The sequence below is a fragment of the Carcharhinus amblyrhynchos genome, chromosome 11, assembly GCF_965287045.1.
Source record: "Carcharhinus amblyrhynchos chromosome 11, sCarAmb.v2.hapA, whole genome shotgun sequence".
Classification (NCBI taxonomy): domain Eukaryota; kingdom Metazoa; phylum Chordata; class Chondrichthyes; order Carcharhiniformes; family Carcharhinidae; genus Carcharhinus; species Carcharhinus amblyrhynchos.
Genome location: NC_137334.1, coordinates 80,899,360 through 81,476,075, shown reverse-complemented (window position 1 = coordinate 81,476,075; position 576,716 = coordinate 80,899,360). Strand labels below are relative to the sequence as shown.

The 576,716-nt window shown below is 44.8% G+C and overlaps 1 protein-coding gene across 2 annotated transcripts; it reads left to right on the top strand.

Moving 5' to 3' along the window:
* Window positions 1-104,808: 104,808 nt before the first annotated feature.
* Window positions 104,809-510,588, top strand: gli2a (GLI family zinc finger 2a). Of its 2 annotated transcripts, XM_080199475.1 has the most exons (16): window positions 104,809-105,306; window positions 166,077-166,136; window positions 212,446-212,593; window positions 314,765-315,013; window positions 367,765-367,870; window positions 419,737-419,945; window positions 422,904-423,095; window positions 450,282-450,483; window positions 453,646-453,859; window positions 454,897-455,010; window positions 459,547-459,687; window positions 467,565-467,714; window positions 479,883-480,047; window positions 499,271-499,552; window positions 505,721-506,054; window positions 506,957-510,588. In XM_080199475.1, exons 3-16 carry the CDS (start codon window positions 212,476-212,478, stop codon window positions 509,443-509,445), a joined length of 4,965 nt encoding a protein of 1,654 aa, XP_080055601.1. In that variant the 5' UTR covers window positions 104,809-105,306; window positions 166,077-166,136; window positions 212,446-212,475; the 3' UTR covers window positions 509,446-510,588. The 2 variants fall into 2 exon arrangements, with proteins under 2 accessions (XP_080055601.1, XP_080055602.1); XM_080199476.1 differs by lacking the exons at window positions 104,809-105,306; window positions 166,077-166,136 and adding an exon at window positions 193,891-193,968.
* Window positions 510,589-576,716: the final 66,128 nt, after the last annotated feature.

Genomic DNA, 576,716 nt, shown 5'->3' with positions numbered 1-576,716 from the left:
GTCAGTAAAGGAATATTGCATCTCAATTTTTTTTTGTCACTATTGATGTTCCGCCTCAGTGTAACTATATATGCAAAGATTCGTAGTTTCTTTTCTCAAATGAGAATCGGAACGAAAGCGGTAAACTCTCAAGGTCTATCCGTCGTTATATTAAGGCTGCAACCAATTGCAAGAACTGGAAAAGTACAATGAAGCATATTTTTCAACGTATGATCAGAATCATCCAGATGACGATTATAAGAGAGAGATTTAAAGAGGGTAATTTTTTTTTACTATACATTTATGGGATGAGAGCATCGCTGGCTGGGCCAGTATTTATTGCCCACCTCTAACTGCCCTCATTTCAGAGGGCATTTGAAAGTCAACCACATTTCTGTCAATCAGGGGTGAAGCAGGTGGGTTTTTCTGGCAATCAACAATGGTTTTGTGATCATCATATTTTTAATTCCAGATTTATATTAAATTCAAACACCACCATTTGCCTCAGCAGGATTTGAACCCTGGTCCCCAGATCTTATTCTGGCTCTCTGGACTACGAGTCTAGTGACAATACCGCTATGCCACTGTCTCCCCTAAAGTAGAAAGTGTTTTGATGTTACGTGTGACCACTGCATCTTACATGTCCAACAAATCTCCTTAGTTGTTACCAGCAAGAACGGACAGTTTGGCGCCTAGCCAAAACTCCATTCATTGTGAAGGTGTAGGGCTGCAGGATGAGGTTCAGTTTACCACCCCAAAACCACTGTGGGGGGAGTGGAGGGCTCTGTTCCTTTGCTTACAGGATTGGGGTGATTTCAGCTCTCCTCAGAAGACATTGAAAAAACAATAAACCCAGATTATCCTAGAAGGATATCACCAATTTGCATGTCTCGTTAACACCTATTACGATTAAATGCCCACATTAATATTTCTGGCATGTTTATGTTGAATCAGGACATTCTGGGCCTGAGGGCCTTAGCCACTCCATTAACCCCATTAACTCATCCATCCTCTCACAGATTTTCCCAACCCGGGATTATGAAGGAGAACAGAAATGATGTGTTTTAAATTTGTGCAAGGCTTATTTAAGAGTTTTATAAGGGAAGTCTTTTTACCCCCAGCACATAGTTAAAATTCAATCCTTCAAAGTAATCATTCCAATTTTGTCTCAGCCATTACTAATTTTGCAGCATACCTGTCTCCGAATCCCAAAACTGTACAGGCCACAATTCTAACACCTTGCCCACAACAGAATTGGCGTGAGCAAGGGTCCAACCATGGACACCTTCGTTGACCTCGGGCAAGAATTTCAGGTCTCCCCTGACTGAAGCCGTAAATTCCCGCCCATGGGACATAGGTTCGAGGCCCATTCTAGAGATTTAAACACAAAGATTTACACACTCCAGCACGCCATTGAGAGCGTGCTGCATTGTCAGAGGTATTGCATTAAATCAATCCTTCTCTGATCTTGTCCGTGGTCGCCCCACTGCCAGCGAGAACAGACGATTTGGTGCTCAGCTAAAACTCCATTCACTGTACCAGCACCGGGGAATCCCAGCCGTGGACGCGGTCAGAGGTTTTTGACGTCTCTCCGATCTCTCAGTCAGAAAAGATTCTGCCGCGCTACTTTGAAGAAGAGTAAGGACGTTGTCCCTCATGTCCTGGTTATTAACCATCATTAGTGGACATCACTGAAAACAGATGATCCGGTCATTATTTCATGCCTGTTTACATAGAAACATAGAAAATAGGAGTAGGCCATTCATCCCTTCAAGCCTACTCTGTCATTTATTATGACCATGGCTGATTATCCAACTCTCGTCTGGACAAATACATGAATAGGATGGGAGTTGAGGGATATGGTCCCCGGAAGGGTAGAAGGTTTCACTTCAGTCGGTACAGGCTTGGAAGGCCGAAAGGCCTGTTCCCGTGCTGTAATTTTCTTTGTTCTTTGTTCTTTGTATTAGGCTGATCCTATCTTCCTCCCCATATCCTCTGATCCCCTTCTTCACAAGTGCTATATCTAACTGCTCCTTGAAAACATTTAATGTTTTGACCTCAAATGCTTTCTGTGGTAGTGATTTCCACAGGCTGATCACTCTCTGGGTGAAGACGTTTCTCCTCATCTCTGTCCCAAATGACCTACCCCGTATCCTCAGACTGTGACCCCTGATTCTGGACAGCCCCACCATCGGGAAGATCCTGTTTGTGGGGAGAGAGATTTCATTCTCATCGCTCTGAGTTTGTCCAAGATTTATACTGGAATTCTCAATTTAGTGGGGGTATCTAACGTACATCAACCATCCATTACACCACCCTGTTAATGATCAATCTTCTATTTCGGGATAGGAAAAATGCTGTGGAATTGTGGCCCTAGAACCGGGTAGGTTTGGTCATTTCAACTGGTGGAATTTGAGAGAAATCATTGAGAGATTTTGCTGATGGAAAGGGTCAACAGGATTAAATGATAGGTTGAGAAGCACTAACATCATCTTTTTGTATAAGAATTGGCATCAACATAGACAGCAGGCTCATTGGTATCTTCATAATCCATCACTACATTTGCTTGATCTCAGGTGGGATAATACTTCTGTTCTAATGATGCAACCCTCTACAACAGCACTTCCACTATTTCTTCCTTTTCCCTCAGTAAGGTTTCTTTCCCATTATGATTGACAGGGCCCTCAACTGTGTGCGACCCATTTCCCACCCTTCTATCCTCACCCTTTCCTCTCCCTCCCAGAACCCTGTGCTCACTTTCGACCTTACTAACCTTCTTGAGTTCCACCAATTCCAGCATGATGCCACGACCGAACATATCTTTACTTCATCGTCCGTGTCGGCATTCCAAAGGGGTTGTTCCCTCTTTGACACCCTGGTCCACCCCTCTATCAGCCCCAACTCCTCAAACCCTTCCCCTTGCATCTTCATATGCAATCGCAGAAGGTTAGCACCTGCCCTTTTACCTCTTTTCTCACTGCCCAAGATCACAAACACTTATTTCAGGTGAAGCAGTGATTCACGTACGTGCTTTTCAATGTAATTTAGTGCATTTGCTGCCCACAATGCAGTTTCCTCTACACTGGGGAACCTAAACACAGATTGGGTTGCAACTTTGTGGAACACCTCCATTCAGTCCGCAAGCATGACCCCGACCTTCCGGTCACTTGCCATTTCAATTCACCATCTTGCTCTCATGCTCACATTTCTATCATTTGCCTATCACAGTGTTCCAGTGAAGCCCAGCGTAAGCTTGAGGAACAGCACCTCATTTTCCAATTAGATACGCTGCATACTTCTGGAGTCAACATTGTATTCACCAACTCCAGGCCATGAACTTTGTCCTCCATTTTGTATTTTCCCCTTGTGTCAGTCTGTATCGGATTCACAAGTTTGTTCTTTAAAATAGTGCCAACACCTATCTACTGCCAACACAATCTGCTAATTTGCTTTCCAACAGTGCTGACCTGAATAGGTCAGGGGACATGGAGTTGGGGGTAGGGTGTTAGCGTGGATAGAGGATTGGTTGTCAAATAGGAGGCAGAGAGTGGGGGTCAATGGGTGCTATTCAGATTGGCAGATGGTGACTAGTGGAGTGCCTCAGGGGTCGGTGCTGGGGCCTCAGCTATTTACCATTTATATAGATGACCTGGAGGAGGGAACCGAGTGTAGGGTGTCAAAATTTGCTGATGACACCAAGATTGGAGGAAAGGCAAATTGTGCGGAGGGTGTGGAGAGTCTGCAGAAGGATCTAGATAGGCTGGGCGACTGGGCCAGGAAATGGCAAATGGAATTTAATGTTGGCAAGTGCGAGGTGGTCCACTTTGGTAGGAAGAATGGTAGGAAGGATTATTACTTACGTGGCGAAAAACTGCAGCAGGCGACGGTGCAGAGGGACCTTGGGGTCCTTGTGCATGAGTCGCAAAAACCCAGCTTGCAGGTGCAGCAGGTGGTCAGGAAAGCGAATGGGATGCTGGCCTTCATAGCGAGGAGGATTGAATATAAAAGTAGGAAGGTCTTGCTGTGGCTGTATAGGGCATTGGTGAGGCCGCAGCTGGAGTACTGTGTGCAGTTTTGGTCGCCGTACTTATGCAAGGATATTTTGGCCTTGGAGGGAGTGCAGAGGAGGTTTACTAGGCTGATGCCGGAGTTGAGGGGGTTGAGCTATGAGGGGAGGCTGAATAAACTAGGCTTGTACTCGTTAGAGTTTAGAAGAATGAGGGGAGATCTCATTGAGACGTATGAGATGATGAATGGGATGGATAGGATAGAGGTGGAGAGACTCTTCCCGCTCAGAAAGGATAGTGGGACTAGGGGGCACAGCCTCAAGATAAAGGGGGGGCAGTTTAGAACGGAGTTGAGGAGGAACTTCTTCACTCAAAGGGTGGTGAATCTCTGGAATTCTCTGCCCGTTGAAGTGGTGGAGGCTGCCTCGCTAAATATTTTTAAGACGCGGGTTGATGGGTTCTTGATAAGAGAGGGGATTAAGGGTTATGGGGAGAGGGCGGGAATGTGGAACTGAGCCACGACAGATCAGCCATGATCTTATTGAATGGCGGGGCAGACTTGAGGGGCTAGATGGCCTACTCCTGCTCCTATTTCTTATGTTCTTAATTTCCTCCAGCTTAATATTTGGTACACCAAAGCAACCTTCTTTGGCTCCACAACAAATTCATTGGCCTAGCTGCCAAATCCACACTCAGGAGGATACACATTGCTCACAAGCTCAGTATCTTATTCAACTCTGAGCCAAGGTACAAGCACTGTATCCTCTTCATCACACCTATCCCCGATAACCTTACACCCCCTTGTTAATCAAGAATCTATCTAGCTCTTCCTTTAAAATATCCAAAGATTCTGCTTCCATCACCTTTTGAGGAAGACAGTTCCAAAGACTCATGACTCACTGAGTGAAAAAGATTACCCCTTTCTTTGTCTTAAATGTATTTTTAAAAAGTGGCCCCTAGTTTTAGATTCTTTAACAAGAGGAAACATCTCTGTATCCACCTTTGTCAATATCCAGCAAGTCTCCTCTAACACATTTTAGCTCCATGGATACAAGCCTAACTTGTCCAATCTTTCCCTATAACCCACACATTCCTGGTATCATATTAATCTAGTTAACCCGGTTATGAACTAGTGCTAATGCATTTACATATTCCCTTGAATAAGGAGACTCATACTGTGCACAATACTCCAGATGGGGTCTCACTCTATGCAACTGAAGTATAGCCTCTCTAATTCTGTAATCAATTCCCTTCGCAATAAATCATAACATTCTATTAGCTTTCCTAATTACTTGCAGTAGCTGCATATTCTGTGATTCATGCTCTAGGACACCCTGATCCCTCTGCATTTCAGATCATTGTAATCTCTCACCATTCAAATAATATACTTCTTTTTATTCTTCCTCTCAAAATGGACAACCTCACATTATTCCACATTACGGACCCGATTCTCCCATCGTGACCTGCAACTTTTCTGGCGGATCTGATCCAGAGAATCGTGTGTCGGCCATTTCACGGGATTCATCTCCCAGAGCCGGAGAACAGTCACAGTCAAGATCGCGCTAGAAACTGGCGGGAAGAGTGGTAAGTTATTTGAATCTTTTTTGAATATATTTTTAGTATATTTTGCGTGTGATTATTGGCGCCACGATAGCAGCTCCAACCCTGCCAGGAGTACATCATTCCGGCGGGGTTTAGAGTAGCTCCAGATGTTTGGGGAATGAGCAGGAGACTACGTCGGGGTGAAGGGAAGGCAACTAGGGGCTTGGGCGGCAGGAGGTGGTGCACCCTGGGCATGGGCATCCTAGCTGAGCCAGCCTGTGCCCCTGGCACTGCCCAAGGTGCAAAGTGCCCATGCCCAGGGACATCTTGGTACTGCCCATTGGGCACAGGGCAGAGCCAAGGGGATGGGGCCCATTGAGGACGGGGCAATTGGTTGGGGAGAGGGGTCCCACTGCCACTCTGCATGGGGATCAGTCTGAGCTGGAGGGAGGGCAGCAGTTGGGGTGGCTGGGTGGGGTGGTCTGCTGCAGGGGGGCATGCCTCCTTGGGACAGGGGGTCTGACCCCAGGGGGAGAGTCAGTGGGGGGTGTCATCAGGGGAGGAGGGTCCGCCAGGGTGAGGGAAATTTCCACTGCTGGGGGGCTGCGCTAGACATTGGGGCATCCCGTGGCAGCGGGAGTTAGGGATGGCCCGGGAATTGTCTTGGGGGCTGCAATGGGTTCGTGGGGGGGTGCTGGAGGGGCAGCACTGTGGGGTTCCCAGGCTGGCCAGCGATTGAGCTGGCCAGCAGTTGGGGAGACTGACAGATTGGAGCCACTGCACGTGCGCAGAGCTCTAGAACTGTCAGATTCTTGCGTGAATCGGCCCCACCCCTTGGGTTTTTAATGAGGTTCATGATTGTGATCTCTGCAGTGTACAGACTGGGGAAATTCTGGTCTGAAGCTGCACTGAGAAAGCAGTCGTGATCTTGAACAGATTTCCCCTCAATTCAGCACTTTTGGGAGAACCCTTCCGTACATTCTACCTGGCAGATTTTTGCCCACTCACTTCACCAATCTATGTTCCATTGAAGCTTCCTGACGTCAGCAAATTTAGCATCCTACCCGTTAGTCCCTTCAATCACATCATTTATATAAATTGTAAAATGTTGAGGCCCCAGCACTGATTCCTGTGGCACATTACTCATTGCATCTTGCCAACCAAAAAATGACCCACTTATGCCAACTCTCTGTTTTCTATTAGCCAGCCAACCTTCCACACATGCAAACATGTTACCCCCTACAGACTAAGCTTTAATTTTCCAAATTAACCTTTGATGTGACACTTTTTCAAATGCCTTTTGGAATTCTAAATACATTCCTCTTTACCCACACCACATATGACTCCTTCAAAGATTTCCCTTTCACAGACTCTGCCTGCTTAGCTTGAATGTTTCTAAATGCCCTGCTGTAACATCTTTAGTAAGAGCTTTTACCTATGACAAATGTTAAGCTAACTGGCCTGTAGTTGCCTGTTTTCTGTCTCCCTCCCTCTTCAAATAAAGGAGTTACATTTGTTATTTTCCAATCTAATGGAACCATCATCCAGTTTGGAAAATTGAAACCAACGCATCAACTAGCCATTTCTTTCAAGACCTTAGGGTGAAGTCCATTCAGACATAGGGATTTGCCAGCCCACAAACCCAACAATTTTCTCAACACCACTTCCCTGGTGATAGCAACTTTCCTGAGTGCTTCCCTCCCCTCCATTCCCTGATTTCCACCTACTTCTGGAATGAATCCTATATCTTGTATCCTCTTTAATGAAGACTGATCCAAAATACCTGTTCAATTTATCTGCCATTTCCCTACTTCCCATTATTACTTCTCTAGACATACGCTCTCTGGGACCAATGCTCATTTTGTTAACTCTTATTTAAATACCAATAGAAGCTCTGACTGTTAGTCTTAATACCACTAGCTATCTTTCTCTCATAGTTTTCTCTCCTTAATCAATGTTTTTATCATGCCTAAATGCTTCTTATACTAGTTCCAGTTGTCTGACTTGCCACTCATTTTTGCACAAATGTATGTCTTTTCTTTAAGTTTAATTTTGTTTTTATTTTTTAAATTAACCATGGATAACTGGCCCTGCCCTTCTAATTTGTCTTTCTCATTGAATGTGTTTATTTTGTGTATTCTGAAATATCCCCTTAAACGTCTGCTGCTAAACCTCTATTGCTCTATCTCTTAGCCTTATTTGCCAGTTTACTTCATGCCTTCATAATTGCCCTTATCTATGTTTAAAATACTAGTCTTTGACACACATTTCTCTCCCTCAGACTGAATGTAAAATTCAATCACGTTATGATTGCTGCTACCTATAGGTGCTTCCACTATGAGGTTATCAATTAATCCTATCTTGCTGCCAGGTCCAGTATGGTTTGCTCTCTGGTTGATTCACACAGATTAGTGAAAATATAAGTATATGAACGTAAAAACGAGGAGCGGGGTAGACTATTCAGCCTCTCAAGCCTGCTCTGTTATTTAATAAGATTATGGCTGATCTGATTGTGGCCTCTACTTTCCTGTCTAATCAGTCTATGACTCCCTCCGTTAAGAATCTATCGAACTCAGCCTTAAAAATATTCAAATATCCTGCCTCCATGGCTCTCTGGGGAAGAATATGAATATCCCCGATTTAGTGCTCACACAGGTTTCTTATCAATTTGCAGTTGTAATTAAAAGCCAATAAAAACTCTCTTCAGGAGAACTGTGACCATAACACCACATGACCATACCACAGCAACCTCTGCAAGACGTGTTGGATCATCGACATGGATGCCATCATCTCATGTGAGATCACCATCCACCAGATGCATGGTACATACACTTGTGACTCAGCCAACATTGTCTACCTGATACGCTGCAGGAAAGGATGTCCCGAGGTATGGTACATTGGGGAGACCATGCAGACACTACGATAACGGATGAATGGACACCGCTCAACAATCACCAGGCAGAAGTATTCCCTTCCAGTCGGGGAACACTTCAGCAGTCAAGGGCACTCAGCTTCTGATCTTCGGATAAGCATTCTCCAAGGCAACCTTCAAGACACACGACAACACAGGATTGCTGAGCAGAAACTGACAGCCAAGTTCTGCACACATGAGGACAGCCTCAACCGGGGTCTTGGTTCATGTCACGCTATCTGTAACTCCCACAACTTGACTGGGCTTGCAAAATCTCACTAACTGTCCTGGCTTGAGACAATTCACACCCCTTTAACCTGTGATTAAACCTCTCTCCGTTCGCATTGTCTGTACCTGTAAAGACTTGATTACCTGTTAAGACTCGCATTCCATCCATTACCTTGTAATTGAGTTTGTGTCTACATATGCTGTGTTTGTGACTGTTGAAGGAGCAGTGTTCCAAAAGCTCGTGCTATTAAATAAACCTGTTGGACTTTAATCTGGTATTGTGAGACTTCTTACTATGCCCACCCCAGTCCAACGCCGGCATCTCCACATCATACCAATCAAATTAGGCTAGCAACAGTCAGAGCTGTACTCAAAGATTAAGATCAATCATAAACCACTGGTAATTGTCAAACGCAAAGGAAATCACAAAGTTACCACTCAGGATTCAGTGATTCCGACCTTGACTCATGCAATAAGATGCACTGCCTAAAGGGTAAATGTCATACCACAGTCACCATACTGTCTAAAATACTCATCACTTATCCAGGACAGGAAGAAAAAATCTTTATAAGTGAAAGTCAAAGCCTTTACGTCTTTAACTACCAAATAAATGCCACACAAGCTATGAAACTAAACATTGGCTGGCAGGATTTTCCTTCTGCTACACACAGCAAACACGTGTCTTCCACACGTTTGTTTTCTCGTGGTTAGTCCCTTTGGGATTGCTTTTCATCTTGAGAATCCATGGGATAAAATCAGAAGGGACTCTTTAGAGGGAGATGATGAGTGTATTAGTATGACATTTCCATCCATCAACTCAATAGCAATGTATTTATACACTTCCCTGCATGGTGTTTCTTTTTTAATGATTTATCAAGATTTTAATAAATGGTATTAAAATTAGGTAACCTTGAGGAGTTCCCTCAGATCTTTCACGTTCAATACTAACCTTTAATCCGTGACATCCTGTATGCCTGGTGGACCAGGTGCTAGTGAGGATGATGGGGCTTTCTCTTCCATTCCATAGATTGTGTCTCTTACTCTTAAGTCAGGGCATCAGGGCATTGGTCATTCACTTTGTGCTTCTTAAATTCCTTTGCAAGCAAAAAATTATGTGGGAAAACGTCCAACTGTGCTTACGTGCAATATTCAAAAGTTTAAGTAGCTACTCATCTCTCTGAATAGATACTGGGAAGAGTTGCTGCTGGTACTGTTTGCATGGGACTCCCATATTGTGTGATCATTTGATGTGCAAATATTAGAGTAAAGCAGTGAAGTCATTCACATCAGCAGGCACAATGGAGGACATGTCTCTGTCTGCATCAAAAGGATGAAGTGGGAATGGTTAAGAGCTTTCAAGGTTCTAGGTGTCCAAATCACCAACAACTTGTCCCAGTCCCTCCATGCCTACGCTGAGTTAAGAAAGCCCACCAACACCTCGGCTTGATCTGGAGCCTAAGGAAATTTGGAATGTCAGCTACAACTCTCACCAACTTTTACAGATGCACCATTGAAAGCATTCTTTCTGGATCTTGGTATGGCTCCTGCCCTGACCAAGACCACAAGAAACTACAAAAGGCCGTGAACAAAGTCTAGTCCATCACGCAAGCCAGTTGCCCATCAATTGACTCTGTCCACACTTCCTGCTGCCTCGGAAAAGCAGCCAGTATAATCAAGGACCCCACGCACTCTGGACATTCTCTCTTCCACTTTCTTCTGTCGTGAAAAAGACACGAATGGTCACGTACCAACCAACACAAAAACAACTTCTTCCCTGTTGCTATCAGACTTTTGAATGTATGTACCTTGTATTAAGTTGATCTTTCTCTACACCCTAGCTGTGACTGTAATACTACATTCTGCACCTCTCCTTCCCTTCTCCCATATGTGCTCTATGAACGATACGTTTTCTCTGTATTGTGCGAGAAAGAATAATTTTCACTGTATTCCAATACATGTGATTATAATAAATCAAATCAAATCAAAAGCAGTAAGGAGAAACTATGCTGCAGTGCATAAACAGAGCAGCCAGTTGCAAGCTTACTGATTCCTTGGTCACACTTCCAATTTTTCTGTGTGAGCATGCTCAAGAATGTGGTCATTTTACGTCAACATGTCATGATTCTTTCGCATAACTTTGCATGTTCAGGACTTTAATATGGACCAGACAGCATTCCAATGATGGCAGTACACTCCATTTTAAGACCAATTGAACTTAGTAATTTTTGAACATCTTTGCCTTGCAATTTTTTCTTCCTTCATATTGCTTTTCCCTTTATTTGACTACATTAAGCTGTCTTTTCTTTCCATCCTAGCTATGACTGTAGCACTATATTCTGCGCCCACTCCTTCCCTTCTCCCCTGTGTACAGTATGAACGCTATGCTTTGTCTGTGTAGCGCGTGAGAAACAATACTTTTCACTGTATACCAATACATACGACAATCATAAATCAAATTAAATCACCCTTTTATGCATACCATCTTCTCCTCATTACTAGATCTAGCCTCTGAAATTTGTTGATGATTGCGCACAGGAATCAAATTTTGTTATTGAGGGGACCAGTGAGAAAAAATGGTGTTTTACCAACGGGCTATTTCTTATCTAGATAACAACGTTCTTCTGCTGTTGAGACAACAACGCACTTAGCAAGAATAATATTTAAATTTCATCCACACTCCGGATGATATGATGTACATTGTTGACTAATCCTAATTTTAAGCCCTAATTAAAACAGCTTGTGTTTCCAACAAGATAAGATAATTACAATTTAAAATGAGGATTAATGGAGACCACTCACATACTAATCAGTATATGGAGTCTACAGTTCTCTTGTACGTATCCTGAGGGATCATAAAAAACAGATTGAAATTCAAGAGACCATTGCCATTTCTTAATTACTTACAGAACTATCCTGAAGTCATGACCTTTAGAATTCCCAGTGACTACACACTCTTACAGCCTCCTTTCTGAGTTATATTCCATCTCATACAAAGCTTCTTATTGTTCATTATGTTGTGAAGGATTTGTATTACAATATATAGATAAGAGAGGAGAACAGGGCTCTTAATACAGCGCAATGCAGTGCAGAAATACTCAAGTACAGCTTAAGCTGAGGCAAAAAGGAGTTCACTGGCGTCTGCAATCACTCCCCCATTCTGCTGAATGTTTGACCATCATATTTTACCCAAACCAAAACAAAATAACGTCATTTGAAACATGCATTTCTCATATTTCATACTTGTACAGTTAAGCATCAGAAGCTTGTTCCCTTGTTGTCAATTCCTCCATAACTTCACCTCTCAGAGTCTCTGTCATCTCCTCCTGACCCAGAACCCTCCACAATCTTTATGTTCCTTCCTCTTTCATATCCTAGATATTCTTTGCCTTACCATTGGTGACCATGCTTTCAGATGCCTCGACCCTAAACTCTGGAATTCCCTTCTTAATCCTCTTTGCCTGTCTCTCTCTCTTCCTTTAAGACATCAGTATCTAATATTTCCTTAAGTTGCTTGTTGTATAGTTCGCATCTTGGATCTACGCCCCAATTTTGATGGACAGAATCCTTGGATATTTTTTCAAAGGGTTAGTGTCGGCTAGAAAACTGGAGAGAATCCCATCGGTGAGAAAAGTTGCCATATATTCAGCCTCTTTAACCAAAAAATTATTTTCCATGAGGGTTTCACACCACTCCTGTGGCCTGCCTCGATTGGCACATCCCGCCGAGACTCAATGGATGTATTCAGCACCATCTAATCCCACTGAGGTGTGAGGACCTGCAGTGGGTGAGTGTGGGTAACAGCATTGAAAAAGTCTTACAGCTGTTACCCACACTCACCCACTGCAGGTCCTCACACCTCAGTGGGAGTAAGTAGTAGGGAGGTTCCTTGGTCACTCACTGCTGAGCACCTCACACCCGAAGATCCAAAGCAGACAAAGGCGGGAACAACCTAGAGATCTGGCACTTGGAGGGATGACTGGGCCCAGGACTCTGCTCCTTGCTGATGATGTCTCCCTGGGTATGATCATCTGAGAGCTATAAAGGTCCTTCCTCTGCCTCCTCCAGCGGTTGCTCCTTGACCTCCTCTTCATTCCTCCATCTCCTCTTGGTCCTGTTACTTACCCTGCTGCAGTCCCAGGTTGTGCAGGGCACTGCAGACCACTATGATGCGGAACACTCTCTGGGGATTGTACTGGAGGGCTCCCCCAAATGATCCAGGCACCAGAATTGCCTCTTGAGCAGGCCTATTAGTTAAGCCTCACAGGCTACCCCGAGAGCCAGTCAAAACCAAGATCTATTCCAAAATGGGCTCTAATTGACAATTTCACTGAGGTTCAAGGGTTGGTCTAAATGCTGGTGAGTGGTTGTTTGGAAGATTTCCCATCTCCTGATGGAGCCAGCATTGGATCTGTTCTAGTTAAGTTTCACCGGTGCAGATATGGCCCAGCAAACAATTAACATCAAAGAGCAAGTAAAAATTGTGGGTTCTTTTTTGGTGAGCCAGGTGGAGAGCAATCCCGAGGGTCACTGTCAGCCCCATGATTAGCCTCCTCTATTTCTCCTTTCCTATCATAACTGTCCCCCAAACGTTACTTTACCTGAGGGATACCACCACGGCAGAAAGTGGCCCGTGACTGGACTCCTTGGTATGGGTGCACTGTCTTGGGACAATGACAAGGACACTCAAACTATTCAGGGGAATCTATACCAACTTTGTGCTAGCCTTTACTGGCAGGTTCAACAGAGATAAATCATTTTATTCCCCGATCTGTTCCCCTCACTCTGATGATCATTAAATTCCCAAAAAGACGGCTCTTATCTTTGCAAATTGCTTTTGATTATCGGAATATTAATAGTATTTTAACTCAGGAGCCAAATGACGTTTCTGAAAATGCAAAAGATCAAAACTTCCAGAAGCCATATGTTCATCAATCTGATCCATCTTATCTTTATAATGTTTGCACTCCGCAAGATCATAAAAATCCTATCTGTCTATTTGAAACAGCGTCAGAGCTGAATCAAATCAAAAACGTTCATATTAGGGCCACATGCTCATCAGTAAAGAATCTAGAAACACATCCACATTAGATAGAAACCCTACAGTGCAGGAAGAGGCCATCCTGCCCATCACCTATCACATTGGAAAGAATTGGTGTCGATACAAAGAACAGTACAGCACAGCAACAAGCTCTTTGGCCCTCCAAGCCTGCACTGATCATGCTGCCTTGATTAAACTGAAAAAAACCTTCTACTCTGACTCGGGTCTGTATCCCTCTCTCCCCTCCCTATTCATGTAACTATCCAGATGCCTCTTAAATGTTGCTAATGCTCCTGCTTCCACCACTTCCTCTGGCAGTGCATTCCAGACACTAACCACTCCCTGCCTGAAAAGGTTCTCCTGCACATCTCCCTTAAACTTTCCCCCTCTCATCTTGGAGCTGTGCCCCTTTTTAATTGACAGTTCCACCCTGGGAAAGAGTCTCTGACCATCCACCCTTTCTATGCCTCTCATAATAATGACAGAGGGTCCGATTTTACAATCAAGTTGCGCCTGTTTTCGGGTGCAATCACTTGGTAAATTTGAGGGTGAGGTGTGTAGTGTGATCCACGTCCGCCTCCACGCCGGTTTCCCCTTTACCAAGGGCTGAAAATGGCCATGAACGGGACCATGCCCGAAACGGGCATGACGGCCATTTAAATGCATTTGTAGGCATTTAAGAACATAAGAACATAAGAACATAAGAAATAGGAGCAGGAGTAGGCCATCTGGCCCTTCGAGCCTGCCCCGCCATTCAATAAGATCATGGCTGATCTGTCGTGGCTCAGTTCCACTTTCCCGCCCTCTCCCCATAACCCTTAATCCCCTCTCTTATCAAAAACCCATCAACCCGCTTCTTAAAAATATTTAGCGAGGCAGCCTCCACCACTTCAACGGGCAGAGAATTCCAGAGATTCACCACCCTTTGAGTGAAGAAGTTCCTCCTCAACTCCGTTCTAAACCGCCCCCCCTTTATCTTGAGGCTGTGCCCCCTAGTCCTACTGTCTTTTTTGAGCGGGAAGAGTCTCTCCACCTCTATCCTATCCATCCCATTCATCATCTTATACGTCTCAATGAGATCTCCCCTCATTCTTCTAAACTCTAACGAGTACAAGCCTAGTTTATTCAGCCTCTCCTCATAGCTCAACCCCCTCAACTCCGGTATCAGCCTAGTAAACCTCCTCTGCACTCCCTCCAAGGCCAAAATATCCTTGCGCAGGTGCGGCGCCCAAAACTGCACACAGTACTCCAGCTGCGGCCTCACCAATGCCCTATACAGCTGCAGCAAGACCTCCCTACTTTTATATTCAATCCCCCAATTTAAATTGACTGAATGGGCTGCACGCCCAACTTTACCAGCATTTCCCCCTTTACCACCGCATTCGTCCATTCAGAATTGGCGCAAAACAGACACGCTCCATAGAAGTCCGATTTGGGTGCTCCAGTTCGTGAGGAGGTCGGTGCCTAGCATCCAACTGCTCTCTGCTCGAAATCAGTACGGGGAGGGTGGAGTCCGCTGCCACTCTGCCTGAGATCAGTGGAAGGGAAGGAGGGGGGGGCCTGCTGCCACTCTGCTTGAGATCAGTGGAGGGGAAGGAGGGGGGGGCCTGCTGCCACTCTGCTTGAGATCAGTGGAGGGGAAGCAGGTGTACGCTGCCACTCTGCCTGAGATCAGTGGGGGTGGAAAATAGAAATACATGAAGGGCAAAAGAGTAACAAGGGAGAGAGTGAGGGCTTTTAAGGATCAACAAGGCCATTTATGTGTGGATCCACAAGAGACGGGTGAGATCCTAAATGAATATTTCACAGTATTTACGGTTGAGGCGGGTACAATTTTGTCTTTTAAAAAGCATTTAGGTAGTTACATGGGTACGATGAGTGTCAGGGGATATGGGCCAAATGCGGGCAATTGGGATTGGCTTAAGGGTTTTAAAAAAATAAAAGGGTGGCATGGATAAGTTGGGCTGCAGGACCTGTTTCCATGCTGTAAACCACTATAACTCTATGACTATATGGAAGGGGGTCTGTTGCCACTCTGCCTGAGATCAGTGGGGTGAAAGGGGGTTCGCTGCCACTCTGTCTGAGATCAGTGGGGTGAAAGGGGGTTCGCTGCCACTCTGTCTGAGATCGGTTGGGGGAGGGGGAGCGGGGAGAGGGGCAATCAGTCTTGGTGGCAGGGGGATGGGGGCATAAGGGGGTCAGTAATGTTGTGCGGGTGGGGCAACATCTGTGGGGGCAAAGGAGAGGCATTATCTGGCCCAGAAGAGACCCAATGACATTACTCACCTGACGAAGGAGCAACACTCCGAAAGCTAGTGGCTTTTGCTACCGAATAAACCTATTGGACTTTAATCTGGTGTTGTGAGAATTCTTACTGTGTTTAGCCCAGTTAAACGCCGGCATCTCCACATCTGGAAGGGATGTGGCTGGGGAGCAGCAGTCTATCATTTTTTTTTCTGCGCGAGTGCAGTTGTAGGCGCCGATCTGAGCTGCAGAGTTTTGGGTGTGTTAAGCCCCGCCCACAGTCTTGTGCAGCGTGATGCGGACTCACTGGTATTTTTGCAGGCAGGATGTGTATCGGGGTGTCTGAGAACGGGTCTAAAAGTCGGATCTGAAACACTCCCAGTTTCAAGTCCACCCAGCACTTAGAATCAAAATGGTAAAATAGGGCCCAATTTATTAACTGAGCTTAAACGTCACCCGCTGCTGTGGTGGGATTTGGACCCATGGATTACTAGTTACCACTGTACCCTCATGAGTGGGCATGGTGACATTGCACTGCCAGCTTGTGCCCATTTCAGGCACAAATGGAATTCTCACCCTCACCAACACTATCCCTTCCCCTACCACACCCATACATTTATATGGAAGCAATTAAGAGAAATTAATAAATCAAATTAAATCATAAAGGGGAAAAGCTGCTTCCTATTCCTCCCCTATTCATACCTCCCCTATTCACAACAGCATACCAAACAAAATTTGCCATCAAACACCAATTCAGGGGTATTTGTACACTTGATCAAAAAGAGATATTGATTTTCGTGAGCATCTTAAAAAAGGAGGTGCAGAGAGATTTAGGGAGGGAATTCAGGAGCCTAGAACTTAGGCAGCTGAATGTACAGCTACTAACGGAGAAATAATTAAAACTGGTGTTGCATTGGACACCAAGATCAGAGGAACGCAGAAATGTTGGTGGTTTATGGGAATGGAGGTGGTCACAGAATGGAGAGAAACGAGAGAGGTCGTGTGGAGATTTGAAAACACGGATGAGAGCTTTACAAGCGAGGCATCGCTGGATGGGCTGTCATTCCCTGAGCCCAGGAGTGATGGGTGAACAGGAATCATAGTATTGTTTCTTGGGCAGTGAGATGATTTAGGGTAATCACGTTTAATAAAAGGGCTACGTCCCGAGAAGGATCTGACTGATGGGGAAAGTTAGAAAGGCAGAGTGGAGCTTCTTTCTCTTTCTTTATCCGATTCTTCAATTCTTATTTTGTCAACAGTGTAAAAGCAGACCTTGAGGGCTAAAGGTGATTCGATAAGACTTACTGAATGGGTCAGGTTGCATTTATGGTGTAAAGAAAATACTCAGAGTTGCTGACATTCGGCAGTCAAAAGGTTTGGTGTTGACGTATGTTGCAGATAACTTTTAATGAATGACACAAACTTTAATGGATTCCGAGGGCTGTGAAGAGCAGGGTTTCACTTTAGTAACCAGTACTGAGTGAGTCTCTAACTCGGTGTAATAATCTGTTCCATTGATTCATTCATGGCCAGCATTTGTTGCCCATCCCTAATTGCCATTGATAGAGTAATCAGATAGATAATCAGATAGATTTGGATTGTTTACTTTAGGGCAGAGAAGGCTGAGAGGGGGCCTGATTGAGGTGAATAAGATTAGAAAGGGTGTGGACTGGGCGAATAGGAGCAGCTGTTCCCCTTTTTGATTTGATTTGATGTGGTTTATTATTGTTACGTGTTGGTATACAACGAAAAGTATTCTTTCTTGCATACTATACAGACAATGCATACCATTCATAGAGTACATAGGGAAGAGAGTGCAGAATGTAGTGTTACAGTCATAACTAGGGTGTAGAGAAAGATCACCTTAATATGAGGTAGGTCCATTCAAAAGTCTGCTGACAGCAGGGAAGAAGCTGTTCTCGAGTTCATTGCTGTGTGATCTCAGACTTTTGTATCTTTTTCCTGATGGAAGAGGATGGAAAAGAGAATGCCCGGGGTGTGTGGAGTCCTTGATTATGCTGGCTACTTTTCCGAGGCAGTGGGAAGTGTAGACAGAGTCAATGGATGGGATATTGGTTTGCATGATGGACTGGGCTACTTTCACAGCTCTTTGTAGTTTCTTGCAATCTTGGACAGAGCAGGAGCCATACCAAGCTGTGATACAACCAGGAAGGATGCTTTCTATTGTGTATCTGTAAAAGTTGGTGAGAGTCATAGCAGACATGCCAAATTTACTTAACTTCATGAGAAAGTAGAGGCATTGATGGGCTTTCTTAACTATAGCATTGCTGTGGAGGGACAAAGTTGGGCTGTTGGTAATCTGAACACCGAGAAACTTGAAGCTCTTGACCATTTCTACAGAGGCATGTCCGCCACTATGCTTCCTGAAGTCAATGACTTTCATTTTAATAACATTGAGGGACAGATTATTGCCGTCGCACTATTTCACTAGAATCTCTATCTCTTTCCAATAGTCTGTCTCATCATTGTTTGAGATTCGACCCAATACTGTGGTGTCATCAGCAAACTTGAAGATCGGGTTCAAGGATCAATAAAGAAGGGGCATAACGTTACGATGAGGGGCAGGCAGTTTAGTGGGGATCTGAGGAAAATCTTTTTTTACCTAGAGGGCGGTGGGAGTTTCAAATGCATTGACTGAGAGGTTAGTTGAAGTGGGAAACTTCACAACTTTTAAAAATTATGTGAACACTTGAAATGTTATAGCTATAGCTCAACTACTGGGAAGTGGGATTAATGGAGATTTAGTGTAATTTTGTCAGCACAATCTTGAAGGGCCAAAGGGCCTCTTCTATACTCAGAGCGGGATTTTCCATCTGTGCTCACCCTGAAACCAGAAAGTCTTGCACAAGGTCAACGGACTTTTCTATGTTCTGTCCCTCACCTGCCATGATTCCCGTGGTGAGTGGAACAGTAAAATTCACCCCTATGTCTATGATGCTGGACACACAAAAGGAACAAAACTTAATAATTTCCCATCAGTGACCTTTCAGGGCATCAGCAGAAGTGATCAAATTTGAAAATAATACAAAATGAGAAGGGGCAGTGGAGGTAGCCCTTCATAGCTGAAACTTTCCATCCCAGGCAACATCCTGGTCAATCTCCTCTGCACCCTCTCCATTGCAATCACATCCTTCCTATAGTGAGGTGACCAGAACCGCATACACTACTCCAGCTGCGGCCTCAGCAAAGTTTTGTACCACTCCAACATAACCTCCTTCCTCCTATACTCCATGCTATGATTGATAAAGGCAAGTGTCCTACATACCTTTTTCACCACCCTATTCACCTGTCCTGCCACCTTCAGGAATCTGGACAGCACCCCATGATCTATGTGTTCCTCTGAGCTTCCTAGTGTCCTGTCATTCACTCAGAACTCTCTTGTCTTGTTACTCCTTCCAAAGTGCATCACCACACACTTTTCAGGGTTAAGTTCCATCTACGCACCTGACCAACCCATCTATACCTTCCTGGAATCTAAGACCCTTTTCCTCACTAGCAACTGCCTGACCAATCTTTGTGTCATCTGCAAACTTACCATCCCTCCACATTCTCAGCAATATTGTTTATCTATCATGAATAATAAGGGACCACACAGTCACATGAACATTCTTCTACTGCCACCCCCTGTCTCCTCCCACTAAACCAATTTTGGATCCAATTTGTCAAGTTACCCTGGATCCCATGGGCTTTTACCTTCTTCATCAGTTTCTTCATCAATGGGACCCTTGTCAAAGGCTTTACTGAAATCCAAATAAACTAGATCAATTGCACCACCCTCCATTACTCACCCAATCACCTTCCCAAAAAGTTCAACCAAATTTGTTAGGCATGACCTTGCCCTAACAAAGCTGTGCTGAAAATCCCTGTTCAAACCTTCCCTCTCCAAGTGGAGATGAATTCTCTCCTTCAGAATCTTCTCCAATAGTTTCCCCACTGTTGATGTGACTCTCGCTGCTCTGTAGTTCCCTGGTTTACCTCTACCACCCTTCTTGAAAACTGGGACCCCATTAACTGTCCTCCAATCCTCTAGCATCCCCTGTGGCCAGAGAGGATACAAATTTGGGGCAAAGCCCCTGTAATTTCGTCTCTTAATCTCACACAGCAGCCTGGGATACAACTCATCCAGATCTGAGGATTTGTCCACTTTTAAGCCCACCAAAATCTCTAATATCTCCTCACTCCCTAAGATCCTTACAGCCTTTCCCCCTCTAAATACTCCAAGACACCCAGTGTTCTCTGTGCTTGTTGCTCCTACATCTCCCCAAAAGGGGATATGTTGGGCTTGTATTCTCCCCATTTCTTTTTTGAATGTTCCCCACTGCTTTAGTGTAGATTTTCCCACAAGAAGATGTTTCCAGTTTACTTTGGCCAGATCCTGCTTTATTTTAATAAAATCTGTCTTCCCAAAATCAAAATCCAATGTTTACAGACTTTTTCCTTTCCTTATCAAACTTGAATTACTGTGTTGTGGTTGCTATCATTAAAATATTCCTCCACCACCACATCAAACACATGTCTAGCTTTGTTCCCCAGAATTAGATCAGCGCTGTGCTGTTTGTTATTTGACTTTCTGCATACTGCCATAAAAAATCTCTTCTGAAAACCTTTTAAGAGATCTGTCCCACCCCCCCACCCACTAAACCCTTTAAACTATGTCTATATCAATTAATTTTGTGGAAGTTGAAATCCCCTAACGAAATTACCCTATTGTAATTATTTTTACACACATCAGAGAGCTGTCTACATATCTATTACTCTATTGTCCGCTAACTGTTTGGAGGGGCCCATAATATACGCCCAGCAATGTGACTGCCCCTTTGTTATTCCTAAGCTCCACCCACAAAGCCTCATTTGAAGACCATTCCAAGATGTCATCCATCCTTACTGTAAAACTGACTTCTTAATTAATAATGTGACACTACCTCTTTTACACTCTCCTCTCTCGCCCGAAGATCCTATACCCCAGAATATTGAGTTGCCAATACAACCACTCCCTCAATGATGTCTCTGTGATGACAACAACTCCACATGTCAATCCATGCCCATTACTCAACAGTCTTTCCTATAATACTCCTATCGTTAAAGCATCCTTGCCTTACTGTCTTGGAACTCAACATGACTGAACTCTCTCTGTCTCCATTCCTTTACGATAGTATTCTGTGTCACCTCCCCAAGCTGAATCCATTTAAACTCCTCCCAACAGCACTAGTAAACCCACCAGCAAGGGCGTAGGTCCCATTCTGGTTCAGGTGCAGATCATTCTGCTTGTACACATCCCATCTTCCCCAGAAATGGCCCCAGTGATCCAGGAATCTAAAACCCTCCCTTCTGCACCAACTCTTGAGCTATGCATTCATCAGCCCAATCTCCTATTTCTGTACTCACTAGCAAATGGGAATAATCCAGAGACACAAGATTTGAGGTCCTGCTTTTTAATCTGCTGCCTAACTCCCTGAATTCTTGACCTCATCCTTCATTCTACCTATATCATTGATACCAACGTATACCACAACCTCTGACTTATCACCCTCCCTCTTTAGGATGCCCCACGACATTCAATGACATCTCTGACCTGGCCCCAGAGAGGCAACAAACCATCCTGGAGCCATGTCTGCAGCTGCAGAAACACCTGTCTGTTCCCCTACATATTGAAGCCCCTATCGCTCTTCCTTCCTTCTTCCTCACCTCCTGTACAGTCAGGCCACTTGAGGTTCAGATCTGACTGCACTCCCTTAAGAAACCAATGCCCTCGTCAGCTTCCAAAATGGAAAAACCTCAGGACAGCCCATTGCTATCTGCCTGTTTCTCTTGGACTGCCTGATTGTGGCCCTTCTTTCCTCTGGTCCCTTGAGCTGCAGTGTGGCCACCTCGCTAAATATTCTAACCACATAACTCTCAGCCTTGTGGATGTGCCACAGTGTCTCCAGCCACCCCTCGAGCTCTGATACCCAGAGCTCAAGCTTCTGCATTTGGGAGTACTTCCTGTACATGTGGTCATCTAGGATGTTGGTATGTGTTCCACGACTTCCCACATGTGGCAGGTCACACATCCCACTCGGCTGACCTCATCTGCTATGTCTTCAAAAGTATTTCATCTTACTTACTAACTTTTCAAATTACTTAGATACCCCTCTTACCTTAATTTAGTCTCTTGTCCAATTCTACTTTGACCTTCTTATCCTGGTACAACTTATCATAATTACTTATCACTTTATTATGCTAGCACTGACTTTTACTTATCCCTCTTGCTTCTCAGTTAATCCCTCAATATTACACTTTTCCAATTTGCCTCTATTTAAGGTCAGTCCCTAATGGTAGTTCCATATCAGCCAACTGCAGGTCACCCAATCTTACCCGTAAAATCAGCTACTTCCTCTTGCTCCAGATCACTTTCTGGAACTTGAAGTCACCTCTTGAGCTCCCCCTCTGGACTCAGTGAATTCTTGCTATATTGCTCTTGTCCCTACCACTCTGATCACCTGCTCCTCACCAGGTTCCTCTCTCTCTCTCTGGACTCTGTTTTCCTGTGATATCACTTGGTTTCTTTCAACAAGAACTGACTGAAGGGCACTGTTCCCAGGCATTAGGACATCCATCCTATGTATGTGGATTATTAACTAATCAGCATGTACTCAAGTCAGGACAGTTATTCACCCTTATATTCGCTATCTGTATTGGCGGCTTGGTGGCAAGATGATCAGCACTGCTGCCTCACAGCATCAGAGACCCAGGTTGGATTCTATGTTTGGGTGACTGTGTGGAGTTTGTACATTCTTTCTGTGTCTGCATGGGTTTCCTTCCAAAATCATGCTGGTTAGATGCATTAACCATGCTCAATTCTCCCTCAGTGTACCCGAACAGTCTTTGGAATGTGGGATAGAATCATAGAATCTCTACAGTGCAGAAAGAGGCCATCTGGCCCATTGAGACTGCACCGACCACAATCCCACCCAGGCCTTACCCCCATATCCCTACATACTTCCCTGCTAATCCCTCTAACCTACATATCTCAAGATATTAAGAGGCTTTTTTTTTTAAGCATGGCCAATCAACCTAACCCACACATCTTTGGACTATGGGAGGAAACCCATGCAGACATGAGGAGAATGTGCAAACTCCACACAGACAGTGACCCAAGCCGGGAATTGAACTCACGTTCCTGGAGCTGTGAAGCAGCAGTGCTAACCGCTGTGCTACCATGCTTCCCATTAGTGGATTAGGGGATTTTCACAGTAACTTAATTGCAGTGTTAATGTGACATTAATGAATAAATAAATAAAATAAAAATGCTTCTTAATATTGGTTGAAATCATTTCCAGTGCTGTGGCAGCCAGCTTTGATTCTTGCCTACATGATAAAAAACAGATTTTGCATTGCAGGAAGACACAACATCTAAATGCACCACATCTATGTTTAAAAGTAAACCTGATGCATGTTTTTTTCATCTGGAATAAAATTCCCAAATGCTCAGGGAAAGTTAAAGGTTAAATTCACCGCAAGCAGACTGCAGAAGTTGAAAGGTACGTAGGAGACAATAAACCTAGGTTACAGTATAGCAAGTATGACATTGATATTATAAACATATCGCAGAACAGAAAGCTAACTTCAAGGCAAATCAGAATTGCTGATTTAAAAAAAAACTCACCTGGATATATTGTTTGAAACCATCGACTTAATTCCAGCTAGCTTGTTTTAAAAACTACTAATTTAAACTTTAGTCAGTCGTGGATCCGAGACAGGATCTCTGGCTCCCTTGTTAGAGCTTAAAGCATATGACTCTCATCGGTGACTGAACTGGCCTTCATTGTATCTTCAGTGGCCATTTGTACATTGAATGGTAACATATTGCCTGAATAATGTAGGCACAGCCCACAGTGCAGCAGCCATCCAGAACCTCTTCAGAACTTTGAGAACTCCTTCCAGAGCTTGCAGCAAAATAGTCACGGCGCAATTTCACTGGCAAAATACCTATCCACCGATAATATATGCAGATGCTAGTCTGTCAGGCCTGTCACCATTATTCGTCTTGGAACCCAGTGTATTGTCAAATCCCGTGTCTGCAAAGTGCATGACTTGAAACGTCCTCAGTGCAATGACCATCCTTGAGCACTTTGCCTGTAATCCAACTCTGCAGTATGAGTTTAGAACCATATAAATGGATTGGGGCAGCACAGTGGTCAGCACTGCTGCCTCACAGCACCAGCGACCCAGATTTGATTCCCAGCTTGGGTCACTGTCTGTGTGTGGATGTTCTCCCCGTGCCTGCATTGATTCCTCCAGGTGCTCCGGTTTCCTCCTACGGTCCAAAGATGTGCGGGATAGGTACATTGGCCATGCTAAATTGCCCCTCAATGTCAGGAGGAGTAGCTAGGGTTAATGCATGGTGTTATGGGGATAGGACCTAGGCGGAATTGTGGTCAGTGCGGGATTTGATGGGTCGAATGGCCTCCTGCACTGTAGGATTCAATGATTCTAAATTCAGTATAAATGATAATATAAGACAGAGAAAAAACAATACTTTCCTGAACACCTGAACATCCATTAATTTAATGCTAAATTAAATGAAGTTTTGTTAAAAAAAAGGTATAAATCAGTCAATGATTCACTTGTGTTGCTTCAATTTGACATTTTTAATGACAAAGTCATTTTTTTTCTTATTTGTATAACATATGCATTGTTGCATCCTCATGAAAAATGTTTGCATGCATTTATCTGAAGTTTGGAAGTATTACAATGGGGGCAATCTTCAGCCTGCGCTTGGTGCCTATGGGAATGGCATGGGGCTCAAGATCCAGCAAAGTGGTGAATCTCGATGATGAGACCATGTTCTCTAATCTTAGCTGCTTCTTGCTGGTGACATAATCAAATTCATACCCACAATGGTTGTGAACCTGATTTCAATACCTTTAAGAACATAAGAACATAAGAAATAGGAGCAGGAGTAGGCCATCTAGCCCTTCGAGCCTGCCCCGCCATTCAATAAGATCATGGCTGATCTGTCGTGGCTCACCTCCCTCACTATATATTGAGGCCAAGACGCAATTTACAACAGGTTTACCCAAATGTGAAGAAATTCCCCCAGGGAAGACGGACATGATCAAGCAATGCTCTGGCAATGCCCACTGGAACTGCTCTCTGACACAGGTTGGCATTGCCAGGTTGGCACCATGCCACCCTGGCTGTGTTACCCTGGCAGTGCCACCCTGTATTTGTCAACCTGTGCCAGGGGACAGTCCCCGAGACAGACCCCAGTGAGAACCTCACAGGAAAGAAGGGGTATTCATTTATTTGTGATGGTGGGTGTCAAGGACTATCCTCTACCAGCCGCCCCTGCAATCAGAGCCAGCATCCTTCCCCTACGTCCCCAAACAGTAAGTGCCAGTCCAAAAAATAACCATGAGCCGCTGTTCTCTTCTCTCAGTCACTCAACCGATTTTAGGTGCGTGTCGCTACTGTCCCTTTTGTTCCACAAGCTCTAAGTTAGCTCACAAGATAGTTGTGCTGCAATTTGTCAACTACCTTCTGGAAATCTACATAAAAGGTAGAGTGTCATAGTCCCAGGAGACCAGAGGCTGCTCTCTCCTCTGAGGGGGAGAGTGACTGGTAGTAATTATATGCACTACATTAACCAAAGATGTGCAGGTTAGGCTGATTGGCCATGCTAAATTGACCCTAGTGTCAGGGGATTAGCAGGGTAATAAGAACATAAGAACATAAGAAATAGGAGCAGGAGTAGGCCATCTAGCCCTTCGAGCCTGCCCTGCCATTCAATAAGATCATGGCTGATCTGTTGTGGCTCAGTTCCACTTTCCTGCCCTCTCCCCATAACCCTTAATCCCCTTGCTTATCAAAAACCCATCAACCCACGTCTTAAATACATTTAGCGAGGCAGCTTCCACCACTTCAACGGGCAGAGAATTCCAGAGATTCACCACCCTTTGAGTGAAGAAGTTCCTCCTCAACTCCGTTCTAAACCGCCCCCCCCTTTGTCTTGAGGCTGTGCCCTCTAGTCCTACTGTCCTTTCTGAGCGGGAAGAGCCTCTCCACCTCTATCCTATCCATCCCATTCAACATCTTATATGTCTCAATGAGATCTCCCCTCATTCTTCTAAACTCTAACGAGTACAAGCCTAGTTTATTCAGCCTCTCCTCATAGTTCAACCCCCTCAACTCCAGTATCAGCCTAGTAAACCTCCTCTGCACTCCCTCCAAGGCCAAAATATCCTTGCGTAAGTGCGGTGACCAGAACTGCACACAGTACTCCAGCTGCGGCCTCACCAGTGCCCTGTACAGTTGCAAAATATGTGCGGTTACAGGGATAGGGCCTGGGTGGGATTGTGGTTGGTGCAGACTTGATGGGCTGAATGGCCCCCTTCTGCACTGCAGGGATCCTATGATTAACAGTATTGCCCTCATCATCCTTCACTATTACCTCATCACAAAATTCAAGCAAGTTAGTTAAACATTATTTGTCCTTTACAAATTTGTGTTGGCTTTCCTTAATTAACCCACATTTGCCCGAATGACTATTAATTTTGATCTGAATTACCTTGTCTCAGAAATCCCCCTACACTAATGTTAAGCTGACTGGCCTATAATTGTTGGGTTTATCTTTATATTCTGTTTTGGACAAGAATGTAACATTTGCAAATTCTCTCACACTACTCCTGAGTTATGGAAAAGGGGAAACTTTATGGCCAATGCCTCCACAATCACCATTCTTACTTCCCTCAGTATCCTTGAATGGATCGCATCCCGTCCAGCCTGTCCAATTCTGTCAGATTCCAGCATCCTCAGTATTTGGCTTATTGTCCAATACTTCCTCATTTTCAATTTAAAACTTTCAAATATATGAACCATTCCCTCCTGTATAGCATCTTCTTCCTTGGGTAAGACAGATCCTGCCAGTATTGTCTGGAAAATTCTCCCCACAGTGTAGAGTTTTCTATCTGAAAGGCAGAGAATTCGAAGCTGGCAAAACTAGGATGGGAGATTTTTAGTCGTGTGCCTAGTGTACATGTGCAGGAATGCGTGCACCAAAAACGGTCTTGCTTCATTTCGAGACGGGGTGACCTGGAATTTGAAAACGAAGTTTGGTTTTGATTGCAAAGTGCTGTCAATTTTTAAGGAAATTGGAAAGACCTCACATTTACATAATGTAATTCTCACTATTGGAAGATTACAAAAAGGTTTGATAGAGTCGATGTTGAGGCGTCATTTACCCTGACTGGGAAATCTAGAACACCGGCACGCAGTTCAAGATATTGGGCCAATCATGCAGAAGAGAAATTTCTTCGCTCAAAGAATAATGAATCATTGAAATTCCCTATCCGAGAGGGTTGTGGATGCACCATAAATTAAGGCTGAAATAGACTGATTTTTGTCTCTCAGGAAGGGGTACGGGGAGTGGGACCAGAAAGCGGAGTCAAAGCAGATGATCAACCATGGTCGTAATGAATGGTGGAGTAGGCTTGAAGGACCAAATGACCTCCTCCTGCTCGTATCTTCTATGCTTCTATGATCATATTGAATGTCTGAATGGGCTCAACTAAATAAAGAACAAAGAACAAGACAGCACAGAAAACAGGCCCTTCGGCCCTCCAAGCCTGCGCCGCTTATTGGTCCAACCAGACCATTCTTTTGTTTCCCTCCATTCCCAGTCTGCTCATGTGACTATCCAGATAAGTCTTAAACGATCAACTGTTGACAACTTCTCCTGTTCCTATTTCTTACGTTCAAAGAACAGTCAATTAATTACTGTTAAAATGTATGGTTTTGTAGGGAATTGCAGCGATCAGTTTGCAAACAGTAATGGTGCCACATCGATGAGATCAGAGACTAGTTCATCTGTTTGGCTGATGCTTGTTGATTGACAGGTGAATATTGGTCAGGACATTGAGAGACATGGGCGGGATTTTACAGCCCCGCTCGAGCGAGACCGGAAATTCCAGTCCCAGGTCAATGGGCATTTCTCTTGTCCGCCTCTTGCCTGCTCCGATTCCATGGCAGGTGAGGTGAAAGAATTTCGATGATTCCTTGTTTTTCTTCAGAAGGATTTTTCACATTCACCCCAAAAGATGCTATTCACAATATATATTAACGATTTGGATGAAGAGGCAAACTGTAACGTCTCAAAGTTTGCAGATAATACCAATTTGGGTGGGAGGGGGAACTGTGACAAAGATGCAGAGATCCTTCAGCATGGAGGGTGACTGGGCAAACCAATGGCAGATGAAGTTTAATTTGGATAAGTATGGCATTATTCACTTTGGAAGCAAAAACAAGAAGGCAGATTACTACCTGAATGGCAATAAATTAGGAGAGGGGAGTGTGCAGTGGAACTGAGTGTCCTTGTGCACTCGTCGCTGAAGGTAAGCATGCAGGTGCAGCAGGCGGTAAAGAAGGCAAATGGCATGTTGGCCTTCATTGTGAGAAGTTATTGGTAAAGATGGTATTGGAAACGTTCCGGAAGGCTGCCTCAACCAGGTGTCATTTACAAATCTAAATGAATGGCCAAACAGTACCCATTTTAAACCCACTTTCAAAGAAGTTGGTTTTCATTGAGTGAAAAGAGGCAGAACCAGACATGCTGCGTTTAGAATTGCTGACTGGTCCTTGCAGATTAAGCAGCGACCAAAGGGTAACATTTTTAAAACTAAAAGAATGGTAACCCGATCGTCCTACCCCCAAACCTGCCCACCCCCTGCCCCAACCTTGCAGAGTTTGCCTTCCACATTCATCTTGGGGACAGGGCCAAGCTGCCAGTGGAGGTACAACAGGCCCAACTAAAGCAACTCAGGCCTGAGCCCCAGTCCTGGAGCAGCCTGAGGTCTCTCAGTTGGGGCATACCCTGTCATTGTAATAGGGCTTGGAGCAGTCCAACTCATGCAAACACGTGAATTAGTTGTAGAGATAGGTCTTGGAGAAATAGTCCACTGCTGGAACTTTCGCCTGAGGCAATGCCTTTCTTCAATTGTCTCTATCTCGTCACAAAATATAACAAACATAAAATGTAGTCCTCCCCCCCACCCCCCTGAACCCCATTCAGATCCCCCCCTTCATCCCCACATTGTACCCAGTTCTAAAATCTTCAGACCTTGAAGGCAGAATCCTCTGAATTTTGCCCTGACTGGCAGGACAGTGCATTTATCAATAAGTACATATTATTTTTACAGAAGAAAAGTGAAAGCCAAATTCTAAAAGGTACAGACTCAGGAACATTATTATTCCTCTGCCACACAGTGTCACAAGAAGTTAGGACGCAAAAGAGTCAACTAAGCTTATCAATTCTTTTGCAAAAAGTGCAGGAGAGGCAGCTTTTCTTTCAATAGGATGGAAATCACTTCAAAAATGACATCAGTCGAAAAGCAAGGAGATAAACAGTCCCTTTTTCATTGCAGAGATTTCATTGAGATTTGAGATTCCACTTCCCTGACTGATCAGAACTGTGAAAATCAGATAGCAAGTGCTGAAGGATAGAATAGTGGAGCCAAGTCTTTATTCACCACAATTAAAACCCACCACTGAACTCAATTAACTGTCAATTGATATATAATTAACAAATGTCTAGATTTCCTACTGTTACAATGTAGATTTTCCTGGATGCTGAAATGGTCTTAAACATTTTGACAAGTGATTAACAACATTATAGCATCCAGAAAACCGGATAATTAACTCTTCCACTGAAGGTGGTCAGAGATGATGGGTGGGATTTTACAGCTTCGCTCCCACTCGGAAATTCCCACCCAAGGTCAACGGAGATTTCCATTGTCGCACCCTTGCCCGTGCCAATTCCGTGGCGTCACTTTTCCCATCTGAGTTGCCACTTAGTCCAAAAAATGGAAAATTCTGCCCATAGATGAATTTCGGTGAAATTTGGTACATGGATAAGATATGACCCAAGGAAGTATTGAACAGTTTTAGAATCAACAACGCAGAGGAAGGCCATTTGGCCCATTGAGCCTACACAGACAACAATCCTATCCAGGCCCTATCCCCGTAACCCCACATATTTACCATCCTAGTCCCCCGACACTAAGGGACAATTTAGCATGGCCAATCAACCTAACCCGCGCAGCTTTGGGAAGAAACCGGAGCACCCAGAGGAATCCTATGCGGACACAGGGGAGAACATGCAAAGTCCACACAGACAGTGACCCAAGGCCGAAATCGAACCTGGGTCACTGGCATTGTGAAGCAGCAGTTCTAACTATTGTGCCATTCTAATATTGTCTTTGAATAACATTATTCAGTATGAAATTGGATCCTCTTTGAGTCTTTGCACAGAAACACTCTGAACAAGTCACTCTGAAGTTCTTGGGTCTTGTTTTAATTCTAAGTGCTGAGCAGACTTGAATCTGGGAGTGTTTCAGATCTGACTTTTAGACCTGTTCTCAGGTGCCCCCATACGCACTCTATCAGTGATTCCGAATCATGCTGCACAAGCCTGTGGGCAGGGCTTAACGCACCCAAAATCCTGTAGCTCCGATCGACGCCTCCAACTGAGCACGCGCAGAAAATAAATGATAGAATAACACTCCCCTGCCACAGCCCTCCTGGGCCGGATAATGTCTCCTCCAGTCCCCGCAGACATTGCCCCACCCCCCATAGCATTACTGACCCTTGCCACCCAGACCAAACATGAGCTCTTCCCCTCTTTTCTGCCATCAATCTCAAGTAGAATAGCAGCAAATACCCCTCCCCTCCACCGATCCCAGGCAGAGTGGCAGCGGACCCCCCTCCTCCCCCACTGATCTCAGGCAGAGTGGCAGTGGAACCCCCTTCCCCTCCACCGATCTCAGGCAGAGTGGCAGTGGAACCCCCTTCCCCTCCACCGATCTCAGGCAGAGTGGCAGTGGAATCCCCTTCCCCTCCACCGATCTCAGGCAGAGTGGCAGTGGAATCCCCTTCCCCTCCACTGATCTCAGGCAGAGTGGTAGCGGACCCCCCTCTCCCCCGCTGATCTCAGGCAGAGTGGTAGCGGACCCCCCTCTCCCCCACTGATCTCAGGCAGAGTGGTAGCGGACCCCCCTCTCCCCCGCTGATCTCAGGCAGAGTGGTAGCGGACCCCCCTCTCCCCCACTGATCTCAGGCAGAGTGGTAGCGGACCCCCCTCTCCCCCACTGATCTCAGGCAGAGTGGTAGCGGACCCCCCTCTCCCCCACTGATCTCAGGCAGAGTGGTAGCGGACCCCCCTCTCCCCTGCTGATCTCAGGCAGAGTGGTAGCGGACCCCCCTCTCCCCCACTGATCTCAGGCAGAGTGGTAGCGGACCCCCCTCTCCCCCGCTGATCTCAGGCAGAGTGGTAGCGGACCCCCCTCTCCCCTGCTGATCTCAGGCAGAGTGGTAGCGGACCCCCCTCTCCCCCGCTGATCTCAGGCAGAGTGGTAGCGGACACCCCTCTCCCCCACTGATCTCAGGCAGAGTGGTGGCAGACCTCCCTTCCCTTCCACTGATCTCAAGCAGAAAACAGTTGGATGCTAGGCACCTACCTCTTCACTAACTGGACCGCCTGAATCAGACTTCTATGGAGCATGTCTGTCTCATGCCGATTCTGGAGGGGGGACACACCAGTAAAGTTGAGCGTGCAGCCCATTAAGTCAATGTAAATGCATGTAAATGGCTGTTGTACCCGTCTCAGGCACAGTCCCAATCGCGGCCATTTTCGGGCCTTGATAAAGGGAGAACCGGCATGGAGGCGGGCGCAGAGCATGTTACTCACCTCACAGCCGACTTTACCAAGATTTCATGCCCAAAAACAGATGCTACACTAAGGTAAAATCGGGTCTGTCATGTTTTACAGAGGCATCGATCTGTTTTGCATAATGAGGTGAATGCCTTCACTAAAATAATGGGGAAAGGCATGACATCTAAGCCTATTAAATTTCATCTGTTAATGTTAAAGGAATCATGTTCCAAGGCCTTAGAATTTTGACGCATCTTCTGCTGACTTGCTTCTGGGCTAATCTATAATTCACCCACCGGATTTTGTATCAATGGTGCAACCTGATCAACTCATTGAACCGAGAAAATAAGGACAGCCGGGGCAGGCAGGAATCTAGGTTAATGCCATCTGTAGTGGGGTTTAGTCAAAACAAAAGTAGAGATGGGGCAAAGGTTCAAGGTATTAGGCTGGGAAATAACTGTGCCAGCATCTTTGCTTTCATCTGGATCGGGTCGGTGAAGTACACATTCTAATGGCTGATCTTAAACAACTAGCCTCATCTTAAGAAGAGTCTGAGATGTCCTCAGTGTACGACTACCAGTAGATTTTTGCAGTACAAATGGGCTTCATAAATGGAAATGCATTTGCAAAGACCGATATTCTGGTTTTTTTGCAATGTTTTTGTAGTTTTGTGAACCCAAAGGAGAAGAGAGCTTAACAAAAAACCCCAAGTAACTGGATGTTAATGCGCATATAACCTACAATGCAGAAATCTTCATCTGAAAAACAATTGTACATAAATGGATAATGGGGCCCAGTGAAGGGCCCATAAACTCTGGGAACCCTGTTTAAGTATTAACTATCCCATTGGCCCGTCTTTGCAATTTCCTGTAATCGCAATTTGCATTCCTCAACCATTCTCAAATCATAGAATCCCTACACTGCAGAATGAGGCCATTTGGCCCATTGGGTCTGCACCAACAGCAATCCCACCCCAGACCTTATCCCCACAACCCCACATATTTACCTCACGAATCTCTCTAACCCACATGTCCCAGGACATTAAGGGACAATTTAGCATGGCCAATGCTCCGAACCTGTACATCTTTGGGCTACTGAAAGAAACCGGAGCACCCAGAGGAAAACCATGCAGACATGGGGAAAATGTGCAAGTTCCACCCAGGCAACGACCCAAGCCAGGAATCGAACCTGGGTCCCTATAGCTGTGAGGCAGCAGTGTGCCACCATGCTAAAAATCAAATGACAAGTCTTGCAATAGCTGCAACTTTGAGATGATTGCACAATGTTCACATGATGGAGCAATATTAAAAGTTAAGGTGATCGTACACATTGACGTTATTGCACATTTCTGAAGTTATTGTAAAAAGCAAATGCAGGAACTGCGAATGAGGCGGTTATGCAAAGCTTAATACCGCACAATCATACTCGAGGCAGTGCTTCTTATAACCATAGGGTATATAGTTTTGTGAGGTGTAAATATTTTTCATTTCAGCCTCTTCAGCATGTTCTTTTCCCCCTTGGGAGCTGTAGTTAACTGTGCACAACCAGCAGGTAGGTTGTCTTCACCAGGTTCACATTGGTCCAGACATGTTGTAAACTTTTCCGACCTGATGGGCAAGATTTTACAGCCTCGCTTGGGCGAGACTGGAAATTCCTGCCTGAGGTCAATGGAGATTTCTGTTGTCGGACCCTCACCTACTGTGATTCCGTGGTGGGTGAGGTGGTAGAGTTGGTGTCATCTCAGTGCATGGGAGGATGGGGATAACCTGAATGTGGGAGGGGAAGACATTATGATATTATAATGCATGTAAGTGGCATTCCTGTTATTGCATGGCAAGAACACAATTATGTTACTGGCGGGGGGGGCGAGGGCAGGAACAATTGCAGCATGAGATACAGCTGGCACAAATCTCATTTTTTGGAACTCCAAATATTTGTGCCCGTTACCATACATACTGGTGGAAAATGGGGATGCAAAATTCCCTCCCAGCCCCTGCCCCCACCCCCCCATCTTTTGATAAGACACTTTATGGCCTGCTGAACTCAAAATTGAATTCAACAATTTCAGATTTTTTTTACGGGTTTCCTTGTTTTTGGATTGATTGATGATGACTTTGCACTCACCATTCACACCTCTGGATTTGCAATGACAGGCAACTGGAAGTGTGGGGGTCACTCTTGCAAACTGAACAGGGGTGTCTGCGAAGTGAGCACCCAATTTATACTTAGTCTACCAAACACAGCGGTTTGCATTGCTGCCTCACAGCAGCAAGGACCCAGATTTTATTCCGGCCTCAGGTGACTGTCAGTGTGGAGTTTGCACGTTCTCCCTGTGTCTGTGTGGGTTTTCTCCGGGTGCTCTGGTTTCCCCACGCACCCCAAAGATGTACAGGTTAGGTGGATTGGCCATGCTAAACTGTACCTTAGTGTCTGGGGGATTAGCAGGATATATACATGGGGTTACAGGGATAGGGCCAGGACCAAAATAGGAACATAGGAATTAGTAACGAGAGTAGGCAACACAGCCCTTTGAGCCCACTCCGCCATTCTATATGATCATGGCCGATCTTCATCTCATCCTAACTCCACTTCCCTGCTTTTCCAGCCTTTTATTCCACATTTAATTGAATATTTATCTATCTCTTTCTTGAGCCCATTGATTGATTCTGCATCCACTGCACTCTGGGACAGTGAGTTCCATAGATCCACAACCCTCTGTGCAAATTAGCTCCTCCTTAATGCTTGAACTTCCCCTTCTTACTCTACAACTATGGCCTATGTTCTAGAAGGGAGAACATTTAGCCTCCTTCTGCACTGTAGGGATTCTATGATAAAGCGGATTGCATCATGAACTGCGAACTGAGAGTACTAAACTGGAAGTAGTGCAGAAAAATCGCTGTCTCACCCGACTGAACCACAAGGAATAACAAAATTACTTGGACCGCACTACCTGTCAGTACTTCCTCATTTTATATTTTATGGATCAAATTCCAAATCAGTAAAGGAATCCAGTTCCTGCAGTTAATCGAGAAGTAAATGCTCTGTGCTGGGAGAATCGATAGACTCTGCTACAGGAGAGGCCAACCTGAGTTTGTGGAATTTCTTTGTTGAACTGGAAGAAGGGTGAGGATGATGCAGAGCTATCAATGTGTCTAGTTTTGCTGTTTTACAGAGCGACAAACAGACTGGAGGGAAGGAAAGAAGCTACGCTTGTACCATTCCTTTCATGAGCTCATGACATCACAATGTACTTCAGAGCCGTGTGGTTAAAGTACAGTCACTGTTGTAACGTAGGTGAATTAGCCACCATTGTTGTCATATACAGCTCATAAGACCACATTAAAACAAACCTTTTCTGCTCTGATAACCACACCCAGTTCAGCAGCAACAGGCATCAAGCAAAAAAGTGAGCGTTTATTCATCCTGAACCTTGTAATTTTCTTTTAACAGCTTTAAACAAAAAGGCTATTGCAGAATTCTTGTCATCCATCTGTCAAGGGTATAACGAGGGATCTTTGCATTATTTTTAGGGTGGTGTACTTTAATAGCTTCAGTTGGTGTTATTTAGACAAAATCCAACAAAGTGAGTCATTCTGTTCACAGGGAAACCAAGGAACACCGCACTTTCTTCCATCCAACTAGACAGCACCTGTGTGAAGTGCAGCTTCTATGTATAACTGCTACTGGGGAAGACAGATATTTTCACACTTTGAAGAAAAGTTTAAAGTTTGTTTATTAATGTCACAAGTAGGCTTACATTAACACTGCAATGAAGCTACTGTCAAAATCTAGTTGCCACACTCCAGCGCCTGTTCTGGTACACTGAGGGAGAATTTAGCATGGCCAATCCACCTAACCAGCATGTCTTTTGGACTGTTAACAATTTCCTTTGCGTCCTTTAAAATAAAGTTAAAGTTTATTTATTAGTCACAAATAAGGCTTACATTAACACTGCAATGAAGTTACTGTGAGATTCCCCTAGTCGCCACAGTCCAGTGCCTGTACGGGTCCATGCATCTAACCAGCATATCTTTCAAAATGTGGGAGAAATCTGGAGTATCTGGATGAAACTCACACAGACACAGGGAGAATGTGCAAACTCCACGCAGACAGTGACCCAAGCCAGGAATTGAACCTGTGTTGCGGGTGCTGTGAAGCAGCAGTACTAACCACTGTGCTACCATGCCTCCCCTCTCCTCTAAACGTGCTTGCATTGGAGTACATAGAATCCATGTTGTTGAACAACTCATAATTTGTGCAAATTCCACACAGAGAATCACCTAGGCCAGAATCGAACCTAGGCCCCTGGCACTGCAAGGCAGCAGGGCTAATCACTGTGACACTGTCCAGCCTTTACAAATGTAATAAATAATTACAACATAGGAATGATTCTTGTCCAGAGCAACATAGAGCTGCAAGTTGCTGCTACTGCTTTTAATTTGTCCAGTTATTTATTTTTCCTCAATTTCTTGTAGGTTTCTCTTTCACAGAATGCCACATTTTCTCAATGAGAAGACAAGCAGTACCCCCTGAACCAACTGTGACTGTCGATTCTGGCCTTGGGTGACTGTCTGTGTGGAGTCTGCACATTCTCCCCATGTCTGCATTGATTTCTTCCAGGTGATCCGGTTTCCTCCGACAGTTCAGGTGAGGTAGGTTGGCCATGCTAAACTGTCCCTTAATGTCCAGGGATGTGTTGATTAGGTGGATTAGCCATTGCAAATGTGCAGGGATATAAGAACAAAGAACAAAGAACAACACAGCACGGGAAACAGGCCCTTCGGCCCAACGAGCCCACGCCGCCGTCCTACTATCTCAGTGACCTATTCATGATTTTAGTCTACGTCTAACGTGCGAGGATCAGGGAGGTCCAATTTAGGGACAATTTTAGTACCCAATCAATCAGCCTAAAAGCACATCTTTGGGGGATGTGGGAGGAAACCGGAGCACCCGGAGGAAACCCACGCAACCACGGGGAGAACGTGCAAACTCCCACAGACACAGGCCCAAATCCATGTGTCCGCACAGCAACAGAGATAGTCTCTGAGCTGTCATGTTGCCCTCGAGATGGTCCAGTTTAAGCACACTAACGACATGAAGCAATAGGCAACTCCCGAAGCAACATCCAAGAGCAGCCCACTACAACCTGCCGCCTGCATGCCCCTTGCTGGACTTAAATGCCTGTGGAGACAAAAAAATTCATTATTAAACAGGCAAAGACTAACATTCCTGAGGCAAAATGTATTCCCAAGCCTACAATGTTCAGTAAGGCCTACTATATCCCCCTATATGTAGCCCGCTCATATGGCTGTCTAAGTGACTCTTAAACAACCCTAGCGTGCCTGCTTCCACCACCTTACTCGGCAGTGCATTCCACACCCCCACTACCCTTTGCGTGAAAAACTGCCCTCTAATATTTGTCTTATACCTAGCCCCCCTCACCCTAAGCCCGTGACCCCTCGTTCTATCCATTTCTAGTAGCGGAAAAAGCTTACCACCATTTACTCTATCTATCCCCTTCATAATCTTATAAACCTCTATTAGATCCCCCCTCAGCCGACGTCTCTCAAGGGAAAACAGCCCAAGTTCATCCAATCTTTCCTCGTAAGACAGCCCTTCCATACCAGGCAACATCCTGGTAAATCTCCTCTGCACTCTCTCCAGGATCTCTACATCCTTCCGGTAGTACGGCGACCAGAACTGGACACAGTACTCCATGTGGGGAAAGGCTAGGGGGAATGGGCCTGGGGAAGATGCTCTTTCAAAGAGTCAGTGCTGAGTAGGTGGGCTGATTGTCCTTCTTCTGATTGTCTTCATTCCTCCACCATTTCGTCCTGATGACTGCCCATCTGTTCTTTCTCAATGTGTGACTGAGATCAGAATACACACTTATCTGTTAAAAAACTTTGGGAAGGGCCAATGCTCATAGTTGAGGAAACAATGGAGATCGAAATAGATCACAAGATAGTTTTGGATGAAGACATTGACTTCCAGAATAGAAATGCAAATTGTGGGAGGAAGAAAAGACTGATGCTATGGGAGGATGTCTATCATACGGCTCACAGGCACAGTAGTTAGCACCACTGTCCTACAATGCCAGGGACCTGGGTTCGATTCCCAGCTTCGGTCACTGTCTCTGTGGAGTCTGCATCCTCTCCCTGTGTCTGCATGGGTTTCCTTGGGGTGCTCTCATTTCCTCCCACAGTCTGAAAGATGTGCTGGTTAGGTGCACTGGCCATGCTAATTTCTCCCTCAGTGTACCCGAACAGGCACCAGAGTGTGGAGACTAGAGGATTTTTCACAGCAACTTAATTGCAGTGTTAATGTCAACCTACTTGTGACAATCATAAATAAATAAATAAGTCACCTTGTGCCTCTGCTAACAGAAACAACTTCAGTGAATATCAACTACAATTCCATGGCTAAACCCAGGAAGCAGCTGTTAATATGATTAACGCACAATTCAAATACTTTAATTGGATGGGAAAATTCCATTTTGGGCGCAAGAACTGCTAATGGCAACATCCTTGAGTTTTGCTTTTGTTGGCGTTAATTTATCAATGTTTAACTGATTAGACAATCAGAACAAATCAGACTGTATCAGCATTAAATAATTATGTGACGGCTTGTTTAGAAGACTCAATTTAGCTAATGTATGACATCGTTAAAGCAGGAGAGCTGGCAATTTGATCCCTAATGACTATGATCTAAATGCGTAAAATAGTTCCTAAATATCATTCAATCTTGAAGACTTGACTGTAAAGTATTTACACCTACGCAATCATTAGAAATATTTTATTTCTAAGTGAAAAACATTTGATTTTATGGTGAGATTTTATCATAGTCAGCTTCAATTCTAACACAACAATTAATGTTTTATAATGTTTCATTATTGGAGTAAATGTCACTGTGTTAATACTGTGCAGAAGTAAAGAGTTACAGATAACCATGTTTTAGTATTGACTTATGGACAATATTATGCAGGTGCAAATTGCACAAGTGATTTTTCTTTTCCTCTAATAATCCTGATACTGCCCTTACAGCCAGTGACACCCCATACAGTGCAGTGTGCCAAGCATCTATAGGAGTTATTAAAGCACCATATCCTCCTACTCTCTACATGTATTTATGTCTCACCAAGCTCCATTTAATACACTCACTGAATGACTTTGCTTTGTGCTTTAATCAATCCTGGGGCCATCAACCAATGCTTTTTAAATCAGTTACTTTATTATGCCAAGGAAAGAGAGTTCAAATCTTTGTTTATTTTCTGTTATATACATAAAAGGCTTGCAGATTACTTTAAAAACTGATCACATGATTTAATGGTGAGATCATTAAGGTGTTTGCAGAGGTTGCTGTTTTACTTTTGCCTTTGTATTTTGTGCAGAGCAAAGAACATTTCTTTCAATAAAACCTGTTGTGTGTTAGTTTGAATCCATGTGTGCAAACCAAGTCTTTCTTTCTGTGCAAAACTCACAATCCCTAAGATTACAGAAAGAAAACTGGAGATGAGTCCTGCCAATAATCCATGACCTTTATAAACACCAAAACTACGCTACAGGTCATTTATTAATCTTAGTCAAGAGATATACTGGAAATCAGGGAGAACAACTACTCTGTGACCTAATCCAGACCAGGGTCTGAATTGTATCTGCTTTACCAATTATTAAGGCAGCTTTACTACAGATGGTCCCTGACTTAGTTCACTAGGCTGATGATAAGAATCTGCCTCTGATCATTTCTTATCTAAATCATGTCGGTGTCCTCAGTTTGTGGACGTGTTTTATCACTTTCTGTACATTAGGTTAATACTGCATTATACAGAATGGTCATGCAGTCCAGACATGAGTGCTATTTTAATAGGATTTTACAATTGTGTCCTGGATATCCTTACTTCAGAGAATCTGATTGAGAAATGTGTGAAAGCAATTTTTCACCCAGCATTTCAAGTGCTAATTCTAGTCTAATCCTGCAACATCATTAAATCTCATCGTAAAAGAATTGCTTTGGGTATTTCAGAATCTTCAAGCACATTGGCCCTCCACTCTGATAATAACTTTTTCCAAAAATTATCCAGTTCAATGCAAGTACATGTGGATGGCACAGGTTACTTCAGTTCATTTGGTTCTGGGTCATTGGTCTTCTATCCGTGAAGAATAAAGGTATGTTAAAAAACACAAAAATACACTCGTATACAAAAGCTGGGATGTACTGCTGAGGTTTATAAGGCTCTGGTCAGACCGCATTTGGAGGATTGTGAGCAATTTTGACCCCGTATCTAAGGAAGGATGTGCTGGTTCTGGAGAGGGCCAGACGAGGCTCATAAGAGTGATCCCAGGAAAGAAATTCTTGAAGTATGAGAAGCATTTGAGGACTCTAGGTCTGTACTCGGTGCAGGTTAGATGGACAAGAGGGAACCTCATTGAAACTTACAGAATATTGAATGGCCTGCGTAAAGTAATGTAAAAAGTAAAGTAAAATGTATTTATTAGTCACAAGTGAGCTTACATTAACACTGCAATGAAGTTACTGTGAAATTCCCCTAGTCACCACAGCCCGGCACCTACCTATCATGTCTTTCAGACTGTGGGAGGAAACAGGAGCACCATCTTCTCCCCACGCAGACATGGGGAGAACATGCAAACTCCTGGCGCTGTGAAGCAGCAGTACTAACAACTGTGCCACCCATGGATGTGGACGTGGGGAAGATGTTTTCATTAGTAGGCAAGACTCGGATCTGAGGGTACAGCCTCAGAATAAAGGAACGACACTTTAGAACTGAGATGAGGAGGAATCTCTTCAGCCAGTGGATGGAGCGTCTATGGAATTTATTGACTATGCAGGCTGGATCATTGACTGTATTTAAGACAGAGATAGATAGGTTCTTGATTGGTAAGGAGATCAAAGATTGCGGGGAAAAGGCAAGAAAATGGGGTTGAAGAATTTATCAGCCATGATTGAATGGTGGAGCAGACTCGATGGGTCGAATGGCCTAATTCTGATCCTTTGCCTTGCGGTCTTATGGAATCTACCCCAGCCAGCATGATTGATCCTTGTGCTGTCGGCACCAATCTGATCCACAGCAGACTCAGCAAACCAGCCTCTTCAAAGATTCCACATTGCTGTGGCGACACATTCCTTTCCATGCAGACTGTTGTAGCCTGAAGCTATGGACAGTGATGGCAGAGGCTCCAATTTCTTTCCATCACATGGCTGGCCAGTAATCTCTCCCATTCACACCAATGGTGGATGTTGGAAGGATTTACAAGTGGAACCGGTTTACAAGAGGTCACACTTGGAGTATTGCGTACAGTTTTGGCTACCTTGACATTGATAAACTGGAAAGAGTGCAAAGAAGATTCATGAGGATGTTGCCAGTGAACCTGAGTTATATGGAGAGGTTGAACTTTATTCCTCGGAACGAAGGAGAATGTGGGTGACCTTATTGAGATGTATAAAATCATGAGGGACATAGAAAGATGAACACCTTTTTCACAGGGAAGAGGAATTGAAAACCAGGGAGCAAATGTTTAAAGTGGGAGGGGAAAGATTTAAAAGGGACCTGAGGGGAAACTTCTTCATGCAGAATATGGTGTGTGTATAGAATGAGTTGCCAGAGGGACTGGTTGAGGCAGGTACAATAACAACATTTAAAAAGCACGTGGATAAGTACATGGATGGGAAAGGATTAGAGGGATATGGATCAAACATGGACAATTGGGACTAACTGGGAGGCAACATAGTTGGCATGGGCCTGTTGGGCTAAAGGGTCTGTTTCCATATTGAAATGCTCTATGATTCTATGGCTCTATAAATTGTTACTCAATATGCTTTGGTTGCATTTTGAATACACTTTCCTTAGCCATCAAGTCTTGGAGTAAGACTTGAACTCAGGGCTTCTGACTCAGAGGCAGGGATGCCACCTACTGCATCACAAGTATGGATAACATTTCTTAATTTTACAATAACCTTTGGCTACATTTGAGGGGTATTTCCAAGCAGTTTTCCTTCATAAGCAAGATAGCTATCAGAAGTTCCTAAATCCTTTCATTTTAGATGGCTCAATTGGCATTACCCTATGGCTTTGAGTCAGGAAGTTGTGAAGCGAAGAGCCTCTTCAGGCCTTGAGCACAAAACTCATGGCTGAGTGCTGAGAGAGAGCTGCATGTTGGAAGTGCTGCCTTTTTGGATGAGATGCTAAATCAATGGTTTTTGCTTTCAGATTCCAGCATGCGCAGTAATTCGCTTTTATCCAGTGCTAAACCAATGTCCTTTCTGCTCTCTCAGGTGGATGTTAAAGATCCTGAGGGCAGCGGAGTTCTCCGCACTGTCATAGTAGCACAGAGGAGTTATCTGACAGATATCACATTGCTGTTCATGAGAATTTCTGTTTGCAAATTGGCTATCATTTTCCTACATTAATCCACATCAAAAGCATTTAATTGGCTGTAAAGTGCTTTGGGATGGCCATGATAGATAAATGTACATTTTTCTATAACCATTAACTAAGGGTAATAAAATTCATTGCTAGAACACAGTTTCAATAAAGATACTGCCTTATCATATGTTCCAGAGAGGATTGGAGCAATTCGTGACTGGGGCAGAGACCACAACCCTCAGAAAACAAGTGACTTTATCAATAGAACAGCTATCTCCATGGATTCACCTGGACTGGATTGAATTGCCTGAATGGCTCAGACAGGGATTTTCAAAGATATTTATCCCAAAAATGGCCCTAGGTTTTTCTCTTTGTTTTTGCATCTCCCAGAAGATTACATAGGTATGTTAATGGAAGGTGAATAAGGGTTGGGGCACAGGTGAGGCAAAGTAGGGAGGGAAGTGTCTAGTCATGTAACTCGAGGCTTTTTAAAAATATATGCTTTCACTGGGTAGGGGCGTCACTGGCTAGGCCAGCATTTACTGCCCATCCGTAATTCTCCTTGGAGCTGCCTTCCTGGACTGCTGCACTCCATGTGGGTATAGGTACACTCACAGTGCTGTGAGGGAGGGAGTTCCAGGATTTTGACCCAGTGACAGTTAAGGAAGGGCATTGTATTCCCAAGTCGTTTTGATGTGTGGCTTGGAGGGGAACTTGCAGTTGAGCGGTGTTTGCATGTGCCTGTTGCCCTTATCCCCTGAGCTGTGGAGGTTGCAGGTTTGGAAGGGGCTGCAAAAAGTCCTTTGGTGATTTGCTGCAGTGCATCTTGCGAATAGTACACACTGTGGATGGAACAATGTTTCAGGTGGCATATGGGGTGTCAATCAAATAGGCTGCTTTACTCTGGATCATGAGGTATAGGAAAGACAGATGGACTGTTTGCCCATCAACTTCTATGTTTGCAAAGCAATGGATTCTACATCACAGCAAATACAAGAATTGCCTGATTCATCGCGACTGCTTTTTCTTATAATTTTAGGATGCAGTACACTGCAGTAAATGTGCACAATCAAATGGAACGATGCAAAAGCCTTGAATCTTTAAGTTCAAATCCCACTCCAGGATTTGATGGCCAAGGAAAGTGCGTTCACAATGTGTACCAACCTGCAAATCTTCCAACATACACCATTGTTAGGCGGGAAGGGTAGAAGACATTCCTGGTCAGCTATGATGGAAAGAACATTGGTGCCACGACCATCAGTATCTGGAGCTCTAGGTTGCAACATGCATGCAAAAGTGCACATTGCACATCCTTGGGACGGGTGGGGAGGGAGAGATGTTAGATGACTGGTGTGGATCAGATTGATGCCAACAGCATGAGGTTTGATTTCCTTGTTTGGCTGTGGTGGATTTGGAACCTGGCTCCTTGTGCTACGCAAGGTAGAGGTCACAATGCTGCGGATTAGACCTGCCTTTGGGCAGGCAGCTCAGAAGAAGAAGAAGAATATTGGCCGCCTTGCTATAGGAAAGGTATTATTAAACTGGGGAGAGTGCAGAAGAGAATTACAAAGATGTTGTTGGGATTCAAGGGACTGAGGTAAAGGGAGAGATTGGTCAGGCTTTTTCTTTGGAGTGTAGGAAACTGAGGGGTGATCTTATCGAGTTGTATAAGATCATGAGAGGTATGGATAGGATGAATGCACTCAGTCTTTCTCCCACAGTTGGAGAATCGGGAGCTAGAGGCCATAGGTTTAAGTTAAGAGGGGAAAGAATGAATGGGAACCTGAGAAGAAACCTTTTTGCACAGAGGGTGGTACATATGTGGAATGAGCTGCCGGTGGAAGTGGTTGAGGCAGGGACGTTGGTAACATTCAAAAGGCATTTGGATAGATACATGGATAGGAAAGGTTTAGAAGGATATGCAGGCAAATGGGATTAGCTTAGATGGGCATTTTGGTTAGCATGGACCAAGTTGGGCCGAAGGCCTGCCTCCAGGCCGTTGGTTCCATGATTGATCCAATGATTTTGAGATCTGCAAAATAAATTCTGCTTGGATGCATTCTTAATTTAATTTCAAAGGATAAAGAAACACTAGCAGCCTGCAATGGTTGTCGAAAGTGTTTTTGCAATTGTGTCACAAAACAAGTTTCATTTTTTAAGTTTTGAATAATATCGAGGAATATATCTTCTTCTGTCCACTCAGGTCAGTGGGAGAGTTGGTTTGAGTATAAAAGAGGAAATCCAGCTTCAGGTCAGGTCACTGGGCTAATAAAGTGGCCACTGGGTGAATGGGACTGCTCCCACAAGGCTCGAAGCCCAGTCATTTCTATCTTACCAGAGTTGCTATCTGGACATTCTCAGATAACAATGCTGTGCTGTATTTTATATTGGCGCAGAGTAATATTCATTCATGGGACATGGGCGCTGTTGCCTGGCCAACATTTATTGCCCATCCCTTGTCACCCTTGAACTGAGTGGCTTGCTAGGCCATTTCAAAGGACAGTTAAGAGTCAAATCACATTGCTGTGGCTCTGGAGTCACATGTGGGCCAGACCAGGTAAGGACAGCAGATCTCCTTCCCTAAAGGACATTAGTGAATCAAATGGGTTTTTTCGATAATCGACAATGGTTTTGTGGTCATCAGTGGATTCATAATTCCAGATATTTTTTATTGAATTTAAATTCCACCATCTGTTGTGGCGGGATTCGAACCCGGGTCCCCAGAAAATTAGCAGAGGCTCTTGCTGAAGTTTTGCTGAACATCAGCACATGAGAGGACAATATTTGATTTGATCTATTATTACCTCATGTATTATCATACAGTGAAAAGTATTATTTCTTTCATGCTATACAGACAAAACATACCATTCATAGAGAAGGAAACAAGAGAGTGCAGAATGTAGTGTTACAGTCACACTGATATAATATTCCCAATATCATTGCAAAGGATTGGCTTGGGGTAGAAGTAGTTGCTATTAATGGACTGATTTATTCTGATTATGCACTTGTCCTTGCCTGCACATCAAAATGATAGGCTTGTCTATTTTAGTTGCTGGTGGAAGTTATACTATTGTGCACCACTGAATAAATACTGAGGCCACTTTAACCTGTTTCTTCAGTGCTCTCCCATTGACAGAACTGGAATACTGCCAATGAATTCTGGTACGTATGAGGCAGACAAAAAGGAGCTTTTTTTTAACCTAACATTGAGGGAACCATTGTGCCGGTTTCCCACTCAAACCAACGGAATTTAATGCAGCAGTGATATCAAGCCTGACTGACTCTGCAGTCATATTACACTATCAGTATCACAATGTCTTTGTGACTGAAAATGGAGACTTATTAAGCGGAATAAAACCACGAAGGCTGGTTTCCAGATGGGGAGGGGGAGGGTAGGTTGTCATAATGTGTGGTCACCCCACAACCAGTTGTAGCAGGTGGCACAGGCTTCATGCTGCCTCTGGAGTAACTTAATTTCAGCGGCGCACACGAATATACTGCTGGCTGACTGCACGGTCAACAGGGTCCTAGCACAACGCACGGCTAGCCTGTCAACTATAAGAGCAGCCTGCTCCTCTCAAAGGAGATTGCACTCATTGTACAAAAGCTGCTACAGACCATAGCAAATTCGGAGAGAAGCAAAGGTTCAAAAAAAAGGAGCAACAGACGGCCAAGAGAACTCCCATATTTTCTGCTCCGATGCTGGAGGTATTAGCGCAACATGTGGGAAGAAGGAGAGATGAAATGTTTGAGCAGGAGATCAGAAGGCCCATGAGGCACACGGCACACCCTGAAAAAGAATGGGTGCAAGCAGCCAGGGAAAGCACTTTCCAACATCACAAACTGAGGACTGGCCAGCAGTGTCGCAAGATTTGATTTGACTTAATTTATCAACCCATCCGGTTCACTAATGTCCTTTAGAGAAGGAAATCTGCCATCTTTACCTGGCCTGGCCTCCATGTGAGTCCAGAGCCACACCAATGGGGTTGACTTTCAACTGCCTTTGGGTGGGCAATAAATGTTGGCCAGCCAACAATACCCATGTCCCATGGATGAAAAAAAAATCTTGTTAGGGGCAGTACAGTGGCAAGTGATTAGAACTGATGCTTTATAGCACCAGGGACCTGGGTTCGAATCCTGGCTCGGGTCACTGTCTGTGTGGAGTTTGCACATTCTCCCTGTGTCTGCGTGGGTTTCCTTCGGGAGCTCTGGTTTCCTTCCACAGTCCAAAGATGTGCAGGCTAGGTTGATTGGCCATGCTAAATTGCCCTCTAGTGTCCCAGGATGCATAAGTCAGAGGGATTAGTGGGTAAATATGTAGGGATATGGGGTATGACCTGGGTGAGATTGTGGTTGATGCAGACTTGATGGACCAAATGGCCTCTTTCTGCACTGTAGGATTCTTCTATCTTCTAACTGCTGCCTCACAGTGCCAGGGATCCAAGTTCGATTCCTGGCTTGCATCACTATCTGTGTGGAGTTTGCACATTCTCCCTGTGTCTGTGTGGGTTTCCTCTGGGTGCTCTGGTTTCATACAAAAGTCCAAAGATGTGCAGGTTAGGTGGATTGGCCATGATAAAATACCCCTTCATATCGGCGGGATTAGCTAGGTTAAATGCATGGGGTTATGGGGATAGAGCCTGGGGGAGATTGTGGTTGGTGCAGACTCGATGGGCTGAGTGGCTTCCTCTTGCACTGTAGGATTTTATGATTTGATTTATTATTGTCACACGTATTAGTATACCGTGAAAAATGTTGTTTTTTCCCGTGTTATATAGATAAGGCATACCATGCATAGAGAAGGAAAGGAGAGCGTGCGCATTGTTACAGTCATAGCTAGGTTGTTGAGAAAGGTCAACTTAGTACGAGGTAGTTGGTGAATGCACCTTCAGTGACATCTCCTTCCCACCACACCACTTATCCCCTGACTCTGCTGAAACTGTGCAGTGTGGTTCTGGTCTCCAAAGTACTAGAATCATAGAATCATAGAACCCTACAGTGCAGAAAGAGGCCCTTCGGCCCATCGAGACTGCACCGAACACAATCCCACCCAGGCCCCACCCCCCATATCCCTACATATTATATCCACTAATCCCTCTAACCTACGCATCCCTGGACACAAAGGGGCAATTTCTTAGCATGGCCAATCAACCTAACCCGCACATCTTTGGACTAGGGACACTGAACCATTGGAGTCCGTACAGAATAAAGACATAAGGCTGCTTTCCGAGGTTTGAGGAGCAGATAGGCTTCAGCGTTTGACCTTAACAGGTCAATTAAACCATTGAACACGACAGAAGAGGTATCTGTGAAGTCACCTGGTGTGTAAAACTGCTAAGAGCAGAGAGAGAGAATATTATCTTGAGTTAAAACTTGTGTCAAATCGGTCCCACTTATGCCTACATTACAGTATTTCAAAGTTTTTAGGAGAGGCGTGATAAGGAATCAGATAACTGTAAGTTTTAATCCACATTTAGTTGAAAGCTGTTATCTTGCTCATTTTTACTATGGTCTTACACAGGGTTCGAAGCAACTTCAACTCCACTTTGGCACCTTTTACGACTGAAGAGTCACATTCTTTCTTGAGTTCGTCAGGACTTCTGTCAGTATTATATGCATCCACATAAAATGACACTTACTGGATTAAGCCTGCCACCTCTTAACAGCTCACCACTGAGCATCTTGACTACTATAAACAAACATAAATATGAGAGGGAAATAGATTTCTGGACTAGGTTTCATTTTTAAAGAGCAGAACAGAATTAGATGATCAATAAAATTCCCTTTCTGCCACAGACGTCCGTGGAATATTTAACAGCCATGACAGCGTGGTGATGCTATCCTTTCACGAGTGGCTGCTCATGAGAGCCAAGGGCCTGTCTTACCCTTTGACCTCAAATGACCATGGTTACTTTCAGCAGTGTGTGGTCCTGTCTCTGGTTACGTCGTCAGTGAAGACGCACTTGCGGCATCCAGTTCCGAGTCGATAGTGTCAGAAGTGATGCCTTGTGCAACGTGGAGCTGCTGTTAATCCCATCCCTGATTTCTCTGGAGCATCCAGTTATTTTTCTTCTGCGCCGTGCCCTGTCCCAAAACCCCCAAAAAAGTGACTCCGATTTAAAGAATGCAGATGTTCCATCTTTGGAAAGAGCTTGCCTCCCCTAGACTGTTTACAGTTCTGGAGCCATCGCCAGTAATTCCCCTTTGCTGAACTGATGGCACGGATTCAGGTTTTTTTGTTGACTGAAACAGGATTCCGTGATCATAGTCTTCCATGTCATCTCTTGAGCTAAAGACTACCCACAGAGCAGTCATTAGTAAAACATTGATCACTTTTGACAGACGTTTTTAAGTGTTTGCAGGTTGTCTCTCGTTTAATAAGACCTGTGAGGAACTTGTAGCTGCAGCAGGAATATAAATGAAAGGAATTCAAGCAGCTGGTGCAGGGTACAAGTATGTGTTTTTGAAGCACTCTGGGCACGCAGTGACTGTAAGGCACCGCTCAACAACTCAATCCGGGTGGCCCAGTAAGAGGCTACTCTTCACAAATATAGTGCATGCCTTTGGAATTCCTCAATGCAGATTTACAACTTAGCAGCTGAAACACCTCAATGTTATCGTTTTAATTAACTCTTTTGTTAATGGCCTCCTCGTTCATTTTCTTTTTACTGACTTCATCCCTCTTTCGAATAAAAAGAAAATTGACGACCGTTTGCAATTTGCAAGATTGCGCATCGAGTTGTAAAATTAAAGGGAAAAAAAGCTCAAATTTTATAATGTTTACATGATGTTCTTTTGTGTGTGTTACTGTTACTTACAGCCTTACGGAATTCTTCATTGATGCCAAAGGTTTCAAACTTTTGACAATTATGTCCTCCGCTCCACTTGCTTCCCATTCAGATAAATACCTGGTAATGTTTCTTTTATAACTCATTTATGGGTGTGGGCATTGCTGCCTAGGCCAGCTTTTATTTCCCATTCATAATTGCCCTTGAAAAGGTGGTAGTGAGCTGCCTTCTTGAAGCACTGCAGTCCCCGAGGTGATGGGAAGATGCCATATTTGAGTCAATTTTGTGAACTTTGTGAGTCATGGTGAGTCACCAGAGTAAAGCTTTCCCTGCAAATGCAACATTCCTTGGTGGGTGGCATGGTGGCGCAGTGAATGCTGCCTATAGCGCCAGGGCGTCGAGTTCGATTCTCAGCTCGGGTCATTTTTTAGGTGGAATTCGCACATTCTCCCTGTTTTCTGTGTGGGTTTCCTCCGGGTGCTCCGGTTTCCTCCCATAGTCCAAAGATGTGCAGGTTTGGTGGATTGGCCATGTTAAATTGACCCTTAGTGTCAGGGGGATTAGCTATGGTAAATTCATGGGGTTATGGGGATATGGCTTGGGTGAGATTGTTGTTGGTGCAGACTCAATGGGCCAAATGGCTTCCTTCTGCACTGTAGGATTCTATGGTTCTATGATTCTATAATAACTCCAAGAGTCAGCTGTAAAGGAACAGAGCTTTATTGCACAAAATAAAGTAAAACAACACCACAAGCCTGTGGTGAACACAAACAGGTCCCAACTGGGACAATGCAATGATGGATCTACTCAGGGCCCTGCTTTATAAAGGGCTCAGAATTCGAGCTCCTCCTGATGAGGTAATTACCAATCCCCAGGGAGCTCATATTTAACAAGTCCTACTGAGCAGTTAATCAGTGATTCCCCCATGCAGGTCTTCAGGGTTATCACATACATAGTATCAAAAACTATGGTACAATATTTATTTTCATGCCACTCATCCCATGGCTTCTGGGAGTGGTGAAGGCCAAGTTAGTGGAACATTAGCAGCAACTTTACTGCTTTCACGACTGTTCTTGTTGTCAAGGTAGGTCTTGTGGTGAGTTGGGCACTGCTCCTGCCCCTGCCCCTACGTCCCTCTCCAGAACTCATTGGCTACAGAAGTTGCATTCATAACAGCGAAATAGAGTTGATTGTCAACCTGTAAACTCTTCAAATACAGCTAAGTTAAGAGTTGGAGAGTCTTCTGGTCACTGTGTCAGATGCGGAGTGGCGGCCTTCACAGCTAAAACCCCCGGTCACCAGGAAAAAGAGGCCATGGACGGAATCATGGTTTTGACTGTGTAGAGCTTGCACATTCTCGCTGTGCCTGCGTGGGTTTCCTCCAGGTGCTCCCACAGTCCAAAGATGTACAGGTTAGATGGATTAGCAGAGTAAATATGCGAGGTGAGGTAGATAGGGAACGGGTGGAATGTGCCATCAGAGACTCAATGGGCAGAATTTTACCACCATGCCTGCCCGAGTTTCAAACAATCCCACCTGAGGCCAAAAGAGAATGCTATTCTCCAAAACTTTGCCCACCTCTGGAATTGGGGTGGGCGTATCAGTAAAACTCCAGCCGATGGGTTGAATTGCCTGCTTCTGTGCTGTAGGGAAACTATGATTCTAAATTATTGTTGAATCTATTGCGTCATCCAATCCCATTCACTTTTGTTGGGGTGGATTTTGTGGGGTGGGAGTTTAACAGTCAGCATTCACCATTGTTTCCCCATTGGAACTGACCATAACCTCAGAATCTTGGGATGTGTGCAATTTAGCATAGAAATCCTGAAATTGCAGTCTGTTATGCAGGACTCCATGGCAGGGTGGGCTGTGGATTCCTTCCCGTAGCCCCCAGCACTGATCTGTGCCAGTCACTGAAATCAGTGCAGCCTCTTTACTTTGTTGTTACAAACTCCATAAAAGATTATAGCCTGGTTCAACTTATTTTTAAGCAATGAGGTGGTCAATAACCTTTGAGTTTTTAAGGTTTATTTATTAGTTCACAAGTAAGCTTACATTAACACTGCAATGAAGTTACTGTGAAAATTCCCTAGTCGCCACACTCGGGCACCTGTTTGAGTACACTGAGGGAGAATTTAGCATGGCGACTGCACCCAACCAACGCATGTTTCGGACCGTGAGATGAAATCAGAGCATCCGGAGGAAACTCATGCAGACAACGTGCAAACTCTGCACAGATAGTGATCCAAGCCAGGAATTGAACCTGGGTTCCTGGCACTGTGAGGCAGCAATGCTAACCACTGTGCCACCATGCTTCCCAATAGATGAACAATAGACATGAGCCTGAAAAAAAAATGTTATCATGATGGAATGTTGTTAAAAGATTAACTAAAAGCCTTTGGGAAAAGTTTTTAGCAATAATTTTTTAAAACATTTTCAGCATATTTGATCTTCTACCTTCATCCCATTTGTGTATTCCAATCTTTAATTTGTTATGTGCAATCATTTTTAGAAGTGATTTTATTTGCCACTTCTTTCCTAGTTGGGTGTCTGAAAATTATTTGATGTGATTAGCCGTTCGGTCTGTTTGATGTGATCAATGCAGCTTTGAATTGGAAATCGCCGGTAAAAGAATGCGGCAATCAACTGAGATCACTTGGTCATGCTCACTTCACTGCCAACCTGGTAACATGGTAACGGGAGGTTCCCCTCCAAGACAGTTACTATCCTGACTAGGAAATAGATCACTGGACCAAAATCATGCAACACCCTTCTGAGCAGCACTGCGGTGTACCTATGCCACTTGGGCTTCAGTGGTTCAAGAAGGCACCTCACCATCATCTTCTCAAGAGCAATTAGGGATGGGTAATAAATGCTAGCCCAGCCAGCGTTACCCACATTCCATGAATCAATTTAAAACAAGCAGGCAACCTCCGCTATCTGTGGCATGCACAGTTCAGGCTGATGTATTTTTTAGGATATGTCACTTCTCATTAGAAGTTCACATCCTCATCTCCCTTCCATTGTATCTCCCTGTGTGTTCCCATAAGATCACCCATTGCTTCTTCAGTGTCAGCCTGACTAAACTAATGGGACTCAACACCAAATCAGTAGTCATTGAAACATAGAAAATAGGAGCCGCAGGAGGCCATTTGGTCCATCAAGCCTGCTCTGCCCATTCAATGTGACCATGGTGAATCCTCTATCTTGACACCACACTCCTGCACTCTGCTTATGCCCCTTGACATCTTTACTGTCCGGTAATGTGTCTCTGTTTCCTTCTAAAATAAATTCAGTGATTTGGCCTCCACAGCCTCCTGTGGTCGAGAATTCCACAGATCCATTACCCCCTGAGCGAAGAAATTTCTCCTCAACTCAGTTCTACCCCATATCCTGAGATTGTGACCCCTTTGTTCTAGACGCCACACCAGTGAAGAGGAGGAACCTCTCCTCAATAGCATCAAATAACATTACTCTCCCTGTTTTCCCCAAATAACCATTCACATTGATGTGGTAATAACTAAGTAAATTTTACTTCCAGAATTTTGAAAATCATAGAATCCTAGAATCCCTACAGTACTCAAGGAGGCCATTCAGTCCATCAAGTCTGTAGTGACCACAATCCCCCCCAGCCCTATTCCCGTAACCCCACACATTTACCCTGCTAATCCCCCTGACACTCGGGTCAGTTTGAGCATGGCCAATCAACCTAACCAGCACATCTTTGGACTGTGGGAGGAAACCAGAGGACCCGGAGGAAACCCACACACACACGAGGAGAACATGCAAACACCATTCCAGTCAAGGAATAATGAAAGCTAGAGAGGGAATGACGACCATGTGCTTACCCCCACATCAGGGCCTAATCGTTGACCTCCACCACGTAGAAGAACAGTCACATGGGAACACCATTCCTACCCACTGGACATCTCAAAGCCCCTTCCAGCGAATGAAGTGTTTTTGGGTGTAGCCATTGATTCCAGGGATGTGGAACTTCAATTCTGAGGTTAGAATGGAGAGGTTGGGACTTGGAAAGGAGCAGGCAAAGAGGAGATTTGATAGAGATGTTAAAAATTATGCGGGGCTGGACAGAGTAGATGGGGAGAAACTGTTCCTGCTCATAAAAGGATCAAGAGGAGAGAGCACAGATTCAAGCCTCATTTGTGAAAGGAGCAAATATGAGGTGAGAATAAACTTTTTTGCACAGCGAGTGGTTGGAGTCTGGAACGCAACTGCCTGAAAGTGCAGTGGGCGCAGGTTCAATCGAAGCCTTCAAGAGGGTATTCGATGATCCCTTCAATAGAAACAAGGGGAAAAGGTAGGGAGATGGCACTTAAGTCATGATACTCGTTTGGAGAGCTGATGCAGCCACAATGGGCTAAATGGCCTCCTTCTGCACATCTAAAAATTCTCTGATACAATATAGGCAACACGGAAGCTAATTAGTACATGGGAATCTCCCACAAGCAGCAATGTCCTAATGACCAGATCATCTTTCCTCATAATGTTGTTGGATAAATACAGGCCAGGACACTGTGGATAACTCTGCTGTTACTCTTTGAAATAATGTCATGGGGCCTAAGGGGATGTCATGAGGTGGCATGTTGACACAATGGTTAGCACTGCTGCCTCACAGCGCCAGGGACCCAGGTTCGATTCCTGGCTTGAGTCACTATCTGTGCAGAGTCTGCATGTTCTCCCCGTGCCTGCATGGGTTTCTTCTGGGTGCTCTGGTTTCTTCCCAGTATCCAAAAGACATGCTGGTTAGATGCATTGGCCATGCTAAATTCTCCCTCAGTGTACCCAAATAGGCACCGGAGTGTGATGACTAGGGGGATTTTCACAGTAACTTCATTGCAGTGTTAATGCAAGCCTACTTGTGACACAAATATATAAACTTAAACTTTCACAGCTATCCAAGCAATCAGATTGGGTTTTGGTTTAATGTCACAGGGCTTTGGAGTGTAAGCTTTGATTTTTTTTGCTCAGGTCCTACAGTGCAGCTTGTACCCTGAGATGTGTGACTCGGAGACAGTCGTGCTATCAATGGAGTGGGAGCTTTAACATGAGCAAATTAGTGTATCTGAAATAAGCAGTAGCTGATCCTCACAAAGGCGCACTCAGAGCGCTGAAACAAACAACGTGTGTGTGAAGGAATGTTACATTTTCTGGGAGGGGGTTGTGCGGAATTAATGATCTCATTGCTATTTGAGAGTACAGACGGGATGATAAACTTTTTAATTGAAATACGATCTTTCAAGGGAAGGAGGTGGCATTGTCAGGAGGGGTGGGGGGGGGGAGTGGGGGCTAGTGGGTGCGGGGGCGTTGGTGCGGTGATGGAGGGGAGTTTGGGTCATTCGCTGAAAGGCAGGTGAAAGGCCGAGAAGGTTAGGAAAATTGGGCTCCCATTGTGTGTGAAGAGTCCTAAAGTCACTGCTTCCTATTGGGTTACAGCGAGGCTATTTACACTTGGACATGTACTTGAAACCACATCATGTCAGTACAAAGGAAAGAATGTAACATATTGTATCAGTAATATGTAGGGAGGGATAGACTCGCAGGTTGGTATGTGACCTTTACTGTGAAACTTCGCAGGTGTCACACCTCTCCCTACCAGCCGCCCCCCCCCCCCACCCCATTTACTTTCCACCGAGCTAGAGAGGGAGTGATCCCTCTCCCGATCTTTGTAATCACCCTTAACTTCAAGCAGAACTGCAGGCAGAACTATTTCATAACCTTTCTTTCGGGAGGAATCAGATGGAGTCGCTTGAATAGCATTGCACTGTGCTCAGCATCCCCTGTATTGTATTATGTTCAATTTCCCTTCAAGAATTAATGTTGTCTTCTTTCTTTCGCGTGGAGAAACCTGAAACACTGAAACCATCCACGTATTCAACACTAGAGAGTTCTCGGGTCCAATTCCCATCGATTGGCGATTTTAGTCAGTTTTTAGTGGTATCTGAGTAATCAAACCTCAAACTCCTCTGGCTAACATTAAGTTTGCCTCATTGACCCTACCAGCAAAATTCAAGCGTTTTCCGTTTTCATTTGATTTTTTAAAAACTCTTTCTGATCAACTAAAACAGGCACCAATCGATCGGCAGTCGATTTTACACCTCCCCTGATTTATAAAGCTATTGAATTCAGTGGAGATAAAAACAAACACTTAGCTGAGATGTAAGTACAGACGCCGTTTCGCCCATTTGCACCAGCACATACAATTAAAATTTGTGTTTTTTTTTGAATTAATAGAACTTTCTGGATTTTGTTTCACAATAATCAGCACTGCTGCCTCACAGCGCCAGGGACCCAGGTTCGATTCCAGCCTTGGTCACTGTCTGTGTGGAGGTTGCATGTTCTCCCCATGTCTGCGTGGGTTTCTTCCAGGTGCTCCGGTCTCCTCCTACAGTCCAAAGATGTGCGGGTTAGGTTGATTGGCCATGCTAGGGTCTGAGAGATTCGCAAGGTTGATGGCTACCGGAATATGGCCTGGGTGGGATTGTGGTCAGTGCAGACTTGATGGGCCAAATGGCCTTCTTCTGTACTGTCGGGATTCTATGTGATCTTGTGGATCAAAGTGAATGTTGCTTGTTTGAATCGAACACCTTCTGCGGCACTCACCCCAAACCCAGAAAATCCTGCTTGGAGGCAACAGACTTCTGCATAGCCCGCGCCACGCCAGCTACAATTCCCGTGGTGGGCAGGATGGGAAAATTTCCCCCAATCTCAGCACAATTTACCTCATGTTAGATTTAATGTGGATAGTTTTGGGGTAAAACTCCCTCAATGTGCTTTGTAAGAACTTAGAAAATGGAGTAGGCCATTCAGCCCCTCCAGCTGGTCCGCCGGACATGATCATGGCTGCTCCATTAATTAGCCTTTTTCCCATATTGCTCAATACTTTTAGTTAACAAAAATCCATCAATCTCAGATTGATCCAACAATGACTGCTGCTGATGGAAGAGAATTCCAAAATTCTGCTACTTTCTGTATGGGGAAGAGTTTTCTGACTGCACTCTTGAAAAGGGCAATTTTAGACAATGGCTGGAATGTTACAGCCATTCACGCTAGCGGGATTTTCCCAATCTGCAGCAGGGAATGAGGGTTTAGCTGAGTACCAAACTCTCCAACCTTGCTGCAGCAGGAGTGTGGCATGAGCAGCCAGTAAGGTCACAACCATTATGTCCCTTAGGCCTAGATTCTCCAACCAACAGAAATTCTTTCTCTCCAATCTACCCTATTTGTTTCCTTACATCCACCTGTCCAAGCCCCTCATAATCTTGCACACCTCAATCACGTACCCCCCTCCACCCTCCCCGAGTCTCCTCTGTTCCAACCCAAGCTTATCCAACTTCTCTTCATAATTTAAATGTTCCATCCTAGGCAACATTCTCCTCTGGTGAATCTCCTCTGCACCCCCTCCTGTGCAAACACATGCTTCCCATAATGTGGTGGCCAGAATGGCACATAGTACTCTACCTGTGGCCTCACAAAAGTTCTATACAACCCCAACGTAAGTTCTATGCTTTTGTAATCTATACCTCAATTGATAAAAGCAAGTGTCCTATATGCCTTTTTCACCATTCTACTAACATGACCTTCCGTCTTCAGAGGTCTATGGACAAGTACACTAAGGTCTCTTTGTTCCTCAGAACTTCCTAGTGTCATGCCACTCATTGAAAACTTCCTTGCTAAATTATTCCTTTCAAAGTGTATCACCTTACACGTTTCAGCATTAAATTCCATCTGCCCCTTACCATTTGACCATTCCATCTATATCGTCCTGTAGCCCAAGACACTCAACTCACTGTTAACCACCCGGCCAATCTTTGTGTCATCTGCAAACTTACTAGCCCCATCTCCACATTGTCATCTATATCATTTATATAAATGGCAAATTACAGGGGACCCAACACAGATCCTGTGATGCACCATTGGACACTGGCTTCCAGTCGTTGAAGCAGCCTTCTGTAATCACCCTCTTTATCCTACAACTGAGCCAATTTTGAATCTATCTTACCAAAGCATCCTGTACCCCATGTGTATTATCCTTCTTTATAAGTCTTCCATATGGGACCTTTGTTAAAGGCTTTGCTGAAATCCATATGAACTACATCAACTGCACTACCCTCATCTACACAACTGTTCACCTACTTTTTTAAATTTGTTAGGCATGACCTCCCTCTGACAAAGCCATGCTGACTATCCCCGATCAAGCTTTGACTCTCCAAATGGAGACAAATACTTTCTTCAGAAGTTTCGCTAATAGATTCCTTACCACTGACGTGAGACTCATTTGTCTATAGTTTCCTGATTTATCTCTACAACCCTTCTTAAATAGCAAAACCACATAAGCTGTTCTCCAGTTGTCTGGCATCTCCCCAGTGGCGAGAGCAGAATTAAAAATTTGGGTCAGAGCCCTTTCAATTTCCTCCCTTACCTCCCACATTAGCCATGCAATTTATCCAGAACTGCAGATTTGTCCACTTGTAAGCCTGCCAAACCTCCAGTATCTTGTCACTCCGTCTGTCAATTTGCTCAAGAAACTTGCAGTCTCTCCCTCTGAGTTCGACACCTTCAGCCTCATCCTCTTGGGTGAAGACGGACATGGAGTATTTGTTCAGCACTCTAACAATGTCCTCTGGCTCCACCCACAGATTGCCCCCTTGGTCACTAATGGGCCCTACTCCTTACTTGGTTATCCTCTTCCCATAGATACACTTACAGAATATTTCTTCTGTCCATTTGAAGTTGATGAAAGTTGCGGATTTTTTTTAGCGTTTTCTGTGAATCATTATGAAACATTCGGCACGTATTAAATATATTCAATCTTATTCATGGGGTCATGATTAGTACACATGCCTTGTAGCACTCTTAGCAGAAGGAGGGTCCCTCATGCAGCCCACTCATTAGTCCAGATTACCCATCACTGATGTAGAAAGTCCCTTATCTCTTGTTTCCAGCTCCAAAGTGGATAGCCTTACACTTGACTACATTAAACTCAATTTTCCACTGTTTGCCCATTCTATTAATCTATTAACACCTTTTTGCAAATCTATGCCTCCAAGTACGTGATTTATTCAATTTCTCTTCCCACATCCAACACGACTTGTAATGTCATCTAGCTTTGTGTCACTGAAACTATATGTGGTCCTGTACCACAGACTAAGTGATTAATAAACACACTGAATAACTGAGCCTCAACACAGATACCTATGGAACACAACATTCTGCCAATCAGAGTACCTACCCATTATCACTAGTCAGTGTCCCTTACCACTCAAACTATTTCTGAATCAGGGGAGGTGATGGCCTAGTGGTATTATCACCAGACTATTAATCCAGGAACACAGCTAAAGTTCTGGGGACCCAGGTTTGAATCCCACCAAAGCAGATGGTGGATAGAGGAGAGCCGGTGGATGTGGTCTTTCTGGATTTTCAGAAGGCGTTTGACAAGGTACCTCATAAGAGATTATTGCAGAAGGTCAGGGGACTTGGAGTTGGGGGTAAGGTGTTAGCGTGGATAGAGGATTGGTTGTCAAATAGGAGGCAGAGAGTGGGGGTCAACGGGTGCTATTCGGATTGGCGGATGGTGACTAGTGGAGTGCCCCAGGGGTCGGTGCTGGGGCCTCAGCTTTTTACCATTTATATAGATGATCTGGAGGAGGGAACCGAGTGTAGGGTGTCGAAATTTGCTGATGACACCAAGATTGGGGGAACGGCAAATTGTGCGGAGGGTGTGGAGAGTCTGCAGAAGGATCTAGATAGGCTGGGCGAATGGGCCAGGAAATGGCAAATGGAGTTTAATGTTGGCAAGTGTGAGGTGGTCCACTTTGGTAGGAAGAATGGTAGGAAGGACTATTACTTACGTGGCGAAAAACTGCAGCAGGCGACGGTGCAGAGGGACCTCGGGGTCCTTGTGCATGAGTCGCAAAAACCCAGTTTGCAGGTGCAGCAGATGGTCAGGAAGGTGAACGGGATGCTGGCCTTCATAGCGAAGGGGATTGAATATAAAAGTAGGGAGGTCTTGCTGCAGCTGTATAGGGCATTGGTGAGGCCGCAGCTGGAGTACTGTGTGCAGTTTTGGTCGCCGCACTTACGCAAGGATATTTTGGCCTTGGAGGGAGTGCAGAGGAGGTTTACTAGGCTGATACCGGAGTTGAGGGGGTTGAGCTATGAGGAGAGGCTGAATAAACTAGGCTTGTACTCGTTGGAGTTTAGAAGAATGAGGGGAGATCTCATTGAGACGTATAAGATGATGAATGGGATGGATAGGATAGAGGTGGAGAGACTCTTCCCGCTCAAAAAAGACAGTAGGACTAGGGGGCACAGCCTCAAGATAAAGGGGGGGCGTTTTAGAACGGAGTTGAGGAGGAACTTCTTCACTCAAAGGGTGGTGAATCTCTGGAATTCTCTGCCCGTTGAAGTGGTGGAGGCTGTCTCGCTAAGTATTTTCAAGAAGCAGGTTGATGGGTTTTTGATAAGAGAGGGGATTAAGGGTTATGGGGAGAGGGCCGGAAAGTGGAACTGAGCCACGACAGATCAGCCATGATCTTATTGAATGGCGGGGCAGGCTCGAAGGGCCAGATGGCCTACTCCTGCTCCTATTTCTCATGTTCTTATGTTCTTATGAATTTGAACTCCATAAAAAATATCTGGAATTAAGAATCTACTGATGACTATGAAACCATTGTCGATCATCAGGAAAATCCCATCTAGTTCTCTAATGCCCCTTTAGGCAAGGAAATCTGCTGTCCTTACCTGCCCTGGCCAACATGTGACACCAGAGTCACAGCAATGTGGTTGACTTTCAACTGCCCTCAGTCAAATAGGGACGTGCAATAAATATTGGCCAGTCAGTGACACTCACATCCCATGAATGAATTCAAAAAAACGTCCATAATTCTCGTTCAATTCCATGGGCCACAACTTCAGCTAACAATCTCTTACAGAGGAATTCATCAAATGTTTTTAAAAGGCAACAAATAACATCTGTGGACTTTTCCCCGTCCACTAATTTAGTCATTTATCTAAAATATCGATTGTCTCCAAATGCACCAACATTATACTTTTTCTTCCCTCATCCCCCCACCACCTCCCCCACCAGCCAACCCACCAATGCTCTATTTTACTGAGCAGTTGGGAGGCAGAGGCTTCAGGTAGGTAATAGAGAAACTATTTTTTGTGGGCTGCAGAAGAAGGAGCGGGCATGCTTCTCCAGGACCCAGAAGAGTAATCACCCAGGGCCAGAAGCAAAGAAAGAACAGGCATCTATCTATCATCTTATCACATCCTCAGGATATCTGAAATCATTTTACATTTTGTCGACTATATTTGGAATGCATCCATAATGGTATCGTCACTGGCCTAGTAACCCAGACACCCAGGGTAATGTTCGGGAGACCCGAGTTCAAATCCCGCGAGGTGAATCCAATAAAAGCTGAAATTATAAGTTTAATGATGATTGTGAAATAATTGCCAATCATCATCTAATGCACCACTAATGCCCACAAGGGTAAACAATCTCCCATCATCACCTGGTCTGGCCAACATGTGACTCCAGATCCACAGCCGTGAGGTTGAATGTCCTCAGGTTCAAGGGCAATTAGGGATGGGCAATAAATGCTGGCCTAGCCAGTGACGCCCATGTACCATGCATAAATAATTTTAAAGAGCAGCTTCCCTACAGGAGAGTCAGGGGGCCAGAGTGAACTTTCCTTCTTTTCTTCACACATTGCTGTGAGGACTCTAACATCTATTTGAACTCTGAGTCAGTAGCTTTGGCTGAGCAGCGTTCGCAATGTGTGGTAAGTTTTTCCAAGCCAGACCTCTTCCTGGCTTGGAATGTCTCTTCAAGTCTTGGACTGGTTTTTAAACCACATAATGTCAAGGGGGTGATGTTTAAGGATAAGATTCACAAATGTGAGGAGACGGTGAAAGCGTTTTGGGATAGACCAAGATGAGACATGGAGCTGATATTCAGTCTCCATCGTGCTTCATGTGGTGTTGGGTTATTCCCTTTACAATTCCTACAAGCCCAGTGTACACATCAGAGTCAGTCATTTCACCATGTGGGTGATGATCTGACAAAGTGAGTCACCACTCTTTGAAGAACCTGCCCAATTTCCACTTCTTTGATGTCGAAGATGTAATGCTTGGCAATAGAAAGTCACCTTTAACTTTTACTTCTGATGTAATGGCTTCCAATAATAAAAAGAAGGTTGGATAATGGGTGGAATTTTCCCAATCCGCTCACCCAGGGAATTGTAACGGGTGGGAGATGGGCCAAGCAAAGGTCCAATGACCTTGGGTGGGATTTTCCAGTCTTGGGGCAAGGGCGGCAGCAAAATCCCACCCAGTGGATTTTATTTTAGAAAATCCTTTCTAATACCATCTTGGTCTTCCACTGAAATATGTAACTTAGGACCGAAAAACTGGCATCAAAGTATGTTAAAAATATAAAAGCGTTATGAAACTAATGTGATCTTTTCTTACATTTTTGTCAGAGAGGCTTAGCGTGTCACATTATTGATTAAAGAGATCCAGTTGTGTGGCTGGCTGAATTCTCAGCGAACATCCATACTTACAACCTTGAATATTGTAACAGAGAGGCTGGACATTGGCAATGTGTGGTCAGTCTTTGCTGGAAGAGACTCGAGGGGTTAAATCAGCTCCTTCATTTCATGGCAAGAATTTTGCATCCCCATTTGCCCACTGCTGACATAAATGGCAGCAGGGAGGAGATTCACATAGGCAAGACCTCGTGACGCAACCAACTCCCCAATTCCCACCAAGGCAAAATGGGGTTCCCACCATGCAATGATGGGAACCCCATTTAAGTACATTTTAATATGATTAGCGAGCCCCTTGCTGTATAGTTCCTTCTACATCCGGGTCTCCCCACTGACTGACTTCACATCATACCACCAAAGATCTGGAGTAACATGAACTGGGCAAAGAGAATCCGCCTGGGGCTCATAGGTATGTGTGCCCCCCGAGGGGAGAGGGGCATGTCCAGAAACTGCCCCAGATGCTATTCCCTGACACTGTCTTTTGACATTGCCCCCAAGACTGTCCTCCAGTGCCAAGGGACAGTGTCCTCACTGGAGGAGGAGGGGTTCTCTGTGTCTATTGGGGGTGGTTCCCTGTGTCCATGGTGGGAGGAGCAGGATTAGTTCCCTGTATTCATGAGGATGGAGGGATTCCCTGCGTCCATGGGGGGAAGGGTTCCCTGCGTCCGTGGGGGGGGAAGGGGCCGATTCCCTGTGTCCATACGGAGGAAAGGCAGGGTTGCTTCCCTGTGTCCATGACAGTGTGGGACCTGCCTTCAGCATTTCTTTGATCAAGGTGTTGGGAAAAATGGTGGGGGAAAGGGGAGAAAAAGACTAGAGGACATGGGTTAAGGGTGAAGGGGGAAAAGTTTAAAGGGAATATTAGGGGAGGCTTCTTCACACAGAGAGTGGTGGGAGTGTGGAATGAGCTGCCAGATGAAGTGGTGAAAGTGGGCTCACTTTTAACATTTAAGAAAAACTTGGACACGTTAATGGGTGAGAGGGGTGTGGAGGGATATGGTTCAGGTGCAGGTCAGTGGGACCAGGCAGAAAAATGGTTTGGCACAGCCAAGAATGGCCAAAAGGTCTGATTCTGTGCTGTAATGTTCTATGGTTCTATAGTTCTAAAAGCCAGCAGGTGCAACTGGTGGACTGGACACCATTTTTCTCACCTGAGGCAGCATGTTGAAAAAAACCCGGAAAATTCCATCCCATTTTCCTGTGACTTGTTGTTTACATTTTGGCCTCTCCTCCACTCCCAGGAATTTGCTGAAAACGTACAAAGAATAAAAGAATGAGTAGAAACTATCATTCAAAACTGAGATTGTAACTAGAAATTCATTGAGTTTTTTTTAAATAGAAAGTTTACTTTGCTCAAGGAATTATCATCTAAAGTTAGGGATGTGTTTGATCCCGCTTGCTGTGGGAATCGTTGTGGGAAGGACAGACAAACTCATGGACAATTGAAAGATCCGGTGACCTCGGGCTGGAACTTCCGGTCTCGCGGCAGGCTGGCATGAATGGAAAATCTTACACATGTGACAAATAAAGCATTTTGCTTTCCAGTTTGCCATGATCTAATTTTTGTGTCTTTCCGTTATCTTCGAAGGTTGCATTGCTCAGTTTTAATACATACTTGTTCTAAATCAGAGCTCAACAACCTCCCAAAAAAACCCAAAATGACAAATATAAACAGTAAAACAGTCCATCACACAAACCAGCCTCCCATCCATTGACTTTGTCTACACTTCCCACTGCCTCGACAAAGCAGCCAGCAAAATTAAGGACCCCACACACCCCAGACATTCTCTCTTCCACCTTCTTCTGTAGGGAAAAAGATGCAAAAATCTGAGGTCACGTACCAACCGACTCAAGAACAGCTTCTTCCCTGCTGCTGTCAGATTTTTGAATGGACCTACCTCACACTAGGATGATCTTTCTCTATACCCTAGCTACAACTGTAACACTACATTCTGCACCCTCTCCTTTCCTTCTCTTTGAATGGTAAGTTTTGTCTGTATAACACGCAAGAAACAATACTTTTCACTGTATTTTAGTATATGTGACAATAATAAATCAAATCAAAATCAAATAAAAATGCTGCATTTTGAAAACAAATATCCTTCAGTGAGTGGAATCTTTTAGTAACTCTAAACACTGTTCCATATAAGATATTTGCTACAAATGGAAGGAATGGCGGGGCAGGCTCGAAGGGCTAGTTGGCCTACTCCTGCTCCTATTTCTTATGTTCTTATGTACATTGACTGAATTTTTTTAAGCTGTATGTATAAGGACGGCATGGTGGCACAGTGATTGGCACTGCTTGGCTCACAACTTCAGGGACCCAGTGTTCAATTCCAGCCTTGGGTGACTGTCTGTGAGGGATTTGTACATTCTCCCCGTGTCTGCATGGGATTTCCTCTGGTGCTCCAGTTTCCTCCCACAGTGTGAAAGATGTGCTAGTTAAGTGCATTGGCCATGCTAAATTTTCTCTCAGTGTATTTCAATAGACATTCGAGGGTGGTGACTAGGGATTTTCACAGCTACTTCATTGCTGTGTTAATGTAAACCTACTTGTGACACTAATAAATTAACTTTAATGACCTTGTTTTAATGGAATCATAGAATCGCTACAGTGCAGAAAGGGCCGTTTAGCCCACTGAATCTGTACCGACTCTCTGACAGCATACCTTAGCCAGGACCTCTCCCTCGCCTAATACCTGTAACCCCATGCAGTTACCAGGGCTAATCCATTTAACCTACACATCTTGGGTCACTAAGAGGCAATTTAGTGTAGCCAATCCACCTCAACGTGCTCATCTTCGAACATAACATAACTTATCAACGTTACTTCTGGATTGTGGCTTGAATTCTCCAACCTCGCCCGGGGCTGGGATTTTCCGGTCCTGAGGCAGTGAATGAAGTTTCGACTGAATGTCAAATTCTCTGTTCTCACTGGTGGTGGTGGAGGAGTGTGCAAGATCGGAGAATCCCGGCCCACGTTTTGGCAGAACAGCAATTTATTTGATAAATTAATGACAGGGAAATAAAAAATCCTGGACGCTGAAAAGCAGTGAAACCACTTCAGTTGCAATTAATGCCATCAATATAGGACTCTCACAAGGTGAATAGCTGTAGCAAAACGCAGTGTTCGACATGAATAGATTTCACTCACCGACTGATACTGACTCTATTTGCAAAGTCCAATACTACCCTCTAGTGTCAGCCTTGGAAATATCCATCCTCAACATCACCTAGTCGGTTTGCTGAGCTGTTGTGATCTTGAACTGTGTAACATTATTTCCTAAAGGGATGTTGCTGCATTTACTTGCATTGAAGCGATAGGTACTAAGCAATGCTGGCAGCAAAACTTCACCTGAATTTACTAATTTGTCTCTGCCTTTTTTTTGTGTTATTGCATTTTACTTATGCTTCAGTGAGCGGAATCTTTTTAGTAACACTAAACACTGTTGCTTGTAAGATATCTGCTAAAGATGGAAAGATACAAATTAGTTTAGTTTTTTTAAGCTTTATGTACAGGCGTGGCACAATGGCACCGTGGTTAGCACTGCTGCCTCACAGCTTCAGGGCCCTCTGTTCCACTCTGGCCTTGGGTAACTGTCTGGAGTCTGCATGTTCTTCCTGTGTCTGTGTGCGTTTCTTCAGGGTGCTCCAGTTTCCTCCCACAGTCCAATGATGTGCCGGTTAGGTGGGTTGGCTATTCTAAATTGCCCTTTAGTGTCTCAAGATGTGTAGGTTAGATTGATTAACCATGGTAAATGTGTGGGCTTTTAGGGCAGGGAAGAGGGCCTGGGTAAGATATCCTCAGTAAAGAGGTCTCACAACACCAGGTTGAAGTCCAACAGGTTTATTTGGTAGCAAAAGCCACTAGCTTTCAGAGCACTTGCTGTTCCTTTGTCAGGTGAGTGAACTCCCACTCACCTGGTGAAGAAGCAGCAAGCGCTCTGGAAGCTAGTGGCTCTTGCTACCAAATAAACCAGTTGGACTTTAACCTGGTGTTGTGAGACTTCTTACTGTGTTTACTCCAGTTCAACGTCGGCATTTCCATATCATAAGATATCCTGTCAGAGAATTGGTGCAAACTCGATGGGCCAAATGGCCTTGTCTGCACTGTAGAGATTCGCTGATTCTATAGTTACATATATTAGGTATTGTTGTCCTTTGTATAAAGGTTTATGCCCTGAACAGATAAACATCAAAATTAAAGAGTTGTGTGGTATTTATGTGTAACTATTTCTTTTTATTAATATATGAGGTTTATACTTGCAGTGGATACCAAATCACTACTTCATAGAATCATAGAACCTACAGCACGGAGGCAAACCCTTCGGCCCAAACTGGTCCATGCTGATCAAAATTCCCATCTAAGTTAGCTCCATTTGCCTGCATTTGGCCCATAGCCCTTTAAACCTTAGCTGTGGTATTTTATAAATTTCTTTCCCAATTCTTTAAGAGATCTATACTGTTCTTCTAATTTCACATCCCAACGTAATCTGCCCACATGCGAAAGTCATCTTTATCAAGCCATGAGAGGTCTATTAGTCTTTGCCACCAGAGAACCCGAGGCTGGATGGTGGAGGGGGGGGTGTTGTGTGCATGGGGGGGTGGGGGGGAGGGGGGGGTGTGGTTCACCATCGGTGCGAATCTCCAGTATCACAGGAATATCCTTCCTAAAGGAGTTGATGCTGACATTCCACGACTCTACCTCCTTCAGATACCATGGCTTCCAGGGCATTGGCCATCAGGGACTCCATTGGATTGATCTATGAAGGCTTGCCATTAACTTCTGCATGAATGGCTAACCAGAGAGCTCTCCCACTCTCGCAGCCTGCTGTCAGGCACTTTGGAATTATTTACAGGATAGTAATTAACCTGTTTGGCCGTGTTATGATCTCTCATTCTATGGTCATCAAATCCCAAACCAGGATTTGAACCTGGAAGCTTCAGACCCAGAAATAGGAATGCTACCATTGCACCACAAGTCCTGCATTCCACACTCACATTGTCTGCACCTTTAAGACTTGATTACCAATAAAGACGCGCATTCTAACCATTATCTTGTAAATTGAGTTTGTGTCTGTATATGACCTGTTTGTGAATACAACTCCTCATTCACCTAAAGAAGGAGCTTGAGGCTCCGAAAGCTAGTGCTGCCAAATAAACCTGTTGGACTTTGACCTGGTGTCGTGAGATTTCTTACTGTGCTTACCCCAGCCCAATGCCAGCGTCTCCACACCACGGTTACCAATCTTAAATAAATCATAACACATCAGGTGCTGCTAATCTATGCAATGAATTTAAATTAAATGCATATGGAGGTTTTGAAAACAAAAATATCAAATAATTGCAATTAACAGAAGCCATTTGCAGATTTTTGGAAAGATTTTCTTTTGTTATTTTCAGTGTTAAATTACAGTGACTGATACTTTGAATTATTGCAAAGAATTGACAGCAGAGAAACAGGCCATTCGGCCCATCTGATCTGCCAGCTTTTATTCTTCACACAAATCTTCTTCTACCTTACCTCAGATCACCCTATGAGGGGTGGCACAGTGGCACAGTGGGTCTGCAGGCCCCGGCACTGCTTCTAGATGAGCTTCCCGGCTTGGGTCATTGTCTGTGTGGAATTTGCATGTTCTCCCCATATCTGCATGGGTTTCGTCTGGGTGCTCCAGTTTCTTCCCACAGTCTGAAAGACGTGCTGGTTAGGTCCATTGCTAAAATTTAGCAGGCCATGCTATATTCTCCCTCAATGTACCTGAGCAGGCGCCAGAGTGTGGCAACTTGGGGATTATTACAGTAACTCCATTGCAGTGATAATGTAAGCCTCCTTGTGGTGAATAAATAAACTTTAACTTTAATAATCTTATTTTCATAGAATCGTAGAATCCCTACAGTGCAGAAAGGGCCATTCGGCCCACTGTGTCTGTACTGACTCAGGCCCTCTCCCCGATTCGATCATTGCAACCTCACACATTAAATGGCTAATCCAGTTAACCTACACATCTTGGGTCTCTAAGAGGCAATTTAGCATGGCTGATCCACCTAAACCTTCACACCTTTGGATATAACTTAACTTATCAACATAATTTCTGGATCGTGGCCTGAATTCTCCAACCTCGTCCAGCACTGGGATTTTCCAGTCCTGCTGCAGTGAATGAAGTTTCGACTGAGTGCCAAATTCTCCGTTCTCATTGGCAGTGGTGGTGGGGTGTGCAAGATCAGAGAATCCCGGCCCACGCTTTGGCAGAACAGCAATTTATTTAATAAATTAATGGCAGGGGAAAGAAGCTGAAAAGCAGTGAAACCACTTCAGTTGCAATTGATGCTATCAGCTGAAACCACGATCCGAAATGCAGTAGCAAAACACAGTGTTCGATGTGAATCGATTTCACTCACCTAGCAATACTGACTCTATTTGCAAAGTCCAATACTACCCTCTAGTGTTAGCCTTGGAAATATCCATCCCCAACATTACCAAGTCTGTTTGCTGAGCTATCATAGTTTTGTACTCTGTAACATTAGTCCCTAAAGGGATGTTGCTGCATTTGCTTGCACTGGAGCAATAGGTACTAAGCGATGCTGGCACCGAAACTTTCACCTGAATTTACTAATTTGTCTTTGCCTTTTTTTGTACTATTGCATTTTACTTAAAATTGTTTGTAAAAGTCACCTTAATTCAGCCTCTGGCTGTGACAGGAGTTAACTTTAATAAAGCATTAATATTAAACTATTCATAATGTATTTCTTAATGCATGATGGCAAAGAAGAAAGTTATCAAATTGTTTAAAAGTTTCAGCTGAAATCCTTATCTTTACTATTTTAGCAAATTTTAACCTGGTTTCTTAAAATGGATCAACAACGTTAAAATTATAAGAATCCCTACAGTGCAGAAGGAGGCCATTCAGCCCATCAAACCTGCACTGGCAACAATCCCACCCAGGCCCTATCCCTGTAACCTCACGTATTTACCCTACTAATCTCCCGACACTAAGGGTCAATTTAGCATGGCCAGTGCACCTAACCCAAACATCTTTGGACTGTAGGAGGAAACCAAAGCACCCATGAAAGCAGAGACTGGGAGAATGTGCAAATTCCATACAGAGAGTGACCCGGGGCCGGAATTGAACCTGGGTCCCTGCCGCTGTGAGGCAGCAGTGCTAACCACTGTGCCACCATGCTGCCCAAGTTTGGTTACCTCAGCTCTTATGGTTCAGCGTGTAGCGGCACCAGTTGTCTGTGCATTCTAAACATCACCAGAATTGTTTTCTGCCCAATGTTGCCATGCTGAAAACAATGGACACCACTTCGAGCTCTGCAGGATGCCCTGTTGGAACCAGGCTCCTCCATGCTTTTCGGCAATGATGGGAGTCTGCCTGGCAGGCCTTCGAATCAAACAACTAGAGGGGTGTGCATTGGCATCAGCATTTTCTTTTTTGAAGTCCCCATCTTCATTGTGGGTGGCACGGTGGCACAGTGGTTAGCACTGCTAGCTCACAGCACCAGGGACTGGGGTCCGATTCCAGCCCTGGGTGACAGTTTGTGTGAAGTTTGTATGTTCTCCACATGCAAGCTTCCTCCCGTGCTCCAGTTTCTACCCACGCTCCAAACATGTGCAGGTTAGATGGAGTGGCCGTGCTAAATTACCCCTTAGTGTCCAAAGATGCATCGGTTAGATGGATTTTTTAAATCTTTATTTATTCATGGGACATGGGCGTTGCTGGCTGGCCAGCATTTATTGCCCATTCCTAGTTGCCCTTGAGAAGGTGGTGGTGAGCTGCCTTCTTGAATGACTGAAGTCCATGTGCTGTGGGTTGACCCACAATGCCATTAGAAAGAGAATTCCAGGATTTTGACCCAGCGACTGTGAAGGCACGGCGATATATTTCCAAGTCAGGATGGTGAGTCGTTTGGGGGGGAACTTGCAGGCGGTGGTGTTCCCATGTATCTGCTGTCCTTGCACTTCTAGATGCAAATGGTTGTGGGTTTGGAAGGTGCTGTCTAATTTGGTGAATTGTTGCAGTGCATCTTGTAAATAGTACACACTGCTGCTACTGAGCGCCAGTTGGTGGAGGGATTGAATGTTTGTAGATGTGGTGCCAATCAAGCAGGCTGCTTTGTCCTGGATGGTGTCAAGCTTCTTGAGTGTTGGTGGAACTGCACCCATCCAGGCAATTGGGGAGTATTCCATCACATTCCTGACTTGTGCCTTGTAAATGGTGGATAGGCTTTGGGAGTCGGGAGGTGAGTTACTCGCTGCAGTATTCCTAGCGTCTGGCCTGCTCTTGTAGCCATTTATGTGGTGAGTCCTGTTGAGTTTCTGGTAAATGGTAGCCCCAAGAATGTTGACAGTGGGGATTCAGTGATGGTTACACCATCGAAAGTCGAGGGACGTTAGTTAGAATCTCTTTTATTGGCGATAGTCATTGCCTGGCATTTATGTGGTGCGAATGTCTTTTGCCAGTTGTCAACCCAAGCCTGGATATTGTCTATAGAATCATAGAATCATAGAGGTTTACAGCATGGAAACAGGCCCTTTGGCCCAACTTGTCCATGCTGTCCTATTTTTTAAAAACACATAAACCAATCCCAACTGCCTGCATTTGGCCCATATCTCTCTATACCCATTGTAACCATGTAACTATCTAAATGCTTTTTAAATGGTAAAACTGTACCTGCTTCTACTACTCCTTCTCGCAGCTTGTTCCGGACACTCACCACCCTCTGTGTGAAAAAATTAATCCTCTGGACATTTTTGTATCTCTCCCCTCTCACCTTAAACCTATGTCCTCTGGTTTTGGACTCCCCTACCTTTGGGAAAAGATATTGACTATCTACCTTGTCTATGCCCCTCATTATTTTATAGACCTCGATAAGATCACCCCTCAGCTTCCTACGATCCAGAGAGAAAAGTCCCAGTCTATTCAGCCTCTCCTTATAACTTAATCCATCAAGTCCCGGTAGCATCCTAGTAAATCTTTTCTGTACTCTTTCTAGTTTAATAATATCCTTTCTATAATAGGTCACCAGAATTGCATACAATATTCCAAGTGTGGCCTTACCAATGTCTTGTACAACTTCAACAAGACGTCCCAACTCCCGTGTTCAGTGTTCTGACCGATGAAACCAAGCATGCTGAATGCCTTCTTCACCACTCTGTCCATCTATGACTCCACTTTCAAGGAGCTATGAACATGTACCCCTAGATTTCTTTGTTCTGTAACTCTCCCCAACTCCCTACCATTAATTGACTAAGTCCTGTCCTGGTTCAGTCTACCAAAATGCACCACTTCGCATTTGTCTAAATTAAACTCTATCTGCCATTCGTTTGCCCACTGGCTCAATTGATCAAGATCCCATTGCAATTGAAGATAAATTTCTTCATTGTCCGCTATGCTACCAATCTTGGTGTCATCTGCAAACTTACTATCCATGCCCCCTATATTCTTATCCTAATTATTAATATAAATGACAAATAACAGTGGGCCAGCACTGATCTCTGAGGTACACCGCTGATCATAGGCCTCCAGTTTGAAAAACAACTCTCTACAACCAGCCTCTGGCTTCTGTCAAGAAGCCAATTTTGTATCCATTTAGACACCTCACCCTGGATCCCAATGAGGTTTAACTTTATGCAACAAGCTCCCACACGGTACCTAGTGAAAGGCCTTGCTAAAGTCCACATAGACAACAACAACTGCACTGCCCTCATCTACTTTCTTGGTTACTCCTTTAAGAAACTGAATTAAATTTGTAAGACATGATTTTCCACTCACAAAGCCATGCTGACTGTCCCTAATCAGTTCTTGCATCTCTAAATGCCTGTAAATCCTATCTCTCAAAATGCTTTATGACAATTTACCCACAACAGATGTGAGGCTCACTGGCCTGTAGTTCCCAGGCTTTTCCCTGCAGCCCTTTTTAAACAAAGGCACAACATTTGCCACTCTCCAATCTTCAGGCACCTCACCCATGACTATCGATGATTCAAATATCTCGGCTAGGGGACCTGCAATTTCCTCCCTAGCCTCCCACAATGTCCTGGGATATACTTCATCAGATCCCAGGGATTTATCTATCTTGATGCACTTTAAGACTTCCAGCATCTCTTTCTCTGTAATATGTCAAGATATCACTATTTATTTCCCCAAGTTCCCTAATATTCATACTTTTCTCAACAGTAAATACTGATGAGAAATATTCATTTAGGATCTCACCCATCTCTTGTGGATCCACACATAGATGACCTTGTTGATCCTAAGAGGCCCTACCCTCTCCCTTGTTACCCTTTTGTCCTTTATATATTTGTAGAAGCTCTTTGGATTCTCTTTTGCCATATCTGCCAAAACAATTTTGTGTCCCCTTTTTGCCCTCCTGATTTCTCTCTTAACTCTACTCCTACACCCCCATACTCTTTAAGAAATTCACTTGATCCCAGCTACCTATGCATGTCATGTGTCTCTTTTTTCTTCTTGACCAGGGCCTCAATATCCTGAGTCATCCAGGGTTCCCTACTTCTGCCAGCCTTGCTCCTCACTCTAAGAGGAATGCGTTTACCCTGGACCCTGGTTAACACACTTTTGAAAGCCTGCCACTTACCAGATGTCCCTTTGCCTCCCCACAGACTCCCCCAATTAACTTTTGAAACTTCCTGCCTGATACCACCAAAATTGGCCTTGCCCCAGTTTAGAATCTTAAGTTCTGAGACAGACCTATCATTCTCCATAGCTATTTTAAAATTAATGGATTTATGGTCACTGATCCCAAAGTGATCCCTCACTAACTGTCACCTGCCCTTCCTTATTTCCCAAGAGGAGGTCAAGTTTTGTCCCCTCTCTATTCGGGCCATCCACATACTGGATGAGAAATTCCTCCTGAATACACTCAACAAATTTCTTTCCATCCAACCCTCTAGTACTTTGGCTATCCCAGTCCAGATCTTATTGCATTTGAACATAAACTACTTTAGTATCGGAGGAGTTGTGAATGGTGCTGAACATTGTGCAGTCATCGGTTAACATCCCCACTTCTGACCTTATGATGGAGGGAAGGTCATTGATGAAGCAGCTGAAAATTGTTTTTGCCTAGGACATTACCCTGAGGGACTCCTGCAGAGATGTCCTGGAGTTCAGGTGACTGACCCTCCACAATCACAACCATCTTCCTACGTGCAAGATATGAGTCCAGAGTGTTTGCCTCCTGATACCCAATGATTCCAGTTTTGTTCGGCCTCCTTGATGCCCCACTGGGTCGAACACAGCCTTGATATCAAGGGCTGTCACTCTCACCTCACCTCACCAGTTTATGTTAAATATGTGGGGTTACAGGGATAGGGTGGTGGAGAGGGCCTGGGTAAGATAATCTGTCAGAGAGTTGGTGCACACTCAAAGGAGTGAATGGTCCCCTTCTGCACTGTGGGGATTTGATGATTCTACGATCTCCTACAACAAAACTCGTTTGCAATCTTACCCTCTGGTGAGCTGATGCAAGCACTATCCATCCACCAGCCCACTTGTGACCAATGACTCACCACATGTTGATCTATCTCAGTTTTTAAAGTTCATGCAGTGCCCAAATCTGAATTGGTGGCTTGAGTATTAGATCAAGTGACAGTGTCTCTTCATCAGTGCTGTTCCCTTGCTGTCCCCTCTTCCACCTTGAGGCTGTTGATGAGAATATAAAATTAGAGCCAAAATGTACTGAGTCAATACAACTTTAGGCCAGAAATGAGTTAAAACTACTCAATGTATTAACAAACGGTGATGGAAATAGAAGGCCCTGGCTTCCCTTCCCTCCCCCCCACCATTAAGCTGACTCCCACTGCCACACACAATCCACAGTCCACTCTTGACATCAGTCGAACCTGAAACAGATATCACTGAAGCAACAACTGCAAATTGTTGCTTCAATGTTGTTGTTCCGGATAAATGTGAGGTAATGCATTTTGGAAGGTCTAATACAGATAGGAAATATACAGTAAATGGCAGAATCCTTAAGAGTATTGATAGGCAAAGGGTCACTGAAAGTGGCAATGCAGGCGGAGAAGATAGTCAAGAAGGCATACAGCATGCTTGTTAAGTGGCTGCCCTGTTGGAGATGCCATTCTTCAAAGGAGACATCAAACAGATGCCACATCTGCCCCACTGGTAGATATAAAAGAGCCCACGGCGCTTTTACAAAGGAGAGCTTGGGCATTCATCCTGGTGTTATTGATTCCTCAATGGACACCATTAAAACTAATTACCTGATCAGTACAGTGGAGTAGTGGTTAGCACTGCTGCCTCCAGGGACCCGGGTTCAAATCCAGGTGACTCTGTGGAGTCTGCACGTTCTCTCCATGTCTGCATGGGTTTCCTTCAGATGCTTTAGTTTCCTTTCACAGTCCAAAGATGTGCAGGTTTAGGTGGATTGGCCATGCTAAATTGCCCCTTGGTGTCCCAAGACATGTAGGTTAGATGGATTAGCCATGCGAAGTGTGTGGGGTTACAGAAATAATGCAGGAGAGAAGGCCTGGGTAAGATACGCTGTTAGGGAGCCAGTGCAGACCTGATGGGCCAAATGGCCTCTTCTGCTCTGTAGGGATTCTATGATTCCTGTTGTGGGAGTTTGCTGCATGCAAATTGGTTGCTGCATCTTCACATTCAGACAGTGGCTATGCTCAATGGACTATCTAATTGAATGCTAAGCAAGGTTATGAAAGGTGCTATATAAATGTAAATCTTTCTCTTCATCTACTGTTTTGATCTCGAGGATGAAACCTTACACCCATTAAAGTTGCACTGGCCGCGGTATAACTACATTGAAAATTAGTGTCACAAGTAGGCTTACATTAACACCACAATGAAGTTACTGTGAAAATCCCCTGGTTGCCACACTCCGGTGCCTGTTTGGGTACACTGAGGGAAAGTTTACCATGGCCAATGCACCTAACCAGCACATCTTTCAGACCGTGGGAGGAAACCGGAGCACCCGGTGGAAACCCACGCAGATACAGGGAGAATGTGCAGACTCTGCACAGGCAGTGACCCAAGGTGGGAATCGAACCTGGGTCCCTGGCGCTGTGAAGCAGAAGTGCTAACCACTGTGCCACCCTAACTATCCTAATTAACCTGAGGTGAGCAGGATATTTTTCATCCTACCCACACTGTTCCCTAGGATGAATACAGCTGTCCTGATGATGCTGCTCTTCCGATCCGGGAACCATTATTCAAGTGGCCACTAGGTGGGGGGGCTACACAGTAAAAATAAACTCGGTCACTCCACCTCCTGGTAAAATGTCGGAACGCTGCGAAACTCAGTTCATGCGGCTGTATCTTGTTTGGGGTGTTTTCAGTTTTTATTTTTCATAGCACATCCAAGATATAAAATGGGATAAACTTAAGGAAAACCAATAATTAGCCATTTAGATTTTGAACACCACTAAACCTTAAGACAACTAATGGGCCAGCCTAATTAAGTAAAACGACAGGCCATAAATATTTAGCATAGTTAACTGATGCCACTTTAATAGGCTTCAATATCTTTCCCTTGAGTCTTATAATGTACGTTTCCATGATTGTAAAATACTGTCAAGCACTTTTAGCAGCAAGGCATATTTATCGTATCTGTTACTGGACTGCGCGTGACAAGATGTTGACTGATTAAAAAGTAAAATGGCCATCATCCCCTCTGCGGGGACAGAGCGGGCTGGTGGTGATTTTAACCTGAGGATCACCACCCCTCAGGTGAGGTTGAGAAGGAACAACCTCCGCTAGTACAAGGTTTAACCTGCGCTATTGGTGTCGCTCTGCATCATGAACCAGACAACTGAGATAGAATTAACTAACAAATATGTGTTCAGGGCATATGTTATAAGCCTGATTTATGAAGGATGCACATAGTCATTTTGTAAGCTTGAGTATTGCTGAAAAAAGTCATCTCGTCAAAGCTTTCTGTCTTGTATTCATCAGGATAATCGCAAGAATGCCAGTGTCTCCGGAATGAAAGGCTTGACATGTGAGGAGCATTTGAGGACCTTGGGTATGTACTCAAAGCAGTTTAGAAGGATGAGGGGGGAATCTCATTGAAAATTACAGAATACTGAAAGGCCTGGATAGAGTGGATGTGGGGAAGATGTTCCCATTAGTAGGAGAGACTAAAATCCTCAGAGTGAAGGGAACTGAGTTGAGGAGGAATTTCTTCAGCCAGAGGGTGGTGAATCTATCAAATTCATTGCCATAGAAGGCTGTAGAGGCGAGGTCATTGACTGTATTTAAGACAGAGATAGATAGGTTCTTGATTGGTAAGGGAAGAAAAGGTTGTGGGGAAAAGGTGGGAGAATGAGGCTGAGAAACATATCAGCCATGACCAAATGGTGGAGGAGACGAGATGGGCCAAAAAGCCAAATTCTGCTTCTATATCTTCTGGTTTTATGGTCCTGATGAATGCCAAACAAAAAGCTTCGTTAAGATGTATTTTTTCTGCAACTTATGAAGGAGTTGAAACTAAAATGTAACTTTGCCATGTATAGTATGAACAGTAGGCTGTGGCCTTTGTACATGGTGTGAACATTTTATAATAACATGACTATAACCACAGCCAAGGCTTTCAGTCTAGGTCTAACAAATGTGATAGGGATCAACGATGGCCCTGTTTTATGATGAAGACACAATGGGAATGTTTGACCAAAAATGTAATGTAAAATTTATTTATTACTCACAAATATTCTTACATTCATACTGCAATGAAATTATTGTGAAAATACTCTAGTCGCCTATTTGGGTACATTGAGGTAGAATTCAGCATGGCCAATGTACCTATCCAGCATGTCTCTCAGAGTGTGGGAGGAAACCAGAGCACCTGGAGGAAACCCACATAGACACAGGGAGAACATGCAAACTCCACACAGACAGTGACCCAAGCTGGGAATTAAACTCAGGTCCCTGACACTATTGCGTACCAAATTGACCCTACACTATTCTCCCCTGAATCTGGCTACAATAGGGGTACCATTCGCATACACACGGGGCAAGGTAGGTGTAGGAAAATGCTTTGTTAAAATGGCGGCGCGGGCTCGTTGGGCCGAAGGGCCTGTTTCCCGTGCTGGGTTGTTCTTTGTTCTTCTTTGTTCTTATGAGCCAGCAGTACTAACCACTGTGCCACCGAGGCACGCTTATTGGCAAAATGTGATTTTAAAGATCCCTAATATGTAGCTTCCTGTAGCACAATCTGGTTTATTACTTGTCCTGTGAATTCACATTCATTCCAGATGTAATTGCAAGAACTGGTTACACATCAATCACATTTACCCAGACTGGATACTGATCCCACTGCTTCCTCTTGGATTGCATTGATGCTGTAATAGGAGGAATTGGTTTAGGCATCATGTGAACAAATCACCCGTAACTTTAAATTTAAATTTAGAGTATATGCCCGACAATCCAGGACAAATCCAAACTGTAAAATGATAACCCCATTGGTCTAGTCTCAATCACGGAAGGCTGTGTTGATACTGCAATCAAGAAGCACTTGCTGACCAATAACCAGCTCACTGGTGCTCAGCTTGGGTCTTGCCAGGACCATCCAGGTCCAAACCTTATTCTGAGGTGAGATGAGAGTGGTATTCTTGATGGTGGCACGGTGGCACAGTGTTAGGCACTACTGCCTCACACCACTGGTTGGAGTTGTCCCTAGCACAAAGGAGGATGGCTGTGATTAATAAAGGACAAGTACATCAGGGTTAAAACATCACTGAGGGGCATGTCCTTGGCCCAACCATCTTCAAAATGTATAAGATGCACTGCAGCAACTTGTGGAGAGTTCTTCGATAGCACTTCCCTGAACTCCATGATCTTTACCAGCTGGAAGGATATGGGATGGAATAGTCTCCCTAACAGCACTGTGGGTTCATTTACACCACGTGGACTGCGATGGTTCAGGAAGACAGCTCATCACCAGCTTCTCAAGCTGCAACTAGGGTGGATGATAAACGTAGGTCTTCCCAGTGAGCAAATACAAAGCACAAGCAAGTGGTAGATGTGAGCTTACTGTGTGTGCAGTATGAATAGATGGTGGAGATGGTGCACAAGGTACAGAGTACAGAAATGAGATAGAGAATCTGGTGAACTGGTGCGACGACAATAATCTCTCCTTCAATGTCAACAAAATGAAGAAGATTGTCACTGACTTCAGGAAGCGAAGTGAAGGACATGCTCCTTTCTACATCAATGGATTTGAAATAGAAATGGTTAAGAGCTTTAAGTTTCTAGGTGTCCAGATTACCAACAACCTGTCTTGGTTCCCCCCCACCCCCAACACTATAGTTAAGGAAGTTCACTAATGCCTCTACTTTCTCAGAAGACTAAGGAAATTTGGCATAGCCACTACGACTCTTTCCAACTTTTACAGGGGTACTATAGAAAGCATTCTTTCTGGTTATATCACAGCTTGGTGTGGCTTCTGCTCTGCCCAAGACTGCAAGAAACTACAAAGGGTTGTGAATGTAGCCCTATCCATCATGCAAACCAGCCTCCCATCTACTGACTCTGCCTACACTTCCCACTAGCTCGGAAAAGCAGCCAGCATAATTATGGGCCCCTTGCACCCCTGACATTCTCTCTTGCACCTTCTTCCTTCAGGAAAAAGATACAAAAGTCTAAGGTCACGTACCACTGACTCAAGAACAGTTTCCTCCTTGCTGCTGTCAGGCTTTTGAATGGACTTACCTTGCATTAAGTTGATTTTTCTCTACACGCTAGCTATGACTGTAACACCACATTCAGCACAGTCTCATTTCCTTCTCTATGTATGGTATGCTTTGTCTGTATAGCACGAAAGAAACAATACTTTTCACTGTATACTAATACATGTGACAATAATAAACCCAATCAAATCAAGAAGGAAGTAATGTTCAATCTTGAATGAGGTGGGGAGAAATATTTGTCAGGTCCATCTGAGCACCACTAAGACAAAGAAACAGACTAATGGAAATATTGTTCCGTTATTTTGCTGGTCAAAGCATTCTTTATCTTCGCTCATCATGTTCTCTCCTTTCTCTCCAGACAATCTTTACTTCTATGGCAGCCCTTTAAGGGTGGATGTTCCCCTAGGACCACGAGATCCAAGAGGACCCAATGGATTGCTTTGGCAGGAAGTTGAGCTAATCAGCAGGATGGAGTGGACCACAGCTCGAGGAGGGGGTTGGAGCTTGGGAGTGAAGGGGAAAAGTCATATTTGGAACCTGTCCAGAACTATCATTCTCCATAGCTATCTTAAAACTAATGGAATTCTGATCACTGGTCCCAAAGTAATCCCTCACTAACACTTCTGTCACCTGCTCTTCCTTATTTCCCAAGAGGAGATCAAGTTTTGCCCCCTCTCTTGTCAGGCATCTACATACTGAATGAGAAATTCCTCCTGAATACACTCGACAGATTTCTCTCTATCCAAGTTACTAATGTTTTGGCTGTCCCAGTCAATGTTGGGAAAGTTAAAGTCCTCTATTATTACCACTCTATTTTTCTTGGAGCTATCTGTAATCTCCTTACATATTTGCTCCTCAATTTCCTGCTGACTGTTGGGGGGTGCCTGCAGCACAATCCTATCAAAGTTAATAATGTAGTTAATAAAGGCTTAGTGTTAACCCACAGAAGATAATAGAGGCTTTTTCAAGACATGCCAATCTGTAACCAATGCCCTCCCAAAAATTTGAATACAAGCACTGATTTAAATGTACAACGACTGGGATTTTCCAGTCCCCCTTCCCACTCCCCCCACAACTCCACACCTCCCCTCCCCGCAGTGGGTTATTCTGCAGCGAAGGCAGCTTGCAGGATGTTATACTTGTCTATAACTGCTTACATGTTCAATCAGCTATTGCAGTTTTCCTTGTGGTTTGAGGCCAAGAATATTATGGTAGGTGTGGAGGCCCAGAAGCCGGTGATGCGGTGACACCAAGATATGGTGAGAGGGAAGCGACAGGCCTTCAGGGAGCGGGGGGAACTGAAGGGAGCCTAAACATAAAAATGCTGTTAGAGGGATGATGAGTTTAAAGAGATTTATTTTGTAACATTATTGTTCATTTTCATTTCCGTTCCCTTTTCCATTTTTTCCACTCGGTCTTTCTGCACGATTCCACAGCTGAGGAGGTCAGTCATATGATCTGGGAAGCACGGTGGCACAGTAGTTAGCCTCACAGCACCAGGGACCAGGGTTCAATTCCAGCCTTGGGTCACTATCTATGTGGAGATTGCATGTTCTCTCTGTGTCTGCATGGGCTCCCTCTGGGTGCTCCGATTTCTTCCCACAGTCCAAAGATGTGCAGGTTAGTTAGATTGGCCATGGTAAATTGCTTTTTAGTGTTGGGGGATTAGTAGGTAAGGATGTGGAGTTAAAAAAAGTTAAAAATTTAGTCACAAGTAGCCTTACACTCACACTGTAATGAAGTTACTGTGAAAATCCACTAGTGGCCACAGTCCAGCCCCTGTTCAGCTACACTGAGGGAGAATTTAGCATGGCCAATGCACTGAAACAGTATGTCTTTAGGCTGTGCAAGGAAATCGGAGCACCTGGGGGAAACCTACATAGACATGGGGACAATGTGCAAACTCTGCTTTGATCATTACCCAAGACCGGAATTGAACCTATATAGGATCTGGGTGGGACTGTTGTTGATGCAGCCTTGATGGGCCAAATAGCCTCCTTCTGCACTGTAGAGATTTAATGATTCTATAACCTATTCAGTCATTAATCAAGCTAAAATAGCCTCTGATTTCCTCCTTCTTCCCTGTGGGGAAACAGCTTTTGCGGCCATTATACCTTCTGGGCTTCCAGAATTTAGAAGTAACCGCACTTTAGACTCATAATACTGGAGTTTCATTGAGCATATTTGTATCTGCTCCCCGTATGACTAATGCACTGATAGACTGAGGCATTGTTGCTTAGCACATGACACCAGTGCAGCAGAAAAAAGTGGCAACGCCAATGGACATATTCTAAAATTCAGGATGTAGACATTGCTGGCTGGACCAGCATTTATTGCCCATCATTGAATGCTCTTGAGAAAGTGGTGATGAGCTGCTTTCTTGACCCGGTGCAGTCCCTAATAATAATTAGTTTGGCAACCTTTCTAAATAATATTCATAAGAACATAAGAAATAGGAGCAGGAGTAGGCCATCTAGCCCTTCGAGCCTGCCCCGCCACTCAATAAGATCATGGCTGATCTGTCGCTGCTCAGTTCCACTTTCCCGCCCTCTCCCCATAACCCTTAATCCCCTCTCTTATCAAAAACCCATCAACCCGCGTCTTAAAAATATTTAGCGAGGCAGCCTCCACCACTTCAACGGGCAGAGAATTCCAGAGGTTCACCACCCTTTGAGTGAAGAAGTTCCTCTTCAACTCCGTTCTAAACCGCCCCCCTTTTATCTTGAGGCTGTGTCCCCTAGTCCTACTGTCTTTTTTGAGCGGGAAGAGTCTCTCCACCTCTATCCTATCCATCCCATTCATCATCTTATACGTCTCAATGAGATCTCCCCTCATTCTTCTAAACTCTAACGAGTACAAGCCCAGTTTATTCAGCCTCTCCTCATAGCTCAACCCCCTCAACTCTGGTATCAGCCTAGTAAACCTCCTCTGCACTCCCTCCAAGGCCAAAATATCTTTGCGCAGGTGCGGCGCCCAAAACTGCACACAGTACTCCAGCTGCGGCCTCACCAATGCCCTATACAGCTGCAGCAAGACCTCCCTACTTTTATATTCAATCCCCCTCGCTATGAAGGCCAGCATCCCATTCGCCTTCCTGACCACCTGCTGCACTTGCAAGCTGGGTTTTTGCGACTCATGCACAAGGACCCCGAGGTCCCTCTGCACCGTCGCCTGCTGCAGTTTTTCGCCCCGTAAGTAATAGTCCTTCCTACCATTCTTCCTACCAAAGTGGACCACCTCACACTTGCCAACATTAAATTCCATTTGCCATTTCCTGGCCCATTCGCCCAGCCTATCTAGATCCTTCTGCAGACTCTCCACACCCTCCGCACAATTTGCCATTCCCCCAATCTTGGTGTCATCAGCAAATTTCGACACCCTACACTCGGTTCCCTCCTCCAGATCATCTATATAAATGGTAAAAAGCTGAGGCCCCAGCACCGACCCCTGGGGCACTCCACTAGTCACCATCCGCCAATCCGAATAGCACCCGTTGACCCCCACTCTCTGCCTCATTCTTTCATCTGGAGACACTTGCAACTTGCTGATGTGCTTATTTTATTTTCTAAAACTTTTTTAGCAGCAGCTGGTAACTATTGACTAGATTCACAGACATTTATAGCACTGATGGAGACCATTCGACAGATCGTATCCATGCAGTCAACAAAGACTAATTAAGGGCATATATGCTTCCAGCTTCTCAATGAAATGTAAACCATCTTATTTAGTTCCTTCTGATGGTATCCGCGACTGCTGCCATTTGGTACATCTGTTGAACATACTCTATTATGGAATCATATCTCATTAATCTTAATCTGAACTGCTGGATCCTTGGCAGCATCTTTGCAATTTCTTCCATGTTCACAAGAGTGATAAGTGGCCTCTGGTCTGCTTCAATTTTGAACCCTAATCCCATAACCACTCTCAAACTTGTCCACACGTCCGCATAGCTGACAAGCCTTGTTTTTCAATTGTGGCATTCTGTTTCTGGTAATGACCTTGAGGCATCATAAACTTGTCTGTGTTTGCCATCTCTCTGCACTTGAAATAATGCTGCCCCCAGATCAGTTGCTTGCATGTTCAGTAGTTCTGAGTGATGATGTGCCAAAGTTTCAAAGGAGATTAAAAGTTGTTTAATCTTTTCAAAAACATTCTGCTTTTCCACATTCCAGCACCACTGGTGAACCTGTCTCAACAGCTTGTTGACCTCTGCTGAATTTGAAAGGAAATTGTCTTCCTTGGTTGACCATCCCAAGGAATGCGTCAAGCTCAGTTGCGTTCCTGAGTTCTGGAAATTTTTGATTACTTTTATTTTTGTGCACTGGCTGTGATTCCAGTGGCTTGCAGTTTGTGACCTAGAAACGTGATTATAGGTTGGTGAACTCACATTTTTCATTCAATGTTAGGCCTGCAACCTTGTCTAACTCTATGGCCATGTTCTTCGCTTGTGGAACCACGTACAAATTTGTTGTCCATTTACGAACAAATGAATTAGGTGCAGGAGTAGGCCATTCGGTCACTCGGGTCTTTTCTATCATTTAATAAGATCTTGACTGACCTGATAGTAACCTCAAATCTGTATCCTGCTTACCACTGCCAACTGTTTGCTCCCTTGCTTACCAAGTGCAATGACTTCAATCAGACCATTGAGGTTGACCTATTTGAGTATGAACTCCCTGATTAAGGATCCAACTGATGGACCTATCAACGTGTCTTTGCCTTGCACTTAACTGGGAGAGTCAGTTCCTCTGACACCCCCAGAGATAGACTGCTAACTGCTAGCATTCCGTGTATTGCTATGAGATTTGTAAATAAAAGGATTTTGGTGAAGAGATTTCTGCCTCTGAAGACTTATTACACCAAGAATTTATCCAGCTCTACGTTAAAAATATTCAAATAATCTGCTTCCACCACCTTTTAGGGAAAAAAAGTTCCAGGGACTCACAACCCTCGAAGAGAAAATCTTCCTAATCTCTGTTTTAAACTGGTGATTCCTTATCTTTAAACAATAACCCCTAGTTCTAGAGGAAATATCTTGTCCACCTCCACCCTATCAAGACTCCTCAGGATTTTATATGTTTCAGTCAAGTTGTCTCTTACACCTTTGAACTCTAGTGGATGCAAACCTAGCCCAGCCAACCTTTCCTCGTAAGACAGCCCACCTGTTCCAGGTAAACCTTCTTTAAATTGCTTCCAAAGCATTTAACCCTTCATTATATAAGTTGATCACCGTGGGAGGCAATGGCCTGGTGGTATTATTGCTAGACTATTAATCCAGAAACTCAGCTAATGTTCTGGGTCCTGGGTTTGAATTCTCCCACAGCAGATGGTAGAACTTGAATTCGATAAAAATATTGGAATTAAGAATCTACTGATGACCATGAAACCATTGTTGATTGTCAGAAGAACCCATCTGGTTCACTACTGTCCTTTAGGGAAGGAAATCTGCCATCCTTACCTGGTCTGGCCTACATGTGACTCCAGAGTTGATTCTCAACTACCCTCAGGCAACTAGGGATTTGCAATAAATGCTGGCCAGATAGCGGTGCCCATGTCCCAGAAATAGATAGTGATCTCTCTGTTGGTGGGCTTAGTTCAAAATTACAATATCTAATCTCACCAGCGAGAATTACATGTTTAAAACTGTCCAGAATTTGAGCATGCATGGAGTTTGGGCTCAAAACTCTGCCCCTTGTCTTTACTGTTTCTCATCTCTACCCAAACCGTTTCCACATCCTTGCTTCCTGAACTGAAGCCATCCCTCCCTCTCGTGCTAATACCATCATTAACTAACAGAGCTTCCAACTTCCGTCTTTTCCTCACTACCTGGTATTCCTAAATGTCTTGCACCCTTCAATGTTCAGATCCAAATCCATTGCCCCCTGCAGCCATATTTCTGTGATGACTATCAAATCGCACAGGACCTTTTTCTCATGTCCACTATCACCACGTTTTGTCATGTGGCCAGGGTCTAGCCCTGGGTTCTTGTCTATTCTCTCAGAGTAAGCTGTTTGAGGTTGTAGTTGGTTGAAATCATTATGCTTTATTTACAACTACTATATATATATAGACAACTCTGCACAAGACTGGAACTTCTCCTCCCTCCTAGATTTCTATTACTCAGTCATGTGATGTTACATCAGCATCATGTGCTTCTGATGTTAATCCCTTACTCAACACCTATCCAACGCATGCCATCCAGAATTCGGATTTGGATTCAAACCTATCAATCTGTATTTGTCATCCTACTATTGTATCATAATTTGAAGCATGCATATTTATACGACGAGTAGTACATCTCTACAGATACTCTAACCTGTTCATGTCGCCATTGCATGCACGTGGCTGGTCTGTTTAAATTTCTGATTGGTCTGATTGGAGATACCCAGCTACTTGTCTTGTTCACTCAGATCCCAGGTACCTGGCTTCCATAGCTGCAATGTTATTAGCTCACACTGTCAGCACCTTTCCACACAAAAAAAAAACATCTATAGTTACAAGTATAAGTCTAGCTTGCAGCACTGAATCTATAATTACTGCACCGTGCAATTAGGTGTAAGAATCCTGCTATATCGCTCTGTGATTTGATGTTTCTGCGTGCCACTACAGACACAATAATTTGAGTTATGTTGGAGCATGTTTTACCCATCAGCTAATAACTTACCATAAAGTAACTTGTTTAAAATCTTTCCCTCTGCTTAAATGGCTGTGGAAGCTATCCACTATACTTTGTTGTTATTGGATTTTTTTTAATTGGATGTATTGTTTGGCTCTCCGGAACACTGTTCAGAACTTGTTGATTATCTCTTTCAAGCCAAATGTTTCACAATGTTTTCAAATATGAGACACTCTTGAAGGAAACTGAGCATCAAGCAAAACAGCGCAGTTGTTATCAGTGCTGTCTCACAGGGCCAGGGATTCAAGTCTGATTCCTGGCTTGGGTCACTCTCTGCATGGAGTCTGCACATTCTCCCTGTGTCTGCAAGGGTTTCCTTCCAGTGCCTACAGTCCAAAGAATAGCATCCCTACAGTGCAGAAGGATGCCATTCAAGCCTGCACTAAAAACAAACCCACCCAGGCTCTATTCCTGTAACCCCCATGTACTTACTGTGGTAATCCCCCTGACACTAATTTAGCATGGCCAATCAACCTAACCTGCACATCTTTAGACTGTGAGAGGAAACTGGAGGGAACCCATGCAAGACACAGGGAGGATGTGCAAACTTGACACAGACTGTCACTGGAGACCAAAATTGAACCTGGGTCCCTGGCACTGTGAGACAGCAGTGCTAACCAATGTGCCATCGTGCCGCTCTATGTGCAGGTTCTGTGGATTGGCCAGGCTAAATTAGTTTCAAGGGAATTAGCAGGGTAAACCAGATGGAATCATAGAATCGATAGAATCCCTACAATGCAGAAGGAGGCCATTTGGCCCATTGAGCCTGCACTGACAACAATCCCACCCAGGCCCTATTCCCTTAACCCCATGTATTTACCCTGCTAGTCCCCCGGCACTAAGGGGTAATTTAGCATGGCCAGTCAACCTAACCCTCACCTCTTTGGAGTGCGGGGGGAAACTGGAGCACCTGGAGGAAACCCATGCAGACCCAGGGAGAACATGCAAACTCCCCACGGACAGTCACCCGAGACCAGAATTGAACCTGGGTCCCTTGCGCTGTGAGGCAGCAGCACTAACCGCTGTGCCAAAGTGACGGCCTCATAGTGTGTGGGTGGGATTGTTATCAGTGCAGGCTCAAAGGGCCAAAGGCCTTGTTCTGCACTGAGGTGATTCTATGATTCTTCTCTGATTCCATAACCTGTGAAGAGATTAGCCATTTGCTTGACTAGAACTAGTTATGTCTTCATTTAACAAGTCAAATGGATGTTCATTTAACCCAAATTGGTTATCTCCCAGGTTGAGATGTCTGTGCTTTTTTGAGCCAACAGGTTCCTGGAGGCAGATGCTCCTCTGACATCTGTTCAAAAATGGGAACAGTCTCCACTTTATTTCGGGAATGAGGTAACGCAGAATGGCACGACCACACTTGTACAGTATGAAATATGAGCATCCCCAATCAAGGTTTTAATACAGAAGCCTTCACCCTGGCTGCCATGTAGTTCTAACATTTTGAAAATAAATCGTTTTTATTTTTATTTGTTTTGACAGTTGCTAGGAGGGCCTAATGCAGGACTGTGGGGGTTTTTTTTGTTTCTCTCAGCTTTCGGTATCATTTTTTCCTTCAATCTAAACAGGAAGTGGGAGCAGGTACAGATAAAAGAGTGAAGAAGAAGAAAAGAGAAAATCAGGCAGGAAAATGAAAGATAAAACAGGAGCAGACACGGAGGAGAGGCTGTGCAAGGGAAGGAAGGCAAAGGTGAAAATCTGAAAGGAAGGGAACAAGGAAGTGAAGGAGGAAAGAGAAGAAAGCATGCAGGTCAGATTTTTTATAATAACTGAAGTGGAAAACTGCTATTAAATGTGGGAAGGCTGAGCTTAATTTTCCCTGAGCAATATGAGCAATGTGAGATGTCTATGCCATTACTGAGATTGCCAACCCAGCCTCCCATCCATTGACTCTGTCTACACTTCCCGCTGCCTTGACAAAGCAGCCAGCATAGTTAAGGACCCCACGCACCCTGGACATTCTCTCTTCCACCTTCTCCCGTTGGGAAAAAGATACAAAAGTCTGAGGTCACGTACCAATCGACTCATGCTGCTGTCACCCTGGCTATGACTACATTCTGCACTCTCTCCCTTCCTTCTCTATGAACGGTATGATTTGTCTGTGTAGTGCGCAAGAAACAATACTTTTCACGGAATGTTAATACATGTGACAATAATAAATCGAATCAATTTCTACCTCATCACACTGCTCAACTCTGCCACACCCTTAGCCCATCTGCTGCTGAAATCCCCTCATCCAAGCCTTTGCTACCTCTGGACTTGACTAGTCCAGTACACTTCTGCTGGTCTCCCACATCTGACCCTTCATAAACATCATTGGAAATTCTGTTGCTTGTGTCTATTAAAATTCCGAGATGACAACGGAGCGACACAACTTTGTGCAAGCTGTGCCCAGCACACCTTCTAATTCTACCTTTTACTCTCATTCTAAGACTTTATTCTAACTCTTTTAAAATGACTGTAACACTACATTCGGCACTCCCTCGTTTTCTTCTCTATGAACAGTATGCTTTGTATAGCGCGCATATACTTTTCACTGTATGTTAATACATGTGACAATAATAAATCAAATAAAATTTACGTAAAAGCCTGTACGCCTGTCACCCCCGTCACTCGCCCCCCTCCCTGCGCCCCCCCCACCACCCTTGTCCGTACTCGCTGATCCAAACTTGCTTCCAGTGCCCTGATTTTAGAACTCTCATCCTTGTTTTCAACTCCCTATCTCATTAATCCCCTCCAGCCGCACAACCCTTTGAGTTATTTGTCCTCCATTGGCTGCAGAAGAGAAAATTGTACCCGCCTCTACTACTACCTCTGGCAGCTTGTTCCAGACACTCACCATCCTCTGTGAGAAAAAATTGCCCCCCTGGACACTTTTGCCCCTCTTCCCTCCCACCTTAAGCCTATGCCTGCTAGCTTTAGACTCCCCTGCCTTTGGGAAAAGATATTGGCTATCTAGCTGATCTGTGCCCCTCATTATTTTATAGACCTCTAAAGAACACCCTCAACCTTTTACGCTCCAGTGAAAAACGTCCCGGTTTATCCAACCTCTCCTTATGACACAAACCATCAAGTCCCGGTAGATCCTAATGAACCTTTTCTGCACTCTTTCTAATTTAATAATATCCTTTCTATAATAGGGTGACCAGAACTGCACACAGTATTCCACGAGTGGCCTTACCAATGTCTTGTATAACTTCAACAAGACATTGCTGTTAAATCGCCCTGTTGAAATAATAGTGGAATTTTGCTGTTGTAGTGTATTTGGTGGGAGTGTGGCTGGATGGCGTGGAGCAGATTAGAGTGGTGGGGGGAGTGGGTTATGTGGCCATCTCTACACTGGGCTATTGTCACTAATCAGTTCTTACTTTTCTTTATTGATCTGTGCAATGAATTGCTCAATGAGTACACAGGCAATGGAATTACAAAAAAGTTTCATGACCTTCATTCTGTTGCTTCTGATATATTAGATGCTCAGGATTAACAGGGTATCCAATATAATAGTGACTATAAGCTCCTGAGGTTCCAAAATATCTTCTGTGTGGATGAAGCTTCCTGCCAGCAATAGAGTCAGAACATTTCGGTCCAGAGATGCTTTGCCACAGAGGAATTGGAAAAGTTTGGTATTTGCCTTGAATTTCTTGTGGATTTGTCCATTTGGCTGCTATTGTTTTGACAGGAGAACCGTCTAAGTCTGAGGGAGATTCCTAAATAGGATCCACACTGATCATCTGCTGCAGTTACAGAGAACACCTGAGGAAAAACGAGAACTCCTTTGGCAAAGGCCAACTTGTAGGCTGAGGAATAGTAAGTGAAAAATGCTGAAGAAAATATTATTAAGGGCTGGAAACAAAACACGTTGAAAAGATACCAGTGTTTAAATTAGATTTTAGATGGTATGTGGGACAATATCAAATCAGCTGCCCATTTTACATCCCTCCCTAATTTCACTCCTTGAGGCTTCAGTTGGAAAAGACGTATCCTAAATCATCCCTATTTGGCTTGATTTTATTTTGAAGTCCATTGCACAATTTGGTTAGACAGTATATAAATTTTTGTAATGTATAATCTTACCCACTTTAGAAGTGTAAAAATAGGAGCAGGAGTAGGCCACAAGGCCCTTGGGCTGCCATTCAATAACATCACGACTGATCTCATCTTGTCTTCAAGACCACTTTCCTGCCTGTTCCAGAATCTGACTATCTCAGCCTTGAACATGTTCAGTGACTCAGTCTCCATTGGTCTCTGGATAGAGAATTCCAGAGAATAAAATCCTATAAAATGTGAAAACTGCCCTTACTTTAATACTGGATAATCATTGGATATATCGACTTAGAATCATAAAATGTTCAGTGCAGAGGGCCATCTAACACCATCTGGAACTGATCTATTCTAGTCCTAATTTCCATGTTTTCCCCATGAACCCAAACCTATTTCCTCGTCAAGAAACATAGAAAATAGGCACAGGAGGAGACCATTCAGCCCTTCAAGCTGCTCCACCATGCATTATGGTCATGGCTGATCATCCAACTCACTAGTCTGATCCCACCTCCCCTCTACATCCTTTAGTCCCCAAGAGCTATATCTAACTCCTTCTTGAAAACATACAGGGAGGTGATTCTCCTGTCCTGCTGCACTAATTTTTTTAGAGCAGTGGGCCGGGTGATTTGAGTGGCAGCTGATTCACGGGATTCGCACTGGGCACCGGGGCCACTGAAAATCAACATACCAGGTATTTGCATGTGTTTACATACCTTACATCTGATTAGTGGGTCCATGACTAGAATCTTCACCCTCAATATTATCTCCCCTCCTCTCCGCCATGATGTCACTCAGGCAGGGTTTACAACTGCTATATAGAAGTCAGGACCTGGCATGGCAGCTTTGAACAGGAATAAGGAGATAAGTTTTATGGAACTGTTGCGGGTGGGAAGATCCATTGACCTCAGGTAGGATTTTCCGATCTTGGTGCGAGTGCGACCGGAAAATCCCACCCCTTGTGTCCAATCTGAAATAGTTTCCCTTTCTGACGGTGAGGGAGTGCATGGTCCATTATACAGTTAGTGTGGACATGGGCAGTTGGGTGGGTGCGATCTGGTTATTTTTGTTAAAAAAAAATGTTTTTAAAAGGGCAGGAAGGAAGTGGGGTGCATTTTGCACATGGGGGAGAGGACAGCCCCTCTAAAATAGTGTGCCCATTTCTGATCAATGGTGTCCCCCAGAATCCTGCTGGTGTGGGTTTAATCGATGGTGAATATATCACAGATTGGCTGATGAGGTGTTTGTGAACTCGGCATATACACATTCTGAGCACACTGTATTGTACATAAGCGAAACAAATCACGGCATTTAAGACATTGAGAATTTGATAAATTCTGGGATAGTGGGGCTGACATATGAAGAGAGATTGGCTCAGGATTATATTCACTAGAGTTTAGAAGAATGAGGGGCACCTCATAGAAACCTATAAAATTCTACCAGGACTAGACAGGATGGATGCAGGAAGGGTGTTCCTGATGGTGGGGGAGTACAGAACCAGGGGTCATAGTCTAAAGATATAGGGTCAACCTTTTAGGACTGAGGTGAGGAGAAATTTCTTCACCAAAGAGTGGTGAATGTGTGGAATTCATTATCACAGAAAGCAGTTGAGGCCAAAACATTGTGACCGGGATTCTCCCAAAAAAATGCGAAGTGTCGAATTTGTGTGAAAACTGGAGTAAATCGCATTGGTTTTATTTCAGCAGGGTTTTGAATCTCACATACTCTGTGCACGGCAGAGGTCACTAGCGTGGATCACTCCAGAAGTCCGGGAACGGGGCATATTCCCACTGAAGAGGCTGAAATTAGCATACACATCTCTGGGAGATCGTTAAACAAGTTGTCCCAGCATTGAAATCGCTGGCCTCAACTGCCCGTGGACATTGCTGGCCTCATTGCTGGCCTCTTAGTCCCCCCCAAGCACATCGCTGGCTAGATTGCTGGCTTCTCACACCCCCTACCCCGGCACATACATCGCTGACCCTTCCCACTCCCCAGTGACCCGGATATCGCTGGCCCTTCCTATCTCCCCGTGACTCAGACCTGGGCATCGCTGTCCTCCCCGACCCAGTATCCTGGACGTCGCTGGCCTCTCCATGCCCTAATGACCCGGACATTGCTGGCCCTTTCCAGCTCCCAGTGACCCGGACATCGCTGGCCCACCCCAGCCCCCAGTGACCTGAACATAGAACATAGAACATAGAACACTACAGCACAAACAGGCCCTTCGGCCCATGAGTTGCGCCGATCACATCAACACCTACCAATCCATAGACCTATCTATAACCCCCAATCCCATAAAACCCCATATACTCATCCAGAAGTCTTTTAAAAGACCCCAGCGAGTTCGCCTCCACCACCACTGACGGCATCCGATTCCATTCACTCACCACCCTCTGAGTGAAAAACTTACCCCTAACATCTCTGTCCTCCCCCGCCCCCGTGACCTAGACATCACTGGCCTTCCCCATTCCCTGCCTACACACATGCAACACTGCTGCCTTTGCACACATCATTGAGTGAGAGCTTTGAGCATTACACCCCACCCCCCACAACCCCTCCCCACCCCCACAGACACAGGATCTTGTTGACTTAATCCAATTAGCACCTTTGCAGATGACTCACCCTTGATTGAAAGCAGGTTGCCTGTACATTCCTCACGAGGAATTTTAACTAATGGGTCCATCTTTGGCCCAAACTGACTGCACCTGGACTCTCCTAACAGGCTAGAGCTGTAAAGAAGCTGCAATGTTGAATACACAGCCAGTCATGCCAGGATGATGGCCCCAAAGAAATCTGCACCAAGATTCACTGAAACTGAGCAGACCCTGCTGGTTGTGTTGGAAGCATAGCGTCTGCTCCTGTTCCCACTCAGCTCCATCGCTCAGGGAGTCACGTAGCAAACACATTGTGGGAGTTGGTGGTATCCAATGCCAGGATCCTGACACCTCAGTCTACAGAACAGTGCCATGAGAAACTGAACGACCTTCTTTGGGCAGCAGGGGTGAGTTTGCATCCCATTCTGAAACCTGCACATACACATGCTGTATTAACAATGTCAAACCATCCCCAGACACCCCCCGCCACTCCAGCCAACCGGGAAACCCCCCCATCAAGCAAATGGTGACCCATTTCTCCAAAATGAACAACACAAGCTCCCCAACTCAGGGTAGGGGAGGTCACCCACTCCCAGTCAAAGTTAAGGTGACCAATTAACATGTTCAATTGGCTTTTAATTATTTATTTACATAGGGAGGGTGGGCTCTCGATTTTGGCAGCCACCCACCTACCATCTTATGGGGTGATCTCGGGGCGGGAGGGAATATAGTGATCTTGGCACCAGCCCTACTTTGCATTCCCCTCGCCAAAAGCATGTCCGGTGGGCGCAAGTAAAACCCAGCCCACGGTGTCTGTGGTGTGTACCAACTACAGGATTCCCCGCAGCCACACTTGAAGGTTTCTTTCCAATCCCTCCAACCTTCCGTGACCTCTCCTACCTTGAAGGAAGAGATAAGCAGGCTCTTGGAAGCACAACCAGCTTCAAGTTCCCTTTCAAGTTACACGCTATCCTGACTTGGAAATGCCTTGTCACTCCTTCATTATCGATTGGCCAACATAAGATTTTTAAGTTTATTTCTTAGTGTCACAAGTAGGCTTACATTAACACTGCAATGAAGTTACAATGAAAATCCCCTAGTCGCCACACTCCAATATCTGTTCGTGTACACTGAGGGAGAATTTAGCATGGCCAACGCTTCAACACATCTTTCGAACTGTAGGAGGACATTGCAGCATCCAGGGGAAACCTACGCAAGCACAGGTAGAACATGCAAACTCTGCACAGATAGTGGCCCAAGCCAGGAACCGAACCTAGGTCCCTGGCACTGTGAGGCAGCAGTGCTAATCACTGTGACGCCGTGCTGCCCCAGTTAAGTAAATTTAAGGAGGAGATAGGTAGATTTTTATTGAGCAATGGGTTATGGGGAACACAGTAAAAAGTCTGACAACACCAGGTTTTAATCCAACCTATTTATTTGATAATATACTCACAAGCTTTCGAGGGACACCCTCTTCGTCAGGTGAATGGAGGTCCCTCGAAAGCTTGTGAGTATATTATCAAATAAATAGGTTGGACTAAAACCTGGTGTTGTCAGACTTTTTACTGTGTTTACGCCAGTCCAACGCCGGCATACCCACATTATGGGGAACAGGCAGGAGAGTGGAGTTGAGGCCTGAACAAGGTCAGCCATGATCATATTGAACGGTGGAACAGGTTTGAGGGGCTGAATTGCCTTCTTCTGCTCTTAGTTCTTATATTGAGTCTGGATGTGAGTTGAAGTTGGTTATGAATGTAACCGCAACTGTGTGAAATTACTGGTGATTCTGAAAGGCATCCAAACTCACTGGGCAGAACTTTCCTGTCCTGCCCACTATGGGATTTGTAGCAGGCAGGGACGGACCATGCAAAGATCCATTAACCTCAGGCAGGATCTTCCTGTCATGGTTTTAAAGTTTATTTATTAGTGTCAGAAACAGGTTTATATTAACACCGCAATGAACTTACTGTGAAAATCCCCTATTCGCCACTCTGGCACCTGCTCGGGTAAACTGAGGCAGAATTTAGCATGACCAATGCACCTAACCAGCACGCCTTATGTACTGTGGAAGGAAGCCGGAGCACCCAGAGGAAATCCACGCAGACACGGGGAAAATGTGCAGACTCTGCTCAGACAGTGACCCGAGCCAGGAATCCAGCCCAGGTCCCTGGCACTGTGAGGCAGCAGTGCTAACCATTGTGTCACCATGTCGCTCCACCCTCTCTCAAATTCTGAGACAATTAGTGTGTTTTCCTACTTCACTGTTGGTAAAACTCAAATCTGCACATTTACTTACCTCATAATCAAATTTATATAGCAAGTTTCAAATTAAATCCCATTTAAAAATTGTTTTTTTCCTCAACAACAGAGGTTTACAGCAAAAAAATAGGTCTTTCGGTCCAACAAGTCTGAGCCAATGTTTATACTCCATATTCTCCTTCAACTATAAGCCAGGAATTGAACCTTGGAGGTGTGAGGCAGCAGTACTCACCCCTGTGCCACCATGCTGATACAGAACTGTGGGTGAACATTCAGCACATGGACTGGAGCAAGAATGATTTGCCAAAGGCAATTAAGATTGGGCAATAAATGCTGCATTTTAAATTATGAAAGAAATAGCAATAATGCATGGTCTAAAAAACTTTCTCACTGTCAGAAAGGGACAACTACTTTAGATTAGACATGAGACATTAGTCCTTTCAGTGCTCTTAATAACAGAACTCTTTACAGGTACATTTAATTGACTGAATGTCTAATCACATGACTATATTACACTATCATTCAGAATGATTATAGTATAGTTTGATGATATTAATGCATGATTATATTCATTAATTTTAAAAGCAAACCTGTTAATTTAATTGTGTATCTGTAGAATTTTTTAACATGAATTTGAAAAGTTGGCATGTGATTAAGGTAGTTTCAATTTATTAATATGTGATTCATAGTCTGAGTATAATAAAATATTTTAATTTGAGCATTAGTATATGCATACTGTATAATTATATCAAGTGTGAGGATATGATTGCAATAAGCTAAGATTTGATATGCTAAAATGCAATAATGATTGTTTTATGATTTAAATTGTGAGCACATGGCTATAATTTGTTAGCCAGTTTGCAAGGTTGCATGTTCTGGGTTAGAAAGTTCTGAGTTTTCACCCCATGTTAGATCTGGGGTAAATACTGTACACTGACCACTCAGTGAAGTATTGTGTTGATAGGCGTTCTCCTTCAGATAAGACTCTGTCCGCAAGTTCTTCTGTTCAGGAAAGATTGAAGAAACTTGGGGTTCTTTTCTCTTCAAAGAAGAAGGCCGTTGGGTGACCCAATTGAGGCCTTTAGGGTTATGAAAGTGTTTCAAAGGGTGGATAATGACCTAGTAATATTATCACTAGATTCAGCTAATGATCTGGGGACCCGGGTTCAAATCCTGCCATGGCAGTTGTGGAATTTGGATTCAATAAAAATCTGGAATTAACTATCTACTGGTGACCATGAAACCATTGTCAATTGTTGGGAAAAGCCATCTGGTTCACTAACGTTCTTTAAGAAAGGAAATCTGCCAAAGATGTGCATTGGCCTTGCTAAATTGTCCCTTAGTATCTTGGCATGCGTAGGTTAGAGGGACTAGCGGGGTAAATGTGAGGGGTTACGGGGATAGGGCCTAGGTAGTATTGGTGTCGATGCAGACTTGATGGGCTGAATGGCCTCCTTCTGCACTGTAGAGATTCTATGATTCTACAATTTTTGGAAAAACCCATCTGGTTCACTAATGTCCTTTAGGGAAGAAAAATCTGGCCAACATGTGAGTCCAGAGCCACAGCAATGTGGTCTATTACTTATGTGGCGAAAAACTGCAGCAGGCGACGGTGCAGAGGGACCTCGGGGTCCTTGTGCATGAGTCGCAAAAACCCAGCCTGCAGGTGCAGCAGGTGGTCAGGAAGGCTAATGGGATGCTGGCCTTCATAGCGAGGGGGATTGAATATAAAAGTAGGGAGGTCTTGCTGCAGCTGTATAGGGCATTGGTGAGGCCGCAGCTGGAGTACTGTGTGCAGTTTTGGTCGCCGTACTTACGCAAGGATATTTTGGCCTTGGAGGGAGTGCAGAGGAGGTTTACTAGGCTGATACCGGAGTTGAGGGGGTTGAGCTATGAGGAGAAGCTGAATAAACTAGGCTTGTTCTCGTTAGAGTTTAGAAGAATGAGGGGAGATCTCATTGAGACATATAAGATGATGAATGGGATGGATAGGATAGAGGTGGAGAGACTCTTCCGGCTCAGAAAGGACAGTAGGACTAGGGGGCACAGCCTCAAGATAAAGGGGGGGCGGTTTAGAACGGAGTTGAGGAGGAACTTCTTCACTCAAAGGGTGGTGAATCTCTGGAATTCTCTGCCTGTTGAAGTGGTGGAGGCTGCCTCACTAAATATATTTAGGACACGGGTTGATGGGTTTTTGATAAGCAAGGGGATTAAGGGGTATGGGGAGAGGGCGGGAATGTGGAACTGAGCCACGACAGATCAGCCATGATCTTATTGAATGGCGGGGCAGGCTCGAAAGGCTAGATGGCCTACTCCTGCTCCTATTTCTTATGTTCTTATGTTCTTAACTCTCAACTGCCCTCTGAAATGGCCGAGCAAGCAACTCAGTTGCAAGAAGGCAGCTGACCACCACCTTCTCAGGGGAAACTAGGATGGGCAATAATTGCTGGCCAGCCAGCGATGCCCATGTCCCGCGAATAAAAAAAACACAAAAATGCTCCCAGTATGTGGACATCCAAAACTAGGGGCTATCAATTTACGATATTCCCTATTAAATCCAATAAGCAATCCCAGAAAAACTCAGAGTCTTTTAGGATTTGGAAATTGCTATCATGTGAAATAGCCGAGGCTAATAGCTTATACACTTTTAGAAGAGTTAAATACTTGGCAGTGAACGGCATAAAGGTTACATAAAGGAAGGAGAATGTGGAACATAAACATAGACTAAAACTTGTTGGACTGAAAGGCCTATTTCTGTGCTGTAAATTCTAGGTTATTCTATGTATTTATCAACATGATAACAATCCCTGCTGTCGGGGGAAAAAACAATTTTTAAATGAAATTTAATTTGAAAGATCCTAGTTTGAAGTTTGCTATATAAATTTGGTTATGATGTAAATAAATGTTGCAGATTTGAGTTTTGCCAATAGTGAGGTGTGAAAATACACTAATTGTCTCAGAATTTGCAAGAGTTTGGGGCGGCATTGTGGCACAGTGGTTCGCAATGCTGCCTCACAGTGGCCAGGGACCTGGGTTTGATTCCTGGCTTGGGTCTCTGTCTGTGCAAAGTCTCCGCGTGTCTGTGTGTTTCCTCCTCGTGTTCCAGATTCTTCCCACAGTCCAAAAGACGTGTTGGTTAGGTGCATTGGCCATGCCAAATTCTCCCTCAGTGTACCCAAACAGGCGCCGGAGTGTGGCAACTAGGGGATTTTTACGGTAACTTCATTGCAGTGTTAATGAAAATCAACTTGTGACACTAATAAATAAACTTTAAACACAAATAATTAAAGATTAGTGCAGGTAGGTTCAACCTTTTAAGAAATAGTTTTGCATGATGAAGAAAATCTAGAATGGACAGAAAAATGGATTATGATTCAGGGACACACGAGAGGTAACCCGAAATAAAGAAAAAAAATGTTGGAAACTGTCAGCAGATCAAGCAGCATCTGTGGAGAGAGGAACAGAGTTAGCATTTCAGGTACTGTGGCTGAAATCATTTTAACCAGCACATTCCTTTATTCAATACAAACTGAACACCTATTGCTGTTAAAAAAAACCCGGGGGGAGGGGGAGGGGAGGTGTTGGGTGGGGGCGGAGGCGGGGTTGCCCAGGATGCAGATGGGCACCTCAGTAGGTCCTTGAATTTCACTGTGTGACTCTGAAACCTGCCCCCCTCCCCATTTGTAATACCCCCTCATACAACACATTCAGGTTGGAGGACGTTGGCTTCTCAGTCTTTTAGCTAAGATCAAGCCCAAAATGGAGTGCAATGCCTCATCTTATCAGCTTAGGTCGTGTTTGTCTCTCTTGAGGAGACCATGAATTGGATTCAATTGGATTTTGTATTAGGTTTTTTGGAACAAGCAAGGAATGGATTTGGAACAAAAATGGAAAATGCTGGAAAATCTCAGCAGGTCTGACAGCATCTGTGGAGACAGAGTAGAACCAACATTTCGGGTCTAGATTTCCGTTTTTGTTTCAGATTCCAGCATCCGCAATATTTTGCTTTTATCTTAGGAATGGTTTTGAGTTTGCCCGGTTCATTCTGAGCATTGGCTTTGTAGCTTTAAGGATGGAGTAAAAAATGATTTATAAAGTTACATTTTCAAAAAGCAGGATACGGAAAAGTGCCATTACCAACGTTAATGGAGATTGTAGATGAAGGGGCCCTGATTGACCCTTGAAGAGTCATGTAGACTCGAAACGCAGGCTCTATTCTCTCCCCACAGATGCTGTCAGACCTGCTGAGATTTTCCAGCATTTTCTGTTTGTGTTTCAGATTCCAGCTTCCGTGGTATTTCCAGGGTTTGATTCCTATCTTGGGTCATTGTCCGTGTGGAGTTTGCATGTTCTTCTGTCTGCGCGGGTTTCCTCCGGGTGCTCCCGTTTTCTCCCACAGTCCAAAGACATGTGGGTTAGATTGATTGGCCATGCTGAAAAAAAATGCCCCTTAAAGCCGTGAGATGTGTAGCCTAAAGTGATTACTGAGTAAATATGTGTGGGTAGGGCCAGGGTGGGATTGTGGTTGGTGCAGACTCGATGGGCCAAATGGCCTCCTTCTGCACTGTAGGGTTTCTATGATTATAAATTCTTCCTCAGTGTACCAAAATAAGCGCCGGAGTGTGGCGGCTAGGAGATTTTCACAGTAACTTCATTGCAGTGTGAATGCAAAGAAGTTGATAAAGGAGGGTAGGAGAAGCTACGAAGCTGGGCTAGCACTTAATATAAAAAAGGATAGCAAGAGTTTTTATAAATATATAAAAAGGAAGAGGCTGGCTAGGGTGAACGTTGGTCCTTTAGAGGATGAGAAAGGGGAGCTAGTGGTAGGGGATGGGGATATGGCTAAGGTCTTGAATAACTTTTTTGTTTCTGTCTTCACGGAGGAGGACGTGAATAATTTGCCGGGTGTTAGCGATGGAAAGGTGGTAGGACTGGAGGGTCTTAATGACATTACTGTTATTAGAGAGGTGGTGCTCGACAGACTGGAGGGGCTGATTGTGGACAAGTCCCCAGGACCGGATGGAATGCATCCGAGGGTTCTGAAAGAAATGGCGGAGGTTATAGTGGATGCCTTGGTGGTTATTTTCCAGACGTCGCTGGATTCCGGGGAAGTGCCGGAAGATTGGAAAACGGCTAATGTTACGCCGTTGTTTAAGAAGGGTGCCAGGCAAAAGGCGGGGAATTATAGGCCGGTTAGTTTAACGTCTGTGGTAGGTAAAATGTTAGAATCCGTCATTAAGGAGGAAATTGCGAGGCATCTTGAAGGGAATTGCTTGATAGGGCAGACGCAACACGGTTTCATTAAAGGGAAGTCGTGTCTGACAAATTTACTGGAGTTCTATGAGGATGTGTCTAGGGCAGTGGATAGAGGAGAGCCGGTGGATGTGGTCTTTCTGGATTTTCAGAAGGGGTTTGACAAAGTACCTCACAAGAGGTTATTGCAGAAGGTCAGGGGACATGGAGTTGGGGGTAGGGTGTTAGCGTGGATAGAGGATTGGTTGTCAAATAGGAGGCAGAGAGTGGGGGTCAATGGGTGCTATTCGGATTGGCGGTTGGTGACTAGTGGGGTGCCCCAGGGGTCGGTGCTGGGGCCTCAGCTATTTACCATTTATATAGATGATCTGGAGGAGGGAACCGACTGCAAGGTGTCGAAATTTGCTGATGATACCAAGATTGGGGGAAAGGCAAATTGTGCGGAGGGTGTGGAGAGTCTGCAGAAGGATCTAGATAGGCTGGGAGAATGGGCCAGGAAATGGCAAATGGAATTTAATGTTGGCAAGTGTGAGGTGGTCCACTTTGGTAGGAAGAATGGTAGGAAGGACTATTACTTACGTGGCGAAAAACTGCAGCAGGCGATGGTGCAGAGGGACCTCGGGGTCCTTGTGCATGAGCCGCAAAAACCCAGCTTGCAGGTGCAGCAGGTGGTCAGGAAGGCGAATGGGATGCTGGCCTTCATAGCGAGGGGGATTGAATATAAAAGTAGGGAGGTCTTGCTGCAGCTGTATAGGGCATTGGTGAGGCCGCAGCTGGAGTACTGTGTGCAGTTTTGGGTGCCGCACCTGCGCAAGGATATTTTGGCCCTGGAGGGAGTGCAGAGGAGGTTTACTAGGCTGATACCGGAGTTGAGGGGATTGAGCTATGAGGAGAGGCTGAATAAACTAGGCTTGTACTCGTTAGAGTTTAGAAGAACATAAGAACATAAGAAATAGGAGCAGGAGTAGGCCATCTAGCCCTTCGAGCCTGCCCCGCCATTCAATAAGATCATGGCTGATCTGTCGTGGCTCAGTTCCACTTTCCCGCCCTCTCCCCATAACCCTTAATCCCCTCTCTTATCAAGAACCCATCAACCTGCTTCTTAAAAATATTTAGCGAGGCAGCCTCCACCACTTCAACGGGCAGAGAATTCCAGAGATTCACCACCCTTTGAGTGAAGAAGTTCCTCCTCAACTCCGTTCTAAACCGCCTCCCCTTTATCTTGAGGCTGTGCCCCCTAGTCCTACTGTCTTTTTTGAGTGGGAAGAGTCTCTCCACCTCTATCCTATCCATCCCATTCATCATCTTATACGTCTCAATGAGATCTCCCCTCATTCTTCTAAACTCTAACGAGTACAAGCCTAGTTTATTCAGCCTCTCCTCATAGCTCAATCCCCTCAACTCCGGTATCAGCCTAGTAAACCTCCTCTGCACTCCCTCCAAGGCCAAAATATCCTTGCGCAGGTGCGGTGCCCAAAACTGCACACAGTACTCCAGCTGCGGCCTCACCAATGCCCTATACAGCTGCAGCAAGACCTCCCTACTTTTATATTCAATCCCCCTCGCTATGAAGGCCAGCATCCCATTCGCCTTCCTGACCACCTGCTGCACCTGCAAGCTGGGTTTTTGCGACTCATGCACAAGGACCCCGAGGTCCCTCTGCACCGTCGCCTGCTGCAGTTTTTCGCCACGTAAGTAATAGTCCTTCCTACCATTCTTCCTACCAAAGTGGACCACCTCACACTTGCCAACATTAAATTCCATTTGCCATTTCCTGGCCCATTCGCCCAGCCTATCTAGATCCTTCTGCAGACTCTCCACACCCTCCGCACAATTTGCCTTTCCCCCAATCTTGGTGTCATCAGCAAATTTCGACACCCTGCACTCGGTTCCCTCCTCCAGATCATCTATATAAATGGTAAATAGCTGAGGCCCCAGCACCGACCCCTGGGGCACCCCACTAGTCACCAACCGCCAATCCGAATAGCACCCATTGACCCCCACTCTCTGCCTCCTATTTGACAACCAATCCTCTATCCACGCTAACACCCTACCCCCAACTCCATGTCCCCTGACCTTCTGCAATAACCTCTTGTGAGGTACCTTGTCAAACGCCTTCTGAAAATCCAGAAAGACCACATCCACCGGCTCTCCTCTATCCACTGCCCTAGACACATCCTCATAGAACTCCAGTAAATTTGTCAGACACGACTTCCCTTTAATGAAACCGTGTTGCGTCTGCCCTATCAAGCAATTCCCTTCAAGATGCCTCGCAATTTCCTCCTTAATGACGGATTCCAACATTTTACCTACCACAGACGTTAAACTAACCGGCCTATAATTCCCTGCCTTTTGCCTGGCACCCTTCTTAAACAACGGCGTAACATTAGCCGTTTTCCAATCTTCCGGCACTTCCCCGGAATCCAGCGACGTCTGGAAAATAACCACCAAGGCATCCACTATAACCTCCGCCATTTCTTTCAGAACCCTCGGATGCATTCCATCCGGTCCTGGGGACTTGTCCACAATCAGCCCCTCCAGTCTGTCGAGCACCACCTCTCTAGTAACAGTAATGTCATTAAGACCCTCCAGTCCTACCACCTTTCCATCGCTAACACCCGGCAAATTATTCACGTCCTCCTCCGTGAAGACAGAAACAAAAAAGTTATTCAATACCTTAGCCATATCCCCATCCCCTACCACTAGCTCCCCTTTCTCATCCTCTAAAGGACCAACGTTCACCCTAGCCAGCCTCTTCCTTTTTATATATTTATAAAAACTCTTGCTATCCTTTTTTATATTAAGCGCTAGCCCAGCCTCATAGCTTCTCCTACCCTCCTTTATCAACTTCTTTGTCAATCTTTGTTGACATTTAAACCTTTCCCAATCCTCTTCTCGCCCACTGCTCTTAGCTACTCTAAATTCCTCCGCTTTTAATTTAACACTTTCCTTCACCTCCTTTGTTATCCACGGCTTATTACCTCTCCTCCTACTGTCCTTTTTGACCATCGGAATAAATTTCTGCTGAGCACCAAGAAAGATCTCCTTAAAGATCCTCCACTGCTCCTCAGCAGACCTACCTTCCAACGCACTCCCCCAGTCCACATTCGCCAATTCTTCTCTCATCCTACCATACTCCCCTCTATTCAAACAAAGGACGCGTGTCTGGGAACCCACTTTCTCCTCCTCCATCTGCAACAGAAACTCCACCATGCAATGATCACTCTCTCCAAGAGGATCCTTCACCGCAAGGTCCCTAATTCTACCCGCCTCATTACATAGCACCAGATCCAAGATAGCTCGCTCCCTCGTCGGCTCCAACACACACTGTTCAAGGAAATTATCCCGGCAGCATTCCAAGAACTCCTCCTCGAGCCCACCTCGTCCAACATGGGTCGACCAATCAATATGCAGATTGAAATCTCCCATAACTACTGCCGTCCCATTCCTGCACGCCGCACTTATTTGCGCGTTAACAGCCCGCCCCACCTCCAGATCATTATTTGGGGGCCTATAGACGACACCCACCAGCGTCTTCCTCCCTTTGCTGTTCCTAATCTCCACCCACAACGATTCCACTTTCTGCTCTTTGGCTCCGATATCATCCCTTGCTACCACCTTGATACTATCCTTAATCAGCAGAGCTACGCCACCCCCTCTTTCCTCCTGCCTATCCTTCCTAAACACTTGATAGCCCTGTACATTCATCTCCCAGTCCCTGTCACCTTGCAGCCACGTCTCTGTAATGGCCACCAGATCGTATCCATTTGTGTCGATCTGCGCCACCAGCTCATCCACTTTATTCCGAATGCTTCGTGCATTCAGATAAAGCGCTTTCATCCCAGCCTTCACCTGGACCCTATTTGCCGTAACGCCACCAATTGGGACATCCTCGGCCTCTTCCCTTACCTGTACCCTATCCTTAACTTTAGACCTCGTAGCGTCACCTACCCTCGCACCCTCCCCCCCCCTAATTAGTTTAAAGCCCTGTCTACAGTCCTCTTTACTCGATTCGCCAACACTCTGGTCCCAGCACGGTTCAGACCCACCCCATCCCGCCCGAACAAGTCCCACCTACCCCAATACTGGTGCCAATGCCCCATAAATTCGAACCCATTCCTCCCACACCAATCCCTGAGCCACCCATTCACTTCCTTTATCCTGTCAACCCTACGCCCATCTGCACTCAGTTCAGGCAGTAGCCCAGAGACGACCACCTTGTCGGTTCTACTTTTTAATTCCATTCCCAGCTTCTCATACTCCCTCCCCAGATCCTCAGTCCGCACTTTGCCTACGTCGCCGGCACCCACATGTACAACAACGACCGGGTTCTCACCCTCCCACTCCAGATTCCTCTGCAGCCCAGCTGTGACATCCTGTACCCGAGCACCAGGCAGACAACACACCCTTCTGTGCACTTTGTCATTGTGACAAAGGACAGTGTCAATACCCTTCAAGATGATGAATGGGATGGATAGGATAGAGGTGGAGAGACTCTTCCCGCTCAAAAAAGACAGTAGGACTAGGGGGCACAGCCTCAAGATAAAGGGGAGGCGGTTTAGAACGGAGTTGAGGAGGAACTTCTTCACTCAAAGGGTGGTGAATCTCTGGAATTCTCTGCCCGTTGAAGTGGTGGAGGCTGCCTCGCTAAATATTTTTAAGAAGCGGGTTGATGGGTTCTTGATAAGAGAGGGGATTAAGGGTTATGGGGAGAGGGCGGGAAAGTGGAACTGAGCCACGACAGATCAGCCATGATCTTATTGAGTGGCGGGGCAGGCTCGAAGGGCTAGATGGCCTACTCCTGTTCCTATTTCTTATGTTCTTATGTAAACCTGTTTGTGACTAATAAATAAACTTTTTACTTAATTTTGCTTTTATCATGGGCTTGGATTTACAGCACAGGAACATGCCCTTCAGCCCTCCAAGCTTGCACCAACCACGCTCCCCGACTGAACTAAAACCACCTACCCTTCCAGGGACTTTATCCCTCTATTTGCATCCTATTCATGTATTTGCCCAGGCGCCCCTTAAAAGTCACTACCGTATCTGCAAACGTAAATAGCAGAGAACGGTTAAGATCCAGCGACCTCTGGGTTATTATGGGCCCAGCATGCCATGGCCCGTTCTGACTTTGTAACTTTAAGGATGGAGTAAAGAGCAGGTAACAGGGGAGGGCGCCACTGTCATCGTTAATGGAGATTGTAGATGTAGGGACCCTGTTGTGTGACCAGCAGAGGACAGTAAAACACAAAAAGAGAGGGCGATCGCTCCTCGTTTAAAAAAAACTAGCCAGCACTCAAAACTACTGGAGGAGCCGCAAAGACAGCCCAGGTTTCACATGTAGCCGGACAATAAAAAATACCAATCTATGAGTGGAAAATAAATAGTTCAAATCTCAACACTTCCTCACTTAAAAAGAAGCACCCGCTTGGGGTTAGATTATTATAATTCACCTCCTGAGCACAAGAACAAAAATCCTTACGAAATATATCGAAATGTTATTAAAAAGAATAGGATAAATTCGTTGCTCGGATTACGATATAGGGGACAAGACCTATTTTAGTCAGCGTTCCGACAACATGTAAAAAGTTTTCAGGGAAGGCAAAGTTTTTTTTTACACAATGAAACTTTGATATATGGGAAGAGGGAGAGAATTTCGGTTTTACGAGGAAATAGTTTGAGACAAGCTTTGCCAGATCAATTCCCTGGTTTCTTGAAAGTACGGTTCTTTTGGCAACTGAAGTAACAAATGTTCGAGAGAGAGAGACTCACCAGGGGAGAAGGAATGGGAGAATCAGATGAGGGGGGGGAGGTGGGGGGGGGTGGACAGACAGAAGTAACTCAGTGACTGCTTTTTCTGCTGTGGAGACAGAGGGAGGAAGAGGGAGAGAGGAAGAAAAGTTTTAGTGAATTGTCCTCTCTCTCCTCCCTCCCTCTCTGTGTGTTGGATAGAGAGAGGGGGAAAGTTTTTTTTGCTCTGTCTCTCTACGCGTGTATCTTGTCTGAGGAATCACGGCACAGACACACCAGCGGCGGCCCCAACTCGTCAAACTCTGCGATTGAATCCACTCCTTTTTTTCAAAAAAAACACTCAACAACACAGAGAGAGAGAGAGACTGTGCTGCTGGATTTTCTTCGCTGTACTTCTGATCCTTGTGGGAGCTTTGACTTTTGTTGTGGATTTTTTGTTTTTGGTTATAGAAACGCCTTTTGATGATAACGGTTCCATAAGTTTATTTTTTTTGGGGGGGGAGGGGGGAGAAGAGTTGGAAAAAAATATATTTTTTTCTTGTTTTGACATAGTTATTCCTTCCAGTTTGAAGCCCTTTTTTTCAGCCAAAGCACACGGATCAGATAACCAAAAACAAAAATTAGCAAACTCTTCGGTACTAAACAGGTAACGTTTTATATTGCCCTCTCCCCTTCCTCCGACTGCTCATGTTTAAGGAGTGATACCTGCTTCTGTTTATTTACTGTGTCACTGTTGTTGTTGCTGCTTAACTTTGCCACACTTTTGCAAACTTCCAGCGGTTGTTGTTGTTTGGTTGGTGAATGTGTGTGTGTGGAGAGAGAAGGAGTGTGATTCACAACAAACTGTGACTTCTTTTAAAAAAAGAGAAAAATACATCCTCGGAAGTTCCTCAGTTTTTGGCTCATTTTCTCTCTTAGCTATACTCTCTCTTATTCCCTCTTTTCCCTTTTTTCTCAACGAACTTACCTTCTTTTGTCCCACTTTACCTTTTATGGAATTCCAGAAATGTATGTGTGTGTTTGGGGGGGGGGTCTTTTTTTTGACTGAGCTCTTTGCAATCTGATCCCATTTTTGTGTGTTGTATTTTGTTAAGTGTTGGGCGCCAGGCTGATTAAGGAGTTAAAAAAAAAGAGGGGTCGGGGAAAAGTCTGTGTGTGTGTGTGGGGAGGGGGTGTCTGCCCTCTCCCCCACTCCAGAGATTGCATTGTGTGTGGGGATAGGAAGAGGGAAGAATTGGACGGGCCAGTTTAACAACTTTTTGCTGGCATTGTCAACCGAGTCCATGTCGAGTTTTTGTGGACAAGTAATGAGTGTGTTTTTTTTAAACACGGGATTTAATTAGTATATCTCAGCCCCTAGGTGTTGTGCCTATATTTCTGCCCCTTTTAAAGTGCTCCTGCGTTTGTATATTGTTCCAAAGATCCAAGTCTTTATACAGCAATTTCCCTTCTCTCAAACCCCTCATTCCCCTGTCTGGGGCTAACTAGTGATGCACCCCAGCCAGTTTGCTTTTACCCTCTCTGTAAAGCTCTTAGGAATTATTTTGCCACACAAATAAAATTATTCCAATGATGCACTCCCTCCATCGCGCACCGAAACTAATTCCGTGTCTTGGCATCATTCGCAGCTCAGAAGCGCGCACACCGCTTGTAAGTTACACATTTTCTTTTCCCATTGAGCGACCCGGGTATGTTTTTGGGCTGGGAACCATGTTCTCCCTCCTTCGTCCTGGCAGTAAAACCTGTTCCCTTCACTGAAACAAGTTCAGCCCAAGTACGGTCAACTTAGCTGCTCCGAGGTCGGGGTGGCTCTTAAAGTCACAGTGCCCCGAAGATGCAGCAAAATGATGAGGGGAGGGCATCAGGGAGACGTCACTTGTGCATAAGTGGAAAAGTGAAGACTCTCAAAACTCTCATTGTGATTTTCACTTAAATATGTGTTGGCCTGTTTGGATAAATGTTATACAAGTGGCAGAGTGGTGAATGATACAGCCCTTCAGTGCTGTCTAAAATGCACAGAGGGCATTGCTAAAATTCTTTGTGGTCCTTTGGGACTTGCTATCACATCAATTACGGAGTCACTTTAATTGTACAAACATAGAACTTTGCCACAACTCTTGCTTTTAAAAGGGGAGAAAACCAATTGGCTCGTTGAGACAAAACCTGTATTTTCTTCCTAAGAAGTTTTGTTCTTTATTCTGGTGACACGAATGATCCAACTTGTATTTCTCACTGGCATCAATTTGCACTGTTATATACCATCTTTGGTTTCTGAAACATGCTTTGTGTATGTGCATGCACATGCAGTGGACATTCTGGCTTGTAAGCCATACATTCCTGACAGCATTGCCTTTTCAAGGATTAAAACAGCGTTTAAAAGAGTTGGATTACAACATTTTTATTATGAGATTTCTCTTTGCAAGTGAGTGCCCATTCTGTGGCGGGCAGTGAAACAGAATATCACTGTAAACCTCTGATGCACAGATACAGCTCTGCGAATTGCCGTTAAAATTTCATACAGTATCACTTGTGGTGTGAGGGCAGAAATGTCGTAAGGTTGGATAATATAAAGCAATGTAAACCCAGACAGGCTGTTTACTGGTGATCAGCTGTGTTTTGTTAAAAGAAACAATTTATTGGAAAGTGGCTAATTAAATGGCAGCTTAGTGCTTACAATGCTGTTGAAGCATCAGTGTTTCGAAAATGACCTTTGATACCAATGTTTACTCCTGTTTACAATTTGTGGTGTGTTTTTAAAAACAGTTTATGGTGTATCTGAAACAATTTGCGTGACTGATGCCTCTTAGTGCCACAGAAGCATTTTAAATAATGGTAGTTTTGACATGTGGAAACACTGGTTGAATTGTCTCGCAGGCCCATCAGGTATTTCTTTTTCCCAATAATGCACATGTAACACTGGGCAAGTCCCTCCAAAATAAACACCCTCTGTCTCTCTTGCTAGAGCTGCCGTAGGGTTCTGCAGTTTAAGTGTGAACACCTCTTGCAGTTACATTGGAAGATTTGCCCCCAGCAAGCCAAAGGCAGATGCTGTAGAGGTTGAGCTGAGTTTACTCATTGGCATGTCTGGGTACCCGTACAGGGTACACCCAAGTACCCTTATATTCAGTTCATAGCAGTATGCCGTTAATGAAGGATGCAGTGATAAGGAATGTCCTGTGTTGACTGTGCATTTTTTTAAGCAGCATTATGTTGTGCAGCAGTCAGAATTGCTACTGATTTAGGGAGGGATGTGAGCACACAGTGCAGAGTTATATGGGGAGCTGATGGTGACAAACCAAGGAGACCCCACACATACATGCTTCCGTGAAAGCACTACACATTTGTGTGTACATGTGACATCAGTGCAGATTTGCGTGTGCCTGGTGGGGTTGGCATTCTACTGGTCACTCATTCACTGCAATTATTCTAGCATTGACAAACCGTGCCAAAGATGCAAAAATGGCTCCGACAAATTGTCCTGCGGTGCTGTTTTCAAGATGAAACTGTTGGTGCCATGGGTACACCAAAATGATACAGTACCAAATGTCCAGTTTAGCTTCCATCTTAGTGAGTTAATGCAAACAGTGTTTCATAAAGCTAAAGCAGTGATTGTTCCGTATTTTCAATCCTACTAGTGTCTTGTCAATATGTTGAAACTTTTTAGTGGATTTCAGTTTCAGGAGCAGCCTTCTGTGAAATCTGTTTAAAATTAGCCTTGCAAATCCCAGTACAGGCATTGCATCCACCAGCACAGGGAAAACTTTCGTACTTCTTTCTCTTTCACTTGCTAAGTTTTTCAATTCCACTTAAATTTATTGTGGTGGGCAAATGCACTGGCACAGGTGATGTGGTGACTAACACTGGCACCAGTAATGCCACTGATACTAGCACTGCTGATTTGATGATGTCCAAAGATTTGTGGGTTAGATGAATTGGCCATACTAAATTGCACTAAATAGTGTCAGGGGACTAACTAGGATAAATGCATGGGAGTATGGGGATAGGGCCTGGGTGGGATTGTGGTCAGTGCAGACTCGATGGGCCGAATGGCATCCTTCTGCACTGTAGGAGTCTATAATTCTGTGATTTACTAACTTCACTCAGAACCATTTGCCATCCTGCTAAAGTAACTTGAAAGATAATTTAGAAACAATAATACCACTTAACGCTAGCTTCAGAATATCTGCTTCATAGTCATTATGCACTTATGTGACATTATTCACAAAGCATTGAAAACGGAACAAAATAGCTTGTTTTTGATGTGAACACTTCTTTCTGGCTTTAAAAATTGTTAAATAATTAACCAACAATTATTGAAGCTAATGAGTGAAACTTGTACTAGCTGCTCTGGCAATCAGCTAATCATCATGAAATATTTTGAACTTTTATCTCTGATTATAAACAATGCAAGGGGTTTTTATTCATTGTTTAGTAAACTCTGTCTTGATGCTGCCTCACAGCACCAGGGACCTGGGTTCGATTTCCCGGCTTGGGCCACTGTCTTTGTGGAGTTTGCACATTCTCCCCGTGACTGCGTGGGTTTCCTCTGCGTGCTGTGGTTTCCTCCCACAGTCTGAAGGACGTGCTGGTTAGGCGTATTGGCCATGCTAAATTCTCTCTGTGTGCCCGAACAGGCACCAGACTGTGGCGACTAGGGGAATTTCACAATAACTTCATTGCAGTGTTAACGTAAGCCTTACTTGTGACTAATAAATAAATAAGTTCTAATAAATAAAACTTTACGTGTGGTACAATCTGATTGATTTTCAATTCATTACTTTTACATGGAAAAGACCATTGATTAAATATATTCTCTATTAAGAGAAGGTGCACCAACTAAATTAATGGAATTATTGAGTGTTTATATGGACAGTTTGTGGATGGTAGCAGATGTTAACATTATTGTTTTGATAAGTGAGGGTGTGAACTCCTTTAATACCATTAGACCAGCTTCTACCTAGCCTGTTACTCATTTCTTCCAAGGCTCCCTTTTTCATTCTTTGCACTCCAACATCTTTGCTTCTCAAAACCTCAAAATTATTCTGCTCAAAAGTTTTTATTACTCATTTACAGGATATCGCTGGTTAGGCCAGCATTTATTGCCCATCCCAAATTGCCCTTGAGAAGGTACTGGTGAGCTGCCTTTTTGAATGGCTGCAGAGGTACAGGTACAGCCTTATTGCTAGTAGGGAGGGAGTTTCAGGATTCCAATGACAGTGATATAATTCCAAGTCAGGATGTTGAATGACTGGGAGGAAAGCTTCCAGGTGAGTGTGTTCCATTGTGTCTGCTGCCCTTGTCCTTCTAGATAGTAGCAGTCATGGGTTTGGAAGGTGCTGCATAAGGTGCCTTGGTGAGTTCCTGCAGTGTATCTTTTACGGTTGCCACTGTGCATTGGTGTTGGAAGGAGTGAATGTTTGTGGAAGGGGTAACAGTCAAGTGAGGCTACTTTGTCCTGGATGGTGTCAAGCTTCTTGAGTGTTGTTGGGGCTGCACCCATCCAGACAAGTGGAGAATATTCCATCATACCCCTGACTTAAGCCTTGTAGAAGATGTGATGTGGAGATGCCGGCATTGGACTGGGGTAAACACAGTAAGAAGTCTGGCAACACCCTTCAAAGGGGCAAACCCCGAAAGCTTGTGAGTTTACTATCAAATAAATTGGTTGGACTTAAACCTGGTGTTGTCAGACTTCTTATCGTAAAAGATGGACAGGCTTTGAGGAGCCAGGATATGAGTTATTCACAAGATTCCTATCCCCTGACCGATTCTTGTAGCCAATTTTTATAGGGCTCATCTAGTACACTTTCTGGTTAATGATAACACCACAGGATGTTGGCAGTAGGGGATTTCGTCCCCATTCCAGTGAGGTCGCCATCAGAGTATCTTGAGGCATGGCCCTCTCCTGTCCTGAGTCAGTGCGCTTCTCCCTGTGACATTACCAATAGTTTTGGGGTGAAGTTCCATATGTATTTTCACAACCTCCGAGATCAAAGCCTCATTTTTGACTTCACAGCCATCCTATATTTCTGAAACTGCCTGTCCAACATCAAGCTATGGGTTAATCAGAATCTTCTTCAATTGAATTTTGAGGAAACCATTATGTTTTGCTCTTACAAAAATATCCTTACTTTATATCTCTGTCTAGCAGCTCACTCAGGCTGAACCAACCCTGAATTGAGTTTCAAATCAGAAATCCTTTCACTTATCAAGATTACTTTCTTCCGCCTTTGCAGCACTGGTCACCGCGGCGACCACTGAAAGCCAAATGCGTGCGTTTCCCATCAAGATGTGATTCTCCAAATCCCTGATTGCCAGCTTCCACCTTACCCCAACTTAAAAGTTGTCCAAAATTCTGCTTCCTCTACAATGTGCTCATTGAAGTTTTAAGTTTTTTTAATTGGTGTCACACAAGTAGGCTTACATTAACACTGCAGTGACTCCGGCACCTGTCTGGGTTCACTGAGAGAATTTAGCATGGCCAATGCACCGAACCAGCACATCTTTCAGACTGTGGAAGGGAATCAGAGCACCCGGAAGAAATCCCACGCAGACACGGGGAAAATGTGCAGACACTGCACAGACGGTGACCCAAGCTGGAAATCGAACCTGGGCCCCTGGAGCTGTGGGGCAACCGTGCTAACCAATGTGCCGCCATTCCTTATGTTCCCAATGACTGGAACAAATTTCCTTCCCCCTGCCTCCAGTAAAGTAGAGAATTCCAGACTTTGCCGCCACATTTTGCCCTCAAGGCTTCACCTTTGTCATCTCCTTCAGCCTTACAGTGGAGGCCTTCAGCCCTCTGACCAGCCACCTGTGAATTCCCATTGCCTCCCCCCACTTCTCCGTCACTGGACAAGTCTCGGACTACCTTAGCTCTACTCTGGGAACCCCTGCCCCCCTCCCCCGCCTCTCCCCAGTCCTCTTTTCCCTTGCTACTTCACTTGCCACTGAAACCTCAAAACTACTCTGAACTGTTTGGCCATGTCTTTGATTCCCTGTCCTAACTTTTATACTTCAGCTTGGCATCTGCTGTCTCCTGTGGGAAGCGGTTCGAGATGTTTATGAAGTGAAAGTTGTTGTTGCCGGGGGTTGGGGGGCTCATTACGGTTCACGTTACTTGATAGGCATCCTAGGAGCATTTGTATGACAAAGATAGTTACTCAGGTAGTCTATTGATTATCCAGTGGTCTGATCCAGATTTGACAGTGATATAGTCAGTGAAGGCCTCAAAGTTATCTAGCCTATGCCTAAACTGACTTAAAAAGAAGTCCAACCATGAGAAACAGACCCAATGCGTACGTATTTGCAATGCAATATGCGTCACTCTAACAATTCACTTTCTAAGCAATTAAACCAGTTCCCCTGTTGTGTAGGTGAGGAGAGATCTGTTAACATACAGCAAAAATGGTCATTAACTTTTTCCGGGGAGGGGCGTGTGATGCGCGAAGGGAGGTGGTTTACATGGAGTTGTGTCGGGGAAGGGTAGCTAACTGGGCCCACTGAGTAAAATGAGGCAGGAGGTAGAAAGCAAAGGGGGCAATTTTAATTTTTATTGCCGCAATTATTTCTGATTTTGTTGTGAAGCGGCCAATGGTTTGTGTGACTGTAGCTTCATCGAAAGTTGTTCAGCATGAGGGCCTGATCGCTGCGATTTGCATAAGAAGAAAGATTTAGTGCAGTTGCTATTGTGTTCAGTGAAGAGTTCCAGCAGTCAGGCCAGAGGGAATGAAAAGACTGCAAAGAAATGATGGCCTATTCAGGTTTTTTCACAGTCTAAAGCTGTGGTCATCTGCCTCTGAAATCCATGATCAGGATGTCACTTTCATCCTCAGGAACACCATTATGTCGCTTTTCTCACACATTCACTTTTGTCAGGGATTATTGATCAGATATTCTTTTTCTTCACTCCGGTGGAAACCTGTTGTTGTGCTTCTGAAAGTTTAAATGGGGACAAAACCACAGAAATTTAATCTCGGCCTCCTTCGTACAATAGTGCCCAAACCATTCTCAGCATTTTGGGCTATTAAGTTAAACTGTCGCTGAGTTAAGGCCGCCTGCGTTCTCGTGAGGCAGAGGGAAAATCGGAAAGTGTGATGTGTTGCTTTTTTTTAAGAAATGTTTGCGAAAACGAGTCGTGAGAGATGCAATCCCTCCTTTATGAAAGAAGCGCTCCCCTCGATATCTGTTCCCTGCTAAAGGCTTTGTCGCGGACAGCCACACATTTCGAGTGAAGCTTTGGCACTTTGAACGTGGGTGATCTGACAAGCATGGCTTTGAGTCCCAGTTGTTGTGTATAATTAATGGAAATCCATTGTCTTGCTAAATTAGGGTTGTCTCCCCTCCCCCCCCACCCACCAACCACCCCACACTCCCTCCCCCGCACCCCCACGTCCCCTCCTCCCACCCTGCTGTCCAGCTAAGAGGGCAGGCAGATATGTGGCCTGCCCCGATCCCTTGCCCATGTCATGTCGAACCGGAGACTCAGGGTTGTGTCAGGCGTGAACCTTCCTGGCTGAGATCCAGAGCTCCGAATAGGCTCGGAATTCCTCTCATGGTTGCGTGTAGGGACACCGTAAAGGAATGTATTGGCATTTGCACTAGAAATAAGAGACGGAATCTTCACAAATAAGCTTACGGTATCTTACTTGAATGTGTGTGAGTCCGTATCCCAGCACCCCTATGTGATCGCGATCTATTTAATTGTCCGAGACACTGTGTTGGTTGTAAAAAGCTTTGGACGTCTTGACGATGTGAAAGGCACCACATAAATGCAAGCTTTTCTTTATTCAAAAGTTCCAGGCACACAACTTCATTCTACTGCTGTTTTCCCTTCATGTGAGCGTCTGTCTTGCTTTCAGTAAAATTGCAGGACAAAAATTTACTGCACAGCAGGTGATCAAACACGTGTTATCCAGTGTGGCTTTTCCACACTATTGTTTGTGATATGCTTACAAACAGCCGCCATGTGTCCTTATTATTGACAGTTCTCTCGACAAGTACTACATGAAAGAGCATCAGTTTTAAGGATCCAGATAACTCTCTACACAGGTCCATCAACAGTTCTTTGTGCACGGGACAATGCTATAAAGTCTGGCAGGTCTTTGAGTCCCTGCTGTGGAGAGCTGTTCCAATGCTGAAGTACACTTATGCTAACTTGAATTGATTTAACTTAAATGGTAGCTGGCAGCCATGAATGGCAATGATTTCCTGCAAGCAAGTAAAGGACGCAGCAGTAAAAATGAAAGAACAGAGAGCTTGGTGGATTCATTTAAATAAATTGGTGTATTTAAAATACACTTCATTTACTGTAACCCCTTTCTTGCTTTCTGTCAGGCAGGATTCTCTTAGTTCCAGGATAGCTCACTCAATGACTGTGGTGCCTATACCAGGTCTGAGCTGTACAAATCCCTCAGCTCCCAGGTGGATGATCTATGCAAATTCAACCAAAATAACAGTATGCATTCATTGTGGGTGGCACGATGGCACAGTGGTAAGCACTGCTGCCTCACAGGGACCCAGATTGCACCAGGAACCAGGGTTCAATTCCAGCCTCGGGTCACTGTCTGTGTGGTGTTTGCACATTCTCCCCATGTCATCTGTGTGGGTTTCCTCCCACAGTCCAAAGACGTACAGGTTAGATTGATTGACCATGCTAAATTGCCCCCTATTGTCAGGGGGATGAGCAAGGTAAATGCGTGGGGTTGTGGGAAAAGGGACCTGGGTGGGATTGTTGTCGGTGCAGCTGTAAAACACTTTGGAAATGTCTAGAATTGTCAAAGGTACTATTTAGATGCAAGATCTATCTAACTGTCTAGAAATCTCATCTGATAATAGTCACAAAAGTTTTAACCAAAATGGAGAGTAAAACAGCTATAGCTTTGACCAAGTAGGGAATAATTCACAATTTCTGCAACCTGATTACAGTCTGAATTCCTTCAATTTTCTTTAGCTTTCTTGATAACTACACGGAATGAATTCTCGTACAGTTTTGATACTGTGCAGAGTGTAGTGTTGAGGCCCCGGTCTGTTTTGTGTTTTGTTTTCTTGGTTCTGAGATCACTGCGGACCCGCCCCTGAGTTTTTCCATAGCCTATTCAGAGATTGGCCCTCCCAACTCTTACTCACTGTTACCCAATGTCTCCTTGGAAGTCAAAGCATTGGGAATTCTTTGGCAACTTCCGGACATTTCAAAGGCCAAGATCAGAGGGCAGGATTTTTCCAAAGATTATATTAATTTTACAAAAACCCTCCGACTTTTCAAAGCTTAAAATTGTTTTGTATTTGCAGCACTAGTGATGAATTGAAGATGGCTACAAAATGGTATTATTCAGTCTGGGATGGGGGCTAAGATTACTTTCGATCCCTCTTTCCTGAAGTTGTTGTAGTTTGGACCCAAACTGACAATGCCGTGTTCTTTGATCTATGATTATTCCTCATCTCTATTCTTAGAAAGTGGGTGTCAGCAATCTGTTTGATCATGATAGGCATTACAGCTGTAATGAGTTAGATTGTAGGTGGTATTACAGCTGTAATGTGTAAGATTGTAGGGAATATTACAACTGAAATGTGTTAGATTGTAGGGAGTATTACAGCTGTAATGTGTTGGATTGTGGGGAGTATTACAGCTGTAATGTGTTGGATTGTGGGGAGTATTACAGCTGTAATGTGTTGGGTTGTAGGGAGTATTACAGCTGAAATGTGTTAGATTGTAGGAGATATTACAGCTGAAATGTGTTAGACTGCATTGGGTATTACAACTGTTTGTCTTAGACTGTAGAGGGTATTACAGTGTAATGTGTTAGATTGTAGGAGTTATTACAGTTGTAATGTGCTGGATTGTAGGGGGTAATAGAGCTGTAATGTGTTAGATTGTAGGGGGTAATACAGCTGTAATGTGTTGGATTGTAGGGGGTATTACAGCTGTAATGTGTTATATTGTAGGGAATATTACAGCTGAAATGTGTTAGATTGTCGGGGGTTTTACAGCTGTAATATTACAGCTATAAAACACCCTACAATCTAACACATTACAGCTGTAAAACACCCTACAATCTAACACATGTTAGATTGTAGGGGTTATTACAGCTGTAGTGTGCTAGATTGTAGGGGGTAATAGAGCTGTAATGCATTAGATTCGAGGGGGTATTACACCTATAATGTCTTGGATTGTAGGGGGTATTACAGCTGTAATGTGTTAGATTGTAGGGGGTAATACAGCTGTAATGTGTTAGATTGTAGGGAGTGTTACAGTTGAAATGTATTAGATTGTAGGGGGTATTACAGCTGTAATATGTTGCATTGTAGGAGGTATTACAGCTGTAATGTGTTAGATGGTAGGAGGTATTACAGCTGTAATGTGTTTGATTGTCAGGAGTATTACAGCTGTAATGTGTTAGATTGTATGGAGTATTACAGCTGTAATGTGTTAGATTGTAGAGATTATTACAGCTGTAATGTGTTAGATTGTAGGGGGTATTACAGCTGTAATGTGTTAGATTGTAGGGGGTATTACAGCTGTAATGTGTTAGATTGTAGGGGGTATTACAGCTATAATGTGTTAGATTGTAGGGGGTATTATAGCTGCAATGAGTTAGATTGTAGGGGTATTAAGCTGAAGTGTGTTTGGATTGTAAGGGGTATTACAGCTGTAATGTGTTGGATTGCATGTGATCACAAAATCTATGTTACATTTACTGCTTTACAGCTGAATGCTCTTGGATTTTAACGGACCTTATTATTAAATTCTGTTGGCTTGTAGGGGGGTACTACAGCTGAAATGTGTTAGCTCGTACGGGTTGTTACAGAAGAAATCCATGAGTTTGAAGCATGCCTACGGCTCCAATGTTTACCTGTAGAAGTAGATGATTCGGTGAATTGGTGAGTCAGTTGTGTTCCAACAGGGGCTGTGCTTTATCTGCAGGCTGTAAACCCTGCGCTACACATGAACTTGCTGTTGAATGCTCCAAAATAGTTTGTGCATCATTTTCACCCAAAAAGTTACACAGCAACAAAAGGTCTTACATGAGTAATAATGAAGATGTTATCAGGCCAGCTTCAAAAACAAGGTGTTTATCTTGGCATTTCTTCTTTATAATGAGCTTACTGCAGAAATTGTCCAGAATAATTAGAGTAATTATAACAAATTTCAATATTGCTAAATGGATTGTGCTATCAGTAATGGCAATAAGTGTTGTGTAAGTAGGCTTTTGCAACATTTTCTCACGCTGCTTTATGGTACAATTAATGCCCTCTCCAGCGTTTCAACTTTTCTTCCCTCTGTTCTGTTGTGTAAAAGTATGGTCTGTTCCCCTATCTTTATAGCCAGTCTTTGTGTGTTAATTCAATCGGCAATGTTCCATTAGAGAAGGCATCATTACTGGGCAAAACCCTCTGCCCAGTCGATGCCCGCATATATGTCCTTTCCAACAGTGGTCACTGGGAAATGGGATCAGAGTCACCAACTGATTTATTTATTCTTTTGCTTCCCAAAGAGCAGCATCTAGCTAAGAAGAGAAAAAAAATCAGTGGTGACCAGAATAATAAAAGCAAAATATCCATATTAATGATGTACCTCTTGGCATGCAGGGGACAGTTTTCAAGTTTGAGGAAGTATTGGAAGTATTCTAAATTGTGAAGAGGACAGTGTAGAACTTCCAAAGAATATAGGCAAGTTGGTGGAGTGGGCAGATAGGTGGCAGGTGAAGATCAATGCTGAGAAATATGAAGTGAAGCATTTTGGCAGGAAGAACATGGAGAGACAACATAAAATTAAGGGCAACAGCCTAAAAGGGTTGCAGGAACAGAGAGACCTGGGTGTATATGTACAGAGATCATTGAAGGTGGCAGGACAGGTGGAGAGAGCAGTTATAAAGCATAATATATTCAGGACTTTATTAATAGGGACACAGGGTACACAGCAGAGGTTATGCTGAATCTATACAAGACACTAGTTAGACCTCAGCTGGAATATTGTGTGCAATCCTGAGTGTCATGCTATAGGAAAGATGTGAACACATTGGAGAAAGTGCACAAGAGGTTTGCACAAATAGTTCCAGGGATGAGAAACTTCAGTTATGGGGATAGATCTGAGAGGTTGGGACTGCTGTCCTTGGAGAGAAGAAGGCTAAGAGGAGATTTGACAGAGATGCTCAAAATCATAAGAGGCTGAACAGACTAGATAGGGGGAAACTGTTCCCCCTCTTGAAAGAATCAAGATTTAAGGTGATTTGCAAAAGAAGCAAATGTGATGTGAGAAATAACCTTTCCATACAGCAAGTGGTTTGGGTCTGGAGTGCACTGCCTGGTAGTGGAGGCAGGTTCAATCAAGCATTCAAGAGAATATTAGACAATTACTTGAAAAGAAACAGGAGTACGGGGAAAATGCAGGGGTATGGCACTAAGATGTAATGCTCATTTGGAGAGCCGGTACAGACACGATGGACTGAATGGTCTTCTTCTGCACCATAACAATTCTGTGATTCCATGAAATAGTGCGGCTGCTGGAGATCTGAAATAAGAACTGAATGTCCTGGAAAAAATCAACAGCTCTGGCAGCATCTGTGGAGAGAGAAAGAGTTAATGTTTCAAGTGCAATATAACTGTTCTTCAGGACCTTGATGATAATATTGACCCTTGTAGTTGCATGCTTCAGCTACACCACCCCACCCCAAATTGCAGTGTTTTACAGTTGTATATATTTTTCCCACATTTATGTACATGTGCTGTGGAACCATGACTGTTGCTCTGTAGGTAGTTGCATGTACTGTAATGCGCGAGGAAAAATAGACAGAGAGGGAGAACCTCATTCATCTCTGGTTGAGATGGTTTCTTCTGTTGCCTTCTCTCACTGTTTGGTGGTTGCTTACCTCTCCTTGACATTTCCCTAGAAGACCAAGGGTGAAATTTTCCTGTCCTGCCTGCCACAGGAATCAAAGCGGGTGGGACACAGACCAAGCAAATGTCCATTGACCTTGGGTGGGATCTTCCGGTCTTGGGGCGAACACGGCCGGAAAATCCTACCCTTTGACTCAGAATCTGTCAGGTGCCCATTCCCTTCATATCTTTTGTCAAAAAAATTCTTTGTAATCCGTGGAGCACATTGATTTTCTGAGGGAAGACTCAACTGACTCAGAAATGGGAGAGGATTCTCTTTGCAAAGTTCTGCAGTGTATTCCTTATGGTAGGAATTCCTGTACTTTGAGTCATAGGTCAAATGTTAGAAGCTTTTATTAAAGAAGTTATAGCAGGGCACTTGGATAAGCGCAACGTAATCAGAGACAACATGGTTTTGTTGGGAGGAGGCTCATGTGAAGGAAATACACCAGAATATAGATTGCTGGTGCATTGATTTTAATTTTCCAAAACACTCTCAATTCAGGGAACTTCCCATTAGGTTGGAAGATAGAAAATATAACTCCATTATTCATTATTCAGAAAGGGAGGGAGACAGAAAGCAGGAAGCTACGGGCTAGTTAGCTTAACATCTGTCATAGATAAAATGTTAGAAGCTTTCATTAAAGAACGTATAGTATGGCACTTGGATAAGTTCAAGTTAACCAGGTAGAGTCAAAATGGTTTTGTGAAAGGGAAAGCATGTTTGACCAACTTAGAATTATAGAATCCTACGATTTGATATACAGAAGGAGGCCATTCGGCCCACAAGTCTGCACAATTCCATCCAGGCCCCACCCCGTAACCCGTCAAATTTACCCAGCTAATCCCTCTGACCTACGTATCCCAGGACACTAAGGGGTGATTTAGCATGGCCAATGCACCTAACCCGCATATCTTTGGGGTGTGGAAGGAAACCCACGCAGACAAGGGGAGAACGTGCAGACTCTGCACAGACAGTGACCCAAGACAGGAGTCAAACCCTGTGAGGCAGCAATGCTAACCGCTATGCCACCTTGTTGCCCTTATTGAGGTTTTTTGAGGAAGTCACATGTGCTGTGGATAAAGGGGAATTGGTGGATGTACTTAGATTTCTAGAAGGCATTTGATAAAGTGCCACATCAAAGGTTATTGCAGGAAATAAAAGCTCATGGTGTAGGGGGTGATGTATTGTCAATAATAGAAGATTGGCTGGCTAACAGGAAGCAGAGAGTAGGCACAAATGGGACTTTTTCAGGATAGCATGATGTAATGAGTGGTGTGCCACAGGGATCTGTGCTGGGGCCTGAAATATTTACAATTTATATAAGTGACCTGCTGGAAGGGATTGAAGGGATGGTTGTCAAATTTGCTGATGACACAAGGATAGATGTGAAAGCAAGTTACGAAGAGGACATGAGGAGGCTACAAAAGCTATAGATCGGTTAAGTGAGGGACAAAGATACGGCAAATCGAGTATTATGTAAGAAAATGTGAAATTGTCCATTTTGACAGGAAAAATAAAAATGTTTATTATCCAACTGGAGAGAGGTAGTTGAGCTCTGAAGTGCAAAAGAATCGGGATGTTTTAGTGCATGAATCACAAAAGGCTAGTGTGCAGCCACCGTAACTAATTGGGAAAACTAATATAATATTATCAGTTATTGTGAGTGCAATTGAATACCAAAGTAAGGAAGTTATACTTCAGTTATACAGAACACTGGTGAAGCCACATTTGGAATAATGTGCGCAGTATTGGTAACCTTATTTACCAATGTATGCGTTGGAAGCAGTTCAGTGAAGGTTTACCAGACTAATACCTGGAATGAGTGAGTTGTCTTATGAGGAAACGTTAGACAGGCTGGAGTTTAGACGAGTAAAAGGCAACTGGATTGAAGCACATGTGTTCCTGAATCACATTGACAGGATGGTTGTGGAAAAGACGTTTCCTCTGTGTGAGAATTTAGAACTAGAGGTCACTGTTTAAAAATAAGGGGTCGCCCATTTGAAATGGAGATGGGTGAAATTTTTTACTCAGAGGGTCATGAGCCTTTGGGACTCTCCTCCTGAAAAGATGGTGGAAGCAGAATCTTTGAATATTTTAAGGCAGAGTTGGATAGATTCTTGGTAAGCAAGAGGGTGAGCGGTTATTGGGGGTAGGCAGGTTGCAGATTTGAGGGCACGATGTGATCAGCCATGATCTTGTTAAATGTCAGCACAGACTCGAGGGGCTGAATGGCCTACTCCTGTTCCTTGTTTGTATGTATGTAATAGATCAGTTGAGGAGAATGGCTTGTTTCTGCACTGTTAATTCAATGTAAAAATTTTAGGGTTAGCACTTAGAATCATAGAATCCCTACAGTTTAGAAGCAGGCCATTTGGCCCATCACATCTGTACCTACCACAATCGACCTAGGCCCTTTTCCCATAACCCCAATTTACTCTGCTAGTCCCCCTGACATTAAGGGACAATTTAGCATGGCCAATCAACCTAACCCGCACACCTTTGGACTGTGGGAGGTAACCAGAGCTCCTGAAGGAAACCCACGCAGACACGCAGAGAATGTGCAAACTCCACACAGTGAATTCCACAAAAGTTTCATCTGACTAATTTGCAGCGATTATAGTGAGATGGCAGTAACTATAATCACTTTAAATTATTTTCTCACTCTATTTTAGAAGGTTCTGCTTCTCTCGCTTTCCCGTCATCCCTACCATTGTCATTGGGTGTTAGTTGTGGCTGAGTGGTAGCACTCTTGCTCTGAATCGGAAGGTTGTGCGTTCAAGACCTACTGCAGAGACTTGAGTATAAAGTGTAGGCTGGCATGCCACTGCGGTACTGGGGAAGTGCTGCAGTGTTGAAGGAACTGCCTTCGGGTGAGGTAACAATCTAAAGCACCTCCTTCTCTCATGAGGGAGTGTAAAGGATCTGCGTCACTGTTTCAGAGCAGGGGAGTTCTCCCTTGGTGTTCTGTCCAATACTTATCCCTCAGCCAACAATATGAAAAGCAGATGATTGTATTGCTATTTGCCTGACCTTGCTGTGTGGAAATTGGCTGCCACATTTCCTACATTTAAAACAGGCACCACATTTCAAAAGTGATTAATTAACAGTCAAATGTTTTGGGACTTCCTTAGGTGGTGAAAGATTCCGTATAAATACAAATTTTCTCTGTTTAGAATGTCAGTGGACAGTACCCTTTCAAGAGACGTTTATTTTGGACGATACAAACTGAAATTGATTTGATTTATTATTGTCACATGTATAAGTATACAGTATTGTTTCTTGCGCACTATGCAGACAAAGCATACCGTACACCGAGAAGGAAAGGAGAGGGGGCAGAATGTAATGCTACAGTCGTAGTTAAAAGTTAAAGTTTATTTATTAGCCACGTGTAGGCTAACATTAAAACTACAATGAGTGAAAATCTCCTAGTCGCCACACTCCGGCGCCTGTTCGGGTACACTGAGGGAGAATTTAACATGACCAGTTCACCTAACCTCGGGTGTGGAGAAAGATCAGTTTAATATGAGGTAGGTCCATTCAAACTTGGCTCATGTCCCCTTTTTAACCTATCAATTCCCTTTCCTCTTTCTCACTCCCCTGCAGGCCCCCAGTTGGCCTGGTTGAGTTTGGGATCCCATCAGGCTTCAATGGCCCAGATCCTCCCCACTTTGTGGGATCGCCCTCACTGGAAACGCTTTCTTTATAGGGAACAGTCAGGGCTAGCTGAATTAAAACTTTTCCGACTGACGCCGGGGAAGGGCTGTATGCCAGAACAAATTCCTGGAACACAGGCTTGGGTTCCCCATGTGCTAGCAGGTGACGTGACTATTTTCTTTTTCCCCCCCTCCTTCTTGTTTGTTTAATGTCACGGGCTACGCGAGATTGCAGGTCGCGATACACAAAGAGAAAACGACGCAATGTGAGAAAAAGATGTTTTTCTTAACGCAGATTGACTACCCGTGACAGTTGGATCAAATTGAAAACAGAGTACAGTATAAATATTTGCGGAATAAAATGTAGCCAGACCTCAGGCTCCATCATGACAGACTGGAGGATGAACTACATATGTGTGGCCAGGGAACACAACAAGCCAGCATGTGTTTCTCAGCTTCTCCCAACGCCCCCCCACCCCATTCAACACCCCCCCTCCCCCCACAATGCCAACCGCCCCCCCCCCCCCCCCGCCTTACCCCCTCCACCCCCCCTTCCTGGCACACACTGAGGTGGGATTGCCATTCATTCACTTTCTGGGACGAGCAATCTCTTTTTTATTTTGGGTGGTCGGCCTGAAAATTTCTAAAATGTCAAAGCCTGACACAAAAAGTCTGCTTGCCTCAAAACTGAAACCCTTGTTTTCCTTTTCTATATATATATATCATTCCCGAGTCTGGTGACAGGAGTACGGTTGTTCGAGTTTTCCAAGGAACTGTCCCTCGTCGGACAGATCTCCCACCCACCCCCTTCCCATCTCGCTCTGATCTACCAACCAGCGCTAACCCCATCATCAGTGGCAAAAAAAAAGTGTAACTGGAGTGGAGTTTTTTTTATATAAAAGAGAGTGAGTGAAAAATCAATGATATCTGGCTCACTGATGCTGGAATCGTTCTCCCGTGGCTTCCTTTACGATGCATACTTTTTTGTCTCCTGTTGTTGGCCCAATTCTCTGCACCTGGCCCCCTCCCCAGTCACAATTGTTAAAAAGCAGGATGCCAGGACTCTTAGGAGCCTAAATAAACTGTTGGTTAGCGTTCTGAGTTCAGGCATTTTTCAGAGCTTAAATTAGAATCAACTGCTACTTGATGACTTTCTTAAGAGAGGAGCCGGAGAAGAGTGATTTTGGGTTGTTAACATTCTCCTTCTTGTTGCAGCCCTTCGTGCGCATAACTTTTTCATTAGTTTCAAAGGCACTGCTCTTTAGGCCGTGGGCTGATGTAATCCGAGCCTGCTGTGATGCATCGCTATTCCTTCTTTAACTGCTGTAATTGGCAGCTCACTAAAGTCATTGTTCTTGGACTTTATACAGTTCGACAGATCACATCCATAAAACAGTGGTAACTTTCCCCTTCCTGCTCTCCAGAGTGGAGTCTTATGTTGTGGAAACATCTGTTAGACATTCAGGGAGCTCGACGAGCTCTCACACAGGATATTGCTGTTATTTATAGGAGGTGCAGTTGGTTCCAAAGACCACCTTCTGCCTGCCGTTCACAAACTTCCCTCCTTTCTCATGGCAGGCAACAAAACCCGGGCTTCAGCCTTTTTCTCTGCTCGCTGAACCAGAAAGAATACGCTTAACCCGTCTGCTGGTCAAAAATGATTAGAACTATGCGGCAGAGTAAGAAGGGGCTGGGATGATGTCCCATTGTATCAGGCACCCAACTGGGCCAGCAGAATGTGTGTCCCTTCCCCCCACTCTCTTTCTCATTCTCTCTCTCTCTCTCCCTGTGACCTGGCTTGGATTTCACTAGGGATCAGCCATAGGATTAAGGATAACTACTGTTGAATGTTTTTAAAGTAAAATGGATTCTCATTTCAACATAAAGAAAATTAAATTGTGGTTTACCGGAAGTGAAAATGGGGAGCGAGAGGGGGTGAAATATTAACAGATTTTACCAAATCTAATTGCCCTTCATTTTATTAAACTAGAACAAATAGTACTTGAAGGATCTTAATCGAAGTAACTGTAGGGCAGTGACATGCAAAGCAGAAGGGAAGTGAGGAGAGCTATCTATTGAAGATAGTGAGATTGGTGTTGGGGGCAGTTAGTGGCAGGTTGATTGATGTGTCTTTGATTGCAGAAGATCTCTGTTCATCTCTTCAAGGCATTCTCCTTAGTGGGTAACACTGACTTCTCTTCTTTTTCCCAAAGCAAATACTCTCCCACCTTCCCCCACCCCACAAACCCCTGCCCCCACCCCCGAGAGGCAGTTGTCTTTATTGATAAACCTTTGGCAAAGTTCTTAGTTTGTGCTTGCCAGACACTGCCAGAGGAGATGACGTAGGTTAATTTAAAATGTAATAAAGACCATTCCTTGTACATTGGACCAACTGGGCAGCACGGTGGCACAGCGATTAACACTGCTGCCTCACAGTGCCAGGAATCTGGGTTCAATTCCTGACTTGGGTCACTGTCTATGTGGAGTTTGCATGTTCTCCCCATGACTGTGAGGGGTTTCCCCCGAGTGCACTAGTTTTCTCCCACAGTCCAAAGATGTGAAAGTTCGGTGGATTAACTATGGTAAATGGCCCCTTAGTGTCCCAATTCATGAGGTTATGGGAATAGGCTGGGGTGGAATGCTGTTTCGGAGAGTCAGGGCAGACTCGATGGGCCGAATGGTCTTCTGCACTGCAAAGATTCTATGATTCTACGTACATGGAATCAACTGGGATGAAAACAAGACACAGCTGCTCCACTATTTTCATTCTGACACTGAGGCAGTGACAGCAAAATTCTTAGTTCGGGAATTGTGGTAAAGGTTAAAATCTGGGAGTGGAACTCTGATCTGCTAACTTTCTGAAACATGTGAGACTTGGGCTCACATTTCAGTGGAGTGAATGAGTCTGCAGCCCAGCACCATCCCTCCCTACCATGTTCTCTCAGCATTTTGACGATATATGTGGGCACGGCGCTCATTCCTGGACTGTCACTGAAATTCCCCCCATTCATTCCTCTCCTTATTCTAGTGGAATTCTTGCCGGTGTAAGTTCCAATGCAAGCTTGGTAAAGATCCCAGGACCATATTTGGGAATGACAATGGCCATTTGCTCCCTCAGGAGCATTTTAATTGTGAAGCATCTGTTCACTTCCTGGGCCTCAACAGAGGTTGAGGTTCAGGAAGAGATACAGAAGTCTGAGGTCATGTACCAACTGACTCAAGAACAGCTTCTTCCCTGCTACTGTCAGACTTTTGAATGGACTTACCTTGCATTACCTTGATCTTTCTCTACATCCTGGCTATGACTGTAACTTGTAGCTTGCAGGTGCAGCAGGTGGTCAGGAAGGCGAATGGGATGCTGGCCTTCATAGCGAGGGGGATTGAATATAAAAGTAGGGAGGTCTTGCTGCAGCTGTATAGGGCATTGGTGAGGCCGCAGCTGGAGTACTGTGTGCAGTTTTGGGCGCCGCACCTGCGCAAGGATATTTTGGCCCTGGAGGGAGTGCAGAGGAGGTTTACTAGGCTGATACCGGAGTTGAGGGGATTGAGCTATGAGGAGAGGCTGAATAAACTAGGCTTGTACTCGTTAGAGTTTAGAAGAATGAGGGGAGATCTCATTGAGACGTATAAGATGATGAATGGGATGGATAGGATAGAGGTGGAGAGACTCTTCCCGCTCAAAAAAGACAGTAGGACTAGGGGGCACAGCCTCAAGATAAAGGGGAGGCGGTTTAGAACGGAGTTGAGGAGGAACTTCTTCACTCAAAGGGTGGTGAATCTCTGGAATTCTCTGCCCGTTGAAGTGGTGGAGGCTGCCTCGCTAAATATTTTTAAGAAGCGGGTTGATGGGTTCTTGATAAGAGAGGGGATTAAGGGTTATGGGGAGAGGGCGGGAAAGTGGAACTGAGCCACAACAGATCAGCCATGATCTTATTGAATGGCGGGGCAGGCTCGAAGGGCTAGATGGCCTACTCCTGCTCCTATTTCTTATGTTCTTATGTTCTTATGTAACACTACATTCTGCACTCTCTTGTTTCCTTCTCTATGAACAGTATGTTTCGTCTGTATAACGCGCAAGAAGCAATACTTTTCACTGTATGTTAATACCTGTGACATTAATAAATCAAATCAAATCTGTTACTCCAAGGACATGGTAGGACATATTCCTCTTTTGCACCTATACAGATGATTGCCTACCCCAATTATTTAAATGACCCCATCTTTTTTAAATAATAATTCGTCCATTTGTATTAAGGCAACAAGATAACTTTGCTCCTGTTTAATTGCAGAAGTAGTTAAAGGGAATGGAATCATGTTGGAAAGGCTCGTCAGGTCAGTCAGCAGCTGGAAAAGGAAAGCTGATGTTTCAGACGTGACAGCTGAAAGCCAAAAGATCAGTGAAGTGACACTTTATTTCCTTGACTAGGCAAGTTAACAGATAGCCGAGAACACACTGGTGAGAATACGTTCCTTCTCATCCATGTTGTAAACACAGCCTGCATCCCATACGGAGCCCAAACTGACACCGGAATGAGGGGGAATGAAATATCCTGGTAAATAAAGATTGCCTTGCTCCTTTGCTTTGGGGGCAGTTTAAGCCCTGAGATTTGACTTAATCCACACAATTTTCCCACCAGGTCTAAATTTATAAAGTGAAGCTCTGGCAGTTTTGATTGTTGAAATTATAACTGGAATTCCCATGCAGTTTTTGATTTAAATTCATTCAATTTGATTTGATTTATTATTGTCACATGTATTAATATACTGTGAAAAATATTGTTGTTTCTTGCATACTGTTCATAGAGGAGAGGGCGCAGAATGTAGTGTTACAGACATAGCTAGGGTGTAGAGAAAAATCAACTTAATACGAGGTAGGTCCATTCAAAAGTCTGATGGTAGCAGGGAAGAAGTTGCTTTTGAGTCAGCTGGTCCACGATCTCAGAGTTTGCATCTTTTTCCGACGGAAGAACATGGAAGAGAGAATATCTAGGGTGCATGGAGTCCTTGCTTATGCTGGTTGCTTTGCCAAGGTAGTGGGGACTATGGATAGAGTTACCGGATGGGAAGCTGGTTTGTGTGATCGACTGTGCTTTGTTCACACCCTTTGTAGTTTTTAGCGGTTTACACCTATACATATGTGTGCACCCAGACCTCAGGTACAGGCCACTTGATAGCATCAAGGACCAGGAATAAAAATAGAAAGTGCTGGAATAACTCAGCAGATCTGGCAGTATCTGTGGCAAGAGAAGCAGAGCCCCATATGACTCTTCCTCGGAAGATCCAAACAGTTCCGGATTATGCTGCTGCTTTTCCGAGGCAGCAGGAAGTATAGACAGAATCAATGGATGGGAGGCTGGTTTGAGTGATGGATTGGGCTAGATTCATGGCCTTTTGTAGTTTCTTGCAGTCTTGGGCAGAGCAGGAGCCATACCAAGCTGTGATACAACCAGGAAGAATGCTTTCTAAGGTGCATCTGTAAAATTTGGTGAGAGTTGTAGCTTACAGAGAAATGTAGAAACTAGAAGCAGGAGTAGGCCATTCAGCCTTTCAAGCCTGTTCTATCATTCATTTTGATCATGGCTGATCATCAAATTCTATATCCTGATTCCCCCTTCACGCCATATCCCTTGATCCTTTTCATCCTAAGAGCTGCGTCTAATTTCTTCTTGAAATCAGACAACATTTTGGCCTCAACTCTACATTCAGTGGTAGTGAATTCCACACATCCACTACTCTCTGGGTGAAGCCATTTCTCCTCACCTCAGTTCTAAAAGGTTTACCCCTTATCCTCAAACTATGACCCCCTCTTTCTGAACTCCCCCACCATTGGGAACATTCTTTCTGAATTGACCCTGTCTAATCCTGTTAGAATTTTATAAGTTTCCATGAGATCCTTCTCACTCTTCTAAACTCTAGTAACTATAATCCTAACCAACTTACTCTCTCCTCATATGACAGACCTGCCATCTCAGGAATCAGCCTGGTAGACCTTCACTGTACTCCCTCTATAGCAAGGACATACTTCCTCAGTTAAGGGCATCAAACTGGACACAATACTCATCAACGTCCTACTCAATTGCAGCAAAACATCCTTATTCCTTAAATCCTCATGCTTTGAAGGCTAAAGTACCATTTGCCTTCTTTACTGCCTGCTGTACCTGCACACTTACTTTCAGTGACTGATGCACCAGGACACCGAGGTCTCGATGAGTATACACCGCTCTCAATTTACACCCTTTCAAGTAATAATCTGGCCAAGTTTCCTTAGCCTCTTTAGAAAGTAGAGGCGTTGGTGGGCTTTCTTAACTATAGTGTCAGCATGGAGAGACCAAGACAGGTTATTGATGATCTGGACACCTCAAAACTTGAAGCTGTTGACCATTTCCACCTCATCTTTGTTAATGTATTCACGGGGACGTCTTCCACTAGGTTTCCTGACTCAATAGCCATCTCCTTCATTTTGCTGACATTAAGGGACAGGTTATGGTAGTCACACCAGTTCACCAGATTCTTTATCGCTTTCCTGTACCCCATCTCATCGCTTGAGATCTGACCCACTACAGTGGTGTCATCAGCAAACTTGAAAATGGGGTTGTTTCACAGTTACAATGTTAGTGGATCCTAATTTGTACCAACTTTAAACCTGTATGTATATTTTTTGAATGAATTCAGTGGTTGTGGGCACATATGACAAGACCAATATATATTGCCCATCCCTAATAACCTTTGAAAAAGTGGTGATGACTCACCTTCTTGAATCAATCAAGGTTGTCTGGGGGAAGTACGGTGCTGTTAGTTAGGGACTGCCAGGATTTTGGTCTATCAACAATTAAGGAACAGTGATATGTTTCCAAATCAGGATGGTTTATAACTTAGAAGATAACTTAAAGTTGGTGGATTTTTTATGTGCTTGCTATCTTTATCCGTCTAGGCGTCAGAGCTTATGGTCTGGGGAGCTGCTATCAAAAAAGCCTCAGAGTTGCTGTGGTGAATGTGCACACTGCAGCCACCCACATTGTGCTGGTGATGGAGGGAATGGTTTGTCCCGGATGGTGTTGATCTTCTTGAGCGTTGCTGGAATATTATTGTTGGTGCATTACTCATCCTGGCAAGCAGAGAGCTTTGCAACACGTTGCTGACTTGGGCCTTGTACATGGTGGACAGGCTTTAGGGAGTCAGGAGGTGAGTTACTCACTGCGGAATTCTCAGTCTCTGACTTGCTCTTGTTGTCATGATACTTACGGTTGTTCAAATTAAATTTCTGATCAATGGTGAAACCCTTTGATTGCATTAATGATTTAAGCCTCCATGAAGAAGTCAGGGGAAGGAAAGGAAGACATTTATCTTCATTCTTGGGATAAGGATGTCGTTAATAAGGCCAATGTTTGTTGTCCATCCTTAGGTTTCCCTTGAGAAGAAAGCTAAGTGGTCTTCTTGAGCATATTAGATAAAGAAGGGAAATGCATTTTTTAAATGAAAGCATCAAAAATAAAAGGACAGCCAGTGGAAGGAAGTTCATTCCTATGCCAGTTCCGATTGCCAGAAGCCATAACTCTCCAATAAAACTAGGGCAGCGATGCCATTTTAAATGGTCTTTAATGTATGATGTTCTTCCAGATCTGGAACAAACTATGAGTAAGTTCTTGCATGTGTTCAGGGTACATAGGAATAGCAGAAGGACATGGTGTAAACGCAATATGCTGGCAGTGACTGACATCAGAGCACCATCATGCTTACTTTACACACAGCAGACAGTAAAATGTCATTTAGGTACATTGCCATTGGAAAACTGTCCAGTTGTTACCCTCAATACACATCCTGGCCAGGAAAAAAATCATTGCACCATATGCCTCATGGTGCCAGGGACCCGGGTTTGATTCCGGCCTTGGGTGACCATCTGTGTGGAGTTTGCACGTTCTCCCCATATCTGCATGGGTTTCCTCTGGGTGCTCCGGTTTCCTCCCACAGTCCAAAGATGTGCAGGTTAGGCGGATTGACCATTTTAAGTTGCTCCTCAGTGTCCAAAGATGAGCAAGTTAGGTGGATTAGCGGGGTATATGTGTGGGGCGACGGGTTAGAGCTTGGGTGGGATGCTCTGTTAAAAAGTCAGTGCGGACTCGATTGGCGGATACCCTCCTTCTGCATGGTAGTGATTCCATGACTTCAATTGAAATTTGCATTTCCCCTCAAAGTATTATGCTTACAATAGTGTTCATTCACCTGTGGAGACAGGAAACATGTTTCTTGTTTCGAATTCTGTGGGTGAAAATTCTAATGGAGACTGAGATAGGAACATGGTGACACAGTGGCACTGCTGCCTCACAGTGCCAGGGACCCAGGTTTGACTCCTAGCTTGGTTACTATAGTAGGTAGCACAGTGGTTAGCACTGCTGCTCACAGTGCCAGGGACCTGGGTTTGATTCCCAACTTGCTATCTGTGTGGAGTCTGCACATTCTCCCTGTCTCTGCATGGGTTTCCTCCGGGTGCTCCAGTTTCCTCCCACAGTCTGAAAGATGTGCTGGTTAGGTGCATTGACCCGAACAGGCGCCAGCATGTGGTGACCAGGGGAACTTCACAGTAACTTCATTGCAGTGTTAATGTAAGCTTTACTTCTGACTAATAAATAAACTTTTTGCTTTACTTTGCCTGTGCGGAATCCACACATTCTCCTCGTGTCTGCTTGGGTTTCCTCCTGGGTGCTCTGGTTTCCTCCCACAGTCTGAAAGATGTGCTGGTTAGATCATTGGCCGTGCTAAATTCTCCCTCAGTGTACCTGAACAGGCACTGGAGTGTGGCGACTAGGGAATTTTCACAATAACTCAATTGCAGTGTTAATGTAAGCTTACTCGTGACCCTAATAGACAAACTTTAAACTTAAGCATTGCAGGAATCCTACACAAAGTAGCATGTGAAATGTCTCTGTGATTGCAAGCACAGTCTTGTCAGCAGCTCTTTTCATGTGTGCATGACCAGTATCATGTTGAATCTTCAGTGCTGGTGTGTGCACGCTCTGTTCATCTGGGTCTTGTGATCAGTGAAATGTGAAGGGGGGATGGGAGAAGGACAGGTTGCAGATTATTGGCTGTATTGCGCAGCACAGTTTTATTCCAGACCTATCAAGTTTCGGGCATCAGTCACGAAGCGAAACGCATTCTCAGCTCCTTTCATGCTGAAGACATCATAATCTACCAGCATGGAAAGAAACGCACATTTGCAATATTTACATGGTACTGGTGAAGAGATGGCCTCTTGCCAACAAAACAAGATTCCTAAGTGGTGGCAAGGAAAGTGGCAAATCTATTGCTGCCACCCCCAGGAAGATCATATCTCATTAATGGTGCCGCTGGTAGTATCGCGTGTCTTTGTGTATCAGTGCTTTCCTAAACTTCTCCACATGGAGAACATCTTCCGTCGGGAAAAAAAATACAAGAGTCTGAGGTCACGTATCAACTGACTCAAGAACAGCTGCTTCCCTGCTGCCGTCAGACTTTTGAATGGACTTACCTTGCATTAAGTTGATCTCTCTCTACACCCTAGCTATGACTGTAACACTCCATTCTGCACTCTCTCATTACCTTCTCTATGAATGGTATGTTTTGTCTGTATAGCGCACAAGAAACAATACTTTTCACTGCACGCTAATACATGTGACAATAGTAAATCAAATCAAAACACTATCTGTCAATTGCTACATTTCTGGGTAACCCCTATTTGTAAGTTGTTACATTGCTGGGTAACCCTGGCCTAACTTCTGAAAGATGGTGTTATCTACTCAAAAGCAAACTATGTTGAAAATTATTTTCATCCTTGCTTACAAATCCCTCCATGGCCTTGCCTATCTCTGCAGCTTCCTCCAACTCTCTGAAAACTGTGTTCCCCCAACATACCAGTGACTTTCTTCCTGACCTTGTGCCTTCAGGAGCCTCCACCCTAAATCCTAAATCACTTTCCGTCTTTATTTCTGTCTGCTCCTTAATGCCACTCTTTAAAACCTTTAACCAAGCCTTTGATCACCTGTCTGACTATCTCACGGTGGCACAGTGGTTAGCACTGCTGCCTCACAGTGCCAAGGATCTGTGTGTTTGATTCCTGACTTGGGTCACTGTCTGTACGTTCTCCCCGTGTCTGCATGGGTGTCCTCCAGGTGCTCAGGTTTCCTCCCATAATCTGAAAGACGTGCTAGTTCGGTGCATTGGCCATGTTAAGTTCTTGCTCAGTATACCCGAACAGGCATGCAAGTGTGGCAACTAGGGGATTTTCATTGTAACTTCATTGCAGGGTTAATGTAAGCTTACTTGTGACAATAATAAATAAAGTGAAATAAAAATATCCCTTTATGTAGTAACAAACTTTGTCTGATAATGGTCTTGTGAAGCACTTGGGACATTGCACTATGTTAAAGGGACAAATAATTGTAAGTTTGCAGCAACAGAAATAAAATGAGAAGAAAGGTACAAATAGCAAAGTAATATTGATTGAAATCCTGAAGTTGGATACTGGGTCCCAGATGGATAAACACCATAATAACCTTGCTGACCTTGAAATTATATATCAGACTGTAGGGACTTGGGTTCTTGGTTCCCCTAAAGCCAATACCTAGTCTGCATTTACCATACACGTAGGTGGCACTGGCATTATCAATTACTAATATCAACAGGAATTGCTTTAGTCCCTGATGTACAAACCCGAAGTGCCAAGTAATCTTATCACTTCCGGCATCATAGAAACGTAGCATCCCCACAGTGCCATTTGGCCCATTGAGTCTGCGCCAACTCTCTGACAGAGCATCAATGCCACCCCAACCCTATCCCCATAAACCACCCCCCCCTCCCACTAATCCCCTTAACCTCCACATTGGACACTAAGGGGCAAATTAGAACATAGAAAAACTACAGCACAAACAGGCCCTTCAGCCCACAAGTTGCACTGATGATATCCATACCTACTAGGTTTATCTATAACCTTCAATTCTACTAAGTCCCATGTACTCATCCAGAAGTCTCTTGAAAGACCTTATTGAATTTTCCTCCACCACCACCAACGGCAGCTGATTCCACTCACCCACCACCCTCTGAGTGAAAAACTTACCCCTGACATCTCCTCTGTACCTACTCCCCAGCACCTTAAACCTGTGTCCTCTCGTAGCGACCATTCCAGCCCTTGGAAAAAGCCCCTGAGGATCCACCCGATCTATACCTCTCAACGTCTTATACACTTCTATCAGGTCACCTTTTATCCTTCGTCTCTCTAAGAAGAAAAGACTGAGCTCCCTCAACCTATCCTCATAAGGAATGCCACCCAATCCAGGCATCCTTGTAAATCTCCTCTGCACCATTTCAATAGCTTCCACATCCTTCCTGTAATGAGGCGACCAGAACTGAGCACAGTATTCCAAGAGAGGTCTGACTAGGGTCTTATAAAACTGCAACAGTATCTCATGAGATAGCATGACCAATCCACCTAACATGCACCGTGGGAGGAAACCAGAACACCCGCAGGAAACCAGAACACAGACAGTCACCTGAGGCTGGAATTAAAGCCGAGTCCCTGGTGCTGTGAGGCAGTCGTGCTGTGCCACCGTGCCATCCCATTTCATCCACGAAAGATGATGGACACACAGTAAACCAATCCATTTCAGGAGGGCTGTCTTTAAATGCCGCAACATCGCCTGATAGCTGAAGAGGTCCATCCTTGAGAGGCACCTTCCGCCACAAGTACCGCACGTGAAGTTACCAAGTGTCATTGTGGGCTACTGTTCTTGGCGTTGGCAACTGTTGCCAAGCCACTGTAGCCACTGGACATCACACCGGCCAACAGAAGGGGTCGCCATTTTCTTCTGTCATCAGCTAGTGACCCCCAGGTAGTTTACAACATGTAATTTGTTCTGATCTAACAGAACTGTCCACATTCTCACCGGATGATAGTTTTTAGGAAATCAATTTTTGGGCAAGTATCAGTTTACTCATTTTCCCATTTGTTTTCTAATACCGACCGCATCCTGTTGGCACCAGCTATGTGGGTATTGGAAATGTGGAATTTATTTCCGACGTTATGACAGCTGATGCACATAAGTTGAGAACAGGGAATGGGCTTATCCAAGTGAGCTGACTGCAAGGAAACCCGCAGTGCCTCAAGCCACAAGTGTGCGTTGGTAGGTCAGACTCATGAGTTGTGTTGATGTGGTTTCCATGGTTTATTTATTTATTTTTAAAGGATGAAATCTTTCTTTTTTTTTCTTCCCTTTGTTATGGGTCTTGCCAAACCACACGCTTCCTGTTGGGAAGACAGATTGCAGGGAACCTACTCCCAAGCCACTGTTACATAGAGACACCTGACAGTGGCCCAGTGATAATTCTCCTCATTTTGGCTCCACCTTGGAGAGGAGCCTGGTCTCCACTTCTCCTGAACAGGAACTTAAGACACAGGGCTTGGAATGGCATTGCTTCAACAGACCACAGATGCTGAACCACAGAGGAGGACTCTGTTTAGGAATATTTGCCCTATTATGAATTATTATTTTTCCTCTGAGGAACACTTCTTCACCTGCCAGCCAGGGTTGTTCTGCTTGGCAAAGAGAAGGTTAAGAGGAAATCTGATAGAGGTGTCAACGTTCTGAGGGCTTTAGAGAGAATGGATGGGGAGAAACTGTCCCTGTTGGTGGACAGATCAAGAACCAGAATACACCGAAGTAAGGTGATTGGCAAAGGGACCAACAGTGAGCTGAGGAATATCTTTTTTTAACACAACAATTGGTTAGGATTTGAAATGCATTGCCAGATTCAATGGTGGCTTTCAAAAGGGAATTTATCTAAAGACAAAAGATTTGCAGGGCTAGAGAGAAAGAGTGTGGGATTGGAACTAGCTAAGTTCCCCCGTCAGAAAACTGGACGTTCGGTCAAATAGCCTCCTTCTGTTCTGTAACCATTCTTTGCTTCGAATGTTATTGAGGCCATGCAACAGTAATTGACATGAAAAGTGTCAGAGAATGAATAAGAAGGAATAAGGAAGAGGTGGACTTAGATGTTGGGTGAGCCAGACTGTTAACTCCCAAAATAGTGTCTGGTGAAGGAATAAGTCTGAACCTCAAGCAAGTTTATTCTCAGAACAGTTTAGCATAGAGACAACCTCCTCCCACCATCCCCAAGCCCAATTGTTCCAGCAGCTGTCCATTTATAGACTTTTGAAGGTTGAACCAAAGATCATCACCTGTCCTTAACAATGCAATTAGCTTAACAAGGTAATTGCCAAAGGGTGCACCAATAGCCATAGAATAATACAGCTTAGAATCATGCCCGTTAGCCCAACTGGTCTATACTAACCATGGTGCTCTCTCAGCTAGTCCCAATTGCCTGCATTTGACCCACATCCCTCCAATCCATTCCCATCCATGTGCTGATACATTGACTCCGATCTGCATCAAATGGGGAAAAAGCTGGCCCACTCGTGTAAAAATGTAAGTTCCTCTCTGTTGAAACATTAACTTCCAGGTTTGCAATGAGGAGACAATCCGCTCCTCCAGGTTAGCAGCCGAGTGTTGAAGTTGAAAGTGACTTTGCTGAGCTCAGTGGTACAGTGGCACTGGTTTCAATGTTTAGCACAAAATAGGAGGTCTCATCCGTGTTGGAAGGCCTGCGCCATTTCGAGCATTGAGCTTTATTGGCATGGATCCATTTTGCCGCACTGTACATGCCAAACTGGCACCGCGATGGGAGTCACTGGTTTGCGAAGATGGAAAATCCACTCATATCTATGTGGAACAGACTAACGTGTCTCGAATAAGGCCAGAAAGAACAGTCATAGTTGGACAATTACAGTTATGATTGGCCCCATGATTGTGCAAAAACAAAGCACGGGGCTGAGTTTCCCAGCCCTTCCCTCTGACAGGATCTTTCGATCCTGCCAATGGTGACTTCCCACTCCTGCCCCCGTGAGTTCCCCAGAGGCAGGGCCGGCAGACTGAACAAAAGGCTATAAATATCAGTGGGACTGGAAGACCCTGCCACCAGCCAATGGCAAGCTGCCTCTGCCGTCATAACACTCTGCCCAAATTGTTCTAGTAAAGTATTTTATTTAACCTTGGTTGTGTTCTAGGAACCTAGGAATGAAGACCATTTAATCCCTCGAGTGTTTTATCATTCATTAAGATCTTAGCTAATGTGTGACTTAATTCTATATACCCCACTTAGCCCCATATCGCTTCATATCTATGACCATTAGAAATCTATCGATCTCCTGTCTAAAATTAACAATTGATCCAGCATCAATTGCCATTTGTGGAAGAATATTCCAAACTTCCACCACCCTTTGTATGTAAAAATCTTCCCTGAGTCAATTCTTGTTAAGGTCTGGCTCCAATTTTTAGGCTATACCCTTTAGTCCTAGACTCCCGAACCAGCAGAAATGGTTCCTCTCTGTCCACCCTATCTGCTCCCCTAGCATCTTGGGAATGTTGATAAAATTACCCCTCAGCTTTTCAAGTTCCAGGCAAGTTTGTTTAATCTCTTCTCTGGAAAATATTTCTCAGCCTGGTTAGTTCAACTTGGAAAGCACACTTGAAGCCTTTGAAGATAAAGGGACAGATTAGATTATAATTAGTCCCATAGATATTAGGAAAAGAAGAACCACAGTATGACATAATGTACATTTAATATGGGAAACAAAAAATGAAGAACTTCATTCATGCCTGCAGAACACTCGATTGTGTTTCACCAGCCAGTGAAGTACTGTTGAAGTGTAGTCACTGTTGTAAAGTAGGAAATCATACATAATGATAGACAAATATAGTGATACAATTAGACATCTAATTAATTAAGTTAAGGCCTGAAAAGAATTCTGTTAATAAGAATACTGGAAAGACTCATATCAAATGTCCACTCCAAAACAGCTGTCCCTGAGTGGCAAGGAAGTGAGTACTTGACCCTCACAGTTTGTTACTCTGTCACACATGGATTATACATGTGCGTAATCTGAAGTATCATCACTGTTGTACAATAAGAAATGCAGCAGCCAATTTGTGATCAGCAAGATCCCATAAATGTTTGTGTGGCAATCATAGAATCATACAGAGCAGAAGAGGCCCTTTGGCCCATTGAGTCAGCACCGACACGTGAGAAACAGTTACACCAGTTAGTGCTATAAAAAGGGAGCATTACCTCCCTTCCCCTTACTCTACTCCACTCTGGCCAAGTTCCTCGGAGGGGAAACACAGTGCTATGATAAAAGCAAAGTACTGCGGATGCTGGAACCTGAAACAAAAACATAAAATGGTGGAAAATCTCAGCAGGTCTGAATTAACACATTCACCAGCCAGGGAAAGTTTCTATCTATGACTACCCTGTCACGCCCTGTAAGAATTTTACAAATTTCAATGAAATAACTTCTCATTCCTCAAAGTTCTTCAGAATACAGCTCCATCGATCCATAGTTTCAAGCTCATGTATTTCCCTTAGTATTTCTCAGCTTTTCTGGCTATTATTGTTGTCATACTAAAACAATTCTTTACTCCTGTATTTAAACACTGCCGTTATGCTTTATTTAGATTCCCCTTTGGTCATATGATCCCTATTTTTGTACGTCCCTAGATTCATCCCAGTGAAGTCTTTCTTGACTCTTTCTAGAGGTTAGGTAGCTGACATTTCCCTTCTTTATTGCACTTGTGAACTTGTTTGCCATGTGGACTTAGTCTGAGTTTGTTGGCTTGTTGGCTTTGGGAATGTTTGTGTCTTGAATGCTCAGTCCTGTTTACAAAATGGTGTTCCACATATCCTTCACTGAAATCCTATGTGCAAACCACTCCCCTCCATTTTCCATTTGAATGTGGCCTGAAACAAGGGGCCATATTTTCATAGTTCTGATTGGGAGCAAATGGGACCAAAAGAAAATGGCCACAGACCGGTTTGCCAGAAGGTCATGTCTCCATTTCCACCTTTGGCCAATTTCACAAGGGTAGGGGAGGGAGCAGGTCTTGAAATCCATTCATTCCCGATAAGAAGGCATTTGACAGCAGTGTGGGCTAGTGGAGAGCCCAACGACAGTAAGTTTTTTTAATTTCCACGGATGCATCAGGATTTTTGCAGATGTTGGGTTCATAGTCACTGCAAACAGGTGTGAACCATGGATTGGCGTCAGGAGGACTTTGAATGTTAAGTAAAATGATTCTGACCCCTTGACAATTCAACATGAAATGCTGTAGACTGAATTGTATCTATTTATTAAGGTGAGCCATGATTGTACAGTGATTGGAAACTGAAACTATCCCTTAAACAATAAGCTTGCTTGATTGTTACTTTTGTCAATAGGCACATGAGTAAAAGATGATCATTGCAAAAAAAAAATTAAATCTAATTGATAAAAAGTAGAGTACGTTTCACATTATTAAAAGGATAACAATGCATTGATGGTTAATCTTTTCCCATTGCTTTTATGTGTCCAGTCTCACCAACTGTTAGGACAGCAGTTTTGAAGTCTGCTTGTTTACTTTGAGAGTTTTATGGGCTCTTGGATGCAATCCAGCTGCCTAATTGTTTTACAGATACTTGACTCTATTTCCCACTGGTTTCAAGAGTCTCCTTATTTACTTGGGAAGTTTTATGGGCTATTCAATTACTTCCAATCATTATAATAAATCCAGTGAATTCTGTTTGTAGAGTGGATAACTGTGGAGGGGCAGAGTTTGGGATCCAGATGGATGAGGGTGAAGGAGGCTGAGTGAAATGAGGGTGCGTGCATTCATTTCCACCTTGGGCCTGCAGTTGCCAGGACGCATAAAGCCCGAGATCCCTGGAATATCCTGCCTCCCAGCAGTCTTGATATGGAAGTGGGAATGGGATGCGGGTTAGTACTATTTCCCAATTCCTGCCTCTGACATGAAAACCCAGCTAAAGATCTTAGGCATTTATGATTTCTATTCAGCAATTATTCTCTCCAAAGGATGTTAACGTATATTTGCTGCATATTTTCAGACCAATTTGCAGTTTTCTGTCAAGACGGTACGGCCTTGATACTTTGGTTCATCAAGAGGTCATGCACTCCATGTGAACTCTTAACTCTGAAACATGCTCTCTAAAACAATCTGTGGAATTCTTTACTGCAGAGGGCTGTAGAGACTGAGCCATTCAGTATGTTCAAGGCTGAGACAAACAGATTTTTAATCAGTAACAGATTTGGGGGTTATGGGGATGAGGTGGGAAAGTTAAGGGTGAAGACTATCAGATCAGATCAGTCATGATCTCATTGAATGGTAGAGCAGACTCAGTGGGCTGAATGGCCTACCTTTGCTCCTACATCTTATGGTCTTCCCAGGACACGATGATCTCAATTTATCTTCTGAGGAATTAGTTATTTATTGGTGTCACAAGCAGGCTTACATTAACACTACAATGAAGTTACTGTGAAAATCCAAATTGTCACACTCCGGCGCCTGTTTGGGTACACTGAGGGAGAATATAGCATGGGCAATGCACCTAACCAACATGTCTTTCGGACTGTGGGAGGTAACTAGAGCACCTGGAGCGAACCCAGACAGACACGGGGAGAATGTGCAAACTCCACATAGTGACGCAAACTGGGAATCGAACCCAGGTCTCTAGCACTGTGAAGCAGCAGTTGTGACCACTGTGCCAGCTAATGCAGTTGTTGGAAATCTAAAATCTAAAACATATGTATGAGGATTAGGCCATTTGGCCCCTCAAGCTTGCTGCCCCATTCAATAAGATCATGGTTGACCTGATTGTGACCTCAACCCCATATTCCCGCCTATCCCGATAACCTTTCACCTCCTTGCTTATCAAAAACCTATCTCCCTCTGCCTTAAAAACATTCACAGGCACTACCTTACCCACCTCCTTTTGGTGAAGAACGTTCCAAAGATTCACAATTCCCAGAGAGAAAAGAATTCCCTGCATCTCTGTATTAAATGGGTGCCTGTTTACTTTTGAACAGTGACCCTTGAGTTCTAGACTTTCCCACAAAAGAATACACCCTCTCAAAATCTGTCCTGTCAAGACCCCTCAGGACATTACCTGTGTCAAAACATATAAACCGATAACAAAACGCTGGAAACATTCTGCAGATTAGGCTACAGTTGTGGATAGAGAAAAGGTTTGGCTTGATAGCTATAAGTTCTGATGAAAAGGTCGTTTCTCTCTTTACAAATGGTGCTCGATCTGCTGAGTTTCCAATATTTTCTGCCTGTATTCCAGTTTACCTGTTGTGTGTCGCTGAGACGTAGAGCGGGATTTTCCGGCCATACTCATCCCAAGACCGGAAATGACTGGTCAATGAACCTTTCCATGGTCTACCCCACCCTGTCCTCCCCCGCTACGGCTCCTGTGGTGGGCAGGTCAGGAAATTTCTCCCCCATAGTGTTACAGCCTATCTGTCTATCCTAGATTTTCTTTATCATGTAAAACTGTTCCTGAAAGGTTGAAACTCACCACCATTGTGTGGGTGTAATGGCATGCAACAATTACATTGCACTACTCCAGATACTGAGGTCAAGTGGACTAACCGATGGCTATATTGGATTTGCCATATTCACAAACACTTAACACATCAGTAGGAAATCAGTTTGCTGCTTTAATAGAGATATTAATCTCCGTATTTTAATAACGCTAATATCTCTGTTAAAATAATGCTCAAAGCTATTTTATATTGAGTAATGCCTTGGAAAATATGTTTAATGGCACAAATGAGGCCATGTTGTCCTGCACATTGTAAAAGATTTTATGAGCACAAAATTGAGATTTATTATTTAAAGTATCATAAATGAACAAGCTCAGGGCTATGTGTACAGTTGCTAAGCTACATTTCAAAATACAAAGAAGCTGTTTACTCTTTCACGGAAAGAGCTTTTCTAACAAACCATTTACAGGGGCGGCATCTCTATACTGTGGAAATATTGGCCGAATTCTAACAACAGGGAGCCTGAAACTCCGGCGCTGAGACTGTTATGATAGCTGCGAGTGGTTGCCTTGGCTCAGTTGTCAAGATTTTTGCTTCTCAGTTTCAAACAAGTCAACTGCAGGACTTGACCTCATAATCTAGGCTGATACTCTACTGAGCGGGACGATGCTGTGCTTGGAGATGTTGACGACTGATATGCTAAACCAAAGGAATGCATGTGTGGACGGCTGTTGCAGGCTCCACGTCGTTTTTCAAAGTAATGCGTGGACTTCTTCTGACCTTCGTCCATCAATTCCACCAAAAACAGATTAACTGATCGCTCATTCCGCTTGTGGGATCTGACTATGCGCAAATTGGCTGCCTGTACAATATTGACTGGCACCTCAAACGTGTGAAGCATTCCAAGGCCTTCTGAGTGTCATGGGCCCTGGATCAAAATGGTCGCACTTGAGCCAAACAAAAATGGCTGGATACTATAACAGGACCTACATTTTCTAGATGGTGGCTTTAATTTGGCCTGAAAAAGTGACATAGCCTCTGCTTGTCTTTACAAGGCTGTTGATGAGGAGAAAATGGGACTTCCATGACACAAATGGGATTGACATAAATTTGAAGGCATGCCAAGTTTGATGAAGCTCGCCAACTTCAAGGATGGCGTCACAGGGTTCCATTGGGAAATGGGGAAGTCAGGCCCAAGTTAAGGCCTGCATCCTGAAAGAAAAAAATACATTTAAGCCCCTTTTATGAAGAATTGGTTGAGGAGGGTTTGGTGATGGAGAATGTACTGATTTAGGAAGGATCACCCACCAGCAGACACTGGAGATTCTAGCAGCACATAGCTAACATGGCCAAGCTGCCTCCATAAGAACATAAGAATTAGGAGCAGGAGTAGGCCATCTAGCCCTTCGAGCCTGCCCCACCATTTAATAAGATCATGGCTGATCTGAAGTGGCTCAGTTCCACATTCCCGCCCTCTCCCCATAACCCTTAATTCCCTTGCCTATCAAAAACCTATCTACCCACGTCCTAAATATATTTAGTGAGGCAGCCTCCACTACTTCAACGAGCAGAGAATTCCAGAGATTCACCACCCTTTGAGTGAAGAAGTTCCTCCTCAACTCTGTTCTAAACTGCGCACCCCCCCCCCTCCTTATCTTGAGGCTGTGCCCTCTAGTCCTACTGTCCTTTCTGAGCGTGAAGAGTCTCTCCATCTCTATCCTATCCATCCCATTCATCATCTTGTACGTCTCAATGAGATCTCCCCTCATTCTTCTAAACTCTAACGAGTACAAGCCTAGTTTATTCAGCCTCTCCTCATAGCTCAACCCCCTCAACTCCGGCATCAGCCTTGTAAACTTCCTCTGCACTCCCTCCAAGGCCAAAATATCCTTGCGTAAGTGCGGCGACCAAAACTGCACACAGTACTCCAGCTGCGGCCTCACCAGTGCCCTGTACAGTTGCAGCAAGACCTCCCTACTTTTATATTCAATCCCCCTCGCTATGAAGGCCAGCATTCCATTCGCCTTCCTGACCACCTGCTGTACCTGCAGGCTGGGTTTTTACAACTCATGCACAAGGACCCCGAGGTCCCTCTGCACCGTAGCATGCTGCAGTTTTTCGCCATGTAAGTAATAGTCCTTCCTACCATTATTCCTACCAAAGTGGACAACCTCACACTTGCCAACATTAAATTCCATTTGCCAGTTCCTGGCCCATTCGCCCAGCCTATCTAGATCCCTCTGCAGACTTTCCACACCCTCCGCACAATTTGCTGTTCCACCAATCTTGGTGTCATCAGCAAATTTTGACACCATACACTCGGTTCCCTCCTCCAGATCATCTATATAAATGGTAAATAGCTGAGGCCCCAGCACCGACCCCTGGGGCACTCCACTAGTCACTAACCGCCAATCCGAATAGCACCCATTGACATCCACTCTCTGCCTCCCATTTGACAGCCAATCCCCTATCCACGCTAACACCCTACCCCCAACTCCATGCCCCCTAACCTTCTGTAACAACCTCTTGTGCGGCACCTTATCAAACACCTTCTGAAAATCAAGAAACACCACAGCCATCGGTTCCCCTCTATCCACCACACTAGACACATCCTCATAGAATTCCAATAAATTCGTCAGACACGACTTCCCCTTAACGAAACCATGCTGCATCTGCTCTATCAAACATTTCTCCTCAAGATGCCTCGCTATTTTCTCCTTGATTACGGATTCAAGCATTTTACCTACAATAGATGTTAAACTAACCGGCCTATAATTCCCTGCCTTTTGCCTGCTACTCTTCTTAAACAACGGCGTAACATTAGCCGTTTTCCAATCTTCCGGCACTTCCCCGGAAGATTGGTCCATGATGATAAAGGTGCTCCCTGTCACTATGCAATGAGACACTATCCCATTGATCACATCAGGTATGGTGACACAGTGGTTAGCACTGCTGTCTCATAGTGCTGGGGACCCAGGTTCGATTCCAGCCTTGGGTATCTTTGTGGAGTTTACATTTTCTCCCTGTGTCTGTGTGAGTTTCCTCCAGGTGCTCAAGTTTCCTCTCTCTTATAATTCAGGTCAGAAGTTCCAAAGTGTTGTATGAAACCCACTTGGATCATATATTTTACGGTTTGGATTTGACTAGGATAAACATGATATGTTTCACTTAAAGTATGATTCCAATGACCCACTGGGGAGCATTTATCAAATGTTTATTTAAGAACATAATTAACATGTATGGAAAGAAAATTAGCAACAACTTTTATCAATTACAAACAAAACAACCACAATAATGTATAACCCTTAAAATTCATCAAAGATGTTCCAGTCAAACAAAACCTTACCATAAACAAAAACCCTTTCCACAAGTATAACACAGAAAAAAATAATACTCATCTGATATTAGACCTGAGTCCTTTGTATGAATGTTCTCTTGAGGCACAACCAGACAAGCTTAGAGTCAGAACGACTTCCCAGAACACCAGGGAGAGATTCTGGTTGAGCCGCCAACAGCAGATTCTCTACTCCAAGAAGGCAAGAAGCCTTCCTTCAGCTAACGAGCAGAATTTCCAAATCCGAGGGAGAGAGAGAGAGAAGAAACACATCTTTTCAGCTTGATGTCCCTTCTAAACCTAAAGTGCTGCCAGCAAAATAGAAAATGAAACCTTAAGTTCACTAGGAACACATGACCTGCCAACCATTTCACCTCCTAACAATGCAGGGTAATAAAAGATCCCAAAGTAAAAACAAACTAACCCATTAAAGCCACGAAGGAATAATAAAAGGACTATTTCAGCCAGCTTGGCAACAACAAGATACAATGAGGCTGTGAGGGCCGCAGAGAATGATTTAAAAAAAAATCTCTTAAAGGTACACTAACATCACATCCCACAGTCCAAAAATGTTCAAGTTAAATGGATTGGTCATGCTAAATTACCCCTTCGTGTCCCAAGATATGTAGGTTGGAATAATTAGCCATGGTAGGTGTGTAGGATGATAGGCATCGAACAGGGGCAAGGGCCTGGTTGAGATGCTCTGTCAGAGAGTTGGTGTAGACTCGAAGGACTGAATGGCCTCCTTCTGCACTGGGATTCTAGATACTTTGGAAGGGTCAACATTTGGGCTTCAGCTGGCACAATGCTGGCATTCCAGCTCATATTTTGACCAGTGACTTGGTGCTATATAAATGTAGATTCTGTTCTCCACCTGCTCCTGGTTTCTTGTTGTAAATCTTGAATAATTTAAAATATTATTCATCAAACACTGATTCAGAGTTATTTCTTGATGAATGATCATGCTGTGATGGACAGGTATGACAGTGCATCTTTCTACACGCACTGGATGTTCACACATGCATTGAAGACTCAGCCAGATACTGTCGATGTGTCGATCCTAAAATTGAACTTTGACAATCAGTTTAAGAAAAAGCTATTCATTCTGGAAATAACACAAACACAAATTCAGTGGAGGGAAGGCACAGAAGCAGATTAAATGCAATTACTATGTGTCTGCTACCTGTTCTTGTAGGAACTCCCATTCCCCTATCACCCCATACTTGCTGACCAACCTTGGCCCCCCGGGTCAAGTGACATTTTAATTTTAAAATTCTCATCCTTGTTTTCCAGAACTTCCATGGCCTTGTCCCTCGCTATTTCTGTAACCTCTTCCAGCTCCACAAACCTCTGCCGCGTCTGTGCTCCTCTAACGCTCACCTCTTGTGCATCCTGATTCTGATTGCTCCATTATTGGTGGCCCCAAGCTCCGGTGTATTCTTGCTGCCTCTCTCCACCTCTCTGCTTTGATTTCTTACTTTAAGACTCTCCTTCAAAGGCTATGGGTGTGATCTTACCTGTTGTTTACGCCACACTCCCGCTGAAGTGAAGTCGGAGAATTTGGAGGCCAGCCAAAACTCCGTTCGCTGTGGCAGGGTGGGATCAGTGGTAAGATACCGGCCTACCTTTTTGACCAATCTTTGGTCACCTGAGCTAATATTTCCTTATGTGACTCAGTGTCGTACTTTGTTTTATAGTGTTTCTGTGAAGCACCTTGGGGTGTTCTATCACATTAAAGGCATTACATAAATATAAGTTGTTGTTCATAAAACCATGAGGTATAGGAGCAGAATTAGGCCATTTGGCCCATCGAGTTTGCTCTGCCATTCAATCATGGCTGATAAGTTTCTCAACCCCATTCCCCCACTTTTTGCCTGTAACCCTTGATCCCTTTACCGTTCAAGAACCTATCTCTGTCTTAAATGTACTCATTGACCTGGTCTCCGCAGTCTCAGTTGTTGTAAAGGGTGGTGAGTGCATTTAATGGACTGCAGCATTGACAGACAGGAATAGATCTTGACTTTGTGCATCAATAGTGATATAACAAAGTGTTTTTATAGAATCCTACAGTGCAGAAGGAGGCCATTCGACCCATTGAGCCTGCGCTAACCACCATCCCACCCAGGCCCGATCCCCATAATCCCTTGCATTTACCCCAGCCAATCCACCTGACACTAAGGGGCAATTTTAACACGGCCAATCCATCCAACCTTTGGACTGTGGGAGGAACATGGGAAGAAGTCTCACAACATCAGGTTAAAGTCCTACAGGTTTATTTGGTAGCAAAAGCCACTAGCTTTCGGAGCGCTGCCCCTTCGTCAGATGAGCTGGGGTTCTATTAACTCCCACTCACCTGACGAAGGGGCAGCGCTCCAAAAGCTAGTGGCTTTTGCTACCAAAGAAACCCGTTGGACTTTAACCTGGTGTTGTGAGACTTCTTACTGTGCTTACCCAGTCCAACGCCGGCATCTCCACATCTGTGGGAGGAAACCAGAGCAGCTGGAGGAAACACACGCAGACACGGGGACAATGTGCAAACTCCACACAGGCGGTGAATCAAGCCAGGAATTGAACCCAGGTCTCTGGCGGCTGCGAGGCAACAGTGCTAACCACTGCGCCCTGATTTGACTTTGATGCAGATAAAAGTTGTGAGAGATCAAGAAGTGGCTCCTGACTTGCAAATCTCCATGTTGCACAGCTGCGCAAGTCTAGACCTGACCCATCTTGTGGGAACGTTCACGGGGGTATGGAATCATTCCCCGGAATGGGCAGTTAAGAGGTTATTAAATTTATTTGTAAGTGAAAAGATGTCACTTTTCACATCTTTTCAGTCCAAAGATGTGCAGGTTAGGTTGATTGGCCATGCTAAATTGCCCCTTAGTGTTCCAGGGTGTGATGTTAGAGGGATTAGTAGGGTAAATATGTGGGATTTCGGGAATAGAGCCTGGATGAGATTGTTGTCAGTGCAGATTCAATGGGCAAAATGGCCTTCATCTGCACAGTAGGGTTTTTATGATTTTTATGACCAAATAGACTACAAGTTCTATCCTCTGCTCTGTTTTTCTGAAAGAGGTGTGCTCTTTGAATCTGGTGCTTGCTGGTAAGCATGTGTAAATCTCTGTTAGAAATTGGTTCAGTCTATCTTTTACATTTTTGCACAAATTATTTCCCAAGGAAGGAGAAAGCTTACGTCACCATGGGTGCTCTCTGTCGTAATTTAACGAGCCTTTCTTCATATAGTAACTGGAGATGCTCACAGATAAAGGGATAAATTAGACAGGAAATTATAAATACCAGCACTGTGTACTTGTTGCCTTTTGGTTTCTAGATGTTGGTGATAATCACATGCTAAACTTGAAGTGATCAGAGCCCTAACTTGCCATACTGCCTTGTACTCTAAAATGACCAACAAGGGACTGGTTCTATTACACATCTCATGGGTTTTCTTCACAGGTATGAAATGTGGTCCCCTCAAACACTTACACGTAACAGTTAGTCCCTAACTCTTTGCAGATATTTACGGATAGTACAACAACATTACACCTGACACTTACCGAAATGGAATAAGTAGTAGACACAAAGGTCGGAATTTTACCGCCTTGCTTGTCCCTAGAATCGGGATGGCTGAGGCTCACAGAGCGGAATTCTCCATTGGCTCCAGGTGGGATTTTATCAGCCTGGCCCAAGCGAAGTCATAAAATCCTGCCCAAGGGGCGGAATGTTTCAGTCCCACCAGCCATGGGAGTCGGAGCAGGCGGGGCACGGACCGTGCAAATTTCCATTGACCTCGGGTGGGATTTTTTGGTCTTGAGGCGAGCGCAGCTGGAAAATCCCACCCGATGAGAGGCCGAGATGGTCATTTCTCAGAGAAAGTATTTGGGGGAGGAATCGTACCAACTGCAGCAGCAATAGAAAAAAAACTAAATATAACATGACTGAAGAGCTTCTGGAATGGAAGGAAAAAACAGTTCCGATGGGAGAAACATGGTGATCTCCCAAAAATAGAAGAACTGAGACGAAGGGAAAGAGAGTCAAAATCCCAGGACAATTGGAAGAGGCTAACTGGGCACTCAAACTATTCAATTCCCTGACTCTGGACCTGACTGTGAGGCAATGTTATTCCCTCCAGAGGAGCCTCCTACAACTTAATTCAGTCAATGTGTTTGAAATTATTTATGGGTACTGGGAATTGTGAAACCTGTTATAATTCACAATGTTCTGTGTCTCGGTTAGAGTCAGTTGGTACAACAAGGGCTGGAGGTGACTTAATGAGTCCTCTAAACAGCACTCAAGAAGTCCAAATTCTTCTTGCCTGTAAGTAGCACGACTAACATAGACTTGATAAGCACAAGAATTAAACATGTGGCACAGTGGTTAGCACTGCTGCCTCACTGTGCCAGGGACCCCGGTTCAATTTCGACGTCAGGTCACTGTCTGTGTGGAGTTTGCACATTCTCCTTGTGTCTGCATGGGTTTCCTCCAGGTGCTCCGGTTTCCTCCCACAGTCCAAAGATGTGCGGGTTAGGTTGATTGACCATGCTAAAATGACCCTGGTGTCAGGGGATTGGCAGGGTAAATGTGTGGGTTTGCTGGAATAGGGGCTGGGTGGGATTGTCTGGTGCAGACTTGATGGGCCGAATGGTCTCCTGCAGAGTAGGGGTTCTATTATTCTACGTTCCAATAAATGTTCTCATCGAATGCCATTGGGAGAATTGGAATGATGAAAACTTCTGTTCCAATGGGTGAGGCTGTCTGAGGGTTGCAGAAATCCACTCCACACCCTTGAAAACAAAAACCTTAACAGCATAAATAAGAAGTCTCAGGTTAAAGTCCAACAGGTTTATTTGGAATCACGAGCTTTCGGAGCACTGCTCCTTCATCAGGAGAGTGGAGAGTTGGGTTCACAAACAGGGCATATATATAGGGTGTTGTGAGACTTCTTACTGTGCCACTCCAGTCCAACGCCAGCTTCTCCACATCATAGGCTAGAGGGATTAGTGGGTAAATGTGTAGGGATATGGGGATAGGGCCTGGGTGGGATTGTGGTCGGTGCAGACTCGATGGGCCAAAGGGCTGTAGGGCTCTAGGTTCTATGTTCTATAAACAACATAAAGTAAATGAATTTTACTTTCGATATTTCCATTCACAAATGTTGAATCGGAAGTGAGAGTTTCTTGCAAGCTGTCTTGAGGGTTATTATTGGAGTGCAGCCTCAGCTTAATCAATGGTCTCTCCACTGTTGACACAGTGTGGTTAGATCTGAATGAGCCCTTCATGCAGACTTAGCCCAAGGCGAGACACACACGTTAACTCGCTTGCTGTTAACGGTGCCATTTGGTGTCAGCACGACTGTGTGCCCTTTTGCTGCTAGGAATAACATTTGGCATTGTTGATGACCTTAACAGGCACACGAGTGGCTTGTGTTATATTCAGGCCGAGTCGCTGATTAACTTTGAAGATTAAACAGACTTGTATCTGTTCAAAAGCCAACCTCAAGAATTTTTGCTTGCAGAGGCGGCGAAAGAATGGTCAAAAAAAATTTTGAGCGCCAGCTACGGTTTATCATGTGTGTGTCTATAGAAGTTTGATTCCAAGACTTTGAAATGAAATGCATTAACTTTTATGCTAAAGAAAATCCCCTAAGGCTTGGCATTTTAATATTGCATCAATAGGATGGAAGATTGTTTATTTTGAACTGTAGCCTTGGTGGATACTGTAGGAAAACAGTATTTTTACTGTTTAACTCGCTGTGCTGTTGGCCAGATGAGATGTTGTGTTTCATTTCATCTAAAAAGGATTATCACCAATGCTACTCAATTTAAAGAGAGCGGACTGCAAAATGTATTGTTTTCCAGTCTTTCATATAAAAATGTTAATCGCAGTATGTGGGCTTGAGATTTCCTTGCTTTAATTTTGACTTCAGGAAGTGATGGGGCTGTGAATACACGCGCCCACAAGCCGTCATTTTCACTCCTCTCTGTTATCCACCATGTCTGGATTTCAGAAGTTTTATTGAGAATGAAGGAATGCAGATCCTCTGCAGATTGGCATCCCGCTGCCTCTTCCGTGCAGCCCCGGGAATGATGTCTGCAGGAGCCTAGCCAAGCTGACAGTCCGAGAAGCGTTAGGAAAAGAGATCCACGCTCTTCCGAGAGCGGTCCAGTTTGGCGGGAGAACTGAAGCACAGAACAGACAGAATTGGATACACAGCGGGAGGTCAGTGAGCATCTGAATGATCAAGATTAGCTCATGGTTAAGGTAACATCAGACACAGTCAGGAATGGGCAGCATGGTGGTTAGCACTGCTGCCTCACAGCACCAGGGGTTCGATTCCCGGCTTGGGTCACTGTCTGTGCGGAGTTTGAACCTTCTCCCCGTGTCTGCGTGGGTTTCCTCCAGTTTCCTCCCACAGTGCGAAAGACGTACTGGTTAGGTGCATTGGCCGTGCTAAATTCTCCTTTGGTGTGCCCAAACAGGTGTCAGAGTGTGGCGACTCGGGGATTTTCACAGTAACTTCATTGCGGTGTTAATGTAAGCCTTACTCGTGACACGAATAAAATAAAAAAACAATGGCCATACCCTGCACTTATCCTGCTCTTTCAGAAGCTTACCCAGCCAAGTAGATATTTGATGCATTTTAAATTCTTTGGTTCAAATATCCAGTATTTGTTTTTGTCTTTCTGGTTCAGTTCAATCTTCATCAAATGGATACTAAATAGTTGACTGTACAATAAACGAGTGGAATTTTCCATTCAGGAGGCTAAGTGTGATAACGGGCGGGTTTAGCGACAAGTTTCTCGCTGATCGATGGGTTGGGTTCTCATTGTCAGGACATTGAATCAGGACATCTTGTTGAAGTTGTACAAGACATTGGCAAGGCTGCACTTGGAATACTGTCTACAGTTCTGGTCACCCTATTATAGAAAGAATATGATGGAACTAGAAAGAGAGCAGAAAAGATTTACTAGGATGCTACCTCAAAGGTAGTGATCTCAGGATTACTGCCAGTGCCACGTGCTAGTCAGAGTAGAAATGAGAGGATATATCGGATAAATATGTGGCTGAAAAGATGGTGTCGGGGGAGGGTTTCAGATTCCAGGGGCATTGGAACCAGTTCTGGGGGAGTTGGGATCTGTACAATTTGGATGGGTTGCACCTGGGCAAGACTGGGACTGATGTCCTAGGGGGAGTGTTTGCTAGCGCAGTTGGGGAGGGTTTAAACTAATTTGCCAGGGGGATGGGAACCTATATAAGGAGTCAGAGAAGGAGGGAGCAAGGATAAAATGTGGGGAGAAGGTTCCAACTTCATCAAAAATCAGGAAAAATGTTAAAAGGAAGGAGAACTCGGGAGATGTTACGAATGGGAGTGTTAGGATTCAAAAAGAAGGTACAAAAATTAGCATAAAGGCGCTTTATCTATCTGACTGCTTGTAGTATTCAAAACAAGGTAAATGAGTTGACGGCACAAATCATTGTGAATGAGTATGATTTGGTGGCCATTACGAGGCATGGTTGCAGGATGGTCACGACTGGGAGTTAAATATCCAGGAGTATCAGACTGTTTGGAGGGACAGACAGGAAAGTAAGGGAGGTGGTGCAGCTCTGATATTTAAGGATGACATCAGGGCAGTAATGCGAGATGTTCTATGGAAAAAAAGATTGAATCCATTTGGGTGGAAATTATTAAGGAGAAAAAACCATTGATAGTCCAAGTCTGTAGGTCACCAAATAATAACATCAAGCTGTGGTGAGAAATAAACAAAGAAATAATTGATGCATGTAAAACTGGTACAGCAATTATTATGGGAGGTTTAATCTACATGTCAATTGGGTAAACCAGGTCAGTCAAGGCAGCCTTGAGGAGGAGTTCATAGAATGTATCTGTGATAGCTTCCTTGAACAGTATGTAATGTAACCTACGAGAGAACAAGTTATCCCAGATCTCGTCCTAACAGGAAAATTAATGATCTTACAGTTAGGGACCCTCTTGGAAGAAGCAATCACAGTATGATTGAATTTAAAATACAGATGGAGCATGAGAAGGTAAAATCCAATACCAGTATCTTGTGCATAAATAGAGGAGACTACAGTGGGGTGAGGAAGGAGTTGGCTGAGGTAGACTGGGAACAGAAACTTTATGGTGAGACAATTGAAGAACAGTGGAGGACTTTCAAAGTGGTTTTTCATAGTGCTCAGCAAAAGTATATACCAGTGATAAGGAAGGAATCTCGAAAAAGAGATAATCAGCCGTGGATATCTAAGGAAATAAAGGAGGGTATCAAATTGAAAGAAAATGCGTACTAAGTGGCAAAGATTATTGGGAAACTAGAGGATTGGGAAATCTTTAAAGGTCAATAGAAAGCCACAAAAAAGCTATAAAGAAAAGTAAGATGGATTATGAAAGTAAACTAGCTCAGAATATAAAAACAGATAGCAGAAGTTTCTACAAATATATAAAACGAAAAAGAGTGGCTAAAGTAAACATTGGTCCCTTAAAGGATGAGAAGGGGGATGTAATATCTGGAAAAGAAGAAATGGCTGAGGCATTGAAAGGGGATTTTGCGTCAGTCTTCACAGTGGAAGACACAAATAACATGTCAAAAATTGATGACAGGAAGGCCGTGGCAGGTGAGGACCTAGAAACTATCATTATCACGAAAGGGATAGTGTTGGGCAAGCTAATGGGGCTAAAGGTAGACAAGTTTCCTGGCCCTGATGGAATGCATCCTCGGGTACTAAAAGAGATGGCGAGGGAAATAGCAAATGCGCTAGCAGTAATTTATCAAAAATCACTGGCCTCTGGGGTGGTTCCCGCAGATTGGGAAATAGCAAATGCGACATCACCGTTTAAAAAAGGGGATAGACAAAAGGTTGGTAACTATAGGCCGGTTAGCTTAACTTCTATAGTAGAGAAAATGGTTAAATGTATCATCAAGGAAGAAATAGCGAGATGTTTGGATATAAATTGTCCCATTGGAATGACGCAGCATGGGTTCATGAAGGGCAGGTCACATTTGATTAATTTGGTGGAATTCTTTGAGAATATTACATGTGCAGTGGACAATGGGGAACCTGTGGATGTGGTGTATCTGGATTTCCAGAAGGCATTTGACAAGCTGCCACACCAAAGGCTGCTACATAAGATAAAGGTGCACAATGTTATGGGTAATGGATAGTGGATTGGTTAACTAACAGAAAGCAAAGAATGGGGGTAAGTGGATGTTTTTCTGATTGGCGATCAGTGACTAGTGGTGTGCCTCAGGGATCAGTGTTGGGACCACAATTGTTTATGATTTACACAGATGATTTGGAGTTGGGGACCAACTCTAGTGTGTCAAAATTCACAGATGACACTAAGATGAAGGGCTGAGCACAGTGTGCCGAGGACTCTGAAAGTCTGCAAAGGGATATAGATAGCCCAAGCGAGTGGGCAAGGGTCTGGCAGACAGAGTACAATGTTGGTAAATGTGAGGTCATCCATTTTGGTAGGAAAAACAGTAAAATGGACTATTATTTAAATGGTAAAAAATTGCAGCATGCTGCTGTGCAGAGGGACCTGGGTGTCCTTGTGCAGGAATCAGAAAAAGTTAGTTTGCAGGTGCAGCAGATAATTAAGAATTCAAATGGAATTTTGTTCTTTATTGCTAGAGGCATGGAGTTTAATGACAGTGAGATTATGTTGCAGCTGTATAAGGTGCTGGTGAGGCCACACCTGGAGTACTGTGTATGGTATTGGTCTCCTTACTTGAGAAAGGATATACTGGCACTTGAGGGGGTGCAGAGGAGATTCACTTGGTTGATTCCGGAGTTGAGAGGGTTGGCTTAAGAGGAGAGACTGAGTAGACTGGGATTATACTCACTGGAATTCAGAAGAATGAGGGGACTCCTTTTAGAAACATATAAGATTATGAAGGGAATATATAAGATAGAAGCAGGAAAATTGTTTCTACTGGCAGGTGAAACTAGAACCAGAGGGCATGGCCTCAAAATAAGGGGGAGCAGATTTAGGACTGAGTTGAGGAGGAACTTCTTCACACAAAGGATTGTGAATCTGTGGAACTCCCTGCCCAGTGAAGCAGTTGAGGCTACCTCATTGAATGTTTTTAAGGAAAGGATAAAGTTTTGAACAGTAAAGGAATTAAGAACTATGATAAGCGGGCAGGTGAGTGGAGCTGAGTCCATGAAAAGATCAGCCATGATCTTATTGAATGGAGGAGCAGGCTCGAGAGGCCAGATGGCCTACTCCTGCTTCTAGTTCTGACATTCTTATGTTCTTATTTTACCAGGATGGTTATAAGGAGAGGCTGGATAGACTGGGACTTTTTTCCCTGGAGTGTAGGAGACTTAGGGGTGATTTTATAGAGGTCTATAAAATAATGAGGGGCATACATCAGGTAGACAGTTAACATATTTTCCCAAAGGTAGAGGAGCCTAAAACTAGAGGGCATAGATTTAAGGTGAGGGGGGAGCGATACAAAATGATCCAGAGGGGCAATCTTTTCACACAGAGGGTGGTGAATGTTTGGAACAAGCTGCCAGAGGCAGGTACAATTTTAAAAAGCATTTAGACTGTTACATGGGTAAGATTGGTATGGAGGAGTATGGGCCAAACATGGTCAATTGGGACTAGCTTACTGGTTAAAAAAAAGGGTGGCATGGACAAGTTGGGCCGAAGGGCCTGTTTCAATGCTGTAAACCTCTATGACTCTCAGTCCGCCATTTGAAACCTCACTCTGTCGCCCACCATCACCTCTTCTGCCCAATGTTTCTGGCACCACATTCCTCTCTGCAGCCCAGCTGCAGTCAGAAGTTCCAGAGGTGGCCTCAAGGAACAAGAAGAGTTCTGCAAGGTTTAGACACAGCTCCTTGGAGACTTAATTTCGAGGTGTCCACCAGCTCTGGCAAATTTCTTTTCCCAGCGATGGATCCAGGAGGTCCACCAACCTCACCCCACTCGACAGGGAAGCTGGTCAATCCTGTGGGGTCCATCAGACAAAAGCCATCCAGTGCAGGAAGAAGGTGAATGATCACATCCGCTCTGCAGGGTAAGTCAACCTTCAACTCACTCCAAACTCACATCCTGGTATTGTGCATTCCAAGTGTCAGGGAACTCACAAAACATTACCGGGTCAGATACCAGCATTGTCCTGATTATCATTCCTTAGTGGCACAGCGCACACACACACACACACAGCAGGCCCACATGCTTCCCAACCTCTGCTCCATCCCTTCTCATCACACACCATACATTTGTCTCTATGCGGAGCAAGCTTGCCCACACTGAGAGGGAGAGATCCCAGACTGGAGGAGGGCTAGCTGACCCAGGGACTTCCCAAATTCGAAGTGGATGCCGGCGAGTTGATGGGAAAGAACAGTGATCGCCCCTGTGGTGAAGCCGAAACTGGCCTCTCAATTCAAGCCAGTAGGGATGAGCCCTCCAGGAGTTGATCACGTCCTGATATTCATAGTGAGTGACACACAATGTTGTATTCAGCCTGTTTCTGAACTAAATCTACTTTTCCTCTCTTGCAGGCAGCAACATGTCCAGACAGACCAGCACAGGCAGCATAAGCCCCAGGCCACCACCTCAGAAGAAGATACTGAGGAACCATTTGAAGAAGACATGTCATTGTGTTCACTTGCACCTTCCACCAGTGCAGAGATGTGCACTGTGGTCGTGGATCTAGATTAGGGCTCGATGTCACATTCTGGGGAACTCCTCACTGGTACGTCTCCACGGCATTCGGAATCAGAGACAGTCCCGATCTCAGGCACCCAGCGGACTGTAAGAGATCAAGACCTATGGAATCTGATGATGAACATATGGGCCAGAATTCTCTGGCTGTTCACATCGGCGGGATTCCCTGATCCTGCCGGCAGCACACCCCATTCGCAGGTCTCCTGCTGGCATTGGGTGACATCAGTGGGAATTCCCATTGACAGGGGTGGGGCCAGAGAATCCCGCAAAGCTAGCAAACAATGCGGCACCTCCTGGCAGCGGGAAACATGTGGCTGGGAGGCCGGAGAAGCTCACCTTTGCAAACAGGTGTTGCAAGCATGCTGGAAATGCTAGGAAGAGGCAGAACGTTCAACAGAGTTGGGAGAGGCGATCAACAGGCCAGGGCAAAGAATGGAGACATGCATCCACATTCTGTCTGTTGCCATGACTCCGACAGGCGAGTGCCTCAAGGTCCCCCTGGGAACGGGTGATGGCCTTGGCCCAGTGAGTGTGCACTGCCGCATTCAACTTATATCTGCCCGTGAATTGTTGCGATCCAATTCCCCACTGGTGTGGGCAGCACGGTGGCACAGTGGTTATTAGCACTGCTGCTCACAGTGCCAGGGGACCTCGGTTCGCTTCCCAGCTTGGGTCACTGTCTGTGCGGAGTCTGCACATTCTCCCCATGTCTGCATGGGATTCCTCCGAGTGCTCCGGTTTCCTCCCACAGTCCTCTCTCATTATGACTATTTCATCCAACATTTCACACTGCTCCTCTAGGATTACCATGTGCACAATCGTCTCATGTCTTTGTGAATACAGAGACAATAAAATCATTTAAAACTCTTCCCATGTTCTCTGCATCTTCACACAAGTTCCCCTCTTCATCTGATCAGTCCCACTTTTTCCTTAACTGACCTTTTGCTTATCATAAACTGAGTTTTCCGTAATCTTGCTGGCCAAAACCTTTTCATGACCTCTCTTTGGTTTCCTTATTTTTTTTTGCTTGATCCCTGCACTTTCTGTATTCCTCAAGGCTATCTGCAATGTAAGCTAATTGTGATTAATAAATAAACTTTAAACACGGTTCCGGCGTTTTCGATGAGTATTCATGGTAATGCATACGGATGGAATACCCACCGTGGGACAGTGGGAAATGCGACCTGCATTCAAGCTGCCACTGGATGTGACGAAGGTAAAAATTGTGACTCCTGTTGGCAGTATTTTGGCTTATGGCCTCTTCCTGCATTTTCCAGACCCGCCCATCACAAGACCTGCTGCTGGCGGGACTGGAAAATTCCACCCTGTATTTGTGCCAAAAATATTACCTGGAGGTGTAATCTTACTGTCGCCACCATCGGATCATGTCAGCCAAGTTTTGTCTATGTTGTTGAAAAAAAATCGCAGAGTAGAGCATGAAACTTATTTTAGATTACTGAACGTTGATGTCTTTGACGATAAATCTGAGCGATATTTAAGCTTTAAGTCTAGACTGAGAGGAGCAAAAAAAAAATCCTAAAATCAGGCATTGGATGGTTTTGGCATTCGATCTTGCAGAAGGTTGAATTGGTGTACAAAGGAGCTTTTATTAGTAGAACAGGTGGAAACAACTCTGGCTCACCGCAGTTTTTTCCTAGCCTCTTGCTTGGATTTTATGGTACAGTGATTACTTGTAATTTAGGAACTTTAAAACTTTGGCAGTATTTCATGCAATGTTTATATTTTTTGCTTGAATTTTGCTTTCAATTTAGTCCAACCAAATTTGGCCTTGTCATTTAGATCCCTTGTCATTTAGATCCAGTGAGTCGGAAGTGAATTGTATTTGGTGCCAATGACCGAAGTCTATACAAATACCCACTTCAAGCACGTGACTGTCTGAGTTTCTGCTACATTGTTAAGTTTGCATGCATTGTTAACCCTCATCCCATTATTAACTTTGCTAAATCAGTCATTGCATCATTATTTAAGAGTGATGAATTTAACAGGAGGTGTAGGTGAAGGCAGTTGTGTCAGATAGAAGGGTAATGGTCTTCATTGAGTGAGCAAAGAAGTGTTGTTTCATACAAGGCTTCACCGTGAGAAAATTCTGGCAGGTAGTTGAGACTGTGGATAACTGTAGTGTCCATAATATCCCTATAATGCAGAAGTGGCCGTTCAGCCCATCGAGTCTGCACTGACTCACCAACAGAGCATTTTACCCAGGCCCTCTCCCAGCCCTATCCCTATAACCGTACATATTTACCCCAGCCTAATCCACCAAACCTACAGATTTTGGGACACTAAAGCAGAGTTTTCCAGTCCCACGCTCCACTGCAATCATAGCGAGCAGGAGCAGACCATGCAAAAATCCATTGAACTCAGACAGGAATTTCCAGAATTGGGGATAGCACAGCTGGAAAATACCACCACCCCAAGGGATAATTTAGCATGGCCAATCTATCTAACCTGCACATCTTTGGACCGTGGGGGGAAAGCAGAGCACCCCAAGGAAACCCACGCAGACACAGGGGAGAACGTGCAAACACCACACAGACAGTGACCCAAGGTTGGAATTGAACCTGGGCTCCTGGCACTGTGAGGAAGCAGTGCCACTGTGCTGGGCTCATTCAGGATACCACAACCACCTCAAAGTGGCAAATACTTCTCAGCTCTCAGTTCAGCCATTAGCATTGCCTTTTTGTCCATTTTACCTAATAACTGAGGAGCATTGCTAAAACAGTCTTCTCCTTTCTCCAGCCACCAGCCGTGGTTTGTTGTTAATAGAAGCAGTGAAGGATTTCCTGCATGGCCTGCTTTATTCAAACGCGTGGTTTGCAGTCCTGTAACGAGTAGAAACTGTAGGTGGACCGCGAGGAATGAGCTGGTAAATGGCTGGGATTCCACTTGGACCACCTACTAAGTCAGAAGGAAAGGGATATGATTTAAGTTCACAAGTTTGGTGAGTGGCTCCTTGATGACCCAGTTCATTTTAACATTATGTGATGGTGTAAATGGGCAATATTCAATGAATCACCCATTCTTGCCAATGCAAATTGGACATGGTGTTTCATGGGCACATTATTCAGTAGCTAAGGGGAGGTATTGGTGCAGTGGTATTGCCGCTGGACTAGTAATCCGGAGACCCAGGATGATGTCCTGGGGACATAGGTTCAAATCCCACCACGGCAGATGGTGAAATTCAAATTCAATAAAAATCTCGAATTGAAAGGCTAATGGTGACCATGATGCTTTTATTGATCGTTATTAAAAAACCCATCTGGTTCACTCATGTCCTTTAGGGAAGGAAAGCTGCCACCCTCAGACCCTTACCTGGTCTGGCCTACACGTAACTCCAGATCCACAGCAATGTGGTTGATAAAGACAACTCAGAATGACCGACAACTCAGAATGACCAACAAATGCTGGCCAAACCAACGATGCCCACGTCACATGAACCAATTAAAAAAAAGCTCCAATTTCATGCCATATTCGAAAGAGAAAATTACCCCTATTGAATTTCACTAACCAGGAATGCCGCACCTTTGATTGCTAGCTTCCCCTGAGTTAGCTGCTCTGACTGAGGTGACGGTGGAGAGCTGTTGGAGTTACCCTCAGTGCTCTGTAGAAAGAGAATTGGCCTGAATTCTTACCCTTGATTAACACTCAATCACATACCTATGGCATCAGCAGTGTCTGTTCACATGAAGCTTAAATATGGCCAATAGAACAGACATTTTTTTTACAACACTAACTGAGTGAAAACAATCTCATTGCCAAAACATACAAACCCTGCTCTATAACAGTCTTTTAAAATATAGCTTTTAGAAGAGACGTGTGCCCTTTCACCTCTGGGACCTGGAATCCAGTCCAGCCAAGTCTTGATGAGATGAAAAGTGTTCTCTGTCTGCTGGCTGTAACGGTCGTATGTCAAAGAAATTTGCAGTTTCAGCTCAGTTCTTTAGTGGGTCTGGGTCCACAGTGTAAAAATGCTCCTAATTAGTATCCTCATTTAGCAAGGCCAAAGGATGGCTGCTATGGGAAATAAAAATATCACACTGACACGGTTGGGGGCCCTTCTGCGACATGAAGGCTAAGACACGGTGGCACAGTGGGTTACTGTCAGCAACTCAAGATCTTGCCTGCAGTAACGGCCGAAAAATCCTGTCCAATAAGTCTTTATATCCCATCCTGCAGTCTACCTGGCCAAACCATCGTTGGTTTGGCCAGACCAGGTATGGAGTCTGCATGTTCTCCCCATGTGGGTTTCTTCCAGGTGCTCTGGTTTCCTCCAGGTGCTGGTTATTTGCATAGGCCGTGTTAAATTCTCCCTCAGTGTACTCAAACAGGTGTCAGAGTGTGGCAACTAGGGGAATTTCTCAGTAACTTCATTGCAGTGTTAATGTCAACCTACTTGTGACAAATAAATACATTTAACTTAAAAAGGTAGACTGCAGGACGGGATATAAAGACTTAATGGACAGGATTTTTCGGCCATTACTGCAGGCAGGATCTTCCAATCTTGCTCATGGTGATTCCTGAGACTGATATCTCAGGGCCCACTCGCCTCTCCCACCCCACTAGGAGTATTTCACTCCAGCGGGTTTCGCAGTAGCTCCCCATTTTCAGGAAGCTGGCAGCCCCACCGTGCTGGAGCGAAGAGGGGAGGGCAATCGCGGTCCCCCAGAGGGTTGGGCAGCAGAGGTGGGGGAGGTGCCCCCTGAGCAAAGGCACCTTGGCACTGCCCATTGAGCAGGGGGCAGTGCCAAAGGGGTGGAGCCTATGGGGGCACGACTTAGAGGACAGGACCGGATAGGGGTGAGACATCTGGGGGCAGATCGGTGGGGCTAGGGGCTCCTCTTGATTTGAAACTCCGACTAAAAAAGGCTGCGTGATTTACTCCAGTTTTCATGTGAATTCGACACTTCGAAGTTTTTTTGCAGAATCACACCCAAATGTTTTTTTGAAAAACGTACTGAGCATAAATGACTTGTTTTATATGGCATCTTTACCTTATTGATATATTTAAAGCCTCTTCATAGAAACGTTATCAAGCAATATTGAATATTGAGCCACATAAGGAGATATCGGGGCACATGATGAGGGTTTGTTTAAGAAGTAGGTTTCAAGGAGTGTTTTAAAGCATCGATTCCTGCTCAGGCCACTTCATTTAGATTCTCGTGTTAACAGGTGGAATAGTTTGTACATTATTCATTTTACCCCAAACAGGGGTATGTCCAGTGTCAAATGCATTCGCCTTGATCCTTGCATTCGCTCTGTGGTGTTCTTTTAATACAATGTGCAATATCAGAAACTCATGCTTTACTACCTTTTTGTCTAGGGCAGCACGGTGGCACATTGGTGCCTCACTGCTGCCTCACAGTGCCAGGGACCCAGGTTCAATGGATCTTGAGTGACTGTGTGGATTTTGCACGTTCTCCCCGTGTCTGTGTGGGTTTCCTCTGGGTGTTCCGGTCTCCTCCCACAATCCAAAGATGTGTGGGTTAGGTTGATTTGCCATGCTAAATTGTCCCTTAGTGTCAGGGGGATTATCAGGGTAAACATGTGGGGTTACGAGGATGTGGCCTGGGTGAGATTGTTGTCGGTGCAGACTTGATGGGCCAAATCTTCACTATAGGGATTCTATGATTCTATGCATGTAAGATAATTTTTAAAAGTTTGAGATGGATTTGATAATTATTTAAATTAATAAATAAGAAATCAAGAATGTTTCCATCATTCACAGAGGACATGTTCATTGAATAAGAATATAAGTACATAAGAATTTGGAATAGGAGATGAGCACACAGCCCATCAAGCCTATCCCGCCATTCAATATGATCAGCATGGATGTTGGACTTCAACTCCACTTTCTCCCCATATCCCTAGATTCATTGACAGACCAAAAATCTACCTATCACAACCTCAAATATATTCAAAGATAGAGCATCCACAACCCTCCAGGGTAGAGAGTTCCAAAGATTCACATTTCTTTGAGTGAAGAAATGTCTCCTCATCTGTATTCTAACTGAGCATTCCTTTATCTTGAAACAATGCCCCTTTGTTCGTGATTCCCCAGCCAAGGGAAACAATCCCTCAACATCTATTTAGTCAAGTGTTTTCACAATCTTGAATGCTACAATGAGATCACCTCTCAGTCTTCTAAAAATCCCGAAAATACAGATCCAATTTACTCAACCTCTCCTCAGTGAACATAGAACATTACAGCACAGTACAGGCCTTTCGGCCCTTGATGTTGCACCGATCAGTGGAACCAATCTAATGAACCTCTAACCTAAACTATTCCAATATTATCCACATGCTTATCCAATGACCATTTGAATGCTCTTAAAGTTGGCGAGTCCACAACTGCTGCAGGCAGGGCATTCCACACCCTTACTACCCTCTGAGTAAAGAATCTACCTCTGACATCCGTCCTATAATTATCCCCCCTCAATTTAAAGCTATGTCCCCTCGTGTCAGCCATCGCCATCCGAGGAAAAAGGCTATCACTGTACACCCTATCTAATCCTCTGATCATCTTGTATGCCTCAATTAGGTCACCTCTTAACCTTCTCTCTAATGAAAACAACCTCAAGTCCCTCAGCCTTTCCTCATAAGACCTCCCCACCATACCAGGCAACATCCTGGTAAACCTCCTCTGCACCCTTTCCAATGCTTCCACATCTTTCTTATAATGCAGTGACCAGAACTGTATGCAATACTCCAAGTGCAACCGCATCAGAGTTTTGTACAGTTGCAACATGATCTCACGGCTCCAAAATTCAATCGCTCTACCAATAAAAGCTAACACACCGTACGCCTTCTTAACAACCTTATCAACCTGGGTGCCAGTGAATAACTTTCTGATCCCAGGGACCGATCTAATGAACCTTTGTTGCACTGCCTACAAAGCAAATCTTGTCTACTGTTTCTTAAACATGGAGACCAAAATTGCACACCATATTTTATGTGTGGCTTCAGCAAAGCCCTGCACAATTGTAACAAGCTTTCTTCATTCATGTATTCCAACCCTTATGCAACAAAGGCCAACATATTATTTGCTTTCTTAATTGTTGCTGTACTTGCATTCGAACCTCTTGTGTTCCTTGTACACCCAAATCTCTCTAAACTTCAATATTTACAAGTTTCATATCTTTTAAAATATATTCTGTTTTTCTATTCATGACCAATGTGAATAACTTTACACTTCCAACATTACACTCCATCTGCACCTTGTTCCCCGTTCACTTAATCTGTCTATATCCCTTTGCAGCATTTTTGTATCCTCCTCAGAGTTTGCATTCACACCAAGCTTTGTATCATCAGCAAACATAGATTATATCACACTGTCTCTTCCATTATTGATTGTAAATGGCTGAGATCCCAGACCTGGTCACAGACTGACAACTTAAATTTACCCCATTTATCCAAACTCCCTACTTGCTGTCTGTTAACCATTCCTCTCTATCCATGCTAATATATTACCTCCAACCCCACAAGCCTTTATGCTGCATTTAACCTTTCATGTGGCACCTGATTGAATGCCTTTTGGAAATCCAAATATACTACATCTAGTGGCTTCCCTTTATCTACCCTATTATTTCCATCTGCAAAAAGCCTTTGGTAAAATCACATTGGCTTGTTCTAATCATTTTACTCTTTCCCAATTGTTAAGACAGCTTTCATTATTGATTCCAATAACTGGAGAAGAAATATTTGGTCCAGTCTACAGCATCTAAAGTGGTTTACCTCCTGTTGCACAGACAACGCAATACCAAGGCTCTTGGTATCGAGAAGGAGTCGTTCCAACATTCTGGCCCTTAGTATGCTGACAGAGAAACTTTTAACCTTTAATAATTCAGAAACAGGACATTCTGACCAGAAGTATTCTGACAAGTCAACATTCTGTTGATATGTTAAAGGAGACAGGCTGATAGTACATTGTGAAAGATATATGTTCTGGCACTCAGTATTCTGAGACATGGACATTATGTCCTACATTAGCGATTTGGAGATCTCACAGAAGAAGTTCGTATGGGGGTCGAAAATTATGATAATAGTTGAAATCGCAAACACCAACCATTCCTATTTAAACAAACAAAATTAATTATGCATTACAAGGTAAGAATTAAGGACTTGAAGCCTGATTATAAATAGGGGATCCAATTACATTTTTAAATCCTCTGCATAAATTCGACATTCCAGGAAATTGAGTGCTCTCAAAATCTAAAACTCAAAAGCGTATCACACACAGCACTGCAGCAGAGACCAGGCTGAGAGAACAGAGAGAGGCTACGCTGTGATATATGGCTTCTGCTATTCTAATTAATTTGTGTTTGGATTTAATCCCTGCAGGGATATGAAAATCCTATAATATGGTTGGAGGGATGCGGAAATGCCTTCTTGTGAGGGAGGGGGGGGGGGGAAAAATTTTTTTTCCTTGGGTAATTCTTTGAATGAAGCCATTCAAGAAGTCTGCAGCAACCTAACCTCAGTGAACTTGAATCCCTCGACCAGCTGTGGCCCGTCAGTCAACGAACAGGCCCGGGCACACAATAGAGGAAGTGCTGTCAACTGTGGGCACGTTTAATAACTCCACTTGGGCTCTTTAGTTGGCTGGGGGGGGCGGTGGTGGGATTGCAAAGGTGGGGGGGGCACGGTTGGGTAGTGCTGTCCAATGGTTTTAGTCCTCCTCCTATTATTTGATCCTTGCAGTGTACTGATTGTCTAATTATTTCCTTCGCTGTGGTCACTGATGACCAAAGCTGACCAGAACCTTCAGTCATTTATCAAATGATTGATGTTGCATTTGCAAGTGTCTTACGGGAGCTATCAGATAACACGGACAATGAAGAAGCAGATTAAAAATAGATGTGGTCGTCCTTTACTTCAATATTCAAAGTAACCAATATCTAACTACTTGAAGAATTGGAACCTCGCTGCAGAATATTAAGCTTATATTTCTTCAGAGTTACTCATTCCATTAAAAGGAAGTAATTTTAAGAAAAGATTAACTTCTTTACTTAAGCTTTAGAGAAGTGCTGTTGGGTAAACTATTCTGCAAGGTATTTTTAAAAATGAGGAGTGTATTTTGATCTTATTGATACATAATATCAATCCGACACCAATATTCCTGACAGCAATGAATTTCCCCGTTTTGAATGACTGTGGATTTAAAACAGTAAGACAGAACTTACATTCATATCATGCTTTTTACAACCTCAGCCAGTGAAATATGCTTGGAGTCTAGTAATATGGAATCTAGAATTTTTGCTGTGGATTTATTGAATCCCTTCAGTTCAGGGGGAGGCCATTCAGCCCATCGAGCCTGCACTGACAACAATCCCACCCGTGCCCTATCCCCATAATCACCCTGCTACTAAGGAGCAATTTAGCATGGCCAATCCACCTAACCCGCGCACATCTGGGGTGTGGGAGGAAACCGGAGCACCCAGAGGAAACCCCACTCAGGCAATGTGCAAACTCCGCACAGGCAGTGACCTGAGGCTGGAATTGAACCCGGGTCTCTGGCGCTGTGAGGCAGCAGTGCTTACCACTGTGCCACCCCATAAACCCATACATATATTTGATTTAAAACCTATGGGCACTTCTCGCCAACAATCATGTTACACATATAAATCTGGTTATTTTGTACAGCGTACCTTTATGTGCCAAACAGATTCAGAATAATGATGGTTTTCGATTAACAAAGGATGATAGTTACGGGTGAAAAATTTAGTGACTTTGCTTATCAGGCCACCTAACATAGCATTTAAAATAATTCCTTGTGACTCTGAGACATTTCTGAGAGTTATAAGGGGCTGAAAAATACAAATCTTTCATCCTCACAGCATTCTTCTTGAAAATTGTGTATTTAAAAAAAAAAGAGTAATCTTGTTTCAAGACATTACACGCGTGACGTTGGGTCGTTTTCACAGTCTGTGAAATGAATAAGGGGAGTTTGTCGACACGCGGGCTTCTAACTATGATAACAATACCAAAAAAAGATGCAAGATCATTTTTATTACAGCAAAGTCTGATTAAACCATCAACAAAAAAAAACCTGCGGGATTCTAATAACTGTTCTGCGTGTCTTTAAAATTCCACAATTAAGTAGCTACATGCAGTCTACCAGAGGTATGATGATAGCAACGAACAGGATAGATTAAATTTATACCTTTCAATAAATGGAAATTATGCAAAGGCTGAAGTGCTTTATTAGAAAGACTAAGTGTGGTTTACTTGCAATTCCTAAGAGGTGTAGGCAATGCCATTTTGACAAACAGGGACAGCAACTCTTTAATCAGTAATACGGACTGAATCCATACATTTAATCTACTGCACATTGAAATGTTACAGCTCCTTTATCCCAGGACTTGTAAATGTCAATGCATGACTGTTAACATTATACATTTCATTAATAGCTCTTTTGAATGTTCTATTTGGCAGATGAGAACAAATATTTCACAGTAAGGTGAAGAAAGAGGAGCGTCCTTACTTAAAATAAAGGTAGGTGAAATTAGAATCCACTTTCCATTTCTTTTAAATTATTACTAATTCTTTCAGATTAATTCAGATCGGATTCGCAGTGCACAATGGTTAGTGCTGCTGCCTCAAACTGCCCGGGACCTGGATTTGATTCCCGCTTGGGTCACTGTCTGTGTGGCTTCTGCACGTTCTCCCCATTTCTGCATGGGTTTCCTCTGGGAGCTCTGGTTTCCCCCACTGGTCTAAAAGTTGTGCTGGTTAGGTAAATTCGCCATAGTAAATTCTCCTTCAGTGTACCCAAACAGGCGCTGGAGTGTGGCAACTATGGGATTTTCACAGTAACTTCATTTCTGCGTTAATGTAACCCTACTTATGACTAATAAATAAGCTAAGAAAAAAGATGACCGCACTTTTCATCTCCATTTTTCTGTCTCTGGATATTCTTTAACACTGCTGGAATTATGGGCTGCATTTCACATGCCCTCCCGGGGTATGATCTCAGCGGTGGAGGGGGAGGGGGCATGTAAAATGGGCAGGTACCCATCCCGCTACCTTCCCATCCACCCCTGAGCTCACTCACCTCCATAATATGGGGATTGGACAGGCACCAATATTGGCAGCCTATCCATCATATTAATGTAGATAATTAAGGGTTAATTAGGCTTGTTACCAAGCTAGTCGACCCTGATAATATGCTGTCCACGCCATGAAATGGTTGGAGCCAACAGATGGGAGTGGGCAACTCAATTTTTCTTAAAGTTTCTTTAAAGGGATGTTCTATCTTCAAGGGCTGCCCCTTGTGGATTGGGGGGAATGCCCCCCTGCAAGGTTAAAAGCCCTCTTTCTTCCTACCTGCCTGCTGCCTTAACTCCATCCCCTCAACCTAAGTCCAAGACCTGGGACTTAGCAGTTTCCAGACTGCATGGACATTCTTCATCTTACTCACTGCAGTCCCAATAGTGTCCACTAACATGTTCTTGGCAATGGCTGGGCCTGATGGAGATGCGGCCAATGTGGTTGACTGGTAGTTCCCTGAGGGAGGAAGCTCCTCCCCAGTGAGAGGCTGAAGTTGCATATTGGCCCTTTTTAGGCTGCCCACAGGTGCTTTATGCCTACAGGACGAGCCGGCATAGAACAAGTCAGCTCCATGCCGAGTCTGGACTCTGGGGCCAGTGAAGTTGAGAAAGAGACTTCAGAAAACCGCTCCACAGATCTTTCTAGTGGTCAAATCCTGAGCCGACATCATGTCACTTGGTGCATTTCCTAACCTCAACCTGCCCTACGTCTACAATGACCTCCCACCCAATGGCTCAGCCTGGACACTCTGGACGTCCAAACTTGGGTTCCTGTACGCCACTTGACGACCCTGCCTGTGCATGTATCAGTGTCTCGTTGGGAGAAAGAAGACACCAACTGAAGTCAGCTTCGAATAACATTTCAGGAGCATGTGCGTCTGGTGAGAGTAAATAAAGGTGAACCCATGACTGTGCAAATAGTACATAGATCACTAGAAGAGGGTGTGACTCAATAGCTCCTCTTATTCCACACTTTCATATAAGTGCACCCTATGTCCATGGAGTTCAGCGTGCAATTTCCTGAGTTCTGATAAAACAGCAGATATCCAATATCTGGGTGCACCATTCTGATTATTCATCTGGAATCTTTGCATGTCTAAACCTTGGCCGGGATTTTATTTCCTCACCCGCCCCAGAATCAGGGAGGGCAAGGCTCGCAGATCCAAAACCTCCATTGGCCTAAGCGAGGTCGTAAAATCCCAGACCTTGTGTCTGACATTCTCTTCTTGCCCAGTTTCCACTTTCCTGGAGGATGTTATTATGTTGCTCCTCACTTTTGAACTTGCCTTCATTCCCATGCCCCACGACAGACAAAATTTCTCAGACAATCCTTGATGCGATTAAATGTGGTCAAAATGATTTGTCCACAGGGGTTGGTAAAACTCAAATATAGACTGGTTTGGCAGGAATGGGCGCCTTCCTGTATTCCAAATCCTGAAAGTCACTCCACCTTACAAACCATTTTATTGATTGGAAAGTGCTTTGGAACATCCTGAGATTGCGAAAGGTGCTATATAAACACGTTGTTGCCTTTCCTTCTTTCTCAATTTAGTCCTCTTTTTCTCTCACTCTCTCCCCCTCTTAATTTCTCTCTCGCTCTTTCGTTGTCTCACCCTCTGTCTCACCAGACAGACCAGTTTCCATTATGGTGGACAGTAGCATTCAACTCTATAAATAAAAATGGCGATCATGTTGCTGATGACAAATATAGTTCTGGACATAATTTTGATTAAAACATATACCAAATTCCACCAACCTATCACCATTGAGTGCTCGATGTAGTTTGCGAAGGTTGTTGTGAATCCCATCAGTAGAATTCCACATCTTTGGGGCAGTTCATCAGTAAAGAGCTTATATACCTAAAGCTTAATGGAAACTTAAAACAAAGTTGTGCACAGTGCCACAGTCCTAACCATTGCTGCCTCATAGCATCAGGAACGGGTTGAATTCCGGTCTTGGGTTACTGTCTGTGTGGAGTTTGCACGTTCTCCCCCGTGTCTAGGTTTCCTCCAGGTACTCCAGTTTCCTCCCGCAGTCTAAAGATGTGGGGCTTAGGTTGGTTGGCCATGTTAAATTATCCCTTAATGTCAGGGGAACTGGCAGGGTAAATATGTGGGTTTACAGTGATAAGGCCTGGATGGGCCTGCACTGTAGGAATCCTATGAAAAGCAGCGACGTAGGATTCAGGAACTACATCTGCAGATATGATCGAAATATTCTAACATTTTAAAATATGATAGCCTGTCATTTATTTTTGTTTTGTTTCTGGAATTTGTCAATAATGAGATGACCTGCCACAAAATTTGATCCAAATGTTAGGCATTTGAAGGTGTATTATGGTACACGGGTATCAATGCCATTTCTGCATCTAAGACTTGGAACCATGCCTCGCCCAAGACTCATGTCACTCTCAGAACCCAGGAGGAGATTGAACCAACACCAACGGTCAATAAACTTCCCCCTTCTTGTTCTCAGACTCTGCTCCAAAAGAAAAGTTTCAGAACTCATCCCGTTTGGACTGTGGTTTCTGGGCACGTAGCAAGCTTTGAGTCCAAAAGCAAGTCAGTTCATGGGCCACTGAAGCTTCAGACTCCACAGTTCATTCAGGTGTGACAGGTGATTCAACAGGTAATACATAACAAAGGAGTAAAGAAAATAATCAGAGGTCTTTTGGGTGAAATGTTAAAAGTCCTTCTTGTTGAACAGCACCAACGTCATGAAAATAGGTAAACTGGCACAGTAAACTTTGTATCAGCCAGCACTCCTAACACTCTCAGCTAACCGGAATTTCTGCTATTTCTCTTAATGTGAGTCATCATTTTACCAAGTAGAAGCTTTTACAAAGTAACGCAGAACAGGACCTGTATTATCTTATATTTCAATTTATGTTTTAATGTACTGTTGGAAGATTAGAAGTAAAAGGTATCCTGTTCATAACTTGCATATTAGTTCATACACAAGTATTGCATTGTATTGCTTTGGTAAATGAAATGTGTATGCAGCATTGTTGATCAACCACCCATTCCCCTGTGCCTGTCAGGTAATAGATTTTACTGTACATTGCTATTTATTGCCATGTATATTTAGGTGAAGATGAGTCAATTGACATGACAGTAACATTGCGATGTGTTATCCCGCGACTTTGCTTTCCCGCAGGGTTCTACATAGATCCAAATACAGGGACAGCACGGTGGCACAGTGGTTAGCATTGCTGCCTCACTGCGCCAAGGACCCAGGTTCAATTCCAGCCTCAGGTCACTATCTGTGTTGAGTTTGCACATTCTCCCCGTGTCTGCATGGGTTCCCTCCAGATGCTCCGGTTTCCTTACACAGTCCAAAGATGTGCGGGTAGGTGGATTGGCCATGATAAATTTCCTCTTAGTGTCAGGGGGATTAACCAGGTAATTATGTGCTGTTATGGGGATAGGGCTTGCCTGGGATTGCTGTTGGTGCAGGCTTGATGGGTCAAATGGCCCTCTTCTACACTGTAGGATTTCTACGATTCTATGAATTGTTTCAAAAGCCGACAAATTAGGTCCATAGGAATTAGGAGCGAGAATTGGCAATTCAGCCCTTCGAGCTCTCTCCACCGTTCTACATGGTCATGGCTGATCTCCATCTCATCCTAACTCTACTTCTCTGTCTTTTCCCCATTGCCCTTTATCCCACTTTTGATCCATTTGTTTCTTCTTGAATCCATTGATTGATTCTGCATCCTCTGCACTCTGGGACTGTGAGTTCCAGAGATTCACAATCCTCTGTGAGAAGTAGCTCCCCCTTAACGCTGTCTCGAACTTCCCCCTTCTTGCTCTACAGCTATGACCTCTTGTCCTAGACTGTTCTAGAAGGGGGAACATTTGGTTAACATTTACTTCATCAATCTCGTTGCGAATTTTCTATACCTCAATCAAATCCCCTCTTGTTCTTCTGTACTCCAATGAGTACAAGCGCAAGCTACTCAACCGCTCCTCATACAACAGCCCCTTCAAATCTGGAATCAACCTAACGAACCTTCAGAAACAGTTGGGTGGTGGCCATAATTTTGTTTTGAAAGGATGACGAGCAGTTATCGAGTGCTTTCCACCACCTCAGGATGTACCAAAGTGTTTTAGGTCCACTGAGTGCTTTTTATGTTTGAGTCACCATTATCATGTGGGCTGCAGTCTTAGACACAGCCAAGTACCACAAATAGAAGACTGCTAATGGCCAGATAATCTATATTCTTGTGTGTTGACTGAGGGATTAATATTGGCCAGAACGTTGGACAGAACTGCTCAGCTTCTTTTTCAGAATAGTGGACTTGTAGCCCTGCCTGAGAACTTAGACAAGACCTACGTAAACTACCCTCACCCAAAAGATGGCAGCTCCTCCTGTTCAGCATTCCCTCAGTGCGACTAGGAATTTGTGTCCAACCTCCTGGTGAGGAGTCTTTATTTACAGTAAAATAAATATCTGGAACTGTGTAGAGGGCATTGGGAAATTCACGGCTTGCTGCAGGTTTGTATGGGAAGTATTCCTCAGATTATCAAGCAAGTCACCAAAAATGCAAAGGACCAATGTCTGGTCTACAAACTGATACGATCCTCAGGTTTTAAGAGAGCCAAGTGCTGGAACAGTTTTAATTGAGTTTTCCCCGTTGAAGTTTGGTCCTCATACAACAGAGTAATAATGAAAAGTACGAGTGCCAAGTAAAACAATTGACGCACTCAGAAAACCAAGATCAGGCCTTTAAGCTGCAGTAGGGAAAAGGAAAAGACTTGGAATCTGTATGGGAATTGAGAGGGTTTGATGATGAATGTTCAGCACTGATCATCATTACTCCCTCTGGACCTGACCCACAATTTCAGGCTATCAGGCACACTCAGAGATAAGTGCAGAAGGTGACGCAGTAGTTGGCACTGCTGCCTCATAGCACCAGGGACACGGGTTCAATTCCGGCCTCGGTTGACAGCGTGGAGTTTAATTTGGAGATGCCAACATTAGATTGGGGTGGGTGCAGTTAGAAGCCTCACAACACCAGGTTAAAGTCCAACAGGTTTATTTGGAATCACTAGCTTTTGGAGCGCTGCTCCTTCTTAAGCTGAGTCTTAAAATCTCATGATTCCAAATAAACATCGTAATAACTCCACAGAGGCGAAAGTCCCATCACCAAGTTACTTTATTTACGCCATACATCTGTACACAGCCAGCTCTACTGTTGCTCCCTGCTGAATGCAGGCTAAGAGTCTGACATACCTGCTTTAAATAGGGAGCATGAGGCTCCCTGATTTAACCATCAATTAGGACCCATCATGTAGTTCATACTCGAGCAAGCCTGGCAGAAGTCATCACAAACCTGTTGGACTTTAACCTGCTGCTGGGAGACTTCTCACTGTGGGTGGAGTTTGCAAGTTCTCTCCTTGTCTGTGTGGGTTTCCTCCAGGTGCTCGGGTTTCCTCCAGGTGCTCCAGTTTCCTCCCACAGTCCAAAGATGTGCAGATTTGGTTGATTGGCAATGCTAAATTGCCCATTAGTTTCAGGAGGAGTAGCAGGGTAAATACATGGGGCTTAGTTGTGACTGTTGTTGGTGCAGATGGCCTCCTCTTTCACTGTAGTGATTCTATGACTCAGGTTACTGATAGAGACTGCACCGTGAATTCCTCCCAATGCCCCTATCACCCCAACTCTCAGAAGCAGCAAACATTGAAATCAGCAAAAACCCCAGCTTTACAATTCTGACATTCGCTATTACAAACCCTGTAAGCGTTACCCCCGCCCCCCCGGCCAATGAAGTGTGATTGGGTTTTTAATGGTGAATTTGTCGAGCAATAAAAAATAATTTTCCATCTGTGTCAGTGTTGTTAAATGATTTATCAGTAAATTTTATTAGTATCCTTTGTTTAAAAGTTTTTTTTCCCAGGGTATTTTAGCTTCTACCTTCACCCTTTTTGCTTTAAATAAATAATATGGCCTCAGAATAAAAACCTGTCTGTCAGCTTTATTCAGTTGGTAACACTCTTGTCTCAGATTCAAAAGGTTGCGGATTAAAAGCCTCACATCAGGATTTGAGCACATTATCCAGGCAGATAATGCCAAACTGGCAGTCAGCGTAGTACTGTTATATTCCTGGAGGCACTGTCCCCGAGATCAAACGTTAAACTGTGAGTCCTGCACTGATGGACATTAAAGATCCCTTGGTTTTATTTGAAAGAGAGCAGCAAATTTCTCTCAGAGTCTGGAACAATATCTCTCTCTCTCTCTCTTAGCCATCGTCATCAAAAAAAAGCAGATAAACTGGAGATATAACTGACAACACCCCCCCTTACGTGAGCAATGCAGGCTGATTCTTCCTGTAATTGGAAAATGAAACAATTCTGCTTTTAAGCTTAAAAATAAAACACTTCATTGGCTGGGAAGTGCTTTGGGATGTTTTGAGGCCGTGAAAGGCACTATTTCAATGCAAATTCTTTCCACCCTCGCTTGGTAATCTCGCTGAGGCTTACGTGTTATCAGTGCAGAGTTTCTGCTCTATGGCCGCAATTACTGCACCCCGAAAAAAGTCATCCATTTCATCATGCATAAAGACATTTCAATTATGTAATGAGTGACCACAGAAATGATTCCTTACATTGATCTTTCTCTGGCTGGGTCCGAGTGCAAATGACACCAGCCCTACTCTCACCTTTGAAATGAAATCGGAAGGAAGACTTTTTTTTGAAAACCGTTATTGAATGTGACAAAACATTCTTTAGGACAAGTAATTAAAACTATTAATCATTGTTAGGAGCTTCAGGGATCGGGAAACATTACCTGTAAACGGACACCACTGGTGACAGGGCGCATCCAGAGAGGAACGTGTGTTGGAAATAAAAGGGCCCTTTTAGCGGCCGTTTCTTGTAGCAAGACATTAAACTTAAATCCAGCACCGGCTTTAGCCTTTTCTCATCACAGCTTTTTAAATGGACCTACCTTATATTAAGTTGATCTTTCTCTGCACCCTAGCTATGACTGTTTATCCCTTTTTCTATGGACGGTATGTTTTGTGTGTAAAGCGTGCAAGAAACAATACTTTTCACTGTATACTGATACATGTGACAATAATAAATCAGATCACTCTTGGTAATTGCAGTTACACAAAGACAAATTGTGGGTTCATATATATACATATATATTTCTTAACCCCTCCTCCACTTTCTCTTCTAGACAGACTGTAGTGTCTAATTTTGCTGGAAGTTTAAGGACAAGTCAAGTCTTATACATTCTCCACATGTTTCAGCATGTGTCCGATCTAATCATCAAAATTATACAGACAGTCTGTGTGTAGGCTTTTATGTGTATTCATAGGTGGTACTTTCTTAGCTTCTGTCTTGGATTGAAACGGATAGCTCATTCGGATATGTATTTGCACGTCAGCGGCAGGATGTTTTATTCTGAATATTCATTTAATAATTCAATTTAAATACAATTTGATACTCCCTTTGAGCAAACCAGTAAGGCAGACAGAATAATATATTTATGGAGTGGCATTCACAAACCTCACAATATCTCAAAGCACTTAGCAACCAAGAAAGTGACTGCTGTAGGTGTTTGAAATGCCGTTTGCGCACAGTAAGATCCCACGAGCAGCAAAAAAATAAATTGTCCAGGTCCTCGGTTTAAGGTTTTGGTTGAGGGATAAATATTGCCAAGAGAATTCTTCATGTAGTTCCCACGGAGATCTTTCATCTTGAATCTGCCTTTTTTTTTAAGGCAAGGATAGATAAATTTTTGAACAGTTAAGGAATTAAGGGTTATGGTGAGCAGGCTGGTAAGTGGAGCTGAGTCCATGAAAAGATCAGCCATGATCTTGTTGAATGGCGAGCAGGCTGGAGGGGCCAGATGGCCTACTCCTGCTCCTAGTTCTTATGTTCTTTTGGAGATCGGGCCTTGGTTTAAGGCCTGCCTTGAAAGTTGCCACTCCTGACAATGCAGCAGTTTAGTCAACTGTTCATCTTTGTGTTCACTTCGGCATTATAAACTAGAATGATCAAAGTGTGTTTTCTATTTTTTAATCTTATGTCTCCTCATTTGGCAAAACCTGGCAGTTAAAGGAATTGTGCATACTCACTCGTTTCTGATTATTAGAAGGACAATTCTTTGAGGTTTACTTATCAGAGACTGAAGGTCTTGTGTTTTTCCAAGATTCACCATAATTCCAGTGTCTGCAGTGTAAATGGAGAGTCAACACTGATTTTGCACAATGTACAAAATGATTATTACCCATCTATAGGGGTGGCACAGTGGCACATTGGTTAGCACTGCTGCCTCACAGCGCCAGCGACCCAGGTTCAATTCTAGCCTTGGGGACTGTCTGCGGAGTTTGCGCGCTCTCCCCGTTTCTGTGTGGGGCTCCTCTGGTTTCCTCCTACAGTCCAAAGATGTGTAATTTAGGTGCATAGACCATGATAAATTGTCCTTTAGTGCCCAAGATGTGTTGGTCCAGGGAGATTAGCCAGGATGAATGCATGGCAGAGGGGCCTTGGTAAAATGCTCTGTCGGAGAGTTAGAACATAGAACATAACAGCGCAGTATAGGCCCTTCAGCCCTCGATGTTGCACCGACCAGTGGAACCAATCTAATGACCTTCTAACCTAAACTATTCCAATGTTATCCATATGCCTATCCACTGACCATTTGAACGCCCTTAAAGTTGGCGAGTCCACAACTGCTGCAGGCAGGGCATTCCACAACCTTACTACCCTCTGAGTAAAGAACCTACCTCTGACATCCGTCCTATAATTACCACCCCTTAATTTAAAGCTATGTCCCCTTGTGTTAGCCATCACCATCCGAGGTAAAAGGTTCTCTCTGTCCACCCTATCCAATCCTTTGATCATCTTGTATGCCTCAATCAGGTCACCTCATAACCTTCTTCTCTCCAGTAAAAATAACCTCAAGTCCCTCAGCCTTTCCTCATAAGACCTTCAAAGTTGGTGCAGACTCGATGGGCTGAATTGCCTCCTTCTGCACTGTATGGATTGTATGATTCTATATTGTCCTATAGAATTAAGGGAATATTATAGTCTGAACAAATCCTTTTCCAAAACTTTTATTAAGATCTGTGGTATTCCTTATTTTATAGGACACCCGTTTTGCGAATGTAGATATTGTATATTACCAGGCTATTGCACCATACTGTATTAAAGAGATAAGTTTGGGTATATTTGATTAATGTAGTGTGTGATATTTTCAAGGAAGAAAGATTGGTTGATTTTGTGGCTTGGGTTGAACTTCCAGGGATTTCTATCTCTCTTCTGGGTTAATAGTTAACCTGGTGATAGAAATTGTGCACTATTTATTGAGAGGGTAATTGTGGTAGATTCCTTGTGATTTTCTGTCCATGGAAATTGGCTCAGATTTACCTGAGCAACCCCCAAACACATTGTCATTGATGCCGTGTAGAAATGACGACTTCTCACCATAGAAGTCACTTCTCACCACTCCTCACCATATGCTTTTCAGCCACCTTGAGAAAGAAAGACCGGTCTAAGTTCATCCCAGACTACCCTGCAGCCACTAAATTGCTTTTCTGGGGCAGTCACTGTTGTAAAGTAGTAAACAAGGCAGCCAATCTGTGTACTGCGATGTCCCACAGCAGCAATGTGATAAAAGTTAAAACACTGCGGATGCTGGAATCTGAAACAGAAACAGAAAATCTCAGCAGGTCTGACAGCAAAGAATAGAATCCCTACCCTGCAGAAGGAAGCCATTCAGCTTATCAAGCCTTCACCGACAACGATCTCCTCAGGCCCTATCCTTGTAACCTCACATATTTACCCTGCTAATCCCTCTGACACCAAGGGGCAATTTAACATGGCCAATCAATCTAACCTGCACATCTTTGGACTGTAGGAGGAAACTGGAGCGCCCGGAGGAAACCCACACAGGCACACAGAGAATGTGCAAACTCCACACAGACAGTCACCCAAGGCTGGAATTGAACCTGAGTCCCTGGTGCTGTGAGGCATCTGCGCTGACCACACTACCACCGTGCCACCTGCATCTGTGGAAAGAGAATGGAGCCCACATTTAGAGTCTGGATGATCCAACTCTGATGAAGGGTCATCCAAACCCGAAAACGTTGGCTCTGTTCTCTCTCCACAGATGCTGTCAGACCTGCTGAGATTTTCTGTTTTTGGATGTGATAATGATAATGTTTTCAATGGTGTTGGTTGAGGGATGAGTATTGGCATGGACAGTGAGGATAAGCACCGCCCAAACCACTCCTTGATCTTCATTGAAATAGTGCCTTGGGGTTTTTACATCTATCCAAGAGACTAGCTAAGTCTTTGGTTTAACTTACATCTAAAAGAATGCACCTTTTTTAATTCAATTTGATTTGATTTATTATTGTTACATGTATTGGGTGCACAGTGGCACAGTGGTTAGCACTGCTGCCTCACAGCATCAGGGACCCGGTTCAGTTCCTGGCTTGGGTCACTGTCTGTGTGGAGTTTGCACATCCTCCCCGTTGAATGCGAGTTTCCTCCGAGCGCTCTGGTTTCCTCCTACAATCCAAAGATGTGTGGGATAGATGCATTGGCCATGCTAAATACTCCTCAGTGTACAAACAGGCGCCGGAATGTGGCGACTAGGGGATTTTTCACAGTAACTTCATTGCATTGTGAATGTAAGCCTACTTGTGACAAATAAATAAATAAATTTTTATTTAGAAATAAATAAAATTGGGATACAGTGAAAAGTACTGTTTCTTACAAGCTATACAGACAAAGAATATCGATCATAGAATACATAGGGAGTACATAGGGGAAAAGGAAAACAGAGAGTGCAGGACGTAACATTACTGTCATAGCCAGGGTGTAGAAAAAGATCAGCTTAATATATGGGAGAAGATGGAAGAGAGTATATCCGGGCTGTGTGGAGTCCTTGATTGTGCTGGCTGCTTTTTCGAGGCAGCAGGAAGTGTAGGCAGAGGTTGGTTTGCCTGATGGACTGGGCTAGATTCACCCTTTGGAATTTCTTGCGGTCTTGGTCAGAGCAGAAGCCATACCAAGCTGTCTGCTGGCATTCCTTGAGTACTGCACTGCAGTGCCAGTCTGTATACTATGTGCTCAAGACTTCCTGCAGTGGGCCGTGCACACAACCTTTGAGCTCAGAGGCCAGGGAAGGAGCATTGAGTGCTGATTGACACTTCTATATTGTAAGGAACTGCTTCGAGTGGAAACTTTGCTATTGTCTTGGCTAGCAGTGCTGGGAAAGTTATCACATTTGGATTGGGGATGGAGGGGGGGTTGGTTGGAAGGGTTGGTATCAGGTTCCTCGTTACTGGAGTCAAAAATTGTGAATCACAACTTAACATTTTCTGACCACTGGACTTCTCCCAGCAGTAGAGGAAGTTTCATGGAGAAATGAGTTGGCTGGTGACCAGAGAAAACAGAAAAGAACATAGTCTGGAGCCATCAGCCATTTCTGTTGCTCATCCAGCTCTGCGACCACCATGAAATCAGTGCTTGAGGTGATGAAACTATCAGTGGAAGCAATGTCGAAACATGGGCGTGCGATCAATCAGCCTTCCAGGCCCTATCTGTGAGAGTCTTGACATTACGCAATGTCCCACCCAAGACATGGTTGGCAAAAGGAACCCCGACCTAGTTTAACTTCAAAGCAAGTGGCGTTTTCAGATTTTTCTTGGCAGTGTAGCTGAATGTGCACCCTCTGAACTGCTGCCAACTTCACATTCATAATGCCTGTCATTATAACACTTGTATTTTTAAATGGTGCCAGAATTATTGTAGCGACGCCTCGGGAACAACGAGATGGAACTTTGTAAGCCGGCTTGCCAAGGCCTGGATCATTCATGATGGAGCCTGTTTTCAGAGTGAAGTTAAATTGCTGCAACGTGGATCTCTTTCTTTTTCGTTGAATTCGGCTGGCCAACAGGCTGGGGATCCAACCCAACTAGCCTACAGAGGGGGAAGGGATCAGCAAAGTTTTCCATGACTAGCTGGCACTAGGAGCGGCACGGCGGCACAGTGGTTAGCACTGCTGCCTCACAGCGTCAGGGTTGTGGGTTCGATTTCCTGGCTTGGGTCACTGTCTGTGTGGAGTTTGCACGTTCTTTCCGTGTCTGCATGTGTTTCCTCCTGGTGCTCTGGTTTCCTCCCACACTCCAAAGATGTACATGTTAAGTTAATTGGCCATGCTAAGTTGACCCTAGTGTCAGGGGGATTAACAGGATAAATGTGTAGGGTTGCGGGAGTAGGGCCTGGGTAGGATTGTGGTCAGTGCAGACTCGATGGGCTGAATGGCCTCCTGTTCTGTAGGGATTCTATGATTAGACAATTCATATATGTGGCCGCTGAATGCAGGGATCATGCTTGTGAGGAGTAAGAATGCCCACCTAAGGAAGAACTTGCATTTATATAGTGTCTTTCATCACCTCTGAACATTGTTAAATGCTTCACACCAACGAAAGTACATATCGCCACAGTCCTAGGTGACCACAGACAGCTTCTCCACTTTAAAGAGACACAAACCCCGCTGCATCAATATTTATTTGTGTCCAATAATTTACAAAACTACTCCCTTTTTGCACCATGTCACTGGAGTGTCCACCCGCATTCAGAAGAAATAGCGAGGCACCTTGAGAAGAATTGTTTGATAGAGCAGACGCAGCACGGATTCGTTAAGGGGAAGTCATGTCTGAAAAATTTATTGGAATTCTATGAGGATGTGACTAGTGCGGTAGACAGAGGGGGACCCCCCGGTGGATGTGGTGTTTCTCAATTTTCAGAAGGCGTTTGATAAGGTGCCGCGCAAAAGGTTGCTTCAGAAGGTTAGGGGGCATGGAGTTGGGGGTAAGGTGTTAGCGTGGATAGAGGATTGGTTGTCTAATGGGAGGCAGAGAGTTGGTATCAATGGGTGCTATTCTGATTGGCGGTTGGTGACTAGTGGAATGCCGCAGGGATCGGTGCTGGGGCCTCAACTATTTACCATTTATAGAGATGATCTGGAGGAGGGGGCTGAGTGTAAGGTGTCGAAATTTGCTGATGACACGAAGATAAGTGGAAAAGCAAATTGTGCAGAGGGTGTGGAAAATCTACAGAGTGATCTAGATAGGCTGAGCGAGTGGGATAGGACCTGGCAGATGGAGTACAATGTTAGCAAGTGTGAGGTTATCCACTTTGGCAGGAATAATAGTAGGAGGGATTACTATTTAAAGGGCGAAAAGCTGCAGCATGCTACGGTGCAAAGGGACCTGGGGGTCCTTGTGCATGAGTCGCAAAAACCCAGTCTGCAGGTGCAGTAGGTGATCAGGAAGGCGAATGGGATGCTGGCCTTTATAGCGAGGGGGATAGAATATAAAAGCAGGGAGGTCTTGCTGCAACTGTACAGGGCATTGGTGAGGCCGCGGCTGGAGTACTGTGTGCAGTTTTGGCCGCCGCACTTGCACAAGAATATTTTGGCCTTGGAAGGAGTGCAGAGGAGGTTCACTCGGCTGATACCGGAGATGAGGGGGTTGGACTATGAGGAGAGGCTGAATAGACTGGGCTTGTACTCGTTGGAGTTTAGAAGGATGAGGGGGGATCTTATAGAGACATATAAGGTAATGAAGGGGATGGATAGGGTAGAGGTAGAGAGATTCTTCCCGCTCAGAAAGGTCAGCAGGACTAGAGGGCACAGCCTCAAGATAAGGGGGGTGCAGTTTAGAACGGAGTTGAGGAGGAACTTCTTCACTCAAAGGGTGGTGAATCTCTGGAATTCTCTGCCCATTGAAGTGGTAGAGGCTACCTCACTAAATTTATTTAAGACGCGGATAGATAGGTTTTTGGTAGGCAAGGGAATTAAGGGTTATGGGGAGAAAGCGGGAAAGTGGAACTGATCCACTTCAGATCTGCCATGATCTTATTGAATGGCGGGGCAGGCTCGAAGGGCTAGATGGCCTACTCCTGCTCCTATTTCTTATGTTCTTATGTGCTCAAGTCTATGCAATGGGGTTTAGCTCAGAATGTTCTGTCTTAGAGCTGTGCATGCCGTACATGACTCAAGGCTGATGTTCACCATATACAGAGGGTGGAACCTTACCAAAAAATGGCAAAGTATTAGGATCATAAATACATAAAGGACAAAAGAGTAACAAGGGAGAGAATAGGGCCTCTTGAGGATTAACAAGGTAATCTATGTGCAGATCCACAAGAGATGGGTGAGATCCTAAATGAATATTTCTCATCAGTATTTACTGTTGAGAAAAGCATGGATGTTAGGGAACCTGGGGACATAAATAGTGATGTCTTGAGGAGTGTACATATTACAGAGAAGGAGATGCTGGAAGTGTTAAAGTGCATCAAGGTAGATAAATCCGCAGGATCTGATGAAGTATATCCCAGGACATTGTGGGAGGTTAGGAAGGAAATTGCGGGTCCAGTAGCCAAGATAGTTGGATCATCGATAGTCATGGGTGAGGTGCCTGAAGATTGGAGAGTGGCAAATGTTGTGCCTTTGTTTAAAAAGGTCTGCAAGGAAAAGCCTGGGAACTACAGGCCAGTGAGCCTCACATCTGTGGTGGGTAAATTGTTGGAAGGCATTTTGAGAGACAGGATCTACAGGCAATTAGAGATGCAAGGACTGATTAGGGACAGTCAGCATAGCTTTGTGAGTGGAAAATCATGTCTCACAACTTTAATCGAGTTTTTTGAAGGGGTAACCAAGAAGATAGATGAGGGCAGTGCAGTTGATGTTGTCCACATGGACTTCAGCAAGACCTTTGACATGGTACCGCATGGTAGGTTGTTGCGTAAAGTTAAGTCTCATGGGATCCAGGGTGAGGCATCTAAATGGATACAAAACTGACTTCTTGACAGGTGGTTGTAGAGAATTGTTTTTCAAACTGGAGGCTTGTGATCAGCAGTGTGCCTCAGGGATCAGTGCTGAGCCCACTGTTATTTGTCATTTATATTAATGATTTGGATGAGAATATAGGGGCATGGTTAGGAAGTTTGCAGATGACACCAAGATTGGTGGCATAGTGGACAGTGAAGAAAGTTATTTCCGATTGCAACGGGATCTTGATCAATTGCGCCAGTGGACTGACGAAAGGCAGATGGAATTTAATTTAGACAAATGCGAGGTGATGCATTTTGGTAGATTGAACCAGAGCAGGACTTACTCAGTTAATGGTAGGGTGTTGGGGAGAATTACAGGACAAAGAGATCAAGGGGTACATGTTCATAGCTCCTTGAAAGTGGAGCCACAGGTGGACAGAGTGGTGAAGAAGGCATTCAACATGCTTGGTTTCATCAGTCAGAACATTGAATACAGGAATTGGGATGTCTTGTTGAAGTTGTACAAGACATTGGTAAGGCCACACTTGGAGTACTGTGTGCAATTCTGGTCACCCTGTAAGAGAAAGGATATTATTAAACTAGAAAGAGTGCAGAAAAGATTTACTAGAATGCTACCGGGACTTGATGGATTGAGTTACAAGGAGAGGCTGACTTTTTTCTCTGGAGCTAGGAGGCTGAGGCGTGACCTTATAGAGGTCTATAAAATAATGAGGGGCACAGATAAGGTAGATAGTCAATATCTTTTCCCAAAGGTAGGGGAGTCTAAAACTAGAGGGCATAGGTTTAAGATGAGAGGGGAGAGATACAAAAATGTCCAGAGGGGTAATTTTTTCACTCAGAGGATGGTGAGTGTCTGGAACAAGCTGCCAGAGGTAGTAGTAGAGGCGGGTACAACTTTATCTTTGAAAAAGCATTTAGATAGTTACATGGGTATGATGGGTATGGAGGGATATGGGCCAAATGTGGGCAATTGGGATTAACTTAGTGGTTTTTTAAAAATGGGCAGCATGGACAAGTTGGGCTGAAGGGCCTAATTCCATGCTATAAACTCTTTGACTCTATCTGAGTGAAAACTGGTGTGTTTCTCATTAGAGAATTTGATTTGCTTTGATTTATTATTATCATGTATTAGTATACAGTGAAAAGTATTGTTTCTTGCGTGTCATTCAGACAAAGCATAGCACACTTAGAGAAGAAAAGGAGAGAGTGCAGAATGTAGTGTTACAGTCATAGTTAGGGTGTAGAGAAAGATCAACTTACTGCAAGGTTGGTCCATTCAAAAGACTGATGGCAGCAGGGACGATGTTCTTGAGTTGGTTGGTATGTGTCCTCAGACTTTTTTTCTCTTCAGATCTTATGGCACTTGTTAAAAAAACAGGGGGGGCGTGTGGGGCATGTTTCACACCGTCATTTCAAGGGGCAGGATCAACACACGCCACCAAACCCTGGCTGCATTGAGATTGGGTGGCTATCCCAGGGCACTGCCTGGCCGTAACCTCCTCTCTCCCAGGGGCTGTACTCACCTTTGCGCCCTTGGGGAGCAAATCCCCTCAGCAGGTTCTGATCTGGGGGCACCTGTTATAAACCTCACCAATATGACATTAGTCTTTGGCTTGTCAGCGGGGAGTAGTTGGGGATATGTTGCAGCCGCTAAGTTGGGTGATTGCAGTAGCACTGACTTTGGAAGTTGAGCAGTTGGTTTTGGAGATTCTTGGTTCTGCAGGTTAGCTGAACAGAGTTGTCCTGTTTCCCTTTTGTTTGTGGCTTTGCTGACTTGAGACTTGCTTCCAGCACCGGCCAGACAGAGATGTTTTTATCTGTAAGTGCAGGGATGTGTAATGGATGTTCTTCAACTCTGTCCTTTTCAGCGCACACTAGCACAGTAGAACTAGAACACCAGGCTAGCACACAGCAACCTGGATTATAGTTGGTTTTTAACCCCTTTCCTTCTGTATTCCTGGGAAGGGAAAAAAGCGGTGATCATAACAGCTGTTCAGAGCTGCCACTGCAAGCAAGAACCAAAAATTTAGTGCTCAGCCAATTCCCCATTCACTACAGCGGGATCAGAAAATCCCACTGATGTGAACAGCCAGAGGATTTCGTCCAATATGTCTTCCAATCAAAAACTGCTTTCTTTCAACTAACATCATGTTCACAGTCTGGGATATAACACACAGGAGATGGTTTCTGCTGAGGTGGTAATTAGCCTCCGTTATCTCCCAGGACGTTACAGTTCAGGTTTTGCATTACAACTCTTCCTTTAAAGTCTCTCTGTCTGAAAAGGGTGTGATGTGCTGATCTCTCTGGAGAAGTTGGCCAAGGGTGACCCATAGAGGATTTGCAGCAAGTGGTTACTTTACAGCCTGAGCCAGTTTTTACTTGCATTCTTTTGCCTTCTTTCAAAAAAAAACACACATTTTTCTTCGAAGTTCAGTTTGCCCGTAAGTAATTTGAGGCTATGAATTGTTGTCACGATGATATGAATTAAGAAGTTTGCAGGAGATGAGAACATAAAAGGCTGGAGAGATGGATGGTGCAGACTGTAAACTTGGCCACAAGGATAAAGTGCTTTTGCAAGATGGTGGGAGCAGGGGTTACTGAGGGAGTGACTGTTGAGTGAATTGTGTGCATGGGATGGACAGAGTGATTTGTCATAAAGAAAAGACAAAGGATTTGCTTTTGAAGAATGGCAGGAAACATGGTAGCCATTTTGTGCACAGCAAGATCCACAATCAGTAATGTGCTACTGACCAGATAATCTGTTTCACTGATGTTGATTGCAGGATAAATATGGGACAGGTGAGAAGGGGACAGGAGGCGGTGCAAAGGAGGGGACAGGAGGTGATGGAGAGCAGGAGGTAGGAGGTGGTGGAGCAGGGGGCAGGGGGGCGGTGGGGAGCGGGGGAAGGAGGTGGTGGGGAGCAGGGGAAAGGAGGCGGTGGGGAGCAGGGGGGCAGGAGGTGGTGGAGAGCAGGAGGCAGGAGGCAGTGGGGAGCGGGGGAAAGGAGGCGGTGGGGAGCAGGGGGAAGGAGGCGGTGGGGAGCAGGGGGGCAGGAGGTGGTGGAGAGCAGGAGGCAGGGGGCAGTGGGGAGCAGGGGGAAGGAGGCGGTGGGGAGCAGGGGGGCAGGAGGTGGTGGAGAGCAGGAGGCAGGGGGCGGTGGGGAGCAGGGGGAAGGAGGCGGTGGGGAGCAGGGGGGCAGGAGGTGGTGGAGAGCAGGAGGCAGGAGGCAGTGGGGAGCGGGGGAAAGAGGCAGTGAGGAGAAGTGGGGCAGTGGGTGGTAAGGAGCAAGGAGCAGGGGGCAGTGGGGTGCAAGGGGCAGGAGGCAGTGGGGAGCAGGGGGGCAGTAGGCTTATGAGAGCAGAGAGCAGGGGGCAGTGGGAGCAGGGGGGCAGGAGGCGGTGGAGGACAGGGGAGCAATAGGTGGTAGGGAATGGGGCAAGAGGTGGTGGGGAGGAGGGGGCAAGAGACGGTAGGGAGGTGTGGAGAGGAGGCAGCAGGAACTGGTAGGAAGAAGGGATAGAAGAAGATGGGGAGGAGGGGGAAGGAGGTGGTGGGGAGAAGGGGGTAGGAGGTGGATGGGAGGAGGGGGCAGGAGGTGGATGGGAGGAGGGGGTAGGAGGTGGTGGGGAGAAGGGGGCAGGAGGTGGATGGGAGGAGGGGGCAGGAGGTGGTGGGGAGAAGGGGGCAGGAGGTGGATGGGAGGAGGGGGCAGGAGGTGGATGGGAGGAGGGGGCAGGAGGTGGATGGGAGGAGGGGGCAGGAGGTGGTGGGGAGGAGGAGGAAGGAGGTGGTGGGGAGAAGGGGGTAGGAGGTGGTGGGGAGGACGGGGAAGGAGGTGGTGGGGAGAAGGGGGTAGGAGGTGGATGGGAGGAGGGGGCAGGAGGTGGTGGGGAGGAGGGGGCAGGAGGTGGTGGGGAGGAGGGGGCAGGAGGTGGTGGGGAGGAGGGGGTAGGAGGTGGTGGGGAGGAGGGGGCAGGAGGTGGTGGGGAGAAGGGGGTAGGAGGTGGATGGGAGGAGGGGGGAGGAGGTGGTGGGGAGAAGGGGGGAGGAGGTGGATGGGAGGAGGGGGGAGGAGGCAGGGGCCAGGTAACATCCCTTCAAAAAAAGTGCCATAGAATCTTTTATGTCCAACACTGAGGGGATTGGTTTAATATCTCTCCCAAAAGACAGCACCTGTGACAATGCAATGCTTCTTCACTAAGTGTAAGCTGAGACTTTTGTGCTCAGTGCTGTAGAGTGGGACTTAAACCCACAACCTTCTGATTCAGAGGGTTGTTACCAACTGAGTAACCAATGGGTGACACAGTAGTTAGCACTGCTGCTTCACAGCACCAGGAGCCTGGGTTCAATTCCCGGCTTGGGCCACTGTCTGTGTGGGGTTTGCACATTCTCCCCGTGTCTGCATGGGTTTCCTCCGGGTGCTCCGGTTTCCTCCCACAGTCCGAAAGACGTGCTGGTTAGGTGCAATGGCCTTGCGAAATTCTGCCTCAGGCACTGGAGTGTGACGACTAGGGGATTTTCACAGCAACTTCACTGCAGTGTTAATGTGAGTTTAATTGTGACACTAATAAATAGTGAATTTTATTTTGTCCTCTTTCTGGATTTAAAAAAACCTCTGAATGGGTGTAAGGGGAAGTCTGTTGTCGTTTTTCTAGTTGACTGGACTGCCTGCTGCAGTTGAATAGCTCAACAACATCCAATGCCTGACCTCTCGGACAATGTACAGGAGATCCACCAGCGGTCAGCATTGCAAAGGCATTGGGGAGCAAAGTGATAGCGGTGAAAAATTCAGAACAACACCTACGTTTTTTTTTGGCAGCTGCCTGCTTGTCTTATTTTTGTTGATAGAGTGAGTGCCGAGCCGACATATAATTAGGGAACTGTGTCGGAATTTGTGAGCCCGTCAGAGTGAGGAGTGCCAGTTACCATCAGTAGATAGTCATTAACCCAGGGTGTGTAATCAATGCGGATTTATTCATTCACGCATCACACTCTACAAGGCCGAAAAACCGGCGCAAGCAATCCCCAATATCGCTTTCAGCTGAAACAAAAATATTTACAAAATCAACAGAGGGAAAAAGATTGTACATTTTCTTCAGCGTTAGATTTTTTTTTTTAACAGCTCGGTTCGCTGCTCCCTTTCTTAACCTTATACAGCGCTTTCTTTGGATTCTTCCCAAAAGGGATTCCTCGGAGTCTGCCAGAGGAGCCCAAGTTCCCATTATTGAATCGCCGTTTGATGTTCCTGCTTGTTTTTATATTTACTTTGATACTTGGGAGAATCAGAAGCTCAGACATTTAAGAGCAAATCCGAGCTAATGGGAGTCCAAGTGCTCCTCAGGAGTTCATTGAGGTTAAAGCCCAGTCCCCTGGCTTGAGGCTGAGAGGAAGGACTCCGAAACACAATGCAGGATGAGCTGTTTCGCGTTCCTCCCTGAGACCGGCTGCAACCTCTCTCGAAGACAGAGCTGGCGGTTTGGTTTTTAACCATCTGTTTATTTATCGCCTGCCAACTGTGCCCTGAGTCACTGCGCCATCACCATTGACATAGACCACATGCTTCTTTTCCTCACTGTCTCGCTAAGATCATTCTGCCTGCTCTTTGTTTTTAGGAGGAGTTTTTTTCTCTCTCTCCTCATACACTCCCTCTAGGAAATATATCTTTCTGTTTTGGTTGAAGAAAACTGCCCTTTGAGCTTCAGTATGGAATGGATTTAATCTTTCACCGAGAGACCAAGCACACCACTGTCCCATTTATGTTGTGTTTTATTCAGTCAAAAAATGCTAATTCATGCATAACCTCCTTTATTATTAAACATCAAAGTAGAGGGGGAGGCAGCGGCGTTGTGGTATTATCACTGAATGAGTAATCTGGGGACACGGGTTCGAATCCCACCCCGGCAGATGGCGAAATTTGAATTCAGCGAAAATCTGGAATTAAAAGTCTAAGGATGAACGTGAAACCATTGTCGCAAAAACCCACCTGGGTTCACTAATGTTCTTTAGGGAAGGAAATCTGCCGTCCTTACCTGGCCTGGCCTACATTTACTTCACAGGTGATTCGGTCCGCCTTGTTGTCCAACAAGGGGCATACACGTGGTGGGTCGTGCGAGGGCTGCTCTTGGATGTTGCTTTGAGAGTTGCCTAGTGCTTCACGTCATTAGTGTACGCTTAAACTGGACCATCTGACGGGCAACACGTGGATTTGGGCCAGTGTCTGCGGGAGTCTGCACATTCTCCCCGTGATTGCATGGGTTTCCTCCGGGTGCTCCGGTTTCCTCCCACACCCCAAAAACGAGCTCTTAGGCTGATTGGTGTAACAAATTATCCCTAAATTAGTCTTCCCTCAATCTTCCCCAATAGGCGTAGACAAAGGTCATAGGTAGAGGAGAGCACTCATAATGTTAAAATGGCGGCGTGGGCTCGTTGGGCCGAAGGGCCTGTTTCCCATGCTGTGTTGTTCCTTGTTCTTCTTCTTTTCATGCGAATCCAATGTGGTTGACTCTCAACTGCCCTTGGACAACTAGGCATGGGCAATAAATGTTGACCCACATACTATTAACAATTTTTTTAAAGTTTTATTGATTAATTTTGAATTGGCCTGCACTGCTCACTTGGTGTCAGTTGTATCTCTGGTTGATGTGTTTTTTTTCTTTGATGAGGATGGTGAAGAGAGACAGGCATTGATCAAGGGTCTGGGAGAAATTTGCTGCTCCTTTTCAAATAGCATCAAGGGACCTGTAATGTCCATCAGTGCAAGTTTCTCAATCTCAAAGACAGTACCTGTAGGAATGCAGTATTCCCTGCGCTGAAATGCCAGACTGGATTACACACCCAAACCCTGATGCAAAATACTTACCTACAACATTTTAATTCGGAGATATGCAAGTTGCCAGCTAAGTAAAAGCAGCCTACAGCTATTTACTCTCTTCAGTGTTGCAAATTAATGTTTTTCCAAGATAAGAGCAAGGCTTACATTTATGTAGCACCTGATAAAGCGTTCAGAAGTGTTTTACGGCCGACTAAACTACTTCTGAAATACCAACGTGTGCACAGTAAGATCCCACAAACAGGTGCGAGAATGATCAGATCGTCTTATTATGAGTGATATATGTTTTGGGATTCATATCGGTCAGGACACTGGAGATGAGTCCCTTGCTCTTCCTCACAATACAGCCATGGAATCTTTCACATTCCTTCCAAGAGAGCAGACAGGAGCCCCAGTTTGCTATCTTAACTAAAAGACTTTGCTTGGATTTTTGCAGAGTCAGGAAAGCTGTGTGCCTTACAAAATGGCGGGTGAGTCATGGCTACAGAAGTCCAGCCACTATTTTCAACAGCTCCAATTTTTGTTGGTGTGGAGAAGGGGGCATAACATAAATTACTCAGGCAGGAAACCTGCACTCAGCAGGACTATTTAGTGCTGAGTTCAAACAAGCCTCATTTTAGCTGTTGCAAGAGCTTCAACCCACAGTGCAGGAGTCACAAATTGATGGAGTAGGCTGGCAGATAAGGTCCGGTTACATGTCATGATCTGAAGTTTTTAAAATGCCCCATTCTTTAAACTTTTCGAAGCAGGCTGAAGCTGTCGGTGAGAGTTAAAAAAAAAACCTCTGCTGGACTGCTTTTGATTGGCAGGCCATCTGGTGTGGGTAAGAAAAAAACATTAGCATTTAGTCATGTAGTTTCATTAGAACTCTTGGTTGACATTTCCCTAAGTGCTATGATTATGAGCATTTCAAAAGCTACAATTATCTCAGCAGGCATTCATATTTTGATTGGTAGTTTACAGAGACTATTAAAGGATTAGTTGTTTGATGTGGGTTTAAATAGAAGTGTTATTGTTTTTATAAGTGGTTACCAACTTGTTAATAAATAGAAGTTTTTTTGCTTGTTTAGTTATAAATGATAACCACTTGAGATTTAACAATTTTGAATGGATTTCATGAATGGGAGTTTTGTCACTGTCAAGTGTGTGCAAATGAGAGCTGCATTAGATTGTTAGAAGTTTTCCATATGGCCCCTGAAGTCTGCTGATGGGAGAATGGTTGTGGAGATAGCATTGGGAGGGAGGTGGGAGTGGAGTGGATTGCATAGGGGGCATGAATTGGCCTGGATCTATAGGTGCTATGGGGCAGGGAGTGTGTGGAGGGCATCAGAGAAAAATGTACAAGATCTGACACAAGGCCACAGAGAAGCAAGATCAGTATTCTTACCAGCCCAACTTGGCACTCATTTACTGATTTACCTGCCAATCTGCTTCCGGGGACTGGGAGGTGGGGCAAGGTAGTTGGGGGCGGGGGAGCTCTCAGGCCTGATTCTATTACACCCCAGCCCCACAGGAGCAGAAACCATACATTGCTTTTACTGAAGCAGGTCCGGCAAGTCAGACTATCCACCATTGGCAGTGAAAATCCAGCCAATCGTACAGCTGTCCCTAAATACTGCACTGGAGTGTCAACCAGCATTACATGCTCAAGTCTTTTCAACCCGTGATAGCATTAAGCTGACGTCATTGGATTTCCTCAAATGATTTTAACTTCAAACTGACACACTCTCTCACCTCAACCAAACCCAGTGAACAAGTCAACTCTTGAAGCTTTGAAAATGCTTCCAAAAATGGCGGCTGATTTACCCGCCAATCATAAAAAGCTATGTCCTTTAGCTTAGTACCTTCAGCTTCATTCTTTTTGCTGGAGAACCCATCTCTGTTCATCGTTCACCATGCGCATGCTGGATATGTCTTAACCAGAGGGCAATGTTTTTCACTCGGACAATAGTGAGTGTCTGGAACAAGCTGCCAGAGTTAGTAGTAGAGGCGGGTACAGTTTTGTCTTTTAAAAAGCATTTAGACAGTTACATGGGTAAGATGGGTATAGAGGGATATGTGCCAAATGCGGGCAATTGGGACTAGCTTGGTGGTAAAAACTGGGGCGGCATGGACAAATTGGGCCGAAGGGCCTGTTTCCATGCTGTAAACTTCTATGATCTCCATGCATCATCTTGGCAACACGACCCATTTCGCCCGCTTGATCCCATGCACCAGTGTATGAGGTGGGGCTGAATTATAGACTCACGCTGATTCTCAATGTGAGCATAACGTGTTGGAAAAGCGGGTTCGATTTATACACTGATTATAGACCTAAACATGATTGTTGACAGTGAAAGAATAGTATCGACTTTGAAGTTTAGGATTGAGTTTATTTATAATGCCACAAGTCGGTTTACATTAACACTGCAGTGAAGTTACTGTGAAAATCCCCGCGACACCACATTCTGGTGCCTGTTTGTGTACACTGAGAGAAAATTTAGCATGGCCAACGTACCTAACCAGCACTTCTTTCGGACTGTGGGAGGAAATTGGAACACCCGGAGGAAACACGTACAGATACGGGGAGAAGGCGCAGACCCCGCACAGACAGTGACCAAGCCGGGAATCGAACCCAGGTTCCTGGAATTGAACCTGGAATTGAACCTGAGTTGCTGGCGCTGTGAGCCAGCAGTGCTAACCACTGTGACTCATACACTGGGTTGACTAATACACCAGGTCCATTTACATGCTGCAAGCTATGGTGACTGGCATGAAATTTTGTTGTCAGCTTTTGGCCTGTAGCTGTTGCTAAAAGTTCTTGTTGATGATTAGCAGTTAATTAGCAGTAGTACGTACGAGTTGTCTGAATTCATAGCTCATTGCAAATGGACTGTGTCCTAACCTCAGCTCCAGTACACACACGCACATTCCTGTAAGCTGCTGATACCCTCATCATGCTGGCTCATCCTCCCACAGGTAGGACAGCAGATGAAAGGCAGCTGGACTTTCCCAAGTGACACAGGGAGAGAGCGCTTGCTGATCCTGTCAGTCACCTTATGCCCATAACCCGTGCGCTGTTAGGAGCTGCATAGGAAACAGAGCCACGGTCTCTCTAATGCTGAGGAATCTGAGAACAGAGTTTCATGTCAGCATTTTACTTTGTAGAAGGATACCTGTGGGCACCTCCATATTTATTTCAACATGCTATATTTGTACATGTTGGAGCCAGTCAGACGGCGCTTTGTCCGACAGGCAGGGGAGCTTCCAATCACACAAGTTCCTCAAATGGATAAGTGAATTGAGGATGAATTACCTACAGAAGAACATCTCAACTCGAGCTGTTCGAACCCCAATACGTCAAAATAAGTAGGAGGAAAATACTTCTGCAGATTGATCAGGTTGTTGATTTTTTTTTTAAAAAGAAATCTCTTGGGCTGAGCAACACATCAAATGACGGCGAGTCAGATTTGTTGTTCTAAAAAGCAGAAAGGCATTTCCTCACAGAGTATCAGGTTACAAAGTGTTCTAGCACAGTGCTTACAAAGACAACAAACCTGGAGGGAAAACCATTAATCATTTTACTGAACTAATCCTGCATTTCAGAACTGTAGCAATGTAATTACGTTCAAACTTTATCTAGGTTATATTGCAAGTATTGTGCGGCGTGCAAGACTTTCATTTAGTGCAGTGTTTACAGAATGATCAGGAGATAGACGGAGCAGATATGAAGGGGAGGAGGGAAAGAAAGAGTGACCGTAGATAGCTTGTTGCCACTGACAAATTATGCATGCTGCATAATTTACTTTAGCGGAGTATTGAGGAGGAGTGTTACTCTTTCCCTACAGTCTTTAGATTTACTCTGTTCCTCGAAACAATTTTGTTAAAGGGGTTTTACTTATTGGTTGCTTCTCCATCAGAGTTCACTCTGTCAGCAAATTGAGGTGGCATGGTCTCACTGTGGTTAGCACTGCTGCCTCCCAGGAACCCAGGTTTGATTCCCAGCTTGGGTCATTATCAGTGCAGACTTTACACATTCTCCCCATGTCTGTATGGGTTTCCTCCAGGTGCACATGACCCAGGGAACCAATCAGGGAGCAGGGTGGGAGGATCATCGCTGGGAAGCAAGGATTGATGTTCCAGAACGTTCTCAGGAACTATCTGCAGCCAGGAGGCTGCAAGCCTTTGTATAGCCATTACCTGTAAATAAAGCTATATGGCCATTACCTGTAAATTGAGAAAAAAAACTAGAGGACATGGGTTAAGGGTGAAGGGGGAAAGGTTAAAGGGAATATTGGGGTGGGGGCTTCTTCACACAGAGAGAGGTGGAATGAGCCGCCAGATGAAGTGGCAAATGTGGGCTCACTTTTAACACTTAAGAAAAACTTGGACAGGTACATGGATGAGAGGGGTGTGGAGGGATATGGTCCAGGTGCAGGTCAGTGGGGCTAGGCAGAAAAACGGTGCGGCACAGCCACAAAGGGCCAGAAGACCTGTTTCTGTGCTGTAATGTTCTATGGTTCTATGGTAAACAGTCCAACAAATGGCCACCTAAATTCTCCCTCAACGTCTCCAAACAGCACCGGAGTATGGTGACTAGGGGATTTTCACAGTAACTTTATGGCACTGTTAATATGAACCTACTTGTAACACTAATAAAGAAACTTTAAATTTTAACTTGACTCCCACTTTGGCAAACACTTACATCACTTGAGAACAATTTTATCTTAGTTGGGTCTCAGCTGGCTCAGTTGGTTCTTGTATTCATTAATTGACTATTGAGGTTTGACGGCCAGAGCAGTTAATGATTTCATGCAGGTTGTATCGATCTACATCTATATCTTCTAGTCAGGGAGGAGTTTTGGGCTGAACACTTCTGATGTTAATGTGTTTGAAAGAAACTTTTCATGCATTGATACTGCACAGGTTTTCATAGGAGTCAAGAATTGGACAGCATAGAAAAGGGCCATTTGGCCCATTGAGTGTCTTCTGCCTCTTCTGAAGAGCAGCCCAGTCAGTATCACTTTCCCCACTCTCTTCCCCATATCCCTACCTTCCTGTTTCATTCATGTTATATATCCAGCTTTCTTGTTATTTATCCAGTTCAATCTTTAACCTCATTCTTCCGACCAAAATGGATCATTTTCATGTTGAGTTGCATCTGTCTGTTGCCTGTTCCATAGAATAATAAAATCCCTACTGTGCAGAAGGAGGCCGGCCAAGGCTGCAGACTGCAATTCCACTCAGGCGCTATTCCCATAAACCCTCATATTTACCCTGTTAAACCCCCCTGACACTAGGGTTAACTTAGCCTAGCCAATCAACCTAACCCACACATCTTTGGACTGTGGGAGAAAACCGGAGCACCAGGAGGAAATCCAAGCAGAGAACATGCAAACTCCACACAGTCACTGACTTGAGGCCAGAATTGAACCCAGGTTCCTGGTGCTGTGAGGCAGCAGTGCTTACCACTGTGCCGCCATGCCATTCCAACAGCCTGTCTATTGTCATCTTGAGTCTACTATTATCATCTTCAAAGTTTACTTCATTGTCAGGTTTTGTGTCATCTGCAGATTTTTGGGAGCACTCATATCCCCAAGTTCAAGTCATTAACATATGTCACACAGCAGTGCTCTTAGCGCTGAAGGTTGGTTTTGGTCTCTCTTCCTTTAGATCAGAACAAAACTGTGCAGATAAATAGCAAAGACTGTGCTTTACTAACACGTACTGTGCAAAATGTTTGCCACAAATGTGTTTAGAATCCTGGTAGCACTTCTGCCTCTGAGTTGCAAAGCTATGGACTCAATGCCCACTCTTGTTAGCATACAATCAAGGTTGATAGTTAAGAGTTTGTACTTATGGAATGCTGCGTTGTTGCAGTTTGCTATGTGTGAAATTGTCTTTCAGATGTTAAATTAAGGCTCGATCTTTCTGTCCGGGTGAACATTAAAGATCCTGTGCCATTATATCCTGTAAGAAGTCTCATGACATCAGGTTAAAGTCCAACAGGTTTATTTGTAGCAAACGCCACTAGTTTTTGGAACTGGCTGTTCCTTCAATGTCGGCATCTCCAAGCTATTATATCCTGACCAGTTTATCCTACTTTCCATGTTGTCCTCTAGTGATCTCATCTCATACCTATGGTGGCGGGGGGGCGGGTTGGGGAGGTGGGGGGCATCCCTGGTTAGCAGGGATTGATGTTCCAGAAGGTTCTTGAAAGCTGTCTGCAGCCAAGAGGCTGCAAGCCTCTGTATAGTCACAATCTGTAAATAAACATGTAGTTTTTCCCTAAGCTAGTGGACAAGAATTATTGCAATATTCAAACTACCAAAATTTAAGACTGTCAGAAAAAAGAACAAAGGGTTCAGAGTAGTGGTAGACAACCCAGGCAGGTGAGGGGGTCACGCATGAGTGACCTTCCCTTATTGCAGTGGGCCACATGATTCAAACTGGATTTCTTCACTAACCATGGCCCCCATGAATATGATTAAATACATTTAATGTGCACCAAGTTTTCAGAACAAGTTAAAGAAAAAGCTTAATCATTCACATACTAAAAGAAATGTCATTGACTTCAAATGGTAAAAATAAAATAAATATTTATGTTTTCATTGGGCACAGAGGGGGTGCATGACTCTCACAGTCAATGTTGTGTGCAATCAGCACGTACCTTATTTTACTTGCACTTGCTTTTCGTGCGAAGCTCTTCAGTCAGACTGGTAGGGAAAAAATAGCGGATGGAAACCATCAGAGTATGGCAATCCTGTGCATGGGCAATGCTCAACAAAATGTCTCATGGGCCGCACTCAGATGGGCTGCATGTGAGCTCTGGGCCGCAGATTGCCCACCTCTGGTGCAGAGCGTTTCATGGTGAGGAACTGCCCAGCAGTGGCAAAATGAGAATGCGTGCCACTGCTTAAAGAGGAAATTAAAGTGGGATGTAACTTTGATTTGATTTGATTCACTATTATCACATATATTAGCGTACAGTGAAAAGTATTGTTTCTTGAGTACTATACAGACAAAGCATATCACACATAGAGGAGCAAAGGAGACAGTGCAGAATGTAGTGTTACAGTCATAGCTAGGGTGCAGACAAAGATCAACTTAAAGTGAGGTAGGTCCATTCAAAAGTCTGATGGCAGCAGGGAAGTAGCTGTTCTTGAGTCAATTAGTACGTGTCCTCAGCCTTTTGTGTCTTTTCCCCATCAGAAGAAAGTGACAGAGAATATGTCCTGGGTGCATGGGATCTTTGATTATGCTGGCTGCTTTTCTGAGGCAGTGAGCAGTGTAGACAGACCATGAAAACAGATGGGAGGCTGGTTTGTGCGATGGACTGGGCTTTGTTCACGACTCTTTGTAGTTTTTTGCGGAGCCCTACCAAGCTGTGATAGAACCAGAAAGAATGCTTTCTATGGCACATCTGTAAAAGGTGGTGGGCGTCGTAGAGGACATGCCAAATTTCCTTAGCCTTCTAAGAAAGTAGAGGCATTGGTGGGCTTTCTTAGCTGTAGCACTGATATGAAGGGACCAGGACAGGTTGCTGGTGATCTGGACACCTAGAAACTTTATGCAGCAGCTGGTTTGGTTAGCTGCCAGGGGTATATTTAAAACCATCAGCCCTAATTTTCGATTGGTCCTGTCCACCACAGGACCAGAAATTCCCACCCGAACTTGACATTTGACTGGCCTGTCAAATTTTCCAAATTTCCCTGCCACAGACTGGACCAGAGGATGCCCGCCTGGGTGTCCTTCAATCATTCTTGGGGTGCAAGGTGTTGGTCCTTACAACTAAATGGCAGGCAGAGACCCAATTTCTACCTCAATGTTTTCAGAAGAGCATGAGGGAGACCTGGAGAAAAACAGTAACATGAGAAAAGAATGAAAACAAAAAAAACGTCAATAATTTTTAGGACGAATGTCAAAAAAAAATCATATCAAAGTAATGAAAGCCAGTAAACCTAAAGATTGAATGAGATGATTCTGATCTGCTTACAAAATGGCGGGTTGAGCACAACAGCATTCAGAAGATGCAATGGTGCAAGATTAGCACATTCAGGCCTTAAGCCATCCATAGCTTGATTTGAAAAATATGCATCTCAACAAAATGCTGATGAACAGATTGTATGTTTGAGGCTAGGTTAGATCCGATCTGAATGTTTGCAATGCAGTTTCTGGGAACCGAAGCTTGGGACATCGAAACAGGTTGGTGATGTGCCACGTTCACCCACAAACCCAAATATGCACTTTACTGTGTGTGCACTTATAAGAGATCTCTTTTTCTCTGAATGCCAAAATACATGTTTTCAGTGTAAATCAGACTGCTTCCCATTTATGCTAGAAAGGAAATGCTTACTGGAAATATATAAGAGTGTAAATAACATTTTTCTGTGGTTATAAGCATATCATATTCTAATAAATTATGAGTAACCAAAGTTATGTTGCCCTGTTACCACAAACGGATCTCTTGACTAACTGGGAGAAAAAAAAACATCTCGGATAAGGTATAATTCGGATGTTAACTCACATGACCTGTTTTTCTCTCACTTTCATTTCTACCTCAATGTCATGGTGACACAGTGGTTAGCACTGCTGCCTCACAGTACCAGGGACCCGGGTTCGATTCCCAGCTGTCTGTGCGGAGTCTGCACGTTCTCCCCGTGTCTGTGTGTGTTTCATCTGGGTGCTCCGGTTTCCTCCCACAGTCCAAAAGAGGTGCTGGTTAGGTGCATTGGCCGTGCTAAATTCTCCCTCAAGTACCTGAGCAGGTGCCAGAGTGTGCCGACTAGGAGATTTTCACAGTAACTTCATTGCAAGAGTCACATTACTTGTGATACTAATTAAAAAAATTGAAACTTTACATGCCAGCTAGTGATGGGTCTCTCAAGGTCAATGTTGCAACCAATCTGTATGCAGTCAGGCTCCATAAAGCCTCAAAGAGATAAATGACCAGATCATTTTTTATTTATTCATTCATGGGACATGAGTGTCACTGGCTGGCCAGCATTTATTGCCTACTCCTAGATGCCCTTGTTCAGAGGGGCAGTTGAGAGTCAACCACATTGCTGTAGTTCTGGAGTCACATGTAGGCCAGACCAGCTAAGGATGTCAGATTTCCTTCCCTAAAGGTCACTATTGAACCAGATGGGTTTTTCCCAACAATTGACGATGGTTTCATGCTCATGGTGGATTCTTAATTCCAGATATTTTTTACTGAGTTCAAACTCCACCACCTGCCATGGTGGGATTTGAACCCAGCTCCCCAGAACCAGCTGAGTTTCTGGATTAATAATCTAACCATAATACCACTAGGCCATTGCCTGGTTGAGTAATAAATGGTGGCGAGAACATCGCCCCTGCTCCATCACACATTGTGCCCTGGCAACTTTTACTTCCACCTAAGAGAGTAGGTGGGGTTTGAAAAGCATTGCTTCATCATTGCACTGAGGTTTCAGGCTAGCTTGCTTGTGCGACAGTCATTGGAGTGGGGCTTGAACCCATCACCTCCTGGCTTAGGCCAGAGTGTCGCAGGTAAAACAAGACCAACACTTGGGGGAGGGGAGGGAGGAAAGTGAACACGAGACTGAAACAAAATAAAAGCATATTGAAAAAAGGGATACTAAGGAAGCAAACAATAGAACATGCAAATTAAGAGCAGGAGTAGACTTCTCAGCCTCTCGAGCCTGCTCCACCATTCAATAAAATCATGACTAATCTGATTGTAACCTTAACCTCACATTCCCACCTATCCCTCATAATGTTTCACCCTCTTTTTAATCAAAAATCTACCTAGCGGTACCTTTTAAAAATATTCAAAGACTCTGCTTCCATTGCCTTTTGAGGAAGAGAGTTCCAGAGACTCTCGATCCTCAAAGAGAATAAATTGCTCCTCGCCCCAGTCTGAAATGAGTGCTGCCTTATTTTTAAACGGTGACTCCCTAGTTCTAGGTTCTCCGACAAGAAGAAACGTCCTCTCCACATCCACCCTGCCAATATCCCTCAAGTTCTCCAAGGTTTTGATCGAGTTGCCTTACTTCTTCAAAAATTCATGCGTGGGACATGGGCGTCACTGAGGATGAGAGGGGGGACTTAGTGGTAGGGGATGGGGAGATGGCTGAGGTCTTGAATAACTTTTTTGTTTCGGCCTTCACAGAGGAGGACGTGAATAATTTGCCGGGTGTTAGCGATGGAAAGGTGGTAGGACTGGAGGGTCTCAATGACATTATTGTTACTAGAGAGGCGGTGCTCGACAGACTGGAGGGACTGATTGTGGACAAGTCCCCAGGACCGGATGGAATGCATCCAAGGGTTCTGAAAGAAATGGCGGAGGTGATAGTGGATGCTTTGGTGGTTATTTTCCATACGTCGCTGGATTCCGGGGAAGTGCCAGAAGATTGGAAAACGGCTAATGTTACGCCGTTGTTTAAGAAGGGTGGCAGGCAAAAGGCAGGGAATTATAGGCCGGTTAGTTTAACGTCTGTTGGAGGTGAAATGTTAGAATCCATCATCAAGGAGGAAATAGCGAGGCATCTTGAGGGGAATTGCTTGATAGAGCAGACACAGCACGGTTTCGTTAAGGGGAAGTCGTGTCTGACAAATTTATTGGAGTTCTATGAGGATGTGTCTAGGGCGGTGGATAGAGGAGAGCCGGTGGATGTGGTCTTTCTTGATTTTCAGAAGGCGTTTGACAAGGTACCTCACAAGAGGTTATTGCGGAAGGTAAGGGGGCATGGAGTTGGGGGTAGGGTGTTAGCGTGGATAGAGGATTGGTTGTCAAATAGGAGGCAGAGAGTGGGGGTTAATGGGTGCTATTCGGATTGGCGGTTGGTGACTAGTGGAGTGCCCCAGGGGTCGGTGCTGGGGCCTCAGCTATTTACCATTTATATAGATGATCTGGAGGAGGGAACTGAGTGTATGGTGTCGAAATTTGCTGATGACACCAAGATTGGTGGAACGGCAAATTGCGCGGAGGGTGTGGAGAGTCTGCAGAAGGATCTAGATAGGCTGGGCGAATGGGCCAGGAACTGGCAAATGGAATTTAATGTTGGCAAGTGCGAGGTGGTCCACTTTGGTAGGAATAATGGTAGGAAGGACTATTACTTACGTGGCAAAAAACTGCAGCAAGTGACGGTGCAGAGGGACCTCGGGGTCCTTGTGCATGAGTTGCAAAAACCCAGCCTGCAGGTGCAGCAGGTGGTCAGGAAGGCTAATGGGATGCTGGCCTTCATAGCGAAGGGGATTGAATATAAAAGTAGGGAGGTCTTGCTGCAGCTGTATAAGGCATTGGTGAGGCCGCAGCTGGAGTACTGTGTGCAGTTTTGGTCGCCGCACTTACGCAAAGATATTTTGGCCTTGGAAGGAGTGCAGAGGAGGTTTACTAGGCTGATGCCGGAGTTGAGGGGGTTGAGCTATGAGGAGAGGCTGAATAAACTAGGCTTGTACTCTTTAGAGTTTAGAAGAATGAGGGGAGATCTCATTGAGACATATAAGATGATGAATGGGATGGATAGGATAGAGGTGGAGAAACTCTTCCCGCTCAGAAAGGACAGTAGGACGAGGGGGCACAGCCTCAAGATAAAGGGGGGGGGGGGCGGTTTAGAACGGAGTTGAGGAGGAACTTCTTCACTCAAAGGGTGGTGAATCTCTGGAATTCCCTGCCCGTTGAAGTGGTGGAGGCTGCCTCGCTAAATATTTTTAAGACGCGGATTGATGGGTTTTTGATAAGAGAGGAGATTAAGGGTTATGGGGAGAGGGCGGGAATGTGGAACTGAGCCACGACAGATCAGCCATGATCTTATTGAATGGCGGGGCAGGCTCAAAGGGCTAGATGGCCTACTCCTGCTCCTATTTCTTATGTTCATTTATTGCCCATCCCTACTTGCAGTTGAGAGTCAACTGCATTGCCGTGGCTCTGGAGTCACATGTAGGCCAGATTAGGTAAGGACAGCAGATTTCCTTCCCGAAAGGACTTTACTGAACCAGTTGGGTTTTTCCGACAATGGTTTCATGATCATTAGTAGATTCTTAATTCCAGATTTTTTCACTGAATCAAAATTGCACCATCTACTGTGGCGGGTTTCGAACCCAGGTCCCCAGAGCATTAGGTGGGTTTCTGGATTAATAGTCTAGCGATAATACCACTAGGCCATCACCTCTTTTAAACTTCAATGGATACAAACAAGAGAACATAAGACAGGTGATGAAAATCAAAAGAAGCAGAAAGAGACTGAGGCAAAGCGAAATAGAGTGAAACCCCAGACCCAGGGACGTTTTGCATCTGCCTCAGAATATTTGTGTTGGGGGGGGGCGGGGGGGTGTGGGAGGGGCGCACCTACTGCTTACAATCCGTCCCCACCAGCAACAGCTGCCTCTGCCATTCATACCACCTGTCCGATTGCTCCTGACACTATTGCTCAGTCTCTCTGGATCCTTGGGATGTTGCCACGTTCCAAATAACCTTGCTGCCCCCACCCCCAGCCCCCCGTGATGGGCACATTTGGTGGGCACTGCGCCACAACATGGCACAAACCAAAAGGACACTTACGTTTCAGTCGGGGGAGACCCAGAATTCAAGTTGCCTTTATTTGGATAACGTTGAGGGCATTAACTGCCAAAGTTAAACAGTTAAGTCAAAATTTGTGTCACAGCTTCAGAAGCAAAGGTGAAGATTTGGCCATTGCTTCGAACGGCCTGTGTGAAGATTGGCTGCCCCAGCTGTGATAACGGTGCTTGATAGCTTCTCCCTTGTTGCTGGAGAAGGGTCTGTTTGTTTAGATGAAGCTCTGTTTATTTTCTTTCCCCACTGGAACACTGAAAGGAATGTCGGAGCACAAGGGACTTCCTCAGCTGTTGATAGTATGTCTCCTTGAAATGGAATTAGTGACAAAATAGGGAGGGGGGCGGGGGCAGGGTGCTGTAGAAGCAGAGATCAATACATGAGGACGTCCCCACAAGAGTTCTGATAAAATCAATTCTTTACATAGGAGGTGAAAGTTGTTTCTCTATGCTGTTGGTTTTATTAAATGGAGTTTTCATGGTGCGCCAAGATTACTGTTGTGAAAAGCAAAACCACGCAAAAAGCCGCTTTATTGAAATATCTCAAAGGTGGAAACACATAATCCTTAACATTTAGACACAGTTCAACTGTGTTTACATTGCAAAGCAAATATACAGCTTACTTAAATGTAATCTGGATATCTGTGTGAGGTGTTCTGTTTAATGATAGCAATGCGCTGCTTATACAGAAGCAAATGTGTCCCTTTAATCAAATTGTGACAAACATCCGTGCAGTGATGCAACTTGAGGTATGGTTGGACTATATTCGATTTGCGACCGTTTGGCACTACACAGACCTAGGTTGGATGAGTTATGGATGAGGCACTCGATGGCATGGTTTCACAGCTAACCCAGGTTCAAGGACAGAACGTCATTTCTCTCAGCTCGGATTGAATAGGGGTCAAAAGACACAGCAATAGGAGGATGTCCTTTATCAAAAGAAAATGCGAGAGAAAGGCAAAGTCAGAAAAAGAGATACAGAGAGGGAAAGGCCAAATATGAAAAAGGGTGCAATTGTGACATGGTTACGATACTGAAGTGCCATGGGGCATATTATTTTGTTAAAGGTGCTATAATGGGTGGCACGGTGGCCAGTGGCACGGTAGCAAAGTGGTTAGCACTGCTGCCTCACAGTGCCAGGAACTTGGGTTCGCATTCACAGCTTGGGTCACTGTCTGCAGGTTCTTCCTGTGCAGAAGTGGATTTCCTCCGGACGCTCCGGTTTCCTCCACACTCTAAAGATGTGCTGGTTAGGCCATGCTCAATTGCCCCATAGTGTCAGTGGGATTAGCAGGGGAAATACATGGGGTCACGGGGACAGAGCCTGGGTGGGATTGTTGTTGATGCAGGCTCCAAGAGCCAAATAGCCCAGTTCTGTACTGTTGGAATTCTGTGATTCCATGATGAACACAAATGGTTGTTATTACTGTTGAACTAACAATCCAAGGGTTCACATCCCAAACTGGTGGGATGCAAAATTCGTCGATGGGAAGCATTGTGGAGTCAGTTAGATGCCAGGTGAGTGAATGAGAGAGAGGCCCTCTGTCATTTCATAGGGTGTATGAGATATTAAATCTGGTAATATGCAGAGTAACACTAGGCTAAAAATGGCTCGCTTCTCATCAAAGCCCAGCTGGTTTTCTGATGAACTTTAGGGAAGGGAACGTGTGAACCCAGCCGAGTGTGATTTGAACTGAACACCACCTACCTGATCAAGTCATCATGTTGTTTAAAGTGGCTAAAGATTGAGTTGTTACACACCACACCAGAGGCTGACTACCTTCTCAGGGCAATAGGAATTGATAATAATTACACCCTCAACAGCAAATAAGAAAACAAACATCTATTTGGGCAGTAAAACTGAGTTGTGGTAAATCCAAACTCCTCCAGAATATCCCCAATAACACAAATTAGCACTAAAATAAGAGGAGAGACTTCTGGAGATACTGGAACATTGTGAGATTATTCAGACGGATGTTGGTGGGCGGGGAAGAACCAAGGTATTAAAGGTATTACGTGCATTTAATAAGGAAAACAGGGAAGAATCTGCATTTATATAGCCTCTTTCACAACCCCAGAATGACCCTAACGTGCCTCATAACCTTGGAAGTACTTTTGAAACACATCACTGCTGTAATGTGAGAAATGTTTCCCGTCAGTGAACTTTCAATCAGGGCTGGAAGTGGTTAGAGATGAACCGCTTTGAAGTGAACACAGATCGAGAGGAAGTGGGAGAGCGGGGGTGGCAGGATTCAGGGCAAAGAACAAAAGGGAAAGAACAGCGCGATAAGGGGGAAGGCAGGCGTGATTAAATGATGAAAGGGATGGCAGTGCAAGACAGAAAGGGACTCCTAACCTCATTGAATTGGTAACTTAGAAATGGCATGAAGATTTTTGAGGAAATTGGCCCTGCTCTTGGACACGGACTGCCCTTCAGTGTTTGAGGCTACGCAGCACCTTGTGGGTACAGGGAACAGGGACTCTTAACCTGGCGCTACCCACTGGCCATGCTGGATAGAAAATGAGTGGAAAAATTGTTCCATTCACCGAACACAAAACTCAGATTAGTAAAGGAGAAAATAGCAGTCTGGCCTCAACAAAGAATCCTCCTGTAAATTTGCTTTCTCGCATGTGTTTTCTCTTGTGGCCTGATGAAGGATAAATCTGCTTGTGATTCTGAATAATTACTCACAGATACGATCCTCCAGAATAAACATAGTAACCAAACATCACAGCAACATTCCCGGCACTCAGCTAAGCCCCATTTTTTTTATCTGTCAGGTTGACCATTTTCCCATTAGGCCAAGCAGCTTTCAAACCGTGCCCCCTCAAATCTGCTGCGAGGCTAACCGGACATCTCGTGTATGCAAGTTAGTACAAATCTACATGCGAACAAGGCCCAACTAAACTAGATTGTCAAAAGCATAAATACCCTGCAATTATTCATTTGTGCCGTGCTGTTTTCTTACTTGGCTGTCATCTTCCACTTGAGACTACATCTACATTTTGGTGCTGGAGCGTGGGGACTTCTTGATTTGATTTATTATTGTCACATGTATTAACAAACACTGAAAAATATTGTTTCTTGTGTGCTATACGGACAGAGCATGCCGTTCATAGAGAAGGAAATGAGAGAGTGCAGAATGTAGTGTTACAGTCATCAATAGGGTGTAGAGAAAGATCAACTTAATGCAAGGTTGCATTAAGCTCTTGCAAGCTGTCCCTAGCATACTCTCTTTCACTCCTGTTCTATGCTTTTAAATCATTACACTAATTCTTATAAACTCAATCTCTTACAGATCTAGTGAATGGACCTACCTGATATTAAGTTGATCTTTCTCTACATCCCAGCTACGGCTGTACAATCTGCACCCTCTCCTTTTTGCCTTGTATGGTATACTTTGTCTGTGCAGCACGCAAGAAACAATACTCTTCACTGTATCCCAATACATGTGACAATAATAAATCAAATCAAATTTTTTTTGTTATTCATTCATGGGATATCAGCATCGCTGGCTGGCTCGCACTTATTGCCCATCCCTAGCTGCTCCAGGGCAGCTGAGAGTCAACCACATTACTGTGGCTCTGGAGTCACGTGTCGGCCAGACCAAGGAAGATTTCCTTCCCTGAAGGACATACTGAACCAGTTGGGTTTTCTCAATGATCGACAAGTAGTTTCATGGTCGTCGGCAGATTCTTAATTTCTAGACTTTTTAAAATTGAATTCATATTGCACCAACTGCCATGACAGGATTCAAACCTGGATTCCCAGAACATGAGCTGAATTCTGGAATAATAGTCTAGCAGTAATACCACGAGGCCATCACCTCCCCATGGTGCTGACTGCAGCTCCCCCAGCTCAATGCAATATCCCACTCCCCACCAACGTGAGGGAAAGGAGGAGGGGGAAGGGGGCGGATAGGGGGGGGATATCTGGCGGGAAGTGGCATCCCAAAGGCAGGAAATCAAAATGGACAGAACAAAATGAATCGGGCATTGAAAGAAATTAGTATTCGACTCAAACCGACTAAATATTCTAGCATACTGGCTTTTATTCATTTGCCAAGGATGGTTTCATGTCTATTAAAGCTAACTTTCTTTTTCTCAATGTAGATTATTTTAAGAGGCTTGACTGTAATAATCAACAGCTAATTCCTGCTTAACTGGAAGTGAGTCTGAAGCTTTGGCTTAAAGATACATTCCTTTCTGGATCTGCTAAAATACACAAAAAAATTAAATAAATATCCAAGTGATATCCATCACTTTCCAGCCTCTGGGAAGGAGCTTGAATAAAGAGCTGCACTCACTTTATACAAAATATGTGTACATTTCACAGACCATTTCCTTAATTCATAAATCATTTCTCAGTCTATTGTTTTGTAAATTCTTTCCTACTCCCAGTGTAAATCTGCAGTGATGCAGTGCTATACCTACTCCTGCTCCTATTTCTTATGTTCTTATGACGGTTCATTTGTTGTCACCACTGCATTGATTGAGACCATGTCCAAAAGCCGGTAGATCCTCAGGGACTGTGACCGTGATATATTATTTCTCCACAGCCTCTCCGCAGTTTCCAGCAAGGTTGACTACACAATCCTATTCCAATGCCTCTACTGCAGCTCTGTAACTGTGTCCCATCGCGCGGTTGCATTTTCCCTGCGTAGGGGTAGCCAGCCCATTTCCAGCAAATGGGTTCTTCCTCAAGCCCATCCTTGGCGGCACGATGGTTAGCATTGCTGCCTCACAGCACCAGGGACCTGGGTTCAATTCCAGCCTTGGATCTGTATGGAGTTTGTACATTCTCCCAGTGCCTGTGGGGGTTTCCTCTAGTTTCGTCCCACAGTCCAAAGATATGTTGGTTAGGTGGATTGACCATGCTAAATTGACCCTTGAGCTGGAATTTTACTACTCCACCTGCCTTGGGAATCTAATGGGCAAGGGGTGCACCATGGAAAGATCGGTTGACCTTGGGTGAGATTTTACGTTTTTGGGACAAACCTAGGAAATTTGTGGGGTTATGGGAATAGGGTGGGGGAGAAGGCTAGGAATGATACCCTGTCAGGGAGTCAGTGCCGACTTAATGGATTGAATGGCCTCTTCTGCACTGTAGGGATTCTACGATTCTCCCTCTCCTGCACACTAACCATCTCCCCTTGCCATGATTTTCACCTCAGATTTCACCATCTATCCTTGAGCTCAACATTTTGCTGCTGAACATCTTCATCTGCGTAAGTGTGCCGGAAGTTTACCCCCTTGCCCACCCGAGGGTCATAAACACCTTCGGTCCATCACAAGCAGGATCCAGACCTTCCTGTCGATTGACCATTACAACGCACCATCCTGCTCTCATATCCACATATGAGAGCTTGTTGCAACGTTCCAGTGAAGTCCAACGTAAACTGGAGGAACAGCGTCTCATCTTCCGACTATACACTTTACGACCTTCTGAACAGAACATTGAGTTCAGTTACTTCAGAGCATGAAGTCTCTCCTTCACCTCCATTCCATTTCCATACATTTTATCTTATTTATTTATTTACTTACTCCCCTCACTCTGCTAGGAACATCTCATGTCTCATTTTGTCCTTTTGACACTCTGCTTATCTTTGTTTTGCTATTTACAAGTTTTGATCTCATAGAGCCGCAATCGGCAAGAACAAATGGGGGGAAAAAAAAGCAAAAGAGGTGTAGCCATTGCTGTGATGTAGGGACACATGACAGGTAACCTGTGCACTGCAAAGACCCTAAAACATCAATATGCATTGATCAGATCAATTATTTTTGTTAAATTCTTCCTACTGCTAAATATCCTCAGGAACTCATTCCACAGACAGGCATCAGGGAACATGGATATTTATTGCAGTCTTACTCACTCCAATGACACTGCCCTCTCAGGGCAGCCCCTGGGCAGATCACCTCATACCCAGGGTCACCTGACTCACTTCCATAAAGGGGCTACGCCCCAATGTACATAACAATTATAGCATCACATTGATGTTGGTTAAGGGATAAATATTGGCCAGGGAGACAACTCCTCACCTCTCCTCAGTGCCATGGGATCTTTTGTGCCCATTTGAAGGGCAGTCTTGCTTCAGTGGTTCATCTGAACAATGGCACCTCAGCAGTGCAGCACTCCCTCGGCAGTGCAACAGAGTCTTAGCCAACAGAAAAGGGAGGAGTGTCAGCATATATTTATAGAAGGCTAATGAGTCCTTCCATGCATGGGTTGTGTCAGTTTAAGTTTAAATCCAAGGCAAGGCGAAAGAAGGTGACATGCAAAGCAAGTAAATGCCCTTCAGCTTGCTGGAATCAATATTTCTGTTTGGCCATTCTCAATTTGTTCCACCACGCTTCATTTACTAAAATTCAGAACCAACTACAAATAAATCTTCCCAGGGGTAAAAACCTGGTGAATTTTCTCCCCAACCACAGAACCCAATGAAGCAAACCCTCCAAGATATCAGGGAGACATATTCAACCCAGATTGTTGTCGTATTCCAAAAAATAGAATTCAATCCTAAAGCATGTCATCATTCAAATCGGTGCCCAAAAGCGATGGCCAGATGCCACATAAAGCACCATTTACCATTAAGCACACTTGTGTTAACTCGCAGGTAAAGATTTGCCAGGTGTAGATGGAGCCTTCCAGCAACCCTACATTGCTGGATTGTTCACATAAAGCTTAATGCCATTCAGATCCAGCAGTGTGGGGTAGTGTTAATGAATAATGCTTTCCATTCCCAGCAGATATAGTTCTTTTTTTTTAAACTCTGAATAGAACATTTAATCTTTTGGTGGAACCGGTGCCCATAATGTCAGAGGCATGTCCGTGCCTTTGGGCTAAGATCAAGCATCAGATCAAGCCCAAGATCAGGTGCAATGCCTCTTCTGGTCAGTTTGGATCTTGTTTGTCTGTCTTGTGGGGACCGTGAATTGGATTCAATTTGAATTGGTTTTTGGAGCAAGCAAGAAATAGATTTGGGTTTGCCGGGTCCACTCTGCAACTGGCTTTGTAACTTTAAGAATGGAATAAAAATTAAAAAACAATGTCCATGTGCCAATCCTCATGGCAGTGGGAGTCAGGAAAACATGAGATCATTTATGCTTTGTCTAACTTTCCACATCATTCTAGACAATGCAGTTTGCTGTTCTATCTCACTCTTAGATTAATCCCTTGCATAATGGGTCTCTAATGGATAATGTGGAGGCATGGGCTGTATTTTGCTATGGAGCTAAAACTGATTATTGTTAAAGGAACGTTAGTCAGTCTGTGACTGTCTGTTTGGGAGTTTTGCCATTACTCCACATGGGAGACATTTCATTGTTTAACTTAAAAGCATGATTCAGACCCCAAGGTCTTGCATATTATTCATTTCATTACAGATCTGTGGTATCAAACTGATGCAGGATAAATATCAGCAGACCAATTTTCAACTAACCTCAACATATTTTGTTTACTTGTCTTAATGGAACATCTCTCCACACTAAAACAATGTTCCACATTTGAAAGAAGAGTGTGGTGTTCATAACTTAAATATTATTCCAAGTGGTAAATTTAATTACTGCCATCAATTTTTTTAAACAATATTTTAAACTTTTGAATGTCCTTGTCTTAGATGCTTTTATTCCTTCCTGCTTATTGCTGTGTTAAAATATACTGGGTGTCCAGATAAGAGTAGGTTGATATCAACCTTTTTCTTAAACACAGGGAAAGCAAATTTGAGGTGTATTCTAAGCGGGGGACAAGTGGAGAGGTGAAGCAGATTCTCTGAAAGGAGTTGATTCTTAGGCTTTTCCTCCTGACTTTGAGTGAGCTAGCAATTGCTTTCAGTGCAATGGATCTGCTCTGTTGGGGATTGGGGGGTGGTTTGGGGGTCAGCTCTGCCAACTCCCCTACCCCAGAGAACGGCTGGAGCTAGCAGTTGATGCCACTGCAAGACCAAAGGAAGGACTGGCCCCATCCATCACTTGATGTGGGCAGGCTGTTGGGAATGTCAGTCCAGCCAAGATTCAGTCTGACTCACATGTCTGTGGAGCACGAGTCCTCCAAGCCACATCGTTAAATCTGCCCCCAGTCTACAATGAATGAATTCCGAAAATGACTAATTGGATTATGCATAACATTAGTCAGCCTACTAACTGTAAAAGTTGATTTACAAGGCTGCAATTATTGTGCAATACATTAACACTGATGCAAATATGTCATGCATTTTATGGGATAGATTGATTTGATGTATAATGAACTATGAATAGATCTCAAATGTATTAAAAGATCTATCTACTTGCGTTCTCTTATGCATCATTTCTGTACCCAACTCAATTTCTTGGCTATTCTTTAGAACCCTGAATGTCTGTAAACTCCTTACTACTTGAGTTAGTTCTCTGAGTGAAAATTAAATGGCTTGCATGTCTTTGATTACATGTTGCAATCTTCAAAATGAGAGGACAAAGTGATGCTAGTTACATGCTTATTGACCTACTGTCAGTCTGCTACGAGATGTAAGGGAGTTGTTTTATTAATTTGTCCATTATAAAGATGACTGTTCATGTTGGAAGTGGAAATTGGGCAGTTGCATTATGTCCAACTGGCCTGCAACACTCCTCCGTACCAGGCAGCTAGATGAAGGCCAACCATGCAATAGCTGGGCTGGTGCAGGGGTACCCAGTACTTGCAACACCTTCATTTGACATTGGCTCCTTGGGCATGACTATATTAGCCCACCACCAATGGTGTCCTGGCTTGAACCACCCCATCCAGTGGTAAACTACAAAATCAGTTGCCTTTCTCCATTGGTAAATAGGTGGTGGGGAGGATGGAAATCAGAAGGTGAGGCAGATGGGATAGCTTTTCATTTTCACTGCAGGATGGAAAATTGAAGGTAGTGGAACAATTGAATGGTTATACAATAGCAATTTGCATTATATTTGGGGAGGCACTGGCATAGGGCATTTTAAGATTCAACTGCATTGCTGTGGGTCTGGATTTCATGTAAGCCAGACCAGGCATGGACATCAGATTTCCTTCTGTAAAGGGACATTAATGATTGTTTTTTTATAACAATCGACAATGATTTCATGGTCACCATTAAATTCCATGTTTTTTTTTAATTCAAATTTCACCATCTGCTGTGGTGGGATTCTAACCAAAGGATTACCCTGGGTCTCTAGATTATTAGTCCAGTGACAATACTACTACACAGTGTTTATCTAAGAGCGACTTCATAGAAACATAGAAAATAGGAGAAGAAAGAGGCCATTTGGCCCTTCGAGCCTGCTCTGCCATTCATTAAGATCATGGCTGATTGTCCAATTCAATAGCCTAATCCTGCCCATAACCTTTGATCCTTTTTGTTTTGAGTGCTATATCCAGCCACCTCTTGAATACATTCAATGTTTTGGCATCAACTATGTCCTGTGGTAATGAATTCCACAGGCTCACCGCTCTTGGGTGAAGAAATGTCTCCTCATCTCCATCCTAAATGATCTACCCTGAATCCTCAGACTGTGACCCCTGGTTCTGGACACCCCCACCATTGGAAACATCCTCCCTGCATTTATCCTGTCGAGTTAGAATTTTTAAGTTTCTATAAGGTACCCCCTCATTTGGCTGAAGTCCAGTGAAAAGATCCTAACCTAGTCAATCTCTTCTCATACATCAGTCCCACCATCCCCGGAATCAGCCTGGTAAACCTTCACTGCACTCCCTCAAAAGCAAGAACATCCTTCCTCAGAAAAGGAGATTAAAACTGCACACAATATTCTAAGTGTGGCCTCACCGAGGCCCTGTATAATTAAAACAACACATCTCTGCTCCTGTACTCGAAATCTCTCGCAATGAAGGCCAACGTGCCATTTGCCTTCTTTACTGCCTGCTGCACCTGCACGCTTCCCTTTAGCGACTGGTGCACAAGGACACCCAGGTTCCACTACACACTCCCCTCTCCCAATTTACAGCCATTCAGGTGATAATCTGCCTTCTTGTTTTTGCTTCCAAAGTGAATAACTTCACATTTAACCAAATTATACTGCATCTGCCATTGATTTGCCCAGTCACCTAACCCGTCAAGGTTATGCCAAAGGATCTCTGCATCCTTGTCACAGTTCACCCTCCCACCCAACTTGGTATCATCTGCAAACTTTGAGATGTTACACTTTGTTCCCTCATCCAAATCATTAATATAAATTGTGAATAGCTGGGCTCCCAGCACCGATCCCTGTGGCATCCACTAATTACTGCCTGCCAAATTGAAGAGGACCCATTAATTCCTACTCTCTGTTTCCTCTCAGTCAACTAGTTTTCAATCCATCTCAATACACTTCCCCAATCACAAGTGCTTTAACCTTGCATGATAATCTCTCATGCGAGACTTTGTCAACGCTTTCCGAATGTCCCAATATACCACATTGACTGGTCCCCCCTTGTCAACTCTACTTGTTACATCTTCAAAGAATTCCAACAGATTTGTCAAACATGATTTCCCCTTCATAAATCCATGCTGACTCTGTCTGACCCTGCCACTGCTTTCTAAATGCTCTGCTATAAAGTCTTTGATAATGGATTCGAGAATTTTCCCCACTACCGATGTTAAGCTTATTGATCAATAATTCCCTGTTTTCTCTCTACCTGTCTTTTTGAACATTGGAGTGATATTAGCAATGTCATTACCAATCTGCAGGGACTGTTCCAAAGTCTATAGAATCCTGAGAGATGACATTCTTGCAAGTTGTCCTCAGCATGCCCTCCAGATCTATCTTTTACTCTCATTCCATGCTTTTAAAACTTTATTCTAACTCTTTTATGACTGTAACACTGCCTTCTGCACTCTCTGCTTTCCCTCTGTCTGTACAGCATGATTTGTCTGTAAACTGCACAAGAAACAATAATTTTCATTGTATACTAATACATGTGACAATAATAAATCAAATCAAATCTTTCACCTCCCCCACTGGCTCCACTGGGAGCCAGTACGAACAGAGGGGTAACGGGTGAATGCGGCTTGCTGTAAGTTACAACACAAATTTTGGATGACTTTAAGCTTATAGGCAATGTAATGTAGAAGGCCAGTCAGGAGTGCACTGGAACAGTAAAACCTAAAGGCATGAAACCTCTTACCTGCCCTCTCAGCAAACCACTCAGCTGTATCTAACCTCTACAACAGAAAAGAGCAGTGGTTCAAGAAGGTGGCTCACCACCATCTTTCCAAGGGCAATTAGGGACAGGCAGTAAATGCTGGCGTTGCCAGTGACGCCCACATCCTGTGAATGAATTAGAAAAATAACAGGCCACTTTTATTTAGCTCTGTAATTATTGCTGTTTAATGGCAGTAAATGTTGGAATCTGAGATGGTACTTGGCGGGGCAAAAACAGCTCCTGTGCACTAATAAACACCTTGGCCAGTGGCCTTCATACTTACTCATGGAAGAATCTATTGAATTCCTCACACACCCCGTGTAATTGCACAACATATAAATGTTTATCGCTCAGTTAGGAAACTCTGGTGCAGTTGTAGGATACGGTCAAAAGAATATTTCATTCCGTTTTCCTTTTCTCTCTGAACTCGCAACTTAGGTTCAGTTCTCTGAAGTATGAACAGCTACCATGGCTGCCCAAACACAGACCACTGCTGCTGAAAAGAAAGATGGCAAAGGTTCCATTATTGAAGGCGATGTCTTCACAGAAGCTAACAAGAAGTCAGCGGCCTCGGCAGCATCACGAGGTACGTGTCAAGTTTGGGAACCTCCAGCACAGGGGAAATCCAAACTTTACTCTTGTTTACTCAGTACATGTCCTATTCCACAGGATTGTCCAGAAGCAAGGCCCAGATTTGGCTGTTAGGGCAGATTTAATCACAGAACTGTTACAGCACAGAAGGAGGCCATTTGGCCCATCACGTCTACACTGGCTCTCCCAATGACCAAGTCACTCATTGCCATTCTCCTGCCTTCTTCCCATAACCCTGCACATTCCTTTTCACAGAGCAGCCTGATTGCCTTTTAAATGTTCTTATGGAACCTGCCTCCACCAGACTCTCAGGCTGTGCATTCCAGACCTTAACTACACTCTACATGAAAACTATTTTCCTCACATCAATTTTGTATCTTTTGCCAGCAATTTTAAATCTGTACCCCCTCGTTCTTAATTCGTTCACAAGGGGAACAGCTTCTCTCTATCTGTTGTGTCCAGATGCCTCATGATGTTGAACATTTTTGTCAAAACTTCTCACAACCTTTTTTTCTCCAAAGAAAACAGACCTAACTTCTCCAATCTATCATCATGACTGAAGTTCCTTATCCCTGGAAACATACTGGTGAATTTTTTCCTGTACTCCATGCAAAGTCTTCATATCCTTCCTGAAGTGTAGCGCGAGAAGTGGATACAATTCTCCAGCTGAGGCCAAACTGATGTCTTACACAAGTTCCTTTTGTACTTTTTGCCCCTATTAATAAAGCCTAGGGATACTGGATTTTTTTTTTAACCACACTCTGAAGCTCTGAACACTCTGAACTGCAACAGGTCCTGAGCAGACGCCAGCTCCCTGGCCCTGCTCTCAACCCTGGAACACCTAGATAACAAAGACTCCTATTCATAGACTACAGCTCAGCCTTCAACACCATTATTCCTATGAGACTCATCTCCAAACTTCATGGCGGGGTACTCAGCTCCTCCCTCTGCAACTGCATCCTAATTTCCCTAACCCACAGACCGCAGTCGGTGAGGATAGGCAACAGTGCCTCCTTCATGATCATCCTCAGCACGTTTGCTCCACAAGGTTGTGGCCTCAGCCCTTTACTATACTCCTCATACACCTTTGACTGTATGGCCAAATTCCCCTCCAACTTGATTTTCAAGTTTGCTGATAACACCACCATTGTGGGTCGGATCTCAAACAATGATGAGGGACAGTACAGGAAAGAGATAGAGAATTTGGTGAACCTGTCCTGTGACCTTCAGTGACATGCACATATACATCCAGGTCCTTCAGTTCCTCTTTAAAGTTGTACACTTTAGTTTGTATTGTCTCGCCATGTTCTTCCTCCCAAAATGAACTAATTTAAATTTCCCCACTGAACTTCATCTACCACGTGTCCGCCATTCCACCTTTTCTTTGTCCTTTTTGAAGTACTGCATAATCCTCCACACAGTTCGCAATGCTCCAAGTTTTGTGCCATACACAAATTTTAAAATTTGTACATCAAGGTCTAGATCATTAATATACATTAGGGAAGGGCAGGATCCAATTCTGACCCTGGCACTTCACTACAAATCTTCCTCTGGCCTGAAAAACGTCCATTAACCACCACTTCTGTTTCCTGTCACTCAGTCAATTCACAGAATCATAGAATAGAATCCCTACAGTGCAGAAGGAGGCCATTCAGCCTGCACTGACAACAATTTCACCCAGGCCCTATCTCCGTAACCCCGCGCATTTACATAAGGGAGAATTTAGTACTACTGCCAGTCAACCTAACCCGAACATCTTTGGATGTGGGAGGAAACCAGAGCACCTGGAGGAAACCCATGCAGACACAAGGAGAATGTGCAAATTCCTCATAGACAGTGACCGGAGGCTGGGATTAAACCCAGGTCCCTAGGTTGTGAGGCAGCAGTGCTAACCGCTGTGTCAGCTTCTGCCCGAAATTTTGTATTCATGTTGTTGCTGTCCATTTTATTGCATGAGCCATAACTTTGGTGTGCAGCATTGTAACAAATGCTTTTTGATACTCCATTTATACCGCATTGAAAGCATTGCCCCCATCAACCCTCTCTGTTGCCTCTTCAGAAAGACTCCAGAAAGCTAGTGCAACACAATTTTCCTTGCAGAAATCCATGCTGGTTTGCCTTAATTAACCCAGATTTGTCCACAAGACCATAAGACATAGGAGCAGAATTAGGCTACTCGGCCCATCGAGTCTGCTCCACCATTCAATCATAGCTGATATTTTTCTCATCCCCATTCTCCTGCCTTTTCCCCATAATCCCTGATCGCCTTATTGATCAAGAACCTATCTATCTCTGTCTGAAAGACACTCAATGTCCTGGTCTCCACAGCCTTCTGCAGCAAAGGGTTCCATAGATTCACCAATCTCCAGCTGAAGAAATTCCTCCTCACCTCTGTTTTAAAGGATCGTCCCTTTACCTAAGGTTGTTCCCTCTGGTTCTATTTATTCCTACTGGTGGAAACATTCTCTCCATGTCCAGGCCTCACAGTATCCTGTAAGTTTCAATGAGATCCCCACTCATCCTTCTAAACTCCCAACGGGTACAGACCCAGACACTTCAACTGTTCCTCATCCGACAAGCTTTTCATTCCAAGGATCATTCTTGTGTACCTCTGGGAGGTGACTTGTCTGGAAATGAAGCCATATGCCCTGTTTCTGTGCTGTAAATTCTATGTAGTTCTGTGCATTTGGAAAGCAAGCTTTGGTACCAGTCATTTCCATTAGGAATATTTTTTACTGTGCAGCCAGTTAGTGTAGGAATTGAATAGAAAAACGAGTGTTAGAGGAGCTGGATTCCGGCCATTTGTGGAGCTACCATTAGTGTTGGACTTGGGCCACGTGGGTTGCCGGTGAACCAAATCTTGCTGGGCAGGAGGTGACAAAGACTGGTTTGAGAAATCCCAGTGCTGACCAATTGCATTCCTGTCTACGGTTCCTGGATTGCGCCCAGTTGTGAAGTTGTCACTGTGAATTCTGCTTTCAATACTCGCAATTGTTTAATCATTTATTTATTGCAGTTCCTAAAGAATTGAATCAATTTCAAGTGCATTTCATTCACAGTTTGCTCCAGAGTTGCTGGAAACCAACAGCACTATAATTCGCCACACCACTGTGATTGCCGTTTGTTCAGACCTCATTTCATGCTAATGAGAGGGTTGTATCATCTTATTTAGTGGGCTGCTCCAGCAAGCAATCAGTATTATACAAGAGATGCTTCTTGTGGTACGTCTATGAATACATGAAAGGAGCTTTTGGGGGGCTCTTGGTTTGTGAACGGGCGTATTTCCTTTCCCTGAATAACATCCAAAATAGTTTTATTGGTGGATTTCCAACCACACTTTACTCTGGAGAGCCACCTTGGTGACCATGTCTTGTAATCATGTGAAAAATGTAGAAAGCGTGTCATTGACTGCCATGGGAATGAACTCCTCCCCTCCCCTTAGCCCAGTTTCCATTCCTTTCTTGGTTAACCCAATAATTGAGAGCTGTGTCAATGCCCTATTATCAGCCGTTTCGATCCAGATTAGAACAGACATTACAGAGTTAACGTCTGTTCGCACAGGGTTGCTGGAAGAACTTTGACTGATCGCTTGGCCTTTCATCAGGCCATGCTTAATGTTCTCATAAGGCACAGAGAGTAACGGTTGTAACATGGTGGGTGGGGTAGGAGCTTTGCAATTCCCCTGTGTGCTGTTTCTGGAACATCAGTCAATGCATTCCTGTCAAATTCTTCATTTTCATGGAAGTTATTAACAGATGAGTTTGTGATGTTATTTAATAGTGATCAGGGGAATTTCAGCCTGTTGGTGGCCCCGGCTGCGTGTGTATCTTTCCATCGGATGTGTGAGATATATCTTTATGCTGGGCAAATGTATCAATCACTACAAAGTACTGCAGCGTTTCATGAAGGCAGTTCACCACCACCTTCTTAAGGGCACATAGGAGTAGGCAATAAATGCCTATCCACGCCCAGATAGGCACGCCCATGTCCCATGAGCGAATAAAAAAAAATGTTTATGAACTTTAAATCCCTATGGTGCCGAAGGAGGACGCTTGGTCTACAGTATCTACACCGACAACAACCCCACCCAGCCCCTATCCCCGTAGCCCCACAATTTATCCTGCTAATCCCCCTGACACCAAGGGGCAATTTACTATGGCAAATCGACCTCACCCACACATTTTTGGACTGTGGGAGGAAACCGGGGCACCCGGAGGAAACCCAAGCAGACACAAGGAGAGTGTGCAGACTTCACACAGACAGTGACCCAAGCCGGGGATCGAACTCAGATCCGCTGGGAGGCAGCAGTGCTAACCACTGTGTCACCGTGCCTCCCCTAATGGTAAATACATAAATAAAGCTTACAATTTCTGTTTGCTTCAGACTGCGTGCCTCACACAGGCTGAATATGAGTTGCCCTGAGTCCATGAAGTCAGCTGACACCCCTGCACCCATAAAACATATGCGTTAATTTTACAGCCTTCCTTTGACTTGAGCAGACATCAATAGACTTCCCAGAACTTTGCCGACTGCACTCTGTACACAAACCTAATAAATTGGAGCATTAAGCCTGCAAAACCCATCATTTGCTTTACTTTCCCAAGTAACCTGCAGTTGGGGGGAAGGAATAATCAATTCCCTCTTGACCACGGATGTAATATGGAAGCTTGATCATGTCTTTAGCCATCTCATGGTGGCCCTTCACCTCCTGAGAGGGACGCGGGCCTCCCGTTTCTGAACAGTTTTCAATCAGGTCATGCTGCCGATTGCCAACAATCACAATAAGCTTCACCTGGCCGGTTCACTCGCTCATTAAGGAAGAATTGGAGGCTGACATCTTTCAGACGCTTAAAAAATTGGAATTATTTCGGGGCGAGCACTTTGTAAAGAACGCAAGTGGTGAATCTTGTGGGCCTGTGTGTTTTTTTTTGATCCCCATTTATTATTTTTAACATGTTTGAAGATGTCAGTGGAGAAATGATAAAAGTCTCGTGTAATAAAGTTTAAAGAGTCAGTTCTTCTGAATTCAGTTACCAATCAGCTGACGACCATGTTAAAAACACGGTAATGACTTACTCAAATGGCTTGCCTGCATTAAAATTATATCCTAATGCAAGGAAGTGCGCACCATCTCCCGGAATGTGATTCAGGTGCTGATTGAAGGGTATCTTTGATGTGGAAATTTCAATCTTTATTTTTTTACTTTTTTTTTCCCTTTTGGTTTTGATGTTCTAATGAAGAGTCTGGCAGTCTGACCCATCGGAGTAATGACTAGACCTTGATTGATCATTAGAATGGGGTCTGGGAACTGCGCCGCAGCAGTGGCTCCGCTTCACACCAGACTTTTAAGAAGTGAAGACGGCTGCTTGTTAAATGTGCACATGCTTTATTTACTGCATCTTAAGCACAATGCGCGCGATGGCCGCTGGACTTGGTTACCTCAGTGCCGGCACGGCAGAGCACTTTGCTGCATGCAACACACTTTTGAGATGTTTCCGAGATACGTGTTGATTCCGTGGTAGTCTTTCTAAATGAGAATTTGGGACAAAGGGCAAGAATTGGCCTTGAATTTATCTTCCTCATAATGTGGGGCAGCACATGCAATACTGTCTGGCAAAGTGACTGGAATACAGTGTCAGAGTATGGTCCAAGGAAAATTCCAGTATAATGCATACGTTTTTATTAAAGGTTTTCAATTCATAGTGCTGGAATTTTATTTTTCCCTTCCTGCCAAATGTGGCAAATAGGGATTATTTTCCTGGTCTGTTTGCCAACTAGCTGTTGTTTCCTATTTTAATATGAATCAAATATTGCCACTTATTTTGCTTGTGGTGTCATGCTTAGAGCCAAACATTAAGGTGGGATGTTTTCTTTCTCCACCAAAGTTTGACCTGTCTGAAAGATTGCTGGTATTCATCAGATCACCACAGGTTCCTAGCGACTAGCAGTGAGAAACGGACACTTCTGACAAAAGTTTGGCACGGTGGCACAGTGTTTAGCATCGCTGCCCCATAGTGCCAGAGACCCTGGTTCGATTCTCGGCTTGGGTCACTGCCTGTGTGGAATCTGCATGTTCTCCCTGTATCTGCGTGGGTTTCCACTGGGTGCTCTGGTTCCCTCTCACAGTCCGAAAAATGTGCAGATCAGTCAGGTGGATTGGCCAGGGTAAATTGCCCCTTAGTGTCCTAAGATGTGCAGGTTAGGTGGATTGGCCATGCTAAATTGCCCCTTAGTGTCCAAAGATGTGCAGGGAGGTAGATTGGCCATGGTAAATTGCACCTTAAGTGTCCGAAGATGTGCAGGTTAGGTCAATTGACCATGGTAAATTGCCCCTTAGTGTCCCAAAATGTACAGGTTAGATGGATTGGCCATGCTAAATTGCCCCTTATTGTCCAAAGATGTGCAGGTTAGGTGGATTGACCATGCTAAATTGTCCCTTAGTGGCCCAAGGTGTGCAGGTTGGGTGGATTGGCCATGCTAAATTGTCCCTTAGTGGCCCAAGGTGTGCAGGTTAGGTAGATTGGCCATGGTAAATTGCCTCTTAGTGTCCTAAGATGTGCAGGTTAGGTGGATAGACCATGGTAAATGTGCAGAGTGAAGGGGAGGGCTTGGGTGGGAGCTCTTTCAGACAGTTGGTGCAGACTTGATGGGCCGAATAGCCTCTTTCTGCACTGTTGGGATTTTATGGAAAGGTATAACAGAGGTGACTAAACTGTATCGATTGGGCTAATATTTGCTGCCTGGATAGACAGCAGCACTTCCTTTGACGGGGCTAAGAGTGACAGCTATGCTTCCATCACTGCTGCTAATTATTCCTTCCTCACCATGTATTCGAGCTGACCCTCCCCATGCAGCCATTTCCTGGGTGGGGGAAGGCCATATTTTCTGATGCAAACGACACACGCAATGCCTCCATGGGCACTCTTGCAGCTACTGACATGGTGGGGCATCAGCTGAATTTCCTGGGAAATCTCTCTCCAAACAGCCGCCTGCAAATTTTAGATGATTTACTATTTCAATCAAATCTTGAAAAATATGGTCGGGGGGGGGCCAGCAGGAATTTTCATTTGCGGATGCATAAATATCGCGACACTTTTTTTTGTTAAATTGAATAAAATATGCATGAAGACTTTTTCCACTTCAGCTCCGTCCTGGATGAGCCTGACGCTCTCAAATATTGTTAAAATACAACCTTATTACCTTTATGTCACAGTGTAATTTACTATTAGCGTATTACTGGGGCAGCACAGGCAGAGTGAGAGCTATTGCAGCAACAGCTCTTTCAGTCATTTTAACACGAATCCGACAAACAGCTGCTATAATATCTGGGTTAGTTCACTTCCTTGTCCGATGTAATTTATTTGCACCAATTTGCTCACTATCAAAGGACACACATATTGTTCAGTTTTAATGCGTTATTTACACATAAAATAACCTATTTACAACTGTGAAAGTGCCGTAGGGAGAATGAGTGGTCTTCTGCTCCCACCTATCTGTTATATCAGAGCTTAACAATCTGTTTTGCTAATAGAATCATTTATCACACCGTGGTAATTTATTGTGCGTTAGCGGCGTGGGTCTCCTTCTCTCTCTGATCAAAGGAAACAGCACAGGTCTAATGAACTCTGTCACATTACTTTACTTAACCCTTTCTTTGACACAATCCTGCAGTGAAAACAATGAAAAACGTCCGTGACTCTTCCCTTTGGAAGGGAAAAGGAATAAATGAGGAGCTACAGTTTGATTTGAACTATGTTGACAATCTTCACTCTCAACACTCACCTTGAGTGCATTATTTTGAACCACAAAATGCATCTTGAGACTGGCCAATCCAATCAATAATTATCAGGAGCATACCATCTAATTGTCCTTGAACATTCAATAAAAGTATGGGAAAAGTAAACCTTGCGAGCGAAAGAAAATAAACTGCCCAACTGTTGAGGGGAAAATGTTCCAGTTGTTCTTTGGAGGCTTCTGTCCTGTTAGGATTAGAGCTACCGAGCGTTGTGGTGGCACCGCAGGGGCTGGCGTGTGTTATAGACCCTTATAATCACATTTTGATTTAATGTTTTAAGTTTCCTTTGGACTTTGGTTTCTGTTCGGCCCCTTCCTTTTTGGGGGGGGGCTGCCCCTCTTAATTTGTCCCTAAGTTAATTTGAGTTCGTTTTACTCGTTGGGCTGTTGAAAGAACTACCAAGTGTTGTGGTGTCAACTGTTGCTCAGTTGGTGGGCACTGTTGTCTCTTGAGTCAGAATGTTGTGGGTTCAATGGCTGCCACCTTGGACACAAAGTCTAGACTAACTCAACAGTGCTGTGCTGTCAGATGAGGCACTAATCTGAGGCTCTGAGTGCTCCCTCAGGTGAATGTAAAAGACGTTGCAACCCTTTTGCCAATAAGAACGGGGGATCTATTCATGATCAATATTTATTGCATGATATGGTCATTATCACATTGCAATTTGGGAGAATTTGCGGCTTGCTATAAGGAGAGACTAGATAGGCTTGGATTGTTTAGAGCAGTGAAGGCTGAGGGGGGACATGATTGAGATGTATGAGTTTATGGGGTATATGGACAGGGAGCAGACTGAGGGGTCAATCACAAGAGGGCACAGTTTTTTAGGGTGACGAGCGGGAGATTCAGAGGAGATTTGAGAATAAATCTTTTCACTCATACTGGGTGGTGGGAATCTGAAATATGCTGCTTGGGATGGGATAGGTGGCTGGAAAATTTACAACCTTTAAAAAATATTTGGATGAGCACTTGAAATATCGCAACATATAACTGTGCAGGAAATGGATTTGCAGTAATTATTGTCAGTGCAAAGTCGATGGGTCGAATGGCCTTTCTGCATTGCATGACTCTATGGGTGGGATTTTACAGCCTTGCTCGAGCGAGATCAGAAATTCCTGTCTGAGAGATTTCCGTTGTTGGATCCTCGCCAATGCCGATTCTGTGGCGGGCACGGTGGTAGATTTCCAGCCAATGACACAATGACATGCAAATTAACAGCCGCAATTCCTACATTGGCTAGAGTGACTACATTTTAAAAGTACTTCAGTGGCTGTAAAGCTCTTTGGGTTGTTTTGAGGTTGTGAAAGGCGCTATATGAATGCAAATCTTTCTTTTAATAGTGGCTGGACTTCTCTCTGGCGATTTCATCGCATTACCACCCACCTCCCACACACCCCACCACCACAATCTGCCATTCCCAGCAAGATGGCCTTTTCCCTGTTTATCATAGTTTAATAACCGATAAGTGAAAATGTTCAAACTGACAAAAAGAAACTCATACAAGTTTTGAATTTCCCCTGTGATTTTTCTGGTTGCAGCAATATCCAGGAGGGTTAATTCCCTGAAGACTGCAGGGCCAACTCTGGTGGGTTGGGCAACCCTTGTCGATATTGGTGTCACCAAAACCATTGCCATCACTCTTCCTATGTAACCCCCGGTAAATAACTACAAATCGAGCAAACATTTACTGCCATCGCTGAAATTCATTAGCTAAATTGCCTCTTAGTGTCCTAAGATGTGCAGGTTAGGTGGATAGGCCATGGTAAATGTGCAGAGTGAAGGGGAGGGCTCGGATGGGAGGTCTTTCAGACAGTTGGTGCAGACTTGATGGGCATTTTTTCAAAAAAAAGAAGTTTTATGCTTCTGAAAATCATTTTTCGTGATTTTCTCTTTTTTTAACTTGGATGAATCACTTTTTAGGGGCAGCCCTAATGGTGCAGTAATCAAAAGCAGTGTTAGTGGCGGAATCACCAAATTCTAGATCCCAATTGGACTGAACGTTACAGAGTTAATGTCTGTTTGTACAGGGTTGCTGGAAGGACTTTGACTGATTGCTTGGCCTTTCATCAGGCCATGCTTAATGTTCTCACAAGACACAGAGAATAATAGTTGTAACATGTTGGGAGGTGGGTGGATGGAGGGGAGGAAATTGAAATTCTCCAGTGTGCTGTCTCTAGAATACATTCATGTCAAATTCTTCATTTTCATGAAGGTAACATGTGGGTGAGCGATTTTATTCAAATACAGCAATGGTCAGTGAAACTTCTGCCTCGTGGTGACCATGAGTTAAGTGCACCATCATTCCAAACTGGCTCACAATCCCACTTAACTGAGATTTCCAAGTCAGGATTGGACCCCATGGAAAAGTAACTAGCTTTCCTCTAACCACTCGTTCTCCCTGGAATGTTTCCCAAGGGGTGGCCAAGGGTCAAATTGATGTCCCACCCACAGACACCTGTGAAGTAAATTCAGTTTGAACGCCACTGTCAGGGTGTATGATCTGTTTTGACCTGCCATCTCCATTTCTTTTTCAATCAATGTTTAACGGTACTGCAGTACACATGAAACATAGGAGAAGCTCTTCTAATTAATTGAATATTTGTATAATACGCAAATTGAAGTAGAGAAACACCTGGGATCATTATGTTGTTGCTAGTTGTTGGAGTTTGGGAGGTCGAAACGTGAATTACTCAAGCATGTAACAGTCACCCCGAATTGCTTTGGCGAGGACTTTTGTCACAAGGCGAAACCATTGCGTGCAAAGAGAACACAGAGAGCTGGAATGGTCTCATTATGTCCCTCAATGACTCTAAATAACCGTACAGAATGAATTGCAGATTAGCTCGTTGACAAATAAAGTGTACGTTCTTTGCTCTCCAGGTCAGAGGAAGTGGGAAAAATATTGTTGGATTCCCTTTTTCCACCTAATAAGGTGTGGATCATTTTGTCAGCTCTCTTGCCCTGTTGTACCAATGCAAATCCTCTGATACCAAATTCTCCTTTATGAGTGGCACGGTGGCACCGTGATTTAGCTGCTAGGGATCCGGGTTCAATTCCCGGCGTGGGTCACTGCCTGTGTGGAGTTTGCACATTCTCCCCGTGTCTGCGTGGGTTTCCTCTGGGTGTTCCAGTTTCCTCCCACAGTCCAACAGATGCACGGGTTTGGCTGATTGGCCATGCTAAATTTTCCTGAGTGTCAGGGTGTTAACAGAGTTAATATGTGAGGTTACAGGCATGGGGCCTCGGTGGGATTGTGGTTGGTGCAAATTTGATGGGCCGAACAGCCTCCTTCTGAACTGTAGAGATTCTGTGATCCTTACCACAAAATCACCAGAGGGTTAATTGCTGTGTTAATATTAGATTTAAGCATATTTAACTCTCATTAGATAGCATCGCTGACAATCAATTCCAAACAGGCAGCGATAAATGACTTTTTAAGGAATAGTTATATGGAGTTTGTTTTAAAGCCTAGACGTCTAATTGCAGTGACCTATCCGATCTCTGTGCTGCGCCATTAATTTCTGTCAGGGGCAGGAAATGTTTTAACAAATAGTCATCAGAAATTGGAAACAAATGGTTGATAATTGTGCAGACTAGTGACATTGATGCCGGCGATAGCTTCATAGCTGAATGGGTAAATTCATGTTCTGATATCCAGGCACACAGAAGGCGAAGTGACATTCGCCAAGGCACCATCGAGACCTCTTCATTTGGACTCAGCTTCCTAGATGGGGGGAAAATGTGGTTGACTCTCAACTGCCCTTTGAAGTGGCCTAACAAGCCATTCAGTTCAAGGGCAACTAGGGATGGGCAGCCAGCAATGCCCATGTTGCACGAATGAACAAAAAGGAAGGGAAAAATCAAAATAAAAAAAAAACTTTCTCAGAGTTACAAAGCAAATGCGCAGAGTGAACAGGGTGAGACTTGATCCATCTCCTTACTTGGTCCAAAATCCAATTCAAATTCAATCCCCTGGTTTCTGTGGCTATGACTCATCTTTCATTCCCTCAGTCTGCAGTATAAATATCTCCCACTTTCCGTGCCTTTTAGTTTTACAACACCAGGTTTAAGTCCAACCAGTTAAACTTGGTGTTGTGAAACTTCTTACCCCAGTCCAAGTCTGCACTTGCCTTAAAACTGCCAAAATCCCACCCAAGGTCATGGGAGAATTCTCCCCCACTAGATTCAAACTGACAAGAATATGCGTTTTGAACCTGATCTCAGGCTTGATCCTATGCTTGGTTTACCCCTTCTGAATCCTGTGACTTCTACCGGAAAGTGGGCACGTGTAGACATCAACTAAGGGTGGGATTGGGTGGTAATCTGCCATCATATAACACTTTAAGCCCACATCTGAACTCCAGAAACACACAAATATGATTCGGAGCACTACAAGAAGCACAAAAGCAGAGGTTTGGAGATCCCCTCCACCAGGTACACAGTGTTCGAAAAAGGTTTGTATTCCCACATTGGCTACTCAAAGAATTCTTTTGCAATATTAGAATAATGGTGAAGGAAAAATATTAGAGGGTACAGGCAAGAGCAGGGAAATGTGATGGTCTTAGATAATCTGGTATGGAGCTGGCATAGACTCAAGCCCAATGGACCAAACAAGCCTCCATACATAATGGTCAGAAGATTGATCAGTCCATTAATTGTATTTGAACTTGCTGACCCTCCATCAAATCCATCAGCAAAAGTCATTGGGCAGAATTTTCCCATCCTGAATTCCATGCGAATCATAGCGGGGGGTGGGGGTAGCAGGGTGCGGACCATGCAAAGGTCTGTTGACCTCGAGCGGGAATTTCCGGCCTTGGGGCGGGCGTAGCTGGAAAATCCCACCCGTTGCCTATTGGCAAAGAGAGACAGAAACTGTCTGGCGGAATAATGAGGTAGATGCTGGTGGCAGCAGCTTTGTGAAGATCAGGGTTGTTCTTGGCTCCATTGTGGAAGACCTGCCCTGGAGTTGTTCATGTATGAGTCATAGATGTCATACAGTACAGCAGAGGCCCTTCGGCCCATTGAGTCTGCTACACTATATCTAACCTAATCCCATTTTCCAGCACTTGGCCCACGACCTTTAATATTACAACATTTCAAGTGTCCGTCCACATATGTATTAAAGGTTGTGAGGTTTACCACCTCAATTACCCTCACAGACAGTGCATTCCAGACTCCCAGCACCCACTGGGTGGATTCCACTTTTTTTTCAAAAGAAACCTTGACATTGCAGACCTTGTGCAGTTACTTTGCATCAGCTGATCGTGGTTTCTGAATGTGTTAACATTCAAGGAGCTCTCAGACCAGTTTAGTTCAATATTTCGATTGGCCAGCAATGACGTGAGATCGGAAATCTACTTAAGTACATACTTTAGCTGATTGTAATTAATTTGGTGCAACATGAGTTGCCCAGCATTGTCAGCCGTTCAAAGCAGCAATTGTGAATGAATAGTCTGAAATTAAATTAGCTTGGTAATGTAGGTGTAAAATGCACACTTTTCCTCCCACAGTTGGCATCAGATATCAATGTTTCCTTAAGAGATCAGGCAGGTTAAAAAGTCCATTGAATGTGCTAATTTTTTACAATAACAGTGGGATCTGTCCTGTTAAACTTTCAAAGAATAGACTTGATTGATCAATGCTATTTTCTCACAGGAACTGAAATACAGAAAAGGTTATTTAGTCCTCATCAGAACACTGGTAATAAGCCTTAGCTGAGGCATTGTTCTTCAACAGCGATGTGAAGGTGTTAGAGAGGGTGCTGTAAACGTTTATGAAAATACTTCCATGGATGAGGGACTTTAGTTACCAGGGCAGGTCAGAGAATCTGTTGCTGTTCTCCTTAGAAAAGGGAAGATTAAGAGAGATTTAGCAAAATGTTCAAAACCATAAGCGTTCTGGATAGAATAGATGAGTGAAATTGTCTCCATTGGCAGGAGAATCGGGAACCAGAGGACAACGATTGAAGGCGATTAGCAGGAGAAATAACGGTGACATAAGATGAAACTTTACACAGCAAGTGGGTAGGGTCTGGAATGCTCTGCCTCAGAGTCTAGGGGAAGTAGATACAATCATAGCCTTCAAGGGGAATGGGAAAAGCACCTGAAGATAAATGGTTGCGTTATACGGAAAAGGTGACGGAGTGGAATGAGGTGAATTGCTCTTGCACAGAGCTGGCGTGAATATAATGGGTCGAATGGCCTCACCTGTGCTGTAATAATTCTATGAAATCTGGCATTTCGCAATAGGAGCGGGTGTAGACCACACGCCCAATGAGGCTGCTCCAATACAATCATGGCTGATCTTGGGCTTTGACTCCATTTTACCACTTGTGACCCCATATGTCTTAATTCCCTGAGAGACCCAAAATCTGTCTAAAACGTATTCAACGATGGAGCAAATGTAACCCTCCAGGATAGAGAATTCCAAAGATTCACAACCCTTTGAGTGAAGCGATTTCTATTCACCTCAGACCTAAGTGAACTGCCTCTTATCTGGAGATTGTGCCCGATCGGTAGGAACAATCTCTGTGTCCACCCGAACAACTCCAGAGAATGTAGGCCTAATGTACTCAACCACTTATCATAGGACAACGCCTACGTCCCAAGGATCAATTTAGTAAACTTTCACTGTACCATCTCCAATGCAAGTGTATCCCTTGAATGTGAAGACCAGAATTGCAAGCAGTTCTCCAGATGTGGCCTTGCCAAAACCCTTTGGTAGAACGATTTTCTGTTCTATCCTGGATTTGGCTCTGTATGTTAAAAATAGAAATACAATTTCACCGATTTCCCATAGCTCTTTCACCCATCCTCACATGCCCACTAATCCTCCAAATCACCTGCCGTTGTCCTCCAAATTCGACCCTCCAGAAGCCCCTGCCCTATTCAATAGTGGCCCATAATTGAAGCCAGCAGTCACAGATACTTGAAATCTGAGGATCATTTGCTGTGAAGAACTTTTGATGTTTTAAGCAATCTGTTGTACAGCACAGCTCCATATAGACACTTGGATGCTTCAAGATTCCTGGGGAATGGAGATAATGGCAGGAATTCTCCTATCCAGTCCGCCACTGGAATTCCAACAAATGGGGGGTGGACCATGTAAAGGTCCATTGAAGTTGGACGGGAATCTCCAATTTTCAGGCGAGTGCGGCCGGAGAATCCCATCCAATTTATCTAAGGGTTGCACTTAACACGAGGAGGTATCCAGTAAGTAGAATTGCATCGTGTGTGTTTTTTTCTCCCTTTCCTACCCTTTTAAATTCAATACAATAAGTAAATCAAGCATGGTTACAAAAAAAGGGTAGTTAAAAGTTTGTAATCTATCTGATATCGTATGGCATAATTCTGAATTCATAGAGAATAAGATAGCGGCTTGGGATATTTCACCATGTTAAAGGAACTCAAGTTGTTGTTGTTGTAGATTAAATGGTTGGTTCATTGTCAAAGATTGCGATGATTATCAGCCATTCACTGAAAGCAGCCAGATGGTATGAAGTTGTTATTAAGAGTCTAATTCAATACTGCAGCGGCAGTTTAGTATGCTTTGATAAGTGTTGAGATGGCTGATATATGTTCTATAATTTCTGGAGGGGCCACACTTAGAATATTTCATCCTGCTTTGGACACTGCCTTCAAAAGAAAGGGTCCAGGGCGGAACGATGAGGATCATTCGGCAACTTAAAGCTCTAAATCAGCAAGTAAAGCTTACAGAATTTAAGTGGTTTTCTTTGGAGATAAGCAGATTAAGAGAGGGCATGATTCAAGTCTTTAATAAGCTAAAAAGGCACAAACAATGTGTCTGTAAGCAAGTTACTTAAGCTTTGATTGGAGAACTGGAAGGTGGACTGGCAATCCACAAACAGATGCAAAGAAACTTATTTTCCCACAGAAAAGCAAATTTGTACAATAGATTCCTCTTGAATTAGTTAATGTCAAGATAATTAACTCATTTTGTATTCCTCCTCAACGAGGCAAAGATTTCAAAACACAAGTTGGTCGTACGTCATTTTTACTAACTTATCAGAGTTGTGCTAATGATTCAGAATATGGGTTAAAATTGAGCTTTTAAATCTAAACCCTATATTGAACATCTAAGGCTTTGCAGAAGGAATTCTGCATGAAGACTGTTGGTCTGCATGGTGACTGGACAAGGACCCAATTGAGTATTATTGGGTCAAGAAATCTCTGCCGGTGAAATGGCTGGGATGTTATAGATAGGGTGAGATTTTGTCAAAGTGATGGAGGTTTTGTCTTTGAGGTAGTTTTCCTTCGGTCAGTAGGCAAGCTTGGATTGGAGGGGCAACTTCCTGAATGATGTTGCAGAGGGATGCAATTGTGAGCGCACAAGCTGGGAGGCGGGCAATAAAAGGATGGTGGGTCAGCCTTCCAAACTGCCAGATCAGAGGGCCAGAAGCTCTGGAGCCTGGGCAATGCCACTGAGAGCTGAGATAACAAGGAGAATGTGAACGCGCCTCCATTCTGAGGCACTAGTGTGAGGGTGGGCATTGGATACATAGGTCAAGCAGATAGGGTCAGGAGAGAAGCAGGGATATAATAACTCCAAGAGTAAGCTGTAAGGGAACGATGCTTTATTGCACAAAATAAAGTAAAGCAAAACCACAAGTCCGTGGTGAACTCAAACAGGTCCCAACCAGGACAATATATCAATGGACCCACTCAGGGGCCTGCTTTATACAGGGTTTGGTGTATGAGCTCCACTTGGTGAATTAATTACCAATCCTTAGGGGGCTCGTATTCAACGGGTCTTACAGGGAGGTCAATCAGTGATTTCCCTGTGCAATTCCTGGGGATTTTCACAAGAAGAAAACCCTCCAGTGGCAGAGTTAGCCTCGTGACGGGGGTGGGGGGGGGGGCGGAAGGGGGGGCAGTCATTATTTGCTGTACCCGTGCCATGGTGACATCCCCACCACTGGCAAAATGTCAGTGACCTAGGGACACTGGTTTTAGCTGGACCATTCATCTGTCCAATTGTCTGGTCACTTCTGTTCAGGAGACAGCTGAGACCCTGCCATTCCCTCTGTCAGGACACAACGCTGGCCGTGGGGAACCCCCCCCCCCCCCCCCCCCCCCCCCACCCAAACTGGTCCATCCCCAGCACCTAGACGGGCTGTTACAATTCTGCCCCAAGGTCTCACTTCATCTGCCTTCCCCATCCCCCACCCTGTTCAACTTGGCTAGGGGTGCAAAAAACCAGCCAGACCTCCACCTTCTCATCTATTCGCTGATCGAACTGGCAAGTACATTTCTGTGGACGTTAAGCGGGACCAATATAGGATATTACGTTCGCCCCGTGGTCAAATAGCTTGACAACACTCAGCATTTTGATTTGTCCTCGACAGAGGAACATTTAAACATCATTAGAGGAATAATTCTGGCACCCTCCATCTCTACAATAGGAGAGAGAATAAAATGAGAAACAAATGCACAGGTAGTTGTGTAGATGTGTTATTAAATGTGTAAATGTGGACTGAAATGATTAGTAAAAATGACTTACTTCAGCAAAGAGAGGTCCCAAGCGAATTCCAAAGGCTTGGGCGCTGTGTTGCCCAAAGATTAAGTACACTCGCTCCAGATTATTTTGCATTCACTTGATTAACTGGACTCCCCAAACCATCACATCTGTCTTGCTGCAGTCGAGGCTGTTTGCTGTGAGCAGATTGATGTTTCGAGGTGTACGTTGCTTTGCTTTAGCGAGATGAATCTCAGCAGGGCTTGGTGTTGCTCTCCAGAGGTCCTATGGCAATGCTGCACCTTTCAACTTGCTCTCTAGAAGCCATCCCTCATACATACTGCCAAAATCCGCCACACTAAAAGTCATTCCTGTCAAGATCATAAGGACTTTTTTAATGCTGCAGGTTTTTTTTTTCTGGAAACTGAACTTGGCTCTTGGATATTAAAAAGAAATCAGAGAAAGAGCTATCCTTTTTTTAAGAAAAGGAGTCTATCTGTGTAATGTTGCACGGTGGCATAGTAGTTAGCACTGCTGCCTCACAGCGCTAGCAATCTGGGTTCAATTCCTGGCTTGGGTCACTGTCTGTGCGGAGTCTGCATGTTCTCCCCATGTCTGTGTGGATTTCCTCCAGGTGCTCCGGTTTCCTCCCACAGTCTGAAAGATGCGCTAGTCAGGTGCATTGGCCATGCTAAATTCTCCCTCAGTGTACCTGAACGGACACTGGAGTGTGGCAACTAGGGGATTTTCAGAATAACTTCCCTGCAGTGTTAATGTAAGCCTACTTATGACAATAAATTTTATTTACTTTTATTTAAAGAGTAAACTATTGCATTTGTTTTTATTCCACTGCCTGTTTCACACATTCTTGTAATGTCGGCAGGATTTTGATCAGGCTTACATTTAACAACATTTGTTGTTAATGTTTTCTCTTTTTTAATGTTGGTTTTCTTCACAATTACCCAGCCTAGAGTTTGGCAATGGCAACCAGTTCCCAAGTGATCCCAGTGCTGCTGTGACGAGGGCTGATGGTCACCTCGCCTGAGGTGGACTCTGACCTGAATTTTACCTACCAAGGTTGCATGAGGATGGGGTGGAAGCAAGGTGCTGCTGCAGGGGGAGGTGATGGCCAAGTGGTATTATCACTCGACTACTGAACTGGAAACTCAGCGAGTGTTCTGGAGACCTGCCTTCAAATCCTGCCATGGCAGATGGTGGAATTTGAATTCAACAAAAAAAAGGCTTGAGTTGAGAACATACTGATGACCATCAAGTGATTGTCAGAAAATATTAATTCCGTTTTCCCTAATGTCCTTTTGGGGAAGGAAATCTGCCATCTTCACCTGGTCTGACCTACATGTGACTCCAGAGCCACAGCAACATGGTTCACTCTGAACTGCCCTCGGGCACTTAGGAATGGGCAGTAAATGCTGGCCCGCCAGCGATGCCCAAGTCCATTAAAGAATAAATATATATATTCTGTGGTGTTTTCTGCTCAAATTTTATCTCTTTTCTCTTTCACCCTGTTTTTTCCTCAACGAAGCACTTGTCCTGGAGTGTGACTGTAGCTATTTTGCGATCCTTCATTATTTTGTCTCTCATTTTGTTCTCTCTCCTTGTGTTGAGATGGAGAATTACTCCTCTAATGATGTTTACATATTCCTCTGTTGAGGGTGAATCTACATGGTGTATGTTATCAGGCTATTTAATTACAAGATGAGCATAGTAATGGTCAGGAGGATGTTCTGCTTGGGGTGTGGGGTTGGGTCTTGTCCTCAGCTGATAGCCCTAGACATTGACTTCCCAGCTAGATTTCTCATCAGCAACAGAAACCTTTGCTATCTTTAGCTCTGTTAAAAGTGCTACATAAATGCAGGCTGCTGTTATTGATAACTTTTCGTCGTTCTGGGCAATGAGACCTATTGTGACAACTTCCCGACTGACCTTGATGAGGGTGGGCTAGTTCTGCGCTGACCCGGTTCCACAGTAGGTAGGGCAGGAATTCTCAAAGGAGCTTTTCTACAGTAGAATGGAAATTGCTTTATCTGTGAGAAGAAAGGCATGTTGCCAAAACTTTTTCACTTGCACTCCTCAGGACAAAGGCGAGAATACCAAATTTCAAACAATCACAACCATTTATACTGCAGGAGGAGAGGATGATGGTTGGCTGGCAAGTCAACTCTGGTGGGCTGAGGCTCGACTGATTCCACAGTTGGGCAGCACTTGCTCAACAATCCCGAGTGTGCTCATTGCAAACACGTAGGAACACCACCACCTGAAACCTCCCCTCCAGATCACTCTCACCATCCTTCATCCTCGCTGGTTCAAAATCCCACAACTCCCTCCCTAACAGCACTTTGTGTGCCTACGCCCCATGGACTGCAGCCATTCAAGAAGGCAGCTCATCACTACCTTCTCAATGGCAATTAGCCATGGGTAATAAATGCTGGTCCAGCCAGGGATGCCCACATCCCTCAATGACTGAAGTTAATAAGTTGCTGAAGACTGTTACTCTCTGATCCCAAGCTCAGGGGGACACTCCCTCTATCAAATATTCCTGGCAGGAACTCAGGTGATTTGGAGCATATCCCCAATACCTACTGATTGGAGGAGGCTGCTTGCTTCTGGATGGAGTCACAGACCTGCCACCCTTTGAAACTGTTGGCAAAATGTGCACACCCCCCCCCAACCTTGTAAAAAAGAATCCAAAAAAAACCTTATAAATAATTCTGAATGTTCATGAATCTGGTCCCAGTCACAGGGCGGGATTTTCCAGCTGCACTTGCCCCAAGACTGGAAGATCCCACCCGAAGTTAACAGGCCTTTGTCTGGTCCTGTCCCACCCACTACGTCTCTCGTGGCAGGCGGGATGGGAAAATTCCGACTAAAGTCTCAGACCTCAGGTGGAGGTCAGTTCTAGTGGTCAGCACGGCGGAACCCATGGAAATAAGCAGAGAATAACGATGGCAGCCTCTGACAAAGCTGCTGTCAGTCTCTTCGTTGTCAGGTGAGTGGCATTGCATTGGATAATAGTAGAAATCGGGTAGCAGGAATCTCTAACCCTTCTCTCCCCACCCAGAGGGCAACACAGCAGACACTGGAACAATGGAGCTTTCAGACTCAGATTAATAGATGTTTGTTAGGCAAGAGGGTGTGGGTTCATTGAAGTAAAGATCGACCGTGATCCAGTTCAATGGCAGAATAGGCCCAAGGGGCTGAATGGCCTTCTGCCACCCCTGTGTCGTTCTGTATCCCCGTAGCAAAAAATCTGGCTTCACCTTGCCAGCTCCTTGCAGCTGTGGGAGGGAGATTGTTAGCTCACCTGGTGACAGTGGTGGGCAGCCGTACTGTGTTGTGTGTTTCCAATACCATGCTGGTGTGTTACTAAATCCAACCTGCGCCCCAAAATGAGTTATGGCAACCGGTGCCAATTCCATCAAAAACGCTGCTTTCTGGGATGCAACTACGCAAGTCTGACCAAGACAACAATTGGGTCAAGCGCTTTGAATTGTACAAATCTCCCTTTTGTGAGATGCCCTTAATGAACATTTACAAATCTAGCTGAAGTTTTATGGTACATTGAAGGCTTTTGTGGAATTTTAATTATAGCTCAGCTAACAATGCAGATTTTCAAAAGAGCCACTTGGCTGTAATGTAAAACCAGAAACGTTGCATGCCAGCCGGAGCTAATCACCTTGTGAAAATGTATAAATTGTCCTTTAATGGACATGAAACCATCATTTCTTTTTTGCCGGGGACGAAGGCCTCTGTTTGATTATAAATAATTTATGGAGTTGTGAAGTGTGCTTTGCAGCTGTCTGTGAGGGAGCAGTGGGACTGCTCCTAGGGTCAAGGAAGTGGCAGAGAAAAATGCATCTTCGAGAAACGTTCTACACTCAATACAGACGTTAAGCAGTGGAACTTAGAGTCACAACATTGTTAAAAAAAAACACAATTGGCCTAGTCATGTTTGAGGATCATAGTTAACAATCATTTTTACCATTTCTGGGCGACTATTTGCCTTTGAAACCTCTTGACCACAGAATCCCCATTGTGCAGAAAGAGGCAGTCCGGCCTTTCGATACTGTACCAACTCTCCAAAAGAGTATCTGGTCCTTCCCTCCACCCTATCCCCATAACCGCAAACATTTACCATGGCTAATTCTCCTAATTTACACACCTTTGGGTACTAAGGGACAATTTAATATGGCCAGTCCACCTAACTTGCATTTCTTTTGACTGTGGGAGGAAACCGGAACACTTGGGGGAAACCCATGCAGACACAAGGAAAATGTGCAAACTCCACACAGACAGTGACCCAAGGCCGGAATCAAACCCGGGGCCCTGGCGCTGTGAGGCAGCAATGGTAACCATTGTGCTGCCTTTGTTTTATTTAAAAATTCTCACTCCTGTTTTCCCTCCCTGGCTTTGCGCCTCCTTACCACTGCAATCACCCCCAGCCCTACAATCCTCTGAGATACCTGCACTCGATCCTGTCCTTTTGTACATTCCCAATTTTCATCAGTTCATCATTGTCGGCTGTGCCTCCACTTGTTTAGGCCCCAGCTCTGGAATTCCATTCCCTTTCGCCTCACTATCCCTCCTTCCTCCTCGAAGACACCTCTTGACACCTACCTTTTGGACTAAGCCTTTGATCCTCTGACCTAATATCTCCTTCTGTGACTTTGGGCACGATCTTACCGGCAACTTACACCAGGCTCCTACTGCAGCGGGATTGGAGAATTTTATCGCCCAACCAAATCTCCGTTCACCGCAGCGGGATGGGAAAATCCCACCGGTGTGAACGGTCGTAACATTCCAGCCTCAGTGTCATATTTTATTTTAGAATGGTCCTTTGAAATGCCTTGGGACATTTCAGTACTATAAAGACACTTCATCACTTTAAGTTGTGGTTATTGTTGTTGCCAACGCTGTTATGTAAGGCATACTTACAGACATAGTGCTAAGGCCTTTGACTGTGCATTCTGAAGTCAGGCCATGCTGATATGGGATTGTCCTGCAGTCCCCAGGAATCGCGGTCTAATCGCTGCAGCAAGCTAATTAAGAGAAATATCACCGAGGGCAGGAAAAAATATATAGATTTAAAAAAAATTTTTTTGAAGACTCTTATTTATTAGAAACATAGAAACAAGAAGCAGGAGTAGGCCATTTGACCCTTCGAACCTGCTCCGCCATTCATCTTGATCATGGCCAATCATTGAATTCAGTATCCTGATTCCTATCCTTCCTCCCATATCCCTTGATCCATTTAGTCCCCAAGAGCTATATCTAATTCTTCTTGAAATCAGAGAACATTTTGGCCTCAACTACATTTGATGGTAGTGAACTGCACACATTCTCCGCCACCGAATGTAATTGAGGCTAAAACATTGTCAAATGACTTTTCCCCACTTCTAAAATTTCCAATGGACTCAATACATGAATTCCATGTTTTTGGGCACTACCTAGGTGCTGATGTTGAAAACATTTATGCTGATGTAATAAAGTGATGCATTTCTGCAAATGGAGATTAAGTCACATTGGGTTCTTCAGGAAATAAAGTGTTACAGGAAGGGTTTATTGACTTGCAGCTGAACCCTCTCCCTAGTTGTATGTTATTTCACAAGATGGGGAAGACCATTTGACATCCATTGTTTTTAATTGTATCCATAGACTTCGCTTCTACTACTCCACTTGAGAGTTTATTCCAAGTATTGATGTCTCCCTATGTGGAGAAAAATTTCTTGAACAACATCCTAAAATTACATTTAACTGGTTTGTTAAATTTCAGCGTTTACATTTTAATTTCAAGCTTCTAGATTTGCCTTTCTAATAGCATTTACTATCCCAGCCAAGAGTATCAGCGGATTGGATTCACATCCTATTGCAGAAACCTAGGCTGACACTTCTTCAGAGTAGCGAGTAAATGCAGAAGAGGCGCTGTCTTTCAGATAAAGTCATAGAGATAATGGTATGTGCTATACTAGCCTGGCTGATTATCAACCTGTTAATCCTTCCAATATTCCTATGGTGGGCAGTAAGAGTGAAGTTATTAAATGATCAAATGTTGGAAAATAAGCTGTTTGACTCACAGTCAAGAATCATCCAATCGAGTAACCCGTTAACGAACGGTCTAGTTACAATCTGATTGGTGTGGGAGGGTGGTGTGCTGTGGCGATGGCTTTATGGGGCAGAGTGATTGGAGGCAGAAAGAGAACCCCTCTAGGGATATGTCCACAATTTATTACAGATCAGTCACTAGGTCTTCTGTCATTCGAACTCTGATGGGGGAAAACAAAGCTGAATATCAGTGAATAGAAATAAAGACAGAAGGTGCTTAGATCTGAGAAGAGAGCACAGGATAGAAAAGGGCAATTCCACGCACCCCCCCCCACCCCACCCCCACCCCCACCCCCCGCCACATCATAACTTCCTGGCCCTTTCGGACACTGACCATTCATAGAATCACTACAGTGCAGAAGGAGGCCATTCAGCCCATCAAGTCTTCACCGACCACAATCCCAACCAGGCCCTATTCCCGTAATCCCACTACCTGCTAATCCGCCTGACACTAGGGTCAATTTAGCATGGCCAATCCATCTAACCCGCACATCTTTAGAGTGTGGCAGGAAACCAGAGCACCCGGAGGAAACCCATGCAGACATGAGCAGAGAATGTGCGAACTCCACACAGACAGTGACCCAAGCTGGGAAGCAAACCCGGGTACCTGGTGTTGTGAGACAACACTGCTAACCACTGTGCCACTGTGCTGTACTTCTCTGGTACCTTCTGCCTTTATTAAATACAACTTTCAGTACATCCTGTGCTAGTCCACCAGTCAGTCTGTCTGCCAGTTGGCAGCTTATCTCATTATAAGGTTGCAAGGTGCGTCTTCACAAAGCATTGGAAAAATTCTTGTCACCGCATCGGTACAGCCACATTGTACAGAAGTTCCAGGTCAAACACAAGAATGTAGAAGGCCGGGGGTGGTGACCTAATAGATGTCATTAAAATTACAAAAGGGTTTGGTAGGGTAGATGTGGAGCGAATGTCTCCATTTGTGAGAGAGACCAAAACCAGTCCAAAAAAATTCCGTAATAAATCCAATAAAGAATTGAGGACAAGCTTCAACGTGGAACTTGCTACCACGATGAAGTAGTTGAGATGAATAATATGGATTCATTTAACGGGCAATTAGGTAAGTGCGTGAGGGGAAGAGTAACCTCTTTGATACAATGCTGGACAGGAAATGGCAAGATGTTGCAGATACCTCCAGCTCCAATCTGTAATGAGGTAGGTGCATTAAAGCACATTGCCACAGTCACCTTCATAACACAGTCTTTGTCCTGCTCTAGGATTATAGTCCTGGCTACAGCAAGTGACACATTTCAATTGCCCAGCTTCCTTATTGAAGTTAAAATGTCTTTCATGTTATTCCTCATAGACGTTCGGGTAGAATTGCTCCCTGGGCATCCTGGATAGAAAGGACCTCCTGCTCCATCCCCTCCTCCTCTTCTAACAGCTTGCCTTACTCTGTGTGGCCTCTGTTTATTCTCCCCCTCAAGCTCTATTGTAAGGGAAATGTCTACTCATGCACCATGTCTGGTATCAGCTGCTTTGTGCAGAAGCCATGAAGTCAGTGAAAAGTCTTATCAGCAGCTGCCGCTCCGTCCCCAGTAGACTTTTGCAGCTTGAAAGAACCATGGAAATTACCAAATACCAAACAGTCGTAGCAACAGCCAGACGAAATCACAAACAACTAACCTGTCATAAGTTAATAATATTTAAATAGTGTTGGTGGTGCCGGGGGTGGGGGGGGAGGGGGGGGGGAACGAATTCAGCTGTGAGGTCAAGAGAGGGAGCATTGATGGCACCATTGGCATCAAGTCAGCATTGCATACCAATTGACATAATGATCTACCTGATCTCCATCTTTCTGGTGAATGTGAGCTGCCTGTTCGCTAACACCGTCACCAAGATGGCATCCATCATGATTCACAACAGAAGTGAGCACGCGTGCATCAGACTCCATTTTGGTTCCTGATTTCTTGCCGTGAAGTTTTTTTTTATTCGTGGGACATGGGTGCGCTGGCTAGCCAGCATTTATTGCACAGCCCTAATTGCCCTTGAGCTGAGTGGCTTCCTAGACCATTTCAGAGGGGCAGTTGAGAGTCAACCACATTGCTGTGGTTCTGGAGTCACTTGTAGGCCAGACCAGATAAGGACGGCAGGTTTCCTTCCCTAAAGGACATTAGTGAACCCAGATGGGTTTTTCCAACAATGATTTCATGGTCATCAGTAGATTCTTAATTCCAGATATTTTTTGTTGAATTCAAATTCCAGCATTTGCCGTGGTGGGATTCGAACCCAGATCCCCAGAACCTCAGCTGAGTTTCTGGATTAATAGTCTAGTGAAAATACCACTAGGCCATTGCCTTCCTCACCAGATGAAAGTGCTCCACAAGCTCGTGATTCCAAATAAACCTGAGACTCTATGTGAGACTTCTTACTGTGCCCATCCCAGCCCAACGCTGGCAACTCCACATCAGTCCTTAAGCAGTGACATCCTCTTGCATCTGTTACCTCCGATGTCATCAGCATTGAAGTCCCTGAAGTACCAGATCTTCACCATGTCCATCCTATTTGTTGGGCAAATCACTGGATGCACGAGCGTGATATCAAGACAGTGATCGCTACTCAATGTTCAAATGCTCTGAAATTACATAAGTTTCATTGTTGCAGTGTACGTTGAACCACTGGCTGCGACATCTGGCTTGGAATCAATCCCAGATATCCATTATTCACTAAATAGAGAAATATATGTGTGTGTATATATATATCAGGATTGGAGTACGTAATAGCTTTCTCAACAGCAAAAGCAGAAGGGAGATAGAACATCTGTACCATAGAAGGCACTCATACACGTGAGTTGCAGCACTTGACAGAAAACCGTTTGATCTGGAGCACCGTGGGCATTACCTTAGAGTAATTACATGGTGTATACTGGAACCTATGTGGATCAGTACATCAAAGCGTCCAGTAATAAATCTAGCGAGGCAGATTTGATTTGACTGGGTTCATGCAGGAGTACAGATTCACGTCTACCTGACCCTGCTACTGTCAAAAATTAGATGAAGGGAAACCTTTATTGTGGACGATACTTCATTCCACTTTGACCTATATACATTTTTAGCTCAATTTTAATGAACAAATCTAATCTTAACTCTTACTGTTTATTTGCTTTTCCCCGAAGCATTGCGGCAATTGACTCTTGACGTTCAGGGTGTGTGCCGTACGGTCCCTGAACAACATGGTGACATGAAAACAGACCAGGTGACTGTGCTGTGGGGAGGCGGGGTGGGGATGAGTCTGAGAATGTCCAGCACTGGACATGTCCCACACTGGCTCAACCCCCAAAATTCCTGGAAGGCTCCGTTATGAAAAGCTTTAAGAAAGATTAGTTTATTCTTTGCTAATTATTAATGGTCACATCTGTATATTATTTCAGTAGGTTTTTATTCCAGACTCAGCAACTGCAGCTTGGCAGGGTGGCTGCTTTTAGGTTTCATGTGGGACTTTGGTTTACAACTAGTTTTAAATTCCATCGTTTCAGAAGCGATGTATTCTACTTCACTATTACCAATTAAGCATTTGCCTGGGCGTGTAATCTTTTCTCTTTTCAGTGCCTAACTATTAAGCCTTTTCTCTTAAATTGATTGCCGTTTAATCCTGAATCACTGATCTAAATTGCCAGATTCAAAGATTCCAAGTTCTCACAAACTTGCTATTCAGGTGAGAGTGTGAAGTGCTGGCTCACCCACTCAGTGTGGCTATGGGGTACAACTCAGAGCAGCTACAGGTTTGATCCCCAGTTGCTGCTGAAGGGGGCCAAGGTTCGATTCCTGGCCTGGGTCACTGTCTGTGCGGAGTCTCCATGCTCTCCTATGTCTCTGGATAGTCCAGTTTCCTCCCACAGTCCAAAAGATGTGCTGGTTAGGTGCATTGGCTGTACTAAATTCTCTCTCAGTGTACCCGATCAGGCGCCAGAGTGTGGTGACTAGAGGATTTTCAGTAACTTCATTGCGGTGTTAATGTAAGCCGACTTGTGACACTAATAAATAAACATGAACATAATGAGCCGCACTGAGCCACAGAGATGACGAGGACACTCCAATAGTCGTCCGTGCCCCTTAGTTCAGGAGGGGAGCACCTGGACAATGCCCTTGCATCTGATTGTTCATCTTGTCAAGAATAAGCACATCTCAACACATGGTAAGGACTGGATTGGACTTGGTCGTGATATCTCCTGCAGTTGAATAGTGGGAGTCGGTCTCACAGGAAGTGGCTGCAGTGCCTCAGATGCTTTCAAAAGGAACCTCAATGCACAACTGGGAGGAAAAGGAATACACTCAATGACTAAGAAGAAGTGAATATGGAATGGGAGCAGATTCTTTGAGGAACCAACAAGAGAACAGGCTGTCTTGAACTGGGTGTTTTGAAATGAGAAAGGATTAGTTGGCGATCTAGTTGCGAGAGAACACTGGGGGACAAGTGACGATATTATTGTAGAGTTCTTTGTCAGGGTGGATAATGATACAGTTGATTCTGAGACCAGGGTCCTGAATCTCAATAAAGGTAACTATGATAGTTATGAGGCATGAATTGGCCACGTTGGATTGGGAAAGGCAGTGGACAGGCAATGGCAGGAAGTTAAAGAACGAATAGGTGAATTCCAAAAGTTGTTTATTCCTGTTTGTCAGAAGAGTTACAAGGGAATTGTGGTCAAACTATGGCTTACAAGGGAAATCAGAAAAAAATATCAGATTTAAGGAAGGAGCATACAAATTGGCAAGAGAAAGCAATAGGCCTGAGTATTAGAAGCAGTTTAAAATTTAGCAAAGGAGGACCGGGCGATTGATTAAGTAGGGAAAAATAGAGTATGAAAGTAGCCTAGTAGGGAACATAAAAACTGACTGTAAATGTTTCTATAGGTGTGTAAAGAGGAAAAGATTGACAAAAACAAATGTAGGCCCCTTACGGCAGAAACGTGAGAATTCATAACGGGGAACAAAGAAATGGCTGGGGAATTAAATTTGTACTTTGCTTCAATCTACACAAAGGAAGACATGAATAATGTATCATAAGTGCTGAGAGAAACATGTTTTACCGAGGAGCTGAAGGAAATCAGCACTAGTAGAGAAATGATTTTGGGGAATGAAGGTGGATAAATCTCCAGGTCCTGATAATCTTCAAACCAGGAGTATTTATGGAAGTGGCCCTGGAAATAGTAGATCCATTGGTGGTTATATCCCAAAATTGTTTGGACTCTGGAATAGTGCCTACAGATTAGATGTTGCTAATGTAAGCCCGCTATTCAAATGGGAGGTAGAGAGAAAACAGGGAACTCTAGACCAGTGAGCCTAACGTCAGTACTGGGAAAGTTGCTAGAGTCCATTATCAAGGATTTCGTAACTCGGCATTTGGAAGGCAGTGGTATCATCAGACAAAATCAGCATTGGTTTACAAAAGGGAAATCATGCTTGACAAATCTATTGGGATTTTTGAGGATGTAACTAGTAGAGTTGACCGAGGAGAACTAGTGAATGTGGTTTATTTAGACTTTCAGAAGGCTTTCGACAAGGTCTCACAAAGCAGACTACTGTGTAAAGTTAAAGCACATGGGGTTGCAGGTAGTGTCTTGAAATGGGTAGAAAGCTGGTTAGCAGATAGAAAATAAAGAGTTGGCGTAAATGGGTCTTTTTCTGACTGGCAGTCAATGACTAATGGGGTTCTACAGGGATCTGTGCTAGGACCCCAATCATTCACATTATATATTAATGATTTGAAAGAGGGAACTGAACGTATTATCTCCACATTCACAGATGATATAACGTTGGGTGGGAGGGTGAGCTGTGAAGAGGATGCAGAAATGCTTCAGCATGGTTTGGACAGGCTGAGTGTATGGGCACCTGCATGGCAGATGCAGTATAATATCGATCAATGTGAGGTTATCCACTTTGGTAGCAATAATAGGACAGATTATTACTTGAATGGGTGTAAATTGAGAGAGATGGATATTCAACGAGACCTTGGCATCCTTGTGCATCAGTCACTGAAAGTAAGTGTGCAGGTACAGCAGACAGTAAAGAAGGAAAATGGAATGTTGCCCTTTCTAGCGAGAGGATTTGAGTATAGGGATAGGGACATTTTGCTGCAATTACATAGGGTGTTGATGAGGCTACATTGGAATATTGTGTCCGTTTTGGTGTCCTTATCTGTGGAAGGATGTCCTTGCTGTAGAAAAGAGTACAGTGAAGGTTTATCAGGCTGATTCCCGGGATGGCAGGTCTGTCATCTAAGGAGAGACTGAGTCAGTTATGATTATGTTCACTAGAGTTTAGAAGTGTGAGAGGGGATCTTTTAGAAACTTATAAAATTCCAACAGGGTTAGACAGGGTAGATTCAGAAAGAATGTTCCCAATGGTGGGGGTGTCCAGAACTAGGGTCATAGTTTGAGGATACAGGGTAAACCCTTTTAGAACTGAGGTGAGGAGAAATTTCTTCACCCAGAGGGTGGTAAATATGTGGAATGCATGACCACAGAATGTAATTGAGGCTAAAGTGGCTGATTTCAAGAAGAGATAGCTGCTTGGGCTAAAGGGATCAAGGAATATGGGGGGAAGGGGGGAATCAGGATATTGAATGAACAGGCTTGAAGGGCCAAATGGCCTGCTGCTTAAAGTTTCTGTGGTTCTATATGAAGTATAAACACCAGCACATACTATTTGGGCTGAATGAGCTGCTGCTGTGCTGGATATTCTGTCTGATTCTATGGAATCTGTTGTCAATCAGAGTCTAGTTTGCACACATGGATAATAGCTTCCTGAGAGAAGCACTGAAGGACAGCCAGCACTTACAGAGTCTTAACCCATTGAGAAAGCTAGCTATTGGACAGAGAAAAATTGGCCAAAGGAATTCAATTGTGTAGTTCAGGAGTTTAAAATCTGTTTAGTTATTGTTAGTTTTTTTTGCTCCTTAATCTAAATGAATTGTCAACTTATGAAGTAATTGAGTTTAATTTATCCATGCTGTCATCTGTTAAATTCATGGCATCATTCACTGGAACAACTCAATGAAGAATGATATTTTAAACAAAAAGATTCACAGTGAAGGTTTTCAGCATTGATGAACAACAGCAACCTGACTGAGAACATCAAACCGCGAAGCTACCAAGCCTGTGTTCCCAGTACACTCCTCTACAATGGTGTGACCTGGACAACATATGCTCGGCAGGAAAAAATACTGAACAGTTTCCCCTTTGCTGTCTGAGACAGATCCATCACATCTTTTGACAGGAGAAGGTCAACAGCTCATAGATCTTGCAGCATGCTAATTCCAACAGTATACTGCTAAAATCTTGTTAGGGATCCTTAACATTTAAAGAAGGAATCCCAACGCCCAGCAATTAACTGACAGAACTACACCACAAGATTTCACATTTTTAAACAAAAACAAACTTTATTGCATATTAAAAAGAATTTTTAAGACTATGCATTATCAACTTTATTACTATTGTTTACAAGTATGTTTATTCGGGACTTCGTTTTATTTTTTACATCCTCCCAGGAATTCCGTTATATGTGGATAATTCCCTTCATTTTTCCACCATGCGTCCCTCTACCTTTTCCTTACAGAACTTACAATGTGGGATTTATCAACTCCTTGTTACACATAACTGGCAGATACCCAACTTCCTTCCCACAGTTTTCCAAGCTAAGTCTGTTGACTGCTTTCCCCTACTAGGCTCTATGAAGACCACTGCAGATTAATTCCACAAGGCTCTATGAGGACCACTGCAAATTACTTCCACTAGTTGTTAACTAGAGAATATCTTCCCTCTGCTGTTCCCCTCACAAGATCCAAACTGAGATTTAGTCACCCTACATTACACATTGAATGATTAAGTTAGTATTTGCTCTCTTAGAGCGCAGGTCTAAATGTCTACCATCTCCTATATGTCTCCATCTGCTGAAGTGTAGTCTACAACATAGTAAAGCTGCAACTGTTCCCCAAACTAATCTACTTGTTTCCTTCAGCAAATTCAAAGAGATCATTTGAAGAAATGAGCATTTTACCCACACACTCTTTGACAACTTGGCATGTTTTGAGATGTCCTCAAACAGAAATGTAAATTCATTATTTTAACTTTAACTATGATTATGTAACCCAGTAATTTATATTGCTAATGGAGTTTAAGACCTTTTTCTCCAGACCTTCAGGATCTAAAACAAAATTTAAAGATGGATCATTCATTGTTCAAGGTTTTTTTGACAATCAACTGTGATCTTCTAAGAAAAATACAAGTTAATTAAATTTTAGCTTGTTTGATTTATCTTTATGTTAGTATTGGTTATCAATTCTTAACCAGACTTATTCATTTACCCACATGCATTTTTACATGAAGCATAATCAACAAAAGGAGTAGCTCGTTAAGAAATGTGGTTGAGACAGGATGCTGGTCAAGCTGATCCATCTTATGAAATAATTAGTTGCTGTCTTGGAAATCACAGAATGGGTGTTTTAACAGGATAAGATCAAGTGTGTCCAATCTCAAACTGTGTTGCCTAGCACCAACTTTGCGCTATTAAATGTGTTAATATTCAGATATATGGGGATACTTCAATTTAGAAGAATGAGGGGGAACTTATAGAAACATGTAAAATTCCGAAGGGAATAGATACAATAGAAGCAGGGAGGTTGTTTCTACTGGCAGGTGAAACTAGAACTAGGGGGCAAAGCCTCAAAGTAAGGAGGAGCGGACTTAAGACTGAGTTGAGGATGAACTTCTTCGCCCAAAGGGTTGTGAATTTGTGGAATTCCCTACCCAGTGAAGTAGTTGAGGCCACCTTATTGAATGTTTTTAAGGCAAAGATAGATAGATCTTTGAACAGTAAAGGAATTAGGGGATGGCGAGCGGGCGGGTAAATGGAGCTGAGTCCATGAAAAGGTCAGCTATGATCTTATTGAATGGCGTAGCAAGCTCGAGGGGCCAGATGGCCTACTCCTGCTCTTAGTTCTTATGCTCTTATGTTCCTATGCTTTTCTGGCCCTATTAGCCATAGAGTCACAGAGTCATGGAGGTTTACAGCATGGAAACAGGCCCTTCGGCCCAACTTGTCCATCCTGCCCTTTTTTTTAAAACAACTAAGCTAATCCCAATTGCTTGCATTTGGCCCATATCCCTCGAAACCCATCGTACCCATGTAACTATCTAAACGCTTTTTAAAAGATAGAATTGTACCAGCCTCTACTACTACCTCTGGCAGCTTGTCCCAGACACTCACCACCCTCTGTGTGAAAAAATTGCCCCTCTGGACATTTTTGTATCTCTCTTCTCTCACTTTAAACCTATGCCCTCTAGTTTTAGACTCCCCTACCTTTGGGAAAAAATATTGACTATCTAGCTGATCGATGCCCTTCCTTATTTTATAGCTCTCTATAAGGTCACCCCTCAGCCTCCTGCACTCCAGAGAAAAAAAATCCCAGTCTATCCAACCTCTCCTTACAACTTAATCCATCAAGTCCCGGTAGCATCCTAGTAAATCTTTTCTGCACTCTTTCTAGTTTAATAGTATCCTTTCTATAATAGGGTGACCAGAACTGCATTCAGTATTCCAAGTGTGGCCTTACCAATGTCTGGTACAACTTCAATAGGACATCCCAACTCCTGTATTCAATGTTCTGACCAATGAAACCAAGCATGCCAAACGCCTTCTTCACCACTCTGTCCACCTGTGACTCCACTTTCAAGGAGCTATGAACATGTCCCCCTAGATCTCTTAGTTTGTAACTCTCCCCAGTGCCCTACCATTAACTGAGTAAGTCCTGCCTTGGTTCAATCCGCCAAAATGCTCCAGATGTAAATTCCGATGGGCTGGTGAATTTGGCCAGAATCCTGCAATGGGATTTATGCTAGACACAAGTTCCACTGCTCCCAGTTCATTCCACCTGGTGTAATCAGGTTTTGCCTAGATTGGGCAAGAACCTAATGCAAGCTTATTTCTATTCATTTGAAGATGAGTACCACTCTCCACTTACCTCCAGGGTGCCCAAGGGCAAGATATCTTTTGCCAGAGTGTGGAGGGGAGTCTTTCTAGGGAGCTGGAGGCTGGGGGGTGGGTGTTAGGCTTGGCTGAAGGGTTCAAATCAGAGGTCTCCCCTGGGATGGGGTCACATGACTACTCTTCTCTCTGTTGCTTTTAAAAAGCTTTAATCATAGAACAAAGAACAAAACAGCCTGGGAAACAGGCCCAATGAGCCTGCGCCGCCATTTTAACATTATGAGTCCCCCCTCCACCCATGACCCTTGTCTGTGCTTATGGCATTCCACATTGAGGGAAGACTAATTTAGGGTCAATTTGTTGCACCAATCAGCCTAATAGCACATCTTTGGGGTGTGGGAGGAAACCGGAGCACCCGATGGAAACCCACGCAAGCATGAGGAGAATGCGCAAAACTCGCACAGACACCGGCCCAAATCCATGTGTCTGCACAGCAAACAGTGATAATCACTGAGCTGTCTTGTTGCCCAGCATCTGGTCCAGTTTAAGCATACACTAACGACGTGAAGTACTAGGCTATTCTCGAAACAACCAAGAGGAGCCCTTGTACGACCCATCACGTGTATGCCCCTTATTGGATAACAAGGCGGACCAAAGCACCTGTGGATTAAAAGAGAAAAACTTCAGTATCATCCACATCCTTATACATTCCCAGGGACGTCCCAAGGCTCCTGAACCTTATTTAAAACAGTCTCCTATATCCCTCCATCTCCATCCTGCTCATGTGCCTGTCTAAGTAACTCTTAAACAACTCCAGCGTGCCTGCCTCCACCACCTTGCTTGGCAGAGCATTCCATACCCCCACTACCCTCTGTGTGAAAAACCTCCCTCTAACATCTGAATTATACCTCGCCCCCCCTCACCCTAAGCCCATGGCCCTCGTAATGTGCGTTTCCAACGTAGGAAAAAGCTTACCACTGTTTACTGTATCTATACCCTTCATAATCTTATATACCTGTATTAGATCTCCCCTCAGTCACCGTCTTTCAAAGGAAAAGAGCCCCAATTTGCTCAATCTTTCCTCATAACCCAGTCCTTCCATACCAGGCAGCATCCTGGTAAACCTCCTCTGCACTCTCTTCTCTGTTGCTTTTAAAAACTTTGATGTGCTTTGTTTGCATTCCTTTTCATGACCCATTAACCTTTACAACCCCTTTGAGTGACAGCTGCTGCCTCTGTATGATTGTTTATTTATACAGCTCTTCACGGTTCACTAACTCTGAAGTTCTTCCATAAAAGCGTTGCTGTTCAGTCTGAGCTCATTTTTTGTTGAAGGGGTTATTTTCTCTGAAGTGCTTCCCAGAAAGTGCAGGAGGTACATTTTTTTAAAAGGGATTTTTTTTTTGCCACCTCTTTTGCTTGAACGCATGCCTTTACTGGAGGCTGGATTTCACCTATACAAGCAACTGGCACAACTCAAACATTACACTGCAATGGTTCCTCAATGTGAACCTTCTCACAGCCACAGTTCAGTTCTGGTGATGATCACGCCAGAGGGACTTGGAGATCATTGTAGCCCCTAGGTGGTCAGAGACATGGCTGGACAGTGCACTGGCATTGTCCCTGGCACCCTAGCAGTACCAACTTGACAGGTGGACACTGCCAGGTTGGAACTGCCAAACTGCCACGGGACAGTGCCACTGATGCTGAGGATTGCAGGTAGGGAGGGTAGGGCTGATGCCAGTGATTGGCGGGGTGTGGGGGGGTCTATGCCGGTGAGAAGGGAGGGAGAAGCGTTCAGCAGCATTATTCTGAGGGTGGTTCTAGCTCTGACGAACCGTCCTGCACATCTCATTGACGGCGCAAATCGCCCCAAGCTCTAAGATAATGTCCAAGTGTGGATGTGGATTGCGATCAGGCTGACCTACCCAGCTGGAGTAGTTCCCAGTTGCCTACCGGAGACTTTAGAAATGTCTTGGGAGAATTGCACTCCATGGTGTTAGTGGGAAAGTTTGACCTTCTCACGATGAAAACCCTTTAAGCAGAGAATGTTGTACAGCCAGTTTCAATGGTCATAAAGCCCGTCCTCCTATTTCACAGAATTGTAAATGAAGTGGCTATTAACGTGCAGCGAAGCACATTGTAATAATTCAGTAAACAGTATTTAGTTCTATCTGGAGGATCTGATTGCAGGAAGCCATGTTGACCTGTCTGCTCTTTTCCTGCCATTAGTAATGCCACATGTTATCTCCAGTCAGATCCATTCGAAAATAGAACAATGATCATTTCCACCTCCCTGCCCATGGAAAAAAGTCTTAAAACCCCCAAATGTTAAGAGCCGTCGCAGGGTAATGGATCTCATGCTCAGTGTATTTATGTGGCTTTTATGTACATTTGACTTGGAAAGTATTATTGCCATCCTCTTTTTATCTCGGGTTTAGCTAATAGAGTTCTAAAGAAAATGAAAGCATTAAAATGATATAATCAGCATTTACTAGGAAATTAGAACAGCATGTAGACAGAGAGCAGTCCATTTTATGGAAGATGTATTGCTGTGTATTACAGCAAGGTTAAGACTAACCATTTCACCTTTCGTTAATCAGGGACAGCATGGCTGGGGCTGTGTGCCGTTCCACAGACGTTCCATTAGAGCTTAACTTTGAAGAAGAATGGGAGGATTGGCCTTTCATGACTGTGCACTTTTACACTGCAAACTTCTCAATGTGGTAAAGATAGAACTGTTCCTAAGCTATTTCAGCCGTCTAGGCTTAGTACCTCCGAGCCAAAATAGGAAATTATTGAGTGTTGTTATAAATCATACGCGTAGGTGTTGGGCAATTGGATTAGTAGGTCTATGATACAGGCATGATTCTTAAGGGATATTCACACTACTTTTTCTGAAATGCTTCAATAGCCAACTATAGCATCATTCAAATTTTAAGCCAGGAAGTCACCCTTTTACTTCAACATCATTGAAATTTTTTTTATTCATTCACGGGACATGAGCATTGCTGCCTGGCCAACATTTATTGCCCACCTCTAGTTGCCCTTGGAAAGCAGTTGAGAATCAATGATATTGCTGTGGCTCTGGAGTCACGAAGGCCAGACTAGGTAAGGACAGCAGATTTCCTTCCCCAAAGGACATTATTTGATTTTTGATTTGATTTATTATTGTCACATGTATAAACATACAGTGAAAAATATTGTTTCTTACGCACTATACAAAGTATACCATTCGAAGGAAAAGAGAGGGTGCAGAATATAGTGTTACAGGCATAGCTAGAATGTAGAGAACGATCAACTTAATGCAAGGTAAGTCCATTCAAAAGCCTGACAGCAGAAGGGAAGAAGCTGTTCTTGAGTCGTGACCTCAGACTTCTGTATCTTTTTCCTGATGGAAGAAGGTGGAAGAGAGAACGTCAGGGGTGCACGGAGTCATTAATTATCCTGGCTATTTTGCCAAGGCAGCAGGAAGTGTTGACAGAGTCAATGGATGGGAGGCTGGTTTGCGTGATAGATTGGGCTACAGTCATGACCTTTTGTAGTTCCTTGCGGTCTTGGGCAGAGCAGGAGCCCATACCAAGCTGTGACACAACCAGAAAGAATGCTTTGTATGGTGCATTAATGAACCAGATGGGATTTTCCAACAATCGGCACTGGTTTCATGGTCATCAGTAGATTCCCAATTCTGGATGTTTTATTGAATTCAAATTCTGCCTGCTGTCTGCTGTGGCGGGATTCAAACATTAGCTGATTTTCTGGATTAATAGCCTAGCGATAATACTACTGGGCCATCGCCTCCTCCATATTAAATCATACACCTTGTGTTCTCAGATATTAATTTTGTAAATTAAATAAGTCTAAATGCATTTATGGAGCACCCTTTAGGTCCTCAAAGCATTTCATAGTTAAGGTATTGCTTTCGAAGTATACTCACTGTTTCACAGGTAAAGTTGGGTCATTGGTTTCTGCACAGCAAGATCCCATAAGCAGCAAGGAGAAAAATGCCCAGTCAATCTATATTAGTGCTGTTGGTTGAAGATAACTTGTCCAGTGGAGCGCTCCTTGGCTATTTACACTTACATTGTGTCACAATTGGAATGCTAATTTAGTTCTTCACAAACTTATGTTTTGAGAGAGAGAGAAAGATGAGCAAAGTCATTGTATGGCTGCTGGATTGCTGCAGAAGGGTGAGATACAATTTTTTTGGGTCACCACAGCAAGACCTGGACCAAAGAAAAGCTATGCCTTGACCCAGCAACACCAATATCCTTACAGAGAAGGTAAAAACAGTGGATGGAGGCGGAATTATAGTAATGAGTGTGAGAGTCTAAGTTTGATATGAGATGGAAAGTTGGGTTAATAAAGACATCATTGACAGAGAGTGAGAACATTTGAGAAAATGGAAGAATTGGCAGAGGAATCCATAGAAACGCTGAGGAGAAAAATGAGTAAAACTCAAATGAAGAAGAAACTGGCTCATATATCATGCATGACAGTGAAGACTTTGGTCACAGTTTTTCATTCCCCTTAAATATACATTCGATGCCTTAGGACTAAAGAGTAGATAAGTGACACCCTTTTCAGGAAGAGACAAATCAGATAACTCTCAAACTAGTATAATTTCAGCAGTGAGCAAACTCTTGAAATCCATAATTTGAGATCAAATTATTGGGTATTTAGAAAGGGCAGCAGGCCAGAATTTGTTCAGTACAAGTTGTGTTTGGCAGGTTTAGTATAATGAATAGATAAAGAGAATGCAGCACAGGAATGGTAAATGGATCTTCAGAGGGCATTTAATGAGACTCATAAAGGGGCTTATTGGGAAAACTCAGACATAGGTATGAGAGGAATTGTAGCAGAACAGACAGAGTTGGTAGTGGGAGAATAATGAGAGTAAGTGTGATACAGGGTAATTTAATAAATTGGATTCAAAATTGGCTTATTAAAGGAGACTGAGGGTGATGACAGAAGGCTGCTTTTGTGACTGGAACCCAGTGTCCAGTGGTATACCTCAGGGATAACCAGGGGTTAACAGTGAGAGTGAGTGTCTTGGGCTGCAGGAAGATATAGAGGGGATGGTCAGATGGGGAGATAAATAGCAGGTGGAATTTAATCCTGAAAAGTGTTTGGTGATACATTTTGGAAGGAGTACTTTGACAAGGAAGTATTCAATGAAGGTCATGACATGAGGAAGTTCTGAGGAACAAAGAGACCTTGGTGTGTTTGTCCTTAGGTCTCTGAAAGCAGAAGGGCACATTAGCAGGGTTGTGAAAAAGGCGTAAAGCACACTCATCTTTATCAATCGAGGCACTGATTATAAAAGCAGGGAAGTCATGTTGGAGTTGTATAGAAATTTGGTGAGGCCACAGTTAGAGTACTGTGTGCAATTCTGGTCGCCACATTCTAGGAAGGATGTGTTTGTACTGGAGAGAGTGCAGAGGAGATTCACCAGGATGCTGCCTGGAATGGAACATTCAAGTTATGAAGAGAGCTTGGATAGACCTGTGTTGTTTTTTGATGGAGCAGAGAAGACTGATCGAGGATCTGATCGAGGTGTGCAAGATTATGAGGAGCAAGGACAGGGTGGATAGGGAATAGTTGTTTCCCCTTAGTTGAAGGGTCAATCATGAGGGGACACAAGTTTAAAGTGAGGGACAAAAGGTTTGGGGGGAGATGTGAGGAAAATCTTTTTTTACCCAGAGAATGATAACAGTTTGGAATGAGCTGGGAGAGTGGTAAAGGCGGGATGTCTCACATCCTTTAAAAAGTACCTGGATGAGCACTTGGCATACCATAACATTTAAGGCTATGGGCCAAGTGCTGGTAACTGGTATTAGGTAGGTTAGGTGTTTCTCATGTGCTGGTGCAGATTTGATGGGCTGAAGAGCCTCTTCTACACTGTATGATTCTGCGATAAATGGCTGATGCCAGGATTGGAGAAGGGTTTACTCCATGGGTCAGTTCTAGGATAACTTTTGTTCAGTGGGAGCATGCTCTTTGTAAGACATTAGTTTAAAGGTTCAGTCAACTAAGCAGCAATCATTTTTGGTTTTGACATTCTTGATGGGGGACTCACCATAGCTTATTTGCACTTCTTATTTGGGCTAGGAGACCTTTATCCTGTGGTTTTATCCAGGACTGGATCAGCCTATCAACAATATAGATGCTAAAACAAAGTAATTCATCAACAGATTGACAAACATGTCATTTGAATGCACCCTATCAATCCCAGAAAACAAGGCGTGCATGTATATGGCACCCTCCAGGCACTGCAAAGCAATTTACAGCCAATAAAGTAGTCTTGAAGTGACGTAGTGTGGGCAAGTGCAGCAGCTTAGAGCAGCAGAGATGCGCAGGCAGTGGAAGCATAACTATTTTACACAGGGGGCAGAATTTTCCAGCCAAACATACCTCAAGGCTGGAAATTCGCAACTGAGGTCAACAGACCTTTGCAGGATCTGTCCCCACCTGCTACGATTCCCATGGCTGGCAGGAAGGGAAAATTCTGCCCAGAGTGTTGAAAATGTGGAATGGACTGTCCTCAGAGATACTGGGGAGCTAGGGGGTAATTTTGAATTATTTGCATGATGTAAATGGGTGACAGCCAATTTACAGAAGGCACAGTGCTCAACACTGCTGCCTCACTACACCAGGGATTCAATTCCAACTTTGTGTGACCATCTGTGTGGAGTCTGCACATTCTCCCCATGTCTGCATGGGTTTCCTCCGGGTGCTCCAGTTTCCTCCCACAGTCCAAAGATTTGCAGGTTAGGTAAAATTGCCCCTTAGTGTCCTAAGATATGTAGGTTCAGGGAATTAGTAGGTAAATACTTGGGACTACGGGGATAGAGCGGGGGAGGTGGGCTTGGATAAGATGCTCTGTCGGAGAGTCAATGCAGATCTTACAGGCCAAAAGGCCTCCTTCTGCACTGTAGGGAATATATGATGATTTTTCACCTCTCGTGACTTCAGTAGAGATAAGCATGTGGAGAAGTGTAAAACCAGTCTGCCAGTTCCCCATTACCAGAGTTATACCACCGCATGATGGGTGAGGTTTTTCCACTCTGCTGTGGCAGGACCCAATGCAGGAGGTTCAGTAGGCCAGCCAAAAGTGCATTGATTTTTGATGGGACAGGATGATCCTGGCAGCGGGTGAAACTGGAAAATAAAAATAAAGTATATTTGTTAGTCACAATTAACACTGCCAATGAAGTTGCTGTGAAAATCCCCTAGTTGCCACACTCCAGCGCCTGTTCAGGTACACTGAGGGAGAATTTAGCACAACCAATGCACCTAATCAGCATGCCTTTTGGACTGTGGGAGGCAGCTGGAGCAAACCCACACAGATACAGCAAGAATGTGCAAACTCCACGCAGACAGTGACCCAAGCCAGGAATCGAACCCAGGTCCCTGGATCTGTGAGGCAGCAATGCTAACCACTGTGCCATCCTGCTGCCCTCATCCCTCCCAAATTATGCAGAAAATCTTGTCAGAATTACTCCCAATTTGGGCAGTGGGTTAGAAGGAAGTTGAGGAGAAATGTATTCATCCCAGAGGAGTCTAGCATTCACTGAAAGGCTGTTTAGGAGCAGAAACCCTCATTGCATTAAAAACATTAACTTGCATATGCACTTTGATGTGCTGTGACCTACAAAGCTGTGCACCAGAATCTGGTAATTGGGATTAGTGTGAATGGTTCTTTTTCATCTGGCACAGGCACAGTGATGGGTTAATGGATGATTGAGAGGCATCAACTTTTCTAAGCAAAACAGAAGAATTGTAGAATCCTTTCCATTGCTGTACTTCCTTATTTTTCTATGTCAGACATCCTAATTCAGGAATTTCACTTCCCAAGATTTGCATAACTTTTTGATTTGATTTGATTTATTATGGTCACATGTATTAGTATACAGTGAAAAATATTGTTTCGTGCATGGTATATAGACAAAGCATACCGTGCATGGAAGAGGAAATGAGAGAGCGCAGAATGTAGTGTTACATTCGTAGCTAGGGTGTAGAGAAATATCAACATAGTGTGAGCTAGGTCCATTCAAATATCTAATGCACAAGGAAAAGGCTGCTCTTAAGTCAGTTGCTTTGTGATCTCAAAATTTTGTATCTTAATGGAAAAAGTGGAAGGGAAAATGCCCGGGGTTTGCGGGGTCCCTAACTTTACTAATCTTAATCTATTTGGAGGATTCGGAATGAAAAGGGTAAATTCCATAGTTGGGTGGATCATCTTTATGTTTGGATTGATATATGTTCTTCGCTCACCATGATTTCACTCACCTATCCCACATGATCTCCACATGTACGGGTTTTGGGGGATTAAGTGTTTAACTAGTTTCGATTTGGCTTCAGGTAAAGATATCCCAAGCAACTGCAAAGGGTCCCAAAATTGACTTTATTGTAAACTCACACTGTGGGTTGGCAAACGTGCTGCCTGATTTTTGTAAATGGGAATCACAAGGCAGAACCTCAGGCAAGCGTGAAACAAAAACAGAAAATGTTGGAAACCTCAGCAAGTCTGGCAACTGCGGGGAGAGAATAGAGCCAACATTTTGAGTGTAAATGGTCCTTTGTCAGCCCCACCCCCTCACCCTCATAGTATAAACCTTTTCTGATTTTCTTTGCTCTTAGCTCTGACAAAAGGATTTCTAGACTCAAAACATTGGCCCGACTCTCTCCCCACAGACACTGTCAGGCCTGCTGAGATTTTCCAGCATGTTCTGTTTTTGATTCAGAATCCAGCATCCCCAGTATTTTGCTTTATCTCATACAAGTGTGTTCAAATTGTTGAACCTGCTTTTATTTTTGAAGTTTAAAGTTTCTTTTTGAAGTTTTTTTTATTAGCTTCACAAGTAGGCTTACATTAACACTGCAATGAAGTTACGATTGATTACTGCGTTGCAGGGGCTATCTCATGGGGAAAGGCAGAACAGATTGGACCTGGATCAACTGGAGTTTAGGAGAATGAGGGGCGATTGTAATGAAACATATAAGGGAACATGACAGGGTGAATGCTGAGAGGATACTTCCTCCTTATGGGACAGAGCAGAACTAGGGAACACAGTTTAGAAATTAGGACTATCCCACATAAGATGGAGCAGATGAGAAATGTTGTTCTGCCGGAGGGTTAGTAGTCAATGAAATTCTCTTTCTGTGACAGCAGTGGCAACTAGGGGATTTTCATCGTAACATTTCTCATCTGCTCCATCTTATGTGGGATAGTCCTAATTTCTAAACTGTGTCCCCTAGTTCTGCTCTGTCCCATAAGGAGGAAGTGTCCTCTCAGCATTCACCCTGTCAAGTTCCCTTATATGTTTCATTACAATCGCCTCTCATTCTCCTAAACTCCAGTTGACTCAGGTCCAAACTGTTCTGCCTTTCCTCATAAGATAGCCCCTGCAACGCAGTAATCAATCAGGTGGACCTTCCCTGAGCTGCTTCTAATGTAACCATATGGTTTCTAAAGTGAGGAGGCCAAAACTCTTGCAGTACTGAAGATGTTGTCTAACAATGCCTTGTACAAGCTCCTCACTCACATGATGAAGGAGCAGTGCTCCGAAAGCTTGTGCTGCCAAATAAACCTGTTGGACTTTAATGTGGTGTTGTGAGACTTCGTACAGTGTTTACCCCAGTCCAACGCCGGCATCTCCACATCATTTGTACAAGCGTAGCAGAACTTGCCTACTTTTATATTCCATTCCCCTTGCAATGATGAATGTAAACTTTATGACAAACAGGGGTCACAACATGCAGTTAAATGCACAATTGGATTCGGAGACCGAGTTCTCGGACGCCATGGTGAGATTGTCTTCTTTTGGAAAGGCTGCATTTATTTGTGCTGCAACAGCAGGGGGCGCACTTCCTGCACATGCTCAAATGCAGCATCAGGGCGTGTGACTCAGTGCCGAGTGCTTTTAGGTGCAGTTCTGCTTTCTATCTTTTGATTCGTTCACTTGTTCAACTTGCTGCAGCAAATCGAAAGAAAAATGTGATTTGATGCTGCAAGTTGCACGGCTAAACTGGCCTTTTGGTGAGCTTTAACTGGCCTGGGAGCCAAGAGGCATATGGCCCATCACTTTGGTGAGAGAATCTGGGCAAGTGCAGCAGCCACAGTGCTGGTTGTCTGGTGACTGAGAGACTTCCTTTTAGCTTCAACCGCAGCCATATTCATTCTGCAGCCCAGGAGCGGCAGGACATCAACACACTGAAAACCACTTTCATACTGTTTTCAGGCCAGACTTTCTGGTCCCATGGGGGGAATTTCAGCATTTCGGCTGAATATCCATTGACTTTCAGCAGGACTAGACCATCCCAAAGGCAGGCAGGGCTGGAAAATCCCACCCTGAGAGAGTAAAGTCCTTTTCTAAAATCAATTTTCCCTTGTATTGCCGAAGGAACAACATTTCACACTGATGTTTACATACACTTAGCTGTTAACTCATTGGAGGCAAGACATAGAAGGGTGTACACTCACCAGAGTAATGCTTGTTATCTTTATTATTGTGAGTACAATTAATCAGATCTTTTTATACTTGAGTAGGCATATAGATTTCTGTGCATCCTTCTTGGGGACTGTAATTCAAAGTATTTAATTACAGAGCTTATCTTGTATTAAGTAAAAAGTCCATTTGGAGCTGCATTATATCAAAATTAGCTTAATCATTCTGGGGCTGACAATTGTGCCTTTCAGCAGCCTGTAGAAGTCAGCACTTGTATCAGAGCTGTCAAATTCCAACGCATGCCTTTTTCTTCCCCCCCTCCCCGCTGAGTTGATTTCTCTCTTATCTAAAGGGGACAGGTTTAATCTTGCTTGCTTTGTAGTGAAGAATATTCCACATTAATTAATACCTTCAATTCTACAAGTTGCAAATCTCGTGTACCGTCAGCGTCTGAGCCCGACATGTCCTTAATTGCCCCTCCTTTTTAAGCGTAATTTATCTGATTGGCAATGATGTGATGGGAATAAAAAAAAGGCCTGACTTGATGTGATTAGCCTGCACTGTTACAGTTTAAAGCCTGGGGGGCTGGCGGGGGGGTGGGGGGGGTGGGGGGGGGGGCGGGGGGTGAGGAGGAGGTGGACGTGGTGGTGGGGGGGGGAGGCGGTGGGGTAGATATTGTCATATGCTTCCACTATAACTTCTGTGTGGCCTAAAAGTGGTTTCAAGGGTTGGACCAAAAATACAAGTAATCTCTCCTTGAGGAAATTTTAAATCTATGAATGCGTTCCAAGAAGCGATTGAAGTTATGTTTCCACTCCCTGAAAAGTTATCTGTGGCCTCCTGAAATTTCGGGGCAGTGCCAGATATTTCTGCTGGGAATCATCAGCCTTTCTCTGCTGTTTTACTCCAAAGCTCTAACTCCGGAGGTGGCGAAATGTCTTTCAAAGCAAAACTTTGACTGTAATTTATGCTTTTTGGAGGTCTGGATTGGAGGGTGGGTGGAGGTTGGATGGTTTAAAAAAAAAACCCGATGAATGAAATAAACAGTCAGGGAAGGACCTTTCTTGAGAGTGATTCTCTGCTGCTAAGGTTTGTTCTGCAGCATGGTAGCACAGTGGTTAGCGCTGTTGCTTCACAGCTCCAGGGACCTGGGTCCGATTCCTGGCTCGGGTCACTGTCTGTGTGGAGTTTCCTCCCACAGTCCAAAAATGTACGGGTTAGGATTGGCCATCCTAAAAAAAAATTGCCTGTTAGTGTCCTGAGATTAGAGGGTAAAATATGTACGGATATGCGGGTAGGGCCTGGGTGGGATTGTGTTTGGTCCAGACTTGATGGGCCGAAGGGCCTCTTTCTGCACTATAGGATTCTATGATTCTAACTTTCACAGTTCCTTCATTGCAGTGTTAATGTAAGCTTGCTTGTGACTAATAAAAAAATAGTAATTTATTGATCTTGGGGCCTTTACTTTGCAACCATCAGCAAATGTTCCTGTCCGAAATATAACACCAGGCTTGGTTGGAACTGGCAAACACAAACGTATGAGAAAATAAAATCCCCAGTGTAATTTTGTTTACCTCTCCCGAAACGGTTCGCCACTCCAGTTTACTTATGCAAGATTGACTAATGAGAGTCATTAACAGCCCCTCAGTCTATATGCAGGATCTGCATTATTTACTGCAATGGAAATGAAGCATGCATGCACATGGCGTTAATACGTTGCACTACTGTCTGACAAGTGTGGATGCTGTTTGCTTCTTTAAGTTTGGATAAATAAATTCTAGCGTTAAGTAGATCGCTCCACACTGTTATTTTTCAATGTAAAAGGAACCGTGCTGTTATGCTGAGGATGGATGTTCCTAATTCAAGTCAGTATCAAGATCAGGGGATAATTGTCCTTAAGCATCAAGTCAGAAACCTGCTCAGTCCACTTTTTTTGCTTCTTGGGCAGCACAGTGGCACAGTGGTTGGCACTGCTGCTCACTGCGCCAGCAACCCAGGTCAAATTCCAGTCTTGGGTGACTGTCTGTGTGGAGTTTGCATGTTCTCCCCATCTCAGCGTAGGTTTCCTCCGGGCACTACGGTTTCAACGAACAAAGAACTGTACAGCACAGGAACAGACCCTTCGGCCTGTCACTGATACGTGGTTTCTATCCCTCTGTTCACCTCCCATTCATGTGTCTTGTCGAGAACGTTGCTAATATGCCTGCTCCCACCACCTCAGCCCCTTACTATACTCCTTTTACACCTAGAACTGTGTGGCAAAATTCCCCACAACTTGATTTCCAAGTTTGCTGATGGGTACAAGAGTACAAAGAAATTGATTATTTTGTCAGAGACAACCTGTCCTGGTCCCTCCATGCCAATACTATAGTTAAGAAAGCCCATCAAAGCCTCTACTTTCTCAGAAGACTAAGGAATTTTGGCATGTCCATTACCAATCTCACCAACCTTTACAGATGCGCCATAGAAAGCACTCTTTCTAGTTGTATCACAGGCTGGTATGGCTCCTGCTTTGTCCAAAACCACAAGAAACTATGAAAGATCATAAATGTAGCTCGACCCATCACGCAAACTAGCCTCCCATCCATTGACTCTCTGTCTACATTTCTCACTGCCTTGGAAAAGCAGTCAGCATGATTAAGGATCCCACATACGTCGGACATACTCTCTTCCACCTTCTTCCGTCTGGAAAATGACACAGAAATCTGAGGTCACATACCAACCGACTCAAGGACAGCTTCTTCCCTGCTGCCATCAGACTTTTGAATGGACCTACCTCGCATTAATTTGATCTTTCTCTACCACCTAACTATGACTTAACACTACATTCTGCTCACTCTCCTTTCCTTCTCTATGTATGGTATGCTTTGTATAGCACACAAGAATCAATACTTTTCACTGTGTACTAATACATGTGACAATATTATATCAAAATCAAAAACATCAAAATCAAAATTCAGGCACCCACCACCCTCTGTATGAAAAAATTTCCTTGCACGTCTCCCTTAAACTTTCCCCTCTCACCTTAAACCTCTGTCCTTTTGTAGTTGACCCTTCCGCCCTTGGAAAAAGCCTCTGAGTATCCATCCCATCTCTGCCTCTCATAATTTTGTTGACTTCTATCAGGTCACACTTCAGCCTCTGTCTTTCCAGTGAACGCAATCCAAGGTTATCCGACCTCTCCTCATACCTGAAACTCTCCAGACCAGACAACATCGTTTTTGGAGCCTCTCCAAAGCATACATGTCCTTCTGGTAATGTGGCGACCAGAACTGCGTGCAATATTCCAAAGGCAGTCTAACTAAAGTTCCTCTCACAGTCCAAAGATGTACAGGTTAGGTGGAGTGGATGCTAAATTGCCCCTTAGTACATCAAAATGTGGAGGTTAGGATGATTTGCAGGGATAGGGTGAGAGGCTATGTCTAGGTAGGATGCTCTGTTGGAGACATGATGGGCTAAATGGCTTCCTTCTACACTGTAGGGTTTTAAGATATCTTTTTGCCATATCCAGCATGGCAATTAGCATAAGTTTGATATTATTTTAAGGATAAGTAAATAATGTACCTACTTTATAGGAGCTTCTGCATTGACACTGCATCAGTTGAAAGGAATATTTTGGAGCCCGTTGCTGTGTTATAAATACTATTGAAAGAGGTGTCTGTTTACACAGGGGACTATGTGATGTTTGAGCTATGATTACCTATAGGCATACCTCTTTAATTTGACCTCCTAATGAATTTGTTTGAAGTTAATGCTGCAATTATTTTTAATTTGCTATACTAATTTTAACTCTTGATTTATAATGCTTGAAGCATTGAGAGGCCATTTGTATGTTATTAAAAAGGAACAGTTAGTGCCTGAGCGTAGTGCTTGTTATAATTGCTTTATTGCATCGCCCTGACATTGGGTTTATACAATGTACATATAGCCCAATCTCTCTGCAGTATGATACTGGTTTAAAGAGGAGTAATTGAGATTTCTGCCCTTACTCTATAAGGGAGTTTATTGTTTGAGTGGCTAAGCGCTTTTGTAACTTCAGCACCGTTGTTGCTAAGGATGCTAAGTTGACGATTGGTTATTACTCATAAGATTAGCCCATCAACCAGAGACGTGGAGAAGTTTCTTGCATCCAGTCAATTTGCAAACTTACCATTTGTCAGTGGTTCAACAAAAGTTCATCCTGTTCAAGCTAGGCAATGTCTCAGAGCAGCGGACTGCGCTGACCGAGGCAGTAAATAGGTAACCTGATGCAAAATTGTTACAAATAGCTCCTTCAGACCATGATTTCCCCACACTAATGTCTGCTGCTACCACAAAGCTCATAATAAGAAAATAAATGACTACATTTCAAGCAGGGTGTCAGAATCAGACTGCATCCATACCCTTTTAATTGGGGCATGGTTTCCTTTTTTTATTATTAATTAGTGTCACAAGTCAGCTTAAAATCATACCGGTGGCACAGTGACACAATGGTTAGCATTGCTGCCATACAGGGACCCGGGTTCGATGCCTGGCTTGGGTCACAGTCTGTACGGAATCTGCATGTTCTCCCCATGTCTACCTGGGTTTCCTCCAGGTGCTCCGGTTTCCTCCCACATTCCGAAAGACGTGCTGGTTAAGTGCATTGGCCATGCTAAATTCTCCCTCAGTGTACCCGAATAGGTACTGGAGTGTGGCGACTAGAGGATTTCCACAGTAACTTCATTGCAGTGGCTAATGTAAGCCTACTTGTGACACTAATAACAATAAACTTTCATAAACTGCAATGAAGTTATTGTGAAAATCCCCTAGTCGCCACACTCTGGCGACTATTCAGCTTCACTGAGGGAGAATTTAGCCAATACACCTAACCAGCACATCTTTCGGACTGTGGGAGGAAATCGGAGCACCCAGAGGAAACCCACACTGACATGGGGAGAATGTGCAGATGCCTCACTGATAGTGACCCGAGCTGGGAATTGAACCCAGGTCCCTGTCGCTGTGAGGCAGCGGTGCTAACCACTGTGCCACCGTGCTGCCCTAGAACGCACTTCTAGTTGTAGTCTTGAAAAAACAAGATATTTTTTAACCTTAGCAGGTTGGACTGTACTGACTGTTGACCTACCCTGTTGTGCTGTAACATTCACCTCAGAACCATACTCCCTCAAGCACCAGCACAACACCTTTCAGCTCTGCACTCCAGCCATCATTGTCCGTTATGATTCCAATTGCCAATTTAGTGTCAATTACCATCAGTTTAAGGGCAGTGCTCTGCACAGTGCTTATGTGTCCAGGATCTAGATTAAGATTGGTGGAACTAATTTCGTATCAGGCTCCGAAAATCAGAAGAGGCGCAAAAGAGACCAGCAGTTCACATATTTCTTGATTGCCTTTTATTTTTAACAGCCAGAAAAGCCAAGTAACATTGCCAAGTCATTGCAAAATAGCAACCGTGGAAATGTGGAAAATAGCATGCAATATGAATTTGAAATACTAGCCAAATTTTAATTTGGAACTACTGCATCAAACCATTGCCATCTGCTTTGCTGATTTGTCAGCTTGGCTGACTGTTTCTTTAAGTTGGCAAATATCTTGGTGTGGATTTGCCGGTGTTGGAATATCTTGGTACCAGTGGATCATAGGTGTCCTGTGTTGTGAAGTTGAATATTGCCTCATGGAGAGGTCTGGAGGCTTGCTTGGTTGAAAAATATAATTGTACACAGCTCATAGATTTCATATCATAGAATCCCTACAGTACAGAAGATGGCCATTCGACCCATCAAGTCGGCATTGACAACAATCCCATCCAGGCCTAGCCCCATAACTCCACATATTTACCTCGTTAATCCCTCTAACCTACGCATCCTGGGACACTAAGGGACAATTTAGCATGGTCAATCAACCTAACCTGCACATCTTTGGAACGGGGGAGGAAACCGGGGCACCCAGAGGAAACCCGCACAGACACAGGGAGAACGTGCAAACTCCACACAGACATTGATTCAAGCTGGGAATCGAACCCAGGTCCGTGGATCTGTGACGCAGCAGTGCCAACCACTGTGCCACCATACCGCCATACATATAGACTATATATATATATGTGATATCCTGAATAAGTGCTATCTTCATGCTGAATTCTAACAGTCTCACTACAATACACTGCTGCTCCCATGTGACACTCATAATGCACCACATTTACCCTTACCATCCTGAGCACTTTAATACTACATATTCCAATACATTGATGTGTGTCTTTTAAAAAAACCCCTCCCTTTTAATTTTCTCATTTACCGCAGCTGGTATCTCAATTGAAACACCTGTTCTAGGTCGTGAATTTTAGCCGACTTTCAGTTGTAGGTTCTGCTGCTCTTGCATTCACTCATTTCCACACATTCACATTGGCCAGCGTGGAGTAAAGGGTTAACATCAGAAGCGCACGATGCTGATGGAATGATGGTGTAACGTCACTTGAGTGCGTTACAGAGAGGAGGGAGTATTTCCAGCCTTGTACACAGCTTCGAATATGTATATAGTAACTGCAGTTAAAGAGTCATGGATTTCACAAGGTACAGTCCTGAGCGGCTGCAGTTGGGAGAATGGACAAACCCCAAAAACACGGTCGAGACCCTGAACACACAACAAAACAGACAGCTCACTGGAAAGCGGGAAACCCAGCTCCACTCTCCTCACTGTAAGATCACCACATGGGTTACTGGAGTCATTGGGATCACCTCCACGGAGACGGCCTAAATGAGAGCTGGGATTCTCCCAATTAAATTGTAAGTGCCGAATTCGCATCAAAACTGGAGTAAATCCCGCTGTTTTCTCAGAGGGATGTTCAAGAGTGAATCTCCCACACTCTGTGCACTGCAGAGTGCCTCAGCGTGAATCTCATTAAGTATCAGGGAACGGAGCCTATTCCTGCTGGAGAGGCAGGCAGCATAGTGCTGAGTGGGCCACTGCGCATGTACCAATCTGTCAGAGTGGAGACCCCCCACCAGCAGTCCCCCCACGCATAGCAACGCTGACTACCAACACTCTGGCAGCCCCGGCCCCCAGCACCCCTCCCTTCTCACCTCTGGCAAGCTGACCCCCCCACTCCCCCTCCCTCCCTACCCCAATGACCGGCCCAAATCGCTGGCTTCCCTCCTCCATCACCACCAAGTTCAGAGTGGCAGTGGGACACCCCCCCCACCGCCCCACCCACACCGATGTTTCCCACAGAGGCCCCGCGCCCCTGTTAGGCCCATGCCTCCCATTAGGCCAACCCCCTTAGCACTGCTCGATGCCCAGTGGGCAGTGCCAAGGCATCCTCTTGGGCATTGCCACTTTGCCCCTTGGGCAGTGCCAGTGGGCCAGGCTAGCACTGCCAAGCTGGCACTGTCCGAGAGCATCCCTCTCATGTCCCGACCCTCCATGGCGCCCCTCTTCACTCCAGTGGGGTTGGGCTACCAGCTCCCCTCAAGTTATTGTAAACCCCGTAGGAGTGAAACACTCCTGGTGGGCAGGTTGAGGAGAGGGAGATTCCAGTTGGACCGGAGACTTCAGTTCCAGGTCCACTAATTACATTCAAATCCCCATAAGTTATTCAATTCTGCACCAGTTTCTGCTAAAACAGTTCGAAGGGCTGAGAGAATCGCCCCCAAGATCTTGAACCTTTAAGTTTACCGTTCTGCATGGCTCTCTTAACATGACTTTTGGCCCCTAACTCTATGATCATAAATACATATAATTCTCACCGTTTCAGTCCATTAATTAAAACATAAATTAAATCTACCATCTAAATATTTTGTAAAGCAACCAGCACTTTGAATACTGCTGAATGGCAGAGTCTGATTCGTTCACACTGAGCCACGATTTGCAGGATTGACTCCTTATTTCCATGAATAACCTGTAGCAACCACTGTCATCCTGGGCTGAACGCGACTGTGGACACCCCAAATGGGTGGAATCATTTGGATGGAGTTAGGAGGTCAGATCATGGCTCTGCCCACGCACGGGCTTGGGGACATCCAACTCAAAATTCCTCCGGTGATTGGTTACTTCAATCGACTGGATTTGTCACACGATTGAGGACAAGAAAAAGACCCAGATTTAGCCGTCCCTGGAGACTGCCAGATAAACACGATGGCAGCACGTCGTCCAAGGAAACTTTAAACTTGGAGACAGGGTAAAGAATCATAAAATCCTATAGTGCAGAAGGAAGCCATTCAGCCCATCGTGTCTGCACCGACCACAATCCCAGTCAGGCCCTATCCCCACAACCCCATGCGTTTACCCTAACTAGTCCCTCTGACACTAAGGGGTAATTTAGCATGGCCAATCAACCTAACCCACACGTCTTTGGAAAGGGTACAAGGAGTCTGTGCCAAGAAAATAAAGCTTTATTGAATCAAATGTATTCTCATTTTAGTTGGAGAAATATTTAATACCGTCTGCCTCGGCAGCCAATCCTTAATCAAAAGGGAAGAAAAAGAACAAGGGAGCAGAGTTTCAGAATAACGGGCGGACCATTAAGGATTTACAGTAAATCTGGGTTTCCCAGCAACGTTTGCATTCCAAGAAAGAATTTTTAAAAAATTAAGACACGGCATATTCAAGGATCCCACACACCCCGGACATTCTCTCTTCCGCCTTGTTCCGTCTGGAAAAAGATACAAAAGTCTGAGATTGCGTACCAACCGACTCAAGAACAACTTCTTCCCTGCTGCCAGCAGACTTTTGAATGACCTACCTTATATCAAGTTGATCTTTCTCTACACCCAGCTATGACGAGAACACTACATTCTGCACCCTCTCCTTTCCTTCTCCTGTTTGTACTCTATGAATGGTATGTTTTGCCCATACAGCACACAAGAAACAATACTTTTTACTGTATACCAATACATGTGACAATAATAAATCAAATCAAATCAAATTAAAAGATGAAGAGGATTGTAAATCTCTAGATTTTGCCCTTGAGGCTGGGTTATTGAGGGTATATGAGATAGATAGACAGACTCCTGAACAATAGGGGCGTCAAAGTTATGGGGAACAGATAGGAGAGTGGAGTCGAGACAAAGGTCAGATCAGGTATGAACTTATTGAGCAGCAGAGCAGCTACACAACACTGTACAACCTACTCCTCTCCTTATCCTCTTATTTAGCTCATTGGTTCAAGTCCTTCAGTATGAACCTCCAACAGACAGGAACTAGTCATTTTGAGCAAGACCTGCATTGATCTCTGAGTAACTGTTATATATTTAAGTGGTTGTGTGATTGCTTTCAGAGAGAGTCACATGATTTGATGGTGATGTCATTGGAGTCTTTCACATGCACTGTTTAGTTTTGTTTTCCACTCTGCGCAGACAACAGCTCCCACACTAAACCCGTGTTGTTATTTTGAATCCAGGTGTGCGGACCACATATTTTTCTTTTTGTTTAAAGCCCACAGCCCCTAAGATTAGATAGGGGATTACAAACTGGCAGGCTGGAAGCTACTGAAAATAAACATGATCCAGAGTATTAAGCAAGAAAGACTAACTTGCCTTTACATATAATCTTTATTGACTTAAAGACATCCCCCAAATTCACTTAAAACCAATATTGTACTTTGTGTGCCCATTTGCCAAAAGCAAAACCCTGCAAATAGCAACACAGCAATGAGACCTTTCTTTTTATGATGTTGGCTTTGGGCTGGTTAATGGCCAGGATTCTGCGGAGAACTACTTCGCTCTTGTTGAATTGCATCGGGAGGATCTTACCTCCTCCTGAGAGGGCAGACAGAGACATTGGCTGAAATTCTACCAGCCCCCTGGTGATGGGCTTTTGGGCATGTCGACATGTCGCTGGCATAATAGCATGGGAGGGCCTTGGTAAGCAGGAGGAAGATGCTCAACGACTTCCTGTTACCATTTTGCCAGCGGTGGGTGAGCTGACACATCGGCTGCCTGCCCTGAGGCCCACCGAACCACTTAGGTGGCGCTAAGAGTCACTTTGTGCCTAAGTGGACATTTTACCTGCAAATGGTGGCATGGCTGTTGCATGAGGAGACCATCCAGTGAAATATAATAGAGCCAGAAGTCCTTCGTGTGCTGCAATCCTTAATTGGCTACAATCAGCAATATGTCTCCCAGGTGGCACCACCGGCCAAGGCAGGGACACCTCCTGCTTTCAGCACCGATGGTGGGATTTCTGCCAACTTCCCAAATACTAAACTGAAGTTTCAGTTCAAGTTATTGCAAAAGAAATGCTTGCATTTAGGTAGCGTCTTTCATGGCCTCGGGACATCCCAAAGTCCTCCACAGCTAATTAAGTACTTCTGAAGTATAGTCGCTGGTATATGTAGGACGCACGGTGGCACAGTGGTTAGCGTCTAGGATCTGGGTTCAATTCCCAGTTTCGGTCTGTGTGGAGTCTGCACATTCTCCCTGTGTCTGCATGGGTTTCCTCTGATTTGCTCCCATAGTCCAAAAGACGTGTTGGTTAGATGCATTGGCTGTGCTGAATTCTCCCTCAGTGTACCCGAACAGGTGCTGGAGTGTGGCGAATAGGGGATTTTCGCAGTAACTTCATTGCAGCATTAATGCAAACCTACCTAATAAATAAATGACACTAATAAATAAACTTCAAACATTTACTTACTTTGGGACTTTACAGTGCCCAGATGAATTTTTTCATTTACTTACAAAGCAACAGTAGCTACACTTCAAATGTAAGTTATTGACTGTAAAGGGGCTCCCTAAGGATGAAAGTGATATTAAATAAATGTCAATTTGTATTTTCTTCTTGCACTGCCTATCTGCAGCTAACAGTTGTCCTGTGGAATAGCTACCTGCTTTCCCCCTTAATTAACATCCCAAATGTGACGTGTTGGGTGGGATTTTACAGCCTCGCTCGGCTGCAAAATCTCGCCCGAGATCAACTGACCTTTCCATGATCTGTGTCCCTCCACCACCCTCTTCGATTCCCGTGGTGGGCAGGCGGGTAAAATTCTGGCTATTGTTTCTACTCCGTCCAAAAGGCAGGGGCAGTGTCGACATGGAGCTCAAATCCGAAATTGTAACCCAACTTGGTACCAATTGAAAATGGAGGGACACGATCTTAAAGGAGCGAGACTCATGCTGCTTCACACTGAAGCGAGGTCTGATCCTAACTCCTGGCTCAGGCTGCACAAATTCATTGCCGTTGTGAAGATGAGACTGCTGCGCATCAATATTAACTTGTAAAGTCACCGCATCTTTTATACGATCAAACACGTGGGTCATTTTGAGGAACAGCTCAAACTCTGGGCTTTTTTACTGCCCTACAGCATTGCAAACAGTGTCAGATCTTGGACAGTTGCTTAATCTGGCATCGTTGCCGACGGAGAACCAAGGCCACGGTTTCTAAACGCTGTGTGTTACTGCGGTGCAATAAAAGGTCTCACATCAGATAATGCCACTGGAATGCCAAGACATGAGAGCGCGACTCACAACTCCTCTGAGATACTTCAGCTCTCAGAACAACGTCTAATCCCGCTTCTCCCCAAGCGAGAAACAATTAATTTCCATTAATTAATGGTATCATTTTCATAAGTTTTCAGTCAGAAGAGAACAGTGACTGATTTAAATATTCATCCCTCCCCACCAAGGATGGTCTCATTCTTTGGCGATAAATAGTTAAATGCTTTTCACAGAAGCATTTTTTTCCCACAGCGGAGGACATTTGCATCTCTTAACATTTCAGTTTGGTTATTGACTACGAGACAGTTTGATTGACATCGCATTCACATGTCACCAGTGAATATGGGATGCTTACTGTCACTTTTGCTGTTTCGCTCTTTAAAACGGTACAAAAGGGCAATATGAATGAATGAACGTTGCTCAGAGGGAACCTACTCGGCTATTTCGCAACTGCAGATGCTTGTTTATCTTTTTTTAGCAGAAAGGAGGGGAGAAAGAGGGGAGTTTTCCATTCACAAAAACTGGTTTCCCCACTTGAGGCCAACCGAGGCATTAATTTACTGAAGATGATCATATTTCTCAAAAGAAAATCCATTCAGACGGATGGTACAGATCGTGGGCAGTGGGGATTATACACTGAACTCTGCATTCTTCCTCTTTAACTATTTTACAGAATAGCTGGCCTGGAATACTTACTTTGAACATGGGTGATAATGGACACGTGTTTTTTTTTGTGTGTGTGTATGTTTTCCGGATTCAGATTAGAAATATCTTGACTAAGTCCATCTGCTTGAGTTCTGTGTGTTGTTTCCTGGTTCTGGGCACCCAGCCAGTTTTAGGATCTTCACTCACTTTGCCGCAGCGACACTGGTAAGAGTGCCCTCTGTTGACAAACACTACTCTCAGTGTACTAACTTGTAAAACTATCCGTTCAATTACCATTACATTTTACTAAAGGGCTTCCAACGCCATGAATCACACTGCCTCTCACCTTTTTAAATGAAAGCCAAGGATGAGTAAATGGCAATCTCTAATATTGTTTGGCCTCCATCACTTTGGTGCTCTCATAGAAATCATAGAACCCTACAGTGCAGAAAGAGGCCCTTCAGCCCATCGAGTCTGCACTGAACACAATCCCACCCAGGCCCTACCACCATATCCCTACATATTATACCCACTAATCCCTCTAACCTACGCATCCCTGGACACTAAGGGATGTATTTCTTAGCATGGCCAATCAACCTAACCCACACATCTTTGGACTGTGGGAGGAAACCGGAGTACCTGGAGGAAACCCACGCAGACACGAGGAGAATGTGCAAACTCCACACAGACAGTGACCTGAGCTGGGAATCGAACCCAGGACCCTGGAGCTGTGCTAACCACTGTGCTACCGTGCCACCCTCAACCATCAGCCACGCAAGCCTCCAGGTCAAGCCACAGTTCAGAAATTTGAATGCAAAAATCTAGGCAACTGCTTCTGTGCGGCCCTGAGGGACTGCTGCAGTGTCAGAAGTGCCAAAATGGGTGGCACCATGGTTAGCACTGCTGCCTCACAGCACCGGGGACCTGGGTTCAGTTCCCGATTTGGATCATTACCTGTACGGAGTCTGCACATTCTCATCGTGTCTGCCTGGGTTTCCTCCGGGCGCTCCAGTTTCCTCCCATAGTCTGCAAGAGTTGCAGGTTAAATGCGATGGCCATGCTAAATTCTGCCTTGGTGTACCTGAACAGGCGCCAAAGTGTGGCGACTAGGGGATTTTCACAGCAATTTCATTGCAGTGTTAATGTAAGCCTGCTTGTGACGCAAATAAATAAACTTCACTGTCAGATAAGTTCTTAAACTAAGGCCCTGTCTATTCTTTAGGACAGATGTAGTTAACCCTATGGCACTGTCTTGAAGCTTCATGGCCAAGGAAGATGTATTCACAACACAGCCAAACAGGTTGAATGTCAACCTGCAAATTCTTCCAAACACACCAATGGCTGGCGATAAGAGGAGCAGAGACTCCTGGACAGCCAAACTTGATGGGGGGTGATGCCGCTCAAGCTGGAATCCCCTGTTGACAGACTAGCGACTTGTTCCAAGAATTACTAGCTACTGAAGCAGATGAAAGTCTGCCTTAGTGCACCAATGGGTGCAGGAAGAGAGTTGGAATGGAAAACCGTCTTGAAGAAGGGACAAAATTAATGGTCATTTGGATAAATTCAGGGAAGCCAAATTGGATATGTTACTGCAAAATGTTTAAAACATGGAGCTTCATTGAGGAGGGAACAAAGAGAGTTGATGAAGGAAGTACTGTTGACATGGTGTACATGAATCTCCAGAAGACATTTGATAAAGTGGTGCACAGTAGGCTTGAGCAGAGTTGGAGCACACTGACTATAGAGGTCAGAAGTAGCATGGATATGAAATTGGCCAAATGACAGGAAGCCAAGACTAGTGATGAATGATTGTTTTCCAGACTGGAAGCAGGTTCATAGTGGAGTTCCCCAGAGATTGGTGGAGGGACCCCAGTTCTTCCTGATATATACTAATGACCTAGCCCTTGGTGCACAGGGCACAATTTGAACATTTGTGGGATAATACAAAACTTGGAAGTATTGTGAACCATAAGGATAATGCAGAACTTCAAAGAGATAACGTGGTGGAATGGGCAGACTAGTGGCAGGTAAAATTTGATGCAAAGTAATATAAATGGATTAATTTTGGTAGGAAAAACACAGAGAGGCAATCTAAAAAAAAGGTACAATTCAAAAGGGAATACAGAAGCAGAGGGATCTTGATGTATATGTTCATAAATCATTGAAGGTGGCATGACAGGTTGTGAGCATGGTTAATAAAACATACAACATCTTAAACTTTAGCATTGGTGCGTAGAGTACAAAAGCAAGGAGCATGTGTTAAACCTGTCTAAATACTGGTTCGGCCTCAAGTGTAACATAGCATCCAGTTCCAGGAAGGATGGGAAATCATTAGGACAGGAGCAGAAAAGACTCACAAGAATAGTTCCAGGGGTGAGAGAATTCCGTAAAGATTGGAGAAGTTGGGACTGTTTCCTTGGAAAAGAGAAGGAGATTTATTAAGGATGCCAAAATCATGATGAGTTTGGACAAAGTTGATAGAAACCATTCCCATTGGGAAAGGGTGAAGAATCAAGGACATCTATATAAGGTAATTAGCAAGAGTAGCAATGGTGACATGGGAAAAACAATTTTTTTTTGGCCTCCTAATGGCCTACTCCTGCTCCTAATTCGTAAGTTTTTTGAAAAATTGGTTCAACTGCAATCTGGGCATCGGTGGCTAGGCCAACGTTTTTTGCCCATTCCTGTGAAAGTGGTAGTGAGCTGCTTTCTTGAACTGCTGCAGCCCATATGGTGCTTGGCTGTTAGCACAGGAGTTCCAGGATTTAGACACACGTTCAGGTGTTTATATGTTTTTTCATGCAGCGAGTGGTTAGAAGCTAAAATGCACTGCCCGAGAGTGTGTTGGAAGCAGGGTCAGTTGAGGATTCCAAAAGGGAATGGCATCATTGTCTGAAAAGGGAAAAGAATTGCAGGGAAAAGGTAGGGAGAGGCAATCAGTGAATTGCTCCTTCAGAGGGCTAGTGTAGGACTGAATGCCCTCCATCTGCACCGTAAACATTCTGTGAAGAGTGGGGGAGTTATATTCAATGTCCAAATTAATGTATATTCCCTCAATCGACATTATAATAAAAATACATCATTATCATCATTTGCTGCTTGTTGGAGGTTGTTGTGTACAAACTGAATGATATGCTTCCTACATTATAACAGCAACCAGCTTCAAAACATGCCTTTGGAAATCATGAGCTTATGAAACATGCTATATAAATGCAATATCTTTATTTTCGAGTTATAGGTGACTTACTGACAGCAAAGCGTCACTTGCTTTGGTGATCGAGGATCACTTAATTCATAATTAAGCCATGGAATGATAGTAATTTAATATCCCCATGATCAAAGTGAAATGGGAATCGGGAGGTTGATTATCAGCAGCGTTTATTTTTAAAACATGACTTTGAATAAAATTCAGATTGATTGAAACAAGAAACAGAAAGTGCTGGGAAAACCCAGCAGGTCTGGTAGCGTCTGTGGTGAGAGAAACAGAGTTAACATTTTGAGTCCAATTCATCGGAACTGGACAGCTTATATTGTTTCTCACTCCACAGATGCTGCCAGACCTGCCGAGTCTTTCCAGCACTTTGCATAGATGGTCTTTTTGGGAAAGATTATTGGTCAGTCAAATTTGCATTGGTCAATAGCCCAGCATGGGGAATGTAAAACATGATTTAAAGACAGCGCGAATCTTTCTGATTTGCCTTCCCGATAGCTCGACCAGAATGAAGAACGTGCAGAAGGTCAAATAGATTGTATGCTTGATTGGCAGTATCCATGGTTTCAGATGGCTAAACCTGTTAGGCAGCAGAACGTCCAATAAATCATCTTTCTGACATCCGGTGATAAAGATCTTGGAAGTAGGAATGAATAAGCTGGAAGATTGGAACTTGCGACTGAATGAAGAGGAACCATCCAAAGCTGGTGTATTTATTAGTGTCACAAGTAAGCTTACATTAACACTGCAATGAGGTTGCTGCGAAAATCCCCGAGTCGCCACACTCCGGGTACACTTAAGAAAAATTTACCCTGACCAATGCACCTAACCAGCACTTGTTTCGGACTGTGGAGGAAACCCACACAGACACGGGGAGAATGTGCAGACTCCACACAGACAGTGACCCAAGCCGGGAATCAGACCCAGGTACCTGGCACTGTTGGGCGGTCAGTGATAACCACTGTGCCACTGTGCCACCCTTGGTGAAAAAAACCATGAATTTGGTTCTATAACTGTCACTTTGCAGTACAAATGCCCCTCTGACTTTAAGCAAGTTATCAAGAGCTGTGTGAGAGATCGTGTCCTCTGTTTTGCTAAGGGCTGCTAATGAAGCAACGGCAATACATTATACTGATACTGCTGGGTTCCTGGAGAGTACAGTGAAGAGTCTAAAAATGCATGCAGTCCTTTCAAAATATCCCAGCATATTCTTCTCCCTTGTTGGTTCTTTTCATCTTACTCTAGTTGTGAGGGCAAATATTTGGAGTTCTGGATTAACTCACTGGTTATTCATTCTTCCATGTCCCCAGCCTAATAGAATGTTAGTGGTCACATTCCCTCTCCTAACAACACGGTCATAAATTTTGGGTGTCTTACCATTCACTAGACATCAACTCAAAATCCCGTGGAGCTCCCTTGCCTTCCCCTGTCAGAAACTCCGTAATGCTAGCTGCCAGGACAGCACAGTGACATAATGGTTAGCACTGCTGCCTCACAGCTCTAGGGATCTGGATTGAATCCTGGCCTTGGGTGACTGTATGGGGTTTACACATTCTGCCTGTGTCTGCATGGGTTTCCTCCAAGTGCTTCAGTTTCCTCTCACAGTCAGAAGCTGTGTGGATTAAGTTTGCTGGCCATGCTAAGTTGACCCTAGTGTCAGGGGGATTAGGAGGATAAATATGTGGGGTTATGGGAATAGGGCCTAGGTGGGATTGTGGTTGATATAGACTTAATGGGCTGAATGACCTCCTTGCACTGTAGGGATTCTATGAAATCATTAGTCATTGAACCAGGAACGCAAGGATTTCCACAAATGCTACTCAAAATTATTTTCAGTGCAACCATGAAGCACGCTTGAAGGTTTGACCTGATCTACATGATTCATAGAACCCAATGCTTTCTAATGTCCAACAAATATTGTTTTCCCATATATAATAGAGAAAATAATCTATCTCACTATTTTCCAAACATTACACACTGAGGTAGGTTTTACCTTTGGGCAATAACGTAAAATGGGTGATAGGGAATTGGCAGCACAATGTACATTTCTCAAGGCCTTTACTTCAATATTGGGGGTTAGTGTAAAGCAGCAACTGGCTTATAACCACTGGTTTACATTAGTGCACAAAATCCAAATTAACCAGGCATGTGAAATCTTCCTTTGGAACCAAATTACAAGTCAGCAGCCATGAAGTAATTCTGGGTTTTGAATTAAAGTTTAAAGTTTATTCATTAGCATCACAAGTAGGCCCACATTAACACTACAATGAAGTTACTGTGAAAATCCCCTAGTTGTCACACTCCTGCGCCTGTTCGGGTACACTGAGGCAGAATTCAGCATGGCCAATACACCTAACCAACATGTCTTTCGGATTGTGGAAGGAAGTCGGAGCACCCAGAGGAAACCTACGCAGACACGGGGAGAATGTATAGATTCTGCACAGACAGTGACACAAGCCAGGAATTGAACCCCGGTGCTGTGAGGCAGCAGTGGTTACCACTGTGCTACCGTGCTGACATTGCTGAGTTAAGTGATTGGACTGAAATTTACATTTAAGTAAAGCCAGTGGCCTTCTTTTCCCACACAGTTGGGAATCTTCAGCAGAGAGTTTGGCAAGAGTTGGCTTGGCTTAGCTTACAGATGATGAGGAGATGCCGGCGTTGGACTGGGGTGGGCACAGTAAGAAGTCTCACAACACCAGGTTAAAGTCCAACAGGTTTATTTGGAATCACAATCTTTCAGAGCGTTGCTCCTGCATCAGTTGAGTGGAGAGGTGGGTTTACAAACCTGGCATATAGACAGAGACACTTACAATTACAAGATAATGGTTGGAATGCAAGTCTTTACAGATAATCAAGTCTTTACAGGTTACAGACAATGCGAGTGAAGAGAGGGATGATCACAGGTTAAAGAGATGTGAATTGTCTCAAGCCAGGACAATTAGTAGGATTTTGCAAGCCCAGGCCAAATAGTTGGTGGTTACATGTAGTGTGACATGAACCCAAGATCTCGGTTGACTTCTCCTGCATGCGGAACTTGACTATCAGTTTCTGCTCGGCGATTCTGCGTTGTTTGTCTTTAAGGCCACATAGGAGAACACTTACCCGAAGATCGGAGGCTGAATGCCCTTGACTGCTGAAGTGTTAGTTTACAATCCTGATGTGTAACGGTTGAGAGTTCAAGCCTGACTGGGGAACATGTAATCTTGTACTGAGGGAGTGCTCCTTCACCATCCTTTGAATGAAAGATTAAACCAAAGTCATATCTGTTGATTCAGCTGGCTATTAAACTTCCGTGGAACAACTGTGAGAAGAACAGAACATTCTTCTGGAATCCTGGCCAACATTCCTCCCTCAACCAATACCAAACAAAACTGATTAGCAGGTCACCTTTGTTTCATCATGCGTTTGAGGTCTGGACAGGGTTCTTCAGGCCTTCTCAATTCCCCCAAAGTAAGCAATTCACGATTGCACCTTGTTAAAGAAAAAAAATCACTCTTTATTTGCAGCTACTTGGCACAAGGCTGGAACTTCACTTCCTTCTAGATCTTTGTCACCCAATCATATAATCTTACACCATCATTACGTCATCACCATATATTTCTGGTATTAACCCTTTACTCTCCAAACTCACCTCTATTGTGCTGTTGTATTGTAATTCAGTTCACTGGATGTAAAACATCAGGCATTTCTGAAACTTCTGGTGCGTTGATGGAGAAATGCAAGTCTTTTTCTAAATGATCCTACATGGAAGGCAGAGATATTAGCAAAGGGTCTGACCATTAGTTAATTTAAAACCAATTTGGAACCCAAGCTGTTTACCACATGTTGTTCCGTATTTAGAGAAGTAGTCTATGTGTGCCATTGTACTTGGGTGAGTCCCTCTAGACATGCTAAGCTCTCGAAACAGCAGATTCCCAACATTTCACCTGATGGATGAATCATGTTTTGATAATCTACGTGTCTTTTCTTTATCTGCTAAATCGTACCAGTTTCAAATGATCATTTTTCTGTACCTATATGGTACATCTCAAATTATTGGGCAGCTGGCGAACTTGGAATCTTATTGACAAGATAGCCAGAGTATGTTACGAATCACTCTGTCAAGGTGTTCAACACAAGCACAGTAAAAAGTTTCACAACACTAGGTCAAAGTCCAACAGGTTTATTTGATAACAAGTGCTTTCAGAGAGCTGCCTCTTCATCAGGTGTTACCAGAATTCACCTGATGAAGGGGCAAAAGCTCATTCTACCAAATAAATCTGTTGGATTTTAGCATGCTATTGTGAGACTTCTTACTTTGCCTATCCCAGTCCAACTCTGGCACCTCCACATCATTAACATAATGAACAAAGTGAAATCCTCATGTGGACGAGGGTTAGAGGATGGGGGTAAATTAGATTAAGCCCTACAGACATCACTCACACCTCCTTTCAAAGTTAATATCACCTGCTATTATTTTGGCACAATACTTTATATCATTTCTAGTCGTTCCTCTGTGGTGTTGCGCATGGACTATCATTAGAAGGTGGTGCATAATTGGATCATGGTGAGCAGTTGTAACTCAGTCTCCAATGCAAAGTCACACATTCTGTCATTATTAGAACCATAGAACAGTACAGCACAGAAACAGGCCTTTTGGCCCTTCTTGGCTGTGCCGAACCATTTTTCTGCCTAGTCCCACTGAACTGCACCTACAGAACCATGTTATTATATTCCTAGTGCAAATTCTAACATCCACATTCATAGACTTGTTAGGAGATCACAGAAGAACTATCACGCTGCAGTACCTCTACTGGCAAGAGGATGTAACTGCAGCATGATACGTTTACATAGACAGTTCCCATTATAGATGCGGATCTAGAAATGTATCATGGAAAAAATTGACAGCAAATGTCTCCAAAGGTAAGAATTCATACATCATAAATTAATAGCTATATTGGAAAAAACAACAGCAATTAGGGGAGCAGAGAAGAGAAGTTCATTAGAGCATAATAGTTCTGAGGCAGTGGCCTCAGAGCTGGGAGTTGCAAATCCAGGCATGATAATACCCCCCAGTGGCAGGGAGGTATAATTATAGCATGACATGACTTGCATGCATTATGAATGTGGACACATAAATAAGTTTTTAATAAAATCAGTTGACTTAAGAAGTGAAGAGTAGATTGAAGACTTTAAATCTATGATTAGGTAAAAACCAAGGTGCAGGATTATGATCTGTTATAATTAGGGTCCACGACAGAAAGATTTGGGTTTGAGTTATGTTTAAGTGTTGTGTTTTAAATCTTAGTTATTTTTAAAAATAAAAAAATACAAACTTCTAGTTCGTAAGCTGTGTCTTAAAGATGGTATAGCTAGTTTGCAATGTGGCAGTAAACAGCTGTCTTTGAATTCTTTCAATAATTCCCAATTCTTGTAGGCTTTTTGAGATCTATCATATATTAAAATTGTTATTTGTACATACACTTACTAGTCACTAAAAAACATCCTGTTATAGCTCCTCTACTGCACTTTTGTGTCAACTTACTCCTGTTATATATTATTATGTCCATTTTACACCAGAAATCGCCTGTGTGAACTTGTCACTAATTATATCTTTCCACCAGTCATGGCACATTTCATATCCCGACTCTTCAGTCTGTGTTAACGAGCAACTTTGACACTCCGGCCAACCTTACACTTCTGCTTCTCAAACTGCCATATGATTCCTTATTTAACCATATTTAATAAAATGAAGTCAAAATATTATATTATGTCAAAAGAGACCGAACGTAAGCAGTGATGGGCGACCTTAGGCTAGTGAGTGAGCTGCATGAGTGGCCCTCCTTCATCTCAGTGGGCGACGAGATTAAAATGGGGCGTGTTCACTAATCATGACCTCATGAATCGGATTGAATACATTTAATACAGGCCAAAATATTTTACAATGAGTTATAGAAAATAATTATTCATTTATATGTTAATAGAACAGTAATCAACTTCAAAAACATACATCTTGGGTGCAAAGGGAGCGCACGGCTCTTACAATCAATGTTCGACTCAAGAACAGCTTCTTCCCTGCTGCCATCAGACTTTTGAATGGACCTACCTCGCACTTAGTTGATCTTTCTCTTCATCCGAGCTATGACTGTAAGACTACATTCTGCAGTCTCTCCTTTCCTTCACTACGAACGGTATGCTTTGTCTGGATAGTGCGTAAGAAACAATACTTCTCACTGTAAACCAATACACCAAATAAATCCAAACCAAATCAGATAAGAGCAAACTTGATCCTAACTTCCGCTGGTTAATGTTATGTGAGATCCACCCCTGCACATATAGGATTTATCGTTTGCCATTCAAAAAATATTCATGAGTAAGTGTGTGCCATATACCTGAAAGTAATTCTGGATGTCCCTGGTTTAAAAAGAAAACTTTTCCCCCACTTGGAGGCACTCCAACAATGATTTAATTGATGAGCGAATGTCCTTAATACTGATCCCTCATAATTGCTTCATGCACGATTCTGCTCTGCCTGGTTGGCCTCACCCTAAAAGACAATGCATTAAAAATGTCTGATGCAGCCATTCTTGCTCAAACGACTGATAGTTGTCAGGATTTTTTTTTATAAGAAAGCTGTAAATGTCTGGCTTGGTATAACTGGTAATTAGCCATTTAAAAAAAATAAAAATTGTTATTTCGTGCAGGGCAAGTTCTGAAGTTACAGCTAATCTGGGCAGGAAATGAATGATAATAACTACTTGCGAAGCAAGTGACATTTGAAACTTTTGACTGATTATTTTCAAGCTAGATGGCATTAACCCAAAGACATGTTCACTTTCATTAACAGCAACAAAAGCATTTTCTTTGCTGAGTCTATGATTCCTAGTGCGTGAGCGGGAGGAGTCTACACGACAGACATAGTCACTGATGGAAAGAAAAATGCCATTTTCTGCTGATTGTTTTCCTGCACAAGAGAAAGCACGGTCCCTTTTAATTTGTAAATGAAACGCTTCAGGCAAAAGACCATTCTAAAAAAAAAAGAAGCCCCCACCGATTTAGTTGACTACTCTGGCATCATAAAGAGCATTGTGCTTTACTGACAGAGGAAGAAGATGGTTTGTGTGAAGCCAAAGGAGTTAATACTGCACATAATCAAGACAAACGCAAGATACTGCGGATGCTGGAATCTGAAACAAAAATAGAAAAGTGGTGGAAAATCCCAGCAGGCCTGACAGCATCTGTCAGACCCGCTGAGATTTTCCAGCATTGCTCTGTTTTTATTACACGTAATCAAATGGAATCGAATTGGAATTATTTGCCTTGCGCCGTTCAGTGTTTTGATCCGGAGCACAGGGTCGGATTTGGCATGGGTGTCAAGTATTTTTGTTTTAATTGTTCTCGTAATCTGAAAACGCAAATACAGATGTGCTTCAAGCTGAAGATTGCTTAGTAGAAAGAGATTTCAGCTGTGGCAGTCAGGAAATATTAGGCAATCACGGCACGTTTTTGATTGTCATCCCTTACACGCTATTTAAGCAATTACTAAGTGGGGCGGCACGGTAGCACAGTGGTTAGCACTGCTGCCTCACAGCTCCAGGGACCTGGGTTCAACTCCCAGCTTGGGTGACTGTCTGCGTGGAGTTTGCACATTCTCCTCGTGTCTGCGTGGGTTTCCTCCTGGTGCTGCGGTTTCCTCCCACAGTCCAAAGATGTGCAGGTGAGGTTGATTGACCATGCTAAATTACCCCGTAGTGTCCTGGGATTTATAGGTTAGAGGAATTGTGGGATAATTATGTGTGGTTACAGGGGTAGGGCCTGAGTGCAATTGTAATTGGTGCAGACTCAATGGGCCAAATGGCCTCCATTTACACTGTAGGGATTCTGTGATTCGATGAATTTTTGTTAATCTGCGGTTGTGACTCACAGCAACTTCTGGGTCTGACCTGAAGTCAAGTACTTCCTGGTGAGAGAGCCTCTAGTGCAGGGGGTATCTGTGCATGAGCTTCCTGAGTACAAATTTCTTCTTAATCAACATTTGTTAACCCATTTCTGATGAGGTAGGTGTACTCAAATGAACATTAAACAAAAAAACCAAAAGGTTTTCCGCCATTTTTACCTTATTAAAAAATTCATACCTGATATTTGGCCCAAATCACAAACATGTGATTCCCATCTCCAAAGCAAAGTGGTGGAGGGGCTGGATTGTTATGTTGTGACTAGGTCACAGGATTAGTAATCCAAAGTTAATGCCGAGGATCGTGGGTGCAATTCCCAACACAGCAGCTGGTGGAATTTAAATTCAATTAATTAAAAAAAAACTGGAATTAAAAGCTAGTTCAATGGTGATTGCAAAGCCATTGTCTATTGGCTTAAAGCGTCCATCTCGATCGCTGTTTTAGGGAAGGAAATCTACCATCCTCACCTGGTCAGGCCTACATATGATTTCAGAGCCACAGCAATGTTGACTTTGAAATGCCTTCAGAAATGCGAACCCCTTGATTGTATCAAACTGTTCCGAAGTCTAACTGGACAGACTGACCAGCATTGACCCAACACTGAAAATGACAACCCAGGGTTGTCAATCCTGCAAATTCCTGCTTACTAACTAATGTTTGGGGGTTTGTGCCAAAGTTGGGAGAGCTGTCCCATCAACTGGTCCCATCAAGCTGTCCCATCAACTGGACAGCCTGACAGTCATACTCATAGAATCTTACCACACAGACAATGTCCCAGACCCCCCCATCACTGTCCTTGTGTATGCTCTGACTCACCAACAGGATAGACCCACCAATGGCGCCAGCGGCACAGTCTGGAGAGAATCCTCAACATTGATTCTAGGATCATAGAATCCCTACAGTGCAGAAGGAGGCCATTCAGCCCATCTAGCTTGCACTGACAATAACCCCTACCAGGGCCTATTCCCATAACCCCATATATTTACCTTGCTAATACCCCAGACACGAGGGTCAATTTAGCACGGCCAATCAACCTAACTCACACATCTTTGGACTCTAGATTCCATGAAGTCTTATGGCACCAGGTCAAACATGGGCAAGGAAGTCTCCTGCTGATTGCCACATACTGTCTTCCTTCAGCTGAAGGATCAGTAACCCTCCATGTTGAAAACCACTTGAAGGAAACACTGAGGACAGCAAAGGCAAAGAATATACATTGGGTGGGGACATTCAAAATCCTTAACTAAGAATAAGTCAGTAACAGACTGAGCTGGCTGCTAGACTGGCTCAGCGGCAGTGGTGAGGGAACCAACATGAGGGCAAAACATTCCTGACCTCGTCATTTCCAATCTATCTGCCACATATGCATTTATCTATGACAGTGTCAGGAGTGTCCCCACAACCAACGGATCAGATCTAAGCTCTGCGGTCCTGCCACCTCCAGTCACAAATGATGGTGGACCATTAAACAACTAATAAGAGGAGGAGGGACCACGAATATCCTCACTCTCAATAATGTGGGAGCCCAGCACAAAAGTGTAACGGACAAGACTGAAACATTTGCCACTTCTGACTGAAGACAGTGGTGAGCAGATGATCTATCTCAGTCTCCTTCAGAGGTCCCCAATATCACAGATGTCAGTCTTCAGCCATTTTGATTCACTCCACTTGATATCATGAAACAGCAAAGGCTATGGGCCCTGATAATATTCCAGTCATAGCACTGGAGTCTTGTGTTCCAGAACTATCTGTGCTCCTAGTCAAACTGTTCCAGTACAGCTATCATGCTGGGCTCTACCCAGCAATGTCCTGCCCAGTAAAAGCCATGAGAAATCCAGCCACAGTCACTCCAAAATCCAATTATCAACACTCTCAATCATCACCAAACTAATGGAAAGTATCATCAACAATGGGTTGGCACGATAACAAAGTGATTAGCACTGCTGCCACGCAGCACCAGGAACACAGGTTCAGTTCCTGGATTGGGTCATTGTCTGTATGGAGTCTGCATGTTCTCCCCATGTCTGCATGGGTTTCCTCCAAGTGTTCCAATTTCCTCCCACAGTCTGAAAGACGTGTTGTTTAGGTGCATTGGCCATGCTAAATTCTCCCCCAGTGTACCCGAACAGGCGCTGGAGTGTGGCACGGTAATTTTGTTGCAGTGTTAATGAAAGCTTACTTGTGACACAAAGAAATAAGCTAATAAGATGAATAAACTATCAAAGACCATTTACTCAGTGATTACCTGCTCAGTGCCAGGGCCACTCAGTTCCCAACGTCATTTTAGCTTTGGTCAAAAGAGCTGAGCTCCCAGGACATCACTGCAGGAATTGCTCAGGATGGTGTCCTAGACCCAACAATCTTCAGCTGTTTCAGCAATCACCTTCCCTCCATCATAAGCTCAGAGGTGGGGATGATTGCTAATGATTGAACAATGTTCCACACCATTTGCAACTCTTGGCAATACTGAAGCAGTCCATGTTAACATGACGCAAGATCTGGACAATAATTAAGCTTGGGCTAAGTGGCAAGCAATACTTGTGCCACACAAGTGCCAAGCAATGACCATCCCTTGACAGTCAATGGCATCACCGTCACTGAATCCCCCACTATCAACATGATAGGGTTGTGGGGGATTCTGTGATGGTAATGCCATTGCTGTGGCTCTGGAATCACATGGAGTCCAGACCAGGTAAAGGTAGCAGATTTCCCTCCCTAAAGACCATTAGTGAATCCAATTGCTTTTTCCGATAATCAACAATGGTTTCATGTCATCAGTATGTTCTTAATTTCAGATATTTTTATTGAATTCAAATTCCGCCATCCGCCATGGCAGGATTCGAAACCAGATTCCTAGAACATTAGCTGAGTTGCTGGATTAATGTTCTAGCGATAATACCAGTAGGCCATCGGCTACTGTGATTGAATACTCTTCATTTGCCTGTATGAGTGCAGCTCAAGAAGCTTGACACTGTCCAGGGTAAAAGCAGCCTGTTTAACTGGCACTCCATCCACCACAATAAAGATGCAGTCCCTCCAGCACTGACACACAGTAACAGCAGTGCATATTGACTACAAGGTGCATTGCAACAACTCACTAAGGCTCTTTCGACAACACTTAACCCACAGTCTCTACCAGAGTTGCAAGTTCCTCTCAAAGTCACATACTGTCTTGAACTGGGGAAATATGTTGGCGCTCTTTCATTATTGATGCAGTGAATCTGTGGAATTCCCGCCCTAACAGAGCACAAGGATTGTAACTGTAAGGATTGTAAATCTGTGAAATTCCCTCCCTAACAGGGCACAAGGATTGTAACTGGAAGGATTGTAAATCTGTGAAATTCCCTCCCTAACAGGGCACAAGGATTGTAACTGTAAGGATTGTAAATCTGTGAAATTCCCTCCCTAACAGGGCACAAGGATTGTAACTGTAAGGATTGTAAATCTGTGAAATTCCCTCCCTAACAGAGCACAAGGATTGTAAACCTGTGAAATTCCCTCCCTAACAGAGCACAAGGATTGTAAATCTGTGAAATTCCCTCCCTAACAGGGCACAAGGATTGTAACTGTAAGGATTGTAAATCTGTGAAATTCCTTCCCTAACAGGGCACAAGGATTGTAACTGTCCAAGAAGACAGCTCACCACCACTTTTCTCAAGGGTAATTAGGGATGGGCAATATTTGCTAGCCTAGCCAGTGATGCTCTCGTCCCATAAAATATTTTTTTAAAAGATGGGCCCATGGTGGAGTGTATTACCAGTGCCAGCAGGTTGTAGTATAAAGTAGTCAAACATGTACAAATAATTCCTGCCAAGATTTAGATTAGACAGTCCTGTTTTTGGATGGGATGCCCAGTAAGCTATAAATAATGAACTAAGCACCAAATGGCCATTGCGGCGGAAATAGTGTCCTGGTGGACAAGGCATGCTGCATTTTCTGCAATTGGGTTCTCAAGACTTTAAAAGAAAAACTGAAATCAAATTTTCTATTTCCATATCTTGATGCAGAGACATGGTAATAGATGCTGCCAGGTTCTTCAAATAATTTTCCTTAGTAGCAGGAACCTCAGAACCCATCCAATTCCATGATGATCACCTGCAAACCCTCCCCCTGTCCTAAATTTAGGAATGGCACAGTAAACATTCCAACAGTAGGAGCAAGAAAAAAGGCATGTTTATATAGTGTCGTTCACAGCTTTAAGACAGCCCAAAGCACTCGGCCAATGAATGACTTTTTAAGTGCAATAGTGGTTGTAGAAAATTTGCCATCTATTTAGTGAATAGTGAAGCTCCACAAACAACTATCAGGTAACAGTCAGATGATCTATTTTAATGATGTTGGTTGGGGACAAACATCGACTGTAATGCTCTTCTTCAAACGGTGCCATTGGATCTGTTGCATCTCTCTGAGAATTCAGGCAGACATCCGTCAGATTAGCACCTCATCTGAAAGATAGCATCTCCAACAGTGTGGCATTCCTTCAGGGCTACACAGCAATGTCAGCATCAATGATATACTCCAGTCCCTGAAGTGACACTTGATCCCACAGCCTCCTGCTACCTCTGAGCCAAGCCTGGCATCTTAACAGGTGCTCGTGCCAACAGTTTCTGGTTGGGTAGGTGGGGAGGCAGAGGGAGCAGGTGGTGTGTAACAGGGCAAGGAGGCTGAGGGCGGAGTGGGAAAAAGGTGCATTCCCTGACAGAGATAGATAGGGAGGGGAAAAATTTGTATTTCACTGACATAGTGATCCTACTGGATGTTTCAGTAGTATCATGAACCCTGTCTCATTTTTGTTGAGCTCATTTTGATTTAAAAGTATATATGAAAAGTACACATACCCTCGCCATATGTCTTCACAGGTTTGCAGTGTGCCTTGGCCTTCTTGTTCATAAATTTCATCCCGGACTTTACTGACATTGACAGCCTTTAAGAGGTTGATGCCTGCTTGCACTCTGTTTTGGAAATAGTAAATAACTCTGGGGGAAGGGCGAGAGAAGGATGACTTAGGAAGCGAACAGAGAGGAGAAGGAATAATTAGGTAGTTAACAGGAAGCTGGAAAAGGCGTTACTGTATTTACATGGAATAAATCAAGCGTTCGTAATGAATTAAAAGCAGCATATTATTCGTACTGTTCCTCTTCTCAGGCTTAAAGTGAATGAATGAAGCTGCCCTGAAGTTATATCAAACAAGTCACAGTAAAGGCAATTACTGTGTCTCCACAAGAGTGTCTTCATTTGCTGTGAATTGCTAAGAATTTTGGGCTCACTTTATTTCAGTTACTAAGCTCTTGGTATTTAGCTTTTGTTTTGGGATATTCCAGGTTGAAGTCTTCACACAATTAAGTCAGATCTGAGCTGCTGCAAACAATGGCTAAGCAATGTGCAACTTTAAATCCCTGTAAAGTGGAGGAATGTTACGATTATGTTGAAATTAGACAGTTGAGGAGTTATCCTGTCCCTTAATGTTGATAGTGCTGGTGGAATGCTCTGAGTTCAGCTTCATTAGCAAAATCCATATTAAGAAATCTCGGAGGCAGTGGCAAATATTGAGCATGACTCCAGTTTTCCCAGGTCTGCTGATTATCCTTTACCTGACATGTAAATTTTACAGTAACTTGCTTCACAATGTAACATAATGATGTGGAATGCCTAGTCCCAAATCCAGGTCATCTCCCCTTGAGGTATCTCATGATTTTGGTAAAACCCTTTTTTGGGTTCTCCTTATCTTAATTGCTCATCTGACCCTATGTCTGTTATCCTTCCAGAACTCCTTATCCCTCCAGAACTCCAAATAAACCATCAATGACGCTGACCTCTTTCCCCCATCCTTATTTTGCTGATATCAAGACTTATTTGACTTCCACCAAGTCTTTCTTTCAAAGACTTCCATAATGTAAAACCCCTTTCCCTCCTTCCTACTACCTACAAGCTTTTGCAACTCAAGCTTGCAATTACCTAACCAGTCATATTTGATTAATTTCTGCTTCTCATGATCAAGGCATTTGGGCCTCATTAAATTTCTCAATAAAGATTACCACTTTTCCTGTACATTGTGTCAAAAATGTCACACTGCTCTTCCAACACTGAGAGATGAAAATTTGCCATTCCTGTTCCTGAAGGCAATTTGTCATGGAAGCATAGTGGTTTAGTAGTTATCCCTTGGCACTTAAACTGTAAGCATTGTGTTGACTGTTTCTGGACATAGGTTCTTTGCTAGTTAAAGCTATGGGTTTCCTTTCCATTCACTCACAGGATACAGCCAGAATTTATTGTCTATTCGAAGAACAGAATGGCTTATTAGGTCATTTCAGAGGGCAGTCAAAAGCTACTAACATTACTACAGGTTGTTGACTCGTATATAGGTCAGACCAGATAAGAACAGTACATTTCTTTCCCTAAAGGACGTTAGTGAAAAAGATGGTGCATTGTCACAATAACTGAAACCAACATTTTTCACACCCAGATTTAGTTAACTAATTGAATTTAAATTCTCCAGCAAGGCCTGGGTGAGGTGTGTGTGTGTGTGTGTGTGTGTGTGTGTGTGGTGGTGGGGAGTGGTCTATATTTCTGGAACAGGTCATTCGACTGTCACTAGGGGCTTTTAACTTGAGGGATGCCACTCCACATTTAGCATGGCTGAACAGAGGCCTCGCCCTCTCTTACCACCAACCATTGGCATGATAGGAAGGATTTTGCAAGTTGGCACACTCAACCTGCTTGGTCACATTACGAGCGCATTTTCCTTGGCCGTCAAGTCCTGGGGTGGGACCTGAACCCCGAGTTTCTGGCTCAGAGGCAGGGGCACTACCCATTCTCCTGTAAGACCTCCATGCTCTGTATTTAGTTCATAACAATCAGGCAGTCACTAATGAATATGAACTTGTAATTACTTGAATGGAACGAGAAAGGGTGTAAGATGGAGGCATCAGTACAGCAGAGGGTAATACAAATTGCCCGCTTGTTGAGGCAAGTCTGCATGTTGAATGTTGTCCATTACCTGCAGAATTGGTGGATAAGGACAATGAGGCTTGCACAGCCCCTCCTTAGTAAACGCCAATGTTATCAGAATGAGAAATTGCTGAAAACTTTACCATCCATTTTCCATCCATGCACAGTAGTTAGCATTGAGGCCTTACAGCGCCAGGGACCTGGGTTCAATTCTGGCTTCAGGTAACTGTCTGTGTGGAGTTTGTAAATTCTTCTCACATCTGCCATTTCCTCCAGTTGCTCTGGTTTCTTCCCACAATCCAAAGATCTGCGGGCTAGGTTGATTGGCCACGATAAATTGGCCCTTAGTATCAAGGCGATTGGCAGGGTAAATAAATGTGGTAACAGCGTTAGGGCCTGGGTGGGATTGCTGTTGGTGCAGGCTCAATGGGCTGAATGGCTTCCTTCTGTAGTGTAGGGATTCTCTGGCCAGAATTTTACCAGCACGACCGCTCCAGAATCAGGGTGAGTGAGGCTCGCAGACAGCATTCTCCACTGGCCTTGGGTGGGAGCTTCGAGCGGGCGAAGGGGTAAAATTCCAGCACGTGATTCAATAATTCTAATTGAAGAGGAAAAGTGCACAGCTCTATAGGGAAAGAGCCTGTGGGAGTGGGACTAAGTACATAACTCATTCAAAGTACCAGAACAGACACGATAGACCAAATTCCCTTCTCATATGCTCTGCGCTTCTACATGATTTCAAACAGCCAGTCAGAACAAGGGCAGAGTTCAGTTTTCGTGAAATCACAGCAGATCGGTCAGGTTTCCTGCTTGGTGTGCTGTTTGATACAGCAGCCTTTCTTCCCCTTGTACTGAAACAGGCCGCGACTGCACACGGTGCCTGTCTGTTGATCTTCCTTTGTGTTTGGACCGCTTCCCAGTTGGAACATTCTCGGCTCCTTTAGATAAAGGTTAGACTACCTCACAGACGCTGCTAGCTGTAGGGAGGAGGAGGAACGATCATCTCGCAGTGGAGGTGAAGCCAAATAAGTTCTCCCCTAGGGGATGTGCTTGATGAAACAAGAGAGACAATTTATTACTTACCACAGTTTTGCACTGGGCTGTTCATTTTCAGAGTTGCACATCTGGATTGTTTGCTGATCTCTTGATCATTTTGTCAGTTGTTAAGAGGATGGGTATTTATACTGGAGGTGCAGTAATTAAGGAGGTTTAAAATCAAATAATGTTTCTGAATATTTGGGCTTGTGTCACTGTATGAGATAATTGCTGCTCTGTTTTTTGTGTTATTTATGTTTTGATTCTCGAACCACATTTCAAAGAAGAATATTCAATACAGAAGGAGAACATTTGATCCATTGTGCTATGGGACTCTCTGAAAGAGCTATTCAAGTAGTTCCATTGCCCTGCAAATCTTTGCTTTACAATTACATGTCCAACTCCTTTTTAAAAGTTGTTATTGAATCCGCTTCCACTATCTTTTCAGGCAGCGCGTCCCAGATCAATATAACTTGTGATATAAAGGTATTCTCCGAATTTTCCCCTGGTCCTTCTTTCACCATCTTGGTGAGTGGTAATAACTCGCTGCCTACAAAGGTGGTGGAATTGGAGATGACCAATGACTTCCAAAGGCTTCTTGTCCAAGAGGATTATCCTGGATCCAGTGGCAGTACCACTATGCCACTGCCACCCCAGCTCTGGAGCACTGGTCTTCAGTTGGTGGTAAACAGCAGGAAGCTTCCTTGCCCATGTTTGATCCGATACCGTTATATTTAATGGGACCTGGAGTGAGTCCATGATGAAGACTCCCAGAGTAACGCCCTCCCAATGTGCCACTACCTCTGGTGGATCTGTCCTGTCGGTGGAACCAGACACCAAGGATAATGATAGTGTTGTCTGGGTCATTGTTGGTAAGGTATGGTTCTGTGAGCACCACTATGTCAGTTCTTCCAGTTTTAACACAAGGCCCCACAATCTGGCCTACATGTGACTATAGATCCAGACAGTTACATGGGTAAGATGGGTATCAAGGGATGTGGGCCAAATGCGGGCAATTGGGACTAACTGTGTGATAAAAACAGGGCAGCATAGACAAGTTGGGCCGAAGAGCCTGTTTCCATGCTACAAACCTCGATGACTCTATGACCCACAGTGGTTGATTTCAGCAAGGAGGTTTTTTTTATTCATTTATGGGACATGGGCATGGCTGGCTGGCCAACATTTGTTACCCATCCCTAGTTGCCCATGGAGGGCAGTTGAGAGTGCTGTGGCTCTGCAGTCACATGTAGGTCAGACCAGGTAAGGATTACAGATTTCCTTCCCTACAGGACATTTGTGAATGAGATGAGTTTTTCTGATAATCGACGATGGTTTCATGGTCACCAGTAGATTCTGAATTCCAGATATTTATTATTGAATTCAAATTCCACCATATGCTGTGGTGGGATTCGAACCCAGGTCCTCAGAATATCAACTGAGTTTCTGGATTAATAGTCTAGCATTAATACCACTAGGCCGTCACCTGCCCTGATCTGCAGGGTTGGCAGAGCTGAGTTTGCCATTGCAATTTCCGATGCTTAGTTTGATGGTTGTCCTTTCAGTCTCATTCCTTTTAGACTTTGTAGCGGTTAGGTACAACTGATTGGCTGGCTGAGGCCGTCAACTCACAATGCTGTGGGTCTGGAGTCACATGTAGGCCTGACTAGGTAAGAATAGCAGATTTCCTTCCCTGAAGGGCATTAGTGAACCAGATGGGTTTTTCCGACAATCCACAATGGGTTTCTATTGCCAATTAATTATTAATTGAAATTAAATTCCACCAGCCATGGCTGGACTTGAACCAGTGTTCCGAGAGTATTAGCTTGAGCCTCTGAATGGCTAGCCCAGTGACATTACCACTGCGCCACTGCACCACCGCACCACTGCCTCCCCCACTGTCATTCACCGCCAGTGGTTCCAAGCTGATCACAGATAGGTCAGTACGAAGAAAGAGCCACGCTTGCCCAGTGGTGAGTACACAGCTATTCTGCAAATGAAGTGAAAAAAAGGCATGAAAATTGAATCAGATTCCCAGATTCATCAGGAGAATAGCTGAGGTGATTGGTGAGATTGCTTAGCACAGCTGCCTCACAGTGCCAGGGACCTGGTTCAATTCCGGCTTTGACTGTCTGTACGGAGTTTGCACATTCTTCTCGTGTCTGCGTGGGTTTCCTCCCACAGTCCGAAAATGTGCAGGGTAGTTGGATTGGCTGTGGCAAATTGTCCCTTAGGGTCCCAAGTTGTGTAGGCCAGGGGGATTAGCGGGGTAAATGTGTTGGGTTGCATGGGTGGACCTTGGTAGGATACTCTGTCAGAGAGCTGGTACAGACTCAATGGACCAAAATGGCCTCCTTCTGCACTGTACGGATTCTATGATTCTGTGAAAGCAGAATACATGGCATTAATGGTGTGTCAAGTGGAGAGGGAACGCTGATGGTGAGGATTTGGAACTTGCCACCAGCGCTGTTTTTAACAGAGAGAAAGGAAGCATTCCCTGGATTTTTGGTTGCGAGTCACTGCACTGACATTGGAGCATAATAGGGATAAACAATTAGGATATCTGTCACAGAGGCCCTCCAATTGCCTCCATTTTCCAGGATTGAGGAGAGGAAGATTAGATCCTTGGGTGACTCCTATCAGGAAGTGAATGCCAGTGTGGATAAGTGCATGTCTGGCTGCACTGCAGCCTGTGTTTCAGCAACCTGGTGAAATCATCGCCTCAAATCTCAACTGCCGGCCAACCAGAAGTGCACTGGACAGTGGAGTAGCTGTGAAATGATACCCTTAACGTAACTTTGCAACATCAGGAGAGGTAGGGATGGTGGGATGGAGCAGATTGGTTTCAGTCCACAGTGCACAAGTACTGTATTAAGCTGTTCCACAATAACAAGCATAAAATCGCATGCATTTGCGGATGAATAAATCAGCTTTTGCAGCGCAGCGCCAATACCCATTCTTTTTTCAATGCACGCTCTTGATAAGTATGTACGGATTGTTAGCAGTCAGTTAAACACTCAACAGTACATTGCACAGGGCCTAATGAAATCTAATCGCAGCGTACAACAGAACAATAAAAATTGTCAGCGGAATTAACGGGAAGGAATTAAATGATGTCATGATTTAGATGAGGAACACAGAGATTTGATTCGACTTCAAATATTTCCCATCCAGCTATCTTTTTATTAGCATCAGACCCACAGCCTAATTTGAACCAGAAATTGAGATGCCTCCCGTAGACTCTGTTAGCTTTTGGGGTTTTAGCTTAAAAAATATGCCATCATGTTTTATTGAAAACAGAAACTGGTTAGCAATTCATAAGCCTTCGTTTGATGCAATATTGAAAGCAAATAATCTGTGGAACCAATCGAAGAAACTCATAGTTATTTTGCAAAAGACAGCTCAGGATATCAAGCTTTAGTGTCCCCAATTATTTGGTTCATAAATCAGCTATAATCAAGTACTGATCTCTCTCTCTCTCTCTTTCATAGGCGTGTTTTATTTTTGGGAGACTGGTTGCCAAAGTGGTCCTGTGCCTCTTGGTAAAGTATGGACGGATCATTAGCACTCAGTCGGATTTGAAATGAAAGTTTTTAAAAGTCAAAACCGAGCACTCTGACAACGTAATTCGGCCAACACCGACACAAGTGTGTGAAAGAGCTTTGTCATTGGTCGCACCTAATGCTGGCTCTTGGTCTCCACTTCTAAAACTGTGCTTTCTCCCCTCCTTGTGAGAAGTCGCATCCTGTCAGGTGTAGGAATGTGGATGGGGGAAGGGGCTGTAGGAACTTGGAGAGAGGGGAGTGTTGGAACTTGTACAGAGGGGAGTGTTGAAACTTGGAGAGAGGGGTGTGTTGGAACTTGTAGAGAGGGGAGTGTTGGAACTTGTACAGAGGGGAGTGTTGGAACTTGTAGAGAGGGAAGTGTTGGAACTTGGAGAGAGGGGAGTGTTGGAACTTGGAGAGAGGGGAGTGTTGGAACTTGGAGAGAGGGGAGTGTTGGAACTTGGAGAGAGGGGAGTGTTGGAACTTGGAGAGAGGGGAGTGTTGGAACTTGGAGAGAGGGGAGTGTTGGAACTTGTACAGAGGGGAGTGTTGGAACTTGTAGAGAGGGAAGTGTTGGAACTTGGAGAGAGGGGAGTGTTGGAACTTGGAGAGAGGGGAGTGTTGGAACTTGGAGAGAGGGGAGTGTTGGAACTTGGAGAGAGAGGAGTGTTGGAACTTGGAGAGTGGGGAGTGCTGGAAGTTGGAGAGAGAGGAGTGTTGGAACTTGGAGAGGGCGAGGGGGGAGAGGGTAGGAACGTCGAGAAAGGGGGAGAGGGGTTACGGAGATAGGGCCTGGGTGGGATTTTAAAAAATAGGTTAACACTGCTGCCCAAGAACCCATGTTTGATTCCTGGCTTGGATAGCTATCTGTGTGCATTCTCCTCGTGTCTGCATGGGTTTCCTCCAAGTGCTCTGGTTTTCTCCAACAGTGCAAAAATGTTGCTTAGGCGGATTGGCCAAGCTGAATTGCTCCTTGGTGTCAGGGGACCAGCTAGGGTAAAAGTTGGGGTTATGGGGTTGGTGCTTGGGTGAGACTGTGGTCGGTGCAGACTCAATGGGCCGAATGGCCTCCTTCTGAACTGTAGGATTCTATGATTCTTAGGGAGGGGGGAGTGTGGGAACTTGGAGTGGAAGGGAGAAGGGGTGGAATGTAGGAACTTGGCGAGGGGGAGGAGAGCGGCAGGAGAAGGGGGCGGAGGTAGGGAGGAGAGAGGGAGGAAATGAGCGAAGTGGAGAGATAATGTGGACGCCTTTTGATCTAAACATCACCTCCTTGTCATCCGGCCAACACAGCTTTTCTGTTATGGTCCCAGCTGTACTTGCAAATTACACCACAGCAGAGTACGTAACTTTTTTTGCTAATGTGAAAGAGGCTGGTGCTGTACCTGGAGGGCATGGGCATCTCGAGAGATGAAAAACAAACCATGTTGCAAAGGCCCATGACAGTCATTATACAGCTGTGAGCGGAGGCACCGAATGTCACTTGCTTACAAGACCCCCTTTTGTTCACACGAGAGCTTGGTGGCGTTAAATCTATTTAATATCCCCCTCTCCAGTTGTCCATCATTGTGACATATGTTTTTATGAAAGATTTGGGTTTATTTTGTTGTTACACTACTTTCTCCCCTGAGTAGCAGCTGCTGGCAGCCAGGAAACTGCAACAGAGCAATGTAACAATTTGTCACGTTTTACATAGTAACAAAAAGAAACAGATTAGGTTTTTTTTGTTTTCTACACATCTTCCACCGGAAAACCTCGCCGATATCCTCGCAAATGTCGTTACCCTCTGTCGCGAACAGCGTCCGCTCAGTGTGAAGATTGATTAAAAATATACAGCCACGTTAATGGGCAATGGGAAGCAATGCCGGGCTGATGTTGGATGATAGGCGGCTCAGATCTGCGTGTAATGTTTTAACATCTGTAACCTCAGCGCAGAACGAGCAGCCAATTCAGACTCTTGTGTCAAACCTCAGGACAAAATCTGTTGGAAACGAGAGCACTTTCCAAGGGGGTGGGAAGGGGAGTGGTTTGTTTTATCACACTGGTAAAACTAGCATTTTGTGTATTTTTTCTTAAAAAAAACTAGAATATTTGCGGGAAGTGTGCTGGAGGTTGGCCCAGAGAACAGATCCTGCAGAGATATTGCTCTCCTTGTGATCAGTGCTCTCTCCAGACAGTATATAAAAGCTCCGCCAGGCTTCTTGGTTTGTGTGTGTCCCTCCTGGGTGCCTCGACAGGCTGGTCCTGGAGTCTTTGGACAGTGAGGACAAGAGTGACTCTGAGGAAAGGAGAGCTCTCAGGGCAGAATCCCGCTCTCTCTCGTTCCGCTTTTTGTCACGATAGCGTCGACGTGGTCAGTTTACAACGGTGATGCGGCTTGTTACGCTGCTACCATGTTGCAATTTGTAGCAAGTTCCTCCCACGCACCCATGTCGGTTTTTCTAGAGACTTTCAGAGTGTTACAAGATTTTCTTTGGGCTTCGTAACATTGCCGCCCTTAAGTTGTGCAAAGGGGAAATTGTTCTTCTAGAAATGTTGCTGCAGTCGTTGGATTCTTTTTCTCTGTAAAATGTTTCCATGGTGAGGGCCTCTGGTATCATATACTCCATAACCCACCTATACAATAACCAAAGCCAAACAAACTAGCAGAATAGAAATTTTATACACTTGTGTGAGTAATGTACCGACATACTTTTTCAAACAGGCAAAATCATGCATACACACAGGCACTCACACACACTCATGCTCACACATGCAAATATACACACTCTCGTGCTCACACACACATATGCGATCACACAAATGCTCTCAGACCCATGCACACACACTCATGCACTCACACATACACCCCCTCATGCTCACACTCACAGACACACACACAAGCTTACACACACCCTCAAACATGCTTACAAACACATACACTCACACTCATACCTTCACACTTGCTCGCACACAAATACCCACCCACTCTTGCTCACACTGACACAGATAAACACACACACTTACATACTCGCACATACACATGCTTGTACACGTGTACTCCCATACACACTCATCTCACACGCGCACACGCACACACAGACTCTTCACACATACAGACACAATCATATTGGGTCAGTTCCTCCACACTGGATCAATTGCAACGTTATCAATGCTGTCTGAGTGGAGAGAGAGCTGGAGACCCCCTACTGTAACCTCTGCAACACCATTAGAGTTTCAAGATGCACAATTTGGAAAGTGCAAAATGTAAACTGGAAAAGATGCTTTTTTGTTATGATGGCATGCTGAGCCCTCTTGGGCAGACATAAAAACAAAACTCCATGGTATTATACGTGAAAGGGCAAGGGAATTCTAAAAACGCCGTAGACAACAATTGCCCCTTAGGCAAGAGCATGAAAAGCAGCTTATCGAGTCATTGGCCTTTGTGGGATCTTCCTTTGTGCAAATTGATTGACATATTTCCCTGATTACACTTGAATAGTACTTTGTGACCTATGGAGTCCTTTGAGATGTCCTGAAGGTAAAAATTATGCTATATAATTACAAGTTTCTCCTTGCTTGCTGATATATCTTTCATTATTTTTCTCTGCATTACAAAAACTGCAGCAGAATGGTTGAATATAAAATTGCCAAATGCAATAAGTAACACTTGGAGCCAGAAAGAGAAATCATGAGGAGAAGAACAGGTACTTCACCTGTTTCCAGGCCCCTTGTTCCTTCCTCTACCTCAACCCTCCCCCTCAATCGAGCAAGTTTTTTTACCCTCCATTCAAGGTTCACTGATCAATTCACCAAACAATCACAGAAAGGTTCCAGTAAAATGATAACACCCGTCGTGGACATCTGATTACAAATATCATCCGATATACACAGTGGGTGGGTCATTAATATTCAGAGCAGCAATATAATCAATGTAAGTTTGTGTGCACCCCATAGTTGATCCCATCACACTATTAAGCAGACCAGAAAGTACAGATTTTACTCTAACAGCATTGTGCAACATTGTAAATTTTACAGGAATTTATCCCATTAGTCATTTAGAGCATTGTGGAGACCATAACACTACTTTTGGTAAGCCTCATCAACACCATTTACACATTGCACTATACAGACACGGTGACAGCAAATTTATATTTGGGAGAAAGATTCAATGCTTCTGATCCCGATAATCTGTAGTGAGAAGTGTTGGAGCCCTCAGGTGTCTGTGTGCGACACAATTTATAAGCGACCAAATGACAAATACTGAATGGCTCACAATTGTATCTGTGTTTTCTTGATCAACAAGTCTGAAAGCGATGCTGTTTGCTGCTTATCATGATGTATTTTCAATATCTACCGCGCAACACAACTTTAAAGTAAAGATTAAAGTTTATTTATTAGCCACAAGTAGGATTACATTAACACTGCAATGAAAATCTCCTCGTCACCACACTCTGGCGCCTGTTTGGGTACATTGAGGGAGAATATCGCATGGCCAATGCACCTATGACTGTGGCAGGAAACCGGATCACCTGGAGGAAACTCACACAGACACAGGGGGAATGTGCAGATTCCACGCAATGACCCAAGCTAGGAATCAAACCCAGATCCCTGGCGCTGTGAGATAACAATGCTAACCACTGCCGGGTTTATATTTGAAAGAAAGATTCAAGCTTCCGATCCAGATAAACTGCACAAGATTTTCCATTCTGTAGAAGTAAAAGAAGAATTTCTTCTGCAAGGGGTGTAATTGATTCTATTGGTAATGTCACAGGATAGAAAGATCAAGTGACTCTTGAGCAACAATGTGGAATAATTGAAGAACGTAGGTCCTTACTATGTTAGGATCTGCCCTATCACAATATGATCAAAAGACTCCCAAAAAGCACCAAGGCAGAGTGGGCTAATAGATAAGTAGACAAAAGCACAAGATTGAAGTCAATGGAAAAGATTCTGGAGAATCATGTGCAGTGTTATTGATCCCATTACACACTTCTGTCCTTGTAATCTCACCCCACAAATCCTACTCACAGTAAACTTCCATTTGCAACAAAATCAACAGGGCCTGACTTTTGTGCTCCCCTGTCAGAGGGGTTTTACATGAAAAGGTGAAGTTGAAGGAATGGAATTCCCACTGGATTCCCACCCATCCGACCTTGCAGCAATTTTACCCTAGGGTTGGGCAAGGCCTCATATAGGCCTCCCACTCTGGCTTGGCTGGCAGCAGGATTTATCGGCATGGAGGAAGCCCAAAGACGAACGGGTTTTAGATCTCATGTGGGAATGGTGGTGAGGGCAGGTTGTAGGGCCAGAAGGTGGGTGGGGGTGTGGTGGAATTCCAACAGGAGCCATCTCTGATTCTGGGTTCCCCCACCCGTCCCCATGGTCCGGCAGCCGCTGGACCTCCCAGCTCACCCCAGCCCCTCTCTGAAACCCCCTCTGCACACTCCCATACCTTCTCTACTCTGGACCCCCAAACTGTACTTTGCTTAGGGACATAGGCTACAGCATCTGAAGCAGTTCCTCTTCCGTTGCTGCAGAGATTAGAGAGTTGTCAGTCAATTGGGTTTGACTGGCCGTTGTCTAAGGCAGAATTTCCGTGTGAGGGCGGTGTCGAAGTCCTGCTGATTCGAGTGTGAAATAGCTGTGGATGGCTGGAGTTGACAGGGTCTCTTGAGCTGGGGGGAAGGAAAACCTCACCATCTGAAATATTCAGGCCCAGACCTTCAAACATGATTCCACCCTTTATTCGCGGGATAATTTTGGATGACAAAGACCATCTAGCCCAGTTCATCTCATCCATCCCAGAATGACACAAGAACACAAGATTACGAGCAGGAGCAGGCCATTCGGCCCCTTGAGCCTGTTCTGCCATTTGATAACATTGCCGACATTGTCCCAGTGACTACAACTCAGAAGTATTTAATTTGCTGTAAAGTGATTTGGGGCACAGGGAAGAAGCTGGAAAATTGTGAGTTTCGCCTGTCTCTGTTCAGTCAGCAGAATGACTGTAGTGATGGTGAAACTGGAGGCCCAATGCTGGTACTCTGAGGATAATTAATCGCAGAGCAAGTGAATGATGTTAGGAAAGTGGCTACAAGGAATTCACCATATTTACAAAGTAATTCAACTTTGTAGCTAACCTTCCACCATCCTCCCCCCAAGACACTCAGAAACCTACCCCACAAAACACACCAAAACCACCCCCAATCCACACTGAAATATCCCCCCAACTCACACTGAAACCTCCCAACCCACGCCCTAAACCCCCCAACCCACACTGAAACCTCCCAACCCACACCCGAAACCCCTCAACCCACACTGAAACCCCCCAACTCACACTGAAACCCCCCAACCCACACCCGAAATTCCCCCAATCCACACTGAAGTATCCCCCCAACCCACACTGAAACCCCCCCAACCCACACTGAAACCCCCCCAACCCACACCCAAAATTCCCCCCAACCCACACCCGATACCCCCCAACCCACACCCGAAATTCCCCCAACCCACACTGAAACCCCCCAGCCCACACCCGAAATTCCCCCAACCCACACTGAACCCCCCCAACCCACACCCGAAATCCCTCAACCCACACTGAACCCCCCCAACCCACACTGAAACCCCTCAACCCACACCCGAAACCCCCAGCCCACACTGAAACCCCCCAACGCACACTGAAAACACCCTAACCCACACCTAATATCCCCCCAACCCACACCCAAAAACTCCCAACCCACGCTGAAACCCCCCCAACACTCCATAACCTGTCCTCCACCCTCCCTGCAATGTCTCCTCCAACCCCCACCCCCCCCGCCCCACCCCCACCCCCCCCAGTCTTGCCAAACCTGCCTCTACCCTACCTCATCCCGTCAGGTCTCCCTTCCAACCTCCCCCCTCCTCTAAACTCCATCCAACCTATACTCAAACCTCCCCCAAATGACCCATAACCTTTACTTCAGCCTCCCCATCCTAACCACCCCCAAACCCATACTAGTTTCCCTCTCAAAATTACCAAGTAACACCCCCCGCCCCAACCTTCTCCCCACAGCCCTCACGCTCTCCCCAGTCAAACTTAACCCCACAGTCCATTTCTCCACACACCCCAACATCCACCTGCAGACACACACACACACACACATCTGGTTCTAGAATTGCACTTCCTGTTGTCCTCTGGGCTTCCCTGGTAGGCTTTTCAAAATAATTTTAAAAAGGAGCCATGAGTCTGTCCAAAGGTCAAGCCCTGGGCCCTGGTGTTACGCACTGTCTGTACTGTACTTTACACAACCTCTCCTCACCTCACCTCAGCCCTGAGTGCACCTCTTATGTCGTGACAATTAACCTCCAATAGTTGAGGTCTATTTAATTCCATAGTCTTCAAATGATGTTCTGAGATATTAATTTAAGCTCTGAATTTGTTCAGTTCATTAGAGGTGTCAACCAATGGGCTTTAGAGGCATAGACTATTTTCTAAATGGGAAAATGCTTAGGAAATCAGAAACACAAAAGGACTTGGGAATCCTTGTTCAAGATTCCCTCAAGGTTAACATGCAGGCTCAATCAACAGTTAGGAAGGCAAATGCAATGATAGCATTCATGTCGAGAGGGTGAGAATACAAGAGCAGGGATGTACTTCTGAGGCTGTATAAGGCTCTGGTCAGACCCCATTTGGAGTATTGTGAGCAGATTTGGGCCCTGCATTTAAGGAAGGTGTGCTGGCCTTGGAAAGAGTCCAGAGGAAGTTCACAAGCATAATCCCTGGAATGAAGAGCTTGTATGAGAAATGGCTGAGGACTCTGGGTCTGAACTTATTGGAGTTTAGAAGGATGAGGGGGGATCTTATTGAAACTACAGGATACTGCGAGGCCTGGATAGAGTGGACATGGAGAGAATGTTTCCACCAGTAGAAAAACTAGAACCAGAGGGCACAAACTCAGGCTAAAGGGACGATCCTTTAAAACAGAGACAAGGAAGAATTTCTTCATCCAGAGAGTGGTGAATCTGTGGAACTCTTTGCCGCAGAAGGCTATGGAGGCCCGATCATTGAGTGTCAATAGAGATAGATAGGTTATTCATTAATAAGAGGATCAGGGGTTATGGGGAAAAGGTAGGAGAACGGGGATGAGAAAAATATCAGCCATGATTGAATGGTGGAGCAGACTTCATGGGCCAAATGGCCTAATTCTGCTCCTATGTCTTATGATCTTATGGTCTAACATTATGGGTGGATACAGAGTTAACATCAATCTGAATTACCTATCCTGACGAACACTAGACCCCTTATTCGATTATGAAGTTTAAACATTTAGAGTTTTCAATCTAAACCTTCAGTTTTATTACCTTCCCTAACCTTGGTGCAGTGTTGTTTTACTGGTGATGTCATGGCTTGAGTATCCTTGTGGTTTTTCATTATCTCTGGAACCCCTGACATCATCCAGAGAGGTGAGCAGACAAGTCACGTTTAAGTACAACTTTTTTCCAAATGCATTCAGCATTTTAAAGGGCTAAGTCGAGGATTTTATAATTGATCCATTAACTGTCAGTTGGGGTGGGGCAGTTCCCCTCAAGGCTAAGTGGTTACACGTATAGGTGCTGGCACTGAGCCAGCCAGGGCAACCACAGCATATATTTATGTAGCATCGTCTGCATAATATGGAGGAGACGATGGCCTAGTGTATTATTGTTAGAATATTAATCCAAAAACTCAGCTATCGTTCTGGGGACCTGGGTTCGATGGCAGACGGTAGAGTTTGAATTCAATAAAACATATCTGAAATTAGGAATCTACTGATGACCATGGAACAATTATACTTTGTCAGAAAAAAACATTTGGTTCATTAATGTCCTTTAGGGAAGGAAATCTGCCGTCCTTACCTGGTCTGGCCTACATATGGCTCCAGAGCCACAGCAATGTCCTTGACTCTCAACTACCCTCCAAGGGCAACTAGGGATGAGCAATAAATGCTGGCCAGCCAGTGATGCCCATGTCCCACAAATGAATAAAAATAAATCCTCTTTGCTAGAGCCAACTGCATTGACTCAACCGCATTGCTTTGAGTCATGGAGTCATAGAGGTTTACAGCACGGAAACAGGCCTTCGGCTCAACTTGTCCATGCCACCCAGTTTTTTTTATATGTAACTCCAGAGCCACTGCAGTGTGGTTGACTTTCAATCCAAGGCAACTGGGGATAGGCAATAAATGCTGGCCAGCCAACGACGTCTATGTCTCATGAATGAGTAAAAAAAATGCATCATCCCAAGGCATTTCACAGCCTATTTCGCCTCCTCCTGGGTTTTAAAATCCCACCATAGCCTTCCCCCTCCCTAAATATCCTCCAATCCCTCAACCCTGTGAGATCTCTGCACTCCTCCAATTCTGGCCTCTTTCAATTCTTCCAGTCTGGTGGCTGGGCTTTCAGCTGCCTAAGTCCCAACTTCCTTTCATCTCTCTCCCTCACTTTCTCCATTAAGACATTCCTTGAAACCTACTTCTTTTACCAAGCATTTGGTCACCTGACCTTAAATCTCCCTAGCTGGCTGAGAGTCGTGCTATGTTTTATCATGTGGACAGCCCGGTGGCACAGTGGTTAGCACTGCTGCCTGACAACACCAGGGAACTGGGTTTGATTCCTGGCTTGTCCATGGGGAGTCTGCACATTCTCCCCGTATCTGCGTGGGTTTCCTCCGGGTACCCCTGTCCTTCCACAGTCCAAAGATGTGCTGGTTTGGTTGATGGGCCATGCTAAATTGTCCCTTCGTGTCCCACTAGTTAGAGGAATTGGTGGGGTAAATATTTGGGGTTACGGGACTAGGTCCTGGGTAAAATGCACTGCAGTGGGAGAATCAGTGCAGACCTGAATGGCCTCCTACTGCACGTAGGGATTCTATTCACTGGAGGTTAGAAGGAAGAAAGCTGATCCAATTGAAACATAGAAAACTCTAACAGGGCTGGACTACATACAGGCAGGTGTTTTTTCCTGGATGGAGAAAGTAGAACCGGGAATACAGTCTCAAGATACAGGGTAGGCCATTTAGGACCGAGATGAGGAAACATTCCTTCAAAGGATCTGTGGAATTCTCTGCCACAGAGGGCTATGGTATCAAGTCACTCAATGTATTCAAGAAAGAGATAAATAATTTTTTAATTTTAAAGGCATCAAGGGGTATGGGGAGAAAGCAGGAATATGGCATTAAGATAGAGGATCTGCCATGATCATGTTAAGCAGACCTGAAGGGCTGAATGGCCTACTTCTGCCCCTAGTTTCTATGGGTGCACTTTTTCCATCCCCTCCTCCATAGGAATCATAGCCAGCAGGGCAGCATCATGGAAAAATCTGTTGACCCCAGGTGAAATTTTCCGGTCTTGGGGCAAGTATGGCTGCAAGACCCAGCTTATATTTCTATATCTTTTAAAGTTTCATTATTAGCGTCACAAGTAGGCTTACATTAACACTGCAATGGAGTTACTGTGAAAATCCCCTAGTCGCCACACTCCACCCGTTTAAGCACACTGAGGGAGAATTTAGCATGACCAATGCACCTAAACCAGCACGCCTTTCAGACTGTGGGAGGAAACCAGAGCACCTGGAGGAAACCCACGCAGAGAACATGCAAATTCCACACAGACAGTGACCCAAGCCAGGAATCGAACCCGGGTCCCCGGCACTGTGAGGCAGCAGTGGTAACCTCTGTGCTGCCCCTGTCTCTCACATAGGCTGTACCAAGGTCTTTACTACCAATGCATTGTTATCTGCCCAAGTTGGTATGCGTTGGTGGGGTCCTGACTGGCTGTTCTCACAGGCGTGCAGAACATGGGGATCAAAAGAAAAGATAGCAGAGCATTTGAGTGGGAGAGGCAATGATGTGGAAAAGTATGTGGAGAAGAGAAGTGATATAATGGGATGATGGCATCCATTATTAAAGAGACAGCCACCTGAAGGACAACTCTAGCAGTGAGTTGTAGTTATTTAGGGAATACCCATGGTATGTAGAGGACTTGAAGAATGAGAATGATTCCAGCTGCAGTGATTAATCTACCTTTGTAGTGCCAGGAGCTATCTTTAAACTGTGTCGTAAATGCCCTACACTGCGGTATCCAAGAAGCCACTAGAGACAGAAAATCCATCTGTATGCATGAACTTTCCGTTTTGTAGTTAATATTAACATAACTCTTAAAGATCAAACCCCACTTAAAAAAACAAAACGCTCTGACAGATTAACATTGATTTGAAGGCTCAGTCAAAAGTTTATTAAAGAAAGACATTGGGTTATTCGTTATTCAAATGGAATCATTTATACTCTTGGTCTAAAAGAGCCCTCTCCGATTTAGTCTTTCCTACCCCCAAACTCATTGTTTTTTTTTAAATATTTGTGCGTCTGCAAGTCGCAGAAACTTGCCCAGGTTGGAATTCTCCAGCCACACAAGTCCAAAAGCCAGAAATTCCCACCCGCCTGTCAATGGGGTTTCACATTGCCCGCAAACCGCCCGCTAAATTCCAGTGGCGGGCGGGATGGGAGGATTCTGGCCGTAACATCTGGAGTCTTCCGCCCCGCCGACCCCATTGCCGCCCCCACAGCGGGTTTTCCCATGGTGGATGAGACAAGCCATTGGCCGCCATCCCATCCCACCGAAAGTCTATGAGTTCTTTGTGACTCTCCCGCCCCCCAGAGTGGGTGGTCGACCTCAGTAGGACCCGCTGACGAGAAGGGCTGGAAAATCCCGCCCAATGCCCATGGGTTTTTTTTTTGGAATTTCTGCTGGACTCCTGCAACTTTGCCAGAAGTATGATGGAAGATAGATTTGATTAGATTTATTATTGTCACATGTATTAGTAATGAAAAATATTGTTTCTTGCACACTATACAGAGAAAGCATTCCACTCATAGAGGAGGAAAAGAGAGAGTGCGGAATGTAGTATACAGTCATAGAGTGTACAGTCATAGGTGTAGAGAAAGATCAACTTAATGTGAGGTAGGTCCATTCAAAAATCTGATGGCAACAGGGTAGAAGGTGTTTTTGAGTCAGTTGATACTTTACCTCAGATTTTTGTATTTTTTTTCCCAATGGAAGAAAGTGGAAAAGAATATGTCCCGGGTGTAAGGGGTGGGGGGGTGCTTAATTATTCTGGCTGCTTTTCCGAGGCAGCAGGAAGTGTGGACAGAGTCAGTGGATGGGAGGCTGGTTTATGTGATGGAGTGGGCTTCATTCACGATCTTTTGTAGCTTCTTGCCCATTTGTGTTTGTTTCTGTTTGTGTCCGTGAGGAATTTTATCTACCTGAGGTAAAGTTACACTGTTGCAGAAGAAATTCTAAGGAAGTTGAGGGCTCTTAATGGGACTTTGCCGAAACCAAGGGGGTACTGATGCTAAAATTTAAGCAACGTGACCTAGGCTTTGTAGCAGGACCGGAATTGCACTGTAGGTTGTATCCTAGACTATAGGGCAACATCGAGGGAGGCCATTCAGACCGCTGTCAACTTTTCGAGAGAGCCATGCAAATAATCTCACTGCCCCATTGCTTCCCAATAGATCTGCCAATTTCTCCTTTTCCAACATTAATCCAGAGGTCTTGCGTCGCAATGGGCAGTGTCCCTGGGCCTCTGAGTCAGAAGTTCCGGGTTCAAGTCTCACCCCCAGACTTGATGGCCAAGGAAGATATGGTGGTAACGCAATCAAACAGGTTGACTGTCAGCCTGCAAGTCCTTCCAAACATGCCAATTGCTGGCGCTAAGAGTGAGAGAGACTCCTGGTTAGCCATGCCTGATGTGGAGTGGGGTCCCTCAAGATACAAACCTCTTGCAACAGACTAACAACCTGTTCCAGATAAACTTCACTATGGGAAACAATGAAAATTTGCCATGTACACTATTAGACATGGGAAGTGAAACAATAAAAATGTGTTGATCCAGTTCCCCTGAAAGTGACTACTGAATCTACTCGTGCCATCCATTCGGGCAGTGCATAATGGAGCACTGTGTAAATACACACTCCACCCTTTGCCCCTTCCCCATGGCTCTTCTGCCAATACCTTCAATCTATCCCTTCTGGTTACCAACCAAACTGCCAGTGGAAATAGCTTCTCCTTATTTATTCTATCAAAATGCTGAATAATTTGGAATATCTCCATTTTCACAGTAACTTCATTGCGGTGTTAATGTAAGCTTACTTGTGACTATTAAATGAACTTTAACTTTACTTTAAGTCTCCCCTTAATCTTTTCTTTTCTAAGCTGAAAAATCACAGCTTCAGTCCATGTAACTCCCGGTCTTCCTTAACCCTGACTAGGCTCCAGAACGGAGCTGTATGTGGGCCACCCTGGGAGATCAGATACCACACGGAGTGTTTTTTCCATTTGTTCATGGAATGTGGCCATCACTGGGAAGGCTAGCATTTATTGCCCATCCCCAATTGTCTGTGAGAAGGTAGTGGTGAGCCACTTGCTTAAACCGCTGCAGTTTGTGTGGTGTGTGTGTGCCCACAGCGCTGTTCCAGGATTTTGGCCCAGCTAAGATAAAGGAGCAGCAATGTAGCTTCAGATGATGTGTGACTTGGAGGGGGACTTGTTGCAGAAGTTGCGACTGAATAAATACTCCTTAAGTCTTACGTTACAAGGGATTGAGTTTTCAAAATGTAATTCTGGACACTGGATTTTAAAGAACAGAGAAAGTATCACTATAGAATTGGATTTTGTCAGTAACTGCCCTTATTTGACTTGGTTGATGGAAGAAATTATAACTAGGCACAGTGCCCATGTGTGTGTCAGAGTAGGAAAGCCACACTAAGCAGGAGAATGGAAGGAATGAGACGAAAACCTGAACAGGGACATGCAGCAATATTTTAGAACATCTGCACAGCATGTGTGCTCCCTATTTTTAAATATCACAAGATATATAATCGTTTTGCTTATCCTCATTTAGTTATAAATAGGAAAGGGTGTGACAACCTGGCCTACTGACTTGACAATTAAAGTGTTCATTGTATCCATGAATATTAGTTCCTTTGCCCCAGTAGAATATAAAGCAGCCATTGTTATATAGAATGGAGAGTATAACCAGGTTTGGAGTGTTCATACACACCATGCAAAGGATGGTTAGCATTGCTACCTCAGTGCACCAGGGATCTGGGTTCGATTCCTGGTTCGGGTCACTGTCTGTGTGGAGTCTGCACATTCTCCCCGTGTCCATTTGGTTTCCTCCCACAGTCCAAAAGATGTGCTGGTTAAATGCATTGGCCATGCTAAATTCTCCCTCAGTGTCCCCGAACAGGCCCCGGAGTGTGGCAACGAGGGGATTTTCATAATAGCTTAATTGTAGTGTCAGTGTAAGCCTATTTGTGACACTAAATAAATAAACTTTAAATGATTTTGCTGAGTTGTCATTCTGTGCTTTTTGAACAAATGGCGATCTTGACTTCCTGCTTCCTCATTGAAGCTTCTTCTCTGCATCAATCACCACTTCACATATTCTGAGACCCAGCAGTGCCAGGTTTCTTTTTGCTTGGTCACTTTTCTCATCACCAGTCAATCTTTAGCATAGGTGCTGCCCAACTCTGTTCACCTGGATTCCCTTTTTTTTTAACTGTGACTCGTCTACCTATGCCTGACTTGGAAAACAACTTAAAAATTGTACATATGTCCGATTGTTCCTCTCTGTTACCCTCTCTCTCCTATTTCTTTTTCACTTCCTCCCTGTCCTTATCCTTCACATCACCTCTTCCTTGTGTGACCATTCTTTCTTTAAAGTTTATTTATTAAAGTTTATTTTAAAGTTTATTTATTTATTAGTCACAGGTAGGCTTACATTCACACTGCAATGAAGTTACTGTGAAGTTCCTGATAATTTTTCCTTATTTCCCTCTGTTGCATTAAGGGGAGGCAGTGGCGTAGTGGTATTATCACTGGACTAGTAATCCAGAGACCCATGGTAATGATCTGGAGACTTAGATTCGAAGAAGGTGAAATTTAAATTCAATAAAAAATCTTTAATTAAAGATGACCACGAAACCATTGTCATAAAAATTCATCTGGTTCACTCATGTCCTTTAGAGAAAGAAATCTGTTGTATTTTCCTAATCTAGACTACATGTGAATCCAGATCCACAGAAAAGTCATTGACCCTTAAATACCCTGAGGGATGGACAATAAGTAGTGGCCCTGCCAGCGACACCCACATCCCATGAATGAATAAAAAAAATTCTTCTCATATTTGGTCCTGCCTCTCTCTCTTTCTCTCTCTCTCTCTCTCACACACACACACACACACACGCACACACACACACACACATACACACAACTTGCCCATGTTCTTTCATTATAATGATTGCAGGTTAAAAACATTGACACTGTACAATACAAAGAAAAGTCCAAACACTTCTGATCTGCCCATACCATTACCACCTTAAATTTACTGTTGAAAAAATAACATGCTGTCAAAGCTTTTTGCCTAGCACTCATCAGGACAGTTCGCAAGAATATCAATTGTAATAGGAACAATAATTTGCGCTGCATAAGAAAGAATGCTTATTGGTTGGCAAGTGAATTCTGACTGGTAGAGGCATTGCCACTGAGAATGTACTAGGGGAGATATTAACTGTCAAACTTTTGTTCAAATTAAAACCAGACAGGTCGACTCTGATTTGTCAAGGTATTGCCTTGGGGAATGAACCAAGGAATTGCTGTCTCCAAACTTCGGTTTAATTGAAAAAGGCACAATGTGTGGGCATGGTTCTCCTGCATACAAAGGGCAGGCCCTGTGTGTGAGATTATATGTAGCTTCTAGCATGCAAAGTGAGCCACACTGCAAACGGCACAGTGGCTAGCACAGCTACCTCACAGAACCAGGGACCCAGCTTTGATTCCCGGCTTGGGTCACTGTCTGTGCATGTTCTCCCTGTGTCTGCATGGGCTTCCTCTGGATGCTCCTGTTTCCTCCCATAGGCTAAAGATGTGCGGGTTAGGTGCATTGGCCATCCTAAATTGCCCCTTAGAGTGTCCCACGGCACGCAGGTTAGAGAAATTGGCAGGGTAAATGTGTGGGGTTGTGCTCGGTGCAGACTCGATGGGCCAAATGACCTCCTTCTGCACGTAGGGTTTCTATGAATCTACTTAAGTTCAACTGATAATCTTAAATCGGTTGGATAATCAATATTGTTTAGCTATTCAGTTGCGGAATTCTCAATGTAATGAGAGTAAACAAAGTTGAACAAATGTAAAAAGTCTTCTCCAGTCACCTCATTCCTCCACCCCTCCAAAGTGGGAAGAAAAACACTGTCCATTTTGGTCTCCAAGTTACAAAGTGTGCACAAAACTTTTAATCTAATAACAGCAATGCACAGACCTAACTTTCTCCACTTGGTTGATAGTCCTCCACATGTCGTAATAACACTTTGAAATTGGCAGCAATCTTCTGGCAATGGTAGCAACGAGATGGTGGCAATTCTTTTTCCTGCATATCTGGAGTTTTCACTAATGTTGCAAAAGACCTGACATTTTTTTCCATTGTGCTGTATCTGATGTAATTCAAACTGCCCCAATTGTGTCTCAGCCTACGTATTACCCTTTTTTTTGTGAAATGTTATGTTCAGAATTGCTGGGCTTGTGAGTTTGCTGCTATTGTTGGACAGGACTGTCATTACTCATTCATCGGGTTCCTCTCTGTCATTTTGGTGAGTGTCAAAGAAGATTCAATCCTGTTTGTTTGTTCAGACGAAAGAAAAACTTTACCTTTCCCAATCGGCTCTGTCACCTATTTTGATTGACCAAGTTCTTCATGGTAATTTGCACTGGTGTGGACATGCCAGCATTGGCCTGGGGTGGGCTCGTAATCCCAAATAAACCTGTTGGACTTTAACCTGGTGTTGTGAGACGTCCTAATTTGCATTGTCCTGGCCAATATTTGTTCCTCAGCTAACATGATGAGAGCAGATTATCAGGCCATAATGTCCAAAGATGTGTGGGTTTGGTTGGTTGGCCATGCTAAATTGACCCTAGTATCAGGGTGATTATCATGATAAATGTGTGGAGTTGCGGGAATAAGGCCTGGGTGGGATTGTGGTCAGTACAGCATCGATGGGCTGAATGGCTCCCATCTGTACTGTAGGGATTCTATAATCTCACTGGTGTTTGCAGGACCTTGCTGTGGCTGCTGCAAGCCTCTGCATAGTGCATTGGCTATGCTAAATTCTCCCTCAGTGTACCCAAACTGCCGCCTAGAAAATTTTCACAGTAACTTCATTGCAGTGTTAATGCAAGCCTACTTGTGAGACTTAATAAATAAACTTTAAAACTGGCTACAACTGTAGAAAGTATTTAGCAGCAGTAAAGTGCTTTAACCTGTCTGGAGGTTATGAAATGTAACTCATTTCCCCCTTATTTTATCCAATTCACTCATCTCTCGTGTAATATTTTCAGAAAGTGAAAAACGTTGTAGCTGGTGTGATTAATGAAGAAAGAAATATTTAGACAACTGGGATTGTAAGCAACAACTCAAAACCTTTGTGCTTGGTATATGTTGTAATTAAAAAAATGTAAAGACACTGTGCCTGAATGCACAGTAAAAAATTACAAATTCTGGGTGACAGAGATGTTAACCTTTGGGGCTGCATACTGACGGACGGATTTGTTGAACTCTGTGGAAGGGGATACATTAATTCCTCCTTACGCTGGGGATACGTGAAAAAAGGATTTTTCTTTGGCTTCCCGCGCCTTTACCAGATCAGGATGAAATTCCAGCTGAAATCTGAGTTCGCCTGGCGATGCAGCCACGTCGAGATTCGGGCAGCTGAAGGGTTAATGGAACAAATGAGAAATGGGGCTGTCTGCATGTTCCTAAAGCCATTTGAAGTTGATTTATAGAGTGGCATGTGGAAACACAAACTAGCAGCATTGAGGTACCCCAATTAGGTACTCAAAAAAAAAACCGCTCACCATCAGATTTCAGGAGCAGGTGTAGGTAAGGGGTGTACGTCCTTAGTATTGTGTCGGCAGTTCCTTTGGCATTTTTTTTTCTCTCTGTTATTTTATTGAAACACCTCCTGTATTACAATTTTCGTCGCTGAATAAAACATGACACTTGCAACAGTTCAGGCTGGGCAGATCATGATTTTGCAATCTGCCTGATCAGAGACTAACTCATTTTAAGTCATTTTCACTGAAGTTCTTAAATACAAGTCGTCCTTTAACTGTTGTGGGGGAGAGGCGGGGGGCAAGAGATGTTTGTTGGATTAATGCCAACGTAAATAGACAATATTTGTTTAAATCTTAAAACAAAGTCTGTCCAGTGCACGGTTAGAAATTATTTAAAACCGCAACATCAAGCCACTCGCCTGTAATAAATTCCTTCTTAATGTAGAAAGTGGAAGATTTTTTCATTATAAGTGTAATTATTACTTTTAATTATGGATTCGCCCTGGGGAGAATTCCGATTGCTTATTTTTGTCTTGTTTTAACTCCCCAGGTTTAATTTGTCAAGTTAACCGCGCTTTATATTTGCCCCACTCTTAGTTATCACTTGGGTTTGTCATGGACATGAATGGTGAGCGGGGATTTATTCTAACTGTGTGCATAGCAATCATTCTGGAGGAAGCACTCTCTCTGCGGCTGCACTGTTATTTAACACGCCGCTGTCTGCCTAGGGTTTTTTTTTGTCTGCCTTCCAATTTGCATTCTTTGATGGATTGCAGGGGTCTCGAGGTGCACGTTCAGGGAAGCACTGAAGTGCCATCTCGACAAACCCTGAAGAGGGAGGCAACGGCAATACAAGTATTTGTCCAAACTCGTTGAGTCCACTAAGACATTCTGTCCGACTGTGCAAAGATCAATATTGCAGTTTGCTGATGGGCTTTGTACATGCATTCACAGTTTAGGTCTTTTAACAATATTAGCTTACATCTCAATGAGGGCTGTGCATGATGTAGTTAGCCCCGAGTGCAAGGACTTCCTTGAAAAAACTTGGAACTGCCTCCCCCTGAATACCAGAGTGTGTTGGACAGGAGCTGTTACATGTGTCGGTTTTTTTGTGTTTCAAGATTCACATAGGCTTGTGACCAAAGGCTGCTTCACTTTTTTGTTGGACTATATCTTGGCAGTGATTAGTAAATCCCACACTTACCCTCCTGCTTGGGAATGAATGGGGAGGGGAGAGTGGGTTAAGTTAAGAGTCATTATTTCAGGAAAGGATCGAAGTAGTTTTTTTGAAAAAATAAAACCATCTTGTTCTGCTAGTTCAGATTGAGTTCCCCTCTGCAACTTTACAGCAGGAGGTTGTTTGAAGGGACCGTTTTCAGAATTCCTCGGGCTTCTTTTCATGGGGATGGGGAGAGAACAAGTGATTTTTTTTTCACGGCTGAGTTCTCCTATTGAGATTTGGGGTATTGTGCGTTTAAACCGCCGCTGAAATGATAAGCGGTAAAGAGAAAAAAAACGGGGGTGGAAATAGTTGGGTTGGGAACTGGGCTAAAATGCAGCTGAGGGACAGATTGTCTAGAGTGCTTTAGCTGTGGCCTTTACTGCAAGAATAAGGGGGGGCTAAACACTGTTTGCTAAACTAAACATTAGCGGCAAAAAAAATGTAACCAGAGGAGTTTGCAATAAGTTTCCCTTGTGATTGATGACATTGTTAACCCCTCTCTCTCCCTAAAAGAAAATTCCGGCCAATGCTTTGTAAATTATTTATTCTGCATAAACCCGGTGTAATAAAACCCCTTTTCCTTTCAAGCCGGTGCAATTGTGAGGGGTGGAGGTTGACAGGAGTTTGATTTAATGATTAGCTACCTGACCCTCTCTGCTCCTCCGAAACCTCTAACTGGAGAATAAGTCGCCTTTTACTAAGGGCATGGGGCTGAATGTTAATCACTCGGAGGGGGAGGAGGAAAGGGGGTGGGGGGGAGAGAGAGAGAGGGAAAAAAAAGCTTCAGATTGAAATGGCTTCATTGTTCTGGTCAGCATTTGCAAAGCTGCGACCATTCAAAGGGCTTTGCGCAGGTTTTCCAAAGGCAGGAACTTTGTGCACTCAAATTCCTCCACTGCTTCCAAGTATAAACTCAATGGCGAAAAGCACCCCAGTGAGTACTGAACTCATTTTATTGTCACAATTTTTTTTGCATAAACTGTAAAAGGTCAGGGTTTTTTTTTCCATTTTAGTTAATTTGCTATCATTTTCTTTTTTTCTTTAAAAAAAAAGGTGGAATCGCTGGTTGCAAAACAAAACTTAAATAATTGTTTTAAGTGCAAGCAGGGAGAGAGGAAATTAAATTTAAAAATGTGCAAGATTTGGATGAAAACCTCTCTTTTGTGCCAGTTTTGGGAGCGATGTGGGGCCAGGAGGGTGTTTGAAAGTTTGGGAGCTAAAATCATGAGTGTTCTCTGGGTCTCCAGCAAACCCTGTACCTATTTGGTTTTGTTGGCACTTAGATCTGATGGTTAACTTTTATCCCCCCCCCCCAAGCCACCCCCTCCCCCCTCGCATGGTGATACATCTCTGTTCGAGCCCTAATACCCACAGGGAACTTGTAATAACGGAAAGTGTAGAACAGCCCAGCACAAAATTGATCAATGGCAGCACAGGCTTGTTGGAACCATTCATGTCCAGCTCGCTACTGCTACTGCTACTCGGCACAAGCGCTAGTGCATTACTAACTCGCTGTTTTTTCTCACTCTGATCGCCTCTCTGCGCGCCTGCTGCTGTCTGCCAGGGAAATTCTGACATTTCTCACTGTCTCGATCAGGTAAAACTTGACTTCTCTTCTGAAATGTAACATTCTGCTGCTATTTCTGTCCGGCTGCAGTGTTGAGCTGATTTGCTTGATTTCGGTGCGCTGCCTGTTGGAAGTGGGGAATTCGAGATGTGCACGCTCCTGTCCCCCCTCCGCCCCCGACTCTTGTTTCTAACTTTTGGCGATTGTAATGGAATTTGTTGAGGCGGCTGAGGAAGTGCAAGTTTTGTAACTGCACTGATTTTACTTTCAGCTTTTTGAAAATTATCTCCCTCCCCCGTTAATTCTTTCTTCCTCACCATCACCCTCACTCGGTCCCTTTGCAAAGGCAGAAAGGAAAAGATACCATCCTGATCTCAGATCCCCCTTCCCAAACCTCAATTGGACAGTTTACTGATCCCAACTCCTATTGGACAGTTTCCTGATCCCAGACCCAATTGGACCGTTCCCTAATTCCTTTGTTGGACAGTTATTCTGTACTGTTATCTATTGGACAGTTTCACTGATCCCAGATCCCGATGGACAGTTTCCTGATCCCAGACCCCGATTGGACTTTTCCCTAATTCCTCTATTGGACAGTTGTTCTGTGCTGTCATCTATTGGGCAATTTCACTGATCTCTGCTCTCTGTTGAATAGTTTCACTGATCCAAGGCCGCCACTGGACAATTTTGCTGATCCCAGATCTCTGCTGGAAAATTTCCTGATCCCAGACCTCTATGAGACAAAGCCTAGATCCCAGACCTCCTGTTGGACAGTGCCCATATTCTTGGATCTCTACTGGATAATTGCTGATCCCAGGCATCCTGTTGGTCGCTTCCCTGATCTAGGACCCTTCATGGACAGTTTCCCTGAATTTGGACTTCCATTGGAAACATTAGATGATTCTGAATATTTAATGAACAGATTAGCTGATCCTGGATCTTTGTTGGACAGTTTCCTGATCCGAGATTTCTGTTGGACAGGATTCTGATCTGGGATTTCCGTTGGACAGGATTCTGATCTAGGATTTCTGTTGGACAGGGTTCTGATCCAGGATTCCTGTTGGACAGGATTCTGATCCGGGATTTCAGTTGGACAGGATTCTGATCCGAGATTCTTGTTGGACAGGATTCTGATCCGGATTTCTGTTGGACAGGATTCTGATTTGGGATTCTTGTTGGACAGGATTCTGATCCAGGATTTCTGTTGGACAGGATTTTGATCTGGGATTTCTGTCAGGCATGGTTCTGATCCAGGATTTCAGTTGGATAGGATACTGATCTGGGATTTCAGTTGGACAGGATTCTGATCTGGGAATCATATCTGACAAGATTCTGATCTGGGATTCCTGTTGGACAGGATTCTGATCTGGGATTTCTGTTGAACAGGGTTCTGTTCTGGGATTCCTGTTGGACAGGATTCTGATCTGGGATTCCTGTTGGACAGGATTCTGATCTGGGATTTCTGTTGAACAGGATTCTGATCTGGGATTCCTGTTGGACAGAGTTCTGATCTGGGATTTCTATTGAACAGGATTCTGATCTGGGATTTTTATTGAATGGGATTCTGATCTGGGATTTTTATTGGACAGAGTTCTGATCTGAGATTTCAGTTGGACAGGAGTCTGATCCGGGATTTTTAGTGGACCAAGTTCTGATCTAGGATTTCAGTTGGACAGGATTCTGATCCTTAATTCCTGTTGGGCAGGATTCTCCACGCAATCACACAAATTTGCTGATGCACAAAATTTGTTTTTAATTCGTTTGTTTTAGCTTAATTATATAGATCAGTGATTGTTTTTGTGAGGATAATTGCAAACTGTAATTGGAGAAATGCAAATAATCTCCCTGACCTTCAGATCTTGTAATCATACAACCTAAAGAGAGATTATTTATGCTGAATCTATTGTGGATGGTCAACAGTGAAGAGAATAATCTTCATTGTAAATGTTTTAACACGTCTATAGGATATGAAAGTCATTGCAGAATGTTACACTTCCAGTTCATAATGCTAACGTTATGTTGCCAGACCAGTCCAATATTAATTACAAGTGTAATGTTTCAAATCAATTCTTCAACCAAGAGTGTGGCTATAAATGGAGAGGTAGTAGTGTAGTGGTATTGTAGTGGCTTGGCTAGAAACCCAGAGACCCAGGTTGATGCTCTGGGGAGCTGAGTTCGAATCCCACCACAGCAGTTGGTGAAATTTGAATTCAATAAAAATATGGAATTAAAAGTCTAATTTATAAAAGTTTAAAATATGGAATTAAAAGTCTAATAGCCTTGCTTTCAAAGTCTTTAAGACGTAAAATCATCTAATGATGATCTTAAAAACCCATCTGGTTCACTGATGTCCTTACCTGCTCTGGCCTACATGTGAGTCCAGTTCCATAGCAATGTGGTTGACTCAGCACATTAGGACAACAAGGTGATGCAATGGTTAGCACTGCTGCCTCACAGCGCCAGGGACCTGGATTTGCTTCCGGCCTCAGGTGACTGTGTGGTGTTTGCACATTCTCCCCATGTCTGCGTGGATTTCCTTTGGGTGCTCTGACTTCCTCCCATCGTCCAAAGATGTGCAAGTTAGATGAATTGGTCATGCTAAATTGCCCCTTAGTATTTCGTGGTTAGGGGATTAGCAGGCTAAATGAGTGGGATTATAGGGATAGGGTGAGGGAATGGGCCTGGGTAAGGTGCTATGTTGGAGTCAGTGTGAACTCGATGGGCTGAATGGCCTCCTTCTGCACAGTGGGGATTGTAGGGATTCTGCGACTCTTAAATTCCATCAGGGATGGACAACAAATGCTGGCACTCAGATCCTATGAACGAATGAAAAAGCTCAAACATTCCAAGAGGAAAATGGTGTGGGAAAAATATTGAGGTTTTATTTTTAGAAATGAATCTATAATAATATGAGGACATTTTGTGGGGGGAACAGGGACATTGCTGAAGTTTTAATAACAGATGCATTAATAAGAGGTTTCTCCTTCCTCCACACAGAAGTCGAAAGCCCCTGGCCTGACTATGTAAGAGAGCGCAGGAATGCAATCTCAATGCGGCCACACGGGACAGGGCAGTCCTATTGCAAGATAACGGAAGAGCCGTGCAGCTCCAGTGAAGACTCTAGCTCTTCCTCAAAAATCAAGAACTCTTTGGGCTCGCTGCCGCACTTAACCGAGCAGCAAACTCCCTACCGGGCAGTCTGTTTGTCTGTGGACCCCCGAAATGGCTACATGGACCAACGCTATTGTACGTATCCACACATCTACTCATTTCTGTTTTACACGGAAAGTGCCCCTCAGAGAGTGGGGATGGGGTGGGGTGGTAGTTCCACCTGATCATGTAAAATAGTAAATGAGTCAGAAAAGTCATTTTTTTGTGACCTGGAGCGTGGCTTTTGTTTGTTTGGTCCACCGTTGCCTTGTATCATTGTCATTTCATATCTATCTGACCACTTACCTAATGAAACCATTTGTATTAAAAAGTGACTCTGTCATTCCATGTTCAGTATTTGCATGCTCTGCTGGTGTCTACTTTATGTTGGAAATTGGGCATGTTTCCGTAGGGGCAGGTCAGCAGTGTTCATTATTGAGCTATTTTTCAACTCCTAGATGTAATTTATTATAGGATGGTTAGCGGTCAAAGGTATCTTAACCCAGAGCAAGGGTAAGATCTGTGGGGACTGTCTGAGGACATTTGAGTGATGTCTTGGAAGAGACTGGATAAGTATGGCCAATTACTTCATGATCCTTTTGACACATAAAGGGGAAAATAGTTGGCACTGTGTTTGTCTCCGACTGGAAAATTAAGCTTCTTTCTCGAACTTTTCAAAATCAAGGAGGAAGTGGAAATGGTATAAACTTGCATTTACCTTCAGTAACGTGGAAAACCAAGAGTCACAGCAGAGTTAACTGTTGCGGTAGCAGCAAAGGTGCAGTGTTTCAGGTAAGCTGAATGTGAAATGGTCCCTTAAGGCAGAAAGAACAGAATCATAGGATGGGGTTGGAGAGCCAGAAGAACTGACAAGATTTTCATTTAAGGCCAAGTGTTTTTTTTTAAATCTTAATGTTTTAGAAACACTTATAGTCTGTGTTCCAGGAAAAATAAAATTATCACAGCACTTTGAAGGCACAGAATGTGGTTCACTGCATTGCGAAATGAACTACAGATGGCTCTTTATACAGAGTTCCAAAGGAGGAAGTATAGTAAGATAATTCTGTCCCTCCAACATTAAGGAAGGTGAAGCAAAGCGAGTTTCTGTGACGAACTGGCGGTTTTTCACGTGGTTCCAAGGGATTAAGTGAAGTTTGGTCCCTCCAAACTTCCAAAGGAACCTGCCCAGTTCTGTCCTTAAGTTAGTGTCCAATGGACAAATACAACTAGGCTGCTCACTGAACTTCAAAAGATCAAGGGCAGGATTTTTCGGCTGCGCTCACCCTAAAGCCAGAAAATCCTGCCCAAGGTCAAGGGAACTTTGCACGGTCCGTGTCCCACCCGCGATGATTCCCGTGGCAGGGCAGGATGGGGGCATTCCAGCCCACGTGTAGTAACATGCCCAAATGTTAAAGTTTTTTTATTAGTGTCACAAGTAGTCTTACAATAATACTGCAGTGAAGTTACTGTGAAAATCCCCAAGTTGCCACACTCCAGCAGTGTTTGGATACACTGAGGGAGAATTTAGCATGGCCAGTGCACCTAACCAGCGTGTCTTTCGGACTGTGGAAGGAAACTGGAGCACTCAGAGAAAACCCACGCAAACACGGGGAGAACATACAGCCTCCACGTGGACAGGTGGCCCAAGCTAGGAATTGAACCTAACCCATTACAAATCTCAAAAGGTCTAAATACAGTGAGATGTTTCTCTGAGCTATAAGTGTAAGCGAGTGCTATTAACTTCTTCCCAACTAAGTCCGCAGAATAGCACATGGTGGTGAACTCTTCCAGCCAGTTGCAAAATGTCCCAGATGATAACTATCATGTAACTTGTTAGTTTGCATTCAGCAGTCTACCCTTCTGGCTCTAGTCAAAATATGTTACATGTAAATAAATATTGCATAATATTCCTCACTTGCCAGTTCTTCTTGTGGAGCTTGAATGAACCTCTCCATGTGTTTCATTTTAAAAAAGATGCAAGCTATCAGAATTTGCGACTCAGGCCTCTCTTGTTCTAAGTTATGGCTGATTTTACTTCTGTTTAATCTCCTCTGCCAGGTCCTGGATTATACTGAGAAAGTCCAAACATGCTTTCTGTGTTTTCCATTTGCAACCATAGAATTCTCACAGTGCCACAAGAGGCCATTTGACCTGCACTGACTCTCCGAAAGAGCACCCCACCCAGGCCCTCCCCTCTGTCCTATCCCCGTAACCCCATGTATTTACCACAGCCAATCCACCTAACCCATACATCTTTGGACACTGAGGGGCAATTTATCTTGGCCTATCTACCTAACCTGCACATCTTTGGACTGTGGGAGGAAATCCATGCAGACAAAGGAAAATGTGCAAACTCCACACAGTCACCCAAGGCTGGAATTGAACTAGTATCCATGGTGCTGTGAGGCAGCAGTGCTAAGCTCTGTGCCACCGTGCTGCCCCTTTTTTTAACCAGCAAAATGGATGTCTCGATAAGGACACCTTTCATCCTTCTAAACTCCAGTGAGTATAGGCTGAACCTACTCAACTGCTCATCAGAAAATTCTTTCATATGCAGGATCAACCTACTGAACCTTTTTTGGACTGCCTCCACTTTCCTTAGATAAGTGGTCCTGTTCTCAGTCTTCCAGGTGTGGCTTAACTATTGTCTTGTACAGTTTTGGCAAAACTTCTCTATTTTTATATTCCATTCCCTTTGAAATAAAGACATTCCATTCCATTTGCCTTTCCTATTACCTGCTCAATTTGCATGCTATTTGTGATTTATGCACAAGGACCACAAATCCCTGATGCTGCAGCTTTCTGCAGTCTTTCTCCATTTAGATAATATTCGGTTCCTTTATTCTTCCTACCAAAGTTGATAACTTCTCATTTTCCTACGTTATATTCCATCTGCCAAGTTTTTCCCATTCACTTAACCTGCCTGCATCCCTCTGTGGATTCTATTCTCCGATCTCACCCACGGCCAGAATTATCCAGTCCCGCTGCTGTGAACTGAGGCTTATCCGTGCGGCAAATTTGCCAAATCTTGTTGGCAGCAGTAGCAGGAATTCCGGCCTTTGTGTCATTCCCACTGCTTTCCACCTATTTTAGTGTCACCTGCAAACCTTGCAATAGTACATTCACTTCCCTCGACCAAGTCAATGAGGAGGAACCAGGAAATCAGAAAGTAAGGATAATATTGATAAATAAGAGATGGGAAACTGAAAGAAACAGGATGAATAAGTGATACATGCAAAAAAAAAATGCAGCTGGAACCAAATTCACATTTTTTTTAAAAAGTCCTTATTTTTAGGAATAATCAGGAGGGAAGAAAACACTTGTTGAATCGCTATTAGCTAAACATTTATTTACTAGCTTGAATATTCACTGTAACTCTTATAACCAGGGACTCTAAGCTGAATGGATGTCTGGATCTCTCTGTCATAGAACCATTGACTCCCCACAGTGCAGAAGAAAGCCATTTGGCCCATCAAGTCTGAATCACCTTCCCAAAAAAGCATCCCATCCAGGCCCACCCCCTGCCCCCTGCTCATGGAGCCATAGAATCTCTACAGTGCAGGAGAAGGCTTAGGTTAGAGGGTCATTAGATTGGTTTCACTGGTCGGCGCAACATCGAGGGCTGAAGGGCCTGTACTGTGCTGTAATGTTCTATGTGCTCTATGTTCTAAGGCCATTTGGCCCATTGAGTCCACACTGACTCTCTGAAAGGGAAATTCACCCAGGCCACCATCCACCCCCGCCCACCAGCCCCATTCCCCATAACCCCGTGGATTAAGCATGGCCAATCCACCCAACTTGCACAGCTTTGGACTGTGGTGGGGGAGGGGGAACCCATGCTGACACATGAGGAATGTGTAACAGATAGTCACCCAAGCTCAGAATCAAAGCCAGATCCCAGGCACTGGAGGCATTGCGTTCGATTGCTTCCATAAAGGTACCATAAGGAGTAACACAGCTGAACAATGTTTACAATTCACCAGGTCACTATAGCAGCATTTTAGGGTCATTTATGAAAGAGCAGTACTTAAAATACACGATTAAAGTTGCTTTCTTTTCTTGGTATAGCATTTTAAATATAGCCTAGTTTTTTTTTATGCATCTGTAATATAAATTACCAATGTGGGTAGTTTGTTTTCCAATTGCAAACAGCAGGAGATTGAGAGGGCAATAATCACAGGAGGAGACTGATTACTATACTCTGCAGTGTTTTAAGAATGAGTCCTTTGGTTTCATACACAAAAAAAACACATTAAAATCAAAGCAAATGGACTCCCGTGTAAAACTAAACACACTGATGCTGATGTGAAATTATGGAATTCCAGCTTGTCTGAAATTCCTCTCCCAGCTAATTTAGTGGAGATGTTTAATCATTTAATAAGCATTTCAGTTAATGGTTTGCGCTAAAGAAAATAACATAGTAAATATGAGGAGGTCATTTGGTCCTTCGAGCGTGCCTCCCCGTTCAGTAAGATCATGGCTACTAACTTAATTCCAACCCAACCCCCCGCACTTCTCTCCCAAAAATCTTCGACTTTAATATACTCATAGAAACGTTGGAACTAGAAGCAAGAGTAGACTATTTGGCCCTTCGAGCCTGCTCTACCATTGATCTTAATCATAACTGATCAGCAAATTCAATATCCTAATCCCTCCTTCCCCCCATATCCCTCGATCCCTTTAGCCCCAAGAGCTATATCTAATTCCTTCTTGAGATCACACAACATTTTGGCCTCAATTACATTCTGGGGTTGTGAATTCCACACCTCTGGGTGAACAAATTTCCCCTCACCTCAATTCTAAAAGGTTTACCCCTTATCCTCAATCTATAGCCCCTCGTTCTGGACTGCCCCACCATCGGGAACATTCTTTCTGAATCTACCCTGTCCAACCCTGTTAGAATTTTGTAAGTTTCCATGAGATCCCCTCTCACTCTTCTAAACTCCAGTGAGTATAATCCTAACCGACTTAGCCTCTCCTCATATGACAGACCTGCCATCTCAGAAATCAGCCTGGTAAACCTTCACTGCACTCCCTGTACAGCAAGGGCATCCTTCCACAACCCTCTGAGTGAAGGAATTTCTCCTAATCGTAGTCCTTAATGGCCAAGCCCTTCAACCTTCCAGATTCCCCAGCCAAAGGGAAATATCTCCTCCGCATCTGCCCTGTCAAGCCACTTAGGACCTTTGTATGTTTTAACTGGATCATTTTGCAACCTGGTGAATATACTCCATCTCTTCTCAAAGGATAATCCCCTCATCCCAGGAACTAGTCTAAGTCAGAGCAGAGAGGAAAATTAAATGGAAAGTGAAGGTGGTAGCCTGGTGGTATTATCGCTAGACTGTTAATCCGGAAAATCAGCTAATGTTCTGGGGACCCAGGTTCGAGTCCCGTCACGGCAGATGGTGGAATTTAAATTCAATAAAAAAAACCTGGAATTAAGAATTCATTGATGACCATCCATTGATTGTCAAGAAAACCCATCTTGTTCACTTCCTGGAGGGAAGGAAATCTGCTATCCTTAGCTGGCCTGGCCTACAACTCCAGAGCATGTGACTGATTCTCAACTGCCCTCCAAGGGCAACTAGAGATGGTCAACACTGTCAATACTGTCAATACTAGAGATGGTCAGTGCTGGCCAGCCATGTCCCGCGAATGAATGAAAGAAAAATGCAAATGTTAAGTGGTTGTGTGCCAGTCCTCCCACTGCATCATTTCAGGCTTGATTTCTTGGCTTCTGAGGCCCAGAGCACTTGCCTTTCTCCCATAGGACTTGATTAGTGGTGTGTCAATGGGGTAGCACAGTGGTTAGCACCACTGCCTCCCAGTGCCAGGGACCCAGGTTCAATGCCGGCCTTGGACGACTGTGTGGAGTTTGCACATTCTCCCTGTGCCGGCGTGGGTTTCCTCTGGGTGCTCTGGTTTCCTGCCACGCTCCAAAGATGTGTGGATTAGGTTGATCATCCATGCTGAATTGCCCCTTAGTGTCAGGGGGATTAGCGGGGTAAATAATTTGGGTTAGGGGGATAGGGCCTTGGTGGGATTCTGCAGGCTCGATGGGCCACATGGCCTCCTTCAGCACTGTGGGGATTCTATTATTCAATGACCAGCTGCAGGTCCCAATAGGTTCCCCTTCACCCTCCGACACTCGCAGCGTTCTCTGTGGGAGAGGGCACAGTCGGAGAAAATCCCCGCTGATGGAATTGGAGATGGGCTTTCTTCTTAATTTGTCTGGATGTGGTTTACAATATTGAAGGGATTGAAACACTCGGTGCAACCCAATCCTAGAGGTTGTGAGGAGTCACGAATGAGGCTGCATTCTTGCGGTTCAAGTATCATATTCGCAGAAACATCTTTAATTGGGTTTAATTACACCAAAATAAAGAATTTTGGTAAATGTGATATGATCGATTGAAATTCCTGCATTTTCTTGGCAAACTCTGCATCCCAACGTCAAGATTTTGTTCTGTAATTAGAAGGATTGCTAATTGGATCTGTTCATGATTATGTTTTCCGACTGGATCTTGTTGTTGATCTTATTTTGTTTATATCATTATAATGAAAGCAATGCTGCTGATTTGAGTTAAAATCTACTCTCAGTTTGCAGCATTCTGCAGAAGTACTGTGCTGTCGATCAATCTCTTGGCTCGCAGGAAGATGCAAAAGGTTTATGGTGTAACTAGTAGCCTTATTGCAATTGTCATTTAGTAAATCCCCAACTCTCCCATGTCAAACCCGTCCTGTCCCTTTCATTCCCCCCATCCTGCCCCTTCTTTCCATGATATCTGTCCCATGTCAACCCCATCCCGAATCTGCCATTCTGAGGCACTACGGTGGGAATTCTCTGGCCGCTCACACCAGCGGGAGCCAACAGCGCACCCCCTGCCCATGGGTTTCCCACCGGCATGCGGTGACATCAGTGAGAATTCCCACTGGCAGCGGCAAGACCAGGGAATCTCACTGCTGGCAAACAACGCGGCACCTCCTATCAGCGGGAAACAAGCGGCTGGGAGGCCGGAAAATCTTGCCCTATATATTTGGGAAGGTTGTTCCGCAAAACTTGTCTCTTGCACCAGTGGGACCACAGAATCCCTACAGTGCTGAAGGAGGCCATTTAGCCCATCGAATGTGCGCCAATCACAATCCCACCCGGACCATATCCCCATAACCCCACATATTTACCCTGCTAATCCCCTGACACTGGGGCCAGTCAACCTAATCACATCTTTTGCACCGTGGGAGGAAACTGGAGCACCCGGAGGAAACCCACGCAGACATGGGGAGAACGTGCAAGCTCCACACAGACAGTGACCCAAGGTTGGGATTGAACCTGAGCCCCTGGTGCTGTGAGGCAGCAGTGCTAACCACTGTGATGCCAGGGATGACAGTTGATTAATTAGATATCCTATAACTTTATTATTAATAAAACTTTGTTGTGACATTCAGGTATTGAGTGTACACAGTGGCAAGCATTGCTGCCTCACAGCGCCAGGGACCCGGGTTCAATTCCAGCCTCGGGTGACTGTCGATGTGGAGTTTGCACATTCTTCTCGTGTCTGCGTGGGTTTCCTCTGGGTGCTCCGGTTTCCTCCCACCGTCCAAAGACATGGATTGGCCCTGCTCAGTTTTTCCTCCTATTGTGGAATTTCCCCATGCAAAAGTCTGTTGGCCTTGGGCAGGACTTGCTGCTCTTGGGGTGAGCGCGGCTGTAAAATTCCACCCTAGTGTCTCGAGATGTGCGGGTTAGATGGATTAGCCGTGATAAATGTGTGGGGTTACAGGGATGAGGGCAGGGGTAAGAAAGATCCTCTGCCAGAGAGTTGGTATTGACTCTATGGGCCGAATGGCCTCATTCCGCACTTTCGGCATTCGATGTGGCCAGACACCACAATGGGATCATGGATAATGTGCAAGGAATTGCACTGAAATTCCTGCCTTTGCTGTTTTAGGTGGCAGCATTAACCCACTTAAAATAAATCGCACCTATTACTCAATGGGATAATTTCCTTGAGAGGAGGGTTGGAAAATTGGTGATGTTGGCCGGGGCGAGGGGTGGGGCAGGGGGGGGGAGGTAGAGGGGCAAGGCAATGTTATATTCCTAGCTGTCTCGCAGTGGGATCAGAAAGGTCTCGCAGTATCCATTTTATGAAACAAATTCCCAGATTAATGAGAAGGGAGTTTTCTTAAAACTAACAGCACCAGGCATCTGGTTCATATCTTCCCTGCAAGTCGGAGTACATATCAAACGCTGTGTAGAATTGTGGTGACTCCAGCTCTTTTGAAAAGGTTTTACAGATGGCATAAAAATGTTACTTTTTTTTCAAGTAAATGGGATTTGCTGGTTTCTGAAAGAAAAAATGATGTAGGAGTCTCTGTGTTTATCTAAGTAACATGACCACATTTGGGTCCCACTTGGCTCTTTCCTGTAGTCTGTGCTTGTGTTATTTGTTGTCAAGTTTTATTTATGTTGCAGTTGGCAGATCAGCAAAGCGCTTTTTGGAAGAGTGGTCATCTAGGCACTAGGATTCAGCCTTGCCACTCTCTCATGCTGCTTATTATTTTCTTTTGAAGTTAGATTGTAAATGCTGCAGCTTTTTATTTGTGTCCGTCTGGGAGATGAAGGCAGGAAAAACAAAGATTCGATGCGGTGGGAAACCCTCGAAGACTGATCGGGTAATATCCTCTGAATCCGAGGAGAAGGTGCATTCAAGCCGGATGGTGACTCCTTACTTGACAGCTCCCCTGTTTTTCTGATGTGCCAGTTCCGGCAAAATTGCTTTAAAAACATCAAGCTGAAGTCAAGCAAGGCGTGAGTACAAGCATATTAGGGCGGCACGGTTGTTAGCACTGCTGCCTCACGGCACCAGGCACCCAGGTTCGATTCCCGGCTTGGGTCACTGTGTGGAGTTTGCACATTCTCACTGTGGTTTGCCTCCCACAGTCCGAAAGATGGTTAGATGCATTGACCTAAACAGGCGCCGGAGTGTGGTGACGAGGGGATTTTCACAGTAACTTCATTGCAGTGTTAATGTAAGCCTTACTCGTGACTAATAAATAAACTTTACTTTTTAACAGATGGATGTGCCCTGAGTAAGCAGAGAAGTTAAGGTTAAGCGTTGACTTAACCCATCTTTTAAAAAATTCATTTATGGGATGTGGGTGCCGCTGGCTAGGCCAACATTTATTGCCCATCCCGGAGAAGATGGTGGTAAGCTGCCTTCTTGAGCCACTGCTGTCTCTGAGATGGACCCACGGTCTCCAGTGCAGCGGGGCAGCATGTAGATTTGGTGCTGTTATGCCAACAGCATGACTTTGTGGGTGAGTCGAGCGTCTGCCATGCTGCTGGCTTCCTTTGTGCTCAGCATGTGATTTAGCAAACCTTCTGTTCTTAAAGGCAGTCTGTCCCCTTTAAAAGGAAGCCATACCGAATAATATTGCTACAATTTAAAGCATGGAAAATAGTTTGACCAGGGCAGAGAAAGGATTTCAAGATGACAGATAAGGTGCTGTACATGATACTAGAAATGGGTGAGAGGAACTAAGCCATGGTTACGCAGGGTGGAGAGGGGCAGTGTGGGCCCAACATTTGCATCGGAGAATGCACTGTTCTCACACTGCATTATGGAACCAAAAGAAAGTGAACCAGTTATTATGCCTTACTTTGTTCTCCGACCTTGCTCCAGATCAGCAACAAGTACTCATGTCATGCTGGCTAATGTCAAAAAAACTTCATCCTGGACAAGCTACCAGAGGACCAGCATCTGCATATATGTGTAGCCCAGCATGAATCCTAATTTTCCAGCAAGACAGAGTGAGAAATGAAAAATTATTCTCCCGCACATTAATTCCAAACCTACCCAACTCCACACTGCTGCCTATCCTAATCCTGCAAGATCTGAATCTGGAGCGAAGTCAGGTCCTGTTCATGTGAGCGCGGCAGGGTGGCACAGTGGTTAGCATTACTGCCTCACAGCGCCAGGGGCCCAAGCTCAATTCCGGCCTCAGGTCACTGTCTGTGTGGAGTTTGCACATTCTCCCCGTGTCTGCGTGGGTTTCCTCCCACAAATGTGGGAATCCGGCGCATTGGTCATGCTAAATTGCCTAGCGAGATTATCAGGATAAATAGGTAGGGTTAGAGGGATAGGGCCTGGGTGGGGTTGTTGTTGGTGCACACTTGATGGGCCGAATGGCCTCCTTCTGCACTGTAGGGATTCTATTCTATGATTCTAAGATAAATCAGAAGTAGGAAAAGCTGGAAATAACTGCAGAAACAATCGAGAAGCTGCAGTGCGGGGAGCGTTTCTGAGTAGGTGAACCATAATTGGCAAAACGGCCTACCTAACCTCTAATAAACCCGTGCAGTTTTCAACACCTGGGAACCTTTCCTGCCTGCCAGTTACGTGGCAATAGACAGAGAACGGAAACCAGAGCGCTCACTGGCACTGCCAACTGGTGAATAAGTGCTTTAGTGCGTAAAATGTGTTAAAGTAACATTGCAGAGAAGTGATGCCTCTGGAAAGATGAATATATCTGAGCTTTGGTTTGAGATTGACTGATTCCACAAGAGGAGTTTTCCCATCCCATCTGACGTGGGAATCATTGTGGGTGAGGGACGGACAGTGGAATGGTCTGTTGACCTCGTGCAGGATTGTACGGTTTTGGGACGAACGAGGCCATAAAGTCTCACCCTACATCTTCCAGTCATGAAAATGACAAAAATGACCTCCCTGACTTAGCTCCCTCTGCTGCACACTCAAGTAATTACAAATGTATAAGATGCTGCAGTCCAGGGAGCAGGGAACGATGAGGACAAAAATAAAGTATTTACTTTAAATCAAAACCACCTTCACATAATTATGAGTGCATAAATGTTTAAACCAGTTTTGTGATGTTCCTTTGGTGTATGAATTAATCAGGTTAATATTTCTGCTATAAAAGCATCTAAGCAATCTCAGGAAAGCACGTTAAGTCTCTACAGCGATATTCACACAGCAGAATCCCAAGGATTCCATGTAATCTCAATATTTCGGTTATGTAAAGTAACTAAATGTCATTAGCACTGCTGCTTCACAGCGCCAGGGACCTAAATCCGTGGGTGACTGTGTGGAGTTTGCACATTCTCCCCGTGTCTGTGTGGGTTTCGTATGGGTGCTCCGATTTCCTCCCACACTCCAAAGACGTGCAGGATGAGATGGTGGCATAGTGGTTAGCACTGCTGCCTCACAGCGCCAAGAACCCGGGTTCGATTCCAGGCTTGGGTCAGCGATTGTGCGGAGTCTGCACGTTCTCCTCATGCCTGCGTGGTTTTCTCCGGGTGCTCTGGTTTCCTCACGCATCCTGAAAGATGTGCTGGTTAGCTGCATTGGCCGTGCTAAATTCTCCCTCAGTATACCTGAACAGGCATGGAAGTGCCGTGACTAGGGAATTTTTGCAGTAACTTCATTGCAGTGTTAATGTAAGCCTACCTGTGACACTAATAAAAGAAAGGTTGATTGGCCATGATAAATTGCCCCTTAGTGTCGGGTGATTTGCAGGGCAAACATGTGGGTTTACGGGAATAGGGCCTGGGTGGGATTGTTGTCGGTGCAGACTTGATGGGCTGAATGGCCTCCTTCTGCACTGTAGGGATTCTATGGACAATTGCACCTCTACTCTGTAGTCACACGCTGCAGCCTTTAGAGTTCAACCCCAAAAAAGGCGACTTATGATCTGTAATTAATAGACTCCCAAGCAGCAGACCATCCTGTCTGAACCCAGTTGGTTGTGCCTGCCACAGCGACATGCCAGTTATTTTCTATTGCTGCCTCAGAAATGGAATATCGACTGCATTATTCATAAAGCAGGTTGGCTGAGTTTAGTGATGATGAATGGGTTCAAAGAAGAGGTTTTTTTTCTCCGTCAGCGTCAGGGCTGATGGAAGGAGACCTGGCAGAAGATTTGTTAACATGCTTAATGTCTGTGGTTACTGTCACCCATCCACAGTTAGCTCGCAGGCACTGCGATTCTTCACAGCGATTCTCCCTTTGCTGTGCAGCCCCGCGACGTGACAGCGACTGAAGCGAGCCCATTAATTTGGGGGATGAAATATGCATGCCGCTGATAGATAGCGCTTGTGATCCTTTGGTTATCTAATGAGAAATCTGTTGTGTCAAGAGGTCTTGGGCAAATGGGACTGAGGGTTGTGTTGCCAGAGTTTGATTTAGAGGACTGGAGGATATGGCAAAGCCGGAACTTAAGAAAAAGCTTTGAACACCACTGAGTGTCATATTAGAAAAAGCAAAGTATTCAAATGGTTTCCCCGGCCTCGTCTCCTGGCACTTTCTTTTTGTTGTTGCACTGACCAAGGTGGGGAATATTGGTACAGTGTAACATCCTTCGTTACAGAAACCTCATATCAGCAAGGAGCCGGACAAGATGTCGAATAAAACTTTCTCTCCACTGGCCGAACGATCTACTTCAGCTCCAGTTTCGAAAGAGCACTTCCACACTACCAGTTTGCAATTCTCTAACCAGTCATGCTGCGACTAGTCCAGGAGACTAGGGAGTCAGTTAGCTCAGTCAGTTGGACGGCTGGGTGGTGATGCAGAGTGACGCTAACAGCATGGGTTCGATTCCCTGAGGTTGTTCACAAAGACCCCACTTTTTCAACATTGCCCCGTGCCTGAGATCTGTGGATGATCCTCAGGTTAAATCACTCACCCCTTTGAGGGAGCGAGCAGCCTGTGGTCCCCTGGGACTATGGAGACTTTCCCTTAGCCCAGTGATACTGAGATCACACCCACAAGAAGCTGGATTGATGCCCATTTTATATATTTTTGAGTACAGCCAGGAGATTGACTTGCGATACTTTATAGAATTCTACAGTGCAAAAGGAGGCCATTTGGCCCATCAATTCTGCACCGACCACAATCCCACCCAGGCCCCATCACCATAACCTCATGCATTTACCCCAGCGAGTCCCCTTGACACTATGGGGCAATTTAGCATGTCCAATTTACCTAACCTGCACATCTTTAGACTGTGCGAGGAAACCGGAGCACCCAAGGGAAACCCACGCAGACGTGGGGAGAGTGTGCAAACTCCACACAGATAGTGATCCAAGCCGGGACTTAAACCTGAGTCTCTGGTGCTGTGAGGCAGCAGCACTAACCACTCTGTCAGTGTGCCGCCCCTAAATTTCATCCCTTCATTTTTTACTAGATCCAACCCTAGCTCTCAGAGGTGTAACATACTGGACCAGGGCTACTTCACTCACAGAAATATCTGGAGAGTGTTTCACGGAAACGCACTGTTGGGCTTAACCAGTCTATCTCTGGAATTCTCTGCCCATTGAAGTGGTGGAGGCTGCCTCGCTAAATATTTTTAAGACGCGGGTTGATGGGTTTTTGATAAGAGAGGGGATTAAGGGTTATGGGGAGAGGGCGGGAATGTGGAACTGAGCAGCGACAGATCAGCCATGATCTTATTGAATGGCGGGGCAGGCTCGAAGGGCTAGATGGCCTACTCCTGCTCCTATTTCTTATGTTCTTATGTTCTTATGTTATATGTTGGCATTAAGCTTCCATGCAAGCAAATAGTTACTATCACACTTACTCTCCTGTTCCCATATCTGTTCATTTTCCCCATCCACCTGCCCAATCTAATTTTGAATGTTGACATAGCTTTTTTGTCTCAACCACCAACTCTGGAAGCGAATTCCACAGTCTTGGAAATCTCTGAGTAAGAATTCTCTTCTGTCCTCCCTTCTAAATATCTACAATTAACCTTGGATCCATGGCCCCTCGTTCATGATCCTGAAGCTACTGGAAGATAGAAGCCTGCTTCTATCTGCCTTGACCCATCATCCTCTCATCATTTTAAACATTGCTATCCTGTCAGCCAGTGCTCTGGATTGTTCAACCGGAACATAAGAACATAAGAAATAGGAGCAGGAGTAGGCCAACTAGCCCTTCGAGCCTGCCCCGCCATTCAATAAGATCATGGCTGATCTGTCGTGGCTCAGTTCCACATTCCCGCCCTCTCCCCATAACCCTTAATCCCCTCTCTTATCAAAAACCCATCAACCCGCGTCTTAAAAATATTTAGCGAGGTAGCCTCCACCACTTCAACGGGCAGAGAATTCCAGAGATTCACCACCCTTTGAGTGAAGAAGTTCCTCCTCAACTCCATTCTAAACCGCCCCCCCTTTATCTTGAGGCTGTGCCCCCTAGTCCTACTATCCTTTCTGAGCGGGAAGAGTCTCTCCACCTCTATCCTACCCATCCCATTCATCATCTTATACGTCTCAATGAGATCTCCCCTCATTCTTCTAAACTCTAACGAGTACAAGCCTAGTTTATTCAGCCTCTCCTCATAGCTCAACCCCCTCAACTCCGGCATCAGCCTAGTAAACCTCCTCTGCACTCCCTCCAAGGCCAAAATATCCTTGCGTAAGTACGGCGCCCAAAACTAAAAATAAGGCTGGCAGGCAAGGAAGAGGTGTAAAATCGAGTGGGATTGTGGGGTGAGGGGGGTAGGGTGTAGTACCCATTGCCTTCCAGCCTCTGCTGATGATTTACAACCTGCCCACCCTTTGCTCAATTAATGGCCACTTCAGCTCCTCTCTCCTCCTGGGCACCATGCCACCTGACGAGGCCACTCAGTAAAAGACTGGCAGCCTCCCTGCGGGTTTGGAGGGTTGCTCCTGATTGGGCATGTGGTGGAAACAGTTGCCCCCAATGGGAGACTGTTACCTCCTCGCTCCACCTACCTCACCCCCCTCCCTCCCGCTCCACCTCCTTCTCCCTCGCCACCCAACCCTCACTCGGGCTTCCCTGATTGACCCCAGAGAACCCCCATCTCAGAGAGCCCCAACTCCACTTACTTTTACTCCCAGTCTCCTCAGGGGTCTGGTATCTGCTGTAGCCCCTGCAGTGGCCACGGATCCTGCTGGAAATGAGGAGCTGCCCGACCGTCTGAGGGGACATCTTGTTGCAGAGGGGCAGAAGTCACAGGCTGCAGGCAACTCACTGCCTGAATGACATAAAATCTAACTGTGGCTTCCAGGATTGGCAAAGAATCATAGAAACCCTATAGTGCAGAAGGAAGTCATTTGGTCCATTTGGCCAACAATGATCCCACTTAGGCCCTCTCCCCCCAACCCCACATATTTACCCTGCTAACCTATGCATCCTGTGACACTAAAAGGCAATTTAGCATGGCCAAAGCACCTAATGCGCACATTTTTGGACTCTGGGAGGAAACCCACGCAGACACGTGGAGAATGTGCAAACTCCATGGCCAGGGACCCAAGCGGGGAATCGAGGTCCCTGGAGCTGTGAGGCAGCAGTGCTAACCACTGTGCAAATGTGTTGCCAGAGGTGGGCTTACACCTCTATAGCCCCCCCAATACCCTGCCTTTCTGGCCTGTAGGAAGAGCCACAACCTCCTCAATTCTGGAGTTCATATCAGCCATCTAAACATCTGACTGGGATTGTAGAGCTGCCAGCTGTTGTATAGTGCACCATGCTGATAGTCCATTGCCCTGCACTCTTTACCTGGTCAATACAATACAGCAACCAAACCTGTTATCCCAGGTTTCCTTGATGAGTATCTGCAACTATTGCAGCTAAGAAGTTTCAACCATGTTTGAGTTATGTGATTAGCAATGTATGTTTTTTCACAGTGGCAGAGCGGTTAGCACTGCTGCCTCACAGTGCCAGAGACCTGGGTTTGATTCCCGCTTGGGTCATCATCTGTGCAGGGTCTGCATGTTCCCCCTGTCATTGAGTCATAGAGGTTTACAGCATGGAAACAGGCCCTTCGGCCCAATGTGTCCATGCCCCCCTTTTTTCACACCCCTAAGCTAGCCCCAATTGCCCACATTTGGCTCATATCTCTCGATACCCATCTTACCCATGTAACTGTCTAACCATCTGCATGGATTTCCTCCCACAGTCCGAAAGAGTGTTAGGTGCATTGGCCATGCAAATTCTCCCTCAGTCTACCTGAACAGGTGCTAAAGAGTGGCAACAAGGGGATTTTCACAGTAACTTCATTGCAGTGTTAATGTAAGCCTACTTGTGACACTAATAAATAAACTTTAAAAAAAACTTAAGCCTGGAGTATTTGATGACATTGTCCTTAATCCGTGATGGAAGCATGATACTGATAGATTTTATATGTAAACATGTGCTTATCCATGATGTTATCTTTTCCATCGTGTCTCTGTTTACCTGTATTCACCTTGATCCAGTAGAAGACAAAGAGCTGCCTAAGTACAATGGTCTTAAACTGGAGTTCTTTCTGTTAGGGCAGGGGTGGAGGGAGCGAGGTATGAGGGGGGATGAGGACTGTGAGGGGGGTTAGAGTTATGAGGAGAGGTGAAGAATGTGATAGGGGTTAGGATTGTGTGGCGGGGTGAGGGAGTGAGGTTTGTGAGGAAGGAGTGAGGACTATGAGGGGGTGAGGTTGTGTGGGGGAGTGAAGGTTGTGAGGGGGGAATAGTGTGAGGGAGTGAGGAGGCTGAGGGTTGTGAGGGGGTGAGGAGGCTGAGGGTTGTGAGGGGGGGGTTGTGTGGGGGTGAGGGTTGTGAGGGGAGTGTGGACTGTGAGGGAGGAGTGAGACTTCTTGAGGGGGGGTGAGGACTGTGAGAGTGGTGAGGTTTGCGAGGGGGGAATGAGGACTGTGGGGGGGTTTAGGGTTGTAAGGGGGTATTAGGGTTGTGAGGGGGTGTTAGGGTTGTAAGGGGGTGAGGGTTGTGAGGTTTTTCTCCGTCAGTGTTGAGATTTTTATATTTTTCTGGAATTGTTAACTTACTCAGACATTATCTCTGTCATTGAAGTTTAAACATTTTCTATGATATTAGCACTGGAATGATGATGTCTTTCCAAAGATAGGACAGGGCTGACAGCCAGTGTATGTCAGACTTTATGATGTTTGAAACTTTAGTGTCTTACTGCTGAACATTGTGCTTGAATATCCAGAGCCATCTTCTGGGTGAGATAGAACAACAGGAGAATAACAACCGTTAGGTAGGTTGCTCGGAGAGACTGGGGCTGTCCACCTTCAAGAGAACAGCTCAAGAGGAGACTTGACAAGAGACGTTCAAAATCAGAGGACTTGGGCAAGAGTCGATGACGAAAATCTGTTCCCATTGGTGGAAGGATAGAGAAGCTGATGACAGTGGGTTAGGATAACTGACAAAGAAGCAATGGAGACATGAGGAAAAGTCCCTTTTAAACAGTGAGTGATTATGATCGGAGAAGCATGGCCTGAGAGTGTGCTGGAGGCAGATTTAATCGTGGCCTTTAGAAGAGAATAATCTGATTATCTGAAGGGAAAAGATTTGCAAGGCTATGGGGGAAAGGTAGCGGAGTGGCACTAGGCGAAACGCTCTTGAAAAGAGAAAGTATGGGTGCAATGGGCCAAATAGCCTCCCACTATGCTCTAACTATTCTCATAGAAGCAGACATACGAAAATATTTCTTTGGAATTGGAGTCGGCTCCTCGAGCCTGCTCTGCCATTCAGTAAGATCATGGCTGATCTGATTGTAACCTCAACCCCACATTCCTGCCTACCCCCCAGTTGCCTTTCACCCCCTGGCTTATCAAGAATCTGGCTAGCCCTGCTTTCAAAATATTCAAAGACTCTGCTTCCACTGTCTTTTGAGGAAGAGAACTCCAGAATCTCACAACCCAATGAGAGAATAAATTTCTCCTCAACAAATGCGCAATCCCTTATTTTTAAACAGTGACCCCAGTTCTGGATTCTTCCAAGAAAGGAAACACCCTCTCCACATCCCCCCTGTCAATGTCCCTCAGGATTTTAAAGGTTTTGATTAAGTCGTGACTTACTGTTTAAACTCTAGTCAATACAAACCTCACCTCTCCAACCTTTCCTTCCAGTCTTGTAAACCTCCCAACTGATTGTAATTTTTTTCTCAAATGAGGAGACCAATACTGAACACAATTACAGATGTGGCCTCACCAATGCCCCGTACAATTAAAACATAACCTTCCTATTTTTGTATTCAATCATCCTCACAATAACATTTTATTAGCTGTCCTAACCACTTGCTGTACCTGTATACTAGCCTTTTATGATTCATACACTCAGATACCAGATCCCTCTGCACCTAAGAGCTCTGCAACCTCCGATCATCTAAATAATAAGCTTTTCACACTTCCTGCCAAATGGACGATTTCACATTTGCCCCCACATAGTGTTCTCGTTGCCAGATCTTTGCCCACTCAACCATTCCCTTTGTAGCCTCCTCTTTATAGTTTACTTTCCCATCTATCCTTGTATCATCAACAAATTTAGCAAACGTGCCTTCAGTCCTTTCATCCAAGTCATTGATATAAATTGTAAATGAGTTGAGGCTCCAGCATTGATCCTTGTGACACACCGCATTCACTGCTCCAGAATTCCCAGTGAGTAGCTTGGCTTAAAGGGAATGATGGTCAGAGAGTCACTGCTACAGGAGTGCCACTCTGGCTCCAACCCACTCTCCCTTTCCAAGCTGGGAAAGTAGAATCACTGTATTTACCATAGCATAGGGTCAGGTATCTTAAAAGGGTTAAGTTGTGTTTGCTTGGACTTGATTTCAATATCTTTCAAGTACAATTGTGTGCAATCAGCTTATGAAAAGGGCTTTATGTGGTTTCCGAATGCATTCTTTTTTAAAGCCATGTTTAAAAATAAAATATTTTCGACAGTACCCTGCTCTTTTACAATGAGAAAGGTGGACTAGAGTGAAAGCATCTGCTGGGTTAGTGAATGTACCTCAGTACTCAAAAACCAGGCGGGTACTAACATATTAAAGGAGAAGGCAGCTAGCATAATAAACTGGAAAGCAAGAAATGAAGGCTGATTAGGCATAGCTTGAATGGGTCATTTCCACAGGGAGGCACATGGCACACATTCCTAATCACATCAGGTGAACTGTGGTTCCAACTGTCTCAGTCACGGAGTTACAAAGATTGATAGAACTTGGGAATAAATGCGGAGGAAGTGTGTAAACTAGCAAACTTTTCAAAGGTTGAACTGCCAATTAGCCTGAATGAACACTTGCTAAAATAAGACTTTTGTACTCTTTGAAAATAGATGCCAGTCAGTGAGCAAGGCCCATCTTTTGGTGAGGAATAAAATTCTCATTAGGATAAGAAATTCTGTAGAATATCTATCAGACCGATCGCTCCATTTAGTTCAAGAACATAAAAAAAAATGGGAGCAAGGGGAAATCGTTTGATCCTTCAAGCCTTGTCCGCCATTCAACCAAATCATGGCTGATCTTCTGCTTTAACTCCACTTTTCCACTCGATCCCCACATTCCTTAATCCCCCGAAAATCGATCGACCTCAGTCTGGGAGCAAATTCCAGAAATTCACGAGCCTTTGAGTGAAAAAGCACAGTGGTTAGCATCACTGCCACACAGTGCCAGGGATCCAGGTTCAACTCACTGTCTGTACAGAGTCTGCACGTTCTCCCCGTCTCTGCGTGGGTTTCCTCCGGCAGCTCCGGTTTCCTCCCAAAGTCCGAAAGTTGTGCGGGTTAGCTGCATTGGCCATGCTAAATTGTCCCTCAGTGTACCCGAACAGGCACTCGAGTGTGGCGACCAGGGGATTTTTTACAGTAACTTCTTTGCAGTGTTAATGTAAGCCTACTTGTGACACTAACAAATAAACTTTAAAACTTTAAAGAAATTTCTCCTGATCTCTGTCCTAAATGGCCAAAGCCTTATTCTGAGACCGTGGAGAGAATTTTCCTGTCCTGCCCGTTCGCCACGGGAATCATAGCAAGCAGATGGGGCGGGCCATTGACCTCAGACAGAACTTTCCGGTTTCGGTGCGAGCGTGGCTGGAAAATTCCACCCTGCGACTCTGTTTCCGGGATCTATCAGTCAACCATGTTTAAGTGCTTCTCTATGCTAACTTTTGTCTGTTCTGACTTGTTATTCGAGTGGCTAACCCTTTTATTATTTGGAGTGGTGGCTAAAATGAAGTTGGAAGTGCCAGCGACCGGTACAACCAATAGGATGAGTCAGTCGGCACTCTGCTAACCACAAGAAGAGGCAGAACAAATTACCTCAGACTTTTAACATTTTTGCCTTTCACTTTTTATCATTGTGCAATCATCAGCGCAAAGTCAAAACGTGCTGTCTCAGATAGCGTGGAATTAAATAAGGGAGCATATACATTGAACCTCATATTGATGTTGTTCAAATGAAGCAGGAACTGGAAGATGAAATAAAGTAAAATTCTCAGGATGCTGGCAACTTGTGCTGAAAAACAGGTGGTGGGTCTTCCTGAACCACCACAGTTTGATACAATGGAGTGGCTTGTATTTTTTTTTACTTGTTCAGGGGATGTGAGCGTGGCTGGCTAGGATTTATTGCCAACATTTATTGGCCATCTCTGAGTTGCTCGCTTGGCCATTTCAGAGGGGCAGTTAAGAGTCAAGCGTGGATCTGGAGTCACGTGTGGGTAGGGGTGGCAGATTTCCTTCCCTGAAGGACGTTAGTGAACCAAGATGGGTTTTTTTTTCACATGGTCATCATTTCATTCTTTCAATTTCGGATTTTTATTGAATTCAGATTTCACAATCTGCCATCAAACCCGGGTCCACAGATTTCGCTTTGGGTCCCTGGATGTCTGGTCCAGTGAGAATACATCACCGTCAACCCCATATTGTTAGGCTACTTGAGAAGGGAATTAGGTATTGCGCATGTTGATGTGGGCCTGGTATGACAACAGGTCAGTCTCGGAAAGGACATCACTGAACTAGTTGTATTCTTACATCAATCCAACTCATATCCACTTTAACTGATGATTGAGATGGAATTCAACTCAAAATGACATGGTGAGAATTGAACTGATGCATGCTAGATTATTAATTTAGGCCCTTGGATTAACAGTTCAGTAACAGAATCACTGTGCCACCAGGGACAGTGAGGTGACTTATGTTTGCTTTGATTTGATTTGATTTATTATTGTCACATGTATTGGGACACAGTGAAAAGTATTGTTTCTTGCGCGCTAGTATCATAGAATTCTACAGTGCATGGAGGCCATTGGGCCCATCGAGTCTGCACCGACCACAATCCCACCCACACCCTATCCCCATAACCCCATACATTTACCCTTGTTAGTCGCCCTGACACCTGGAGGGCCATTTAGCATGGCCAATCCACCTTAACCCACACATCTTTGGATTGTGGGAGGAAACCGGAGCACCCAGAGGAAACCCACGCAGACACAGGGAGAATGTGCAGACTCCGCACAGAAAGTGACCCAAGATGGGAATCAAGCCCTGGTCTCTGGTGCTGTGAGGCAGCAATGCTAACCACTGTGCCACTGTATTGTTTACTCGATGGATGAAGCACACCATTCATAGAGTCCATAGGGGAGAGGAAAAGGAGGGGATGCAGAATATAACATTACAGTCATAGCTAGGGTGTAGAGAAAGGTCAACTTAATATTAGGTAGGTCAGAGGATATAAGGATCCCCTAAAGAAGAGAATCGAAAAGTGGCGAATGATGTTTAGAATTAGGCAAAGGGACCACATCCCCTGGAGGCATAGCATTTTTCTGTGCTGCCTGGATTCATTCAGGAGGGTATGGGTGCAAGTAAATGCGGCTTCTCTGCGTCTTGTAATCCTGGAGTACTTCTGACGGGAGGACCTTTCCAACAATAGTGAATAATGTATACACCGGGCAAAAGATTTCCCATAGGCAGGGAAGTATTAACAACACACAACTCCCTGGTTCAGTCCAAGGCTGAGATAATCCTCAGTAAAGAAGGAAATCAGTATCAATTCCAAAGAAATACCTTTGGAATTAAGGCCTCTTTATTGCTGTTGGGTTTTTCTCTTAACTTTTGCTGTGTTCAGATTACATCGTCCTGACTTTTCCCATAGAAGAGAAGGAATATTTTTAATTATGCAAGGTTTTTTTTCTCTCTGGTGTAAATTTTGTGTCTTGGCGCCGCAGGAATGGTTTGCTCAAACAATCTGCTGATTAAGTTGTCCGGCTCCGCATTATTGTTCAGAAGCAGGTCAGCCGGTGCACTGTAACCTCTTGCACACAAAAAGGTTCCTTGACCCTTTGATTTTTTTTTCTCTCCCCTTTTTCCATCAGTAGATTTATTTCTTTATGTCTGCATGGTCTTCAATAAATGCCACGAGACCTTGACTCGTAGCTGCCGATGACTGGGAGAATATTTTTCTTTTGCATTGTGAAGAAATGATGAAGGGCACTTGGCGTTAATTATACCTTTTACAGTGAATGAGGTTGAGTGGAACTGCCCACTCTGCCCACTGCTCTGCACCTCTGACTTCCTAACAATTGGGGCTTGATGACACTAACAGTGCTGAGCTCGGACCCAGGTCAGAGTCACCAGTAATGTCATTTGGCCGCGTGTCGAGGTTGGACTGATGTGCTGCGCGTTCTCTAGCAACCTGGTTCCAGCCAGCAGCAGCCTGGCTTCAAAGGCAGCGGTTCTGTTTGTGAGGTCACTGTGTCCAGAGACCATCTCGTGACTCTACTTCTGGAAGTGAGAAATACTGCGCCCCCAGCTTTCATGCTGCTGGTCCACGTGAATCCTCCGCTAACTTGAAGCCAAGTCCATGTGCAGAACCGTAAGCCTCTTGAGTGAAGGAATATGGAGACTTACTTTGTTTCATGCAATGTGTTGCTATCATAGAATCCCTACAGTGCTGAAGGAGGCCATCGAGTTTGCATCAACTCTCTGACAGAGTATCTTACCCCTACTCTCTTCCACTGCCCTATCCCTGTAACCCCACACACATTTCCCATGGTCAATCCACCTAACCAACACAAGACTTAGCATGTCCAATCCACATAACCCGCACATCGTTGGACTGTGGGAGGAAACCAGAGCACCCAGAGCATGCAAATACAGGGAGAACATGCAGACTCCGCACAGACAGTGACCCAAGGCCAGAATTGAACCGGGTCCCTGGAGCTGTGAGGCAGCAGTGCTAACCACTGTGCCACCGTGCTGCCCCTAGTGAAAGCCAGTGCTGGAATCACTGTTATGGTCTGAAAGGCTGGAAGAAGCCAATTCAACAATAACTCTCAAAAGCGAATTGAATAAATACTTGGTAAGGAGAAATTTGCAGAGCTATGGAAGAAAAGCAGGGGAGTGGAACTAGTTGGATAAGAACATAAGAACATAAGAAATAGGAGCAGGAGTAGGCCATCTGGCCCTTCGAGCCTGCCCCGCCATTCAATAAGATCATGGCTGATCTGTCGTGGCTCAGTTCCACTTTCCCGCCCTCTCCCCATAACCCTTAATCCCCTCTCTTATCAAAAACCCATCAACCCGCTTCTTAAAAATATTTAGCGAGGCAGCCTCCACCACTTCAACGGGCAGAGAATTCCAGAGATTCACCACCCTTTGAGTGAAGAAGTTCCTCCTCAACTCCGTTCTGAACCGCCCCCCCTTTATCTTGAGGCTGTGCCCCCTAGTCCTACTGTCTTTTTTGAGCGGGAAGAGTCTTTCCACCTCTATCCTATCCATCCCATTCATCATCTTATACGTCTCAATGAGATCTCCCCTCATTCTTCTAAACTCTAACGAGTACAAGCCTAGTTTATTCAGCCTCTCCTCATAGCTCAACCCCCTCAACTCCGGTATCAGCCTAGTAAACCTCCTCTGCACTCCCTCCAAGGCCAAAATATCCTTGCGCAGGTGCGGCGCCCAAAACTGCACACAGTACTCCAGCTGCGGCCTCACCAATGCCCTATACAGCTGCAGCAAGACCTCCCTACTTTTATATTCAATCCCCCTCGCTATGAAGGCCAGCATCCCATTCGCCTTCCTGACCACCTGCTGCACCTGCAGGCTGGGTTTTTGCGACTCATGCACAAGGACCCCGAGGTCCCTCTGCACCGTCGCCTGCTGCAGTTTTTCGCCACGTAAGTAATAGTCCTTCCTACCAAAGTGGACCACCTCACACTTGCCAACATTAAATTCCATTTGCCATTTCCTGGCCCATTCGCCCAGCCTATCTAGATCCTTCTGCAGACTCTCCACACCCTCCGCACAATTTGCCTTTCCCCCAATCTTGGTGTCATCAGCAAATTTCGACACCCTACACTCGGTTCCCTCCTCCAGATCATCTATATAAATGGTAAATAGCTGAGGCCCCAGCACCGACCCCTGGGGCACCCCACTAGTCACCAACCGCCAATCCGAATAGCACCCATTGACCCCCACTCTCTGCCTCCTATTGGCAGATGGGCCAAATGGCCTGCTTCTATACAGTATGGTTTTATGCCTTTTCTGGTAGCAGCCTATAAATTACTAGATTTCTTCAATTCTGTTGATTTATTTGATTTATTATTGTCACATGTAATAACATACAGTGAAAAGTATTGTTTCCTGCATGCTTTACAGACAAAGCACACCGTTCATAGAGAAGGAAACGACAGTGCAGAATGTAGTGTTAAAGTCATAGCTAGGGTGTAGAGAAAGATCAACTTAGTGCGAGATAGATCCATTCAAAAGTCTGATGGCAGCAAAGAAGATGTCCTTGAGTCGATTGGTGTGTGACCTCAAACTTTTGTATCTTTTCCTGGTAGGAGAAGGTGGAAGAGAGAATGTGCGTGGGATCCTTAATTATGCTGGCTGCTTTGCTAAGGCAGCAGGAAGTATAGACAGAGTCAATGGATGGGAGGCTCGTTTGAGTGATGGATTGGGCTGCATTCATGACCTTTTACAGTTTCTTGTGGTCTTGGGCTGAGCAGGAGCCATACCAAGCTGTGGTACAACCAGAAAGAATTCTTTCTGTAGTGTATCTGTAAAAGTTGATGAGATTCGTAGCTGACATGGGTCAGACCACCCCATCCCCAGTCTGGGAGGCAGACCCCACCCCCAAGCCAAACAGCTCGCCACTCCCCCCCCCCCCCCCCCTCCTCCAACCAGCCTGCCCCAATTTCTGGCCTCCCTCCAGCCCAGACCAATAACCATGCAGAGTGGCAGTGGGAGCCCCCACCCCCACCAATCGCCTCTCGACCCCTCCCATAATAGGCCCTGCCCAATAGTCACTGCCTGATGCCCAGTGGGTAGTGCTAAGATGCCCATGCCCAGGGGGCACCACTCCCCCTGCCACCCGACACCCTGGGAGGGCCCTGGTTGCCTCCTCCTTCATTCCAGTAGGGCCTCCCATTAGTTGCCCGAACTCTAAACCCCACCGGAATGTAGTACTCCTGGCAGAGTGGGAGATGCTGTCGGGCCCGGAAGTTATATCTAAACTACATTAAAAGAAGATTCAAATCACTTACGTCTCTTCCCGCCGGTTTCCAGCGTGGTCTCGACTGCAACTGTTCTGTGGCCATGGGAGGCGTGCATGTTTTCCTGGCGCATTGCACGAATCCCGCAAAATTGCCGACACACAATTCTCCCGACCAGACTCGCCAGAAAAGTTGGGGGTCGCAATGGGAGAATCAGGCCCGTAATGTGTGGAGGAATCATACACCAATTAAAGCATTAAATGAGGCAATATGGGTTGAGTTTAGAAATAAAAAATGGACAACCGCATTGCTAGGATTGTACGATAGATCCCTAAATAGTAGAAGGGAGCTAGAAGAGCAAATATATAGACAGATCTCTGAGTGCAAAAACAGTAGGGCTGTAATGATTTGGGATTTCAGCTACCCTAATATCAATTGGGATAGGAAGGTCACCAAGGATGCAAAATTCTTGAACCGCATTTAAGGGAACTTTTTTAGCCAGCACGTAATAAGCCTAATGAGATGGGGTACTATTCTAGATTTAGTCTTAAAAAATGAAGCTGGGTAAGTGGCTGAAGTAGCAGTGGGGAGCATTTTGGTAGTAGTGATCATAATATAGTCAGATTTAGCAACGTTATAGAAAAGGAAAAGATAGAATGGCAGTAAGAATCCCAAATTGAGGGACGACAAATCTTACTAAGCTGAGGGATGAGCTGGCAAGAGTGCATTGGATACAACTATTAGGAGAAAAACTAGGAGGCATTCAAAGGAGAAATTCAGTAGAATTAAGTAGAATTATGAATTCCTGCTCTCTGGATTGCTAATCCAGAACCCTAACAACAAATAGCCTTATCCTTTGTGACTGCCACTGCCACATACAGATAGTAACATGAACTATTTAACTTCTTGACAATTAGATGCACTACCGATGCACGGTAGAACATTACTAATGTCTAAGCCGCTACACTACACAGATCAGTGATCTAAAGTGATCACTTACTGTTGACCAAGCTGGTACTTAGTTTTTATGTGTGTGCTTTTAAAATTGAAGCAAGAAAAGCATAATTATTTCATCTGATGCTCTGGCTCCAAAATTACTCCCAGACTGACAGGCACAGTAACAGTTATTGTGAATAAGTACTGGTAATGACCTCTTCAAACCTCTCTTTTGTCCTAGATGGTTCCTATTAACAGTGTTCTGTTGCATTGACCTGAGATTCAAATATCCGAGACATTAAGGAAAGGAAGTCTTGCTTTTATATGGAGCCATTCTTGACCACAGGAGCTGGTGCTGATTAGGTGCGTTGACCATGCTAAATTCTCCCTCAATGTATCTGAACAGGCTTTGGACTGTAGCGACTAGGGGATTTTCACAGTAACTTCATTACAGTGTGAGTGTAAGCCTATTTGTGACACTAATAAATGAAGTTTAAACTCTAAAAAGAAAACCCAAAAACTTTGCAGTCACTGGGGTGCTTTTGAAGTGTAACCACTATCGTGATATGAGAAACTTGGCAGTCAACTTGTACACAGCAAGGCCCCACAGACAGTGATGAGATAATAAGCAGATCATGTGGTTGTAGGAAATGGTTTGGGGTTAAAAATGAGCCAGGACACCAAGAAAATGCTCCTGTGCCTCTCTGAATTATACCATTGAATGTTTCTCTATCAGATGAACAAAGAACAAAGAAAATTACAGCAGAGGAACAGGCCCTCCGGCCCTCCAAGCCTGCACAAACCATGCTGCCTGATTGAACTAAAACCCACTATCCTTCTGGGGACCATATCCCTCTATTCCCATCCTATTCATGTCTTTGTCAAGACACCCCTTAAAAGTCACTATCGTATCTGCTTCCACTGCCAACCCTGGCAGTGAGTTTCAGATACCTACCACACTCTGTGTAATAAATCTGCCTAGTACATCTTCCTTAAATCTTGCCCCTCGCATATTAAACCTGTGCCCCCTAATAATTGACTCTTCCACCCTGGGAGAAAGCTTCTGACTATCCACTCTATCCAGGCCCCTCAGAACCTTGTAGACTTCTATCAGCTCAGTATCAATAGTAGTGATGTGGAACACCCTTCCCTCTGAAAAGGCTGAAGGCACTGGGACATTTGGAGTGAAGTAATAGATTTTTGCTGGATAAGGGCAACAAGGCTTCAGGAGCAAAGGGGGGGTAAATGGATTTGAAGTAAAGGTCCACATGATCTAATTGAACAGCGGGTGCCATCTCGAATGGTTTACACCAATGTTCCTTGACCTATCTGGAGGGGGCAAACAGAGATTTAGTTTAGCATCTCATCCAAAAGACTGGATGGGCACAATTTTCCCATCCCGTCCCCCCATGGAGTCGTAGCGGGTGAAGGGCGGGACTGGATCATGCAAAGGACCATTGACCTCGGGTGGGATTTTCCGGATTTGAGGTAAGTACAGCTGGAAAATCCCGCCCAATGGGTGGAATTTTACAGGCATGTCCGCTCGAGGTTCACGTGATCCCGGCCAAGGCCAACAGAGAATGGTGTTTTCCGAGTCTCACCTGCCCCCAGAATCGGGGCAGGCGTGGCGGTAAAATTCTGACCAGTGAGTCTTATCCATGAAATGTATATTCTAAACCCGTGTTGAAGTCCTCCTTTAAGAATCAACCTGAGAGGTAGGAATTGTTACACGTACTGGTTTTGTGCCTTCAGCTAGCCACAGCAATGTGGCTCTGACCTATCCACAGCCTAAACCTTTTATCTTTGTTAATCTTGAGAGATAATAAACTTTTTGTTTAAAGCAATTACTTAATCCTGGTGATCTCCTGCATTAAGTAGGACTATTATTGAGTTGGCAATAAATCAGAGCTTATCCAGGTGGGTGATTATTCTGAACTGCAATCACTCTTCAGGGCCAGAGCGATACCTTTGCAATTTTAAGTACTGTAATTACACAAACAGCATGTTAACAACAGGCAGTTAGTATGCAGGACTGGAAGATGCTCCAGGAATTTTGCTCATTTTCATTTTTTACTGCGAGTTCTCCCTGAGCAGGATGATGCATAGAGGTTATTAGCAAGCACAGGAAACACATCTGCTGGATGCAGATAATTTCCCTATCTGAGTAGAATCTGCTTTTTTTTTAAGGAATAGATAGCATGCTCACCAATCGCCTTACACGTGCTGAGCTTCCCAGTTGTATTACTTTTTAAAGAGGCCTCAGCAACGTCCCAGGCGATGTTTGTATCCCTCTCCAGGCCGTCTGGGGATACTGACGCTTGTTCTGCAGTTTGCTTAATCACCTCTTCTAAATTGTTGTTCCCTTGTGGTTTCCTGCGTTCTGCAGCCCCTGAGTGGCTCATTATAGGCAGTGAGGGTGGATAGGCTGTTAGACCATCAGGACATTACCTCTGACCCTGACCCTAGATGTACTCAATGGGCAGGATTTTACAGCCTTGCTCAAATAACAGCAAAATGGACTATTATTTAAATGGTAAAAAATTGCAGCATGCTGCTGTGCAGAGGGACCTGGGTGTCCTTGTGGAAGAATCACAAGGAGTTGGTTTGCAAGTGCAGCAGGTAATTATGAAGGCAAATGAAATTTTGTCCTTCATTGCTAGAGGGACGGAGTTTAAAAACAGCGAGGTTATGTTGCAGCTGTTTAAGGTGCCGGTGAGGCCACACCTGGAGTACTGTGTACAGTTTTGGTCTCCTTACTTTAGAAAGGATATACTGGCACTGGAGGGGGTGCAGAGGAGATTCAGTAGATTGATTCTGAAGTTGAGAGGGTTGGCTTAGGAGAGACTTAGTAGACTGGGGCTGTACTCATTGGAATTCGGAAGAATGAGGGGAGATCTTATAGAAACATGAAAGATTATGAAGAGAATAGATAAGATAGAAGCAGGGAAGTTGTTTCCACTGGCGGGTGAAACTAGAACTAGGGGGCATAGCCTCAAAATAAAGAGAAGCAGATTTAGGACTGAGTTGAGGAGGAACTTCTTCACACAAAGGATTGTGAATCTGTGGAATTCCCTGCCCTGTGAAACAGTTGAGGCTACCTCATTGAATATTTTTAAGGCAAGGATAGATAAATTTTTGAACAGTAAAGGAACTAAGGGTTATGGTGAGCGGGCGGGTAAATGGAGCTGAGTCCATGAAGAGATCAGCCATGATCTTATTGAATGGTGGAGCAGGCTCGAGGGGCCAGATGGCCTACTCCTGCTCTTAGTTCTTATATTCTTATGTCCTGAACTTGTAAAATACTGCTAGAGATCAACGGGCCTTCCCATTGTCCGCCCCTTGCCTGCTCTGATTCCAGTGGCAGGCCAACATCTTTATGTTTTTAATTGAATTTATTATTGTCACATGTATTGGGATACAGGGAAAAGCATTGTTTCTTGTGCGCTATACTGTCAAAGCATACTATTCATGGAGAAGAAGGAAAGGAGAGGGTGCACAATGTAGGGTTCTTGTCATAGCTAGGGTGTAGAAAAAGATCAACTTAATATAAGGTAGGTCCATTCAAAAATCTGATGGCAGCAGGGAAGACGTTGTTCTTGAGTTGGTTGGTCCGTGATCTCAGACGTTTGTATTGTTTCCCAGCGGAAGAAGGTGGAAGAGAGAATGTCTGGAGTCTATGGAGTCCTTAATTATGCTGGATGCTTTTCCAAAGCAGCAGGAGTCAATAGATGGAAGGCTGGTTTGAGTGATGGACTGAGCTACCTTCACAGCCCTTTGTAGTTTCTTGCAGTCCACATCTACACATACACGTGTGTGTGTTTGTGTGTGCACACATATACACACATGTGTGCACCCAGACTCCTGCTGGTACAAGCCACTGGATGCCCTCATGGACCAGGAATAAAAACAGAAAGTGCTGGAAAATCTCAGCAGGTCTGGTAAGTATCTGTGGAGAGGAAAACAGAGTTAATGCTTTGAGCCCGAAATGACTCTTCCTTGGTAGATCCAAACTGTTCTGGGCAAGGCTCATTTTGGACTCGTAACATTTAGTGGGATTTTACAGCACCGCCCTCCAGTGGGATTTTCCATTCCTGCCCAAGTCAGTGGACCTTTGAACGGCTTGCTGGCCCTCCGTGACAGGACCGGAAAATCCTGCCCATTAACGCTGTTCCTCTCTCCACAGATGCTGCCGCACTTGCCGAGTTTTTCCAGCACTTTCTGTTTTCACTTCAGATCTCCGGTGTCCACAGCATCATCGAGAAGCAGGAATTTTGGAGTGCATTCCCACCACACACCCCCCTCACACCACACGCTCAAACCTAATGTAGCACCGTAATCTCAGCCCAGTTTAGATCTGCTGGCTAAGCACAGAGCAGGGATCACACATTGATAGCACATGGTGCGTTTTTGTCTTCTAAACTATGCAGAAAATTTGCAACGCTTTTCATGGCACATCCTGGCTCAGCGTCCCACAGGGAATGGAAGAGGATACAGGAAATGATCATTGTCGAGTTCTTCTAGTTTGGGAGGAGTCAGTGATCCAGGTACAAGTTAGACCCAAAATTGCACACGTTTTGAACTGCTTTATTTTCCTCCAAGTTTTTCAATTGAAAAACACATTTTGCTTAGCACTGAACACCAGATCTACCAGGACAGTCAAACAGCACTTCAATCATAATTCTTATTTTTTCAGTGTTGCTTTGAAAATATTCTTTGGTACATTTAAAAGTGCCAACGTGGTGGAGTTTGATTCTTGCAGCTGAGCACGGGTTTATCACAAAAAAAATATTTCTTAACCAGTAAAAATCTGAGTGACCCAAATTTAAAAGACTTGTAACAAAATACGCAGAAACTGCTGGTCATATTCAGTTGAATGCAGCCAGATATTTAGCATTTTAAGATATTTACATCCAATGGGGCGGCACGGTGGCACAGTGGTTAGCAGGGCTGCCTCGCAGCTCCAGGGTTCCGGGTTCGATTCTCAGCTTAGGTCACTGTCTGAGTGCAGTTTGCACATTCTCCACGTGTCTGCGTGGGTTTCCTCCGGGTGCTCCGGTTTCCTCCCACAGTCCAAAGATGTGCGGGTTAGGTGATTGGCCATGCTAAATTGCCCCTTAGTGTCAGGGGGACTAATTAGGATAAATGCATGGGACAATGGGGATATGGCCTGGGTGGGAGTGTGGTTGGTGCAGGCTCGATGGGCCAAATGGTCTCCTTCTGCACCGTAGGACTCTATGATGAGTAAAAGCTTTTCAGTCATGCCTGTTGCTCTTCTTGTAACCAAAATATAGAACAGTACAACATAGTACAGGCCCTTCGGCCCTCGATGTTGTGCAGACCTATGTCCAAACTCAAGATCAAGCTATCCCACTCCCTATCATTCTGGTGTGCTCCATGTGTCTATCCAATAATCGCTTGAAAGTTCCTAAATTGTCCGACTCCATTATCACAGCAGGCAGTGCATTCCACACCCCAACCACTCTCTAAGTTAAAAACTTACCTTGGACATCCCTCCTATATCTCCCACCATGAACCTTATAGTTATGCCCCCTAGTAACAGCTACATCCACCCGAGGAAATAGTCTCTGAAGAGCCACCCTAACTTTTGGAACCTTTCCACAAGCAAGCTGAAACTTGGATAAAGGCAAAAGTACTGGGAACACTGGAATCTGAAACAAAAACAGAAAATCCTGGAAAATCTCAGCGGGTCTGACAGCATCTGTGGAGATGTGGCTCTATTCTCTCCCCACTTGTGGAAACTGTTAATGATGTTGAATTTAAACAGGGAGTGGCTTTATGGATGGAGCTGGCTGCTACTGCCATGACACTGGCACAACAGAACATGGAAACTTGGATTTGCACTGATCATAATGTAGGTTTAAAATTCTGCACGTTCACATGGGTTGTATTGATTTAGGTTCAAAGCGCAGATTAAGTGCAAAGTCTACTCAATTCAAGTTAAGTAGCATGTCTTGTCACCTGCAACTGGAGAAGAAAATTACACAGTGTGACTCCAGTGGCCTAATGACAACAACATCTCACGTCTATATGGCATCCCAAGTGTATAAAAACGTCTCAGGGTGCTCAGCAGAGGAACCATCAGACAAGCGTAAATTCTGAGCCAGTGGATGAGATATTAGGAGGGGAACGCCAAGATTTTAATCATAAAGGTTGGTTTTAAGGAGAACCTAGAGTATTACAGACCATAAGACATAGGAGCAGATCTAGGCCTTTTGGCCCATCACGTCTGCTCCGCCATTTGATCATGGCTAATATATTTCTCAACCCCATTCTCCTGCCTTTTCCCTGTAACTTTTGATCCCCTTACCGATCAAGAACCCATCTACCTCTGTCTTAAATATACCCAGTGATCTGACCTCCGCAGCCTTCTGTGGCAATTAATTCCACAAATTCACCAGTGTCTGGCTGAAGAAATTCCTCCACACCTCGTTTCCCAAGAGTCGTCCTTTTATTCTGAGGCTGTCCTAGTCTCTCCAACTCATGGAAACATCTTCTGTCTGTCCACTGTACCCAGGCCTTTCACTCTATTGTAATTTTCAGTGAGGTTCCCCCCGCTCCCCACCACTCCTCCTCATCTTTCTAAACTCCATCGAGTACAGACCCAGAGTCCTCACACACTCCTCATACGTCAAGCCTTTCATTCCCGCTGCATCAGGTGTATTGGCCTTTCACCAGGATTTCTTAACTTGAAGGAAAACGCTGCTCACAAAAGAATGATAGCACCAAAAAAAAAGAGAAAGCTGCCAGGCTTTGTCCTGTACTTTCAGCCTCACTCTGGATCAACTCTGTTAATTCTGTAAAAACCTTCTTTCCCGGTGTGAGCGTGTCTTCCTTTGGGGCTTTGCTGTGGCTTTGATCAGTGGCATGTACTTTCTTCTTCCCTTTTCAAAGGTTTACAAGATGCTGACAGAATAGAAATGCTGCAAGCCATCAGTAGTAGCATTATAGGTAAAGTTTAAGAACCTTACCATATGGCTTAACCATGGAAAGCCGGGGGTGGGGGGATGGGGTGGTCGCAAAGGTCATCCGCTCAAAGAAGCCTTCTAGCCATCACTCCCTGACCCACCATAATGACATCAAACCTCTGTGAAATCATTTTAGTCCTCTCTACCTACCTGAAAATCCTCTGCCACGCACGTGTCAATCTTTCTGTGTGTGTGGCATCTCCGAACGATGGCTCAAACTTTTGCCTTTAACGAGGTTGAAATTGTAATGTCTTCTCTGACTGTCTTAGAATAGATGTACCGTGCTCAAAACTTTTTATAATTTCAGTTTTTACACTTACCTTCACCGATTCAAACTTACAGCTAAACAATAAGGGGTAATACGATGATCGAACTCTCCCAGCGGAGTAGAGAATCAACAGCACAGTGTTGTAGATGTAATTCTAACCCATGCTCATAAGCACAAGTATACCCCTATTAAACACAGACCAGATAAAATCTGATAGTAGTATTTGTACAGTACACACATGTTAAAAGCTATTGACTGCTTCTAAGTTGATAAGAGTATGTGTGTACAACAGGAAGGAGCTAATTTTCCCCTCACACCTGTGTATGCCCGTGTACAGGTGCACTACAAATATCTGTTGCAGCTATTATTCCTGATGCAGTTCATTTGCGCTGACCGCAATCTTTTTTTCGGAGAAATAAATACAATAATTGGTTGATACTGGGAGGGTGGCTGCCTACTCTAGTACTGGCCTGGACAATTGCAGCCATGGTGCAGGGAGTAACATACTGGCATGGGAAAAGATTAGCTAGCTAACAGGAAGCAGAGAGTAAACATAAATAAGAGGTGTGACACAGTGGTTAGCGCTGCTGCCTCTCAGCACCAAGTAAGCAGGCTCGATTCCCGGCTTGGGTTGCTGTTTGTGTGGAGTTTGCACATTCTCCCTGTGTCTGTGTGGGTTTGCTCCAGTTCCCTTCCACAATCTAAAAAATGTGCTGGTTAGGTGCACTGGCCATGCTAAGTTCTCCCTCAGTGTAACCAAACAGGTGCCGGAGTGTGGCAACTACAGAATTTTCACAGTAACTCCATTGTAGTGTTAATGTAAGCCTACTTATGACACTAACACTTAAATTGATCCTGTTCTGGTTGGTAAGATATGACAAGTGGTGTACCACAGGGATCAATGCTAAGGCGCCAACTTTTTACAATCTTTATAAAGGACTTGATGAAGGGGCCAAAGGCATGGTTGCTAAATCTTTTGCTAACACCAAGATAGGTAGAATAGTAAGATGCGATGAGGGCATAAGCAGGCTACAAAGGAATACATAGGTTGAGTGGGTAGGCAAAGACCTGGCAAATGGAGCATCATATGGGAAAGTGTGAAATTGTCCATTTTGGCAGGAAGAGTGAAAAAGAAGCATATTATGTAAATGGTGAGAGATTTCAGAGCTCTGAGATTCAGAGGGACCTGGGTGTCTTAGTGCATGAGTTACAAAAGGCTAGTATGCAGGTACAGCAAATAATTTATTTAGTTATTAGTGTTACAAGTAGACTTACATTCGCACTACAGTGAAGTTACTGTGAAAATCCCTTAGTTGTCACACGCCAGTGTCTGTTCAGGTACACTGAACATAGAACGTAGAACGCAGAATACTACAGCACAAACAGGCCCTTTGGCCCACAAGTTGCGCCGATCATATCCAAACCTACCAGGCCTATCTATAACCCTCAATCCCATTAAATCCCTGAGGGAGAATTTAGCATGGCCAATGCACCTAACCAGCATGTCTTTCAAACTGGGGAAAGAAACCAGAGCATCTGGAGGGAACCGGCGCAGACACGGGGAGAACATGCAGACTCCACACAGATGGTGACCCAGGGCTGGAACTGAACTTGGGTCACTGACACTGTGGGGCAGTAGTGCTAACCACTGTGCCATCTTGGCATTAGGGGAGATAGTACAGTGTTGTTGTTTATTAGACAAATTGAATACAGAGGTAGAGAGGTTATGCCTCAGTTGTACAGGGCATGACTGAGACCACATCTGAAATATCGTGTTCAATATTGGCCTTCTTATTTAATAAAGCATGTAACTGTGTTGGAAGTTGTTTGGAGAAGAGTTACTAGACAAATATCTGGATTGGGCAGGCTGTCTTATGAGGGGAGGTTAGAGAAGCTCGACTTGTATGTGCTGGAGACTGAAAGACTTGATTGAAACATACAAGGCCCTGAGGGATATTGACAGAGAGAATGTGGAAAGGATTTTTCCTCTTTGTTTAAAAATAAGGGGTTGTTCATTTAGGACGCAGATGAGTAGAAAGTTTTTTTCTCAGAGGGTCGTGAATCTCTGGAACTCTCTTTCTCAAAAGGCAGAATCTTTGAATATTTATAAGGCAGAGGTAGATAGATTCTTGATAAACAAGGGGTTAAGGGCTACCACGAATAGGTGAGCATGTGGAATTGAGATTGCAATCCATTGAATGGTGCAGCAGGCTTGATGGATTGAGTGGCCTATGCCTCCTCATCTTTATTTTCATTTATCTTCACCTGTTCAACAGGGGTAATATCAGGATTTTGCTCTCTTCTGATTTCAGTATGCACTGAAACATGGCAAAGCCCCACTTATTACCCACCCTTGTTGTCCCTGAGAAGATCATTACCGGCCTTGCTATAAAAAACCCCTAATTGATCGGTGACAGTCATGACTGTGTGGGTAGCTCTGATCTAACAAGGCTCTGGGTTCAAGTCCCATTCCAGAGCTTGAACACAAAAATAAAGGCTGACACTCAAGTGCTACATTGATTTGATTTGTTATTGTCACGTGCATTAGGATACAATGAAAAATATTGTTTCTTGCACACTATGCAGACAAAATATACCATTCATACATAGAGAAAGAAAGGAGAGGGTGCGGAATGTATTGTTACAGTCATACCTAGGTTGCAGTGAAAGATCAACTTAATATATGATGGGTCCATTCAGAAGTCTGATGGCAGCAGGGAAGAAGCTATTCTTGAGTCAGTCAGTATGTGTCCACAGACTTTTGTATCTTTTTCCTGACAGAAGAAGGTGGAAGAGATTTTTGGGGCCTGACAGAGAGAGGACATGTCCCCTTTCCTTCGTGCTCTGCCATTTTTCTTTCAGCTCAGGTCCAAGAGAGTGTGTCCGGTGTTCGTGGCGTCCTTGATTATGCTGGCTGCTTTTCTGAGGCAGCAGGAAATGTAGATATGAATAGGAGGCTGGTTTGCGTGATGGACTGGGCTACATTCACAACACTTTGTAGTTTCTTGCAGTCTTGGGCAGAGCAGAAGCCATACCAAGCTGTGATACATGTGGAAAGGATGCTTTCTTTGGAGCATCTGTAAAAGTTGGTGAGTGTCATAACGGACATGCCAAATTTCCTTAGCCTCCTGAGAAAGTAGAGGCGTTGGTGGACTTTCTTAACTGTAGTGTCGGCATGGAGGAACCAGGACACTGAGAGAGCACAGCCTTTTTGGAGATACTGTCTTTCAGATGAGACTTTATATTGAGGCCCTGTCTGCCTGATCAGGTGGCACTGTATTGAAGGAGAGCTGAGGCAGGACGGGGAAGTGGGGTGATCCCTGGTGTTCTGATCAATATTAATCCCTCAGTCAACACACACAATTAAACAGATTGTCTGGTCATTAGCACATTGTTGATTGTGGAAGTTTGCTGTGTGCAAATTGGCTGCTTGGTTTCCTATATGATGACAGCAATTATATTCCAAAAAAGTACTTCATTGGCTGTAAAGCACTTTGGGAAGTCCAGCAGTCATGAAAAGTGCTACATGAATGCAAGTCATCTTTAAGTCAATTTTGGAAGTCATGTCCTCCTTAGAGAGCAGCAGCAAATGAACTATCCAAATTTCAGCACCTGCTTTGAGCCTAGCTCAGTTACTGCAGCACCTCATCACCTTTGCAAAATGACTGCCTGCCCATGGATAGCCCTCTACTTGTTGAGTCTCTGACTTTACATGACCAGCAGTTGAAACACGTGGAACATTTGGGCAAAGAGCCCTCAGTGGGTCACAGAAAGACTGGAAAAGAGAATGAGAAACCTCATTCATGCAAAGCTTTATTCTGTTGTTGACTTGGAAGAGAAATGCTTGAGTGTATCTCCCACACCCAGGTTGGCACACATTGCAACACGTGGCATCGCCACAGACATTACAAATACCGCAGTAATAAATGTGCGCATTCAGCCCATTGAGAATGATTTGTTTCTGCACTTTGATTATTAGCCCGATAAGCTTATCATTACATTAACTGCATTAAAAAATCCTGAGTGGAAGATGGTGGTCCATACAATTATAACATTCCATAGCTGACCAATTCTAATTAACGTGGTTTGAGGAGCATTAAGCTTGTGGAATGAAAATTATTTTTTTTGAGCTAATTTAAGAGGTGTTACTGTCTAAAGGGAAACTGGAGCAAACAGCTTGGAATCACAGTTCATTGTTGCATTCCCAGCAGGCACTGCTGGTTTCACTTGGGTGACGTGATCTTGACTCAGTTGCCGGACTTCTAGCACCAAGGCCCTCCCTGGAATTGGGGCGGGTGGGGCTCGTAAAACAGAATTTTCAGTTGGCCTCGGGCGGGATTTCACAAGCCTCGCTGAGTGAGGTCGTGAAATACCAGCCGATGTGCGCTCTTCAAGATGGAGTAAGGTATCACTGTGTGCACTTTGCCACACCGGAGAACTGAGGGAAAATTCATCAAATGTTATGTACGATCACCATTCGGCTTGACCTGGAAGTTTCTGGCAGCAATAGGTTCAAATTGACCCCCCCCCCCCCCACCCAACCCCACCCCCACCCAGCACCCCTAAAGGTTTTATCCACTCTTGTACAATGTGTAACGTGGATCTGGCCAATTACAGCCCACCCCCGCCCAGACCCCCAAGGATAGATTTGATAGAGATGTTCAAGATCGCCAATGATTGAGTAACTGAAGCAAAGCTGTTTCTACTGACACGAAACTTGGTAAAGGGCGGAGATTTAGGGGTGAATTTTATCACCCCGCGTATGACGGGAATCGGATCGGAGGAGGAGGGCGGATCATGGAAAAGGTCTGTTGACCTCGGGTGGGATTTTCCGGTTTCGAGGTGAGTGAGGCTGGAAAATCCTGCCCTAATTAGGATCGTTGGCAAAAGAGACCGAGGCGAGGTTAGTTTCTGGGAAGCTCTGCTTGAAAGGTGCTATATAAGTGCAAGCGATTGTTGTTGCTTTAAAAGCTGAGGGAGCGAATGTCCCGTTTCCAGCACCGGCACTTTCTCACAATGCGAAATGTAAAGCTCACCCAGCGTCAGTTAAGTAAAAAGCATGACTGTGACCCCTGTGTTTAATTCTTACAGAAGAATTAAAGCTGTTTCATTTGAGGCATCTTTTAATAAGCAAGGGTGGGTGGGGATCTATCACCAAAAGACCATTGTACCCGTCGCTAGGTTCTGATAGTCGGCTGCTGGGAGAGGCACAGTCTGAGTATAGAGTCCCTGGGTGTTTTGTCACTGAAACTGACCTGGCACATGTAACCAGTTCATGTATCGTTAGGACCAATGCCAGCTTATTCTTCAGGAATTTCCTGAATGAGTCTCATTTCCTCTATTCCTCAGTTGAGCCAGAAAAGCTTTTTTAATTACTCTGAGAGGCAGCCCTATAGGAAATTATTATTGTCTGGCTGCTTCCTGACAAGGTTGAAGTACAGGACACCAGCAAATGGTGTGCTTATTGCAGGAATGCTCGTGGTGGAGTGGGGTAGAGATGTGCTGATCTTATCCGCATATTGCACAGCGGCGTGGTGGTCAGCACTGCTGCCTCTCAGCGCCAGGGACCTGGGTTCGATTCCCGGCTTGGGTCACTGTCTGTGTGGAGTCTGCACGTTCTCCCCGTGTCTGCGTGGGTTTCCTCTGGGTGTTCAGGTTTCCTCCCGCAGTCGAAAAGATGCGCTGGTTAGGTGGATTGGCCAGTTTTCCCTTAGTGTACCCGAACAGGTGACAGAGTGTGACGATTAGAGGATTTTCACAGCAACTTCACTGCAGTGTTAATGTAAGCCTACTTGTGACACTAACAAATAAAATTTATTGTGATATAGGTGCTAACCACCCTCACCTTACATTGCAAAGAGGGAATGAAAAGCAGCAAGGCTGTGTTTGACTAATTACAAATGCACACTTATCGACTTTTAAAACAGAATATCCAAGCTGCTGAGTCACAGAACATTAAAGGCCACCCCCCCACTAAAGTTTGTAGGGTCATAATCTCACAGCAACTGTAACCGCTCTTAAGATGCCTCTTCCCGACTGCCGGGCGCTTTGCATTCCATTTGAAAATGCCATGAGGGGATTTGCCCTGGTAAATCAGGTAAATGTAACCCTTGAACCCGCGAGAGTGCTTTACTTTTGTTCATCTCAATGAGCCAGAACAATGTGAGCTGTCTGGGTGATGAACTAAGCTCGCTCTGTCAACCACCCCCACCCCCCCCCCCCCCCCCCCCTCCTCTGACTGCAGGACCTTATAACCCACAGCCGGAGCTGCCTCGTGTTTTAAAGAGGCTGCGAAGAGGATCCCTATTGTCAGCGATTCTCTTCCCATTTTCTTTTTCGTGGCTTTAACAGTCACCGCCAAGAGGATGTGTTTAATATGGAGTAAAATTAAAACGGAATTGAGAGCGTATTTATGTTTCTCCCCACTTTGAGAAGACTTAAAGCAAACACAGAAGAAATAAGTTGGAAGAGGTTTATGCAAACTTCACTTGCATTTCATTTTTCAGAGATCTGAGCCCGTTTGGCCGTTAAGAGTGTTTAAGATTCTGTGTTAACGGAACTCCTAAAAAGTGGAGTGTTTACTATAGTATGTCACCTCTTCTTGTTGGTTCAACCCTAAAAAGAGAAATATTTACTATAGATTCTGTCACCCCCCTCCTTGAAGGGTCAATCCTAAAATGAAGAATGTTTGCTGTAGGATTTGTCATGGCTAACCCTCGGCTTAATCCAAAAAATGGAGGATGTTTGCAAAAAGGTTTGCAGTGTCTACCTTTAAACAGAGTTTTAGAATGAGGAATAATTTTGCAGGCTCTTTCATCCCTTACTCTTTGGTGTTTGCTGCAGTTAAACCGCATAACTTTGAAACTGAGGAGAATTGGTGATGTGGCAACTTCAGAGTAGGATTGTACAGGATATAAGACCATAAGGCCATAAGATATTGAAGCAGAATTAGGTGATTTGGCCCATCGAGTCTGCTCCACCATTCGATCGTGGCTGATATGATTCTCAATCCCATTCTCCTGCCTCCTCCCCATAACCCCTGATCCCCTTATTGATCAAGAACCCATCTATCTCTGTCTTAAAGGCATTCAATGACCTGGCCTCCATAACTCTCTGTGGAATGAATTCCACAGATTCACCATCCTCTGGCTAAAGAAATTCCTCTTTATCTCAGTGTTAACACGGTGATTTGCTGATCATAACTGCAGTGAAATGCTCCGTAAAATCCCCCTTCTCAAATAACCATGTCACTGACACAATGTAAATCAATGTGTCCCTTCACTCCAAGGTTGTGCCCTCAAGTTCTAGCCTCTCCCACGAGTGGAAACATCCAGTCCACGCCCACTCTATTTAGGCCTCTCAGTATTCTGTAAGTTTCAATTAGACCCTTCCTCATTTTTCTAAACTCCATCGAGTATAGACCCAGATTTCTCATTCAGTACAAAAACAGACCATTCGGCCCAACCAGTCTATGATAGTGTATACTTGAGCTGAAATAACTTCTCCGAGGCTGATGTCCCTTCATCAAATTTAGATTTATTTACAAAGTTGGCAATGCTCAGACAGGTACTTCCTTGTACAGAGTATAAATTCGGAATGCCAATAATTCTGACACACCACATGATGTACGCCTGCAGGACTCCCAAATTGGGCAATCCATTGCTGTCTCAATCAGGGAGCTCATATTCTAAGAGGTCCACATCATTAAAGTCACTACGTCAGCCTCCTCCACTTGCTGTGGTGGACAGGGTGGCAAAATTCCGGCCAACAGTCTTGACAAAACAAAACTTGAATCAAGACAACTTGTTCTGAATACTGGCGACTTTATTGAGATTGTTTATTACAGAACTCTCAAATACCTGCCCACAATGTCCACTTTCATTTGTGGGCAGCATGGTGGTACTGCTGCCTCACAGTGCCAGGGACCCGGGTTCAATTCCTGTGGGTCACTGTCTGTGTGGAGTTTGCATGTCCTTCCCCTGACTGTGTGGGTTTCCTCTGCATGTTCCGGTTTCCTCCCACCGTCCAAAGATGTGCGGGTTAGGTGGATTGGCCGTGCTAAATTGTCCCTTAGTGTCAGGGGGACTAGCATGGGGTTATGGGAATAGGGTGTTCTGGCCGGTAAACTACTGATGTGACTCTTGTCCCTGTACTTTTCTCAGACAGCATCCGCCCATTGGGAATGGGAAGAGGGGTTGTTGTCAGTGCAGATTCAATGGGTTGAATGGCCTCCTTCTGCACTGTAGGGATTCTATGATTCTAAAAGCAAAATAATGCAGATGCTGGAATAGAAACTGTGACCTTATGGCAACGAATCTTATAAATGCAAAATAATATAAAAGCCACATGCTCACAATTTAACCATTTGAGCCCCTATAATAAGCTACTATGTGAAATCTGTCTTCCCTTTCTATTCCAACTGGGGCTAAGGCACCCCTACCTCTAAACCTGCATTTGAAATGATTATCTGATGGGTGGAACCAACATAGTTCACTTGCTAGATCTAGTGGATCCATTCTTGAATTGGTCAGTGGATGTCGCCAAATGTACTGAAGTTATTTTTCTGTTAACACGGTGATCTGCCGATCATGACTGCAGTGTAATGCTCTATTAAAATCCCATTTCTCAGATAACCATGTCACTGACACAATGTAAATTACAGTTTAAAAAGTAAAGAATAACCTCTTTTTTTTACCAGCCAGCTGTTTGATTTGCTTTGCTTTTGTTTCATTCCTCGCTCTCTGGTCAATAGATTAGATTCTTTGTGTGAAAGGGTTAAGGATTTATAGCAAGGATGAGACTCGTAGTTGTTTCTGAATTCGACCAGTTTGGATGGGTTTTAGGCCTCGGACTTTGCCTCTGGCTATCTCAGGTCAATGCAGCGACAGGTGCTCAGTGACCTACCACCTTGGGTTGTTCATCAAACTGACTTGCACCATTTGGAAATCCGAGTCTGATAAATGGGCTTCCAAATTCGAGTGCAGAGCTCCTTAAGCATGATGTAGATTAGAGGTGGTGTGTGGGTACTGTGCTTAAAACACGCCATGGAGTTGCGGAGTGGGAACTCCACAGTGCAATTACGCCGACGGTGAGTCCTTAATCTTGCCTGTTGGATGAAGGGGGAGGGGAGGAATGGAAAGCAAGATGGAAAATAGGCCAATGCTGTCTTAGAAAAGAACAGGGACAAGAGACCCATCAGTAGCTTACCAGCTAGAATGATAAAAGCAAAATATTGAGGATGTTGGAAATCTGAACTAAAAGTGGAAAATGCAGGAAAAGCTCAGTAGCATCTGTGGAGAGAGAAATTTTCCACAAGAAACTCTCCACAGAAGCTGTGTGGGGCATCACGGTGACACAGTGGTTAGAACTGCTGCCTTCACAGCGCCAGGCACCCGGGTTCAATTCTGGCCTCGGGTGATTGTCTGTGTGGGAGTTTGCACATTCACCCCATGCCTGTGTGACTTTCCTCCCACAGTCCAAAGATGTGCAGGTTAGGTGGATTGGCCATGCTAAATTGCCCCTTAGTGCCAGGGGAATTAGCAGGATAAATAGAACATAGAATCCTACAGTGCAGAAAGAGGCCCTTCGGCCCATCGAGTCTCCACCAAACACAATCCCACCCAGGCCCCACCTCCATATTCCACCCACTAATCCCTCTAACTTGTGCATCCCTGGATACTAAGGGGCAATTTCTTAGCATGGCCAATCGACCTAACCCTCACATCTTTGGACTGTGGGAGGAAACTGGAGTACCTGGAGGAAACTGGAGTACCTGGAGGAAACCCACACAGACACAAGGAGAATGTGCAAACTCCACACAGACAGTGACCCGCGCTGGGAATCGAACCCAGGACCCTGGAGCTGTGAAGCAGCAGTGCTAACCACCGTGCTACCGTGCCACCCAGGGTACATGGGGTTGCAGGGATAGGGCCTGGGTGGGATTGTTGTTGATGCAGGGTCAATGGCCTCCTGCTGCACTTTAGAGACTCTGTAGAAAAGGGAATCAGAGTCGTCGAGATTCGGACCACGGAAAGGTCCGTTGACCTCGGGCAGGATTTTCCAGTTTTGGGGCGAACGTGGCTGGAAAATCCTACCCAGTGTTTCGAGTTTGACGCTGGAATTTTACCACCCACCGCCACAGGAATCGGAGCGGGCGAAGAGCGGACTATGGGAAGGTCCACTGACCTCGGGTGGGATATTATGGTTTCGGAACGAGCGAGGCTGTAAAATCTCACCCTGTATGCCTCTTCCTCCAGACTCCTAGAGGGGAATTCTCCGGCTGTTCACGCCAGCGGGATTTTCTGGTCCTGTCGCAGTGAACAGAGGTTTGGCTAAGCACCAAATCCCCCCTCCTTGCTGGCTGTGGCATCAGGGCGTGGATGGCCAGTAAGATGAGCTTCCTGGCCATCCTGCTATGAGGCAAGTAGATCCTGTAGATTTGGAAATTGGGAGATTTTATTTGTGTTAGGTCGCTGTGAGAGAGCAAGATAGTAAAATACTACTTTGAAATGATGGGAACTGACAACTTAATTTCTGCAGACTTTCATATAATCAGGTTAATGGAAATCTGTCTACAGAAACTGTTTGAAGCTAAAAATTGCAATGCATCAGACTGATGGGTTTTTGTTAGGCAAGGTTATTGAGGGTATGGGACTACGACAATTAGGTGGAGCGAAAGTATGGATCAGCCATAATCTCACTGAAGGGCAGAACAGTCTCAAAGGGCTGAATGGGCTATTCCTATTCCTACTTGGTAACACCACAGTGCCACATGCTATAATGAACACGAATGTTGTATAGTCATGTATTTCAGGGGGAAGATGATAGTGTAAGCCAGTGTCAGTGAATCAGCAAGCCAGAAGGTCAGACTCATTTTAATTATTAATTCGAGGTATGTGAGTGTCACAGGATAGTCCAGCATTTACTGCCTATCCCTAAATGTGCTTGAGAAGATGGTGGTGAGCTGCCTTCTTGAACCACTGCCGTGCCTTTGGTGCAGGTATTCATGTTAAGGAGGGAGTTCAAGGATTTTGAGCCAGTGGCAGTGAAGGAACGGCAATATTTGCAAGTCTTTTTCGATTTGATTTATTGTTGTCGCATGCATTAATATACAGTGAAAAGCACTGTTTCTTGCGTGCTATACATAAAAGCATACCATTCATAGAGAAGGAAAGGGGAGAGTGCAGAATGTAGTATGACAGTCATAGCTCGGGTGTAGAGAAGGATCAACTTAATGCGAGGTAGGTCCATTCAAAAGTCTGATGGCAATGGGAAGAAGTTGTTCTTGAGTCAGTTGGTACGTGTCCTCAGACTTTTGTGGATTTTCCCGATGGAAGAAGGTGGAAGAGATAATGTCCGGGGTGCGTGAGGTCCTCGATTATGCTGGCTCCTTTTCCGAGCCAGGTGGAAGTATGGACAGTGTCAATGGTTGGGAGGCTGGTTTGAGTGATAGACTGGCCTTCGTGTCAATGGCTGCTCCTTCCTCACCTGATGAAGGAGCAGTGCTCCGAAAGCTTGTGATTCCAAATAAACCTGTTGGATTTTAACCTGGTGTTGTGAGACTTCTTACTGTACCCACCCCAGTCCAACACCAACAGCTCCACATCTTGTAGGTGGTGGACAGGCTGTGGAAGCCAGGGGTTGATGTACTCACCACAGGATTCCTAACTCTGATGTGCTCAAATAGCCACTGTATTTATATGGATGGTGCAGTTAAGTCTCTGCCCAGTGTTAAACCCCAATATGTTGATATGGATCCTAGAGACATGGGTTCAAATCATTGAATCCCTACAATACAGAAGGAGGCCATTCAGCCCATCAAGTCTGTACGGCCACAATTCCATCCTGGCCCTACACTCCGGTAACCCCACACATTAACCCTACTAATCCCCCTGACACCAGGGTCAACTTAGCATGGCTAATCAACCTAACCCGCACATCTTTGGACTGTGGGAGGAAACCGGAGCACCCGGAGGAAACCCATGCAGACATGGGGAGAATGTGCGAACTCCACACAGACAGTGGAATTGAACCTGGGACCCTGGCGCTGTGAGGCAGCAGTGTTAACCACTGTGTCACCGTGCCACCCTTATGGGAGCTGTCAGAGCGTAAATCCAATCAATAAACTCGGGAACAGAAAGCTATTCTCGGCAATGGTGATCACAAAACCCGTCTGGTTCACTAGTGCCCTTGAGGGAAGGAAATCTGCTGTCCATACCTAGTGTGTGATTCCAGATCTATAGCATTGTGGTTGACTCTTCACTGCCCTCTGAAATGGCCCAGCAAGTCACTCAGTCCGAGGGCAGTTACAGATGGGCAACAAATGCTGGTCTTGCCAGCTATGCCCACAGCCCGTGAAAGAATGACTATCAAAGATAAGCAGACTGAACACTTATTTTGAGAGTTCTGTCATAAAATGATCTCCAGTAAAGTTGCCAGTGCTGCGGAACAACGGGTTACTTTGATCTGAGCTCTGATTTTTTTTGTGGAAAATGTTGTATTCTAAGGAGTTATTGCAGGCAGCTCAAGAAGGACATGTACCTGCTGGCAAGTTTCACTTGGAGAAGCTGCACTCAGTGTTGTGATTGGTGGCACTATACATTCACTGCCCTATTGATCATGTGTGATTTGACATGAACCGACACGAAAGCTCCAGAGGGTGTTCTTGTGAAAGATTGCATCGCTGTAGGTCTGATAATTGTCAAATTCCCCCACTGCCTGCAATCCTCCACCCCCCGCCCTGAACCAACCCTTATAGCTTTCATAGTTATCTTCATAGTTAGGTGCATTGGCCATGCTAAATTTTCCCTCCATGCACCTGAACAGGCGCTGGCGTGTGGTGACTAAGGGATTTTCACAGTCACTTCATTGCAGTGTTAATGTAAGCCTACTTGTGACGGGCAACACGACAGCTCAGTGACTATCACTGTTTGCTGTGCAGATACAGGGTCCCGGGTCGGATCTCCGACTTGGCTTGGTGTCTGTGGGAGTTTGCACATTCTCCCCGTGCTTGCGTGGGTTTTCTCCGGTTTCCTCGCACACCCCAAAAACGTGCTTTTAGGCTGATTGGTGTTAACAACTTGTCCCTAAATTAGACCTCCCTTAATCTGGCACACTTAAAATTCTCTAAATTTGCACCCTTTTATTGCAGACTCCAAGAGGCGTAGACAAAAGTCGTAGGTAAAAGAAGAATTGGAATGAGGCACTCAGTGAGCGGTAAAATGGGTGGCACGGGCTTGTCGGGCCGAAGGGCCTGTTTCCTGTGCTGTGTTGTCCTTTGAATAAATAATGAACTTCATTGGAATTTCAAAATTGGAATAACTCTGCCCTTTATTTTTATTTGTTATTATTGTCACAAGTAGGCTTACATTAACACTGCAATGAAATTATTCTGAAAATCTCTTGGTTGTCACACTCCAGCGCCTGTTCGGGTACAGTTAGGGAGAATTTAGCATGGCCAATGCACCTAACCAGCACGTCTTTCAGACTGTGAGAGGAAACTGGAGAACCCAGAGGAAATCCATGCAGACACGGGGAGAATGTGCAAACTCCACACAGACAGTGACCCAAGCCAGGAATGGAACCCCTGTCCCTGGCACTGTGAGGCACCCATGCTAACCACTGTGCCACTGTGCTGCCCTTTTCCATATATGAGCAGTAACTAAGGAAAAATAGTGAAGAATGGCTGAACAATGAGAAACCCGTGGACATAGATTTCAGATAATTGGTAAAACAAAAGATAGTAGTTAGGTCGGATGATGTTTCTTAATGCAGTGAGTGTTTAGATCTCGAGAGCCCTAGCTAATAGGGTGGTGACAACCAATTTGAAAAGGATTTGGGAGTGGAATTGAAATGGAAAACTGCGCAGGGATAGGGGGAAAAGAGCAGGCCTGTGCAAGGCTCTTTCGAAGAGCTAGCACAAGCTCAATGGGCCAAATAGTCTCCTGCTCTATCTGTCCAGAGATAGGTAGGTTCTTGATTAATAAGGGGATCAGGGTTATGGGGAAAAGGCAGGAGAATGGGGATGAGTAAAATATCAGCCATGATTGAATGGTGGAGCAGACTCGCTGGTCCGAGTGGCCTAATTCTGTTCCCATGTCCTATGGTCTTATGACCTCACAACATTGGAATGGGAATGTAGTTTCTGATTCTCAGAAAAAAACCACAAATCTGTCGCATCCCACACGAGTGGGCAGAATTTTACACATTGTCAGCAGGCATGAAAACTGATAGATAGACCTATCAATTAGGGCGCTGTGGCATCGGTGGCGCATCCACAGTCAGTGCGCCCGCCCCTCCGTGACATTGGAGAGACTGTCTGCCCGAAGCACTCAAATGGTTAATTAGCACACTGTGTAACTGAGAGAGATTTACCCTGAAATGATTAATTAGCCACGCTGTGTAACTGAGAGAGATTTACCCTGAAATGGTTAATATTGCACTGTGTAACTGAGAGAGATTTACCCTGAAATGGTTAATATTACACTGTGTAACCTAGAGAGAGATTTACCCTGAAATGGTTAATATCACACTGTGTAACTGAGAGAGATTTACCCTGAAATGGTTAATATTACACTGTGTAACCTAGAGAGAGATTTACCCTGAAATGGTTAATATCGCACTGTGTAACTGAGAGAGATTTACCCTGAAATGGTTAATATTACACTGTGTAACCTAGAGAGAGATTTACCCTGAAATGGTTAATATCGCACTGTGTAACTGAGAGAGATTTACCCTGAAATGGTTAATATTACACTGTGTAACTGAGAGAGATTTACCCTGAAATGGTTAATATCACACTGTGTAACTGAGAGAGATTTACCCTGAAATGGTTAATATCACACTGTGTAACTGAGAGCGTTTTACCCTGAAATGGTTAATATCACACTGTGTAACTGAGAGAGATTTACCCTGAAATGGTTAATATCACACTGTGTAACTGAGAGCGTTTTACCCTGAAATGGTTAATATCACACTGTGTAACTGAGAGCGTTTTACCCTGAAATGGTTAATATCACACTGTGTAACTGAGAGAGATTTACCCTGAAATGGTTAATATCACACTGTGTAACTGAGAGCGTTTTACCCTGAAATGGTTAATATCACACTGTGTAACTGAGAGCGTTTTACCCTGAAACGGTTAATATCGCACTGTGTAACTGAGAGAGATTTACCCTGAAATGGTTAATATTACACTGTGTAACCTAGAGAGAGATTTACCCTGAAATGGTTAATATTACACTGTGTAACCTAGAGAGAGATTTACCCTGAAATGGTTAATAACACACTGTGTAACTGAGAGAGATTTACCCTGAAATGGTTAATATCACACTGTGTAACTGAGAGAGATTTACCCTGAAATGGTTAATACCACACTGTGTAACCAAAAGAGATTTACCCTGAAATGGTTAATTAGCCACACTGTGGAACTGAGAGAGATTTACCCTGAAATGGTTAATTAGCCACACTGTGGAACTGAGAGAGATTTACCCTGAAATGGTTAATATCGCACTGTGTAACTGAGAGAGATTTACCCTGAAATGGTTAATATCACACTGTGTAACTGAGAGAGATTTACCCTGAAATGGTTAATTAGCCACACTGTGTAACTGAGAGAGGGTTACCCTGAAATGGTTAATATCGCACTGTGTAACTGAGAGAGATTTACCCTGAAATGGTTAATATCACACTGTGTTACTGAGAGAGATTTACCCTGAAATGGTTAATATCGCACTGTGTAACTGAAAGAGATTTACCCTGAAATGGTTAATATCGCACTGTGTAACTGAAAGAGATTTACTCTGAAATGGTTAATATTACACTGTGTAATCAAAAGAGATTTACCCTGAAATGGTTAATATCGCACTGTGTAACCAAAAGAGATTTACCCTGAAATGGTTAATATCACACTGTGTAACTGAGAGAGATTTACCCTGAAATGGTTAATTAGCCACACTGTGTAACTGAAAGAGATTTACTCTGAAATGGTTAATATTACACTGTGTAACTGAGAGAGATTTACCCTGAAATGGTTAATATCACACTGTGTTACTGAGAGAGATTTACCCTGAAATGGTTAATATCGCACTGTGTAACTGAAAGAGATTTACCCTGAAATGGTTAATATCGCACTGTGTAACTGAAAGAGATTTACTCTGAAATGGTTAATATTACACTGTGTAACCAAAAGAGATTTACCCTGAAATGGTTAATATCACACTGTGTAACTGAGAGAGATTTACCCTGAAATGGTTAATTAGCCACACTGTGTAACTGAAAGAGATTTACTCTGAAATGGTTAATATTACACTGTGTAACTGAGAGAGATTTACCCTGAAATGGTTAATATCGCACTGTGTAACTGAGAGAGATTTACCCTGAAATGGTTAATATCACACTGTGTAACTGAAAGAGATTTACCCTGAAATGGTTAATATCACACTGTGTTACTGAGAGAGATTTACCCTGAAATGGTTAATATCGCACTGTGTAACTGAAAGAGATTTACCCTGAAATGGTTAATATCGCACTGTGTAACTGAAAGAGATTTACTCTGAAATGGTTAATATTACACTGTGTAATCAAAAGAGATTTACCCTGAAATAGTTAATTAGCCACACTGTGTAACCAAAAGAGATTTACCCTGAAATGGTTAATTAGCCACACTGTGTAACCAAAAGAGATTTACCCTGAAATGGTTAATATCACACTGTGTAACTGAGAGAGATTTACCCTGAAATGGTTAATATCACACTGTGTAACTGAGAGAGATTTACCCCAAAATAGTTAATTAGCCACACTGTGTAACCAAAAGAGATTTACTCTGAAATGGTTAATATCACACTGTGTAACTGAGAGAGATTTACCCTGAAATGGTTAATATCACACTGTGTAACCTAGAGAGAGATTTACCCTGAAATGGTTAATATCGCACTGTGTAACTGAGAGAGATTTACCCTGAAATGGTTAATATTACAGAGGAACTGAGATAAGTTTACCCTCAAACAGTTGACACGAGGTTTACCCTGAAAGGTTTAGACAGTTGATGCGTGGCTGCTGTCGAGCTGAGTTCCCTCCCTCCCTCTTCGCTCCACTCAACTGTCCTGTTTTTATGACCCAGGTTTAACTACTTTCAGAACATCCTTCCCCCCTCCCAGCCCCCAGCCCCTTCCTCCTATTCAAGGGTAATTCTCCTCTGTTCTTCGACCTGACCACTCATAATGGTGCATTAACTTCGGCTGTGAATTGAATGCAACTGTTTTGCCTGCACCCACTCAGTGTCTGGGATGCTAAAACAGAGGCCCATTATACTGGAGGCATCGTGTATCCGTGGTGAAGTGGCCAGACCCCTGACTCGTCAAAGCCCCCAGTTAATTTGTTTGATACACTTTGGGTTGTTGAGCGAGGCAGAGGAGGCTTGACCCTGTGTGCTCGCTCGAGAGTGTGATAGAAAATGCGAATCCAACAAAAAAAAACTCTTGACATATCCAGCAGGAAGTGTGAAATTCAATTTGGGTCAACACCATTGACTTGAAGCAGAGTTCACCTATTTTCCTCACTGATCTCTTCGCTTCACTCCATGACTTTTCTGATGCTCGTGATATTAGCATTTTGTACAGTGAGATGCGAAAACCTTTCAGAATTGAGACGAACGAGGCGAGGAATATTCAGCCTTTTGTACCACGATGTTGCACGGGAGAGAGGGAGAAAACTAATGCTTAATTTTTTTGAACCTCATGTAAAGACTGATTGAGCTGCTTTTCACGATTAAGGTGTCTGTCAGTCTCTGGGCATGGTTTATACTTTGACAGGTAAACGTTAATAGTGAACTGAGCAGAGTTTACTGAACTATCAAAGCAGGAGATTGTGTGATAAATGAAAAGCTGGGGGACTCTAATACACTTTGCTTTGCTTCAGCAGTTTCAGTAACCAAGGGTAGGCAGGCATCATCCAAGGCATGGGCAGCAGCAAGGAAGAGTTGACAGGGGGGCTGTAATTTACTTTGCAGCCACTTTTCAGCTGAGATGCGCTGAACCTCGCGTAGTATTTCAGTTGTAATTGGGCTGCGCTTGATGTAATTCTTTAACATGATCAGTCTGAATCCCCTGTACTTAATCCCCCAAAGATTTGGGCATCATCTGTCTGATTAGGAGCCAGCTGAAGTGGCTTCGGTTGTCTTAACAACCCCTGTCCTGTCCGATTGCCCCATTAACACTCGTACTGTGAGGTGCCAAGTCAGGTTTCTCTCTCCTCCCTCCACCACTCCCCCCTCCCGCACCACTCCCCCCTCCCTACACCCTCCCCCCTCCCCACACCACTCCCCCCGCCCCACCACCACTCCCCCCGCCCTCACCACGCCCCCCCCCCCTCACACTCCCCGCCCCGCTCCTCCCTCCCCCTCCCCCACACCACTCCCCCCCCCCACACCACTCCCCCTCCCTACACCACTCCCCCCTCCCCACACCACTCCCCCCTCCCCACACCACTCCCCCCTCCCCACACCACTCCACCCCTCCCCACACCACTCCCCCCCCCCACACCACTCCCCCCTCCCTACACCACTCCCCCCCCCACACCACTCCCCCCCCCCCCTCCCCCTCCCCACACCACTCCCCCCTCCCCTCACCACTCCCCCCTCCCCTCACCACTCCCCCTCCTCACACCACTCCCCCCTCCCTCACACACTCCCCCCTCCCCACACCCACTCCCCCCTCCCCACACCACTCCCCCCCTCCCCACACCACTCCCCCCCTCCCCACACCACTCCCCCCCTCCCCACACCACTCCCCCCCTCCCCACACCACTCCCCCCCCTCCCCACACCACTCCCCCCCTCCCCACACCACTCCCCCCCTCCCCACACCACTCCCCCCCTCCCCACACCACTCCCCCCTCCCCACACCACTCCCCCCTCCCCACACCACTCCCCCCCTCCCCACACCACTCCCCCCCTCCCCACACCACTCCCCCCTCCCCGCACCACGCACTCCCAACACAAACCTTCCAGACACAGCACTGGATCAGCCCAGTTATTGCATTCAGTGCTGGTTCCGACCTGTGATTCCACTCTCCCAGCCCTGTCATGTTCTGTTTGTGTCCGTCGCACCAGCTCCTTTCACACTTCCTACCATCTTAAAGAGTTCAAAGCGCGTGTAGCTGCAGGTCTTTGTCAGAAACCCAGTTGGAGGCCTTTAATGTTTGTGATGTAGGAATGCTGTGAATGACTTTGATTATTTATTAATTCTGCTTCTCTTTTTCTTATTGAACCAATAGCGGTCACGAAACTCCTCATCTCCCTTTCCAGTGAACATGCTCCCACTCTGAAATATCCACAGTTTTATGGGAACTGTTGTCTTTGAACTTTTTCTTTACACTTTGTACGGCACTTTTTTTTTTAACACCCCCTTTTCTTTATTTCAGCCTCGCACCACATTTTTCCGGCTTTCCACACGCCCATACCGATTGATATGCGACATCATGAGGGAAGGTACCATTATGAGCCTCACTCCATTCACACAATTCATGGGTAGGTATACACTGCGTGTGTATTCTTTATCGCTGTTGTATACTTAGTGTTTCTGCTGTAATTTTCGTACATCATTGTTGTTGGCCCTCTATCATATTGGGATATTGAATTCGATCATTAGCCATGATCAGAATGAATGGCGGAGCAGGCCCAAAGGGCCAAATAAGAACATAAGAACTAGGAGCAGGAGTAGGCCATCTAGCCCCTCGAGCCTGCCCCGCCATTCAATAAGATCATGGCTGATCTGTCGTGTCTCAGTTCCACATTCCCGCCTTCTCCCCATAACCCTTAATCCCCTTGCCTATTAAAAACCTATCAACCCGCGTCTTAAATATATTTAGCGAGACAGCCTCCACCACTTCAACGGGCAGAGAATTCCAGAGATTCAGTACCCTTTGAGTGAAGAAGATCCTCCTCAACTCCGTTCTAAACCGCCCCCCCTTTATCCTGAGGCTGTGCCCTCTAGTCCTACTGTCCTTTCTGAGCGGGAAGAGCCTCTCCACCTCTATCCTATCCATCCCATTCATCATCTTATATGTCTCAATGAGATCTCCCCTCATTCTTCTAAACTCTAACGAGTACAAGCCTAGTTTATTCAGCCTCTCCTCATAGCTCAACCCCCTCAACTCCGGTATCAGCCTAGTAAACCTCCTCTGCGCTCCCTCCAAGGCCAAAATATCCTTGCGTAAGTGCGGCGACCAAAACTGCGCACAGTACTCCAGCTGCGGCCTCACCAATGCCCTATACAGCTGCAGCAAGACCTCCCTACTTTTATATTCAATCCCCCTCGCTATGAAGGCCAGCATCCCATTCGCCTTCCTGACCACCTGCTGCACCTGCAGGCTGGGTTTTTGCGACTCATGCACAAGGACCCCGAGGTCCCTCTGCACCGTCGCCTGCTGCAGTTTTTCGCCATGTAAGTAATAGTCTGTGGCCTACTCCTGCTTCTAGTTTCTATGTTTCTATTGTCTATATTAAATGACGGACATGCAACAAACCAGATCCCGTTGGGGATGGGGTAGCTTCACATCAAACTCTTTTGACTGCTGGCCAAAGGGACCAATACATGAGAGATCTGCCACAAGTGCTGTGTGTGAAGTGGTTATCAGGTGTGGGCCACTGGGTAAAAGCAAATTCCTGCAGATGTTGGAATCTGACCCCATAAGAGAAAATGCTGGAAAATCTCAGCAGGTCTGGCAGCCCCTGGAAGGAGAGCTGACATTTCCAGATGACCTCTTGTGAAAGCTAAAAGGCACAGAAAGTGGGAGATATTTACACTGCAGGGTGAGGGAATGAAAGATGAGTCATAGCCACAGAAACCACGGTAAAAGACTGCTAATGGCAGCTCCTGAGAGAATAAATGGTGTGAATGGCCAAATGGCAGAGAAACTAAAATCAGAGGGTAAACTGTGACAGATGAAGGTGTGGTGGAGGGAGGGCTTAAAATTGAGAAAAATGGAGGAAAGGGGAAGCAAAGGGGGAGAATATGTACAGAAAGGGGGGATAAAATAGAGGGAAAGATTGGGGGCGGAAAAGAAAAATAAAGAGGGACAATAAAGAAATAAAAGATAGAGAATACAGCAGCTACTGATAGTCATGGTGGTCCATGCCAGCTCAAGGCGATGTCAGCTCATGGCTCCTAAGTGTGGCAGCTTATTTTCAGAGCCTTCATGTCAGGCTTGTAAGCAACCTGGAAGAGCAGCTTCAGATCTCCTACTGGTTATCAAACACCGGTTACCTCCCCATACAGAAAATCCTTCGGTATGCCACTGTCTTGTGACCATCCTATGAACATGCCCAAGACAGTCAGGTTGCCTCTGCTTGCTGAGTGCCAACATACCTAACAGATTTGCTTTGGAGAGGACTGTAATCAATGTCCTGGGAGTTACTATTGACCAGAAACTGAACTGGACCAGTCATAAATATTGTGGCAACAAGAACAGGTCAGAGGCTATGAATCTCGCAGTGAATAACTCACTTCCTGACTCCCCAAAGCCTATCAACTATCTACAAGGTACAAGTGAGGAGTGTGATGGAATACTCTCCACTTGTTTGGATTTGTTCAGCTCCAATAGAGCTCGACAGCGATCAGGACAAAACAGCCCATTTGATTGGCAACCCATCCACAGACAGTCCTCCACCACTGATGCACAGTGGCAGCAATGTATACTATCTGTAAGATGCACTGCAGGAGCTCACTAAGGTGCCTGATGCAGCACCTTGCCAACAGACAACTACTACCACCTGGAAGGACGAGGGCAGCAGATATTGGGATCAGCACCACCTGGAGGTTCCCCCTCCAAGCTATTCACCATCCTGACTTGGAAATACATTGCTGTTCCTTCGCTGTCACTGGATGAAAATCTTGGATCACCCTCTGTAACAGCACTGTGGGTGTATTTACACCACATGGACTACAGCGGTTTAAGAAGGCAGAGCACCATTATTTTCTCAACGACAATTAGGACAGGCAAGAAATGCTGGTCTAGCCAGTGGTGCCCACATTTCTTGAGTGATTTTTTATTTAAGGTATGACTTTGTTATGCCCAGAATGAGCTGCAGAGGGTGAAGATGGAAGTTGTTGCATTTCCTTTCCTGCTAGTTGCCAGTTCTCCGTGTTTGACAACCATACAGCAACGTTCTGAGGAAACAGGCCTCATAAATCCACATCTTGGTCCTAAGAGTCAGCTTGACATATTTCATGCGTGCTTTGTGAGTAGGCCATGGTGGTATCTGCTTTCTCTGTATGCGTATTGAATTCTGCATAAAGAGACAAGATTATCTGGCACCATGGGCCCAAAGTAGTTTGTTGCGTTTTTAGCCTTTTTATAGAAACTCACCAGTCACACACCGGATAGGTAAACTTCCAGAGCAGGTCCTACTTATTTGAAAACTAGAACTATACAGTACAGAAGAGTTCAACAAAAGGGGATTCAGCTGGGGATTCAACATACACAACAGCTACTACAGCCAGTATTAATAGGAACAGAGCCTGCTGGTTCCATACTACTTTGTGTCCTCGTTCCACAATTGCATATTCTTCATTTGCATATTCTCTTTGAGTAATATTGCAACATGAGCAGAATTTACCAACCATTTCCAGCGGAGAGTTATTCAGTGTGACCAATAAGCAGACTTGTTGTCCCATGACCACTGCTTTCTTTAGGCTTATATCAGGTAGAAAAAAGTTGCAGTTACAAGTTACATGTTTCAGACCTCAAGTGAAGGAAAGGATTTGAACCCCAAGTGAGGTTTTGTTCAATGTACCCTTCCCCTGTCCCATTCCAACTTCTATTTCCTCTTTTGCCTACCTGGTGGAATGTTCCTCGATCAAACGAAAAGATGCTTGCCATCCCTATCATCGTGAAAAGTCTGACAACACCAGGTTTTAGTCCAACCTATTTATTTGATAATATACTCACAAGCTTTCGGGGTTAGCCCCTTTGTCAGGTGAATGGAGAGTTCTGGCCTCAGACAGAGCATATAAAGCACAGACAGTTTAGAGATTACTGATTAGAATGCGAATCCTTACACCTAACCTGCTGTTCAAGATCAGTAATCTCTAAACTGTCTGTGCTTTATATGCTCTGTCTGAGGCCAGAACTCTCCATTCACCTGACAAAGGGGCTAACCCCGAAAGCTTGTGAGTATATTATCAAATAAATAGGTTGGACTAAAACCTGGTGTTGTCAGACTTTTCACAGTGTTTACGCCAGTCCAATGCCGGCATACCCACATCATCCCCATCATCACCAGAGGATGTCCCAGGTGCAGATTGTCCATTTTTTGGGGTGGGCCTTCTCCCTAACTGAGGTGAGTAACCTGTGGTCAGAAGAATCTCTGGTGCGTCCACTTTTACAAATGAGCTTTCTGTTATTTCCTGCTACTTCCAATTGTTCTAGTGTTCTACCTCCCTCTGTACAAAGGTACAGACTTGCTTGGGGCCATACAGCTCCAAGACACTCTTAGGACACCTTGCATAAATAACTACCTCACGTGCAGTCCCAGAGCATGTCCGAATGCTTCCTCTACTCATTGTGTGTAACACAGTTGCAAACATGCAATTTGTTTTATTGTGTGTGTTAATGATGCAATTGCACATAGCAATTAGTGCAGTTCTTCTCCCAATGATTGCAATTGGACGATTGAACTGCAGTCATAGTCATATAGCTTTACAGCACAAGAAGAGGCCCTTTGGCCCATCGAGTCTGTACTGGCCATCAAATGTCTATATTCTAACCCCATTTTCCAGTACTTGGTTCATAGCCTTGTATGGTGTTTCAGGTGCTCATCTAAATGCTGCTTAAGTGTCGTGATGGTTCTCTCCTCTAACACCCTTTCAGGCAGTGCGTTCCAGATTCCCACCATCCTCTTTTTCTCAAATCCCCTCTAAACCTCCTGTCCCTTACTTTAAATCTATGCCACCTGGTTATTGACCCCTCTACCAAGGGGAGATGTTTCTCTCTACCCCATCTACGTCCCTCATACTTTTGTACACCTTGATCAGGTTCCTCCCCCCCACTGCCCTTTGCCTTCTCTGCTGTAAGGAAAGTAACCCCAACCTGACCAGCCTCTCTTCATTGCTGAAGCATTCCAGCCAAGGGAAATTTCTGATGAATCCCCTCTGCACTTTCGCCAGTGCAATCACACATCCTTGTAACAGGCAGAACAGCCCACATTCCCACACATGCGCTGTCCACCAACTGGGAAGCTGGAGGCCTCAGAGACTTTACAACTCCCTAGCTTGGGGAAGCCAGGGATCATTGTAATATCCAAAATGATGTCCCAGCCTGGGCAGCTTTTTCTAGAAAGTAACCCACAATTTCACCTCTGGCTGGCTGGCTCCTCTGTGAAGGCTGCTAATGAACTGCCCACGTTAGTGAGCAGAAGGCTTGTTTTCTTTTTAAAGCCTTCAACTAAAAATAGAGCCTCTTGTTTATGCAACGGTAAGGCACTCCATCAAAAAGCCCCAGTTAGCTGGGGAAGTCAGGCAGGTTGAACTAACAGAGCCCAGGGTCCCAACACTCTGGTCTGGGCGTGTCGGATCAGAAAACGAGCACTTGATTACCAGCACAACAGGGCCTTCATTGTGTTGTCTCTTGTTTTTTTTCCCCTGGCCAGTGTGCAAGGCTTTTTAATGACTTCCCTTAAGCATTGCAGTCTTGGGACAATCTCAATTCTTGGCTTGGAGATGGTCACCCAAGAATATGTCGGCTTTGCGAAGCATTTTGAAAAATAAGTTTCTCAATCCCAACATGAGTAAATACTGTAATCTAAGAAATGCCGGAAGTAGATAACGGTTTAAATGTTTGGAACAAAAAAGAAATCTACTTCACATTGTGGTCACTGTTACTGACTTTTTAACTCCCAGGGATGAATTTTACTGTCCCGCCTGCCACAAGAATTGGAGCGGGCGAGAGGCAGACCACGGAATGGTCCGTTGACCTTGCACAGGAATATCTGGTTTCGGGGCGAGGGAAGCCGGAAAAGCCCGCCCCCAGTGTGTGTGAATGAAACATTAAACATGGCTGCAGGTGGCTTGACATCCTTCACCAGAACTCTGCCAATGAAGGTTACACCCAAGGAATTGACTCTTTCAAAGGCTGATCAGCATCATTCCCAACTACTTTTCCAAAATTCAGACCTGCATACTTTTCTCTTTTAAGTCATCAAGACAGAGTCACTCTGGTTAGATGTCCTCCTGAAAGGTTCATCACCTGACCTTCTCTATGGCACAATGGTTAGCACTGCTGCCTCACAGCGCCAGGGACCCAGGTTCAGTTCCCAGCTTGGGTGACTGTCTGTGCAGAGTCTGTACGTTCTCCGCGTGACTCTGTAGATTTCCTCCGGGTGCTCCAGTTTCCTCCCATGGTCCAAAAGGCGTGCTGGTTAGATGCATTGGGCATGTTAAATACTCCCTCAGTATACCCGAACAGGTGCCAGAGTGTGGTGACCAGGGGATTTCCACAGTAACTTCATTGCAATGATAATGTAAGCCTACTTGTGCCAATAATAAATAAACTTAAACTTGAACCTCCCTCACCATCAGCTTTTTCCCCACCCTGCCTGCCATTGCCTGTCCAACATATCCATCTGCGTAGGTTGGTGCCTTCCCTGACCAATCAGAAAGCATACAGACTTGTCAGTATCAGATTGAGTGACTATTGACTGTCATTCAAACAGCATTTGTTTGTTAATTACTTGGTGGGGACACGGGCATCGTTGGCTGGTGAGCATTTATTACCCATCCCTAGTTGTCCTTGAACTGAGTGGTTTGTTAGACCATTGCAGAGGGCAGTTGAGAGTCAACCACACTGCTGTGGCTCTGGGAGTCACATATAGGCAGGTTTCCTTCCCTCAAGGACAGTAGTGAACCTGATGGGTTCTTCCAACAATCGGCAATGGTTTTACCCCCAACTCTGAAATTTTTATAACTCACTAACAAAAGTGTTCAAAAAATTTTTTTTATTAAATTCCCCTATATTTTTTCTTGCACTTATATGCTGTGCAATTAACTTTCACTCCTGCAGACTCCAGCATTGACAACTTTATATCTAACTCATTGTTTTTTTTTATTATTCGTTTGTGGGACATGGATATCGCTGGCTAGCAAGCATTTATTGCACATCCCTTGTTGCCCTCGAGAAGGTGGTGGTGAGCTGCCTCCTTGAATTGTGACGGCATTGTGTAGAACTTGGACCAAGGCAGTTGATGAAAGTTTTTCAGAGCTCTGCTTATTGCCAGACTGAATTTCATCTGCACCCATATTTGACCATTTAGTCTCATGCACATCCGTGCTTAAAATCACAGTGAAGTGACTCATTGGTTACATTAACCAAACAACAATGGCCATTTAAGCCCATTTGTATTCTAAGCCAAACAGCATTGGATAAACATCGGCGCACATCAGAATGTTTCCCCTACCCACAATTGTCAAGGATACAGAAATGTCACGAGCAATTTAATCAGGAATTATTCTCTGTCACAGTCAGTGAAATTTAAATAAGCGAAATTTTCATAAGGAGATGCAGCAAACCAAATTCATCACTCTCCAACAATCAGTCTGCCTCGTCTGAAACCTAAATACATCAGTTCTACTTGGATTCTTCCATCCAATGGATGTTATTTATGTCTCTTCCTAAGAGGATACAGTAAAATATGCAACAAATTTGGTGCAGTGGAAGCAGGCTGAACTCTATTCACATCAGGATGGTGCTGAGTTTTAGTCAATTGGAACAAATCCAATCCGTAAATACCAAAAGTAGTTACTGTGACTGTTTACAGGCAATTGACTTTAAGTCAACTCATTTTATGCTGATGTAGCATTGGTAATTTTAATTTGTCAACAAATTGCAGAGGCTCAGGGATCCTAGAATTTTAAGACACACCTGATGGGCAGTTAAGGCCAGGGCAGGCAATGGCCTTGTGGTATCATTGCTAGACTATTAAACCCGAAAGTCAGCTAATGTTCTGGGGACCCGGGTTCGAATCTCGCTACAGCAGATGGTGGAATTTGAATTCAGTAAAAAAAAATCTGGATTTAAGAATCTACTGATGACCATGAAACCATTGTCGATTGTTGGAAAAACCCATCTGGTTCAACTGATGTCCTTTAGGGAATCTGCTGTCCTTATCTGCTCTGGCCTACATGTGATTCCAGAGCCACAGAAAAGTGATTGACTCTCAAATGCCCTTGGGCAATAAATGCTGGCCAACCAGCAACACCAATGTCCCACAAATGAATAAAAAAATGCTCAGATGGTTAGAGTATGTTGCAAATAATGCCAAGGTTGTGGGTTCAATTCCTATACAGGCCAAATGCAATCACCTGTATTCTAAAACTTGAAAACCTAATAATAAATATTTAGTCCGGGAGCAATAGGTGACTCTGTTTCATGACTAATTTCCAGAAGTTGGTGGAAATGCAAGTGACTATTTTCTCTTGAGGGCAAATATGAATAATTAATTTTTGGAATTTTTTGTGAATTCTCAGATATTGATGGTTAATGCACCTGCACTTGCCACTGCATCACAGGAACCCTGTAAAATCATTATTAAGCTATAAAGCCCAGCTGTAAATATTCTGCTAGCAATAGAACCATCCGCTCTTTATCTTTCTTTCATGAGATGTGGCTGTTGCTGGCAATGCCAGCACTTGTTGCCTACCTCAAATTATCCTAGATTGAGTAGCTTCATGTGCCATTTCAGAGGGCACTTAAGAATCAGTTGCATTGCTGTAGGATGGGAGTTACACTTCGGGTAAAGCTAAAAGACGTGAGAGAACCAGATGGGTTTCCTAAACAATAGTAGTTGTCGTGGTCACCATTACTGAGACTAACTTTGAATTCCAGGATTTTTAGTTAAATTTAAGTATGCCAATGGCAGGATTTGAACCCTTGTCCCAACAGCATTAGCCTGAGCCTCGGGATTACTCGTTCATTGACAGTACCACAACACCATTATATCCCTCGGCTTCTGGAATGCTTGTGATCATAGTGATCCTGAGGTCAGTTGCTTCCCTTCTGGCCCACTGCAACTGCCATCATACTGTTGGTCAAAGGCCATTTGGCTGGCACTTGGACAGCCCAGGAATTCCTGCTGAGCAGTGTAAGGGATACTAAGAAATTCTGCTGTTTATGCAATCAGTGATGCCAAGGAACTGAAACTAGGCCTGAGGAACTCCAAGCTGGAAGTTTTCTTTCAACCCTGGCCCTGTCAATGGCCTGTGTGGATTCTATCTAAAGAAACAATCCTGATGAGGAATGAGAATTTTGGAAGGTTTTTCTGCCAGCCACTCACAACAGGGGCTAATGATGACCTGCAGGGCATCACTGAGAGAGCTAGAAATCCTTGGATTCCCACCCAAATGGCAATAAGCCATTGGAGCTTCCACCATTGGCCGGATGCATACCAGAGTTAAACCCCCAGAGCCCAAGCGGTTGCCAGTTCCAGGTAAACAAGGTTCCACTGACCAACCAGGTTAGGTGGATTGGCCATGCTAAATTCTCCCTTGGTGTACCCGAACAGGTGCCAGAGTGTGGCAGCTATGGGATTTTCACAGTAACTTCATTGTAGTGTTCATGTAAGTTGACTTGTGACAATAATACATAAACTTTAAATCCAGGATTCAGACCAGCTCTGAATTTTGACCCATAGATTTTTGAGACTCCTGTCCACATTGAATGGTAGTCATTTAGCTGACTGTCCTCATTGGCTGGTCTAATGATATATGTCCCCCTCTCATGTAACTAATGACAGTTAGCTCCATTGGTCACCTCCACCACTATATCTGTCCTCTACCGCCTTATCTCTCCCCACTTAATGGCTCAATTAGCAGCTGAAAGATTAGAACATAAGAACATAAGAAATAGGAGCAGGAGTAGGCCATCTAGCCCGTCGAGCCTGCCCCGCCATTCAATAAGATCATGGCTGATCTGTCGTGGCTCAGTTCCACTTTCCCTCCTTCTCCCCATAACCCTTAATCCCCTTGCCTATCAAAAACCTATCTACCCGCGTCTTAAATATATTTAGCGAGGTAGCCTCCACCACTTCAATGGGCAGAGAATTCCAGAGATTCACCACCCTTTGAGTGAAGAAGTTCCTCCTCAACTCCGTTCTAAACCGCCCCCCTCTTGTCTTGAGGCTGTGCCCTCTAGTCCTACTGTCCTTTCTGAGCGGGAAGAGCCTTTCCACCTCTATCCTATCCATCCCATTCATCATCTTATATATCATCTTATATGGAAGTGGTCATGGGTTTAGAAAATGTTGTCCAAGGATCTTTGGTGAATTCCTAGCCATTGTGTTGCTTTCAGTGGTATCACTCAAGGGCAGTTTGCCACTTACTGACACAGTATATAGCACAGTCTTCCAGCAAGATCTGAAGGTGCCACAAGGTGGCACAGTGGTTAACATTGTTGCCTCACACTGCCAGAGTCCTGGGTTCGATTCCCGGCTTCGGGTCACTGTCTGTGTGGAGTTTGCACGTTCTCCCCATGTCTGCATGGGTTTCTTCTGGATGCTCCGGTTTCCTCCCACAGTCCAAAGGTGTGCGGGTTGTGTTGATTGGCCATGCTAAATTAACCCTAGTATCAGAGATTAGAAGGGTAAACATGTGGGGTTTCAGTGCCTGGATGGGATTGTCGTGGGTGCAGACTCGATGCACTGAATGGCCTCCTTCTGCACTGTAGGAATTCTGTGATTCTATGAAAGATTGCTGATCTCCCAACATTTACTATCGTAAAGTGCTTACCTTCCATAGCAACGGAAGAAAATAATGGTAAACTCAAGGCTGTAGTTTATGCTAGCTGAATAAGTCAAATTCTACTTTTATGACCGACTTTTCCTGGAATTATTACACAATTCCAGGACCTTTACCAATGTTCTGGGGGTTATATTCTGAAGCTCCATCAGTTTACATTTAGAACCATTACTTTATCATGATTGAATAAGTGAGATTCCATTTCTACAAGGATATTTACTGATTTTTTTTGCGGGGGAGAGTGGGGGTTTTGAGTTCTAAAATTCTTTCTGTGTGTACCATGAGAAATGTTACCCAGTGGCTCTTGGGGATCTTTCTAACCTGAACGGCAAAAAAATAAACTTACATTTACTTTCCTTCTCTCGCTCTGCATCACCCATCTTGTGTGGATTAATTTGGTTTGAGAAGTTTTGCAAAGGGGTAAAGGAAAATGTCACCTGTTTGAGTCACAAACTGACTGGCCACTTATAAACTACACCATGAGTTCAGCACGGAGTCAGTTTACAAGGCTGGTGGTTCGCGTCCCAGGCCTGTACCTGCAGCTGGTGTTGGCCATGATTAGCATTCCTTTGGGTAACCCTTAGCCTGATTATTTCAATTGATCGGCTAGATTAACTTCGGTCAGTCCTTTGAACCCAATCCTGCAGCCAGTGCCTTGAAAACACACAGGAAGGAGCAGCAATTTAACGTGGATTTGTGTTGTGGTAGCTGAGCGGGGGAGGGGTCCAGGCAGATGCCTTTGTGTCAATTTGCGTCGTAACATTCTTTTAGGATTTATACTTGATTTGTTCTTCTTTTAAGTTGGGCTGGTTTCAGACATACAGGGTGGATTCTGATGCCCTCCCCGGAGGCATGTTTGGGCAGGGGTGTGTTTAATCATGCGGATGGGTTTGTGACCCCCACCACCTTCTTGCCTCTGCACCAGTTGAGTCCGGGGTGGGAAGGCTCACGGACAACGTTCCCACCAATTGAGGCCCTTAAGTGGCCAATTAACATTCACTTAACAGCCTTATCCTGTTGCCATTTAACCAGCGGCAGATGGGACAGTTGCCGTGTGGGAAGCCCAGAATCTGGCATCAGAGAGAGGGTTTCGCTCCTGCTGCGGTCCACATCTCACATAGAACATAGAACACTACAGCACAAACAGGCCCTTCGGCCCACAAGTTGCACCGATCGCATCCATATCTACCAAGCCTGGAATTATCTGTAACTCCCAATCCCATTAAATCCCATATACTCATAAGAACATAAGAACATAAGAAATAGGAGCAGGAGTAGGCCATCTAGCCCTTCGAGCCTGCCCCGCCATTCAATAAGATCATGGCTGATCTGTTGTGGCTCAGTTCCACTTTCCCGCCCTCTCCCCATAACCCTTAATCCCCTCTCTTATCAAAAACCCATCAACCCGCTTCTTAAAAATATTTAGCGAGGCAGCCTCCACCACTTCAACGGGCAGAGAATTCCAGAGATTCACCACCCTTTGAGTGAAGAAGTTCCTCCTCAACTCCGTTCTAAACCGCCTCCCCTTTATCTTGAGGCTGTGCCCCCTAGTCCTACTGTCTTTTTTGAGCGGGAAGAGTCTCTCCACCTCTATCCTATCCATCCCATTCATCATCTTATACGTCTCAATGAGATCTCCCCTCATTCTTCTAAACACTAACGAGTACAAGCCTAGTTTATTCAGCCTCTCCTCATAGCTCAACCCCCTCAACTCCGGTATCAGCCTAGTAAACCTCCTCTGCACTCCCTCCAGGGCCAAAATATCCTTGCGCAGGTGCGGCGCCCAAAACTGCACACAGTACTCCAGCTGCGGCCTCACCAATGCCCTATACAGCTGCAGCAAGACCTCCCTACTTTTATATTCAATCCCCCTCGCTATGAAGGCCAGCATCCCATTCGCCTTCCTGACCACCTGCTGCACCTGCAAGCTGGGTTTTTGCGACTCATGCACAAGGACCCCGAGGTCCCTCTGCACCGTCGCCTGCTGCAGTTTTTCGCCACATAAGTAATAGTCCTTCCTACCATTCTTCCTACCAAAGTGGACCACCTCACACTTGCCAACATTAAATTCCATTTGCCATTTCCTGGCCCATTCGCCCAGCCTATCTAGATCCTTCTGCAGACTCTCCACACCCTCCGCACAATTTGCCTTTCCCCCAATCTTGGTGTCATCAGCAAATTTCGACACCCTGCACTCGGTTCCCTCCTCCAGATCATCTATATAAATGGTAAATAGCTGAGGCCCCAGCACCGACCCCTGGGGCACCCCACTAGTCACCAACCGCCAATCCGAATAGCACCCATTGACCCCCACTCTCTGCCTCCTATTTGACAACCAATCCTCTATCCACGCTAACACCCTACCCCCAACTCCATGTCCCCTGACCTTCTGCAATAACCTCTTGTGAGGTACCTTGTCAAACGCCTTCTGAAAATCCAGAAAGACCACATCCACCGGCTCTCCTCTATCCACTGCCCTAGACACATCCTCATAGAACTCCAGTAAATTTGTCAGACACGACTTCCCTTTAATGAAACCGTGTTGCGTCCGCCCTATCAAGCAATTCCCTTCAAGATGCCTCGCAATTTCCTGCTTAATGACGGATTCTAACATTTTACCTACCACAGACGTTAAACTAACCGGCCTATAATTCCCCGCCTTTTGCCTGGCACCCTTCTTAAACAACGGCGTAACATTAGCCGTTTTCCAATCTTCCGGCACTTCCCCGGAATCATCCAGAAGTCTTTTAAAAGACCCCAGCGAGTTCGCCTCTACCACCACGGACGGCAGCCGATTCCACTCACTCACCACCCTCTGAGTGAAAAACTTGCCCCTAACATCTCCTCTGTACTTAAGAACATAAGAACATAAGAAATAGGAGCAGGAGTAGGCCATCTAGCCCTTCGAGCCTGCCCCACCATTCAATAAGATCATGGCTGATCTGTCGCTGCTCAGTTCCACTTTCCCGCCCTCTCCCCATAACCCTTAATCCCCTCTCTTATCAAAAACCCATCAACCCGCGTCTTAAAAATATTTAGCGAGGCAGCCTCCACCACTTCAACGGGCAGAGAATTCCACTTGCTTCCCAGCACCTTAAACCTGTGTCCCCTCATAGCGACCATTTCAGCCCTGGGAAATAGCCTCCGAGAATCCACCCTACCTATTCCTCTCAACATTTTATAAACCTCTGTCAAGTTGCCTCTCAACCTTTGTCTCTCCAGGGAGAAGACTCCTAGCTCCCTCAACCTATCTTCTTAAGGCATGCCTCCCAATCCAGGCAACATCCTTGTAAATCTCCTCTGCACTCTCTCAATAGCTTCCACATCCATGCTGTAGTGAGGCGATCAGAACTACGCACAGTACTCCAAGTGGGGTCTGACAAGGGTCTTATAAAGTTGCAGCATTACCTTCCGACCCCTAAACTCAATCCCTTGATAAATGAAGGCCAGTACACCATACGCCTTCTTGACCACATCCTCCACCTGCGAGGCCGATTTGAGCATCCTATGGACCCGGACCCCAAGATCCTTCTGCTCCTTGACACTGCTAAGACTCCTACCCTTGATATTGTACTTCTTCATCCCATTGGTCCTGCCAAAATGGACCACCACACATTTATCCGCATTGAAGTCCATCTGCCATTTCTCTGCCCAGTCTTGCATCCTATCTGTGTCATATCTTGCTCTCAATCACCTTTCAGCTGAGGTCTCCTGGCAGTCCTGGGCCTCTGGTGGGTTCAATGCCAACGACAGCCACTGGTACGGCCTGCAATACACAGCTGCCACCTTTGATTGGTTGGCAGCTCTCAGGGATGGAACATCCTTGATTCAGGGAAAGCCTGCCCCTGGTCACTTAAGTACCTGATGGGCACTCTGTTTGGGTGCAACTTCCCCAAACGAGGTGATCCAGGACTCCTGCTGCTTCTCTAGTAGCTGGGCAAGACCCTTGCCACCTGATCCCAGAAAAGGACTGACTGCTTTTGAGTAAAGTTGGCTTCATGGGACTGTGCGGGCCTGGAGTGAAATCTGATCTGATCACAAACACAAAATCAGTCGGACAATAGCAATTGACTCAGATGATTCCACCACTGCCCGAGGTTGTAAAATGTCTTTCCTTTGCTCATGAGAAGAACCAAAATGCTTCCCTTATGATTGGTCACAATGTTGCTAAGCTCCTCCTAGGCCCACGTCCAATAAGTAGGTTCAAGACCTTTCTTATTAATCATTTCAGCACAGGAGTTTTAACGAATGTAACACAAAAGTTAGTGCACAACCCAGGCTTTTCCATACAATCACTTCCCAAATTGACAAAATTTTGTAGCTATTAGCCCCAGCGGGAAAATGCGGAGGGATCAGGCTGGATGGTGATCAGATCCTGCCCCATCTCCTGTCCTTACCCCGTAACTGTTCAACATGTTGCTGACATCTAGGTCTACAGTGATATCTCACTCTATAGTGAGATATATTTCACATGGGGAATGGGCCGCTGTGTGAGAACCTAGGCTCATCATTTATATTAACTTTGTTGATTGCTGGTCTGAAGTGTTCAACGCACTGGTAGTAGATTGCAGAGTATGCCTTATCTAAGACTACGTTGTGAGTATAACATATGCATTCATGTATACTTATCATACCATCAGACCTCCCCAATCAAAGTTTATTAGTGTTACAAGTAGGTTTACATTAACACTGCAATGAAGTTACTATGAAAATCCCCTAGTCGTCACACCCTGGCGCCTGTTCAGGTACGCTGAGGGAGAATTTAGCACTGCCAATGGATCTCACAAGCATATCTTTCTGACTGTGGGAGGAAACCAGAACATCCGGAGAAAACCCACGCAGACACGAGGAGAATGTGCAGACTCCACACAGGCAGTGACCCAAGCCGGGAATCGAACCCGGGTCCCTTATGCTGAGAGGCAGCAGTGCTAACCACCTTGGTGCTCCACTTGGCTTAAACTTTGGGTAACCATTAAATGGTGAGTTTGTGTCTGTACATCACCCTGTGTGCGCACAGACTTGAGTCACCCCAGTGGTTGGGCACCGGCTATTGGGCCATGGGGAGCATCAGCGATTCCCCTGACTTTGCCCTAACCTCACAGGTTGATTGGTCTTGTGCACTTTCTAGCTGGGATTGTAAAATAGCAGCAATGTTCCATCATGTAATGGGAATTGTGTTAAAGAGAAGGCTGCACACAACGCGGTCAGAACGCCGGATGGCGTGCCGAAAACCATCGATGAAGTCTAACCCACAAATTACTTTTTAAAAGAGAATGAGACAGTTACTTGTAAAGGAGTGATGTTAAAGATTATGAGGAGCAAACAGAAGGTCATGTTTGGACTGAAGTGGGGGGTGGGAGGTGCTTCTGTGGAGAAGGGACACCAGGAATGGCTTGATGTGACACGTAACTTGATGAGCAGTGACATGTTTTGGGGCTTTTCTGTAACATGCCATAGCCTGATTTTAAAATACCCTGTCCAGGGCGAACAAGGTGGGTTTGGATCAGCATCTGTTTTGCAGCCGCCTAACTTTAGGCTCCATTGAACCAGATGATGTGGAGATGCCGGCGTTGGACTGGGGTAGGCACAATAAGTAGTTTCACAACACCAGGTTAAAGTACAACAGGCTTTTTTGGTAGCACGAGCTTTCGGAGCATTGCTCCTTCATCAGGTGAGTGCCAGGTGGGGTCTAAAACTGCCCCAAACGCACTCTGTTCCTACTGGGCAGAATTAGTTAGAATTGGGACATCAAGGGAAGGGTTTATTTTCGATCTCATCCAATGGCGGAAAAGTTCTGATAGCGAATTGGTTGTCAGTTTGCCATCTCTCCTGATTTCTTTCATATATTTTCATTGGCTCCGGGTAGGCACATCATCAGCCCCTATTTACATTTAAGATTGAACCAGAATGGTCAAAGACACAGTCTTCTGCAAGAGTACAACACAGGTTTCGAGAATTGGCTAAAGCAAATTACTGCGGACGCTGGAATCAGAAACAAAAACAAAAAATGCTGGAAAATCTCACCAGGTCTGACAGCATCTGTGGAGAGAGAATAGAGCTTCGGGTCTGGTTGATTCTTTGTCAGAGCTCTGTCAAAAAACTGTCCAGGTTCAAAAAGCTAGCTTTTCTCTCTCTACAGATGCTGTCTGACTGCTGAAGTTTTCTTGCATTTTCTGTTTTTGCTTTGTGTTTGAGAATTCGTGGTCTGTCTCACCCCTTGCCGAACAGTTTTCATTGAATTGGAAGGGTGAGATTGGTCAGGGTAAGAAATGTGTCATCATTGCCCATTTTGGCTGCCACCAAGGCCAATTTTACCCCCAGGTCCCTCTTTACCTCCAGCCAGTTACAAAATGTTTGAAAATAACCCTAAATTACTTTTTAGACACGCGCTTGGATTTCTGCTTGTAGACATTAATACTCCCAATTATTTGAAACAGTCTCTACGCTGTGTGATTAATGGATCTTAATCCTGACCGAGGACCCCAATTTATCAGGAGGACAACCTAGTTGTCTTCCCTCTTCCCTGTATCAAATTTAGCTAATTACATGAACACTGTAAAACAAATTAAACATGCCTAATTGATTGTGAGCCACGAGATCCTTTATTATCCGCAGCCCATTTCATGTCGGAGGGTTGCCTTCTGATGCTTCACCCTTCCAGGTGCTTGCTGTCCTGTGCCATTTTTCAATCCTGAAGCACCTCCCCCCCCAACCCGCTAACAAGCATATGTACACAGTGGAAGTGAATATATTTGCAATTTTAGCTGTTATGATAACCCGCTGATTAGCATTGTCACAAGGCAGCTTGCTGCTCTGAAATGTGTGTTGCCATCCCCCTAAACCGCAATAGATAAAGGCTCCTCCATAGGTGCAGTCGTGACTCATTCAGCACTGGAGGACCCCAGCTTTAGTCTTTGATTTTTTTTGCTGGCTCCTCCGATTTCGCGACGTGACTGCCTGGGTCCAGAGTTAGAAAGAAGTGACTTAATCTTCAATTATTTTAACACTGCAGAACAGAGCTTACTTAAATCCAAGTTTGTGCTCTGGGTGCTGTTCAGTTCACAGTGAGAGTGGTCTGCTTTGGAGACGAACAATGGCATTCAGGAAGCATTTACCTTAAGCCAAGATTTGGGTAACTTATTTTGGGAGCAACTCCAAGATATAACTTCAAGATAGGAACATAGGAACTAAAATCACAGAATGGATTCGTAGAATCTCTACAGTACAGAAGGAGGCTGTTCAGCACATTGAGTCTGTATCGACCACAATCCCACCCAGGTCCTGTACCTGTAACCCCGCACATAGAACATAGAACATTACAGCATTTGCCCTGCTAACCCCCCTGAGACTAGGGGCAATTTAGCACGGCCAGTCAACCTAATCCACAAAGTTTTGGACTATGGGAGAAACACAGGAAGAACACCAAGTTAAACACAACACCAAGTTAAAGTCCAACAAGTTTATTTGGTAGCGCAAGCCACTAGCTTTCAGAGTGCTTCCCCTTCATCAGGTGAGTGGGATTTCAGTGCACAAACAGGGCACATAAAGACGCAAATTCAATTTACAAAATAATGGTTGGAATGCGAGTCTTTATATGTAATCAAGTCTTAAAAGTACAGACAATGTGAGTGAAGAGAGGATTATGCACAGGTTGAAGAGATGTGTATTGTCTCCAGCCAGGACAGTTAGTGAGATATTGCAAGCCCAGGCAAGTTGTGGGGGTTACAGACAGTGCGACATGAACCCAAGATCCCAGTTGAGGCCATCCTCATGTGTGCAGAACTTGGTTATCAGTCTCTGCTCAGCGAAACCTGTTGGACTTTAACCTAGTGTTGTGAGACTTCTTACTGTGTTTACCCAGTTCAACACTGGCATCTCCACATCTGTGGGAGGAAACCTATGCAGATGCGTGGAGAAAGTGTAAACTCGAACAGACAGTGACCCAACGCCTGAATTGAACCTGGATCCCTGATGCTGTGAGGCAGCAGTGCTAACCACTGGGCCACCGTGCCGCTCCTGGGAATTAGGAGCATAAGTAGGCAATTCAGCCCTTCGAGCCTGCTCCGCCATTCAATCAAGTTACGGCTGATCTCTCCCTGGCTCAAATCCACCTCCCTATCTATTCCCCATACACCCCCCCCCCCCCACACCTCCTCCAATTCCCATGGCAGGCGGGGCGGTAAAATTCCAGCCTTTGGGTTTGAAAGCACAGACAGGATAAGTGGGAAATCTGTACTTGCCTAAATCCCATCATAATACATCCTGAACATAACCACAACTAATTTCTACCTTCCACAATTTCATTTTTGTGCAAGAGGCCGACAGCCTAAGGTTGTCAGGTAAAAAAACAAAAAAATGCAAGTTGGCTTTTTTCATATGGGCCCAACCCCGGACAACTCCCATGCCATTCAAGGTTAGATTTTGACTTACTTTATTTCCCACAAGCTATTTAACCCCAAATTCAGAACAAACAAGTCTGTCTGCCAATTCCCACGTTAACCTTTCCACTCCATAATGAGTTGCATTGTATTACTTGTACTCGCACAGTGATGATCTAAGGAGCACTCTGTGTGGAGTTTCTGTGTTAACCTGTTCCCTCTGTTGGTTTACTGCGTAAGTGTATTGAGTCTTACTGATCTAGATGGCTCCTGCCTCAGTCATTAGTCAATGAGCCTAAGCGTTGGGGCACTATAGTTGCCTTTAGTGCCACAGAAGAAGGGAGAAGAAATGTTCAGAGGGGTTTATGCTCCTGATTAAAGTCCCCCTACACTGAATTGTAATTTTGTTTTAGTTCAGTCAAAGGATGTGGGCTTCACTGACTAGGCCATCTTTCATTGGCCATTCATTGCCCTTGAACGGAGTGGGTCGCTAGGCCATTTCAAAGAGCGTTTAAGATTCAGCCATATTGGAGTCGTATGTAGGCCAGATCAGGGAAGGAAGACAGGTTTCCTTCCTTAAAGGACATTAGTGAACAAGGATGGTTTTTGCAACAATTGACAATAGTTTCACAGTCATCATTAAACGCTTAATCCCAGTTTTATTTTAGCAAATTCAAATTCAGCCACCTGCCAGTGTGGGATTCGAACCCAGATCCTCAGAGCGTTAGCCCAGGTCTCTGGAGAATCCAGTGACATAACCACCAGGCTACCACCTTCCTTGTGCATGGCTAACCAAGGTTCAAACGCAATGAACAATGTGATTGAATTGTGCAGAAACTGACGTCTAGGCTCACAAAGGATTTAGTTGGGACAGAACGTTCTTGACACCAATCGAATTTCACTTCAGAATGAGTTGTTACCTTAATATACAAGAATGGAAATTGTTTGGGAACAGGTTCACTGGTGATGTTGTTTGCTTCACGGTAGTCAGCTCACAGTGATACCTAACATGGTCCTGTGGTTTCTCTTTCCGCCTGTATGAAGCACCCTGGAACACCAAGGGCAGAATTTTCCCAGAAATTGGCAATGGTTCATGTTGGGTGGGAAAAGTGGCTGCTGACAACAATGGCAGCTTTCACCACTGTACAGTCTCATGCTGAGATTAAAAAAAAATTAAAGGAGTGGGTCCCACTATATATTGCTGGCAAGGTGGCCTCTGATTCACCTGGGCCACAACAACCTCATCCTTTGAAGATTGGGGCATCATTTTTAAAGGCTACCCCAGCGCAAAGGAGTACTCCTGGAATCAACACACCCTGGCATTGCTGGTGGCACTGCTCCCTGGCGCTGTCCAGGTACTGCCATGGCTTGACTCCTCCGAGAACCCTGCACTCACCTGTACTTCTCTGGGAGTTTGCTCACCAGGTGTAGGCCTTGAGAGACTAGTCGCAAATCATCACCAGTTACATGAATCGATTCTGATGGAGGCTTTGATTCAATTTGATTTATTATTGTTACATGTATTAACATACAATGAAAAGTATTGTTTCTTGCACACTGTACAGACAAAGCATACCATTCATAGAGAAGGAAACAAGAGAATGCAGAATGTGGTGTTGTAGTCATAGCTAGGGTGTAGAGAAAGATCAACTTAATGCAAGATAACTCCACTCAAAAGTCTGAAACAGTTCTTGAGTCTGTTGACACATGATCTCAGACCTTTGTATCTTTTTCCCAATGGAAGAAGATGGAAGAGAGAATGTCCGGGGTATGTAGGGTCCTTAATATGCTGGCTGCTTTGCCGAGGCAGCGGGAAGTGTAGACAAAGTCAGTGGATGGGTGGCTGGTTTGCATGATGGATCTGGCTACATTCACGACCTTTTGTAGTTCCTTGTGGTCTTGGGCAGAGCAGGAGCCCATACCAAGCTGTGATACAACCAGAAAGAATGTTTTCATGGTGCATCTGTAAAAGTTGGTGAGAGTTGTAGCTAACATGCCAAATTTCCTTAATCTTCTGAGAAAGGGGGGCTGGGATGGGACGTTTGATTCAGGTGTCGATCTCTGATAATTAGATGCTAATGCATTCAAATGATGTTGCCGGGAAACGTGCCCCATCACTAATGGGGTGTGGGGGGAGGGAACCATCACATCGGTGTGAAATGCCATGGGTGGGATCTCCAGACACGCTCACCCCAAGACCGGAAGATCATACCTGAGGTCAAAGCACCTTTGCATGTTCGCATCCACCGCCCCCACCCCTCCCCCACCACCACCTCCCCCCCCGATCCCCACCCCCACCCTGACTGCAGTTCCATCCCATCCCGTCCCCTGGCAGGCGGGACAGGAAAATTCACCCAATTTGGAAGTTCTCGTGAGATTTTCCACTCCTGTCACCGAACCCACCTGACAAAAGAGGGAGCAGAAAATCCCAGCAGTATGAAAGATGTTCTCTGTATGCAAATTGTTGTTTGTTAGTCAGTTCCTCAGGTGGATGTTGTGAAATATTCAGAAGGAAAAGAATTAGCGAGTAAAATAAGAATGATTAAATACCTTTGTGTCCTTGGTTTAGGTCCGGCACAGATTGTTGAAAATCAATTACCTGTTGGTTTGTTAGAATCCTCAATGAAATGCACTTGAATAGTTTCAATTGGACCACAAGCCAACATCAATCCAAAATGATAAAAGCTGCCACCAAATTGTGGCACAACAAATGTTGCGCCACAATAATTTTCATTTACGTAGCACTTTTGATGCAGTTAAATGTTTCAGGGCGCTTCACAGGAGTGTTATAGAGTCATAGGCATTTACAGCATGGAAGCAGGCCATTCGACCCAACTTGTCTATGCTGCCCTTTTTATAACCCCTAAGCTATCCAGTTACCCGTGTTTAACACTTTCCGTCTATACACATCTTACCCAAGTAACTGTCTAAAAGACAAAATTGTACCTGTCTCTACCACTACCCCTGACAGCTTGTTCCAGACACTCACTACCCTCTAGGCGAAAAATTTGCCCCTCCGGACCCTTTTGTATCTCTCCCCCTCACCCTAAACCTATGCCCTCTTGTTTTAGACTCCCCTATGTTTGGGAAAAGATGTTGACGATCTAGCTGATCTATGCCTCTCATTATTTTATGGAGCTCTATAAGATCACCCCTAAGCCTCCTATGCCCCAGGAAAAAAAGTCCCAGTCTATCCAGCCTCTCCTTATAACTCAAACCATCAAGTCCTGGTAGCATCCTAGTAAATCTTTTCTGCACTCTTTCCAGTTTAATAATATCCTTTCTATAATAAGGTGACCAATGGCAAATACAGGGAGAAGGGGTCAGATTACTTGGTCAAAGAGGTTGGTTTTAAGGTCAGGGGGGGCGTGGTCTGAAAGGAGGAGAGAGAGGCGAAGAGGTAGAGATTGGGAGGGAACTGCAGAGCTTATTGATCAGGCAGCTGAAGGCAAACCTGTTGACGATTGACCATGTGAAAATCGAAGATGGGAAAGGAGCCGGATTGGGGGAGTGCAGAGATCTTGGAAGCTCATGGAGGTATTTATTGGGTGGTTACAGAGATGGGGGAAAGGTGAAGGAATGGAGAGATCTGAAAACAAGGAAGAGAATTTTAAAATGGAAGCCAATAGGCAATAGAGATGCCTCTGTGGGTGATAGGATATGTGCAGCGAAGACAAACTGTGGAAATAGACAGTGACCTAGTGGGATAGACATATCTCAGATTGTGAGTATGAGCCCATTGTGATCAGGATTTGAGATACTCGTACAATAGTGAATTCAGGGGCGTCAGTTTTAAGGATGGCAAGTGATTGGCGCTTGCCATCCCGAAAATTGACGCCTAATGCACAGCCGACAACTCTCTAAGCTTCATTGCCATTTAACACTTGAGCATTGGTTGGCAGTGGACGGGAAGAAAGTCCCGCTCATGAGAGCTGTCGGCCAATCGGATTGGCTGACATCTCTTCGACCCGGCCAGGTACAGTGCTGCAGCGCCCTGCATGGGGCTAAGTCCCAGGACCTTTGAAAAAGTAAGCGCTCAGAGGCGGGAGGTAGGGGATACCTGGGAAGGAGCGGAGAGGGAGAGCTGGGCCAGAGGGCAAGGCAGTCCTGGAGATCCAATGTCCCTGACATGAAGGGGCCTTCAGAGTGAGCCCCATCTTGCGACCCGAGATGGGGAAAAGTCTAAATGTGGCCTTCCCATCCACCTGTCAGTCTAAAATTTGAAACAGGGCTGGATAAGGTTCTTAAATGGCCACTTAAGGTCTACAATTGGCGAATGGACAGCTTTCCCACCAGAGGCCTCCCCTCTCCAATGTGAAATTGAGTCTGGGTTTGGGCAGGCAGGTTCCTGGGGGGAGTCCCGCCAGCTCCATTCAGTTCTACCCCCACCCGCCCACCAACCTCAGCGCCCGTTTTTGGTGGGAGTGTGAAATCCTACCCAGTAATCTTACCTCAGATATCACGGGCACTTGCTGTAGCAAACAAAAAACAACTACATGAAGCTTCTTCTTCAGAACGATCTCTCCCTCCAACAGTAGGAATTCTTGTTGCGTGTGTGTGTGCAAGTGTATATGTGTGTGTGTGTGCGTGTGTGTGTGCGTGTGTGTGTGCGTGTGTATGTGTGTGTGCGTGTGTGTGTGTGCATGTGTGCGTGTGTGCATGTGAGATGGGACATCAATTTTCAGCCGGATTTGGGGAAAAGGGCAAAAAAAGGCCTCTCTCTCATTGGGAATCAGTGATGCTGCAAGTACAATTTCTGTGTTAAAGAAATAATAAGAGTAGAATTTCACTACATAACTTCCCATGCTTTCATGCCTGAACTGATTTATCGGCTTCCTGGTGGCTGAAGTCAAAATCCCCAAGGTTTCTGACTATAGATTGTGATTTATGGTATTTGGCAAGATGGATTCACTTTCTCAGCCACGGATGCAGTCCCGTGACTGACTGTTCTATATTTGGGGCCAGGAGGTTCGAACATACCACCCAGGAGGAGGTGACGGTAGTCCGTTTCTCTGACAGGTGTTCATTGTCAATGATTTCTCCCAGTTCCTCTTGCAGCCAACATGCATGCCTTCTGCCTGACTCAAGAGTCATCCCGTCTCCTCCTTTATCCCCCCGTAGACAGTGTTCAAGTAGCATCTTGTCAGAGTGGGAGGATCAGTCGTGGCTCACTAATACAATCTGTCAAACAGGTCTGATATTTGATAAATGGTGCCGCTGGCTTTGAAGGGTAGGATAATAAATTAAGCCTAATTGTTGAACGCTTCGAGCAGAACCTCGGTCTTTCTCTGGTGTAGTTGCATTATCCGCTTCCAGTGCCAGTTTTATTTTAGCTCTGCTGCGAAGCTACTAGATTTCACTAAGGTGAACCCATCCCATGGTGTCCGTCCGATTAAAAATAATGAACTGGGGGCAGAGAGAGATAAGAATGGAGTGCCGGGGGTGGGGGGGCGGGGGGGGGGGGCGTGGTGGGGGAGAACAAGAGGAGAAAAGTAACAAAGATATCAATCAGAATGTATCAGATATCTGGTTTTCCAAACTTTCGAATGTCTTTGGTTTCAATGCTTCTTCCATTGTGTCATTATCCACAATCCATTATTTGGGCCACTTGGAATGCACATGCTGGTTTTGTTTGACAGTTCCTGATTCCATGATTGGGAATGCATTGCCGAGGAGAGTGTCGGCATTGTTGTGCCATTAATTACAGGTTTCGGAACGTGATGCCCCAGGATGGAATATAAAAGTAGCTCAGAGGAGGTTCATTTGACTGATACCTGTGATGAGGGGGGTTATCTTATTAAGACAGGTTGGACCTGTATCCATCGGAGTTTAGAAGAATTAGAGGTGATCTTATTGAACTTTGGAGGAGCTTGGCAGAGTGCGTACTAATGGGATGTTTCTCTTTGTGGGAGAGACAAGAACTAGAAGACAGAGCTTAAAAATAATCTTAATAATTTGAGGCTAAGATGAGGGTCTCTGAGAAGGTTGATGAGTCTTTGGAACTTCCCGGCATGCAATGAAGGCAGAGTCATTATTGAAGCAAGGTAGATAGATTCTTCACTAAAAAGGGGGTTAAATGTTATCGGGGCAGGCAGAATGAGGAGGCTGCGGCATGGTCTCATTAATCGGGAGAACAAGTCAAGGGGCCAAATAGCCTGCTCCTGTTCCTTATCTAGGTGTTTGTATGTGTGTCCACTTTCAAGAAGAACAGGTGCCAGAATTCTTCACCCCTGCCGACCACAGGCATTGGAACGGACGAAGGGCAGACAATGGGAAGATCCATTGATGTCGGGCAGGATTTTCCGGTCTCAGGTCGAGCGAGGCTGTAAAATCCCACCCAGGGTGTTTGGCTTATTCAGAAGCGACCTCATTTGAAATGAGCCATACAGTCCCTAGCGTGTGGACCACCATGTTTAAATCGGTCAAGCAACACAAAGTATTTGTCAATTAAAAGCCAGTGTCAATAACGTGTCAGCGCTTTCAGACAGATGTGGTATTTCATTGAGAAGTTTGCATCGCGATAAGAGGAATGACCTGTCACACCATTCGGTTTGCAATTCAATTGCAGAGGAACTGATCAAAGTGGACCAGTCTGTTTAGATAACAGCAGCATGGAATTCAGGATTCTTTACCAGTATAAGAATCATTCAGATTGTTAAATGACCACCAAAGTGTATGGTTCACCAGAGAAAAATCTGATCAAAATGATAGATTAGTGCAAGATAGTTCAGATCAGGTCTCGTTAGGTTAGCTGGATTGGCCATGCCAAATTGTCCCTCAGTGAACCAAGATTTATAGGTTAAATGGATTAGCCATGGTAAATGTGTGGGGTTACAGTGATAGGACAGGGGAGATGGCCTGGGTAAGATACTCCGTCAGAGAGTCGGCGCAGACCCGATGGGCTGAATGGCCTCTTCTGCATTGTAGAGATTCTGTGATTCTAGTCAGCGACAAGGGGGATTAACTTTCTTTGAACAGAACTCACTAAGATATTGTTAAGAAAGACATGTTCTGGTTAGTGCTCTATATATATGAATTTCATATAAGTTATCCAGAATGTGTAACAAGTCATATTAGCAATAATACATTGATCGTATGTGCTGGGAACTTTATTACTAAGGTTTGGAGTCCCCATGTGCTATATCTCAGGATTTCAGCTATTTGAACAACCCTGGGTGCCGATGTCTGAAAATCCCACAATTTTGGAGGTGCCAAACTTTTGACCGTGTAGCAAAGTTAATGCAACCGCAAGAACAATGCCTGTGCTGTTCCTAAAATAAAAGCAAAATACTGTGGCTGCTGGATATCTGAAATCAAAACAGAGAGTGTTGGAGAAACTCAGCAGGTCTGGCAACATCTGTTGAAAGTGAAACGGAGTTAACAATTTGAGTCCAATATGACTCTTCAGAACTGGAGCAAAGTAGAAGTATAATAGGTCTTATGCTTTTGAAAAAGGGAAGGGAGCACGTGGAGTAAAGTCAGGAGTAGGTTAACAGGCAGGAGAGATTAAATGATAAATGTGTCATGGAGCACAAGACAAAGGGAGTGCTCACGACTAAAGTTTTGGTCCGGAGTAGGTGCTTATAGCAGGATAAAGGTCAGCACTGCCTGAAATTAAAATAACAGAATGTGTAAAAAGCTGGAAAAAGGGTCAGATCGATCCCATGCTGTTCCGATCAGTTGGATGAAGAGGGGTTTGAATCAGATGCAAAATAATGGGGAGAAAGGCCTAGATAATGAAGAAAGGAGCTACAAGTGTAGAGCATAGCTGGTGAAAGAGAAACTGGGGCAAGGTGTGGATGAACTAAAATATTCTGGATGGACTTCCTCACCCACAAGTATTATGATAAATCCCATGAATCCATGGGGAATCACTGATTCATCTCCCAGTGGGGATCATTTAGTATGAGTTCCCCTGGTAACAGGCAGTGGCCTGACCAGCTGGAACACACTACCTGAGGCTTTTATAAGGCAGGTCCAGGACTGGGCCTGCTGAATGGTAGTCACAGGCAGGGATAGTGTGGGTACCACGGTAATTGTTTTACTTTGCATTCTGCAATAAACTAAGATCCTTTCCAGTCAGACTTCCTGAGTCATTACAAATGCCTTGTGAGGATAGAGAGTTTTGCATGTATAAGAGATCTAAGGCAAGAAATGAAACCATGTAAGGATATTGCTTAATATTGCAGGGAGCTTTGGCACTTTGGTCCATTAATGAAACAAGAAGTTTGTAAAGGTTAAAGGAAGGAGATATAGAGACAGAGGATTAGAACATTAAAGCTAACAGGTTTTATCTGTATCTGGTATAATGGGATTTACATGGTGAAACTCCCAAGATCAGAATAGCCATCTGTGATTGCAAACCCTTTATCCAACTTTGACGACATAGCAAGCTGACAAGGGAACTATAAAGTGGAGTAGAGTGACAGTGGCAGGGGACGGGCTCAAGTTGTTTCAGCGCTGGTAACCCTGGGGGTGAGGTGCAAAGGATGCGAATGGCATAGGTAGCTAGTTATTTAGATTGGGGGAGGTAATTAATTCACCTTTGGAAGAATGAAGCTGTGGAATGAGGATCCTTGAAGCTGTGCCAGGCAGAAGGTCGGTGGACTGTCTGCTTGGTGTATGCGCAGGCATGATAATATCTGAAATCAGGTTTTGAATGGAGTCAGTCTGCACTGCAATGTTAATCTGGATCACCACTCAGGAAATGAATTTGGTATTTTGTTCTACAAATTTTACAAGTCTGATGTTCAGTCTTTGATATTGAATGTGGAGTGGTTACTAGAAGGCATATGAGGCTATATGCCATGTCTATGATGCGATCTTGATATAAGTAAATGTTAAAAATTATTTATTAGTCACAAGTAGGTTGACGTTAACACTGCAATGAAGTTACTGTGAAAATCTCCTAATCGCCACACTCCGGTGCCTGTTTGGGTTCACTGAGGGAGAATTTAGCATGGCCAATCCACCTAACCAGCATGTCTTTTAGACCATGGGAGGAAACCAGATCACCCAGGGGAAACCCACACAGACGTGGGGAGAGTGTGCAAACTCCACACAGACAGCGACCCAAGCCAGGAATCAAACCTGGGCCACTGGTGCTGTGAGGCAGCACTGCCAACCACTGTGCTGCGTGATGAAGCACACGGAAAGTGGAGGTGGTATTAACTCAGTTATGATCCTGTAATCTTCTCTATTTTAACCCTGATGCCAAGTCCACGCCCAGTTAGTTGGCTTCAGTTGGAGTAAATATGGAGATGAGGTCGTTAGGCTCTAGGCCAGAGAGGGAGAAAAGATCGCTCAGATTTCAGTTCTTTATTACCATTTTATGGGCTATACTGGAATATTTCAGGCAGCACGGAGGCACTGTTGCCTCACAGTGCCAGGGACCCAGATTTGATTCCAGGGTGTCTGCGTGGACTTTACACAGTCTCCCCATGTCTGCATGGGTTTCCTCCAGGTGTTCCAGTTTCCTCCCACAGTCCAAAGTTGTGCAAGTTAGGTGGATTGGACACGCTAAATTGCCCCATCATATCCAAAGATCTGTAGGTTAGAGGGATTAGTGGGGTAAATCCGTGGAGTTACAGGGATCGGCCCTGGATAAGGTGCTCTTGTCGGAGAGCTAGCACAGATTTAATGGGCCGAACGGCCTCCTTCTGCTCTGCAGGGATTCTGTGATTTGTGCGGGGGTAACAAGCAGAGGCAGGATGGGGGCTTGGCTTTGTTGCTCCCGTGTTAAAATACCCTGCTCACACACACCGTCGCAATCACTCTTGAGAAATGTTCCTTCAACGCGGGCATATGAATGGGCAGCTTCACATCTATCGGCAGGCAGTGAGGAAAAGCAAGGAACGTGGTATTGAAGCTGTATTGTTGAACTGCTGCCTTCTTGTACTCTCCCGACCTCGCCCCCTCCCCCAATATGTATATCACTGAGAACGAACGAAAGTGATTTTGCAGATTCTCAGCGCAAAGCTTGTTCTCAATCGTTAGCAAACATTCAAGACACTCAGTAAACAGTGTTGTGGTTGAGTCTGCATTTTAAAAACCCTGATAAGAACCATAAAAACACTTGAAAAGATGTGTATTGAGCATTGAGGCTAATCTCTTTAATCAGATTGGCAAATATTTTAAATGAAGCATCTTAAACGGTAGCCCCCCCCCCTCCTCCCTGCACTGATCAATCCACTTTTTATATTTTAGCCAGAGGTGTGTAACCAATAAACTAGTTACAACAAGAGCTTGTGTTTACTCTGTACCATTGCCTGTCTCTTCTCACTTTATATACCCATCATTTTACAACTTTTAAGCCGTGACAGTCCGAACCAACGCTGATGGAGACAGACTTACAGTTGATAGAAATTTAGTGAATTATCTGAATGTGGGGTCAAGTAGCACTAGTCTTAAGAACTATCTTATAATAAAAACTGCACATAACTTTTAATGAAGTGAAAAAGCATTGAGTGCTTTGAGAGCTCAGTACCTTGAGGCCCTACAATCCTAAGCCCCAAAACAGGGACAGTCACATGTCTACCTTCCAACATACGCCACGGCATGGTGGCACAGTGGTCAGCACGGTTGCCTCACAGCACCAGGGACCCAGTTTCAGTTCCGGCCTCGGGTGACTGTCTGTATGGAGTTTGCACATTCTCCCCATGTCTGCGTGGGTTTCATCCGGGTGCTCCAGTTTCCTCCCACAATCCAAAGCTGTGCGGCTTAGGTAGATTGGCCAGGCTAAATTGTCCCAAATGTCAGAGGGATTAGCAGGGTAAATATGTGGGGTTACAGGAATAGAGCCCAAGTAGGAGAGTGGTCGGTGCAGACTTGATGGGCTGAACGGCCTCCTTCTGCACTGTAGGGGATTCTCTGATTCACCACCAATCCCAGAGTGAGGTGAAGTCATTCCTTCACTTAGAAAGTTCCAAGGACTCACTAATCCTCCAAGAGAAAAAAAAAACCTCATCTCAGCCTTAAATGATTAAGTTTATCTTTCAGCCCTGTCTCCTATCTCTAGTCTCTCCCACAAAGGGAAACTTCCTTTCAGCATTCTACCAAGTCCCTCCAACGTTCAATAAGATCATGCTTCAAAACTCCAATGGATACAGGTCCTGTCTGTGTGGAGTCTGCACATTCTCCCCGTGTCTGCGTGGGCTTCCTCCAGGTGCTCCGGTTTCCTCCCACAGTCTGAAAGACGTGCTGGTTAGGCACATTGCTAAATTCTCCATCAGTGTGCCCGAACAGGCGCCGGAGTGTGGTGACTAGGGGATTTTCACAGTTAACATCGTTGCAGTATTAATGTAAGCCTACTTGTGATAATAATGAATAAACTTCTAAAACACCAATGCTGAAATTTTACCACCTCGCCCGCCCAAGGCGCATAAGATTCTGCCCGAGGCCTACTGAGAATGGTGTTCTGTCAGCCTTGTCCACCCCAGTAAACCTCCAGCATAAGTGCTGATCCCCTGCTTCAAGGAACAGTTAATTCCATCCAGTGTTACCTCTAAGCTGCATGGATATGGGTGGGCAAGCAGCAAGCATGGTGATACTGCACAGACTGCTCGCTAGCAACTCAAAAAAAACGTCCAAAGGCTTTGCGCGTTGAAATAAAGAAGCTACCCACAAGCCAGGAAATTTAGAAAGATTATGGATTTCCTCTTCCTCCTAGCACGCAGGGAAAAAAAAACTATAAGGCAAGAGGATCCAATATCTGATCTCTGGCTGTCAGCCAAATAGTTAAAGCCTTACACATGGTCTAAATATCTTTGAGCTAAGGAGCGGAAGATTTATCCTAAGGCCCCAACTGAAAAGTGTACATGTGTGGACACTAGATGCGGTCAGCTTCAGGTCAGCTGGGAAGACCTGTGGCATCAAGTGGCTCTCGGCAACATGAACTTTCTAGGGCTTTATTAAATTATTCCATGGGATGTGGGTGTCGCTGGTCAGGCCAGCATTTCCTGCTCCCATCCCCTGTTGCCTTTGACAGGGTGAAGTTTACACTTGAAGAATTGAAACTAGCAGGGGAGAAAGGCAGTCAGTTCAGTTTCATTCCCTTTCAGGGATTTTGTCCGTGTACTAAATTGTTGAATAAAGAGATGAAATCAAGCTGGGTGTAGCCGTTTCCAGAGATGCTGCATAACTTCCACCTGTAGGCAAAGGGAATAAGGAGCTCAGTGGAGCAATTTTACTCCCTTCTATCCTTTACACAACTTTGGCTTGAGATACAACTTAGAGTGCAAGTTTCGTAATTACCGTTATGTAGGTGACCACTCTGAATATTCAGATGGATACATATGGTTTTGGCTTTTGATCAGGTAGTTGAGATGGTCTAATCAAATTTTTTTGTATGTGCAGATTAGACTTGGTTTTCTGCAAGTTAAAAATTATTCATATTCTTAAAATATATTGGTAGCCTTCATTCACAGCAGTCCATTGCTCCAAAGTTAAACACAGTAAAAAGTCTGACAACACCAGGTTTAAGTCCAACTGATTTATTTGATAGTATCTTTCAAATAAATAGTTTACTATCAAATAAATCGGTTGGACTTAAACCTGGTGTTGTCAGACTTTTTACTGTGTTTACCCCAGTCCAACGCCGGCATATCCACATCATGACCAGAGTTAAACATCAGAGCTACATAAATATTCATTCTCCCCAGGTACTGGAAATCCCCATCATTCTGACCCTGTTGCTTTTGGAACCCCTCGAGGATCTATGCTTTCCACCCATCCCACCCTCCTATTTCATATCCACATGTTGCCTTTTATCAACATCAAGGTGAAAGCACAACTTCTGATTTCAAGTAAGTGCTGGTAAACATAGATCTCATTCTGATTAACCTGCACTGCGTTCAATCCAAGGCCTTCCTGAGGCGCAGAGTGGCCACAATTGAAACACAGGACTCCAGAGCTCCGTATAGCTGTAACATAGCTTCTGTCCCACCTGTATTCCAAACCTCTAAAAGGCCAACATTTGGGGCCCTTTTTAATGATCTTTTGTTTGTTTTAGGTTGGCCTTTTTGTCACCTGTTGTAATATCTTAATGTGGATTGATGTCAGGTTTTGTTTGAGTGTGCTCCCGTGAAGCACCCCAGGACATTTTATTATTTTACACACATTGAAAATAGAATCAGGAGTAGGCCATTCAGTGCTTTGAACCATTCATTACGATCATCAAATTCAATACCCTGATCCCACCTTCCCCCTATATCCCTTGATCCCTTTAGCCCCAAGAGCTATATCTAATTCCTTCTTCAAACCACACAATATTTTAGCCTCAACTACTTTCCACGGTGATGAATTCCACAGACTCGCCACTGTCTGGGTGACGAAATTTCTCCCCACCAAAAGGCTAACCCCTTATCCTCAAGTTATAACCTCTAATTTTGGACTCTCCCCATCATCAGAACCATTCTTTCTGAATCTACCCTAATTCTGTTAGAATGTTATAAGTTTCTATGAGGTCCTTCTCACTCTTCTAAACTCTGATGAATGTAATCTTATCCGATTTAGTCTTTCCTCAAGTGGCAGTTCTGCCATCCCAGGAAAAAGCCTGGTAAACTTTCACTGCACTCCGTCTATAGCAAGAATATCCTTCCTCAGGTGAGAATACCAAAACTGCACACAATACTCCAAGTGTGGCCTCACCAACACCCTATACAATTGTGGTAAAACACCCCTGTTCTTTTACTCAAATCATTTCATGATAAAGGCCAACATACCATTTGCCTTCTTTACTGCCTGCTGTACCTGCTGCCTTACTTTCAACGACTGATACACGAGGCCACCAAGGTCTCACTGAGTATCTACCTCTCTCCATTTACATCCATTCAAATAATAAGCTGCCTTCCTAATTTTGCTACTGAAGTGGATAACCTCACATTTACCCATATTATACTGCATCTGCTATGCATATGCCCACTCGCTCAGTCTGTCCAAATCATGCTGAAGCATCTCTGCACCCTCCTCACAGCTTACCCTCCCACCCAACTTTGTATCAACTCCAAATTTGGAGAGAATGAATTTAGTTCCCTCATCCAAATCATTAATCAATAATGTGAATAGCTGGGGTCCTGGCACAGATCTCTATCGTACCCTACTAATCACTGCCCATTTTAAAGGTGCTATGTAAATGCGAATGATTTCTGTTGTCGTATCTGGAATCTAGGGCCGAATTCTCCGACCTCACCCCCGGCTGGGTGTCTATAGTCCCGCTGTGGCGAATGGAGTTCCGGCTAAGTGTCAAATTCTCCGTTCTCGCTGGCAGCAGTGGTGTGGTCAACAAAATCGAAGAATTCCGACCTAGATCAGGAACTGAAAGGATAACGTAAACATTCTCAGTTATACGTCAACTTGCCTGGACTTAATTAAGCCCCAAATGCCACGGAAACCTTACAGATGATTGAAACTAAAGATCATGGAAATGTGGATAATTGAGGTTCCATTGTATGGGCTTCCGTTCTTAAGCCCCTTTTGCACAAGTTACAGATTTAAGTGTAGTTTAGAAGTAAATTTTATACTTGCAATAACTCTGTGTTAAACAATCCCACTGTTTACTTTAAAGTGAATTTTATTTCCGCTGGCTTGAAATGTGTTCGCCAATTGAAATATTTAAGTGTGTACATAAGGTTTGCTGTTTAAGTCTGCGTTTCTATTTCAGGCATTAAATATTTTGGGAAAACTCAGCAGGTCTGGCAGCATCTGTGGAGAGAGGAGCAGAGGCCAGAATTCTCCAATGTCATTTGCCCCACCGCTGCTGCCAGTGAGAATGGAGAATTTGGTACTCAGCTAAATTTCCAATCACTGCAGCGGGACTGGAGAAGCTTAGTTATGGACGAGATCAGAGACTCCCAGCCACAGTTAACGTTTAGAGTCCGTATGACTCTTCGGAGTCATAGGGACTTGAAGTGTTAACTCCTTTTTTCTCTCCACAGATGCCGCCAGACCTATTGACCAGAATTTTTATCGCTTTTCCCGCCACGGGAATTGGAATGGGCAAGGGACGGGCAATGGAAAAGGGATTTTGCAGTTTTAAGATGTAAAACTCCACCTGCTGAGTTTTTCTAGCATTTTCTGTTTTTATTTCGGATTTCCAGCGTCCGCAGTATTCTGTTTGTATTTTATATTTCAGTTCCATTCTTGAAGCTTCTCTGTGCAGCAGTAACAAGCATGGAAAACAATTTGATAATTGGCTGAAAAGCCTTCAGAAGTTGCAGCAGGATTTTCCAGCCCTTCTTGCTGGCAGGATCTTCCAGTCCCATTGATGGTGACACCCCAGGGTGGGTCCCCCAGTGGCACAGCAGGTGAACAATGAAAAATTACACTGGCGTTAGGGGGACTGGAAGATCCCATCGCTGGCCAATGGTGTGCCACCTCCACCACTGGAAAACATGGAGGGGTGGAGAAAATTTCACCCTGGTATGCAAATAGGGTGTCACCTCAGTATTCGAGTTGGGCTAAGCAGGGTATTAATGCCAGGCTGGTACAATTCTAATCGCTTTTTGTAGGGAAGGGGGTGGTCACTTGGTCATGCCCAGGAATGAATCCTTGAATAAAATCATAGAATAGAATCATTGCCGAAGAAGGCCATTTGGACAATCAACTCTACACCAACTCTCACCCAGTATCTCACCCAGACCCTCTTCCCCATCCTATCCCTGTAGCCCCACCCATTTACCATGGCTAATCCATGCTTATCCCTCTCTCCACTCACATCTTCTGTACCTGCAAAGACTTGATTACCAAAGATGTGCTGGTTAGGTGGATTGGCCATGCCAAGTTGCCCCTTAGTGTCAGGGGGACTAGTTAGAGTAAATGCATGGGGTTATAGAACATTACAGCGCAGAACAGGCCCTTCGGCCCACGATGTTGCGCCGACCAATTAAGAGAAAAGCAATGACCCTCTAACCTAAACCAATCCCTTTCCATCCATAAACCTATCCACGGACCTCTTAAACGCCCCCAAACTAGGCGCATCTACAACTGCAGCAGGCAGGGCATTCCATTTCCCCACCACCCTCTGGGTAAAGAACCTACCCCTGACTTCCGTCCTATAACTACCACCCCTTAATTTAGAGCTATGTCCCCTCGTGCTAGCTTTCTCCATCCGAGGAAAAAGGCTATCACTGTCCACCCTATCTAAACCTCTAATCATCTTGTATATTTCAATAAGGTCTCCTCTTAGCCGCCTTCTTTCCAACGAAAACAACCTCAAATCCCTCAGTCTCTCCTCATAGGACCTTCCCTCCATACCAGGCAACATCCTGGTAAACCTCCTCTGCACCCTCTCCAATGCCTCCACATCCTTCCTATAATGTGGGGACCAGAACTGCACACAATACTCCAAGTGCGGCCGCACCAGAGTTTTGTACAGTTGCAACATGACATTGCGGCTCCTAAATTCAATCCCCCTATCAATAAACGCCAAGACACTGTATGCCTTCCTAACAACCTTATCGACTTGATTTCCAACTTTCAGGGATCTTATGGGGATAAGGCTTGGATGGGATTGTGGTTGGTGCAGACTCAATGGGCCAAATAGCCTCCTTCTGCACTGTAGGATTCTATGATTCTATGACCTGTAAAGACTGGCGTTCCAACCATTATCTTGCAAATAAGTCTATGTCTATATATGACCTGCTTGTTGAACCCAATTCTCCACTCACTTGATGAAGGAGCTGAAAGCTCGTGATACCAAATAAACCAGTTGGACTTTAATCTGGTGTTGTGAGACACATGTGCAGTGGACAAGGAGGAACCTGTGGATGTGGTGTATCTGGATTTCCAGAAGACATTTGACAAGGTGCCACACCAAAGACTGCTACATAAGATAAAGGTGCAAGGATAGAGGATTGGTTTACTAACAGAAAGCAAAGAGCGGGGGTAAATGGGTGTTTTCTGCTTGGCGATCAATGACTAGTGGTGTGCTTTAGGGATCAGTGTTGGGACCGCAATTGTTTACAATTTACATAGATGATTTGGAGTTGGGGACCAAGTGTAGTGTGTCAAAATTTGGAGATGACACTCAGATGAGTGGCAGAGCACAGTGTGCAGAGGACGCTGAAAGTCTGCAAAGGGATATAGATAGTCTAAGCGAGTCGGCGGGGATCTGGCATATGGAGTATGATGTTGGTAAATGTGAGGTCATCCATTTTGGTAGGAATAACAACAAAATGGATTGTTATTTAAATGGTAAAAAATTCCAGCATGCTGCTGTGCAGAAGGACCTGGGTGTCCTTGTGCAGGAATCTCAAGGAATTGGTTTGCATGTGCGGCAGGTAATTATGAAGGCAAATGGAATTTTGTCCTTTATTGCTGGAGGGATGGAGTCTAAAAACAGCGAGGTTATGTTGCAGCTATATAAGGCGCTGGTGAGACCACACCTGGAGTACTGTGTACAGTTTTGGTCTCCTTACTTGAGAAAAGATATTCTAACACTAGAGGGGGTGCAGAGGAGATTCATTAGGTTGATTCCGGAGTTGAGAGGGTTGGCTTATTAAGAGAGATTGAGTAGACTGGGGCTATACCCATTGGAATTCAGAAGAATGAGGGGAGATCTTTTAGGAACATATAAGATTATGAAAGGAATATGTAAGATAGAAGCAGGGAAGTTGTTTCCACTGGTGGGTGAAACTAGAACTAGGGGGCATAGCCTTAAAATAAGGGGGAGCAGATTTAGGACTGAGTTGAGGAGGAACTTCTTCACACAAAGGGTTGTGAATCTGTGGAATTCCCTGCCCAGTGAAGCAGTTGAGGCTACCTCATTGAATGTTTTTAAGGCAAGGATAGATAGATTCTTGAACAGTAAAGGAATTAAGGGTTATGATGAGCGGGCAGGTAAGTGGAGCTGAGTCCATGAAAAGATCAGCCGTGATCTTATTGAATGGTGGAGCAGGCTCGAGGGGCCAGATGGTCTAATCCTGCTCCTAGTTCTAAGGAGACTTCTTACTGAGTCCATCTAATGTACACATCTTGGGACATGAAGAGGCAATTTAGCATGGCCAATCCACCTAACCTGCACATCATTGGAGCAACCGCAGCACCCAGAGGAAACCCACACAGACACGGGGAGAAGATGCAAACTCCACACAGGCAGTCGCCCAAGATGGAATTGAACCCAGATCCCTGGTGCTGTGAGGCAGCAGTGCGAACCACTGTGCCACCGTGCCGTCCAGATCTGGCTAACTGATTTGTATGTGCAGAGATTGCACTGTGGGCTGTTTGGGCTTTCTGGTTACAAGCTTCAGACACCTGCAGGACATATTGCTGCCCTGCATAAGCTGTGAAGTAAACAGGAGAGGTTACGCAATGGGAACAATCAGATAAAAGAAACACTCTACTCACAAGGCGGTTTCCTTTGAGAGGTGTCTGCTGCCAATAACTTAATTAAGCCTCCTTCCTGTCCTGTCATTCATAAAATCACTAGCTTACAACAGCAGTGAGCCTCATTCACAAGATTCGCACTGGAGGGTAGCGGGCGGGATTCTCAAAGTGAATGAGACAAGTCTTACCGGATGAGTAATTGTTTCGCTGGCAATGCTTGTTGAAAAAGGTGAAGGGAGCAGTTTAGCGAGAGCGGGAAAATGTGTTTGTTGCAAACTGATACACTTTTTAAAAAAATGAGGGGAAGATAGAATCCTACAGTGCAGAGGGAGATCATCTGGCCCATCGAGCCTGCAGCAACCACAATCCCACCCAGGCCCTATCCCCGTAACCCCATGCATTTACCCTAGCTAGTCCTCCTGACACTAAGTGGTAATTTAGCATGGCCAATTCACCCAACCCACACATCTTTGGAGTGTGGGAGGAAACCGGAGCACCTGGAGAAAACCCACGCAGAAATCCCACAGAGGCATTGACCCGAGCCAGGAATTGAACCTGGGTCCCTGGCGTTATGAGGCAGCAGTGCTAACCCCTGTGCCACTGTGCCTAAGATGATGGCAGTTTCCACCAAGGTGGCAGTCAGATTTTGAAGAATTGCATGCCAATGTGTTTTTTCTTGCTGTCTTTGTCCCCTTGTCTTTTCCCCTCTCTCCCAATGTCAGCTTGTATCGTGGATAGCAGGTTGTTAACTGAATTCAAAGAGCCCTCTTTTAATTTACTTTTACACTCCTCCTGTTCACAAGAGAAATGGGTTTCCATAGCTTGTGCCTCCTGTCACTTAGGAAGATAAGGGGCTGTCAGAGCACAGAGCCCTTAAATTGTCAATTTACTGTGCTCGTTTCTTTAAATCTCATTTTATTTTCCCGTTGCCAGACTAGAATTTATGTGCCAAGTTAAACAACAGCAGGAAGTAAAATGGCAGAGAGCTGGCAGCGTGCCACCTGTTTTTTTGGGTAAACGAGAGTGATTCTGAATCAAAGATCTCTTGTTCGCAACAGGAAAAGGGGCTGCAATTTATTATTGGCAATTATTTTTCGTTTAAGGTTTATTCGGGTCGTGGCAATTAGTTCCTAAGCTTGTGCAATAGATTTGAAAGTTGAATTCAGAGTTGAAAGCTGCACTTTAGCACAAGGATGTTCATTCTGGTTGAAGTCCAGCCTTGGTAACTCTGATGCCCGAATGATCATGCCACTGGCTTTAAGTGGGTGATGTACAGCCAAAAGGGTCTAAGACCGTGTCCAAGGCCAGTGCTAAGTTATTCTGTCTCAGCAGGATGGTAGTTGCAATGCTGCACTTGGACTCTCTGTCTCTGGGATGATGGAAGGTGTTTGGAGGCAGGAAAATCGGCCAGGATTACTGCTCTTGAACATTATTGTTTTAAGCTTTGGGCATCCTAATTTTAATCGTTGTGTGATATATCCCTTCAACTGCCTACGCCATAAGCTCTAGAATTAACCCCCCCCACCACCACCAAACCTCTCTAGCTGTGCTTCCTCCTTTATAAAACATCTCTTAAGACCTATCTCAGTGACATCTTTTGGACATCTGTCCAAATGCCACCTTAGATCTGGTGTCTAATTTGCTTTCTGTGAAGTGCCTTAGAATCATAGAATGGTTACACGGCGTGGCACAGTGGTTAGCACGGGGACCCCAGTTCGATTAGCGGTTTGGGTGACTATACGTCCTCCCTGTGTCTGCTTGGGATTCCACCGGGTGCTCTGGTTTCCTCACACAGTCTGAAAGATGTGCTGGCCAGACTAAATTCTCCCTCAATATACCCAAACAGGCATCGGAGAGTGGCGGCTTGGGGATTTTCACAGTAATTTTATTGCAGTGTTAATGTAAGACCACTTGTGACACTAATAAATGTACTTGAAACAAAGCAACAAAAGTGGCCATTTGGCCCAATGTGTCCATGATGTATCATGACTTATTTATGCCCGCTCTCCCACCTATTCTCCAGAACTCTGCAAACTGTTGCTCTTTAGTTAATGATCTGGTATTCTTTTGAAAGGCACTCTCAGGCAGTACATTCCAGATGCTAACCAGTTGCTGCGTGAAAAATATTTTCCACACATCATTATTGTTGCTTTTGCTGTTCATCTCGACCTGGTGCCCCCTGATTCTTGACCGCGTGATCAACGGGAACAGATTTCCTCATCTATCTGCTCAGGAGCCCTCATGATTTTGAATATCTCTATCAAAAGTTCCTTTCCGTTTTCCTTTCTCCAAGGAAAACAACCCCAACTTCTCCAGTCTAAGCGCAGTAACGTTGTTTGGTTTTACCGTTGTTTATTCTTTCGGGCCCTTTTTCCAATTTGCTTTTGGCTTACCGCCTTTTGGACTCTGTCCACACCCCTCTGTTCTTTGCTGTGCCCGATGCTGCCATGTTCTGGCACTGTAACTGCCACCAATGTCACCAAAGGCCAACCCTGCGGAAAATGGGCAAGGTGTGAGATGCAGGAACAGGAGCGCAGGGCAGTTACGGGAATCTGTCAGCCATCAATCGGGTGGAGAAGTATGAGCAAATTGAGGTGGAAGGAGCGGGGAGAAAGGAGGGAGGGGGGCCCGGTCTCCATACACAGTCCTCTCCCCTTACCAGCTCCATCTCTATTTAGCCACTGCCCCGGGCAACTGTGGGAGTAAAGATGAAGATGGTGGGGGTGAGGTAAAGAAAAGTGGGAAAGGATAGAAAGATTTGGAGAGGAGAGAGTGACGGTGAGGCAGAGTGGGAAAGGAGAGACGGAGAGAATGGGAAAGGAAAGAGAGAGAAAGAGACAGTGAGAAAGAAGAGAGAGACAGAGAGACAGACAGAGTTTTTTAAGTTTATTTATGAATGTCACAAGTAGGCTTAACACTGCAATGACGTTACTGTGAAAATCCCCTCATCACCACACTCTGGCACCTCTTTGGGTACACTGAGGGCAAATTTAACATGACCAATGCATCTAAGTTGGAAAGGGGAGAAAGAGAGTGGGAAAGAAATGCAAGCAAAAGATTGAACTAAGTTTCAGGAGTGCTGTGGGTATTACTCAGGTTTAATTTGGGTGATTCAGTGTTATCAAATTTCTATATGTTCAGAGATTTATTTATTTCTCAAGTTACTTCAGCAAGGAATTCACAGCATTGCACATGTACGATACAGCATTTCAACTTGCACATTGTTTTTTCTGGGCAAGAAGTATTCAAAAGAATCGAACTGCGGCGTTAACATGATTCCTACGGGAAGCTTTGATTCATGTAAAGTCGTTTCACTTAAAGTTGTTTCACTTTAAGTTGTTTCACTTTAAGTTGTTTCGCTTAAAGTTGTTTTGCTTAAAAGTCTTGATTTTCAAGCACGCAACCACAACTTTAGCTGAGGACTTACTGTAACTGAAATTTCTCATCCCTGGAATCGTTCTTGTGAATCTTTTCTGTACAATTACTTACGCCTTCACATCATTCCTAAAGCCCAGTCTGAGCACAATACTCCATCCAGTTGAAGCCAAACCAGTGTTTAATCTAGGTTTTAACACAAGTTGCTTGTTTTGTACTCGAGGCCCTATTTATAAAGCGCAGGATGTTACTTGCTTTTGGACGGTACTGTCGACCAATCTTGCCACCTTCAAAGATTTAAGATGTATACCTCTGCACCCCTTTTAGAATTCTGCCCTTCATTTTCCCTCACCCCATTCTTCCCACTGAAATGACCACTTCACACTTCTCTGCAGTGAATTTCATTTGCCACTTGTGTACACGTCCCACCCGCCTGTCTGTCAGCGTCTGTTTGAAGTCGAACATTATCCTCCAACACAGTTCGCATTGCTTCCGAATTTTATGCCAGCTGCCAATTTTGAAATTGTGCCCTGTACACCCAAGTCTAGGTCATTGATTTGGATTAAGAAGAGCAGGGGTCCTAATACTGGAACCCCACCATAAACCTCCCTCACGGTGGAAGAACAAGCCTTCACCACCACTCTGTTTCCTGTCAGCCGGCACAATTTCGGAACCCTTTTGCAGTCCATTCCTTGAGTGAAATAGTCATTCAACACTTAGGGCTAAAAATTGGCCTGTGACCTCATCATGTCTATTGCCATCAGGGTAGACAGCAAATTTGGTGCTGCCCTCTCCTTACCCTGTTGAAGCACTGGTCCATGTTGCTGGCTTGCTGATCATTCAGCAGGATGCCGGGGCAGTGTATGCAAACAACAGGCCTGTGCAGCCAGCCTGCTTAGGCATACGTATATATGCCGTGTTTGTGAACCTACCTCTCTATTCACCTGATGAAGGATCGGCGCTCCGAAAGCTCGTGCTACCACATAAGCCTGTCGGACATTAACCTGGTGTTGTGAGACTTCTTACCAAGTCAGGATGCTGAGTGGCTTGGAGGGAAACTTGCAGGTAGTGGTGTTCCCATGTGTCGGCTGCCCCTTGTCCTTCTAAACGGAAATGGTCATGGCATAATGTCAATGTTCACACATAAAGAACAGTCAGTGTCAGGGAAGAGTTGCGATGTGCAGGACCCTACTGAGGAAAGGGGAGAATTAAGAGTAGATGTGAGGGGGAGTTGCAGGAACAGGGGTGAAAAGACCTTTCCAGCATCCAACCTCTTGGTCCCATCGACTGATCTCAGTGAATTTTGTTTCCTCTCTCATTCTTGGCTTCAGTTTCTGGTGTTTTAATTTTGTTTTCCATGGTTCTACAGTTACAACTTTTAAGCAGGTTTTGCTGACAGCTTTCAAACGGGAGTCTATCTCCCTGTTTAATCCAAGTTAATCTGGCCCCCGCCTGCTTCCCTTGGTGTGCTGTGTGGATTGAGTTACATGCCGCAGGAACACTGGAATCACAGACTCAGAGGAACAGCCACCCCACCCCCCCCACCAACCCCCCACCACCTCAGAGACAGACCCCCTCTTAAATCACACTTACACACTACTCTGGCATTATCCATTTTGTTTGGAATTGTGCCCGGAATCTTCTTCCATTTCTTATCAGCTTTTAGGCTTATACTCAGGGAAGATGGCTGTTCCCTCACCGCCTGACGGCACTGAACAGCAAGAAGTCTGACAACACCAGGTTGTTACTGTGTTTACCCCAGTCCAACGCCGGCATCTCCACATCATGGTGCTGAACAGCAACCTGTTATTTTGATACTCTCGTATCAAGCTTGCTTACATCGAGAAAGAAACCTCCTCAGCACTTCAGTTGACGAGCTTCACCTTACCTCTCTACCCTCTGAGAGAATAGTTTGCGAACTGCAGTAATAACCAATGCGGACTTGCGCCCCTGCATGTTTGTATCGTGAGTTTCAGGAGCAGGCGCCTCCAGAGATTTTAAGCGGAGCGAAAGAGGGCAATTTGAAAAGGGAGCCATCACAACCACTGTCACCCACTTCCTTTGCAAGGGGAGACAATGGCCGAGTGGTACTATTGCTGTACTATTAATCCAAAAATCAGCTAATGTCCTAGGGATCTGAGTTCAAATCCCACCATGGCTAATGGTGGAATTTGAATTCAATAAAAAGGATAATCTGGAACTAAGATGTGACTATGATGCATTTTTCATTCCCCCACACTACAGTATAAATATCTCCCATTTTCTATGCCTTTTAGCTTTGACAAAGAGCGTCAGCTCTTTTCTCTCCCTACAGATGCTGCCAGACCTGCTGAGATTTTCTAGCACTTTCTCTTTGGGTTCTGGAATTAAGAATCTACTGATGACCATGAAACCATTGTCAATTGTCAGAAAAACCCATCTGGTTTACTGATGACCTGTAGGGAAGGAAATCTGCTGTCCTAACCTGGCCTGGCCTACATGTGACTCCAGAGCCACAGCAATGTGGTTGATTCTCAACTGCCCTCTGAACAAGGGCAACTGGGGATGGACAACAAACGCTGGTCAACCAGCAACGCCCGTGCCCCGTGAATGAATAAGAACCTGACAGTTGGCCACTTGCTGTCTTTTGCCGCTGGGAAAATATTTTCCGGAGTTCTGCAACCTAAAGAAAGTGGGTGGGGAATTCCCAACAAAAAACAGGGGGTCTGTGTCGGGGGGGTATTTTTCAACTCCATCGTAAATCGGGTCAGGCTTGCCCAGTGACATCGAGTGATCTTAGTGCATTTCATTTTTCTCTTTAATTCTTGGCTTCAGTTTCTGGTGTTTTAATTTTGTTTTCCATGGTTCGACAGTTACATCTTTTAAGCAGGTTTTACTGACAGCTTTCAAACGGGAGTCTATCTCCACTCATCGGTTCTATGATTCTATGGATGAATTTTCCTGGCTGACTCTTATTACAATTTGGAAGGAGAACTGACAGCATTAAATGGAGAAGCGGCGACAGAGTGGTGTTGTCACAGGGATTGTGGGTAATGCTCTGGGGTCCCGGGTTTGAATCCCACCACAGCGGATGACCATGGAACCATTGTAGTAAAAACCCATCTTGTTCAGTAATGTCCTTTAGGGAAGGAAATCTGCCATCCTTCCCTGATCTGGTCTACATGCGACTCCAGAGCCACAGCAATGTGGTTGACTCTTAAAGTGTCCTCGGAAATGGCCTCGCAAGCCACTCCATTCAAGGGCAATCAGAGATGAACATGGTCATGGTCATCATTAGACTTCTAATTCCAGGCTTTTAGTAAATTCGAAGTGGGACTCGAACCCAGGTCCCTCAGAGGATTAAGGCAAAATAGTGCAGATGCTGGAACCTGAAACAAAAACAGAAAATACTGGAGAAACTCAGCAGGTCTGACAGCATCTGTGGAGAGAGAATAGAGTAAGAAGTCTGACAACACCAGCTTTAAGTCCAACCAACTTATTTGATCAAATGTCAAATAAATTGGTTGGACTTAAACCTGGTGTTGTCAGACTTCTTACTGTGTTTTCCCCAGTCCAACGCCGGCATCTCCACATCGAGAGAGAATAGAACCAACATTTCAAGCCTGGATGGCCCTTCATCAGAGTCTGGATGAACCTTCCTCTGACGAAGGGTCATCCAGACTCGAAACGTTGGCTCTATTCTCTCCCAACAGATGCAGTCAGACCTACTGGGATTTTCCAGTATTTTCTGTTTTTCTTCCCTCAGAGGATTGCCCTGCGTCTCTGGATTGCTAGTCCAGTGACAATACCACTGTGCCAGTGACAACACCAATGTGTCACTGCCTCCGCATATACCATCCCTGTTACATGGTATTTTGATAAAATGACTCTTCAAATGTCTTGAGTGTATCTGTGTCTCAAGTCTCCCAGAAGCTTCTCCTGAGGCAGGATGGAGAGGCTCGTGGTTTATCGAGTACTTACGTTTTAAAGTGGGGGAGTGGAGTGTTTGGGGAGGTCGGGATTAATGAATGGCAACATTAGAATCACAGTGGAACTATTGGTCAGGCAACTAACGACACTTCACCATTTAAAACCTGTCTCCAAGGTAACCACAGAGTTATCTTCCTGCCAGCTACTATAAACCTTGGTGACTCCCCTCTTGCTTGAGGGAAGATACTTACAGAATCATTGAATCCTACAGTGCAGAAGGAGGCCATTCAGTCCATCAAGTCCACAATCCCACGCAGGTCCTATCCCAATAAATCCATGCATTTACCCTACTTAGCCCCCCTGACACTTAGGGGCAATTTAGCATGGTCAATCCACCTAACCCACACATCTTTGGACTGTGGGAGGAAATTGGAGCATCCGGAGGAAGCCCATGCAGACATGGGGAGAACGTGCAAACTTCACACATGCAGTGACCCACAGCCGGAATTGAACTTGGGCCACTGCGCTGTGAGGCAGCAGTGCTAACCACTGTGCCACTGTGTTGCACACATCTTCCCTGGATCTCCTGCCCATTACCTCACACCGTGCCAAGCCAAGTGGAAGTGTAAGTATGTGAGTGACACTTACTCCCCAAAAAACAATTTCATAGAAAAGCTTTCAGCGAAGCATGATAACATGGCCTGGATTGGTGTCAGAATCCTCACCTCTGAATCAGGAGACTGGGGGTTCATATCCCAACCTAGGGTCTTCAGAGTTGATGGAGGGTTAGCTGTTGGTGTTGCCATCTTAAGAATGAGTCATTAGATCAAGGCCTCCATCTGCCAGTTCAGGGAGAAATAAAGAACAAAGAACAAAATCAGCCTGGGAAACAGGCCCTTCGGCCCAACGAGCCCGCACCGCCATCTCAACACCACCAGTCCCCCTCTCTACCCGCAACCCCTGTCTAATGTTTTATGGCCATCCAGATTGAGGGAAACTGATTTAGGGACAATTTATTCCTGCCAATCAGCCTAACAGCACATCTTTGGGGTGTGGGAGGAAACCGGAGCACCCGGAGAAAACCCACGCAAGCACGGGGAGAATGCGCAAACTCCCACAGACACCGGCCCAAATCCATGTGTCTGCACAGCAATCAGCGATAGTCACTGAGCTGTCGTCTTGCCCAGTATCTTGTCCAGTTTAGGCACACACTAGCGACATGAAGCACTAGGCCAATCTCGAACAACCAAGAGCAGCCCCAGTACGACCCATCGCGTGTATGCCCCTCGTTGGACACGAGGTGGACCGAGTTGAGGGGGAACTTCTTCACTCAAAGGGTGGTGAATCTCTGGAATTCTCTGCCCGTTGAGGTGGTGGAGGCTGCCTCGCTAAATATTTTTAAGACGCGGGTTGATGGATTTTTGATAAGCGAGGGGATTAAGGGTTATGGGGAGAGGCCGGGAATGTGGAACTGAGACACGACAGATCAGCCATGATCTTATTGAATGGCGGGGCAGGTTCGAAGGGCTGGATGGCCTACTCCTGCTCCTATTTCTTATGTTCTTATTATGTTCTTATGACTTAGAACCTGTGAATGAAAAGAGAAAAACATTATTATCATACCATACCCATTTAGATTACCAGGAACACCCCAATGCTAATGACCCTTATTTAAAACAATCTCCTATATCCACCCATCTCCAACCCAGTCATGTGCCTGTCTAAGTTACTCTTAAATGACTCTAGCGTGTTTGCCTCCACCACCTTACTTGGCAGAGCATTCCATACCCCCACTACCCTCTAGGTGAAAAACCTCCCTCTAATATCTGTGTTGTACCTCTCCCCCCTCACCTTAAGTCCATGGCCCCTTGTCCTATATGTCTCTATCATAGGAAATAGCTTACCTCTGTTTACTCTATCTATACCCTTCATAATCTTATATACCTCTATTAGATCCCCCCTCAGTCGGCGTCCTTCAAGGGAAAAGAGCTCCAATTTCTTCAATCTTTCTTCATACCCCAGTCCTTCCATACCAGGCAACATCCTGGTAAACCTCCTCTGCACTCTCTCCAGAGTCTCCACGTCCTTCCGGTAGTAAGGTGACCAGAACTGGATGCGGTATTCCAAATGCGGCCTAACCAACGTTCTGTACAATTGCAACATTAGACTCCAGCTCTTATATTCTATACCCCTTCCTATAAAGGCTAACATACCATAGGCTTTCTTCACCACACTCTCCACTTGCACTTCCACCTTCAAAGACTTGTGCACTTGCACCCCCAGGTCTCGCTGCGATTCTATACTCCTTACGGGCTTACCCTTTACCATATAACTCCCCCCTACATTATTCCGGCCAAAATGCATCACCTCACATTTATCCGGATTAAACTCCATTTGCCATGTATCTGCCCAATCAACCAGCCTATCAATATCCCGCTGTATTGCCAGACACTGCTCCTCACTGCCCGCCAATCCAGCCATCTTGGTGTCATCAGCAAATTTGCTGATCACACCACCTGCTCCCTCTTCCAAATCATTTATATACGAAATAACGGATCACATGACACTATTTAAAAAAAAGCCAAAACTACTCCCGACCAACACCTCTCCTTTAACCAATGATGCTAAAGCCTGCTCATTCACCAGGGTACTGCTTGGGATGGAATATTTACGTTATGAAGAGAGGTTGGATAGACTTGGGTTGTTTTCGCTGGAACAGAAAAGACTGAGGGGGCGACCTGATCGAGGTGTACAAGATTATGAGGGGCATGGACAGAGTGGAATAGTTGTTCCCCTTAGTTGAAGGGTCAGTCATGAGTGGAGATAAGCTCAAGGTGAGGGGCAGGAGGTTTAGGGGGAATGTGAGGAAAACATTTTTATCCAGAGGGTGGTGATGGTCTGGGAGGGTGGTTAGAGGCAGGATGCCTCACGTCCTTTAAAAAGCACCTAGATAACTACTTGGCACGCCATAACATTCAGGGCTGTGGGCCATGTGCTGGTAAATGGGATTAGGTAGGAGGTCAGGTGTTTCACACGTGTCGGTACAGACTCGATGGGCCAAAGGGCCTGTTCTGCACAGCGTGATTCTTTGACTTATCTCATTGCTGCTTTGTGGATCTTGCTGTGCACAAATTGTTGTGCTGGTCTACAACAATGACTGCACTTGATTAAGACATCCTGAGAACATGAAAGGTCCGATATAAATGCCAATTCTTTCTTGGTCTGTGATGCGCTCTTTAAAATAGTGCATTTGGCATAAATCAAAACTTATTATTAGTCTCGTGGAAGACGGGTTTCTTGGTTCAAACGGATATGAGATCCAGGTGAGAGCGCACTGTTTCCAGAGGAGGTGGGGAGGACTCCAAACAATGAAGAGAGTACCTTGCTTTCCCAAGGGAAAAGCAAACACACACATCAACCCCTTCTTAATACCAGAAAACCCATCTGATTACTTCGATCAGGCTCCATTAGCTGCGGAGGTAAGTGTGTGTCTTTTCTGCATGATGGAGCCCTGAATGTGAGTGCTCCTGCAGACCTGTTGCTTTGAAATCCTTCTGTCAGATTGATGAATGAGGTGTTTCTGGTGAATTAGTTCAGCTGAACTTTCCAGATCCCGGGTCCGCCTCACAGGCCTGAACGACGTGTGAGTTTTTTGTTTGCATCGGGTGCCCCTCCCACTGATTTTTTTCACCCCCTTTTCTCCTGAAGAAAGCCAACATCAATAGCTGCAACCGGTGCTTGTACGCAGAGATAAACAACTCTGAGATCAAGTCGGGTGGCAAAAATGAAAGGACACCAAGCCCGTGAAGGAGATATCAGGAAGGGGTGCGGGGGAGGGGTGGGTGGGATTTGGGGGGGGGCGTGGATCGGAGGATGCACCAGTTACCAAAAAAAGCGCAGCCAAAGGAATTAATTTTGAGGAGGAGAAGGATGTGGAGAGGCAGAAAGGTTCAGGGAGAACATGATGAGTACGTGGGATTTAATAGGATTGAGGGTTATAGGTAGGCCTAGTAGGTGGGGATATGATCAGCGCAACTTGTGGGCCGAAGGGCCTGTTTGTGCTGTAGTTTTTCTATGTTCTAACATTCTGGAATGAAGACACAGCTACCAGTGATAACGATACATAAAGGGAGTATACCCACATGCCCTCTGTGTACAATCCTGCTCACCCTATTGTAGAAAGGATCTTATTAAACTAGAAAGAGTGCAGAAAAGATTTACTAGGATGCTACCAGGACTTGATGGTTTGAATTATAAGGAGAGGTTGGATTGACTGGGGCTCTTTTCCCTGGAGCGTAGGAAGCTTAGAGATGATCTTATAGAGGTCTATAAAATAATGAGGGGCACAGATCAGCTAGATAATCAATATCTTTTCCCAAAGGTAGGGGAGTCTAAAACGAGAGGGCATAGGTTTAAGGTGAGAGGGGAGAGATACAAAAGAGTCCAGAGGGCCATTTTTTTCACACAGAGGGTGGTGAGTGACTGGAACAAGCTGCCAGATTTAGTAGTAGAGGTGGTACAATTTTGTCTTTTAAAAAGTATTTAGATAGTTACATGGTTAAGATGGGTATGGGGGATATGGGCCATACTCGGGCAATTGGAACTAGCTTAGTGGTTTAAAAAAAAGCGACATGGACAAGTTGGACCTAAGGGCCTGTTTCCATGCTGTAAACCTCTATGTTGACTCTATGTCGGAATTGGTGAAATAGAGAATACGTTTGTGATGAGGTGTGCAGCACTGGAGCAGATATCTGAAATTAAGGGCCCAGACCATGAAAAGATTTAAGCACAAGGGTGGTCATTTTAAAATTGGAACCATTTAGAAGCTGGAGACAAATGTATGTTAGCAAGATTGAGTTGGGATTTGTCACAAAATAGAATAGGAGTGTCATAGTTTTAAATCCTTTGAGTTGTGTGTAGTATGTATGTAATATGCCTACAGTGCAGATGGAGGCCATTTGGCCCATCGAGCCTGTACCGACTCTCCAACAGAGCATCCCACCTAGGTTCAATCTTCGTAGCCCCATGTATTTACCCCGCTAATCCCCCTAACTTATGCATCTTCAGACACTAAGGGGCAATACATCATGCCAATCCTCCCAACTTGCACATCTTTGGAGTGAGAGAAAATCGGAGCACCCGGAGGAAACACCTGCATGGCTAGGACACTGAATTTGCTGTGTGAATTGAAGGCAATGGTCTTACCAGTGTTCAGCTCAAAGAGAAAGACTGGATGGAAAAAGTGGAGGAGTTGAGACAAGAGAGAAGCAGAGCTAGTCTCCTCAGCATGTGCAAGGAAGGTGACCCTATAAGCTGAACCTTACCAAAAAATGCCACCACCTCACCCCCACGAGGCTCCCACTGGGGCCTGCCCCTTGGCACATACAGTAGCCAATCAGATCACTGCAGGATCTCAATCTTCTTTGACGATAAGGGTGAAGGAAGAATGCTTCCTAACCTTCTTCAAAAATGGCCATCGGATCTTAGCCACCTGGGGAAACCATACAATCCTACAGAGCAGAAGGAGGCCATTCAGCCCATCGAGTCTGCACCAACCACAATCCCACCCAGGCCCTATCCCCAAAACCCCATGCATTTTCCCTAGCTAGTCCCCCTGACACTAAGCAGCAATTTATCACAGTCAATCCATCTGACCCGCATATTTTTAAACTGTGGGAGGAAGTCAGAGCACCAAGAAAACACCCACACAGAGATGGGGAGAATGTGCAAACTCCACACATACAATGACCCAAGCCAGGAATTGAACCCGGGTTCCTGTGAGGCAGCAGTACTGCCCTATCTGAATTGATTTGATTTGATTTATTGTCACATGTATTAACATGCGGTGAAAAGTATTGTTCCTTGCCTGCTGTGCAGACAAAGCATACCATTCATAGAGAAGAAAACAAGAGAGTGCAGGGAGTAGTGTTACAGTCATAGCTAGGGTGTAGAGAAAGATCAACTCAATGCAAGATAGGTCCATTCAAATGTCTGACAGCAGCAGGGAAGAAGCAGTTCTTGAGTCAGTTGGTATGTGACCCCAGACTTTTGTATCTTCTTCCTGACAGAAGAAGGTGGAAGAGAGAATGTCCAGGGTGCATGGGATCCTTAATTATGCTGGCTGCTTTGCTGAGGTGGCAGGAAGTGTAGACAGAGTCAGTGGTTGGGAGGCTGGTTTGCGCAATGGATTGGGCTACATTCATGACCTTTTGTTGTTTGTTATGATCTTGAGCAGAGCAGGAGCCATACCAAGCTGTGATACAACCAGAAAGAATGCTTTCTGTGGTGCATCTGTAAAAGTTTGTGAAAGTCATAGCTGACATGCTGAATTTTCTTAGTCTTCTGAGAAAGTAGAGGCATTGATGGGCTGTCTTAACTATAGTGTCGGCATGGGGGGACCAGGACAAGGTTGTTGGTGATCTGGACAGCTAAAAACCTGAAGCTTTGGATCCTTTATACTTCCTCCCCATTGATGTAGATGGGGACATGTTCTCCTTTACTCTCCCTGAAGTCGATGACAATCTCCTTTGTTTTATTGACATTGAGGGAGAGATTATTGTTGCCGCACCAGTTCACCAGATTCAGCAGATTAGGCAGCTAAGGCTTCAGTTTAACTTCTCACCTGAAGGGTGCCATTCCTGAGATGGTGGCTGTCCCACAACACAGCATTCAGGGATTGCAGGGCTGAAGCAGAATATTACCCCTCAATCATCTGAACCAAACTTGAGATGATTGTGGTGTTAGCTGAAGGGTTAGCTGCCTGATCTGTTGCCACCACCGCTGGCACATTGATACAACTCATATCAGAATTCATTGTGTGAAGTGCCATGATTTGACCCTGCCTCTCACCAGCCAAAGGCATTGAATATTGTTGGTCCAATTTTTTTCCGCATCTCTGGAATAACCACGCTATTGGCACCTTGGATTGGTGGCTGGGGGGGTTGGGGGGGGGCGGAGTTGGTGGGGGTGACGGGGGGAGTGTGGAGTTGGCTGTTAGGTCCATTCACCCATTTGTCTAGCTAAGCTGTAGAACCTCATGGTCTGCATTGAGCTGGGAATGACTGTGCCCTTTGCAATGGCAAAATGCTGATCTTTGTCCCAGATTCCCAGCTGCTTCGAATCAAAACGCACAATGTAAATATGAATGTATTCAGCTATATCAGAGCGGAAACACAGCCTCCTGTCGGCTTAAGAAGGACCGGCTGAGTTCCAGCCTCGGCTGAGTTCAATATTGAACGATGGATTGGTTTTTTGCTCCGTGCCAGTTTGACCAGCTCCATGCCATAGTGCATGTGAGTGGCGCGGGGTGATTTAATGCTGGCGGAAGATGTCCTGGTTCAAAACAGGAGAGAACCTAAAGGTTCCAGTCGCATTCAGTTTCTGTGGACAGATTCAAGCTGAAATCCATCCATCCCATGTGTTTCTCAGTGGGGACCCTAGACAGTTACATGGGTAAGATGGGTATAAAGGGTTATGGGCCAAACAGGGGCAACTGGGATTAGCTTTGTAGTAAAAAAAGGGTGACATGGACAAGTCGGGCCTAAGGGTCTGTTTCCATGCTGTAAACCTCTATAACTCTGATACGAATGCTGAATTTTTAAGAAATATTTTGCTTGTTTCCACAGGCCTCCTGCCTTGACTGGGAGCCCTGTCTTCTCCGACATCTCCCTCATCCGGCTCTCTCCTCATCGGAATCCAGCGGCCACAGGGGAGTCTCCTTTTAGCCCACCTCATCCTTATGTCAACCCCCACATGGAACATTACCTGAGGACCATGCATGGCAGTCCCACGCTCTCCATGATCTCGGCTGCAAGAGGCCTGAGTCCAGCTGATGGTAAGTCTCTTCATCCAAATAACTTTACCAACAACTTGTGTTTGTCTTTGGTGCAGTGAAACGTCTCAAGGTGCTTCACAGTAACAGTTTAAAACCAAACGTGACATCAAGCTGTATAAGGAGACATTGAGGTAGACGGCCAAAACTTGGTCAAAGAGCTAAATTTTAAGGAGCATCTTAAAGGGGGAAAGGAAGTCCATGGTTTATAGGAGAAACCCTGATGCTTAGGGGCTTGGCAACTGAAGACACTGTCAGTGGCAGAGTGATTAAAGTGAGGAGTGCAAGTACCTAAAGTTTATTTATTAGTGTCACACTTTGGCATATGTTAACACTGCAGTGAAGTTACTATGAAAATCTCCTAGTCACCACACTCCAATGCCTGCTTGGGGACACTGAGGGAGAATTTAGCACGGCCAGTGCACCTAACCAGCACATCTTTGGACTATGGGAGGAAACCGGAGCACCCGGAGGAGACCCACGCAGACACGGGGAGAGTGTTCAGACTCCGCACAGTCAGTGACCCAAGCCAGGAATTGAACCCAGGTCCCTGGAGCTGTGAGGCAGCAGTGCTCACCACTGTCCCCCATGCCACCTCTCTCTTATAGGACTTGAGGAGGGGACAGAGATGGTGAGAGGGGTGAGGACATAGGGGGATTTGAAAACAAAGGGGAGGATATTGAATTTGAGGCATTGCTTAATGGGGAACCAGTTTAGAACAACATGCAGGGGTGATAGGTCAACACAACTTGGTACAAATTGGGGCAAAGACAGCTAGGTTTTGGATGACCTCAAAGTTTTTGGAGGGCAGAGCATTGGAGGCTAACTTGGAAGATGTTGGAACAGTTAGAAGTACCAATGGCATGGGTAAGGATTGGAGCGTGAGATGGACTAAGGCAGAAACAGCATTGAGAATGTTAATGACTTCTCCAGATTTCTTCTCCAAGGCAGAATCATGTCTTGTATGAGCTAAATCAATGACCACTTTGCAATGGTTGATATATGTCCTGCTTTGAAGTTAGTATGTGGATGCAAACAGCAAAGGCAGGGTTTTCCTTTCCTCTCTGTATAAAGCTCATGAAAAATCCCATTCTTGAATAATTATATGAAGCAATGGTAGTTCAGCAAAAGAATTCTCTTCTAAGTTCACACAGACAGGAGAATATGGCACATTGTGGAGAAAGCAAGTATGAATAATCATTTTGCGTAATGGGTAATTGTAAGAAAATGGAACTGCAAACCAAGAATTTTCAGTAACCAGTTTAGTTTTATGACACAGAGTTGGGAGTTAATAATGTTATATTATTTTTACATAAGATACCCACCAGAAGACTAGATGCTAATAATAGACAGATCACAGAATTGCCTGTGCTAAGCTGAAAATAATTTAGCAAAAGCGAAGTTTAACTCCTTGAATACTCATTGAGTGTTCAACATAATATTCAAAATGTGTGCCTGTGTATTGGCAATGTTATCTTCTCAAGTTTCTAGTGCAGATTTTGCTCCATTGTTAATGTGACTGTGGTTTGGAATCATTATCTGTGTCCACACAATTGGACCGGGATTAGTCAGACAACAATGTAAGGGTTAAGATGGTCTAACCACATCCAAGAGAAATGAACCAGGCCTACCGGAACCCGAGAGCTTTTCGAAATGAGTGAAAACACCGAAATCCTGTTGTGCCTTGGAGGTGGGAGTGCCATAGGAAAGCTGCTTCAGCCCCTCGGGGGTTAACCATTTAGCTTCTCACTCAAACGAGATTGCAAAGCAAAGAGAACTGCCCCCCCCCCGCGCGCACACACACACACACACACACACACACACACACACACACACACACACACACACACACACACACACACACACACACACACACACAAGTATACTCTCCCTCACACACACACACTCACTCACTCGCTCACTCACACACATACACACACACACATACATACACACACATACACGCATACATATACTCTCCCTCACACGCGCACACTCACTCACTCACTCTCACATGCACACACACACTCATACACACACACGCACACATTCTCCCACACACACTCACACATTCTCTCACACACACACACACTCTTACTCACTCATACACATACACCCTCACTCACACACACATTCGTACACACACACTCACACACACACATACGCACACACACACTCTCCCATACACACACACAAAGTATGCCTTTAACTAGTAACTTTTAAAAACACATGTATATTGTGTTCATGCACCAGCGAGTGTAGTGGAGGATACCTGTGAGAGGGTGTGAGTGGACATATGTGTATATCTATATATATATGACTGCGCACATGTGTACCCGTGGGTGGCACGCTCGCACAGTGGTTAGCATTGCTGCCTCACAGCGCCAGGGACCCAGATTCAATTCCTGCTTGGGTCACTGTCTGTTCAGAGTCTGGATGTTGTCTGCGTGGCTCACACTGGTTTCCACCCACAGTCCAAAAGACATGCATTGGCTATACTAAAATTCTCCTTCAGTGTACCCAAACGTGCGCTGGAGTGTGGCAACTAGGGGATTTTCACAGTAGCTCCATTGCAGTGTTAATGTAAGCCTACTTGTGACTCTAGTAAATAAACTTTACTCTAACTAAAAATTGTCTGGCTGACGTTAGACATGGAGTTGCCATGTTTCCAAATGTTCCTATCTTTCCTCCTGTGATTTTCTCTCTCTCCCTCTCTCTCTCTCTGTTCGTGCCTGAAGTCATTTGGTGCAGTCAGGGTTTGTTTATGAGTTTGAGGAAACACTGGAATGTGGAGGCCCCAGCTTGCTCAGCTCTGCTCGACACAAACACGCCCAAACTACCGTCACTGAGGAGCAGCGATAGCTTCCATCTGGGTAGCAGAGGGATGCCTGACGTCAGTGCTGAGAATCACAAAGGTTTTTACAACTTCAGGAACGGGTATTTTGTTTTCTGCCCTTGCAGTTCCTCACGAGCATTTGAAGGACAGGGGTCTGTTTGGCCTGCCTCCTCCCCCACCAGGAGCTAATCCAGCTGAGTACTACCATCAGATGACCCTAATGGCTACTCATCGAAGCCCGTATGGTGACATCCTGATGCAGGCTAGTGGAACAGGCGGCGCGACGCACATCACAGATTACATCAACCCCGTGGACAGTAAGTATTGTTGGACTTCCTCCTTCTCGTTCTTTTATCTCACGGATCAGGAAGCTCTCTGCCGCTCAGCGCAGGAGACTCACGGCAAAGTTCCTGCAAGAAAGTCATTTTGAAAAGAGTGGCAGTTTTGATTATCGGCGTTAACCCTTCGAGAGCTGCCCTGCAGTGCGAGCGATGAGAGATGCCTTGTGCCTGACATTCCAACCCCAGTCGTGCCTCTCCCCTTTGGCATAATTTAACCTGAAACTTTTATTTTCCAGAATAAGATTTATTTTGCTTCTGTCTCTTGAAAAATATTTCCAACCATCAGCTGAAAGACTTTTCTCTCCAAGGTCAAAGACATGTGAACGAATCTCAGAGAAACGTAAAGAAAATGAGCCTGATGTTTTTGTTTAAACAGTAAACTTATCGGTGCATCCGATAGTGTCAAGTTTTGTACCGTTTGCTTTGAAGTTGTATTTCTGCGCAGATTTTAATTTATTGCAGGTTAGCACAAATCCTAACAAGAATGCAGCTCCTCCAGAACAAAGACTCTCAGTCCTTTTGATAGACATCTGTATATATTGTGGTTTGGTTTGAAAACTTCCTTCACTTTGTGTGGTGAATGGGAACTCAGCAACTAGCATTTCCTAATAATAGGGAAATAGATAAAGGTGACTCTGCCCGTGGGGCAGTCGCTTCCTATCTCGGGAGGGCCACGTGTAGTCCTACTGTTTACAACTGACTATACTACACTCAGCACTCCAGAGTGTGCCACCCGAACCGTCTGGGTCTGAACTCGCTAAGTGCCCAGAACTTAATGATTCAGATTTCTTCCTCTGAATTGAGAATGGCATTCTTCCAATTCTACTAGCCCCGAGGATAGGTGTGCAGAGAGGAGGTGGCCTTGGACGAGAGCTCCAAACGACTGCTTACTCTTTAGACTGGAGTGTTTAGTGAATAGCGGCAGCAGTTACCGACAGTTCGCCACCACCCCCGCAGGCCCACCCCCAGACCCCTGCTATTGACGGACCGACCTGTGGAAGTCTGAGTAATGCTGGATTTTGCACATTTTTCTGGTTTTCTTCCCTGGACTAATCCAGCTCAGCAGAGAGTTCGGAGGAGGAACGACGCACAGACATGTTCCTTGTCTTTCATTTTTTTTTTGTTTAGAGGATGTGTGTTGGACAGAATGTGTGCAGCTCAGACTGAAATCAATACCGTATCGCAGCCAGCAGCCACAGGCTTCCAGATTTTGGTTCAATCGCAGCTTGCAGACAATCCGTATTTTGTAAAAATGTGCCAGACATGTGGATGCCCTGTGCCTGATCCTCGCTGGGAAATATTCAGATCCTGAATGTGGTTTGATTTCTAATTCATCGCCTTTTTCAATTACTGCCATCCTTTGCCGGACAGTTGGGAAGGCGTTTAGGAAGAGAGAGAGAGGGTGTTGTTGGAAGGTGCTGTGTACCTTTCTTTCAGTATGTCCTGACTTGTGCCAGGGCGGCAGGGTGACGCAGTGGTTAGCACTGCCGCCTCACGGCGCCAGGGACCTGGGTTCGATCCCGACTTGGGTCACTGTCCGTGCGGAGTCTGCGCGTTCCCCCCGTGTCTGCGTGGGTTTCCTCCGGGTGCTCCGGTTTCTTCCCACAGTCTGAAAGACATGCTGGTTGGGCGCATTGACTTGAACAGGTGCTGGAATGTGGCGACTCGGGGAATTTCACAGTAACTTCATTGCAGTGTTAATGTCAGCCTTACTTGTGACTAATAAATAAACTTTAAAGCACAAAGAAAACCACAGCACAGGATCAGGCCCTTCAGCCCTCCAACCCTGCACCAACCATGCTGCCCGACTTAACTAAAACCCTCTACCCTTCCAGGGAACATATCCCTCTATTTCCATCCTATTCATTTATCTGTCAAGACGTCCCTTAAAAGCCACTACCATATCCACTTCCACTACCTCCCCTGGCAATGAGCTCCAAGCACCCACCACTCTGTATAAAAGAACAAAGAAAATTACAAAACTTTGTCATCTCGTTCAAGTTAAATACTGTGGATGCTGAAAGCTGAAAATGCTGGAAACATCCAGCAAGCCTGGCAGGATCTGTGGACAGAAAACCATCAAGTTACGGTTTCAGGCCTGTGACCTAACATCAGAATTCAGCATCAAAAGTCATCGACCTGAAGCATTAACTGTTCCTCTCGCTCTACAGCTGCAGCCAGGCCTGATGGGTTGTCATATTGTTGTCAGCATTGTTGTCATATTGATTTTATTAAGGACCTTTTCAAAGCACTGAGTAGATGTGTGGCCCAGTCGCTGCCTATTTGTGAAGTCATGATGTGGGTATGCCGGCGTTGGACTGGCGTAAACACAGTAAAAAGTCTGACAACACCAGGTTTTAGTCCAACCTATTTATTTGATAATATACTCGCAAGCTTTCGAGGGGTTACCCTCTTCGTCAGGTGAATGGAGGACTCTCCATTCACCTGACGAAGAGGGTAACCCCTCGAAAGCTTGCGAGTATATTATCAAATAAATAGGTTGGACTAAAACCTGGTGTTGTCAGACTTTTTACTATTTGTGAAGTGCCAGGACTATGTGAAATTGTGCTGTTTACATACTACACCAGGCACTCCAACATACCCCCCGAGCCATTTGGGTCTGGACTTAGAATCATAGAATCCCTACAGTGCAGAAAGAAGTTATTTGGCCCATTGAGCCTGCATCGACAACAATCCCACCCAGCCCCTATCCCCTTAACCCCACATATTTTCCCTGCTAATCTCCCTGATGCTAAGGGTCAATTTAGCATGGCCAATCCACCTAACCCACACGTCTTTGGACTGTGGGAGGAAATCGGATCACCCGGAGGAAACCCAAGCAGATACAGGGAGAATGTGCAAATTTCACATAGACAGTGACCCTAGCATGGAATTGAACCCTGTGAGGCAACAGTGCTGACCACTGTGCCACCGTGCCGCTACTTAATACACAGATTGATACTTAGCCAGGTTGACAAGGCAAGTGTTCGGTCTGATTCCTGGTTAGCTGAAGTCATCAGTAGTTGGGATGCTACAACTAATCTTAATATCCTCAGGCTAGGGAGGAGGGATGAAAAACAGCACTGTTAATCCTGATTTCTTTCACACTACAATGGCTACACTTCAAAAACCGCTTAATTGGCTGTAACACACTTTGGGAGGTCCTTTGGTGAAAGAGCGATATAAATATAGGCTCTTTATATGATGGATGTTTGCTGATCTCAATGCATCAACGGACACAAGGTGAGGTACACCATTGGACTCAACATTGAAACCCTTCTGTACGTTCTCCCTGTGTCTGCGTGGGCTTCCTCCCACAGTCTGAAAGAGGTGCTAATTAGGTGCATCGGCCATGCTAAGTTCTCCCTCAGTGTATCCGAACAGGCGCCGGAGTGCGGCGACTAAAGGATTTTCAAGTAACTTCATTGCAGTGTTAATGTAAGCCCACTTGTGACACTAATAAATAAACTTTAACTTTACCTCACACTAAGGTATTCTGCACACTCCCACAATTTTGGACTGGATGCAAAGTATCATTGTTAGGCTGTCACAACGGATGGTGGGTGATTCTGTGGGAACCATTCTTCATTACGTCAACAGGAGGGAAGAGAATTGGGTTGGGGGTAGCGAGGGGAAGAAGAGTAAGCAGCCATTTTTAGCGTGAGGGTGGGCTTAAAGGCAAGGGAACTGCTCTTTCAGATTGGCCGGAATCTTCCAGCTGTTTATGTCAGTGGGATCTTCCAGTCCCACCGACGGCGCACGGCCACCGTGGGCTTCAGGGCAGTGAGGGGTGCGTTCAACAGGATATGTCATTGACAATGGCGGGAACAGAAGATCCCACTGCTGACCAATGGCAGGCTGTTCCTGCCGCTGCAATTCACGTGGCAGGAAGCAGGGAAAATCCCGTTCGTTCCCAAAATTGACAATGTGAAAGAGTTAAAGGTTTTAAGAACATAAGAAATAGGAGCAGGAGTAGGCCATCTAGCCCTTCGAGCCTGCCCCGCCATTCAATAAGATCATGGCTGATCTGAAGTGGATCAGTTCCACTTTCCCACTTTCTCCCCATAACCCTTAATTCCCTTGTCCATCAGAAACCTATCTACCCGTGACTTAAATATATTTAGCGAGGTAGCCTCCACCACTTCAACGGGCAGAGAATTCCAGAGATTCACCACCCTTTGAGTGAAGAAGTTCCTCCTCAACTCCATTCTAAACTGCTCCCCCCCCCTACTTATCTTGAGGCTGTGCCCTCTAGTCCTGCTGTCCTTTCTGAGCAGGAAGAATCTCTCTACCTCTACCCTATCCATCCCCTTCATTATCTTATACGTCTCTATAAGATCCCCCCTCATCCTTCTAAACTCCAACGAGTACAGACCCAGTCTATTTAGTCTCTCTTCATAGTCCAACCCCGTCATCTCCGGTATCAGCCTAGTGAACCTCCACGTTTTATTTTTACATGACATCTCGCCTGCCGAGTTATGGGCCAAAGGTCAGCATCCAACAGCCAAGAAGCCCTTAGCCTGAGTTGAATGATAACTGCAAAGAGGCCGTGCAATGGCAGGATTTGGGAAATGAGGAAATCATTCCAACCATGGGAGATGGTTTACAGAGGATGCTGGGGGGAGGCCACTTGACTAGACTGCGTTGTGCCTGGCCTGGAAGTGCTTGATGCTGCTCTAAGATGTCTCTAATGCGAAGATTCAAATCACCAGGTCAGCATCCCTCAACTCGATATTCATCAAGAAACTGAATTTTGATTTGCGTTTGGTTGGATAGTTCAAATTTAAATAACCCTCCATTTTACATAGTCGTGGCTTGCCACATTACAGGTCGTAGGTCAGAGTTCAAACAGCGAAGAGAGCGAATAGCACCGTCCGTCTAGTCTTTACCTCATCTTTTCCGGGATCACATTAAGAACACTGAAGGGATTACATTTTCCAGGATGTCCTGCACTCGACAAGCTTCTGGCTAAAGGAGCAGCACAGGAGAATGGTTGAAAACGTACCTTCTTCCCCTGACTCCTGGTCTGAAGCAGGGAGTTGTTCCTCCACTGGGGAACGTTGAGGCAAGATGGGATCTTGGAACAACTTTCCCCAGAACTGCTCGCATATTGGTCACCGTGGCAACAGATGATTTGACAGCATATTCACAATGCTATTTTTAAAAGAAATTTTATATTAGCTGTCTATAAAAATAGTCCAGACTATCACCATTGTAATAGCACAAGCGGGGGCCCCTGCCCTAATTCTGGGAAACACAGTAAATACCGGGGCTAGCTCTTAAAGAAGTATGAGGAATGCTCTAGATTCCCTCTCCGTGGACCCTCTACAGGTCTTCCAGAAAATGTCCATTCCACAGCTCAGACAGAGGGCTCCACGGATCCTTTGAGGGTCTGTATTTTTCGTTATTTTTCAAGGTGGCACAGTGGCTAGCACTGCTGCCTCATGGCTCCAGGGATCCAGGTTTGATTCCAGCCTTGACTGTGGAGTTCGCACATTCTCCCCATGTCTACGTGGGTTTCCTCTGGGTGCTCCAGTTTCCTCCCACAGTCTAAAAATCCAAGTTAGGTGGATTGACCGTACTAAATCGCTCTTTGGTGTCTAGGTTAGATGGATTAGCCACGGCAGATGCGTGGGGTTACAGGGGTAGGGCGGGAAAGAAGGCCTGGTTAAGATACTCTGTCAGAGAATCAATGCAGACTTGATGGACCAAATGGCCTCTTCTGCACTATAAGAATTCTAAGAAGACTTCTTGGAGAAATTGAGAGTATTATCTGTAAAGTACTGGCACAGTAAACAAATGCAGTCACTGCAAGATGGGGTGTACTTTTGGGGGGTCCAGAAGACGTCACTGACCACAAAGCCAAAATAGCGAACATCAATAGCACATTATTGCCTGGAAGGGAGGACATTGTTATTCTTTGCATTAAAATGCACAGCTAATTTAATGAGGTGGTTTCATTCAGCTTAGGGGCCCATTTTGTGGCAAAGGCATCTGTCAGTGCACATTGAGTTGTTGACGATTGATGTCATTGACAATAAAGAATGAACAATTGTGCTGTTATTCTTGAAGGATTATAGAAAAAAGTGATTAGCTAGTGAGTAGAATAGCTACAGTAACAAAACACATACCAGTGAGGAGACGGATAAAATAACATAACTTATCTTGCCTATGCAGACGTTTTGTAAGAACTATCCAATTGGTCCAATTTCTTTCTCTTTCCCCATAGGGCTGCAAAATATTCATTTTCAAGTATATACATATATCCATTTTCTTTTGATTCTGTTTTCACCACGACTTTAGACATTGTGTTCCAGCTCTTGCTCTGCAAAACATTTCTCCAAATCTCCCACTTTAGCCATATATTGTAAATCTGTCCCCTTTGGTTACCAAGCCCCCTTCCAGTTTATTCTTCCTTACTCCATCAAAACCTTTCTGAATTTTGATTGTGACTATTGTAATGATGCATGCTACAGACTTCCATCAGGAACACAAAGGCTTCTATTAATAAGGAAAAACTGCACAGAGGCTAGGAGCCCCTTGGTTGCCGCAATCCCTACGTGTCTCCTATCTGTCTTCAGACTGTCTTCTGCCCAAGAGAGAACTCCACCCCCTGGAGTGATTACCCACTCTTGGTCCAAATTGCCCCCCAAAGCCAGGTGACCCTCTTCTGTTGTGTTGTCCTTAGAGGGACAGTCTGGGGAGGTGATGGTCTAGTGGTATTATCACCAGAAACTCAGATAATGTCTGGGGACCCAGGTTCAAATCCCGCCATGGCAGATGGTGGAATTTGTCAGAAAAACCCATCTGGTTCACTAATACCTTTTAGGGAAGGAAATCTGCTGTCCTTACCTGGTCTGCCCTACATATGATTCCAGAGCCACAGCAATGTTGTTGACTCTCAGCTGCCCTCCAAGGGCAAATAGGGATGGGCAAAAATGCTGGCCAGCGATGCTAATGTCCCATGAAAGAATTAAAAAGAAAATCACCACAACTATTAAATCTCTCTTTAACCTTCTCTGCTCTGAGGAGAATGGCATCTCTAGTCTGTCCCGATGACTGCGGTCCCTCAATTCTGGTAAATCTCCTCTGATCCCGCCTTCCACGACCTTCTTAATATGCTATCATGACTTCGTTGTAATGACCAACGGAGGTTGACCTGTGAACTACAAGTGATTGCTTAGGGTTTCTCTCAGGGAATTGGAGAACAGAGAGCCCAAGATTCAATCTTTCAGTGTACGCAGAATTAGCTGATTTTAATAAGGTGTGCCAGTTTTGTTTTTCTTTCCCCCACCAGCCCTCACCTGGGGTGACAGAGTGATACGTTGGGGCATCTCCTGTTCTCACTGTGACTGAAAATAAAAGTCAACAAATCTTATCAGTTGAGTGAAGACATCTTTGCCGATGATCCTTCCTGCATTGTTCGCTCGTGTTGGCGAAGGATGGGTAACGGCTCAGTTGTGGTTTCCTTCCCCTTGTGCAGACATTCCATTGTCTAAATTCACGTCTGCACTGCAGCCACTTGGGTGAGGTACCAGAAGGTATCTGGCACCCGTGTAACCATATGTCAGTAAACTTCATATTGTCAGGATACCGAAGAAGAACATCGGAGGGATGGAAAAAATAATTGCTACTCCCAAGCACATCAGGCAGAAATGTACTCCCACGCACAAAGCCTCTCCTTGTGCATTTTTTTTTAACTTAAGTGGTTCCAAATTTGCAATACATTAGTGAGCAGGCTTTCAATCCCACACACGCAGATATTGTTAAACGAGCAACTTCCAGCAATCAGCGCTGGCACTGCATGCTCAGATATCTGTGCTGCCTGACTCAAACTTGAAACATTTACGTTGAGTTACATACTAAGGTCGTAATGCATTTGGAAGGACTCTACAATTTAACCATTACTGTTGGGGACGATAAGGATCCTCTCACCGCTTCTTCCAGATTCACTACTTCAGCTGTGGATAGGATCAGAAAATAAGAACATAAGAACTAGGAGCAGGAGTAGGCCATCAGGCCCCTCGAGCGTGCTCCGTCATTCAATAAGATCATGGCTGATCTCTTCATGGACTCAGCTCCACTTACCCGCCCGCTCACCAAAACCCTTAATTCCTTAACTGTTCAAAAATGTATCCATCCTTGCCTTAAAAACATTCAATGAAACAACCACAACTGCTTCACTGGGCAGGGAATTCCACAGATTCACAACCCTTTGTGTGAAGAAGTTCCTCCTCAACTCAGTCCTACATCTGCTGTCTCCAAGTAAGCGAGACTCAAGTGGAAATAAAAATGGAAGAAAAATCTGATTTTCAAAATTAAAACTGTCATCAGACACATTCAGTGAAGGTTTTACACACACCACTGCAATTTGAACATTGATTAAAATCTGCAAAGGTTAGAGAATTTAATTCTTATAATCTGTTTTAAAGTTTATTTACAGTGTTAATGTAAGCCTACTTAATCACAAGTAGGCTTACATTAACACTGCAATGAAGTTACTGTGAAAATCCCCTAGTCATCATGTCTGGCACTTGTTCGGACACACTGAGGAAGAATTTAGCATGGCCAATGCACCTAACCAGCACGTCTTTCAGACTGCGGGACCAAACTGGAGCACCTGAAGGGAGCCCACGCAGACACGGAGAGAATGTGCAGACTCCGCACAGACAGTGACCCAAAGCCAGGATTCAAACCCAGGCGTCTGCTGCTGTGAGGCAGCGTTGTTAACCACTGTGCCACCATGAAAACACATTGCAGCCAATGAAGCACTTTTAAAATCGTTGTGGAAGTGTAAGAGATGTAACAATTGATTTGGACACAGCAAGGTTCCAGAAATGGCAATGAGATAGTGACCATGTAAAGTGTTCTGGTGCTGTTGGTTGGAAGGTAACTATTGGCCAGGACACCAAAGAGAAATTCCCTGCTCTTCTTCAAAATAATGGCACGGAATCTGTCCACCTGAGAGAGGCCAAAGTCTTGCTTTAAAGCCTCACCTGAAGGATAGTTTCTACAACAAAGCAGCGCCCCCGAGATACTGCACTTGGGGTTTCAGCCTGGATTAGGTGCTGAGATCCCTGGAATGGGATTGAAGCCATGACCAGCTTTGACAAAGGGTCACCTGGATTCGAAATGTCAGCTCTTTTCTCTCCTTCCAGATGCTGCCGGACCTGCTGAGATTTTCCAGCATTTTCTCTTTTGATTTCAGATTCCAGCATCCGCAGTAATTTGCTTTTATATCGAAGCCATGACCGTTTGACTATAGGTGAGCGTGCTGCTCTCTATTGCTTCATGACTGATGCTAAGATCAAAGGGGATTCTTACCACCCCAATCTCCCCACCTCCCACGGCATGTTTTCCAGAGATGGCTCACCATAGGCCACCAGTGGGATCTTTCAGTCCTGCTGAAGTAATTTGCATTGCTCACTGACAGCCACCAGGAAACCCATTGCTGGGGATCACTTTCAACGGGACCGGAATATCTCACCGGCGGGAAGGACTGGAAAATTGAACCCAATGTTTTACATTCTGAAGGCACATTTGTTGAGACACATGGTTTTTTAGGCATGATGTTTGGAGCTTTGGAGATTGAGCAACATTGCATTTGTGACTTTGAAACACCAGCTCGAATAGTTGCGATTCCCTTGGGTTGTTAATTTGCAGAACCCGAGTCAAAGAACACCCTCCACCTTATCCTAAACTGAGTGCTGGCTCTCTTTGAGTAACTGTACACACAAGGGCAATGGGGAAGATGAGAGTCCCAGGCCTACAGCTGGGTCTGAAGTAATTCTGCACCGTCTGCGCGAGCCAAAGTAGCTTTGTGTGCCTTTGGAGTGACTGTAACCTGTTGTTTTAACAGCACCGATACTTTGGCTTGTAAGCTTAATCCAAAGCTTGCCTCCTGTCCTGCTTAAGCCACTTCCCATGGAGTTGGGCAGCCACAATGTTAGTCAGGTTAAAATCGCTTGCAGAATTTTTCGATGTACAGCTTTGAAACTGTTCGGCACAATCGCTACTTGCTAAGACCCAACTTCTGAGCACAAGATTTTCCAAAGCTTATTTAAAAACGATTGATTAATTGCATTTTTTATTATTCTCCAAAGCTTAGTCAAGAAGTACAATGCCCTGGCAAATATTTATCCCTCAACCAACATCACTTAAACAGATTATCTGCTCATTATTGCATTGCTGCTTGTGGGACCTGGCTGTGCGAAACTTGGCTGATGCGTTTTCCCACATTACAACAATCAGTTCAGTCAAAATTGCATTGGCAGTAAAGCACTTGGGGACATCCTGAGGTTTCCAACACGCCAAGATCATGAAACCACCGGATTGTTGTAAAAACCCATCTGGTTCACCAATACCCTTCAGGGGAGGAAATCTGCTGGCCCTACCTGGTCTGACCTGGACATGACTCCAGATTCTCAGCAATGTGGTTGACCCTTAACCATCTGAAAAGGCCTGGAAAACCACTCAGTTGTGTCACACCTCTTGAGAAAAGTCAAATGATCAGGACTGTGGACATACCGACACCAGGATGGACTGCGATGGTTCAGAAAGGCAGCTCGTTGCCACATTCTCAAGGACAGTTAGAGATGGGCAATAAACGCTTGATGGGAATAATAGAATCCCTACAGTGCAGAAGGAGGCCATTTGGTCCATTGAGTCTGCACTGACCAGAGTCCCACCCAGGCCCTATCCCCGTAATGCCACATATTTACCCTGCTAATCCCCCTGACACTATGGGGCAATTTGCCATGGCCAGTCCACCCAACCTGCACAGTCTTTGGACTGTGGAAGGAAACCGGAGCACCCGGATGAAACCCACGCAGACATGGAGGCGGGGGGGGGGGGGGGTGCGGGGAGACATGCAAACTCCACATAGACAGTCACCCGTGGCTGGAATTGAACCAGGGCCTCTTGCACTGTGAGACTCTCTGCTGCATCTCAGCCAAACTCAACATGAGAGTGCAGGATCTTGGAAATAAAGTTTGGATTCAGTCCTGTTGCCAGTTGTCTGGCGCTGAGTTTTGTTGAAAGGAGAGATAAGCTTGTAAGGAGAAGTGAGTCTTTCTGTGGAAAAAAGAGAAACTATTTGCAATAGGAACAAGATGAAGAAGGAAAAACAGACCTTGAAACCTGGAAGAGAAAGAAGCCAAAGATATGACCTGGAAGATACGCTGCATCAACATTATGAAGTGTTTTGATGGAATGAATAGGGAAAAACTACACTGAATGAGATGTCAATGGTTAGAGATAATCAGGGGTAGGGTAAGGAAGAATGAGGAGCGAGTTTAGATGGGTTGTTGGGGCATGGAATGATTTGCCACAGGGATTTGTGATCATTAATATTTTGAAGGGAAAATTGGATATATATCGAGGGAAATACAAGCGAGGGAGAGCCAGTTAGGGTAAGGATTGCAGAGGCAAATGGCTAGCATGGAAACAATGGGCCAGATGGCCACCTTCTGTGCTGTTACCATCTACAGTTCTAAAACTGAGGCTGCGATAGAGGCACAAGAAATAGCGGTAAATTTTTGCTTTAAATGTACCTGGAGAAAGGAATTTCACAAACATTTACATATTATGCACACCCCTGTCAGAGGCTAATTACTGAGATTCTTGCGGAAGTTCTGAGGGTGTGGTGGTTGTGCTGAGGACAGCACAGCAGAAGAAGGTCATTTGGCTTGAGGGAAACAATTGGGACTAAATGGGTAATCACCGTGGGGAGGTGGAGTTCTTTCTTAGACAGAAGACATATAGACGACATGTAGGAACTGGAGCAGTGGAGGAGTGGCGGGGGGGCGGGGGGCAGGTTTGCTGCCGACCCCTGTACCGTTTTTCCTTATCAACAAATACCTTTTGCAAAGTCTGTGAGCTTGCATCATTACAGAGGGAGATCCCAAAAGTTAGGCAGCGCAGGCAGCTGGGTTTGGGACAGGGTTCTGCTTTCTTTGTGCTAGTCACATGGATTAGCCTCACATTAATAATGATCATTTCGTGCAGGGAGGAAAGGCATGGACCTTTGGCCTGAGGGTGCAGAGATCGAGAAATTCAAAATTTTGAGAGAAATAATAATTGGAAACAGCGCCCGGCAGAGGAGGGATGGCTGGGAGTGGAGAAAATGCCTTTCTTTCAAAATAAATATAACACAATGCCAATTATAATCAAATTATCAGGCACTTTGGCCCTTAAAGCTACAAATTAGTTTACCTCCTTTACCCTCCGCCAGCCTCTTTTCTCTTAATCAGAGGGAACGCTGTGTATATGAGGTGACTGTGGCTTAATAAGGCGATGCTGCCAGACCTGCTGCAATTTAACAGGATTTTCTGTTTTGGTTTCAGATTCCAGCATCTGCAGTAATTTGCCTTTTGAATTGATTTGATTTGATTTATTAATGTCACATGTATTAACATGCAGTGAAAAGTATTGTTTCTGGCACACAAAGCATAGAGAAGGAAAGGAGAGAGCGCAGAATGTAGTGTCACAGTCATAGCTAGGGTGAGAGAAAGATCAACTTGATGCGAGGTAGGTCCATTCAAAAGTCTGACGGCAGCAGGGAAGAAGCTGTTCTTGGGCCGGTTGGTACATGATCTCAGAATTTGGTTTCTTTTTCCTGACAGAAGAAGAGAGAATGTCTGGGGTGCATGAGGTCCTCAATTATGCTGGCTGCTTTGCCGAGGTAGCAGGAAGTGTAGTCGGAGTCGATGGGAGGCTGGTTTATTTCAGGTATAGCGGACAGGTCTTGGCATCCTCTTTCTGCCTTCGAAACTAGGCCATGAAATAGTGTGCTGGGTGACCGCTGTCCTTCTGTTAAGATGCAAGTTCCAGAAACTTAGAATTGTGCTGAATAACCCTGCAGTTCCCACACTCTCCTCCCTTTTGCTCTACAGTGGGATTGTGAAAAGATCATTGCAGAGAGCTGCAAATCCTCTTGAGCTTGCGCTACTGGAGGACACCACGTGTCAGCAGGAGCTGACATATGGCCCTCCCTGTCACCTTTTGCAAGGCTGATGCTTGACTCATGTTGTAGAGCTCCCCAGGTTCAGGGCCGGTTAGGAAAATCTAACTTTTGCTGCATTATCAAGAAGAGTGTTGATCAGAAATCTAAAAGTGATCGGGTGTCAGCATACATAGAATCCCTACAATGCAGGAGGAGGCACCGACCACAATCCCACCTAGGCCCTATCCCCGTAACTCCATGTGTTTATCCTGCTAATCCCTTGATGTTAAGGGGCAACTTAGCATGGCCAATCAACATAACCTGCAGATTTAAGAAGGAAACCAGAGCACCCGGAAGAAACCCAAGCAGATACAGGAAGAAATTCCATACAGACAAGGATCCGAGACTGGAATTGAACCCAGGTCCCTGGAGCTGTCAGGCAGTAATGCTAACCACTCTGCCACCGTGCTGTTTGGAATCAAACATCCGGTTTCCCTCCATTAGTGCCAGCAGGTGGCTTGTGCGATTTGGGGGGGGGGGGGCGGGGGGGGTGTTTGTGTGTGTGTGTGTGTGTGTGTGTGGCTGGTGTGTGTTCCATTACCGTGGGAGGGGGAGGGGATTCTGGGGAAGAGTGGGGGCTGGTAGTGTGCACGGTAGGGGTTCCCATGACTGCATTGGGGATTGCAGATTCCATGGCGAGGGGGATTGAATATAAAAGTAGGGAGGTCTTGCTGCAGCTGTATAGGGCATTGGTGAGGCCGCAGCTGGAGTACTGTGTGCAGTTTTGGGTGCCGTACTTACGCAAGGATATTTTGGCCTTGGAGGGAGTGCAGAGGAGGTTTACTAGGCTGATGCCGGAGTTGAGGGGGTTGAGCTATGAGGAGAGGCCGAATAAACTAGGCTTGTACTCGTTAGAGTTTAGAAGAATGAGGGGAGATCTCATTGAGACGTATAAGATGATGAATGGGATGGATAGGATAGAGGTGGAGAGACTCTTCCTGCTCAGAAAGGACAGTAGGACTAGGGGGCACAGCCTCAAGATAAAAGGGGGGCGGTTTAGAACGGAGTTGAGGAGGAACTTCTTCACTCAAAGGGTGGTGAATCTCTGGAATTCTCTGCCCGTTGAAGTGGTGGAGGCTACCTCGCTAAATATTTTTAAGACGCGGGTTGATGGGTTTTTGATAAGAGAGGGGATTAAGGGTTATGGGGAGAGGGCGGGAATGTGGAACTGAGCCACGACAGATCAGCCATGATCTTATTGAATGGCAGGGCAGGCTCGAAGGGCTAGATGGCCTACTCCTGCTCCTATTTCTTATGTTCTTATGGGGATGGGTGCGTGTGCATGATGGGGGGTTCCCGTGTCCAATTGGGGGATTTGCAGAGTCCCGATGGGGGGGTGGAAATGAGTGCATGGCAGGGGGTTCCCATGTCTTTGTGGGGGGTAGGGTTGCATATTCTGAGGGAAGGAGATGGGGGGCAGGACGTATGCATGGTAGAGGATTCCCATGTCTTTGCAGATTCCTTGTTGGGGGCAGAGAGTATGCATGGTGGGGGGGTGGGGGGGCTTTCCGTGTCCGTGGTGATGGGGGGGGGGGTGCTTTTTCTTTTTTTTGGCACAGAAGGGATATTTGGATGGGAAGGGAGAGAATGACTAGGACAGGTGCATGAGTTTATCACAATGTGCAATATAATGTGTGGATCAGATAACGGATGTTGACTGAAAGCTTGACACTGATGGAGGCAGATAGAGCATCTTTCACATTTGCTGCTTTATTTGTGCTGTCTGTTACGCCCTAACTGAACATATTGAACATAGACAGAGCCTTCTGCTTTACTCCACAGAAACACTGCGGACAATCCCCCAGCCTCCATTTACTTTTGTTCAGATTCTTAATGAAGTGCTTTCAGTTTTGAATATTATTTAAACAATGGACTGAGATTTGATGGGCTGGAAATGGATGCTCTGAATCCAGTGTGGCGCACTCCTTGGCATTGGCCCAGCTCACATCCTTGTTTATGATGGTTGACGTGAGGTTGAGGGGACACTGCCACTTTGTATCCGAGAATCATCAGAAGTGCACAACAGAAGGAGGCCACTTGATTCATTGGGCCACTGCCAGTGCTTACTCTTCAACTGAAGCCCTCCATTCTAATATCATTTCCCTAAATTTTCACAGCAGCAGTGTAAGGTCAAGCAGTTCTGGATGTGTGGCAATGCACAGTACAAATAAACACTGAGTACCCAAAAGATAAAGGGTGGAATTTTGTACTGTGGATGACTTCTCGTCTGGTTGACAATTGAAACCCTTAAGTAGGCAATTGATGTAAGAGCCTCATCCCATTGCTGCTGGTGGGGCACACCTATAGGGAGCATGACAAACAAACCAGTGCCAGGTTGTGTGTGAGCTCCTAAGGTTGGGGGGGAGAAGTGAGAGGAGGATGGCAGGAGAAGGGGTTAGCTGAAAGGTATTCAGTGCCCGCTTGAGGGACCCCAGCATTGGGAAGGGAAGGTTTTAGCTCAGAGCCAAACCTGTTCCCTTGCTGGCAATCCATCCCACAACATCCCCTTCATCACACAACACCCCTCCTACCCTCACCACTCAACACCCCTCCTCCCCTCACCACACAAGTCCCCTCCTCCCCTCCTCCCCTCACCACACAACTCCCCCTCCCCTCACCACACAACACCCCTCCTCCCCTCACCACACAACACATCCTCCCCTCACCACACAACTTCGTCTCTCCTCACCACACAACTTGTCTCCTCCCCTCACCACACAACTCCCTCCTCCCCTCACCCTACAACATCCCCCTCCCGTCCCCTCATCCTACAACACTCACCTCCCCTTTAAAATCTGTCTCATTTAGTTTCTATTGCCTCTCCTTATTCTTCCTACCAAAATGTATCACTTCAAACATCTCTGCATTGGCATTTCACTAGCTCTTAGCATGTGGGTGTCAGGGCGATGGACTTCTGGAATTTAAACAAACCTCACAATGAGGGCATCCTGGGCATTGCGGGCAGCCACATGTGACAGTGATGCCACCTTCCCCATATCGTAATGGAGGCAAAGAACCTGGAATCAGTGAAGCCACAGTTAGATAATGATATTGAGGGCTCAGCATTACATACAAACAGAGGAATTGGGAGCAGGCGTAGACCACTTGGCCCCTCGAGCCTGCTCCATCCCCCATTCAATAAGATCATGGCTGATCTGCTTGTAACTTCAACCCCACATTCCTGCCTGCTCCGATAACCTTTCACCCCTGCGTTATTTCTAGATGGGCGAACTATGCAGAAGCAGTCCTTGTCTCTGACCAGCTGTGACCCACTCACACATAGAATGTCCTCATTTTTTCCACGTGCTACCTCAGAGGTACTGAGGCCAACAACCTTCACAGTTCCTTGACTGAAAAATCCCAACTCATTGCGGGCAAGGATTCAGCTTATAGGCTTTGTGATCTGTATGACAGTGGATGGTTCTTTGCCCATCAGTTATTACTAAGTGAATGTGTAAGGTTCAGAATACACTGATTGCCCCATCGCCACCATCACCATATAACCAGAGAATACATGTCAGAAACAATCTAGGTCAAATGTTGTTATTTTGCTTCACCATGGTCAAGAGTTTGGCATTTCCTAATCGTCACCCAGTGTGGTTTAATGCCATTAGTGAGTGGTGTGCTTTAGTCTAGCTGAGATACTATCAAGTACTGTTAAGTATTGGATTAAACAATAAACTATCCTGAAATGTAACACACAGGGTGGTGGACACTTAAAGTGTGCATGTTATAAGCATTGAATGCATACTTTTCACTCATTTATACAGTAACTTTCATTCCTTCTACTGACACCATTTCCCTTCTTCCACACATACACGGGTCAATGCTTGGACATTCCTGCCTGACCTTTGTGCTGCTGGGGGTGTTCTGGTGTAAATCTAGACTCTGGCTCAGATGATTTGCAAGCAAGCGTTAATATATTCCAAGGGCACTTCGAGAACAAAGTGCTTGCCTCTTTAAAAAATATTATGTGCGCTTTGCTCTTTTTTGTTTTTGAGGCATCTGGATTGCATCAGTCTTTTTTACAGGCATTGGGCTGATCAGAAGTAACCTCATCCCAGTTGGATCATCCCTTTCTTCCTTTTGGTCTTGCCTTTAAACGCAAACAATAACTGAGTTTTTTTTGTCAGTCAAGCCAACTGCCTTAGGTTTGTCGCCTTTTGGCAACTGCAGAAGTGGGAAGTTTAATCATAGAATGAGAGAATCCCTACAGTGCAGAAAGAAGCCTTCAAGTCTGCACAGGTTTCCCAACAAAGCATCCTACCCAGACCCTATCGCTGTAACCCCATATATTTACCCCACTAATCCTCCTAACCTACACATCTTGGGACACTGAGGAGCAATTTAGCATGGCCAATCCACCTAACCTGCACAGGGTGGCATGGTAGCACTGCTGCTTCACGGCTCCAGGGTCCTGAGTTTGATTCCCGGCTCGGGTCACTGTCTGTGTGGAGTTTGCACATTCTCCTCGTGTCTGCGCGGGTTTCCGCTGGGTGCTCCGGTTTCCTCCCACAGTCCAAAGGTGTGCATGTTAGGTTGATTGGCCATGCTAAAAAATTGTCCCTTAGTGTCCTGGGATGTGTAGGTTAGAGGGGATTAGTGGATATAATATGTAGGGATACGGGGGTAGGGCCTGGGTGGGATTGTGTTCGGTGCAGACTCGATGGGCCGAAGGGCCTCTTTCTGCACTGTAGGGTTCTATGATCTTTTGGGGTGTGGGAGGAAACTCACGCTGAGAAAACGTGCAAACTCCACACACGCAGTTACCCGAGGCTGGAATTGAACCCGCGTCCCTGGCACTGTGAGACAGCAGTGCTAACCACTGTGCCGCCCAGGCTGTGCTGTCTTGTCTACCCAAGTCTATTATCCTCAATGGACCTTTAACATGCAGTGCCATCAGTGGTTAGGGCGTACCATTTCTGAAATAGGACAATGCCTATCTCAACAGAGTGAAGCCAAGGTTTACGAATCCATTAGCTGTCACCTGGCTTGGAAGAGAGATGAGGCAGTCACTGGGAACAGTGTAGTCCAGGACAAAGGAAATACAAAGTAAAGGAGCACCTGCAGAATCTCTTTGCACTTCACAAGCAACCGGCTGATTTCTCAAAGCCTTCCATGTCAGCACTCTGAAAAGACCAAATGCATTGCTTTAACTGAGTTAATAGGACAGCTTCCTTTGAAAAATAGGCACCATATTCGGATCTTCTCACAGTCATTTGCCACATTAGTGACTTCAGAGAGCTTCAGAAAATATCCCTGCAAAACGTAAGGATTGGCTGACTCCCATCAAACTCTTTCGAAACAAGAAGTGTGTCAACAATTTCTGGCACCAAAAATGCTTTTGAAAACTTCCTCTAGATTTAACAAGCCAATTCTATTTATAAAGGTAAGTCAACCTGAGTCTGAATGTGTCCACAACACTGGAACATTACCTGAACCAAAATAGCTGCGGGAACTGCACAGGTTTATGTTTAAGCTAACAAAAGCCAGAACCATGAAGTTGGCTTGATTAGCCAAAACCTACATTGTGTTATTTTGTATTTTCTTTCTCTTTATTTAAGGTTTTTTCATGTGAGTTCTTCAAACCTCTTACGGGTAAAAATCTATCTTGTTCGGTGGTGCAAAATGGCCATTATTAGGTTTGTCATTTATTGGACACAGCATCCAATGGTTAATCATAGAATCCCTACAGTGCAGAAGGAGGCCATTCGGCCCGTCAAGTCTGCATCAACCACTGTCCCACCTATCCCCATAACCCTACGCATTAACCCTAGCTAGTCCCCCTGACACTAAGGGGTGATTAAGCACGGCCAATCCGTCTAACCCGCACATCTTTGAACTGCAGACATGAGGACAACTTGCAAACTCTACACGGACGGTGACCCAAGCTGGGAATCGAACCCGGTTCCCTGACGCTGTGGGGCAGCAGTGCTAATCACTGTGCCACCATGCTGCAGTCAAACTAAATATCAGAGGATGTGGCTAACAAGTGACCAGTCCAATAATGCTCATTTTGCACCACCGCAAATGACCAATCTATATACCCAGCAGTCTTTCTTGTGTGGCTGTAGTGTAGTTCTGTATTATATTATGAGTTATACTTTATGTCTGTGCACTAGATAATGAGTATATAGTTTAGGTCTGCAATGTGAGCAGAGACTGCATCCATTCCATGGGTCTGTGTTGTGAGTTTGGTGTGTAAGTGTGTATTGATCTATAGTGTGGATTTATATTACATATCCCCAATTAAGATGTGTAATGAGCACAAAAAAAACAACGTAAAATTGCAGCAACTCCACCAGAAAGGAGAAAATATTGTGGGTGAGGTTCTTCAGTAGAACACATCAAAAATGCCAAATCCTCCATTCTCCTTCAAATGCTGGCTGATCTGCCCAGATTTAGCATTGTTGATTTTATTCCCAATTTCCAGCATCGACCGTTTGTCACTTTATCATAATGATTTGTAGCCCACAGTTTCCACTGCAGGCAATTGGACAGGGAACTGACCAAATGACCAATGTGACATTATTGCGGGGCCTACAGTGACAGCAGACATCCAGTTGCCTTACTGGACTGTGCCTGCTGCTACGCAAGCCAGCATGTGCCCTCGCTGAAGTGAGGAAATATTTGAGATTTTGTTTTATTCTTTCATGGGATGTGGACATTGCTGGCTGGACCAGCCTTAATTACCCATCACTTATTGCCCTTGAGGGGGCATTAAAGAGTCACCAATATTGCTGTGGATCTAAAGTCACATGTAGGCCAGATCAGGTAAGACATTTGTGAACCAGATGGATTTTTACCATAATCAGTTTTATGGCCATTATTAGATGTTTAATTCCAGATTTTTATTCAATTTAAATTTCACCATCTGCTATGGTGGGATTCGAACCAAGGTCCCCAGAGCATTACCGTGAGTCTCTGCATTACTGGTCTGGTGACAATACCACTATGCCACTGCCTGTCCAGTATATGATAGCTGCGCAGGCTCAATCAGCAGTGTCATAGATTTCAGAAGTGGGTTCAGAGGTTAGTACCCCTACTCTCCCAGTTTCCCTAATAACTAAAAATTTCTGGAGTGTCACAGTTCACTTCCAATACCACCCATTCACAATTCTCCGATATGTGTTCCCACTGTGAGTGGAGCCTTATGCAATTTAATCTGCCGTGTATATCGGACCTGTGAATTCTGTTAATGAACTCTCCCAGTAAAGCAGCAGCAATGTTAATGAAAGCCCGGATCTTCTCGTGAGGGCGACACAGTGGTTAGCACTGCTGCCTCACAGCGCCAGAGACCCGAGTTCGATTCCTGGCTTGGGTCACTGTCTGTGCAATGTCTGCTCATTCCCCCTGTGTCTGCATGGGTTTCCTTCGGGGGTTCTGGTTTCCTCACACAGTCCAAAGATGTGTGAGTTAGACCATGCTAAATTGCCCATTAATCTCCCAAGATGTTTAGGTTACAGGGATTAGCAGGGGGCTACGGGGTCGGGTGGTGGGTGGGCCTGGACTAGATGTTCTGTGGAAGAGTTGGTGCAGACCTGATGGGCTGAATGGCCTCCTTCTGCACTGTAGGGATTCTATGAACTCTCATTGTGACATTTCAGCAGCAGTGCACACACACATGCACCCATATATGGCAGTGTTAGCAGCTTAAAAACTACACTAGAATCCAGCACTTACATTTTATGAAGTTTATTTATTACTTTGACAAGTTGGCTCATTTTAACACTGCAGTGAAGTTACTGTGAAAACCCCCTAGTCACCACACTCTGGCACCTGTTCGGGTACACTGAGGGGGAATTTAGCATGGCCAGTGCACCTAACTGGCACATCCGTCAGACTGTGGGAGGAAGCTGGAGGAAACTCATGGGGCAAACATGGGGAGGAGATGCAGGCTCTGCACAGGCAGTGATCCAAGCCAGGAATCGAACCCGGGTCCCTGGTGCTGTGAGGCAGCTGTGCTAACCACTGTGCCACCATGTCACTCCTCTGTAAAGTCAGAACAATTAAAAAGCAGCAAAAAGTTACCAAGATAGTGAATTTCAAGGATGTGATTTACATTGTGCTTATGGCTGATGAAGCATTTGGATATATTGCCACCTTGTAAATGGTGCTCATGGCCCCATTCCACATTCCTTCCCGGCCTTTTTCTTCATAGACTATTACTGTGAAAGTGTGGGATTTTGCATCACGTGCAAAGAAGTGCTGAGCTGGAGCCTTGATATTTGATCACTTCACCACCTGTGACAAAGTCAGATCAAGCGATGAGCGCTCTGTCTCTCCCAGTTTATTGTTTCTACGTTGCTTCCGCGCCTGTTGCAATCTTCTGATGTTTGACCTTACACCCTCAGAATCGAGAACCCTGGCTGTTTAGAAACTGTAATTGGTACAATGTGTCAAGTATTTTATGGGTCAATCCTCAATCTGAAGCGTTTAATTTTTAAATTAAAGTTTAATTCAGCGGAAATTTCGAAAGCGGGAATTTGTTTTCTAGCTCCCGTTTTCCTGAGTCGGAAAGTGCAGGCGACAGTCAATGATGTAGGTAAACATGTACCTTGATTTTTCAGTTTACCATGGCATTTGCACATGTGTGTGTTTTGGCCTCTCACCACATTCTGACTGCTTTTTGAGTGACTTCCAAAGCTTCTCTGTCAACACGGCAAATTCTTTTCCTATTTGCAATCCAACTCGTCTGAAGCCAATCTGCGTGAAATGCTTTCAGTGCCCAGAGCGTACAAGGCAATGCAGAGCTTCCATGAAGATAAATCGCAGTGAATGAGGAAAGAGTACAGCACGTTCTTCTCCCCATCCATTTTCCTCCCTCCCTTTCTCCAACGCTCCCAAAACCTATCCTCTCCCCCGCCGTCCAAAGTACTCTATGGACGGCATGTTTTGTCTATAATGGTTAAAGATTATTTATTAGTGTCACAACTATGTTTGCATTAGCACTGCAATGAAGTTACAGTGAAAACCCCCTACTTGCAAGAAGTAATACTTTTCACTGTATCCGAATACATGTGACAATAATTAATCATGCAATGCAGAAGGAAGACATTTGGCCATTGAGTCTGCACCGTCAACAGTCCCACCCAGGCCCTAACCCCATAACCCCACACAGTTGCCCTGCTAATCCCTCTAACCTACACAACCTGGGACACCAAAGGGGCAATTTAGCATGGCCAATCCACCTAACTCACACATCTTTGGACCATGGGAAGAAACCAGAGCACCCATAGGAAACGGGGAGAATGTGCAAACTCCACACAGAAAATGACCCAAGCCAGGCATTGAACCCGGGTCCCTGGCGCTTGAGACAGCAGTTGCTAACCACTGTGCCACCGTGCCACCCCAATAATAAATTGGGCGGCATGATCGCACGGTGGTTAGCACTGCCGCTTCACAGCTCCTGGGTCCTGGGTTCAATTCCCGGCTCGGGTCACTGTCTGTGTGGAGTTTGCACATTCTCCTCGTGTCTGCGTGGGTTTCCTCCGGTTTCCTCGCACAGTCCAAAGATGTGCGGGTTAGGTTGATCGGTCATGCTAAGAAATTGCCCCTTTGTGTCCAGGGATGCGTAGGTTAGAGGGATTAGTGGGTATAATTTGTAGGGATATGGGGGTAGGGCCTGGGTGGGATTGTGTTTGGTGCAGACTCGATGGGCTGAAGGGCCTCTTTCTGCCCTGTAGGGTTCTATGATTCTAAATCAATTCATTTAAATAATTGAAAATAATAATAACATCGTGGAGAAGGAAAGCTAGGACAAATGTGATTGGATTTTGAGAGAGAAGAGGCACAGAACAGAGTATAAACTGCCAAAGGTTTATTTTTAAAAAGGCAGTAATGGTTAGATGTATCGTGGGGACTTAGAACATGCTACAAACAACTTGAGCGTTCTTGGCCGAGATTGTGCAGACGTTAGCATCTGCATCGCGGGCACATCAAGTATATTCAGAGGGCCCCTGGTACCAGCTGTGCCAGCTGCAGGACCTGGGTGGAATCCTAATTCCAAATCCCGCATAATGGGAGCAGATGTGATCCAAGTCAAGCAAGGGGAAGGGTCATTTGTGTAAGGGCTGCCTCCTTCCACTTGAGAACGACTCGTAAGAGCAGGTAGCCCTGCTCTTGATATTCTTACAGCCTGATAATTCTGTTCTGCTGAGACCTACTGCCAGGAGCAGTGAACGAAAGCTTTCATCCCGACTGCGACCCAGGACACTCTCTCACTCTGCCTGAGTCCATTAGTCACCTTCCTGGTTCTACTGTCTCCGCCTCCCAGTCAGGTAATGCAGGAGTCACTGCCGAGTATCATTGATTCTGTATAACCATGCCTCCCCCCTCACCCACCCCCCACCACCTCTGAGTATCGGCCGTCCACCGTCATTTTCCTCGTCGATCCTGCAAATCGTATACGTTACAGCTTGACTTAGCGTCCTAGTGAGCCTGAAGCAGACAAAGCACATGTTTGTGTCTGTGGCTGATCTCTTCAGGGAACAGCTCACCAATTCATCACCGGAGGTAATTGCTTAATGGCCACCACACCACGTCCAGTATGGCTGTCCGGATGAAATCCCCCTACTTTTCCCACTCGCCACAGACAAATTGGAAGGGTTTATGTACGCACGGGTCGGTAATCGATCTGTTGGGCCACATTGTGAACGCGCCAAGTCCTGGAGTGAGACTCGAACCTGGAGCCTAGAGAGGCGGGGACGCTACCAACCGCGCCACGAGACCTCTTGGCCACATTAAACTTGGCAAAATCGGTGTATCGTTAAACAAGCTTACGAGCCGCTGACAACATTAGCTCCAACAGGAGGTCCCACCCAAGATGTTAACTTAACTTCCTCTTGGACTGATTCGCTGCAAATTTGCAGGGTTTTTCTGCCTGTATTGGAATTCCAGCTCTCGCAGTTTCCCCTTTTAATCCCTTGTAAACTACCGCGCCTTGTCCCGCTCTCTGAATAGATGCAGTCTTTAAAAGTCCCTGCAGCATTATGGCTCGAGACCTTCAGAGAGCGAGGCCCCAAAGACCCAAATTAGAAGAGACAGAAATGAAATGCCTGTTACTCGTTATGTATTGGAAAGGTCCCAGACCAGTCTACTAAACATGACATTCTCCAACAGAGCTTTACAGATTAGGTTTACATTTGTTCAGTCGACCAGCAGACACTCCAATAAACTGGAGCTGGTAGTGGACGTCATACCGATACCTGCAAATTAATGGGGGCCAATGTCTGAGCAGTCATCATAGACATAAATCACGGGAAATGGGGGGAGAAATGAGTACAAGGCTTTTCTTTCTATTTAGTAATTTATCATGGGAAGTGGCACATTAATAAACACAGGTCCCCTGAGGTGAGGGGATAACAGAGATAAATATGTCTGCCAAATCTAACTTGCATCTCTGAGGCCGCAGAAAACAGGACTGTGGGAATACAAATTCAGGTAATATAAAGCTTATGTGTTTTTCCTTCACACGTTTTCACACATTTCTTTCAACTCCCAAACAATATTCATTCAGTTGTTCCCACAGGGTGGCACAGTGGTTAGCACTGTTGCCTCACAGCGCCAGGGACCCAGGTTCGATTCCCGGCTTGGGTCACTGTCCGTTCAGAGTCGGCATGTTCTCCCCATGTCTGCGTGGGTTTCCTCCGGGTGTTCCGGTTTCCTCCCACACTCCGAACGGCATGCTGATCAGGTGCCACGCTAAATTCTCCCTCAGTGTACCCAAACAGGCGCCGGCATGTGGCGACTAGGGGATTTTCACCGTGACTTCATTGCGGTGTTAATGCAAGCCTGACTTGTGACAGTAACAAGTCAACACACAAACAATGACTATTAGTTTAACGCACTGTCACTGAACATATGGAAGTATCATTTTCTATTAGGAGAAGGAGGGAAATGAGGCGGATTTTTCCACTTAGGCAGAAAATCGGTGTGATCAGGACACCCTGCCTGGAAGGGTGATGGAAATACGTACAGCAGTAACTTTCAAAAGAGGACGTACATGGGAAGGAGAAGAATCTGCAGGGCCAAAGGGGAAAGGGCGGGGCATTGGGTCTAATTGGATAGCTCTTTCAAAGGACTGGGTGAATGGGTTCTGTTTATGTTGTGAATTAAAAGGGCATTATCTATCTTGAAAATGTTTGACCAGTCTTCACAATGGTTTGTTTGTCAGTGCAGAGTGCAGTTATTGAATGGCTGCAGGATGCATCCAGCCGTTTGTTCAAGAATTTCATGTGGTTAACCCGTGGCATTTCTAACAAGCCAAACAAACGAGACGTTTGCCAAGTGCTGTTCTCACAGTGTCCCTTTAAATGTACTCGAGACAAAAATGATGAGAAAGCAGAGTTGCAACTGGCCTGTGATTGAGTTAAAACCTCTGATATATCTGGTTGGTCAGTGAGGTATTATACTCTTAAAAAGGAGATGAGCTGTGAACTTCCTTTTACCAATTGAGGATTCTCTGATACTCTGCAGATGCCTATCTATCAGAAAGGGACAGGAACAACCGCTATTATTGAGGGGCACGGACTCCCAGGAGGGTTCAAAGAGTAATAGCGTTCAGAGGAATTACTTGAAAAATTACCTTTAGGCATCAGTAAAAGTTCAAACTTCCATGCCTAACACAGTGGCGCAGTGGTTAGCATGGCTGCCTCAGAAAACCAGAGACCCGGGTTCAATTCCTGGCTTGCGTTGCTGACTGTGCGGAACCCGCACATTCTCCCTGTGTCTGCGTGGGTTTCCTCCAGGTGTTCCAATTTCTTCCCACAGTCCAAAGGATGTGCTGGTTAGGATGCATTGACCATGCTAAATTCTCCCTCAGTGTACCCAAACAGGCGCCGGAGTGTGGCGGTTAGGAGATTTTCACAGTAACTTCATTGCAGTGTTAATGTCAGCCAACCTGTGACACTAATAAATAAATAAACTTAACAAAGAATTGATGTTGTACTTGTTTAAGCTTCTGCATATTTTACGGAACAGACCAGTTCAGCTGGGTGTTTTCATTTCTCTGGTTCAATTTTCACTGTGTAAGTGAATGGACTTTTAATGAGTTAAAATCTTACTCATTGCTTTCAAAGATGCTGAGTAGTGTCAGAAATTTCACACTTACCTAATGGTTTACTATGGGTAGAAAGACTGCCTAAAATAGAACAAACTTCCGTCACATTTAGTGCTGTGCACTTGCTGCTGAAGTGCAGCCAACTTGAAACGTACGTCTAAGGGGGGGTAGTTATAGGACGGATGTCAGGGGCAGGTTCTTTACCCAGAGGGTGGTGAGGGACTGGAATGCCCTGCCTGCTGCAGTTGTAAATGCGCCTAGTTTGGGGGCGTTTAAGAGATTGGTGGATAGGTTTATGGACGAAAAGGGATTGGTTTAGATTAGTGGGTCAATTTTTTTTAAAAAAATAAGACTGGTCGGCGCAACATTGTGGGCCGAAGGGCCTGTTCCGCGCTGTAATGTTCTATGTTCTATGTTCTATGACACCCGAAGGTGCTGCTTTTAACTTGTTACCATAGAATCCCTACAGTGCACAAGGAGGCCATTCGGCCCATTGAGCCTGCGCCGGCAACAATGTTACCCAGGCCCTATCCCCGTAACCCCACACATTTACCCTACAAATCTCCCTGACACCAAGCAGCAATTTAGCATGGCCAATCAACCTAACTCGCACATCTTTGGACTGTAGGAGGAAACCAGAGCACCTGAAGGAAACCCACGCAGACACAGGGAGAAAGTACAGACTCTGCACACTCACCCAAGGCCGGAATTGAATGCAGATCCTTGGCACAGTGAGGCAGCAGTGCTAACCACAACAGTTGTTGTCAGTGCAGACTTGATGGGATGTTCCTATACCGTAGGAATGTATGATAGTGACATTTAAGACTTATCTGGATAGGTACATGAACGGATGGGCAATAGAGGAATATAGGCTGTTGCTCTGGATAGGATAACGTGATCGGTGCAGGTTTGGAGGGTCAAAGGGCCTGTTCCTGTGCTTTGTTCTTTGATTCTAACTTACTATTGTTATCCCAAATCTAACTGTCAGCTCTTGAAAGGTTAGCTTCTGATTTAGGAAACAAGTTGGTTTCCATTACATAAGCACAGTGTTTGGTGGAAGCAGATGTGTCACTGAAGTTGTCCACTCTCTGTCTCTCAGTCTCCAGGTTCTCCAGCCCCCGTCCAGCCGCTAGGATGAGCAGGAAGCGGGCCCTGTCCATCTCCCCGCTGTCTGACGCCAGCATCGACCTGCAGACCATGATCAGGACATCCCCCAACTCGCTGGTGGCCTACATCAACAACTCCCGCAGCAGCTCGGCAGCCAGTGGCTCCTACGGGCATCTGTCAGCCGGTGCGATCAGGTGAGACGTTCGGCATTCAGCACTCACTCAGGCTGCCCGAGCAGACCCGGCCTCGCCCGCTGGCCAGTTGTAGCTGAAGCTGGATGCTTCTTCGCCTGTGGGTGATTGGGGCATGGCCTGTTGAGTTTTGCTGAGTGATTGTCATGCTGTCTGCGTCGCAGTCAGACACATCACTCAACAGTTACTCTCTAATTAAAGTCGGCGAATCGGCTGGCTAGCTAACCAGTGCTGATTAGCAGGGTCAAAAGTTCACAAGGCAGATCTTTCCAAATGGCTCTGAACTTTCTCAGATGTACATTGTTTGGCATATACTAGTTATTTGAGACGCCCCAAGCTTCTTACATGCTGCCATCAGGCTTTGGAAAAGACTCACTGTGCATTGGCCAGGCTAAATTCTCCCTCATTGTTCCCGAACAGACACTGGAGTGCGGCAACTGGGAGATTTTCACAGTAACTTGATTGCAGTGTTAACGTTAACCTACTTGTAACACTAACAAATAAATAAACTTTAAATTAAGTTGATCTTTCTCTAAACCCCAGCTATGACTGTAACACTATATTCTGCACCCTGTGCTTTCCTTCTCCCCATGTATCCTGGGAAAGGGATGCTTTGTCTGCATAGCGCGCAAGAAACAATACTTTTACCTGTATTCTAATACATGATTCAGATCACTGGGTAGCTAAAGATCAGCATTTTGCTGTTAGGTCTATCCATCTCATCACAAGATAATCTTACCATGGAATAGTTTAAGGTTTCTAGTTTATTTATTCATGTCACAAGTAGGCTTACATTAACACTGCAATTACAGTACTGTGAAAATCCCCTGATCACCATACTCCAGCACCTGAGGGAAAATTTAACATGGCCAACATACTGAACTAACACATCTTTCGGACTGTGGGAGGAAACTGGAGCACCCAGAGGAAACCCACACTGACGTAGGGAGAACATGCAAACTCCACACAGACAGTGGCCCAAGCCAGGAATCAAACCTTGGTCCCTGGTGCTATGAGGCAGCAATGCTAACCACTGTGCCACCATGCAGTCCAAGGCCACATTAGGTCTGAATGTTTAAATTCCTGTCTGTGCTATTTTAACTGAGGTGCTAACCCATTTACTTATCAATCTGCTGATGGCCCTGTTCAAATAACAGGAAGTGGAGATTGATCCCAGCACTTTAGGCACTCAATTGACTTGACTGCTCCCAGTAATTCCTAGATTAACACAATGCCCACCACTTCACCGAGCCAAAATTCAAGGAACTGCATTGAGAAAGTGGATGGTTTTCAAAGAATCCCATTTCCATTGCGATAAGTAAATTCTGAATAAGTGTCAGTGAAACTGACCCTTCATCATTTTAACAGAAATCATGGGCGGAATTTAATGGCCCGGGTTTGGAGTGAGTTCAGAGGTGGAGACGCTAACAGCCCCCTCAGTCAACACCCCCCCACAACAACACCACCACCACCACCCCCACACCCCCACCCACCTCGTTAAATCCAGTGTGTGAAGTCTTCTGAATGGCCTTCCACCTGCAGGCTAATTGATATCCTTCATTGGGCAATGAATGTCAAGTTAGGGGCCTTATTCTGCCATCACTGGTAATCAACCAGCAACGGGTGTGGGAGTCACCACATGCAGGAGTCTACAAAGCAAGTCCCATCCGAGTCCCTTGCTTAAAGGCACAATCGAGGGACACAGATTTGGGAATTGGAGATGGAGGCAATGGGCGGTTGCTAAGCTGCACCTTCTTTCCTTACTTTCCTCTGTCCCATTCTCCCGCCCCCCTCCACCATCCCCATGCTGTCCTCTCTGTCCTGTGCCTGGAATTGTTGTCTACTCCAGCCCTTTGTGGGCGCCTTACTGGATGCAGCCACTGCTTCGGGTGGCGCTGCCGCGCAGTGGAGGGCGGCCAGGTGGGGGAAGGTGACGGGGTCAAGTCCACATCAGTGATTCTAGGGAAGGCCCGTTATTGGTCACTTCATTCCAGTGGGCCTTACCCAATAAGGTAATGTGTGGGGTTCCCACTGGTTCTGCAGCTAGCAGGCAAGAATTCCACCCAATATGTGTGACATTCACGTAATATGTGCTAGCTATCAGACCTTATAGAATCCCTACAGTGCAGAAGGAGACCATTCAGCTCATCAAGTCTGTACTGACAACAATCCCACTAAGACCTATCTCCATAACCCCATGCATTTCCCGCACCAATCACCCTAACCTGCACATCCTGGAGCACTAAGAGACAATTTAGCATGGACAATCCACCTAATCTGCGCATCTTTGGAGTGTGGGAGGAAACCAGATACCAGGAGGAAACCAACGCAGACACAGGGAGAACATGCAAACTCCACACAGATAGTGACCCTCAAGCTCCGATATAGCCAGGGCTTACAGTCCAGACTGGACAAATGATGTGGAAGAAATAGGTTGGAAATGGGGAGGAAAGAAAATAGGTGTGTGTTATTATTGACACAGTCCCACCCACTAACAAAGATCACACTGATGCTGGTTTGGGGTTTTATTTGTGCAAAGGGGCAGCGCAGTGGTCAGCACTGCTGCCTCACAGCACCAGGGACCCAGGTTCTATTCCTGGTTTGGGTCGCTGTGCGGAGTCTGCACGTTCTCCCTGTGTCTGCGTGGGTTTCCTCCGGGAGCTCTGGTCTCCTCCCACACTCTGAAAGACGTGCTGGTTAGATACATCGGCCATGCTAAATTCTCCCTCAGTGTACCTGAACAGGCGCCGGAGTGTGACGATGAGGGGATTTTCACAGTAACCTCATTGCAGTTTTAATGTAAGCCTTAATGCGACACTAATAAATAAACCTTAAACTTTGGTCCTGAAAATCTGGGGCAGGGAACTGTTCCTGAAAGGACGAAAAGGTTTTGTAAGATCATGTTTTGGAAAAACAAATTTTGTTTGGCCAACCAAAGCAGATTTCACTGAAATTTGCTGATTAAATCTATTTGATGTTTTAAAATATTTTAAGATCAACTCAAAGCAAAGGAATTGGAATTGCTACAAAACAAGAACTGACCCATTTCTTTGCAGCATATTATTTTTGGTAGCTTGCAGTGTGTATAGCATAGAACGTTCCAATGTTGGTCAAAATAAAATTGTGAATCTTGTTTTTTTCCCTTCTGGTATTGTTTGATCCCAGCCCTGCATTCAGCTTTCCTCATCCGATCAACCCAGTGACCTTCCAGATGCACCAGCAGATACTGAACCAGCAACGCAGCCTCAACTCTGCGTTCGGCCACACTCCGCCCCTTATACAGCCGTCACCAACCTTCGCTTCCCGGCAGCACATGTCCAGCACCTCTGCGGTCCTGCCACCCAGTCAGGCCAACAACGTCTCATCTGAAGCTTCCCAGGTAAGGACTGGATTGCCTGAGGCACTAACAGGTGCGTGGCGGGGCTGGGTAGGGTGGAAGGTGGTGTGCTGGGAAGTTGTGGGGTTGTTGCAAGGGCACCTTCGAGAAACAAGGATGTAGCAGCGAGGGAATGCTTTTTTGCACATTGCCTCTCTACCTCAGGGGAGCTGAACTCTATCCCTGCAGTGCAGATGAAGGCCATTCAGCCCATCTTGTCTGCACCGACTCTCCGACAGAGCACCTTACCCAGACCTCTCACCCCATCCTTGTAACACCATGCATTTATCATGGCTAATCCACCCAACCCACACATCCTTGGACACTTAAGGGACAATTTAGTGTGGCTACTCCCCCAACTTAGACTTCTTTGGACATCTCTGCCAGAATATTACTGCCTTGCCCGCCTGAGGCCAGTGGGGTATGCCGTTCTGCTAGCCTCTCCTGCCCCAGAATCAGGGCAGGAGAGGCGGTAAAATTCTCACACTCTAGTACAGGCCGATAAAGCATATTCTTCCTCAACTGGCTGTCCCAATACAATTCCCAATGAATGGGAAAATTGCAGCATGATAATGGCTCTAGCTAGCACAAAGTTATCATCACTCAGAAACTCTGGGGTTAGCCAGTATTGGAAATGGAAATGCAACAAGGATTGATGTCTGAAGCTGTACAGAGAGGTTAAAGCTGTGGAGTTGGATGTTAGGTGTTTTCTACCGTGAGCTTGCATTGTGGCTCACACTGCAACATTCCATCCCAAACACATTCATTCAATGGGTATGTTATTGACTGCTCTTCACTACCCCCCCTTGCCTCCCCCATCAGCTCATCTCCACCACTGTTAATTAAAAAAAAAAATTAATTCTGAGCCCATCCATTACTCACGAAGAAGCAGGTGATGCTAAAAATATTTAGTTTTGGGAAATGTGACATTGAAATAGAAACAGGAATGTTAGCCTTGATATAAGCAGACTTGGCTGTGTCCATGTATTTGCGCTGTTGGGTTGAACTTTTCTGACCAGGGCCTGGTTTTTATTCTCCAGAGTAAGCTGAGTGGTGAGTCCGCTGTAAGCAGCACAGTCGATCCAATGATCAACAAACGCACCAAGGTTAAAACTGAGGTGGAGGGACCCCGAACTGTCTCTCCAAACACAGAGGTGAGCAAATAAAAACCTGTGTAATTAAAACCTTAACGCAGGTCATAAGAATCATCATTGAATGCACCACAAGGAAACGGATCATTCGGCCCACTACTATGTCCTTGTGTCTGTGCTCCTCATGAACCCCCTTCCACATTACTTTATCTAACCCTGGGAGAAACATACCAGCCATGATTGAATGATGGAGCTGACTCGACGGATCGAATGGCCTACTTCTGCTCTTATATCTTATGGTCTACATCATTCTAGTTCTTTCCTCTTCACGTACTTATCTAGACTCTCTTTAAATGCATCGATACTATTCACCTCAGCTAATCCATGAGGTAGCGAGTCTCACATTCCAACAACTCATTGTGTAAAGGAGGATCTGCTGAATTCTCTGTTGCATTTCTGAGTGGCTATCTCGTAAATATGGCCTCTAGTTTTGGGCTGGAACTAAAGCTATCCTGTCGTAATCTTAAAGACCTTGGATTACCCCTTGGCATTCCCTTTCTCGAAGGGAAGCTTTTCTTGCTGAATGTATCTGATATTTTTCTTGTGAATTTTTATTAGTGCCATCTCCATTGTCTCTTAACATTTAAATAACAACTAGTTTATATCCCAGTGAATGCTCTCTGTACATCGCTGTATCTTCAAATAGAGAACGCACATTCTTGTTTCACCAATCCTTGTATGACTGACACATTTATGTCAAAAGGAAGCAGAATGTAACAGGGGAGATGTTTTGCAACTTGCTGCACTGGCATGGCCACCATTTAGCCAGTCACTCTGGTCATGCTTGCTGGAAAAACTGGTAAGCAACGCAACAGAGCAATCAAGAATCAATAAACACAATAAACTACAAAGAGTCGTGAACGAAGCTCAGTCCATCAGTCATAGAGTCATAGAGGTTTACAGCATGGAAGCAGGCCCTTCGACCCAACTTGTCCATGCCGTCCATTCAAACCAGCCTCCTATCCATTGGCACTGTCTACACTTCCTGCTGCCTCAAAAAAGCAGCCAGCATAATCAAGGACCCCACGCATCATGGACATTCTCTCTTCCACCTTCTTTTATCAGGAAAAACATACAAAAGTCTGAGGACATGTAACAACTGACTCAAAAACAGCTTTTTTCCTGCTATCTTCAGACTTTTAAATAGACTTACCTCGCATTAAATTGATTTTTCTCAATACCCTAGTTTCTGCACTGAAAGATTCTACGACTGTAACAATACATTCTGCACTCTCTCCTTTCCTTCCCTCTGTATGATATGATATGCTTTGTCTGTTCTGTATAATGTATAAAAAAGAGAACTGTTATATGTACATTAATACGTGTGACAATAATAGATCAAATCAAGTCAAATTAAGAATTAATCACGTTGGTTATACAATAGTAAGAGCAATAGGTTTCCATCCATCAAGGACATTCCTGGACACGTTTCTACAATAATTCACCATCTTCCTGCTCACTTTTGATTGATACCAATTTTTTATTTCCAGATCATTAAAACTGAATTCAAATTCTCGACCTTTCAATGAGTGCCTCACTGCACCAGGGACCCAGGTTCAATTTCAGCCTTGGTTGAATGTCTGTGTGGAGTTTGCACGTTCTCCTCATGTCTATGTGGGTATCCTCCAGGTGCTCCAATTTCCTCCCACAGTCCAAAGATTTGCAGGTTAGGTGGATTGGCCACGCTAAATTGCCCCTTAGAGTTCCAAGATGTGTAGGTTAGATGGATTAGCCGTGGTAAATTTGTGGGGTTATGGGGACAGGGCGGGGGAAAGGGCCTAGGTAAGGTACTCTGTCATGGAGAGTCAGTGCAGACTCGATGGGCTGAATAGCCTCTGCACTGTAGGGATACTATAATTCTATAAGATAGGATTTTGACTTCATATCCACTGGATTAGCATTACAATCCTGCTCTAGTAATGTACCCACTGCACCGCTGTATCCTCAAAAATGTACCATATTTCCACCTTCATTGTCTGACACATTTTAATGGGCAGATCAGTGGTAAATTTGATAAATGTAGTGCTAACTTTCAAAGCAATTTATAAGTTAGAACGAAAAAGGTTACAGCAGACAGACATCATGGGAGTCATTGAGTTAGTTACCTTACTAGATTGCTACCTAAGGCCTGAAAAAGAATGAAGTCTCAAAAGAGCAAACTAATATTGAGTGAGTGCAGACTCAGGGATTTGTAGGTTAAACAGCCCAAAAAACTTACACCACCCTCTGTTATATACACTTGTGCATCTTTTTTTCACATTTATACTGATGCTGATGTTCCTATCATATATCCTCCACCCCCCCATCGTGGATTCCGTCAGTCCTATCTCTATCTCTGCCTATATCCTGAGTAAAGAGCCAATGCATTATTCAATGTCTGGAAAATTATCTCCTTGCGATGGGAACCATTGCTGTTCTCCCTACTGCAACCGAATTAAATTGGGCTTTCAAATGTTAAATGTCGTTTTATTATAACTGTAAAAACAAAACTGGCAATCAAAGCTACTCACATTCAAGGAAAGTTTTACTTGAATTATGAACACTGAAATGTTTGCTCGCTTGTAGCAATAATGTCTGTGAATGGGTCCTGCACTCTTTGGCCGGAATTTTACCGGAATGCCAGCCCCTTATTCCGGAGGCAGGCGAGGCTCGGAAAACGGCCTTCTTCATCGGACTCGGGCAGGATCGTACGAACCTCGGGCAGATGTGCCGCTAAAATTCCTCGCTTTGTGCGGCTTTAATGGAGCAGTTTAGCTGGAGGGACTCGTTAGCTCAGCACTGGCCCCGGCGTTAGGATGTTTCGCGGCTTAGCGGAGTTGCAGAGGGTTCAGCGTGAGAAAAGATGAATGGTAATACCAACCGCGACTGAGTCTCAGGCCCTCTCCTCAGAGCAACTGCGGGAGCCTGGCTTCTGTGTAGTGGAGAGTTACTAATGGGTTATTACCTCAATGTTATAAAGCACCGCGTGGCATCTCGCTGTCACTGGTCAAAGACACTTAGATTTGATACAGTGAAGCCTTTAGTTCCTGGTCCTGTTTCCCGTCCTGATGTGTGAGGATTAGCGGCGAGATCAATTTATCTCTTTTCCCTTTAAACCATTTTTTATTGTAACTCTAAACTACAAGAAGTGTCCCTGCACTACATTTTAATGAAATATACAATACCTTGCTGTCACCAGGACAGCACGGGCTTTGACTAATTCTTTGTTCTGCCTTCAGTTCAGAGGCAGCTCCAGTCAGACTCTGGCATGATGCATGGGGATGGCTATGTTTATAATCATCTGGGGCCAGGAAAATTGATGAAGATAGCATATCAGAGAAAGATAAACATGCTGTAGTCAGCACGTTCGGGGCAGGAGCCACATCTCACGAGTTTTAAGCCTAGGCCACGTCAACAGCAGCTAGCGCGTGACCCAAAAGCATCTCCAGCTGCGACGTGGGCAGACGCTAATGAGATCATTTTTTTTAAATATAAAACACACAATGGCATCCGAGAGGAATTAATATCTTATCGGTAATGTGCATTCATTAGTACAAACAAATTGCCCGTGTGCTTTTGGCTTCACTCGGAGGCTTCTAGGTCCCTCTGAGTTAGTGCCTTAATTCGGTCACGCCTGGGCTATGGTTGCCCAGCTGTCTTGAGTGAGACAGATTTGTGATTGGCAAGGGCAGTCAAGGCTTACAGCCATGGGGTCCAGCGGGCTGATAACTGCCAGGGGGTGGCAATCTGAAAAGTGGAGTTAGATCAGATCAGCCGTGGCTTTAATTGACGGATGGAGTAGGCCGGGGGGGGGAGGGCTGAATGTCCGCCTGCCGCTCCTGTTTCTTATGTACCGCGGGTCCTGCCAACGTTACCTTTTCAGGCCACAAGTTGTCCCCTCGTCCCATCCCAGGGCCTCATTGGGTTGGCCTCTGGGTTAGAATAGAGCAAGGCATTAGCCAAAGCCCCTGCAGTCCCTGGTGAGCCAAGTGTGCCCAACCTGAGTCCTGTTATTTGCAGTATATCTGGATTCTGAATTATCTTAAAATCCTGTCTGTTCGTCCCCCACCTTCTTCTGAACTCCCGTCTGGGAGTTCCAGTCCTTGGCTGGGACAGTGGGGAAAAAGGGGTCAGGACAAGAGTGAGAGATGTAGATACGGTTCTGAGTTAAGGTGTTTTTCGGATGAGAAATAGAGTGTGAAATTGACTAACGTATACATTTAGCCACTCGTGTGTGTCCCGTGATGTTGATCATTGGGGCGGGATGGGGTGGAAAGGGGTCAGAACTTTGCCGAGCACCAACATGCCTGCCCCCTCTCACGGAAGAGATCTGAAGAAAAATACATCTAAAAAATTACAGCAGAAAAAAGATGGAGTGAAAGGAGTTGTTACTTAATTTGGTTTCATTTGCGCTGAGAATCTAAATAACGGCCGAAGAGATTTCTTACATCCATCAGAGCATCAGCAGGCGGGAAGAATGCGGGACTGTTGTTGCGAGCGCCGTTACATTTCGTATAATGAGGTCTCAATTTCCTCTCCTTTATTTACACAATTGCTCAGGATCGGCTGGCAGGCCTGACAGAGGTGAAGGACGATTTGGATAAAGATGATTGCAAACAGGAGCCGGAGGTCATTTACGAGACAGTGTGTCACTGGGAAGGATGCAACAAAGAGTACGACACTCAGGAACAACTGGTGCATGTGAGTAACGCCTGAGTTAAATGGTGGAAATCAGTCAGGGCACAAACGCCGAGGCGACCCGCAGGTGGGTTTGGAGGTTGTGCGATTTCGCGCAGAATGGCCGCAGCACAGAGGGAGATCGTTCAGCCCATCGAAGCAGGAGCAAAGGAGCTCATCTTGATTCCTCACCTTTTTCCCACAGCCCTGTAACTTTTCCCCTTGCAGTTGCTTATCCAGTTTGTTTTTAAAAGTGCTCCCCCCACCTCTACCCATGCATTCCAGATCCTCACCAATAGCTTCATGGAAAGGTTTTTCCTCACCATGTGATTGTTTTCCCAATCGGGTGAGACTTTCCGGCGGAGCTCACCCCCAAAACCTGAAGATCCGGTCAACGGACCTTTCCGTGGTGCGCCCCTCGTCCGCTCCAATTCCCGTGGCGGGCGGAAGGGGAAAATTCACCCCCATCGTTTCATAGCTGCGTCCTCCTATTCTCGAACCTTCAATCAAAGGGAGCAGTTTCTCTCCATCTGCGCTGACCAAATCCTTCATGGTTTTGAACATCTCTGTCAAACCTCAACCATCTCCTCTCCTAGGAGAGCAGTTCCTGTGTCTCTCACATCTATCTGCGTAGCTGACAGTTCCCCATTCACAAAATCATTTGTGTTAATCTATTCTACGCCCTTTTCTAAAATCTGGACCATCCTTCAATTGTGGAGCCCAGAGCTGGGTACAATGCTGTGGTTGAGACTGAGCCGGTGTTTTGTAAAAGTTGGTTATAATTTCTTTGCTTTTATTCTCTATGCCTTTAGCTATTAAACCCAGGATCCGTTATGCTTTCTGAACCACTTTCTCAACCATATTCAGTTATTTGTTCACCTGCAGCCCCATGATCTGAGATACAGCAGTGCGCGTATACATGTTGTGTCCTTCTGCACCGTAGGTTTCTATGATCCTAAGGATGAGGGAGATGTTTCAATGGCAGTCTCTCTTTTCAGATTTTCTTCTGTGGTTGCAGCAGCAACAGCTCCTGTAGAATAGATGAACACAAATTGTTTTGTGAATGGGGAACTTTCAGCCATGCAGATGGTTGTGAGAGACACCAGGACTACTTTCCTAGGAGAGGAGACAGTTGAGATTTGATAGAGATGTTCAAAATCATGAAGGATTTGGTCAGCGCAGATTTAAAGCCCTTGTGTTCATGAAGGAAGGAAGAAATAGCTTGTATTTATGTAGCGCCTAATATGAACTCTGGACGTTATGTGCCCTGGAAATATTACTGCAATGCAGTAGGGATTCCACGCACACAACAAGATCTTGCTGATAACTGACTGGATAATCTGCTTCCATGACATTTGTCTAACAAATAGTTGCTGACCACAGCACCTTCCCCTGCTGTCCTTCTGAGTTCAGCGACATTTATCCAAGGGGGCAGATGGGACCTTGATTTCACAGAACACCAACAGCTTCAACTGTCTGACTGTACTGGTGTCAGCTAAGATTATGTCCTCAAGTGGGGATGAGACAGTGGTTAGCACTGCTGCCTCACAGCGCCAGGGACCTGGGTCCAATTCCCAGCTTGGGTCACTGCCTGTGTGGAGTTTGCACATTCTCCCCGTATCTGCGTGGGTTTCCTTTGGGTGCACCAGTTTCCTCCCACAGTCCAAAGATGCACGGGATAGGTGGATTGGCCATGCTAAACTGACCCTGGTGTCAGGGGGATTGGCTAGGGTAAATGAATGGGGTTATGGGGATAGGGCCTGGATGGGATTGTGGTCAGTGCAAATGGGCCGAATGTCCTCCTTCTGCACTGTAGGGGATTCTACGATTGAACACTGGGTGCCGTGTCCAATAAGTGGCAAACCCAGTAATGGCCATTTTGCACCACCATACAAGACAGATTTTTACCTGTAAGAGGTTCGAAGAACTCACATGAAGAAGTCTTAAATATAGAGAAAGAAAACACAAAATGAAACAATGTAGGTTTTGGCTAATCAAGCCAACTTCAGAATTCTGTTTTTGCTTGCACTAGATAGGATAAATGCATGGGGTTATGGGGATTGGGCCTGGGTGGGATTGCGGTCGGTACAGACTTGATGGACTGAATGGCCTCCTTCTGCACTGTAGGATTCTATGATTCTGTGAAATCCTGGGATGGTGCTTAGAAGCAGGAATGCTACCCAAGATCTCCCTCTGTATGAGCTCCTCACCGCCTTTATTTTGTCTCCAGCTATTTGGCTGATTTAAGTTCCGAGCTTGTTCCAATCGATTTCCCTTCCGCTCTGTGATTTCCGACTGTGGAGTATGAGCGTTGATGCCGGTGAAATTCCAGTATTTGGAATGACCAAACATCTGCTGCCACAAGCGAGTGTGCGCGGACCTCCTGAGACCGGCCCAAAGAGCAGATGGTGTCGCCTTTTTAACCCTCCCCCTGCCACCTGCCCACCGGGGAATCTGAACAAGCGCTCACTAACAGGGGGAAGCAGCCACAGACACCAGGACACTAATAGGGATTGCACGCAGAGTGTCTTTTATTGCTTCCCCCTGCTTCTCCGCTCCCCCCCTCAACCCCCCGCCCCCAAGATTGATTAGCCCACCGGTATCGCAGGGCAAGGAGATTACAGTTTCACAGAATAATTCAGCACAGAAAGAGGTAATTTAGCCTGCTGCCTATCTGCAGGAATTACCAATTTATTCCCCAAACCTCCTGCTGCGTTATCAGAAAGTACAGACGTAACCCTACCTCCACCTCCGCGTGCTGGACATTCATTTAACATCTCTATTTTTAAATGCCGATTCTGCTGTTCCAGATATCAGCCACCAGGGAAACAGGAATGTTTACCCCCAGAGCGTTGTGGCAGCTTCAGTGGAACATTGCCTCCTTTTCCCACGTATCCCTCTCTGTTTGAAGGTACTCCCAATCCAATCCGATTTATCAATTCAGGCTCAATTACGTGAAAAATAACAGCAAGGAGAAAGGCAGACCGTTTGGCCCAACATCGCAGTGGTTAGCGCTGCTGCCTCACCGCGCCAGGGACCTGGGTTCAATTCCCAGCTTGGGTCACTGTCCGTGTGGAGTTTGCGTGTTCTCCCCCAATCTACGTGGGTTGACTCCGGGTGCTCCAGTTTCTCTCACAGTCCAAAGATGTGCGGGTTCGATGGATTGGCTGTGCTAAATTGCCCCTTAGTGTCAGAAGGACTAGCTAAGGTAAATACGTGGGGTTATGGGGAGAGGGCCTGGGTGGGATTGTGGCCAGTACAGACTTGATGGGCTGAATGGTCCCCTTCTGCACTGTAGGGATTCTATTGTGGTGTTAACGCTGCGCTCGAGCCTCCTCCCACTTTACTCATCTCAACCCATCAACATAACCCTCTATTCCCTAATCCTTTTATCCAGTTCTATCGCACAGCCTTCGATATTCACCTCAATCTCTCCATGAGATAGGAAACTCCCCATCCTTACCATTCACCATTCTTTTGAGTTCCCCACCTGATTTAATAGCAACTATCTTCAAAAGAAGTGACGGCATGGGAGTTAACACTGCTGCCTCATGGCGCCAGCGCTCCAGGTTCAATTCCAGCTTTGGGTCACTGTCTGTGTGGAGTTTGCACACTCTCCCCATGTCTGTATGGGTTTCCCCCGGGTGCTCCAGTTTCCTCCCAACTCCAAAGATATGCAGGTTAGGTGAATTGGCCATACTAGATTGCCCCTTAGTGACCCAAGATGTGTACAACAGGGGGATTCATGGGATAAATATGGGGATAGGGCCTGGGTATGATGCTGTGTCAGGGAGACGGTGCAGACTCGATGGGCTGAATGGCCTCCATTTGCACTGTAGGATTCTAAGTGAAAACATTTTTCCTGCCTCTCCACCACCAAACTTTATTGAACGAGTGTTAGACACTGCTATCCGCAAACTGCAGGCCCAAAATGCGAGCCTGATCTTACCCCCTGTGCAGCCTTCACATTGCAGTGGATTCACTGCGCGGAGAGTTTACGAAAATTTACCTTCATTGCAATTAAATTTGACCAATTTCTTCAGCTAGGCTTTTACTCTCTTGACACTCTTGTGGGTATTAAGCTCTGTGTGGTCAGCCCTGACTTCTTGCCATCGAGAAATTAGATACAGCCCCGGGAAATTAAACCTCAAAGGCTGCCTTTCAGCATGATCTGAGCAAGCTGTTGGGCAGTCTCGCTCGTTATAACTTGTTTAATTTACTGCTGCTTTTCCAGAACAATTGCACTAGCATTAGCTTACTGACCACGCTGTATGTTATTAAACATCCAACATTTTGCCAAGTCTTTTAGCTGAGAGTCTGTCGGTGAATTTTTGTCGATCTGAATTATTTCATCTGTAGAAAATTAGTTAGGCTGTTAGTCAAACTGTACTGTCTAACCCCCATTACTGGAACGTAGTCTTATCTGCCCTGCCCTCTGTTAAAATAGGGTCTCTGCTTCATGCTTCTCTCAAGTTGAGAAACTGCGTAATAGTAGTTTTACTTGAGTGACGTGACATCCTTACCTCTGGCAGTGATGTGAAAGTCTCACGCAAGTTCATGAATATTAAGAACCACAGAGGCAGAGCAAAGGGTAGCATGGTGGCACAGTGATTTTGATTTGATTTGCCTTGATTTGATTTATTATTGTCACATGTACAGTGAAAGGTATTGTTGCTTGCGCGCTACACAGACAAAATATACTGTTCATAGAGAAGAAAACAGGAGAGTGCAGAATGTAGTGTTATAATCATAGCTGGGGTGTAAAGAAAGATCAACTCAATGCAAGGTAGGTCCATTCAGAAGTCTGACAGCAGCAGGGAAGAAGCTGTTCTTGAGTCGGTTGGTATGTGACCTCAGACTTTTTCCCAAAGGAAGAAAGTGGAAGAGAGAATGTCCTGTACAGTGGTTAACGCTGCTGTCTCACAATGCCAGGGACCTGGGTTCGATTCCCGGCTTGGGTCACTGTCTGTGTGGAGTTTGCACGTTCTCCCCATGTCTGCATGAGTTTCCTCTGGGTGCTCCAGTTTCCTCCCGCAGTCCGAAAGACATGCTGGTTAGGTGCATTGGCCATGATGAATGGTGTCGAAAGATGTGTAGGTTAAGTTTTTTTTGAAGTTTATTTATTAGTGTCACAAGTAGGCTTACAATAACACTGCAGTGAAGTTACTGTGAAAATTCCCTAGTCGCCACTCTCTGGCCCTTGTTCAAGTACGTTGAAGGAGAATTTAGTGTGGTCGATGCATCTTCCAGCACGTCTTTCGGGCCATGGGAGAAAACTGGAGCATCCAGAGGAAACCCAAGCAGACACAGGGAGAAGGTGCAGAGTCCGCACAGACAGTGACCCAAGCCGGGAATCGAACCTGGGTCCCTGGAGCTGTGAGGCAGCAGTTCTCAGTTAGGTGGATTGGCAATACTAAATTGCCCGTTAGTGTCCAATGATGTGCAGGTTAGGGGAATTTGCGGAGTAAATACTTGAGGGTATGGGGATAGGGCCTGGATGGGAAGCTCTGTCGGAGTGTTAGTGCAGACTTGATGGGCTGAATAGCCTCCTTCTGCACTGTGATTCTATGAGAAAGCGTGGAGCCTCCAACCCATGTTTCTCTTTAAAGGGATCAAGCATATTCCAAGCAGGGAAAACTGCACTTGGCGGCCATCGCCATTTGCATTCTGCCAAAACTTTAACCCTCAAACAGACTATCTGGTCATTAGTGCATTGCCGCAGGAGCTTGCTGTGCACATACTGGTATCCCCATTTGCCTCTCATACAACAGTGGCCACACTTCAAAAAGCACCTCTTTGGCAGTGAAGTCTTTGGAATGTCTGGAGGAAGTGAAGGATGTATATCTGCCTTCACAGTGCAACAAGAGTATTAAACAGACAGAGCACACCCTCTAGTAACGAGGATGGAGCTTTTCTCCAAGCCCCACTCTCCTTCATATATGGTGATTAATCCCAGTCTGGGCTTCAATTGCCGCTAATTAAAGACAAATTAATCTAAATTGCATTTGTTTGGAGTAAGTCAATTGTTTACATATTATTTCGACAGAAAGTGGAGACAGATGTAAAAGGCACATTAATGACAGGCGATGTTGGCGGGGGGGGGAGAAAGGTTTTTGGGCAGGGGTGGATCGAGATTGTCGACTCACAATGCAAGAACGGTGGAAAAATCATGATCTCTAATTAATGGCCACCCTTCCCAGGACCCGCATTCATCATAAGCCCCCTTCGCCCCTCCTGCCAAAGGCATAAGCTGTTGACAGCAGGTGCATTACATTGTGGAGCTCAGCTAATACATGACATGCTTTCATTCAGCTTACTTGTTTTCTAAAGGCCAGCGTCTACTTGAATACCAGGGATGTAGTGAAGCAAAGCAGAAGCAGCATGTGTTTCCCATTACCGACTTGTGTGTCAGTCTGCGGAGATGTGAGGGATTCGCCTGCCGTGACTCCCAAACCCCAGCCAGGACCACACTCCTGCAGTGCAGGAAGCCTGTGAAACCAAGCCCCCCCTCCGCTTCTGAGGTCGAAATTAATTAAACTCATTCAAGTATGCTGTGCTGCAGGCCTTCATTTTTTTTTTAAGTCTATTTATTAGCGTCACAAGTAGGCTCACGTTTACACTGCAATGAAGTCACTGTGAAAATCCCCTGGTCGTCACACTCCAGCGCCTGTTCAGGTACACTGAGGGAGAATTTAGCGTGGCCAATACATCTAACCAGCACGTCTTTCAAACTGTGGGAGGAAACCGGAGCACCCGGAGGAATCCCACGCAGACATGGGGAGAATGTGCACAGACCCAAGCTGGGAATTGAACCCAGGTCCCTGGCGCTATGAGGCAGCAGTGCTAACCATTGTGCCACCATGTAGCCCTTGTACACGCCAGGGCATTCGTTGCTTCACTTCTTACCCAGCGCCTTTCACAATTAGGCTGAAGTTCAGATTAAGGAGAAAATGATTCAGGATTTGACTTTGACTTGTGTGCAGTGGCCCTCCCTGAGCACTGACTGTTGGAGAGGAACAGCCCTGGTTGTTTAACCTGGTGGGAGTTCAATCTTGTCCCATTTCGCCTTTCTCTGTCCACAATAGGTTTTTTTTTCTCTATAAGCATTTGAATCGCTTAGATCTTTATCTCAAATGTTGCTATTTCTAAGGATTCGATATGAGGGATAGGGAGAGAGTGGATAAGGAACAGCTGTTCCCCTTAGTTGAAGGGTCACGAGGGGACATAGATTCCCTGAGGGGCAGGAGGTTTAGAGAGGGTGTGAGGAAATCTTATGAACCCAGAGGGTGGTGACGGTCCAGAGTGTGCTGCCTGGGAGGGTGGTAGAGGCAGGTTGCCTCACATCCTTTGAAAAATATCTCGATGAACACTTGGCACATCATAACATTCAAGGCTGTGGGTCAAGTGCTGGTAGATGGGATTAGGTGGAGGTTCAGGTGTCCCTAACATGTCGGTGCGGACTCAATGGGCAGCAGGGCCTCTGTGAATTCGATGAATATTAGTTACACTCCTTTTCTCTTCCACTTAAATCCTTCCCCTCCTTCAGGGCAAACTAATTGTGAAGCAGTTGAGATCTTCATTTCCCAGGTTCGACGATCATAAACTCAAGGGCTAATTCGTTTCTTAACTTCAAGGATCCTTTTTTCCCTATTTTGGCAGTATCCCCAGTGTTCTTCTCCTCTGTGAGAGTCGAAGGCTTTTGGGCCTAGCTGTGACATACCGTTTGAGACCCTGCTTTGCCCAGCAGTTGCCATTTTCCGTGAATGAACACAAGCTACTTAACCATGGGGGTGGGGGAAAGGCGTCGTAGTTAAGTCTGATTCTGATTTGAAGATCAGTCAGTGAGAAATGTTTTTACTGAAGTACCTTCACAGCCACTTTCCGTGTGTTTCCTCCCACAGCACATTAACAACGAACACATCCACGGTGAGAAGAAGGAGTTTGTTTGCCGGTGGCGGGACTGTTCCCGGGAGCAGAAGCCGTTCAAGGCGCAGTACATGCTGGTGGTGCACATGCGGCGACACACGGGGGAGAAACCACACAAGTGCACTGTAAGTTGATCAGCTGGTGAGGTGAGGGCAAGAGTGGAGAGGCGACAACCAATCCATCAATAATTGGCAGGAGGGTGTCGGGGGGGGCGGCGTGGCTGGTGGTGGATCCTGACAGTAACGGGTATAGGAGAAATGTGAGTAGTTATAATGCAAAGTTGTAACCAAGAGAAGCATTGATGGTAACAGCCAGCCCTCATACACCATAACTTACAATGGCACCATTTTGGGCCTAGTGGTCATAGAATGCCTACAGTGCAGAATGAGGCCATTTGGCCCATCAAGTCTGCACTGACCACAATCCCATCCTGGCCCTATCCCCATAACCCCACATATTTATCTTGTTAATCGCCTGATATTAGGGTCAATTTAGCAATGCCAATCAACCTAACCTGCACATCTGTGGGAGGAAACCGGAGCACCCGGAGGAAACCCATGCAGAAACGGGGAGAATGTGCAAACTCCGCACAGGCAATGACCCGAAGCCAGAATTGAACCCGGGCGCTGTGAGGCAGCAGTGCTAACCACTGTGCCGCCATGCCGTCCATGGGACAGTCAATGGCGTATAAAAGATCAGCTTGATCACCTGCACAAGCAGACGTTATGAAGTCTGAATTCAGAGAATGAGATTACAACTAAACCCATTCAAATAACAAACTCTTCAACTCAACAAAATGGCAGCCAGAGAAAATGGTGGCTGCAGACCCAAACTTCCCCAGACTCCCAGCGGGACACGGTGGCACAGTGGTTAGCACTGCTGCCCGACAGCGCCAGGGAACCAGGTTCGATTCTAGCTTGGGTCACTGTCTGTGTGCGGTGTTTGCACACTCTCCCTGTGTCAGTGTGAGTTTCCTCCGGGTGCTCTGGTTTCCTCCCACAGTCCAAAGTTGTGTGGGTTAGGTGGATGGGCTATGCTAAAATTGCCCCATAGTGTCAGGGGGACTAGCCAGCATAAGTGCATGGAGTTGTGGGGGCAGGTGGAATTGTGGTTAGTGCAGACTCAATGGGCCGAATGGCCCCCTTCTGCACTGTAGGGGTTCCATTCTTCCGTGACAAACAGCCAGATTCTAGTCACAAGGAATTCCTTTTCAGGATTGTTTTTAATTTCAGTTGGTTGGTCGACCTAAACATGTGCGACAGCAGGAATGGCCCTGCAGTGATGAAATGCCAGTATAGTAGCTAGGAATGGTTCTTATTCCAGGTACGCTTGTAAGGACTTGTAAGCTGTTACGTGAATTCAGAATTCCACTCATTTTGTTTTAAAGTGAGGAATGTGGAAAACAGGAACTTGGAAATAGAATACATTATTAAGAACTGGTGAACCAATAGATCGCAGCCCGAGTGCTCTGGGTAACTTGATAGCACTTTTCAAGATCGTCCATCAGTACTTCAAGGCAATTTGGAGCAATAACAAACAAAAGAATTCGCTGCAGAAGATAATCCTTTAACCTCTTGTTTCAACCATCTAAGCACCCTTGCTACTCATTTCAAATGTGCTAATTCCATGCTTAGTAGGAGCAGACAGTGGAATGTCATCGGCTGATATCACCAGCCAGGATGTCTAGACCAGTGTTCCTGCTCTCTCTCTATGGTCTCTTTCTGTTCTCGAGTAATTATTTTTTGAGATATTGTTGGGGGGGGGTCAAGACTGGCGTGCTCACATCAACCTGCGGCACTTTCCTACGGTCAGGCCGTACAAGAGCCTGTGGCCTTACTTGAGCCAGTTGCCCCTTTTGACCCTTGTTCTGTCACAGCTCCTTCTGGAGGAGGTCAAAGAGCCACTGGAGGAAGGAAAGGAGTCTCAGTTTTAGTTTAAATGAGGACCCGGTAACAGCTCGCGACCTCCCTGAACACGTGGACCAACCCCGTATTGGGTCTCCCAAGAATAGGGTTGTGGGAAGTTTGTTGAGGCCTTACAACCTTTAAAAAATACTTGAATGAGCACTTGAAACATCAGAATATTCAAGGAGATGGGACAAGCGCAGAAAAATGGGATTAAGCGTGCCTTTAGTGACAGATACTGTCCTTGCAGACTCAATGGGCCGAAGGGCCTTTTCTGCACTGTATGACATTATGGTCGGAATTTTATCACTTCGCTCATCCTGGGAATCGGAGGGGGTGAGGGGACAGAACAATGGGAAGGCCTGTTGACCTCAGATAGAATTTTACAGTTTTGGGGGCCAGCAAGGCTGTAAAATCACGCCAAAGTCAAGTTCAACAAGAGTGCCATCAACCGGAGACTAATCCCACCCACAGATAGTGACACTCATAGATCATAGAACCCTACAGTGCAAAAAGAGGCCCTTCAGCCCATCGAGTCTGCACCGAACACAATCTCACCCAGGCCCTACCCCCGTATCCCTACATATTATACCCACTAATCCCTCTAACCTACACATCCTTGGACACTAAGGGGCAATTTCTTATTGTGGCCAATTAAGCTAACCCGCACATCTTTGGACTGTGGGAGGAAACCAGAGTACCCAGCAGAAACCCACACAGACACGAGGAGAACGTGCAAACTCCACACAGACAGTGACCCAAGCCAGGGATCGAGCCCAGGACTCTGGAGCTGTGAAGCAGCAGTGCTAACCACTGTGCTACCACGCCACCCTATTCTTCAGGATAAACCCTTTCCTTAACACCCTTCGTGCCAGAATATCATCAGAGACCGTCTCTCATTCCCAAAGAGCATTTTCGGCAGAACTACTGTTTAAATTAAAAATTTAGCAAAGAGATTAGTTGGAAGTAGGTCCCGGAGGGGAAAAGGACTGTTTAACATTTTGGGCATAGATCATTTTGTTGAAATGTTTTGAAGATTCCCAGCTACAAATCCAAAAACAGCTTTTCCTCGTCAAGATTTCCATTGTGTTTTTTGCTTGTTATGCTGCTGAAGATTATCACAACTAGAAAATTGAAGGAGCAAGTTCAAAGAATTGTTACCAAATAGAATATTTGAGCATGGATTACTTTCTGTCACTGCAGAGACAAATAGTACCATTTATTTAGTTAAAGGAATTGGATATTTCAAAGTTAAGAACATCAAATGAGTGTGGGTGCAGGGAGGAAAATGGCCTTGGTGTAGATAGTTTTAGTTGAAGAGTAAGTGCGGACAGAGGTTAATTGACCTTTTCTCTCACCTTTTGTGCTATACATAAATGGACTTTGGAAAGCAACAGTCGTTCCAGTGTAATCCCACCATAGGTTCACTTACAGCATGTTGGAAAAACCTGAAACAAGGGGTCCAAAGTGTTTTGGGACATTCAGCAGTTGTAAAAGGTGCTATCTCAGTACATGTCCTTTCTCCAACCCCAAAAGCTCCAGTTTATTTAGAACACTGCCACTGTTAACCTAACTCACACCAAGTCCTATTCCCACCCATCAACCTTGCACTCGCTGACCAACATTGGCTCCCAAACTGGCTTCATCTCAAAGTTTGAGTATTGTTGAAAAAAGGGACATGCTGTCTAAACTTTTTGCCTTGGACTTGCCAGAACAGATCACAAGCTTAGCACTTATGTGTGCAAGAAGCCACATGTATACACATACAGGGCCTTGTCCTTTGTAGTCAGAGGAAGCATGTCCATGCATCATCCCTTTTTCCATGAAACAAAAGCTTATGGGACAGCCATTCCCTGATTCATTCCCCATGGCAATATCTTGACTAGTCAGCATCTACTTGCCTGGTTTGAATGAGAACAACAGCTTGACATTTAACTATTCCCTGGTGCATTCACCATGGCAATGCCTTGACCAATCAGCATCTACTTGCCTGGTTTGAATAGGAACAACAGTTTGACAGTTAACTGTTCTCTGGTGCATCCTCCGTGGCAATGCCTCTACCAATCAGAGTCCATTCGCCAACCAGCCAGCTTTCTCTTCCCACGCAGTATAAATTGTTGATCCCTTTACTGTTGGTAATCTTGCGATCTGTCCTGATTAGTGCAAGACAGAGGGCCGTATTTTACCATGTTAATTCTAAGTGCTGGGTGGACTTGAAACTGGAAGTGTTTCAGATCCGACATTTAGACCCATTCTCAGGTGCTCCCATACACACTCTGCCTGAAAAAATATCAGCGATTCCAAATCGTGCTGCAGAAGCCTGTGAGCGGGACTTAACGCATCCAAAATCCTGCAGATCCGATCGGCACCTCCATCTTCACACACACAGCAAAACAGTGATAGAATGCGGTTCCCGTACCACATCATTGTCGGGCTGGATAATGCCTCCCCCCGGCTCCCACAGACATTATCCCACCCCCCACAACATTACAGATCCCATTATCCCCCACTCCGTCACCCAGACTGATCGCAGCTCCCCCCCACAATCTCAGACAGGGTAGTAGCGGAACCCCCTTCCCCCTCAGTGATCTCAGGCAGAGAGGCAGCGGACCCCACCTTCCTCCCCGTGCCCCATGCCCCACCAATCTCAGGCAAAGAGCCGTTGGGTGCCAGGCACTTACCTCCTCACTAAGTGGAGCGCCCAAATTGGACTTTTGCGGAGCAAGGCTGTTTTGCACCGATTCCAGATGGGTGAGCGCAGTGGTAAAGGGGGAAGTATTGGTAAGGTTGGACATACAGCCAGTTAAGTCAATTTAAATGTGTGCAAATGCATCGCGACCATTTTGGGCGCAGTCCCGATTGCAGTCTTTTCGGGCCTTGGTAAAGGGAGAACCAGCGCGGAGGTGGGCACGGATGGCTCTACTCACCTCACACGCAGCTTTACCAAGTTTCCGTGCCCGAAAACGGACGCAACTTGAGGGTAAAATTGGGCTCCGTATTTCTCTTTTTTGTAAGCTAAGTTCTAAACTACCAAATGACTAAATTTAAGATCTCATCCTAGTATCCAAATCCCTCCATGGCCTTCCCTCTTCCAGCCCAACAACCCTCCGTGTTCTCTGCATTCCTCCAATTCCAGCCTCTTGAGCACCAGCGGTCACACCAGCGGGATTCTCTGCTCCCGCCGCAGTGAATGAAGGTTTGGCTGAGTGTCAAATTCCCCATCCTCACTGGCTGGAAAATTCCGACCCTTGTCTTGCGGGAATGTCTCTTGGATATACGGTATCTGCTGAATATATATCCCGAGGTCACAAAAACTGTTTTTCTGCTTTGATTTCGGCACTTTTTTAAAAAATAGGATGATGAATAAAGATGCCAAAGAGCTTTGGCTCAGGGGATGAAAAGCTATTGCACTTTAATTATTATTTCATGAATTTTTTTTTTTACTCTGCAAGTAGAACAGTCGGTGTTTTTTTTTAATCAGCATAAATACTTGTTACCTGGCAGAGTGGTTAAAAGATTGATAGATTGTTTAAAGGTATGTTAAAAATGAAAGCAATTTGTTCCCAAATGTCTGGACTTCAAGGATGTTTCAACAGCAGTTCTGTTACTCAGCACAATGAACTCAGGGCGGGATTTTCCGGCTCTTCTCGGCTCAGTGGGATCTTCTAGTGCGAATAATGTGAAATCCCACTGACAGCGGCAGGACTGGAAAATCCTGCCGGCAGCCAATGGCAGGCCTCCTCTGCTCCCACAAAACACGCCGCAGGAGTGGGTGGGAAATCCCACCCTTAATGTTGACCTGCGGAGGGATTTAAGTTTATTGATTAGTGTCACAAGTAGGCTTACATTGACACCGCAGTGACGTTGCGGTGAAAATCCCCGCACTCCAGCGCCTGTTCGGGTGCGCTGAGGGAGAATTTAACACGACCAATGCACCTAACCCGCATGTCTTTCGGAGGAAACTGGAGCACCCGGAGGAAACCCACGCAGACATGGGGAGAATGTGCAGACTTTGTGCAGACAGTGACCCAGGCCAGGAATCGAACTCAGGTCCCTGGCACTGTGAGGTAACAGTGCTAACCACTGTGCCGCCGTGCCACCCTACTTCATAGCCAAAAGTTCAGTACAGCTTTCCTATTCCTTTACCCATGAATATTAGTCCTCCAATCATTTTGAGGAAAACATTCTGCTGCGTTGGCCTCGCAGTAGGTTTTCGCACGGCTGACTGCCTGAGAACAGTATCTCGTCAAAGTTGGAGGTTAATAGTCGCGCGCTAATTGTTTAAGAGTGGCATCTGATGGCAGTGGTTTCAGAGGGATTGCGCTCATGCTCGGTGAGAAAGGTAATTATTTCAGCAAAGACGTTAACCCATCTTGTTTTAAACGGGTTTGTTTTACTGGGTCGATTCAATCATTTCATCCCCAGAAGGTCAAAAATTTGAATCGTCTGATGTGCATTAAGGACAGTGCCAGAATGAGAAAATAAACTGCCCTCGGCCACCAGGGATTTGGATGCATATTGCATTGAGACTGCCGGGAGGTAGGGATCGATCTCCCCCGCCCCACAATTAAACTACTAAAGATTAGATAGATAAGCCATTGTCTGAGCCAATACGCCTCTGGGGAACAGGGAGGCAAAATGGCCACTATAACATTGGAAACGTTGAAACAAGTGAATATGTACGAAGAAACACATTTAACAGATGCACAGTGGTTGGCAGTACTGCCTCATAGCACCGGGGACCCGGATTTAATTCCAGGCTCGGGTCACTGTCTGTGTGGAGTTTGCATGTTCTCCCCGTGTCTGCGTGGGTTTCCTCTGGGTGTTCCGGTTTCCTCCCACAGTCTAAAGATGTGCAGGTTGGGTGGATTAGCCATGGTGAATTGCTCCTTAGTGCCCAAAGATGTGCGGGTTAGGTGGACTGGCCATGGTAAAAGCACAGGACTATGGGGGGGGAGGGAGGGCCTGGCTGGGATCCACTTGCAGAGGGTCAGTACAGAATCAGTGGGCTGAATGGCCTCTATCTGCATTGTAGGGACCTTATGGGCTTATCTTTGTTGTACTGATTCCAGGCATTTGAACACCTCAAAATTCATGAATAAGGTGTTTTTTTATCTCACATACTGAATTGAATCAGGGCTGGGAGGAGTGGAAGAGATCCACAGCTATCCTGAAAATTGATTTTGTTCAGCCCCAGTGCATATATAACCCCTCCGCGTTCCACTTCTGCCCCCCACCGCCCCCCCGGCCCTCCCCATCCCTCCAACTGGCTTCACCCCCCCCGATCACCCACACTTTCCATAATTGGATCCTCCACACAAGCAGATCTGAATCCCCCTCACGATTGGAGTAGCCACATTAGATGATTCCCCACACGATTGGGACCCTCCTCCCCACAATTGGACCTCCCCCTAATTAGAAATCCTCCCCCATGATCGGCCCCCTCCTCTATAATCAAACCCCACAATTAAGGTTGCCTATCTCAAGCGGGCCCGAGCCCCTCCCTCCCCCAACCCATATTTCAGACACTTCATGCCCCACATTGGAAACCATTCCCTATGATCAGCGCCACCAACTCCACCCCCCCCCCCCCCCCCCCCCGCCACTCCCACAGTTCAAACTGACTCCCCAACAATTGGGACCATCCCCTGCCACGATCGGGCACTCACCCTGGCTGGCTGACCTCAGGATCGGGCAACCCCACAATCGGTCCCCCTAACGTTGCTGGTTGACTGCCATTCACACCCATTCACACTAGGGTGATAGCCTAGTGATATTGTTGCTCGACTATTAATCCGGAAACTCAGCTAATGTTCTGGGGACCTGGGTTCGAATCCCACCATGGCAGATGGTGGAATTTGAATTCAATAAAAAAGAATATCTGGAATTAAGAATCCTACTGATGACCATGAAACCATCGTCGATTGGGAGGACAACCCGCCTGATTCACTAATGTTCTTTAGGAAAGGAAATCTGCCGGGTTACCTGGCCTGGTCTACATGTGACTCAGAAGTCACAGCAATGTCTCAACTGCCCTCCCAAGAGCAACCAAGGATGGGCAATAAATACTGGCCAGCTAGCGACACCCATGTCCCATAAATGGATGAATGAAAAACCCTCTCCCTCTTTCCCCCACTTTCAATTGTGACCCTCTTTCTATCACACCCCCCCCATCACCAACACTCCCCCATAACAACCCCTGAGCATCCCCTCACCACCTTTGCCAATCCTTTGCCAATCAAACCCCTCGCCACCCCCCCCCCCCATTCTCCATTTGCAGGAATGACACCTGGGCCTCTGTATGACTGGCACCCTGCCCCCATTATATCCTCATAAAACCAGCAAACTGCCTCCAGCTACGGCCCACAGCTTGCTAGCAATATGCTACTGATTCCTCGGGCCCAGTTCTGGGCCAGGCTTGGGCCTCCGGCCTCTACTGTACACCCTCAGCATGCCATCTATTTTGAGTCTGAAAACCAGGCCAAAACGAACCCCCCCCCCTCCCCCCCCCTCCCCTCCCCCCACCCCCCCTCCCCCAGCTCCGTGTCTTTTCAGGCTTTTCTGTGTGTGTAAAATCCTCACACAATTTACACGGTGGTGCCAGATTCAGTTCAGTGCTTCCACGACACACCAAGGATTGCAAATTAAAACTAATCACGGCTTCTCAAAAATAATTTAATTAATTAACTTATTCCTGAAATCAGTACACATGCACACACTGGGCTTGTGGCCTGTTAACGCAAGTCCACAAATGCAACGGCCCCACAGAAAATATCCCCATTTAACTTGCCGAACTCCTGCAAGATTTGGAAGGATTGTATGGGAATTGTTCCAAGAATCCAAAGGAATGCTGTAGGAAGTTGGCAAGGATGTAGCCTGGAATATTTTCCTCTGGATAAAAACTTTGCAGGGAGGCCTGGTGGAAGAGCTTTTCAAAATCTGCCTCATTTATGAGGGTTATGCGATACCTCAGACTCATTTGTATTTGCCAAGTGAGAATAAATGCTCCCTGATTGAAATAATACCAGTTCTGGAAAGTTAGGCAGCAGCTGTTCCCACCCCGATTGAAATCCCAATTCCTTCCTTTCCACCAAACCTTCTTAATGTACCAGAGAGAACAAATTAACTTTAAACCCCAAAACACACAAAGGCTGAAACAACGAAAACGATAGAATCACACTTTGTCGTGTGCTAAAGCGCTAGATATTTCTGATAAAATTTGCCTTTGCTGCATTGCCAACGTTCACATTTTTGTTAAAGATTTGTTGATTTTGCTGTGTTAGCTTAATGGGGAGATAGGTAACTGAACTGCAAAAGACCAACAGGACCATTGAGCTTATCCCATTCCACGCAGTGCAACCTGGGCACAACATCAAACTAACCGCCATAACATCCTGAAGCCCCACACCTCACCCTCCCACCACCCCACTCCCACCACCCCTCCCACCTTTAACCTGACCTCAATAGCATCCTCCAAGCCGCCACCACCCCACCCCCTCCACCCCCCCAGTAATCATGCAAAGTGGTTAGCACTGCTGCCTCACAGCGCCAGGGGCCTTGGGTTCGATTCTCACCTTAGGTCACTGTCTGCACAGTCTGCATGTCTGCGTGGATTTCCTCCGGGTGCCCCAGTTTCCTCCCACAGACATGCTGATTAGGTGCATTGCCCATGATAAATTGTCCAAAGATGTGTAGTTTAAGTTTTAAGTTTATTTGGTAGTGTCACAAGTAGGCTTAGATTAACACTGCAATGAAATTGCTGTGTTAATCCCCTAGTTGCCACATTCCGGCGCCTGTTCAGGCACACAGAAGGAGAACTTAGCACAGTCAGAAAGACGTACTGGTTAGGTGCATTGGCCATGCTAAATTCCCCCTCAGTGTTCCTGAACAGGCACCGAGTGTGGCGGTTAGGGGAGTTTCACAGTAACTTCATTGCAGTGTTAATGTAAGCCAACCTAGGGCGGCACGGTAGTACAGTGGTTAGTATTGCTGCTTCACAGCTCCAGGGACCTGGGTCACTGTGTGGAATTTGCACATTCTCCTTGTGTCTGTGTGGGTTTTCTCTGGGTGCTCCAGTTTCCTCCCACAGTCCAAAGATGTGCAGGTTAGGTAGATTGGCCATGGTAAAATTGCCCCTTAGTATCCTGAGATGCATAAGTGAGAGGGATTAGCGGGTAAAATATGCAGGGATATCAGGGTAGGGCCTGGCTGGGATTGTGTTCGGTGTAGACACGATGGGCCGAATGGCTTATTTCTGCACTGTAGGGTTTCTATGATTCTGTGACGCTAATATATAAGTAAACTTAACAAAGAATTGCTGGTGTACTTATTTAAGCTTCTGGATATTTTACTTAATGGACCAGTTCACCTGGATGTTTTGCTTTCTAGAAATATTGGCTCAATTTTTACTGTGTGATAGGGGATTTTCACAGTAACTTCATTGCAGTGTCAATGTAAGCCTACTTGTGACACCAATAAATAAATTTAAAACTTAACTCCTGGGAAAGATACCCAGAGTTAGGGAGAAGAGAGAGGATCAGGGAATTATTGTCCCTCCTAACTATGCAGCATTGAAACGGTGCAGAGTTATAAAAGTTATGAGTGTTAGCAACATTGCCAATGTTAAAATCTGTCTTTTGTTTCTCCCCTGTCTAACATATGCGTGACTGAATCTGAGAAAAGCCCACTCACACAGATCATATTGAACTTTGATTCACTCATCTGTCAATATTTACTGATTCCAGTTTTTCTGGAGCTTACTTCGCAGAAATATCCGCTTTTCCCAACATGATTTCCTTTAATAAAACCAGAAAGTGCTCCCAATTTATAACGGGTCATGAGCAACTGGAAAGGAAAGACCTGCATTTTGTCAGTTTTAAAGAAGGAGGTCCATCTGAAATTTTAAACAGTTCTTTCTCAGTCAGCTGATGTCTAACCCTGTCTACTTTTACCATCCCAGTGTTTATTTCAGAATTCCAAAGTTTACACCTTTTCATGTTTATTATTTTGCTCGGTTACCAGTTTAGTGCCAAGTGCTTATTTAATAGTCTTAGGTCTTGTTGTCAGCCATCTAGAGCGGTGCGACTGAGCGTGATGGAATGAGGACTGTGATCTCCAAACTGCAAACTGGATCTTTAATTCTCTCCGAGGCTGGATTTGAATAATTTCCTCAATCCACCGTCCCTCAACGCCCACGGAAAACCTGGAGAAAATCAGCGCTTCCGGCTCCATCTCTTTCAAATTAACTTCAGCAAACGAGGGGTTCTTCTCTCAGTCCTCCAAATGAGGGAGCGGATTTGTGTGTTTTTTTTTCTGACATTTGGTCCATTAACTCCAGAACTTTCCGAGCATGCCGAGGAACAGGCCCTTCCATTCATGAAACGCTTCCCTCCCCGCAGTTCACGCTCGCTGTCAGCCAACTGCTGCCTGATGATGGATTTGGTCACAGCCCACTTCTCCACAAATAATTGGCGTCAGATGCTAATGCCTGCAGCCTAGCATAAGTCATTTAGTTAGCCTCTGGCCTTGCAAACCAACTGCATCGAGAACAAGTACACCTTATTTTCTCCGAGAGCTTCCGCAGTAATGTTAGAAGAAGAATCTCCCTTTCCGAATCTTTAATGACCTGATTTTCACTGGATAAATTGCACAAGGGCGGCACAGTGGTTAACACCGCTGCCTCACAGTGCTGGGGACCCGGGTTCAATTCCAGCCTCGGGTCAGTGTCTGGACTTTGCACTTTCTCCCCGTGCCTGTGTAGATTTTCTCTTACACATCTCCGAAGATGTGTGGGTTAAGTTGTTTGGCTGTGCTAAATTGTCCCCTAGTGTCAGGGGGATTAGCAGGGTAAATGTGTGGGGTTGTGGGCATAGGGCCTGGGTGGTATTGCGGTCGGTGCAGACTCGATGAACCGAATGGCCTCCGCCTATACTGTAGGCTTTCTATGAATCGGTGGAGCGAGTTGAGGCAACGTATAAACTAGTGGTTCCTGACAAGTTTTGGTACGAGGTTAACGTAGTCAGGAGTGGAGGAGAAGAGGTGGAGATTTGTCTCCCTGCATTCCAGTCTTGTTGTCAAGGGTGTTGCAGTGAGGAGGGGGTCATTCAGGAGGTAGTGGGGAGACAGCACAGAGAGAGCTGCTATTGGGTCCTGTGTTGACAAGCAGCTGGCTGGAGGACAAAACTGGCAGGAAGTATCCTGCTTTTGTATGACTGAATAGCACATCGGGTGATGCATTCATCCCCTCAGGGAGCCAGCAGTTTGAAATGATCTGCTCCAGCTAATATAACTTTCTTGGCCATTGACTCAACACCAGAGTACACTTGTGTGCGATGCTTCGCCCCAGACTTGTCTTTTAAATGTGATTTTTGCTTCTCTCTCTCTCTCCAGTTTGAGGGCTGCAGTAAAGCGTACTCGCGACTCGAGAACCTGAAGACTCACCTGAGGTCGCACACAGGGGAGAAACCATATGTTTGTGAACATGAAGGCTGTAACAAAGCATTCTCCAATGCGTCGGATCGAGCCAAACATCAGAACAGGACTCATTCCAATGAGGTAGGGCAAACTGACTGAATCGTGCCTTCACCCAAAGGCCATGGGAATGTCCCAGGGTTTAAACGGTGAAAGAGAGTGTCTATTTTTCTCTCAGCCTTTGGTAAGACTAATTCCTCATGTGTGCTAATCCTACAACACGAGGTGGAATTTTACAGCCCCCCCACTAGCAATTTTGGAGGAGTCGTATCATCTCGTGCACATCCTTCTTAGAAACATAAAAATACAGAAACTGGAAGCAGGGGTAGGCCATTTGGCCCTTTGAGCCTGCTTCGCCATTCATTTTGATCGTGACTGATCATCAAATTCAATATTCTGATCCCACCTTCCCACCACTTGCCTACCCAACTGCCCTTGACCTGCCTCGCATTTAACAGGGGTGTGTAGAGGTGACGGGTAGTCTACATGCACTTGAGTGCCTCATCCATCACACCACCGCCACCCCCCACTTCCACCCCCACCCCCACCCCCGTCACGGTTTTACCCACAGCAAGGGACAACCCCACACTAGTCGTTTGTCCAGCAAGTTTAGCTATGTGGGCTTATTTTGCACAAGGAACGGTAGCTCCTTTGGTCGTCCCTTGGTCCCACTCATCCTCCCCCATGGTCACACCCTCCCTTCAGCCCTCAAACACAGCCCCTCAAACCTGGCCCCCTCACCCTCCCGCCTCACTGGGGCCTGCCATTCAGGTCTTGCCCATACCCCGGAGTTATCCTGACTCCGCCAGCTTCCGTCACCTGTTCTTCAGGGGCTGCCTGTAGTCCCAGTAATGGCCACCACTCAAACCACTGCCAGGACGACAGAGCTGCAAGCCATCCAACTGGTCAGCAGCTCCCCAAGGTAGGACCTTCTCCCACATGGGGGGCAGTAGTCTCACTGAAGCAATTAAAACCCTGCTGAACGTTAAGTCACAGCAGTTGGTATTGGTGAGGCTGCCTTCTGTCTGGGGCATCTGAAAAATTCTGCTAATGAAGTGATGGCACAGTGGTGAGCACTGCTGCCCCACAGCGCCGGGGACCCGGATTCAATACCAGCCTCGGGTCATTGTCTGTGCCAAGTTTGTATGTTCTTCCTGTGTTTGCATGGGTTTCCTCCGGGTACTCCGGTTTCCTCCCACAGTCCAAAGATGTGCAGGTTAGATTGATTGGCCATGCTAAATTTCCCCTTAGTTTCAGGGGGGCTAGCAGGGTAAATGCATGGGTTTGTGGGGATAGAGCCTGGGTGGGACTGTTGTCACTGCAGGCTGTAGGGATTCTGAGTCCGAAAGATATGCTAGTTGGGTGCATTGGCCATGCTAAGTTCTCCCTCAGTGTACCCGAATAGGCGCCAGAGCGTGACAACTAGGGGATTTTCACAGTAACTTCATTGCAATGTTAATGTGACTAATTGTGACTAATAAATAAACTTAAAATATCTGGCGAGTAATATTGCACGAGTTAAGTTTTTTTAAGATTTGTGATTTTTCTTGTTTTGTTCCCTTTGCTGTAATTTCCCCCTAATTTCTTTTCCCCTCTTCTATTTAAATGTAATTACATTAGACAGACATATATTAGCGAGACATAAGCTAACACAAAGAGTCTCAGAGATGGTTAGATATGCCTCACAGGTCATGAAAGAAAAGAAAGGTTAAGAACTGATGAAGGTTAATGTTTCAGGTCCATATCCTCTTTTTTACTCCCTATAGAATTGACCACATTTCTAGAATTTTCTCTTTTGTTAGAGATTTCTAGCGGTTGATTTTTTTCTTTTTTTTGAAGTTCCATTGCCATTCTTTGAACGAGCGCTGTTGATGATAGGATTCTTTACAACACTTAGAACATGGTTTGAAAAATGGACATTGACCCAGTTAGTTTCACTCTTGTAAATTTGATTTCTTCGTCAATGAATCTCAATGTTATTTGGGTTGGGTGACACAAAGGATAATAGTTGTGGGACCTTTGAGAAGTTTCTCGAGAATTCGTTTCAGGTTCAGTGCACTGTTCATTCTGTATTTTGTGTTATGAACCTTCATCTGTGTCACATTAACGGGATGCAAATTAGGTTCACGCTGGCCTCCAGTTTGTTTCCCGACTCGCCATGGAGGGTATCAACAGATGATCCCTCTACCTTCGAACGAAGGGAGAATTGTAAGAATTCTCCCGGAATTTTATTCCTGGAGAAGACATTCAGATGATCTATTTGGGTTACCATATTAGACCATTTTTGTATCTGCTTTCCTGTGTGTAGTACCATTATTAAACCAATCTAATCCACTTGTCACAATTTTCCCAGACTCCAGGGGGTGATTTTAGCAAAGATACACTAAGTGCCAAGCATGTGTGAAAACGGGAGAGAATTGTGAGCTGCAAGGTATAATCATACAGTGCTTAGGAAAAAAATGAGGCAAAATGTGACACTCACCAGCAAGGAGGAGTGGGTGAAGCCTATTCTCGCCAGAAAGCTGGCTGCTTAGATGTAGAGACACCTTTGCGCAGTTGTCCCAACCTCCCAAGGCATGGTAGTCTCTTCCCCGCCAACTCCCCATCATGACACCACCCTGGCACGGGCCTGCCCTATTCAGTAACCGACCCTTTCCTTAGGTCCCACATCCCTGACATTGCCCAGCACCCAGTGGGCAGTGCCAAGATGCCAGGCTGGCAGTGCCAGGGTTTCAGTGGCCTCCAGTCCCGCCAGTGTGGCCATCACTACCACCTCCACTGCCAATGAGCATGGAGAATTTGGCACTCAGCCAAATCTCCGCTCACAGCAATGGGACTGGATAATCCCAGTTACGGGCAAGGTCGGAGAATTCTGATCCATGGTAGACTTTTCTCTTTTAAGAAGTATGTCAAACTCAAAAATAATTTCTAGCTAACATAAAGAGCACTCTCTCCAGGATCCAATCTATGCAACATTTCTCAATCGTTGCACCTGTACTATGTGCACAAGTTTCAAAAGTCTTCCATGCAATTATTGTCCACATTGAAAACACCAGGAGCAGCTTCCAGTTATGCAGTGATCATTGAGGAATCATAGAATCCCTACAGAGGTTGTTCGGCCCATCGAGTCTGCACTGGATCTCCAGCAGAGCATCCCACCTGAGCCCTATCCCCGTGGCCCTACGTATTTACCCCGCTAATCCCCCTAACCTACATGTCACGGAACACTAAGTGATGTTTCAGCTGCGGTCGAAGATTAAAATGGAAGCAGGAAATGACAAACTGGGAGGATCAGATCATCACTTGATTTTGGTGATTTTTCACACAGGACAAATTGTCAAAGATAAATAAGCATTTTTGTTTTGCGCGGAATGAGGGTAAAATTTTCCATGGCAAGTTTCCTGTGTCCCACCCAACAGCTGCTGGCTGGATGGTGTCAACACCTGGTGACAAAAGACTGCGAGGAATGTCTCTGAAAGAAATCAAGAGTCATCATTTACCGTAATGTTCAGTGCATTGCACTCAAACGCTTAGTTCACCCACTGAATTAGGGCCTGCGACTCTAGAACCACAAGATGGCTACAGCACAGAAAGTGGCCAGCCGACCCATTCTAGCTGGGCCAAGTCTTTGCCAAAGTTGGACTGATAATCTTATTGGTGCAAAAATAACGTTCTGAATTGTGCACCAATGTGGCACTGATTCACAGGATCTCTTTTTTAACTTTCACCAATAGAACAGCAATGAGAAGGCAACTCTTAATGCTGAGACAGAGGCGGGTGAAGGAGAGCCTTAGCCCAGTGTGTCCTGGAGAACAGACACTTCCTTTAAAAGCAGAGCAAATGTTGCAGACAGCACTAGTTGGTGAGGATGAATATTCGTCCTGTGTTTGTGATAAGATGGGAGTGATGCCACAGTGGAAAACAGTGAATGCTCTTCAACAAGAGAATGCAGACATAAGGCAGGATCACAAATGACTTTGCACTGATGTAGAAATCTGGGAGCATTCTGCCTCACTCAAAAACGTTAACCTGACTTTCTCCATCACTCTCTGACCTGCTGCGCATTTCCAGCTTTTTGTACTTTAATTAATGAGAAAGGTATTGTTCAGGAAACAGTCATTGTTTTTCCTTACCTGTGTAAGGAAAATGAAAGACAGGAGAACAAACATAGAACAGTATAGCACAGTACAGGCCCTTCGGCCCTCGATGTTGTGCAAGCTATGTCCGAACCCAAGATCAAGCTATCCCACTCCCTATCATTCTGGTGTGCTCCATATACCTATCCAATAACCTGCTTGAAAGTTCCTAAAGTGTCCGACTCTACTATCGCAACAGGAAGTCCATTCTACACCCCAACCACTCTCTAAGTAAAGAACCTACCTCGGACATCCCTCCTATATCCCAACCATGAACCTTAAAGTTATGCCCCCTAGTAACAGCTACATCCACCCGAGGAACTATCTAAGAAGTCATGCATCAGTTAATCATAGAATCCTACAGTGCAGTAGGAGGCCAGTCAGCCTATTGAGTCTGCACCAACCACAATCCCAACCAGGCCCTATCCCCATAACCCCACGCATTTACCCGAGCTAGTCCCCCTTGATGCCAAGGGATAATTTAGCACGGCCAATCCACCTAACCCGCAAATCATTGGAGTGTGGAAGGAAACCGGAGTAAACCCACGCAGACACGGGGAGAATGTGCAAACTCCACACAGACAGTGACCCAAGCCGGGGTGCTAACCACCGTGCCACCCGTAATCAGATGTACCATCTACTCCAGTCAGTTCAAAGACTCTTCCTTTATTGGATCGATCAGATTTTGGTCGGAGGTTAGGGTTAGACCAGTGATGGGCAACCTAGGCTGGGGTGTGGGTCACATGAGTGGCCCTCCATCATCTCAGGTGACCGCAAGATTGAAATCGGGCTTGTTCACTAACCATAACCCCCATGAATAAGATTAAATATATTTAGTACACACTGAATATTTCATAATGAGTTACAGAAAATGCTCAATCATTTATAATGTCATCAACTTCAAATGGTAAAAATAAAAGAAATATTGACACTTTGGCCGCAGAGGGAGCGCAGGGCTCCTCCAGTCAGTGTTGTGATCAATCAGCAGGCGCCTCAGTTCACTTGCCCTCGCTTTACGTGCGAATCAGTTCAGTCATGCAGTTAGGAAAGAAAAGAAACAACACAGCCAGAAATCAGCGGAGAGTGGCAACCCTGCGCTGGGCCAACGGTCAACAAAATGTCTCGTGGGCCGCACTCAGAACCCAGATGGATGGGTTCTTGTGGGACATTCTAGGATGAGAGAGTCTTAGGAGAAGGGATGGAGGAGAAACTGTGAATCTGTGGAATTTGCTACCCCAAAGTGCGGTGGCTGCTGAGACAATGAGTAAATTTAAGGAGGAGTTAGGTACATTTTTAATTGGTAGTGAGTTGAAGGATTTTGGGGAGAAGGCAGGAAATTGGGGAGGAGGAGCATATCAGCCATGATCGAAATGGCAGGGAGGGCTCGATGGGCTGAACGGCCTAATTCCGCTCCTGTCTCTTATGAACTTAAGAAGTTGGGCTGTATGCGGCCCCCCGTTTCGCAGACTGCCCACCATTAAATCTGGGGGAAGCTGGAAGGAGTCAGTTTGAGTTAACTGCAGATTGTGCACATTCCAAGTGAAGTTCTGGAGATGATTTCTCTTTCCTGGCGGTGGGGGGGGATGCGAGCAGAGAAGTCAACAGTACTTTTCAAATTGGATAATCGCTCTCATCCTCCTCCACCCCCGGAAAGTTTTTCATTAAAATGCGGCAGACAGAAGAGGAGGAGCAATTGCCTCAGTGCGATATTCTCTTCAGCCCTGAGACCAGGGCCGAGAACTCCCAGCCCAGAGTATTCATTTGGAAGTGTGTTCAGTGCGGTTACTTAAACCCCAATCAGCAAAATTAATTAGTTCATTCCAGTGTTTGGTTTTATGCAGAATTAAGGTGGTAGTTTAGGATAAAAGTGTAATTTAATCGAGATTAGGATTTGTTTTGCTTTTCAAGTCTGGTTAAAAGAACGTAATAATGGGTTGACTTTGAGAGGGGGTGGTGGAACGGGGGGCGGGGAGCGGAGTTGGGTCGTAATATCTTCTCTGGGTTAGATCTAGAATTCCAGTACTATGCATAGACTGACACACACTAAATTGTAGCCTTTCAACATTGGAATAAACTGAGCTGCTGTCTGAAGTTTATTCCAGTGTTCAATTTGTACTCAGAAGTTATGAGATATGTTCAAAAACAACACTAAATCACCCGCCATACAAATAACAGTTTGTGTAATTTGTAGTGCTAATGTTGCCTCAAATAGGCAACATTTGTTTCAAAGTGAATTTCCTGGTATGTGAGCAAGACCTCGCTTCATTTTGATGTACCATCCTGGAAAGCAATTACATCTAATTATTCTATCCAGTGTTTTAAAAATGGCTACAAATGGTCCAAGGATTGACTCGTCATTCGATAGTTCTCCAAGTGTTAAGTTACGAGGAAACGTTACACAAACTAGGATAATAAGAACAGGAAGCGCTGGAAATACTCAGCAAGGTTGGCGGCGTCAGTGGAGAGAGAAGCAGAGTGAACACTCCAGGACGTTAACCTTTCATCGGAACCCAAGGTGCTGAGCTGATGAATGGTAATCCGCCTGAAACACTGGGTGGGATTTTCCAGTCCCCTCGCAGCGTGTTTCCCGACAGCGGAGGAGGCTCACCATTGGCCGCTGGCAGGATCTTCCAGTCCTGCCAAGGCCTGTGGCACTTGTTCGTCTCACTGCCTGGGTAACCGCCGCGAGAGGATCGCCTTTGAGGGACCGGAAGATCCCAGAGGCGGCAAGAATTGGAAACATCTGCACGTTAACTCCGCCTCTGTCTTCACAGATGCTGTCAGACATGTTGTGTATTTTCAATTTACTTATTGTATTTTTATTATATCCAAATTCCTAGTGTCCGCAGGGCAGCACAGTAGTTAGCACTGCTACCTCGCAGTGCCTGGAGCCTGAGTTCGATTCCTGGCTTGGGTCACTGTCTGCGCGGAGTCCATATATTCTCCCCGTGTCTGCATGGGTTTCCCGCAGGTGCTCCGGTTTCCTCCCACAGTCTGAAAGATGTGCTGGTTAGGTGCATTGGCCATGCTAAAGGAAGTGGTGGAAGCAGGTACATTAGCAACATTTAAGAGGCATCTGGATGGGTACATGAATAGGGCGGGAATAGCAGGATATAGACCGAGTAAGTGCAAAGGGTTTTTTTTTAAGTTTAGCTCGGGCATAATGATCAGCACTGACCGAAGGGCCTGTTCCTGTGCTGTATTTATCTTTGTTCTTTGTTAAATTATTCCTCAGTGTACCAAACAGACACCAGAATGTGGCAACTAGAGGATTTTCACAGTAACTTCATTGCAGTGTTAAGATTAGCCTATTTGTGACACTAATGATAAACAAAATAAGTATTTTACAATTAGGGTTACATTTGCTGAAACTTTGAAGGTTAAGAGGTGAGTTGACTGAGGGGAAGGTGAACAGATGGAGTACACTAGGAGAATCCATCCCCACTGGTTGGGGTGTGTGAGCTTGGGATCCACAGCTAAATATTCGGAGTCAGGCCGTTCAGGGTGAAATTCGGAAACGATTCTTCACACACAGAGTGGCAGAAATTTGGAACACTCTCCTTCAAGTGGCAGTCAATGCTAAATCAACTTTAAATCTGACAGCGACAGATATTTTTGTCAATCAAAGGTGTTATGGGATATGAGGCAAAAACAGGTGTATGTAAACAAGTCAGAGATTACCCTGATCTCAGAGAATCAAACAATCCCTGCAATGCAGAAGGAGGTCATTCGGCCCATTGAGACTGCACCGGTCACACAATCCCATCCAGACCCTATCCCCGTACCCCCATGTAATTTACTCTACTAATTGCCCTGATACTAAGGGATAATTTACCGCAGCCAATCCACCTAATCCCCACATCGTTAGACTGTGAGAGAAAACCAGAGCCCCTGGAGGAAACCCACACAGAAAATATATAATGTATCCATTAAACTCATGCTTGACGAAAAAGTGAAACTAGGTAAGAACATGAGAGAGAAAGGAATAGAATCATAAGATCCCTACAGTGCAGAAAGAGGCCATTTGGCCTATCAAGTCTGCACCAACCACAATCCCATCCAGGCCCTATCTTTGTAACCCCACATATTTACCTTGCTAATCCTGCTATTGGGCAATTGAGCATGGCCAACCAACCTATCCTGCGTATTTTTGGATTGTGGGAGGAAACTGGAAGACCCGGAGGAAATCTATGCAGACACGGGGAGCACGTGCAGAGTCCCTGGCTTTGTGAGGCAGCAGTGCTTATCACTGTGCCACCGTGCTGCCCATGTCATTTGCCTGCAGAACCTGCTTGCTCTAACTCGGCCTGTTGTACTGACACAAATGCTCCTCTCAGCAACACTGGCTTCATAGCAATTGGGAGCCAGAACCCTGGGTGATCTCCCTCTCCCCCATTTTTGTCCAGGGGCACTGAGGTCAATTGCAGCCCTCCTCCTATCATCACAGGCAAGATCAGTACAACCCATAGATCAAACTTCCTTAGCGATTACTTTGAATCGTTAATAATGTGCAATCATGTTTCTTTTTAACCCTCCCTCAAGGTAGAAGGGTGTTTCAGTTAAAAAGGAACTTTCATTATAGCTTGAAAAGCATTTTTGCCAGTTTGATGGTCTGCTGATATTTGCTAAATTAATCTGCACTAGAATGAAGGAAGATTGCATCTACAGACCCTAATGAACGTGCAAGATTACTAATTTTATTGGAATTTATTGTGTAACTGCTGTTCTATTTTTGTAAGTTGAAATGTATAAATAGCCTCATATGGGAGCTGGTTTGAACTTATAGTGGCTGTCCAATAAAATGACTTTTGGAGTTCAGCATTTATTATTTTCTTCCTGTTTCTAGGTGTCCACAGACTATACTGCCAAGTCGAGCCTGAGAAAGCATACAGGCAGCCAAATTCCAAAGCTCTTGTATTACTGGCAGTTTTTAGCTGATAGCATGTAGGTTGCTGAGAGGCAGTTCTCTGCCTGACTCCTCCTTATGGAAAAATATTCAGGGCTCCTCTTGCTGCCTCCCTTCTAAGGCGTGAAGTGGGTGGCCGTAGCAAATAGCGGGACTCTTGTGGGCTCCTTGAAAGCAAATTATTGCAGGTGCTGGAATCTGAAACCAAAAGAGAAAATGCTGGACAATCTCGGCAGGTCTGGCAGCATCTGTAAGGAGAGAAAAGAGCTGACGTTTTGAGTCCAGCTTTTGACAAAGGACTCGAAATGTCAGTTCTTTTCTCTCCTTACAGATGCTGCCAGACCTGCTGAGATTTCCCAGCATTTTCTCTTTCGGAGCTTCTGCCCAGGTACAGGAGGAAAATGAGGAAACAAAATAAATAATGCCATTTTCTTTGGAATATTGTTATTATTGTTCCTTTCATGTCCATCCAGTGTTATTTACCATGTCCATCCAGTATTACTTTCAGCCTCCATCCGATGTTATTCCCAGTGCCTTTTCCCATCTGAATCCACTATTATTTAGCACCACAGAATCCCTACAGTGCAGAAGGAGGCCTCAAGTGTGCACCAACTCTCCGGAAGAGCATTCTACCTAGGTCCACCTCTCCTCGTCCTATCCCCATAGCCCCACGTATTTACCCCACTAATTCCCCCTGACCTGCACGTCTCGGGACATTAAGGAACAATTTACCATTGCCGATCTACCTAACCTGCACATCCTTGGACTGTGGCAGGAAACCAAAGCACCCAGACACTGAAAAAATGTGCAAACTCCACACAGACAGTGATCCAAGTCAAGAATTGAACCCAGGTCCCTGGCTCTGTGAGGCAGCGGTGCTAACCACTGTGCCACCATGCCACCCAAGTGTCCATCCAGTGTTATTCCCAGTACCTACGCAGCGTTATTTTGCTTTTGTTGTGACGTCAGAGCGCAGGCTGGCCTCCTGAGGATTTAACTTGCTGGAGGCATTCTGTAGATTTAAATAAATGCTAACAACATGTGTGTTGTGTTTTGCAATCGATGGGTCTTGGTCAAATGAATTAGGGTCTGTGCGGTTTTGAACTTTGCAAAAGAGGTCATTTTAGCTGTCAGCTCGTGAACAAGGGACTGACAATAGCAGAATAAACTGAACACTGTCCACTGCAGAATGGTTCAATTAAAGCAATCTCCATTCCGGTATATGAATCCATTGTGAAAAGAAAAAAAATACTTAATTTATATAGCGTCTTTCACACCCTCAGGAAATCACAAATGCTTTACAGCCAATTAATTGCTTGTGAAAGGTATGCACTGTTGTAATATAGGAAACTACATTGTAAACTTCTGTGCGTAGATGAAAACTAATTGCTTGAAAATAATTCATTCTTCCTTCTTAAATAAAGAGATTAATAAGTTCGTTTTCAGCGTAGATATCAATTGCTACAGTCCGAGACTGTTGCCCAGTGATAGAAAAGCTTAACATTGAACAATAGCAAAATAAACCAGTTTTCGGCATAAAAATGCATCAGTGTGACAGCAAAATCAGACTGGTACTGATATAGAAAGCCTTCAATCTATTTTCTTAAAGACAGCTTATGTAAATATACTGGAGTAAAGTTTGAAGTCTATTTCCCACAACTTTTATTTCAGCAACTCACTGGCAGTAAACTGACTGGCTGTGAGAAAAGGAGAACCAGGGGAACTGCATTGAAAACAAGTCGCTTACTGAGGAAGGGAAATAAAATGGCACTTTTTTCTCTCTCTCTTTGGCTTAAATTCCAGTCTCCTGTCAACTGCCAATGGCTTTCAGTCCTGGAGTCTGCTACCCACATGTGTAGAGCTACAAGCCAAACATTCCTCGCTCATCGGCTGTAATTGCCATCATCAAGAGCGAGTTGTTTTTTTAAAACTGCTTGGATAAGAAGAATTCACTTCGAAAAGATCTCACAGAGCGATTTGAGCTTTATGAGCCCTGCAGAAGTAATAAAGTGCTTTCCTCTCCTCTCTCGCCCCTCTCTCTCTCTCTTGTATTCTCGCCTCTCCACCTACGAATGCTTTGCTGGCCGTTCTTTTTTCCTTCGGCAAGGGTGTTTTCAGACCCACCGATTGGTTTTAACTCGTGCACCGTAAAACTGACAGGACATGTGTAAGCTGTTCTTTTCTATAATGAGGGTGCTTAAAAAGGCAGTAAAGTTCTGGGAAAAGTGTAGCCATAACATGTTAGCAGATGTTGTCACAGGGTACAAGATGAAAGATCGGGAGGAAGGCTGTTTGGACTTGAATGGAGGCAAGATATCACTTCCTGTTCAGGGATTGAAGTTAGGTGTGTGAATCACAAAGCACCACTAGAAAGTAATTAAGTCTTACATTTTGATAGCGCCTTCCCCGATCTCTGGCACTTTGCAGTCACTTAAGTTCTTTTGAAGTGTAGTCACTGTTGTAATGTAGCAGCAGATTTGTACACAGCAAGATCCAATAATCTGCTGTAATGACCAGATAATGAGGGATATGTTGGACGAGGGATAAATATAGACCAAGGCACCTTACCTTTCTTTGAAATAGTACGCAGAATCTGTTGCACCCGTCTGGGAGAGCAGGCAGGGCCTCGATTTAAAAGTGCATACAGCGGCCAGAATTTTACTGGCACGCCTGCCCCAAAATCGGGCAAGCAAGGCTCGCAAAGCAGAATTCTCCGTTGGCCCCAAGTGAGGTCATAAAATACCAGCCAACGTGTTGACACCCACACTCTGGAATGACCCCAGATTCATATGCTCAAATTCATGGAACTTAGAGAATTAAATCTGCAACTTTCTAACTCAGATGTGAATGCAGGACCGACAGAGCAAAGTCTCTTCCTGATATGGGTTTGGTGATAAAACGATGCTCGTAGCTCAGTCATAGCGTCACTCAGCACAGAAACAGGCCCTTCGGCCCACCATGTCAATGCCAACCATCAAATACACCCTGTCTCCTCTCCTCCAGAGAAAACAAACCCAGCCTATCCAGTCTCTCCTCACAGCTGTAACTTTCCAAGCAACATCCTGTTGAATTTCCTCTACACCCTCTCCAGTGTAATCATGTCCTTCTGATAGTGTGACAACCAGAACTGCACGCAATATTTGATCTGTGGCCTAATCAAAATGTTATAGGTTTGTACCAAGATCTCTCTGCTGCTACAATCAATGCCCTGGCTAATGAAAGCAAGCATTCCATATGCCTTCTTCACCGCCCTGTCTACTTGTGCTGCCACCTTCAGGGATCTATGGACCTGTACACCAAGGTCCCTTTGTTCCTCAAAACTCCCTAGAGACCTACCATTTATTGTGTAGATCCTACCATTAATAGACCTCCCAAAATGCATCACCTCGCTATTATCAGGGTTAAATTCCATCTGCCATTGCTCTAAGTGGTGGCCTTTTGTCTTTCAAAGGCCAGCTTGAAATTGAGGCCACAGGTAAATTGAGTATTCATTAATCTTGTCCCTGGTTGAAAATATCAGATGAAGCATCTGTATACTTTAGCTCTCAAAGTTGTATCTAGAAATCCAGTTTGAGGGAAACTTACATGTGATATTTTCCCAACACGTCTGTTAGTACATTGACTTTTGCAGCCTTACTGTGAATTCCTGCTATGTTAAAAGTCTCCTCTGGCTCCAGTAAGAATGAGCTGTTCAAGTCAGTGGCACTTAACCTGTTAACAACACTGTTGGATTGACCGATCCAATACAGAATATGCATCTTCAGTGATAGAAAGTAACAAAGTGAGGGATGAGGAAAGGATATTTGGGCTGATGGATGAATGTACAAGTTGTTCTCTCATGGACACTACCCACCCTATTTAATCGCCAAAGACAATATCCTCAAATCAAACATGACTCCCAAGTTCCCCATCATACTGAAACCTAATGCTTTCCTTGGAATGGCATTCCTATGACCCCATTTCTTGCAAGATCATCATGTTCCACACATCATTCAATCCTGTACTTCCTACTCATTCTTGCGTTTCTTTTCTGATTAGATAGTCATGCAAATCTTCTTCACAGTTGATTGAGATTGCATCAAATTCCTTTGCCAGGAACATGTTCCACATTTCTGATACTTTGTGGAGACAGTAAATTGAATCGAATATGACAGATTGCTTGAAGCTTCTTAATTCGGGATCTCTGCTCTCTGGTTTTGTATTCACAGCCCATGTCAAACAACCTGCTTCTATTGACAATGCCTCTGAGCACTTTGAGGACATAGTTTATCTACTCATTGTCACAAGTAGGCCTACATTAAAACTGCAATGAAGCTACTATGAAAATCCCCTAGTCGCCATACTCCGGTGCCTGTTTGGGTACACTGAGGGACCCAACCAGCATGCCTTTTGGACTGTAGGAGGAAACCAGAGCACCCGGAGGAAACCCATGCAGACTCTGCACAGTGACCCAAGCCGGGAATCGAACCTGGGTCCCTGGCGCCGTGAGGTAGCAGTGCTAACCACTGTGCCACTATGCCGTTCTAACCACTGTGCCATCATGCCACACTGTGCTGCAGGATACAATTTCACAGTCCCCTCTGTAAAGTTTGCAGGCGAGGATGGGGGGTGGGGTTCTAAAATTCTGTGTGTGTTCTTCCTGTCACCTACCTGTCCTCCCTGACCTGGAAACAACTTTAATGGGGTGGTGGGTAGGATGGGTGCAGGTGAGGTAAAAGATTACCCACCCATTTCCTCAGTTGCTGCCTCCCATAGCAGTGATTATAGAACTAGTGGGAGGAGATCAGAGATGGGGGCGAAGCCTGACAAGATAGCCTGCTTGAGCCTCAGGTACCAAAGGGGCAGAGAGTGTGCCTTCTTCAAAGGCCTCTTTCCCAACCAACCCAACCTCTCCCCCAGTCCGGCAGTGCCTGAATTTTGAAATTCTCACCCTTGTTGTGAAACCCCTTGATGGCCACACCCCTCCTTACCTCTGTAACTCGGTCCATCCCTACAATCATAGAGTCATAGAGGTTTACAGTGTGGAAACAGGCCCTTTGGCCCCACTTATCCATGCTGTCCTTTTTTTAAAACCTCGAAGCGTGTCCAAATTGCTTGCATTTGGCCCATATCCCTTTATACCATCTTATCCATGTAACTGTCTAAATGCTTTTTAAAAGACAAAATTGTACCCACCTCTACTATTACCTCTGGCAACTTGTTCCAGACACTCTGTATGAAAAAATTGCCTCTGTGGACACTTTTGTATCTCCCCCTTCTCACCTTAAACCTATGCCCTCTAGTTTTAGATTCCCCTCCCTTTGGGAAAAGATATTGACTTTCTAGCTGATCTGTGCCCCTCATTATTTTATAGACCCCTATAACATCATCCCTCAGACTTCTATGCTCCAGAGAAAAAGGTCCCAGTCTATCAAGCCTCTATTTATAATTCAAACCATCAAGTTCTGGTAGCATCCTAGTAAATTTCTTCTGCAATCTTTCTAGTTTAACAATATCCTTTCTATAATAGGGTGACTAGAATTGCACACAGTATTCCAAGCGTGGCCTTATCAGTGTCTTGTACAACTTCAACAAGATGTCCCAACTCCTGTATTCAATGTCCTGACCAATGAAACCAAGCAAGCTGAATGCCTTCTTCACCACTCTGTCCACCTGTGACTTCACTTCCAAGGAGCTATTAACCTGTACCCCTAGATCTCTTTGCTCTGTAAGTCTCCCCAACATCCTACCATTAACTGCCCTGGTTCAATCTACCAAAATGCATCACCTCGCATTTATCTAAATCCTATGAGATATCTATACTGTTCCAATTGCATTTCTCCAGTTTTGATCACTCCACCACTAGTTGCCTAGACCCTAAACCCTCACCCCACCTGGCCTTTGCAACCTCATTGGAAGCCCATTAAACATCAGCCCATAGCCCAAGCCCAGATACTTGACGCCCTCTGTTGCTAAGTGATTTTTCAGTCTTTATTTTCGTTAAATTCCACCAAACCTTCACCATAAACTTTACAAATGGAACACTGGCAACTATGTTCTGAAAATCCACGTAACTATCAACTGGAATAGCTTCATTCACTCAACCAATTACCTCCAGAAGAAATGCCAACAAATTATTGAAGTGTGACATAATCATCAATGGACTGAAAATTGAATTGGACAGGTTCTGTAAAGATTCCACTGGCAGACCATCCAGGTGGCGAGCTCCAAAATAGCCTGATTGCTACAGAATCCAGGGTGATTACAACTGTTGTGGTTTCTTCACCTTTCATATGCACTTCAGGTGAATCGAGCTCCCCTGAAGTGACTATAACCACCACATTCATGCTTTAGTCCATTTCCAAGGATAACATAAGCATACGTCAGACAATAACCTTGAGAGACTTGAGTGCTGCCTGACAATTATTCTCTCTCCAATTATTCTAACCCCTTGTGGATTGTGACTGTTTTGGGGTGGCACGGTGGCACAGTGGTTAGCACTGCTGCCTTCACTAGGGACCCAGGTTTGATTCTCAGCTTGGGTCACAGTCTGTGCAGAGTCTGCACATTCTCCCCGTGTCTGCATGGGTTTCCTCTGGGTGCTCCGGTTTCCTCCCACAATCTGAAAGACGTGCTGCTTAGGTGTATTGGCCATGCTAAAGTCTCCCTCAGTGTACCCGAACAGGCACCAGAGTGTGGCAACTAGGGGATTTTCACAGTAACTTCATTAATGTAAGCCTACTCGTGACACTAATAAATAAACTTTAAAAACTTTAAACTTTTAGAACTTTAAACTCTCCTGGCCTGCCTCCCAGCTTTCGCTCTCTGTAAATTGAGTCCATCCAAAACTTTGCTGCCTGCATCCAACTCCTGTTCACCCATTACCCCTCTACTTTACATTGACTCCAATCTGGTAGTGTCTGAATTTTCAAAGTCCATCCTTGTTGTGCAAACTCTCAATGGCCATACCCAGCCCTATCTCTGTAACCCGGTCCACTCCTACAATCCCACGAGATATCTGTACTGCTCCAATTCAGGTCTTCGGCCAATTGTGTCTCTCCAATTTTGATTACTCTGCCCCTGGTTGCCTAAATCTTACATTCTAAATTCTCCCATTTATCCATCACTCCCGTTTTCGCTTTCTTAATTTGACACCCAGTCCCAATGCCTTAATTTTAAAATTCTTACGCTTATTTTCAAATTGCCCTGAGGCTTTGTCTTTCCCGATCTCTATAATCTTCCACTGCAGCCCTACACATACCTGCATTTCGCCAACTATGTTCAGCACTTGATTTTAATCAATCCACCATTAATGGGCGAGCTTTGAGTTAACTAGACTTTAAATTCTGGTGATCCTTCCGTGAACCCCTCTCCCTCTCTTTCCTCCCTTAAGATGCTCTTTAAAACCAACCTCTTTGACCAAGCTTTTATTCATCTGTCCGAATATCTTCCCTTGTGTCTTGGTGTCAAATTTTGTTCGACAATGCTCCTTAATGTTTTACTATGTTAAAGGTGCAATATAAATGCAAAATTATGTTTGTTATTGCTGGGCATCTGATCTGTGGTCAATATACTGTAAGCCTATGTTACGGAATCTTTGATCTCAAACTCACAATCTGCTGCAGAGGTACTGGTGATTAGTGTTCCAAAAGCTGGACCCTGTACGATCAAATGCCACATAAAACATCTATGTTTGTGAACCCAGACTAGTAGATTGGATTTCAAACTCTTCTTTTAAAAAGGCAGCAGTTGCTGAATAATCCTGAGTGCTCTAACAGCTAATTAACAACCAATTGAAGATAATCAGTTGAGCTGATAATGTAGCTCATTTACACTTGCTAGAAATGATATACGTTCATACACGGCACCAGTTCTCTGAAACAGAAGGAATATGTCCAAGTTTTGTGTCTTTTTTAATTATCTGGGAGCCTTGGCAAGCCTTGGTTTCCTGTTGCTTTCTTCATGGCCAATAAGAGTCAATTTGCTAACCGGTCAGCACACTGTTCCCCTGTAGTATTAATTGCTGTGATCATTTGAAATATGACATTCTTGCCTTTGGCCTGATGAGTGCAAGATGAAAAGCTTTGGTGATATATCTCTCTTTGCGTCAATGTTCAAATTCTGCGCTGTCAAGAAGCAAACCATTTTGTACCAATTCAGTGGTTGTTTTAAGAATTTTTTTTTTAACCTGAGACAAGTGACCAGCAAAATAAAATCAATTCAGTGTTAACGCTGTGAAGGGTAGTTTTTGTGTGGCAAGCTTTCATCAGAAGCAATATCCGTGGCTTCTGAAGCACTGGACTCCAGATCTGTTGGAGAAATGTTCTTTGAACAAGATTATTTGTGGTAACGAAGGGTCTTCCCTTACTTGCCTGGCATAGCTACAGGCCACCACAGATGGTAGAATGAGAGATGATTGAACTGTCTCTCTTCCTCTCTGCTAACGTGGAAAGGAGAAAAAATCAACAGAAAAAGAGTGAAGGAATTTCCATTGCAAAAATAACTTTAAATATAAAAATTTGGAGCAGGAGGAGGTCATTTGGCCCTTTGAGCCTGTTCTGCCATTCATTATGATCATGGCTGATCATCCAACTCATAGCCGATTCCACTATGCCCCCATATCTTTTGATCTCCTTTGTCCCAGGAGCTATATCTAACTATCTCTTGGAAACATTAAATTTTTGGCCTCAACTAGGTTTCTGTGGTAGTGAATTCCACAGGGTGACTACTCTCTGGATGAAGAAATTTCTCCTCATCTCAGTCCTTAACCATCTAGTCTGCGTCCTCCATCTGTGATCCCTGGTTCTGGACACCCCCACCATCAAGATAATCCTTCCAATTAATACCCGACCAGTAGAAAATTAAATCAATTCCCACAGTGAACAAAAGCTGAGAGAAAGCCATGGGAATTCTAATTAAAAATGAATAAACATTGGGTAATAAAGGAAGTGAAATGAATGTATTTTTACCCATAAGAATGCAACAAGCTGGGGTCAAAACAATGTAGGAACTAGGAGCAGAAGTAGGCAAATTCAACCCTTCGAGCCTGCTCGGCCATTCAATCAGATCATGGCTGATCTCTCCCTTGGTCTCAAATCTGCCTCCCTATCAGCTCCTCATATCCCTTTATCGTTTTCTTTATTAGAGCAAACACGGCACCAGCCTGTTTCTTGATCATAGTTCTTGGTTATATACCTCACTTGACTCTCTCACCTACCAAAGGGCTTCTCCTCCCAACTGCTATGTAACTCAAATGAACCTATAAATCTCTCTTTCTCTCAGTTCTTGAACCAACAGTTGTTCATGCAGTTGCTTCTCAACTGAATCAACTGACCAAGGATAAAGCGCCTTTTCTGATTGGTTGTTTCACAGTAAACCTGCTAGGAGGGGTAGGGGGTGGGGGAGGAGACTGTAGAAGCCAAAGTTCCTCCCATCTCTAATCTTGCTCCTCCAGGCTTGTGAATTTTGTGCCCCGAAGAGTGATAATCTTGTGGAGTAAACTGTCAGGATACAGGATGGGAAGTTGGAATTGACAGTAAAAAGCTCAAAAAAGTGGTTTAATGTATTCCATAGAGCCAAGAGTCCTGGTGAGAAATCAGATAAATGCGGTTGATACCTGAAAAATGGGAAGGGCTGTGAAGCCAGGGAACTGATGTCGTTCCTGAAAGCTCTTTATGTTCCAGTGACGCTGGGAAATTGTACAAAGCTTCACCACAGGCCATTTGGCCTGACAAATCCATGCTATTGTTAATACAGCAGATGAGCCACCTTCCAGTTTCTTTCAAATTTATTTATTAGTGTCACATGTAGCTTACATTCATACTGCAATGAAGTTACTGTGAAAATCCCCTAGTCAGCACACATGTTAAGGTACGCTGAGGGGGAATTTAGCGTGGCCAATGCGCTTAACCAGCACGTTTTTCAGACTGTGGGAGGAAACCGGAGCACCCGGAGGAAACCCACACAGACATGGGGAGAACGTGCAGACTCTGCACAAACAGTGACCCCAAGCTGGGAATTGAACCCGGGTCCCTGGCGCTGTGAGGCAGCAGTGCTAACCACCGTGCCACTGACCACCTTACTTCAACCTATCGTTATATTTTCCTATTCCTTTCCCCCTCATGTAATTATCTACTTTCCCCTTAAATGAATTTATTCAGCCATTCCAAGAGGAACCAGATTTCACATTCTCAGCCGTCTCTGAGGTAAGGAGTTTCTCTTGTAATCCTTGCTGGATTTATTGATGCCCATTTGTGTTTATCTGGAGCTGTTTCTTCTCATTCCAGAAACCATATGTCTGCAAAATTCCTGGTTGTACCAAGCGGTATACAGACCCGAGCTCCCTTCGGAAACACGTGAAGACGGTGCATGGGCCAGATGCCCACGTGACAAAAAAGCAACGCAATGACACCCATCCCAGGCCTCCAGCCCCCAAGGAGGCCGGTGACCACGACGTGGCCATTGGGTCCGGTAACAGAGGGGCCGAGGAAAAGGTCGAGGCAAACAGCACCAGTGGGGGCCTGGATGACTGCCTGCAAGTGAAAACCATCAAAACCGAAAATTCCATGGTAAGTCCAATAGCCATTAGTAGGAGCGGCAATCCGCTAATCAGCGACAGGCAGCAGGAATGTCAGATGATTAACTGCAAAACTCTAATATAATTAGATTTGCCAAAGTCAGTATTACAGCGTCATGCGGTACAGAATCAGCTCATTATGCCCGTGCATGCTAATTAACATCAATCCAAGAATAAAACATGATTAGTAAAGATATTTGTTTACCGTAATAGATAAACTGAAAAAGTCAATCGATATCCATTAATAAGATTTGTACACATGTAAATTATTGCTCATATTCAACCTCCAGTTGATGCTTTGATACTTCTAACCTTGACTCTTTCAACCTCTAACTTCTAGACTACATAAAATGTAGGGATGCAAAACATTGCATTGTCAAAATGTATTTAAATATTGAACCTAATTTATGTGATGGGATTGGGGATTTAAACCCTTTTATGTACTGTAGATTGCAGCATGTAAATTGATCCGGTGTATAAGACGACACTCCTTTTTTTCAAACCAAAATTCAGGTTTGGGCCTATACTCAATGTATAAGTCAACCACCAACCTCCTCCTCCCTCCCGCATTATGAGTTGGCCTCAACTTTTCAGCTCAGAGTATGTGTGATATACTCGTATTAAAAGTTAATACATGGGATCATGCAATTGATACGGGCCCTGTTGCCAGGGAGATGGTCAGAAATATAAGATACACCCACATGGAGTGGACCATGGCAATCAGCGACCAGAAATTGGTCCTCCTGCACCAACACTGGCGGTTCACATTTTATATTTGGTGTATATGCCAATCCCCATCTTTGGAAGGACTTTTTAAGCATAATTGCTTGATTTACTGTGATCCACCATGAATTGGCTTGGATTTACTGGTTCATGTCATCAACACAACTCATACTTTTTCTTTTTTTCACAGAAGTGTACAGTCAGGAATTGGGGCTGGATTCTGCCTGGCTCCTGTGTTTGGATGTTACCCAGGAAAGGCTCCACTCAACTCAGTTGAGTGGAGCCTTTCCAGGGTGGTATCCAAACATAGGAGCCAGGAAGAATCCAGCCCCGATTCCTGACTGTATGCTCCTGTGAAAAAAAGAAAAGGGATCTTTGCCTTTGGATCCAGGGCAGATGCTGCCTGTTCTTTGCCTTTTACCGAAGATTTGGCTGAATGTTGGGCTCAAAGCTGACAATCTGTGGCCATGCCTCCAAACGGGTGTCCCATGTCTGGATGAGGTGCGAGGGGAACCAAGTCCCTCGCCCACCTATGGACATAGGCATTCTGCCCCTTAGGGGAAGCTCCATAAATACAGAGGCCTAGTAAAGGACTGGAGACTTGGGTAATGGAGCACCCCCCTATTAAGGAGGACAATTTGGCCATTCAAATGCTCAAAGGAAATAAGGTAAGAGCTTTGTCAAATGTCAGTGCAGGACATCTGGAAAGTGTGTCAGCGATGTTGCAGTTTTGATCTGGGACTGATCATGCTCTTCATTCCTCTTACAAAAAAAAACGCAAATGTCAAACTAATCCGCCATTATTCTTTACTAACCTACTAACAATGTCTCCTCCTTTTCTTCTGCTGCTGACTCCTGGGTGTGTTGCTATGTTTGCTGCCCCAATGTTCTTTCCTTCCTGACTGTACCTTCCTAAGGACAGTCGGTACTAAGGTGAGCAAAGTAAAGGTTTTCTTAAGCTGCAATCTGGCCTGCTTTATGACTGTACTGAGCATGTTCCTTTATCATTGATGACACTCTGTTGTAAATGCCGGTGTATCTGTGGCATTGAGGCTGGGATGAGCAGCTTCTCAGTTGGGGTACGGAGCAACATTTTTGAAATTGTTTTGCATTAGCGTCTGCAATCTGTGACAGCTGAAGGGTATTATTTAAGAAAAAAAGAGATTCAAAATGGATTTAAATATTTCTTTGAAATGGAGTTCTTCGATTTGCCTGTACAAAAAAAATCTAAGCAGTAAGCATAATTTGTTACAGTGCTTTGAGAAGAAATGAGACGTGGAACAGTTGGAATTAAAGTGTAAATATGGCACACATTATCTAAACAACTTATAGAAATACAGTTTGTAAGCATGAAGCTGTGCTTTGATTCCACTCAAAGTCCCTCATTTCAATCCTAGCCAAATACAGAACACATCCCAATTTTCAGACCACATTATATAAAGTCCTTTGCTGTAAGATTGTGCAGTGCGCATTTACAAATTGTTGACCATTACTTAAAAGACCTAACCGCAGCCACCAGATAGAGATTTGCACACCAGGTTTGATAACGTTTGCAATTCCTCACATTCCGATACATGACACAAGTATGCTGTTTATACAAGGCTGCTTTAAGTAAGTATCAACAGGAAATCTATTTACAATAAGGGCGAAATGGATGGAATAGTACAGCACAAAAGAGACCATTCCGACTGCCGTGTTCTTTCATGTCTGTCGTGTCAAATTCTTTGGACTCTGGAATAGTTCCTACAGATTGGAGGGTAGTTAATGTAAGCCCGCTTTTCAGAAAGCGAAGTAGAGAGAAAACAGGAACTATAGACCAGTGAGCCGAATGCTGGTACTGGGGAAGTTGCTAGAGTCCATTATCAAGGATTTCATAAATCGGCATTTGGAAGGCAGTGCAATAACCAGACAAAGTCAGCACGGATTTACAAAAGGGAAATCATGCTTGATAAATCTATTGGAATTTTTTGAGGATGTAACTAGCAGAGTTGACCGAGGAGAACCAGTGGATGTGGCTTATTTAGATTTTCAGAAGGCTTCCAACAAGGTCTCACATAACAGACTACTTTATAAATTTAAAGTGCATGGGATTGCAGGAAATGGATAGAAAACTGGTTCTCGGATAGGAAGCAAAGAGTTGGCATAAATGGGCCTTTTTCTGATTGGCAGTCAGTAACTAGTAGGGTCCCTCAGGGATCTGTGCTAGGACCCCAACTGTTCATATTATATATTAATAATTTAGATGAGGGAACTGAACATATTATCTCCAGATTTGCAGATGGTACAAAGTTGGATGGGAGGTGAGCTGTGAGGAGGGAGCAGAGATGCATCAGCGTGACTTGGGCAGGCTGAGTTTGTGGGCATATGCATGGCAGATGCAGTATAATATGGATAAATGTGAGGTTATCCACTTAGGTAGCAATAATAAGAAGACAGATTCTTATATGAATATATGTAAATTGAAAGAGGTGGATATTCAACCACACTACTCATGCCAACCCATGCTCCCCACCCACTTCAAGACCTTTTATAGACCCTATGCCAACTTACTGCCAACACATGAGACCCACTCATCAACATAATCCATTATAGCCTCAGTGCCAACTTGGTGAAACTCATGCCAAGCCATGTCTCCCACTCCTTTGCCCTTAGACCCTTCATGTCAACACCACCCAATACATACAACAGGCTGACCTCAGGGGCCCTGCTGAAATGAAATACATTTTAAATATCTATTACAGTATTCAATATATAAAATATCTCATTCATGAAAGTCCATTCAATACATTTGGATACCCTCAAGTAATTAATACTTTATAAAAACAAACATTTGTATTCATAACCCTATATCAAAGAGACTTATCATTTAATAATCTCTGAGATGTCAATCAAACATGAACTTAAACCCTCCCCCATGCTAATTATATATTGTGGAAAGCAGTCAAGCGGTAATATTATTATGATATCACTTAGCGTTATGTCAATGAACAGCTAATGATACTGTGAAAACATCATTTATTCGCAGACACAGGCAGGCATTTCTAACAATTCTAAAGGTCAGGGGATTTAACTAACTTGACAGCATGACAATTCTATATACCTTCTTTGCCCCTCAAGAGCATTAACATTTCCATCATAAAGTTGTGGAGGTGGAGGCGATTCATCGAGTGAAAATTGGGTTCCCATTGGAAATATTCATACTTATAATGATAGTCAAAATGCTGCATTGTTTAAAATCAGTTCGGGCTTTCTTTCTGAAAATCATAGCACCCCATAGTTAATAAATAAAAATGATCGCATTGGGAAGGAATTATGGGAAAGAGAGTAGTTACAACATGGAACTTGCTACAACCTGGAATAGTTGAGGTGAATGGTACAGAGACATTCAAGAGGAACAGAGAGAGAAAGGACTAGAAGGATATGTTGATAGAGTTGGATGAAGCATAAAAACTGGCAAGGACCGAGTGGGCTGAATGGCCTGTTCCTGTGCTGTAAACATTTTGTAAGGGGAATATCTTTTCCCTCACAAAGGAATAAGGCTTCAGATAATTGCCATTAAATTGTTGCTGCAATGCAATAATTTGTTTGATGTAAGTTTCATAGTTATGTCTTGAGTGTTTACTCAATGTAATACAAGGTCTGGTAAACACTGTAAGACTCTGAGCTTGTGCATATGAGGCCAATTTCAGGGACCCTTCAACTCCCTGACTTTTCTTCCACCCTGTATCCACAAGCCGCTGAGCTAGAACTGGGAGGTGGATCAGGCGGGTGGCACGGGGAGCCAGCCTGGGTCAGTTGCCACCAAGTACACAAACCCCACATTCTAAAAGCTGATGTCCGCTGTGAAAGCTTCAATACGTTGACACGCTAGTGACAATGTTTATGAATCGCACAGACATTCCCTAAGGTATTACTGCTAAGAAAAATATGTTATGTTCCTGCCCCCAATTCTTACCTTTTACCCAACACTTGATAATCGTTAAAACTATCGCTGGCATTGTGAAAAGAGAGAGTACTTTTCACCTCCTCCATTCCACCCCCAACTTGTCCCACCCCTACCCCTGCAATTCAAAACTCTTCCATTGTGTTTGCACTGGGATAGATTAGTACAACCTTTGGGGAGAGAAGCTACCCAGTGGCTTCGATGTATCTTTAAAGCATGTTAATATTTTATAACATTGCATTTTAAAACATGCCTTCCAGTTAATGACTTGATCAGAAGTTACCCATCATTTTGCTTATGGTCTAGTGTATAACAACAACTCATGTTCACAAAGCGCCTGTAAGAGAGTAAAACACCCGAAGGCATCTAAGGTGTCAAGGCTCCAACATGCACATTGAAAAGTCTGGAGTGTGATTAGATGTCTATGCTGAGATCATCAATCCCAGCTAGTGAGCTGAAAGTGGCCTGAACATCGCTGTTTTCACCTTAATTACCATTATAGTTTCTAAAGAGCTTTGGGATGTCCTGAGATGGTGAGAGACACTACATGAACGAATCACAGAATCCCTACAGTGCAGAAAAGGCCATTTGGCCCATCACATCTGCACCGACTCTCTGACAAGGGTATCCTACCCAGGCCCTCTCCCCCACCCTACCCCTGTAACCCCACGCATTTATCCCGACAATCCATCTGAATTACACCTCTTAGGACACCAAGGGGTAATTTAGCATGGCTGATCAACCTAACCTGCACATCCCTGGACTGTGGGAGGAAACCCGTGCAGGCATGGGGAGAATGTGCAAACTGCACACAATCACCCAAAACCAGAATTGAACCCGGGTCCCTGGCGCAGTGAGGCAGCAGTGCTGACCATTGTGCCAGCATGCTGCCACCAATAAGGTCAGTGGTTCAATTCTTAAAGTATACTGAGTTAGTTGTGGGCAGTTCCAGAAGCTCCAGGTGTGAGCTGCAGCATCCCCTGATCAATGAAGAGAAAACTCACTCAGGATATTTGCTGCTCCTCGTGCCACACTGATTTGGATGTCATGTGAGGACAGGATCCCACTTTGCTATAATGTCCTTCATAAGTGGGGACGAAAGGTTTCACTCACTGTGAAAACTCACAAAAGAGAAATGCTCATTGGATGAGATAGTTGAGGACGATCGTTGCTTCCAATCACTTCAGAAATGGAAGGATACAACTTCTTCAAATAATTGATTTGATTTGATTTGATTTATTATTGTCACATGTATTGTGTGTAGTGAAAAGTATTGTTTCTTGTGTGCTATCCAGACAAAGTATACCATTCATAGAGAAGAAAAGGAGAGAGTGCAGAATGTAGTGTTACAGTCATAGATAGGGTGTAGAGAAAGCCGTATTACCACATTGCAAACTTTGAAGGTAATACCACACCCAGTTGTGTGGTCTCGTTGTTGCCTGTGGATTTTACATTGGATCTCTGAAAGAATCTGTTCTTTATTTTTCACCTCAGATGTATCAGTCCAGCCCTGGTGGCCAATCTTCATGCAGCAGTGAACCATCGCCACTTGGCAGCACCAACAACAATGACAGTGGAGTAGAAATGAACATCAACAGTGGAGGTAGCCTGGGAGATTTGACTGCCTTAGATGATTCCCCAATTGTGGACTCCACTGTTTCATCTGGAACTTCAGCAATCAGCCTTCAGTTGAGAAAGAACATGACAGCACCCCAAAGACTTGAGCAACTCAAGAAAGAAAAATTGAAGCAGGTTAGAGATATTCCTTCATGGGCAAACCCAGTGCCACCAGTCAAGAACACCAAACTGCCTCTCATTCCTATGAATGGTAAGTAGCTTTTCCAACCTTGGCCAGATAGTTCGTCTCTCTGTAGCTTTTTTATGTGGTAAGGATCTGCTTGGTTAAATATTTACACAGGCTGGGATTTTCCACACAAGCGTGTTTTGCGGCGGTAAAAGCGGCACGCATTAGCCAGCAGCAGGATCTTCCAGTCCCGCTGCTGTCAACGATTTTCCCCTTGTGTAGCACCCTCTACCCTTGAGGAAATACGGCAGGGGGGTTCGTCATCAGCAGTACTGAAAGATCCTACCAACAGGAACAGCCGGAAAAATTAGGCCCTAGAATTTACGGCACAGGAACGGGCCATTTGGCTCAACTGATCTGTGTTTGCTGCCCTGGTCCTACTTGGCCTGGCCATATTGTGAGACCCCTAATGTTCTAAGCAGCACGGTGGCACTGCAGCTAACACCACTGCCCCACAGCACCAAGGACCCGGGTTCAATTCTGGCTTCGGGTGATTATCTGTGTGGAGTTTGCACGTTCTCCCCGTCTCTGTGTGGATTTCCTCCTGGTGCTCCTGTTTCCTCCCACAGTCCAAAGGTGTGCAGGTTAGGTAGACTGACCATGCTAAATTGTCCCTCGGTGTCAGGGTAAATACATGGGGTTACGGGATAGGGCCCGGGTGGGATTGTTGTCATTGCAGGCTCGATATGCCAATGCATATTGGCACTGTAAGGATTCTGTGACCTTTATTGCAAAGGGGGGGGTCAAGTACAAGAATAAAGAGGTTTTGCTACTCAGGGCTTTGGTAACACCACATGTGAAATCCTGTGGGAAGTTCTGATCTCCATATTTAATGAGTCTACGATTCTATTCCTTTCTCCCCCGTGTTCTTATCTAGTTTCACTTTTGTCGAGCATGAGTTTAATGGATATTTTATGTATTTTTAGGAGCTTCACTGGAGAATTCAAGTACTGGTGGTTCCACTGCTGTGTTGCCTAACCCTAGAATAATGGAACTGTCCAACAGTGAGATCACAGTTTTGAATCAACTGAATGAGCGCCGTGACAGTGCCACCAGCACGATCAGCTCAGCTTACACCGTCAGCCGCAGATCATCTGGCATTTCCCCTTACTTTTCCAGCCGCCGTTCCAGCGAGGCCTCTCACATGGGCGGCCGTCCGAATAACATCAGCTCCGCCGACTCTTATGACCCCATCTCCACCGACCTATCGCGGAGGTCCAGTGAGGTCAGTTACTGCGGCGGCCTACTCAACCTCACGCCGGCTGAGCAGTACAGGCTGAAGGCCAAATATGCCGCGGCAACCGGCGGACCACCGCCCACGCCCCTGCCAAACATGGAACGCATGAGCCTGAAGGCAAGAATGTCTCTGCTGGGCGAAGGCTCCAACTCCATGTACCCTCCCTTTCCCCCTCCCGCCGCTCAAAGGCGATGTAGTGATGGCGTCCCACGTGGCTACGGCACGGCGGCGCTCAGGCCCCATGAGGTAGTCGGCAACGCCACCAGGCGGGCAAGCGACCCGGTGAGGCGGACAGCGGTGGATCCCCTGTCGCTTCCCAGGGTGCAGCGCTTCAACAGCATGAACAACATGAACCCGCTGCCGTTACCGCCAGCGATGGACAGGCGACACTACGGCCTTCAAAACCCTGCCCGTTCGGACGGGAGCCTCCACAGGTGCGCCTACTCGCCTAGGCCACCCAGCATCAGTGAGAACATCGTCATGGAAACGATAGCCGGCGAGATCGACGCTCAAGCCGTGGAGGATGACATCATGTTGCCCGATGACGTGGTGCAGTACATCAATTCTCAGGAAAATCGATTGGCCCAGGATAATAATTTGCTAAATTACTCCGGCCCCCAAATGCAGGGTTTCCAGGAGAACATGGGCATGCAGAATCAAAACATGTACACCCAGCGCGGAATGGCAATGGTGGATAGTAACATGAATCAGTCAAGTTCTATGATGACGCAATGCCAGATGAGTCCAGGGAGTCAACCGTACCAGGGATCATCTAACATGAGCAAGAACAGCATGCCAGTCCAGTGGAATGAAGTAAGCTCGGGTACAGTCGACGCAATTCCCGACCAAACAAAGCAGCAGTTCTCGCGGTCAAACCTGGCAGTGGTTCATCAGAAGCAGATGTTTGACCAGTATCAGAACCTCAGCTCTCCTCAGCAGACTGTGACGATGAACCAGAGCGAGATGGCTCTGTCGCAGCAGGGTTTGATGCAAAGAGGTGTCGGCATGAACGGGCAAAGGATGAACTACATGCAGCAGCAGATGAGCATGTGCCAGAACGCTAATCAGCCCCTCAGCCCGCACCAGACTTTTAATCAGCCCAACCAAATGCTTAGTCCCAGTGTCGCCAGCCGGACCCTAAGCAATATGCCAGCCAACAACATCATGGGCTCGCCTGCGCCAACAGGTACACAAGAATTTAAGCAGATGGCAATGATGCAGAGCAAAGACGCGGCGATCAAAAACTACGTACAAGCCCAGCAGGCGCGCACACAGATTCATCAACAAATGAGTGCCGCAAATGAGATGCCAGTGATGATGAGTGGTTGCCGTGGGAGAGAGGCACCAGGGCAGAGCATGCATATCGCAAGCCAACAGAACTTTGGATCTCACGTCCAGCCCGGTAGAAATCCCGATTGTAACCCCTTTGCTGCTCACGGGGGTTTAGGCCAAGCGAGTTCCCAAGTCAGCCCGAACCAGCAGAACTTTAACCAAGCGGGGCAAAACGTCATGAATTCCGTCGGGCACAACTTAAGTCGCGGAATGATGCAGCCGCACCCTCCCCAGGGTCCGAATCCACTGGGGAGGCAGCACGGCCTGATGAACTCTTTAAACGTGCAACAGCAAAGCTATTTGCAGAACCCACTCCAGATGAACGGCATGAGCCCTGGGCACGGACAATCCGAAATAAGCCACAATCAGCCGGGTAATCAGCTCTCGATGCAGCCTCAGCAGTGTAATAATAACGACGCTTCAGACAGCAACTTGATGTTTTACTCCGGTCAGATCCACATGTACGAACAAAATGGCAACTTTGGTGGCCAAATGGACTGTGCTGTCCAGCAGCAACAGCGCATGCAAGGTGTCAAAGCTACGTCAATGGCCTCGCCAGGCGCCAACCAAGTATCAAGTACTGTAAACTCCCACAGTCTAGAGCACGCACAGATAGATTTTGATGCTATCATGGATGACGGTGACCATTCTAGCTTGATGTCAGGCACATTGAGCCCCAGTATTTTGCAGAACCTCTCCCAAAATTCCTCACGTCTCACAACTCCCCGGAATTCTCTGACGCTGCAGCCCATTCCAGCCGGGTTGACTAATATGGCAATAGGAGACATGAGCTCTATGTTGACTACCTTGGCTGAGGAGAATAAATTTCTTAACATGATGTCTTAAAATGTTCAAGAACAGTGAGGAGCATTTCCAGTTTTAGATTCCAGCAGCTTCAAAGCGCGATGGTTTAAAAAAAAACAGTAACAACCCAAGAGAAAGCGATTTTTTTTTATAGACTTTGTATTTTAATGTATAAAAAGAAACCTTTATTCTGCAGAAAGAGAATTAGGACATTTTACAAAAGCTTATATATTTGTGAATAGCAATTTCTTGCTGTGTTTCGAAGAAATAGCTGGTGGATTGACAAGTTACATCAAGAGGTGTGTTATTTGAAACGGGAATCCTGGTTTTATTTGTTGCAAAGCACTGATATTGTATATTAGACTCAACAGGCATGGGCGCAACCAAACATTGCCCAGTCCTTATAAATAGTAGATGTGTGCTTCCTTGTATTTCATTGATGTGGACTCCCCAGTGTGTATTAATTCATTCATTGTCATTGAAAAGTGTTTTAGTTTGGCTCAGTGAAAGAACAAAAGGCACACTGATAGATACCATCAAAGCCATATTGTATACTGCTTCCTTTTGCGAGTTTAGCTCTTAAATATCCCACATTTGGTAAAATATCATTATAAAACCCCAGGGCAATACGGACTCAATCGTTTGTGGACATTGTTCGTTGTAAATGGTACGGCACGGAAAAGCAAGGATTTCCCATATCATAGCATCAAGAAGTGCCTTACTATGTCATGTTATTTTCAAATAGTGAAGGCCGTTTTATTCAGTTTAAGACATTTTGGAAACAGTTTCCGGCAATTTGCTTGTAATATGGCAGCGCTATCGGTACTATCCTAGTTAACATTGCAGTGTTTAAATGAAAATAGTTTCAATATGTGTGAGAATTATTGTGAAAGATATGCAAAGCATCTTTTCAATATATATGAGCTGAAACGTGTTCTTTGTTGTGCGTTCTTAGTGCAAAAAGCATCTCATGTAAAGAATTTTGGACACCCATCCCAGTCTGTAAATATACAACATGTTAAAAATGTGTTTTGAATAAGAACGCCAATCTGACTATTTTTGATCAACATGTAGCCCTGGACATTTCCTGTAACCGATTCCTCTCAGCACACAGAATAGATCTAGTGATCTAAATGTATATACACTTTTTGTACAATAACAAACTTTTCTTTAATAAAAGCAACATTGAATGTACATAACTTGTCTTGATTTAAATCGTAATGTAAGGAGAGCAGATGGTGTTTTTTTTTATTCATTTGTGCGACTCAGGCATCGCTAGCTGGGTCAGCAATAAGTGCCCATCCTTACTTGCCCAAGGGCAGTTGAGAGCCATCTGTAGTTCTGGAGTCACATGTAGGCCAGACTGGGTAAGGATGGCAGATTTCCTTCCCGAAAGGATATTAAAGGAACCAGGTGGGTTTTTCTGACAATTGGCAATGGTTTCATGGTCATCGGTAACCATGAACCATCGTGTGCAAAGAAGTGGCAGATAGAATACATTGTGGAAAAGCGTGAGGTTACGCATTTTGGAAGGAGGAATGGAGACACAGACTATTTTCTAAATGGGAACATGCTTAGGAAATCAGAAACACAAAGGGACTTGGGAGTCATTGTTCAAGATTCTAACATAAGAACATAAGAAATAGGAGCAGGAGTAGGCCATCTAGCCCTTCGAGCCTGCCCCGCCATTCAATAAGATCATGGCTGATCTGTCGCTGCTCAGTTCCACTTTCCCGCCCTCTCCCCATAACCCTTAATCCCCTCTCTTATCAAAAACCCATCAACCCGCTTCTTAAAAATATTTAGCGAGGCAGCCTCCACCACTTCAACGGGCAGAGAATTCCAGAGATTCACCACCCTTTGAGTGAAGAAGTTCCTCCTCAACTCCGTTCTAAACCGCCCCCCCTTTATCCTGAGGCTGTGCCCTCTAGTCCTACTGTCTTTTTTGAGCGGGAAGAGTCTCTCCACCTCTATCCTATCCATCCCATTCATCATCTTATACGTCTCAATGAGATCTCCCCTCATTCTTCTAAACTCTAACGAGTACAAGCCTAGTTTATTCAGCCTCTCCTCATAGCTCAACCCCCTCAACTCCGGTATCAGCCTAGTAAACCTCCTCTGCACTCCCTCCAGGGCCAAAATATCCTTACGCAGGTGCGGCGCCCAAAACTGCACACAGTACTCCAGCTGCGGCCTCACCAATGCCCTATACAGCTGCAGCAAGACCTCCCTACTTTTATATTCAATCCCCCTCGCTATGAAGGCCAGCATCCCATTTGCCTTCCTGACCACCTGCTGCACCTGCAAGCTGGGTTTTTGCGACTCATGCACAAGGACCCCGAGGTCCCTCTGCATCGTCGCCTGCTGCAGTTTTTCGCCACGTAAGTAATAGTCCTTCCTCTTAAGATTAATGTGCAGGTTCAGCCAACAGTTAGGAAGACAAATGCAATGTTAGCATTCCTGTCGAGAGGGCTAGAATACAAGAGCAGGGATGTACTTCTGAGGCTGTATAAGACTCTGATCAGACCCCATTTGAAGTATAGTGAGCAGTTTTGGGCCCTGTATCTAAGGGAGGATGTGCTGACCTTAGAAAGGGTCCAGAGGAGGTTCACAGGAATGATCCCTGGAATGTATTAGGAACGATTGAGGACTGTGGGTCTGTATTCATTGGAATTTAGAAGGATATGGGGGATTTTATTGAAGCTTATAGGATACTGCGAGTCTTGGATAGAGTGGATGTGGAGAGGATGTTCCCACTAGTAGGAGAAACTAGAACCAGAGGGCACAACCTCAGGCTAAAGGAACGATCCTTTAAAACAGAGATGAGAAGGAATTTCTTCAGCCAGAGAGTGGTGAATCTGTGGAACTCTTTACCAGAGAAGGCTGTGGAGACCAAGTCATCGAGTGCCTTTAAGCCAGAGATGGACTTGATTCTTGATTAATAAGGGGATCAGAGGTTATGGGGAAAAGGCAGGAGAATGGGGATGAGAAAAAAGATCTGCCATGATTGAATGGCGGAGCAGACTCAATGGGCCAAGTGGCCTAATTCTGCTCCTATGTCTTATGATCAATTCTTAATTCCAGGTTTTTTTATTGAATCCAAATTGCACCATCTGCATGGCAGGATTCAAACCCAGATCCCACAGAACATTAGCTGAGTTTCTAATACAACTAGGCCATCACCTACTCATTAACAGTTGGTGTATATAGCTAATGTTTGATTAGTGTAATTTAGTGAGCATCTATCTTATTTACTGTGGATCCCAAGCAACCAAGGGTTGACAATGTTGGCCAAGTCACTAGAGTTGCAACTACCCATTCTGAAATAAGAGTCTTCATCCTGGACAGTAGAAACTGCAGGTAGGAATTCAGTTTAATGCCTCTGCAAAGGTCAATGCCTTCAACAATGTATAGAAGCATAGAATAATACAACACAGAAGGAGACCATCTGGCCCATTGTATCCTTGTTAGGGCTATCCCATTAATTCCACCCCCCTGTTTAATTCTCATGGCCGTGCACATTTTTCTCATCAAGTATTTATCCAATTCTCTTTTGAAAGCCACTGTGGAATATGCTCTCTTCTCTGTCTCTGATAGCGCTTTGCAGAAAATCAATACTTGCAGAATAAAAATGTTAACAAAAGAACAAAGAAAAGTACAGCACAGGAACAGGCCCTTTGGCCCTCCAAGCCTGCACCGATCATGATATTGGCCTAAAGCAAAACTGTATGCACTTATAGAGTGCATTCCAGATATTGATCACCCTCTGTGTAAAAAACTTGCCTTGCACATCGTCTCTAACCTTTTCCCCTCGCACCTTAAACCCATATCCCCTTGTACTTGACTTTTCTATCCTCGGAAAGAGCATCTGACTATCCACTCTGTCCATACCACTCATAATCTTGAAAACTTGTATCAAGCCACCCTTCAACCTCTGTCATTTCAGTGAGAACAAACCGAGTTTATCCAACCTCTCCTCATAGCTAATACCCTCCAGACCAGGCAACATCCTGTTAAACCTCTTCTGTACTCTCTCCAAAGCAACCACATCCTTCTGGTAGTGTGGCAACCAGAATTGTACACAATATTCTAAATGAGGCCCAACTAAGGTTCTGTACGGCTGCAGCACGACCTGCCAATTTTTATACTCAACGCCCCAACCAATGAAGGCAAGCATGTCGTGTGCTTTCTTGACTACCTTATCCACCTCATTATTTCCTCATGCGACGTCTGGTTCTTTTGTCCATTATCTTAAATCTGTCCTCTAGTAACTGATCCTTCTCTCACTGGAAACAATTTCTCTTGATTTAATCTACCAAAATTATTCCTCACTGTGAACATCTCCATCAAACCTTCCTTTAATTACATTGCTCAAAGGACGATAATCCCAGTTTCTCTCGTCACTGCAGATAAATTAAGTCCCTCATCCATGGTACTATTTCAAAACTCCGCAACGCCCTCTCCAATGCCTTGATATTCTCTCAAAATTAGCCATCATTAGTAGAAATAATAGTAAATCATACTTTAGTACAAACAGACTATATGCCCTGTTTGTGAACAGAACTCCCACTTACTTGATGAAGGAGCAGCGCTCCGAAAACTAGTGGCTTTTGCTACCAAATAAACCTGTTGGACTTTAATCTAGTGTTGTGAGACTTCTTACAGTGGGAGGAAACCAGAGCACCCAGAGGAAACCCACACAAACATGGGGAGAACGTGCAAAGACAGTGACCTGAGGGCAGAATTGAACCCTGGCGCTGTGAGGGCAGTAGTGCTAACCACTGTGCCACCATGCCACCCCATTCCACTCCCCTCTTCTGAGTCAGAGCTCCTATGCAGCCTCTCTGTTTACACCACTCTATTGGCAGAGCTATCAATTATCACAGCCATGCAGTTTGGAATGGTCTTCTTGGATTTCTTCATCTTCTTACATCTCTTCCCACCTTCTGAAATATCTCAGGAGAATCTCTAATCAAGCTTTTGGTCATAGGGTCATAAAGACACAGAAGGAGGCTGAATGACCCCCAAGCCCATGCTGGATGCCCACGGAGCAACCCTGCTAGTCCTGAATTGCTCCTTTATCTCTATAACTGCAAGTGCCTATCCAATATCCTTTTGAAAGCATTGACCTTTTCCACTTCCATCGCTCTTCTAGACAGTGAGATCATTATCACTCAGTGTGTTTAAAATAACAATCCTCCTCACATCTCCCATGTCTCTTTTGCCCAACACATGAAATCTGTAACCCCTCACTGTATGCCATCAGCTAATTGGAACTGCTTTTCTTTGTCTACCTTCCCAAAGCCTGTGATAATCTTGTACACCTGTCAGATCTCCATTTAGCCTCAGGAGAAAAACCTCAGCTTCTCCAACCTAACTATGTAGCTAAATTCCTTCAACCCTGAAACCATTCTGATAAGTCTTCCCTCAAGGACCTTCAGATCCTTCCTAAAGTATGGCGACCTGAATTGGACACAATACTCTAGTTGTGGCTTAACCAGCGCTATTTAAATCTTCAGTATAACTTTCCTGTTTTTGAACTCAATACCTCTATTTATACCCCAATATTCTTTGCAAACTATTCCCTCAATACTGCCACCTTCAAACGGCTACACATGATCCTTGGGTTCCTTTGTTACTGTACAATTTTGGAACTGTGCCATTCTATCAAGTCTCTCTCAATACTTTCTGCCAAAGTGCGTCACCTAAAAAATTAGCTGTATTAAATTCCATTTGTCACTTGTCTATACATTTTGTTCGTCTCTGTCAGCTAACATATGTCATGCCCTGTTCATTGAAATCACTCTCAATGGAAGCCGTGCCTCTAAGTTTGGAAATTTTATTCTCTATTCCAATGTCCAAGTCTTTTAGATTTATCAGAAATCAGCAGTGGGCCCAGCACTTACCCTCAGGAAACACCAACATCCATCAGCCTGATTAACAATTTGCCACCACTCACTGTTTGCCATCCTTAAGACAGGAATTTTTTAAAATCCAAGTTAACACTGACGCTCCTATTCCATGAATCTCAATTTTGTTAAGCAGCCTTTTATGCCATACTTTGCCGCGGGCTTTCTTAAAATCTATTTGGATAACACCCATTACTTTCCTGTCGTCAAAAAAGTTCAATTAGATTAGTCAAGCTCGGTCTGCCGTTTACAACACTGTGCTGCCTTCCTTAATTAACTCAACAATTCCAAATCCCTACTGATTTTTCCCCTTGTCTGATGTTTCTAAAACCTTGCACATCACTGAGGTTAAAATGACCGGCCTATAGTTACTACTAATATCCTTACTTGAATAAGGGTGTCACATTTGCATTCTCTAAATCCTCTGGCATCTCCCCCATATCTAGGGAAGTTGGCAAGCACTTCCACAGTGTTCAATCCCACTTCCTTTAGTATCCTGGGACACAAGACTTCAGAACCTGTTAGCTTATCCAGTCTAAGCCTTTCAAGTACACCCTATCGATGTGCACCCTTACCAATTCCTCTACCGTCGCCACTTCTATTGATAATTTGTCAGAATCCTCTTCCTTAACCAACGTTGCTACAAAGAACTCAGTAAGCATATCGGCCTTGCCCTGTACTTCTATGCATAAGTGGTCCTCTTTGCTCCTCTAGGCCATCCCCCATCCCTCTATTTGCTTACTATTTATATACCTAGTGATATATCTGATCACCAGTAACAAGGAATTTAAAGTAATAATCCAATACAGCCAGAAATATTCTCACAATTTTGCTTCAGTTTTTGGTAGGCTCCCAGAAAGGAACTTGTTTTCAAGCAATGTGCATTAATCATTAGAGGGTAACTTAAATATTAAATATGTTGATTTAAATATGGGGTTTCAATGAATGCCTAAATTTATGCTTTGGACATGCAGAAGTTAAATTAAAAGACCTTGAGATGACTGGAGAGGTGTCTACCTCTAGTCTCTCTTAGTACCCTGACTATACAATGCCAGGATCACACGTTAGAATGTCTTGTTCCATTATCTACATCCAATTCAATTTTTTTACTCACTCAAGGGATGTTTGTGTTACTGGCTAGGTCAGCATTTATAGCCCATCCCTAATGGCCCTTGTGAAAGTGGTGGCAAGCTGTCCTTTTGAACTGCAGCTGTCCATGTGGTATAGGTACAACCACAGTGCAGTTAGGGAGGGAGTTCCAGGATCTTGAACCTACGACAGTGAAGGAACGGCGATAAATCTGGAAGATGCGGAAACTTGAAGGTGGTGGTGCTCCCATGTTTCTGTTGCCCTTGTCCTTCTAAATAGTGAATTCTAAATGTTATTGAAGGAGCCTCAGTGAGTTGCTGCAGTGTATCATAGATGGTACGTACTGCTGCCACTGTGCACAGTGATGGAAGGGGTACCAATCAAATGGACTGTTTTGCCCTCAGTAGTGTTGAATTTCTTGGATGTTGTTGGATCTTCACTCATCCAGGCAAGTGCAGAGTATTCCCGGATACACTTGTGCCTTGTAGATGATCAACAGGCTTTGCGGAGTCAGGGGGTGAGTTTCTCCTCACAGCATTCCCAGCTTCCGATCTATTGTCCCTTTTAGCAAAAGAGAAGCCTGACAGTACCACCATTGCTGCTGTTAAGTTGAATAGAAGTGGGAAAGATCTTCACTGCTTGTATGAGGATTTTGAAGCTTACTTATTAGTGTCACAAGTAGGCTTACATTAACACTGCAATGGAATTACTGTGAAAATCCCCAAATCACCACACTCCGGCATCTTTTCGGGTACACCGAGGGAGAATTTAGCATGGCCAATGTACCTAATCTTTCGGACAGTGGGAGGAAACCAGAGCTCCTGAAAGAAACCCATGCAGACACGGGGAGAATGTGCAGACTCCACACAGTGAACCGAACCAGGAATCGAACACAGACGCTGTCAGGGAGCAATGCTAACCACTGTACCATTGTGACATTTATCATGTCGAGTCTGTATTGTACCATAGTCCAGCAAGTTGGCAACATTACTGACGTTAATAAAAACCTTTAAATAAAAACAAAGGGAGACAGTGACTACTGGCATTAATATCGTTCCTTGCCAGGAATATTGGCTGGAAATCTTCAGCCGTTAAGGCTGGCGGGATCCTCAGGTCCTGCTGATGGTGCGCCGGGGACGGAATCAAAGGGCAGGATAAGAAGATTTCATAGTCGGCGAGCAGAGTGCAATCTCCCACTGCCGAGAAACACCCGGCTGGTAGACCAGAGAATCTCGCCCACTGTATTACAGTGCTGGGCTCACCGAGAACATCCACTCCTCGGTGAATCTGACACCGGGAAAGCCACGTCCATATCCCATAACACAAATGTAGTCAGTCATCAATGTTTGTGTGAGATGAATAGCAGGGGGATAATATTGCCCAAGAACATTACCCAATTCAGTATGGTGGCAACAAAGACTGATGGCACTCTTATGAGAGAAAGAAAAAGTAGTCAATGTTTAAAGGGATAGAATAACTTGGGGAGGAGACAGAAGACAAGTGAGGTTATTGAAGTTAAATATAACAAGGTCCAAAGAACAAAAAAAAAGATGCAGATGCCAGTGTTGGACTGGATTAGGCACAGTAAGAAGCCTCACAACTCCAGGTTAAAGTCCAACAGATTTATTTAGAATCATGAGCTTTTGGAGTGTTGCTCCTTTGGCCACTCACCTGAGGAAGGAGCAGCACTCCAAAAGCTTGGGATTCCAAATAAACCTGTTGGGCTTTAACCTGATGTTGTGAGACTTCTTACCAAAGAAAAGGAAATAGAGGAACTAATAGGTCAAAAGTTATATGTAACAGATTGATGTATTGTAACAGATATGTAACATATTGTAACAGACATAAGCTTAGAGATATATAGACAAATATTGTAATATAGACGCATGGATATATTGTAATAGACATAAGTTGTTGTCAGAATGTAACAAAGTGAAACATTATAAATTATGGTGCAGGCAGAACATTAACGAACAAGCAAGTACAATATGGTGTACTTGGCAATGGATTTGAATGTTTGCGTATTTGTTTTGAATAGAAGGTCTGCTAACTACAATACTCTCCAGTCAAAAATATCTCCCGTGGGAGGAGGAGTACACTGTTACATGTCCAAGATGTTCATTGTTCTACACTCACTCACATGCAGCAACTCTGCAGTGAAGCACAAGTTCCAGTGTCTCCAACCAGTGCACAATGCAAACTACAAATTCAAACACGTATTTGGATTTAATGGGGTTGAGTTTCCACTTGGGGAAAATTGGGACCACTTGTGTCGTGGGATAGACTGGGGGATGGTAGACTACTTGTTAATAAATTTTAAAAATGAAATTGAATCCTTTCAAAGTAAACCGAATAGTGCCCCTGCAGTGAATAAAACACTTTTTTTATATAAATTCCTTGAAGGCTGATTCACAATTAGTGAAACTCCCAATGTTGATGAATTCACCCTGAGAGTGTGTTAGTTTTTGTGGGATGAAGGCTTTTCTGCCCCTTGAGTGATGGTTTGAAACTAGGCCAAAGAGCGTAAGTTACACTGAACAAAATTTACATCTAAAATTCCATCATCTTTTGCACACATCACGTCTATCTTGGTTGAATCACGCCAAAAGACCAGAAACTCCTATTTTGAAAATTGTGTCATTAGATAGAAATAAATAAACAAAGTCGAAAAGTTTAGAAATGAAGGCTTGGATTTTTTTGGAGTTTCAGTGAGAAGTTGAAAATGGTGGGTGGAAGTCAAATCTGGAAGTCCCTCCCCCTACCTAGGTCCCTCCCACTACAAATCCCTCCCCCTACACAAGTCCCTTCTCCCCACACAAGTTCAATCCCCTAACCAATCCATTCCCTACCCATACCCATCCCCCTACCCAAGTCCATCCTCCTAACCAAATCTCCTTACCCTAGGTCCATCCCCTTACTCCAAATCCATTCCCTTACCCCAAGTCCATCCGCTTACCCCAAGTCCGTCCCCTTACCCCCAAGTCCGTCCCCTTACCCCAAGTCCATCCCCTTACCTCAGATCCATCCCCTTACCCCAAGTCCATTCCCTTACCCCAAGTCCATCCCCTTACCCCAACCCCATCCCCTTACTCATTCTCAGCACTCCTGATATTGACAGCTATGTGAAATGGGGCGAGTCATAAAGTACATACGTGACACTGACCAATCAGCTGGGCCATTTAACAAGATAGGGCAGAACAGGAAGTCACAGTTCTAACTCTGAAAACATCCAGAACTCAGAATGCGTATTACACAACACTGTACTGCTGTCAGGAATGTGAACAGATCTGAAGGAATCTACTACTTCTTTGCCCACCCTCCTAACTTGTCCAAGATAACCAGGAAATAAATATGATGGCTAAACCATTCACCCTTGCAACCTAATGCTGCAGTACAGCGTGTGAGACATCCATCATGGTAAGAATGGCAACTCAGCAAGCATCATCATCATCAGTCTGCCTCAAGCAACAACTGAACAGTCAAGTATAGTCATCTCCCACAAATTAAATGTAACCTGAAAGGATCACCTAATTCTGCCCTGCAGGGACACCACTGTGCATTGAGGGAGAATTTGCAGAAAAGTCCTACTCCTCATCTCAGGACTATGGGTGGGCCTCTACCAGATGGATTGCCATTTTCCCTTCAGCATAGCCTGCATAGACTCCCGAAAGCCCCAAAAGGACGAAACAAGATTTTCCAGTAGCCCACAACATGCACATAAGAACATAAGAACATAAGAAATAGGAGCAGGAGTAGGCCATCTGGCCCTTCGAGCCTGCCCCGCCATTCAATAAGATCATGGCTGATCTGTCGTGGCTCAGTTCCACTTTCCCGCCCTCTCCCCATAACCCTTAATCCCCTCTCTTATCAAAAACCCATCAACCCGCTTCTTAAAAATATTTAGCGAGGCAGCCTCCACCACTTCAACGGGCAGAGAATTCCAGAGATTCACCACCCTTTGAGTGAAGAAGTTCCTCCTCAACTCCGTTCTGAACCGCCCCCCCTTTATCTTGAGGCTGTGCCCCCTAGTCCTACTGTCTTTTTTGAGCGGGAAGAGTCTTTCCACCTCTATCCTATCCATCCCATTCATCATCTTATACGTCTCAATGAGATCTCCCCTCATTCTTCTAAACTCTAACGAGTACAAGCCTAGTTTATTCAGCCTCTCCTCATAGCTCAACCCCCTCAACTCCGGTATCAGCCTAGTAAACCTCCTCTGCACTCCCTCCAAGGCCAAAATATCCTTGCGCAGGTGCGGCGCCCAAAACTGCACACAGTACTCCAGCTGCGGCCTCACCAATGCCCTATACAGCTGCAGCAAGACCTCCCTACTTTTATATTCAATCCCCCTCGCTATGAAGGCCAGCATCCCATTCGCCTTCCTGACCACCTGCTGCACCTGCAGGCTGGGTTTTTGCGACTCATGCACAAGGATCCCGAGGTCCCTCTGCACCGTCGCCTGCTGCAGTTTTTCGCCACGTAAGTAATAGTCCTTCCTACCATTCTTCCTACCAAAGTGGACCACCTCACACTTGCCAACATTAAATTCCATTTGCCATTTCCTGGCCCATTCGCCCAGTCTATCTAGATCCTTCTGCAGACTCTCCACACCCTCCGCACAATTTGCCTTTCCCCCAATCTTGGTGTCATCAGCATCCCGTGGTTAACTATTATCAGTAGTGAAACTATTACTGAACCCCTGAATAAAGCAAATGAAGGATTCTCATTTTGTGCAGCACAACTCAATATTCAGATGCAACCTCCAAACTTTGTGGTCAGATGTTGTACGCAGGCTAATATTGTTGGGTGTGGGGTGGTGATGGTGGGGGTCCCTTTGTAAATTGGGTATAAAGCTGCCAACCGTGGTAGGACTTATTTCTGGAGGTTCCATCATAGGAACTCCTGACCGGGATTTTCCACGCAACCCATTGTGTGTCTCATGGTGCCAGGGGCAACCCACCATTGGTCAGCAATGGGAACTTGTGGGCCCCACTGCTGTTAACACAGTTTCCTGTTGAATGTGTCCCTTGCTGCTAAGAAATCTATGGCATGGGTGCACTGGTAAAACCAGACGATCGGAAGATTGTGCTGGCATGAATGGCTGGCAAGTGTGTCCAAACAGCCTACTCATCCATTGCTGGAAAATCCAGGATAATCCTTGACTGTTGGTAAGCATAGTCGGGTACATTGTTGTGTGTGAGCACCCAAATGGCGCAGTGTGTCCTGGAGCTTATAGGACTCTGCTGTAATACTCTCTTGGAGTCACAAAGGCCAGCAAAGACTCGATTATGGTGCCCACGTTGTCAGAATCTGATGGTTGAAAGGGCTTTCTTTCGAGCAGAGAAGACCAAGGGGGGCATGATTGAGGCGTATAAGATTATGAGGGATTTGGAGAGAACAAGTAGAAAGAAACTGTTGTCCTTGTTGAGGGGTCAATCACAAGCGGGCATAGTTTTAGGATGGGGGCAGGCGATTTAGAGGGGTTTTGATCATTTGTTTTTCACTCAGAGGGTGGTGAAAATCTGGAATGCACTATCTGGGACGGTAGTGGAGGCTGGAATCCTTACAATGTATTTGGATGATCATTTGAAATATCATAACATCCAAACATATGGGACAAGTGCTGGAAAATGGGATTGGCGCGACTTTAGTGGTTGTTATTGTCAGTGCAGACTCGATGGGCTGAAGGGCCTTTGTTGCACTCGACTACTCTGACTGAGCAAAAAATGTAGACTATACAAGACAAGTTAATGACAAAAAAAGGAACACACATGTCTTGTCCTAATGATATTTCTAATCACAGTTCTAAAATGTTTAGTTTTATAATGCAAGCAAAGGTGTGAAATTGCATAAATCACAGGTATTACCATATCTGAATGAATTAGAGGCAAAAAACTCTTAACCTAATTGCACTATCCTGGCATGTCACAAAAATACACCTTCTTGCTTAAAGGGCTAATTAAAAATTTCTCCCGTTTGTAAGGCAGTGGAGAACTTTTCTCAAACGCGCTTCAAACCGACCCTCCACACCCGAGGCAACGCTGTTGACTCAAGAGAGTAAATCATAATTTCATCTTTGACTGGGTGCAAATCACTGTGACTGATCATTAGTCATAATTGTTCAGTTACAGCCTGTGCCTTATTAGCTCCCCTTCCTTGACTTAATGAAATGCTCTGCTGAGATTTGCATGTTATTATGAGCCTTTTGAAAATGGGAGGCAATAAGAGTTTGCCCACCTCTCCCAGCCACCCCCCCTCCCGCCCCACCCCCAGCAGCATTTGGTCGAAAACTTAGATGGACTGGGGAGACATTTAAGCTTGATACCAAGTACAAAGAGCTCATTATCAATGCATTCTTCCTTCCACAGCTGCAGTGAGCTATTCCCCATACCAATCAGAATCAATTAAATCTTGTTGTGCATCATCCGAAGCCCTGATAGTTGCGCTCCTGCTGCCAAAGTTACTTACACCTTTTTCCCTGCAGGTCAACTGGTTTAGAAATGGGAATTTTTAATCTTCGAAAGCTGGAGTCCAATTTTGGCATCAGATGCAAACATACTCAAGCATGCACAACCATACAGCTCCCATGCAACTTTCTTTTACCGCCAACTGAATGATGTCTGATCTGTGGCTATTTTTGCTAATGGTCCCACTGGTGCAACATGGATTGAATTCAAGACTTTGGCTTTCAGTGTCTTCCCGAGTGCAAGCAACTTCCAATTCATTCCTCTTCAGCTTTGGCTTTCGCATTCCAAACCTGGGTGCAAATCTCAATATGAAAATGACAGCAAAAGGCATACTGGGCCAACTGGACTGCTCCCTCCACACAGATGGGACGCTTTATCCTCGGCTGCCCAGAGCTAGGTACCCTGAGAGAGATGCCAAGGAAACTGATTCAAGAGATAATTCGAGAATAATTGCCGAGGATTCCACTCAGCTGGTCAATTGTTTTCCAGCAGCTCACACTGGCTCTGTTTTACATTCCTCCCCATGTGAGGTGATCTTCAAACCAGCCAGAAACAAATCCATGTCTCACTCAGAGTGATTTCAGTAAACTAGCATTCACCACGCAAGTTGGAAACCTACATGTCCATAATACTTTGGGGAAAAAAGATGACCACCTAACACCCAACACAACACAGCTAGCTCACCTCTTCATTTTACACCACCTTACATCAGCATGCATCAACTGCACTCTTAATTCAGATAGTTTAATAAATATCTATTTCTGGTAGAGGCACACATTCCTGTATCTCTATTGGCGAAATGCTGGGATTCCAGTTAGAAACATGCAGCTCACCTCACTATAAGAACATAAGAACATAAGAAAAAGGAGCAGGAGTAGGCCATCTAGCCCTTTGAGCCTGCCCCGCCATTCAATAAGATCATGGCTGATCTGTCGTGGCTCAGTTCCACATTCCTGCCCTCTCCCTATAACCCTTAATCCCCTCTCTTATCAAAAACCCATCAACCCGCGTCTTAAAAATATTGAGCGAGGCAGCCTCCACCACTTCAACGGGCAGAGAATTCCAGAGATTCACCACCCTTTGAGTGAAGAAGTTCCTCCTCAACTCCGTTCTAAACCGCCCCCCCTTTATCTTGAGGCTGTGCCCCCTAGTCCTACTGTCCTTTCTGAGCCGGAAGAGCCTCTCCACCTCTATCCTATCCATCCCATTCATCATCTTATACGTCTCAATGAGATCTCCCCTCATTCTTCTAAACTCTAACGAGTACAAGCCTAGTTTATTCAGCCTCTCTTCATAGCTCAACCCCCTCAACTCCGGTATCAGCCTAGTAAACCTCCTCTGCACTCCCTCCAAGGCCAAAATATCCTTGCGTAAGTGCGGCGACCAAAACTGCACACAGTGCTCCAGCTGCAGCCTCACCAATGCCCTATACAGCCGCTGCAAGACCTCCCTACTTTTATATTCAATCCCCCTCGCTATGAAGGCCAGCATCCCATTCGCCTTCCTGACCACCTGCTGTACCTGTAGGCTGGGTTTTTGTGACTCATGCACAAGGACCCCGAGGTCCCTCTGCACCGTCGCCTGCTGCAGTTTTTCGCCACGTAAGTAATAGTCCTTCCTACCATTATTCCTACCAAAGTGGACCACCTCGCACTTGCCAACATTAAATTCCATTCGCCATTTCCTGGCCCATTCGCCCAGCCTATCTAGATCCTTCTGCAGACTCTCCACACCCTCCGCGCAATTTGCCGTTCCCCCAATCTTGGTGTCATCAGCAAATTTCGACACCATACACTCAGTTTCCTCCTCCAGATCATCTATATAAATGGTAAATAGCTGAGGCCCCAGCACCGACCCCTGGGGCACTCCACTAGTCACCAACCGCCAATCCGAATAGCACCCATTAACCCCCACTCTCTGCCTCCTATTTGACAACCAATCCTCTATCCACGCTAACACCCTACCCCCAACTCCATGCCCCCTTACCTTCTGCAATAACCTCTTGTGAAGTACCTTGTCAAACGCCTTCTGAAAATCAAGAAAGACCACATCCACCGGCTCTCCTCTATCCACCGCCCTAGACACATCCTCATAGAACTCCAATAAATTTGTCAGACACGACTTCCCCTTAACGAAACCGTGCCACGTCTGCTCTATCAAGCAATTCCCCTCAAGATGCCTCGCTATTTCCTCCTTGATGACAGATTCTAACATTTTACCTACAACAGACGTTAAACTAACCGGCCTATAATTCCCTGCCTTTTGCCTGGCACCCTTCTTAAACAACGGCGTAACATTAGCCGCTTTCCAATCTTCCAGCACTTCCCCGGAATCCAGCGACGTCTGGAAAATAACCACCAAGGCATCCACTATCACCGCCGCCACTTCTTTCAGAACCCTCGGATCCATTCCATCCGGTCCTGGGGACTTGTCCACAATCAGTCCCTCCAGTCTATCGAGCACCACCTCTCTAGTAACAACAATGTCATTGAGACCCCCCAGTCCTACCACCTTTCCATCGCTAACACCCGGCAAATTATTCACGTCCTCCTCCGTGAAGACCGTGAAGACTATCTGGGTCAGTTGATGAATTGGATCTCTCTCTTTAAGAGCAAGCTTGACCATAGAATCCCGTCCCCACCCTTGTCTCCCCGCCACGCTGACTTGAAGGACTCAACCTCATAACTGAGAAATGGGTTTTGCTGGAAGAATTTCCTTTGCTGAACAGTTATGAAGTAATGTTGGTGTTTCCATTGGAAATATTTGGAGCCCAGACCACCTCTACGTTTACAAGATGAGGCAGCAGATGGCAAAGGAATAGAGAGAATTGGAATTAGAAATGCATCTTGTATCTGTATCTGGCTCCATTTAGCTAAAGCTTGTGCTGGTAAATATGTGGATTGAAGAATGCACTGTCCAATAACTGAGAGTGTGGTTTGTTTGATATGACCACAGAATCCACCATGCCTCAGAGGATGACGTGGACCAGTTGTTTCCACATGAAGAAAAACATCTCGAAATGCTGAATTTAGAGACTTTCCTGATCTGCCTTCCCCCCTTCGCCTCACAACGCCAGAGACCCGGATACAATTCCCCGCTTTGGTCTATGCAGAGTTTGCACATTTTCCCGGAATCTGCATGAGTTTCCTCTGGGTGCTCCGGTTTCCTCCAAAAGATGTGCTGGTTAGGGACATTGGCCATGCTAAATTCTCCCTCAGTGTAACAGAACAAGTGCCAGACTGAAGTAGACTTTCATAGTAACATCATTGCAGTAAGCCTACTTGTGATACAAAATAAAATAAACTTTAAACTCCTTAAATCAACAAAGGTGCAGCACATGTGTGTAGAAAGTGACAACTTGCTTTTAGACAACACCTTTAAAGTAGAAAAATAATCAACCCAATGCACTGTGCAGTAATTTTTTTTTGTTCATTTGTGGGACATGGGCATCGCTGACTGGCTAGCATTTATTGCCCATCCCTAATTTCCCTTGGAGGGCAGCTGAGAGTCAACCACATTACTGTGACTCTGGGGTCACATGTAGGCCAGACCAGGTAAGGACAGCAGATTTCCTTCTCTAAAGGGCATTATTGAACCAGGTGGGTTTTTCCAACATCGACAATGGTTTTATGCTCATCAACAGATTCCAGATAATTTTTATTGAATTCGAATTTCACCATCTGCCATGGCAGGATTCAAACCCGGGTCCCCAGAACATTAGCTGAGTTTCTGGATTAATGCTCTAGCAATAATAACACTAGGCCTTGTGACAACAAGGGGCCAGTTCAGAGAGGACTTGAGGAATTGGTGGCTGAAGACACGACTACCAATGGTGCCAAGAAGTCCCCTGATACACAGCCAGTTCAGGTCAATAATCTCATGAATTTAACTTTAATGATGGATTTTATCCAGTGCTTTCTGCAAATCCCATGTCAATAGTATCCATAGACATTCCTCTGGCCTACTGTAGTCAGCTCTTCCAAGATTCGGAATTCAGGCATGTCCTACCCTTCACAAAACCATGCTCGCTCTCTCTGATCGGCAAAACCACATTTCCAGGTGTTTACCGCCCTATCCTTAATGATAGATTTGAGTCATCTCCCAATAGATGTTAGGCTAACGCATCCAAAAATCTTTGGCTTCCCTCTCACACTTTTCATAAACAATGTGTTGCCAATTTTCCAATTGAAAGAAAGCGAATCAAGCGAACGTTGGAAGATTATGGTTAGGACAGCTACAATGTTTTAACATAATTCATTTAAAATCTTGTGATGGAAACTAGCTAGCCTGAAGACTTGTAACTCTTTTAGTGCCATTCCTTTCTTCATTGCTTTTATTTCTTTTATGTTAGTTTTAGTGAGTTCCTGTCTTTTGATTCAATGCTGGTTTCCTTGAGATATTTGCATACTGACCTCTTTCCCTTCCATAGATACTAATGCAAAGTAGTTATTCGATCTGTCAGCTACTTCCTTATTTTCATTGATAATGTTAATTAGCTTTCAAGAGGCCACCTTGTTCCTGATACATTGTCTTTTTCCTGATGTAATTGTTAAAGGATTTTTGTGTTCATTGTGATATTCCTTGCAACTTTCTTTCTATATTCCCTTTTTGTAGCTTTTTGTCAATAATGCAATCGTGTTGGGTTGGAGACAGGCAATGCCACAGGAATGGCAGCTTCTAATCAGAGAGAGCGAGCATGGATTTGTGAAGGGTAAGGCATGCCTGAATTCCGAATCTTGGAACAACTGACTACAATAGTGGCCAGAGGGATGTCTGTGGATATTATTCACACGGGGTTTGCAGAAGGCAATGGATAAATTCCCTCATTGAAGTTAAAACTCATGAAATTCAAGATTATTGACCTGAACTGGCTGAGTATTAGGGGACTTCTTGGCACCATTGGTAGTTGTGCCACCAGCCACTTAAGCCTCAAGTTCTACAATTTTCCCCAAACTTAGCATTGCTGCCTCACAGCGCCAGGGATCCAGGTTCGATTGTGGCCTTGGCTCACTGTCTGTGTGAAGTTTGAACATTCCCCCTGTGTCTACCTGGGTTTTCTCCAGGTGCTCCGGTTTCCTCCCACAGTCCAAAGATGTGCGGATTAGGTTGATTGGCCATGCTAAACTAACCCTAGTGTCAAGGGGATAAGCAGGGTAAATAGAACATAGAACATAGAACATAGAACACTACAGCACAAACAGGCCCTTCGGCCCACGAGTTGTGCCGATCACATCAACACCTACCAACCTACAGACCTATCTATAACCCCCAATCTCATTAAACCCCATATACTCATCCAGAAGTCTTTTAAAAGACCCCAGCGAGTTCGCCTCCACCACCACTGACGGCAGCCGATTCCATTCACTCACCACCCTCTGAGTGAAAAACTTACCCCTAACATCACTTCTGAACCTCCCTCCCCGCACCTTAAATCTGTGTCCTCTCGTAGCAACCATTTCAACCCGGGGAAATAGCCTCTGAGAGTCCACCCTATCTATTCCTCTCAACATTTTGTAAACTTCTATCAGGTCGCCTCTCAACCTTCGTCTCTCCAGGGAAGAGTCCCAGCTCCCTCAACCCAACTTCATAAGGCATGCCTCCCAGTCCAGGCAACATCCTTGTAAATCTCCTCTGTACCCTCTCAATAGCTTCTACATCTTTCCTATAGTGAGGCGACCAGAACTGCGCACAATACTCTAAATGAGGCCTGACAAGGGTCTTATAAAGTTGCAGCATTACCTCCCGACTCCTAAACTCAATCCCTCGATTAATGAAGGCCAGTACACCATACGCCTTCTTGACCACCTCCTCCACCTGCGAGGCCGATTTAAGAGTCCTGTGGACCCGGACCCCAAGATCCTTCTGCTCTTCAACACTACTCAGACTTCTGCCCTTGATAGTGTACTCGTTCATCCCGTTGGTTCTGCCAAAATGGACGACTACACATTTATCTGCGTTGAAGTCCATCTGCCACTTCTCCGCCCAGTCCTGCATCCTATCTATGTCCTGCTGCAACTTTTGCCATCCTTCCAGACCATCCACAACACGACCAACCTTCGTGTCATCAGCGAACTTACTTACCCATCCCTCCACTTCCTCATCCAGGTCATTTATGAAAATGACAAACAACAAGGGTCCCAGAACAGATCCTTGAGGCACTCCGCTGGTGACTGACCTCTATTCAGAAAAAGCCCCATCCACAACCACTCTCTGCCTTCTGCAGGCAAGCCAGTTCTGGATCCACAAGGCCAAAGGCCCTTGGATCCCATGGCCTCTCACCTTCTCAAGAAGTCTTGCATGGGGGACCTTATCAAACGCCTTGCTGAAGTCCATGTACACTACGTCCACGGCACTTCCTTCGTCAATGTGTTCAGTCACATTATCGAAGAACTCAACTAGGCTCGTAAGGCACGACCTGCCCTTGACAAATCCATGCTGACTATTCCTGATCATGTCAAACCTCTCCAAATGTTCGTAAATCTTGTCCCTCAGAAGCCTCTCCATCAGCTTACCAACCACTGAGGTTAGACTCACCGGTCGGTAATTTCCCGGGCTATCTCTGTTCCCTTTCTTGAAAATAGGAACTACATCCGCAATCCTCCAATCCTCCGGAACCTCTCCTGTCTCCATTGACGACGCAAAGATCATCGCCGGGGCTCTGCAATCTCTTCCAGAGATGTTACGGGAATAGGGCCTGGGTGGGATAGTGATTGGTGTGGACACAATGGGTTGAACAGCCTACTTTTGCGCTGTAGGGATTCTATGCCCCCTTTTGGTGAAGCAAAGGGTATGAGCTGGATTTTCTGGCCATTCCCGCCAACGGGATCTTCAGATCCGGCTGGTGGTGAATCCCTGCCATGGTTTCCTGGCAGCAGAAGTGGCGGGGGGGTGGGGGGGTGTTTATGAGGTGGGAAACCCCATTGGCAGCAGCGGAACCAGGAAATCCCACCCAAGGCCAATGGCAGGCCACCTCCATCACCAAAGAACATGCAGCGGAGAGCATGGAAAATCACACCCATGGAGTCAGGAGTTTTGTTTAAGATCAAACAGGATACAGTCATCAATAAAAGCACAACATTGTAAAAAAGTTGGAAATCTGAGATAGAAACAGGAAGTGCTGGAAAAACACAGTTGGCCTGGCAGCCTCCATAGGAGGAGAGATATCATTTTGAGTCGAGTGTTATTGTACTTCGGAATTAATGGTGGGGGAAAGCTGAACCTAATGGCTTTGGTTTTCCCAATGTTTAATTGAGGGAAGTTGCAGTATTGAGTGTCAGACAAGCAGGGCAGTAACTCCACATAGTGAAAGGTTTGAGACAGATGACAGTGAAGTAAAACCAGGGACAAAGTTTTACAGCCCTTCCCATCAGCTGGATTTTCCAGTCCTGTCGAAGTCAATGGACTTCTGGGTGGCTCATTACATTTTCCAGTTCTGCCCTGGGTGTCCTTGGCAGATAGGTAGAATCTGGAGGTGTGTCGTCAAGTGACGTCACCAAAGGGCGGTACTGAAATCAGAAATTTAAGGGGAATTGAAACGTTATAATTTTATAGATTATTAGATCAATGTCAGCAGTGTTCGGTGAGTTAGATAACTTATTAATTTACAAGGACAGGCCTGTTGCAGCCAGCAATATTTTATTAATGTATTGAATTGCATTATGTTCTTGAGAGACCACAAAGTTTAACTGTTAAGTTGACAGAGCCTCATGTCAGTTTGAGTTTATTTGGTAGTTGAGGGGACGGGTTGCGATCAATCAGAGCTTAATTAACCTTTGAGGCTACAAGCTATAGCCAACGGTGAAATGTGTGCCCTTATGTTTTTTTTAAGTGTGTGGTTCTACAGTCATTGCTGGAACTCTACCATCTCTCCCGCCACAATGGAATCGGAGCAGGTAAGAGTTCGACAATGCAAATCCCCTGGGCCATAAGTTAAAATCCTGGCCCATGAGTTAAAACCCTTTGCTATCAGGAACTTTAGTTTTCACTAAAAGTGCAAATGTCTCAGGAGATGAGATTGAGCAGTCGTCAAGGCGGTCCAAGTCACAACAACGTATGGAGGGAATTCTGAGGCTGGATCTTATAGCGAAGACTTGCAACTTCTCATAGGGGAGACAGAATTTTAATGAGGTTGTGTAACTCAGTGAACATTAATGTTTTGGATTGTGGGGAACTATCTTCGTTGCATTTGCCATTTATTGTGCAGTGCGTATGTATTAATTCCCAGGCACCTCATGTGGATCTTGAATGTCAGAGTATATGGTAGGTATTGTTCTCCTTCTCTTATTTTCTTTAGTAAAGTTTATTTTATTTGTTCAAAACTGTGGAATCTTGTGGCTTTATTCTCTTAGTAAGTGCCTGGGATCTCAAACCTCATCTATTTTAAACAAAATGTTAGTGTTATTGTCCCTATCGAAATCTGAGGGGCTGGTATAAGATCATAATAATGGTAGCGCTACTGAAAGGAAAAATTAGGATAAATAACAAATAATAGTTCAGACTGTGGCACAGTGGTCAGCACAGCTACCTCACAATGCCAGGGACTCAGCTTCGATTCCAGCCTTGGAACACTGCCTGTGTGGAATTTGCATGTTCTCCCCATGTCTACGTGGGTTTCCTCCAGGTGCTCTGATTTCCTCCCACAGTCCAAAGTTGCGCAGGTTAGGTGGATTGGCCATGCTAAATTGCCCCTCAGTGTCCAAAGATGTGCAGGATTAACAATGGTAAATGTGCAGGGTTACCGGGATAGGATATGCAGGGAGGGTGGGCTTGAGTAAAATGCTCTTGTGGAGAGTCAGTGCAGACTCAATGGGCCGAATAGCCTCTTTCTGCACTGTAGGGATTCAATGGAACTGATTACAAAATATGGGGAACGCAGACCAGAGGAAGTAAATAGTTGGATTCTTTTTAGTCCCAGGATATAAAAATTACCAATGTCATTGGTAGTGAGGAGAAAAGCTAGAGACAGCATGATATCATTGGACTGGCCAAAGGATAGAAAATACCAAGATGGAATTCAATCTGAAAAGATGTGAGGTAACACATCTCATTTGGAATGAACAAAGACAAAGTAATGCACAATAAATGGTAGGGTATTGAGATGTGTTGAGGAAGAGGAGGAGTTTGGCACGTGTGATTGTAGATTCCTGAATGAAGCAGGACAGGTAGATAATTTAGAAGACGTTCAGGATGCTCTCCTTTACATAAGCGGGGAGGCTACATTGGAACTGTAGAAAGCATTAGATAGACACACAGTTCTTGTCACTACACAACAGTAATGATAAATCCCACTCACCTAATGAAGGAGCAATGCTCCGAAAGCTTATGATACCAAATAAACCTGTTGGATTTTAACCTGGTGTTGTGAAACTTCTTACTGTGCCCACCCCAGTCCAATGCCAGCATCTCCACATCATTACAGGAATGATGTGATCTCACTGAAGACAGTACAAAGGGGATTTACAAGAATGTTGGCAAGAACAGAGACTTTTAGCTTTGAGGAAATGTTGGATAGACTAGGTTTGCTTTCTTTGGAATGGGATCATTTAATTGAGGTGCACAAAATGATGAGATGCCCAAACAGATTGAATAGGAAGGACTTACTCCCTTAACAGAAAGGTCAATAACCGGGGACCATAGATTTAAGGTAATTTGTGGAAGGATTAGAGGATAACTGAGGAGAAATCTTTTAGGGGTAGGGCTGCCTTCTCTCCTGGAATGATGGGAGTCTAGTAGATCTGCCATCAATCCCCTGCCAGCTATTCAAACCAACTTGGGAGGTTTTAAAGCGACATTTCAAGCACATAATATTCAGAATTTGTGCAGAAACTCTGACAAGTTATCATTCATTGAAAACGGTCACCTAGAACATAGAACATACAGCACAAACTGCAGCACAAACAGGCCCTTCGGCCCACAAGTTGCGCTGATCATATCCCTACCTGATTGTGTTCAGAGCATGAAACTTTGAATGTAAACCAGTGTGCTCACATATCATGCTCATGTACCATGCTCACGTACCATGCTCACATACCACGCTCATGTACCATGCTCACGTACTGCGCCTACATGCCGTGCTCATATATCATGCTTACGTTCCATGCTTACGAATGTCACCACGCTGCAATGTTTCCCACTGGAGCAGAGCCTCAATCTCGCAGGTAGATGGAAGTAAAACCCAGAGTGAATGCTGCTGCATGGGCAACTGATCATCCAATTGCTTGGAAAGTTCAAACCATGGCACTTATGTCAACCTAGAAAGCCTTTTACAGGAACCCACGTTCAATTCCAGTCTCGGTGATTGACTGTGTGAAGTTTGCACATTTTCCTCATGTCTGCGTGGGTTTCCTTCGGGTGCTCCGGTTTTCTCTCACAGTCCAAAGATGTGTGGGTTAGGTTGATTGACCATACTAAATTGTCCCTGACTGTCAGGAGGACTAGCAGGATAAATTCATGGGGGTAAATTTATTTATTTATTAGTCACAAGTAAGGCTTACATTAACGCTACAATTAAGTTACTATGAACGCTTAGTTGTCACCTTCTGGTGCCTGCTCAGGTCAATGCACCTAACCAGCATGTCTTTCAGACTGTGGGAGGAAACCGGAGCACCCGGAGGAAACACACACAGATACGGGGAGAACATGCAAACTCCAAGGTGGGAATCGAACCCGAGTCTCTGGCACTGTGAGGCAGCAGTGCTAACCACCGTGCCACTATGCTGCCCGGGGATAAGGCCTGGGTGCAATTTTTGTTGGTGTGGGCTCGGAGGACCAAATGTCTCAGGAGACAAGATGAATGGGTGGGTAAGTGGAGCTGAGTCCACAAAGATCAGCCACAATCATATTGAATGGCAGAGCAGGCTTGAGGGACCAGATGGCTTACTCCTGCTCCTCGTTCTTATGTTCTTAAATGGCTCAGGCCCTATTTATAAGATAAGATCGTTCATTGACTCACCATTTCAAAGATGAGTTTGAGAACAGGATGGAACCGATTAAGGAAATGGGTGGATTGGCCATGCTAAATTGCCTCTTAATGTCCCAAAATGTGTAGATTAGGGTGGATTAGCAGGCTAAATATGCGGGGTTGTGGGATAGGGTCTGGCTGGGATTCTCCATCAGACAATCAGTGCAGCCTTGATGGGCCAAATGGACTGCACCTGCACTGCCATGTTTCTATAAAATGGTTACATACAGCGTGGATGTAAATTTGAGCCACATATTGGGAATATGCAAAGGGTAGAAGGTTAGGTGTCATTTCATCGAAGGTACATTTCTTAAGGAACCCAGCAAAGATGTTTGCGAGGGCTGAGCCTGAAGGGGCTCCCATGGCAAACTGGACATACATGGTGTCATTAAAACTGAACTCAACTGCGCAAGTTGCCAAGCTTGTAAGTTCAATGCATACTGATCGACACAAGATGGCTATGCTATAGTGTTGCAGTGCAAATATCTATGGCTTCCTTCAGTGGAACATGGGTGAACAGGCTTGCAATGTCATATAAGCACATAGATACGGAGTTGTTTTCAATATGTAAGTACTGCATGGCCTCCGCAAATGTGAATGAATCCTTCATCATGGATGTAGAGAACATGATTGGACAATGTTGGATTCTCAAATGTGCTCTGCACGAAAGGGCTTTTTTTCCAACTCTGCACAAACAGGAATTTGATTCATGAATGGGCAGCATGTGCCACAGTGGTTAGCACTGCTGCCTCACTGTGCCAGGGATCTGGGTTTGATTCCAAGCTTGGGTCACTGACAGTGTGGAATCTGCACATTCTCCCCTTGTCTGCGTGGGTTTCCTCCGGGTGCTCTGGTTTCCTCCCACAGTCTGAAAGATATGCGAGTTAGGTGGGTTGTCCTTGCTAAATTGTGCCTTAATGTCATGGGGACTAGCTAGGGTAAATGCATGGGGTTGTGGGGATAGGGCCTGGGTGGGATTGTGGTCAGTGCAGACTCATTGGGCCGAATGGTCCCCTTCTGCACTGTAGGATTGTAAGAATCATGATTGGAAACGTTTTTCCAGGGATTTGTTTTCCTCTCTTGCGCTCCCCCCGAACCATTCATACCACGCTGCCAGCTTTCCATGATGCTCCTTTGGTCGACATCTCCCGAAATATGTCCAGCCAGAGTTGCCAACCCTAGGTGTGGGTCTGGAACTCACTTCCTGAAAGGGTGGTGGGAGCAGAAACCCTTGTCACATTTTTAAAAAGTGCTCGGATCTGACATAATATACAACATTGCAGGCGGAATTTTCCCATCCTGCCCACCACGGGAATCGTAGCGGAGGGGACAGAAAATTCGGCCGACCATGCAAAGGCCTGTTGACGTCGGGCAGGAATTTCCATCTTGGGGTGAGTGCGGGCCGGAAAATCCCTCCCTACGGATCAAGGAGATGGAACTGGGCTGGATCATGGTTTTTCATTCAGCACAGGAACGAAATGAAGGCGCCAAATGGCCTCCTTCTGGCCCTTACATTCCTATGATTGTTCAATTCTGAGGTAACAATTTGTTAAAGTCCAGACTTTAATATCATGGGAAAGTAGGATAGGAAGAGTGTGGATGTTATTAACACAGAGGATTTACATTATAAAGTTATGAAGCTGGAAAGCTTTGAGGAATAGCCAGTTTAATGGACTGGATGTGCTGCCCTTTGGGTCTTAATTCAATGTGATACCTTCACCAGAAACACACCAGTAGTAAAGGACCCTCTACTCCTCATTGCAGGTCAGATCAAGACCAGTTTCTTGCACTAATTTCCATCCATATTGTTCACTGTCAATTAAATAGATTAAGAAACAATTAACTGCAGGTAAAGTCTTATTGGCCTGAGGCTAAATTTGCAAGGATTTCTGAAGGACAAGGTAAAGAACTATGTGAAGTTTTCCACAGAGAGTCGAGGGAAGAACACTGTAACTTGCAATTACGCGGCTATGGAATATGGAAATGATGCTGTGACTAAACATATTAGCAAGCCTGTGAGAACCTAATGATTAATTTACTGTTTTTCTCCAGCTTCATAGCGTTTGGGCTGGGTATGAATCTGTAGTCTAATCTGCAGGCCATGGTGACAATTTGCTTTTTTTCTGTTCATTCATTAGTTCAGAAGTGGGCTTACATTAACACTGCAATGATGTTACTGTGAAAATCCCTTAGTTGCCACGCTCTGGCGCCCGTTCGGATACACCGAGGGAGAATTTAGCATGGCCAATGCACCTAACCCACACATCTTTCAGACTGTGGGAGGAAACCGGTGTACACCCACGCAGACACGAGGAGAACATGCAGACGCCGTACAGACAGTGACCCAAGACGGGCATCGAACCCAGATCCCTGGCGCCATGAGGCAGCAATGCTAACCACTGTGCCACTGTGCCGCCCTATTTCACAGCTTCAGTGACAGTGGTGTCAATTTAAAGGCACATTCGATCTTCCCAATTTTTTTTACCAAGGTGATATCGGATTTTGTGTGGCCCAAAGTGAACATTCAGGAGGGGAGGTGGGTTGTTTAGTGAGGAGAGAGGGGCTGGATAAGAACATAAGAAATAGGAGCAGGAGTAGGCCATCCAGCCCTTCGAGCCTGCCCCGCCATTCAATAAGATCATGGCTGATCTGTCATGGCTCAGTTTCACTTTCCCGCCCTCTCCCCATAACCCTTAATCCCCTCTCTTATCAAAAACCCATCAACCCGCGTCTTAAAAATATTTAGCGAGGCAGCCTCCACCACTTCAACGGGCAGAGAATTCCAGAGATTCACCACCCTTTGAGTGAAAAAGTTCCTCCTCAACTCGGTTCTAAACCGCCCCCCCTTTATCTTGAGGCTGTGCCCCCTAGTCCTACTGTCCTACTGGATGGCCTACTCCTGCTCCTATTTCTTATGTTCTTATGTCATAATTTTCATTGCATCATTCAACATTATGTTACAGATAACTTCTGATATCATATATTTGGGATAAGTATGAAATCTATAAGCTTAAATTAACACAGTAAAAAGTCTGACAACACCAGGTTTTAGTCCAACCAATTTATTTGATAGTAAACTCACAAGCTTTCGGGGGGACTCCCTCTTCGTCAGGTGAATGGAGAGTTCTGGCCATGGACAGAGCATATAAAGCACAGACAGTTTAGAGATTACTGATTAGAATGCGAATCTTTACACCTAACCTGCTGTTCAAGTCCTAAAGTGGCCGACAATGTGTGTAGAAGGAGCACTGATCACAGGTTAAAGAGATGTGTAACTCTCCATTGACCTGCCGAAGAGGGAGTCCCCTCGAAAGCTTGTGAGTTTACTATCAAATAAATCGGTTGGACTAAAACCTGGTGTTGTCAGACTTTTTACTGTGTTTACCCCAGTCCAACGCCGGCACATCCACATCATGAGCTTAAATTAACAACAGCTCTTAAAGTACAAACACATACTCTGAGTATTGCAGGGATTTACCGAACGGTCAGTCAGTCACAATACAGATTTAATTTCTTGCTATGAAGTTGGCACATTGTGTTACTTCTGATGCTCTTGACATTACAGGATTGCAGCTATTGGCAGATGTGTGATTCTTCCCACTTGAACCGTACACTTTAGTTTCAGCAGCTTGGGGTAGATCCATGAAAGTGTGCTCCTGTGAATCTGAGCACAGGCTCCTGTTCCTGTAAAATGAAGAAGTTGGTTCTCCACGCTGTGTCTCAACATTGCACAGCAGAAACTTGTACATGACTGAAATGATGCTGTAGCAAATCACAAAGGACATGATCCCAAAAGATCTTTCAAATGTCGCACCTTGTGTGAAAGAGCAGCACATTTTCACCTTAATTCAAAGTGATTGAACCTGGAGAGAAGGAGCCTATTTTAAATCAGTTTGTATTGGGAGACCACCTCCCTGCATCAAAACAGTGACAACAGTTCAAGAGTACATCGATTCCAGGCTTGGGTCTGTGTGGAGACTGCACATCCTCCCCGTGTCTGTGTGGGTTTCCTCCGGGTGCTCCGGTTTCCTCCCACAGTCGAAAGATGTGCTGATTAAGTGCATTGGCCAAGCTAAATTCTCTCTCAGTGTTCCCAAGCAGGCATAGTGAGAAATCTCACAGCACCAGGTTAAAGTCCAACAAGTTTATTTGGCAGCACAAGCTTTCGGAGTGTTGTTCCTTCTTCAGGAGAATGAAGAGTTGGGTTCACAAACAGGGTGTACATAGACATAGGCTCAATTTACAAGATAATGGTTAGAATGCGAGTCTTTACATGTAATCAATGTGAATGAAGAGAGGATTAAGAACAGGTTAAAAATGTGTGAATTGTCTCCTGTCAGGACAGTTAGTGAGATTTTGCAAGCCCAGGCAAGTCGTGGGCGTTCCAGATAGTGCGACATGAACCCAAGATCCCAGCTGAAGCTGTCTTCATATGTGTGGAACTTGGCTATCAGTTTTTGCTTGGCAATTCTGCGATGTCGTGTGTCGTGAAGGCCGCCTTGGAGAACACTTACCCGAAGATCAGAGATTGAATGCCCTTGACTGCTGAAGTGGTCCCCGACTGGGAGGGAACAAATAAATAGTAAAATGAGGGAAGCAGTCCTCCAGCCTCTTCTGCACATACCCCCACATACTCCCCAGGCCCCATCCATACCAACTCTTGCCCCATCCATGCCAAATCATGCCCCCATCCACACCATGACCCATTATACTTTCCATGCTAATCTATACCTCTCTGCCCACCCTCATGTCCAATCATAATCTCTATGCCAAACTATGCGTTCCTGCTGACCCATTGAACTCTCATGCTCTGCATGCTAACCTATGCACCACTCATCTCCATGGCCCTTTACAGCCCCTGCTTGGTGATTGTTGAGCGGTATCCATTCATCCATTGTCATAGCATGGTCTCGCCAATGTACCATGCCAATGGACATCCTACTCTGCAGTGTAGCAGGTAGACAACGTTGGCCGAGTCACGAGAATATGTATCGTGTACCCGGCATCTCTACGTCCTGAACAGCATCAGACTGTGGTGACTAGAGAATTTTCACAGTAACTTCATTGCCATGTCAATGTAAGCCTACTTGTGACATTAACAAATAAACTGTAACTTTGAAGTTCAAATTTCTCAATAATAGATACAGGGCCAAATCTTGCTGGAAACTTCACAGCATGATAACAATGCACAACGCTATTAATGTCTATATTGGCCAGCAACGTCAAGGGATGAAGGGCTATGATGGGAGATGCAAGTTGCAAGAACTTGCTCCTCAATTTACTTTTCTTTCTAACATCTTACTACGCAAGATAAGATTGCAGGGTTGATGTAAGCCTACTTGTGACACTAACAAACACAAAAAAATGCCCTTGCTCATGAATCACTTTGTCTAGAATGACCTGTAAAGATTTGGTCTCTTATTTTTTTCTTTAACCTCAATATTCATCACAGTGCACCAAGTGGATCACTGTACAAACATTACTTAGAACTTTCTTCTCCTTTCTGCTTCCATTTTGTTTTCCTATCTGGGCCCTGATTTAAACAAGCTGACCACCTCCCAGGTTAGGAGCAGGTATCGACCCTGCAAACTATGGCACACCCAAGCCATCCTCAAGACACATGGTGACAAAATAAATCTCCGTGCTTTGTGCTTTTGTGGAAAGAGCTATTCAGCTATCAAATTCAGAGGAATTTCTCTCCTGATCTGGGAGCACAGAGGGTCAGGATATTTCCTGGCTCCGGAAACCTGACCCACAGGAATGTGGCCTACAAGGTCAGATTTTCATTCCAGGATGGCAAGCTTCCCTGGGAGTCAGGCCAAGCAATCCCAGAACAAGTGTGGAGGATGCTGTTTGCAGAGGTGAGCTGGGCTGAGGCTTGCCTCCGCACTCCGGCACTATGTCCAAGATTTACTTAAATAAATAGCAAAATGAGGAAAGCAGCCCTCCAGTCTTTGCTGCACATACTCCCACATGCTCCCTAGACTCTCATCCATACCAACTCTTGCCCATCCACGCCAACTCATGCCCCAATCCACCACCGTGACCTATAATTTTTTCCATGCCAATCTATACCTCCCTGCCCACCCTCATGTCTCCTCATAATCTCTATGCCAAACTATGCCCTTCTGCCGACCCAATGCCCAGCATGTTAACCTATGCTCCACTCATCTCCATGGTCCTTTACAGCCCCTATGCCAACTTAGTGCCAAGTCAAGATAACATTCCCCCAACTTCTTACCCTTTCTCCTTACATCTGCCTGGTCAACTTACCCAGTATCCAACATTAGTAGATCTTGGATCCCATACTCAGATTAAACAAAATAAAGCATCAATTTCAGACTTAATGCTCACCCATTTAATACATTTCCATTTCTTCAACTACATTTTCCTTTATAACAATGAACATTTCATTCAATTGTATAACCGCTTATAGAAACAAGCATCGGAATTCACTTTCCCACTCCAAAGAGTGGATAATATCTTGGAACTGTCAATCAAACTGTGAAACGAAGTAATAATGTAATGGATGCTTGTGAAATCAGTCATGCAACACTAAATCAGGAAGGAAAGGCTTACATGAACAGACAGAGTAAAATAGCAAGCAATCACATTTTAACTCTCCTTACAGATTTTTTTTAAGAGTTAAGGGGAAGGGGTTTTAAATGCCTTGGCAACTCCCCCTGATATATGATCTTGATATTTGATGTAGTTATCTGACAATTTTTTATAGTTCCATTGAGCTTATCCATATTTTGCGCACATTCATGTCTACTTCTAGGAATCACAAAGGCCACCTAACCTCCCCTAAAGGTCATCTGACTTTCCACAAAGGACATGTGACCTCTGTCAAAAATTCAAGGGACCATAGCCTAAGGGGTTCTTTATCCCAAAGGGTACTTTGGCTATCCAAATGAATGCATGAAGTTCAGACCTGCTCCTATCAGATCTAATCTGCACACGTTATGTTTTAGATACCTCTCACACCAAAAGCATGGGTGGAGGCAGTGTTGATTTCTCGGGGTAGCTGATTAAGTGAAATGTGCATGCACAAATTCCCAACCCAGGTCCATTCCCACCCCTGTAAAAAATGGTAAGTGCCAATCCGAGGAAGGGACTTCTGGATTTTAACTTATGCAGAGAGGCTCTCTGTCATGAGGTAAATCCAGGTCAATGAGATTTGTCATATCAGAGTGTACACCATGAACATGAAAACGGTCATCATGCATTTGTCATTCTTCAAATAGGTGATTAGACTTCTATAACTCCATCAAACAGGATAGCTCTTCCAAGAAACCATGAGAGTCATTAAGGATTAGATAAGGCACGTATTTCAATATTACAAGAATAATAATATGCCATAATATTAAGGGTTGTGAAACATTCTCATGAGGATCCTGGTGTGATATGTTGCTCTGCTGTATCCTTAGCTGCCTTAGCAGCCAGCTTGACATTTGTGCCATAATGCCTGAGGGCAGATGATCAAAATACAAAAGAGAGAAGTTTACCAGCCAAGAATGATGAATGGCTGAGTCAATCAGGCCGAATACCTATTGGCACAAAGCTTACTTGGCAACTGTTGTAACTATGCTTCTGTTGGTAACCATGGGAATGGGTCATGTTCAAATGCCCCATCTGTTAGTTGTAACTGGTAGTGAGATTGAGATGGGGGCAGGAGAAGAAGTGCCCACTTTCTATACACCTAGACCCTCGCAGAGGACAATCGCATTATAAGCACATGTGCATTTCTGAAGCTTTTTACCTTCCTTTCTCTCTTAACATTCTTTTTCTCCTCTCTTCATTCTCATACTCTTTCATCTTTGTCTCGGAACTTCCTTTTTCTCTCCCTTTCCTGTCTCTGCCAATTTTTACCCCCAGTTGTGCCTAGATTCAACCAGGCTGATGGCCACTGAGAGGCAGCAGTGAGTCTGTTAGGGGAGCACCTGGAGGAAACCCATGCAGATACAGGAGGAACGTGCAAACTCCACACAGACTGTCACCTGAGGCCAGAATCGAACCTTGCACCTTAGCACTGGTATTTTGAGAGCTGGGCTTCATTACTGTCTATCTGTAGGTGAGAATCATGGAATCCTTACATTGCAGAAGGAAACCATTCAGCCCATCAAACTTGCACCGGCAGCAATCCAACCCAGGCCTTATTCCCGTAACCCCGCGCATGGCCAATCAACCTAATCTGCACATCTTTGGAGCGTGGGAGGAAACTGGAGCACTTAAAGGAAACCCACGCAGACATGGAGAGAATGCGCAAACTCCACAGAGATAGTCACCCGAAGCCAGAATCGAACTTGGACCCAAGCATTGTGAGGCAGCAGTGCTAAGGCAGATGCTGGAGGAAAGCCGGGCCAATACCAGCCTGGGTTAAGGTAGGTTAACGTTTTAAAGTTTATTTATTAGTGTCACAAATAGGCTTACATTAACACTGCAGTGAAGTTACTGTGAAAATCCCCTAGTCACCACACTCTGGCGCCTGTGTGGAGGTGGAGCTGGACATGGGGACCTGTTCACATTGAGGCACTGGGGAGGGAAACTTTGAGCAGCTCCTGATAGATTTATGCATCCCAGGAATACTCGAGCTTGCCCTGTCCCCATTAACGACTTACATCTCATGTTCTTGCTGAAACTGTGCAGCATACCAATGTTACACACTACCCAAATCTTTTTTTTGGAAAATATATTTTGTTCATATAATATTTGAAAGTCACATTATCCAAAATTCAAATTGTAGTAACAGTCAGGTGCAATTAAATTTACATTTTCTCCAGAGGACAAAATGCACCCTGAGGTGAAAACAAAAATTGTTGGAAGGCCTGACAGCATCTGTGGAGAGAGAATAGAGCCAATGTTTTAACTCGATTCCAGTAACCGTAGTGTTTTGCTTTTATATTTCACTCTGAGGTGCTGCAGTTCAGTAATGAGAACGTTCCATATATTTCAATATTTTCATTGCAGGGAATACCGTTCTTTTCAAACTAACGTTAATTTATTAGTCACAAGTAGGCTTATGTTAACACTGCAATGAAGTTACTGTGAAAATCCCCTAGTCACCACACTCTGGCGCCTGTTCGTGTACACTGAGGGAGAATTTAGCATGGCCAATGCACCGAACCAGTATGTCATTCGGACTGCGGGAGAAAACTGGAGCACCCGGAGGAAACCCAAGCAGTCACAGAGAGAACGTACAGACTCCGCATAGGCAGCGACCCAAACTGGGAGTTTGTCATGGATCCCTGGTGTTGTGAGACAGTAGTGCTAAACACTGTGCCAATATGCTGCCCTAAACTATTGATAAAACTATTGACAATCAAACTATTCATCATTAATTCAATCAAATTAAATGCAGTTAGGATTAAGTATGTAGCCATGAGAGGTTTTACCTGGTTACCAACCCCTCAGTGTACATTGGCTGAAAGGCCTTACATGGTAGCCTTTTCTCATTGGTGATAGTTGCCTCAAGCTTGATTGCGTCCCTCAGTACATATTCCTGGACATTGGAATGTGCCAGTCTGCAACACTCAGCTGAGGAAATTTCTTTGCACTAGAAGATTGATGGCCAGAATTCACTGGCCATTCTCGGCAGAGGGATTCCCCGGTCGTGCCGGCAGTGCACCCCCCCAACTGACTTGGGGTGACATCAGTGGGAATTCCCGCTGCTAGCAAACAATGCGCTACCTCCTGCTGGCAGCAAGCATGTGGCTAGGAGGCTGGAAAATCACCTTGCCCATCAAGTTTTGGGCAGACTTTTGGGTCACACTAGCCAAATCTGTCCTAAAATGGACCATTATTTGCTTATTAAAAGGACCCATTACCTGAAATATGTGTGGCAATTCACTACCCAGCGCTAAGCCCCCTTTGATGGTGACACTGACCAGAGTCCTTACTGGTCCAAATTAAAATCCAACTTTCATTCTCTTTAAGTGTTCACATTCACCAGTCGAGAGAATTGAAGTTATAACGCTTCAGTGGAAATCAAGAGTTAAATCTTTTTTTTTTATCTTGTTCCCCCTCTTGTAACTCCCTCTACATAAATGACTTTCTCTTATCCTGTGCTTTTGTTTTATTCAGTGAGATCTGAAAGTAATTCATCTCCCTCCTGACTCACCAGCAGTAGAACAGATTTTGCCAATTTACTTTATCAAATGCCTCTTCATTTTAGACACTCTGATCAAATCCTATCCTTTTTCTCTTCTAAGGAGGACAGCTGGATTTTCTACAGGGCACCATCATAAACAGGGCTTCGATTATCTTCCATAGGGTGCCCAGAGGAACCATTACTTATATTGTGGCTGCAAAACTCACAATAAAAGGAAGTGAAAGTGTGTGAAAAGTTTTGGAAAAAATTGTAATCATTTAACATCAATGGAAATGTGGCAGTTAAATCCATTGAAGCTTCACGGAATTATAGAATAATAGAATGCTTACAGTGCAGAAGGAGGCCATTTGGCCCATCGAGCCTGCACTGCCAACAATCCCACTCAAGTCATATCCCTGCAACAAGTATTTTTCCTGCTAATCCCCCTAAGGGGCAATTTAATGCGGCCAATCAACCTGACCCGCTCATCTTTAGAGTTGTGGAGGAAACTGGAGCGCCCAGAGGAAACCCACGCAAACATGTGGAGAACGTACAAACTCCACACAGATCCAAGGCTGTAATTGAACCGCTGTCCCAGGCACTGTGAGGCAGCAGTGCCGTCATGCTGCCCCACTCTTCCGATTATAGAACTCGCAACTTATAAAACTCCAGGAAAATAGATTTTATTGCAATGGCGAACATTTATTGGAACTCATTGTGCTTTTGGTTGTTCAGAAATGAGAAAATTTATTCAGAAGTTAATAGTCAAAGGTCATTTTCACCATGGCCACTGGACTGGTTGCTCATTTTGAGGCAGTTTAATTTTTCTGCTGGATCTTGCAGTGGATATCTGAAAGATTTGGGCTAATAATAATCCGCAAGTCTGCAGTCCACAAAGTGTGACAGAATTGGAGTTGTTGTCAATAGTTGAAAGCCTATTGTCAACCCTTTCAAACAAGTGCAGGAAGGCTACAGAAATTACAAAGAAAGACCTTTGCCTGGCAGCATGGTATATAGACCATGATCTAGATGACCTCTGCTGTTGATATTGGCAAGATTTTTCAGAACCACAATAACTCTGACTGATTTATAGGAGGGCGGCGAATGGTTCCTCTTAAAGCACTGAAGAAAATAATTTTAGTGCAACTTGCACGATGCAATTCTCTGAGCCAATAGTTCGCAGATGGCTTTTGTTTTTATTGTGTTTCTCCTAAACCACAGTTGACCTGCCTCTATTTTTTTGTTTTAAAGAAAAAAACACTGTCAGATTTCATTAGTCTGCTCTGATTCCATTACCATGGAGTAGCAGATTTAAAACAGAGATGAGGAGGAATTACTTCTCTCAAAGGATTGTGAATCTGTGGAATTCACTATCCCAGAGTGTTGTGGATGCCGGGACATGGTTTAGTTTCGAGTTAAAATTTATTTATTAGCATCGCAAGTAGGCTTGCATTCACACTACAATGAAGTTACTGTGAAAACCCCCTAGTCGCCGCACTCCAGCGCCTGTTCGGGTACACTGAGGGAGAATTTAAGCACAACCAATGTGCCCTAACTAGCATGTCTTTTGGATTGTGGGAGGAAACTTGCGCACCCGGAGGAAACCTACACAGGCTCAAGGAGAACATGCAGATTCCGCACAGTGGTCCAAGCTGGGAATCAAACCCAGGTCTCTGGCACTGTGAAGCAGCAGTGCTATCCACTGTGACGCCGTGCTGCCCCAATTAAGTAAATTTAAGGAGGAGATAGGTAGATTTTTATTTAGCAATGGGTTATGGGGAACAGGCAGGAGAGTGGAGTCGTGGCCCAAACAAGGTCAGCCATGATCATATTGAATGGTGGAACAGGTTTGAGAGGCTGAATTGGCTTCTTCTGCTCTTAGTTCTTATGTTGATTCTGAATGTGAGCTGAAGTCATGTAACCGCAACTGTGTGAAATTACTGGTGATTCTGAAAGGCATCCAAACTTTCCTGTCTTGCCCACTATGGGATTTGTAGCAGGCAGGGACAGACCATGCAAAGATCCATTGACCTCAGGTGGGATCTTCCTGTCATGGTTTCAAAGTTTATTTATTAGCATCAGAAGTAGGCTTACATTAACACTACAATGAAGTTATTGTGAAAATCCCCTCACCTCCACATTCCAGCACCTGTTCAGATACACTGAGGGAAAATTTAGCATGGCCAATGCACCTAACCAGTGCATCTTTGGGACTGTGGGAGGAAGCCGGAGCAAACCCGCATAGACACTAGGGTAACGTGCAAGTTCCACACAGAAAGTGACCCAAGCCGGGAATCGAACCCGGGTCCTTGGCGCTGTGAGGCAGCAGTGCTATCCACTGGGCTGCCGTGCCGCCTGAGCATGGCTGGAAAACCGAACCCACTGTGTTTCATTTGTAGGTCCTTCATGGTGAGAATGCTAGTTAACCTAATTAAGCTGGCTTGAAATGTTTTTAAGTTTGTGTCAGGATACTAAGAAACAGTTGATTCCTCTTCCAACAAGTGCACATCTATACAAACTGTTCACATTGGTTGGTTGTTGAGGCAGAAAAACTCAACCCATTTGGAAACCTGGATCTTAACCTGGAGAGCTGTAACCCGTAAGGGTGCTGGAGGGTGGCAGTGGAATGGACATCAAGTTCTTTTCTCAGTGGCGCAGACATGATGGCCACTTATACTGCTGTAACTTTTCTGTGGTTCTAGGACGCTAGCTGCAATCTCCACGCCATATTAGCTGCCACCTTTTAAACATATAAACTCCCTCATCTCTTCGAGGCATTGCTTCCGCGGTGGAACCTCACAGCTGCTCCCCGCTGCCTGCATAGAGTTTTGATGTACAACGCAATTCAAAGATTATGGGAGCAGGCAGGAAAGTGAAGTTAAGGCTGAAATCAGGTCAGCCATGATCTTATTGAATGGTGGAGCTGACAGGAGGGGCCTAATGGCAGAAACATATGTTGAAACATACATAGAAAATAGAAGGAATAGGCCATTCAGCCTTTCGAGCCTGCTCCACCATTCAATTTGATGTGTTGGTATAAAGTGAAAGGTATTGTTTCGTGCGTGCCATGCAGACAAAGCATACCGTTCATAGTGGGTGGCATGGTGGCACAGTGATTAGCACTGCTGCTTCACAGCTCCTGGACCTGAATTTGATTGCCAGCTTGGGTTGCTGTGGAGTTTGAGGGACTAGTGAGGTAAATATGTGGGGTTATAGGGATAGGGCCTGGGTGGGATTGTTGTTGGTGCAGACACAATGGGCCGAATGGCCTCCTTCTGCATTGTAGGCATTCTATGATTCTATGACACACAGGGGAGAAGGAAAGGAGAGGATGTAGAATGTAGTGTTACAGCCATAGCTAGGGTGTAGAGAAAGGTCAACTTAATGCTTTGGGGCGGCAGAGTGGTTAGCATTGCTGCCTCACAGTGCCAGGGACCCAGGTTTAATTCCTGACTTGGGCCACTGTTTGTGTGGAGTTTGCACGTTTTTCCTGTGTCTTCATGGGTCTCTTCCAGGTGCTCCAGTTTCCTCCCACAGTCCAAAGATGTGTGAGTTAGATTGATTGGCCATACTAAGTTGACCCTAGTGTCAGGGGATTAGCAAGATAAATATGTGGGGTTACGTGAATAGGGCCTGGTGGGATTGTGGTCGGTGCAGAGTCAATGGGCTGAATGGCCATCTTCTGAACTGTATGGATTCTATGATTCAAGCCTATTAGCTGTTTTCATTTGCTTTCATTTGCACTCACCTGATGAGGGAGTAGCACTCCTAAGGCTCATGATTCCAAATAAACCTGTTGGACTTTAACCTGCTGTTGTGAGACTGCTTACTGTTCCCACTCCACATCATGATCATTTTCATTTGAAAGTGGAATGCTTTCCTCTGCTACTTGGCTGCCTAAAGCAATGTGTTACTGAGCTGAACCCATCAGGTTTGTCAAGTTCAATCAGCGTTTGTGCTAAAGTGGATGTGCTCAGCCAATGTGCTGTTCTTAGCCCCAGCTCCAAACTTAAGGTTCTCATTGCTTAGGGTGGGATTTTCCACTCTCTCCTGCCCCAGGACTGGAAACTCCCCCCCATGGTCAACGGACTTTTGCCTTGTTCATATTTACCATCCTGCCCGTGATGACGCCCGCAGGTGGAGCCATAAGATTTAGGCTCTAATTATAATTAAAGGGGACACAGGTGCAAGGTGAGAGGGGGAAGGTTTAAAGGAAATGAGCAGGGGAAGCTTTTCATGCAGAGAGTGGTGGGCACCTAGAACACGCTGCCAGAGGAAGTGGTGGAAGCAGGCATATTAGCATCTGGCTGGGTACATGAATAGGGAGAGAATATAAGGATAGAGACTATAGATCGAGTAAAGCCAGAAGGTCTTTTTTCAGTCAGAGCATCATGATCAGCACAGGCTTGGAGGGCTGAATGGCCTGTTCCCGTGCTGTACTTTTCTTTGTCCTTTGTTTTAATTTCAGTCCAGGGATGGCAGCTAGAAGTGCATTTTTGCATATGCCAGTTGACTCGAGGGTTGGGCTTCATTGTGATGCCCCCTGCTCTGCCCGCCAACACTTCATAGTGAAATGTGGGCATGAAGAGGGTCTTCTTGACAAAGTTCCAGTGGATGTCCATGGACATCCAGAGACATGCAGGTTAGGTTGATTGGCCATGATAAATTTGCCCTTAGTATCTCAAGATATTTGGGTTGGGGGGATTAGTGGGGTAAATGCATGGGGTTACGGGGGCAAGCCTAGGTATGAGTTGGTGCAGACTCAATGGGCCAAAGAGCCTTCTTCTTCACTGGAGGAATCCTATGATTCTATGACTTATATCCAGCAAGGAGTCAATGTTTTCAGAGGAAGCGAGGAAGAGAAATCATTCTTTGAGAAAGGAGAGGAAACGTAATCCATTATTACATACACTGAACTGAACTGACCTTATGATCAGTATTGTGTTGCTAATCAATTCTTCCCGCTTAGAAAGGATAGCAGGACTAGAGGGCACAGCCTCAAAATAAGGGAGGGGGGTGCAGTTTAGAACAGAGTTGAGGAGGAACTTCTTCACTCAAAGGGTGGCGAGTCTCTGGAATTCTTTGCCCGTTGAAGTGGTGGAGGCTACCTCGCTAAATATATTTAAGTCACAGATAGATAGATTTCTGATTGTCAAGGGAATTAAGGGTTATGGGGAGAAAGCGGGAAAGTGGAAATGATCCGCTTCAGATCAGCCATGATCTTATTGAATGGCGGGGCAGGCTCGAAGGGCTAGATGGCCTACTCCTGCTCCTATTTCTTATCTTCTTAATTACGTATTTCGCTCTAACTTTCTCTGCAATCAATTGATGAGATCTGCAGGACCTTCCCATTTTTTCCTGCCTGTCATCGTCACATGCCAAAACTTCTGGTTCTAATATTTCTTTATACATCTCAATGTTAAACTCTGTCTGATAATGTTCCTGTGAAATACCTTGGGACATTTCACTTTGTTAAAGGTGCCACATTACAATGTACAATATGTTGCTGCTGCTTGGCACTGTCGACATGGTATTGAAAGAACACTGGGAAAGAAGGGAAATTCTGTCCTTGAATAAAATGATTCACTTCATCGGAATTTATGCTTAATAGTTACTGTTAAATCAACGTTTTGACCATAAGAGAATCATAGAATTGGACCCATTAGTGAGATTTTTAATCTCCTGTATCAGTTGGAGAAAACAGCTTCACGTTATCTGACCCCCACCCACCCTCCTTCCACCCTCCGAGCAAAAACAATTGTAAAATTAAGCATGTGTCAATTGCTTTTGACTCCTCAACCCAGCCTCACAGTAGAATACGGATTCTCAAAATGCTGGAAAATCTCAGCAGGTCTGACAGCATCTGTGGAGCGAGAATAGAGCCAATGTTTTGAGACTGGATGCCAGGTTCGAAACATTAGCTCTATTCTCTCTCCACATATGCTGTCAGACCCGCTGTGATTTTCCAGCATTTTCCGTTGTTGGCTGAGATTCCAGCATCCAGAGCAATTTGCCTTTATCTTAGAACACAGATTCTGTTCTCTTCACAGATGAACTCATTCAGTCAGGGTTCATAAAATAGAAAATTAGTCTGGCAGGAACACTTTGGGCTTTTGTGATTATTACATTCCTTAATGAGTTGCAGAAAAGTCTATCTTAATTCAAAAACACAGATTAAACAATATACATCGTTTTTTATTTGTGGAAAAAATGGCAAAGTTTCATATACAGTTTATTCCCTGACCTCCCAAGGAGGGTCTTCTGCAGTAATTGCTTTTAACCCTGTCATGACTTACAAGGCTGTTTCAGGGGTCTTTCGGGGGGAGATTTTTGGGTAACACTCCAGCGGAAATTCCTACCTGAGACCAATGGACCTTTAAATCGTCCATCAAATTTTTGGTCCAGCCCGCAATGATTCCTGAAGTGAGTGGGACTGGAAACTTTATCCTAAGAAGTCAAACACATAGCGGGTAGTCTTAACTTGGTGTGATTTTGTAAAACAGGATTATGGAGTCACAGAAGGAGGCCATTTGGCCCATCATGCCTGCACCATCTCTCCAAACAAGCATTCTGGCTTGGTGCCATTCCCCTGCCTTTGCCCTGTACCCCTGCACATTTCTATTCAAGTAATCAATGAATGCCACATTGAACGCTTCAATTAAACCTGCCTCCACCACACTTCCAGGAAGTGCATTCCATTCCCAATTTCACTCATTGTGGGAAAATAATGACATGTGCTTTTTTTGGTAAATCACCTTAAGCCTTTGCCCTCTCATTCTTGATCCTTTTATGACTGGGATCGGTTTCTTCCTATCTACTTTGTCCAGCCCCCTCATGATTTGGAACATCTCAATCAAACCTCCTCCCAGCCTTCTCCTTTCCAATGAGAACAGTCCAACCTCTCCAATCTATCCCCATAACTGAACTGTTTCATCCCTGAACCATTCTTATAAACTTCTTCTGCATTCCCTCAGATGCGTTCACATCCTTCCTATCGTGTGGTGCCTAGAACTGTGCACAGTACTCCAGCTCAGTTCTAGCTAGTACCTTGTATAAGTTCAGCATAACTCCTTGTTGTTGCACTCTACGCCCCTATTAATGCCCCTTTAATAACTGCTCCCTCCACCTGTCCTGCCCCCTTTAATGATTTATGCACATATACACCCAGATCCCTTTGCTCCTGCATCCTTTTAGAATGCTGTCCCTTAATTTATATTGTCTCTCCAGGTTCTTCCTGCCAAAATGCATTACCACACGCTTCTCCGCATTGAACTACATTGTTGATCTATCTGCCCATTCCCCACCAACTTGCCTGTGTCTTTTTTGAAGTTCTACATTGTCCTCTTCACAATACTTCCAAGTATCGCCCCATCTTCAAACTTTGAAACTGTCCTCTGCGGACCAAGATCTGGATCTATATTATGTCAGCCACCTTTCAGTGGAAATGAAAATCGAGAGAATCATGTAATCGAGGTTGAATATTGACCACATTATATTAGCTTCAAAGTTAACATTAACCCCATTATGTGAAAGTACAGTCATGTGAAGTTCAGATTCGGTAAGGAGTGGTGAACAGCCTCCTATAGAGGTCTATTTTTCTCCATTAATTTATGTGATGTGGGTGTCACTGGCTGGGTCAGCATTTATTGCCCTCAGAAGGCATTTAAGAGCCATCCACATTGTGTGTGTCTGGACTCACATGGAGGCCAGACCAGGTAAGGATGGCAGCTTCCCTTCCCTAAAGGACACCAGTGAACCAGGTGGGTTTGTACGACAACCGACAATTGTTTCATGGTCATCGTTAGACTCTTAATTTCAGACTTTTATTGAATTCAGATTCAAACTCAGGTACCCAGAGCATTAACCTGGGTCTTTGGATTACTAGAAACATAGAATCCATACAATGCAGAAGGAGGCCCATCGAGTACGTACTGACCGCAACCCACACAGGGCCCTATCTCTGTAACCCCACACATTTACCCTGCTAATCCTCCTGACACTAGTGTCAATTTAGCATGGTCAATCAACCTAACCCGCATAGCTTTGGAGTGTGAGAGGAAACTGGAGCACCCGGAGGAAACCCACTCTGACACAGGGAGAACGTGCAAACTCTGCACGGACAGTGACTTGAGACCAGAATTGAACCTGGTGCTGTGAGGTAGTAGTGCTAACCACAGTGCCACGATGCCGCCAAACTAGCTTGCCTAGTTAACTTTGTACGATAAGCTGGCTGTCCACAAGTTACTGAATTTACTAAATGCAAGTTCATAACTTGACATGAACTTGCATTGTTCTGTTACTACTTCATTGCGTAACCAGTACGCAGCAGGCAGCACCAACCTGGGGTAGGATTTTAAGGGCCCCACTCATCCCGAAACTGTAAAATCCCACCCAAGGTCAACGGGCATTCCCATTGTCCATCCCTCGCCCACTCCGATTCTGTGGCGGGTGGGGCGGTAAAATTTGGGCCAGGGTCTTTGTCATGGCTCACTCCAAGAACTTCAGAGCTTTCCACAAATTCAGATCACTGCACTTCCCCCATTCCAAAGAAAAAAAATCATAAAAACAAAAAGCAAAGTTAACTAGTGGGGGCTAGTTTGGCCGCACAGTGGTTAGCACTGGTGCATCACAGCCCGAGGAACCCAGGTTCAATTCCGGCCTTGGGTTACTTACTGTCTACGTGGAGTTTGCACTCTCTTGGCTTGGCTCTACTTTGTAAATCTGATATTACAGCAAGTGACAAATTTGAGATGGGTCAGTGCTGGGGCCTCCGCTATTTACCATTTATATAGATGATCTGGAGGAGGGAACCGAGTGTATGGTGTCGAAATTTGCTGATGACACCAAGATTGGTGGAACGGCAAATTGCACGGAGGGTGTGGAGAGTCTGCAGAAGGATCTAGATAGGCTGGGCGAATGGGCCAGGAACTGGCAAATGGAATTTAATGTTGGCAAGTGCGAGGTGGTCCACTTTGGTAGGAATAATGGTAGGAAGGATTATTACTTACATGGAGAAAAACTGCAGCATGCGACGGTGCAGAGGGACCTCGGGGTCCTTGTGCATGAGTCGCAAAAACCCAGCCTGCAGGTACAGCAGGTGGTCAGGAAGGCAAATGGGATGCTGGCCTTCATAGCGAGGGGGATTGAATATAAAAGTAGGGAGGTCTTGCAGCGGCTGTATAGGGCATTGGTGAGGCCGCAGCTGGAGTAGTGTGTGCAGTTTTGGGCGCCGTACTTACGCAAGGATATTTTGGCCTTGGAGGGAGTGCAGAGGAGGTTTACTAGGCTGATGCCGGAGTTGAGGGGGTTGAGCTATGAGGAGAGGCTGAATAAACTAGGCTTATATTCGTTAGAATTTAGAAGAATGAGGGGAGATCTCATTGAGACGTATAAGATGATGAATGGGATGGATAGGATAGAGGTGGAGAGACTCTTCCTGCTCAGAAAGGACAGTAGGACTAGGGGGCACAGACTCAAGATAAAGGGGGGGCGGTTTAGAACAGAGTTGAGGAAGGACTTCTTCACTCAAAGGATGGTGAATCTCTGGAATTCTCTGCCCATTGAAGTGGTGGAGGCTGCCTCGCTAAATATTTTTAAGACTCGGGTTGATGGGTTTTTGATAAGAGAGGGGATTAAGGGTTATGGGGAGAGGGCGGGAATGTGGAACTGAGCCACGACAGATCAGCCATGATCTTATTGAATGGCGGGGCAGGCTCGAAGGGCCAGATGGCCTACTCCTGCTCCTATTTCTTATGTTCTTATGTTGCTTGCTAGGGGCTGAGATCTGGGTTGAGGATTAAATCAAACATCAGTAGCTCTGAGAGATACAACAAACAATGAGAAAAAAAACCTGAGTTCTTTTCACCCCACGTTGCAATAATTAGTTCTGAGCATTTTTCTACATGTGCCAGGTGCCATTAGTATGACTTGAAGTGAAGCTCAGAGGCTGAAGAGTGTGGCCGTCCTGTGGATTCTGGAGCTATTATGGAAACAGTTCAAGGGGAGAAGATTAAAGTTTAAAACTTGCACGTATAAAGAATAAAGCTTTTGTCGAGCCAACAGAAAAAAAGTCATGGAAACATATGAAAAAACACGGTCTGAAGTGGTTTGAGTTTGTTGCCTTGTTTTGCAAAATTAACCGTGGCAGCGTTACTCTGGAGGAAATCTTCACTTAGACCAAATAAAATCAAACACTGCTGGGACAGCTTCTCAGACAGTAAACTTATCAGCAAAACTGTTTGATCCTAGTCCTTTTCATTGGTTTTGCCACTTGGAATTCCGATCTTTCCGGTAATGAAAGACCAGTGCGAAAACTAGCCAGAGGTGAAAGGAGCCATGAGTATAACGAACAAAGGAATAAAAAGAAATTGATTTTCAGTATTGATTTATGATCAGTCAGTAGATTTGGCTGAAGAGACATGAAAAGTTTATCCACTAACTTTTTTGATTTAAAGAACAGCTCTTGTTAAAAATAAGGCCATCATTAACACACTCTCAGACTGATGACAGTGTTATCACCATATGCCCAGCCTGCTCATTTTCTCATTAAGGAACTCAATAGAAATAGATGTGGTATAGTCTCATTCAGCAACCCTGGGAGAATCTTCTGGTGACACTAACATACTGTCACTGTTCCATCAAATTGATATCCTTGTGCAATTTCCGGTCTGTTTAAAGCTTTAAAGTTTTTTTAAAGAGTTCTTTTTTTTTAAATTTATTGGCACAAGTAGGTTTACATTAACACTACAACAAAGTTACTGTGAAAAATCCCCAAGACGCCACACTCGGGTACACTGAGGGAGAGAATTTAGCATGACCAATGCATCTAACCAGCACGTCTTTCGGACTGTGGGAGGAAACCGGAGCGCCCAGAGGAAATCCACGCAGACATAGCAAGGACAGACAGACTCTGCACAGATGGTGACCTAAGCCAGAAATTCAACCCAGGTCCCTAACCTTATGCAGCAACTGTGCTAACCACTGTGCCACTGAGCCATCCTCTTCACTAAACGCTGCCAGAGATAGTAGTAGAGACGGGTATAATTTTGTCTTTGAAAAAGCATTTAGACAGTTACAAGGGTGTAGAGGGATATGGGCTAAATGCAGGCAATTGGGACTAGCTTAGGGGTTTAAAGAAAAAGGGTAGCATGGATAAGTTGGGCCGAAGGGCCTGTTTCCATGCTGTAAAACTTTATGACTCAGGAAATTGATTATATTGTTACCCAGTTATCATTGCATTGTTACATCTGCACTCGCTGATTTACACTGGCTCTTCGTTGAGCAACATCGCACTTTCAAAATTCTCATGCCAGATTTCAAAACCCTCCACGGCCTTGCCCCTCTCTGTCACTGTGCTATAATCTTCTCCAGCCCCAACAACCCTCCAAGATATCTGTGCTCATCCAATTCTAGTCTTTGAACTTGAGCAATTCACTCCACCATTGGCACTCAAACTCTCAATCGCCTAGACCATAAGCTCTGTAGTTCACTCTTTAAATTTCCATCCCTCCACTTATCAATGCACATTCAAAATGGTTCTTGAAACCTACTGCAGTGTCCGACTGTTCAAATTTTGATGATGTGAGATGTTTACTATTGGTACTCAACATGCTTGATTGATTAAGATTGGATGAGAACTCAAAGGAAAGTTAACAAACCGTAGAACTGCAAGAAGCTAGAACTGTATGCACTGAATGGACTTTATAATACACTGTGAAGAAAAATTGGTGCACGCACAGAAGCTAGTGTCACCTTTGCGTAGCTCCAAGATATAAAATATACAACAAAATAGCAACGAGGATGATGGAAAAATGTTTAAATTTACCAGTTTCAGCTCCAGCATAATTTCTTTCTTCAGCGGGAGAATGGCCCATGCCATGGAAGCGATGGATTTCCGGGTTCGAGATTTATTCATTCCCTATGAGAATGGGTAGTCCGGATGTACCAATGATCCGAAGACGATAACACTTATATATCAGGCCTGATTTTACCATTTTGATTCTAAGTGCTGAATCTGGGTGCAATTCAGATCCGACTTGGAAACCTGTTCTCAGGTGCCCCCGTGCACACTCAGCCTGAAAAAAATCAAGGGTCTCGATCGTGCTGTGGGCGGGGCTTATTGCGCCCAATTGCTGCTGCTCCAATTGGACCCTTCAACCCCTCTGCCCCAACGTTCCTACCCCCGCCACACCAGAGATCCATCTGACCTCCCTTCCCATTCACCAGAGAACAACTGGGCCTCCCTCCTCCCCACCCACCAGAAAACATCTGGCTTCCCTCTCCCCCTCCACACCAGAGAGCGATCCCACACCCCCACCAAAGAATGGTTCCCCCCACCCCCCCTCACCAGAGAATGACCTGGTCTCCCTCCCCCACCTCCCCTCGCCAAGGAACGGTGTGGACCACCTCCCTCCACCCCCCGTCCCCATCAGAGAATGCGAATGCATTTAAGTCGCTGTTTCACCTATTTCAGGCGCAGTTTGGATCATGGCCATTTTCAGGCCTTGGTAAAGTGGGTATCTGCACGGACATGGGCGCGGATCGTGCTAACTGCCTCATGCCAGACTTTACCAAGTCTTCGCGCCCATAAATCGGACCCATTGTCTCAGAGCAGAAGACCGGTGAATATTTGATCAGTTCACATTTAATGTGATGGTACTATAAATACTTCAGGTCCAAGGGAAGTCTCCCTGGCTCTGTGAGGCTGCAGAATTAACCACTGTGCACCGGGCCAGTTAATTCAAAAGACTTCAATTCCACAATTTAGGGAATGTTTCCTCATGGAGGCTTACAATTTAACCTTGGAAACAGCACATCCTTGATAGTTAACATTAAATCTGCCATGCTAGATTCAAAGAGGTTACTCAGAAAGGCACCCACAGTCTGATGGTTATAAAAACAGCTTGCCCAACCAGCTCAGTTGTAAGGGTTAACTCACAGCTTCCTGAACATGTACTTTATCATGGTCAGATACTTTCAAAGCTGTGCCTAACTTGTGGAAGTGCTCACCGATTCATAACACCATGTGCGGTTCAAGGGAAAAACTGTAATTCAAGCTTAAAGTGAAATAATTTTGCAAAGATGCGCAGGGTCGTCCAAAAAAGCGGACTTCATTGATTTGACGTATGGAGGAATTTCTTCCTGAGAGTGAGACAGAGCATGAACATAATGTCATGACTAGTAAAGCAGTGGGTAATATTAAAGGGTTGTCAGTCATGATTGTGGCCATTTGAGTGATACTTCTCACTGAGGTTGGCATGGATGTCTTTATTTTGAGCGAAAAACTTTTCCATTGGTATGTTCTGCAACATTTTCTCACTCTTCCAGCTTCTGACAATTTGTTCATTCTGGTTTCAGGAATGATCGCAATCCCAGTGTGCTATTACCCTAGATCGGTTCACTTTCTAAGTAACTGGAGGTTAAAGGCTTGTGGGAGTAAACCTTTTTCAATAGGTTTGGATTCACTGGACCACTCATTAACATGATCGATGATGCAGACTCACTCCTTATGGACTAATGTCGGCGCCAAGTGCGTCACAGATGTTCATTTCTTCAGTCTTGTCAGACATTAAGGGGAAGTTTGACTGACATGCGTTGACGACATTGCTGTCCATGGAAGGGACAAAGCAAAACATGATCAATGATTATCAGCAGCGCTCACTCGACTCGCACAATACAATCTGATGCTCAACAAGGACAAATGTGAATTTGCAGCACCTGTGATTAACTTTCTAGAATACAGAGCGACAGCAGCTGCAGTAAAGCCCCCACATGGCAATGTCAACACCATTCATTCCTAATTCTGCCTAATGCGAAAGAATTGGCATTGTTTTTTGGCATTGCCAAGTTTTATCACAGATTAATATTTTAAGTACACAGCGATCACAAAGTCTCTTCAGAAGCTTTTGAACGAAGATGGAATGAGAATGGACAATCGCACAGCAAACAGTGTTTGATACGTTAAAGGTGAAGGTGGCATCTCTACCAGTCCTACTGCATTTCAACCCCCGTTTTGATTTGATTTATTATTGTCACATGTATTGGGATACAGTGTATCTTGCGCACGATACAGACAAAGCATACTGTTCATAGAGTACTTAGGGGAGAAGGAAAGGAGAGGGTGCAGATTATAGTATTACAGCTACAGAAAGAACAGCTAAATATGAGGTAGGTCAATTCAAGAGTCTAATGGCAGCAGGGAAGAAGGTATTCTTGAGTTGGTTGGTATGCGACCTCAGGCTTTTATATTTTTTCCAGACGGAAGAAGATGGAAGAGAGTACATTAAGAGGGTTTTTGATTATGCTGGCTGCCTTTCCGAGTGTGAAGTTAGACAGAGCTATGGATGGGAGGCTGGTTTGTGTGATGGGTTACGTTCACAACCCTTTGTAATTTGTTGCGGTCTTGGTCGGAGCAGGAGCCATACCAAACTGTGATACATCTGGAAAGGATGCTTAGTATGGGGCACCAGTAAAAACAACAGATGTGTCACAAAATGTGATTGGTGTTTTACTCTCACAGTGCATTGAAGAAAGTGATAGGCCCATTGCTCTTGTGTCATACCCATTGCCAGAAATGAGACGCAAATATTCTGCAGGAGAAGAAGGAAAAACAAGCTTACATCTGTACTTGGGACCATTGGCACATATATCTCTGTGGTAGAACGTTCACTCTCAGCACTCATTACTTATTGCTGGTGACATTGTTAGCCAAGTAAGGATCTGGTCACCAATCTCTATGTAAATATAGATGGTCAGATTATCTTCATCAGAATAACCATAGGGTTGAGTAACTCGCTGGCTTGGGCAATAGAGCTAATAATAAAGAACCACAACCTCAACTTTGTAGGCCCCATTATAGCAATCAGAGATGTTTCTATCTCAAAGACTATTTTCGTGTAAATAGACAACCTGAACTTTAAGAAATAATTTGATGCAAATATGTTAATGGTTTAAAGTTGTTTATTAATAATAATAAAATCCAAAGACATAGGAGAAGGAGTAGGCCATTCAACCCATCAAGCCTGGTCCGCCACACAATAAGATCATGGCTGATCTGATTGTGGCCTAAAGTAAACAGCAGCCTGTGGCAACACCCTAATGACATCACCATCAAATCATGAAATCAACTCTGAGCATAATTTGCAACCTTTTTAAATATACAACAGGAATAATCAGCAAATAGCTTTACATGTGAACTTCTCACAGGAGAAGATCATTGATGAAGCAACGGAAGAACATTGGACCGAGGCTACTTTCTGTGAAACACCTGTAGCGATATCGAGAAGCTGCAGTTATTGGCCTCTCGACAAGTATAATCATCTTTCTTTTTATAGGTATAACTCCAGCCATTGGAAGTTTTTCTTTTGACTGCATTGACCTAGAGTGCTAAGAAACCATCCTCAGTTCGATTGCTGCCAATATGTTGAAGTCAGTAGTTCTCATTCCTTTTCTGGCATTGAATTCTTGTGTCCACATCTGGATCAAGGCTATGATGAGGCCTAGAATCAAACAGTTCTGGTAAAGCCTGAATTGAGGGTAGGCCAACACAAATCATTAGTGAATATGCATCATTTTATGTCACACCTTCCAACACTTTACTGATGATTGAAAGAAAATAGGTAATAATTGGCAAATTTAGATTTATCCTGTATCTTTGTCAATAGTACATTGAATGACCTTTTGTCACACACTTGGCGCTGACATTAGTCCATAAGGAGTGAGTGTACATCATCAATTATGTTAATGTGTAGTCCAGTGAATCCAAACCTATCGAATAAAGTTTACTCCCACAAGCCTTTATCCTCCAGCTACTTAAAAAGTGAACTAATCTAAGGTAATATTTTTGTAGCACACTGGGACTACGATCATTCCTGAAACCAGAATGAACGAGTTGTCAGAAGCTTGAAGAGTGAGAAAATGTTGCACAGAATACCAATGGGAAAGTTTATCACTCAAAATAAAGACGTCCACCTCAACTTCACTGAGAAGCATCACTCAAATGGCTACAATCATGACTGACAAACCCTTTAATATGCCAGAGTCATCGATGCACTGGCGCAACATAATTGGGTGTGGAAGAGAAACAGAAAATGCTGGATATACACAGCAGGTTGAGCAGCATCTGTGGAGAGGGAAACACAGTTAACGTTTTTGAATCCATTCATGCTTCTGAAGGGTTGAAACATTAACTGTGCTTCTCTCTCCACAGATGCTGCCAGACCTGCTGAATACATCCAGAATTTTCTATTTTTATTTCAGATTTCCAGCATGAGCAGTATTTTATTTCTGGGTGTGGGTTTAGATCTAGTCTTCAGGACCACAGCAGATGTTGTCCTGCCCTTGAGTTTTGCTGTACACTTGTAGTCTTCTTAACCACTTCTTAACGCCATTTGGAAAGAACTATCTCTGCTAGATAATAGCATCTATGATATATGGTACATCAGGAGAATTAAGTTGGGTCAGCACTTTTGGTTAGAGTTAAGGCAGCTTGGCCTTCCTTCTGGTCTATATGGGAATGACATGACACTTGTGTGAGTAACACAGGTGCTATCTGCCATTTGTCAGCCTGGATGTTATACTGGTGTTACAGGCTAGTTCATCATCAAAGGATAAAGCTAACACTGGAATTGTAATGTCCTAACAATGTAAGGGGGGGTAAGGGCTTTACACAAAAAGGAAAGAGTGTGTTTCGCACACAGAGATGCAACATGTTTTATTGAAGGGGCTATTATCCTCTCTGCACAAGTCTTCTTTCACAGTGCTTGGACTGGGTACTGGTCAAGAACTAATTGCTTGAAGTCTGCCTCTTGTCTACATCAATTTGAATGAAGTGGAAATGTTTGAAAGCTTCATGTTTCTAGGTGTCCAGATCACCAACAATCTGTCCTGGCCCCTCCATGCTGACATTATTGTTAAGAAAACCCACTAACACCTCTACTTTCTCAGGATGCTAAGGAAATTTGGCATGTCCACTACGACTCTCACCAACTTGTACAGACGCACCACGGAAAGTGTCCTTTCTGGTTGTATCACTGCATGGTATGACTCCTATTCTGTCCAAGACCGCCAGAAACTACAAAGGGTTGTGAACGAAGCCCAGTCCATCCCACAGACCAACCTCCCATCCGTTGACTCTGTCTACACTTCCTGCTATCTTGGAAAAGCAACCAGCATAATCAAGAGCCCCACGCACTCCGGACGTTCTCTCTTTCATTTTCATCTGTTGGGAAAAGGATACAAAAGCCTGAGAGCAAGTCATGAACAGCTTTTTCCCAGCTGCCATCAGACTTTTGGATGGACCTACCTCGCATTAAGTTGATCTTCCTCTACGCCCCAGCTATGATTGTAACAATACATTCTGCACTCTCTCCTCTCCTTCTCTATGAACGGTATGTTTTGTCTGTATAGCGTGCTAGGAACAATATTTTTCATTGTATACTAATACATGTGACAATAGCAAATCAAATCACATGAAGTAATCTTATAAGCACACAAATCCAGGGAGAAGAATTGTACATACTGGCACCATGTGTTTGCCTGTGTTTTTATCAAAGTGGATGTGTGATATTAAAAGAAACCTGATCAGTCGGATTATATTCATTTCTTCCTATTTTATTTAAATAGATCATCAATTGTCTGAACGTCAATTTTCACTGAAGGAGGTGTAGATGAGCCTCCTGCAGTGTGAAAAAAAACACACAGATTAATTAATTCTTCCAACATCAGCAGGTAACGTCCATACTTCAAAGTAGAGTTGTCCGACGGAATGTTCTTTTGTTTGGCAGTTCCAGCCTGGCACCAGTGAAAGGGATGAACCCAGCGCTTAATGCAGCATGTCACTTGTGCTGTCCCTTCGGCTGGCAAATGAAGACACAAATCTCCAAGTATGACAGATTTGTGGAATGCTCCGTGACTTCTCCGATTACACTTTCTTTTGATTAGCCTTTTGAATCGTGAATTCACTTTCAGAGGGGGGAAAAAAAAAATGAAAGGAATCACGGGGGAGAGTCAGAGTTCTAAGGGGAGAAACTTGTGGAAGAAATCTTGATGAGCGCTGAGCAAAGGGATTTCTCAGAAATGTTCTCTTAGAACTTTAATTCCCAGAAGTGCTTTGCTAAAAACACGAGGCCAGCTCAAAGGCCTTGCGCTTCTCCACAAGGAAGAAGGTGGAACAAGCAACAGTGAAACAATTTAGAGGTGTGTAAATTTTTCATGTGGAATCAAGAAGTTAGAAGTTCTCATGTATCAATTCTGCTTTGAAATTGCAGTTACTGATTTCTTTCAAACAAGGCTTCTTGCGTGTCAATTAGAGTGAAGATTGCGGTTCTGGACTGGATAAAACAAACAGCTCCGGAAGAAAATTTTAGACAAAACAACACTGGATCTTGTATATTCACAGACAAGAAGCAACAGGGAGGTGCACCTGACAAGTTGGGAATTGCTTTTCATGTACCAGGCAGCTTTGTGACTCCCGTGTTTTGCTCAGAACCCTTCCGTCTCTGGAACCTGGATTGAAGATCACTCTACTTTGCTGAGGCAAACATCTCCAACACCAGCCCAAAAGTTAAATAAAATGAGTTCAGTTGGTCTCTGTCCTGTAAAACTACAGAGCTGCCAGAAACTCTGCGGCGTATGTAATTGGTGGCACTAAATGCTGTCAGTTGCAGCACTCAGACGGCACGGTGGAACAGTGGTCAGCACTGCTGGCTCACAGCACCAGGGTCCCAGGTTCAATTCCCAGCTTGGGTCCCTGTCCGTGCAGGATCTGCACATTCTCCCCATGTCTGCTTGGGTTTCCTCTGAGTGCTCCGGTTTCCTCCCGCAGTTTGAAAGACGTGCTGGTTAGGTGGATTGGCCATGCTAAATTCTCCCTCAGAGTAACTGAGCAGGTGCCAGAGTGTGGCGACTAGGGGATTTTCACAGTAACTTAATTGCAGTGTTAATGTAAACCTACTTGTGACACTGATAAGAAAAATTTAGAAAAACTGTGTGGAGTTTGCACATTCTCCCCATGTTTGTGTGGGTTTCTTCCGGGTGCTAAACAAAGGCAGGGATTGGTGGGGGGGAGTGGTGTGACAGGTATTGGGCCTGGGTGGGATTGTTGTTGGTGCAGACTCGATGGGCCAAATGACCTGCTTCTGCACTGTAGGGGTTCTACTCTAAGAGTACTTCAATGGGTGTAAAATACTTTGGGGTATCCTGAGATCATGAACGGTGCTTGATGTCTAATAAAATATGGCCAAAGAGCTCAAATGATTCACAGTTGCCTATTACTGTACTTTGTTTTATACAGTTGTAACACTCATCAGGGCATCTAGGGTCACGATGCTTGTCCATGAAGTGCTGATACCATGAACTGACTCTTTGAAGTACTTTGGCATCAGAATCACAGGACGAAAAACTCTCCTTCATTCAGGTGTCAGCTTGGGTGCTAATACTCCATGTCCCCTCTCATTGTTGTAATGTAAATGCACCCTGACACTGTGTATATATTATAAATAGAATGACATTGGGGAACAGCCATATGAGGAGGTTGACTCACTGCCCTATCATTTAATGGATTGAATCAGCTGATAAGATTGAAACATTTCCTGTTGTGCGTCAACGTGAAGGATTCCACATGAAATGAATCCAATTCCTAAGGAGCTCAAATCCACCGTGAAAAATAATCTGAGGATTGATATTCAATTGTCAATGTCCATCAGAGATGCAATAAGAATGACTGACATCCGAAATTTGGGTTTGCTGTCCTAAGACTTTTGTTAAGACACGTGACTGCGAAAGATCAGTGAGATTTCCTCTGCTTCTAACCTGTACGATGCCAGGGAGTCACTCATGCATTCACCGGATACCAGAAAAAAGAGAGCACTGCACCTTCCAGAGAATGGAGAATGGGCAGGAAAGTGGAGTTGGGGCCCGGATCAGATCAGCCATGTACCTATTGAGTGGCGGAGAAGGCCCGAGGCGCTGGATTGCCTATTCCTGCTCCTAGTTCTTATGTTCACTTTGACGGTGCCTTGTCCATTGTTGCCGCATTTCATCTAAAAGGTTTGTTCTGTACAATTATTGGTCTCCCCGGGGATGGTGTTTTTAAAATGTTGGTGGGAGAAGACATCAGTGATTCTGGTGGATTGGGAACCGGTGGCAAACTCAGCAACAAGGGGAGTGATCTTACCAGATCATCACAGCAATAAGATCGTAAGAGAGGCAAAATACCAAGTTTGCGTCCGGTTTCTTGCTTCTCACAATCTTACTGGCCCTTGATTGCCAGCGAGATCAACCTCGCACCTGGGAAGGGCGTGAGGCTGATTTCAGTATCATAATCTTTATTTAAATATGATTAGTGAGCCCAGGATGGAATCACTCAAGCTCACCTGCTTTAACTGCCTTACCAGTGGAGGCCCTCACTGGCAAGGATCACATATTGTCCCCAGCAACAGGGACCTGACATGATGGCTACACTGGTGGGACTGGAGGCTATTAAGCCCCCCCCACCCCCAGGAGATCTGGGACAAGGGTGACAGTGCCCCACGGGCAGTGCCAGCTTGACACTGCCAGCCTGGGACCCTGGCACAGCCAGCCTGTTACCGTCCACCCGACACCAGGCAGTGCCAAGGGTGGGGCCATGATAGGAGTGGGGCTTATGGGGAGGGCTGGCCCGTGGTGGGGGCAGGGCCTCTGGAGAACTTGGAGGGGAAGCTGTACACTCTATAATCGGGGATCAGCCAGGATGGGTATTGGGGCAGCGATCAGCTGGGGATGGGGGCATATGGGGAGGGGGCGATCAGAACACAGAACTTAGAACACTATAGCACAAACAGGCCCTTCGGCCCACAAATTGCGCTGACCATATCCATACCTACCAGGCCTATCTATAACTCTCAATCCCATTAAATCCCACGTACTCATCCAGAAGCCTCTTAAAAGACCCCAGCCAGTTTGCCTCTACCACCACCAACAGCAGCCGATTCTACTCACTCACCACCCTCTGAGTGATCAGCTAGGGCAGCCAGTGATTGTGGGGGGTGGTAGGTAGTGGGGGTGCAATATCTTGGGGAGGGGGGGTGGGGCGACTGATAAGTCTGTTGCACGGAGCACTGATTGATCTGCACTTGCAAGATAGTGACTTCTACTGTGAGCAGCCGGCTTTCCGCTGAGAATAGCCTCCATCCACTCTCTCTGTTGGTGTGAATCACACTTTGACTCATTTTTTGTACTAAGTTTCATAAGATCGTGTCTAAAAGCTAAAAAAAGGGTATGATTTCACTCTTGTTCGGCACTTAGAATCGTTTTAGTAAGATTGTCCCCAACACCCCTTAATGACAGCACTTCACATGCTGCATATGAGGAGAGATAATATCACTCGGCTGGTGGTCTAGCCTTAGGTCCTGGGTTCAAACCCCACTGTGACAGCACATGGAATTCAGAATAACTGACAGAAACAATTTGAGACAAAACCTTTTCACACAGCATATGGCTGAAGTCTGTACTGTCTGGGACTGTGGTGGAGGTAGATTCAATTGAGGCATTCAAGAGGTAATGAGATGATTACTTAAAATTAAGCAATCTTCAAGATTATGGAGAGAAGGCCAGAGAATGGCACATGGTGTAATGTTCATTCAGAAAGGAGCTGCAGACAGGATAGGCCAAATCTACACTGAAAGGATTCTGTGATATCACAAAATCATAGAATCTCTACAGTGCAGAAAGAGGCCCATTGAGCCTGCACCAACAACATCCCACCTAGGCCTTATCCCCATGTATTTACCCTGCTAATACCCCAACAATAAGTGGCAATTTAGCATGGTCAATCAACCTAACCCGCACACCATTGGACTGTGGAAAGAAACCAGGGCACCCGGAGGAAACCCACGCAGACACAGTTGATCTTTCCCTGCAGCCTAGCTATGACTGTAACACTACATCCTGCACTCTCTCGTTTCCTTCTCTATGAATGGTATGCTTTGTCTGTATAGTGCGCTAGAAACAATACTTTTCGCTGTATATTGATACATGTGACAATAATAAATCAAACGGAGAGAACGTGCAAACTCCATACAGAAAGTGACCCAAGGCCAGAATTGAACCCAAGTCCCTGGCACTGTGAGGCAGCAGTGCTAACCATTGTGCCAGTGTGCTACTGTACATGCAATAAGTGTACATAACAAGTAATTGGAGCTTATCACTGAAATCCACCTTCGGCTCGACATAGCTAATTATATCTCAAACACTGTAAGCTGTAACTTTGTAATTGATAACACTGGATAATAATGGTAATGGGATTTGGTTACTGCAATTTGCTTAATTTAAACCATTGTCTAATTTGAATGTGAGCAGTTTGTGTGCTGGTGGGGATGTAGTGCACTGTGTTCTTTCTGATAGGAAGCAGTGAATGCAGTAAAAGTTAAAGTGCATTTTTAGGCTTGATGTTTAATGTATCTTAGGTTTTTCAAATAAACATTCTGTTCATTACCTCATATCTAGTGCTGTTCTTGCTGCCTCCTAGTGTTCCCTTTTTGCAAAATGGTAAAAGTGTTCCTTAATTCGTGTACTTTCTCGCCATCAAGAAGTCAACTTGCAGAGGGGCAATCACAGTGTAGGTTACAAATAAACACCCTTTAATTTCCTTTCTAATAGAAAGACAAGTGTACATTTTTTGAGGTTAAAGCTTGCAACTGTAACTTTTCCAATACAAAATGTCTTCTCTCTGGCTATTACTACCATCTGAGGGTGTTTATTGTAACCATTTCATTAATCAGGACCCTTTTTCTAAAGCGCTGGATGTTTAAACTGGATTTTGAGGAATCTTCTCTTCCTTCTGTTTTGATTTACGGCTGTTCATTCTTTTCATTTGAGAAACCAATACAATGGTGCAGGTTTCCTTATTTGGTCAGCTAGGAGTGTAGCAAGAGCAGAAACTATAGGATGTTTATAATTCTCCACTCCACACTACTGAGAAGTCTCAATTTCTGTTTCCCTAATGTGCAGTGAACATTCTCCCCCCACGGCATCATCTTAGCTTAGCGGCAAAGTTCTCACCCCTACTGAGCTGATATGAGTTTGAGAATTACTCAAGAATCATAACAATAGGAGGCCATTCAGCCCATTGAATTGTAGAATTCATAGAGAAGGAGGCCATTTGGCCCATTGAGTCTACACCGACTACAATCCCACCAGGGCCCTATTCCCGCAACCCCACTCATTTAACCCGTCAATCACCTGACACTAGGGTCAATTTAGCATGCCTAATCCACCTAACCTGCACATCTTTGGACGATGGGAAGAAACTGAGGCATCCAGAGGAAACCCATGCAGGCACGGGGTGAAAGTGCAAACTCCACACAGACAAGTGACCGAGGCTGGAATTGTACCTGGGTCCCTGGCGCTGTGATGCAGCAGTGCTAAGCACTGTGCCACCGTGAGTCTGCACGGACTCTCTTACCCAGGCCATCCCCTGCCTGCTCTACCTCCACAACCCCACATATTTACCCTGGCTAATCCAACTAACCAACACATCTTTGGACAGTGGGAGGAAACCGGAGCACCCGGAGGAAACTCAGGCAGGCATGGGGAGAATGTGCAAACTCCGCACTGACCCAAGACTGGAATTGAACCCAGTTCCTGGGGCTGCGAGACAGCAGTGCTAGTCACCCTGCCACCGTGCTGCCCTTTCTTTCATGGTGCAAATTGAAATTGAGCAGGTGAGTTCTCCCTGTGTTCTGGTTAACATTTTCTCTCAACACACATCACTAAAGCAGGTTAATTTATTCACCTCATTGATGCTTCATTGTTTATGCACTGACTGCATCATCCTGGTTTTTCTGCTCTGGGCAAAGTCCTGAGAATCTACCTATAGCAGTGTTACCAAACCAGAAAGAAACAAGGTTAGAAAGAGAGAGAGAAAAAATCGCTTTAAGTTACAGATGAGATAGTGAAAGAAGATACATGCTGGAGATTAGAGAGTTGATCAGCAGATAAGCTGCCCTTATGTTCAGTTCAGGAGTGTACCAAGTAGGTGGCATGGTGGCACAGTGGCTAACACTGCTGCCACACAGTGCCAGGGACCCAGGTTCGATTCCTGGCTTGGGTCACTGTCTGCGTGGAGTCCACATGTTCTCCCCATGTCTGCGTGGGTTTTCTCCGGCGCTCTGGTTTCCTCCTACAGTCCAAAAGACGTGCTGGTTAGGTGCATTGGTCATGCTAAATTCTCCCTTAGTGTATCCAAACAGGCGCTGAAGTGTGGCGACTACAGGATTTTCACAGTAACTTAATTGCAGTGTTAATGTAAACCTACTTGTGATGTTAATAATAAGTGTTATAATAGATTCACAAACGTGAGAAATTCATTTAAACTTTGGTCGGACTTTTTTTGTAGAATTGAGTTGTTGAAAGCAAAAGAAGTGTTTTTCCAAAACTAGAAATCTGAAATACAACTTAACAAAGCAGAGAGTTGCAGCTTGTACCCGAAGTCTCATTTGAAAGTGGCTATGCCACAGTATTTTATTAGATAATTACAATCTGCAAAATAAGGAGTAAATTAATTATTTCTAATTTCAGAGGATTCTGGATCATCCTTAACTCTGTTGGGTGGGTTGTGAGTGAGTTTAAACTGCGCCCTCCATCCCTGGTCTCAGTTTCACTGACTATCTGTGAGACTTTCCTATGAACAAATTGATTGTGTAATTTGCTTGCGTAACAACAGTCACTGCATTTCGAAACGAATTCATTGATTACAAAGTACTTGGAGATGTCCCACATTTGCGAAAGAACTTATCTTTTTATCCTCTCACTGTTGTTATATTTCAAACTGCTCGCTCACTTATTTGTTGGGCTATGTTAGCTGCGATCTGGACTTCTGTGCTTTTTGGCTGTTTATATGCCTCCTTCCCTTATGTTGTCTGATTCAGCTAACCAAGCCACATTAAAAAAGCCACATTAAAAGAAAATCTTTCACATATTGCCCCAAATCTATATCCTTATGCCTATGTAGGAACAACTCTGGGAGTAATGAAACAAAGTGGACAAATACAGCTTTACGGCTTTCTATTCCTGTTGCCCTACACTTCGTATAGATTCAAAGCTTTGTTAAAATTATCAATTAGTCTGCACAGTCAAAAATGAATGTAAATCCAAACACAATATTGAAGGATATGTTTGACTAGACCTTCAGTACAAAGGGACATGCCTTCACCTTCTCCATAATGTCAAGAATTGACAATTACTCCCTACCTCAATGGGAATGGATTAGCCCAAGTATTTACATGGCTAAAATAACCGCCTTAAGCAGAAGTGCAGCAAAAACAGTATTTAAGAAAGAATATGTTAAATAATCACATGATTGTCTTGTAAAGAAATTGATATAATGTATAAATGGAATAGAATCCCTATAGTGCAGAAAGAGGCCATTTGGCAATCAAGTCTGCACCAACCACAATCCCACCCAGCTTCCGTGTCCATAACCTCACATATTTACCCTCCTAATCCCCTGACACTAAGGGTCAATTTAGCATGGCCAGTCAACCTAACCCACACAACTTTGGGAGGAAACTGGAGCACCCGGAGGAAACAGACGCAGACAAGGGAGAAAGTGCAAACTCCACACAGTCAGTGACCCAAGGCAGGAATTGAACCTGGGTCCCTGGTGCTGTGAGGCAGCAACTCTAACCGCTGTACCACCATACTGCCCCATAAATATTGAATATATATATATATGATATGTGTATTGAAAGGTAATATTGGGATCACCAATGTTCCTGACTCGATACAGTAATGGCAATTTTTCTTATCATTTGATAAATTAGAATGCCAACAAGCTTGTGGTTAAAAATATTTTCTGGGTCCAATAATTTCTTTGTTTCTAATTTGAAATTTTGTGCCAAAGCAAGCTACTGCAGCTTTTTCATTATTACAGTGACAAGCTGACAGTATAACGTTTGATTAAGTGCACTGTAAACATGCCTGGTGGTATGGTGATTAATTACTTAGAGAAACATATCATTGAACCAAGTTATTTAAAGTATTGTGTTGCCCTGCACTGAGCCTATATGCTTTAAGCAGCTACTTTCCGCTCACAAGGCAGATTCAGACAGATCACTAAATCAAATAATAGTTACGAAAAGAATATTATATTTTCCCCCTTCCCAAAGTTACTTTCTCCTACTAGTTTCTTACAAAGCAGTAGTCCCAGCATGACACACTGTCAAAAGCTCTTGGTCATTATCTTTCTTGGTTGGAAGTACATTCGCGTGTTCATTTTTTGCTATATGTTTACACACATGCACAAAATTTTATTTCTCATGTTGCTGCACGTAAATGCGTCCAGATTTGAAAATGTTAATCTTTAAATTTTTATAACCTCCCCCTTCCCCCAAATAGAAGATTATGGTAAAAGCAAAATACTGCGGATGATGGAATCTGAAACAAAAACATATTCCCGATGGAAGAGACTCCCCTGTCTCGGCTGTGGGGTTTCTCAGCCTTCTTCCTCCTCATTTACAGCTCTGACAAAAGGTCATCCAGACTCGAACCGTTGGTTGGATTCTCTTTCCACAGGTGCTGTCAGAACTGCTGAGATTTCCCAGCATTTTCTATTTTTTGTGTTGTGGTGGTGATTTAACCACACTTCAGCCAAGGAGCAAGGTGGGTCTTCATGAATAACCAGCACAAGAATTGACCCCACAATGTTGGTGTCGCCCTGTATCATGAACCAGTCACCCAGCCAACTGAGCTAAACCAACATTCACTGATTCTATTGTTCCTCTGATTTTGCTGTGTTTTGTTTTTACTTTTGCTTACGTTCTCGAAACTTTCTCAGTGTTGATTCCTTTGCTTTGCCCCCCCCGCCCCCCCCACCTCATGCTTCTCTTTGGAAAAGGAAGAATGTTTTGAAGCTCATTTCCTGAAGATCAGGGTTCAAATATTGGGCTTCAAACTAATGCAAAGGGTGGAGTGTGGGGGGATCTTATCAGAATTTGGCAGAGTGTTGGTTCTGGTGAGAAAAATGGTGGAGAAACAGATTGGTTTTGTCTCTGAAACATAATTGGGCGAGTTTCACAACCTCATGAAGGATGCTTGGGTTGGGAGGATGGCAAAACACACAAAACCTGGCTGCACTGAGATCGGAGAAAGGAAGCCCTGATCAGAACATAAATAAACCTGGCAGTACCAACCTGTGCCAGAGGGTATTGCCAGGGACAGTGTCAAGGGACATTGCTAGGTCATTGCATGGCCATGTCCCTCTCTCCCAGAGACAATATTTACCTTTACGCCCCGTGGGTATTCCTACAACAGATTCATGTCTGGATCAACCTGCTGTAAACCGTGCCAGCATGATAAGAACATAAGAACATAAGAGGTGCTGGGAAGCAAGTACAGAGGGGATGTTAGGGGAAAGTTTTTCACTCAGAGGGTGGTGAGTGAGTGGAATCGGCTGCCGACGGTGGTGGTAGAGGCGAACTCACTGGTGTCTTTTAAAAGACTTCTGGATGAGTATATGGGATCTAATGGCATTGGAGTTACAGATAGTTCTATGGCTTGGTAGGTATAGATGTGATCGGTGCAACTTGTGGGCTGAAGGGCCTGTTTGTGCTGTAGTGTTCTATGTTCTATGTTCTATAAGAAATAGGAGCATGAGTAGGCCATCTAGCCCCTCAAGCCTGCCCCGCCATTCAATAAGACCATGGCTGATCTGAAGTGGATCAGTTCCACTTACCCGCCTGCTCCCCATAACCCTTAATTCCCCTATCAATCAGAAATCTATCTACCCGGGACTTAAACATATTCAACGAGGTAGCCTCCACCACTTCAATGGGCAAAGAATTCCAGAGATTCCCTACCCTCTGAGAGAAGAAGTTCCTCCTCAACTCTGTTCTATATTATCAAGATGTCAAGTTGGCACAGTGTGTAAATACAGCTGGGTCAGGGGGGAGTTAATATATGGTGAGGGGATGTGTTAATAATATGGAAATAAATTCAAATGTATGTAAATAAGGTTCATGCTCATGTGGGTGTGAACTTGATCATATCGAGAGTGAGGGACGGTTGAAAATCAGAAGTTGCCATCTTCTGGTTTTGTACATCTTGAGCCCACACCAACATTCTCATGAACGGTGAGGAATGGCTCAAGCTTCCATTCAAAGTCTTGGCATTAATTTGCATGTATCTGGGTTGTGACTGTGTCAGCTTGTGGTATTAAAAGCTGTTAAACCAGTAAAGGGCATTGCCAATTGATTTGGCGAGATGTGGATGAAGACGTTTAACCCGAATGCCAAAAGGCTCTGGTAATTTGTTTTACAATTGGACTTATATTTACGGAATAATGAAGAAGTTTTCAAAGTGCGGGTCTTCACAAAGTGACGGTGGATTCTGGAACAACAGAAACAGGAGTATTGCACGGCTTCTTCAGTACCTTCCGCCATGAACGGACTCGGGAGTTAACATCAATTGGCGTCTTAAAATAAAGATCGTAGAATCTATCCAAATCTCCAGCTGCAGAGGTAATTAACCTTTACGCACAGGTTTGCAAGCATTTAAACTTGCAACGGTACCGAAGAAAAAATCTTTACCAAGCGACACGTGGGAACTCAATTAATTTTTAAATTCAACATCCTAAATCCACCAGGGATGAAGCAATGCTTTGTTGAGTGTATCCCAAACAATGGAATATAGATAAATTCATTTTGTTCCTATCCTTGTTTTCTGGACCATCACACAATGATTTGCTAAAGAGGGAAGTTAGGCAACAGTCAGCATCTCTGCATCATTTTGCTAATTAAAATCAGTGCTCTATATGATGATCTGTCGAAGATCTAGGTGAAACATATCACTCAAGCTTATGATTTGACCCTGATCTCTTGCTGTAATGACTTATTTATTTAAACCACAGCATAATAGAACAGATAGCCTGGTTGTTACATTGACGAGAGAGTCTTCAGTTCTTCACTTGATTCTCCATCATCTGTTTCCCCATTGTCAGTCTGCTGAAATACAATAATATAATATTATCAAACGAAATGGTGATCATGGTAAAATCTCAACCACTCTCACCTCGTGACCCCATTAAAAACATCAACATCTCCATCTCAGTGGTTCTTTTTATTATAGCTCTCTTCATCACTCCCTCACATCAAGGAATATATACAGGAAGATTGTTAGTACACATTTGACATGATATCCATCTGAGTGATGATATCAAGGGCTACCGGATCTCACTGACCTCAACCAGAATTGTCCATTACTCGAGAATGATTCTGGTGGACAAATTGGAACCATTGGATCCTTTTCTGATTAATGATTGGCTCCTCAAACCTCTTGCCTTGCTCCATCCTTCTGTAGTTCTCACCACAAATCCAAGGGATACCACCAAAATGGAGACCAGCTATTCAAGTGCCTCAGCTGTTTTCCCTTCTTTCTCTTATGTACAAAACCAAACATTTGCTGCTCCCTCTTTCAATCTTGATCTGATCTCCCATCTTGTTTCTCTCCCATATTCCCCACAATGGCCTCACTGAGCTCACCTCATCCAGATGACTGTCTACCTATTCCTCCTGATGTGACTTGCCCTAACACTTGCCCTCCCAACTCTCTTTCCTGATTGCAATAGCTAATGTTGTTAATAGTTCCCTTTCTTCATGCACCATCTCCTTTCCTTTTCAAAACATCATCATCCTGCTTCATATTCTGAAGCACATTTGATTGTGACCCCAAATTTGTTCTGCATTACTAATGCAGGGCAGCATAGTGGTACAGTGGTTAGCACTGCTGCCTCACAGTGCCAGAGGCCTGGGTTCGATTCCTGGCTTGAGTCACTGCCTGTGCGGAGTCTGCACATTCTCCCCATGTCTGTGTGGGTTTCCTCCGGTGCCCTGGTCTCGTCCCACAGTCAGAAAGATGTGTTGGTTAGGTGCATTGGCTGTGCTAAATTCTCCCTCAGTGAACCTGAACAGGCATCGGAGTGTGGCAACCAGGGGATTTTCACAGTAACTTCATTTCAGTGTTAATGTAAGTCGATTTGTGACTAACAAATGAAGAACTTTAAGACTTGTGTATCACCATGTTCTCCGGACCATATTTTAAGGAGGCTCCATACAAACTCATTCAAACTCTGATGCCCCATCCAGCACTAAGTTCCACTTACTCAGCATTCCGGTTCTTGCGAACAGTGTTGGCTCCCAGTTGCCCAACATTTTATTTGAAACACGATGCTTGTATTTAAATCACTTCATGGTTATTTCTGGCCCTATTCTCCACCTTCTTCCAATTCTGGTCTCCTGTGCACCACCAGTGTTTTCAATCAGCTAGATTCAATGCTTTGGAATTTTCTTACTGCACAGTGACACAGTGGTTAGCACTGCTGCCTTGTAGTGCCCGGATTCAATTCCAGCCTCAGGTCACTGTCTCCGTGGAGTTTGCAGCTTTTGCTTATGTCTTATTGTGTGTAGGGCGGCACTTATTATGTGTAGGGCAAATCGGTGGCACAATGGTTGGGACTACTGCCTCACAGCACCAGGGACACAGCTTCAATTCTGGCCTCAGGTCACTGTCTGTGCGGAGTTTGCACATTGTCTGCATGCGTTTCCTCCGGGAGCTCTGGTTTCCTCCCACAATCCAAAGATCTGTAGTTTTGGTTGATTGGCCATGCTAATTTGCCCCTTTGTGTCAGGGGAATAAGCAGGGTAAATACCTGGGGTATTGGGAGAGGGCCTGGGTGGGATTGTTGTCGGTGCAAGTTTGATGGGCCGAATGGCCTCCTTCTACATTGTAGGGATTCTATGATTTGAAAAGCCTTCCACCTCCCCTAATCTCCAGTGAGACCTCACTGAAAGGGAGCACCTCAATGACCAAGGTTTTGGTCAATCATCTTTCCTTATCTCTCTGTGAAATCTGTGCAATTTTCATCTACTTTAAAGCCACGATATGAATGCAAGTTTATTATTCTGGATCATAGACCAGCTACGTCTACAAGCACCTAATAGGCTTCAAGAGAAGAGGGGAGTCTATACAGTGGTCCAGCTGATGAATGGGACTTGCGTGTGAGCCGAATTAATACACATGATGTTACAACAGCTTGTTTACTGCTACTGCTGTCATCTTACTAAGCTCTGTTTACATTAGTCATGTAGACTAACATTCAGAGACTACGCTTTGCTTCAGAGCACTGGATCTTTCTCAGGACATTTAGGTTGGGAGCAATAGGTTTTATTTTGTCCTGTTTTGTAAATTTTTACAGTGGGGGTGTAGGGTCCATTCATTCATTCGAATAGACGAGAGGACGGCACTTGGTACGGTTGTTAAAATGGTTTTCTTTTATTGGGCAGAGCTTAAAGAAAATTAAAGCATGCCAAAAGCAAAAGGAGAAAGCAAAGCTTGGAGACTGGCTTCTAAGCAAGCCAGTCCCTGTGCTGATTGAACTGTTCTTGAAACAAACTGAAAACACACACCAAAATCCAAACTAGATCTCAACCCTCATCTCATTATTGTAGATATCCTTCGCATGCTGTCTCTGTCAGGAAAAAACAAGCCTTGCAGCTGCAGGATTTGTTTTGTCTTGCCTTCAGGAATGTGGTTAACCCAGCATGCCTTCTGAGTTTTAAAATGTAGTCTTTATAAAAGTTTGTTTATTTATTAGTCACAAGCAGGCTTACATTAACATTGCAATGAAGTTACTGTGAAATTCCCCTAGTGGCCACATTGTAGTGCCTGTGCAGGTTAATGCATCTAATCTGCACGTCTTTCAGACTGTGGGAGGAAACCAGAGCATCCGGAGGAAACCCACGCAGACACAGGGAGAACGTGCAAACTCCACACAGAGAGTGACTCAAGCTGAGAATTGAACCCGAGTCCCTGGCGCTGTGAGGCAGCAGTGCCAGCCACTGTGCCACCCCTACTCAAATTGGCAGTTAATGTTTTAAGCTGAGCAGAGTTAGTTACTTAGGTAGAAAGATCTTAAAATGAGGTCTTTGCATAGACTGAAGCAAACAGAGCTGAGCATACGTAAGATCTCTCAGGGATCATGTTGTCAATGGGATGAGAATCACTTGGAAATCTCTTTAGGATCTGTTTCGCATCAACATCCCTTTGGAGGGCGGCGGTAAACAAATTACTTGTGGAAATTGGCCTCTTATGTTTCCAATGGAGTTGGAGAATCGGGTTTGATAAATTAGGAAACATAAGGCTGGAGTGGATTTAAACTGCTATTCCGAAGAGACAAAAAGAATTTTCCACTGCAAACCAAAGCAAATAATTTTTATTCCAGAACTTCACCGAGGGTTTGATTGTAGTGAAATGGTAATGGTCGTGTAGTGGTAATTATGAAAAATTTATTCATGAGGTGTGGGCATCACTGGTTGGGCCAACTTTTATTGCCCAACCCTGAGGCTGTTTAAGGGTTAACCACATTGCTGTTGATATGGAGTCACAAGTAGGCCAGACCGGGTAAGGACGGCAGATTTCCTTCCCTAAGTGGGTTTTTCCCAACAATCAATAATGGTTTCATGGTTATCATTAGAATTTTAATTCCAGATTTTTTTTGAATTCAAACTTCACCACATGCAGTGGTGAGATTCAAACCTGGGTCTCCAAAGCACAACGCTGGAGTCTCTGGATTATTAGCCCAGCAACAATATCATTACACCACTGACTCCCCTCCAAGTGTCATTGAGGTAGCAATCCTGTAGCACAGAAAGTCCTCTGTAGCAGTTGGTAGAATTTAAATGTAATTAATAAAAATGTAATTAATAAAGACAGCTGGTAAGGTTTATTTTAGGTGTTCACTGCATAGGCTCCAATCCCCAACTGCCAGC

Excerpts from the sequence above, each read along its gene's own strand:
- gli2a (XM_080199475.1), top strand. The coding sequence starts at position 212,476 with ATGGCTGCCCAAACACAGACCACTGCTGCTGAAAAGAAAGATGGCAAA. Across the intron at positions 419,946-422,903 it reads AGGCCTGAGTCCAGCTGATG|TTCCTCACGAGCATTTGAAG; the intron begins GTAAGTCTCTTC and ends CTGCCCTTGCAG. Across the intron at positions 499,553-505,720 it reads TCAAAACCGAAAATTCCATG|ATGTATCAGTCCAGCCCTGG; the intron begins GTAAGTCCAATA and ends TTTTCACCTCAG.